Source organism: Carassius carassius, chromosome 1 (genome assembly GCF_963082965.1).
Source record: "Carassius carassius chromosome 1, fCarCar2.1, whole genome shotgun sequence".
Classification (NCBI taxonomy): Eukaryota; Metazoa; Chordata; class Actinopteri; order Cypriniformes; family Cyprinidae; genus Carassius; species Carassius carassius.
In genome coordinates, this window is record NC_081755.1 from 34,786,047 (window position 1) to 35,247,903 (window position 461,857).

The window sequence follows — 461,857 nt, forward strand, 5'->3', positions numbered from 1 at the left end:
ACACCTGCAAACAACTGATCTTGTTGGAGCTGACAGTGCCCTGGGAGGAGAGAATGGAGGAGGCTCAAGAGAGAGAGAGATAGAAATACCAAGAACTGGTGGAGGACTGTCGGAGGAATGGATGGAGGTCCAGGTGTATGCAAGTAGAGACGGGCAGCAGGGGGTTTGCCAGTCACTCCCTGAGCAAAGCCAACGGCAAGCTGGGCATAACAGGTGTTAACCGAAGAAGAGCCATAGGCAACAGTGTGGAGACAGCAGAAAAAGCTTCCAGGTGAATCTAGTTGAAGAGGGGAGAGCAGTGGGGGCAAAAGGATGCCACTTGGACACAGACCGGGGTCTGATCAGCCTCGGACGGGTCGTCAGGACAAGGGTGTCTGTTGTAAGACCCGAAACACCCAGTGACTCCTGGAAACAACACTGATGATGTGTCCAAGGTCATGCATCAGAAGATGTTTTTCTGTGAACATCATTACTCCAGTCTTCAGTTTCACATGATCCTCCAGAAATAAATCATACTCGGGTTACTAACGTAACCTCGGTTCTCTCTAGAAGAGGGAACGAGTACTGCGTCTTAGCTAAGACGCTACGGGAAAAGTCTCTTTTCACAAAATACTGAAGCAAAAAATTATCCTTAATTTAGAATTTTTGTAAAGCGCATTTGCAGCAGTACACAGCCATAGGCGAGACGGCTCGCTCGCTCATTGGCTGCTCTGCGGCAAGCGCACTGCCTATCGAGCGCAGGCTGATGCCATATCAGACCAGAAGGGCATATCAGACCAGAAGGGTTTCGCGCCCTTCACGCCACTTCCCGCCGAAACGGGTGTGGCCCAACCTTATAAAACGAGCTCGAAAAGGCTGACTCACCTGATTTATTTCATCGCCGAAGCAAACCAGAGTGAATCGTACGCACGGCCAGTGTTGGGGAGTAACTAGTTACATGTAACGGCGTTACGTAATTTAATTACAAAATTATTGTAACTGTAATTAGTTACAGTTACTAAGAAAAAAATGAGTAATTAAATTACAGTTTTGTGAAATTTTTTACGATTACAAAGGGGATTACATTTGAATATTTACACACATCCACATACAGATTTAACTGATTTCTTTCCCATATTGCACTGACTATTCTGAGACATACCGCCCTAATAATTTCCGGGATGCGGAAACACAGTCTGGTTCGAAGAATCCAGTCATAAAAACGAAATGCCTAACGCGGACGGAATATGCCACATTTTGGATGACTAAATCAAAAGTAGGTCAGTACACTTGAATCAAAACATGACATCGACTAGTGTCTGTGAATATTAAGCCCCAAAAATGCAATATATGACTTGCACATTCTGCGTGTCTGTGGAAATCAGGCGCGGACTGGACACCGGGAGAACCGGGACAATTCCCGGTGGCCTGGCAGACGATTTTGCCCCACTATTTAATATCATTATTGTGTAGTTGCCTGCCGAATGTACTAAAGCGATCATTTGCGAATCCGCCATTTGATAATTAAATCTCAAAATAAGTCATGAAGTGTTAGTCATGACTCGCGCGCTCTCCGCGCCTTCCGCCAAACGGTTTGGATCAGACTCAGAGTAATCAATGCGAGAGAGAGAGAGAGAGAGAGAGAGAGAGAGAGAGAGAGTGAGTGAGTGAGTGAGTGAGAGAGAGAGAGAGAGAGAGAGAGAGAGAGAGAGAGAGAGAGAGAGAGAGAATAGAGTGATAACTCTGATGGAGTGTGGAAGCGCACAGCTGGAGCAGAAAAGCAGAACTACTGTTCAGGGTTTCGGGTCAGTTTCATCTGTAAAGATGCTTTTTTGTCTTTGTTTTTTCATTTATTTAATCAAGCAGCAGCACATTGCTCATCAGTCATCACTCAAAATACTATATAAAGGACATCATTATTATCAGTTGTAATGTTACAGTAGTAATTTAGCTGAAAAAAAATCTGATTTTTTTTATAGGTTTAGGGGGAGCTACGACCTTTTTTTCTCTGAGTGGCGCCGATACAGGATGGCTGCCTCCGTGACGTGCTCTGCAGTTGTTTTTGTGTTTTTGTTAGTTTGTCCTGTCTTTAGTTATATTCCTGCAATCAGTTTCACCAGGGACGAATTGCTGGATATTCGGCAACACACATCTCCCGATATTTCACCGGTTTTCGACTATTCTGATGTTTTGCTGGACATTCTTGTCGGCGGAGCGGCTGCCCTGATCACACGCTTCAAGAGGACGCGCAGGCGGGGAAAGCGAGCGGGAGCGCTCGTGAGACTCAGAAAACGCGGATTTCGAACGCCGTTGCCTAGCATCCATCTGGCAAATCTCCGCTCTCTACCCAACAAAACGGACGAACTGCTTCTGCTCTCTCGGACAAATAAAGATTTCTCCCACTCTGCTGCTCTGTGTTTCACGGAAACTTGGCTGAATGACACCATACCGGACAGCGCGCTCCATCTGCCGGACTTTCAGCTGTTTAGAGCGGATCGCGACGCAGAATCAACGGGGAAATCGCGCGGCGGCGGGACATGCTTTTACATCAATGAACGGTGGTGTACAGATGTAACTGTGTTAAAGAAGACGTGCTGCTCAAATCTCGAAACGCTCTTCATTAACTGCAAGCCGTTCTATTCGCCGCGGGAGTTTCATTCGTTCATTCTGGTTAGTGTTTACATCCCTCCTCAAGCGCACGTGAGCTCAGCTTTACAGAAACTCGCTGAGCAGATCACAGAGACAGAACAACAACACCCAGACTCTGTTTTAATCATTCTTGGGGACTTTAATAAAGCCAATCTCTCCCGTGAACTGCCAAAATACAGACAGCATGTTACTTGTCCCACAAGAGACAGTAATATATTGGATCACTGTTACACAACAATAAAGGATGCATTTCACTCTGTTCCACGAGCAGCTTTGGGACATTCTGATCACCTTCTGGTTCATCTTATACCGACCTACAGGCAGAAACTAAAATCAGCTAAACCTGTATTAAGGACTGTAAAAAGATGGACTAATGAAGCAGAGCAGGATTTACAATCTTGTTTTGACCTCACTGATTGGAGTGTTTTTGAAGCTGTTGCCACCGATCTGGACGAACTCACAGAGACCGTAACATCATATATCAGTTTCTGTGAGGATATGTGTATTCCTACCAAGACTCAACTAAATTACAACAATGACAAACCGTGGTTCACTGCAAAACTCAGACAGCTCCGTCAGGCCAAAGAAGATGCTTACGTGAAGGGGGACAATGTCTTGTATAAACAGGTTAAATACACACTGGAAAAGGAGATCAAAGTGGCAAAGAGGAATTATTCTGAAAAAATAAGGACTCAGTTCACTTCGAACGACTCCGCATCAGTGTGGAAAAGCCTAAAGAAGATCACCAATTACAAGACACCACCCCCCAGCACTGTGGAAAATCAACGACTGGCAGACGATCTGAACGAGTTTTACTGCAGGTTTGAAAGAACACCCATCACCTGCCCTGAACACCTCTCCACACAACCGTTCACACCAATAACAACTCCTGCAACCAACCCTGAATGCCTCTCCAAACAAACGTTCACACCATTCACAGCTCCTGCAACCAACCCTGAATGCCTCTCCACACAACCGTTCACACCATTAACAGCTCCTGCAACCCATCCTGATCACCTCTCCAATCAACCGCTCTCACCATTCACAACTCCTGCAACCAACCCTGAATGCCTCTCCAAACAACTGTTCACACCACTCACAACTCCTGCAACCCACCCTGAACACCTCTCCAATCAAGCGCTTTCACCATTCACACCTCCTGCATCCCCCCTCTCCCCCACACCTGCAATACAGATCAGCGAGGATGCGGTGCGCCAGGTCTTCAGGAAGCAGAAAAGGAAAAAAGCACCAGGCCCAGATTGTGTTACACCAGCCTGTCTGAAATCCTGTGCTGACCAGCTGGCCCCCATCTTCACAAAGATCTTCAACAGATCGCTGGAGCTGTGCGAAGTCCCTTCATGCTTCAAACGCTCCACCATCATCCCCATCCCAAAGAAATCCAAAATTACAGGACTAAATGACTACAGGCCTGTGGCTCTAACGTCTGTAGTCATGAAGTCATTTGAAAAACTGGTGCTGGCCCACCTGAAGGACATCACTGGACCCTTGCTGGATCCTCTTCAGTTTGCCTACAGAGCAAACAGGTCTGTGGACGATGCAGTAAACATCGGACTGCATTATGTTCTGCAACACCTAGACAGACCGGGGACCTATGTGAGGATCCTGTTTGTGGACTTCAGCTCTGCCTTCAACACGATCATCCCAAACCTCCTCCTGCCCAAGCTAACTCAGCTCTCCGTGCCCACCTCCGTCTGTCAGTGGATCAACAGCTTCCTGACAGACAGGCAGCAGCTAGTGAGGCTGGGAAAATACACATCCAGCACCCGTACAATCAGCACCGGAGCTCCCCAGGGCTGTGTTCTCTCCCCACTGCTCTTCTCCCTGTACACTAATGACTGCACATCTAAGGACCCCTCTGTCAAGCTCCTGAAGTTTGCAGATGACACCACACTCATCGGCCTCATTCAGGACGGTGACGAGTCTGCTTACAGACAGGAGGTTAAAGAGCTGGCTGTCTGGTGCAGTCTCAACAACCTGGAGCTTAACACGCTCAAAACAGTGGAGATGATCGTGACTGCAGTGGAGTCATTCAGGTTCCTGGGCACCACTATCTCTCAGGACCTGAAGTGGGACATTCACATTGACTCCATTGTGAAAAAGGCCCAGCAGAGGTTGTACTTCCTTCGCCAGCTGAGGAAGTTTAACCTGCCACAGGATCTGCTGAAACAGTTCTACTCCACCATCATCGAATCCATCCTCTGCACTTCAGTAACTGTCTGGTTCAGCTCAGCTTCTAAATCGGACCTCAGAAGACTACAGAGGGTAGTCCGGACTGCTGAGCGAATTATCGGTACAACCCTCCCATCTATTCAAGAACTGTACTTATCCAGAGTGAGCAAAAGGGCTGTTAAAATCACTCTGGACCCCTCACATCCAGCACACTCCCTCTTTGAACTGTTGCCATCTGGTCGACGCTACAGAGCACTGAGCACCAGAACGACCAGACACAGGAACAGTTTCTTCCCTCAGGCAATCCATCTTATGAACAGCTGATAATAACTGTGGGACACACTACACTATTTATATTTATATACACTACACTTTTTATCCAACACACATACTTAGCGTACACGTAAATCTTTTGCACATAATATACATGTACATACATGGAACACACTATACTACTTATATTTATATTTATATACACATACACTTATTTATCCAACACACATACTTAGCGTACAGTTACAATTTTTCCACATAATATACATGTACATACATAAATGCTCTTTTTAATATACCTGCCATACATTGTCAATTTGTATATTGTCAATCCTTACCCACCTATTTGTATTTTTTTGTATTTTTTATTCCTTATTGTGTTTTTTGTTCTGTCGCTGTTATGTTGCACTGCGGAGCTCTGTCACGAAAACAAATTCCTCGTATGTGTGAACATACCTGGCAATAAAGCTCATTCTGATTCTGATTCTGATTCTGACAGACAACAACAAAACCCTTACGAAAATTAACTTTTTAATATTTAACTATAAATCCAGAGAAAATGGTTACTATTGTTTAACTGTGATAACCAAAAATGTAAAATTATTTTACAAATGTATTTATTTAAAAATAAATACAAATCCATTTGCAAAAAAAAGAAAAGAAAACAAGGTTATTTTACTTTTATATAGGCTAATAAAAGCATGGTAATTTTTTGTAAGGGAAAAACATGACTCGTGTACAGTATTAGGATTTTTCTATAAAGATATTGTAGTATTGTAGAGTATTGTATTGTAAAGTATAGTTTTGTTCAATCTTGAGTATTAAAGTCACGAGAGATATGGATAACAGGGCAAAATAAAGAGACTGAAGAGAAAAATGGAAGTGAAGGTGCAGTTCAGGAGAGAACTTTTAATTATTTTGCATGTCCCCAAATTAAAGATTTAAGCCTTTTTTATGTCAGGTCCATACAAAAAATAGTTTTGTCCATGAATTTGTTTGTATGAGTTTGAATTTTCCAGTCTGATTTTTATTCCCAGTCCGCCCTCCTGTAAATTAATGGCAAAGACATGGTTTCCTTTACTACACATAGGCCTACTGAAGCTCACAGTGTTTTCAACCTCTGCCATCTCAATATAGGAGTACACGAGCACATAAACATAATTTCTAGAACTGCTCTGTGTCACTTCATGTGCATTTTACTTATTTTGAGAAAACTATTATCATATACAGAGACAGCAGTTTCAAAAAAACACCAATGTTTCAGGAGTTTATTACACAGAATACGTCACATGCTTATTAGATAACTGTATTTAAGTTGATGTATATGCTTTTATTTATTATTCTTTAATTTTCACAAATTTAGAAAAGTAATCAAAAAGTACTCAAAAGTAATTAGTTACATTACTTTAATAAAGTAATTGAAAAAGTTACACTACTATTACATTTTAAACAGGGTAACTTGTAATCTGTAACCTATTACATTTCCAAAGTAACCTTCCCAACACTGCGCACGGCAGAGAACGCAGTATTCGTTCCCTCTTCTAGAGAGAACCGAGGTTACGTTAGTAACCGAGTACGTTCTCTTACGAGAGTTCTCTCGTACCGCGTCTTAGCTAAGACGCTACGGGAACCCCATGTAAAACGCCGTGCGCGCAGGGATCACACACCAATAAACCTGAAGCAACGCCCAGGATTTACAGTGCACAGTCACCCGAGGGACTCACAGAGAGCCCAGGACAGGAGAGGGGGGGAGCCCTCCGTCCCATATCTAGCAGCACCCGTAGATGCGGCAATACAATCATCACACAGTCGAGGCAAGGCCTGACCAATGTGGCAATGCGGGTCTTACGCAATACTGCCCATATAACAGTCGGCAGCGCATAACGCTCACGAACTCGGAATTCCCATCAGGGCCCTGATTCGGCTATACCGACAGCAGCCTTGCTTGCAAGGTGGGAACCTCCAGGTTATAGAACCTGATAAATGTAGACGGCGAGGCCCAACCTGCTGCCATACATATATCCTGCAAGGAGATCCCAGTAGACCACGCCCACGACGAGGCGACGCCCCTCGTGGAGTGTGCTGTGACGCCCAGTGGGCACTGAAGGCCCCTGGAAGCGTAAGCCAACGCTATGGCGTCAACTATCCATCTGGATAGAGTCTGTCTCGAAACAGCCATTCCCTTGGAACATCCACTGAACGAGACAAACAGCTGCTCAGTCTGTCGAAAGACAGCGGAGCGAGACACATAAGCTCTTAAAACCCTAACAGGGCAAAGAAGACTCGAGTCTCTATCCTCTCCTGACACCGACAGGGCAGACAGGGCAATAACCTGAGCCCGAAACGGCGTGTTGAGGGACTTTGGCACATAACCGTGCCTAGGTTTGAGTATGACCCCTGAGTCATTAGGCCCAAACTCCAAGCACGACTGGCTCACCGAGAGCGCGTGCAGGTCACCCACACGCTTCACTGAGGCGAGAGCCAACAAGAATACCGTCTTGAACAACAGATGCTGGAGGCTAATCGATTGGATAGGCTCAAAAGGGGGACCCTTCATGGCCTCCAAAACCGCCGCGAGGTCCCATATAGGGACTGACGGAGGTCTGGGAGGATTCAGCCTCCTAGCTCCTCTAAGGAAGCGGATGACCAAATCGTTCCTTCCTATTGACTGACCGAGCGCTGTTTCAGAAAACGCTGCGATGGCCGCCACATAAACTTTGAGCGTGGATGGGGCTCTGCCCTTATCCAACAGCTCTTGTAGGAAGGAGAGAACCTCCGCCACCTCACAACTAAGGGGTGAACATCCCCGAGCTGTACACCAGCTGGAGATCACCGACCACTTCGAGGCATACAGCCGTCGTATCGACAGAGCTCTAGCCTGAGTGATGGTATTTAGCACTCCCACTGAGAGATCAGCAGGTAACCGTTGAGCGCCCACACATGGAGGGACCACTACTCTGGTTGAGGGTGCCAAATCGAGCCCCTGGCCTGCGAGAGGAGGACCCTCCTCAATGGCACTGGCCATGGGGCGATGCCTGCTAACCGCATCAAATCTGGGAACCATGGTTGGTTCTTCCAAAAAGGTGCTACAAGCAGTATTGAACATCTCGTTTGTCTCACCCGTTCTATCACCTGCGGAAGGAGGGAGACGGGAGGGAAAGCATAAAGCGGGCATCACGGCCATCTCCGTGACAGCGCGCTTTCGTTCTTGGAAAAGAACGCGGGGCAGTGAGCGTTTTCGTGGGACGCAAAGAGGCCCACCTCCGCCCTGCCAAATCTCTCCCACAACAGCCGGACTGTTTGCGGGTGTAGAGACCATTCGCCCGAGGGAATGTTGCTTCTGGACAGCCTGACTGGACCCAGATTCTGTAGCCCAGGCACATGAACTGCCCTCAGCGAGTGCAAGTTGCGCTGAGCCCAAACCAGGAGGCATTCCATCAGCCTGCACAGGTCTCGGGACCCGAGACCGCCCTGGCGATTTATGCAGGACACCACAGATATGTTGTCCGAACGGACTAAGACGTGGCGGCCCTTGATTCGGGGACAAAAGCGCGTCAGCGCGTTCTCCACTGCCAGCATTTCCAGACAGTTGATATGTTGGAGCTTTTCCCGTTCTGACCACAGGCCAAAGGACGGTCTGCCCTCGAGCAGCGCACCCCATCCCGAAGTGGAGGCGTCCGTCGACACCATCTTCACTTTCGAGGAAGCCCCCAGGTTTACACCTGATTGGTACCAGTCGTTTGCTGTCCAGGGTTTCAGGGCTGTAACGCAGCCCTGATTGACCTTGAGACGCAGACGACCAGATACCCGCGCTTTCAGCCAGAACTGCAGGGGGCACATGCGGAGCAGGCCCAACTGCAGAACCGGAGATGCTGAGGCCATGAGACCCAGCATCTTCTGACATTCTCTGAGCGAAACGGTCGCGCCGCAGCGGAGAGAACTCACCGCGCGCTTAATGTCCAACGCGCGCTGTGGTGACAGCCGCGCCATCATGGAACGTGAGTCCAGAGCTAAACCCAAAAACAGTATCGTCTGACTGGGGTTCAGCGAACTCTTCGTCCAGTTGACACTGAGACCGAGTTTCTCGAGGTGATCGAGTAAAACGGCCCTGTGCTCCACGAGCTCCGCTCGTGATTGAGCCCGAATCAGCCAGTCATCCAAATAGTTCAGTACTCGCATGCCTCTGAGTCTGAGAGGAGCGAGCGCTGCGTCCATGCACCTCGTAAACGTACGAAGAGCTACGGACACGCTGAACAGCAGGACTGTAAACTGGTATGCCTGGCCCTCGAAGGCGAATCTCAAATATCGCCTGTGACTTGACGCTATCTGTATTTGAAAATAAGCGTCCTTCGGATCTATTGACATGAACCAGTCTCCTCTGCGAATATGCGCGAGGAGCTTCCTGGTCGTAAGCATTCCGAAACTGCGTTTTACTAATGCCTTGTTCAGCTGTCTTAGATCCAGTATGGGCCTGAGACCCCCATCTCTCTTGGGCACTAGAAAGCATCTGCTGTACAGCCCCCCCCCCCCCCCCCCCGCTTTGAGCTTGAGACACAGGCTCTACAGCCCCTTTGCTCAACAGTTTTGATATTTCGGCCCGAACTATGTGTGCTACTTCTGTTTTGACCGTGGTTTCGACGCGCGCTAAAAAACGCGGAGGGCGTCGAAAAAACTGTAGCGAGTAGCCTCTCCTTATAATGCCTAGCACCCAATCCGAAACCCCTGGAAGCGCTGAACATGCATCTGCATGAATGGCTAAGGGCTGGATGCGAAGCGCGCTCTGTTGACTGGGCAATGGCGGCGCTTCGGTGTGCTGTAACATGGGCATTACGCCTGTGGCATTTGAGGCGGGGAGCGCGCTGAACACAGCGGGCAGATCGCTCCTCCTCGACCCCGTCCCGGCGCTTAACCGACTGAGGGAGGGCTGAGCGGGTCCCGTGGGACTCGTGATGTCTGCGAGTAACTGTGGGCTGCAAGTGTGCACATTTACTGCTTTCGACTCGCTGTCTGCCTGGGCAGAGCGTCAACGGCCGTGGCCGGAACACCAGAAATTACACCTCCTTCGAGAAATAACTGGGCAGCCGTGATAACGGTTTTTGTGTGCAGGCAAGTGGGCAACCGTACAGGCTTGCGCATTGCAAAAAACGCTGAAACAGTCACAATCCCTGGAACTGAAACAGCGGCGCGCTTGGGTGAGAGCTCGGCCACAGCGGAACTCCTACACAGGCGCTTCGATGAAGCAGCTATCATGTGAAGTGCAGACGCAGCCTGCTCAGCAGCAGAAAAGATTCGCGCGAGCAGAGGTGACGTCATGCAGCAGGCTTCAGATGGCAACACCGCTTTCGTCCGCCGTCCAGCAGAGGGCGGACAAAGGTGCGTCGCTATCGCCTGTTCCACCAGCGGAAGTGACTGGTATTTCCTGTTTTTAGCATCATCCAGTGTGGAGAATGCTAGTGAGACAGACGAACGAATGCGCGCTGAATATGGAGTGTTCCAAGCCTTTGCCACCTCTTCGTGAAGCTCAGGAAGAAATGAGGCGGGCTTTGAGAAGTACGTTCATCCGAAAGGAAACTACCATCCAGCCGGGAACGAGAGGAGGGGCGCCGGTGCAGACCACTCGAGGCTGAGACTCGTCGCGGCCAGCGTGAGCACTCGCCTCGGCTCCTTCTCGATGTCAGCTCGTTTGCTGGGCTTCTGAGCAGAAGGCGCGAGATCCTCGGAGCGGAGAATGCAGGCTCACAGAAAAAGGCCAAGCGAGTCCCCAGAGTCACCATGGCAACAGCTCGCAGTGTGGGCATCCGCCGTCAGCGAGCGCGAGCGCTGCATGATCTTCACCCAGGCAGGAGACACAGATGACGTACCGTCTCCCTCGCTGAGTGGGGCTCTGATGAGCCGCAGGAAGGCATCTTAAAAAAGACACAAGCTCTTTTACGAGTGTGTGTCGCAGGGCGAACACACACACGTGCATAAAGAACAGCTGGATATAACAGAATTGAAAGGATATAGGCGCCGGACAGCGCAGCAGGAACGGCAGTGGAAGGCGGCGAAGGCCAGCAGCTTCAGAATGGCTCGTCCCGCTGATATGCTTCTCAGACGGCGCTTGCTTCCTCCGTGATCCAGCGATGCGTGAGCTTCGCTGAAGAGATGAAAAATCAGGTGAGTCAGCCTTTTCGAGCTCCTTTTATAAGGTTGGGCCACACCCGTTTCGGCGTTATAGGTCTGATATGGCATCAGCCTGCGCTCGATAGGCTGTGCACTCGCCTCAGAGCAGCCAATGAGCGAGCGAGCCGTCTCGCCTATGGCTGTGAACTGCTGCAAATGCGCTTTACAAAAATTCTAAATTAAGGATAATTTTTTGCTTCAGTATTTCGTGAAAAGAGACTTTTCCCGTAGCGTCTTAGCTAAGACGCAGTACGAGAGAACTCTCGTAAGAGAACTAATATGCTATATATATATATATATATATATATATATATATATATATGTATGAAACAATGTTTCAATGCAAACTTTTTTCTTTCTTTTTTTACAAAACTCCTCTGCATCTCCTCTGTTAGACGAGTCTGGTTTGATTAACATTAATGTTTTGACTGAGTCACCCTTTCCCTATCTCTAATCGATAGCTCACGAGTCTACGTGCCATATCTGGATCCACCAGGCTACTTTGATGGATATGCCTGGCCCTTGTACTTGAAAAACAGAAAAGTGATAGATTGGTACTGTAATATTTTAACACGCAATAAACACAGTGACTTAAATCACTTCTATTGTTGTGAATTGTTTGAGTGAGGTCTTTGCCCTTTATACAGTGTTTCTGGATGGTACACAGAAGATCGAGACATTGCTCTCAACTGTTCTTGCAGACATTCAGGAAATGCTTATGGTTACACAGAGATGAGTTGTCATGTGAGTAGTTCAACAGTAAAACTGTAGCACACTTAAATTATTTTGCCATTTACACTCTTAGACAACTTCTCCACCGGCATGATTTCCAGCAGTAAGCAGTGTATTCTTCAAGCATATTATGAATTTATCAATGTGTTCCTAATAACATGTCTTATTTCACTTCCTCATTAAAGTCGATTTTCCGTAAGCTATGTGACCGTCATACGACAATCTGAAACATGTGCACTAATACTCAAAAGAATTTAATTAACTGATACTTTTAAATATGATATTAATGATCTTAGTCACTCGGTGCATCCGAAATCGAATTTCCGGCGTGACGATCGAGTCTGTCCCAAATGCGCCCTCGTGCACTCGCGCCAAGGGCCCTATAGGACTGCACTACATGACGTCACCAAAGTGTGGACTCTGAGGAAGTCTACAAGTCCGGAGTGTGCCATTTGGGACAGGGGCTAGCTCTCAAAAATCTCTGCTCCACCCACAGTTTTTCAATGGAATAAAATATAACACACCCAGATCCATTATGCTGTTACACAAGTGTTTTCACATCACTTTTTTTACTGAGCTGTTTGCTTTTACATAAGATCTCTATTACCGTGTTTACGAGGATACTTGCACAGACGGGCATTTCGTTGCTGATTGTGTGTCAACAGCTTAAGTTATAACGTGTGACTGTGATAGAGACGAGAATCAAAAAAACACACTGATGGCAATAATGAGGTCTCTGCAAACCATCTTCTTGTTGGTTGTTCTTTGTCTTACCAACTTTGTTGCAAGTGCAGGTTAGTGCTTTGTGTTTTTACTGTTATGTTTGGGTGATTTGTGTGTTACAAAGCATTGCAGCAGTGTTTACATTCGTTTAGAGTTGACCTTCTCTTTGTCACTTCACAACTAGGGTAATCTATGTAAAGTGTTTGCAGACAGTGATACATTCATTTTTGTTATTTGCATTTGTTAGTGCATCTAAAATGCTTCATGATGGTTAAAATAAGAAAGTCATACAGCTTTGAAATGGTGTGAGGGCACAATGACAGAATTTTACATTAATATATTGACCAAACACAACACATGAAACAAGTACTGGACATTCATGAAAATATTTATTTCTCACTATAATTCTAAAATCTTTCAGTACATCATTGCAATTAGGCTGCATTTTGCACTGGAAATCAGAACGTATTCCAAATCCAATATACAGTAGTACATAAACTTTTGTGGAGATGAGTAAACAACACCTTAGCATCATCTCTTCATATAAAGTAGCTGGGTATGGCCATTTCATCCATATCACTGAGAGAAGAATGTTCTCAAATCGCATATTAATCAAATTTACCAATTTGTTTTACTCAATATATTTATATGAAAACATATAGGAAAATATATTTGGGTAGTTGACATATGCAGTAAAAAAAAAATTTTTTTGTAAAACAGTATTCTGGCCCTCCAACTAATTAAAGTTGTCCGTGGAGTTTAAAAACAGGATATGGTTTCAAACCAGAGGACAACATTTTCAGTGACATCAAGGTCATATGCTTGTAAAAAAATTATGCCTGAGATATTTATTAACAATTGTTTACATTTTCTTTTTAATTTATAAAAGTTGTAATTTATTGAACATCCTTGAGACAGTCACACCATAGGGCAATTTTGAGATTAAGCTCAAGAATTTGAAATAATATAAATAATAATTATATTTAACAAAACAGTTTATATAACAATGGGTCCATGTAAGACAGAGACATTTTAAATTTTAATTAATAAAAAAAAATTGTTATCTTCTGTGAAAATGTCTATTGTCTAAAACCCCATTTATGCAAACTTTTAAAACTAAGGAGTTGAACATTTAAAATTAAAGTGTTTAATGATTGCTTAAGAGTAATGTATCAAAATTCTGTGAGATTAATGATTAAACTAAAAACACCTGATTATGAAAATTACATTAGTGAACAGAATGATAATAATATTTTTTTCTGGCATGACATGCCAGATTAAAATGCAAGAATAATCAGATATAAGTGTAAACATGTCGAAACAGATTTGAGCAACATCAAAGTGAAGGCAAAAAAAAAAAAGTGAGACCAGACACGTGACGGGGATCACAAGAATGAGACTAGACAAGATTTTTACACTATTTTAAGAAATCTTAACTGTTGAAAAACATGCCCAGAAAATAGTCTGCAGGTTCATTTGAAATTGTGCAATAGATGCCATCTCAGTTCTGCTTTCTGAGTATGAATTATAATATGCAATAGCAGACAATCCTCAACCACTGTAAAATATTTTGCAACAAACTCAACTGACTTCTTTCGTATGATTTCATGAGTCTCTTCAGACCTATAGAATTGTACTTGCAGGCTATGAGTTTTTAGAATGCTTGAACTCCTGTCTGAATTTTTTTTCCACAAACTGATCATAAAAAAAAGAACCGTTAATTCTTAGTCTTAATAAGTGCAACCATAATCAAAATAGACTACTCTCTCAATATTCAAATCAAAGTGCAAACAGAAACCAAAATTTTCTTCAAGCATGATACAGAGCTAAGAGATGGTTATAACCACACATCCTATTATAGTGTGCAAACTAATTACAGCCTAGATATTGTATGCAGGAGGGGAAAAAGTATTGTTGGAGGTACTAGACTAATGGGACCAGACACCTAGTCTGTCCACTGCTTAGTCTGTCTAAAAACCTGTGTGGTTGGTGTTGTAAGGACCAATTTTGTCATGCCAGTGGAGGACCCCATTCTGCGTGATTGCGGCATATATTGTAATGTAACCACCACATTGATCCGGGACATTCAAAAGAGCTCTCTGGCCAAATAGGTTTCTCCCTATTATTCTTCCTGCACAACTGCCTTTCATTTTTGTTGAAGACAAAAAAATCACCTATTAATTTTTTATAGTGCTTACAGCTTGATTGTTGAGTTTACCTAAGCGTCTGCACACCTGATGGACGTGTCTGATCAATAGGTTCATATATGTAGTATTTTAGAAAGCAGTGTCTTGAAATGACAAAGAAGTGACATTATGTTAGATTTCTGTGTCTAGTGTAGAGAAGTGTGTGTATTGTTTTGCAAAACAATGTGTGTATTGTTTTGCAAAATGTGTGAGGCTGAGAATGTTCTTATAGTTGTGCAGATCTGGACTGAGGTTTTGTTCTCTGAGTGTAAAGAGCAACACTAGCTGTGTGTTATTTTTAATTTTAGTGTGTAAGCAATCATAAAAAACTAATGTCTGATTTAATTACAACACAGCTCTTACCTGATATGCTGAAATAAGTGAAATTATTCAAAATGCTTGGAAAATACTTGACTTAATGCAGGCATATTAATAATCTACACTGTGCAGGTGATGTCTGAACCAGTGTCAGGAACCCCTGCTGGTTCTATGTTTTCTCTCAAAATCCTTTGTATCAAACTTAACGTCTTAACTTCAGTTTGTTTGGATGCTGTGATCTGATCAAGGCTGTTTCCTTTAACATTTTTAGATGTGATCAAATATAAAGGTGACAATTTCACCATGAAGTTTCCTGCACCTCAGAAAGAAGCACTGGGTGTATTTCTGTACAGCAGAAGTGAGATCAGCCGAGAAGTCTTCTACTACTATTTTAAAACCAAGAAATTAACTGTCCATAAAGACTTTGAAGGACGTGTTGGAGTCAAATATGATGAAAAGACCCTGACAATAGACATCATTAACCTACGACTGACAGACGCTGGGGCTTACTGGTGCACCTGCAATCGTTTGCTGGGGGAATGTACAATGGACGACAAAGGTCCTTTTCTTTTGGTGTATGGTGAGTGTAAATTAATGTTTTGTTTATTGACATGTAATTCTCAGTATTTAATTACAGACAACTTAGAATTTACCATACCTGTATTGATAAGTATGATCTAAGACATATGTTACCATTCAAAAGTGTGGGTTGTATATGTATGTAGGGATCAATTAAGTTAATCAAAAGTATTAATAAAGATATAAAATAGTGATGTTCTTTTGAACTTCCAAATCCAAATTATCATGGTTTTCTAAAATATGAAGCAGAACAACCATTTTGTTTTGTGAGCAGCAAATCTAAAGAATGATTTCTGAAGGATCATGCAACACTAAATATTTCAAATATTATAGTTTTGTATTTTTGATCAAATAAAATCAGCCTTGTTGAGCATTAGAGACTTAATTTAAAACCTAAAATCAGACCCCAAAACTTTTCAATGGTATTGTTTATTTGTATTTTTTATTTTTTTTCTTTGTGCTAAAGGTTCAGTTAGTGAGAAACTACAAAAATAATAAAGAATACATAGTTTTATTGGTGTACTTTACTGTATTTGGGCTTCTCTTTACAGTGCCAGTGGTCAATCTGGCCTCTTCCAAAAGTGTTGATCCAAAGTCTGGTGGCATAAATGAATTAATGATCCTAGTGATGGCTATCACAGCTGGCAGTGTGCTCTTACTGTAACTCCTTGTGTTTGGAGTGTGGCTGGTGCCCAAGGTGAATGTCCGTCTGTCAATCCAAAGGTCATCAGAAACTTACACATATGCAGCCTGGAAAGTGCAGATTTCAAATTTGTCTTTTGCTGTATTTGTATTTACCTTCAGCCATGTTTACACACTTGTCTATGACCAATACTTTTGTATTATACATCAAAGAGGCATTTTCCAACAAATGTGTTTAGAGGTTAATAATCAAGCTGAATTGTTCCTCTCTTTGTCCATAATTAAACAAAAGAAGAGAAAGTAGAAGAAGAGGAGAATAGGTGTAACAATGGAGTGGACAGAGTGTATATGAGACATTCACATAAATATCCCTTATACTTTTTTTTTTTTTTTTTTCGGATAATGCCAAGCTACTGGAAAACCAAATCATCTGGTGTGATATATCAGTGGTGTGCGTGGTGGTGGGCAGTCTTTCTTGATTGCCAACACACTATAACTCATTAATTTGGCCCAATTTTCCAAACCATTCATACAGTTCTCGAAAAAAAGACAAGTTTCCGTAGTACATGTTGTGCACCCTCAAACTCATTACTGTTGAATTTATGTGTAGCCATGTAGTGCTTACATGTACACTATTTTTGCAGAACTGAGAGACTACTGTCTAGGGGAGGCAGAAAAGTTTTTTGTCAGTAGACTAAGAAACTGCTATAACAAACAAGGATACTACCAATACTGTAATGAAATTTGACCGAGGATGCTGAATGAATGAATTTATTCATTTATTTTTTTACAGTTCTTCTCCTTCAGTGGCAATCGCCAATGAGGCTGGATTGAGATGGAGAGAAGATATCACCTTCATGCTCAATGAGGAGGATTCCAATGTCATCAGTAATCGTCATCAGAGTCCTAACAACATAAGAGCACAATCATTATATTTCTCCGTACATAACCATCAATAATGTTAAGCAATTTGAGTTCTGTCTTCACAATGATTATTTACATTTGGTGACAGACTTTTAACATAGGAACAGAAACTTCAAAACAGTTCATGCAAAAATTAAAATCTGCTGTTAATTTTCACATCCTCAGGCCATCCAGCGTGTGAGTTTTTCTTCAGTAGAACCTTAAAAGATTATTAGCTGAAACTGGTCTTTGGTGATTGATATAAAACGGTCAATGGAAACTGTCATTTTTGATGGTTGAAAAAAGCATGCACATGCAAAACAAAATGAATCCCTGTGTATAACCCCTGATCGTACATTGAGGTCTTACGACGAAGTAAAACAATTGGAGAAACATCCACAACCTCTGCAAACGGTCCTGAGTGCATTCACAACAGTCTGAAGCATGAGTTTCCTGTCACAACTGATAATGTTTGCTCAGGAGCAAACTCATGAGCAATCTTCCTGAAGGTAATTACACAAGCAAATGATTTTTCATTTTTATATGGTTGTGGGATCCAAGACAAGTACAAGCAAGTGCCATTTTGATGATGACCAGCACAACACACAATACTTGCTCTCCAGACATTTGTAAACGCATTCATTTTGTTTTGCTAGTTTTTTTATTATTATTTTTATTAATCCAAGTGATGGTATGTCACGGTTGGTAAACCGTGATCTCTGGGTTTTGCACTTTGTGGGTGAAGTCTGTGTGTAACGTGTCAGCTGGCGGCTTTTTTACCGTAAAATTACAGATTATTTTTTACAGTGCATAGTCTACGTGATTTACCTTAATCCATATTTTCGCATTCGACGACGTATAGTCATCTCTGAAACGCCAAACAATGTTGCGATTTCCACAGCCTTTATTCCTCTTATCAGATACGTCTCGATGGTCTCTGCTTGGATGTTTTGACTTGGCCTCCCTGGCAACGGCGTTCTTCTTACTTTTCCACCTGCAGTGCCTCATTACCTCACGCAGGTTTGTCATCGCAACGTTGTTGACCTCGGTGTCTGTATTGTTAAATAACATAAAAGCAAAAGTTAAATACAGGTTATTAAAATAAGTTAAGTTTTCCCCATAATTAGTCTACTTTAAATGTTTTAATTATAGGTTATAGGCTACTTAGAATTATGAACTGAATTCACGAATTCTGTAGATGACAGTATGAATATAGTGATGGTGTGACATCATTACAGATAATGAGTTCAGACGGGAAACACTGCACCTCTCGTTGGTTTCATTTGAATAGGCCTAAATATACAATTATTATTATTATTATTTTTCTATTTAAATGGATTATTTTAAAAGTAGACATGTCCAGCTAGACATGGTTCGTCTGATGCATGAGCCTGGTTCATTTCTGACGTTTCAGAAAGAAGTTAATGTAGACCGAGCTGGCAGAAAGCACATCGTGTTGAGTTTTGTAAGGTTTTCGTGTTATTTAGGGTGTTTTACGATCCAAACTGACGGAGCTGAAGCTCTTTCCCCTGTTTTCGGGATGGAAGGTGTGGATCGGGATCCGCCGATCAGAGAAGTGCAGCAGACTACACTCTACAAGATAAAGCTTCAGTTGCTGTTGTTTGTAATAGCAAATGAAAACATAGGCTACTTGTGAGGTTTTTCTTAAATAAGTATAGAATAAAATTAGTAGGCTAAAAATCCGCATATTTCATGTCATTGTAGATCATATAGGCCTACAGTAAAATTCAAATGTCATTGAATAAATTAATTTCTGTTTGGTCAAAAAAAAATTATATATATATATATATAAAGCTTGCAAGCACCACTAGTATAGAATCCGCGGGATTAATATGCTCTGCTGTCTGCCGCTTCTCTCCTGGTGAAAATGAACTGAGTTTGCGGTTGCCGCTTGTCGTTGCAATACAGAAGGGATGAAAGGGGCGTTTCAGCGCCGCCCACACATTCAAACAAATATTAAAGCATAATCTAGTAGACTAATTATGGGGAAAACTTAACTTATTTTAATATAAATTTTATTATAAATGTGGGGTTGGATTTTTCCCATTTTATTTTTTTTATGAATGGCCTAGAATAAAATAAATAAAAATTAAAATAATTAAAATAATAAAGTTGTCAAGTCTGCTTTGTCAATAACATGCAGCAGCTGGAAAATTATAATATTATTTTTTATTTTATTATTAATTTAATTAATTAATTAATAATTATTGTTATTATTATTTTATCTTGCAAGCATCACTAGCAAATAATCCGCGGGATTAATATGCTCTGCTGTCTGCCGCTTCTCTCCTGGTGAAAATGAACTGAGTTTGCGGTTGCCGCTTGTCGGTGCAATACAGAAGGGATGAAAGGGGCGTTTCAGCGCCGCCCACACATTCAAACAAATATTAAAGCATAATCTCATTTTTTACCCACAAACAAAAATACGAAAAATCCAGCTACATTTTCATTTTGCGTTTCTTAAACAAAACGAAAAAACGAAAATCGAACCGTTTCTCAATTATCTTTATTTATTTTTAAATAGAAAATCAAATGACCAAAAGATACACGGACCCGGACCGTACACGGACCCAGGGGATCTCTGGATAATCTGTAATTCGTGTGGAATTATAAAACAAAAATACCGTTTTTCTGTTTTTTGTTTCAAAACGAAAAAAACAAATAACCGTTTTGGTGGCAGAATCAAAAAACGAAAAACCAATTAAAAACGGCCCGTTTTTCGTTTTTGGCAATCATTTTTATCGTTATTCCTTTTTGATCAAAGAATGAAGAGAGTGTTTGGACTTCAGTCAATTCCTTTTTTGTTTATAAACCAAAAACGGAAGTCACGTGGTCGATTCCTTTTTTGGAAGCGGAAGTAACCGGTAACACTTTCAAAATAAAAGTAACTATAGTTAGCGGTCATTGTAGACTAAACTGGACTATAACGTTTTTTAGTGCAACTAAAGTAGCACTGGGTGTGGAAAAAACAAAACACTTAAGTTAACTAAAACTAATAAAATAATAACTCTGGCTGTTAGGGAGAATTAAACATTTGTAAGACCATTGGTGACCTGTAACTTCAGATTAAGACAAGTGAACTAATTTTTTATGTAGCTTAGGATAGCAGGTAGCCTATTTATTTATAAGTTTCTATTATTTAATTCACATTTTAGTTTTGTAACATATTTATTGCTATGTGGAAGCTCAACCTGCAGAGGTCCCTCTACCTCCTTCTGTGCAACCACTCTTTCTGTGGCGACAACAGGCAACAAGGGTTTGACCTTTTGACTTGTGTTTATATCAAAGAGAAGGCAAGCACTGCTACCAACAGAAGCTAATCACTGAGTTTGAAGGGTGTACAGAACTTCACCTGCCTTCCAGCTCCTCTCTCTATGGCACTATAGCTGCTAAAAACTCTCAGCTTCCACCATCTACTGTTACCCCTTCTGTGTCAAAACAAAACTCTTCCAAAACAAATCTATAAAGTTGTATACTTTTTATTTTCCTTCGCATTTTTCTCCAGTGTAATATACTTATTATGTTAGTAAAGTAGATTAAATATTTTTTATGCAGCTTGTAGTTCTCATTAGTTATGTAGACCTACTTGTGTGTGAAACCTAGCCTTACTCAGTCAAAAATTATCTCTAGCCCTGGGACTTTCAGATCTTTTTTATAGTGCTTTTTTGGGTTTAATTCTGTTTGATGAACCACCAGGGAAAGGCAGTGCTCTGTACTCTTGGTACTTGTGTAAAGTAAAATAAAAGTGAAGTTAAATCATTTAGTTTTGGTACTCTGGTATTACCCTAGTACTCGTGTCAGGGCCTCCCAGAGTTTCCCCAATACCTGGAGGATGTGAGCCTGTGCACTGTGTGCAGGGTTTAAGGACTGATGATAGTAGCAAGACTGGCCCCAGTCACCTACCATCACTCTCTCTCTTCTGGACCGGCAGGACACCACTCCTTCCTCCGGCACCATAAAAGGGCCTTGTTGTCACTTTCAGATATTTACATCATGGTAACATTAATGGTAACATTATTTACATTAATGGTAAGCCACATCTTTGATTTGTGGCACTACTTTTGTGGAATTGGATGATGTCAACTTATGTCTTTAAATACAAATGTACATCATAATGTACAAAGGTACAGTGAAGCAGGGCTCTGCATTGCAACTCTTTCACTTGCATATATGCCCTTAAATGATTTACAAGCATATTGGGTCAGTGAAGACTAAAACCTACTGTAAATGTTATAGTCAAGTCAAGTCATCTTCATTTATATAGCGCTTTTAACAATGTAGATTGTTTCAAAGCAGCTTTACAGAGATTTTTTGTGTCTGGAACAGCACTGTACAACCATGTTTACATTGCATAGGCCTATAAATGAAAAACACATCTTTAGAGGAGGCTTCATTTATTGGGTGATTTTCACATGGTTTTTACTCGTTTTATTAACATAACAAAGTAAATATCATTTGAAGTAATACAATCGTCTTTAAAAATGTTGGATGAAGACGTTATATTTAGAAAAACAAAATCTACAAGTATGGATATGTATATCTCTTGGAATGGACGGAAGATACCCTGATTGAAATGAAATATGGTTTGAGCATTTGATTTTTAATTTGTGCAGCCATTTAGAGAGTTTGATTAATTATTTAATATTTTGAACATTTGATTTATCATTTGAACAGTTGTTTTGAGACTTTGATTTATTATTTGATCTTTTTAAGCATTTTCATTTTAATTATGTTAGGAAAACATTTCCATAGATACCAGTAGAGGGCAGCACCAGCCAACATCTTTTACAGAATGGGAAAGCATTTGTGAGGATAATGTTTTCTGCAAGCATGCACATATTCACTTACGTACAGTTGATCAAGATACAAAGGGACTGAGTGATGCGTTTTCACAGCCTATATTCTCTTTATCTGAGAAAAGGAGTGAAATCATTTAATCAAAGAAATGCTACATCATAATACCCAATGAGATTGAGTTTGTATTTATTTGTTATTTGTATTTAACTATTTTCAATTAACCTTACCATCAATTGAATGGTTATTGAATCATGATCGCGAGACAGCCATAGGTTACAATTATTAATAAAAAAAAAGTGACAAAAATAAATGTATAAAATCTTTATTATATTTTTTATTATAAAAGTATATGATGTGGTATTTTAAAAGTCTTTAGAGAATGTGCTTATATCTTAATGTTTTTATAATTATTTTACTAGTATTTCCCATCTTCAAGTATGCTATGTCTATCAAATCCTAATAAAAGTATTTTTTGTACGTTCTAAAAAATTGTGAGGTGAATTATACATTAAAAAGCACATAATAAAGGAAGACAGTGTACCATCATAAACGTTCAACAGTTGAAACAGTTTACTGCATTTCAAGTATGGACATAGTTTTGAGAAATATGCTAATATGTTGAGAAAACCAGCTTGAATGCAGAAGGAGATTTAACTGACACAAGAGTGAAAATCAAAAGCACTGGAGGGTTTGTTCACAGTCATTATAAATCTATTACAGAACAGCTGGAGATCTCTCTGTCAGCCATTACAAATCTATTACAGAACAGCTGGATGGTTAATTCCTGGCCTTCATAATAGTTTTACAGTGCAGCTGTTCTACTTAAATCACAGCTAGATGTTCTGGCTTTACAGTAAAAAAGTCTTGCATTAAAAAAGGATATGTAAACAGGTCTATAACAAAAGCGTTCAGTGCCTGACTGCTTTAAACAAAGCTTTGTACTTTAAACTTTGCTGTTTTATTGTTGCACAACAAATACCTATTGTTACTTTTGTTCTTTTATAAATTCACACACACACTTGTATGATGTATATATATATATATATATATATATATATATATATATATATATATATATATATATACACACACACACACACACACACATTAGGAAATATACTAAAAGTGTTAAAAATGAATACAAACATTTGAGTAGTTTACAATACAGTGGATTCAGATATGTCACAAATGATTTTCCCTTGAAATATCAAGAGAATTTCTGTTTTGCTTTTGTTGCTTTAATAAATAATGTATCATATATTTTATTTAATGTTTATTAATTAATTTAAATTACATTTCTATAGATTCTATTATTATTTTATAGGCCTGAGAAGCTAAAAAAGAAAAGAAAGAAAGAAACTTTTATTTTATTTTTAACTTTAAGCTTTTTTAAGGCTCAACTGAACTTATTTTAACATACAAAAAAAGCTTGATGTGGGATAGTTCCATGGAGCACACAGCTCCAAACAACCAACTCAGCTAAAGGAAAACAGGGTCTGATGGAATCGACAAACTTAAAACAAAAAAGCATGCAGGATGTCAGATGATCACACAGTGAGAAAACAGATTGCATTAGGCTGATTTTCTGAAAAGAAAAGTCTGTTGCCCTATGGAATACTTTCCGTCAATGCTGCTGAATGGTTCTCAGGCATCCTTCTTCCATTTTTCATTCTTGAAGCTTTGGACCAGTAGACATACCGAAACAATCATCATCAGTTCCTATAGTCTCAGGGAGAGCCACTAGGGCCAAATACGTGCCACAAATTCTCTAGAGAGTGCAGTGACTGTGTCCAAACGGATCACTGTAAAATAATAAAATAATAATTAATAAAAAAGTTTTTCGACTTTTACGAAAATATGTTGTATCATAGTTTCATTTATGACTTATTTTACAGTCTTCAATTAAAATTCAGTAAAATCCTTTATAATTTAAAACAACGTTTTTACTTTACAAATGCTACAAATGTTCATAGTTCAAAGGTTTGGGGTTGGTAAGATTTTTTAATGTTAAGTCTCTCATGCTTGAGTCTCAAGTCTGCATTTCTTTGAAAAACTGTAATATTGTAAAATATTATTGCAATTTAAAAGCAACTATTTTCCTATATCTCATTATCAATGTTGAAAACAGATGTGCTGCTTAATATTTTTGTGTAAACTGATGCATTTTATTTTGTTATTTACTTTAGGATTATTTGGTTAATACAAAGTTCAAAAGAACCACATTTATTTTAAATAGAAATCCTTTATAAAATTATATAATGATTTACTGTTGTCAGGGAGTCTCAGTCAGCACAGTCATCAACCCCAGTGCACACCAGATCCCAGTCACCCAAATTCTGATTGCCTGCACCTGTCTCAGTTCATTAGGCTCCCTGTATCACTGCACTCTCCTCATAGCCTTATCGTCTGGTAAACCGATGGCCCTTCCTGCTTCCTATTTCAGGCAAGTGGTCGCGTGTAGCAGTTTCCTGCTCCAAGTGGCCCTGTTTATTGAAATACAATAGACTTTCTACTTGCACACCCGAAGAAAGTGCTCACCTTCCAACTTTACCCGCAGCTGGTCCTCCAGTACCAGAACCAATGCAAGTTGACTCGGCTCGTCTCTCACGCACGCAGCATGCTTGGCGCCTCGCGGCAGGACTCTGTCAGATGTCAAGCCCAGGAGTTCCGAGTCGAGACCATCCAGGGAAAACTGCTAGGGTGCAGACGGGTTAAATATCAAGCTCCCCCAATGATGCTACAGATTGGATGCTTGCATAAGTAAACTTTTCTGGTACTGGAGTCACCCACCGTGGACATTATCCTGGGACACCCCTGGCTGAACCAACACTCCCTGGAAGTCAGAGGGGATCATGAAATTATTTGCTGGAGCGAGTTTAGTCACCTGAACTGTCTCTCTGCAGTTCCCAAACTGCTCTTTGCCCCTGTTAACCCCCAAATCTGTTCCACGTTCATTGAAAATCTCGAACCTCAGGATGTACCCTCAATCCTATCTGACTATGTGGCATTCCAGGATGTCTTCTGCAAACAGGCAGCCACCCGTTTGCCCCCACATCGGCCATGGGACTGTACAATTGACCTGCTGCCTGGAGATACACTCCCCAAGGGTAGAGTCTCCAGCAAGGATTTATTCAACCTTCCACTTCACCAGCCGCTTATTCTTTGTGGGAAAGAAGGACGGAGGTTTGAGGCCCTGCATCAATTACCTTGCCCTGATCTTGCAAACAGTGAAGCTGCCATATCCACTTCCCCTGGTCCCAGCAGCCATGGAGGAACTCCGTGAGCTCGCATCTTCACCAAGTTGGACCTGTGGAGTGGATACAACCATGTTCGCATCCAGGAAAGCGATGAGTGGAAGACCGCTATCATCACTCCATCAGGCCACTACAAATACAGAGTGATGCCATATGGCCTAGCTAACTCCCCGTTCATCTTCCAGGGGTTCATGAATGAGGTGTTCCAGGAGTTCCTGCAGCGCTTCATGATCATCTACATTGATGACATCCTTATATACTCCCAAAACCTGGCCGAGCATTGCCACCACATAACGCAGGTCCTCCAGCAACCCAGGAAGTACCACCTTGATCTGAAACTTGAGAAATGTGAGTTTCACCATACCACTGTGCATTTCCTCAGCTATTTCATCTGCATAGAAGGTATCCAGATGGACCAGGGGAAGGTGCAAGCCATCCAGAAGTGGCCTCCACCTCAGACTGTTAAGGAACTGCAAAGAATCCTGAAATCCGGTCCAATTTCTACCGACATTTCATCAACAGTTTCAGTTTCCTGAAAACACCCCTAACCTCCATGCTCTGCGGTAAGCCCAAGTCTCTGTCCTGGATCCCCGAAGTCCACAAATCCCTTTCCCAGCCCAAGGAAGCAAACACCATTCATTGTGGAGGTAGATGCATCCATCACCAGGGTGGGAACTGTGCTTTCCCAGTATCACAGAGATCCTCCACCTCTCCATCCTTGCACCTTCTTCTCCCTTAAACTCCCCCCAGCTGAGCAAAATTATGATATTGGAAACAGAGAACTGCTGCCCATTGAGTTAGCCCCATTCAGTGGCACCACTGGCTGGAGGGTTCCTATTCACAGTCATCAATCCCATCAATCACTCAATCCCTGTCAAGTACACTTCTCTTCTTTACTAGATTTAATTTCACCATCACGTATCGCCCCCTGGTCCTGAATGTGAAGGCCAACTCCCTCTCACGTATCCACTTCCCTGAAGTGCCCGCTGAACCTGAGTCTATCATCCCTCCAGCCTTAGTAGTCAATCTTATTCAGTGGGATATCAGTGAGTGCATCCGTACCGCCACCCATTGCCTGTGCCATGGAGGCCCTGGTCACACACTGGTACAGATTTTGTTACCGATCCCCCCAACTCTGAGGGCCACACTTGCATTCTAGTAGCTGGTTCTCTAAAGCATGTAAGTTCATCACGCTAAAAGGTCTCCCGACAGCCTTGGAGACTGCAGAGTGTCTATTCTAACACATTTTCCAAAACTTCCCAGAGGAGATCGTCTTGGACCGGGCCCCAGTTCATCTTCCACGTCTGAAAGGTGTTTTTCAAGCTCCTCTGAGTCACAGTTAGCTTGTCCTCCGGATAACATCCCCAAACGAATGGCCAGACTGAGTACAAGATCCAAGAGCTTGGAAACTACCTTTGGTCATACTGCCACAATGATCAGCACAGCTGGAGCCGCTTCCTCCCTTGGGCCCGGAGACTGAAGAGCCTTTGGAAGTTCCAGCTGTGGACTATTAGTTCAGAATGAGTGAGAGTATGGAACTCGGCTCACATCCACGTCCAGTGGGCAGTGCAGCGACACAAAGATTTTGCAGATGCCTGCCAATCCATCACGCCAGTCTATTGCCCTGAAGATAAGGTCTAGTTGTCCACCAGGGATCTGTGTCTCCACCTGCCCTGCAAGAAGCTAATTCGCCGCTACATTAGTCTCTTAACCATTCAGAGGCAGATCAACGAGGTCACCTATCTGCTCTAGCTCACCGTACGGTATCGTATTCATCCCGCCATTCATGTTTCCCTCCTTAAACCCTTCTCTCCCTTTGCCCCAGGACCCATGGAGCCGGACTTACCTTCTCCTCCAGATATTCTCGAGGAACTCTCCATCTGTCAAGTCAGAGAGCTGTTGGACTTATGGCGACGGGGTAGCCGGCTGGAGTATCTCGTGGATTGGGAAGGATACAGACCAGAGGATCGATCCTTGGTTGATATTCTAGTCCCCTCCTTATTTGTCAATAAATTGTCAATAAATTTGTTGTTTTGAGAACTTACCTATGTGATTCTGTTTGCTGGCAACTGTCACTTTTGATCAATTTAACGCTTTGTTGCTGAAAAAAGAAAGAAAAAGAAAACTACATGGACCCCAGACTTTTGAATGGTAGTGTATATTGTACACTTAGTAAAAAAAATTAAGATATTTGCTCTACTGCATGCTGTAGTAATCATCTCGATCTCCAAAGAGATCTTAATGTCATACAAAGTGCTCAGACCTGATCTACACACCAAATTATGCAAACAAATGCCAGCATTTTCAATATAAACTCAAACATTCATCATCATCAACTTCTTCGGAGATGAAATCATCTGAGCATCTATGCTATTTATTTTTACAACCTTGGGAGAGAAAAAATACATTTACACATGACAATACTGCAAAAACACTGAGAAAGAACTCATGTCCATATCCTCTATGATAATTCTTTCCATATTATGACAAGGCAGCCATAATTGAAAAGCATCCTGGATGCTGGTTGTATGCTTGAGTACACTTGTCAGTCATGGTCAAGTTCAGATAATGGTTGTGTGGTAGACTCTGCTTCTTTCATAGCTGGAACAAACCAACCTGTTTCCTCTCTCAGCTGGAGGTGAGGTCCCTGATACACACAAATGAGCCCTTTCATTTCAGAGGGGCTTATCAAGGGCTACCACATGTGTCTGACCACACAACCCCCCCTCCCAACCCCACACCTGTCAGTCATTAGACACTTTACACTGATAGGGCCATTTGTCTTTATGTCTTTATGCCAGCTCACTATTGGCTGAAGCTTGGTGAAGGCCAGGTCAAAGTTCATGCATGTTCGATGGTTTGGGAAACTGCTAGTTGCAGAGTGTTCCCAGGTGAAATGCGAAAGTTTGGTTTGCGTGTATGTGTCTGTGCTTTTCTGTGTTGTTTTTAGACATTCAGTTGGATTCAAACATCTGTTGCAGCCCATTATACAGGTGACAAGAAAGTCTGAGACATTTTATAAGCGACAGAAAAGAGGAATAGCCTAGTATTTGTTGGTTTTATATTTTGCTGACATATATATTTAAAACTGGAGAGCTTACATAACCGATTAAAAAAAAACTGGGTCCAGTATAGAAATGAGTCCATAATATTTTTTTATAGCTTAAAAAGACAAAGAATATACAGATGGTTATAAAAAAAAAATAAGTAATAGGCCTACTACATGAGAAAGTTCTGTTGTGCTCACAATTCATAAAAACAGCACAACTGACCCTGGGAGTGACAGGCAATCGATCCAATCATAATGCTAAATCCTCCATTTTTGTCCGACAAACAAGCCAGACTGGAGAGTAGATTAAAGGGATGGTTCACTTTCAAATTAAATTTTGGTATGCTTTAGCTTACCTCAAGGGCATCCAAGATGTAGGTATCTTTGATTCCGCAGTAGTTCCCATTTTGATATTTTTAGGTCAAATCGTTCTTGTCTGTGACTCATATAATGGAGGTCTATGGTCACCACCTCAAAGAGCATGCACAGAGGAGTCCAAATTAAACAATTCCCCATCGTAAGTACACATTGATGACCTAAGACACGAAACGAGCATTTTGTGTAAGAAAACGAACATTATTTATATCGTTTTTATCTCTTGTACACAACCACGTCCAACTGATCTGAGGGCGCACGTGCTTCCTATTGTGTGACGTATGCGCGGGCTCTGGCTTAGTCTGCGCAAGTGCGGAAAGTGCCGGAAGTGATCTCTCGCGCGTGTACGTCACTCATTGTTTACACTTACTGTCTATGGTTTACACAGAGATTTCGGAAGTGTTACCTTTCACTGTGAAGATCTAAACATATTTAGATGTACAGGAAATTGCAATGGAAGACGATTTCAATATATCAACAGACAACGTTGACTTTTTTTCACAACCATATTTATTTGAACCAGAATTCACAGATCAAGTTTTCCGAGCGGTGGAGGAAGAATCCGCTGCAGCAGCACATCTTCAAGCCTCAGAGAGACAGAGATCTCTTCAAAAAAAAAGGGGGGGGGGGTAACCCCCCCAATATTCAAATCCATCAGTTACAACCCCCCCAATATTTCAACATGAAAATCACAGTAGATCAAATGAAAAATATAATATGAAAAAATAGAATTCATTTATTTTGTAAAAATAATTTTGTTCCTAATCAAATATGAGTATGTCATAATAAATCAGACAAAAAATACCCCCCCTCCATTGAACCGATTGGTAACGCCCAACCAATGAGTCGCACTTTCACCAAAACAAGCGAGTGGTGTTTGAATGGGAGAGCAGAGCACACAAAAATGAAGAGAAGCGCTGCACAGCGGACTATATTTAACAGCTGGTCAGAGAGGGATGCAAAGAAAAATACAAAAATAAAGCATGTACTGAGAATGAGGTATGAGAATATTGTGTAATAGTTAGTACACACCTCATATATTTTAGCTAGGTAATCCATTGCAATGTATTTAGCTATAACTATCAGTATAACAAGTTACAAAAGCAGCTGTCTGTTTTGCTAGTATATTTTTCAATAGTGTCTGTAATTATCAACGACAAAAGTATTCACATCGGTGTTTGTTTTCTTACTAAATTAATCTGACTTTTGAACGAATTGGATGAATTAACGATTTAAGTGGCTAACTCATTAAAACAGTGAAACACTGCAGCCTACTGGCGGTTTCAATACTTAATTTCTTTCTTTTGATAATCTCTACTATGTTAGAATTTTATGAATGATGATTATACACAAATTTCATAAGGTTATGAGGTGTATAATCTCTTAACATTTTTTTTTTATAACAGATTCGAGGTAAATATAGCTGCAGGGTAGAAAAGTCAGCAGAGGGAGAGGAGGAGCAGGTGATCAGGTAAAGAAGATGCCATTCAATCAATAAAATAAAATAGGAAACAGTATAGAAAAACAGCAGCTTTGTAAAGTTAGGCTATACATTAATGCCTTTAATGTTTTAAAGATGTTTCCCTTTAAATTTTTTTTAAATGCATTAAGGTGGAATGTAAAAATCTTAAAATAAATGTCTAAATGTTGTCTCTTTCATATTTGTATATGTTGAATTTGTAATCAGTTAAAGCATGTTTCCAGATAGATAGATAGATAGATAGATAGATAGGAAGAAATAAATTACCCAAATAACAATCAGTGTTGGGAAAGTTCACTTTCTACATGAACTAGTTCAAAGTTCAATTCACAAATTTTAAAATGAACTAGTTCAGTTCATAGTTCAAACTACAAAATTTTGAACTAAAGTTCACAGTTCCAAAAATGAACTAGTTCATAGTTCTTTTTTTTCATACGTTGCTGCGAGCTATTATTTTTCAAAATTATTGCCACAGCCCATATAGAATCACAGACAGCAATTATTTTAGCAGTTTTAACAATGAAGCTATGCGTCAGATTTCATCTTCATATCCAATTTTGAATCCTTATCAAACCAGGGTTTACATTAGCATTGAGGGGACAGCATTTCCCCATTGTTGCTTTAATGCTTTGTCTCCCATTCTCACCGACCTTGTCATAAACATCATAAAATTATTTTAAATGATCATACGCCTTCTTGCTACATGCTGCTGTCATTTGCTGTTTTTTTTTTGATGACGCGTCACGCATGCGGCGGACGGCGGTGCGACACTGGTGGCTGGTGTTGCCAGATTGGGTGTTTTTCCGCTACATATTAAGACCCGTGTACGGTGTGTTTTAGCCGGGTTTTCGCCTGGAAGGCTCTATAGAAATCTGGCACCCTATTGAACGAAGTTAACCTGAGAGAGCGTGCCGTTCACAGACACCAGAATGAACGAGTTCACAGTAACGTTCAATGAACGTGTTCAGGCACAACACTGATAACAATACACATAAATTTTTTTTTTTTTTTTTTTTTTAAATAACGGGCAGCATACAACATTCAACCCCCCCAATGTTCAAAGCAAATCTACGCCCTTGAATGTGTTGTGTTTATTATAATCGGAATGATTATAGGGTGCATAAAAAAACAAATTAATTAATTACAATTACTGCATTATATTTGACAGTGCAGATTGGTGGCGTATCGTGTGGAAACAGTGAGTGACGTGCACGCGCGAGAGATCACTTCCGGCGCCCTCAGATCAGTTGGACGTGGTTGTGTACAAGAGGTAAAAACTATATAAATACGGTTTGTTTTCTTATACAAACTGCTCATTTTGTGTCTTAGGTCATCAATGTGTACTTACGATGGGGAATTGTTTAATTTAGTGTTCCTGTAGCTCAATTGGTAGAGCATTATGTTATTAAGCGCAAGGTTGGGGGTTCGATTCCCCGGGAACACATGATAGGTAAAATTTATAGCCTGAATGCACTGTAAGTCGCTTTGGATAAAAGCGTCTGCTAAAGGCACAAATTTTATTAAATTAAATTTTTTATTTAATTTGGACTCCTCTGTGCATGCTCTTTGAGGTGGTGACCACAGACCTCCATTATATGAGTCACAGACAAGAACGATTTGACTTAAATTTATCAAAATGGAAACTACTGCGGAAACAAAGACACCTACAGATTGGATGTCCTTGAGGTAAGCTAAAACATACCAAAATTTAATTTGAAAGTGAACTATCCCTTTAAAGTTGGTTGGCTTGAAAAATGATGTTCATTGATGTCTTTCTGCAGTTTACACAAGATACCTTCTGATGTTCATTCATTTTAATTTTATGCTATAACTTGTATGGGAGCAGTGATCACTTCAATGTGCCGCTTTAACAGAGGCACTACAACGATCTGTCACAACATGTTGCTTTAGCACAACAGTTCAATAAACAAGAAGTTAATATTGTAACTTACATAATGGACTATACAGTATTTGCATTAGTTGGTCTAATATTGCTCCTTTAATAAAAATAGTTACAAACGCAGTGTTGAAGCACAACTGACAGTTGCACATTTCTAAGCAGCACACACAGGGGTGTTTCCTTACTGAATCAGTGTTTATTAAAGAATTGGTTGAGTGAATAATTCATTTACTCAGTAAAAATGAATAGAAATAGAAAAGATTTAATGACCTACTCATACACTGTCAGAAAACAAAAGGTTACACAGAGAAAAGCTGTCACTGGGGCAGTACCTTTAAAAAAGGAATACCTTTGTACCTTATTTACCCTTAAGAGAGTAGCTTAAATGTACATATTAGTATCTAAAGTGTACAAATTTATACCTAAATAGTACATTTTTGTAGTACTGCACCATTGACAACTTTTGTATATGCATGTTTTTGAACAACCTGAACCTATTTAAGAATGAAAGTGAAAAAGTGAAAGTGACTTGACATTCAGCCAAGTATAGTGACCCATACTCAGAATTTGTGCTCTGCATTTAACCCATCCGAAGTGCACACACACAGAGCAGTGAACACACACACACACACACCCGGAGCAGTGGGCAGCCATTTATGCTGCGGCGCCCGGGGAGCAGTTGGGGGTTCGATGCCTTGCTCAAGGGCACCTAAGTCATGGTATTGCAGGTGGAGAGAGAACTATACATGCACTCCCTCCACCCACAATTCCTGCCAGCCCGGGACTCGAACTAACAACCTTTTGATTGGGAGTCCGACTCTCAAACCATTAGGCCACGACTTCCCATAAAGTCAATGTAGTCAATGTTTGACAGCATTTCCAGAGACTTTCAAACTCATTGCCGCAAAACATCCATGTATTCTGTGTAATGAATGTTCTGCTGTCAGTGGATATCTTTATGTTGTGAGTGACAAACATCAATTGTATCACTGTTACAGCACTTGAATGGGATTTCTGAACTACAATCTTCTGCAATCTAAACTGAGCCAATGCCCTGCTGCCTGGGGTTGTGCTACAATTATAGCTTATTATGTGTGTTTGCGTGTGTGTGTGTGTGTGTGTGTGTGTGTGTGTGTGTCTGTGTATACGTTTGCAGGTGATCTGTAAATGGGACCTTCGCTATTTATGGGGCCATGGTCAAAGCCTTCTGAGTCTTCTGTCAAAGGTCAGAGGTCATGACTGCTTTATCTACTCCAGAGTTTATTTTTAGTCCAAACAAAGCTGCTATTTATGGAATCATATAGAGGTGTCCTAGTAATTACCAGCAAGCACGTCCACCCACCATCTCCTGCTCAATTGAAGCCATCTGTTGGCAGGCCGGGGGGTGGCTAATCTTCCACTTCGATTGTCCCTCCCACTAACACACATATGCATTCAGATAAAGTGTTTACAAGCATGTTGCTTTCTGTGAGTGATGTTGTCTATGGACTCATCAAACACTGGGGAATTGCTCCAGTCAAACATATGTGTGGCACAATTTATTTTGCATTTATCAAACATTTGATTGCAGTCCTGCTTTTTATACCAAAGAAGGAACATTTTCATCAGTCCTTACAACTTTGCTTAAATTGCCTAAAGCAAAGATAAATGCTTTCAGTTTGTGAACATACACTTCAATTAAACATTTCAACCTGATCGGTTCTTTATAAGTTATTCTCATTGGTTTAGCCCAATAATTCAGGTTTGCTCAGGGATATTTACATCATGTCTTTGACTTGAATAAACAGTCAAATTACCTTTAGTTCATTCTTAATCAACTAAATCCATGCACAATTTAAAATCACATGAAGACTTTTCCTTTGAAATTACACATAACCTTCAAATACATTTTCAATATAAAAGTATTATTTAAAAAGATTACCTATAATTTATTTGTTTGTCTATTTAATTCATTTTGTCTATTTATTTCTGAAAAAAAAAATAATACTTAGGCTACATGTTTACTATTCAATATAGTAAAATGTATCTTAACTAACTATTAAAATGAACCAACTACAAAGACTGGGCTGCTCAAGCAGCCTTGCAAAGTCTTGTTAATAGCACATTGATACTGGGCAGCAGCAAACACCACAAACTTTTCAGCAGGAATACATTAAATAATTTTCTCCATTAACCAAAGAATATACAATATTTTTTAAGTGTAAAATATTCCTGAGTGCCTTCCCAGCTAGAGAAAAAAAACAACAACATTAAGAACATTTCACATTTCTAAGAACATTTTGCTGAGGTTCCTATTAAGTCATGAAAAAAAAATTATTGGTTATGTGAGCATTAAACAACTTTAAGGCAAGCGTTCCATTTTATAATTTTGCAAACATCAAGGGAATGTTACTTTTGACTGTTCTCTAAACAAACAAACTTCCATCTAAAATGCTTTAGAAAAACATTCCACAAATGATGTATAAATAATGTTTTTGAGCAAATGTGTTAGAACGCAGGTTAAAGACCAGATAACATTGAATGAACAATTTACGTTCTCAGAAAATTGTTCCTAACTTTGAGAAAACTTGCCAGGACTTTCCCTGTTAGCTGGGTTCCTTTCCACTCCTTACTCATTTTCCTATTCAGTCCTTCTTTCCACCTCTGTGCTCTTGCCCTACCGCACACAGAATTCTAAATATTTTTTCTTAAATCTGCAGGTCCCTCATTAAAAGCCTCCATGAACTCCAAGCTACAGGGCTGGAGGCTTCCACACAACACAGCGTGGGTTTGCGATCCTGTCATTAAAGTGACATTAGTTATACAAAAACGCAATCAAATCTCCATGACTGGACAGCATGACTGCGAGTGCATATGTGCGTTTGCACTGGTTTTAATGCTATTCTTTTTTCATCAAACAGTTACTAGACAATAAAATGTTTCATTATGGCTCAATTACACCTCCTGCTGGGACTTTACGGGCTCTTTGTCACCTCAAACTGGAGAAAGCAGACTTTGCCATCTTCATCTCATGCCAGACATTCCCTGCCACTTTGCCTCACGAACAAAGTTTCCACCATATCATGTGTTTCCAGGCTCTGTGCTTTGCTTTTACTCTCAAATCATCTGCACGATGTAGATTATGCTGTATTAAACATTATATGTGCTGACTTTGTGAAGGTCAATTAAGATAGCCCGGTGCAAACCTTTGTGTTTCATGGCACGTTTCATGTACATTGCATCAAACCTCCCAGATGTGCGTCCCGCGCTCTTTTGCCTGCTGATCCCTATCTTTAAAATGAACCACCGGTGCTTAGTAGCACAGGCTTCCGTTGCAATTTACCCATTCTCGGGGGTATTGAAGACTTGGCTTTGAAACAAGTCTTGCATGTTTCTCTGAATAAAATCTAAGCTGTCACACCGAAAATTGCTCAATACCAAATGTGGCATGATATTGCTCCATCCAAAAACAACAGAGCTGTATTTATCATATGCTGTTGGATAAAATCAAAACCACCCTGGGGTTAAATAACTGAGACTGCCCTTAATGACTAAAAAAGACTGTTTAAGTAAATATTTCATCCATATAGAGAAAAGAGCCGCTAATACAGCTACATTTTCAGCGCAATTTGAGGATTAAGGTAAAATCGTTCAGTCCAGGAAAGGCTGAAAGCAGAAATGCAATCCACTACGGGATGGGCTGTCAATAAACTCTGAAAATACATAGTAGAGCTCGATAAAAGTTCAAAGACAGAGTCAGATTTGTATTTTACTGATGTAGCTGTACCTTGTGGATGGCATCATAAATCATAGTTTGTTGCCATGTGGTTGCATGGTGGTTTTGTTTTTTTAATCTGAGAAACTTTAAGCAAAGCAAAACAAAGCTCAAGGATAAGATAACCTCCACCACGAGACATCTGGTAACATTTCACAATAATTGCTGCAAAACCCCGAAGATCTGAGAAAAAATTCCAATGTTTTTTTCTTTCTTTCTTTCTCTGTTTGCCTTGTGTCTGAATCTCTGGTGCTTTTCTTTAGGTTTATACAAACAGATAGAGTAGTGCATTTCTAACACAATATGTAATATTACAACTATTGTAAAATTAATTTCCATTCCAAAATAGCATCACACATACACAATTCCCCAAAATGAAGAATGGGATTTTTTCCCTCCCTTATTATGAAAGGACCAGATCATCAGCCAGACTGGCATCATCTTGTTTGTCTGGGTGTCCAGATGATGGCCGGTGCAACACACAGGTCCCCTGTAGCTCAGACACCCACAGTGCTGTGATTACAGAGAGTAATGAACCACAGCTACAGGAAGGGGCACCACCAGCAGACCACCAGTTCCCATATGTGCCCCAGGCCTGCAGCTCAGCCTCCAGGATGAAACCACTGGGTGGGTAAACACAGGGGAGGGCACAGACAGATTGCCATCTCCCACAGTCCACAGAGGGCACGGCAGCGGCAGGGTCAGACAGGGAGGAGTTTGCTAACTTATCTACGAGTCTAATCAGGCTCCGACCATACATTACCTAACTGTTCACTGTCTCGATGTGGATGAAAAAGCACTGTTCCGTGTTACTATTTCTGTGTTTTTACTGTATGTCCCCAAGAATTACAGTCTAAGCTAAACAATACGTAATAGCTGGGCTTAATATGAGTGAACCAATGACTTTGTGATTTTTTTCCAATGTACACTATCGTTAAATAGTTTGAGGTCATTAAGATTTTTCTCTTTTTTGTGTGTGAAATAAATCAGTACTTTTATTCAGAAAAAAACAATCTGGTAACACTTTAGAATAGGTAACACTTGTTAACTATTAACTACAACATTTCTTTCAATTATTTCTTAATTTGCTGCTTATTAATAGTTAGTAAGGTAGTTGTTAGGTTTAGGTATTGGGTAAGATTAGGGATGTAGAATAAGCTCAAGTTGAATAAGGCATTAATATATTGTTAATTAGCACTAATACATGGGTAATATTCTAGTAATATGCATGCTAATAAGCAACTAATCGGTGTTACCTATTCTAAAGTGTTACCAAAAATCTTAATATCCGGTCAGGATGGGAAGGAATGGGTAATGTTGAGACTCTGTTGAGTTGTCCCGTGATGCCCGTGTCTCCATGTAGTACAGCAGTGTAGCACACAGCACATCACAAACAGGCAGAGAGCTGCGGAAGTGAAGCCCTCCCTCCCTTTCCACTGTGTTTGTCTTGGTGTGGAGCTGAGTGGTGATTAACAAAAGACTAAGCTACTTGTGCTTCGAATTTACAGCTAATTATCCAAAAGACAAATTTTATTTTATTTTTTTGCTCAGCTAACATGTAATAAGTTAAGTTAAGATAAGGCAATATATCATGCATACAGGCTAACTTACTGGAGAAACATCAGCTGAATACAGTCAAATTAATAACGTCATCAGAATCACCAATTGATATGCAAATCAGGCGTTAAGTATAATGCGCTAATTTGCATACATTTGACACAAGGCATTGCAGATGGAAAGGGTAAACTAAATAACTAAAGCATAACACTACAGAAGTTAATAACTTACATCAAGAGTATTTTCCCTTGAAATGTTATGTTTAAATATGCAGATAACTTGTTTTGGTTAATTTAGAAGAACTCTACAGAAGCAAACAGATGAGGGAAGCAAGCCTAAACAAACACCTAATGTGTATTTTGGAAATTTCCTTTCCATTAGAGCAAAAGAAGACATGGAAGCAAAATAGACCAAAAGCTCTAAATTGAACAGTACATGAAGTGTCCTGCCTTAAACAATAACTTCATCATTTCGATCTCAGGCTACTCATCTAATAACTATACATCCTATTAGTATGTTGTTTGGTGATAGATCTGAAGATCCCTCCCTCAAATATGAAACAAAGTTCTTTTCACCATCAGTTTGTGTGTGTGCATGGTACAGTAAGTGTTATTATACAATATTGTGAACTGATTATTTTGTAGACATCTGTTGAAAAATTGAACTGCATGAAACTGCATTGGGTGAGTGTGAGGGAATTGAAATAAATCGCTAAGTCAGAATTGTGTAAAGATATATAGTTGTTAAATATATTTAACATTTTGTTTAGAAAACAATTTAAATAAACATGAGAAGTGCCCTTTTTTGCACTTGAGCCCCTGCCCCTCAAAATGTCTATGCATGTCCCTAAGTATGACAACAAAGATTTCCATCTCAAATTAATGCTGTTCTTTCGAACGTTTCTATTCATCCAAAGAATCATAAATTCACAAGTGTTTTCAAAATGTATGATATTAAGAAATGTTTTTTGAGCAGCAAATTAGTATATTATATATATTTCTGAAGGATCATGTGACACTGAAGACTGGAGTAATGATGCTGAAAATTCAGCTTTGACATCACATGAATATTTTAAAATAGAAAAGAGTCATTTTGAATTGTAATAACATTTCACAATATTACAGTTATTACTGTATTTGTGATTAAATAAATGCATAAATGCAATCTTGATGACCATAAGAAATATATATTACCCAAAATTGTAAATAGTAGTGTAGTTTTTTATATAACGTGTGTGTCCTCTGATGCCAATTATTTATTTTAAAGGTATGTTCACTCACAAATGAAAAATCTGTCAACATTTACTCACCCCTTCATGTCTTTCATGAAAACAGTATGATTTCTGTCTTTCATGGTACATAAAGCAAGTAATTAAAAAAAAAAAGTTTTTCAGTCAATAATAATGTGAGCACATTTCAATCTGTTTCTCACATAAAGGTACTGAAAGACTTCAAAAGACATATATTGTATATAGAAAATGTTATGATGCTTTTACAGGTTTTTACTTTTTACATCCTTTTTCATGTTCACTGCATAGAAAACAGCAACTCAAGCATTCTGCTATATTTTGTACTTTTCTACAAAAGAAATTAAGTCATACAGATTTGGAAGAACGTGAGGGTAAATAATGACAAATCAGTTTTTATAATTAACCAGAATGCTTCGTCATCATGTCCCTGTTCCAGAGGTTAAATGATAATGCAAGCAGGGCATTTTACTTTGACAGGTAGTACCTCTGTTTATTGCACAGTCTCCGTTTTGCCATCGACATGTCTTTTATGGGTGAGGATTTGACATCAGGCCAAAAAGATCACAGGTATTCTAAAATTGTGGTGACAAAGCACGCAAACTCTTGGAAAATCAGACTCAAGGTGCTGCATCCTGTCACATTAATTGTTTGGAGATGATAAATGCTAGATGCATGTCACAAAACACTGTGTTTAGCAGACTGTGACACCTAGTTCTCCAGGTTTGAATTATATAGGGCAGTGACGCCTGATAAATGCAATGCCAGTTCAGCCCGTGGGCTGCTTAAGGTACATCATGTATCCGTCTGTGTGGTTTTGGTTCTTTTCCAAGGGTGTGAGAAGCAGCATTCTCACACTAGGCCTAATCAACATGCCTTTGTTAACTGAGTGTCTTCAAATCATATAAATGTGCTTTTAAAGTCTTTTATACAAATGCTCATCTCTGTAAATGCAAATTAAAATTTTCAATGTGATTTTTTTAACCATTAATGTAAGAAAACTCCAACTGAGAACCCAGAAAGACTTTTGTCAATTCTTGAAATTGCTTTCTTGGTAACCTGAGTATGTGAATTGCCTCTTGAAGTAGCCGCTTGTAAAGTAATCCTGTTGAAGATAAGAGTTGTCGTACTAATATTTTTAGCCATGTATGATTGCTTCCTTTGATAAAGTTACCCAGCTTGAAGATACTTTGACTGATGACACTATGACATACTCTGGAACAAAGACACTTGACTCTTAAATAGCAAATTTTGTAAAGCTTGCAGTTTGTTGACAGTATAACATAAATGAAAATGAAACTTTCTAAAGAAGATGTTTGGCAGGGCAGTTGCTTAATTAAGTCGGATGTTATATTGTATTTATATTGAGAGATTTTTATTTTTATTTTTTAGAGGTTTGAGGAAAACCTGAAGAAACCTGAAATCTTTATGCAGAAGCAGGTCTCTTTCACCTCCTTATCTGAAAATGGACTTGTTCCTTTTGTTGTACTGTTTCATGAGTTTCGTTATTTTCATGTTATTGTGTTTGCCAGCTGTGTTAATTTCACTGACAAATAATTTTAATCATAATTTTCATAACAAAATAAAAAACTATGTCGAAAATCTACAGAAAAGCACCTCTTTTAGACAGTGCACGAGAACTGAATTCAGTTCTTCCTCGTGTCTTATCGCACATGAACGGAGAAATGCACAGAAAATGATGTCAAAATGTTAGACTGATGGTCTGTGGGCCTGACGTCTGAGACTGAGACTAGGCCTACGTCCCAATGTTCGTACTATCCATCCTGAATAGTATGTGAGATTAGAGTATGTGTGTCCCAATCCAAGGCGTGTTATGTGTCACAGCAGTTAAATGTGTCAGTATTGCATGTTCAAACCATAATATCATTCGTATTAGATGTTTTCTCTAGGATGACTTTGGACATTTTTGAGAAATGCTTAATAATTGCATTACACTTTAACTATGCCCATTCGATTATAATCAACTATATAAAAATAAAATGTGACAAACATTTGAGTAAAATTGCTGTCAAAATAAACACTTTTTGGCAGACTCAGTTGTTGCCAGACTAGTCTACATTTAAGCTGTAATTTAATGTATTAATGTGTTGTTGTAGCATAGTTCATAACATAAGGTGTGCATATAAAAGCATGGTGAGTGTGATTTCATCAAGTACAACATGTTCTTGGAACAACAGCACAATCAACCAATCAGAATTGAGGGATAACTTTTCAGGAAATATGTGTTTTAGGCTCATGATGGAGGTTAGGTGCTTCTAAGCCCTTGTTAATCAGCTATAATTTCCCACTAATTTTAGGAATAAATTATCGGTAGGTTTAGGGGTAGGGATTGGGTTAAGTCTATATTTTTGGACAGTAATGTTGATCCAGGATCATCAGAAGATGTTGATCCAGGACATTGTCTGACCTGGCAAAATCACGGCGACCATAAAAGCATAGTGACACTAAACCCATAGTCCCAGTAAGCCCATGCATGGTTAACGCAAGGCTTTAAAGTCAGTGTGAAATGAAAATTTATCCTGTCTATTTTCTAAATACATGTAATTGATCAGTGATTGAATCATACATCTTTCTTATTTTTAACAAACTTTTTTACCTCATAATTTTTAATCGAAATGTCAGAAATCGGTTTTCTGGTGAAATGACAAACTTTTCTCTGGCACTGATTTCTCCAATCATGTAGTCCAGTTAAATCCAATCCCTTTCCTACAATCGACTGCAAGCTCATATTCAACTGATCTGCCTCCATCCAGATCATACCCAAGTCTCAGTTTTTAGACACAACCAGTGATTTGCTATCATTCTACACAAAGCATTTCAAAAAGTGTAGTACAGGGGGGAGTAATCAATATTGATGCTTCATTTTAATCTTTGGATCAAACTTTGTCATCTTTTCTTGCCTTTCAGGTTGTGGGCGCCAGATTTGGCAGTGTAAGTTGTGTTAAGTTTAATTTATTTCTTGATTATGCCAACTCCAGCACATGCTTCCTCCCTCTCTGCTGTAAACCACAATAATGGCATCAGTTCACGCATGGTTTTCTACCATGCGTATAGTATATTATTATGTCTCTTCTGTTCACCAAGGCTGCATTTATTTATATCACATATACAGACAGACAGTAATACTGTGAAATAATATTACAACTTGAATCAATAATTTTTTCACTGGCATTTAGTTTGGGAAATGACTGTTTGATTAATATGAAGTGGACCTGAAGTGGACCATTTTTCGTAGTAAAAATGTGCAAAGTGTTTGATTTTGATATCTAATTACCTAATTTGAGATCACCTGTTAAAAATGTCTAATTATTTACCTTGCTATCTGACCTAAGCAAAATTAGCATGACTTTACAACTGTTTGTAAAATCTTCAAATTTATGACTTAATATCTCCTTCTCATTTATTAAAGAGGAGTGTAATGAACCAGAGCTTGGAGAAGTTCCAGTGATAGTTTGCCAGATCTCTTTCACCTGCATGCTATTATTATTACAGCTTCAAGTGAAGGTGCTTTTACTTTCGTTTGATCCTCATGGATCCGGGTCCAGACTTGGCTAACCGCTGCAAACTGCACCAAAGCTAACACTGGAGAGTCTCATCTTCTGAATGAGTGACACTTGTCTGCAAATAAATATTTATTTGGTAAATATATACCAGCCTTATCACTAACAACAGTCTAGTAAACAAGTTACTTGAATGTGAATCTGTAAAGGACAGGTTTAGATTAGTTTAAAAAATGTTATATTTATAATGTTAGTGTTTCTGCCGATTTCTAGCCTTGTACACAGGTTTACATTTAATGTATCATATTTACTTGCCTGTAAGTTGTTTTTCATTTAATTACTTTACATTTATTCAGATGTACCAAAGTACATGTACATTTGATTCTTGTTAATAAAATTCATTTACATTTTGGAGTTTACTTTATTTAATTGATGGTATATTGTATTATATTATTGTATTTTTTATATTAATTTAAAAAACTGTTCAATAAAATACATTACTCAAGTTATTGGAGTTAGTAGTTTAGTAATATTAAACTTTCAAAGGTTTTGTTAACTTAATATAATGGGATACGTGTTTGAAAACTGAGTCATAATAACATAATATTTAACATAATATGTAGACTTTGAAAAAAACTTAATCAAACTAGAATCAAAAAGTACATGTACTGTGTGATCTAAATATTTGACTTCTGAAAGCATATGAGTTTTTTTTACATTTATTAACTCCAGAAAATGTCAAATAAATAATCAAATGAAAAATAAATAAATAAAGGCAATTAATTCTGTTAAAACTATGGCCTATAGTTATTTAAATGAAAAACCATAAAATGTGAAGTGCCACTGCAGGGAATTCTGGGAATGTCAATTCAGTTTTAACTGAAAATGTTCTGATGTTCTTTTTCATTTCCAAAAATAAAATAATAAAATAATAGGATTAACAATAAATAAATGCATTGAAATAATTTGCAGTAATTGAAATGAAATGTCCCATTAGATGTAATATATTTTGTGCACAAGAAAACTCATTTAACCACTTAACAGGTTTCTACTTTAGCATTTTACAGTAAAAATTATGATCATTATGATAAAATGTCTTTTTTGCATCTACAGTTCCATGAAGTACCTTCAACTTTCATGGAATCTTTCCATTACACAAAGGGTTCTTTATAGAGGCAAAAGTTTCTTTTTTGGGGAAGGGAAGTCGTGGCCTAATGGTTAGAGAGTCGGACTCCCAATCGAAAGGTTGTTCGAGTCCCGGGCTGGCAGGAATTGTGGGTGGGGGGAGTGCATGTACAGTTCTCTCTCCACCTTCAATACCACGACTTAGGTGCCCTTGAGCAAGGCATCGAACCCCCAACTGCTCCCCGGGCGCCGCAGCATAAATGGCTGCCCACTGCTCCGGGTGTGTGTGTGTGTGTTCACTGCTCTGTGTGTGTGCACTTCGGATGGGTTAAATGCAGAGCACAAATTCTGAGTATGGGTCACCGTACTTGGCTGAATGTCACTTCACTTTCACTTTTCACTTTCACTTTAGATTTTTAAAATGTTCTTCATACTGAGAATGTTTCTCGTTTAATGAAAGGTTCTTTGGGGAACCCAAATGGTTCTTCTGTGGCATCGCTCCATAAAAAAACCCATGTTGGAACCTTTCTTTCTTTATTTTTAAGAGTGCAGAGAATTTTTTAATTATCTTTACGAAAAAAAAAAGATTGAAATCAGAGATATGAAAATGTAAGACATTTGTGACTTTATCGTAAAGCCTGGTTATAACAACAAAATCTGGCCTATATTGCCTATTCAACAAAAAGGGTTAAAAAAAAGAACTGATTATTGTACAAGAAATGATCATGAAATGTCTAGAACTGAAGCTTTGAGTCCATCTTCCTCTCCTCTGCTCTTATCCTCTTACATGACATTTTTGTTTTGACACTCGGCTGTAATGTTAGCTCCTAAATGATTGATGACCTTAAAAGTGAGTACGCGAGAGGGTGTGTACTGGGAGATTAAGTTCTTACCACCTGCAAGGTGGCTACTGGGTGTTTCCTCCTGGCAGAGGTGTGAACCTTCCATCTCTGAATCAGCTACATTTTTGAGTCTCCTCTCTGGAGCCTCGGGACACGGACACACCCGCTGCTGAAAGAGGATTTGGCTAAGGGGCCGGAGTAGCTAGGCTACATTCCTCTGGCTGATTATTTGTGAGACTTGTGTGGAGCAGTAGAGTGTTACAGAGATGTGGCTCTTGGATATCATTCAAAACCTTTAAACAGCATTCGAAATCCCCAGTGGGAGTAACAGCAGTTCAGCAAACACAAACTGGGAGTGTTTACTCTACCCAAGCAATCTGACATTTACTAGACACATTGAATGCTTGTGGAAATAACAACAATTGATATCATATAATTTAGGTCATTAATCATATTAAACAGCACTGTTCCTGGTCAGAGTGGCAAAAGAGCAATGCAGAAATTCAAATTATATTTATAATATTTTGTAAACATTTAAATAGAGGACAAATCAATGAATGAACAAACATGTTGTCATCAATAAAGTACATGTAGGCTTCCAGACAATCCACATGCTAGGCTTTTATCTGTAATAACGTTTAAGTAATTACCACTTACACAATACTTTGACAATTCTCATAGCAGAAGTGTTCTGCCTAGGAAAATATTATATGCAAGCCTTTTCAAGGTTGTCACTTGCTTGCCACAGGGGTGATAGATGTATATGTATGTATACAATTTTTATGTTTTCCCCCTCTTTTGAAAAAAAATATAATATAAAATGCTTAAAAATTACAGCAATTTTTATACACAGCTCCCCATTTTCAGGGACAGAAATCGACAAATAAAAGTAATCAAAAATAAAATGTACATTTTTAATATATTATTGGAATCCTTTGCAGGCAGTGACTGCCTCAAGTCTAGATCTCATGTTCATCACCAGAGACTGGGTTTCCTTCTTTCTGATGCTTTGCCAGGCCTTTACTGCTGCTGACTTCAGTTGTTGTTTGTGTGTCTTTCTGCCTTTAGTTTTGTATTCAGCAAGTGAAATGGATGATCTTTCAGGAGATTGACTTGGCCATTGCAGAATATTCCACTGTTCAGAATATTCCACTTCAAAAACTCCTGGGTTGCTTTTGCTTGGATCATTGTCCGTTTGTACTATGAAGCGGCGCCCAAAGATTTTGCTGCATTCGGCTGAATCTGGGCAGAAAGTATATCCCTAAACACTTCAGAATTAATCCGGCTGCTTCTGTCTTCTGTCACGTCATCACTAAACAGCAGTAACCCCGTGCCACTGGAAGCCATCCTCATGGCTTTTTTTTTCATGTTTTTTTTGGCAGTCTGATCTGGCCTTGTCTGAACCTTGTGGTGAACCCTCTGTAATTGCTCTGGTGAAGCCTTCTCTTGTTTGCAGACTTTGACAATGACACTCCTACCTCCTGGAGAGTGTTCTTCTCTTGGCTGGACGTTGTGGATGTGTTTTTTTTTTTTACCCATGGAGAGGATCCTCCGATCATCCTCCCCTGTTGTCCTCCATGGACATCCAGGATGTTTTATGTTGCTGAGCTCACCAGTGTGAAGGAATAGCCCACATCTGTCATGTAATGGCTTTTGAGTCAACTGTCCAATTACTTGTGCTCCCTTGAAAAAAAAAGGGGGGGGGGGGTCCGTATTAAAGAGATTTAATTCCTTAACCTTTCCTCCAATTGTGATGAGAATACTCTAAAATTAAAGCTCACAGTGTGCATTTTAAGCCCATATTCATTATCGAACTTGAATATGTTTTGGTCAGCAGTGTAAATAACAAAAACTGTGCCTGTGTCCAAATATAAGCGTATTGGTTGGAGGACAGGTTGATATGGACCTGATACACACACACACACACGTGTCATCACCGTCAACAATGCTCACCAGATCCCGATCATCTGATTTCTAGTTGCCAGCACCTGTCACAGCCCATCATGCTCACTATATCCTTGCACTCTCCCCTCTAACACATTGTCTGGTCTACAGTTTGCTATGAAATACTTATATGACTCCTTAACTCTGTTTACTCACCTCGAGGATACTCTCCCGCTCTGTTCCCAGTGTTTCCATCTGTATGTGGAACTCGTGTGCGTGTGTGTGTGTGTGTGTGTGTGCGTGTAGGCCTATGTGTATATATCCACTTCAAATGTTGACGTGAGTGTGTGTGTGTGTGTGTTTGTGTGTGTGTGTATTATATCTATCACTGTGTGTAACAAACTTTTAGAAATATATTTATAGTATAAATATTATATTAAAATATATATTAGCAATATTTTGGATGGATGTAAAATGTAGTAGAAAACACTGAAGTTCTACAACTCTCTTCAGACAGCATAAATATTGAACATTTTCAAGTAAAGAAAGTGAAAGTGAAGTGACATTCAGCCAAGTATGGTGACCCATACTCAGAATTTGTGCTCTGCATTTAACCCATCCGAAATGCACACACACAGAGCAGTGAACACACACACACACACTGTGAGCACACACCCGGAGCAGTGGGCAGCCATTTATGCTGCGGCACCCGGGGAGCAGTTGGGGGTTCGATGCCTTGCTCAAGGGCACCTAAGTCGTGGTATTGAGGGTGGAGAGAGAACTGTACATGCACTCCCCCCACCCACAATTCCTGCCAGCCCGGGACTCAAACTCACAACCTTTTGATTGGGAGTCCGACTCTCTAACCATTAGGCCACGACTTCCCACAGATGTTCAATAATAATAATAATAATAGGGTTTGACCAAATATAATTCATGTCTTTATAATGGATTTAATTAGGTTATAAAAGTTAAAAGATGTTTGATTGTTTTATAAAACATAATTCTGAAATGAATTCGTCCACAAGAACATCTGTCTTGAAAACAAAGTTTGGCTATGTTCCAGTAAATAGGAATATTTGACAGAATCATGAAATTTTACATTAACGAGGACGTGTCGTGCATTATAATTATATGATATGTTTATTTTAGACGTGGGTTGCCACGTCTGCATTAAAATTGTGATTACCTTCCATAAGATGGATAAGAGGATAAATCTTCGGGATGTTAATGGGTAAATCGCGTCTCTTCACTGAGCAGGATCATTTTACCATTTGCGATAAAACCAGAACTAAAGCGCACATTAAGTCGCCTTTGAGTGAATTTTATTGTAAAATGTTTGGAAACTGCTAGTATTATAGATTTCCTGAAATAGCTAGCTGTTATCAGAAGTGGTTTGTGTTTAAATCCATTTATGGTCCGCATATTTAAAGGATTGCGTACTGCAGAGGACATTTTTGCTTTACCCAGAAATAATTTATATTTAAAATATTTGAATGAATAAATAGGCTATTTCATAGCGGTTTCAATTAGCTCTCTTTCTACAATTTTTTTTAAAAATAGGTTATTATAAGGATGGGATTCAATTAATAATTGATAACTGACGACTATATTCACCTTACTGGCAATGTCAAGGAAAGATTAATACTCTGGACGGACTTTTAGGTACTTTTGCGCTGGATGTCATATTTGTGTATCACTCTTAGGATCTGCTACACAAGACATTATTAGCCCATCTGATAACTTATCCACACCTAAGCTAATTACAATGTAGCCTACTTCAAAGAACTTGGATTGCCTGTCAATTTAACAAACTATCTCAATTGTCATGCCATAGCATTATCTCACATATTAATTATGTTCCATATTCTATTTAAATTTCTCCTTAACTCTTTTTGTATTGATTTACAGGCTTTATGATAGGCCTATAGGCTATGCCTTCTTCATCCACTGGAGTTCACCTACATCACGAGAGCACTTGTCAGCAGGCTTCAGCTTTAGTCAGTGAAACACGTGCCATAGCATTATCACCTGCCCTCAAATCATAGGTGACATAAACACACCTACACAATACACAGTACTGAGCAACAGAGTGCAGAAATGTACATGCATACACACCAGAAGAGAGACACACACACACATTGACGACGCCAGCTAGTCTGGCCTAAGACGAGAAGTATTGTTATTAACCTCTTTTCCCCCAGTGTGAATGAAAACCAAAGTGAGGGTATATCCTTGTGTTATGACTTCAGGGGCTTGCTTTGTTCTCCTCCTCTATAATGTACACGTAATTACAGGATGGGATGGAGAACGCTTTCTTTCTTTGTGTCTCTCGCGCAATCCTCGCTTTCTCTCTTATTTTGGCCCATGGACTTATCGCACTTATCCCTGTCAGACTTTCTCCTTCTTCGTTATCTCACTCTCCTTCTCTGCCTTCCTGTGTCACAATTGCTAGCTTAGTCAGTCATAGAGGATTATAGGCCTATACGGTTTAGCTCAAATACCACCAAATGTCAGGGAAATATTTTGGTTATGTTTATTCTCTTTCAACTGTACAGGATACAAGATGAGTGCATTATGAACAAATGTGTTAAAATGTGTCTATATGAATATAAAATAACATGCAAACGAGGTCGTCATGTTCTCAAATAACACAACTAGAGTGTCACTCTCCACAGATTTCCTCGAGTTTGTCATTAAAGGTGAGGTTTCAGTCTGGACAGGCAGGCTTCAGGACTGCCAGCGCATCGAGGCTGGGCGGGTCGTGACGGGTTGGTTGTACCTGTGTGTTGAGGAATAGGCATATTGGCATAAGATAAAAGCAGAGGTGGAAAGTAACGAATTACATTTACTCGCGTTACTGTAATTGAGTAGCTTTTTTGTGTACTTATACTTTTTAAAGTAATTTTTAAAATCTGTAATTTTACTTTTACTTAAGTATATTTTGATTGAAGTATTGTACTTCGCTACATTTTAAAAAACATTAATTACTGAGTAAAAAAAATAAAAATAAAAAAAATAAATCGCTCCCTGCAAACTACGGCAGTAAATAATGGGCAGGAGGGCAAACTGTCACTAAAATCACAAGAAAGATGCAGACGGACAAAACAGGCGTTAGTGGTGCAGACACCGCTGAAAACGAAACCCCGTCATATTCTGAAGTTGAACTCGAAGGAAATGAAGTGAACCCCTGGCCATATGGGTCCGTGTATATTTTGGTCATTTGATTTTCTATTTAAAAATAAATAAAGATAAATGAGAAACGGTTTGATTTTCGTTTTTTCGTTTTGTTTAAGAAACCCAAAACGAAAATGTAGCTGGATTTTTCGTATTTTTGTTTGTGGGTCAAAAATGAGATTATGCTTTAATATTTGTTTGAATGGGCGGCGCTGAAACGCCCCTTTCATCCCTTCTGTACTGCACCGACAAGAGGCAACCGCAAGCTCAGTTCATTTTCACCAGGAGAGAAGCGGCAGACAGCAGAGCATATTAATCCCGCGGATTCTTTGCTAGTGGTGCTTGCAAGATAAAATAATAATAATAACAATAATAATTAATTAATTAATTAAATTAATAATAAAATAAAAAATAATATTATAATTTTCCAGCTGCTGCATGTTATTGACAAAGCAGACTTGACAACTTTATTATTTTAATTATTTTAATTTTTATTTAATTTAATTCTAGGCCATTCATAAAAAAAAAATAAAATAGGAAAAACCCAACCCCACATTTATAATAAAATTTATATTAAAATAAGTTAAGTTTTCCCCATAATAGTCTACTTTAAATGTTTTAATTATAGGCTATAGGCTACTTAGAATTATGAACTGAATTCACGAATTCTGTAGATGACAGTATACTGTCATCTACACTATATTCATATATATTCATATATGAATATAGTGATGGTGTGACATCATTACAGATAATGAGTTCAGACGGGAAACACTGCACCTCTCGTTGGTTTCATTTGAATTACATAGGCCTAAATATAAAATTATTATTATTATTATTCTATTTAAATGGATTATTTTAAAAGTAGACATGTCCAGCTAGACATGGTTCGTCTGATGCATGAGCCTGGTTCATTTCTGACGTTTCAGAAAGAAGTTAATGTAGACCGAGATGGCAGAAAGCACATCGTGTTGAGTTTTGTAAGGTTTTCGTGTTATTTAGGGTGTTTTACGATCCAAACTGACGGAGCTGAAGCTCTTTCCCCTGTTTTCGGGATGGAAGGTGTGGATCGGAATCCGCCGATCAGAGAAGTGCAGCAGACTACACTCTACAAGATAAGCTTCAGTTGCTGTTGTTTGTAATAGCAAATGAAAACATAGGCTACTTGTGAGGTTTTTCTTAAATAGGTATAGAATAAAATTAATAGGCTAAAAATCCGCATATTTCATGTCATTGTAGATCATATAGGCCTACAGTAAAATTCATATGTAATTGAAATAATTAATTTCTGTTTGGTCAAAATTTTTTTTATATATATATATATATATATATATATATATATATATATATATATATATAAAGCTTGCAAGCACCACTAGTATAGAATCCGCGGGATTAATATGCTCTGCTGTCTGCCGCTTCTCTCCTGGTGAAAATGAACTGAGTTTGCGGTTGCCGCTTGTCGGTGCAATACAGAAGGGATGAAAGGGGCGTTTCAGCGCCGCCCACACATTCAAACAAATATTAAAGCATAATCTAATTTTTTACCCACAAACAAAAATACGAAAAATGCAGCTAAATTTTCGTTTTCCGTTTCTTAAACAAAACGAAAAAACGAAAATCAAATCGTTTCTCATTTATCTTTATTTATTTTTAAATAGAAAATCAAATGACCAAAATATACACGGACCCATATGTAGGCCTATGCTCTATTATGCAGTGTAAGCTGTACTTGCCTAGGAAGACCAAACTAGCAGCTTATAAAATCTCGACAAGACATCAACCCTTCGCAAGAATGTAGAGGTAAGCTAAATAATTGCATCGTTGCATTGGTGGTTAAAATGAAGCTTTGACATTTTAGCAAGAGGTTTTGCACAAATTAGCCAAAAAGACAGTGGTGAGGAGTGTGCTATTTTTGTTTTAATGATGTGCGCGCGCATTTATAGTGCGTTCTTTCACTGTGTGATTCAGTCTCCTAAAATGCATTTAGAATGATCACAAAATTGAAGATATAAGGGCAGAAAATTCACATATTTATATAATTTCATATATTAAATCAAAATCACACAAAGAATGCCATCTTTTCCTCCAAAAATCATCATGAATATATACATACATATATATAACAGTTCAGTAAACAAGTTAATTAAGAGACTTGCGTTTTAGACACCATATTGCCTTTTTTAGCTCTATTTTCTACAACAGAAAATAATTCCAAACACAGCCACCCAAGCACAGGTTTGCGTCTCTGCGCAACGTGACAGTGTTTCGTTCCTGAATGAATCAACCGTTTAAATGATTCGGTTCAATCGCAATGACTCACTTATTAACAGTGACTTGCTGACACATATTGGCCATTTTAATTTCACATTTAAAGTATCTTTTGATTTTTTTAAATAATTAATTTCTTATCATTTCAAATGAGTATTCAACATTTTATGTCTTGTATATCAAAACATTATTCATGCATTTGTAACTGCAGGTTAAATGCATTCTTGTCCTGCACTAAACAGTGTAATACATCTAAATGCCACTTCCAATGAATCTTCTGCATTTCCTCTGCATTAAAAGATGAGTTTGTTGATACTGATTTGCCTGGTAACAGCCCAAATGTTTTATTATTCTAAATAACTGATTCCTTTAATTAAAAACAACTAGTTTGACATTAATAGACCTATCCCAGGGGTATCAAACTCAGTTCCTGGAGGGCCGTAGCCCTGCAGAGTTTAGTTCTAACCCTGCTCCAGCACACATATCATGTAGTTTTCAAATAAACCTAAATGATTAGATTAGCTGGATCAGGTGTGTTTGATTAGGGTTATATCTAAACTGTGCAGGACTGTGGCCCTCCAGGAACTGAGTTTGACACCCTTGGCCTGTCCCATTTTTGACTCCCTCCCACTGTTAAAATGTAACTAAGTAATTTTTACTCTGAGTAAATTTTAAATGAGCTACTTTTTACTTTTACTTGAGTAGATTTTTAGACTGGTAGCCTACTTTTACTTGTACTTAAGTAAAATTTCATTAATGTAATGGTACTTTTACTTGAGTAGAATAGTTTTGTACTCTTTCCACCTCTGGATAAAAGCACCTATAATTTGTGTAATTATCTCGTCACGTCACTATTTTGGTTTAATAACACGTGTCCTTCAACCAAAACATGTAACAGCCTCGCGCATCTATAGCGGCTCTTTCATTGCTCCTCCTCTCATCCGCGGTGAAATTAGTTTGACGGAAATCAAACCAGGCGGATTAATTAAGCCGTGGGCTGCTGCGAATCACCTCGTCTTGTCTCACTTCGTTATTCATTTATAATTTGCTTGAGAACTAAACCGTTTGCCTAAAATAACTAAACCGGATTTCTGTCGAAACATTCCTGTGTCCTCATAATATTAACGTTAAGGAGAAAACGGCGATATCTTACAATCATCATAGAATAGCTTATCATAAAAAAAATAAAATAAAAAATAAAAAATTAGGCCGAGCCTATGTATTTTTAAAGATGATAGTCGTACGTTAGCTATTGTAAAATATTTGTATAAAATCTATAACAAAAATGGGCTATAGCCCATTGTTTGGAGGTTAAAATTAATAAGGCCGTATGCTATAATTTTATTTAAATTAGGCCTAGCTGTTTCATTTAACCTAAGTAAAATTTGTGTATGAGCTGCTCTTACATGTTTTAGAAGTAAATATTTCGAAATTTAATGTTCCCAAAATTCCCTTCGCTTAATTATACATCACGTTTAGTTTAATTTTATTTAATAAATTAACAAGTTCGTTTCTTCCTTTGTCTAAAAGATTGTTTAATATAGCCATTTTATGTTGTTTAGTTACTGCATTAGCCTATTTTAGTTCGTGTTCAGTGTTTCGGTTTTATGTTCACGTATTTTCATATAATTTTGATAACAAATTGTCATAACTAATCATGTGATTTCCATGTCACTTAGGTCTAGGTCTAGGTTATTCTCCTCATTAAAAAGACTTGAAAGCAGTAAACTGTAGGCTACGTGACATTATAGCCTAGTCTACAAGGCTATAATAGCAGTGATTCACAAAATTCCCCCGTTATGCTCGAAACACTTACAATAAATAGATATGGCAACCATAGTTGTCACTCATACATTTAGGTTGACAATTTTATATGTATTTGTATATCCATGGCCCACTGATTAATCTTATTTGTCAACCTTTGTGAATCTTATCGTTTAGAAGACTTTAACGTTTTTGAGATTTCCTAAATGCACTGCTTTTATTTCTCGGTATTAATACAACGAATCAATCGATTGTTTTTAAATAGTGTTGTTACATCAAAAGCTGAAAACTTGTGGATTTTTTAAGTACATATTACACTGGTGACGTCATTGCGTCTAAAGGAATGACGAGGACGGCGCGTGCAGCCAATAAGAGAGCGCGTTCTCACTGCTGGAATTAACTCCAGTATGTGACGAGACTGCAGAAATGAACTTCACAGACCTCATACACAGCCAAAACGAAAGCAAACACACGAGCGTCGCGTTTTCACGGACATGGATCTTTCTAATGGACCTCTTTAAGTGATGGAAATCACATGACTTTTAAATAGATGCTGCTTTTTTATGGTGCATCGGTCTAATGGAAAACTCTAAAAAATGACTATGACTTCACTGTCTGAAAGTTTGGTGGCTTCAGACCCCTCAAAATCGGCTTTTCTGGAGTTCAGTCACGGTTACCAGTCTCAGCAGCAGCATTCGCCCGGTGTGTCCCACGCGCACTATCCAGTGCACGGTTTGCATCAAGGCGCACATTCGCAGTACGACGCGGCCTTCTCCTCGGGCGCTGCTTCGTACCACGGCCGTCCGCTCACTTACCACTATCCCACAGCCCATCACCACCCTGCGTACCTGCCCTATCAACACAACAGCGCAGTCGGACATTCAAGAGTAGAGGATGCAGGTAAAGTGCGCTTTCCATCACCTAGCTACAGTTTAAAACCCTATTTGTGATTGTTTTCCGAAGACAGAAATGTTGAATTTTGGTTTGACATGAACGATTATTGCTCCTGAAATTTGTTTCATTTAATTACTGACACAATTCTAATTAATAACGTTCCAAAACGTTTAAAGTCCCACCGTGAAATGGGGCACGATGTAGCCTATTGCAAAGTTTTATATCTGCACAATTTTTTTTAAAACTGTCTGAGCGCATCAAAAATCCTGGAGAAATAGAAATGCTCATTTAAAGCTCAGAATAAAGACAGAAGATTGAAAACCCACGGTAAATCGTGAAATCACTGTCAAAAGCTAATTGTGGATTTAACGAATATTTTAAGAGACAGCATAGCCTATTTGCTTTAGTTTTACTCAACATTAAATTGATAGGCTACTTTGTATATTTTTTTCTAATGGCATGTTAACTTTAATGTCTTCGCAATATTAATTAATATAGCTAGACCTGATGACTCCAATTAACAAATCAAGTGGCCTAATTGTCGGACCCCGCTCACACACACTCACACGCGCGCGCGCGGATCTGTCTTTGAAACTTGTCTTTAGATTGATCAAAAAAATTTAATAAATAATTACTGGTTTGTTTTAGACTAACCATGACAAACTTTTAATAATTATATAGGCCCAAATATTTAGCCTATAGGCCTACCTTTTCTTTCTTTTTTTTCTTTCTTTTTTTTTTTTATTAAACTGAGATTTGACAATAAAGTTACAAAAGTATTAATATGGACTAAAACACAGGAACTGCCTTTTCAGATATTTCATAGTGAAAATGTCTGTTTTAACCCTAATGTCTTATGCGTTTTTAACAAACGTTTTCTTCTAACAGAATGGCCTACACATTTTTGAGAAATTTAGATTCATTATACAGATATTAGTAGCCTACTTTATTATTTTTATTATTTCAATTGTTGTTTAAAATTTAATCCTCTACTCAAGATTCCGAGAAGCAAAGTTCCATTGAAAGTGGAGAGATCCGTCTGAACGGGAAGGGGAAGAAGATCCGCAAGCCCCGCACGATCTACTCGAGCCTGCAGCTTCAGGCGCTTAACCAGCGCTTCCAGCAGACCCAGTACCTCGCGCTGCCGGAGCGCGCTGATCTGGCGGCCAAACTGGGGCTGACGCAAACACAGGTACACAGGAACATACGATAAACACTGAATCAAACATCAACAAACAATTCCGTCTGTGCACCATGATGTGTGTATCTGTGTGTGGGGTCCAGTCTAAAAAAGAAAAATGGCTGATAATAAGAATAAGAAATAAATGGTAGTTATTTTTCTTTGAATATCAGAAGGCTGGGTCTAGTCTAAGAACAATACAAACCAACGCGAAGCCTTCAACAGGTGAAGATGTGTAGGTCTGTGTTTAATAGGACTGTTTGGGAGAAAGCAGAACGTTTAGCGCGTAAAGTGCGGTTCGTCCTTAGCCTACCACTCGCTCCCAAAATAGCCTACGGCGTTATCTAAATATTGAGTAAAAATGTTTGTCAAACATCAAAATCACTTAGCCTATCGAATCTTAATCAGGGACAATGGAACGAAAAATAACCGATAATAATTGAGGCCTATTTTGCATTATTATTTAAAAAACTATGTCTTGTACTAACGTATATTAAGTGTTTTGTAAATATAACACGCACGTACGCACACACACACACACACACACACACACAAACTTTTGTTAAAACGATAATTCGTGAGCTGTGCCTTCCACGGAATGACAAAAATCCACATAGGCTCACGTTGACAAGCACAATTTCGAGGTGTGATAGGCTGTTCTTAATATTTCTTATACAATTAATACGTGACCCTGCAAAAGGTTTCCACCGTACATTACGCAATCAAACACAGACAAAATAAATAAATAAATCAATAAATAAATGTGAGCACGAGTCTCTTCCTCCTTCACTGGCAGGTTCTAATAATTATAATTAATGCTTCTATGATTAAAATCGTGGCAGCCACATATATATATAGATACTGCACAGTAGGCTAGATAAAAGGGAAACTGTATAAATCCCCATATGAAGAACAGGCCAACTTTTTTGTTCAGATTTATATAAAAGTAAATATCCAACTGTCATTTACAGTAGCTGAGGATTGTACCAAAAATGATTTACTATTTATTGCAGTAACAGTTATACATGACTTTGCTAGGCACACGTTTATTTTAAATTACTTTATTCTCATGACAGTGCTTTTAGAAATAATGCATTCTATTTTTTTCCCATGCATGCAGAGTTAATATCTTTAGAGCAGCAATATTTCTGAAACCCTGATTAATTAAAGTCCTAATTATTTCTTGTTTTATATTCAGCAACATTAAATAACATACTAAAACTTGTTTTTAATTTTTATATGTGAACATGCGTGCTAACTGATTTATTGAAAGGAAGCATTAAAACATATCCTGAAATTATGGAATAAAAAATGGGAAGCAACATATAAATCATAACATAATTTAGCAAAACATTTTCAAAAATAAATAATAAAATATCAAACTTGCAATACGAACATCTTATTAAAAAGTACACTCATCTTTCCATCCCATTTAACATTTCCACTCAGCTCCTCTCTAATCCAACCCTATGACCAGTTAGACACGGTGGCCCACCTGACTTCACCCTACACTTCAGTAACTAATGAAAGGACACACTGAAGCTTCTAGAAAAATTACAAACCATCCACCCACACACAAAGTCTAACTTCAAAACAATGAAAACTTACCTAAACTTTTTTTTTTTCAATTAAAGCTTTTCATTTATTTCCATTTTATCTAGCTTTTCAAATGTTTATTTTTTATTTTTTTAGAGATTGAAAGTCTGGGTCTGGGAGTGCTAAAAATACAGAAATATGAATTCTTCACTGATCTGTAATAGAGATTATGTATAGATCAGTGGAATTGTTACATTTTTAAAACTAAACAAAGAGTGTAAGTGAAACTTTCTGGTTTCCAAAACTTTCAATATTTATGGTCTGGAAATAATTTATACATTATTTTAAATTTATATAATTCCTACTAATTGCTCTTATTATCATAACAACTGTAAATGAACAGTTGTATGTGTGTGTGTGTGGGTGTGTGTGTGTGTAGCCTATATTAAATCTCCAATACAATTACATTATAAATACTCTGTAGTTTGGAAACACATTTTTCATTGACTAGTGTTATAGTTTTCTCTTGAGGACATTTACAGATAATTATCTGTTCAGCAGCACAAATATTCAGCAGAACTGACACACATATCAAAAATATGTTTGCATGATAGTGTGTGTGGCCAGTTTGCAGAGCCAAATACTCTTTTATAAGCAGTTGAGATTCTGTCATCACTGCCGTCAAATGTTGTGCCGTGTTGAATGTTGCCTCTGGCACTTGTTCCTGCTTTTTAGTCCAGGCAGCTCATTTAATCTATTTTATGGTACATGCAGAGATAATTTTAGTGATAAAAATGAAAGCATCGCCACATAACAGAAATGTTCTGAAAAGCGGCAATATGAAAATCACATTAAAATAAAAACATGAAAGCCTAAATTAGAATAATTATTTTGGGTGTCAAAGAAAACGGTAAGGGTAATTGGACTTTTATCCAGCTTAAAAGTCTCTTGGAAAACATCACTTTAATTGTTTCATTATAGAAGATTTTACAGCGCTGTGGGTGTCACTTTGATTGTAAATTCACAATTAGTATGAATTTTCCACGTAGGTCACACAATTAAGAAATTAAAAACACCTTAAGTATAATATCATGGGTTGTTTATGTCATATATTCTTGAAAAAAAAAGCATGCACAAGTTTGTGCAAGGGAGAGTTCTGGGTAAAATTTTGGAGTGATTAAAAAACAGCAACAACGTTTGGAGTTTTGTTTCATCCAAAAAACTGTCAAGCTTTTCCCCCTTCTCACTTGCAGCCAGCTCAAGCTCTTGTCGGCAGAAGTTTGATTGTCAAAAAAAAAAAAAAAAAAAAAATTAATGCTGACTCAAAGCTGGCAGAAATTCTTCTGATACTGAAAATCAGTGTTTGTAGAGCTTTACAGAATAAAAAAAGACAAGAAAAACTTCCCAGTGGTTAATACTGTAAAAGTTATCGGTGATATCGGTGAGGACAAGATGCTTTTCCAAAATGATAGCAACATCAATGGTTTCTTTTGGAAGCACTTCCCATTGCTCCTCCTCTGTCAGAATCAAGATGCCCATGTCAATGCCCTTTACTAATTCTTCAGTTACACGAGATGGCTGAAAAAACAAAAAAGAAGAAAGTCTGTTTCTTTGAATGGCTGATTTTGGTGATAACTTTATACAGTATCATCATGGAGTTTGATGTTTTTCATTGGCATTTTATTATTAAACTACAAATGTATCATTACTACAAAAAATGCTTACTGTTCTACATTTTTATAATTCCTTCCAATCTTGCTCAACATTTGTTTAATGAATAATAACAATTAAAGTTCATCACATACTTGTCAACTGATGAAAACACATGTTGAAATAACAAATGCTAATCCAAGTGCAAATGTTGCAGGTGAAGATATGGTTCCAGAACAAACGTTCCAAGTACAAAAAGATCATGAAGCATGGCTCAAGTGGAGCAGAAGGAGAACACCTTCAAGCAGCTTCTGCAACACCATGTTCACCAGGAATGCCACCCCTGTGGGATGTTTCCATGTCAACCAAGGGTGCCCCCATCCACTCTGGAGGATATATGAACTCTTTTGGACACTGGTACCCTGGTCATCATCAAGATCCAATGGCCAGAACTCAGATGATGTGATGGGATGTTTAGGACAGTCTACAGTGTATCGGCATACCCTCTACTGATGCAACCATTTCGCTCTGTTTCAGATCACACCAGCCCTTTTTAGCACGGTTTACTCAAAGTCAAACTTTCTTCAAGTTCCTCCCCAGTATTTTCTTCATGAAGATTTAAAATGCTGACATTTTTGCTTGCAGGTTTTTTTGTTTGTTTTTTTGTTTTTTAAAAAGACTGAATAAGCAACCTAACCTAAATGTGGATTTTGTAAACTCTTGTAAATTTGAATAAAATGCCATTGTCTGATTGCCATTTTTGTCTATCTTGTATTTCAAAGCCTGCAACCTCTGTCATTCTTTTTGACTATTTATCAGTCTATTGCAATTTTTAAATAAAGTTGCATGCATAATAATTTTAAAATAATTAACAGAATGTTTAAAAAAATTTGATGGAGTATAGCGTGTCACGCCACAGGACATGTAAACACGCCAAATGGATTTAATTTAAAAGTCTCAAAAGTAAAAAAAAAAAAAAAAAAATCTGATGCCACCTAGTGGTTTGAAACATACAAAGAGAATATCAATTTTTGAGTGTTTGGTTCTAGTTAACTTTATAGGCCTAACACACACAAAATAATGAACAGATGAATGTGAACCACTTTAAAATTATGTTGAGTTGAGTACTGACCATTGGACTGAAAACACTAGACCATTATTTATTACTCTAAAAGGCACCACAATGAAGATAGAACTGGATTACAGAAAATCACATTAGAATTGAAGCACTGAGTTTTCTACTTGAAAGACAAGTTATCTTGAGTTGAGCATGACAGACTGTGAAGTGTCTGTTCAGCAGCTCAATGGTCTATTGACAAATGAAAACTGAGACTTCTGTATGCACTCCAAACATTTTAATGAAGTCCACCCGGGGGATACTCCTAGGAAATGAGTAAGTGCTCACATAGCCTCCAGATATATAGTGGGTGGATTATTTTCTTTTTTCATACCCATAATTATAAGTATTAAATCAGGAGTTTTCAACAAACATTTACATTTTGCAATCATAGGTTTAGCCTCTCTTATCTGATAAGTTGAGATTCAAAACATGTTCATGTATCCTGTGGCAAATTCTCACGGGCAAGCCTTAATAAACATGGTCTGTTTTTCATGTGTGAAGGACGCCCTCTAATGCTTTATGCTTTCACACACTGATTGAGAGAGTGAAAAAGACCATTGTATTGATGTAGCTGTTATATTACAGGTCTGCAGCTACAAATGTAACATGTTTGCATCCGCTGGTGTGACACACATCCTCAATGCTGCAGAAGGCCAATAGGACACGCAGGTAAACACGGATATAGAGTTCTATGCAGACATGGGGATCATCTATCATGAGATACCAGCCTTTGACACTGACCATTTTTGACTTGTGTATATTTTGAAGTTCTGATTTTATTGAAAGAACTATGGCAATGCAAAGTCTGAAGGGTCTTGGTAAAAAGAAGTACTTAAAATTAATATCTTTTTCTCATCCCTCATTCAGTGGAAGTGGTATTGCATTTGGTTCTTCAGAGCTAGAGCTCATTAATTAATAAAGCATTCTGTTAAAGGGATAGTTCCCCCGGACATTTAAATTCTGTCATTATTTACAGTAGCCTACAACTCAAACTCATGTCGTATCAAACCTGAAGATATTTTGAAGAGTGTTGGTAACCAAACTGTTTTGGTTACAATTGACTATTGTATGAGCCAAAAAATGCTCAGATATTTCTCAAATTATGTTTATGTTCAACTGTCCACAGTAGAAAGAACCTCATGCATGTTTGAGAAGACGGTCTCTTTAGTATCCTCAATCTTCTTAATGTTTCAGTGACCCAATAATAATAAAACTGCTTGCTGCTGGCTCTCTTTGCTAACTTGGATATGCTTCACCAACATCTACTCTATAAGGGTTTCCTTCATTTAACTTCAGCAGCTTGCTTTTTCCAAACAATATAAGCTACAGAAATTAGCAACATCACGCTAGCAAGAGTGCTATTGAGCAATAACATGATTGTTAGCGTAAACAAGAAGTTAATATTGAGCAATTTACATTTTAGATGCAGTAGGCCTATCTTTCGTGTATTTTGTCCGTGAGAGGATGCACAAGTATAACCGCCGCGCATTTCCAAGCCACACACAGTAGGCTACTTCCTGAATGAATCAGTGTTTCGACTAATATTTTGTGAATTATTCAATAACTCATTCAGAAAAGTTTCTTGCTTGAATGAAGCAGTGTTTTTGAATGAATGTGCTTCGCTCATGAAGAAACATCTTGCCACCTACTGAAGTAATATGTGACCTACAGAACAGATTCACGGAAAAATCCCATTCCCCACTGCTGCAGAAGAGTGATACAAGCGGAGTGATACAGACCGTGAAAAGTCTCAGTAGTCTTCTAGCACCGTTCGACCAATCAAATTCGTGAGGACTACTTATAATTCAAGATTAGAATAAAAATCAAAAATCTTTTTTTTTTCTTTTAGTTTTTCCAACACTCTCATGGCGATTTGTCACTATTTGCATTTTAGTGAAATCGTACGTTTTCGAAGGATCAGTTTGAGGGTTAGGTTTCTAAAAATCTTACCTTTTCATGCACATCAATTCTATAAATTAATATTCACACAAAATCGTCAACTCATAAAATACTTACGATTTCTGTTGTTGTTTTTTCCATTTCCATTTTTTCCATAATGGTATTACTGGTTATTGAAATAGTAGCCTGTTGTTTTTAATGCAAACTGTGAACCCTGTTGGTCTTTAGTGGTAGCCTAATTGGTCACCCGTCTATTGGTGGCTTGTTAAAGCCTGTCCCAAAACCAAAACACACAGCAGGAAATGGTTTTAATGGTTAAAAGTTAAAAGTAATGTTTGTAATGGTATTTGTAGAAGAAACCATTAGTATTTCTCTGATGGTTTCTTTTGTTTTTGTTTTTTTCAGCAGTGTCAACCTTAAAATCTTGACAGCTGCTTTGAAAATTGATTAGGCCTATGTCGCCCTCAATGTTATCCAATAAGATAGTCACAGTTTCATTTTTCTGTAGGTACTGTCAGAAAGGCTAGTTTCCGCACACCTGATGCTGCAGGACAGGATGGATGGACGAGCTGCTGTGGCCACAGTGAGAGAGAAACGGGAAATCTGTGTGTTGATAATACCTAAATATATAACCTAAATACATTAATTTGAAGTGATTAATAGCTAAATATATGTTTACAATTTTCAGTTAATCTTTATTCATCATCTAAATGTTAACAGTTCCGGTGAGTTTGACTTGTCATTTTGAATGACGGTTTTCATCATCTTATTAGTATATCCTGCCCTAGTGGTACTGGTGATCGTAGTTTATACAGTGGCTTACAAAGTGTCAAATTTAAGGAATAGTTCACCCAAAAACTGTCATTATTTACTCACCCTCATGTCTTTTCTTTTTTATGTTGAACACAGCAGAAGATATTTTGAAGAATCGAACAGTTGTCGGTCCCCATTTGACTTTGATAAAAATATATGGAAGCCAATGGCATCAACTGTTTGATTACCAGAATTCTTCAAAATATCTTATTTTGTGTTCAGCATAAAAAAAGAAACAGATACTCGTTTGGAATGACATGAGGGTGAGTAACTGATGACAAAATGTAAATTTTTAGGTGAACTATTCCTTTAAAAACATATATGCCCTTCACTCTCTATACACATAAGCATAGCTGCTCTGACACATATAAATTCCTGGTATTTATTTGCTATATAATCTAACAATTCTTTCTGGGTATAGCCTAGATTATTACAGCGATCCCTTTTTGAGTAGCCAATGATAATTGCAGCTTTGTCACAAATAATCAAACACAAGAGGTCTTTACAACAGACAACAATCATTTATTAAACATTTTTAAAGTGAAAAGTAGCACACATACCTGAGTTACTGTTAAACCCCTCCCACACATTTAGCTTTCAGTATTGAACACACACATATATACAGTACAGACCAAAAGTTTGGAAACATTACCATTGTTAACATTTTTAATGTTTTTGAAAGAAGTTTCTTCTGCTCATCAAGCCTGCATTTATTTGATCAAAAATACAGAAAAAAATTTAATACTGTGATATATTATTACAATTTAAAATAATTGTTTTAAAATTTATTATACTTTAAATTATCATTTATTTCTGTGATGCAAAGCTGAATTTTTAGGATCATTATCACATGATCCTTTAGAAATCATTCTAATATGATGATTCAGTATCAAAGTTGGAAACAGTTCTGCTGCTTAATATTTTTTCAGAACGTGATACTTTTTTAGGATACTTTGATGAATAAAAAAAAAGAAAAAAAAAAGAAGCTATGTTTTTAAAATATAAATATTTTGTAATAACAATATACACTACTGGTCAGTAATTTGGGGGTCAGTAATTTTTTTTTTCTTTTTAAATAAAATCAATACTTTTATTCAGCAAGGATGTGTTAAATTGATAAAAAGTGATAGTAAAGAAAATATATTATTAGAATATAATTATAATTTCTTTTTTTTAAATAAATGCAGTTCTTTTTAACCTTTTATTCATCAAATATATTAGACAACAGAACTGTTTCCAACACTCATAATAAATCAGAATATTAGAATGATTTCTAAATGATCATGTGATAGACTGGATGTTACATGTGACACTGAAGGCTGGAGAAATGATGCTGAAAATTCAGCTTTGCATCACAGGAATAAATTATTTTTTTTTAAGTATATTCAAATAGAAAACTAGTATTTTAAGTTGTAATAATATTGCACAATATTAAAATTTTTCTGTATTTTTTATCAAATAAATGCAGGCTTGATGAGCAGAAGAAACTTCTTTCAAAAACATTAAAAATAGTAATGTTTCCAAACTTTTGGTCTGTACTGTATATATATTGATTGTATAGCTGCAAATAGGACATTTTTTTAATAATCATTTTCACTTGGTTCCTGTATGTGAAAATATGACCTTAATTGTTAAATTTGACAACATGCAAATATAATGGCTCAAAGCAAACATCTTAAAAAATACAAATGTATATTGACCAAGCCAAAGTCCAATTATGGTCAGCAGTTTGAGAATCAGTTAAATTTGTAGAATTTTTCTTCAAATAAAGCTGAAATATTAAAAAAGAAGAAAAAAATAAACATAGTCTGCATTGCACCCACTGAACAGAGCCATTGTAGGGGAAAAACCTCACAGGCCTTTCACATCCATTACAGGTTGGTACTAGGACAGTTTCATAGAAGGATAATGTACAATGCTACAAAGGATGATTTAACAGCAATTCTGCATCACTGGAATAGATGGTGTATCACCAACCCATAAAGGAGAGGGCACCTTAACAACTTCCCATATAAGCATAGTGTTCAAAATCAAGTAAAAGCACACAGATTTTGCTTTACGAGCAAGAAAATGACACAGACTGCCATCTGTGCCAGCATCATTGTCTTTGTCACTATACAGAGCCATTTGTGATCGAGAGAATGCAGATAAAATCACTTTTAAAGAAGAAAACTATAGCTATATATCACTTATCAAACATAAAATTACGGTCTGTTGCAGGGGTGCAGAACCTCAGGTTTCTGGAGGTCCACAGCCCTGCAGAGTTAAGCTTCAATTGAACACACCTGATCCAGCCGATCAAGTCCTTCAGGCATATTTGAAAACTGCATTGTTGGTGCAGGGTTGGAACTAAACTGAGTTCTGTACCCCTGGTCTATTGCACTGAATGCGTTCACAAAACAATAGTCAGTGAGGTGCCTGCGCTGAGGATGAGGATGGTTTCTTAAAGTAAGTGCGTGAGGTCCTGTTGTGCGTTAGACCCTGTTAAATACTGGAGATTGAAGTACTGGTGATGATGGATTACCTCTCAAAGAAACACAGATCTGCTGCAGATGTGTCTCTTTCTGATTGGATAAGACTGTCAGACCTACAACTACATTCATTCCAGCCTGGTCACATTATGGCAGTCTAAGATACTGGAGAAGTGAAAACTGCTGTGTATTTGACAAGTGTGACATTAATAAGTCTATGTTGAACTCATCCTCTTATATGATTCACGTGAGGTATGAAGGTTTGTAATAACAGAAGTGCTCATCATCAAATCACTACAAGAGAATCTGGATATGGGAGACAGAGTTAATAGTGATGAAGTGTGTCAAACCAACTAAACACATGAGAAGCACGATGGCTATCCACACTGAACACACACAGTACAGTTCAGATTCAAAAACATGTACAGCAAAGCACAGTGTATGAAATGAACTTAAGTTTTGCTCTGTTCGAACAATTGCTTGTCACGATCTGCTCACTTTAAATTTACGGCCTGCAGACGTGTTATGTCCACTCAGCATAAAAACAGCAAGTATTCTGACTAAAGAATGAGTGCTTTGTTTTTTTTTTCATTCCTCATCAGAAGATGGACCGGGTATTTTTTTTCTAAAGGAATGGCAAATCTTCTTTTCACACTTGAAATTTTGGACCTCAAATATGGCTTGCTACTGTACGTTGCAGACTGTGAACATGTAGTTGACATGGGGTTTCTCCAGAGGGCTGTTGAGAAGACTATGCCCTTCTTAAGATCTATAAAAGGAGTCATATCATACATTTTATTATTATTTTTATTGTTTACAATTTTTCCCATGAGGTCCACTTTTAATCTTTTGCTCTGACAATAGTCAAAATTTAGTTTCTAATAACTGTTTTTTACATCTTGTTGCTGATCTTCAACACTAAACAGGTTTTTTTGCCTTTAAGTCATTAACAGTTTTTTTGCATGTGAAATGAGCAACAGGGCTTTGCTGTAGTGTACACATCTGTAAAGGAATATTTCGCCCAAAAATGAAAATCATGTGATCATAAATATAATTTTAGGGATATTGTCCTGGCAGTATTTTTCCCTTTCCCGTCCTTTTTATTTTACTATTTATTTTTTCTTACAGAAAATGGTACAAAAATAAAAATAAATAAATAAACAAATTTGATGATTTAAATTATGCGCACAATTTAGCCTACTATTTTTTCTTGCATGTCATGTGCGGATCTCAGTATAAAGCACATGAGTCTCTATAGAAGACGATTTAAACAGCTTGATTCATATAGATTACTGTTCTCTGTACTTTTTGATGCATCAAACCTTCGATTGCGTGGACTTTAGGAGAAAAATAGGAGAATATATTAAAAATATCCTCATGTGTATTTAAAGATAAATCCAAAAGTCTTAGGAGAACTGGAACAAACAGTGAATCAGTGTCATTTTTGAGTGAACTATTCCTTCAACACTGGGATCTGCAGAGCTTTAGGTGCTACAAACAGCCAGGAAAAGCACAAAGTTTGACGCAATATCAAAAATTAAACTCCTTCTGGTGTTTTAACAATAATATTACCTATCCTACTTTGTCATTGTGAGTGGACACCAAATATGCGATGTAATTGTTAATGGCCATGTGTTACTATTCAGAAAAATACATTTTTGCTGCATAGTTTCAGTAAATGGCCTTTAAATTTGGACAAGGGAAGAAGTTCTGAAAGTTACAGTCTGATTTCAGGGTACAATGAACTTTTATTTCAAAATACCATGATATGACCCCTTTAAGAGTCCAAGTCTCAATCAACATATTCATGATCTGGCTAGGTGTAAAGGACTGGATTCTGCTCTAATGAAAGTGCTGTAAACCAGGTTTGGACGTCCAGCAAAACAAATGGATTCCTGATTCCCCGTCATCAAGAACAGGGTGTGTGGGCAGGGCTCAGCTGAACTGACCCGTGCTGGTGCAGTAGATTGTGACTGTGAGCAGTGCGTGTGTGCAGTGCTGGTGGCTTAGATTGAGCCTGAGTCAGGTGCATGGCTTCATGGGAGCTCCGTGCCTGAGTTTAGCTAGTCACAGTGAGTCTGTCCTTTTTGCCCTTTTGTTCCTGTGTCACTTCCTGGAGCCATACTGACACAGTATCAGTCAAAAAGGACATTGAAACCCTGCTATGCGTCTGAACCAGAAAAATTCAACTGGTTAAACTGCAATGGGAGTCTGGCTGTGTCCTTTGCTGGGAAAGAGTTCATGTAAAGTTCTTGTGTGAGATGTACGTGCGCACATGAACAGCTCAGGGACCACAGAACTGGGTGACAAAAAATGAGGTTCATGTTACTCAGGAGCCATCTTCCTGTGCTGCTTCTCCAAAGCAAAATAATCTGCTAAGCAATCGGTTAGCTCTGCCACAGCAGCACAGTGAAATTCATTCAGTCCGGCACATTCTTACTGTCCTCAGAAACAGTGTGAATCATCACAAGTGAAAGGGAAAGCACTATACACACGCATGAGAGGTTGCTATCACACGTATGTGACTTTTTAGTGTGTAATTGTGCATTTTTATGTACAGGTTTAAGCAGGAATATTTATGCATGAGCAGGTGAGTGGCAAAAAGTGCTTTATAGACTGTGATGCACAGATGAGGGGTGAGGTAGAGTCTGTTTGAAGACATGGACAGGTAAGTGACACTCATTTCATTTCCTCTTGCAAGAAGGGTGTGGAGATTGTAAGTTCTCTACTTTCAAAGTCAGCAAAGATGTAGGGTACAATGGGGCTAAAAGTCCTTTCTATTTTTAATTGACCTCTCCGGACACAACTACAGAACTTCCCTGACGACCTATAAATAAGGTTTATTATTTGAAGTCATTTATTGCAAGTTATTTTTTTTTTATTATTGTAAATGTTGGAGATGTAGCTAATGAGAACCCCTGAAATTATATAATATATTTAGCAACAAAAACTAGATTTTTCAGATTTTCCGTTTTTCAGCAACGTATCTTTCCTTCTGTATTGTGACACATCTGAGTGTATATGATTTTGATTAAACATAACAGTGCTGAAAATGCATATCTGCACAAATGAATAGTTCACAAAACCATTAATAACGTGCATTTAGAAAACTGATGTTGTGAATTTTCATTTCATGCTAACTGTAATTCTGTATAAAAATTTCACAACAAACCAAGAATGAGCTTGATGTAATTAACTGATGAAACTGCAGCTTGAAATGTTGAAATGAAGCTTATTTGTTTGATTTAAAAGGACAGTTCACACAAAAATGTAAATTCAGTCATCATTTACTCATTGTCCATTTGTTCAAAACCTGTATGAGTTTCTATCCTTTGTCAAACACACAAGAAGATATTTTGGAGAATGCTGGTATCCAAACAGTTGATGGCCCAGGATAACCCCCCCCCATACTATGGAAGTCAATGGGTACCATCAACTGTTTGGTTACTAACATTCTCCAAAATATCTGGGGCCTCTTTTATCAACAGTGTGTAGAAAAGTTTCTATATTTTGTCCTTATTTTTACACACATTCCTACATATAAGTACAAGTTGGTAGATCACACACTTTGCATGAAACTGTGCTCACACACTCATTACACACACATCTGTGCATACACACTGTTGATATATGAGGGCCCTTATTTTGTGCTCAACAGGAACAACTTGTGCATAAGTAAATGTTGACAGAGTTTTCAAATTTTGAGTTTTGAGTTGAATGCTCCAATAACAATGGAGATTAATGTGTGAAACAATCTAGCAAGAACACATTTTAAAATACGATACTAAAATAATTTTAGTATCTAATCATATTTCCATATAACACAATTAAATAAATAGAAAATTGCTCAACGTCTTTTTTGGTGAAGTGGTTATTTTGATGTTTAGCCCCAATGTAACCTCTCACTCTTATGATCTAACCCTTAGTTTCTATTTTTGTTTTCATCTGTCGAATTCAGATGTTCAGGAATCATTCACGACCCTGTGCTTCTAATTTGTCAACATAAATGGTATGATGGATGGATTTCAGGGGTAATATTCCCCTAAAATAAATACCATGGCACTACCATGTTTTTGTAATAATGCCACAGTATTCTCTGAAGTTCTATGTAATACCATATGGTACAGCCATCTGATGAGCCAGGTCAGTGGGAGCACAATGAGCGATCTGAAGGCCATAACATGGAGATGCATGTGTCTCAAACCACAGCGTATGGCTTAATACATGTGTACATCTATCTGTCTGCCCAAACGGACAACACTAGGACAGATGAATACAGGAGGAAATACCTCACCACAGCTATATGGGTCACACGCCGGAAAGCCACAAGAGGCTATTCAGAAAATGAGGACACAAAATGTTTAGCTTAAGTAACATTCAAGTGGATATGGAAGATAAGTAGTTATGTGAGGACTGTAGACGCTGCATTGTAAGAAGATAAATGTGTTAATGCAGGCAGAATAGTACACATACATACATGTATGGACATGTTGCTACATGTATGTCTGTATGCTGGTGCATATGAGGTATGAGAAGTTCACACATCATATTTATGTATGTATACGAATGCACACAGTTATGTTCACACAGGAGATATTCTATGTGTGCAAAGAGGAAGATAAATGCTGAAATACTACTGTAGTAAGAGGAAAATTAGGTTAATCGTGTAGAGCCCAACTGTAGGTGTTCGATGTTGCTCACAGACGTTTCCTCTGTACTTACAACAACAGCTAGCGTTTCCGAAACAGGTTAGGAATTGGCTTATGAATGTGTGAGTTTCTTCGTCACGCTTTTAAAATAAGCTCCTTCTGAGGTTGGGAGGTATGTCAAGGTATGAGAGGTAGGTTGATGCATGCTAGCTTTTTGTCCGTCTGTGGGAGGAATCTGAATGGCAGGTGACTGTCGAAAGATGTGGAGGCCGACAACCCAAAACATATCCTAGACAAAGCTGATGGTGCAATATTAAGTGCATGTCCCGGCTCGGCGTTGCATGAGGATGCAAAAAATACAAATGCTTTGCGAAAACAAATTGACGATCAGTTTTCCCTCCCCGGGTTCCCCTGTGGCTCTCGGTCACACCTCCTGATCCTCGAAGACCTCGAGGAAGAGCGGGGGGAAGAGTTCTGTGGGACACTCCACTTTCATGTGCAGGAAGCGGCTGGCATGACAGGCGCCGATCATGCGCAGGTTCGTCACCTTCATCAGCAGCTTGGGCCAGAAGTGTGAGATGTTGTGCTTGCGATGGTTGATGTAGTGCTCGAATGCTAACAGGTACATCTCCTGACACTTCTCGATCTTCTCCACACATGTGAGTCCGGAACGATCTGTGCAATGGAAGACCAAACTAATATTAAAGTGACTGTCAAGTTAAAGGAAGGAGACAGGACTAGTTCACCACAAAATGAAAAATCATCATTTACTCCTTCTCATGCGGATTCAAACCCATATGTTGTAATTTTCATAGTAACTAAAGGAGGACTCCCCTTGTTTTGTGTGAACCCTTGGTATTTCTAACTGAATCGATCCTAATGATCTGAGTGCTCTGTTAGGTTTATATTCAGTGAGCATATCTGCAATATATTTCGGTCCTAGGTCATTTAGTGACTTATATACGAGTAAAAGTACTTTAAAATCAATCCTAAATGTAACAGAAGGGTACCGAAGAGTACAGAAGAGAACTGAAATTGAGCGGAAGTACGTAGTCAGGCTTAAAAATCATTAGGATATTAAGTAAAGATCATGTTCCATAAAGATATTTTGTAAATAATAAATCAAATATATATATATATATATAAAAACAAAAACAAACATAAATAATTGAAAATAAAATAAATTTAAGATTAAATAGATAATTAAACATTATAAAAGTATTTACTGTCACTTTTGATCAGTTTAATGTATCCTTGCTGAATAAAATTGTGATTTCTTCATAAAAAAATCTTACTGACCCCAAATGTTTGAATGGAACTGTATTCTAAGCACTTGAAAATGAAGTACTTATTATACAGACGAATTGTGAGAGGAACCAACAGAAAGTAATGATTCGCTGATAAACCTCCTTCCCAGTTCAAACGTCATTCGTTTGTGTGCCTTGTCAAACTTACATCAAATCTTTTAAACCGGAAAGCTGCAGCGGAGGACAAGATGATCCGTGAACAATAAAAAATAAATACAATTTCAAATGTAAAATTCTTCATTTGTGTTCAGTGGGAGAAAAGGAACAACTCATCCAGGTTTGAAACAACACGAAGGTGAGTAAATGATGCCAGGATCTTCCTAAGACCCCTCACCTGAGCTCATGAGCAGGACGGCCTGCAGCAGTGCCACCTCCGAGTCATCCAGGTTGAACTGTGACAGGCTCTTGCCCAAATCAAAGATGGCATCAGACACCACTCCTAACCCTCCGTTCTTCAGCTGCTCTCGACTGACAGCCATCTCCCCGCTCAGGGTCAGTGTCTCGCTCTCGGGGTCGTACCGCACCGCTGCACGCAAGGACATGATCTCCATACAGCAGCCTTTCAGCAGGATGATCTGGTCTTCACAGGGCAGCTGGACACCAGTGGAAGACAGGAAAGCACAAATCATTGCTGTTCGTGTGATACTACTCAAGGCTCAAAAACAAGGACGAACCACTATTTGATTGCTGTCTTTTAAATCGTTTTTTGAGATTCCTAGCACAATCAAAGGCCTCTAACTGGAGGCTTCAATGTCCTCCAATGTAGCAAGTCAACAACTGATGATTTGTGATCATTATGTGTTCACAAGAGCGACTAGAGTGGCAAAATAACAAGTGATTCAAAGCACAGCAACAGCGGTTAATCAAAGCCAATGTTTTAATAAGGCCAGCCTTTTTCATTCACACACAAACACAGATACAGATATGCAGTTTAGGTTCAGGAAGTACAGTGACAGCTGGAGCTGAGCACACAATTGCTCTTTCACAGCGGTGGAGTGCAGTATTTGGAAACACCGACACTGACCTCGGAGAACATGGGCAGCTTTTTGGCAAAGTCCACAACTCGTGTGATGGCAGGGGTGATGATCTTGGTGAACTCACTGAAGGCCTCCAGGTCGACCTTGTCGTTGTCTGATGTGGGGGCTGGAGACTGCCCGATGTCTTCTGGCTGAAAGACAGACCGACATAGAGGTTTGGATTGAGAAAAAAAATAATAATAATAACCTGACAGATGTTTCTATTGACTCTTTTTCCTGCTTATTTACAGCCCACACCATAAGAAATACATTTCATTTTACCAGCATTTATTTACAGTTTTTTTTTTTACAATCGCTATGACAGTTTTTTCAATACATTTAACAAGTTTCCTAAACTCTTAACGCACCAACACACCTAAAACACACAATTGGCAAAACGGTTAATTTCATGCTCAAAATCACGCATCGTAAACTAAACCCCAAAACTACTTTTCAAAATACAATAATAAACTAACACAATACACTATGTCTAACAAAACACTGCAAACATGTTTCAAAATCAAATAATTATTCAAAACACTAACACATGTTCTCTTCAAACAGGAACATTTAGTCAATCATAACACAATGATAAAATAAAAACACTATCATTAGCTGAAATTACAGAAACTGCATTATTTTATGTGTCAGGTCTGCCCTTATACAATAGACAGTATATTGTATTGATCATAGATTGTGTTTTGCATTGTAGTTTATTTTGAAGCCTCTGTACATTTTTTTTGGTTGGGTTTATTAAATGCATGCATTTTGTTTTTTTTTGCTGCAGAAATTCAATACAAAAAATGAATGAATCGCATCTGCAGAGTAGCTGAATCTCAGAGTAGCTTTATAAAATTTACAGTTTATGTAAAAAAAAATATACAGACACAGATTTGCTGCAGTAAAGACTTTATTTGCAACAGGACATTAGAAAAGGAGCGAAAACAAAAATTCAAGAAAAAAAAATGCAATCTAGCTGTCATTTATTTATAATTTATGTCATTATGTGAAAATACTAAATTTACAGAACAGAAAAAGCCACAGTAGAATAAAAAGTAAATATATACAGTAAATGTGATCTAATCTGCCCAAACTTCTACGTTTGTAAGTTAGTTGTAAGTTAGTCTTAGAACATGATGTTATCTGTTCTGACATAAAGTATGAAAGCAATTGGCCAGTAAAATGCCTTGGTCGAGCTTGTAAAAGAAGTTCAAGCATTTTAAATGTGTGTTAACTCTATGCATTTTGTATCAAAGCAACAAGAAATTTGTTAATTGTATAGCCTACAAAGACGGATGTTGTGCTAATCGTGTTAAGAGTTTAGGAAACTTGTTAAAGGTATTGAAAAAACTGTCATAGCGATTGTAAAAAACTGTAAGTGAGATGTATGTGTATTTTCTTAAAAAAGTAAATAAATAAATTACTAGCCTACTATTTTAAAACACTAAAAGTTTGGGGTCAGTTATTTTTCATGTGAAAGAAGTTCGTATTTTATTCAGCAAGGATGTCGCATCAAAAGACATGACAGTGTTGACATTTATAATGTTACAAAAACATCAAATACATATTGTTCTTTTTAGTTTTCTATTGATCAAAGAATCCTGCAAAATTAAAACCATTTCCACAAAATGTTAAGATTTCTGAAGGATCGTATGACACTGAAGATGCTGAACATTCAGCTTTGTCATCACAGGAATACATGACATTTTTAAATATTAAAACAGAAAACCGTTATTAAATTTTTATATTTCACAGCATTCTTGTTTTTACTGTATTTCCTCGTATTTTGATGATAAAATATTTCTTTGAAAAACAATCACAAAATGACCCCCGACTTTTTTCTTTTTAATTTGTTTATATTTCTTAACCCATTCTAAGGCTACGTTTACACTAGGGATTTTTCGATTTAAAACGGATTCATTTTGCTACGGTTACGCCTGTCATTTACACTATTCTGCCGTTTTCCAGGACGAAACCTTAGACTTTTGAAAACACTGCAGACCCAGTTTTAGTTTGAAAACTTTGGGGTTGCGTTTCATTGTTGTACCCATAGATACAGTACATCATTCGACCGCTCCAAGCACGAAAATGGAGTATTGTAAACAGGACCGAAGGCCGTTTTCACATTTGGTTAGACTGAGCTCAAGCAAACTTAGTAAGATCCACTAGAGCACAGAACAGACAAGCAAACCAAACTCTGATTACTAAAGAATCCATCCATCTATCCTCAAACTGATTTGTCTGATTGTTTGAGGGTCAATCCAGTGCTCTTTAGTCATTATCAGCTACTCTCAAATCCTGACAGACCACTCTGTGTAACAACACCAGTTGTTTATTTTTTGACCTCTGACATTCAAACACAGTTGCCATGATGAAGAAGTGACTTCACATGATCACAGACATACAGACACAACCAGGGCTCTTACTAGGAACTTGCGTTTCTGTTTCCAGTGAGGGCCCTGGGCATTGGTGTGGCGATGAGCCTCCGTCACCATACGAATCAGCTCCCACTCCGAGACGGTGGGCTCAGGCCGATTGTGCAGAGTTTTCACAATCTCCTCTTTCTTCTTCCGTTCCCGGTTTTCCTCGATCAGACGCCTCTTGGCCACACGCTTTGAATCATCCAGCACCACTGCCAGGGACATGAATCACTCATTTAATACTCTCAGTACTGAACAGGAAATGACAAGCAATGTTATGTAATGTCATTATGTGTAAGAAGATTATAGCAGGGTTTTTTTAAAGGCCGGATTTATATATTTATTTTTTGAGAAACAATGTCATTTAAAGACAATCTTACCATCAGATTGTACTGAATTAATACTTTGGAAAATAAATAAATAAAATCAGCAGGTCTTATATATAAATAAACAAAATGCATACATATATACATGTATATTTTTATACTTTATAATATACAAATTTTAAACATTAGGAAAACATTTTCTGTAGTCTTCAGACACTAAAGTATTTTCTAAAATAAAAAAAATTAAAATATATATATACATATATATATATATAAAAAAAAAAAAACTAAAATGGTCACGCTTTACTTTAAGGTCCAGTTGTCACTATTGACTATTAACAATGACTTTTGCCTCAAACTCCTAATTACTGTTTTTTAATAGTTAGTAAGGTAGTTGTTAAGTTTAGACATTGAACAGGAATATGATCATGCAGAATATATGCTTTGTAGGTACTAATAAACAGCCAATTTGCTAGTAATATGTATCCTAATAAGCAGCTAGTTAATAGTGAGAATTGGTCCCAATACTAAATAAATATTAAATATAAATATCCTTAATAAAATAAAATTTGGGTTTGGGTTAGTCTGTAGTCATTTTTATTAGCTTAATATAAAAAAACTTAATCTAGAGTATGTCTTCATTTAGCCAAGCAAACGTGTGTGTGTGTGTGTGTGCGTGTGAACACTCACAGTCCATGGCCATCCCCACCGAGATGCACTTCTTGAAGCGGCACAGCTGGCACTGGTTGCGGGTGACTTTATCAATGATGCAACAGCTGTCATATTTGCAGGAATAGGAAGGGTGAAGATTCTTCTGTATTGTCCTCCTAAAGAAACCCTGGGAATAGAAGAAAGCAGATTAATGCATGAGTACAGACTGATTATGATTATCAAGCGGTTCAGGGCTTGGAAATCTCACCTTGCAGCCCTCACATGTGATGCAGCGGTAATGGTAGCCGGTGGCCTTGTCCCCACATACCACACATGGCTCGTCTTTCTCCAGGTAGCTGGGAACATACCCTGGAACAGAGATGATCTTCACTAGAAGAGGAGGAGATGGGTTGTTACAGCAGAACACACACATTCACACCCATGACATGTTTAATGGGGACATTTCATAGACGTAATGGTTTTTATACTGTCCAAACATACCCTAACTCTACCCCTCACACAAATCATCCCACATTTTTATTCAAAAAACTTCACTTTAAGCTATTTTTCTCAGTGGGACCAAAAAAAAGTCCTCACAATGTAAAAAATGACTGGTATTAACATCCTTGAGGGGACATTTGATCCCCATAATGTAGGGAATACACACACAAACACACACACACACATACTACGAGATATCACTTCACCAGCCCTGACTGTCATATTGTTAATAACTCCTTCTGTGTTCTGGGAAGTCATAAGCGTTTCGAGAATTACAAGGGTGAGGAGATGATAACAGTATTTTTAGTTTATTCCAAAAAGATCTGTGGACGATGTTGAACTGTGAACTCAATTAATCTGATCAAATACAGACACGTTGTCTGTTTCAGAAAAATACTGAAAAAAAAAAAAAAAAAATATATATATATATATATATATATATATATATATATACACACACACATATATATACACACATATATATATACATATATATATATATATATATACAGGTTCTTCTCAAAAAAATTTGCATATTGTGATAAAGTTCCTTATTTTCCATAATGTAATGATAAAAATTAAACTTTCATATATTTTAGATTCATTGCACACCAACTGAAATATTTCAGGTCTTTTATTGTTTTAATACTGATGATTTTGGCATACAGCTCATGAAAACCCAAAATGCCTGTCTCAAAAAATTAGCATATTTCATCCGACCAATAAAAGAAAAGTGTTTTTAATACAAAAAAAAAAGTCAACCTTCAAATAATTATGTTCAGTTATGCACTCAATACTTGGTCGGGAATCCTTTTGCAGAAATGACTGCTTCAATGCGGCGTGGCATGGAGGCAATCAGCCTGTGGCACTGCTGAGGTGTTATGGAGGCCCAGGATGCTTCGATAGCGGCCTTAAGCTCATCCAGAGTGTTGGGTCTTGCGTCTCTCAACTTTCTCTTCACAATATCCCACAGATTCTCTATGGGGTTCAGGTCAGGAGAGTTGGCAGGCCAATTGAGCACAGTAATACCATGGTCAGTAAACCATTTACCAGTGGTTTTGGCACTGTGAGCAGGTGCCAGGTCGTGCTGAAAAATGAAATCATCTCCATAAAGCTTTTCAGCAGATGGAAGCATGAAGTGCTCCAAAATCTCCTGATAACTAGCTGCATTGACCCTGCCCTTGATAAAACACAGTGGACCAACACCAGCAGCTGACATGGCACCCCAGACCATCACTGACTGTGGGTACTTGACACTGGACTTCAGGTATTTTGGCATTTCCTTCTCCCCAGTCTTCCTCCAGACTCTGGCACCTTGATTTCCGAATGACATGCAAAATTTGCTTTCATCCGAAAAAAGTACTTTGGACCACTGAGCAACAGTCCAGTGCTGCTTCTCTTTAGCCCAGGTCAGGCGCTTCTGCCGCTGTTTCTGGTTCAAAAGTGGCTTGACCTGGGAAATGCGGCCCCTGTAGCCCATTTCCTGCACACGCCTGTGCACGGTGGCTCTGGATGTTCTACTCCAGACTCAGTCCACTGCTTCCGCAGGTCCCCCAAGGTCTGGAATCGGTCCTTCTCCACAATCTTCCTCAGGGTCCGGTAAACTCTTCTCGTTGTGCAGTGTTTTTTGCCACACTTTTTCCTTCCCACAGACTTCCCACTGAGGTGCCTTGATACAGCACTCTGGGAACAGCCTATTCGTTCAGAAATTTCTTTCGGTGTCTTACCCTCTCGCTTGAGGGTGTCAATGATGGCCTTCTGGTCAGCAGTCTTACCCATGATTGCGGTTTTGAGTAATGAACCAGGCTGGGAGTTTTTAAAAGCCTCAGGAATCTTTTGCCGGTGTTTAGAGTTAATTAGTTGATTCAGATGATTAGGTTAATAGCTTGTTTAGAGAACCTTTTCATGATATGCTAATTAATTGAAATTAATTGAGAATTTTGGGTTTTCATGAGCTGTATGCCAAAATCATCAGTATTAAAACAATAAAAGACCTGAAATATTTCAGTTGGTGTGCAATGAATCTAAAATATATGGAAGTTTAATTACATTACATCCATCATTACATTATGGAAAATAATGAACTTTATCACAATATGCTAATTTTTTGAGAAGGACCTGTATATATATATATATTTATTGTTATCATTCTTAACAATTCTCAAAGATATTAATAGTTATTTTTGATAGCTGCATTCAAAATCTGTTTGTCTTAAAACACAGAGGGGGTTATGTTTGGGCAAAATGCTGGGGTTTAGACTGCAGAGACACCGTATGTAAAATCCTCACCAGACGTGCTCTTCATAGAGCATTGACTATTCTTTCTTTTTCTCTTCACTCCATCCGGCCACCTGGAGAAAAAGAGGAGAGGGGAAAAAAAGTGTACAGTAAAATCAGAAACTATTTTTCTATTTCTATTTCACAAGATTGGCATTGTTAAATATCGTTGAAAGTTTGGGGTTGGTATGATTTTTTATATTTTTTACAGAAAGAAGTCTCTTATTCTCACCAAGGCTGCATTTATTTGTTCAGTAATGAAATACAAATACTGAAATACAGTAAGAACACTAAAACAAATGTATTTATTTATTTAATTTATTTAATACTGTAAAATATTATTAGAATAAAAAATAACTTGTTTTAACATATTATAATTTAACATGTTTTCATAACAATTTCAATCAATGCTTAATATTTTGTGGAAAACTATGATACAGGATTCTTTGAATAGAAATTTCAAAAGAGAAACAGAAATCTTTTGTAACATTATAAATGTCTTTACTATTACTTTTGATCAATTTAATGCATCATTGCCAAATAAAAGTATTTATTTCTTTAAAAAATTTCATAATTTATTCCATTGTTTTACAGTACATATCGTAAGGCCTAACAGTAAAAATAGAAATCATCAAATGCAACAATGCAAAAACACTCCACGTGTATGTCACTGGTCAGACACTCACACCAATGCTGTCAGGCTAGTCACAATCTTCAAACAAACACTATAATGAGAGACTTTCTACAGCTGGTCTGCATATTAAGCGCAGAATAGACATTTAAAGACTATTTTAACACCAAAACATTCAAACACTTTTTTCCTTCGGTGGAACATAAATTAGGATATTTTGAGAAATGTGTCTTTTTGTGAGAGGTAGTCAACAGTAACCAAAACTGTTCAGCTGGCAACATTCTTGAGAACATCTTTTGTGTTCCACGTAAGAAAGTCTTTCATAAAGGTCTGAGCAACAGCTGAAAACTCATCTCTTTTGATTCTACTTGACTTCATCATAAATATATATATAAACTTTCTCTTTCTCTTTATGTATTCCTTCCCTTTCTAGCTTGTACTTATTTGAACAATTCCTGAAACTTTGTATTACGAGCACTTCCTGTGTCTGTTTGCCTCTTTAAGAAGAATCGCTTTATGTATTTGTTAATTGTAAGTCGCCTTGGATAAAAGCTTCTGCTAAATGAATACATGTAAATGTTTGGAATGACATGAGGGTGAATACATGCTGAAAGCATTTTCATTTTAGGTGAACAATCCCTTTAAGTAAGTATGCAGAATAAATGCATGTGGTGACCACATGGTGGCGCTGTTTAAAATAATCTCACACTGCATTATTTACCTCAGCTGACCGCAGTAATTTGTTTATCAACAGTGTGGCATGACCATGTAAAACTAAAGGATCAGCAACAGACCAAACCACAAACCGGTTTCATATGTTAAACTCATGTGACTGTCATGATGACTCCAAAACCACAATCAAATACATAAGCAACACTTTCATGCAAGCTCCTCAGTGAACAACAACAGAAGACTCTGTCTGCGTGTGGAGGTTATGAACTCAGTAGTGATGTACAACAAATGAACCCGACACACCTCCATGAACCAGAACAGAGTCCAGATGATGTGAGGCAATGCTTGTGTGTATAGAGCTCAACACAACAACACACAGCCTAGTATATACACAAGTGTCACGTTATTAGTTCCCTGCATGAAGATAGTGCTATATTACAAATTACCAAAACATGACAAATCTGATAAGCCTACAACATGCTTGCAAACATTGCAAACAACTTAAATGCAACATATTCAAATGCAATCCCGCATTATCACTCACATGGGATCTGAGTTTCATTAAACACACACGCACACACAAGATATCCAACCACTGACAATAATGAAATGACTTCTCTCTATTGGATAGCACAGTATTAAGTCCAACTGACAATCTGCCCGTGCATCAAAAGACAAGACTGAACAAACAGAGGGAATGGGATGGATGGAGAAAAAACATTTATATTCTAACCTGTTGACATATTGGGGCTGTAAAATGTGCATGATTGCCGTCTCCCTCCTCTCGCAAAGCTGTCCGCAATCTATCTGCGGTAACAGGGACTCTGAGCTGGTAGGACGACACTTCTCTTTCTCTCTCACCCTATCCCGTTCCTCTCTCCCTCTCCACACACTCCTCCTCCTGCCACGGCTCCTGTGCATCAGCCCTGTGAGCCCCACCTCTCCTGCATCACTAACCCTCCACTCTCATCTTCCTCTTCACTCTCTCGCTGCAAAGGGCCCTCTGCCATCTGCACTGTTGTCTTTTACACATACTTCAGATACTCATGTTCAGTTTGTTTTCTTCAACGTAAAACGTTCATGCATAAATCATCAACAGAACTTTGTTAGAGCAGTAAACTCAGCATTTTACATCTTTAGTGAATCAATTCAATGCACACAGATTATGGTTCAAAATACGAGTGTATGGATGTATGTATGTATGTATATATATATATATATATAGTTTAGTATAATACTATAACATATAATAAAACATTTAATTTATAATGTAAAAAGGATAACAAAAAAATATTAATAACAAATATAATGTGTAATAATATATTTGTATTTATTATATAAAAATAATAACAAAAACAATATTAATTACAATAACAATGATGTTGATGACTGTTAAGGTTAAGGTTATGGTCTACTTTATTGAATTGGAGATTCGAGTTGGGCTCAAAATACAAACACTGCATCACTACAATGAGAACATCAACAACAACAAAAAACAACAACATACATCTCAGTAAAATTATGGTTGCTAATGTTAACGTGAATATGAGAATTATATTTCTTATTAATTTTGTCAACACATTTGACAATAACATTAATGTTCTTTTCTGGTTTACCTTTTTATGCATGCAAATATACAGTGGAAACAAATGACAACATTTTATTAAAAGAAGTTATATGATTTTCAACATTTTAAATCAAAGATATGCTTTTATTCCCAGATTTCCTCAGGTTTTTGCACCTCACCACACATTTTTAGCAGTCATCTAGAAAAAAATTATAAAAAGAATTACACCATCTTTTATTATTAACAGCTGCGAGCATGAACAAGTTAAAAATGAGAGTTTCTATCCTCTTGGATCTTGTGGCTAAAGCTACACGTGAGAGGATGACACATCAAAGCAAAATCCACGTCAAAGTTCCACTTCCTCCTTTTTAATTCCCACACATGCTTCCGAGGAGAGAGGAGCCGAGAGACGAGTGCACACACACACACACACACACACACACACTCAGAGTGAATAAGCCTTTAAATGCTCACTCACGCGCACTTTCTGCTAATCAAATTACAGAGGTGTAATTAAATGACGGGTCGAGGCGAGGCAGGACAAATCTGCCTTTCAGGGAACCATCTGAAACTTCTCTAGCTGCATAATAATCCCACAACTGACCCACAGGGCCCCTGGAACTGTGTGAGAGTTTGTGTGTGTGTGTGTGTGTGTGTGTGTGTGTGTGTGTGTGTGTGAGAGTGTGTGTGAGAGTGTGTGTGTGTGCGAGAGTGTGTGTGAGTGTGTGTGTGTGTGTGTGTGTGTGTGTGTGAGAGTGTGTGTGAGAGTGTGTGTGTGTGCGAGAGTGTGTGTGAGAGTGTGTGTGTGTGTGTGTGTGTGTGTGGTGCGCATGCAGTAACTAACTGAACGTCTGGGGGAGGGCGCGACCATGAGGCAGCACATGTGAGAGACACGTGCTTGGACGCTCCATATAAACACACACACACACACTGCCTCAATGACACACACTGATCACAGACAATCCACCGACTGTCGTAATGATTCAGTGTCCTGAATTGTCCCTTGCTACACAGTGGCCCCATCTGGCTTATGTACCTCTCTCTCTCATGCACTATAATCTCACTCTCTATGTCTTATTTCATATCTAATCATATCATCTAATCGTAAAACATTTAACACACTTTGATGAATCATCAAGCACTCTGGATTACAATTGCATTCGGTTAGGTGATGTTAAAGACTTCTTGCACATGTGTGCTGCAGTCACTCCTTAGACCAATGTAAATGTTATAATAATCCTTTATGTTTGATTTTATTATATACTTATATATTAGTTAATTTGGTCTGACTGATCAGTCAAAGCACTGAGTGGTTAAATACGTTTGTATAATGACGATACTGTCACAAACTGTGTCGGAGGGAATGAACGTGGAGATGTGGATCAAATAATAAATCTAAACACAGGGGATATCCACAACAAGGAGTGGCTGGTGACACCCAAACATGACGATTTTTAATTAAATAAACACTATTAATTATATTTAAATAATATTATATTATATATAATACAATAATAATAATAATAATAATAATAATAATAATAACAATAATTATTATTATTATTCCACTCAAATTGTTATTCTGATTTATATAATAACAATAAATATGAATATAATAAATACTATAATAATAATAATAATAATGTTTGAGGTGATTATATTTATTGTAAGATTGTTATTATGAATGTGTCGGAATAAGATTGGAAAGCTTTATTATATACATTTTGTGAAAGTACAAAAAAGGTCTAGAAGGATGTAAAATTAGTGTACAATTATTTATTAGTTAATTTGGTAAAATGTAACTCTTCATTATTGCAAAATATACAAAGGGTTAATCAAAACAGCACTTTAAATAAAATTATATACTATGTACATTTTTTTTATTTTTTTTTATTTTTATGAAGCACCTTGTTGGTGTAGAATTTAATAAAATTGTTAACATTATTAAATAATAAATACTTTCGAAAAAAATATAGTTTTTCTAAAACGTCTGTTATTTGATCAAAGCAGATACACTTATTGGTCATCTCAACCCTTCCAAATACTAGCACATTAGTCAACCAAGTCACTCAGTTCATCCTAAAATGAAAATTCTGTCATCGTTACTCACCCTCATGTCGTTTCAAATCTGTATGATTTTCTTTCTTCTGTTAAACATAAAAGAAATGTTAGTAACCAAACAGTTTTGGTTACCATTGACTTTCAGCGTCATCAAACAAGCATGAAACATTAAAAGATTTCTCAAAATATCTTCCACAGAAGAAAGAAAGTCATACAGGTTTGAATCAGGAATAAATGATGACAGAATCTTTGTTTTTGGCTGAACTACCGCTTTAAGAGCGGACATATTTTCTAAAAACACACAGGATAGCTCACCATGTCTCGTCTCCCTCTGGCAGGTTCAGCTCCTGCTCTTTGTGTTCCATTCACCTTGATTCCATCCAGCGACCAATCACAGGAGACTGAGGCGGACCCGACCCTCGCCGCTTCGCTCAGCATACGCAGGGTGAGTATCCGTCGGCTGCTTTAGGACGGCTCATGGTGACATACCCGCACATGTATTTCTGCCGCTGGATCAAACGCCTTTACACCTGTTTGAAAGACACACATCATTCATCTTGAATTAGCACAAAGAGAGTCCCTGCTCCCGTCCTCTAGAGGCTGCACCAAACTTCATTTGTAAAGCTGCGGTGACTCAGTTTGCACACACGGTGGTGCATGTGTGCACCAGATCATTGTGTCTGACCTCTTGCCCCGGAGCTCAGGCCAAGCTGCTCTCATTAGAGGGAAAAGGCTAGTTGATAAACATTCAACCCTCTCGCCCGAGTGTTATTTTTCCATTCTTGCTCTGAAGCCGACATAGCTTCACCATGCAAGGTCAATAAATCTGCCGTTTCCAAGGCAACCACTCGGCCTCTATCTTATTATAGGAAAGCTGAACTGGGTTATTCCATAATGGCTGACCTCGGTGTTTAATAATTCATCAGATCATTCCATTTTGGGATTAATTTACTCATTTATTAAAAATATCTTAGAGATTAGGTTTGTGAAGCATGTCACACTTTCTGTTCTTCTCTCCGCCTCGCTCATGCATTATCACCTGCGTGTCACACCTTAGCATCTCACGTTCTTAAACAGCCAATAAAAGCACCTCAGTCTGAATCAGTGTGATATACACAACAATGACCTGCTGAATCTCTTATTTTAGAGACTCTGGCTTCAGATTAGTCAGTCTACAATAAAGTAAGCAGAGATGTTGCTTTTTTATTATTATGTTGATGTCTATTGTCTAATAACTTTAGCTTTCTGACACTAATAAATAATCGTTGTACTACATAAATACAAACAATATGTAGGGCCCTATGATGCCCTGCGATGTGGAAAACGTGGACGGAATTGTGGAATCCAGTCATTAAAATAGAATTTACTGTATGATTCTTAGTGTCATAGAATTTGCCAAATTTTGTACGAATAAATCTAAACTACGTCAGTTCACTCATAGTCTCGAAATGGGCTAGTGTCTGTGAATATTAAGCTGCTAAAAGACTTTTAAAGTGGTCATATGATGTTGCTAAAAGGAATATTATTTTATGTATTTGGTAAAAGATAAGTGTTTATGCGGTTTAAGGTTCAAAAAACACATTATTTTCCACATACTGTATATTATTGTTTTTCCTCTATGCCCTGCCTTTCGGAAACACATCAATTTTTACAAAGCTCATCTGTCTGAAAAGCGAGGTTTGCTCTGATTGGCCAGCTATCCAGTGCGTTGTGATTGGCTTAATGCCTCAAGCATGTGATGAAAATGTTACACCCCTTACTATATTTTGACATGGCGGTGCACTACCAATACTACAGCGAGAATAAAAGTTTGGCCTTCTTTCTTTGAGTAAATATTTGGACCATGTTATGCAAATCATCTAACACAGTGACATAGACATGTAGGGGCGTGTTTATATGAGGTGCTTTAGGAAGGCATGGATGAGTCTTAACTTTTAGAAAGAATATCTCTTTGGGTTTGAGACTTTACAGATCTTATATGCATGAACAGCTTGCAGCACTCCAGAGACAAAGGAAAACTTGAAATCGCATCATATGACCCATTTAAATCCGAATCTTGCATGTTCTCAGTGTTTCTGTGTGAATCGTACAGTCTATGCTGTGAATGAATGACTCAGACGAAAATCACCGGGTTTTGTTTACTTCACAAACTGAAGTGCGTGCAGAGGTGGGTAGAGTACCCAAAAACTGTACTCAAGTAAAAGTAAAAGTACTTCTAGAAATATTTACTCAAGTAAAAGTAAAAGTACTAGTCTTGAATAGTTACTTGAGTAAGAGTAAAAGAGTATCGGATAAAAAATCTACTCAAGTAGTTAGTTACTAGTTACTTTGGGTCATATATACTGAGCCTATTTTTATTTAGATATATAGATAAAATGTATGTAATGTGTGCGTGTATAAATGTATATATTTCATCAGCCTTTACTCCAATTTATGTAATTTATTATAAAACCCTGTCTGTTTACTTAAGTAACAGATATAGGTGTCATGCCATAACATATTTTTAATACGACTGACTTTATATTAAATGTGAATTATAACATTGAAAGTTAATGTGATATAAATATTGCTACTAATCTTTCATTGTTCAGAAAGAGAGCAAATAACATTTACATTATTAAAGATAATTTTCACTGACAGTCTAGATTTCAATCACTCTCAGAAACTCCCATTAAAATCACTGAAACTGTTAACACTGTGAAAACAATATCTTAATTAAAGATTCGTACACACATCTGCACTTTGTTGTTCCTGCGAGAGAATTCGCCAGAAAGAGGTAGGCCTATTCAGTCAGTGAGCGAGTGAAGGAAGCACCGGCATTTTAGCGATGACTCATCTGAACGCCTCTGATTGGCCAATGCTTTAATAAGCTCAAAAGAATCATGTGTGATTGGTTATTATGCGCAGCGCTGTAAAAACGCATCTATCTCTGGCTCAGCGCCAGCAAGCAATCACAGATCTGAATTTAGCAGCTGATGATATGACTTGCTGAACGTACTCGCACCAGTGTGATTGTATTAAAATTAATAAAATCTTAATCGGCTATTTTTTGTCTTTTGGAAGCTTAATTCAACTTGACTCCCCTCTGTTATAAGCCAAACACGTACAACAAACTAATGTCACAGGTATCGTGTACTGTAATCGAATGTAGCCCAAGTTATTACCTGTTAAACAGTAGACAGCACACGCGGTGTTCATCTAATAAGGATCTCCATCGCTAGCAAATAATAGCCTTTGCAGATTTCAATTCAGTGCAGTTCCAGCCACGTTTTCAACGCTCTTTCTGTTCTTAAACGTTACAACTCCGAGTGAACCACTTCAGACGCTCAACGCGTGCGGCAGGGAACTGAACGAATCATTCAAACTGATTCATGAACCAATTCACTCGTTTACCAATTGGTTTGATCAAGCCTTTGAACAGAATTGACTCAAAAGAATGAATCATTCGCGAATGGGCATCGTTCATTGTCCAGAGAAAAGTAGACGGCGCGTTTGGAATAAACTGAAGAATTTATAACATTTATTGCATTAAGATAAAGTAACGAGAGGAGCGTCGCCCACAGTAACGAAGTAAAAGTACAGATTTTTCCCCAAAAATTTACTCAAGTAAGAGTATAAAGTACCCATCTTTAAATATACTCCGAAAAGTATTAGTTACCCCAAATAATTACTCAAGTAAATGTAACGAAGTAAATGTAACGAAGTAAATGTAACTCGTTACTACCCACCTCTGAGTGCGTGTGACGCTCCAGGTGAATAAACACATAAACACATGTCCTGAGATGCTCTTAAGAGTAACTTTATGAGCATTTGACCATTTCATTTTAGAAAAACTGTCATCATATCACACAAACAAAACTCCATCAAGATAATCATCAGGTTAAACTTGAAGTGGTAGAAGTGGTAACAGAAATATATTACTTTTGAACAGAATAATGTATGTCTTATTGTAATACTACAACTACAACTACTACTAATACAAATATTATTCAAACAACATTTTTTATGGAATAATAACTCCAAAAAAATTGAAAGGGTTAAATTTTCATTGGATTACAAGAAAAATTAAATGAATATTTTATGCTTTCATTTGATTACCAGATTTTTTTTTTTTTAAATAAAAGTATTTCGTAGGGCCCTAAAATGACATTAAAAAAAAAAAAACTTTTAATAAATTACTATTAAATCCCGTTTCATGATTTCAAGACATGCTTTTTGATTAATAAGATTTAATTTAACCATTAAAATGGAGTTCAGAAAAAAAAAACTTTATATGGAATTTAAATGGAAAAAAACTGAATAAATTAAATTGATTTCATAGGGCCATAAATATGCATTATGAATATGACTCATTATTTTATAAATGTTATTAAGAATAACAATAAAAGTAGTTTTTGATTAATTATAAAATATCACTAATCATGAACTTTGTGAGCAATTCTTGGGCAAGGTACAAAATCTTTAATATACAAAAAATGCAAGATATATTCTTGCAATTCTGAGAGAAAAAAAGACAGAATTGGGGGTTTATATCTCTATAAAAAAGTTGCAATTCCTTTTTTAAATCACGTGGCAGAAACAAGCTTTTATTTAGACAAAACTATTGTTAGGCTATAGGACATATTGTTTTATTTCATTTAGCCATTACACGCATATTGTAAAGAATCAAAGTTTCAACCTGAATGCTATAAATAATTTTATTCAAGAAGCTACTGTAGTTGAACTTTTCCCATTCAATAGTTCTGGTCAATAGCTTCTATTGTCACTCTAATGGAACAATCGGATTGTGTGTGTGTGTGTGTGTGTGTGTTTAGCAGGCATCGCAACAGCTTTGGCCACAGCTGCATATGTAACCTTCCCTCAGGAAATATATTCTTTAAATCTGATTGTTCAACCATGGAGCCTTGAACACACTCTGAATAGTCAGAAACAACTAAAAAAAAAAAAAAAAACCTGTAACAGTATTTCAGATGACCACAAACTCCTGGTTCAATTGGCTTAATTGCTATTTGTAAAACCAGTAAAAAATTAAGCAGACCGAAAGCAGCTTAAAGGGATACTCCACTCCAAAATGAAAATTTTGTCATTAATCATTTAGCCCCATAACGTTCCAAACCCGTAAAAGGTTTGTTTGTCTTCAGGACACAATTTAAGAAAAAGGAATAGTTGAATAAAGTCATTATTTTTGTTTTCTTCTCGTACAAAAAGTATTCTCGTCGCTTCATAATGTTACGGTTGAATCACTGATGGCAGATGGACTATTCTGACGATGCTTTTCATACTTTTCTGGACCTTGACAGTGTAACTTGGCAGTCTATGGGACAGTCACAAGCCTCCCGGTTTTCATCCAAAATATCTTAAATTGTGTTCCGAAGACGAACAAAGCTTTTACGAGTTTGAGAGGACATGGGGGTACGTGATTAATGGCAAAATGTTCATTTTGGGTTTGAGTATCCCTTTAAATTCTGTTGCTTTCTGAAACCATTCAAGTATGGACAGAGGACATACATTTGTATACAGCCCATGCACAGTGTCCATATGGCTAAAACAGATTTTGGCAGAAGAAGACTCTTGGGATGCCAAGAAAATGACTGGATTTCCAAAACAAAATTGACCTCTCTCATTTCCTCCCTGGTAAAGTGGACCCCTCGCCCCGTTTTCCATCTCTCATTTATTTTTGAATGGGGAAATAAAGCGAGCAGAAACAGGAAACCAGCCTTGTGTGTTTAGAATTAAAATACAGAAACTCAAATAAGTGCCTTGAGCACAGAGTCTGTTTCTTTCGCTATGATACTGTGGGTATTAGTCAGGAAATGCATGTCTGGGCAGATTGTGTACAGTAGTTGAAAAGCTAAAACCATGTCAGTGAAGTGGCAGATTTGTCAAATACACTTTAAGAAGATGTTTTTAAACTCTATACTTCATGTTTTAAAGCACTGAACGATTAAAAAAGCAAAGTCAAACACTGACTGGGACACTCCCTCTCTCAAAATTCTAGGATGAGTCTTTCACTAAAGTTAACTGAGGACAAGACAGTCAAACTGAAACTCTGAACACCTAAAACTGTTTTCATCTTAATTTTTCCCCAAGGCAAGTAAAGACAGTCCTAAAAGCTGTTAATAGCCCACAAAAGAGGGAATTTAAAAGATTATGTTGTGTAACTGATTCACACTCACACTTGGTACTATGAAATTTACAGTTATCTTGAGGTCAGCTATAACTTTACGTCCCTATAACTTTAAGTATGATAAAAGCAGAAAACGTGACAGCTGTCAGCTGATGAATTGTTTGAGACACCTCAAAAACTACTTGTGGTAAGAAGAAATTAAAAAAAAAATACATTTACAAAAAAAAATTACTATCTATTTACAAAAGCAGATGAAATGAGATCACACTGCTTAAGACATTCTTTGAGACACTGGCCAACCAAAGCCCTTAACAAATGAGAGAAGTCACTGCCAGAAAGTAGGCTATGGGAACTTCCCAAAAGTGAGCTGTGTATTGTGCATACAGGGACCACCAAAATCCTCATTTATGGTATATTACAGTTAACAAACACTGACAAACACTAAAATCAGATATCAGAACAAAAGCTTCTCGACTTTGCCAGGAGATATGATGACAGCCATCTGATCAGCATGTGATCTCACTTATAAAGGCACTTTTATGAAGTTGTAACTGGCCATGGTTTTTAAGGGGTATTTTTGAGTAGGTTCTTTAATGGTTACGTTTATTTGTAATTCATTACAATAACAACATTGTGTGCAAAATGTCCCTTTGTAAAGAAAAGGGATCGTATGTACAAGGATCGATGTCGGTATAGAATTAACTTCTATTTTTTTCCCTTATTCCTTCTGTTTAATTTACCTTTCCTTCCTGTCACACATATGTTTCTACATACTTTGATGTGTGAAAGAGAGGTTATAGCAACCCTTCTATATAAAAGAAGTGCAGATATTCCAAAAATTATTTCACTGAAATACTGAAGCAGTATCCTTCTTTCTGTAAAAAAAAAGGAAAAACAAATACACATTAATGATAAAATATTTACATGTCTAAGATTTAAATGTCATCTAAGACACTAAAGAAACAGCTAGGAAATATATTAGTCATGATTGTATTTTTTGTAGACAAAGAAGAATACGGAGTCAGCAGCTCCATTTGTTCATATCTTAAAAATGAAGTAAACAAGCTATTAAAACATACCAACATTTATAAATAACTCTGTATCCAACTGAAATCAATGACCAGTTAAAGCCATTAAGGGCTTGTTTTAATTTTAAGGCATGCCTGATTTTGTCTCAAAACTTACTGAATGTAGTAGTAAAGGAAACCGTGTGTCTGCGCCATTCATTCACACAGAGACATTCAGATTCATATTTAAATAGTATTTTTTGCTGCTTAATATTCACAGACACTATATCACGTTTTGAATGAAGTGTCACACCTACTTTGACGTATTCATCCAAAATCTTGCACATTTCATGACATTCTTATACAGTATATTCTGCTTTTATTCCAGTCCACCTCACGGAAATCATAGGGCCCTACATTTCTGTCTTGATTTAATATATTTCAAAAGTAAGACCGGAGCTGAAAATGACTTTATTTCTTACATTAACCTTTTGAATTAAAAAAAAAATAATAATTAGTATTTTTTTTTATAAAGCATCTTTTAAACAAGATCAATTTTGTAAATTACAAATCAATTTACAGAAGAAAATAAATAAATGGTTGTGCAAGTGCAACAAGAAAATACTCAAACTATTCCTTTAATTAAGTCTTGTCTTACATAGTTTTGCTATAAAACATAGTTTTTCCTTTAATTATGTTTAGATTTTTTTTTATTGGACCAAAACAATAATGTATTTTTGGTCACACTTTATTTTAAGGTTCAATTCTCATTATTAACTAACCATTAACTTGAAGAGGGACTTCAGCAGCCTGATCGAGACGGTTCGCAGCACGACGCCCGCGGCGACGATCGTCGTGTCAGGACCACTGCCCACGTATCGACGAGGACACGAAAGGTTCAGTAGACTTTTTGCTTTAAATGAATGGTTGTTGTCATGGTGTAAAGAACAGAAACTGCTATTTGTTAATAACTGGAATCTTTTCTGGGAGCGTCCTAGGCTGTTTCGCGCTGATGGATTACACCCCAGCAGAATCAGAGCGGAGCTGCTCTCTGACAACATCTCCAGGACACTTCGCTCCATGTGACTAGTAAGACAATTCTCTAATAACTATTATGATGACTTTTGTTCCACCCGCTTAAATGATAAAAGTACTTGTGCTGTAAAAACTATTAAGACTGTGTCTGTTCCCCGAATAGTGAGGTCAAAATATAATGTAGGATCTAGAAAAAATCTTATCGTAATTAAACCAGAAAAATGTAAAGTAAATGAACAAAAACAATTTTTAAAGTTTGGGCTCATAAATATTAGATCACTCACACCCAAAGCAGTTATTGTAAATGAAATGATCACAGAAAATAGTTTTGATGTACTCTGCTTGACTGAAACCTGGCTAAAACCAAATGATTATTTTGGTCTAAATGAGTCTACTCCACCAAACTACTGTTATAAGCATGAGCCCCGTCAGACTGGTCGTGGCGGAGGTGTTGCAACAATATATAGTGATATTCTCAATGTTACCCAGAAAACAGGATACAGGTTTAACTCTTTTGAAATACTTCTGCTAAATGTTACACTGTCAGACATGCAAAAGAAGTCTAATGTATCTCTTGCTCTGGCTACTGTGTATAGACCACCAGGGCCGTATACAGAATTCCTAAAATAATTTGCAGATTTCCTCTCAGACCTTCTAGTTACAGTTGATAAGGCGCTAATCATGGGAGATTTTAATATTCACGTTGATAATGCAAATGATACATTAGGACTTGCGTTTACTGACCTAATAAACTCCTTTGGAGTCAAGCAAAATGTCACCGGGCCCACTCATCGTTTTAATCATACACTAGATCTAATTATATCGCATGGAATCGATCTTACTGCTATAGATATTGTACCCCAATGTGATGATATTACAGACCATTTCCTTGTATCGTGCATGCTGCGTATAACTGATATTAACTATATGTCTCAGCGTTACCGTCTGGGCAGAACTATTGTTCCAGCCACCAAAGACAGATTCGCAAATAACCTGCCTGATCTATCTCAACTGCTATTTGTACCCAAAAATACACATGAATTAGACGAAATTACTGACAACATGGGCACTATTTTCTCTAATACATTAGAAGCTGTTGCCCCCATCAAATTGAAAAAGGTTAGAGAAAAACGTACTGTGCCATGGTATAACAGTAATACTCACTCTCTCAAGAAAGTAACTCGTAGTCTTGAACGCAAATGGAGAAAAACTAACTTGGAAGTTTTTAAAATTGCATGGAAAAACAGTATGTCCAGGTATAGACAGGCTCTAAAAACTGCTAGGGCAGAGCATATCCACAAACTCATTGAAAATAACCAAAACAATCCAAGGTTTTTATTTAGCACAGTGGCTAAATTAACAAATTACCAGACGCCACCTGATTCAAATATTCCACCAACGTTAAATAGTAATGACTTTATGAATTTCTTCACTGATAAAATAGATAACATTAGAAATACAATAGCGAATGTAGATTCTACAGCGTCTAAAACTTCAGTTTCATCCATCGCACCCAAAGATAAACTGCAGTGCTTTACAAATATAGGACAGGAAGAGCTAAATAAACTTATCACTGTATCTAAACCAACAACATGTTTATTAGATCCTGTACCCACTAAATTACTAAAAGAGCTGTTACCTGTAGCCGAAGAACCGCTTCTCAATATCATTAACTCGTCGTTATCTTTAGGTCACGTCCCAAAACCATTCAAGCTGGCGGTTATCAAGCCTCTTATTAAGAAACCAAAACTAGATCCTAGTGTACTGGCAAATTATAGGCCTATTTCAAATCTTCCAAATTTTAGAAAAAGTTGTGTCTGCTCAATTTAGCACCTTCCTGCATAAAAATGATCTGTATGAAGAATTTCAGTCAGGTTTTAGGCCCCACCATAGCACAGAAACTGCACTTGTTAAAATTACAAATGACCTGCTTCTTGCGTCAGATCAAGGCTGCATCTCATTTCTAGTCTTACTTGATCTTAGTGCTGCGTTCGACACCATAGATCATGACATACTCATAGATCGATTACAAAACTATACAGGTATTCAAGGGCAGGCCCTAAGATGGTTTAGATCCTACCTGTCCGATCGCTACCATTGTGTTTACTTAAATGGGGTGTCATCTCATTTATCATCAGTAAAATATGGAGTGCCACAAGGATCCGTCCTAGGTCCCCTTCTATTTTCAATATACATGTTGCCCCTTGGTAATATGATTAGAAAATACGGAATTAGCTTCCACTGTTATGCTGATGATACTCAGCTATATATCTCAACGAGACCAGATGAAACTTCCCAATTATCTAAGCTAACAGAGTGTGTTAAAAATGTAAAAGATTGGATGACAAATAATTTTCTCCAATTAAATTCGGATAAGACAGAGATATTAATTATTGGACCAAAAAACACCACACAGAATCTTGTAGATTACAATCTGCAACTAGACGGATGTACTGTTACTTCCTCTACAGTCAGAAATCTGGGTGTTATATTGGACAGCAATTTGTCTTTTGAAAATCATATTTCCAATGTTACAAAAACCACATTCTTCCATCTTAGAAACATTGCCAAGCTACGAAACATGTTATCTGTTTCTGATGCAGAAAAGCTAGTTCATGCTTTCATGACCCCTAGACTGGACTATTGTAATGGACTTCTAGGTGGTTGTCCTGCTTCGTCAATAAACAAGCTACAGGTAGTCCAAAATGCAGCAGCTAGAGTCCTTACCAGGTCAAGAAAATATGATCATATTACCCCAATTTTACAGTCTCTGCACTGGCTACCTATTAAGTTCCGTATCAGTTACAAATTATCATTACTTACCTATAAGGCCCTAAATGGTTTAGCTCCTGCGTACCTAACTAGCCTTCTACCACGCTACAACCCATCACGCACCCTAAGGTCACAAAACGCTGGACTTTTGGTAGTTCCTAGGATAGCAAAGTCCACTAAAGGAGGTAGAGCTTTTTCACATTTGGCTCCCAAACTCTGGAATAGCCTTCCTGATAATGTTCGGGGTTCAGACACACTCTCTCTGTTTAAATCTAGATTAAAAACTCATCTCTTTCGCTTAATGTATCTCTTAAATTGTGAGTGTAGTTGCATCTGCATTTTTATTCTTTAGCTTGGGTTAAACTAATTTTACTTTGTTGGATCAGCAGCTATGCTAATGATGTCTCTATTTTGTTTCTATGTTTTGCCACGGGATTTACATCCCGTGGTAACTAGGATTTACACAAGCTCCAGTCTGGATCCAGAACACCTGAGAAGAGAGGATGCTGACTCTCAGAGGACCCCAGATGATCCTGACCTTGAATCAACAAACAGAACTAACAATTATTGCTACATGTGTGACTGCATCCTATAATTACTATTAATTAATAATATTGATAGTTCATCATCTAGCTGACTACGTCTTGTATTATTATTATTATTTTTATTTTTCTAAAATCCTGTCAAACGTGCACAAAATACTAGCTACTACTAAATATTGTAGAAACATAATTTTCTGTAAAGTTGCTTTGTAACGATTTGTATTGTAAAAAGCGCTATACAAATAAACTTGAATTGAATTGAAACTTGAATTGACTTTTGCCTCAATTAACTCCTAATTTGCTGCTTATTAATAGTTTATAAGGTAGTTGTTAAATTAAGGGTATTGGGTAGGATTATAGATGTCATGCATTATATGTACTTTATAAGCACTAATAAACAGCCAATATGTTTATAATAGGCATGCTAATAAGCAACTAGTTATTAGTGAGAATTGGACCCTATACTAAAGTGTTACCGTATTTTTTTTCTTTCAGTGTGAATGCTTCTAATGTGCCTTACAGACTCTTTACAGAGTAAAACAGTCTTTACGAGGCCTTCTTAAACCATCAGATAATCTACTGCTTGTTACTGTGTTACCTGTCCTCCTATTTAGCATTCAACAACAAGTGAAGAACAGAATATCGTTGTTTTTCAGAGTGATTATTTCAGGTGCTGGCAGCTGAGGTCAAGGGGGTTGAAAACAAATGAATGAAAGAATCAATGCCCTCTATGTGCTGTTGATAACAACTGTGTGTCTTCACTGTGGCTGTGAGCACAGGAACCCTTGCATGAGTCAGAGCAGCACGTAACATTTACGAGGAGGCAATGTGACGAGCGGGATGAAGAATCAGATTTATCCCTGACATTGTGATTCATTGAATTGCTAGTGCAGAGCCGAGCTGACAACCGGCAGCTTAATGAGACTCTTGCGATTGCAGTATATATGCATTCACTGTGAAACACCTCATGGCCTTCGATCACCTCATATAAAGACCTACTGCACGCTTTAAGATTGCACTTCTTTTCATTGCATAGCACATAGCGAGAAGAACTTTCAGTATGATCAGTATAAGAAAATATTATGCTGATGTCAAATAATACATTCTGCAAAATGATTGTGGCTGATGCATATACTGTAGCTATAGCACAGCTAGAAGAGATTTAAGGTGAGGTGCATTTGTGAGATGCATAAAAGCTGTGGAAGAAATCACCAATTCAAATGTCTAAATCCAATCATGTTGTGAACTGAATCATCAGGCCACCCTCATGGCGCTCTAAGCCCGTATGATTTTCTGAGTGTATGATAATCAAAGCATTTTGTATTGACCTTTAGCATTAAGTCATAGAACCAAGCTGGATATGGATCATAATTTGAATCCCAAAGAGAAATGTCATAACCACACAATAGCATTGAAACTATGGACAATTTACGTAATTGTGTGAAGAACTTAAGAACATGACCCTGTCGGTCAAAAGTTTGAGGTCAGTATGATTTTTTTATTAAAAGATGCTTTTAAATTATGCTTAAAATTAATTAAAAGAAACAGTAAAAGAGATTTATAAAGTGATAAAAGATTTCTATTTCAAATAAATGGTTTTTATATGTATACTAATCAGAGAATCTTATTATAAGATCGTTTGTTGTCTTATGTTTTTATGTTTACCTATGATTATGATTACCTGACTAAGGACTGCAGGCTATCCATTGGCTTAATTTGGTGCAATGCATGAAATGGAAACATTTATGTTTTATAATATTAAGTTTCTTGAGAAAATAAGTATATTAGAATGTTTTCTAAAAGGATCATGTAACACTAGATGTTTAAACTAATGCTGCGAATTATAAAAAGTAGTATTTTTCATAATAGTGAATTATAAAAATATTTATTTTATATTTATCTTTCCATTTATATTTACCATTAGAGTAAATATATATGGCTGTCAATATAATAGAATAATAAAATAATGAAGAATCTTGTGTCTTTTGAAAGCAGAATGAAAACATTTATATTTGATTTTGCATTTGAATTTGCAATATTTTACTACTTTTCTCTCAAATTTGCTGCCGAGCCCCTAGTTTGAAAAAAAAAAAAAAAGAAATACTTAACCTGACACATACTGTACAGTCTGGCCTTATTTCCCATCAGGTTACAGGCTTGTGTAAGAAAATGCAAAGTGTTGCATTTTTGTCTGTGTCAGATCATGTTAAGTTCAAATAAATATTGCAAAAGACTCCCACATGTTTTCATGATGTAAAGGAACACATCCTTACCTTGATCTGCAGTGCCAACTAAGCCTAAAGTAAATCTGCCACTGAGTTTCTGTTTGCTAACGATGCAAAGGACAAATCAGATTGTTGGCAGTAATGCAACATAAATCCAATGTTAAAATGTGGACTTACAACAACCCCTGATCCCCTCTAAGTCTACAAAACACAGGCCTTAGGTCCATGAGGTCCATGGCACCAGCAGGCTAAGCATTAGATTTAGGGGTAAGCTGGGGCTTAGCAGGACTGTTGTTCCTGGGAAAGAACCTAGAGAACATAATCTACCAGTATAGGTTCATGCTTAAAAAATTTCTAGGCAAATGTATAAATGGGCAGGAGTTGGATTTAGGTCCTCTGGCAATATCTCAGTAGCTCCCGAGAGGAAAAAACAAAAACAGAAAAAACAACAGACCCTAGGTTACACAGTAAACATCAGATTCACAGCCAACATCACTTATTATATACTGCAGAGCTCTTACAAACCCCAGACAAACAGGGCAATATATATTCTAAAATATATTCAACAATATAATTAAGAATTTAATCAGAGCTTTGTTTCCCAGGGGCAAAACAATGAGGGTTTTTAAATGACTGAATCTTAATTGCAGTCACAGCGTTAAGCTTGAGCAGATCAATTCACACTAAATACAATTAAAAACAGTTGTGCATAGTGACAAACGGCTGTATTTATTATGGGAGAAATCTTTCTTCATTCCTCATTTCACGCAAGGAAATTAAAATGAGTTTTGATGTATACTCAATAATAGCCTATATAAGCATTGTTTGACAAGCTGAACACTAATAATTTCTTTTTTATAACAGTCTATACTAAAAGTACTGTAATTAAATTACTTAAAAAGTAAAGTAAAGGATTAATGCTCATTGTAAGGTAATTTAATTACAGTTACTTACTTGCGTTACATACAGTAAATCATTTAAACAGTTCTAAAATCAATATTGAATTTCAAATCTAAAATTACCATCTAAAGATCAAATTGAATGCGGTGTCTTTTAACCCTCTGCGCTGCCAGTGCGTTCACTTTCAGTTAACCCTGATTCACAGAGAAACCTTAAATACTCAGATACAGATAAGACTAAAATCAATCGAATCTAAAAAGGGCCTACGTTTTTTTCTTTACACTGACAATAACTACAATTGTGGTGACATTGTGGTGTTTTGTCTGGTATTTTATACCAGAAATATCTTGATATATTTTTAAGCCCATATCGCCTTAAGTGACGTCAAAACCTGGAAGACTATTCACTGCTGGATACATGCAATTTAAAAAAAGTTAAAAGTTAAAAAAAAGTCTTTGTTGAACATAAAATGATGATACTTTGACGTTTTGTATATACCAAAAAAGCTCATTTTGAAGCAATTATGTTCATTTTTAAAAACGATTGTTTCTAATAAGTAGCTACATAAGAATGTTTGGGGTGTGAGTGTGAGTGATTTACATTGTCAAACATGTCAAGTTATGTTTACCACAGGCTTTATTTTACTCATGAATTGAAAAAAAAAACAGTGGAAAATCCTGAGGAAAACGGCAGTGAATTAGTCTTTCGGTTTTTGACGTCATGACTGCAGTGCTCTATGCTGGTACAAACATGGATTTATGTGTGGGTACGATATGCGTCACTTGACTAAACATGCAATATAATTTTCCAATACCACTTTCAGTCCACACTATAAAGTGAAAACTGTTTTAAAATATATCCAGTTTTCACTAAACAAAAACACAGCTTCAATGTGAAAGTAAGGGAAAATGTAGAGAAAACATGCATTTTCAGATTTATCCTGATAGACATATAGCCACAGTCATTCAGCCCAAAACTGCTAAAAATGGCAATCTTTACAGCAAATATATAAACAAATGGCTGTTAACTCAATCTACAGGAGTTGTGTTACTCATAATGAATGAGTACTCCATATGTTTCTATATATGTCTGTGTTTGCCCAAATCACTATCAACCTAGTTTTTTTTTACTTTCTCTCTATGGCGCTCAAGGTGTGGCACCATCGTAAGTGTGGCAGCACATAGTTATGTTGCCAACTTAACAGACACATGTCACACTATAGCAGAAAGACAAACACATTTGCAAGGGAAAACAGGGAGGTGAGGGCACAACAAACCTGACAAACACGTAAATCACGCCGCTGGAATATATATACATGCTCTCTTCCTCTTTCACATATCCATGCAGACTCGCACAGGAGGTGAATGAGAGGCCAGGCGGAGGCCAGTGAAACGCGATCCGCTTCAATCTTCTGGTTACAGTGCTGTTGCTGTAATGCAAAATGGCTTTTTGGGGAGACGCAGGGGTCACAGCCCAACCCTGGGGACATTTCCACTGCACCTGTGCCTCTTTTAACATAAGCTGCCACTCTGTACAGTCTTTAACAGTACAGTGTATTTAATATACTGAAGCATTCTTGGTAAGCCTTTCTGGGAAAAGAGGGGTATATGCATTTCTGTCGACTGCATGTAGACTGCACAAGGAATTATGAAATTAACCGAATGTATACTGCACAAGGAAATATGAAGTAAACAAGTGAAATTAGGTCATCTGTTGGCAGGCTTACAGAGCTGTTTGATACAAATATTCGGACACCATCTGTGTGCAATGCAGTCAAGAAATATATTTTTCTCTGTACATCAGATCAGACATATTTTCTGATCATGCCATCTGAGAGGCTTTTCTGGCCAAAGGGTATAAAAGAAAGGAGAATAGTGATTTGAGCCCTCTGATGTGACTCACAGCAAATTATTGATTTATCATGGATGCATGGCATCCAAACTGTTAACAACGAATGTTTAACATTATAATCACACTAATAACACATGGCTTGATAGATCAGTAATAGATAACTTTGATTTTATTGTACAGGCTTATGATGTGATGTGGGGGAACTGTGGAAATGTGGTAAAAATGTATTATGTTTTTAAAAGAAGAAAGAAGATTTATTTGAAAATAGAATATTCTGTAACCCTATAAATGTCTGTACTGTCACCTGATCAATTTAATGTGCCCTTGCAGAAACTTTTTGTGTAACTCACCCACACTCAAGTGGTAACTAAGGTCTAGTATTAGCCAACCTCAGACCCTGAAAAGAGTGTCCAAATGACCCCGTTCAGTGGGCCAAGTTTTGTTGCCTGTTCACACTTCTTACATCTGGAAAATGTTTAGGAACCATTCATGCCAAAATACTTCACATCATTAAACTGTTTCCTCAAGCAAGCTGCCAAACTACTACATCCTGTCTGGATTCCCCAGTCCCTCTTACCTCCAGCAGTTTAATATGAAATACAACACATGTATTTCTTGTTATGTAACATTTTTAACAGATTAGCAATGAATTGCTCAAAGTCCACTTATGTTATTCTGCATGCCTAAGATGCGTTTTTTCTTTCTTCATGTTATCTTAAGGGTTTTTCCATTGTTTTAGTTTCAGTATAACATTATAATACCATTCATATTTTTACTTTTCTTATCATTTAAAAAAGAAACCAATCCGATGTATATTTGAGGCTTAATAATATAGAAAAGCACAAAAAATATTTCAGTTAAGAGTTTTTTTCATAGAAAAATACATCATGCAGTTGCATCAAACAATGGTATAAACATCAATCAATGTAAATTTTGATAATTACAATTTCAAGGGAATAATCGACAATTATGTCATAATTTTTGTCATAATCGTGCAGCCCTACAACAGACTGCCACTTTCAGCAGTTTTGGGCTGAATGACTGTCGCTATATCTATCAGGATAAATCTGAAAATCTTGTTTGTGCGCGACAGTCGTCCACAAGGGGCTGTTGTGCTGTTTTATGTTTATTTTATTATTTACGTTTTATTTAAAATGTTCGCTGGTTCCCGCCTCCTTCTTCCCTGTGACTACAAACGTTTTTACATTGTTACATTGGTGCCGAAACCCGGGAACAAGGAGGCGGGAACCGGCGCTCATTTTAAATAAAACTTAAATAATAAAATAAACACAAAACAGAGCGACAGCCCCTCGTGGATGACTGTCGCACACAAACAAAATCAAAACACAAAATAAAACCCAGGCCTAGTCCTCTCTCGTCCTCTCATTGTCGTAACTCCTCCTTTTATCCTTCCGGAGTCGTGCAGGTGTCGCTCATCTTCAATTACTCCACCGGCCTCGCTCCATTCCCATGGCTGTCGGCCTGCCCCACTCTTCACGATGATCATTTATAGATCTTTAAAAAAAACTGACACAAATCTCTAATATTATATAACCAGAAACGGCCAAGAAATAATATTGTGCAACCCCACCTACAGCCCATACTTGGGGTCATTTTTAATCATCTGTGCTTCATACTGGATTAGTAGATTTAATATTGTAGGCCTGAAAATATAGCACTTTAATGTCCCTTTCTCTCTCTCATTTTTGTTTTTTATTGGTTGCTTAGTTATACAGGGCTCAGGGGAAAGTGAGAAGTTACTTTAATATTGGCTTATTATGCCCACAAGTCCAAACATATTTGAATAATCCAACTGCAAGACAATAAGTACATTATGTAGCTGCAAATACACACAAATGCATTTGTACATTGGCATATATTGATAACATGATTAATGAGCAGGCATGAGGGGAAGCAAATCATGAAGATCAATGTACTGTAAAACAACTGATGTGTAAGATACAAAGAAGCATACTTCTGCTGTTTTGTGCTATTTGAATTTTTTTGCAGAACTCAAAATTCTCTCTGCAACCACTTCCTGCCTCCAGTGGCACAGTCACAGGCGTCTGCTGTACTAACACTAATGCCAACTGACAACAAGTGAGTGCTACAATATTGGATCAAATAAACATTGATCTCCAAAGTAAAGTTACAGAAATCTTACATGAAAAAAAGGTTGTGAAATTAAATCTAAAACCTTTTCACAAACTGAATTTACAACCATAATCATTCATTTTAGATCTACTGTATGAAGAGAACTGAAGTTTCAGGAACAGGGTAAAACCTCAGGGTGCTTGGATGATTACATCTAGAAAAGAAAGCCAATCATTCTTCATTATTAAATATCTGGGAAATATAAGAAAGACGTACTTGGAAAATATTTATTCATGTTTGAAATTTAGCTTAGAATCATCTTAGAAATGTGATTTTGTCCTGAATATGGTCGATCAGGGTGCTGTTACTTCATTGTACTTTACCACTAGTGTAGTGATATCCTATCCCATAAGTGCTTTATCCCATAAAACACTGCGGCCTCATGTCTTTGATGTTTCATAGTAGCCTAATAACATCTCATGATTATAGATTACAGTTTACGGTGCATATATCTCCACCACGTTAACAACTACATAAACTTCCTCTAAATGTCATCACATCTTATTTGCATGCATTTTTTAGCTGGAAGCTGCTGAACATGTTGGGCTGCTTTTGTACTTTCTTCTGCTCTCACTGTTATAAAATCTGAAGATGATCTCTCAGTGTAAATAATTAATATATATCTATATAAAACCACTAAATACAGAAGAACTGACTTTTTGGCCTAATGTTTTTTTTTTCATTTTGAATTACAGTACTGTACACTTCAGTACCACAGAAAAATCTATTTTTATACAGTAAGAATGCGTTAAATTGGACTGGAGCTAGCATTAAAGACATTTACATTGTTACAAACACATTTCTAAGAATTATAATAATTTCTAAGAATTCTAAGAATCCTGAAAAAAAGTATCATGGTTTCCAAAAAATAAATAAATAAGTAACACAACTGTTTTCAAGACTGGAAGACTCGAGTAATGGCTGATAAAAATGTAGCTTTGCCATCACAGAAATAAATTACATTTTAATATATGTTTTAATTGAAAACTGTTATCTTATATGTTAATAAGCATTCACAACAGAACTGTTTTTCTGTATTTCTGATCAAATAAATGCAGCTTTGGTGAGCAGAAGAGACTCAGAAACCTATTTAAAAATCTTACCAACCCCAAACAGGTCGATAGGTCTTATTTATTCAGTACAGAAATATTTATGGATATGCATAATACATTTATTTACAATGATAGATATTAGGGATGTTAATTTTAAACGGTTAACCGACCGTTAAGAATTTTTACCGATTAATACAATCAGTTAAATGGTTTAAAAAGTTATTTATTTATTTATTTTCAGTAATTTATCCAAATATTTCAAAAGGTTTGCTGCATGGTCAAAATATGCTACACGTATAAACAAATTGTGTTTTATAGTTTAAAAAAAAAACATTAAGTTTCATTTTATTTCATTCAGAAGCCTAATGCCGACTCGAAATGTTTACAAACATTATAATAAACACTGTAGACATACAGTAGCTAGGCTATTTTAGACCCTCACTCCACAACAAAGCCTTTCAGTTAACAGTATTTAGAAAAGAACAAGAAGTTAAAATATACAAAGCTATGGATATATAAACGACAAACCAAAACAAATTCATTTAGGCTAAAATGAAATTAAAACCAATGTTGGGTCTCTCATTCACCACAAAATGAAATGTTTCTGTATTTGTGATCATACTTAACGGCACAGATTTTACTACATATTTAAACTCAGCAGTATGTTGTTTTTTTACATATGTTTGACTGACTGTATTTTATAATGAAAATGAACAGTCTGCATTGTCAATGTAGCAAAGCTTCACTGTGTGTGCGCATGCTATTTTAAAGTAGGCTAGAAGTAACTACTCCTTTTAGTCATAAATATAATAGGAATTGTAAAAGGTTTGCCTTTATTTGTGTACATTCACAATAAAAACAAATCTTTGTGCTTTTGTAATATAAGCCTAAAGAAAAATAGGATGCCGCTTTCTGCTGTCTGTTTCCTTTCACACAGCACAAAAATGAACCGAAACTGCATACTAGGCTTCTTGTTGCACAGTTTTTTGTTCATTTTCTTAATTTATTATTTAAGTAAAAACATATTTCTCATATAGGCCTGTTTATTTGTTATAATAATAATAATAATAATAATTCTTTACATTTATATAGTGCTTTTTTTAATCAAAGCGCTTAACATTGTCAGGGGGTATCTCCATATATAGGCCTATATATAACCTAGCTTTATTATGTTTTTCTCTGCTATAATATTAATTGCAGAAGCTAATTTTCTAGCTAATAGTGTGAAAACTGCTAACTGAAAATAAGAGAGTAATAGATTAAAAGGACTAAACAGCAAATCAAATGCAGCTCTATACTTTTTCAAATGCAATTAAATCTCAGCATAATATACCTGCTTTTCAATGAGCAGAAATTAAAATGTTCCCAAGTATAAATTCTCGACCATTGGAATTCAATGTAATATGTGCACAAAATGAAGTGAAAATTAAGTACATGTTATTTTATTGGGGGGGGGGGGGGCGGTAAACATATGACATGTAGAGAACATTTGAGATACAATATTTGTCTGAGCATGCAATACAGGCCTAAAATTAAATGTGAAACTCTAATGATTAGGCTACGATAACAGAGTAACATTGAGGTAACACTTAAGTGAAATTTTTCAAGACAATATGTCTTCACTAACAGAAGACAGGATCAAATCTGGAAATTCCAACAAACAGGCAAACTTTAAAGCATGAGAAGTTACTTTAATAACGTCACTCACAGGAAAAATCAAGGAGTCTTCCCAGATGCCACCACACATTCTCTGATTGTAAAAACCACTGAAGACTTTCCTGAGAGATGGGATAACCTTTCACAGGTGAGAATGTGTTTATTTGTGTTTTAATATGTATTCATTCAATACTACAGGTTTTTATATTCTAACTTTTTAATGTTGTGTTAGCTAACACCTTCAAAATGTTGTACTGAGTTAATTTAGCAGTCACCTGCTGACATCTATTGCAGACATTAATATGGACTCAGACACACAGTTAATTTGCTCTTCAGTGTTCATGGCCCAGCTTTGTCCCAATAGCTTTAGAGGCATCTGTCTCTATGCTCCTGACAACCTCTGTATTATTTAATATTATTTCAGACCTTAAAAAAAAGAAAAAAAAAAATTTGATATTTGACTTGCAGTGGAAACAGAAGTGTTAAAATGTTAACTTGTTTCTGTTTTGAGGTTTTAGCCTAGAAACATATGTCATCCCATCCAGTCATTCAAAAAGAAATGAATATATATAGGGTATTATAAAATGGAAAATTAAATAAATAAAAAAACTGACTTCTGACTTATAACTGAATGGAAGATTCCTCAAAACATCTAAAGTATGCTAAAGCCTAGCATATGAAACTGTGCATAACTGCACCTTATATTAGGATACTTGTGATTATTTTTGTCCAGACCACTATAACACCTGACAGTTTCAGGCATTAGGCCTATCTGTCTCTTGTAATGCATGTTCTACATGCTTCAGGCACGTAAAGACATGACTGCTGAGCTATAAACGATCATCAAGCTAAATCCGTTCACTCAGAAGCCCGCTCCAGAAAGAGCACTAAAAATAAAGCACTGTAAAATAGAACACAAGCAGGGCACCATTTGGCATCGTAAGCGCCAACGACTGTTGAAAACACGGCACAGAGTTTCTGCACATGGACGAATATCTCCTCTGTACATTGTGTTCAGACAGAGCAAGAGTTCCCTCATATGACCTGCCGCCTGACGTCAACATATAGTGAATGCAGATCGGGACGTCAGCGCTGTTATGCAACTGAACTATTTAACTTCCCCGACAAGCGCACAGTGGAGATTCACCCCCAAATGCAGAACACGACGTGTTGGGTCGCATCGGCCATAGAGACGCATGAGACTTCCATGCTCGTAAACAGCGTCCTCGCTGTCTGAAGCTGAAACTTGAGGAAGACTGGAGCTGGCGGACTATTTATCGCATATGTTCCAGAGTCTAGGTTCTTTAAGGACGCGCGTTCCAATCGTGCTCTGAATTATTTAGCCCCTCACAACCAAGATCAGCTCGTGTGCTCTTATTCAACCCTGTGCTGCATCCGCCGAGGCTGCCACGATTATGACATTTTGGCTGATGATTCAGTCGTCACAGATTATTTCGACTGGTGGTTTAATTGGGTCAATTTTTATTTTAGTCTACCATTCACATACACAAGAAACAGTTGATTTCCTGCAACACTTTGTAAACCAATATTCCACAGGGTTGAATGATTAATAAAAAATATATATATATTTAAATAATAAATTTTTTTGCATCTTTGCATTTACACTGACTATTATAGCATTAATGTAATGACATTAATGTAATGTCAATTGTTATTATTGTTACTACTATTATTTGTTGTAAATATTATATATTTCAAAAATATAAATTCTTACCTTTCACTGCCCGACCTACAACAGTTAATAATATTGTGAACAAATCGACCATGGATATGTTTCATTTTTTATGCTTTGACCTTGTAATCAATGTGCCATGACTGGCCCTTCCAGTCAAAGTGAAAATGACTTCTCTCCAGTGGTGTATACAGGACGACTTGAATTATTTAACACACTTAAACCTTGCAACTTTAAAATCACGTGAATAGAAAGCGCCACACGTTTCATTTACAATGCTTATTATGTCTTGTTAAACATTTTGTTAATTCATACTGACTGCAAACTTTAGCAAAAGAAGCAACCTGGCATCAGTCATTTTCAGTGTCAACTTATGTTATCTGGGTCACAACACAAGGCTTCAATTAGCAGTGGGAGAGGAGACAGTGACACACACCCTGATGCAGTTAGATACCGCAGCACAGTAAGAACATCTACGAGAAACCAAAAGCAAAGCATCACTCTTAAGCCCCATTCACAATGACAGCAATGCAATAACTGTGGTCACAGGTGGTTTACTGTTGGTTTCATACTCTGCCTACTTGGCTTCAAGCTGTATCGAGGCAGATCCCTCATTTGCAAAAAGTTAATATCTGCTCAACATTTGATGCTTCCAAAAATCAACAACTCTCAGTGCAAGTGAATAACATCTGGACACCTCTTCAGTGTGAACGGGCCTTGAGTATGGAACAACAGAACTTCATTACATATGTAAGTTTGGTTTGGGTTTGGTCGCATAATGCACTACTGCACCGGAGAAAGAAACAATAATATTTCAATGATATACTACAAATAAAATTTCATATTTAATTTCTCTTCAATTCACTTCAAATTCGCTCTTTTGTATGGCAATGAATGAATACAACTGGAATCACAATTAGATGTAATAACTGCAACCGAGCTGTTGAAACTTGGCAACAATATCCTGCTAATTAGTCTTTTGTAATTTTGAGTTCATTTGACTTTGTGACAACATCTTTAGATTTAGGGGAAGTTGTGGCCTAGTGGTTAGAGAGTTTGACTCCTAACCCTAGGGTTGTGGGTTCGAGTCTCGGGCTGGTAATACCATGACTGAGGTGCCCTTGAGCAAGACACTGAACCCCCAACTGCTCCCCGGGTGCCGCAGCATAAATGGCTGCTCTGTGTGTGTGTGTGCGCACTTTGCATGGGTTAAATGCAGAGCATGAATTCTGAGTATGGGTCACCATACTACCATACTTGGCTGAATGTCACTTCACTTTATAACTGTTGTAGATGTATATATCTGCCCATTAAACTGACAGTTTTCTTCAAAGGGGCCTATAAATGTAAGACTTACAAAACTGCCCTGATAAATGATGAACCTAATAATCCACTAAAATCCACCATAAGGCATAAAAAACCACCTACATGTGCATTTAACATTTTTAAACCCAAGGACAAGTCATTCAACAAGAACCTTAAGTACACTGCTCTGTGCAATACTTGATTCTGACTGGTCAATCGCTGCAGGGTCAAATATTTCTGAAAAATGAGTTTCCCACACAGTTGTTCCTTTTCTACAAGTAACTTACAGTTTTTCTCAGTCAGTCAGTCAGTCTCTTGCTAAAAATCCTTAGTTCATCTCTCAAAAATAATTATCTGTGTCAATGAACATGTCAGTGCCATCAAATGACAAGTCCTTGTGTCATAGTTTACGGATAAGACAGTCAAATTGCTTAGTCACGCTGTCAATGTAACAGTGTACTCTGGAGGGATATTCTGATGTAAACTATGGCAACATTTTGGATGACAGTTACTGTATTGAACAGTATGCCATATGCTTATGTATGCCATATATCCATTTCAAAAGTAGAAATTTACACATTACTGTATGTGGGATATTGATTGAAAGAGACTGGATAGAATTCCCAGTTACACTTTTACAGTTTTTCTCAGTCACTTTGGTGCATTTCTCAAATCAGAAATGAAATTCTCAAAACTACTTGTACAACCTCCACATCATCTACACATCATAAAACCAGTTTCTCATTCTTTTGAACAAGTTGCGATTGCTTTTGTACATTCATGCAATTGATTATGCACATTTATCTGTGGTTTCCTACATTATCATTTGCTAATGTCATGTCGCTTAAAAATGTATTATACAGTTTTCTGTGCAATAGTCTTACCGCTCAAAACATCTAGTCTTTAGTTCATCTTATAAGTCATTCGATGCAAAATGGTTAATCTAGTTGTCATAAACTGCCAAGCAGACTTTTTATTTTTATTTTTACACATTATTATTAGACTTTTTGTCAATTTGGCATGAATTGTGCAAGTGAATATTTACTAATGCACTGTAAAACCCGACAAGTTAACTTAACTCAAATCGTTTGAGTAAACCGATTGCCTTGACTTTAAAACCCGACAATTAAACTTAACTCAAACGGTTTGAGTAAACAGATATCCTTAAGTTATGTTAACTCAAACCGTTTGAGGCAACCGATTGCCTTAAACCGTTTAAGTTGAAAAAACTAACATTTATGAGTACTCTGAACTTAATTCAGTTGAGTTCACTGAAAGAAGATGTACATTGCAATTAAGTAATTAAGTGATTAACTAAGTGCTGATTGTGAATTAGTGATGAACAGCTGCTGTTAACAAACAGAATCACTGAAGAAAAGAGAAACACAAGAACTACTACAACTGACTTCAGACACAGCCTTAGATGAAATCAACTGAAATAAAATACATGAAATCTCTCAAGATCTGATTAAACAACCCCACAAACAGCATCACCAGCTGCACTTATTAATAACCAGACTGACTTTATTTCTGTCTGACGTCTACAGAAGATCTTATTGAGAATGAACTAAGGTTTAGATGTTGATTTATTGTTTCATTTGAAGTAACCATGTTAGAGATCAGTGTTTGCTTTAGTTGGGCCCTTGACCCTTGACTTCTGTCTTAGTCTTTTCTCTGGCTGTTATAACCGTGTGTTTCTGAAACACATTTGTTGTAATTCAGAAGCCCAGAAGAAATGCCATCAGGTGTTAATCTGTACCTAGGTGTAGGTTGTTATACTTTATATAGGTGATGGTAATCATCAATTATTGAACTGTACGGAGTCTAATCTCTGAAGAAATAGGCATTGCACAATTCATGCAAAAGTGACAAAAAGTCTAATAATAATGTGTAAAAAAAAAATGTGCATGGCAGTTTATGACAACTAGATTAACCATTTTGCATTTAATGACTTATACGATGAACTACATGTAAAGACCCAATGTTTTGGGGGGTAAGACTATTGCACAAAAACTATATAATACATTTTGAACAACATGACATTAGCAACTGATAATGTAGGAAACAACAGAGAATTGTACATAATCATTTGCATGGATGTACCAAAGCATTTGCAACTTGTTCAAAGAAATGAGAAACTGCTTTTTTGATGTGCACAAGTGACACAATGATGTGAGAAAACAGGTAGTTTTAAGAATTTCAATTCTGATCTGAGAAATGTACCAAAGTGACTGAGAAAAACTGTAATAAAACCAAACAAATTATTATTTCACACCCATAGATAGATAGTTAGAGTATATATATATATATATATACAGTACAGACCAAAAGTTTGGACACACCTTCTCATTCAAAGAGTTTTCTTTATTTTCATGACTATGAAAATTGTAGAGTCACACTAAAGGTGGTTTGGGGTGAGCTGGACCGCAGACAGAAGGCAAAAGGGCCAACAAGTGCTAAGCATCTCTCGGGGAACTCCTTCAAGACTGTTGGAAGTCCATTTCACCTCTTGAAGCTCATCAAGAGAATGCCAAGAGTGTGCAAAGCAGTAATCAAAGCAAAAGGTGGCTACTTTGAAGAACCTAGAATATGACATATTTTCAGTTTTCACACTTTTTTGTTATGTATATAATTCCACATGTGTTAATTCATAGTTTTGATGCCTTCAGTGTGAATCTACAATTTTCATAGTCATGAAAATAAAGAAAACTCTTTGAATGAGAAGGTGTGTCCAAACTTTTGGTCTGTACTGTATATATATATATAGATTCTGATTGGTCAGTCGCTACAGGGTCAAATATTTCTTACAAACTAATTTCCCAAAGAAACATTGTATTGCCCCATGATTCCCGCAGTCGCTCTTTCTCAACAAGTAATTTAATAAAACCAATCAATATTTCACGTCCATGTATATATATATACACACACACACACACGCACACTTTTGGTTGATACAAACGCAAAACCCTATCTGTATGTATCTCTTTACAAATGACGAAGTAATTGTTTCAACATGACAGTAGGGTGTAAACAACTCGCTCTCCAACGCCTGTCATCTCGAATGCAATAATAATACCCCATATATTATAATGGTTATGCACTCTTTACACGAGCGGGAACTAAGTTAACTAGTCTTTTGCTGTGTTTGCTAACCCAGAACTCGGTAATAGCCCTCATCATTAGTGTCCTCGTATGCCGCGTGCAAAGTGCAAAGCCTCAAACCATGCGCAGCGACGCGATGACGCCGCAGATGTGTTACAGCTCTGCGCCTTCGCGCGCACTATAAGTGGACACTTCTGAAGTGAGAAGCTCAACAGGACAGCTGACCGCAGGACAATTACTCACCCACTTCCTTGGAAGAATGACAAACTGCTTCCAAAAGCCGAGATGGTCCACTGAAGTACCACCAGTCTTCTTGACGAGCGGTCTTCGTCGAGAATCGCCTTTCGGAGGGTTGCGATACCCTTTCAAACCGCTAAGAACTAGTTAAAAGAATAGCCTGTATTCGGAATATATGCACTTGGAAGCAGTTAATACAGATTTTGTTTGTCTGTGAGTGAAAACGATTAGGTCTCGGCTGCCACAACAAGAAAATACACGAGCTTTACTATAATCGCTCCACCCCCTTTACGGTAAGGACGAGCTGATGGTATAGAAGTATGTGATTACAACAAATGCTGCTCTCTACAGGTTCACAACCGCTTAAACCTCTTAGCCCTGTGTGAGATGGATGACCCTGTATGTAAAAGCACTTCCTGAGACAGATGGGTGGTTGCCAGAGCCCCCACATCTGTACATCTCGTCCTTGAATTGTTCTGATCATACAGCATGTAGCATAAGGCTTACAGTTCCCTCTTTGGTGATCAAAAAATAATGATTCAAATTGAACATATGTATTGTGTAGGTCAATGACATAAACATAAAATGACATAAAAAATACACTGAAATTGCAATTTGTACATTAGAATTTTGTATGGTGATCATATACAATGAATTATATATGATGAACATCATATATATATTTATAATTAAATTATTTTCATTATTTTCAAGGGAGTATTCAATTCAGTATATGAGATCATCTTTCTCAATATAAACATTTTAATGGCATTAGTCCAGCAGTTATCAGTAAAACATAAACACACATATTATGCATCTATTCATTTACCTCCATACCCTGGGGCTTGCGTAAGTAAAAAAACAGTAATACTTTACAGAAAGCCTTTATATATAATGCATTATAAGTAGTTTTAATGCATGAATTATGCCTTGTAATGCAGCTTATAATGCATTGTATGATCTAATTAATAATTGTATCCAAATATATTATAATGCTTATTTATTCATTGTTACACGTTTTGAAAGTATAAAACACATGGTGAACAAAACTTCAAATATTATGCATTTTAACATTGGTCACAATTATCTATGAAAAGATAGAATGCATACAATAATACATTATACATGAAGCCTTTAAGTAAAGGCTTATTTATCGTAATGTACTGTTGGCATAACCAAAAGTTCTATAGTCAAAAAATCTTAAAACATTTTAAATATTTTCATACTTCAAAATTTTTTGTACAACAACTAAACTGCACTGAAGAAAAAAAAATGTGAAACTGCTAGTAAGTAACACTGAATGAAATGGAAAATTTTGAAGTAAAATTACTGTTGATATTTATTTATTTAGTAAAATGTACTCCATTTTGTATTATTAACAACTTTGAAAAATCCTTTTTTACAGTGCATCCAACATGCATGAAGTCATTTTGTTGTCATGTGACAAGAAAATTATACAGCAGAGAAAATGAACACTGCAGGCTGTTACACAGCACTGAGACAGTTGTTTATGGACAGTGTTGCATATTCATTTCATTAAATGTATTATGAATGATAATCAATAGTAGAATAAACAGCAGGCCTGTCTCACTCTTTCACTCTAAATTGCCATATAATTAGTCTTGCTTTTATGAGTAGCAGTCGCGGTGCCACTGTATGGATTTTATTTTAAACCAATAGCTTTAATGAATCTTTGGGGATGCCGTCTTTCACGGCTGATTTACTCGCCATCAACTCTCTGGTTGACCATTCTCTTCTCTGTCAGTCTCTCTTTTAAGAATCCCAGTTTAATGTGTGCCAGTGTAGAGGAGCGGCACAGAGTTCTTGGTGAACTGGGCTGTGGGGAATTAGTTTGTACATTAATTCACAGCAAAAACAGGACTGCTGCTGAGCAGTGCTTTCTTTCAATCAGAACTTATTTTTCCTGCTGCTTTTGAAAATGCGGTATCTTACTCCATTATGCTGAAAAGTCTTCAGTATACAGACTCTTCACTTTAAGATATTTGTCTCATTGCAGTCATATTACTAACAAAACCTAATTGGGTCAGTAATGCATTATTTTATTCAAAAACATCTCTCTCTGCTAATGCTCTCTTGAACCACAAGAAATGAAGGCTGAAATATTGCACAACATACTGTATATGTCTTCATTTATTTCTAAGTGTTTATGAATCGAAAAAGCACATAATGTGGAAGCATTTATAAAATGCGCCCATCAGGGAGCTGTGATGTGTGTCTGAAATCCTGTATTGAGTAGATAAGACAGGTGCTCAGCTGTCTAAAGTTTACAGTACACAGGTTCATCACACACTGTTTTCTGCTTGGTCACCTGTTCTGAAACACAACTGCAGAAATAAGGGAATATGATGTTTATGAATAATATTGCTGTAAAGCCTCAGTAGACAAATCCCAAACAAGGCTTAATAAATATCATTAGCATTAGCCTAAACTGTTATTTACTGCACTGGACCCCAAAGTCCAATCAAGTCTTTAATAAATCTGCAAAAATAGTAGATAATAAACTTTCCCCTGGTTTCACAGACAAGGCTTAAGCCTAGTCCTAGACTAAAATGTAAGTCTGAGAGGTTTTAACTAAAAGAAACTTGCACTCACTGATCTTAAAATAAATCAGTGCATTTTTTTGTCTCAAGATGCACACCATTAATGTTTTTTTCTAAGCACGTTTATAAAAATTGCTTAAATGTCTTAATTGAACTATGATCTAATCCTGGCTAAGTCTAAGCCCAGTCTGTGAAACCGGGCCTTTATTTTGCTGTTTTCTGTGAATAAGTGAGACTTCAGTCAGATTCATTAGCTGCAACACTCTCAGAAAAAAAAACAAAAAAAGATACAAAACTATCACTGGGGTGGTTCCCTTTCAGAAGGGGCTAATTATGTACACTTTCCTCCGGTTTCACTGACGAGGCTTAAGGATATAGTCCCAGACTAAAATGCATGTTTGAGCTGTCTCAACGAAAATATTTTGTTCTGATATATCTTAAAATATGTCAGTGCCATTGTTTTGTCGCAAGATGCACACCTACAATGTTTTTTGTCTAAGGAACTTTTATAAACGCCGATTAAATATCTTAATTTAACTAAGGCCTAGTCCTGACTGAGTTAAGCCATGTCTGTGAAACCGGCCTTTAGGTATACCATTTTTTACCTTTTACCTTTTATTTTTTACAATTTACCTTTTAGCTTTTGTATCTTATAGGCTCCTGCTAGTTTTGTCCCTTTTTACCTGGGAGTGTTTCTGAGGTAAATGACTAGAAGCATAACAAAGTGCTTTTGATATGACTCCTTGATTTTGCAGTTTGCATTATCAAGCAGTATAAAGGGCTATTTTTGTACAGATCAAATAACTGGAACCGGATGACTCTGGAAACCTCGCACATTGAAATGGCTGCACCCATTCTTACATTAAAAATAAATTGGACAGATTTATCTAGTTTAATATCTGACGGCACAGATGAACACAAGGTGAGCAACCAGAATTACAATGAAGTTTATGAATCTGATCTGATCTGCTGGTGAACTGGGTGCTGAAGACAGCATTCCCCATGTTTCTCCGGGCCTCCCACCAGCAAGGAAATGAAGACTGAAGTAGAACATGTGGGGATTATGCAGAAGAAGAGGAGTGGAGTGTGGATCAGAGAAATGGGGAGGTCTCTGTCATAATAACCATGAGAAATCCTATTCCCACTGATCCCATAAAAGCACATATCAAAGTCATCACCGCAGGGCAAGGGCACATGAGGCACATGAAAGTGTTAGATGCACTTCTGAAGAGGACTCTGTGTGTGTGTGTGTGTGTGTGTGTGAGAGAGAGAGAGAGAGAGAGAGTTTGTTTGCAAGTCATTTCAGCTTCGGAAATGTTAACAAGACCTTTTCCATTTCCATTCATGTCAAAAATATGATTTCATTTCATTAACTTTATGGCTCCACTCCTTAGTATTGATAAATTGAAATACAAATTATACAAATAATTTTTTTATTGATCAAATTTCATTTCAGTTCTAATGATGTTACAGATATCAGACTGTTTATCGGTAACAGTTTATCTCCCACAGGTTGATCTGGGTTTGAATTTATTTATCAAACTTTTTTCTATTATAATTATCCCTAAATTATCTCTAAGCTTCTGCTAAGACAAAAAAAAAGTCCATTAGTGAGTGTTAAACAATCTGTGTATAAACGAGTACCTGCTCAAGTCTTCTGAGGTCATTTACACATTAGAATCGATGAACTGAGATGGTACTGGTTGTATTTTAGAAAACAAGATATTTGACCGCTGAATGTTGCGATTGACCAATCAGAATCAAGCATTCCAGAGAATAATGCGAAATGTCACAATCAGTTCCACCACCCACATTTGTACTTGAAGTGAAATAGAATTGATGAAGTAAACATCAAATCAAGGACAACCTTTCACTTTCTTCCCCTTCTGTTGAAAGATGAATCTCTTGCACATGGATAACTGCAAATATTACACCCATTTAGTTACTCTAGAAATGCTTATCATGCTCAAGTTCTTTCTGCTCATGTAGACATGCAGATCCTTATGATCTTCCAGTTGCACCCATGTTCTTATTTATTATTGCTTGTGCTTAAAGTATACCACATCAATAAGATAACAATGTGCACACTTTAAAAGAGCTCATTCACTGAGAAACTCTGAAGGAGATTCAAAAACCTTCAAACACAAAGAAGGTATTTCTACATGTCGGGAGTACAGTGATTCACCTGATGTGTGCGTGCATGTGCATGTCTTTGGTCTTGTCCTCACATGCTCAATGCTTAAAACTTAATCTCAACCTTGGTCTTTAATTACGCAAGAATTACATGTGGATAAAACCAGGGTGTGAATAATTGGCGTTGGGGGGGTGGATTGGGGCATGACCTCCTCAAAGGATGGTAAATATTAAGATGCATTTCTATAGCTCTGATTGATTTTAAAATGTTATTTGGTCATCCCCTGAAAAGGGTTATGCTAGTCAGCTCTTTTTCAGAGACATTGCATTTATAAAAACACCACCTAAAATGCAGACTCAGACGAGTGATAGTTTACCCTCTTCTGTTGAACCTGAATTTATAAAGCAAACTATTTGCTAAAATAACCATAACATTAACAGCAATGCAAGTATACAGTTCTGTTAGTCAGATGCACATGAAAGTTTCATGTGTTACTATTCCTGTAAAAAACTCGCACTGGCCCTTTACGGGCCCACTTATGGCCTATCCCAAATGGCACCCTAAACCCTTAGTCTTCCTCTGAGTCCGCACTTTCATGAAGAAATGCAACTTTGACTGTCGAGTAGACGTCTGCTGCGGAGCCCGCCCCATGCAGGCTTGGCAGATCGAGGGTGCATAACGGACGCAAAGGGGGCGCTCGCGAGCACCCTTCTGAATGCTAAAATGACGAATGGGACACCCTACAGTCTCATGGACTTAACGGATACGCGCACGCGGAGGCCATTGTAAGTCCACAAGACCTAAATGCACATGAAGTGTTCCATTTGGGACAGGACCTTATGGCTAGTCTAGTCTAAGGGCCCCCAGCAGGGCCTGTGAGACTTGCTCATTGGTAAAACTTTGGCCCTTTAGCACTGGCCCTGCATTGGCAGCCCTCACTTAGCCCCAGGAAGCCCGCACTATTGATCTACAACAATAAAGGTTTCACTAAATACTTTTTAGCTACTTTCAAATCAATGGATTTATTAAATGCAAAATAGAAAACATTCAATTTAGGGTAATACAGCTAATTTAACACTCTGAAAGGGACTACATATCTATAGAAATATAAAAAATATATTACAAATTAACAAAAATAAAAAGATACCAAATTATTACTTTGAACGCTGCTGAAAATATGTTTTGATGTGCTGAAGTACTCATGGTCTAAGCCAGGTTCGGTCCTGGAGAGCCGCAGTCCTGCAGCGTTCAGCTCCAACCCTGGAAAAAACCCTCACCTGCCTGTAGCCTGAGTAATCCTGAAGACATCGATGAGCTTGTTCAGGTGTGTTTGATTAGGGTTGAAGCTGAACTCTGCAGGACTGCAGCTCTCTAGGACTGAACTTGCCTAGCCCTGAAGCTCATTCTTCCCCTGAGGTCTCTCAACAGTCAGCAGATGGTGGTGGCGCTCTTTTCATCCACCCGCTCGGTCTCTTGAATTCTGAAACCACACCTTCAGAATCAGGAGGACTTTGCTGAAAGGGGTATTTTTAAACAGCCTCTGAAAAGAAAATTGGCACATATCACAGCTCCTCAAATCTGGCTCATGAAACTCATGCTGCAGAGTTTCAACTTTGATCAATCTCACCCACCTGTGATTTACTAAAGATACTGAAGACACTGATTGGCATGCCCAGGTGTGTTTGATTAGACTAAGTGCTAAACTTTGCAGGAAAGTGGATCCTGGCCAATTGAGTGACTAAATAATAGCTAGTCAGCCATTACTGTTAGTATTCTACTGGTTGCATTACAGGGCGTTACATGCAATGTAATGATTAGGGCTCCTTTGGAAGAGAAGAGATTAGCTGAGAAAAGAAAGCAAAACTGTCTTTACTTGATTAGTATAGCAAAATAATTATTTTCCTATAAAAACATGTTAAAACGAGGAACCTGCATGGTTAATATTTTATCATTGCAGTGACATGCTTTATGAAAAACAGTCAGAGACTCATCCGTCCAAATGTATTTTTTAGTTAGATAAAAAAGATACTAGATACTATATACTATGTACTATTCATAATTTAGGAGAGCATCTCAGACAGTATAATGCTACACTTAATGGACTGCTGCTACCAGCTGAATAAAACTGTGAGCTCAAAGACCTAAGCAATCGAGAAGCTCTTCATATATTAAATCAGTATTATGTTGCCAGATAAAGATATACAACTTTAAGATCAATTAATTAATTTAAATTAGAGTCTACTATTAATTGAACACAAAAGTTCAATAAACAAGAAGTAACACTGACTGCGTTTACATGCAGCCAATAACCCGTTCAAAACCGGGACATTAGCAATAACCCGGTCGCGCACGGCCATGTAAACACCGGCAAAAACCCGGATATGCTCATATCCCGGTTTTTAAAAACCGGGATATTATACCTGGGGTACCCCTTTTCTAACCCGAATATTTGGTCTTGTAAACGCGTTTCGGCATATCCCCATCAAAATGTGTGTTCTGCGCATGTTCTATTCGCAAGGAATCTTGGTCTTTTGAGTAGAGACGGCGCATAAAAAAACCCCGCGTGCAGTATAGAGGCACAGTAGCTAGTGTCAAGTGCTGCTGGTGGATCAGCACCAGCGCCAAAGCGCAAACAAAGACTATCGCTATCTGCCCCAAACTATTCATTATCCGCCTGCTGCTGCTGTTGTTGTTGTTGTCTTTGGATATAGGAAGAAGATTCGGAAATGATGCATATTGCGTCTTGTTGTCCGTACGTCCAGAAGCTAACCGTGCGTCGCCGTTTACATCGGGATTGGCGACTGATTACACATTCCATGCATACAGGAGTAACTCTCTCTGCTCGCGCATGTAAACGGGTTATCCCGAATGTTTCAGAAACCCAAATAGTGACCTTAACCCGACCATAACCCGAATTTTAACAGCATGTAAACGTAGTCATTGAGTAACAGTATAGTGCTGGCTGCTTGGGATTTTGTTTGTGAATGAAACTGATTTTCAGAAAATAGGTTGAGTAAATTATTCAGTGACTCATTCATTAATGCTTAATGATGTCACAGTGTCTGGGTTGTGTTCCCTGGGTGTCCACTAGGTGTCCTTCGTTCCCATGTTTGTACCAATATTGACTGTTTCTCTAAGAGATAAAGTTCAAAAAGAACCATACTTTCTTTATTAATGCACATGTCTACTCTTATTGTGCATGTTCTTCAGGTTCTTCCCTTTAAAGCTGGCATGAAATGAAAAGTTTTTTTCCCAAATGCATGTTAATAATCTTATTGTGAATAATTCACACATGTATATTTCCTTTTTGTATTATTATTTTTTTTTAACACTTTACTCATAAAAAGGCATGGAATAATACAAACACTATGTTTTATCATTTAATTTAGAGAGATATATTAATAATTCATTCATTTACTTTACCTGTATTTAAATGCATTATTAAAACAGTAATAGCACTAGAAGATCACTGTTGAGGTGGCGACATTAGCACAGCAATGGAATGAATATTCAACAGCAGAAAAAAAAGGGAACTCTTACTGAGAGCCAGTTTTTTTATTTATTTGATTTTATATTTTATTGCAGTAACACAATCTCCAGTAGTCATAACAGATCAAAGAGCTCTGGACATTGAACACTGGTCACAGAAACCATACGAATGAATGGGCAAGCAAAACAATTTGTACATAAAACAAAGAATAGTCATGAATATTAATTAAAAAAAAACAATATCTACCCACACTACACTTACACAGATACATACAGCCACACAAATAAGTCCACTCGAAAGCTGATCAGTAGCCTCCTGTTGATACACACACACACACACACACACAAACACACTAAAAGACACTCATGTAGTGACCACAAGAGATTACCAATCCACTGTAGAAATGATCAAGGCTGTTCTCAAAGTGCTGGCTTCTCCAACACTAGTTTACATAGATATACTGTACTGTATATTACCAGCTTTGATACTGTAAACCAAATCTACATTAAACTGAAGCAAATTAAACCAACTGAATCTGTATATTTTGAACCTATGTACAATATCAAATAACACTGTGATCTATATGTTGTCTTCTTGTGTTACCACAACACAATCACAAAGGAAGTGTTCAGCGTATGCACACCACAAACAGCACAGCTCAACGTTATATATATACACATTATACACACACACCAACATCTTTCTTATATCCTACTTAGAGATTCACATGTTGCATGATATAGATTTGCTATATATGTTCTGCATCCAGCAGCATATATACACATTTTTAAATCTGATTTTTTACATCTTCATGGCTTCGTGTAGCTCAAAACGGATATTCATGTAAACAAACAGCGTACAGAAATATTACACAGAGCACAAGGTGATGTTTGATATTGGTTTGATATGAGGGACGGCTGTGTGATCTCCGTCAGGTTATCAGTATTGGGTGGAGTTTGCTTGTAGTTGCCAGGGGAACATGCAGTTGGGAGGAACAGCTTGGGCCTGTCTTCAGTTACTCACAGAAACCACGATCTCTGCAGAGAGAAGGACGGAGTGTGAGGAGGCGCAGAGAGTTTACTCTGTGGGAGTGTGTGTGTACTGCATGTCGGATGGTTTTGGGTTTCACCTCGGCCCCTTGGTGTTTGGGTACAGTCCAAATTTACAGACAAGCTCTGGCACACAGACTCTGTGACTTTGATGGCTTCCATCTGAAAGTCAATCATTACCAATATTGACTGTTTCTCTAAGAGATAAAGTTCAAAAAGAACCATACTTTCTTTATTAATGCACATGTCTACTCTTATTGTGCATGTTCTTCAGGTTCTTCCCTTTAAAGCTGGCATGAAATGAAAAGTTTTTTCCCAAATGCATGTTAATAATCTTATTGTGAATAATTCACACATGTATATTTCCTTTTTTTATTATTATTATTTTTTTTAACACTTTGATGTAAATGTCACAGCTTGATCTGGTTGCAAGATTAAAACACCTGACTGGATTCTGGTATATAACGCCCACTGTCCAGTATCAACTTTTAAATTTGGTCCGTTTTTGTTTATTTTTGTTTACAGTATGATTCTTGTTATACTCGTTAATTTGCCTATTTTACTCTGCATATAGAGGTTTAATTGATAAAAAAAAAAACATTAGACACAAAAGAGCAAAATGAAAAAAAAAATCACTATTCAAATACCCCAAAAATTTTATATATTAATTTAAAAATATTGAAATAACAATATGTGCACTCAACGTGGATGTGATTTATGTTTTTCTTCAGTTTTTCCATTCCTTTTATTCTTATATTCTGAATCTGAATATTTTGTGTCACTTGAAAATTTGTCTGATTATAGAAGTAAAATAAGTTGAAAACAGCATGTTGGCTTTCACTAGACTGAATCACTAGTAAATATAATCAGTGATGATTCACAGAGCAGGAAGATTTTATATGTTATCTCACTGAATATTTAAATGTGTGCTATAACATATCTAATAAGCACAGCATTAAAATTATCTATTATGCGGTGATATTTAAAGGTTTGGGGTCAATATGTTTTCTTTATGTCTCACCAAAGCTGCATTAAAATACAGGAAAAACAGTTATATTCTAAAAAAATATTACAACAATTGAAAATTACTTTATTTTATTTTCATTTATTTTGAAATGTAATTTATTCCTGTCATGTCAAATGAGGAAATATTTGTTCTCATTATTAGTGTTGAAAACAGTCGAGCTGCTTAATATTTTTGTTGGAAAGCATGATATTTTTTTAGGGATTCATCTGTGAATAAAAAGTTAAAAAGAACAGCATTTATTTGAAAACAAAATTTGTAACATCATTAATGCTTTTACTGTTGTTTTTGATCAATTGAATGCATTCTTGCTAAATAAATAAAAAATCTTACAGACCCAAAACTTTTGCAAGCAGCTATTAAAGCACATGAAGAGGTCGGGTTCTGTCTGGCTTGGAATTTCTATTGGACACTAGGTTTCAGGTTCTGTATCTTAAATAACGGGAAAACTAAGGATCAAGAAATTTTAAAGCAGCTACTCTCATGGCTTTAAATACAGCACACATCGTTAACATGACAACCTTCCCATCAATTTTTTTTTTTTTCACCAGCACAGTTAAATTGGATGCACATAAGGATGTGATTGTTTTATATCCAGCCTGTCAATTAATAAAATCAAATATAAAGCAAGCTTAATGCCTGTTTTACTCCCCATCATCAGGTTTGTGATCCATTGAGTCTGTGGATATAACTCTTTTATAAGACTTTGCTGTGTCAAATATGCAACATATGATGAACACAGAGGTGTACTCACGCTCCCTCGTCTTTGAGTAGAGAGAGGAACTTGCTGACTCTGTACGCCTGATCCATCTAGAGACGAGGGGAAACACAACATGCTATAAATAAACGTTCATTTTCTCGTATATGGTTCTCTGCATGTGACTCTGTCACGAGATGAAGTGCGCTCATGAAATTGCTAGACAGCACTTTAGATGTAGCGTCAGAATCTTCTGCGCATGAAACAGCTATAAAAAGCACCAAAAAGAAATTCAATTATTTAGACCACAAATCAAGAAGCATGTTAGAAAACTGCCCGAGCTCATTAAAGTTCTAGTCCCCATGAATTAAAGGAGAATTTCTAGGTGAATACGTCTAGCAGAAATAAATCCAAAGGTTGAATGGGTTTGAGAGACTCATAATGGTACACAATAGACTAAAGCTTACCTGCAGAGACATCTCAATAAGCATGAGAAGCTTTTTAATGCCAATCGACACTCTTTTTCTTTTTATATGCTGGGCAATGGTGGTTCTCTCAGGATCTGTGAAGCTGCCCAGGAGCTTGTAATTAACAGAAGAAAAAAAAATTAAGTATGATAATAACATTTTGTGCATGTAAATGAAGTGAGAGAAAGGGTGGTATCGCCCTCTACCGGCTAATGCTGAAACAACATAAAGAAATAAACTAGAATGCTGAAATAACATCCTGTCTCCTCATTTTATGCCATAGATAGATAGATAGATAGATAGATAGATAGATAGATAGATAGATAGATAGATAGATAGATAGATAGATAGATAGATAGATAGATAGATAGATAGATAGATAGATAGATAGATAGATAGATAGATAGATAGATAGATAGATAGATAGATAGATTTCATTTCACCTCTAGAGCATCAACCAGATGTTCCCCACTGGAGATATTGTGCACATGGATGGTGGTGCTGAATGCATTCAGCATCTCCATCTCCTGCAGCACGTCTTTACGGCTGGTGGTGCCGATGATCAGCAGCTTACGGCCCTTGTGGTCAACAGAAGAACACCGGACATTTTATGGCCAAAATCTAACAAGATAAATGTATTTGTTGATAGAAGATTAAGAAAAAGATTAAAAAACCATCACATATGAACGTATATGACCCATATGTATAAGCATCAGCATTTACATGAGGAGGAGTCTTCTTCAGCAAAACCAGCAGGGCCTGAAGAACCAGGTTGGAGAATCGAGGACCAATCGGCACGTAATCTGTTTCACCACACATAATTATTAGAATACCATTAATAGTGTAATATAGCAGTTTTTTCACCACTGTAAGTACAGAGTCATATCTTGTGCATTAGTTTTATCGAATACATTTAAAGGTGGGAGGGTCAATGAAAGACATGCTTGTCGACTTTAATTAAAGATACCTAGTGAAAAATAAATATAACAGAATAGAATAGTTAATTGTAAGTATACTACACATACATTTACACACACACACACACACATATATATATATATATGGCAGTTTTCCCTGTTGTAGACCCCTATTTAAAAAAACAAAATCAACAATTTAAATAATAAAACTGTCTAACCTAACAGACGCTCAATGTCATCAACCACGACACAGCTGAGCTGAGACTTGTAAGCATCATCAAAGATCTGAGAAGAAATATGGAACATTTTTAATGATAGTGTGCAATACAATAACCTTGGCTGAAAGAAAAAAAAGTGAATAGATTATATGTGTAAAAATCTAACATTAAATTAAAATTTATGAGCATACAGTATGTTAGCACGAACCTTCTTGATAGCCTGGCATTTGGAGATCTCTGAGAAGCCAATCATCTTGTCTGGAGAGCAGATCTTAATGAAGGGGAACTGCGAGTCCTCTGAGATTTTGGCAGCCAGGGCTGTCTTTCCACTGTGAGGAGGTCCTGAGGCAAAAAACATGGCGTCAGGACTGAAAATCGTCTACATTGAACACAGAGTATATCTACCTAACAGGGTGGGATACTCTCACTAACATTTTGTAAATGTTAAAGCAAAACATTCTCAAAATAATGTTTATGGAATTTTCTCATAACACTAGATACATGTGTGTAATCTTCTTATGATGTTATTTTCCCTTGAGGATTCTTGAACATTCTCATAATATTCAAATATCATAGAACATTCTCATGATGTTCTTTTATTCTTGATGAACATTCCGATAATGATGAGAGAACAACATTCTTAGAACATTCTCAGAACGTCATTATGACGTTGAATGTTTTCATTTTTGGAGCATCCTTGTAATGTGTTATATGTACTTGATGAACTTTCTAATAATGTTAGTGCCTGGTGCTAATACTTGTAATGTTAATATTTGCTGAACGTTTTCTTAATATTAGCATAAAATTTTGTGCGAAGGACATTGATGGAGCATCCTTACTGTGTTATGATGAAAAGACAAGCTGATGATACATGGGGCAACTTTCTGAGAAAATTTTTTTAAGCAATATTTCTTGGGCACTTTACCACTGAGAATGGGGAACAAATTTCTATCTGGATATTTTAGATCGGACGTGGGCTCTGTGTATCACCTTGTTGCCTATCTACGATCGCGTTGCCCAAAGCTTGCCCCGGCAACATTGCTCAAAAGGTTGCTCCGTGTATCATCAGCCTCAGCATACTTTGATGTTAGAAATGAAGGCTCACCCTCCAGAAGCACAGACACGAGTGGAGTGCGGTCACTGTTCTTGGTCTGCTGCACCAGCAGCTCTCCGTCCTCCAGCACTCGGGTCACTGGATCACCCCACTTAATGATGCCGTTCATGATGTAACTGGAATAGTCTTCCTGGTTGGTGCCAAAAGCCTAACAAAAGTTCAAAGTAACATGGTTTCACTTGATGGGTTCAGCTACTACAAATGACTCTCTAAACTCTGCGATCCCTCTGCTGATGAAAGCTATTAATTATTCAACAAGGCTGAAACTTACAGGTTTAATGTCATTATTCAAGGACGCCATGAAATCTGTTCGAGTGACTTTCAGCTTCTCCGCTCGCTCCATGTCCACCTCTACAGTGGATGTGGCCTGGAATACAACTTGATTCAGTTTAGACCTATCATATGAAGTGTTTTGAAAGTATATCCCTTATAAGGAATGCTTAGATCACTATACTTTGTACCTTAATGAGGCGGTTCATGGCAGTAGACTGGGCGGCTCTGACCAGGCCCTCCAGTTCAGCTCCACTGTAGTTCTTGGTATCAGCAGCCAGTTCTTTAACATCCACATCACCAGACAGGAGGTTAAACTCACGCATCTTAGCTGTGTGAATGTTCAGGATCTGAACACGGCCCTTTTCATCCGGCAGACCTGGGTGATGAGACGTAGACAGAGACGTAAGAATGAGCAGTGACGGAGAGAGTGCTGAATCTTTCTTGTTGTTGTTGCTAAACAAAGGGCAAGTCTCTGAGGTCCTACCAATTTCCATCTTTACTTCAAATCGGCCAGGTCTCATCAAAGCGTCATCTATCAGGTCAGGCCTGTTGGTCATGCCTTTCAGACAAAGACAAAGGCACAGGTTAGAAAAAAACTAAATAAAACAGACAGTATTTGAGAAAAATCTGTTCTTTCAAGTTTTTTGTATATTACTCAATCTTTTTTTTTTTTAAAGTCACATTAGATTTGTGAAAAACTTGGTATGCAGTATTAAACTTTCTTTGCAATCTTAGATTTAGAGTTCTTGTATGACTACTAAATATTGCAAAGCAACAGAGCATATATTAGTTGCCGTTCTTCACCGATGACAAGGATGTTGTTGAGTTGTTCCACTCCATCGATCTTGGAAAGGAGCTGGTTGACCACAGTGTCGTGTACACCTGTGCTGCTGGCACCTGTACCACGCTGCTTACAGATAGCATCCAGTTCATCAAAGATGATGATATGCAGGCCACTGTTAGCACCCAACTGCAGAGAAAAACCAAATTACTGTATAATAAATACAGAGAAGAAAGTATACTATAGTACAATAACGTATGGTATTATAAGGACAGTGAGTTTAACAGGATAGTTTGTCATCTCACCCTTTTCTGTTCCTCCTCAGCATCTGCGAACAGTTTCCTAACGTTGGCCTCAGATTCACCTACGTACTTGTTGAGGATCTCTGGTCCGTTGACTATCTTTGGCTCTCTGGCGTTCAGCATCTTACCGATCTGCCTGGCCATCAGTGTTTTACCACAGCCAGGAGGACCAAAGAGCAGGATGCCTTTCACATGCTTACAACCTGCAGAGAAAACAACTCACTTTTACAAAAAAAAAAAAAAAAAAACACACACACATTATCCACAATCAATGCATCTGAGTAATAAGTTTACAATGATTACAAACACTGGACCGTTCTGGTGAAAGGATGCTTTTTACGAGACTGCACAACAAAATGGAAAGTGAAGACGGCACAAACCCATCTGCTCCACAATGTCTGGCGGGAAAACTCGAGAGGCGAAAGCCCTGCGGAAGATATCGGAGAACTCCTTGTCTAGACCGCCGATGCCCATTTTCTCGAAGTTCCAGTCAGGGTTAATGATGGTCTGACGGGCTTCTTTGGTCTTGGCCTTGCCTGGTGAGGTGAGGATGAAGAGGAAAATTCAGAAATTAGTTACAAGGCTGTTTGTATGGCAAGAGAAACGTATTTTTAAGTGCGAAAAAACTCACCAACTAGAGTAAGAGACGAGCTCTCTGATTTTTCAAACATCACTTGACTGTTTCCAACCAACAGACCAATCTCAATCTGTGAAGTTAGATGTCAAAACAAAGGATGATTAACTGTGTACATATATATATATATATATATATATATATATAATGACATTTAATTGCAAATTCCATATTTCTGTTCTCTTTTCAATACCTTTTGCTTTTTGCCAGATGCTGGTTCGCCCCTCAGTATGCTGGGGTCCATCGCCTCAATGTCCTTGATAACTAGGCCGAAGAGCTTGTCACAGAAACTGAAGACCAGCTATGGCAAAAAAAAAAAAAAAACAAGTATAATTAAATATCAGATACCATTTATTCTGTTTTTTTTTGTGATGAGATCCTGACCTGCTGCCCCACAGTGAAAGCCTGATTGTTGAAATGCTGAATAAACTCAGTAGCCATATTGTCTGAGTCGTAGGGACTGGAGTCGGTGCTTTTCTTCTGCAGAAAGTCAATCTCAATGGTAATGGCACCAATGCACTGCTTGGATTTGTCAAAGTTGTAGTTGGCCACTGAAATGACAGGGGGAAAAAAGATATGTTTTTTTTTGTATTTGATCGAAAAACTGTGTATTTTGTTTGCAAATGTTCAGCTAGGAGCCATGTACACACCTTCTATTTCTTGTCCGATGGACAGGCCTGCCCATTTCCTCTTTAAGAAAAAGTAAAAAGAGAATGAATAAAGCAGAAAAAAAGTCCTTAAAAATACAAGCACCATCTCATTATCTGCACTCAAAGGAACAGTTCGCCCAAAAATGAAAATAATGTCATAATTTATTCACTATTGTGTCGTTACAATCATTTCTTCTGTGGAACATAAAGTATTTTCAACAAAGTTTTTATCTATTAAATGGAAGTCAGTAGTAACCAAAACTGTGTTCTTCATAATATCTTCTTTTGTGTTCCACAGAAGAAAGAACATCATACATTTTTGGGTGAACTAGCCCTTTAAATATGTCTGGTTAGCTGTTGTCTTGGATAAGATGTTAAGAGTTTGTCTTCTGTTGTGTTTGTGTCTCAAGTGAAAGATGTTGGCAGGAGTCTTGCACCTGTGGCAAACTGAAAGCGATGGTTCCAGGAAGCACAGAGTGGTGAGACTTGACTGTGAACACAAACTTGTGGGCGGGTGTTGTCCTCACAGTCACATGCCTGGAGAGAGAGAGGCAGAAAATACTCAACTACAATGACACAAGGATCAACAGAAACTATGATTTTTTAAAAAAAAAATTTATCTGGAAACATCACTTTAACGACTTTTTTCAATCGAGAACTGCTTTATAACTGCACCAATCCTAGATAATCTGAGATTAGCAGATGGGATTATATGTGTGAACCACTGACAGTGGTTCTTTTATTTAGTAACCTTACATCATGCAACAATTCATTCAGTTAAAGCACAAGTTAACCATAATCATGGATAATATATATTTATATATGTGATGACTAAATACTTAGGGTCTAACAGGAAGGATTGACCACTATCTTTATTGTTATTTCCACCAAAAAATACACCAAAATATATATGTATTATTTATTACATGATGCATCAATTTACATCACACATTAACATGCCATTTATCAATATGACAACAGAAACCCAGACAAATCGGTCTTCATGCTGTGATATTCTTGGACATGAGGCATCAGCAGGAGGCACTGCGGCAGACTCTGTAACCTGAGTTAATGTCTGGATTTATTCACCATCCCAAGGACAGCTCTGCTGCTGGAGCACTCATTATATGTATGAATATTTTCCTACAGTGTTAGATATACCTATATGATACACCTGCAAGAAGATATTGTGTACTACATGTTACATGTGATTAATAAGCATCCACAACTTTATATTAAGGGGCAGTATTTGCCCCATAGAAGTGATTTTCCAAGGGTAAATTTAACCCTTCTAGTAAATTCAAGCTTCTTCTTTTTTCAAGAATATAACTTTCTACTAAATCTATGAAAACATTTTTGGCCACACATTGTATATACATGAAACACTGTGGTAACTTATATTTCTTAGCCCTTTTTGGACAGGGGTCATCAAGGTCGTCAGCCACAAACACAGCAAACTGGGATGCACTGTGTTTTGACACTTTTCTATCATTTTTGTAGGTACTGACAGCTGCCAACCGGGACCTGACTGACGACTGACCCAGTCATCTAACCATCACTATTTGGCACTTGTCAAAGTCACTCAGACCTTTTCACTTGCTAATTTTTCCTGTATCAAATATTCAAGAACTGACTGTTCATTTGCTGTCTAACAGATGTCAAAGCATGTATTGGCCATCGTACCATTTAACTGGCTTCTGTGTGCAAATGTGATGAATGTGATGAGTCTGTGGTGTGGGTGAACACTCACTGTCCAGACTGCAGGTCTTTCTCACTCACTACCGCACAGTTCGTCAGTGACAGCTCATCTGTTGGGCATCGTGCCGCTTGCATCGTCTGCAGGAAGACAGATAATAATGAAGAGAGAGTGTAAGACAGTGAGAGGCAGAAGAAAGGTTTGCCTTATATGAGAATGAGACGTCTGAACTAGATGTTGAAGCTTAAAGGTGATGTGTGTAATTTACGTTTTGTTAAATAAGCCTTTCAGCAGTTAATTTCCCTTAGTTTTGAAATATCCTCAAATTAATTTGAGCAACTTGACAGAAAAATATGGGCTCAACCAATGATGTGGGTTGGGGGCGGGGCTATCTGTCTGACTGGGGGTTTGGGGGAGTATTCAGTGAAACCTGTTTGAGAACTATCACCTTTGCAGTTTCACTTGGTGGAGAAAGTGGCACAGAAATTACACACTTCAGCTTTAATATTTCCATCTTGCTATATTAGCTCACTGGGTGTCATTTCTTATGAAAAGATCTTTTTCCTCATGAAAAATGTACAGTAAACCACACCATACGAAGGACTTTCCATGATTCTCTGCAGAATTAAAAAAAAAAACCCTTGGTGCAAAACAGCAAGATGGAAAGCTGTTTTCTACTGTGCAAGCTGAAAACTGGTCCAACATTCGAAGCAGTGAGACCTCATGTAATCATTCCTTCCAGGATCACATGCATCATATTTTACTGCAATAGAGATCCTATAAACCCCAAACCGATAATACCAGGAGTTTGATATAAAGAGTGTTAGATAACAACAAATGAGGCGATAAACAAAAAAGGCAAGGGAACAGTAATGAAAACACAATCATAAATCTGTCTACAAGAGAGCACCGGTGTGTTAAACCTGGGTAAGTGAGAAACATGAAAGACAAATAAAATATTTTAAACAAAGACTGACCGTGAAGGTTCATGGGAGTTCTAGCTTTATTTGTTCCTTTGGTTGATGCCACTAGCCAAAAAAAAACATAAATAAAATAGACTACAAAAGAAAATGAAAAAAGGAGAGCTAATTGAAAAGCAGGGCCTACAGAAAGAAAATGAATAACTCAACCAGAAAACAAAGCTTCAGTGACAACAATTAGACATTAAGAGAACAAAACATAGACAGGTGAGATTTTTAAAAAGCTTTTTTTCCAGGTAGTTAAAGCTATAGTTCACACAAATTAAAATCAATAATTTCACTGCATTTATTATTATTCAAAGTTATTGCTAATTTCTATACATTTTTAGTTTAAAATGCTGAATATGTTAACATTAGTTACTGTTAACTAGATAAAATCATAAACAATATTTGGCTAAATTAGCTGATCTTAACAACAGGGTAATCAACTAATGATGCAATTACCAAAAAACAACTTCAAGAAGCCAAATTTTCACTAAATTACCAAAATGGAACAAATGACTGTCAGAAAGTACAGACAGAGAAAATTACTTCTGAATGCTTCACAATCCTTGGAACATTTTAAGAGAAATTTCAGGGATTTAGCATCCTAAAGTATTGGTTATCCTGCTAAAGATTCTGGCAATAAAGATTAAACATAAAATGATTTAACAATGAATGAAGACATGACTATGCTTTTTCTGTTCATAATGAGGAACACTTGTCTAACGAACAGCACAAGATGAAAAAATAGAAATGAACACTGAAATAAAGCAAATGTAACCTAAACTGAGAAAGTTAATAACACACTCAGACAAATAGTGCAAATCTTGGTCCCTTATTTAAGATTTAGAGTATTACCTTGATGGTACATATTAGGCACTTATATATACTTTTTAGAGGTTTTGTTTTAGATGAGTGACAACCTGATGTACCCCTAAAGGTACAATTTTTGCACAATTCTTTTCTGTCAGTGGTATTAAAGTCACAGTGAAAGTTGTGATTGTGCTTTCTTCCCTGTTGTGACATATATCTGAGCAAAATGGCTTTTCAAATAAGTAAACACGACGGGACTTGATTTGGTCCACCTGATATTCATTTGATCACCGGATCTTTGCCACTTGTGAATTGCAAACATTGACAGATTGCTGGATGGGAAGGGGAAGTTGATGTAATTAAATAAACAATTACTGAACTTAAAAAAACAACAAAGTAATGATGTTCACAGATAAAAGTAAACGATGCACTATTCCGCTGAAGGAAAAAAAACAACAACAGAAATGACACATTTAGATTACTTGGTGACTTGAAAGGCAAGATGCTGGATGTTTTCCAGTGTGATGCCAGGAAACAGAACTAGAGGACAGTAAATGGCTCTTTGAGGGTTTGTATCTGATTCAAAGCCTGGGTGTGTATGTTAACTGACATAATCCAGTTAACGAAGTGCGGTCCAGCAATTAGACCTACTTTAGTTGAAGGTCAGAAAAGAATAATCCATGGCTCCCTGCCAGCACACATGATAAACTCGCCACAGGCCCTCACACCATTCAGTCGTTACATCTGGCCCTTTAGTGCTCAACCTCAAACCAACCTTTATTTGTCCTGAGAGTGAGAACACATACGGATGATCTTGAGTTGGATGGTTTGTGTCAATGGTTTGTGTCTATGGCACTGAACCGCTGTAGTGATCCCTCGAGTCATTGCTACCAAGAAGGATCATAGCAATAGGGGTTACAGCCTGTCAGCTCTCAGGACACTAAGGTCGATACAGAAAGCTAGTGCAAGTGAAGCATACAGCTCAATCTGGCAAGCGAGACAAGCAGCGGCAGAGGGCATTCGGAAAGCATACATACCTTGAAAAATATTACAACCTTGGGGGCCAATGTATGCACGCAAGCAAGAGGGAGGGCAGAAGGACATAAAACAAATAGTTGAGACAGCCAGCACCACACTGAGCCGAAGACAGCATGTGGCTGAGAAACAACAGAGTGTGCAGCATGAGGCAGCATGCAGAGCAGAATCAGGATCGACTGCAAGTGTGCTTGAAATCAAATCGCAGGCAAACCAAACCTTGATGTGGTAGAGGAATGTGTATGAGCTTTCTCCAATCATTTGAAATATGAAAAATTGCATTAATAAGATTTAATGCAAATGCTGAAAAATACATCACATGTGAACACACTTCATCACGTCAGTGGAGAAATTAAAGCAAAAACATGTGTGAAAAAAGAAATAGATAAAAGTTTTTGGCGGCCAAAACCAGTACTGGACATAAATTGGAACTTTAAAATTATTACTTGCATACAAAAAAGAAAAACATAAATATAAAAAATAAAATAAAATAAAATAAAAATATATAATATAACATAACATAACATAACATAACATAACATAACATAACATAACATAACATAACATAACATAACATAACATAATATAATATAATATAATATAATATAATATAATATAATATAATATAATATAATATAATATAATATAATATAATATAATATAATATAATATGCATATATAGTATGAATAGTTCAAACGTTTGGGGTCAGTAAGATTTTGTTAAAAAGAATTACATCAACAAGGATGCATTCGTTTAGTCAAAAGTGACAGTAAAGACAATTCTAATGTTACAAAAGATTTCTGTTTCAAATTTTCTTCTTTTTGACTTTTCATCAGAGATGTGATCTTTTTGATCTATTCATCAGATAATCCTGAAAAAAAACATTTATAATGGTTTCCATAAAAGTGCGAAGCAGCACAACTTTTTCACCACTGACAATTATAAGAAATGTTTCTTGAGCAGCAATATTAGCATATTAGCATACGACATATAAGAATGATTTCTGAAGGATCATGTGACACTGAAGACTGGAGTGATGATGCTGACAATTCAGCTCTGCATCACAAGAATAAATGACATTTTAAAGTATATAAAATAGAAAACTTGTTTTAAATTATAATATTTCACTTTTTTATATGAGCAAAAATTAAGCTTTGAAAGAAGGACAACTGTGGTATAATTCAGCACTGAATAAACATAATAAAATGCTGCATGCTATTTCATCAGTCAGTATACTGAGTACAAATCTAAGTCAAGCAGCACTGCTCTCTGTGTTTAATGAGGCTGGGCCTCTTGAGAGATATTCAATGAGGAATGAGGAGAAGCCTGATCAATACTGTCGAGAAGAAACACCACGTCCTGTCACACTAACAAACTAATGACTTTATCTACCCTGAGGGTTTGATTAAGCATTATTAGTTTCCATGGCCATTTCATAAGCAGCACATATCACAGAGTTAAAGGTTGAACCTATGCAGAGATTTCAGACACTTCAAATAGCTAGACTACTGAATTACACCGGTACGCAGAGGTCGCTTGTATTACATTTGGTTTATGGATTGTACCCCTGATATCACACTTAATGGAGGGTGAGCCTTATCATATCATATAGCATGCAAGACATGAAGAGTAATATAGGACAAATAGCACAGAGAAAACCTCTCCTCATAAACCTCAATATCATGTAAATGATGCAGCTCATCGAGCTTCCTTATTGGTCAACCACAAAAGGCTAAAGGCCTTTTACATCAGGGATAATATAGCGAACTATAACGAAAACAACAAAGGGGAATGATATGATTGGAATCTCTTTCAGAATCCACTTGACTTTAAAGAGCTTGAACACTTTAGCACCACATGCTTACAATTAACAGAAGGAATCCATGTGTTGGTATGGACACTAATGTAATTATGATTAGAGTTATTATTATAGTTTTTGGTTTAAACTGGGCGGGCTTTAAGTAAAAATCATTCTGAGAAAAACTACAGTCAGAGCAGAAAAATAAATAAAATGCATTTTATTAAAGAAAACCTAAAAAGGTGAATAAAAAATTAACATTAAGTGAGTCTGATGTCAATTTTATATCACTGCCATGACTTGCAATTCCTGAAACACATTTCAAGTTTTTTTTCTAATTCATCAATTGCTTTAAATTACCCCAGAGGGAGATCCTAGATTAAATAATTTCCTGAGCAGAGTGAAACATTTAAATCACTTTTTTTTTGCTCATGTGGAATGCATTTAGCTGCTTGATATACAATACTTGCATGATGAAGATTGCTGCTTGTGAGTTAATTGAAGTAAGAAGCCTTTAATGTTTGCAAAGGCTTTAATGGGTAAAATGTAGACTGAAGAAAGAAAGAAATGCCAAAATGCTGCTTTAAATGTATAGATGATAAGAAACCTCGTATGATGTTATTTAGCTGTGTGGCATTCACAAAAATAAAACATAGCTTTCATGCAGGGCCTTTGATTAGAGCTGCATGATGGGAGGATTTCTCAACAATATCCATTATTCATTTCGTTTTAATATACTTTAGAGCTTGGCAGTTATTCTAGGGCCTGTGCCACACGCAGAACACTAATTCAAAAAGCTTTATCTAGGAGTCATTTTTATTAAATAAAGAGATGTACAGTATATTAGTCCTACAGAAGCATTTATTTAAAGCAGAGGAAATGGGAATTAAAGGGGAAATACTCTTAAGAGACATCCAGTACTCATGGGAGACAATCACAAAGGAAAATCTCATATTCCTTTGGTTCATCATAACAGATATTGAGCAGAACTCACTGTATCTCACATATATCTGTAGAGAGCAGTATGACAGACACAACCAGACTGTGTATCATTCATACACTTTCTGTGAAGGCAGTGAAGTATTAAGTCATTTAACACTGAGCTGAACTCTGTGGGTGAACATACCCACACAAAAAGTTTGTCTGGCTTAGTCTAGTTTGGTCAGTGCAGCTTACATTAAATATATCATAAAAACCAATAGAATGAATGAATTGTTCTGCTTTTCCAATGTTCACTCTCTCTATTCTCTTCTTGATTTATTCTTCTTGTGTAAAATCACACCAGGGAACATATTGGGCTTAATAAAACAAGTGACACTGTGTGACTCATAAATGCTCATCTTTTCCTACAGTTGTTCGTGGGTGTGTGACAGGCATGCACACATTTCTGAACAGCTTTCACCTGCTCTTTCACTGGCATGTCCTCTCCTACCTTAAGCATACTAAAGCCATTAAATACAGTGACAGCTATAGTAAAATCTGACTGTATATTCTACAGTCTTTTATGCAATCTACATATATCACTATGCATGTATATATATATATATATATATATATATATATATATATATATATATATATATATATATATATATATATATATAAACACACACACACACAACAACAATAATGGTGTGCAGGCAAATTGCATTAAAAATATATAATTTAGTCGACCAAAAATTATAGCTGTTTCTTTTTATTGCATTTTGATTTTGCCTAATTGTCTCATTACATCCCAAATACCTATTGCGTTTTATTAATGTCCCTATAACATTTGGCTTGATTACCACCATAATTAAAATCCCCGGTATACTGCAGTGCATTTAGAGAGTACATGAATTACATGATCTCCCATTTTATTTGTAATGATAATTAAAAAGACAAACAAACATCTCTCTCTCTCTCTAAATATATTATATAAAAACATTAATAAATAAATAATATGTAACTACATAAGAATAATATTATTTATAAATGTTATTTATATTACTTTATTAATAATATGATATTGAATGAATGAGTCAATAAGTTAGCAAGTAAATAAATAAATAGACAACGACCTAAATGAAACACTGAAATCTCAGTTTATCCACAGATAAAACTCATAAAAGTAGGCCATGTTTTCACAGTAAAGACTGTGAAAATCGCTGAGCCCTACAGAGCTCCATCCTGCAGCAGATTTGCGCACAAATCTATTCGTATTGGTGGGGCGATGTGTTTCTGTGGATATTTTGAAGCGAAAGAGTGATTTTGTTCGGGAAATCGCAGACTTGGTTCAATGCGAGCTCTCGAAGCAGAAACAGTGTGATGTGATGGCCATGTCAAGGTTAAACCCGCTGAACGAGCGCAGTCCAGTCGTTTCACTCTTCATGACAGCGTTCTGCAGCTCACAGTATGGTCCATGGATACTGTACACATATATTAACACACATCTTAAAAGATTAATGAGACAACCGCCTGCTGGTTGGTTCATGTTGTACCGAATCGATGGGCTAAAAGCAAATGGACAACCACCTCGGTTCTATTTTAGGCTTGTGCCTGTTTACCGATGGGGTCAGTCTAGAAACAATCACAACCGTCACCAATATTTCACGGTTCACACAAATGCTGGTAAATAAATTAATGTGCCACCATCGAGATTCAAGTATTCATGGTGCTTATTATTATTAGGCTTCTGTTCAAAGCTTCCCGCGTATGCTTGTGCGGAAGCCATATAATAGCAGGCTATGAATAACAATGCACACCAAACACCAGCAATATTCGCTGCAGATCTGCATCTGTGCTCACAGGTGACCGTATCGCCACCTGCTTCTGGCTGTAGGCTGGTTACACTGGAAAGATGCCAGTGGCTGGCATCAAACTGGAAAGGATTTTGTCTTGTTTTTTTAAAACAAGAAACTAAAGCTCTTCTCCAAAGCGATTGTTGTGAAATATTAGGTTACATTTAAACTCAGCGCTAATTATTAATGTCGTATAAGCTTAATCGTTGAATAATTCAAATGGAAGAATATCTTACCCGGGTCGCCATGTTTGCGTTAGGTGATGCTGCTCGGAAGAGGTCCACACAGCAGTACTAGAGCAGCACTGCAGCAGCGGACAGCGACACACGAGAGAACTGCGCATGCGCATGGGCGATTCTCGCTCTGGTGATGGCGACTCACTTCTGTGAATCGAATCTTTCGAACACTTCGTTCCAGAGAATCGTTTAAAAAAACGAGTAAGTTGTTCTTTAGGTAATCGTGTAGTTAATGATGTCATGGATTGGCGTAGTGTTCTAAAACGTTCTAAGGTCATATTTAGAACATACTGCAGTTGGTTAGGTTATTACAATTTCACGGTCCTAGTTTAGTTTGTGGCAGCCATGATGACTTAGCTCATTTACAAGTCTAGAATCTATGTTATTCTTTGTTGATACCAATTGATATGTACAATCTCAATCATTTACAATAAAATACTTCAATTAATTTGCATCACAAAACTGAAGACCTTTCGCTTGTGTAAACATAACACCAAAGCGACCAAAGTTCATTTGATTCTCTCTGCTCACTGTGAATGGGACATGGATGTAAGCAAATGATCCAATTCGTTTTGTGAACTGGTTATGTGTGTAATCATCAGTCCCGTCCAGTTGTGAAAGGGTATTAACAGACCTCACAACTGAAAACAGGCATTCACACTTTTCAGGTAAATCAACAAGCACTCTTACTTGCAGCCAACTTAATATTAAGCTGCGAGAAGAAAAAAAAAGTACTACAAGCATTTACACAAGCCCAAACAAAATCCCCAAAAGATGCCAATCAGGTGCTCTGAATCCTATGATCTCATACAGAAGCACTCAGAGTCTTGTTCTCGTGGTGACTTTATTATGTTTTTTAGCGTTATAAAAAAAGGGCAATAGCATGACAGGCCAGACAGAGGTGCTTGGCAACGGTATGTACAAAGAGGAAGGAGGAGGGCGGGCAGTAACACAGGCCAGGGAATGACAACAGCTCACGACCCCGTCCTGATGACAGCATCTTATCACAATTTTTCCGCCCAACATAAAAAGTCCAAGTATGTTGTCCACACGAGAGGTAGGCCTGGAGCGAGGCCAAGGGCTTCCTTAGGGGACCGGAGTTGGGCCTAAAACCGTTCGATTGGTGATGCAGGGAATCTTTTCAACAGATCAACACAATGGCCCCTGGATTTGCAAGGGAACTGAATCATTCTCATATCAGCTTTGTTCTATGAGAGATCTATGTAAATACATTTCAGATAGGAGTTATAATGCAAGTGAGTTTTTATTTCTTTGAAGATTCCCTGATGGCCTATTAGGCACAGCCAAGATACAAAGAAATGCATTACCAGCAGAAAATAAAAAGTGATCCCATAGTAGTAGTAGTTTGTCCATTGAGGAAGGTGGTAAAAAAATGTCCAACTGAAAGCCAGAGAGGACAAAAGCAGGAGTCAGTCCATTTTTGGGGTGTTAAGACTTTTTTTTTTTTTGACTTGATGTCTGCATCACATCCCCCTCCCCTTCCCTCAGAGTCCCCCACACTGGCCATGCTCTCAGCTGCAGGGTCCACTGCTCAACCTGCACAAAAGACAGAGCTGAGATCAGCCGAGATGAGTCATTTTTCAATGCAACGCCATGACACTATGAGATGTATCAAGATTATGCACAAAGCACAATATGCACTTGCCTATGTCAATTTCTTGGCTTTGTTGTAGAGCGAGTCCACTACTTTGCTCATGTTCTGAATTGTTTCAAGGGCGACTTCATATGTTTTGTCTACTGGAGGTTCATCAAATACAATCAGGACACCTTCTCCTTGGTCAAGGATTCCTAAATGCATAGAGAAACCCACATTATAACTCAGTAAAAACATCTGGAGGGACCACAAATATTTAATTTTATAACATAACATGCATGTTTGACTATGGCCGAGTACAAATAAAGACCATATCATACAGCGCATCCAGTCAAGCCCAGTTATGTGAACTGATTATATCAAGCGGAATGCAAACTGAATGAGTTACAACAGATTTTTAACTCCCAGCATGCTTCGCTTTGGACTGTAAAATAATTTATGTTCAAATTAAATGTTACTAATACGGTTTTGAGTTAATTTTTTTTTTCTTAATATATTCATGTTTTTAATTCAGTAACATTTCATCTATACCAGATATATAAGCACAGTTTATGGTTTCATTTTATATTGAGAAACAAAAGTAATCATTAATTCATCAGTAATTAAATAGTTTTTATAAATAAATAGTAATAAAATCAAGTCACTGGGTTTTACAATATAATTCACAGCATTCGTAGAGAGAATCTTTTTCATTTCTAATGAAATTATAGTCAAATAAATCACAGAATCAAATGAAAATCAGAATCAAATACGTTAATCTGCATTTAAACCCAGAACACTTATCAAGTTAAAGACAAGGACGATTGGCATACCATGGAATTTCTGGTCTAAAATCATCTGTGAAAGTTTCCTTTCAACATCCCCCTGAAGAGACAATGGAAGAGAAAGGATGAGAATTGCTCAAAACAAAACTGCACACATGGCAATAAAGGAACAGTAAGAATTTGCTTGCCATTTAAGAGGTTAAGGCTTGTTACAATTGCAAATTCGAGGGGATAAGTCCTTACCTTGGAGAGTTTTATTAGCTCAGAAATGTGTTCAATCTGTTGGCATTGAAGAACAATTTTAGTGTACAATGTATATGTTTTAAAGCACACATCACCTCACACTGAGGTAAACCATGTCATTACCTGTACTCTGGAGAAGGGCTCAATGACCCTTATGAGGTTTTGTTCCAGCAGATTGTCGTAGAGTTTGGCCAGGTGAGTGCTGATGATGGGATCCTCCCGCAGCTCAGTTTTGTACTCTGTTAAAGCCTGAATGCAGATAAGAGAAAAGGACATAAAAAAAATAAAAATAAAAAAAAACAGCAGGTGGACTGAAAACAAGAAAACATTTTAAGTCTCTGACCCACCTTCTCAAAGTCTGCAAGTGACCTGTTCTTGCTGGCTTGGGCCACACATTTAAGTGCATCTGTCTACAGAAAGAGAGAGACAGGACAAGTTAATCCACAAAAACATCACCTTGTCATGCAGCACACGGGGTCAGGTGCTCTGACTGAGTGCATATTAGAGGGCACTGCAAGATCATATGAAAGTCAAAATGGCTGGATACTATGAAATGTGTGCGGCAGGCTGGGACAGTATTGTAATGTCAGTCTAAGTACCGAGTGGGTTGGCAGGTTCCACCACAGGCTGTGATTTAATCCTCAAGTTTCAAAAGTAAAAAAAAAAATTGAAATGTATTTGAAAAAAAAATTGAATTGAAAAAGCTTAATTTATTTGATTAAAAACAAACAAACAGTAAACCAGTAATATTGTGAAATATTATGTGGCAGTGGAAAACTTCGGCCACCGTACCTTTTAGTTACTTTCGTTTTCACTTGAAATGAATAAGGCGGAGTTTTCAATTAACAGCGGAAGGAAGGAGATGTGACGTACCTGAGAGAGGCGCGTCAAAGTTTGCGTGGAAGGATTATAGTTGCATGTTTCAGAGTTAATGGATTCCAGTGAAGAGAAAAAGTACGGCCGCTTTGAGTATTATTCCCTGTAAATGATGTTTGAGCAGCATGGAGTTTGACTAAACTTAAGCGTGACACTTCCAGACCGTCTATATGGGTGAAATGTCAAACGAAAAGCTGCCCGTTTATCCTCCTGTCCTAGTGTCTGATGATGACGAGCAACCTCAGCTTCCTTCACATTTGCAAACCTGGTCAGTAGCCTGCTTGTACACCACCCCATTTCATACATTACTTCACACATACCCACTCACGTTAAATTCCTATCTGTGCATTCTGTATGGTTTTTATTTTATTTTCATGATTATGCAAATGTTAATTTTGCTCTTTAAGACTGTTGTTTGATTATTGTTATTGTTTCTTAAATCTGAACTAGTTTTATTTCATGTTTTGTTTTCCTCCCTCTCTCTATCTATGGCCATTATATGAATGAACTTGGACATGATAGAATGACGCGGTTTTCTACACGGCAAGCTAAGTTCACGTGTGAAGTGAAATGCTGTGAACTTTGTTTATTTTTTTTTTTTATGATCTTTTGTCATGATGATTTTGTTTTTCTTTTTTTTTCTTTCATGGACTTATGGAATAAATTTCTCTTATGAAATGTTCCTTTATTATAATATTATTATTATTATTGTAACAGGTGGTTTCTTAGTTTTTGCTATCCTGGGTTAATTTATAATTTGACAGGATTTAAAAATTTAAGCTAGGGCGGCCACCACCGTTACAATTACTACAACTGAAAACTAACTATATATCTATTTGAATATATTATAAAATGTAATGTTTTCCTGTGTTGCACAGCTGCACCATGAGATCGAGCTCAGCTCAGACATCTACCTGTCTGCCAGCATATCTGAGGGCAAGCTTTCCACTGGTCAGGGCCTGTACATCCTCTGGCCTGTAAAGACAAAGAAGTACAGGTTTAACACGTTAAAAGTGTTTAATGAAGAAAGTAAAAAAAAAAGTGAGAGACACTAGAAAACCCCAGGACTCACGAGTTGAGCATGATCTTGCAGAGGAGCATGTACTTGAGTGCCGTGATGGCACGGGGACTGTCAATAGAGTCATAGCCTTCAAAAGCCTCATAAAAGTATGAATACGCTGTCTTCCAGTCCTTCTCCTCAGCAGCGTGAATAATGCCTGCAAAGGAAAAAGGAAAAAGAAAAAAGAAAAAAGAGAGGACGTGAAGCACTCAGTACAATAACTATGTATAGGTAATTCGAAATTCCCACATTGACAAATCAGGTAAATCCTTATAGTATGCATGATCTGTTTCCCCTCCATTTGCTCAGCTTAAGTAATGCACACTATATGCAACTATTAATTAAACATTTGCAGGAAGATGGCTTAGTACCGATAATGCAGGATGAAGTATGGCTACTAATACTGTAATGGTGCGTCCCCACTGATACAGAGCAAGCGTTTTCAATTCTTTCCTATGGGAGTTGAATTCACACTTGCACAGTAAATTGTATGATTTACAGTGCACCGGTGAAAGCATTGAGAGCATCAAAAAGGTTGGAAAATGCTTGATTTTATGCAAGTATCAAGCTGGTATGTTGGGTGGCAGCAAAGCTGTCAGAAGCAGTTAGTGACATTTGTCATGGGTTTTTAAATATGCAGTCTGTGCTGGAGTTAGTGTGTAAATTATTTACATATTGGACATTTTGCCTTTGTTAAACATGTTAACTATTGTACTTTGGATGCTTTCATAGAGAAACTGACACTGTAAAGTTGCAACTTTCCAACTGTAATTAAGTGCATATGTGATGAATAATCTGACTGCATGTTTAAGAAGAGTGATTAAACAAATGCTCCTGACACACCAAAGTGGAGGTGAAATAGGTTTTTGAGAGGCATGAAGCAGAGTTCTGCCACTGTATTGGACATTCACCGTTATTGCAGTAAGCATTTGAGACTGTGTGTGAGATAATGCATGTGAATGTCTCACTGTTACAATAGAAACAAATATGTTCTGACTGGCTGCCACTGTATCATGCTGCTAGGCTTGGGCGGTAATATAGTATACCGCGGGATCTAAAAATAGCAACGGTATCAGTTTCAATACCGTCAATAAAAAAACTAAAAACAATGCACTTATATAGGAGACAAGGATTAAATATTAAATAGAATTTTTTTAATGCCTAAAAATGCGTATGCCTGATTGTCATCGCGTGACAATGAGACGAGGAGAAAGAGAGAGTGGGGGAAAGATGGCGAGTTGCGCACCGAGTGACCTGGTCTCGCAAAAAGAACACAACTTTTGCAGTTTGCCAGTATTTTGGGTTTCGACCGAACAAGAAGGTAAAGGCAGTAAATACGGACGAGGCTATTTGCAAATTGTGCCCTAACGAAAAAAGATGACTCTGGGAATATGCTGCAAAAAAATAAATAAATAAATAAAAAAGCCGATGCAATGGCAGGTCCTGTCGGCATCGGCAACGTAGAGGACCGAGTCGGAGCTGAAATAACAGCCTACTGTTTGGAGCCAGTTCCTCAAGGAGACAAGGACCCACTTCATTCATGGAAAAATGCTGCCTGGGGTTTTCCCCTTATGTCGCGAGTGGCACGAAAGTACCTGTGTGTCTGTGCCACAAGCACACCATCGGAGCAGGTTTTCAGCACCGCAGGTAAAGTTGACGGTCCACAACGTGGCCTAGCGAAAAATCTTGACTAGATTGTATGCCACTTGCCATTCGTTCCTATTGGCACTGTGTTTATTTTTTATTTATTTAATGGATTCAGGTATTTTTATTTGGTTTTCATTAAAAACTATTCTGGAAAGAAGACTGGAAAGAAGAAGTTTTTATTCAGAACTATTGCTTTTCAATAATTTGTATAATATATATATATGGATGTTTATTTTAATTCAACTTTGGTTGATTGTTGTGGGTCTATTTGCTCTTTTTTTAGAAGCTGCTCTTTGTTATTCAAAGTTGTTCGTGCGGTGTGATTTTTAGGGATGGGCGTTTTCCGCAAATATCACATTCAAATAATTTTGAGCTCACAAAAAACGAATATTCGATTATTTAAATTAAGTTTAATGAGACAGACGTTATTTTTCAGCAACATTTATTGGTTTCTGTCATTTTTGAACAAGCTTACACACAATAAGCTTGAACACATCGTGTTTTGTAGCTGAAAACCTTTAACAATGCGTGCAAACAAACAAAAGTACAGACTAAAAGCAAAAATAAATAAATAAATTAATTAATTAACAAAGACAAAACAAAGAAGCCTGCAGCAATTAGGCTATTGTACAGAATGTAGCTTACACTTAACTTTGAAACTTTTTTCTATTGTTGTACATGTTCTTGTTAAGAAACACGGGCTTGTAAACATGATCGGGGGAAAGTCGGCTCCTTAGTCTGTTAACAATAAGGCCGGCCGCGGAGAAAACGCGCTCTGACGGCACAGACGTTGGCGGGACTCACAAATAACGGTGTGCTAAGCGAATAAGTTTTGTGAAGTGCTTCGTGTTTTCGTTTCACCACTGAATGGGATCCTCATCTGGTGGAATACATGGCTCCAGCAAGAACTGTTCCCACTCGTCTCGGCTGGACTCTCTGTAATCATCGCTGAAGAACTGGTTCAGTCTTTTCTGAAGAGTGGGCATTGCATCCTCTTCATCGTTGGTGGCGGCGGCTGCATCCGCACCACTCGCATCAAGGAAAACGTTCTGATAATGTTCAAAAAAGTTTTTTTCTATTATTTCTCTCATGTTTTCATCGAGAAACCTGAGATGTTTGTTCCGAGGGTCTAGGGCGGACGCGAGAAGAGGAGTTTTCACTGCATTCTCCAAGTTAGCGGTATTTATTCGTTGCTTGAGAGATGCCGCAACAATGTTCTTGAATGCGGTCACTTTCTGTGATTATCCACGGCATATTTGAAGTACTGTAGAAGACCGCAGTTCTTATTCATTCATTAATTATTTTTTGCTTGCATACATCTTCAAATATGCCGTGGAGAATCACAGAAAGTGACCGAATTAGGTTTTATTGTGGACTTTTTTTTTTTTTTTTTTTAATGGCAAGCAAAAATATGTCGAAATTCGAATATCATTTTTATTTATCGAATAATTAGAGCAGAACGAATATTCGAACGTTCGACTATCCGTGCACACCCCTAGTGATTTTATTGATTTGTGTGTGCGTCTCTGCGCAAAAACTGTTCTGTATGTTTATGTAAATTTAATTCTGATTGACTATTGCTATTTGTTGCTAATAAAAGTTGTTAATATTGCTGTGCATGTAATTTTGTTATCGTTTCAGTATTAGTGTTTGATATTCAGTTTCTGAATGGTTTAGGCACAAGCCAACAGTTTGGAGATGCTGTCTCAGCCTTACGTCATCATTTTTTAATTATTCACGGTAATACCGTATACCGAAGTAAAATAGGAAGGAGGTTTGACGGTATCAAAATTTGGATACCGCCCAAGCCTACATGCTGCACAGCAATTTTTGCTTCCAGTGTGGAGAGACTAATTAGGTGTCATGCCTAGTTAGGGTTTGGTGTGATACTGAGTTCTTCTGTGGAAACGTACCTGACTGCATGTCTAGAGCAGCCTGCAGCTTTGGAGGGCAGTAGATGGCATTTGCTGTGGTCCTGGCAGAGGTGAGAGCTGCTCTGGCCTTGGGCAAGTTGCTCAGTGCATGATATGTCTTGCTTTCCAGCAGCTGGAGCTCCACCAGCAGAGCTTTATCATCCATCTTCTTCAGCTCTTGCAGAAGCTGAGAGCCTGATTGACGAGGAAGAAGAGGACAGCAGTTACAGACCACAAATACATCGGTCGAGCTTAAGAACATGAATGCAACGACAAAAAGGGAAGGTATTGTCAGGGACTCACCAAGCTGTAGAGCCTCTTGGTAACGTTTTGTGTCAAAGTATAAAGAGACCAGACGGGCCTAAAGGATAGGAAATTGGCAGTGATAAGAATTATTTTTTTTTTCTTTAAACTCAAATCCTTTTTGTTTTTAGTAGTACTGACAACAAAGCAATAAAAAGAGTCCAATGTTTGCAAGCACTATCCAAAATGGCACTGATGTGTGTGTGTGTGTTTTTTTCTTTTCTTTTTTTTTTTTATAATTCTACTTAAAGTCTGATTTGGACAGCGCCTTAGCCAGACTGGATTTTAACTCAATTCGTAACATGTCTACTATAGGTCAAAATTACACTGTCAGTAATTTTATGTATTATATATATATATATATATATATATATATATATATATATATATATATATATATATATATATATATATAAGTTTTGAGAATTACATAAATATTGGAAATTGGAAAAGTTGCTGCTTAAGTTTTTATAATAGCAATTTGCATATACTCCAGAATGTTATGAAGAGTGATCAGATGAATTGCATAGTCCTTCTTTGCCATGAAAATTAACTTAATCCCAAAAAAACCTTTCCACTGCATTTCATTGCTGTCATTAAAGGACCTGCTGAGATCATTTCAGTAATCGTCTTGTTAACTCAGGTGAAAATGTTGACGAGCACAAGGCTGGAGATCATTATGTCAGGCTGATTGGGTTAGAATGGCAGACTTGACATGTTAAAAGGAGGGTGATGCTTGAAATCATTGTTCTTCCATGGTTTCCAGGCAAGGATATTGTGGCTACTAAGATTGCACCTAAATCAACAATTTATAGGATCATCAAGAACTTCAAGGAAAGAGGTTCAATTCTTGTAAAGAAGGCTTCAGGGCGTCCAAGAAAGTCCAGCAAGCCCCAGGATCGTCTCCTAAAGAGGATTCAGCTGCGGGATCAGAGTGCCACCAGTGCAGAGCTTGCTCAGGAATGGCAGCAGGTCGGTGTGAGCACATCTGCACGCACAGTGAGGCCAAGACTTTTGGAAGATGGCCTGGTGTCAAGAAGGGCAGCAAAGAAGCCACTTCTCTCCAAAAAAAACATCAGGGACAGTTGATCTTCTGCAGAAAGTATAGTGAATGGACTGCTGAGGACTGGGGCAAAGTCATATTCTCCGATGAAGCCCCTTTCCGATTGTTTGGGGCATCTGGAAAAAGGCTTGTCCAGAGAAGAAAAGGTGAGCGCTACCATCAGTCCTGTGTCATGCCAACAGTAAAGCATCCTGACACCATTCATGTGTGGGGTTGCTTCTCATCCAAGGGAGTGGGCTCACTCACAATTATGCCCAAAAACACAGCCATGAATAAAGAATGGTACCAAAACACCCTCCAACAGCAACTTCTTCCAACAATCCAACAACAGTTTGGTGAAGAACAATGCATTTTCCAGCACGATGGAGCACCGTGCCATACGGCAAAAGTGATAACTAAGTGGCTCGGGGATCAGAATGATGAAATTTTGGGTCCATGGCCTGGAAACTCCCCAGATCTTAATCCCATTGAGAACTTGTGGTCAATCCTCAAGAGGCGGGTGGACAAACAAAAACCCACTAATTCTGACAAACTCCAAGAAGTGATTATGAAAGAATGGGTCGCTATCAGTCAGGATTTGGCCCAGAAGTTGATTGAGAGCATGCCCAGTCGAATTGCAGAGGTCCTGAAAAAGAAGGGCCAACACTGCAAATACTGACTCTTTGCATAAATGTCATGTAATTGTCGATAAAAGCCTTTGAAACGTATGAAGTGCTTGTAATTATATTTCAGTTCATCACAGAAACAACTGAAACAAAGATCTAAAAGCAGTTTAGCAGCAAACTTTTTGAAAACTAATATTTATGTAATTCTCAAAACTTTTGGCCACGACTGTGTGTGTGTACGTGTATGTATGTGTGTGTGTGTGTGTGTGTGTGTGTATATATATATATATATATATATATATATATATATATATATATATATATATATATATATATAAAATAAAGAAATTAATACTTATTCAACAGGGATGCCTTAAAAAAAAATCTGAAGTGACAGTAAAGACATTTATAATGTACAAAAGATTTCTATGTTCAATAAATGCTGTTCTAAACCTTCTAATCATCAAATAATCCCGTTTTATACATTGATAACATGACATCATATTATAATGATTCCTGGAGGATCATGTGACACCAAAGACTGGAGTAATGATGCTGAAAATTCAGCTTGGTCAAATATACAAGTATTTAAACAGAAAACAGTTATTTTAAATTCCAATAATATTTCACAATATTAGTGCTTTTACTGTGCTTGATCAAATAAATACAGCCTTTACAACTTAAAAGAGTTAAGTTCTTTTAAAAAACTTTTGAACAGTAGTGTACACATCACAAAAAATGCACAATACTGTCTGCGTTTCTGTTTGAAGACACTCTTATTCTCTCAAGCCTTCCTCATAGAGCGAACTAGTGACAGTCATGTCAAGATCACATGACCAGTCATATACTAGTCACTTTACCTTGGTGCAAACATCATGACCACATTGTCCAAACTCACCATAAAATAAAAAATTAAAGAGTGCACCTTCTGAAAAAAAAAAACTACATACAGCAAAAGTAATGGTGATGTTTTCTGAAGCCTCTGATTTACAAAACTAAGTGTGCTCACCTCAAGGGCCTGTCGTAAAAAGGTCCTCTTCTCTGATTTGGCCCATTCGATGCACTCCAAACATAACTCCACCTCCTGACCAGTAGCCGCCTCCATGTCCAAGAACAGATCGAGCAGAGAGCGCACCAACCGTGCTGCCTTTGCCTTGCTGATGGAGTTCAGGAATGGTCGGACATACTTCAACAAGCCTCCCAATTCTGCAAAATACCAATATATGCAAAACAGACACTAACCTTGAGAAACATGACAGCTGACAGAGCAGTGCCCTTCAAAAACTTCAGATCTATTAATGTGTGTGTACACTGCCTGGGCCATGACCCACAAGTTAAAGATGATTACCAGCAGCTTGTCCAGTCTTGGCCAGCAGTCCGCCCAGCTCCAGGATACTCTGCTCTTTGACACGAACAGCCTCTTCGTCATCGTCTTGGATGTCTCGTTTGACTGTGAATGGATATAAAGCAGATAATTTTATTCAATTAAGCACAACACTATATTTTAAATCTTGTGCATCATGATCCTCAACTAAATTAATGCAAGACTTGTGAGCTTTCAATAACAGAAGGGGAACATGGACACCTTAAGACAGAGTAGTTACACTTTTGTGTGTGTATATATATATATATATATATATATATATATATATATATATATATGTGTGTGTGTGTGTGTGCTCCAAGTTGCTCCAAGATTAAATCAATTAAATCTTAAATTGTTCCAAGATTAATTAAATCTTTATTAAAGCTGATAAAGGAATGCCTGAAAAGTCTCTAAATTAATGTAATTACTTGATGTAAGTTTAGTTTAATTTAGATTATAAATTGTTTTGCTTATAAAATAATATTTGTCTTTTTGAAATATTTATTTTTACTTCTGTATATACTACTTGGACTTATTGTAACAAAGATTGCCTATTTGCTATACGAAGAGGCTTAAAAAAAGGTTAAAACGCTTGAAAAATTATATTCTGCAGCAGATAAATAAAATGAAACGGCGTGGGATGCTATCAATTTACCCGTGACAAACTAACACATATCAAACTTTATGCCAAACTAAACTTAATGACTCTCACATATTATATCATAAAGAGAGAGATATTTGACCACTGACTGTAGATGTTAAGAACTTGTCAGTCGTGTTTTAATGACTCATCTGCCACAATGTAGTTGAAATGCCATTTCACAGACTTTCTTGACATCAGTTCTCTTTCAATTATGATAATTCATACCTAAAAGTTGTAATAAGCAAACAGAATGAAACTAACTTTAGCTACAGAAGCTAATTCAGTTGTCGTGCAAAGTTGTGGTAACGTCAGTTCCTTCAAATGTAATTTAGATAACGCCACTCATGTCTCCAATTGTACATAATTCACCAGACTTAGGACTCCGATCACCTGAACACAAACTTTACCCCTCGTTTTTCCTAATACATTCAGATGATCACTTCATGAGGATTTGCGTTCATTGAGAACTGAAGCTGGCTGATTGGCTAATACTGGTGGCAGTTCACTGAATATGATATTTTCTTCCACTACAGACTACAAACAATAAAACTACTTCGAGGACAGAGTCTGAAAGAGCGCAGCAGCTCGTTAATGAAGTGAACAGTTAGTAGGAGTACATTGTATTTGTCCAGCTCTAGTCTTTCTCGCGGCTGTCACAGTGAGTCAGCAGCATGAAACCGGCTAACACATTTAGCTGCTACTCTACAAACCACACGAGGAACGTGATCCGCATGGTAAAAGCACAGTTTCTTCAGCTAAAAGAACACAAGCGGTTCAGAAGTGAGCGGGACAGAAGGCGCTTACCTATGGCATGGAGAATGTCAATGGACGCGTTCCGGTCCGTGCTGAGCAACGACTGTGCTCTCTGAAACTCTACCGCCGCAGCCGCCATCTTACCTATTCACCAATTGCCTGATTCACATTACAATCATAACTGCACACGCCACCGGAAGCGCCGCCGAGGCACGCTGGGAGATTGAGTTCACAGAGGCAGGGGGCTGCATGACTCACGCCAGGAGGCTGGGTTTGGATTTATCTGATCAGAAATACAGTTTTTGTCACCATCTTGACCCATTTTAAAAAATCACTTCTTTACATAGTGCGCGCAATGGCAATCTATGTAGGCTAAGCTAAACTGTGGATCATTTCCAACTGCTTTTCAAATATTTTCAAGACATTTATCCATTTACAGTGGTGGCCAAAATTGGTAGAACACTTGGCATATTTAGGAGGTTTCAGCTGTTTTTGTTGAATTGGCCATTACAATAGGCCTGCTACCCATGACACCAACTGTTGCTGGACCTGCAACGGGAGGGATCTGCTGGAACATTAATGATTGACTGACCCCTCAAAGTCCGGACCTCACCCTCATCGAGGAAATTTGGAAAATAAACTGGACAGATCTTTGTACATTCAAAGGAAAGCCTTGAGTTTCAGAAGGCATTAGTGTTGAAGTTAAATAGGAAATATATTGACACTATGCCAGAGAGATGTGCTGCTGTAATTGCTGCAAAAGGTTGACAAACCAAATATTAAAGTTGAAAGTGGATAAAAACAGTATGACTCACTTCATCTGATATTTGATGTGCTCAGAGCATACTTCATGAACATTATGAAATGATGATTAATATTTTCAGATCTGTCAGTTGGCCACAACCACTGTATAGCATATTCTTTGCTTTTCTCACTCAGACACAGCCACCACTAAAATTCTTCAAACTCAAGTTTAATTCCTTATACCATATCGAAATCCCCCCAAAATTAAATACACTCAAAACAATTAGATGTAGAACCTGGGCTGTTAGTTTTTAGTCAACTTAAGAATAATTTTGTAGGCTACTGTAATGTAAGCATAGACCATTGCTGTAACATTGTGTTATGAAAGAATTACTTGATTTGAAACATAGTATGAAATGTTTTGGTCGTTTTAGGGCATTTTGAATGTGAAATGTACTGCTGTGCCAAGCAAAAAAGTATGTGAAAACAGTTTTGGAAAACTGAAGTACTGAAAATGTGTCCTAGTGATTTTTTTTTTTTAATTAATTTATTTTATTATTATTTTTTTTACTTATCATGTAAATTGACTTGAATTGAAATTAAATTGAATGCTGTAAATAATATAATTTCGGAGAATTTACTTGCATCATGCCAAAATCGATCAATAGATGAGGATGGGATAAGCTTAAAAACATTAACATAAGGGTGTAAAACACCCGGATCGTCATTTAAGAAAACTATTGCTTATTATTAAAAAGTGAGAGCAGGATGACTGGATAAGCATGAGAGATGGAAAGAGTGTGTGGATGGGTGTGAGTGAGAGATCAGAGGGGGATGGGGTTGCCCATTCATGTCACTGCGCCACTACAAAGCCCTGTCGACTTTCCACACTCTCTGGGTCTTGATTAAAGACTGTAATCTGTCAACAGCTTTCCCGTCATCCAAAAACAGGGCGTCTTAACTAGTTAAAAGTCCACCTTTCATGTTCAAGCTCAGGAAGCGCTCTAACAGATGCTGGTGCTGTGGACAGCGCACACATGAAGCATGGACAGAGAACCAGAGGGAGCCCAGACACCCATCTGAGATTCAGCATCTCCACGAGACGGCACCAAGGCCGCCCTCTCTCTCGAAAAATAGCGGCTAATGTACAAGATTCATTGACTTAATTTAAGGATTAGTCCGGCACGGACCTTTAATTTTACGCATTTCGTGTTATTCATGGCGTGCTATTCTTCCGCCTGCGCAGTTCAACAAGATCACAGACGAGCAGATTTGAAACAGACCCGAGATTGATTGTGATGAACGAGAAACAACAAAATTTCCCCGTAACGAGGGTTTATGTGGGAAGACGTGGCGGGCATCTGGGAAGTAACCTTAGCAACTGGAGAATCCTGAACCCCGCTTAGTTTACGTAGAAGCATCATTTCATCTCTGACGTTCCATTTTCAGAACCTTGGACAACGACGAGCACGTTCCACAGTGCGACACGCCGGGGGGAAAAAAGAGGATAATCGACGAATATTTCTATATTTACATATTCTATTTGTTTTATATCTACATTTATCACTGCGAGGAAGACGTTTTGATAAGTAAGTAACCAACAGTTTATGTATATAACCAATTTATGCTGTTTTTTTCTTAATCAAATGATATTAATTTCTAAAACGCTTTTGAAGGGTTCGCTCTAAAATCAACTATTATACTCAATTATACCGTGCACACGAGTCCGTCGTCATAAAGATGCTATCTTGATTTACGACTGCTCGTTTTGTCTGAAGCGTGATGTTCTCATTTCCTCGTGCTGACCCACTAAACATTTAAAGACCTCGATAAATCATGAGTTCCAAAACGTGCTAAAGCTTAAATGTAATAATTTGTGGGTCAGCTAACAATTTCCAATTTGCATCCAGAGGAATTTTTCTTACAAATGGATATGAATTGGGAATGAATGTGTTTACATTCTCACCTTCCATTTTGAGGGTAAGATGGATGCTTTCGCATATTCTGCTGAATCTCCCGGTGAATCCCATACCAGCAGTACAGTTCAGTAAAAAATAGAAATCTACTTGAATATATATATATATATATATATATATATATATATATATATATATATATATATATATATATATATATATATATATATATATTTTACATTAGTTTTTTTAGACATACTATACAATATATATAATTCATGTATGTTTTGCACATGTGTGTGAATGAAATGTTTAAGTGGTGATGGTGGTTTCATCAAAATCATAGCTTATTTAACAGTATTGTGTCTCTAAACATTCATATTTATTTCCTTTATGGGCAGATTCTGTATCTAAAGACCCCGTAATAATCAAGGCGACATGGGAACTGTACTGTCAGTCTCCCCGAGCTACCGAAAGGCAGGCCTGTTTGATGAAGTACCACCGCCTCTTGCACATTATACAGCTGTGCAGAACAGTAAAAACGCCAAGGACAAGAGCTTGAAGCGTCACTCGCTCATCAATGTCCTGCCATGGAAGCGTATTGTGGCAGTTTCAGCCAAGAGAAAAGGTTCTAAGAAGCTGGCCTCTGGGGACAGTCAAGATGAAGAGAGCGTGGGCACCCTCAACAGCCAAAATCTAAAGAAGACCCAGTCCTGTGCCAACCTGTCTGGCTTCACCCAGGAGCCGGCCGTGAGCTCCATTTCCACATCCAAAACCACCGCAAATGTTGCCTCCACTGGGAAGAGGACCTCAATCACTGGAACGGTGGGCAAAGCAACCACTGCAGGCACACCCAAGAGAGTGATCGTGCAGGCTTCCACCAGCGAGCTCCTGAGGAGCCTGGGTGAGTTCCTGTGCCGACGCTGCTACCGACTGAAGCGCCTCTCCCCAGCCGACCCCGTTTTGTGGCTACGCAGCGTGGACCGCTCCCTTCTGCTGCAGGGCTGGCAGGACCAGGGCTTCATCACCCCGGCTAACGTGGTCTTCCTCTACATGCTCTGCCGTGAGGTCATTTCGGGCGAGGTGTCCAGTGAGCGTGAGCTACAGGCCGAGCTGCTCACTTGCCTCTACCTGTCCTACTCCTACATGGGAAATGAGATCTCATACCCGCTCAAGCCCTTCCTGGTGGAGACGGATAAGGATGCCTTCTGGAATCGCAGTCTGGCGATCATCAATCGCATGAGTAGCAAAATGCTCCAACTTAACTCTGACCCGCACTACTTCACTCAGGTTTTCGCTGACCTGAAAAACGAAAGTCAAAAAGAGGAGGAGAGTCGGCTGCTTATTGGCCTGGATCGATAAGTAAGGCGCTTGTGCATGCACAATTTATTTTATTTTTTTACAAAAACACTTTAGTGTCATTAGTATTTAAAAGCTCCTGAGCATAGTTTTGAAGCTTATTTGTAGCAATGAAGGAGACTAGAGTAGCCATTTTAAGGAATAGTTCACCTACACATACAAATTTGGACATTTTTACTCATACTCAGGCCACCCAAGATGAGATGAGTTTGCTACCCTTGCCCACTAATAGATTCTCTGCAGTGAATGGGTGACGTCAAAATGAGAGTCCAAACAGCTGATAAAGACATCATAGTAATCCACAAGACTCCAGTAAATCATTTAATGCCTTGTGAAGTAAAAAGCTGTGTCTAAAATACGAGTCCTCTATCCATGTTATTGCTTTCTCCAGTGATCAAAAGAGGAATCAGGAGAGAAATGTACACAAATAAAGCACCATATACAAGCTAAAACTGTTCAAAACCATTCTAAACGAAGATTTGGGGGATTTTCCTGTGAGATTTTGACTCATTATGGACTCTCTTTCTGACAGCATCCGTTCACCGCAGAGGATTTATTGGTGAGCAAGTGATGTAATGCTAAATTTCTCCAAATCTGTTTCGATGAACAAACAAATTCATCTACATCTTGGATGGCCTGAGGGTGAGTAAATGTTCAGCAGATTTTTATTTTTGAGCAAACTATTCCTTTAAGATCTGACCAAGACGCAGGACGACACCTTACCAACCAACAAGGTATTCACTGACTGGTTGTGTGGCACTCCAGATGGCAACGAATCCACTGCAGGATATACAGACCGTGCAGCACATTGACCTTTCCAAGTGATTCCATCCATACACAAATATGAGCAGCAGTCTTTATGACTCCCAATAAAAAATGCTTCTTGGCTCACAATAAAGACTGAACGGCATGAATTGAAAAGCTCCGCTTGTGCTGTATTCTTACAGCTTGCCGTGCTCACAACAGACTAAGTAGTTTGAAAACGAGAGCCAAGTTAGCAACACTTCAAAATTATACAAACCAAAGACTATAGATTGACCTTATGCGATTTCTACATTCACATAAATCCTCTACACTGATGAAGTGATTCATATGAGGACCATGAACTGCTGCTCTTGCATGACATCACGTTTTCAACATGTTATGTTTGTTTTGCATATCTTAGTGGCCTTTAAAGAAGGTCTGGGTCTTAAACTGCTGCAGGTTCGAGGACATTTAATGCGGTGGTCTGTCCAAACATACATCAGTTGTTGTTGTTAATGACATTGTATATTGAGGAAACTTATTAAGCTTTATGAGCTCAAATGATTCACAATTTGTTAGGAAGAAATGACCACACTGCTTCCAACTTTCACCTAGAGAAGGAGACTTGTTTTCCAAGTTGCGCTACCTATTGTCATCGTGAAAAGAACTGAAATATCTAATAGGGAACAAACAAATGGAGAGGTAGATATTTGATGTATTTTCAACAGCAAGTACTGTATGTTCTTATACGGGTGTTAATGCATGCTTCTTTGACTGACCATACACTTTTTAAAAGATCTTTGTTTATTATTTGATGGTCACAATTTTTCTATGACGTTCTTTTGGACGCTTTTCCAAAAATAATGTGCCATAAAGACATACAAGTTATAAAAGAAAGCTAGAAGTACACTAAGTTTTTGTAGCCTCATTAGGAAAGGGGTATTTTTGAAGGAGCAAAGGAGAAGGGGCATTATAGAAAGACCCAAGTAGGAGACATAAAATGACAAATATTTTGTTAGAAAAGAAAGGGAAAATGGCTTGTATTGTTAGAAAATTGTGATTGTTATCAGTCCATTACAGGTCCCAAAGTACTATTTTCATAATTATGCATAAATAAAAATAAATCCTGCAGTTATTTTAATTACAAAAAAGCCCTGTATCAGATACAAGAAACTCTAAAAAAACATAACAATGCAAGGGTCACATGCAAAATAAATAACCATTGTTACTAAAGATGGAAAAGTGTTATTTCACAGTTTTAAGTCAGCCTGTTAAAAATGATACGTTAATTTTTTTCCAAACATTCCTTTTTAGTCTTCTTTTCTGCAATTTAATGCGCTCTCACATATCTGAGATAGAGTATTAACAAATTTGAGAGCACGGTTGATTTGATTTTACTTCCATAATTTGACACACATTGCAAACCAGTGTTAGTAGGCTAGTAGATTGGTTGCTGATGAGATGTTTTGAAGTGATGTAATCAGTAACCATCCTGAGAACGAGGTGCAGTCATTCTGTGAATGAGAGATTTTCATCAGCTTTCTCTCGATACATTGTTCTCTCACTGTTCAAGGGGCAAAGGGCCGTTTGAATAGATTTTTGAGTCTTAACAGGCCTCGATAGAAGTACAGAAGCTTTTCAATATGCAAATGATAAAGATACTGATGAAATGTAAGATACTAAGATGAATTACCTGTAGCACACAAAAACTGATCAAATCAACTCAGATGGCAGGTCATCTGTGGCCTGATTGCACTATGTTTCGCAATATGCAGTTTTAAAGATCAATGACAAACAAAAGCTAACACAGTCAGAACACAGCCTTTAAACCCATTTATTTCATTACATCAATTCTCTTGTGTGTTTTTTTCAGTTGATGTATGGGATTATTTAAACACAATGCTATTTACATATTTCTGATCATTTGCTGATAATGCATTTACATGTCCCCCCATATTTTGTGTCTGGCCTCATTCTGATAAAACATTCTGTTGGTGCTATTAATGCAGAAATTACATTTACCCATAACAAGACCTTACTCATTGGTTAGCTGAATGTAGTTAAGTTTTGTACATAGGGCAAAAAGACTGTACTTGCATTGATGCTACAACAACAATGGCTCCATTGGTAGAACAGGATACTGGATGTGATGATTACGGACCAACAGATTGGGGTGGAGAAAGGCCATTAATTACAGCAACTCTGTTCTTGTCATAGATAATGAAAGAGGCAAAATTGTATTATTATGTTTTATACAATTTTTGTGGTTGATGTAACATTCTTCAACAGGAAAAAAAACACTGTATAGCAACAAAAGACTGAAATATGATTTTCTCTTTTCTTTATGTTTCACGTTGTGTGAACTTTGTTGAACAAAATGAAACAAAAATGATATGTAACTAATATATTTAAAGAACTGTTACAGTATATGGGTGTGTATGAATGTGAGTTTGTGCAATGACTTTGGTCAACTCTTCTATCTACTTTATATAAAAATGTGCATTTGCAAGTAAAAACATTGATTATGTGTCATGTTTCTGATTCTAAGTTACATACAGCTTACTATATACCTTTGCATCTCCAATATATATATATATATATATATATATATATATATATATAAACACACAAACTTTTTATTTTATTTAAAAATTGTAAGAAATGGCTTACTGCTTTATATATTTGCAGAATAGAATGTCATTTCTATTATTTTTGTAATATATATATATATATATATATATATATATATATATATATATATATATATATATATATATATATATATATATATTTGTTTTCTTAATTTTCTTTGTATTAATTCAAGGACACGTATACACGTATAACACATATAAGCACGAGAACATTGACTAGTAATGAGGGGCAACCGCAGTATTACGTAACGCAATAGGGTGCACTTCACAATGCGCTACACTGCCATCTGCTGGAGAATATTTCACAGATTGAGTGAAGAGGATTTTCATATCACTGTGTACAGTATTTTTGTGTATATGTGCTTTCAGCGCCGCCTCCCTTCTGCTACCGGTCATATTTCACCCATTAGAAATGAATCAGGGATTCGCGGTTAATGCATATGTTATTCTGCCTTAAATGTAGGCCTATACAGTCACTTAAATACTGTCTAATTTGCAAGGTTCATAGTGTCCTGTGGCTTATCTGTAAGCTTCAAAAGCTATTGACACACAGTGAGGACGAGTTAATGGTGCCACCACAAAATTATTAGGCCTACTGTTTACAAACAGGTTTCCCCGAAGAAAGAAAGATTCCCTGCATGTCATTAGTCAAGAGATTGTCCCGCCCCAGAGTGTTCAGTGTTGTTGTTAACTAAAATTCAACTATTAAATGAGTTTTTTGGTAATTGAAATACAGCTTAACTCAAATATAAATAATATATAGCCTATGAAAACTTAAAACTTAAACGAAAATTTGAAATAATACATTGTTAATAAACTGAAATAAGGTAAAGATGAAGTAGCCTACTAAAATTACTAGAACTAAAAGTGAAATAAACATATATAAGTTTTTTAAAATGACTAAACAAATAACCAAATTATTAAAATGTAAAATAAAACTAAAAAAAAAAAGTAAAAAAAAAAAATCTAAGCTAATTTAACAATTATAATAATTAATAACTGTCATCAAAAGGAGTAATTCAACAAGTAACACTGTATCCAAATTACACATGGCTAGATATCAGTGATCTCTTAAAATTCAGTAATATTCTGAATTTGTCTCTCAAAACAAAGGTCGGGTTCTCTGTTCTGTCTGATTGGACCTTATATCACTTTTTTAATAGCTGTACGTGATTTCTCTTTATTGTGATTTCAGATAACTTATGGTTGCACACAATGTCAAAAACAATAATACATTAATAAAAATCAATAAAGAAAATATTAAATAAATATTATCAAGGGTCAGAATTCAGATTCAGAGAGAAATATTGATTTCGGTTCACATTCATTTATTGACATAATTGTTCTTACCATATATCAGCTATCACCATCAAAAAGAAATGTCAGTAGTCATAAAATATGTGTATAAGCATGCAAGCTACAATAAAGGGGTCATATGATGCTGCTAAAAAAAACATTATTTTGTGTATTTGGTGTAACCAGGCAAACTCTCGGGTCTCAGGAGGTTAAGGTTAAAAAACACATTATTTTCCACATACTGTATATTATTGTTTCTCCTCTATTCCCCACCTTCTGAAATGCATTGATTTTAACAAAGTGCATCGGTCTAAAAAGCGAAGTGTGCTCTGATTGGCCAGCTATCCAGTACGTTATGATTGGACAAATACCTCAAGCGTGTGACGGAAATGTTATGCCCCTTAACATACTGTGATGCCCTGTCTGTCCAGAGCAACAAGACATAAAACCCATTATAAACATGATATAAAAATGATTTCTAGTCGTGTCATCTTTTAGAAGGCCAAACAAAGTAGATCGGCTTTCTCTGTTTAAAAGAGGCGTTTTAGGAGGGCATGGACAAGTGTTAACTTTTATAAAGAATATCTCTTTGGATTTGAGACTTTAGTCTTTGCGACTAAGAAATACTTTAAGAAATACTTCTTAATGTAGCTTGCATTGCTTATGCACACACTTTATGACAAGTTGACCAAGTCACCGTTAGCAGAATGTCCATTTAAAATCTAAGAGCATGGACACTGTAAGCCAGCTGTTAAAACAACCAGCTGTTCCTGAATATTCCTACCATGTGCACACTGCAGAACACGGAGCTGCAGCCAAATCAAAGAGACACACAACAGATTGTCACAGAGCAATAACTGTAACAGCAAACACTGCACATCCACTACACCGGGCACATGGCAGACTCATTCTCTTAAAACTGTGGTAACTTCATTTTATTAGGCTTTAAAAATCATGTTTATATAATATGGATGTATGTTACATATTTATTTTTTAAAAATAGGTACCTTGTTAACCCGTTTCTGTATAATGCATTCAGTGGCCAGCAGGTGGCACTCAAACTGCACGTGTTCGGCAGCCTTCATATAAACCTGCAGTGTTTCCTAACACTTACAGACATGGTACTCCTAAAATAATCAGAAATTACTTAACATGTCTTCGCTAGACTATAATATAGCTGTATAATAACATATAATGAACCTCCATTGTCAAATCTAACTCAGTCTAACATTTGATGACACTGCATTTACATTTAAACCGTCTGTCAGTTTGTCAGTGAGACAGATACAGTAGGGGAGCTTTTGTAGAGATTCACGAAAAAGCCGAACCCTCATAATGAAAGAATATTACTCGTTACTCAATTCTGTAGTCACTTTTTAAATTATTGAACCGATAAATTACTGGTGAAAAATGTGTGTCGCTGCAGAAGTCTTTAGGGCTCAGTAATACTGTCTGTAATTAACATTTTCTAATTATTCTGTCCTGATTATTCTGGTTATATCTCAAAAACAACTTTGTTTATTAAAATTAATATTTTAGCCATGACTTTTAAACACTCACAAAACAAAATGACTAATTCACCAGCCAGTCATCACAATTATCCAACAGCACTAGACTCTCAAGAGGAGTGAGATGTAAAATAGATGAATACGAGGAAGTCATTTTCACAGTACAATCTAATTCAGGCTGTGGTCTGTTCCTCTGAGTTCTCACAGTTGTTTATTCAACTTTGCATGACAGTAATTTAGAGATAGACTGAGATCGATACCAGAAAACCTTGGATGTGACAGACTCTGTCTGTGCGTTTACCTCAGACAAACAGCATCCTTTATCACTATACTCAAGTTGTAACTTGATTTTCTTTTCTTTCTGCCAGAATGATGAAATGTTAGAACATCACTGAAAGTAGGCTACATTAAGTCATGGCAAAGTTTAATTGTATTGTCATTTAAGAAATGACAAACTTAATTAATCAAATATTTATGACAACGTCAAATCTTTTGCTTTACTGTGATGCCATTGCTTGGCCTAGCATACTCTGATTGTGTCCTGTCTAAATCTGGTACATTTTTTATTTATTAAGATATAATGTGTTTTCATACTGGGTTTCACATTTTTATGGCCTACTGTTGCTGTCAGTTTCTTCTCCTTAAGTTAACCTTTATAAGACAAAATCATAAAAAACAATGAAACTACAATAAACAAAGGCTTTGACACTTGGCCAGCTCATGTGTTCAAAGCTAACATGTTCAAAGTATTTCACCTATAAAATAAAATAAGCAGTAGTACAGTATCAATTATCTTACAAACTCAAATATTGTACTGAATATTAGCCTAAAGTCAAACTAAATGAAGGATTATGAATAAAGAGTTTCTCATGTACTAGCTCTGCATTCATCTCAACATGAAAACTAAAACATTTTGGAAAAGCAGGTACAGTATCTGTTCTTTTACACTCAAGACCAGACTTTCAAAATATCAGAACACATCTGGCATGTACAAAAACATGTTGGCAACTGCAATGCAATCTCGCATGTTGGGACAAGTGAGTAAATCAAGCAGCCTTTACACGGCATTGATTCTAATCCCTGACTTTGTATCCTGAGGACACCTAAAGAAAATGAAAAACCTCACAGTCTAATTACTGTCAACATGGTGAGGTGTTGCATTTTACAGAGGGTAAAGGCAGAGATTTTCACACGAGTACTTAATGTTGACTGTTTTTTAATCTAAAATTAATAATCCTTTTTATCATTTTTTTTCTTTGTTAGTGTTTGCTTTACACAGCTCTCTGTAATACTTGATCCTGATTGGTCAGTTGTGAAGTTTCTCATCGTGCTGTGTGAAAACCGACTGAATGGCGGCTCAAAACTACGGCATATGATAAGCAAACTACAGCTCTCGGCTGAATAAATGAAGCCAGTGTCACAAAAGCAGCCTAAAATTTTGATGGACGACGATTGTAATCAAGGTAAAGATGATTACAGTGACAGATCGTGCATTAAGCGTTCTTTGTGTCCGTTATAATTGATTCGCAAAAGAACCGTGTATATGTGCGCTCTTAGCACACTGATCACTATAACATAAGGTGACCAGGCGTACCCATATTCCGGGGACAGTCCCGGATTTTGGTGTCATGTTCCCAGAAATCTCCCAGTTTTACAGCATGTTCAAAACAACCTGCAAATACACTGGAAAAGCCCGACCAGTTTAGCCAGCTGTCTATCGTATAATGTGATTACTTAGTCACACACCACTACGGTAGCCTTGGACGAGAGCAGAACGCTATTATCATCAGTTATCAAAAGAGAACCGAGCGCCAACCTCCCGCTCTCTCTCGTGAGGCCATGAAGGAAGTGACTAAAACTGCAATCATCGATTGACCGCTTGAGGCTGGCTGCAAAAGGGAGTCAGTCCCATAGACTCCCAATGTTAAAATGACCAACTTTACAGCAGAAAAAAACATGTTTACAGCCTGGCACAAAAAATTATTTTGGTCTAAATAGCTAATTTTTTATAACTCATCCGTTTACATTATATTAAGACTTAAAGTTCTGCTAAAAAGATGAAGGGTGCAGGGGAATTAAAAATGTTCCTTGGAATGCACTTCTGTGTCACCTTTACAAGCCAGTTCAGCAGGGTCCAACTTTACATGAATGTAACAGTCCATGTGACATCAGTCAACAACTCTTCTCTTCTGTGTCAGTCAACACACGTTCACAAGAGTATCGTAGCGCATACGTGGGGGGCTGCTAACGCAAGAGCCGGCAATTTTGATGTAGAACCCAGATGCGCTGCGCCTTGTTTACGACCAGAGCAACGCACATGCAAGCGTCCTGGTACTGTTTGACACAGAAGAAAAGTTTTCTTTGCACACAAAAAGTATTCTTGTAGCTTCATAAAATTATGGTTGAACCCCTGATGTCAAATAGACTGTTTTAATGATCTCCTTACTACGTTTCGGTGCTTTGAATATGTCAGTTTCGTTGCTGTGCAGAGTCAGAAAGCTCTCGGATTTCATTAAAAAATATCTTAATTTGTGTTTTGAAGATGAACGAAGGTCTTACGGATCTGGAACGACATGAGGGTGAGTAAATAATGACAGAATTTTCATTATTGGTTGAATTTTCCCTTAAAACCTGCGCAAAGAATGTCCATCATCTAATCTTCCAACAGTCATACTCTTCAAAATCATTAGTTCTGAAGGGCCCTTTGAAGTGGCCAGTTTTGAGTTCTTCAGTTTGGAACAACCCTTCAATATGACCGCCATGATTTATCCCACTTATAATGCATGGACTCTCTCTTTTTTTTCCATACGCAATTAGCCTCATCTTGTGACTCAGAAAGTAGAAAAAATTACTCATTTGCTGTATCCTTGTACTTACACTATGCCCTAAAAGTATATACATACTTTGTGTCACTGCCCTGTCAATCATGACCAAATGTATCTTCATAAAAGTTAACAGTGTTGTTATAGATGAAATATAGATAGCATTAAATATTTTTATCATCATGATTATTTTTATTATTAAACACTCAAACCAGTTTAAATATACAGCATAGTCTTACATCACCATGTTTGTAGTTTTATTTTATACTTTTAGTTTTTTGTAGTTCCAACTTCCTTACTATTTCTGCTACTTATTCAAAATAAAATATTAGTTAAGGTTTCAAAGCTTCATGAAGCGGTGTTTTGAAAGTACCCATCACTAGGTGCAGTGTCTGTCTTTTTGCTGGGCCTTGTTGTCTTGTACATTTTAATGGACTCAAAATAATATACAAGTGAAATTATAACTTAGATCATTATTACATGTCCAGTAGTACAGAAGTCTTTGCATGAATTGCAAGCTGAGCGACACATTTTTGTCTATACCGTTATGGCAACATCTTTTGTTTAGCATGAAGGAATCCAAATAGAGGGCAAGTGAGAAGCACAAGCTATGACTGATTCTTTAAAACTTGCAAATGTCATAGATTCCCAGGACACAGGGCACATTGGTCTCGTTAGGTCAGTAGCCTGGAGCATGCTAGACAAAGTCAGCAAATGTGGAGGGCTGATAACTCAGAATGGCTACATGAACAATGAATGAAATCCATTGGCTCCAATGGCTTCTTTCTGACCCTTTTTGGACAGCTGGTGACTCTCAGCGGGCCTAAAGATCTCCAAGCACTGCAAGTAGCTGTATATTTGCAGCTTTGAAGGCTGTTTTATTGAAATAATGCAATTTAGTAACAATTTAGGATGGTTTGTCTTCTTCCACCAACTATTGTGGAAGCTTTGATCGGTTGTCATATCAGTTCTATTATTCAAAAAAGCATTCATAACAGAGATAATGAATCATTTAATATGTGACAGAAGCTGGTGAATCATGCTGAAAAATCCAGAAAACTGTTCCAAAAACCACTCTGACAACCTTAAGCTGGTAGCCGGTTTGTTGCTGGTCAAAAATGGTTTACCAGTTTATGCTTAGATAGAAGCTACCATTTTCTTAAAGGGCACATCTTGGGTCTTGGGTTTCCTCAGAATGTGTCTGTGAAGTTTCAGCCCAAAATACCCAACATCATTTATTATAACAGCTGGAAAATGTCATTTTTGGAGTGTGTCTAAAAATAAAAGGAATAAATCAATAAAAGAGCTGTTTTGTAGTGTAAATGCAAATGAGCTGCATATTGTAAAAAGCACTATACAAATAAACTTGAATTGAATTTCATTTAATTTTGAGGCGCATTACCTTGAAAAATCAAAGTTATCTACAGCATCCTCAGCAGCTCAGATGCTGGGAGAAAATGAAGACTCTTTTGTTCAGTCTTACATCCAAACACAGAGCATCAGGAATGCTTGCGAGACATTGTTAATGTTACAGCTGAGGATGGTGAACAACCACTGAGGGCGGAAACTATAACAACACAGGGCTGTCAATCAACCCCCATGGCCCCGCCCCATGCAATGTGACGTCACACTGCATGAGAATCAGAAAGGCTGGCCAAGTCAGACTGACTTGGTTTAAAGGGGATTTAAAAATGAGCAATGGATGGATTTTTATCATTGTAGGGTGATTGTGTTCAAGACAAATTATGTCTAAACAAGATTTAAAAGTGGATTTTGCATAATAGGTGCCCTTTAACTATTTTACGACATGCCGATTTGAATTTATACAATGTGAATCATACAAAAATATATTATTTTTACAGGTCCAACCCCTAAACTGTCCACTAAACTGGGGTAAACAGATTATACAAAAATTTACAAATGAGATTGTACAAATTTATATGAATTAGCCACCAATCCGCCAAAATGTAAAATAGTTCATGTTGGGAATTTTCTGGGAAATAGAAGCAGTTCCGTGTTTTACATCTAAAGGTTGTGTTATTCAGCTCAAGCAGACATTCAAAGTAATTTACTGATCAAAGATTAAGATTACACATGATATCATGATGATGTGAATGTGGTGAATGATCAAGTTAACCTTCAATTAAAAACAAAAACAAACAATTACTGTAATTTAATTAAATTTTTACTTTCTTATCAAGATTAATCATCATATTTGTTTTAAATATAACTATAATTATATATATTTTTTCATAATTATATTTGTACATTTATTTTCAACTATATTTAAGGCTACAATAAAATGTAAATGAATTCATTAATAAATAAACAAATAAATGTTATCTCTCCTTCCTCCAAATGTGCATTCTTTCAAGAATAGTTTTCATTTGGCCGATTGTTCTTGCTTCTGAAGAATATTTATCCTACTCTGAAAAGCGCTATACAGGTAAGTAAAGACATTCAAATGTTTTTCTTCTGGTTCGTACAGTATAATAATTGGATAGTACACTGTCAATTTAAATATAGTTTTTAGGAAATTGATAATTTTTGTTTTTAGTAAAGTGAAAATATAAAAGCTAATTATTTAATTTGAAAAAAAAAAAGCATGTTGTCTTTTACAATATTATAAAGTTATTCACACAGTACAAACATAGGCTATTTTGAGAATATACTGCTTCCAGAAAGCCTCCCTCAGGGGACCACATTAAAAAAAGTTAGAAAAGCCATTTTGTAGACATTATTATAACAGAATGCAAGTGTGAGCCAGTCCGTCTTCTATTAAGGTGTCCTCCTCGCTCTCTGTATCTCAGTTGATGTTTTCACCGATGACTGGCGCGAACCCCGGAAGAAAGAATGACGAAAATGAGCAATCAGTTCAGAGCGTCTGACAAATCCGCTCCTGTTCAGACCCTGGCGGGCTCATCTTCCCCCGCTCTCTGTTTCTGTCTCGCCTAACAAAAACATTGGAGTGAAACATGAACGAAATTCACCGGCAAAGACTCGGTAAAAACGCGGTTGTCCTGCTGCTCGTGATGAGCGCCGCTCGCTGCTGTCAAGCGTTCAACTTGGATGTAAGGTTTCCAGTCGTCAAAGAGGGAAAAACAGCTGGCAGTTTGTTTGGACTTTCTGTTGCACTACACGAACAGTTCGTAGGAGAGAACAGACACCTGTAAGTATTATTTTTTTATGTATTATTATTACCTGACCCCCTGTGAAATCACGAGAGAAGATCTTCTCACGTTAGTGCACCTGTTGATCATTTTACCTCTGCACTGAGGATGTTTTATAATCCAGTTACTCTTTATATGGGTCAACGATTCATCACAAATGCAATTCATATGACCTTTTCTATGATGAGCACATTGTAATTTTTTGACTTGAAAGTCATTTGGATGTTTTCTTATTTTTAAAAGTTTAAAGTGTAAAAAAAGTGCAAATAAATAGACAATAAGGTGGTGTAATTGTTCAGAGCTTTTTAAAGAGAAAGAAAAGCTTCCAGACTACACCTTTAAACCATCATCATGTCTTGTGTCAAGGTTTATTCCATATCATACTTCAAGAAACTTAGATGTTTTGTCCATCAAGATAATCTTCACAAAATAATATAACGTTTATACATTTTGAAGCCTAAATAAAAGTGCCAGAACTGAAAAGCTAAACTAAGGTATTAAACTACAGCACCACGGTGTAACCACAACCACACTTCCCACAACTTCTTCAAACTAATTAACACGTTCAATGAAAAGGCTTTAGTCTGTATATGTATTAATCTGTATAATCCACTCTACATTAATCTTTTCATATAAACTAGAATAAATACAAAACTAGAGCCAAAGTGAAATGAGACATTAATAATAAATAATATTGTGAATAAATGAAATAAACATAACTAAATGACATATGAAAGCATGTATCTCTGTACATTTAGAAATAAGCGCATTAAAAGTAAGTAAATCACGCTTTTGATTAAAAGCGTGTCTCCACGTACTATTCAATTCAATTCAAGTGCATTTACTCTGTTAAGTAACAGCAGAGTAAGCGAGTTTTTGGATATGGTAAAAATAAACTTATTTAAGTGAACAACATGCCACATTTCAGTTATCGTTTTGTTAGGGTGGGTACACTAAATGTTATTTTATCCTTGCTTCTAAAAAATCCTTCATCTATATGTTTTCTAACAGCTGCTTGTGGCCGCAAACATTTCATTGTAATGTGGCTTTAAGCACTATGCATCGTTACGGTTTCACTTTCACCACGACTAAGCTGCTTAAAGTGGTGCTGAATTAACTTGATTAACTCCGGTTAATGATTAAAGGTCCTGTTTTTCGTGCTTTTTTGAAGCTTTGATTTGTGATTACAGTGTGCAATATAACATGTTCATGTTTCGCATGTAAAAAAACAGTATTTTTCACACAATTCACCTATCTGTATACCGCTGTTTTCACTGTCATAAAAACGGGCTGATGACTTCCTTGTTCTATGAAGTCTCTCCTTCAGAAATACGTGACGAGTTCTGATTGGGCCAGCGGTTCCTGTGTTGTGATTCGACACCAGCTTAGAGCACGCTGCCCTCCTGGAAACGCGATTGGGCTAGTTTTGGACTAGTTTTGAGAAGCAAGTGGGCAGGATTTGTTTTGAAATCCTGGCAATGCTGATCTGAACGCCACGTGCTTGAGATGTACTTATAATCACAGGAGCGTTTTTACTGACGAGATGCGCATGAAAATCGCATTAGATTTTTTTGCAAAGCCCCAACATCTCCAGACAAAGAGGGAACTGCTCCATCTTTCAGGAATAATCTTTGTGCGAATCCGGCATTAAACTGATTGAGATTGAGGAAGCTGTTCTCAGCAAAATGTGCTGCACATAGTTTTACATGTGGATTATAATTTTCGGAAACCGAGTTAAGCATAAATTGTAACCATTGATCTCTAAGTACAGCGTCCCTGGGAAGCCCAAACAAAGATGACTGGACTCCGAGATGAAAATAACAGCGTTTCAACGACATGGCGACAAACACAAACGCAGCTCTTCCTCTTCTCCGTCAGAGCACAACAAGGCCACGCCCCCCTTTTTTGTGTATTCATGTGGGCGGAGGTTAGTCAAAAAACTGTTTTAGTGACGTCATTACTGCAGGAACTAGAGGGATGTAATTCAAACGGGTCGGTTTTTTTTAGGCGAATTCTGTTAAATAAAATATCTCGCTTGGCATTGAACTTTGAGCTTTAGAATTTTACAGATATTATTTATACTCTAACAACAACATTACACACTAACTAAAGTTTAAAACATGGGATCACGAAGAACGGGACCTTTAATGTGAAAGCTCCATTTCACAAGAGGATATGAGACCGTGATAAGGCCGCCTGTTACTGTGATTTAGGGCTGGACAGGTCATGCACCCGCTTGTCTTATGTCTTATGACCATTATAGTGGCTACAACAAATGTGATATTTGATATTTGAATAAACAAAGCACAAAGGCCCATTTGCTCCTGACTGAAGCAGTAGATTTTGCTTTGTAGTTCACTTATTTATGATTCGAACTAAACGAATTGGATCTTATAGTGCCATGAGACCTGTATCACCAGCCTAAGACAAAAAAACTAGTAAAGAGTAAATAGTCACTAGTATGCAAGATTACTGAGCTCAACAACAATATCATATTATCTACGTATATATTAATTTTATAGTGGAACATAAAGGTAGCAGTAGAAAAAAAACACCAGCTTTGCAGAAAATCTTGAGCGTGGATGATAGCGCAGGTAGATACTGGTTTGCACACAATGCTTATACAGACTATGGTTTGCACACAATGCTGTTTTTATCTTCCCAGGAAATTAGAGATCCACAGATTTCACACTGAAAGCCAGCTGCGTAACTGCATTGACTCACGCAGGCTGTTTTCTTTGATAATGAATAGATATAATTCCCTTCACAACATACAGCTCAACTTTAATTGAGAAATAGCATTTGAGCATATAACCAGTAAATATGACCATAACAGCGCAAAATAACAATTTGCAGTTGGTTTTCAGATTGCTCCGGCAAAATACTTTAAAGTTTTAATAATTTAAAACTGAGGTACTGCTGAAGCATGTTAATTGTTGACAGCTATACCGTGCCATAATAGAACACACTGACTTTTCAATGCAGTCATCAGCATATGATGAAGCCACAAGGTAGCATTATTATAAACCTGTTAAAAACACATTACGGCCTTATATATGTGTAAAGTCTTAAGCTATATACACCATGAAACCACTAATATGACATTTTTCATGTGTCATTTCTGCAAACACAATGGAGATAATGAAATTTGATTTGATTTGATCTGATAACACTTTGTTTTGACTGTACTGGACACACTGCAGACATAGAATGAATGGAGTATACATAAAGCAGACTAAATTAATCATAAGACATGTCTTTTCATTGTTATCAGATGTAGGAAACTGTACCACAAGAGTAGTGGTGTCTGGTCTGGCTCATATCTCTTTGGGGTCTGTGCTATGCTCTTAAAAACAGCGTGGTGCAAATGTTTTGCTGTTTGTCATATTACATGCAACTAAGTTCATAAAAAAGAAAAACAGATTCAGTGTTTGTATCTGCCCTTGTCATTGTGCTAGAGGAGTCGTCCCAAGCTAATGTGAGGCTGTCTGTGTTGTTAAATACATTTTCTGGTGACTTCCTGATTGAACCTCAGTGAAAGAGCACTGCAGTTGTCTGCTTCCCTGCATTTTGAAGAAAACTCCTAAGTTTTTTAGGAAGCTGCTGTTGTAACTTGTAATTTGTATTTGTTTTGTGCTTTTCATGTTGAGAAAATTTGTCCCTGCTCCTGATTTATGCTTTATGGATGCATAAACCGTTCAAAGCACCTCCTGATCTTATCTGCGCCGACAACTTGAGAGACAAGATTAGTCATGATGATATTAATTAAACTGGCTAGACATTCATTATCTTGTCGAAGCCGTAGAGCACTGGGTCAGTGGTGCACGAGGACGTCCTGTGTTTCTGTGACTTGATCTTTGGTCATCTCTCTCACACACTCTCATATACTAAAACCTGTTTCCTTCCTGTGATGGCATTAGATAGTGCTACAGGTTCTCAGGTCCTCATGACCACAGACAACTTCTCATCATACTTACTGTAAGTTCTCTGCAAATCCACAAGATAAAACTCTCATGACTGAGATCTAGTTACTGGCTGAACAACAGCAGCAAATGTTTAAAAAAATGTTTAAAGCCTGTGTGGTGATGATGTGAGAAAACACATAGTCAGTGAAGTGGTGCACAGTGCCCTTTTTTGTGTTAGGACTTTTATATTGCTTAGTTTTTTGTTTACTGTGTTGTTGTTTTGTAACAGTATCTACAAAATTACGATGCTGAAAGTTCAATGCAAATGGAGATATCTTTTAAAATTATGTCAGTTTCATGCCTACATTGCTGTAGGCTCTTAGGGACTAAAACAAGTTATTTCCCAGGTTTGTGATGTCACCAACCCCTGATAAACCCCGTCCCCAAAAACATGCAACATAGGGGGCTGGGCCATGTCACGCTGCTTTGGAGTAGAGGAAGAGAATATATGAAAATCTATTCATGTATGAATCGTGTATCTGTCTTCGAACGATTCTAATGGAATCACAAGTTTCAAAATCAATGTTCTAAGATGATCTTAATTCTGTTTCTCGCGTCCCATGCTCTGCATCTCTCTCTCTCTCTCTCTCTCTCTCTCTCTCTGTCTCTCTCTCTCATCTGATCATCAGCTCATCAGCTCCTGTACAGACATGTTTTTCATATATCTATGAAAAAGCGTTAAACAGCTAATTAAAGCTAATGTTTTATAGAAAGTGTACCTAATTTATTGAGTGCATGTAACATGTCATCAAATACCTTTAAATATGGAGTGTCTGTTTATGTGTTCTTTCATTAATTTGCAGGGCTTGTTTTGTTTGTTTTATAGAAGCCTTGGCCAATAAGAGACTAACTACTACTAAAATGTTCCTTAAGTGGACATAACACGTACACAGTTGCTGCCAATCTCATGTGAATCTAGAGTACCTATAGAGTAGTATCGCATCCTTCATATCTCTTAAGAGTCTTTTGTTTTATCAGATGAATACTGAAGACAGATGCGTGTGGGCAGAGATAAAGGGTTACAAGCATGCAAAGCTTTTGCGTAGCGATTGTCTGCAAGCTGGAACAAAAAACGTATTGACTTAAATTTTATTCAATTTGTTTATAAAACATTCGTCACTGAAATGTCATGAACAAACAAATACTCTTGCACAACTCCATTGCTGGTCGAGAGAAACAAACTGCATCCACTCTTACCTTAATGCTAGGTTTTCTGGGAAAGCTGAACAAGGTTATCTTTACCACACAACCAAAAACAGACTTCTTTGGTGACATTGTTGATTTCGTGGTAGTGTTGGGTGATATGGTTTCTAATCGTCATATCGTCAGCCCGTGAGATCGACGATACACGATATTATCGTGCATGGGTGGAGCAAGAGAGAGACTTTTGTTGAGACTCTGTTCTTGTCATAGCATAACTGTTTGGTGTTTTAAACCTTGCAGGTGCATGAGAGAGAGCAAGAAAGAGATGCATTTTAACATAACTGTGGCATTAAACTCAGTTAGTGAGGGCTCATATATTGCACATACAGTATAGGCTGTTCAGATTACTCGTAAAGTGCCATGGAATACCTTATATCTGCAGACGATGTACAGTATGTCTGTTTGTGGATGGAGACTTTGTAACGGCTAAAGCTATGTATTTTGCATGCATCACATTAAAGGGCGGCAGAGCGAATTTATCATCCATAGTGGTTCTCACATAGTCCTTCTACGTCATAGTGTTTGCTATAAATTAAGCGATCAGTCTTTAAGAGAAGGAGTACGTGAGAACCACTATGGATGATAAGTTCACTCTGCCGCCTTGTTATTATTTTGTCTTTACTTTATTTGTAAGCCAAGAAAGAGTTAATCTCTCATGTATGAGAAGAGCGCGTTGTCTTGTAGCAGCCATTAAATATGTGGGACACCAATTCAATATTTTTATCTCTTTGAATTGATGGATTTAACTAGTTATCCAAGTCAAAGCATTACAACTTCTTCTACAGGCTCTAATCCTCATTTGCGCATGTGCGCGTGTGTGTGTGAAATGCGGTGCTGAAGTGAAATAGCTGGGCAGTTTGATAGCCGAATTATAATAGACCGCCTAATAAAAATAATAATAGTTATTATTATTATCATTTAATACATTAATAGGAGAATGAGCCTAATATTGTCTTTACTATCGACAGAGACATCTGCTGTCGTCAATATCTGACTATTGCGATACACAATACTATCATCTATTGGCATAACCCTATTTCGTGGTCTAAAAACAAAAGGATAAATCCTTCTCGTGCAAGTCCTGTGCAGTGCTGCCGATGACATTGATGGATGAGCTCTTGCTCGGGTTGATATGTACACACTCCTCCGGGAAAGTGCCCATATAGGGAAATCTGACTTTTATGATGTCATACAGGGCCATACTCCAAAAAAACTTTCTGTAAAAAGCCCTGACGTAGTGTCTTTGGCACAGAAATATGCTGTCATGCGTCCAGTTAGTTTTTTGAGACTTTGGCCATTTTTAGGATGGAATCCAACGCTTTAGCAGTGTAAATACAAAAGCATAAAATAGCATTAGATTTCCTCTTTAAGTTACACAAATGTTTCATTAACAATGTCTACAAATTTATAAAACTGATCTGATTCTCTCGGATTCTTTGTGTGTTCCCGTTTTGCTTCCTATTCTTAATAAACCGGCCGCTCTTGGCTCCCCTTCTCTTTTGTTTCCCACAAAATATGGTACAAATGTGAAACTATGGTCTTATGGTCTTATGGTTTATTTTAGTTTGTTGACCATTATTGACTTTAATGGCTGGTGCTGAATAATGGCTGAAAATATGCTCACTCAACCGTTCAAATATTTGTGGTAAAATTTTAAATATAAATAAATATACATTCTTTCAAGCAACCGTAAAGACTCTAAAAAATGTTCAATAAATGCTGTTGTTTGAAACATTTTATTCATCTTAGAATCCTGAAAAAAAACTGCTATTAAGCAAAAGTTTAGAAAATTGATAATAATAAGAAATGTTCCCGATCATACATTCAGGATATTAGAAGGATTTCTGAAACATCATGTGGCACTGAAGAAGACACTGGAGAAAAAGCTGCTCAAAATTCTGGTTTGCCATCACGGGAATAAATTACATTGTAAAACACATGAAAATAAAACAAAAATAAAACATCTTTCAAAAGCATTAAAAAGCCTTACAGCCCCAAATGTTTAAACCATAGCATATGTAATAGTAGTATATAATACTTAAAACATTTTTAATTGAGTGATTAACCAGGAGATATATGTCGTATCATTGGTCTGATCAGCTGATGTGCTTTTTTGTATAAAATGACCACAGAGACTGTTTGTTGAAATATGCTGTTTTGGAAATAGCACTGTCTCTCACCATTCTCTGAGCTAGTTCCTCTGTTACTGTTCTTTCCCATCACCTCAAAACCAGACACAGAACTTGCATAGTTCGTAGTTCTCTGTGAGTGTTCTGCTTTTATTCAGGTATTATTCACATATGGAAATTAATGAATGACAAATATAAATCTATATGCCCTTTAACAAGTAATTCTTTCACATTTCCAAGAACTGCAAAGTCATTTCAGATAGCTTGCAGTTAGTACACTAGCTCACTGATGTGTTGCTTGGCCATTCAAATTAGAGGGCTGCTACTAACAGCTCTATAATTATATTCAATTCATGTATTTTGTAATCGCAGTGTTCTGGCCCTGTGAAAACTGTTGCACTCTGAATTTCGTCAGTAGGTGAGTTTCAGGGTCTAGTGTAAAATTAAGCTAGACATGATGTGGATTTCCTGTGTGATTTCCTGTCTGTTTTAGTGTGTGGTATCTGCTCTGTTAGCATCTGAGGTGATCTGGGTCATGACTAGGTGTTAGACAAATTACCTGTCTGTCTAAACAGACAGGTGTGAGAGACCTGGGTTCGAATCCACACCAATGTGTCCCTGAGCAAGACACTTAACCCCTAGTTGCTCCAGAGGCGTGCTACCTCTGACATATATATAGCAACTGTAAGTCGCTTTGGATAAAAGCGTCAGCTAAAAGAATAAATGTAAATGTAAACAAAGTTGCAATTATATTCACTTTAACACAGTGAAATGGATTAAACTCAGATTAACGGATATATAAAGCTTTGCCTGAATTGGTATTTAGTGCTCTTTCACTGAAGCAAAACACACTAAATGCACTAAACACACTAAAATACACTAAATATGCTTAATGTCTTTAAAATGGCACACACTGTTGTCAGCTCGTGCAATTTCCCCAACTCGCAACTTTCAACTGTTTTATGGAGTTGTTGTCTACTGAATGTTTTTTTTAAGATAGATGTTTCATCAGCAGAACATCTGATATGTTGTTAAACTACATTACAATCCATTGAACACACTGACTGCACTTCTAACAGCCTCATTTTATTTCCTGTCAATAAACGTCTGTTATCGTTAATGTCATTGGTGAACAGGGCAGGCCCATCCATCAAGTCTTGCATCTTGTCTATGAGTGAATTGTGATAAGTCCAGTACTAATCAACAAAACAATGTCACGTCTGAGTATTAGTTAAAAATGTCATTGTGGTGCTTGAGTTGTCAATGGAGTAGGGTAGGCACTGTGAAAACTTTGGGTTATAACAACTTTGAGATCATTGAGTGGTCTAGACAGCACGTCATAAACCACTTTCAGCTGAAGTAGAGTAGATTTGGAGGGATAATGACTTGCTGTGCATGTGGAGCATCCTGGGATTTTGGATTAGATATTATCCATTAATCTGTAACAGCTGGAGTGTCAGGAATGAGATTTGTCACCTTGTGAAATTTCTAGTTGCAGGGCGATTGTCAGTTTAGTGACCTTAGCAGCTCTGATTCATGCGGTTCCTGTGAAGAAAGACTTAAATGTGTGTGTGATAAATTATAAAGTGAAAGTGATGAGACATTTGGCCAAGTGTGGTGACCCATACTCTGAATTAGTGCTCTGCATTTATCTCATCCAACGTGCACACACACAGCAATGAACACACACACACCATGAACACAAAGAAGGAATGGTTTTGGAAAGTTTAGGGTTGGTAAGATTTGTGATGTTTTGGAAAGATGTCTCTTAAGCATACTTGGGCTGCATTTATTTGTACAGTAAAAACAGCAATATTAGAGCAATTTAAAATAAAGGTTTTCTATTTTAGTATATTTTAAAATGTCATGACTTCAGTGTCACATGATCCTTCAGAAATGATTGTGATATTCTGATTTGCTGCTCATAAATCATAAAAAGTGTCTTTACTGTCACTTTTGGTTATTTTAATTTGTACTGAGTAAAAAGTAAAAAACTTTCTCCTTTTGAATGATAATGTGCATTGTGAACAGTTTGTAAACAAATATTTGCAAATCACACAATATTAGCATATTTGCTAAACTAAGAGTCAAAAACTAATACATATTACACACATTTAAATTTTGGGGTAAAATAATCAATTTCAATGAGACTCAACTGTTTTTATTGATGTTGTTCAGTTTGGTTTGTTGCATTTTTTTTCTTATCCACCATGATGGATTTGTTTTTTGCACTGAGTGCAGTGCATTATTTTACTGACTTCTCTACAAAGGACATGCAGTGCTGCCTAGAGAAGGTGTCTTAGTTGACTTCAAGAAGTTTTGAAACAAATATAATGCCTCAATATGATGATCTCTGCTCACCCACTCACTTGAAGGTGTAATGAGCTCTCTAGGCATGTTATTTATTGTGCAGCTTAGTGCTGATTCTGTTTTGGTTGCTTTCCCATTCATAGCAATGTGGGAGTTGAGGGACGTGAATTTTACCTGCCTGAACTTGAAAGTGTGCAGCACCGCCAGACCGTTTTTTCTCTTAATAAAGCTCTTTGTTTGTGGCCAGACACACTGAGTGTGGCCAGTGGGATCTTTTTCTATAAGGACTATTTAGTGAAAGTTCTGGCCTTTAGAACAGCTTGGAGGCACACACATCAAAAAAAGGTGCAACATGTGAACTCTGGAACTGATATGAATTCAGTGAAACAGTCGAAGCTCTTCAGCAGGTTATAGGAAGTGGTGAACCCTGTGATCTGACTCATAGCTGTTTTTTAACTTAGTCAAAAACGTTCACAATCATCATGTGAAACAAAAAGAGGTTTATATAGGGCAGGAAAGGTTTTTAAAAACTAAAAGAGTCCTTCTATTAAAGTATTCCAGCTTCTAAACTTCTTAAGGAAAATGGCAAATGTCAGTGTATATATATTCAGAAGATTCATTACACCAGGAAATAAAAAAAAGTGAAATCTCAGTGTGATTTGCAGTTCAAACATGCTGCAGGATGTTTCCATCTGACTGAAAAGCAAAATGAAGACTAATGCTGTGGAAAAGATTAAATGAATCTATTCGGGTTGAGTCATAGGCTCTCAAACAGAGCAGCTTTGATGAAATGAAGCACCAGTGAATGCGAACCCCCAACCAGCTTGTGGTTCATAAACTTGCCTCAGAGGTATGTGCCTCTCACCGCCAGACCTGTAGATAATTGTAGTGGTAAAATCCTTGTCATGTGACTGTTTAAGCATAAACAAGCTCAGGTGTAATGCACTGGAAGAATGATTCACTAAACAAACTGCATTAAACTTCTCTGCAGATGTTCTATGTTAGAAGTCAGATTTGTAGCATGTTGTCTATTTATAAAGATAATCACACTTTTTTTTTTTTTTTTTTTTTGCACCACACATATTATAATTTGGTCTTCAATCACTATTTTAATGAGCACCCTCTCACTTCTGATTAGAATCAAATAGACCATTTTGTTGCTTCCGCACCTTTAAGACTTAAGCAAAAGTAAAGGCCCTTTTTGCATATAAAATGAGCAACAGCCCCCGTAAAAGGTGGTGGACATGCAGCAACAAGAAAGAATCTGACATTCTTCTTGCTCAATCACCTTCTCTTGACTTTCTCATATCCTGTCTTGTCCTTGCTGAAAGCACATTTGGAGTCACATGACTGATTGTTTGTGATGGTGATTTGAGGGGGACAATCATTGTGGTCCAAATGAAATTAGGCCCAAAGGGAGAGGGAGGGACGTCTTTCACATCACCTTTTGTCTTTTGTTGTCCCTCCTTGTCTTCCCCCTCTCTCTCCCTCCTTTGACTCTGACCTCAGTCTGTGTCCTCATCACAGTCTACCTCACCACAATGTGTGATGCATATGAACAAGTACAGAAACGAAAACAAATCAGGAATGGAAGGAGTGTTGTCACACTGAGCACAAAGGAATCCTCAGAATGTGCTTTGTTGTTCACTTGGGCCAGTGTATTTTAGTAATAATGTGAACCTGTAGCATTTGCGTTTATATGACAGGCATGCAGTTGAGATTTTAATTGGATAGTTCACCCAAAATAAACATTTTTATTCAACCCCATGTCATTCAAATCCTCTATGACTTTGTTTTTTTATATATATTTTCATGTCCATTTAATGGAACCAAACGGACCCCACTGCCTTTCATTAAATGGACAAAAACAGTTTTAATTAAATAAATTAAATATAAATGAATCCTTAAAGCTACAAAAGTTACTGATTTCCTTGTTTTCTTTTGTTCTTTGGTTAAGAGACATCACAGCAGCTGGTTTGTTAGGTTTTTTGGCTCCTATGACTTTAAGAGCTGCCACTTCTGATCATAATGCAGATCTGACATGCAGTGTATTTTCTCACAACTCTTTACTTTTTTTCTTTTACCAATTTCTTAAAGGGATCATGCACTGCCTCTGTTTCATATAATGTTTCATATAACTCCTCCCTGAACTTCCGGCTGCCCCGTGTCTCGCTCTCTCATAGGCTCATAGGCATTGCCAATGTATTTTTCAGTCAGAACTCATTTCACCCAGCAGGATTTTGAATCGGCGATTTAGCAAAACCTGTCGGCGAGTGGAAATCAGGGCTAAAATCTGTGTGAACTCGGCATTACAAATGGCTTACTTATAACTGTCTCTGCATAGTGATCTGGCATACAAGAATCAAAAAATACAAAAATACCACCCACTGTGGCAAATATGTTCCTTCTAACCCAAGTTCCCTGTTGAAGGAATGAAATCTGTGATGATTAGACTGTCAGACATAATACATTCCTGTTGAAATTCACCAAACAGAATTTTAAAGAAGATGAAATGACCGCATCGCCCACTAAAGCCCATTCATAATCCCGTTAGACACGAGTCATGATCTGATGAGATCTCATCCCTCATGAGTGGAATATTTATGAGGCCTCGGGCTGCAAGGTGGATAAAATAGCAACTAGGGAGCGCGTCTCCAAAAATCATGAAACATTAATGAATCGAGCTTGCAGGCAGCACCGCTTTAGTCATTATTATATCTGTCATGCTCTCGCAAATATTGAAATAAAATCCATTGATTTTGTGATTAGGGTTTAATGAAATGCCGCTTTAATTCTGCTCACTTTCCTCAATGGCTCTTGAGGATTGCATCTGTTCCGTGATGCCTGATGTAGGTATGTTAGGCCTGACTCTTATCTTTAAGGCTGCCTCATTTTTATGATCAAAATCAAATTGGTTACATTAGGTGGAGCTTGAGTAAGCAATTTTCCCTGAAAGGGATAAAGAATGTATGTATCATAATAGCTTGCCTGTGGAAAGAGAAGAAGAGAAACACATGAAGCATTTTACGCAAATCCATTAAACGTAATGTCTGAAAATGAACATTTGAGTAAAATGTGATCGCTATCTCCTGTGGTTTTTAGATGCTTAATGTTAATCTCTTTTACCAGCAGGGTTCTGCTGATAGATAAAATCATGTTGCTTTTTAAACAATGTTGTCTGTACCTTGTTTAACTGTGTTCTGGAAGTAATGGGTTCTGACAAGTCCTTCCAGTCAAAATAAATTCACAAGCCCGCACACATGCAGGAGTTGCACAAGGGTTTCACATTACACATACACAGAGTCCACTAAATTATGAAGATAAGGTAAAATATGAGCAATACCTAGCACAAGACTGGCTGTGCATTTCGGCCTTATGCTTTTTTTTTTGTCTGAAGACAGACTTGAGCTCAATCAAGTTTACACATGTTTCAGACTTCTTGTAGGAGCACCGAAGGAGAAAGCAGAGTCGCAAGTGTCAGCCAATGAGACTGGAGATGTGTATGCCTGCCCAATCACCACAGACCACAAAGACTGCAAAAGACTGAACCTTCTCAGCTCAGGTAACTTTCCTGACATTCATACAAGCCATAACCCATGAGGGGGGGGGGGGGGGGGGGGGTGCTTCACTTTTTACAGTATCTATAAATACTATTGTTGTTATAAGGCCAAACATATGAGACATAAATGCATTTTTTTATAAATGTAAATAAAAAAATTATGAATAAAAAAATTATTAAATCTATGAAATGTATAAAAGAAAAATAAATAAATGAATGGGTAATGTTTTTCTTTATTTATCTATTGATATTTGTAAATTACATGCCTTTATTTCCTCCCTTTATAAATAATATTAATAATAATATAGTATAAAACAATATTCATATTGATATTTCACATATTAAGAAATATGTAATCTATAATAATATAATACCATAATATTAATTATTATTATACTTAAATAGATAGTAATACATGCCTTACCACTATGAATAATATTAGTAATAATACCATTCAAATCAGAATTAAATGTGCATTTATGTATTATTGGTATTGATATTTGTTGTTGTTGTGTCCCACATGTCTGTATTTTCCTTTGTTTTATGCAGATCCTGATGACATACCAAACCCTACAAAGGATGTGATGGATGGGATGTGGCTAGGTGTGTCGTTAGCCAGTCAGAGTCAACCAGGGGGCCGTGTCCTAGTGAGTTTATCATAATGACCTCTCTTATGTTGGGTCTATAAAAAAACCTATGCACAAAAAGCATTCCTCTTACCATCTTAACATATTATTCATTACTCTATTTACTAGGCCTGTGGCCATCGTTATATACGAAACATGTCAACCAACCTTCGGATGATTGGGAAGTGCTATGTTCGTGGAAATGATTTACAATATAACCAGGCAGACTCTCAGTGGCAGTCATTCGGGGAGATGTGTGACCCCAGAGAAAATCAGAATAGAGAAGGCATGTGTCTTGCTGGGATGTCTGCTGCCATCACTCAGACCGAGATCTTCCTGGGTGCACCTGGATGCTTCAACTGGCAAGGTGAGGCGAATTTGTAACCTGTAAACAGTTTGTTTCTACATGCAAGAATGATGTTAAATTCCCCTCTAATCATTTTCAATATTTTGCAGGAAACACAATTTCACAGTGGCATAACCCTGCAAATAATTATGATGACATTAAGAGCAAGATTCGGGACTTGGACAGAGGGAATATTTACATTGGTGAGGCAGTGCTACAACTTTGCTTTCTGGATTCTCTGGCATTTACTCAGTTTTCAAAACAACATCAACAATGAAAAAAATGTTTTTGATTTAATTGTATTATTTAGTTCAGGGCTGTCAAATCAATTAATCACGAATCATCTCAGCCAAGATATGTAATATATGTGTGTGTACCATATATATTTATATGTATATGTAAAAACACACACATACATGTATTTAAGAAATATATGTAATATATGTTTTAGGGCTGTCAATCGATTAAAATCTGATAAATCTAATTAATTACTCAATGTGGTGATTAATTGATCAAATTAATGCATATTAATCGCCAATCCAATTTGGCTGAGAAATTGGCCACAAAAGATAATTTAAAGCCATTATTGTGTTACATATACATACATTATTGTGAAATATAAATAATAAAAAATATCCTTAGAAAGAATCTATTATTTCATTTTATTTTTGTTTGAACTATCCCTTTAATTATTTTTTTATTCATATGGATTTTTTATTAATATGTACATATAAATATATACATAAGTTGTTACTCTTCATCATATTTGTCATCAGTCATCTGTATGAAATATAAGATGATGGGGGGGGGGGGGGTGCGTTAACTGCACTACCCAACTCACATGAAAGTGCTTATCAATAGTACAAGTTTATTTTTTGGTTTTATGTACTATTTAAGTGTAGAAATAGACTTTGGCATGCATATTATATGCAGTGGGTAGGATTAGGATTGTGGGGTAGATGCGTATTTTATCCACGCCAACAAATTGCGTATTATATTCAAGTCAAACACGTGCGTATCATATCAAAGTCCTCGTTCAATACGTATCAATATCACAAATTTCTGTTTGTATTTTCATGAGACCGGGCTGAACTGTTAGGATATTTTAATCAAATTATTTTTCCTAAACTAATTAATTGAATTAATGTGGTAAACTGACTGCTCTAATATATTTATATTTATATGATATATAATATAAATCATACATAAATGTGAATATCTATATATTTTTTATTTTATTTTTTCAATTTATGCATTTAGCAGACGCTTTTATCCAAAGTGACTTACATTGCATTCAGGCTAACAATTTCCTCCTAACATGTGTTTCCTGGGATTTGAACCCCCAACATTGTGCTTGCTAACGCAATGCTCTACCAATTGAGGAACACACAAACTATATCTGTCTGTCTATATATATACAAACACACACAAATAAATATACACATGTGTATTTATATATGCTTGGTCACTGTTGACTGATTGCTCTTCAGGTTACTCTATAGCTGCGGGTCAAGGTGTGTTGAGCAAAGACAAAATAACAGTGGTAACAGGAGCTCCAAGAGATGAGGCCAGAGGATCTGTGATGATGGGTGAAGTTCATAAAAAGAGTACTGATGATGGAGAAGTCGAAATAAAAGCCACTGTCACGGGAGAACAAGTTGGGTCCTATTTTGGCAGCAGTGTTGCTATTGTTGACCTTAACAATGATGGGTAAAGACAATTCTTGGCTTTTTGTTTCCCCTCAACTAGAGGTCAGTAATGAAGTGAGATTTAACTTGTCTTCATTATTATCCATGTAGCTGGAAGGATCTGATTGTTGGAGCCCCTTTCTATTTCGACCGGAGAAACGACGGAAAAGGGGGGGCAGTGTATGTCTATATGAACCAGGACGGCTCCTTTAGTAACAAAGCTGACGTGGTGCTCACTGGGCCTAAGGACTCAGCTTTCGGCATGGCTGTTGCTGCTATTGGTGATGTTAACCAGGATGGCTTTCAAGGTAGGTTTGTGGGTTTATTTGCTTGCACTCTGTACAATATAACATGCATGTAGTTATTTGTGGCTATTTGCAGAATTAGCTTTTGTGTGCAACACTTCATCTGAGCAGCGCGTTATACAGTCAAGGATATTTTACTCTGCTGCCTTCCTGTGGCATTAGTGAGAAGTATTTTGCCAGTGATCGTTTCTCACTCCTCTGTTCTTTTAACAGATTTTGCTGTTGGTGCTCCATATCATAGTACAGGCAGAGTATCGATATGGATGGGCAACAAACTGGGTATTTCCCAAACACCTAGTCAGGTGAGATGGGAATATAAAGAAGCATTTAGTGTGTTAAGATGTACAATTACTAAAAATAATTAAGTGCAGCACTTAAAAGTCTTAAGAAGTTCTTTTTTTTCTTAAGCAGAAAATGACACTCTTTATGTGAGTGAATAAATCAATAAAAATGAATAATGAATGAATAAATGGGGTTCTTGCTGAAGTCTCATTGATTAGACTCATAGAAAAACACATCTAGGATTGTCTGCGCTGCCTGCAGATTACTGTAATAATCATAATAAGCATCCAATAAGCATTTAATAAGCATTTCATCTCAACCAGCTTGAGATTTGTAATGCACCATGTTTTTGAGCCGTTACTTTTAAAGAGGTTTTCTCAAGATGGAGGAATGATTCATTTAAAATAATAAAAAAAAATTGTTAACATTATACTGTAAATTTAATCATTTGAATGCATCCTTGCATTAAAAGTATTCAAATAAAAATAATAAAAGTATTAAATCCTTTACATCAAACTGAAACAAACTGCAGTGTAAGTTTGGTTTTACACTATTAGAGGTTATTACTGATTATTTGATTGTCAGTTTGTATGATTGTTTTATAGATAGTCAGTTCATTGCTCTTATATTAATTCCTCAGGTCATTTTTGGAAAAGACATCCCAGGTGGTGGGTTCCACACGTTTGGCTATTCCATCAGTGGTGGCATGGATGTGGACAGGAACAGTTACCCAGACATAGCGGTTGGATCATTAGATGACCGCGTGGTCTTGCTAAGGTTATTTGAATGTGTCACAATATTTTACTGTTTTACATATTTTAGTTGTATAGCATCAAGGTACAAGACAAAGACCAAGATTAATAAATCAGTTATTATATCACAGTTGTAAATTATTGTACTTTTTTCACACCTGCAAAGCTTTATCTCACTCTGTTTTCTTTCATTTCCTTCTTATAAGAGCACGTCCTGTGATTCACCTAAAGAGTTATCTTACTGTGACACCGGAGGTTATCAAACCAGAAGAGTGTGATGACTGGTAATGAATCCTTCAACATCTTACTCCAACTTTCACAATATAATAACTGTCAATTATTTCCCAAAACGTAAAATATGGATGGATCCGAGATGGATCAGACTCTCTCAATAGGACCAGTTGACAACACTGACTGTTTATAGACTGATTTAAAAACTGCACAAATCACTGCATGTTCAAAAATAAATAAATAAATTCTGGCTGTAAATAAAAACCATTGGCATAATTAAAGTAGATCTAAATGTTATGCTGAAATCTTTAGTTTTCAAAATTTAACCTCAACAGTTGTAATCGTAATACTGATTATGTTTTTGAAAATCTTTTGTAATGTCAAAATCAGTCAATTCTGCTTTGTTTTCCTCATGCAGTATTGAAGCAAAGGTCTGTTTGACCTACACATTCAGCACTGGAAGTGCCAGTTCCCAGAAGAGGATTAGTAAGTCCTGGATCTCCATTATTATCCTAAATATAAACACAAACTCTCTAGATATTATTGTCATGCAAAATGTACGATTCAGTGTGCTGTTCCACATTCTGACCGTCAGACTTCAGGTCAGACACGAAGTATCTCTAAGAAAGATCTGTTGTTTCCTCAGCCTTTCAATATACAGTGGAAGCCGATCAGCAATCGTCTCGGAGCCCTCGTGTTCAATTCCTTGACGGCAAAGCTTCCAAACACACTGGCGAAATGTCTGTTGAGGCATCTGAAGTTTGTCGTTCTCTGAAACTCAAGCTAGTGGTAAGACACAAGACCATTCTTTGAATTGCCATTTTATTCTTTATGACTGAAAGCCTCGTATTTATTAAGTGGGTTATTTGGGTTGTGATCAGATTGTGCTAATTGTATTCACAGTCCAAGACGATCCAAGACAAGGTTGCTCCAATAGTTTTCTTGCTGAGCGTGTCTTTGGTGGAGCCTGTTCCCTCCAGCGGGCAGAAACTAGAAGACATCAATGCCTTTCCTGTGATCAGCCAGAAAGACACTCAGCCTAAAAGAGCTGAGGTACATTTGATGGCATATTTTGCTCGCTCAAACACAAATGATGTTTTCATTGCACAATGTCTGCCCTTCAGAACCTGCTCACATTCTCGCTTCTTTTCCACCAATGTCATCTCGTTCTTTAGATTCACATTCAGAAAGCCTGTGGATCAGATAACAAATGTGAGAGCAACCTTCAGATGACGGCTGCATTCACAGATGAGCAGAACACACCGTTTCCCACGTAAGCCCACTAGCGGCCTTCATGTGAAAGGGAAAGATGACTGAATAGTGCATACATTTTTGATTGAATATTTCCCATCATGCTACGAAGGAAGAATCTAACCAAATTTAATTCTTAGGTCCTTTCAAGTATGACCCATTTTTGCTCATGAACACTCACCAATGATCCAATCACCTGGACTGGACTTGGATGGAAATGCTGATAGATGTGATGTGAACTGCTAATATGTGTGTTTCTACAGGAGGAATGGCCAGCAGATCTTCCTTTACACTACTGATGTGAAGAAGCTGAAGTTGATGGTGAATGTTTCCAATGTCCCATCACAGGACAGGATAGCAGAAGATGCTTACAGTGCTTCCCTAAATGTCACCTTTCCCACCTCGCTCAGCTTCTCCAGCGTAAACCCCAAGGTAAGATCAATAGATGTCCTCAGAAATGTCACCTTAGTTCCTTCTGCGGTTCAGTCCATGACAGTTTCTCAGGTAATAGTCTATATCAAAGATGACCGATTAGCAGACCACGACTCAGATCTAGACCCTAAATTGATAATGTCTTCTAATGTTTCTCATAAACTAATATAATCATAAAACAAAGCGTATGCAGTCTTAATCTTTTGTTTCTGTATAGGCAATAGTTGTATTATAGCTCCTTCAAGCAACAACTGTACACTTTTTTTCCTTTTTGCAGTGTATACTAAACAAAGCAGTATTTTCAACATTGATGATTTAAAAAAATTGAGTAGCAAATCAGCATATTAGCATGATTTCTAAAAGATCATGTGCACACTGAAGACTGGAGTAATGGTGCTAAAAAATCAGCTTTATCATCATATAAATAAATTACAATATACCAAAGTAAATGAAAATAAAAATCAATTATGTTTGATTTAAATTATTTCACATTATTACTGGTTTTACAGTATAAAAATATATCTAGCCGTTGTGAGCATAAGGAACTTTCAGAAACTTCTTAGAAACCCCAGACATTTTGTACATAAGTATATTTAGACTGCAAACTGAATTTGTTTGGTTCTTGTTTTTGTTTCTTGTAGATCTTGACATGTGAACCGTCTGATGGGGCGGTTCTGTGTACACTGGGGGACCCCTTCAAAAGTAATCAGAGCGTAAGTATTCATTGGTATCAGTGACTTGACATTCATAGGTTTTAAGCACACTTACCCCGAGATTTAACACCAGACATACCATATTAAATGGGAGACTTCAGGGTTATTTATTGGATACAGGATGTAATAATAAGAGGTGAATTTAATTAACAGCGTTGCAATGAAGTGCATTTCTAGAAGCAGATGTAATTAATGTGAAGATGGATGTCTTTATTTTTATTGGGTACTTCTGTCATTCACAGGTGGAGTTTGAGATCATCTTTGAAACGACAGGAATCACAATAGGAATGCAGGAGATTCAGACTGAACTGCGGCTCTCAACGTATGAGAAATCTCCATGATTTTCTTCAGATTCATAAATAGACTGAACGTTTGGGGAGAGATGTTGTGCAAAAAATCAATATCTCTTCTAAAGAGACAGAATCCTGAAGAGAAACTATTGTGTGCACAAGTTTACATAACCTGTGCAGGATCTCTAAGATGATTAGCATTTTATTTAAATTAGAGAGATAAAATCTAATGAAATGTTACCTTATTCGTTCATCAATTCCCTGAAGAAGCTAAATAAAATGTATTTATATATTATACAGAATACAAAAAATCACTGGAATTATGATGTTCAAAGGTTTACATGTCCTTTTTCTTAATATTATATGTAGCTTGTATTTGTATGAGTCTGTGTAATTTCAGTCACTATATCAAATATAGCTTCAGGGTACTACTATATACAAATCAGTCTTATTTTTCAGTTTGTGTGGTTTTTTTTAAACATAAACATCTGGCAAATTCTGTAAGGAGAATGCAAAGTTGAGCAGAACTGTATATAGAAATAATATCCTTAACCCACCCACAGGAAGAAATCCAGTTCGTTAAAACAGGGTCAAAAGCATTCAGTGATTTACTGTATGCAGATCTGCAGATTTAACCTCTAGCATATGGCTTATATGCATATGAAAGAACAATTTTCTGTAAAAGAGGTTTGTTCAAAGAGTATGAATCAGATTTGGACTCTGGCTGATGATTTCATCTACACTTCTCAGGCGGAGCGATCAGAATGATCTACGGCCCCTGTCGAGAGTACTGATGGTGGAGTACGAACTAAAGCCCATCTTTAATTTGTGAGTTATGTGCCATTTCCATCCTTGGCTTAGAGCATTTCACCGGATCTTTTCTCTACCGCTTTTCAAAGCTACAGTATGTTATAATGATTCATGTTACACTTCAGTATTATACAGACATTTCACTTTTTTCACATTAAAATCAATTCATTTTGCAAATAAATTAATTAGAAAATTTCTATTTTTCTTGTAGCCATTTAAACCATTTTAGCACAGAATTCAGTGGAAAAGTGAAAGCAGAATCAGCCATGAAAAGTACCAGTGACATTGGAAGCCCAGTGGAATTCAACTTGACGGCAAGATGTTTTTTACAGCCTACATTCCTAACTAGCTGTGATGTGTCAAGTCTCTAGTGTTGGACAGTTTGTCTGTCCACACCGTAACAATACTATATGACACAGCACAGCTTTTGGGAACATATTTGATGTTTAACATGCAGCATTGTGGATCAATGAAATTTCATGGTAGGCGGAGCTGTGGAGAAACCAAATGACTTACTAAATATTTTGTTGTTTGCCGCAGGCACAACTGATTAGGACATAATATCAGACTTATTACAACATGCCTAGTTAGGAAATGGTGTAAAGATGGCTGCACAACAAGTGTAAAAATAAGATGACATACGGTGTTCTAAAACATCGCATCTTATGCAAAACAAAAACTTCAAAAAAAGAATCAAGATAACATGCAAACAAAGACTAAAAGATAGATTGTGTAAAGGCAGTTTTTCAGTAACAAGTTCTTGTGTCGTTTGAACTGCTCTGAAAAAAGGCTACACTGTATCTTTGAATTTGATTGGCTGAGCTGGATTGTAGTAAACGTATAGGACCACCCCTAAACTTAAAGGGTTACATCACCCCAAAATTTTGTCATTAATCACTCACCCTCATGTCATACCCGTAAGACCTTCATTCATCTTCTGAACACAAATTAAGTTGATAAAATCCAAGAGCTTTCTGATCATCCATAGACAGCACGGGGATTACCGTGTTTGAGACCCAGAAAGGTAGTAAGGGCATCATTAAAATAGTCCATGTGACATCATTGGTTTAACCTTAATTTTATGGAGCTACAAGATAACTTTTTATAAACAAAATGATGACTTTATTCAACAGTTTCTTCTCTGCTGAGTCAGTCTTCGAAACACGCTTTATGTACAGTGTACATCTTCCTCTGTTTGTGTCGTTGTACTTTCATGAACACATGTTGAAGACCTTTCTGGGCTTTAAATGCATAAGTTTCATTGCTGTCTATGGAGGGTCAGTCAACTCTCAGATTTCATCAAAAAATAATTTGTTTTCCAAAGATGAACAAAGGTCTTATGGGAACTACGTGAGGGTGAGTAATTAATGATAGAATTTTCTTTTTTGGGCAAACTATCCCTTTAATCGTCAATGAGGCATAAGTAGAATGTACAAAAATGTAAAGAATATGAATTACATACAAACTAGGCACCATTTTGCCAGAATGTAAAATTGTTTGGCAATTTGGTCATTGTTAATTGCGATGTGCCCTATGTGTGATGCCTGTGCTTGTCCTAGCTGTGGTGCTACGTGACTCCTTTTTAATTTTTATAATTTTTTTAAACCTAAAACAAGTTCTTTACTACGTAAGTCAGTAGGCACAAACAGTTTTCTTGACACAATCAGTTTGCAATTAGTCAAAGTAATTGTTTTGTTTATTTTGTCTGCAGGTGACTCTTTCTGGAAAACCTCTGGGAAATCTGGGGTATCTGGAAGTGGTCTTTCAGTGGCCTTATGCTGTGGCTAATCAGAAGTGGCTGCTTTATCTGTCAGAGATTGAGATGACAGGAACCTCCAAGACATTCTGTGTCCCTGAAAATAAAGTCGTAAACCCCCTTAATCTGGATGTAAGTGCTTAGATGTTTGATTGTCACTGATTGTTTTTCTGCAGTACGGTGTTGATGACAGAGCAGTTTAGCACAATACTGCCTTCGAATCGTTGTGAGAAGCAGCAGCAGAGATCATGCTGGGACTGGGACCTCCTCCATTCCCAGAACTATATTACCCACAGCTAGCACTGCAATCTAGTTCAGTGTACAAAGCAGAGTGGGAATTATTTCAGAAAAAGTCCATCTTCTAATATGAAATATAGGGTGGTTTGGAGACTATCCATCTCTCTGTGCCTATAAGTCAGTGTGACATGTGCTTGTGCTCTATAGGTAATTGCACTATGATGGTTCGTTCGCGGCGCTATTAGCAGCGCATGCGCAGCTTGTGAACAGCTCTGTGAACTGTTTCATCCTGTCAAAAAGAGTTACTCAAGATGTGACGGAGCATGTGACTTGTTGAATGTAGTGAACGAATACGATCTTCTCGAAGGTGAAAGAGTTGAATGAACTGATACATCTCGTTCGTGAATGAAATGAATGAGAGTATACAGGGTCAGTGAGCCAAGCATGTAAATCTCGATCAGCAAACAGCAGATACAAAGCGCAGTTACTGGTGCACATACGCTTGTTTTCATATTTGGAATACAGAACATAACTCCACGTTTCATCCCCGATAAAACCTCGTGCTTTGTTAATCTGAACAATTTATTTAGACTATTTATTTAATGCGATCATGCACACACTAATAAAGCCAAATCAGTTTTTGTCACAAGTAAATACGTTCGTTGACTTAAGACATAACACATAAGACACTCTTTTTCGCCAACTGCTGGCGTATTTGTGTAATATGAAGAAATGGTCACTGAACAAATCAGTGAATGAATCATTTTGCTGAACGAACTGAAAACCAACGAATCTCTTGAAATAATCAACATTTCCACCACTAAATTCCATGAAACATAAATGGATTATTAAAAAAATTTAGTTTTTAGTGACCCGCCCCAACCCGCCCCGCGATAAAGTGCCAATTTCTTAACCCGCCCCGCCCCGACCCGCGGGTTAGGAGATGACCCGCGCATCACTAGTGTGTACCCACCATTACAAATTTCGTTCATGATGATGATCTTTGCAAACATTTATGTTTTATGAAGCCAAAAAACAACTACCAGAAGTCAAAAACTAAACGTAGGCTATATAAAAACAATTAAAAAATTATCGAAAAATATAAGTTAGAATACCACAATTGTAAACAAAGTGAATTAATGATTTCCTGTTCATTGTGATGATATGATCATGTGCCCCACAACCTCCATAATTCAGTTTAGCCATTTTGTTAGCAACCGAATGTGTCAAGATGCATAAAAGCTTTAAAAAACTCACAAGGGTGTATTACTGATGTATTTTATGTTGTAGAACAAAACATAATATCTTGAGAGTTTGTTAACCACTGATCTTATTTTAGGCTTTTAAAAAAATCCCATTTGAAAAACCCATTGACTTGCCATTGAACTCATTTTCAGGTTTTTGAAAAGACATCATCCCTGCAGCATTTTATTGCCATGCACTTAATATAATGAGCTTGTTAATGTGATGGACGTGTTACCCCCTGTGGATTAGGTGTCAGAGCGCAAGACTAGGAGGAAAAGAGACGTGAGCTCCTTAGAGTCTGAACAGACCCTCCCGAAGCTGCAGGCCGTCCAGAGGAAACCTTCTGCCAACCTGGTGAGTATATCCGTCTCCTCAACCATTGTTTTGTTGCTAGGCAACTGGATGATACTGGCATGACATGTCTCCTCTGGTACTTTGCATGATGTAGTATGCAACAGAGATTAGACACAGACAAAATGAAGAGTGTTTTGGCTGTCATTGCTCACTCTCTCTCAATCTCAGGACTGTGTCACAGGTAGTGCCCTCTGTCAGACCTTCACCTGCCCCTTGCTGGGCATGGACACCTCGGCCAATCTCACGGTCCGAGCACGCGTATGGAACAGCACGATGCTTGAGGTCAGAGCTCCGCTTTCAATTCAAACTTCACTTCCTCATCTCATTACTGCAGGCTTGTTGCATGCCAGGCTCTCAAGGATAAATCCAACACTTGCTTTGTGACATTTCTTCCAAGTTTATGAGGGTTTAAGTGGTTTCATATTTGTTACACTAGGTGCAGTACTTCAAAATATGCAATATACTTTGGCTTAAAGTTGATACAGTGGCCCCAAAAAGTATTTGAACACTTAAAACTTGCATTAGAAGCAAGGGCATCTGCAAACAAATGATGCTAGACTTTTTCTCATAGCCACCTTAACTTTTGTAAGCCATTACTTTTATTTAACTGGTCGCAATGTTATTTTAGAGGATGTATGAAGGCATATGTATTTCTTCACATTAACTATGGAAATGTTCCACTTATTTTGAATACATCTAAAACCTAACTTTATTTTTAATTGCTTTGTATAATGTGTAACATATATAATTTGGTTTGATCATTAATAATTTGTATTTGTGACATTTAAACATTTCTAACTGTGGGTTCTTCCAAATATTTCTCAGGGGCTGAAGTATGTGGATATTTTAAATGATCTAATTTGTGAAATATATTAAGAATGTTCAAATGCCTTATTTTTTTTCTTTCTAGCAGCACTTTAATAATTTTTCAGATATTTACTGAATAGTTTTTTTAAAGGAAAGGAAACCAATTGCAGGCCATACTACAGAAACTATTGGGGCTTTCACACCGGAGGAAACTTTCCATAGTTCCTAGAACTGTTGGCAGAAGTTCCCGCTTTTTGGTGTGTTCACACTACAGGAACTAGGAACGTTTCAGTTCTAGGAACTCAGTTTGTGGGAACTAAATTAGCTCCTTCTTCAGAGTAGAGTCTAAAACAAGTTCTATAGGCACTACCAACGATGTATAAGTTTACAGTGATTGGCCAAACACATACGAAACACCGGCTACCCGGCATTTTTAAAAATCATTGTAAAAATATTTACTCCCCGAAACATTAAAAACAGTGATAATGGCATTTATCTGTTGTCTGCAGTGTTATGTTCTTTTCCCATCCTTGATGATATGTAACACTTCAAGTTGTCCCAGGAGATTTAGTCCAATTTTCACGCTCTTTTACTCACATAAATTGTGCATTTACATTGCTTCTCCGTTATCGCTTCGAAGTTCCTTCTGCTGGTCCAAATGCAACCAAGAAAACGGTCCATGGTTCCCTAGGAATGACCCTGCTGGCTAGTTCCTAGAATTACATGGTGCGAAAGCCTCTTATTAGTACCCCTGGTCTGTATGAGCTATTTAGGTACAGTATTTTTGAGAAATGTAGCAATGTAGGAGTTTTCAATCTGTTCCTGTAGCCTCACCAGCACTTCACATTTCAGACGTTCCCCTTATTTAACCCAGCGCTATCAGTTCATCAGCTGATTAGTAGAGTACTCCGTGTCCTGAGCTGAGTGTGTCCAATATAACTGTGGGAAAAACGGATCATTTAACTGACACTCTTGTTCAACAAAGGAACTAATCCGCATTCAGCTCACATAACGGTCTTTTATCATATTGTGAACTAGGAAATCATTATAATGAAACAGAATTATGAGAAGCACAAATGATTAGGTCACCTCCTAAGTCTTTTGATCATTTGGCACGTGACCGATGCAGTGAATGAATCGTTCACGAACGACTCATCACTAGAAACATCCCAGTTGTGCAGTGCTGTACATGATGCCCATTCTGAAGTTCAGAAAATAACATTTTTGCAGCTCTCTTTTTACAGGACTACAAGGGTGCAAGAGTACTTGTGTACGGTAGAGCCACACTGAGTCTAAAAACAGACAAACCAAGCATCAGGATGAGCAATAACACCCGTGAGGTACAAACACAACATCTCCGAGTTTCCTCTTCTATCTGGAACTCTCTCTTGCATACATTTAGCATAAGTGAGGGAAAATCAAATAATTATTAAAATGAGGCAATTTCCTGTATATGTTTTCTGGTGCATTAGAGATTAATGAGGGTAAACATCTTTTCTGTGTTTAGTTTACAGTAGGTATAGACCCTGCAGAGGGGGAAGAGCTTCGGTATGAAGTGCCTCTGTGGATAATCATCGTGTCTGCGTTGGCAGGAGTGATTCTGCTGGGACTGATTGTCATTTTACTGTGGAAGGTGAGGATCCTTTTGTACTTCACTGCTCCACACTTTCCTTTTGTTCACACATCTGCGTGTTGTTCTAGATGGAAGGACACAATTAACAACTTTGACAAATGCTTTGACACCATAAACAAAGTGTGAAGTTTCTTTTTTTACTTGCACCTTGAGAGAAACAACACCACACACTGCTACACATTTTAATCATCTTTTTCTGTGAGGCAACATTTCACACATTCATAATGGAACTTTGGTGCCTGTAAGCTTATCGATCATAACTATATATTCTGTTAACTGTTGATGATAAACAACATTATTAAAATAGTAAGCCACAGAATGAATTATAATTCATTATTTAAGCGTTTACAAAAGCAACTGAACATACAAAAACAGTGAACCGTGTTACACACACAAATCACCATCCAGGTAACACATGACAGAATAAAATACAATAAAATTATGCTGTATGTATGTATTAATAAAAAATAATAATAATCTGTCATCATAGACTTAAAAAAAAAACTAAATAAAAATCACCAAAAATAATAATAATTAATAAATAATTTTTTTTGTTGAATAGAATATAGTATTTAAGCATAAATGATGTGTAATTCATTCTTTTCACTTCCCAAATCACATTTTTGTTGCAGTCAAATTACATGTATTTTTTATGTTGAATGTTTTATGGTGTCGATAGATGCTGCACATGGATATATTTTATATCAAAATTCACTTGAACCAGAAAAGCAGCTGATTCAAGACTAGATCAATTCCTCCAGCCATGGCTTGTGTTTTGTTTGATCGCTCATATCTGAATCCTGTTCCCAGTGCGGTTTCTTCAAGAGGGCCAACACCAGAGAGCTTTATGAGGCCAAGGCCCAGAAAGCAGAGATGAAAACACAGCCATCTGAAAATGACCGCCTTACAGAGGAGGACTGAGATTCGCTCTGACACAAATAGCGAATCCGTAGGTGCCACCTCCAACAGCTCTCTAGCTAAAACACTCGGCTTAATTAACAATAATATATTCCATGCAAGCTCCGCTAATACTGTCTTTCTTCTTCCCTTTTGAGACACAACGCTTGCCTCGTCTGTTTTCAAACTCTCATCATTGCTCTCAAAAACACTAGAGGTTGTTGTTTTTTCCCCGAAACAAATTGATATGTGAGACTCTTTGTTATGTCCTCAGGCTTGTGATGCTGTTATCTTGGAGATAGAATGATGTTTTAAAAAATCAACTGTATATTGCTTTAATCCAACTTCTGAATGCCTTTTCTTGCTTTGACAAGACTAATAACTTCCTTCTACGTTACCATGTTCTTTTCTTTTTTTGGTAGTTTGGGGCTTGCTTTCAACTGAGGCAACAAACTCCTTCTGATCACATCTTTTCTTACAGAGATACCAAGCTTTCTTTTCACCCCCTCACAATCTGCAGCTGAATTTTTAACACATTTTTACACGCTTGCTGTATTTCTTAATAATTTGCTCTCTTCATAATTTCACTTGAGTTTAAAGAATGCTTTCTCTCAGTATTTAATGTTCATCTTGTAATCTCATAAAATGGCTTCATTTGAAGCTCTCAGATTTCTCAAAGCTTCTTTGAACACATACTGCTTACCGTGTCACTATAATAATCCTGGTAAAATAATGTGGTAGGATGCTTGCTCACAATGCTCTTTCTTATGTTTTCTTACAGAGTGGCTTTTTTAAGCGGGCTGCCAACTTTCAAACTATGCCAACATACCAAGGCATGAAGATTTGCAAGAAGGAACAGTATCAGGTAAACCAGGGCTTTTTAATTGTGGACACCACAAAAAATAAGAAACACTGGATCACAAGCTGGACTGAAAAGACACAGTACTACTGATGAAAGCCATCTTACATTGTCTCTTTTAAACAGTGGAATGGACTTTACCTGAACAATACCTGATTTGATTTGAACAACTTCTGGGTATCAGATATAATTGAAAGTGTTCATTCAAAACTCTCCAACATGAACTGATTGTACTGAAGACTATATGTGAGATTACATACTGTATTGGTGTTTATTTTGGTTATAGTTTTTCCAGAATACATGTATTATGTATGCTGACGCGCTCAACGATAAGGATTTTCCCTGCTGGCTCAGTAGTTCAGATTTGTGCTTGGCCTGCCAACATTTAACTGTTACCCTCCACAAAGGAAAAGATCCATTTTTATATTCATGCTCTTAAAAGGAAGGTTCTTCATTGGCATCTATGGTTCCATGAAGAACCTTTAACATCCACGGAATCTTTCCAATGCATAAATGATTCTTTATAATGGAAGAATGTTAGTTTGATTTTTAAAAGTTCTTCACACGGAGAAAAAAAATTATATTTTAAGAGCGTTCTACTGAAAGTTTCTCTGGGGAACCAAAATAGTTCTTATATGGAATCACAGCAAAACCCGCTATAGTAACCTTTCTTTTTAAGAGAATAGCAATGTGTTTTTACTGTATATTTGCTATAAATATTTTTTTCATTTAATGTTACATTTTATTTTATTTTTGAAATTCTTTTATTATGATTGCAAAAAAACAACATGCAACAATCTGGAAATCATACAGCTAAAATGTACTGTAATTCATTTCTGCTGAAAATAATTGGCTTACACTGACAAAACAGACAAACAATTTCACTCAGAAATTGCTAGGAAATTGTACAAGTACAAAGAAATGGCAAGTAACGAATTGAAATAAACATGACATTTTAAAGTAGAAAGACTCAAATATATTTTTAAGGTGTACTCCAATAATCTTTTACATTTTTTTTTACAACTTCAAAAAATATATTTTACAGTGTACAGTGCAAAACATATTGGCATGTAGTTTTCAACACATTTTGATTCTGTCGAGTAATTTTATTTTCAGATTTAAAAAAAATTTCTATTTGTTAACCAACAAGATTCATAAAGCCAAACGATTAAGTGTGGAAAAAAAAGTTTACAAAACCTATGTGAATTTGAAATCAGTGTAAAATTGTCATCCACTTTTCTAGTGGGTCATCCTTGTTGTTGAGCTCTGTGTTATGTTTGGTTTTCGTTCTTTCGCTTTTGTCTGTGTGAGGACTTGTATGTTGAATGTGCCCTGTAACTGAAAATAGCACTGTATTTTCTCTTCGACTTTCTAATAATGATCAATTCTGTTGGCCAGTCATGACTCACTATCCCTCTCATTCGGTTCTTGCTTTATATATTTTTATCTTGCATCAGGTCACGTTCATGTGGAACACTGATGGATTTCAAAGAAAAAAGACTCAACATAATGTGAATCATTCAGTGCAGGACAGCAAACAGACACAAATACTCCTCGCCTATGCAATTGGGACAGTGCCTAATTTCAAATTCAGCCTCCTTTAGTGAGGTGAACATATATGTTACATGCCCTGATTGTTGTGCATTTCACAGTCAAGTTTTAGATCTTGTGGGGGATTATGTCAGTTTTAAATGTAACTATGAAATTTGTCATGATTTTGTGGATATGTTTCTACTCCAATGATTTATATTTGTATTTAAAATGTTTTTATAAGTGGATGTTGTTTACATGTCTAACATAAACATTCATTTGGTGAAAATAAGTCCTGTGCTCAAGTGTTAACAGATCTGTAAATTTACGCAGCTAAAGGCTGTGTGCATTAATTAGCTCTCAACTCTGCGTTAGTTATTAGGCTAAATAAATAAATAAAGTGATGTCTTAATAAAAGACAATGATTGCGTGTTTTGTCCTAAATGCGCGTTCCTGTTACTAATTTTCTAAGTAATGAACAGGAATGTGATCATTTCTAATCCTGTTAAGCCTCAGACCAGCGGGAAAGTAATTGCTTTAGAGTTTTTAATAGATGTCAAAACTAACCGCATTCTCAAGCGAGGCGTCACGGGAGCGCGAGCCCCGCCTGCAGGGGGATTAGCACGCGCTAAACCTCAGAGCCGCGCGCTCCGTCAGGTAACACCGTCCACGACTAACTTAAGCGCACAAACAAGGATAAATAAAGCCGTCGCTTTGGTCTAATTTGGTTTTCGCGATACCAGCCGAGAGGTCTGCGTCTGAAGATGCAAGTTTCTACGCTCTGAACTGTCAGGTGGTGGTTTTTGGTGTGGTACATTTCAGAGTGAATCTGCGCGGTGGGTCGCGTCTTTTGGAGAAGACGATGTTCTTCATATTTGAGAGTGACGGGAGCGCGTGAGTCGGCGTAGCTCGCGGGGAATGACGCTTCAGACTTTGACCAAGTGTTATCAAGTTAATTACCTGATGGACTAAATGAAGAATGCCGCACGTTTGGGATTTCATTCTGATTCTCAACATTAATGTCTTCATTGTAGAAGGTAAACTGTGTGTTCACATATGAAAACTCTCTCTCATGACGCTTAAGATGTTTAACTGCTGACAGCTCTGTGGTTAATATAGCGGCATCTTCATTATGCTGGCATAATGCAGAAACATCCAAAGCTAAACAGATAGACTAAGTGCTCATAAAATTTACTGTCTGACTTGTTGTATGTGGTTAATGCAGGCTTTTGCTGTTAACATGGTCTCCCAGTCTAACCAAGGTGGTCTTCTGTTGGTCTCGCTGGTCTGAAAAGTACTCAAACCAGTCAGTTTGACCAGGCTGAGAGACTAGATAGGACCAACCAGCTAGTTTGGGCTGGGTTTAGCTCCCATGCAGCAGAGGGGTCGTCTCCAAAATGAAAAGATTTTAAATGTAACAGCAGGGATTTGGAAAGAGGGGGGGAAAAGATTACCATAAGTTTCATTTCCTGCATAGTTGTTTTTTTTGTATTCTTTGCTAAAAAATAAAATAAAAAAATAATACCCACCAGTTTTGAGAAAAGAATAACCAGGGATTAGAAAAATATTATCTTAAACCAGATTAAGACAGGTCTTTAGCGTTGTTTGAGATGGCTTTACAGATTGGCCAAGCTGGTCTCCATGTGGTCCACATGATCTACTAGTCTATTCAGTAAAAAAGTGTCCAAATGCTTTAAAATCAGCCAACAGGTCTGAAACCGGGAGATCAGCAAACCATCAACGCTCAGCTATCAACTAGTTCTCAATTCTTTTCATCTTTGGGGTTTCTCTTCTCAGATAATCGTTCTCCGATGAGTGCAAACATCTTAAAGTGATATTAAACATCACAAGAAAATGCATTTCATTGCTAAGAAATATAAAAGGGGAAAAAAGGCAAAGAAAAAAATACTAGATGAGAATATAAAAAAAAATCAATGTAAAGAGGTTGTCAGTGAGTCATAAGCCTCAGAGTAAAGCTCATCTAGAGTCTGTGAGTTTCTTCTGTTCTTCTGCACTTTTGAGTTACCCGGTTTGTTTTGGCAGTCCAGAGTTTGACATCATCCTTTCTCCAGGGGATGGGCATCTGTGAAACACAAACACAAGTTAGATCTTCAAAGAGCTGGATCTGTGCATGAAGGGTTTCTACAGAAAAGCTGGTAATATGTTTGAAAGGAAGTTGATGTGTGATCTGAGGTCAGGCTAGTACAAAGGGGACGACGGCTGTGAGGAGGAGAGAGCGAGAGAAAAAAGATGCTACCTGATTAAAAGCATGAGGTTTATTTTCCTCATTCCAGCCAATAATATCAAAGTGATCCATGCATGTCAAAAAACGTGTGGTGTAAAATAATATACAAGCCCTTTTAGGTTCAACTCGGTATCGCACAGGGAGCCTCACACACAGGAGACAGGATACACTGGTATAGCAGGGCTCCATTCAAGTGTCAGCATTTCACAAATCCACGGCCTTCGATGCTTAGATACAGCAGACTGTAGCCTCAGAAATAGCGGCTTCCTACGATTCACATAAGTGAAAGTGCACAAGCTCCTCATATCTCAGATACAGATGCCGATAAATTGGGGTGGAAGCAAACTGGGCTACAATCCTCCGCCCCATTCATGATGGGCACATCAAAGCGACCTGGCTTGAGAGCAGAGCCGTGGTGTGGTGTATTAAAGAGCAGCCCTGAGTGCTTGACTTGGCAGTGGATATGATGCAAGCCGCAGCCTGAAGCCAGAGGGAGAGAGGTGAGGGGAATAGTGATGTGAGATAACAGAGTGAATTCAGAATGCTGGAGTCTGCTGCCTCTGTGACCTACTTTCCTGCCGTCAAGGCCCAGAGCAGAGCATCCAGGATGCATCTGTCGTCATCACACAAATGTGCTTTTTTTGCTTGCAATTAAGCGGTGCTAGGCAAATATTGACTTTATAAATTTGCATGCTGTTTTTTTTTTTTTTTTTGTCAAATCCATCAAGTTTTGCCTCAAAATAGACTTTTTAAATGTGCCTTGAAGCAGACAACTTCATCGTCTCATTTGACAGCAGAAACTTCTCTCGGCGGGGAGCTGGGGTCTATTACAGCTATGACTGTATTTCCAAAGAGCAGTGGGTGAATGATGTGTGAATCTCTTCTTTTCCCGCAGCACAGCCAGTGTCATCAAAGCTGCACGATGGTTGGTGGGCATACAAAGATGTTGTCCAGGGGAGCTTTATACCAGGTAAGCCTTTCAAAAAAGAAAAGAAAACCATGTGAGAGTATGCAGAATGTGTCTTGTCAAGAGTCATGCTGCTAAGACTCACAAGATATGCGCCGGGTGATGCTTTATTCGCAGAAGCTTTGTGTGCTGACATATAGCACATGAAGCTCCAGGGTGCCAATGAATATTTTATTCAGCTTGATTCACACGTTTAATGTATGTATGTGGTGTGAAGGAGATGATTTAACACAAATCAGGGTGAAAAGTTATTTAACGGTACTTTGCACATGCATCATAATTTATAGCTTAAATGGGGAGTTTATAGTGCTAACATTTTAAAACAAGAGATTAGTTCGCCTGATATGTTTAAGGTCGCTAAATGATGCAAGCAAGATTATTTTAAAGGTGAACTTTAAGGTTGAAATTTTCTGTGCCGATAGCATAACCAAATAAAATGGTTTGCAGAAATAATGATTTTTAATCAAGTTTCCCAGACAGGCTGTTACTTTTTTTTCAGCAAGTGACAGTAAAAACATTTATAATGTTAAAAAGGGTCCATAGCAAAAATTTTGTTCTTTTGAATTTTATTATGATCTAAAATTCATCACAGTCTCCACAATATATTAAGCAGCACAACTGTTTTCTACATTGATAATATAAATGTTTCTTGAGCAGCAAATCAGCAAATTAGAATGATTTCTGAAGGTTCATGTGACACTGAAGACTGAAGTAATGGCTGCTGAAAAGTCAGCTTTGCATAACAAAAAAAAATAAAAATAGTAAAACATTAAAATAAAGCAGATATTTTAAATCATCATAATTGTTCACAATATTACTGTTTTTACTGTATTTTTTAAATTTAATAAATACACCTTTTGTGAGCATAGGAGACTTGGTTCAAAAAAATAAAAACATCTTTCTTACCCCAAACTTTTGAATGATAGTATATGTCATGGCTGATTTTCTGGTGTCAAATATGCAGAATTATACAGAATACCTTTAAAAACTGAAGTCATAATCAAATTAGTCGAAATATTTAATAACTGAACATGCAAGAGCAGAACACTGTGATTGGTGGATGAATTAATTCTCCCCATATCATCTTCTGTGGGTGCAGATCCCGTGTGGGCCTGGTTATAGCTTAATCTATTTTTACAGCTGGTGGTCTCAACTGATTAATGCTTACTATTGCAGATGATGTCTGAGACACTTTATAAGTTTTATTCGAAGTACTTCATTATGTAGTCGGTCAGAGTAATGTATGTAGCCAGCAAAGGAGCCCTTTGAACACCGACAAGGACTGTAATGGTAATTTCCTTTTAGTATGCTTAAAAGCTTTTAATAAAGTAGATATCTATAGGGCACAGAACCATACAATTCCTACTTATTTATGAGGAAGGGTCTTTATATTTCCAAAAAGTAATGCTTGATCTACTTACTGTACAAGGACGTGTAGTGCATCATCAATCTGAGTTGTAGGGGATATATAAAGTAAGCCCTATAGCAACTCATAAATATATGTATTGCACATAAATTTACCTCTTATTAAGTGTTCTGCAAGGGAGAAAAACTCTCTGGCTTTATATTGCGTAAATGTCCTTGAGACTTAAAAAGGACTGTGAAAGAAAGAAGATGAGAAAGCATTCAAATACCGAGTGTCACCCCTTTCCAAGAGCATGTCCGGGTTCATTTCAAGACAGTCCTCACAAGAAAAACACTCTTTTGCTTGTCCAAATGGTTTGTGAACACTAAAGGCTATGGTTTAGTAGTAATCCTTTAAACTTAAGTGTTTCCCAAAAGCGCTTGTGATGTGTTCACTCGTCAGAGAATATGTCAGTTACGGTTAAATCTGATCTTACTGTAAAATATGAGGCATAGTACAGATGAAGTGTGGAATTTCTGCAGCACCTAATGAAACAAACAAACTGGATGTTTGTTTTCCAAATGTGTTTTATGACCCCCTTCCCCGTCTGCCATTGGTCAGGTAAACAGATAGCCCGCCCTCAAACTAACATCATTGGTTTAGTCGCTGTTGCCTCTGTGTTCTTGTGGTTGGACACTTTTCAATTTGGGAATCAGCTCGACAAATTGGCTTCCTTATAGCTGTCTCTGCATTTTAAACTGCAATAGGAGGAAGTATTTAACATTTGAAAAAATATTACGCTCATCAGCTTTAACTGTAAAGTGCTTTTATGATTGATTCATCATACTTACAGCAGGAATAAAATGTTACTCTCAGTCACTTTGATCATGCCAGTCACACAGATCAGCTTTCATATCGTATAAGGTCTAAGAGACTAATTTAAGTTTAGGAGGAAGAACCTGTTTTCATTTTATAAATTTGTCTTCTCATCAGTTGACTGTGATGCTCCAAAAAGTCTCATGATTGACATGCATTGGCTATTTTCAGTCATGGACTTCAATTGACTCCAGTGAGAGACAAACTTTTCTTTAATGTGCATATTCATGAATGAATATTTCAGTCTTGTTTTTGGCATGCGCTCATTATATGCTTACATAGCTGTGGCAGGAAGTTTCTACATTGTTAATTGCGAAAGAACATCTCTTCTGTTCTCCTGAGGATCTCGCTGAAGCTGCTACATGACATGTTCTGCTTTTGAAATTCATGTTGATAACTAGTCTCGCGCTTGCACTAAAAACAACACGTTATATTTCGCAAACAAAATCAGAGACAGTCTTTGGGGTCAGCAAGTTTGGGTCTGCATGGACGGATTGAATTAATCAAAAGTTGCAGTAAAAATGTTCTATTCATCAAAGAATCCCCAAAAATATAAACGGTGACCCTAAAGTGTGGAGAGATTTTCTTGCTTTTAACATTTAAAAATAAGCCACAATTAAGTGCTGGTCTGATGTTTCATGTGATTGGATTTATGTGCTACTATTAGTGAAACTGAAGAAGCAATTTGCCATTATACTGTGATTAAATATATCTCTCATCAGCTCTTGTGTTTCGGGGGATGAACCAACAAACAAAACAGTTCTGGAAAACTGCACTGTTAAATAAATTCTCAGATGCAGAAATGTGTAAAGTTAAGAGAATGTGTAAAATGTAAATATTTGTAGCATTTAAATGAATGTACTGCTTCCAAATGTCAGACTTTATGCAACTTTTAGTATGATGTATAAGCAGCGCTCAGCCTCGAATTGTACTGTACGCTGTTTGGTTGATGTATTTGTCCCCTGTCATACCTAAAAAGCACTTCGAGAGAGTTCTCATTAATGTATTGAACCCAAAGCCAAATCTGGCACAGATCCCTGAGGATGAGGGTGGGTGCCATCTGTCTACCACTCATCAATTGCTACAGAAAAATCACTATATTACTCTGGATAGGACAGACTGGCAGCAACAGAGCTCAAAATGCTCTGCGGACCTTAACAATGGATTCAGAATGAGTTTAGCTAAAAATACAAACAGACTCAGCGGGACCACAAACAGAAACTCAGGCTGTTGTTGTGTTTTATTTTTGGATGCATGGCTTGTTATTTTATTTTGTTGGGGTTTTTTTTGTCTGTCTTGTTTGCATTCTGATGGTACAGTGAATGGCTTTTATTTCTTTCCTATGCATTCTCCAAATGTCCAGTCTGGGAGTATGTAAGTTTGGTGAACTGGTGCAAAAATCCACTAAAAGGGCATTTTGCTTTACAGCATCAACACATTAATGTGTACAGCTATCCAGTGAAATTACCACAGTGACATATTTTGAATAGTGAATTGCACTCACTTAATTGTAGGGGACTCCAAAATTTAAAATATTCATAAAACTGCATAAATGTAATCCTTTCCCTTCAAAGTGAATGCACATTTTAATGTACATCGCAATGTTGCGATGTTAACTTTTTGTGTGTGTGTTGTAATTTTAATATTGGTCAATCTTTTCATGTTTTAATAATCATAATCATAATCTTTATATATCAGCTTATAAAAATATGTACAAAAATGTGCTTCCATATTTAGCCTGTACCTGGAATGTATCTACAGTGTATGGAAGTTACAAGAAAAATTAAATCAAAATTAAATCTTGAGGAAGTGTACCACAGCAGGACAAAGCAATAATCAATTAGCAATATAGCAAACGAAATTAACCTTAAGTTTGCTATATTGTATCTAATTAAAATGGGTTATTATATATTATTAGTTGTTAGTAATTGTTATTTTACAGTATTTCACAGAAATATGACAGAAAGTCTATGGGAGAACACTATACTGGAAGCACACTGAGATTTTAGCAGAAATACATAGGCAGTTGGCGTCCATTATCAGCTTATCAAATCACCCAGGATTTTAATATCGGTGCATCAGAGAGGATGGAAATCATTTGAATAAAAATATATATATATAAATGTTTTTGGTGCAAAAAATCCCCCTGAAATATATGAGCATGTTCATATTTACGTTTTTTGTATTTCTTCTATCCAAGATTATATAACTATTGTCTGACAACTTTGTGACTTTAGGATTTTGATATCTTGCATTATGAATATAGGCTGAGCTGAGCCTACTTCCAAATAAGCACAAACGTCTTACTCGTTCCTCCCTTCAGTTTTATGAGCAGTTGCATATTCTGTCTCTCCTTGACATTTAAGAAAGCACAGAAAGAGACATTTGAGAAGTGAAAAAATAAAAACAGACTCGACGTAATGAGCTCAGTAGCTGTTAGGGTGCCTGACAAAAGCAGGATTACACCTTATTTAGATCACGGGTTTGGAAACAATCATTTATTTAGGTCACTGTACAAAGAGATGCTGAAAATAAATACAAATACAGCGTAGATAGCTTTCATGCATTTGACAGAGGAGAGCTTGTGTTATTCCACAGCTTACTCGTACAGCATAATCTTTGTCTCTAATGTGTTTTTACTCTTTCTAATTTAATACGGCAACACATCACGTAGCCCAGTCCAGTTTCACTCCCACAGAGCTGGACATGATAAGAGGAAAATCAGGCCAGGGGATCACTTGTTCATGCTGGATAAATCTGCTTATAATCTCAGCCTATGGGGACGAAAGGTGATACTGTCTTTACATTGAAGCATCCGAGCTCTTGGTGATCTAATGAGGATGACGAGGCCAGTGTGGAGGTCAGGGTCACCGCACCATCTGCTCTTGCACTCCTGTCACTCACTCCACCTCATGCTAGATTGTACACCCAAAAACCTGTCATCATTTACTCACCTTCATGTTACTTCAAACCTTTATGACTGATTCTTCTGTGGAAGATATTTTGGGAACTGCTTTTGTTTGCTTGTTTTTGTCCAAACAATTGAATCCAATGGTCTCCAATGGTCTGTCTGTCTTCCAACATTCTACGAAACACTTTAGTCCATCACATTTAGCATCGCACAAAATAAAGAAAGTTATACAAGTTTGAAATAACACAAGGGTGAGTAATTGATGACAAAAATCTAATTTTTAGCTGAACTTTCTCTTTAAGCCACAGGCGTTGGGCTCTTCCCTTAATCTGTCATGTTGATTTTAAATATGATTAATGAATTTTGAGGTTCAATGCACTAATAAAAGTCATTCCATTCGGCAATAAAGTTGTTTACTGTTCTAGGACTGTGAAACATCTCCGAGAATAAATGAATCGTATAAGGTCAAGTATGTCCTTTGGCTGTGTGGCTAATGTGACTAATTCCATCTGTTTCTCTTTTTTTCTTGAGTTTGTTTTTGCGAAGCGAATCGCATTCACATGCAGTTCTTTCATTTGGATGCAAGATAATGACCTCGTTTTCAAAAGAGAACCGGCGCTGCGCCTGGTAATTAAGTGCTGAAACTGATTGCTAGTCAAAAGGTTGTCTCAAAGGATATCAACCACTAGAACCAAACTCAACAATAACATCACATAATAGATTGGGTTTGCAGAGGAAATTTGGGATGAGCAATTTGAGATAATCCCAAACATATCCCTCTCCAAACAGATCATGACCCATTACAAAACGGCAAATGCAACAGTCTACAGCTGAAAATTATTGCTCTGAACTCCACTTTTTGTGTTTATAATTTGCTAGTGCCATCTTTCTGGGGACTAGTTAACACTGCCTGGAACCTGTGTGCGATTGGGAAGAGACAGTCGCCGGTCAACATCGAAACCAGTCGAATGATTTTTGACCCCTTCCTCAATCCGCTTCGGCTCAATGCAGGGCAACGTAAGGTAAGTACTGGAAAGGCTAAAGCTCTTTCTTAAAATATCACAGAATATGATTGACTGTTGCATCATAATCCTTTCTATAATATCTGTTTTAGGTCATAAAATAGCTATTTTTCACATTATTCGAACTGGTGGAAGATGGACAGTCACACATTATTCACTTCAGACCAATGTCCCATGATTCACTAGGATTTTGACAAGATCCGGTCACAAAGCGTAACCCCAGCTTAACGGTCCATTTGTCAAATCTAATCACATTCTGTATTTACTTCTGTGGCTGTTGTGCACACAGCTCGTTGTGTGGTTTGTTCCTGAGTCTTAATTCATTTGGGTGACTTTCTTATACACACCTATCGGCCAATGAAGCGGCTCCTCAATTATTTTTTGCCAAGCACAACAGTGAAGCTTTCCAAATTAAGCCTTTGAAGATGGCTAATGCACCACGACTGTCAGTTTGTCATAACAGTGCTGTAATGAGATCGCTAATTCTCTCTGGTGTGCACAACTGCTTGCCATTTGCTTTCAGTAAGGTGCACCTGCAGTCAGTCAGCAGATTAGTGTGACTAAACTCATTTACCAGACACAAATCCAGTGTTTGATTATCGATGTTTGGGAGACATCAGATATTACTCTGACCTCCTTAAGGGATTCGGGTGGTTATTGTCATACAGATCTTGAGTGCTTTATTCCACAGAGCGGGAGGGAAAGGAAGGAGTTAATTTCTCATTTAACATCCTGTTTTATGATTAATGCTGCTGTGCATCTGCTGGGGGAGATTAGGCAGGCTCACCATCTGTGCTGACAGGGGCTGTCAGTGAAGAATTCTCCAGTGGAGCTCCAAGAGGTTGTGGTTACGGATGATATACTGTAGTTGATCTTTGCTCAATAATACATTGGTACACTAGACTTAGTCAGGAGCCTGAAATAAAAGTGTACTGCTGTTTTCCTCTTGAGGTTTTTCTGCTCTTATTTCCGGGAGACCCAATTACATTTATGTATGCATTGCTCCTTTGAGCTTGTTATGACTGCTCTCTTATGTGGGCAGTTTCATGTTATTCCTAGAGAAAATTCCATTAGAGACCTAAATGTTCTCCATGAATTCAAGTCCGTTTGATTGGTTGGAGGCATTGCTTACTTGGAGCGGTGTTAGATAATGGAATTCATGCATTGAAACTCAAGGCTGTAATGGGAAAGTTTATGGTCTTTTTTTTTTTTTTTTGACGGACTACCTAGCGTTCATTTATTCATTCTTAAGTTACTGAATTGAAGTATCGGATTTACTCGTTCTTGCTCATATCTCTAGGTGTTCAATAAAATAAATGTTCAAATTAGAAAAATCCTTTCCAACTGAAATAAAGTAAGTTTAAGTTAAAGTGTTAAAAATTACTGACAAACTAAAAATATTAGAATAACTAAAACTATTAAAATGACAAAAACACACAATACAATTATAAATGCAAAAATGAAAAAAAAAACATAATATAAAAAGCCCATTTAAAATATTTTTGTGTATTTTATTCATATTTATCAAATTTGAAATAAGTAATACAAAAATAACACTGGTGAGATATAAAGTTGTTGTTATAAGAGATAAAGTTGCAATTAAAAATGTAAAAAATTAAGTCACTCTTTGCAAAAAAATGTGCCTTTAAGGGTTATAACAGCTTGTCACTTGGTCAGTACCCTCAAAGGGACACCTTTCTACTTTCTTTACCCCTAAATGGTGCATAATAATACTGTTAAAAGTACATATTACTACTTTAAGGCACCAAAGATGTTACAGACGCATCCCTTTGAGGGTACTGCCCCACTGACAAGCGGTTGTACCCATAAAGGTACAGGTTTTGCACTTTTTTTATTTTTGTGACAGTGTATGTGAAATAAAATAAGTCATGAGGAAGAAGGTTGACTTGACAGTTTCCATTCTCTGAGTTGGAAATAGGTTTCCATAGTCTTGAGTTTTGGTGGACACTTGTGATTAATGCTGTGAATAATGAGTGTCACCCCTTGTACTGCAGTTCAGCTTAAGTTGCCATTGTATTCTGAATTATTACAGTTCAAAGTGATCGTAATTACCTCTTGCTAAGAATTTATCCTGATGAGACTTCAAGCTAAATGTATTACCTCATTCTCATGTTCCTGAGGGATCAGCCGTTCTTAAACTGTCTCCAGATCACAAATGAGCCAACTATATTCAACTAATTTGAAATCTCCCATTAGAATACATTCTTGAACGCTCTCACAGCTGTTTACAAAGATGTTCTGATCACTGGGGTGCCTTTACAAGACTCATTTTGGTCTCAATTAGAAATCCTAAGCAGCAATGTTACCACAAAGTAAAGACAAAGCATTCCAGGTGTTGTTTTCCATTTATAGGTTTTCGTTTTTCAGCTTGGATGCATTTGCTTCATAATTCCTACCTCAGCAGTTGCACCTGACAACCAGGTTTACCTGAAAAAACCTCAGTCCATCAGAATCAAACAGTCTGTTTATTATATTCGAGCCTGTTTTTCCAGTAATTTCCTGTGCGAGAGGCACAACGTCTAACAGTGCGTATAATGCCTTTTAGCCTATCCAGGTGAAAACTGCGTCTCCTTTGTCCTCCAAAATGTACTCGCTGTAAACATGAAATCACTTAATATGGTTTTATCATGAAAGGTCAGAAATGAGGTGTAAGTAATTTGGTGTAAGCTTTACTTTGAAACCTTTTTTCTTTCTCGTAAAACATACTCCAATAATCTGTTTTATTTACAGCTTGTTTACATTGTAGGTTTGTTTTTCAGGTCAGTGGAACGATGTATAACACGGGCCGACATGTGTCCCTGCGCCCAGACAAGTCGCACCTGGTGAACATCTCTGGCGGGCCGCTGAGCTACAGCTACAGGCTGGAAGAGATCCGGCTTCACTTTGGCGCCGAGGACAGTCGGGGCTCCGAGCACCTGCTCAACGGCCAGGCCTTCCCTGGAGAGGTGAGGCAATGTGAAATGCATCACTTCTGTGGGATTCAATTAAACCTGTCCTCCTTCAAAGGTCTGGATGGGGCGACAAACCCTTGAAGTGCTGGCACTGAAGTTAATGAAATAGACAAAATTCTGAAGTTAGTCCCTTTTATCACATCAGTTTTGCACCTGAAAAAAAAAATCTACTTCCCCGAGACCATTTTCCTTCGACAACAAGAAACATGAAAAAGAGTTAGACAAAGACCACAATGAAATCTTATATGAGGAGATCAGAGAGAAATATCCCAAAGCCAAGTCAACTGTTGCAACTTTCACTGGAGTGATAAATTCACTATTTCCCACAAAATGTGTGCATTGTACGGTATCACTGAGTTTGCATTAATAAAGTCTTTTTATTCAGGATTAAAGGCCAAAGTCAGGATTATGGAAATCCCTTTTTTAAGATGTGATTGTGCTTTAAGAAGCAACTAGATAAAACCGTAAAGCAGTGGGTCCTCTTCCAGATTGCAGTCGGATATGAATTGGTCTTGTGCTGGAAATGTTCATTTTAATAGTAAGGAAAAACCCCAGCCATCACACAGGTGCTTCTTAAAGCTTTTGTGGAGCCTAGTTTTTGTCTCTCTTTGATTGTCTGAATCTGTTCCACTATTAAAAAAAATTATAAAAATGCAGTGCATGCATAAAGTGACTTGAATAACTTGCTCATATGATGAGCATGTCATTTTCTTTTCAATATTTTTTTTTTTTTTTTGGGAGTGACAGTCAAAAATGTAAGGGTAATCTTGGTCATGTAATGAAGAAGAATAAAATTCTGAATTAAGAAATTGTATTATTATTGTTATTTTATACACAAATTGTAGGTCAGTAAGATATTTATTTATTCTTTTATTCAACAAAGATGCATTCAATTGATCATGTAAGCAACATGTGTGCAGTGTGCCGACATAGAGCACTGTGGCACTAGAGAGTTGAGGACCTTTCCCGATCCCACCTCACTATCTCTATCCCAGTTTACTTCCTGTCAGTTATGATCTGTTCTATCGTGATAAAGGGGAAAATGCCAAGATATATATATATATATATATATATATATATATATATATATATATATAAATTTTTTAAAGTAACAGTAAGGACCATTATTCTGTTAAAGGTTATAATGTTCCACAAAACTGTTAAGCAGCCAACAGCCTTGGAGAGCATAAGAGACTTCTTTAACAGTGTAAAAAAAGGGTGTGCGTGTGTGATTATACCAATGATTTTTTGAAAGAAATTTAAACGATTTAATCTCTAGTTTAGTTTTTTTTAAAGATAGCCCTTTCTTTGTTTTTGAGACTCTTGTCATTGACCCTCATACTGAAACAGAGCAAACAATTCTTAATGTACAACAAGAGCCAAATTTCAAACGGTCAAGACCACCAGTCTGTGCCAGAAATATCAAATCATTTTAATGAGTTAAGACTTCATCTTATTGTGGCGCAAAGATGTGCGGCCCTCTCAGATCCTCACCTCACCTCTGATTTCACTGAAGTCAGCAGCTTCACTTCATTTTCCTAATCCAAATGAGGTTATATGGGTAGCAGCTTTCCAACAACTTCATTTTGAAGCTGACAAGCAAGCTCATTATAACTGATGACTGAAGCATATTTTCTAATGAGCTCCAATGCAATTTTGAGCCACTGAAAATTTAGCAGCAGCTTTCCTGGCTTCCATCTCTCTGCTTTGATTGAGCTGCGCTCAAAGAACGATAAAGCAGGATGGAGGAGCATAAAGGAGCTTCGTAATGGTCCCATTAACAATTCATTAACAATTTATACACCACATTCAGCAAAATATGTATACGGATTAATGTACTGACCGTCATTACAGTGTCACATGAGATTACAAGCTGACACAATGGAAATTAATAGTTATATGCAGTCATATACAGATAATGTATGGGCATGTTTTATGTATTACGGGAATTTTTTTTTTTGAAAGCATAGCACTGCCAGATATACAATCACAATGTTTTGGCCTCTGTTCACACTTAGCAGGTGTTTGTTATACAGGAAGGGTTTTTTTTTATTTTTATTTTTTACTGGAAGTCACTTTTCTTTCCTTTTTTTTTTCACAGGTGCAGCTCATCCATTATAATCAGGATTTGTATTTAAATTACAGTGATGCCGTCCGGAGTCCTAATGGAATAGCAGTTGTTTCTATCTTCATGAAGGTTAGTAGTCTCAGCTGCTTCAAGTTTACACAATGAAAGGTGACGATTCATTAATTAGCCTTAAACTGCATTAATCTTTAGCAAGCATTATATAGACTTAAGAGATCAGACGTTCATGTCCAGTCAGATATGAATGTGTGGTTAATTAAAAGTGCTTGAATGTGCATTTGAATGTAAATGTGATTGAATGTCGAATAGTTTTTTAAGCATTATATAATATATGAATGTTTTTCATTTTACGTCAAACTATAAATAAATTCTAAATAAAAACTTAACATGGAATAATCTAATAGAATTGACTCTTATATTGGCTTTTAATCAGTTTTTGCTCAGTTCTAAAAATCTAGATAATAATAAAATAAATAAGACTGCAGTATACTGCATCAGTTGTTTCATATCATCTACATTCATTATGCATCAATGCTGCTCATGTTTCTTGAAGGAAACAAACCATTCCTTTTTAAGCAATTCCACATAACATTTAAATTATTTATATGAATCTAAATGATTGAAAACAAAGTTTACTTCAATGACAAACGAGAGTCATATTTTTGATGGGTGCAAAATGAATAAAAGGCATTTCTGAGAAAATTCTCTTGGGTAAAAAATGTGCATTCTAGACCAGAACATTTTTGAATGACAGCCAGGATGTAATATAACCACAAAAAGATTTTAATATTTTTTTTTTTCAAAGTCATATCTTCATTATTAATCATCAATATTGCACTAATCAATATTGAATATCTCGTTGTTTGTGCATTGTGTGCTTGCAAGGTGCAGTGTAACTATTCTTATTTGTAGATGTGGGGAAAGAAATGCCTAAAATGTACTTACTATTCCTATATTAAAGGGTTAGTTCACCCAGATAGCAAAATTATGTAATTAATAACTTACCCTCATGTTGTTCCAAACCCGTAAGACCTCCATTTATCTTCGGAACACAGTTTAAGATATTTTAGATTTAGTCCGAGAGCTCTCAGTCCCTCCATTGAAGCTGTGTGTACGGTATACTGTCCATGTCCAGAAAGGTAAGAAAAACATCATCAAAGTAGTCCATGTGACATCAGAGGGTCAGTTAGAATATTTTGAAGCATCGAAAATACATTTTGGTCCAAAAATAGCAAAATCGACGACTTTATTCAGCATTGTCTTCTCTTCCGTGTCTGTTGTGTGAGAGAGTTCAAAACAAAGCAGTTTGACATATCCGGTTCGCGAACGAATCATTCAGTTCACCAAATCGAACTGAATCGTTTTAAACGGTTCGCGTCTCTAATACGCATTAATCCACAAATTACTTAAGCTGTTAATTTGTTTAATGTGGCTGACACTCCCTCTGAGTTCAAACAAAACAATATCCCGGAGTAATGCATGCACTCAAACAGTACACTGACTGAACTGCTGTGAAGAGAGAACTGAAGATGAACACCGAGCCGAGCCAGATAACGAACAATAGACTGACTCGTTCACGAGTGAAGAACCGGTTGCATCGGTTTTCGGATCACCAGTAGTTCTTTCGGACAGTTCGATTCAATAAACCGGTTGAAGAAAACGGTTCACCGGTTCTTTTGCGCTCGACGTAATGGTGTCATTTGCGATGATTGCCCTTGATTCAAGCCTTCGGTTTACCCGCGTTCATAACACTAGCACAGAATCAGTTCAGAGTCAATCACCAAAAGAATCCGTTCAGTTCAGACGCCCTGTGTGTCGGTCTGCTTCACGCTGAATCACACATGCGCAGTATCATCAGCTCCTCGATTCTCCGGGATATTGGTTTGTTTGAACTCAGAGGGAGTTTCAGCCACATTAAAAAAGTTAAAAGCTTAAGTCATTTGTGGATTAATGCATATTAGAGATGCGAACCGTTTAAAACGATTCAGTTCGATTTGGTGAACTGAATGATTCGTTCGTGAACCGGATATGTCAAACTGCTTTGTTTTGAACTCTCTCACACAACAGACACGGAAGAGAAGACAATGCTGAATAAAGTCGTTGTTTTTGCTATTTTTGGACCAAAATGTATTTTCGATTCTTCAAAATATTCTAACTGACCCTCTGATGTAACATGGACTACTTTGATGATGCTTTTCTTACCTTTCTGGACATGGACAGTATACCGTACACACAGCTTCAATGGAGGGACTGAGAGCTCTCAGACTAAATCTAAAATATCTTAAACTGTGTTCCAAAGATAAACGGACGTCTTACGGGTTTGGAACAACATGAGGGTGAGTCATTAATGACATAATTTTGCTATCTGGGTGAACTAACCCTTTAACTCTTAAAAATAAAATTAATATTGTAACTTAAAAAGAGCTCTGTGAAATATGTTTAATTTCTTGCAAACATTTTTCAACATTATGTTTTCTATGAGACATTTACAGGTAATAAGGAGCTAGAAGTGCTTAATGTCTTGACCTGTTTGGCTTCACACAGATGATGGCAAACAACAGTGTAAATAAAACTGGCAAATGGTCAATCCATATGAATTATTCATGCCCCAGTGCATGCTGGGAAAGGCGAGAATGGGATTGAATGAACCACTAATCCATTTTTTTCAGAGCAGGCCTATTTGAGCTAAAAATACAATGCAATGCTCAGAGCTGCTCTGGAATTACTTGTGTTGCTGAGAGTTCAGCATATATAAATATACTTTATAAGGCATATAAAGTATTAAATTAAAATAATGTCTGATTTAAAATTTCAAAATTTCTTAAATTAACATTTGGTTACACTTTGTTTTTAGGTGTCCTTGTTACACTTTAATTATACATGTTAAGTACTGAGTAATAACTACAATTAACTACATGTATTTACTATATGGTTAGGGTTTGGTTTAGGGTTACTTGCATGCAATTAAATGAAGTGACATTCGGCCAAGTATGGTGACCCATACTCAGAATTTGTGCTCTGCATTTAACCCATCCGAAGTGCACACACACAGAGCAGTGAACACACACACACACTGTGAACACACACCCGGAGCAGTGGGCAGCCATTTATGCTGCGGCGCCCGGGGAGCAGTTGGGGGTTCGATGCCTTGCTCAAGGGCACCTAAGTCGTGGTATTGAAGGTGGAGAGAGAACTGTACATGCACTCCCCCCACCCACAATTCCTGCCAGCCCGGGACTCGAACCCACAACCCTTCGATTGGGAGTCCGGTTCTCTAACCACCAGGCCACGACTTCCCTAAAAAAAATATGATAAAAAAAATGCATAATTTATTCTTATTATAATAGTAAGTACATGTTATGTGTAACAAGGAAACCTTAAAATAAAGTGGTACCGAAAATGTAGTAAATGAATTCATTTTAAAACTGCAAACTGAGTTTTGTCTTGATTTTTGTCTGTTAACCACTAAAGTGAGATAATGGTGGAGATTCCTCAGCATTTAAGCTCATCACACAGCATGCCATGATCAGACTCACGGATCGCCTCCCTGACTCTGTGAATCGTGACTGCTGTGTAAATTGAGGCAGAACTGCCACAGTCCAGATGAAGGCCTCCCCGTTCACTTTCATCCCTGATCGCAGTGATCGTGTTGACGGGGAATCTCCAGCATTCTGCTACTAATGAAGGCACATGGATGAAAGCCATTCATCTTCAGTACATGGAAAAAAAACACGTCCAGATGCCCCTAGAATAAATTCTACTAGACTGTTATTGATTATACTTTTGATATGGTGAAGCCGTAATGAAATATCTCAGCAGTAAGTTAACGGTCATGTCATTTGTGATTAATGCTTAAAACAAAACCGTCTTTTATGAAACTCTGCTTTTTCATCAGAAAAGCTGCAGATGCCAGGCTTTAAGTAATGTTGTCTTTGAAATGTGACTCTTCAGATTTCAGAGCCTACAAATGTATTTCTAAACCGCATGCTGAACCGAGAGACTATCACGCGGATTATATATAAACGTAAGTGTCTGCAAAATACCCATGTCTTTGATAACGTCAGTGGCCTTGGGAGCTCCTTTTCACACTTTTTAACTTTTAAAAGTTGCTTTTGTTGGCATTAAACTAAATTAACATGTTTTTAGTAGCATTAAATTGAATTTATATCAATATTGTTAACATTAAATTACATTTGATTGAAAACTGCTTGCATGTGTATTATTATGCCAAGTGGTTTCCTCAGTCTGAGTGTGAAATATTGCTTTTCTGCAAAGGCTTTCATCAGTCTTAATGAAAAACGAGAGGCAAAACAAACTTGGCTTTGTATTACCACCTGGTGGTCTTGGATAAGAAGTGATATTTTATTTCACTCAGTTTTGCCATCAACAAAAACAAAAAAAAAAATAATAGTGATATTAAAATATAATTGTACTGTAGGAATGTTGACAGCTTTTGTAGTGATGAAAGCTTTTGAATATTTTATTGTAAGTGTGTGTGAGATAGATTAACCTCATCCCAATGACTGTTTCATATCTGTTCAGATGATGCATACTTACTGATGGGGCTCGATATTGAGGAGCTGTATCCCGAAACCTCCCGTTTTATCACATATGAAGGGTCGATAACTATTCCACCGTGCCTTGAGACAGCAACCTGGATATTGATGAATAAGCCAATTTACATCTCACAGATAGAGGTGAAATGCTAAAAACACTTTAAAATATTACAAAAGCATTTCTTCCAAACGTTATTACACTTTAAATTAACAGTTTTCTTTATTATTTTATATATATATATATATATATTCCTGCTATGGCAAAGCTAAATTTACTTTAGTCTTCAGTGTCACATGATCCTTCAGAAATCGTTCTAATATGCTGCAACATTTCTTATTATTATCTATGTTGAAAACAGATGTGCTGCTTAATATTTTTGTAGCAACCACAGTTTTTATTTTCATGATTCTCAGAGATATTTCAAAAGAACAGTGTATATTTGAAATCTAAATATTTTGTAACATTATAAATGTTTTTACTGCCACATTTGAGCAATTTAATGCACATTTTCTGAAGAAAAGCTGAAAAAATATTAATTTATTTTTTCAAAAATCATTTCTATTATATTCTATTATTTCAGATGCAGTCCCTTCGTCTCCTCAGCCAGAACCAGCCGTCTCAGATCTTCCTCAGTATGGGTGACAACATGCGGCCGACGCAGCCACTGCAGCAGCGCTGCATCCGCACCAACATTAACTTCAGTCAGAGACGGGACTGTCCTAACAACCGTGTGCTGAGGCCACAATACAGAGGTCTGTGTCACACTTCCCATCAATAACATGCACAAGCTCTGTGTCACGAACGCACTGCTGCATGCATGCTGGGCGCAATAAAGCTGAGTGCTCTAATTAGACACTTAAGATTATTGCTCTCGAAACAGATGGAAATGACACATTTGTCTTGATGAATAAGTGTTTTAAGTGCTTCACAAAGAAAGTCATCTGACAGCAAATTCTCTATTTCTGTTTTCAGTGAATGAATGGCTTCTGAAATAACAGCTTGACGTGGATTAGTTACTACAACGATCTGGTAACAGCTGAAGAATATGGCCAACAGAGCGAAAAATGGGTTACATACAATGAGATGAAGAAAACGGACTCAACAGAGGACTCCACAATAAAAAATATATATATATATATATATATATAATTACTTTTAAACTTGTTTATATGTTTCTAACAATATATATCAAAGACATTGAAAGCAGTTGCTAAGAGTATTCCGTCAGACAGGTCTGGTTCTCAGTGACACTGGGTCTTGAGTTACTGTCTGCTCTCCTTCTTTGCATCTGAACAGCAGGTGCAATCAAGCCTTGTTGCAGCGAATGGAAAACCACGTTTGCTCTATGCACAGTGATTTGATCTTTACTTTGACATGAGGCAAACAAAAGGATTTCAAGCCTATATCTTGGACTATTCTGCGCATGTTGCCTTCTTTATGTAAGTGTTTACAGTGCTAAATGAGTTGAGCGATATCTGCCCAATAAATCCTTCTTTCTCTTTACTTTTTTTAGTTATGTTTTTGAATCGTGGGTATCATGTAGACATGGGTATCATGTTGATGCCAGTGGATTGTCAAAATAAAATTAATGAATAAGTCAGTCTGTTGAATAATATTATAAAATTGTTGATGTAGTGCTCAAGCTTCCAGTTGGATTATATAATGGATTTTAGATATGAATATTTATAGGGTGATGTGTAATAGAGTGTGTTACAGAAAACAGACAAATCTGGTCAGATTTAGCATCGAAAACTGCTATATTTTGTTGGATTTAACAAAATTATAAGCATTTAAATAAACTGCATTTTTCAAATGTTAGACTTGACTTGACTTGAAATGTCTCAATTCTCATATTGTATAGGTTCTCATTCAGTGTAATCTTATACATATAAATGTATACCATAAATAGGAATAGGCTATATAATTTAAGATCTTATGCAGCATGCTATACTAAAAAATAAAAATAGCACAGATTTTAGTTATTAAACATACTCAAAAGAGTAGAAAACTATTTTAAAATCTGGCAAATAGTGGTTGCCATGAAATTTGACCAAATGTTTTTGTTGATATACACGACAGCACAAAAAAAGCCTGTCTTAAGATTTTTATGTTTTTGAAACAAGTCTCTAATGCTCACCAGGGCTGCTCACATTTAGTAAATAAAGAAAAATCAGCAAAACAGTACTGTAAAACAGTATAACTTTTTTTCTATTTTTAATGTATCCCTTTAAAATGTATAAGTAAATTATCACATTGTTTTAAAATGTGATTCATTCAGGTGATGGCACAGCTGAATATTTAGCAGCCAGTACCTTGATCATTTTAACGCATCCTAGCTGAATAAAGTACATTTGAACAGTATGTTTGTGTGTGTGTGTGTGTGTGTGTGTGTGTGTGTGTCTATATATATATATATATATATATATATATATATATATGAACTATTTTTTCTAAACCTACCTAAACTGGTGAGATTTAGTTGCTAAATCGGACGTTATGTACTCAGTTTTACATTTGTCGAGCACGTTCTCTCAGCTCGTGGCGTCTGGTCAGTGCAGTATTAGTTTATGTCCACTAGGGGAGCAGAAGTGTGCCAGAGAATCCGCTCAAACGTGTCACATCCTGAACCTGCGGACTGCGGAGGAGCGCTAGTCAGTGACGGAACAAAAGAGCTGGGGTGAGTGCTCGCTAACCTGGTGGACTTTATTCCGACTTATTGGTTTCCACAAACAACTTTTTAATCCATCATATAATAAATGGTATAATATATTATACATACGCAGTTCTTTGACACGTATTGTGATCTTAATGTCCTAAACGGTTGTCTGACTTTAGCTGCTAATGTTTGATGCTAGCCCGTTAGCCAATGCTGTTTCGATGACAACGGGCTGTGTTTGTACACTATTAAAGCTTTTAAAAAACCGTCAAACTCAATCCAACTAATTTAAAAGCCATGTTCTGCCTGAAATGCGAAAACACACTGTATTTCATATGATATCTCGATGTTATGTTATGTTATTCAGCTAACGTAACGTTAGCCAGTTTCATTCATTGATACTTTGCTTGTTAGCATTCATGTGCTCGGGATGCTTATAGCTCCTCGAGAACAACATCCTTACATTATATTTCGTGTTAATAACCAATATTTGTAGTTTTCCCTCATGTAGCTGTGGTTTCAATACATTTGTCTTTAAATGAAGCTCTTGGCGAGCTGCTCATTGTGTGCGCCATTATCCTCATCGATTACAGGCCTGAGATCCTTAAACACAACATCTGAATTAGTTTTGTTTAAATCCACATCTTAGTTATTGATATTAATAACACGCATACAAACTGTGGCCAGTTCAGTCAAACAATGTCTCTAATTTCAGATTTTCATGCTAAACAGGTGGGTGTGTTTTTTTTATGTTAAACGCTCAGAAATGTCAGATTTGATCAGAAAGCAGGTTGAATTAATGGTGTTTGCAGCTTCAACAAGTTATGATTTTTTGCACATATTGAAAGCATGCCTATTCGTCTAATAAGTTTTTGCCCTATTGCAGAACCAAATGATGGGGATAGCCTGATATCCTCAATCCTACAAACAAGATGTCAAGTAAGAGCACATTTCAACTGATTGATTAGACCACTTAGTTGGTTTAGACCCCCTTGAAGCCCACCCACCTTCAGAAACGACTTTATTAAAGATGCTTTACCATCGAGTAATTTGATATTACTACTTTCTCTAATTAATCTGTAAATGTGTAAAAATGGGTGTGCTAATCTTGATGTAATTGACAATAACATTTTTGGTGTGACTTGATTTTATATACATTGAACTGATGCAGATGTGACGAATAAGTAGGCTTTACCGCTGATTAATCATTTCTGATCGAGTTTAATTTTATTAATTATTTCCACCCATCTCTCTCACGCAGAGCGGCCTCCCTATGCCCCAGCCCCCGCCCCAGCCCCCACAACAGTAAGTAACCTAAACATGCCAATCATCCATACAGTCCCTCCCCTCCATCACCCAAACACGTACCGTAGGTTTCTTAGAGATGAGAGGAGAGGATTGTGGGAAGGACATGGCATCACATGGGTTGGCTTTTGCTAATTTTATTTTATGCAGTTTTACAATCCGTAAGGTGCTAAGGATGTCGCTTACTTTAGGCTCTGACGGTGTTTAATGAATAACCATTGGGGGGGTTAGTTTTTCTGTAATTAAAAGAAATTCTAGATTGGGTTAAATCGAAAGAGTTGATTATTCTTGAATGATTGCGGCGATTTTGTCAAGTGATGTATATAAAATAATGTAATGCAAATAACAATGTTTAAAAAAGTTGGTAAATTACTTTTGATCTGATCATTTTCTGTGTGTGTGAACCTTCCTTTTGGAGCTGACTGATTTGGGGAAAGCCTTAAAAAATGTGGGCGTTCACAGTTGGCTGTATTCTTTACATCTTTTTTAATAGGCCACATTCCCACTATTTTTTGATCCATTCAGTGTGACTAATAATAATTTTTGTTGTAATTAGATATATTAAGCAAAATAAGAAATGTATTTCAACTTTACTATTGCAATTAAAGCCAAAAATCAAATATTTAATGCAAATCTTTTATGAATTTATTTATAATACTATTTATTTATTTATTTTATTTTTTTAACCATCAAGCCTTCATCTTGGTGGTTTGCTTGCAAATAAACACATGCGCTACTTCCACATGCTCCGAGTGAAGCGTGGTAAAGTGTTTATTTATACGCATGCAACTCATGATATGGTCTTTCAGCATCTTGGAGTATCTTGATTCATTTTCTGTGACTATATCATGAGCCGCATGAGTGTAAAATGAACAGTGCCTTACTTCACCCTGTCACTCGCAGCACATGTTCATTTAATTAAATCGCAGTTTTTGATATATTTTTTGATCATATCATAATTCGATTTTTAGGTATGTTCTGCAGCATCAACTTTATAGACTCATGACAATCCTGGTTATTCATTAAACACAGTTTGGAGCGTTAAGTGTGTGAGCCTCTTATGTGTAGGCTTTCCTACATTATTTGATCATTATTCATTAAAACCGATACAGGGAACCGTTCGCAGTAATTTAGCATTGATGCTTAGCTCCGCACATATCCTTGGAAGCCTTGAATCCCTTATTGGTGGAAGAATTTCATCCAAATCCCAATTAATTACTTTTAGCGTCCCAGAACTGTTTTTTTTTTGTCAGTTTGGAGACTGATTATTCAGGTCACTTGTCACCGAGGGATTTGGCTCAAATACTCCCCATCTGAATCCCTAAAGTTAACGAAGCCTTCTAGGACCTCGTTCCGTCCCTCCACCACCACCCATAGTGCCTGTGGCTTTGCTACAAATGGATGTAGAATAAAGCCAGGGTTGTGCTGCTATCAAAGATTGCTGCTTTTTGCATGTTTTATGCAAATCATGACAGAAAACAAAAGCAGGTTCTCCTTTTCATTTTTTTTTTTTTTGTCCCTTCCTCCCTTGTTTGTGTCATTTCTCATTCGTGTTTTGTCTCATTTGTCTCCATCAGCAAATGCCCACCACCCCTGGGTTTGTGGGGTACAACCCATACAGCCATCTGGCCTACAACAACTACAGGCTGGGAGGGAACCCCGGCGGGAACAACAGGGTAATGGTAGGACCGGTGCCAACTAGGGCCCTAGCAACAGCCAATGAACTAAAAGCCCAGACGAGAGGATTGACCTGAATATGAAATAATGAAAAGCTTTGTTCTCACACTGCACAGAGACATTTCATAGAGTTGAAGGTGTCTGTCGGGTAGTAGAGTCGAGTCTTGGGTAGTTTTTTTAGCTCTATACAGTAGCTTCCATAGTCTTCATGCTTCTGTGAAGCACTCACTCTCTGTAGCGTCTGGATGGGTGTGATTGACGCAGTACGAATTGTAGCTTCAGAGTGATTGCTTCTCAGAACCGTTTCCCCTGTCCGCCATCCTATCACTTCATCATGCACAAGAGCTGACGGCCATCTGCTCGCATGGCTTTAGATGCCCGTGCCAAACGCAGTAACTTGGCATGGCTTCTTAGCAAGGTTGAGGCATTTTAGCTGTTGACTGATTTCATCCAAACCTCTGCAGAATCATTTCCAGGCATAAAAGATGGTGGCTTTGTGTCCAGAAGAGGTTCATGCATGGCCCTGTCAGCGTAATGTTAATGTGCTGTATAGGGGTGTAACGGTACGCAAAAATCAAGGTTCGGTACGTACCTCGGTTTTAAAGTCACAGTTCGGTTCATTTTTGGTACAGTAAGGGAAAGAAATGCAAACATTAAACTGCTGGTTGTTTATTACTATACACTTTTAAAAAAAAAAATACTTTTTAATAAAATAAATATAAAATAAAAAAAGAATAAGAAATAAAATACTGCTGCAAAATTCTCCACTAAATAAAATACTCTGTCTCAAACCAATATCATATAATAAAATATAATAAAAAATATAAATAAATAACTATGATTACAGTGCAGCATTACCAATCCCAGCTTGTAGGCCTGCTTCACCAGAACCGTGCTGTGCCTGCTGCTGTAGGTGACAGGGAGACCGCCGACAGACCAGGATCTTGTCTTCAAAACAATATCTATACTTCATGTTGAGCATAAATATAAAGCCTACTGATAAAGGACACCATCAACATTATTGACGGAAAAAAGACTATGTTTGACAGGTGCAATATTTGAAAATCGATAATTATTCATTTATTTTTTAAATTACATTTATATCTGAATTAATGTCAACCTATAGACTTTCAAACATCAAAGTGTCATGAATTAATATGTATTTGTGTACAAAATGACATATAAACATATTTTCCTATTCTATTTTGCCTGGAAACGTTTCCAACACGCTTCCGTGTCGCGTGAAAAATAGGCGTCGGTTCTTTTTCTGAAAAAGATGTGTGTCTCACGCAGGCAGTCTGCAAGCTCTAACCTGTTAACATGGGTGCCTAATTAAAAACGTACACGCCACGCAGCTGAGACGCTTGCGCCATGCATCCAGTGCGTCGCCGGCCTTAGAATCAGCTGCAGGGCGGGATTTGCGCTGAACGCGGAGACTTCCGCCACTTAATATGTTCGTTTGGAAACACGAAAATGTATTTATGTTCCGCGCACAAAATATTGCATTCCGTCATTCGGTACACGCGTGCACCGTACCGAAAGCCCTGTACCGAAACGGTCCGGTACGAATAGAAGTACCGTTACACCCCTAGTGCTGTATTTGGTATGCCATTTAGGTACGTCTCAGGCTCCCTTTGTGAAGCGCTTCACACCGTCATCGTTTCTTTTATGCCGCGTTTCCACCGAAATTACCCGGAACATTTGTACCAGGAACTTTTTCCCCAGGAACTTTTTTACCCCCAGACCTGCTGCTCTCTGAGTTTCCACCGTGGTTTAAAGTACCGGGAAGATTAGGCAAATAGACTGGTGACGTAGGTCTGCGCACGTTTCTCAATGCAAAGTGCGCTGATTTTGGACGTGCATCCTCGGTAGTGCGGACTTTGTGCATTCGGCTCGGGAGTGTGATGTCCGCAACGACGCAAATCCGGTAATTCTGCAAATAGCAGCGTACTTGATAACATCAGTCAGCTCGCCTTGGCTACTGCAATTTTTCCTCACTGTACATTTACAATAAAACGAAATAGGATATCAAATACCACTGCCTCCTTTCGTTTTCATTTAAACATAATAACAGCTGCAGAAATGTTCTTAGTTCAGGGATGTGTATATATACAGCCATTACAATGAATTGATATATTATATAAATTTGCCTTTATTTTCATTTTAACATATAGATAAAATGAATACAGACCAAAGATTACCTTTTAGATTTACCCAAAACTTAATAATATTTAATGTTTAACCACTAAAGAGACATCAGAGCCAGCAGCACACATCAAAAGGTCTAGCCGAGGTGAGGCTGCTTCTCGGCGGATAGATGATCACTGAGCTCCCGCTGATCGCGTGGAGCTGACCGTCTCTGAGATCGGCGAAACACATTTTTAAATAGGCGCTGTCTTTGTAAATAAACCACAGATTTGAGTTTTAAACAACTACATTCTCGCCTGAAATACTTATAAAATTACATTTCATGACACAATAACAGTAATATTTTGAAAATGTTGATCCAAATATATGGTGGTTAAACCCAACCAATGCTGCTTGAACTCAACCAATCAGGATGTTTAGCGCCCAAGTCCCGCCCCGAAAGTTCCAGAACTTTTAAAAAGTACTACCTCGCCAGCAGGGACTCTCTGAGAGGCATTTTTTTTACCCGGAACTTTATTTAGTTCCTGGTTCCTGCGGTGGAAACACACCAAGTACCAGGCCAAAGTCCCTAGTTCCTGGGTAAAGTTCCTGCGGTGGAAACGCGGCTTTAGTCGTGCCTTTTGCTTCTGTCTCTTTCTCTCCATAGTGCTCCATTATGACAGTTCAGTGTTTTCTGTGATGACCACGTGTGCCCTTCGTGATCTCTAATGGCCCGTGTGGGCTTCTTTCCTTCTCCCGCAGAACTCCTCAGGGATCACCGTTCCTAAGCCACCCAAACCGCCCGACAAGCCACTGATGCCCTACATGCGGTATAGCCGGAAGGTAAGCAGGAAGGTAAGACACCCACGGTGTCTGCTTTTACTGCTTGTAAATTGAGGAGAGCGCTTCTGCGATCAGCTCGAAGGCTGCGGGGCAGTCAGTGGTCTGACTCTGCCCCTTCAGCTGGTAGACCCCAACATCGCTTCATTGCTTTCTTCTCTTCAACAAGGCTGGGAAACTGACATCTGTTGTTTCTGATTTACTCGTTTGAGAATTTAAAATGTTGCTTTTCCTTTCTCTTGTGAGCACAGTGTTTTAAAAGATGAACCTAAAGCAGTTAGGTCTGTTAATGCTATTTGAATCCATAATAATGATGCATTTTGATATTTTAAGTTAAAATAGTGTTTAGATCAATTGCTTTTCTCTGCTGTCCTTCAATCATGCTTTAGTTTTGTTGGCAAAATTGGTGCTCTATCTCTATCCTTTTTGGGAAAATGCAACCCTCCCCGTCCAGGAATCCAGACTGCTCTGTCGACTCTGAACTGACACTTGTATCTTCTTAGGTTTGGGACCAGGTTAAAGCCTCTAATCCTGACCTGAAGCTATGGGAGATTGGGAAGATCATCGGTGGCATGTGGAGGGACCTCACTGATGAAGAGAAACAGGACTATTTAAACGAATACGAAGCCGAGAAGGTTTGTTTTTTAACTTTTTCTCATCTTCAGTCAGATTCCTAAGTCTAAGTCAAGCACTAAGCAATTTTTCTCCCCACAGATCGAGTATAATGACTCTCTGAAGGCCTACCACAACTCTCCAGCCTACCTGGCGTACGTCAATGCTAAGAACCGCGCGGAGGCTGCTCTAGAAGAAGAGAGCCGGCAGAGACAGTCTCGTCTAGACAAGGGCGAGCCCTATATGAGTATCCAACCTGCTGAGGACCCTGATGGTGAGATTGACGTCTTAATGCCACCTTTGGATGGCAAGAACATAATTTGGTTTATTTGAATATTACTTTAACATGAGTGGTCAACATGGCCTAAACATGCTGTTGTGGGCTTGTGGCTAATAGGGAAAAAATGCCAGTTGGTTTTTGAAACTGGTATTTTTGCAGAATCTGTTTTTAGAATAAAGGTGCAGCCACAATTTTGAAAAAGGCTAGAAAAGGACAATTTTTCTGTTGTAAACTGTAGCGATGTATGGAGCAAAGCTCACACAGAATTCATTTTCAAACCAAGCAGCTTTCTGTTGGTCAGTGCAGCAAATCTCTGACCAGCTTTTACCTGCTGGAAGTCTCTCTTCCACATGCTAAAATAAAAAAAATGTATCTGCACCTTAATGAGTACTAATGGCAGGTGTTTCTACGGTTACGTAGGGTGTCCGCGGGGCTGAAAAAGTTTTCATATGTCTTAACTAACATTTTCTTAATAAAAGGCCTAAAGTCTTAAATTCCGATTCGATGGGTCTTAAATATTTTTGGTCACATTACAGCTAAAATATCCTCAGTCTGACGGACCTAATGACATTTTACAATCATTGGACAGACAAAAAAAAAATTTTTTTCTCGTAATTCCTTTACTAAAACTGGACACTGACTGAACTGCTGTGAAGAGAGAACTGAAGATGAACGCCGAGCCGAGCCAGATGATGACTCGTTCACGAGTCAAGAACCGGTTGAAGAAAACGGTTCACCGGTTCTTTTACGCTCGACGTAATGGCGTCATTGGCGATGATTGCCCTTGATTCAAGTCTTCGGTTTACCCGCGTTCATAACACTAGCACAGAATCAGTTCAGAGTCAATCACCGAAAGAATCAGTTCAGTTCAGACGCTCTGTGTGTCGGTCTGCTTCACACTGAATCACACATGCGCAGTATCATCAGCTCCTCGATTCTCGAATCAGACACGTCTGACAGAAACTGGTCTTGACTCGTGAACGAGTCATCATCTGGCTCGGCTCGGCGTTCATCTTCAGTTCTCTCTTCACAGCAGTTCAGTCAGTGTACACTTGTATTGTGCTTTACATCAATACAAAATACAAATATAAAAACAATACAAAAACAGTACATTTCATCTTTAGCCATATGCTAAATCAAAAAGATAGGTTTTTAGCCTAGATTTAAAAACAGACAAGGATGGAGCAAATCTAATACTAAAAGGTAACGCATTCCACAGTCTTGGAGCGGCTACTGAAAATGCACGATCACCCCTGCTTTTCAGCTTTGATTTCGGTATACACAATAATCTCTGGTTTGACGACCGGAGAGACATAGCTGGACGATGTTCTACCAGTAGATCCGAAAGATAAGTAGGGGCCACACCATTTAAAGATTTAAAAACCAACAGAAGAATTTTAAAATCCACACGGTATCGTACAGGTAACCAGTGCAAATCACGTAATACTGGAGTAATATGGTCCCGTTTTTTAGTACCTGTTAGAAGTCTCGCCGCCGCATTTTGTACCATCTGCAACCGGGATAAAGCTGATTGGCTGATCCCATAATACAATGAGTTGCAATAGTCAAGTCTCGATGTCAGAAATGCATGAATTAGTCTTTCAAAGTTATTAAAAGATATAATTGTTTTTACTCTGGCTAAAAGACGGAGCTGGAAAAAGCAGGATTTGACCACTGAGCTTATCTGCTTGTCAAATTTCAAACCATCATCAAACACAACACCCAAGTTCTTTACACAAGTCTTTGCAGACAGTGTTACATTACATAGGGTTATTTGAGTAAGAGTATTTGATGAGCCAAACACTATCATTTCGGTTTTATTTTCATTAAAATTAAGAAAATTTAGAGCTTCACAGCAGTTCAGTCAGTGTACTGTTTGTGTACATGAATTACTCCGGGATATTGGTTTGTTTGAACTCAGAGGGAGTGTCAGCCACATTAAAAAAAGTTAACAGCTTAAGTCATTTGTGGATTAATGCGTATTGGAGATGCAAACCATTTAAAACTATTCAGTTCGATTTGGTGAACTGTTTCAAAAAGATCTGGTTACATCGAATGATTCGTTCGTGAACCGGTTATGTCAAACTGCTTTGTTTTGAACTCTCTCACACAACAGACACGGAAGAGAAGACAATGCTGAATAAAGTCGTCGTTTTTGCTATTTTTGGACCAAAATGTATTTTCGATGCTTCAAAAACTTCTAACTGACCCTCTGATGTAACATGGACTACTTTGAAGATGTTTTTCTTACCTTTCTGGACATGGACAGTATACCGTACACACAGCTTCAATGGAGGGACTGAGAGCTCTCGGACTAAATCTAAAATATCTTAAACTGTGTTCCAAAGATAAACGGACGTCTTACGGGTTTGAGATTTATTTATATATATATATATATATATATATATATATATATGATTTATTTCAAGGATGCTATTTTGTTTTCTTTTTATGTAGAACGTATATTATATATGTATATAATATAATGTGTATTTCCATTACAGGTTTACATCTTAAATTTCATATAAGGTGGTATTAAAAAGGTCTTAAATTTAACTTATATTCATGTCTGTAGAAACCCTGGTTACCATTTAGTAAAAAGGCATATTCAGAAGCTGTTTTTCTCAGAGAAAGATTGTCAAATGCCTGGAGAACATTTTCCTCCAGCGTTTTCACATCCCAAATTACCTACTTTTTTGTGCTGTAGTTCTAATTTTTTGTTTTTAATTGCTCTCAGCAAATGCCAGGGGTTTAAATATGACAAATTGATTGTAGATATAAACATGTATGTTTTATTACCTTGCGGGAAGTAAACTACCAGGATTGTTCCTAGAGACATAATTGGCATCTAAATTCTTGAGTTTATAATGGTAAAGCCATTCAGATTTTCTTTTCTTTTACAAGCCTCCTTGGACGTTCTGAAACTTGTGCATTTCAGAGAAAGCTCTCTGGTCCTGTTCTCTACTGCTTGCTATCAAATGTGGAATGTCTCTGTAGACTATGACGATGGGTTCTCCATGAAGCATATAGCGGCAGCTCGTTTCCAGAGGAACCACCGGCTCATCAGTGACATCCTGAGCGAGGTTGTGGTGCCTGACGTTCGCTCCGTGGTGACCACTGCTCGCATGCAGGTCCTCAAACGCCAAGTCCAGTCCCTCATGGTGCACCAGGTATGTTGAGCATATTAAAAACACAAGATGTAAAACTCAAGACGCATACTTTAATCATGGTACCTTGATTTCCAAACAGAGGAAGCTTGAAGCAGAGCTGCTTCAAATCGAGGACCGGCACCAGGAGAAGAAGAGGAGGTTCCTGGAGACCACAGACTCCTTCAATAACGAGCTCAAACGGGTGTGAAATTCAGTTTGATCCCTGAACTAATAGCCCTTGTGTTTAGCCTGAGCTCAAATGCCAGACACACTGCCGGTGATTGATGTGTGGTTTGTTTGTTTAGCTGTGCGGTCTGAAAGTGGAGGTGGACATGGAGAAGCTGGCAGCTGAAATGGCTGCTGCAGAGGAGGCGGCTCGCCGGAGGGCAGAGGAGAGGGAGCGGGAAGCAGCAGAGCAGGTGGAAAGAGCCGCTCAAGAGGAGCAACAGCCTGCCGCCGGCGCCCAGGCCAAAGCCAACCCTGAACAAACCTCTGCAAGCGAGGCCAAGGATGGAGAAGACAAGCCCTCCCCAATGGAGACGGGTAAGTCCTGCACCGTTATGTTCTCTAACTTTGAGAATTCGACAAAAATAGAATTAAAGATGTTTGACTGTGGTGTCTGTTCTGCAGAGTCTCTGGCTGAAGCTTCTGAAGGATCTCAGGAGGCTGAGCAAGGACCCCCAGCTGCAGCAGGAGACAAACCGGCCCAACCTGAGCCTGCAGAGGGCGCTACAGACGAGGGCACCAGTGACAGCACTGCTCCGTCTGAGAGCAGCTCTGGACCCCCAGCAGAACCCCAGGCCTTGGACACCCCTGAAGAGCGCCTGCCCACCCAGACACAATAACCCCAACTCCTAATCTTCATGTTCATTTACGAAGTCTCACTTCGCTTTGTGTTCAGTCAGTTGTCCTCTACGATTTGTAATCAAACGACCAGTAGGTCAGTGAGTGGGAACAGTGAAAAATGATTTGATTTTTTTTCCCTGAATGTTCTTCGGTTAAATGTTTTTGAAGGACGGCAGAATCTTAATTGGTGTTCCACACACATTCAGTCAGGCACACGTTTACTTGATCTAACCCTGATGTTACAAGACCACTTGAGTATTCTTGAGCTACAGCCATTAAAAAGCTGTTTTATCATTGTAAAGTGGGCAAATGTTAAGTAAAATGTAACTCATCCTTCAGTCATCAGCTTTTTTTATATTTTTTTTTTTTTGTGAAAAGCTGAAGTGCACAGTTATTTGCTGACACTTAGCATGTTTTATCTACCTGTGGCATGATTATTTTATTGTATATCTTTGTTTCATTCTTTCACAATTTAGTTGAGTAGTCTGTTGGATGTAGTGTTTTTTTTTTTTTTTTTGTACTTAAAATAAAGCCATGCTAGCACTCATGATTTTCCATTGCAACAGATTGACTGCACAGAGCAGATATCTACATGGAAAGGCATTACATTAAGCCTCTGGATTATTGTGTTTTTGTATTGTTGGAAGGTATTCCCTCAATAAAGCGATTTCTATGTCTGTTTTAAACATCTGCTCCTTCTGTCTTTTGTTTAGTGGTTTGTTTTTTTTTGTTTTTTTTTTCAAGCTTTGTTTTTAATATTAAAATGCTGAATACTAGTTCAGGTCTCTAGTTGGGTTGACTGTATAATAACTCACATTATTTGTACTGCTGATACAATTGTTTCCTATTGCAATTACTGTCATAATTAGATGTGAAATGTACAAAATCTGGAAAACTCCATTTTTTCCCCCGTTGATATAAAAACAAAACAAACGTTTAAACCTTTGTAAAATCAAGTTCTGGGTCTTCAAATAAGTCAAATCTAATATGAAGCCCTTCAAACTTGACCCCTTCTGTAGCAGGATCCATTTAAAATCAGTAGTGCTTTGTTTCATTCAGTGGATAAACACATTATATTAGTTCCAGACATATTAAAGTTATGTATTGTCTGATTTTGTGTTTAGCTTTTGAATTAGATTTATTTTTTATTAGTTGCATGCAGATTACATTAGATTATAACTGCTGTAAAACAATTTAGACAATGACTTGCAAAGAGCTGAGAAAAAGTATTTAAAACCAAGTACGTAATGGACGCATAAAATAGCTGAAATTCAAATTACCTTATTCTATTAAGATTTTGTGCACATGCTCTTCATCTAGCAGAAACGAAAACAAAAGTGTTTTAAAGGATGTGATCAACCTATATTTGTCATTATGTAAAGGCATCTCTATAACAACCATAAGGATAAAGACTCACACTCTCCTTATTATTCCAGAGGCAGAGATCAGACACAGGTGCCAAGACATTTTTCGGACCAACAGGCCTATATCTCAGAGTACTGAATTCATCATATATATCACCTGTATGTGATACTGTAGAAAAAATCTCAATAATTATAATTTAAAGTGAAGAACATAATTCCAAACCTTTAAGATTTTTTTCTTCTTCTGTGGAACATAAAAGGAAGATACTTTGGAGAACAGTTTTGGTGACCATTGGCTTTCATTGTAGACGCAAAAACCAGATACATTTCTTAAAATATCATCTTTTGTGTTCCACAATAGTAAGAAATTAAATCAGGTTTGGAACAACATGAGGGAGTAAATGACCATTTTTATTTTTAGGTGAACTATCCCCTATTAGAGTGTTTAGTGCATATATACCAACAGAAGGGGGCAGTGTTCATTCTGGTTGAATTTTGTTCTGCTGACAAAAAAAAAATGGAACGATTTTGCATTGATGGATGAGCTTGAAAATCAAATACATTTTACAAAGAAGCTACATCAATAGGTGTCTGAGGTTCCAGTCTTGAGAAACCTCTCTCACGAAATGCACAAACCCAAAAAAGAAGACTGCAAATGGCAGGATTTCAGTGCATGTACTGTAGGTATGATGTGTGTGCGTGGGCGACCACCAGCAGCAAGCTTAGTGGGCGCAGAGCAGGTAATCTGCTCTGGATGCTGTTAGCTTGTGGGCATCACTACTCACAATGTGATCTCTGTGACCTTAACACTGTATAACCCGCTCCAGCATTAAACTACGCAGTTCTGGGTTGCATTTCTGTCCATCTTGCTATTGTGCATTTAACAGTTTCCTCTGACTCTTGACTTAACACAGGAAAAGACAGTCAAACAAGAGAAAATATTTAACAAGGCTTCACAACACACAACTTCACAAAAATGAGCCATTTCATCTGCAGTAGAGATGATGTTTTGAAGAATGTTTACACTGTTCACTTCCATGCAGGGAAACTGAGCTGAGACATTCTGCTATAATTATCTCCTTTTGTTCCACAGATGAAGGTAAGTCATACAGGCTTCAAAAGACATGGTTTGTATCTGGGTGAACTATCTCTGTGGTGTAAAAAGAAGCCATAACCCTTTAAAAGATGTTTAGAAATGTTAGAAGTGCAGTAGCCAGGCACCCTGTGTGCTTCTACGTAGATAATGATACTAGCATTCATATTCTACTTATTTCAACTGCCTTCACTGCGCCAATATGAACATAAGATTGCATATATAAAATAACATTTTGATGTACACTCATTTATTATAGCTCCTAATGGAGACCAAAATGTTTGACAATCAATGTTACGTTTAAATAAATATGTCTCAGTGTAGCCTGTATTATATATTTAAAGTATGTATAAATCAGGAATGAATTTGCCCAGCTAATGCACATGTGTGTTTATGTAATAAGAAAAAATGGTGACGCATATGATTCGCTTTTTTAACTGGATTACATAGATGTCGCTACTGCCAATAAATCTACTTTTATTAATTTACAAAGCCTAGTGATTTTGGAGAGTGGTAAATATAATCTGTGGAAACCATATAAAATGTACATGATTATTGCAGCCAGCCAACGAATTCTAAAGTAATGGGTAAATTCTACATATGCTACCCATTCGTCAACAGTAAGAACCATCACATAGAAAAATGCAGTAAAATATACCCCCAAACCGTGAGTTTTTTTGCTTTAAATTGCGCATGCGTCAGCCCGCGTTTTTGAGTGAGTGTGGGCGACGCTGGATCCTCTCTCTGGCTGCCATCGAACAGCAGAAGTGAAGGTAAGCTATTTACATAGGAGTGCTGTATATATATTTTTTAACTATGAGATATTACACTTCACTTGTATTCGGCTTTCGTTTATTTAACATGCCATTACTTGAAATTAAAGTTTGAATCTGTCGCTGGCGTCACCATGGCCCGGGGCACATCAAGCCACATCGGACAACGTCGAACCGTCGTTCAGGCAACTTGGTTTATTGTTTTCCACGCGTCGGTTTGATGTGTTCAAATCATGGTCCAAATAAACAAATTGACCCCGACGAAAGCAGATGTGCCGTTGCTAGGATGAGAACGCATTGACACGCAACGGCACGTCTGCTTTCGTCGCTGCTAGTTCTTTGCCATCGGTTTGTTGTGTCCCGGGCTTTCACCGTCTGCACAACTGCCGGTAAATTGAAATGCCGTCGTGGTGTGCTTTTTACAAGATTAGTCAGCATGCATGACTGTGTCTGACCGCTGGTTTTAAGGTTAGAAACTAGTCAAAGCCAGCTTTTTCTAATATATTGAATGGGCGCAGGATTAAAAATAAAAACATATTAACGTTACCACTGTATCCCGCCAGTGTGTGTGAAAACACCAACTGTTGCTGCACCTAAGTTTTTTAAGGAATTGTGGGATCACGTACAACATTTTAGAATTGATTTTATATTTTATATTTGTTATTGTTAGAACATCAGTGCTTAATAAATGTTTTCATAATTTTGTAATATGTTCTATGAAACACATTACATGTATGAAGCTAATTATATGAAGTATGAATATTAATATATGTAATTGCAATGCCTTTATTTAAGTCACTACACAGCCTGTTATTTCTGCATGACCGGCCCTTGTCAGACAGACAGACTGCCCAGATCAGAGGAGCACTGATAAACTACCATATTTACCCAAATAATCACCGGTCTGCAAATAGCCGCCTGGTTCTTTTAAACGTCTGGGGTTATAATCCATTTTGCTTATTAAACACCCACCCGAATAACCAAAGGGGGTGATTATTTGCATTATATTGAGGTAAACCCAAAATCATTTGTACAAAATCTAACCCAGGTACATGTCTGATAATTTGTTTTGTGTAATTTTTGTTTTTATTTCTGTTGCAGGCAGAGTCTGTGTATGTGGACACTCACTATTTGCCCTAATGCGTGCCAAAGGAGGAGCAGCTGGTTGCAAGATGCGTCCTCTGATGAACACTTTATATGACGTATGTTATTTTATTTTTTCACAAATATGTAATTATTGATGAGTGAATTAAAAGTAAAGTAATTTGTAAACAATTGCTTTGTTGTGCGCAAAGTTGAGCTCCTTACCAACTTAAACCTTTTAACATCAGTGTGTGAATTCGGTCTTATCCATCCATTTTCTTTACTGCTTTGTCCGTTCGGGTCACAAGATTTTTGAGCCAACCCAGCATTTATCAGGCAAAGGGGCAGGGTTCACTCTGGACAGGTCGCCAGTCTGTTGCAGGGCCGGAATTCGGTCTTAGTATATGTAAATCCCTCCCCACACCGCTAACAGTCTTATCACTAAATTGTATCTCCCTACAGACACAGAACATTGAGAAAAAAGAGATGCTGTTGTCTGCTGCCTCATTAACTACCTCGGTGAAAGACAAGAAGATCTTTTCCATGACTGCCAGGTATGTCATATTGATAACAGATTTTTTAATTAACTCAAGGGATCCTCCTCTCCTCTCGTATCCACCTTCTCCTTTTGCCTTCCACTCCCCCTCTGCTCTCCTTTTAGATAAACTGAAATATATTGAAACAGCATCTTAAATAAAATAAAAATGTGTATGCTTTTTGTTTGTTTGCTTTTAACATGTAGGAATGTGAGGACTACACAGACAAAACGATGAAGGTGATTGTGAAGCACAATTTCATGGCTGAGGAGGATCCATCAAAATTGTCTATTGTGATCGAGGGAAACCAAGTGATGGAAGGATGTGGAAGCCAAATGGCATGCATACTGCTGATGGGACTCATTTATGCAATCAACATCGAATGTCCAAAGGAGCTGAAGAACACGTTTGAAGCTTTTCAAAAACTTTGTTTGGAAATTGACGGGGCAAAACTACTGAAAAAGGTCCACAGTCTCAAAAATATATACTCATGCAGTAGCCACACATTTCCCCTCTTGTTCGAAGAGGATCTTTTGTCTGGACATACTTTTAATGGAGTTGTAATGGAGTGTAGTTTTATATTTTTCTTCTTTTCCCTTATTTGCTCCACACACAGACACAGATCCATCCACTCTCTCTCAGCCCACTCCATTGCTCTGTGATTTCCCCCAGATTGACAGAAAAGGAATACCAATAGAAAGTGGCCTGAAGAATTTTGATCTCTCCTTCTACCCTCTTTCCCTCCCCATTTGTTTGTTTCTTTTATTCTCATCCTATTTTTGAGAGTGAGAGCAAGCTCAAAAACTAAAGAATGTTGGTGTTCTGTTTTATCTTTACCCATATATTTGATACTGTACATGAACAGAAACAACCATGTGGAGTTTGTGTGTGTGCTTTTGATTTTTAAAATAGAAAAAGTGGCATGTGTTGTTTGCAGTAGGCAATTATCCAGAAACAACATTTGAAACTGTTATCTTAGTGAGTTATAAAAAGTCAATTCAGGGATAAAACAGGGATGTTTTATTATCCAACATTTTTTAAACAACATTTGATAGATCAGTGAGTTATAAAACAGGCTCATTACTTGAAATGTTGTCTAAAGCTGTTGTGCTGCACTATATTTTGAGTGTTTCATAGGATTTTTTGGATTAAAAATATTGATCTGATGAACCATCTGAATGTCTTTATTGTGGGGGGTACATTTTACCTTCTCTGAATAAGTAATTGTTATTAACTGATATTAATTAACTTTGATTTGAAGAGATCATTTTTACCTAATTTTAATGAGTAAGTAGCTATGGAATATATACATAAATGTGAGGAATTGTTACCCAATTTATGCAAGCATTTAATAGCTTTTAACTTCAGATAGTTTATACTCAATATATGGGATTAAATTTACCCCACCAAAGTCGATGCAAATTGTTACCTCACATTTATTGGGTAGATTCTATAGATTAGTTTTTACAGTGTACAATCTCTCACGCATGCATATGCATACAGACGATATGTATGTGATCTTTGTGACACATGTGGGCCCACTTAAGTGTATTAAAGGGTTAGTTAACCCAAAAATGAAAATTAGGCTTCGTTTTACTCACCCCTGAGACAAATCCAAGTCGGAGTTATATATAAAAAATTGTCTTTGATCTTTTAAGCTCTATCATTGCAGTCAGCGGGTGTTTGAGTGCTTCAGTCCAAAAGAAGTGAAATAAAAAGCGTCCTTCCAAAGGCCTCCTAGTTACTATGCATTTTTGTAAGAAAAATCTCCATATTCAAAACATAATAATCACTTTAATGTAGATGTAATTGATGATTAATGTAGATGTTTAATGTAATGTAACGTTGCGCATGTGCTGGTGAGTCTCGTGAAAACCAACATTTGTTTACAGGATCAAAAGAAGCAAAGTTCCTTACTTTAGCAAAGGAAAACCAGTCTTCTCTTGGCTTATATCGTAATCATCTGACATTCTTCTTTACAAATCTCGTTTTGTACTTTTAATTAGTGACTTCTGAGCAGCGCATGCGCAAAACTGACCTCATACATCATCCGCCCGGAGCTGCTTCCGCGTTCAGCTAGATTAAAGTGATTATTAAATTTTCAATATGAATATTTTACTTACAAAAACGCTTTTTTATGACACACTTTTTTTATGGATGGGAAATTTTTATTTCACTTCTTTTGGACTGAAGCACTGCAACACCCGCTGACTGCAATGATAGAGCCTGTGTTCTGTCGATTTGTCCTACATTGTCAAATTTTCCTACCTCCCACTAAAACAGGGAGTAGTACAATCCGTCACCAAAAACTGCTACTGTAAAGTTACTGTTTCATTAACGTCTACACTGACCACAACCCTAATCCTACCCTTACAGTACTGCAAATACAGTAATTATGTGTTATATTTGCTGTTTTAGCTAGAAGGGATACAGCTACAGGAAACCAACAATAAATATTATTTTCTACCAATTAGATTGCACTTTTATTAAAGTCTACACCTACCCCAACCCTAAACCTACCCTTACATTAATGCAGATACATTAAATACCGTTGTTTAGCATGAGAAAAAGGACGCGATATTGATGTGCGCATACGCAGTAAACCCGGGTAAGAAAATCTGACGGGTAGGACAAAATCTCAGCGCACCGAAAGTTGAAAGACAATTTTGAATATAACTCCGACTTGATTCATCTGAAAGAAGAAAGTCACATACACCTAGGATTCATCGGGGGTTAATTTTTTCATTTTTGGGTGAACTAACCCTTTAAAGTCTGTTTTTATTAAATGTTATAATCGACTGCGGCATCCCTGATATATAGTGGTTCAGCAACAAGCATGAATCACACGATATGATCAACAGGAATATGACAGCATCAGCACAAGAAGTTCAAGCTCCCTGCTGAGGGTTACTCAGTCTCTCCAGGTAAGTGCATGGTGCCATTGTACTCTCAGCCGCTGGTTGTCCTTGCCTCCTACTTAGTGCGTCACAGAACAGGAACGAAACAACTCTGCTGAAAAGAGTCAGCTGGGACACAACACAAAAGTTTATGTAACAAAGCTCAGACGTCAATTTATATGAGCAGCCACCGAAATAACTTGCTCTCCATGCAGCTTCATGCTTCAGGGAGATCAGAGATCCTGCAGCCTGTTGCATTAAAACACCCTGAAAATGCTTGGTACATTTGTAACAGTATTATCATTAATGGGTTTCTTAACTTGAAGATTTGTCAACAACGTTGTAATTCATATGAAATAATCACAGAGTTGGTGCTTTTTTCATGCATATAGTAAAATGTAATCACATATTTAGGATTGGGAAAAACAAAAATACAAAAATAGATCAGAATTGAAATCTATATATGGTCTATGGTGGTTCCTTACCTGCATAACATAAATATTCTTTCTAATTTCACCACATTTTATCATAAAATATGTTATTAAATACAGGCTAATTAAATTTAGGAATTATTTCCTAATTATCTTGATATGGTCTAATCAGTTTTCAGGTATGAATATGCAGTGCTCAAATTAATTCAATGTTGTAGGTGCTCTCTGTAAATTTAATTTCTAACTGGCTCATATCATCCCAATTTAGCCAGGATGTGAATCTATCAGCAATGAAGTTTTACTAATTTTACCAATTTCCAGCTTCACACAAAAGCATCGTGTTTTGTTCCTTTTTTGTTTCTCTCATTCCAACATTTAGCACATGCGCTCTATTTAATCTAGACAAATGTAATCTTTGAAAAAATCCTGTGCGTTTTCTACAGCTGATCATGTGATGTCATCATGTTAGTGCCCATGAGGGGGCGACCCGCTCCATGTACAATAAATCGCTTTTTCTAGAATCTAGAAGACAACAGTCTAGACTTTAACTTTAATGGTCGTAAATGATTCTAATAATTTCTCTAAACTGTTATTTATTTTGCATAAAAATATTTAGAAAGAAAATACTGAGTGCACCTTTAAGTTTTATCACTTAGAGTAGGCCTATGTGTTCTACTTATACAGTATCAACAAGGCAGTGACGAGCTACATGATTGACACTTCTCCTGCCATATACATTTTCCTGAGCCTCGCGTTTAATTATCTACTCGTAAATGTTTCCCATTGTCTCCTTTTCATTATGCTGTCAGACTCTTTCATGTAAATGTGAGAGAGGTTTGACAGAATCTCCATCAATCAGCTCAAGCTTGCCAAAGGTAAATGAGTGGGAGTGTGGGAGGAGTCTTGTAACAGCGCGTCAGTGTGTGTGTGCGTGTACCGGTGCGTAAGGAGGGCACTTGGGCGGAGAGGGACGCAAAGCATCGCGCCTGAGAGTTCATCGCAATCTGAAGCTTTACATTACGTGTACGTACTCCGCACAACTCACTCCAGTGTACAGGCTCGCGCAAACTTTCCCCACGTTGAGAATGGCAGAGCAATCGAACAGCGATGGAGAGGAGAGCAGCGCACCCATGAGGGGCTTTGCCCGACAAGGTGCTCTGAGACAGAAGAACGTTCACGAAGTTAAGAACCACAAGTTTATCGCTCGCTTCTTCAAGCAGCCTACTTTCTGCAGCCACTGCACGGACTTTATCTGGTAAGAGTTTGTGCGGTCCTTATTAAAGTGTATGGCAAGGTGCTTTAACATTAATTTATTAAAACCAAGTGTTTCTAGTTCTTTATATATATATATATATATATATATATATATATATATATATATATTTAGGTATTACTAAGTAATCCATTAGTGACTTTAGTCTTCAAATGTACTACTTACAGCTATTTATTAAAATACATGTAGATATTCAATACATACTATTAGTAATCAATACAACACTTAGTAGTAACAATTCCGACTGCTGCTATGCATTTTGCCATTACATTTTCTTTTTACTAATTGAGAGTTGCTGGTATCGATATATGAGCACAAGTATATGTCTTAAAATGTTTTCTTATATGTAATGACATGCCCGAACTGCTCCTTTGCTTTTAACTTGTTTTTAATGTTTTCTTAGTTAAATTATAAATGTTTTTAGTAAAAATGCAATGGAGAAGACACTGTTGTCTAATAAATGAATAACAAATAAAAAAGGTGTTGTAACATAAAAGTATATCTGAGTTAATTTAAGGAATAAATGCTAAAATGGCTTTCCATAAAAGTGGACCTGTTACTGTTCCAGCTCAGGTGTTACACTGTACACTGTCTCAAAACCTATGGTGCAGTCTATCTAGAGACAGTACTCTATTAATTAATTTTTTTAATTAAATTTTTCATGATAGGTAAAAATTGATAGCCTGAATGCACTGTAAGTCGCTTTGGATAAAAGCGTCTGCTAAATGCATACATTTAAATTTAATTTAAATTTACCCGTTTATGGCCATCAGATGTAGACTCGGCTGACTCTGAATTGATTTCCCAAAGTAAAATCATATTTAAAAAAATATGATTGGAAAAATGACTCGATTGTTATTGTAAGCCAATACAAGAGTATAAGACAGTACAAGAAATAGGAAATGAGTCATACTACATGAAAAAAATCAAACCACAAAGCAGTTTAGTGCAAGTGTAAATGTTAAAAAATTATGGTACTATTCTTTTTTCAATTAACTCTTGCGTTTATCTTTCAGGGGTTTTGGGAAACAAGGATTTCAGTGTCAAGGTAGGAATTTATTCATTACATATTTTGAAAGATCTCAGGAAGTGCCTGTGGTGGTGTTTGTAAATTTCTTGCAGCAACAGTTAATCATTTTCAAGGAATTTCAATACTGTATATTTGACATTTCTCAAAGCTTTTTCTTTGTGATGGTGTTACTGGAGGACGCGTTTACAATGTTTAGCGTCTTGCATGAACTTATAAGGCCCATTTTGAAAGAGAGCGTTGAGGTTTTCCAGAGGTTTCCACCAGTGTGATGGGAATGGTTCCTCAAGTATATTTCATTTTTATAGAGTAGCTATTATGATATTATACAAAACAACTCGACAGTAAAATGGAAACTAATTAACAGGACGTTTCATAAAACAGAAATTTGCACACTGGTAAAATAGACGCTAGTGCAGATATTCTCGGCAATCTCCGATATCTACACATCTAATTTAAATGAGATTTTCAAATCATTTTAACAACAGAAGTCTGATTCTACCTGCATAATTGTTCAGATTTGAAGCAGCTGATGTCCTCACTGCAGATGTTCATGCCTCTCATTTGTCTCACGGGTCTAATTATCAAATTTCTGAGAGACTTCTTTCACATTGGAGTATGAGCAAGATAGGCATTTCTCATATGAAATCATGTTATGCAAAGAAACCATCCAGGCAGCTTTTTTCAAACTCTTGCACATGCTATTTAACTTGGAAGTGTGAAGTTTTGGCACGTTTTCTAACATTGAAATTTGTTACTGAAGACCTGTTGATAGCTGTTTTCTTCACCGTATGAGTTTAAATTACCCTGGAAAAGTGGTTTTAATTCCTGCTCCCCGCTTACGCACTAAAGGCACTGGATGTTCTTTAAGGCGACTGCAATTACTGGTCACGGCAGGTCAATGGCACCCTCTGCAGTGCTGTACTTCTCCATTTTTCCACCGCAGGCTTCAGCACTATCTCTAATTACAGGTGCACAGTTGAGTGTATGATGACTGCTCGATCTTTCCCCTCTCTCCCTCTGTTCCTAGCTCTTTTCCTTTCAGTCACTTTCTCAAATCTCCTCTAAACCTGTTGAAACCCTCCATTGATTCTGTCTAGAATATGGGACCCCATAGGAGCTGAGGGAGAAAGGGAATTCTTCTGCAAGGTCATGCTCAAACATGCTGAAACCTGAGGGTCTCTGCTGGAGAGCAAAGCTGTTTGTACATCCTCGAAGAGTGAAGCTCTGTTAGAACAGTGTAGGATCTATACGTCTTGCTCATTATTAATGTAGTTTGTGCAGTTTCTTCTCCTCCTTTTGGTGTGTATTGTGAATGCACCAGAAGAGCGAGACATGCTTTTGGGTTAATAATTAAAAAATATTGCACCATATGTTTTTTCTGTATTTTTTTTTTTTTAATCTTGACAGTCTCATTTACATTAGTTGAATAGAAGAGAGCAGCCCTGACATTTTATGGATTATTCCCTTTTTGAAGGGCGAAAAATGTGAGATTAATAGGGCTGAGTATAGATCTTTATGTCTGGGTGAACTGTTCATGTAAGGGAGTTTTAACACCTAGCTTGTTTGGAGTGTTTATTTCAGAAGCTGATGCATGATATTTTCTCCATATGTTAACATGACAATTGCACTTAGATCTGCACCAAAACGAGCAGTCAGAGATTGCCTGAATGCTTCATTTGTGTTGAGAAAACCTAATGGAACAAGTTGTATCATAATTCATGATGGTAAAAGCATTACCTACACGTGACCTCTGCATAAACACATATTTGGTATGTGGAACATTCCAGAACTTTGTGGAACTAGTCTTAAAAGACAAAAATGATCTAAAATACTGTACACTTCTGACATTTGGAGGACTCACTGTTAGCTCAGTAATATGCATGTCCAAGAATTTTATATGCATGAGTAATAACAGATCAGCTTGTATAAGTTGCATAACTTAGTTACTCTTTATGGAAAGTAATGCATTATGTTAATTTTGCATTACTTTTTTTCTCCTGGGCTGGACTTGTTTATAAAAAAAAATAGTACCTCAATCATAATTTCTCTTAACATGGGGACAGGAGAGGTGTCAGTGAACAAATGGGAAAACGAAGTAACTTGTGTTACTTACTTGCGATATTACTTGTAACAGTAATGTGTTATTTTATTAGTTGTCACCCTGACTTGAGATTTAAGGTGTGGACAAAATATTATAGCCTATTCATAATTATATTCATTACGAACTGATGAACTTAGGATTGTAATGTATAGAAAACACAGGTAATTCTTTTGTCTTCAAAACCTTTTACTGTAACAGTGAATCCATCAGCTGTTAAGCAGCAAAGAGACTAAAGGGACAAACTGGCCACTCACTGGCAATTATTGTGTGCATTCAAAGAAGAAAAAGAGAATGACACTAAGGACGGTTTACTAAGGAAGGTTTCATTCCTTATAGAATACCAGTAAAGCTGTGATCTGGTTCTTCCTTAATCATCAGTTTGTGGAACACAGCGAGTAAATAATAAAAGAGGATTTCCTCTTGCTGTCAGCTTGATGGTGAGCCAGCTGCTTAGGAGAGCCTCTTTTGCCTCCTCAGTCTTAATTGCAAAATTACGAGTTTGAAGAAGAGCTGGCTGAATGTGCTACATCTGGATAGAGTTGAGGAAGAGAAACAGAGACAGAGGAAGAAGTGCATGAATGATGAGATGGGATAACGACTGGTGAGATGGTCAGAAGAAGAAATGAGAATTCCAAAAAGTGTTTGAATTTTTGAGTCATTAATGTACAATTAGTCAGTCATAATGGCGAAATATATACATATATAGTCGTGGCCAAAAATTTTGAGAATTACATAAATATAGCAATTTGCATATACTCCAGAATTTTATGAAGGGTGATCAGATGAATTGCATAGTCCTTCTTTGCCATGAAAATTAACTTAATCCCAAAAAACCTTTCCACTGCATTTCATTGCTGTCATTAAAGGGCCTGCTGAGATCATTTCAGTAATCGTCTTGTTAACTCAGGTGAGAATGTTGACGAGCACAAGGCTGGAGATCATTATGTCAGGCTGATTGGGTTAGAATGGCAGACTTGACATGTTAAAAGGAGCGTGATGCTTGAAATCATTGTTCTTCCATTGTTAACCATGGTGACCTGCAAAGAAACGCGTGCAGCCATCATTGCGTTGCATAAAAATGGCTTCATAGGCAAGGATATTGTGGCTACTAAGATTGCACCTAAATCAACAATTTATAGAATCATCAAGAACTTCAAGGAAAGAGGTTCAATTCTTTTAAAGAAGGCTTCAGGGCATCCAAGAAAGTCCAGCAAGCCCCAGGATCGTCTCCTAAAGAGGATTCAGCTGCGGGATCGGAGTGTCACCAGTGCAGAGCTTGCTCAGGAATGGCAGCAGGCAGGTGTGAGCGCATCTGCACACACAGTGAGGCGAAGACTTTTGGAAGATGGCCTGGTGTCAAGAAGGGCAGCAAAGAAGCCACTTCTCTCCAAAAAAAACATCAGGGACAGATTGATCTTCTGCAGAAAGTATAGTGAATGGACTGCTGAGGACTGGGGCAAAGTCATATTCTCTGATGAAGCCCCTTTCCGATTGTTTGGGGCATCTGGAAAAAGGCTTGTCCGGAGAAGAAAAGGTGAGCGCTACCATCAGTCCTGTGTCATGCCAACAGTAAAGCATCCTGACACCATTCATGTGTGGGGTTGCTTCTCATCCAAGGGAGTGGGCTCACTCACAATTCTGCCCAAAAACACAGCCATGAATAAAGAATGGTACCAAAACACCCTCCAACAGCAACTTCTTCCAACAATCCAACAACAGTTTGGTGAAGAACAATGCATTTTCCAGCACGATGGAGCACCGTGCCATAAGGCAAAAGTGATAACTAAGTGGCTCGGGGACCAGAATGTTGACATTTTGGGTCCATGGCCTGGAAACTCCCCAGATCTTAATCCCAGTGAGAACTTGTGGTCAATCCTCAAGAGGCGGGTGGACAAACAAAAACCCACTAATTCTGACAAACTCCAAGAAGTGATTATGAAAGAATGGGTCGCTATCAGTCAGGATTTGGCCCAGAAGTTGATTGAGAGCATGCCCAGTCGAATTGCAGAGGTCCTGAAAAAGAAGGGCCAACACTGCAAATACTGACTCTTTGCATAAATGTCATGTAATTGTCGATAAAAGCCTTTGAAATGTATGAAGTGCTTGTAATTATATTTCAGTACATCACAGAAACAACTGAAACAAAGATCTAAAAGCAGTTTAGCAGCAAACTTTTTGAAAACTAATATTTATGTAATTCTCAAAATTTTTGGCCACGACTGTACATAAAATATATTTGCGATAACCACCTGTTATTGGTTCATTTTACCTGCATATTATGGAAAAATTACTATTTTAACCATAAAAATATTTAATTAATTTTGAAATATTGATTTGATTTTAAATTATGTAAGAAAAAAAGAGACTGCATTGATATGAGATTTTGGAGATTGACCAATCAGAATCACTCAGACTTACAGAAAGTCTCTTTAACAGCAATTATTATTATTTGTACACCTAAAACCTTACAAAACCACCCTGATGATTTCACTTGTATATCTCCGACCACTCACCTTCTGCCTAAATGCCCTTGGAAATCGAAGCAGACTGTGATTGCATTTATATATTTGTGATGTGGGGGGTGTCTCACACCTCGCTTTGTTCAGTGCAAAGGCAGAACATAACCACATATGAAGGTGTGGGCCATTTAAAGCCTCTATAAATAGCATAAGTGTTCCATGAAGCAGTGCTTAAATGGGGGGGGGGGGTTATGTGTGGGCGTTCGGGGAGATCAGTAGTATATGAAACGCATAGAAAAACCTCGATCATCAGAGAACATGGCATCAGTTCATATACGTCATCACCCTGTTCTTGCAAGAATAATTTATGTGTTTGCTCCATTTTAGCAGCTTTGGAATGGCATGTTCCAGACAGTAGCCTCATTTTGAGGGGAAAATATAAATGATCAATGACGACATAAGGCACTGCTGCATTCTACTGTTGAGATGAGTGAAGCTCTGTGTATCAGTGTATCTATCGAGAAAGTTTCTTTTCTGTTGTTAGATATCTCAAGAGAGATTTAGTCATTTACAATTGAAATATCAACTTAGATGTTCCTCTTAAAAATTTAGATAAATAAGACAACTGTTGACACACAGTAAGAGTATAGAGCTTTAAAATCCATGTAGAAAGCATAGTTTTGGTTTTGGAAGAATTTGATCAAATGTTAGATTTCTTTATTGAAATGTTTGACCTTTGCAGGTTTTGATATTGTAGCAATTCTGTGTACGATTTGAGACATTAATATCTTTTCTGATACACTAGAGGAGGCACATTAGAGATTACTGTTGTCCCTCAGGAGAAAAATCTGAGAGGCAGATGTTTCCATTTGCCCTCTGTGTGATCTCATTAAGTACATTTACATGCACTTTAAAAGTCTGATTTCATTCAGAATAGATTTCAGAATAAAACAGTAATTCAGCAGTGTAACGTAAATGCTTTAGTCCCACTGAAATCACATTAGTCTAGTAGAAACCAGTACAATTTACCTCAGTGTTATTGACTTGCTCTGAAATAGAAGAGATGTGTGACCTATTTAATCCTTTAAATATTCAATGTCCAAAGCAGTTTTTGATAATTCAAACAGTATTTGTGTATTTAATCTTTTAAATATTCTATATTCTTAACAGTCTTCTAAGGCCTCATGACTCCTAGTAGTTAAAGGGTTAGTTCACCCAAAAATGAAAGTTATATAATGAATCACTCATCCTCATGTCATTCCAAACCCATAAGACCTTCGTTCATCTTCAGGACACAAATTAAGATATTTTTTTATGAAATCTGAGAGTTCTCTGACCCTCCATAGACAGCAAGGGTACTACCATGATCATTGCACAGAAACGTAGTAAACACTGTAGACATTGTTAAAATGGTCTATGTGACATCAGTGGTTCAAGTGTAATTATATGACGCTACGAGAATAATTTTTTGTGCACAAAGAAAACAAAAATAATTACTTTATTCAGCAATTCTTCTCTTTCATGTCACCCTGGCACCATTTTGGGAGAGTATCATGACGAATGTACATGCTTTGATCTGCACGTAAATAACGCATGCGTGTGATGCTGCTGATGTGGAACACGAATGCAGGCGCATGTGTATGTGTTTTGATACTCTCCAAAATGGTGCCAGGTTATTCCTAGTCACCTCTGGATTAGGGCTGTCTTTTGAGAAAAATCAAATTCGAACAGATATCGAATATCATGCAGTGTATTCGAATATATTTGAATATCTACGTGCCCGCCCCCCCGCACATAAAAAACAAACAAACAAAAAAACACCTTAGCCTAATGGAGATTCAATCACAAATGTATTAACAGTGAGTCATAAACAGGACTATCTGGATTATTTTTTTTTTTTACTTAATGTTTGAAAAAGCAGATTATCAACTTATATGAAGTGCCACTATGCATATCCCACAACATTAGGCTAAATGAAAAAAGAAAAAAAATACGATTCAGAACAGACACAAACAATAACGTGACAACTTAAACAGCAGCAGGAGTAAGGCATATAGCCAAGCCTAATTCATTTCTTAATATTGTTTGCAAGAAACACCAGTCTATCAACTTGATCTGGATTAAGTGCGGCTCTGTTTTTATTTACAATGTTCCCCGCGGTGGAGAACACACGTTCGGAGAGCACAGACGTGCATGGCTACTAGCTCTTATTCGCTTGATTTGGTCATGGGCCTACGCTACAATATGCCTAGAGTGCCCTCTACTGGATAAGATGGCAAAGAATAAAATAAAAAACAAACGGTCTAATCATAGACTGTAAAAAATGCGCTACACATGGCATTTTAAAAACCGGATATCTTATTTATAGTTCGATTACGGATATTTCACGTCATGTTGGAACGCATATTCGAGTATTGAATAAAAAGTGACAGCCCTACTCGAGATTCCCATCCCATTGCAGAAACAGAGAAAAAAAGAAGAGCTGCCATTCAAACCAAGCAAAGAAGTATAATGTGCATTTGATAAGATATAACTGATCAAATAATATATATATATATATATTAAATTTAAATTAAATTAAATTAAATTTATGCATTTAGCAGACGCTTTTATCCAAAGCCACTTACAGTGCATTCAGGCTATCAATTTAGATATATACATATAAATTATATTGTTTAGTATCATCAGCATAACAATGGAAACTAAGCCCATATTTTCTAATAATATTTCTAATGTGTATATTGAAAATAACGGACAGACTAAGACGGATCCTTGTGGTATGCCAAACTTTACTGGTGTTAATTGAGATAATTCCCTGTTTAAATAAACTAAATGGTAGGGGTCAGAGACGTAGGATCTAAACCATCATAAAGCCTGTTCTTGAATACCCGTGTAGTTTTGTAATTAATCTATCAGACCAATCATGATCTATAGTGTCGAACACAGTGCTAAGATAAAGTACAAGTAAACCTAGTAATAAGATGCAGCATTGGTCTGATGCAAGAAGCAAATAACAAATAAATAAAAAAACCTCACAACTGAGTAGACACAGCTTCATTAAAATTGGAGACATGATCAGAAGATTTGAACGGGTCTGTAATTTCCTAGTTCACTGGGATCTAGTTGTGGTTAATGAGAGGCTTAATAACTGCCAACAATTTTTAAAGCTATTTTATGACATCGTTTTGAGCTTTTGAGTTTCACTACGTCAGTCCTGAATTAGAATGCTAAATATGTTTCTGTTTCATACACATTTTAGTTATAAACTAGACTGACAACCACATTTAATGACCTAACTAACTCCCTTCAATTTTTAGGACACGCACCTGCATTTTGAGAATCAACGTGGCCGTGGTTGGATCCACAGTTGGAAGCTAATAATATACATGACAATTTGAGATTCACATCTGTTAGTAGATACAAGTATGATGTATGTGAATGTAGCCCAGCTGTATTTCCAATTTTTCTAACTTTTACCACTATCACAGTGTGTTCTTTTATCATCTAAACTCAAAAAGAAATAAAAAATGATTCCCTAAAGGTCCCTTTGTAGCTAAGCTATGATCCAATTTCGATCAGAATCCATTTGCGATAGAAGTTAAATCTGAGTATTCAATGGCTGATTGCTGATGTTTCAACCAGCTAATGAATGTTGAGAGCCAATTACACATGGATAAAGAGCCCAACAAGGGCCATCTGCTCGGCTTTCGGGACCTAATAAAAAGTCTGCCGAGAGCCACATTGCAGGAAGAGAATGCGTGTAATAATGCAATAAGGATGTTCAACTGCCTGTTAAAGTGCATCCATGTTAAGCAAGTAGTTGAAACTCAAATTAGTCCTGAATGCTGTTAGCCTCTCCAGGTGCTTTCAACCAGATTAGATCATGGTGGGGACCGTGGGGTTTACCAGGCCACCCAAGGGAGAGTTCCTGCTCTATTGACACTGCAAGGTTGTTTACTGAAGAACAGGATCCTTTTGTTTAGAACAAACATGTCTGACCTTTGTGGCTTCAGTGTCCCTGAGGACAAGATGCACGAGGCTTGATATTCGAGGCTATAATATTATATACTTTTGCTGGAACTTATTTGCTTTCTCTCCTATATTAAACCAACTTCAGTCCTTTCGTCATTGCCAGTTTTCAGTTTGGATGGCCTGAAAGTACTCATGCTAAATGAGAGAGCTTTTGGAAGAGTTTTGACTTTCACCTCACGAGCCGGCTGTTCAGGTGCTCTTTGTTTGAGGATAGCTGGCACTGCATTTGATGTATGTGCTGGCCGGCGAGTCTGTTGGAGGTTGGAAAGAGGGTTAGGAGGACAGGAGAGGCAGCCACCAGCTGAGCGTCTGAAACTGGCTTGCTGGAGGTCCTGTGGGGACCATCTTGTCTTAGCTGGCCTTACTTTTAAATGGGCCATAAGAGGGATCTCACTCCATCAGTGAGGCAGTCCAGTTTTGAGCTGCAGCTAGATAGACACTTTGAGAACTTACATTGTTTAATGGTGCTTGTTAAAGCACCTAAATGATACTTTAAATCATGGGTATTGTTGAGTGGTGTGCTATAAATTTTCTAAGCAATTCAACTTATAATTTGTGCCTGGTGGACTATAAAAGACTAGAAGTATCCCATAGAATTGCATTAAGTAGGGGCCTGTGGCATAGCTGAGGATTTCATAGGGACTCTTTTGACTTGGAACAGAAATCCTGGCGCACTGCAGGTGAATTTTAAATACATTTTTTCTTAAGTTTTAATAAGCATTAAGTTTTTGTTTTGTTTTACGTATTGCTTGTACATTGTTCTTGGTTTTATTTGAGCAGTGTCCAGCCGCTTTTTGGTGAGTGTGACATATTTTTTATTTTTTTTTAGCTGATGATCTTTAAAATCAGAATCCACCTGATTTTAACCCTCTCAGGCTCAAATTAAGTTTTAGTAACTTAGTAACTTTAGCAACCTTTAGTAAAGTTTTTAGTACTCCAGATACATAAAATATGTATCTGGAGTAATAAGGTTTTTAGTTGCAAAACTGTTGCAAATCAGCAACGCCTGCCTTGAGAGGGTTAAAGAGCTCATGGCATGCATTTAAAGCTGCACACATACCTGGATTGTGCACTTATAATAAACAGAATGTTATTTTGCATTGGTTGTGGATGTCAGTATAATTATTGTTATAGTTAACCTTCTTGATGTGAATGGCCTTTACAGTGTGGCAGTGAGTTTTAAAGATGAAAATGCATCTTGTTGTCAGTTCAACTAACTACAGAATAAGAGAATCTATAGCAAGAATTGTTTTTATCTCTGTTTTAAATGTCGATTTTTATGTTTAAATGGGCAGATAAAACTCACTGTGCTTGATATAGATGTGCCGGCATCATAAAAGGAGAAGTGGTAGGACTACTTTGGTTCATCATCTGTTTTATGTAAACAGTCTCTGCTTTTTCCAGCATGTTCGCCCACATCTGTGAGAACTGAAGAGAGATTCAAAAGGGGATCTGTAAATCCGAGATGTCAACATTTACCTGGCATTTTAGATGTATGTCACCCACCCAGGCCTCCACTTAACTGTGCTACTGCTTTGAGTGTGGGATCCTGTCACAAATATATCAACATGTCTAATTCCTCCTTGTATCTCTGTGTTTGAGTCTCAACGTTATCCCAATGACTGACAATGATTCAAAGACCACAGTCTGAGAGTGCTGTCAGAACAGAGAACACAAGAGTGCAGCCCTTTCTCCCGAGAAAGCAGTCCAAGCTGTGCTATCCAGATATCAACCTCAATGACATCTTCCACATGCTAAGTATTTCTGCCATGCTTTTAGTACAGACTAGGCATTTCTTCTTTCCAGTAGTCTGCATTATTCTCCCTTAAACAATCATTCTGTCATGAAAGAGCAACTCCTGTTACTTGAATGGGGAAATACTAAAAGTGTTGAAAATAGAAAATGTGTGCTGTCCATTATCAGTTTGTCCCGATAACAGTGTGATGCTGCTAATCTAAAATTGTCTGGCCAATATATCTACTATAAAAAAACTATAGTTTATACCTATATATTATATTTCAATAAATATGCCATTATGTCATTGCTGATAATAATAGTCTGTACTATTTTGTCAAAAAAAAAATCACTAAAGAAATAAGTCAACATAGCATTATAATGTTAATAATGAAAAAGGGATATTCTTTTTTTTTTTTTTTTGTATATGCAAAAGATTACATTTACTATTCTTTTTAAATTATCAGTGTTTGTAAAGATTTAAACTTAAAGTTACCATTCGATGATGAGTCGTGTTTAAATGTAAAAATGGATTAAATTAGCATGAGCTATTAAATATCCATTATGGACCAATACTGATTAATTCAATTAGATTTACATTTAATGTTTGACGGGAATGAAAATGAGAAGCACAGTGTGTTTAATGGACTGCACTGTACTTGAACAGCATACCAATTGTTCAGCTGACAAAAAACCTTTATACCTTTATACAGTCTGTTCCAGTGTAAAGACTGTGGTTTATCTCTACAGCCTCGTATCATCTGTACAATCACCAAATATGGCACAGATCTTTTGTGCATCCCTTGAGCGAATGATCATAGACATGAGAAGTAGACAGTCAGAAATGCAGCACACTCAACACCATTTATAAGTAGAAGAAGGTGGAGAAGAAATATGCAAAGATATGAAGGAGATTTGAGAGCTAGGGCTCTGACAGAATTTTGTTTTTGGGTTAAGATCATTTTTAAGTCAAGACTAAAATGTTCACAGACGGTACAGCTGTGAGTGGAGGCCGAAACGGTGCTGATGAGCTGAACTGAGAGGCAGTTTGAGGTGCAGGTGTTTATGTATCAAAGTGAAGCCAGGTTCACCGTTGGGATCACTGTCAGTCGTGTATTAAAAATGGGCAATCTCAGAGTGGGCCAGCTAGGTTAAAAGCTTCCCCGGGCTATCAGTCACACTTTTAATTGAAATGCAAGTATGCTAGGACACAGGGGCTCTTTTTAAGTACAGTTGCTGGCCTCACCTGAGTTGACAAAGACGGGAGGCTTTGCTTGATTGTTTAAAAATATATCAAAAAGCAGTGAGGTATACGATTAGCCTACTTTACCTGACAGAAACAGCATGTCTTGGGTCGCATGAATACTACACAAATAGGGATAGCTGCAGTAAACCTGATATTTTCTTCAGGGAGCAATTCATGTCACCTCTGAAGGGTTTTACGTTAGCATTGTCCTGTTAGCCTCGACGACTAGGGGCATCCTACAGCTGCTGTTGAGAGGAATGGCAATGCTAACAGTTTGCTTTCTCTAGGTATTCTCTGAGTACGCTGCAGTGACATATTGACTTTAAGACTTCCAAACTGTTTATGAAGAACATTATGCTTTTGTTATGTTTTTTTGTGTGAAACTTGTCAAATGTTTGGAGTCTGTTATATATCTGTTATACCAATTCTCACTATAAACTAGCTGACTAGCATGTCTATTATTAACATATCAACTGCTTATTAGTACTTCTAAAGCACATATTTTGCGTCTCTGTGTTTAGATTTAAATAATATAATGTATTTAAAGAAATAGTTTTGGTCTGAAAGAACACAATAAGTGACTTTAAAGACAGAATGGTACTATAATTAAGATAAATTATATTCTTTTGAACTTCCGTTTACAAAAGAATCCTGAAAAAAGAAATATTAAAAACTAAGTTTAATTATCAACATTGATTATGATAATAAATGTTTCTTGAGCATCATGTTACATCATGAAGACTTAAGTGATGACTGCTGATAATTCGGCGTTGCATCACAGGAATAAATTACATTAAAAAATATTTTACAATGGAAACAGTTATTTTAAATTGCACTAATATTTCACAGTATTACTGTTTACCGTATTTTTGATTGAATAAATGGAGCCCTGATGAGTATAAGAGGCATATTCCAAAAACATTTTAAAAAAATATTATGCCACCAAACTTTTGAAACGATACCCATTCTATATAATTTAGTCGCAAATTAAACAGAGTTGGTAAAGAATTAATCGGACTACTGAAAACTTTTTCTGAATGACTTCATTCATAATATAAGATTGTTTACCAACCACTTGAGTCGCTCAACAGGAATTGCACAGAAAGGCATGAGTGCAATTTTTAGACAGCCCGGATGAAGCATGGTTGAAGTTTTTTATTATTGACCCTACTGGCTATTGATGCTATTGTGTGAGCCTGATCGATGTTAATGCAGTGAATTCCCTCTGGCCAGCGATTGAATTGGTCTTTCTGCTGTAGAACATGGGGAACATGCATATGCAAGCTTTCCATGGACATTTGAATTGAAAGGAGAAAATTATGATTGAAGGTAAATGAAAATAAAATTGAATGATTTCACAAGCTATAACACTGATGTAAGTTACATTTTCATTGCTTTTTTTTTATTTTTTATTGCTTTTTCTTAAGCTCCAAAATACCAAACTCTGGGAATATAATTAATTATTGCTAAATAAATCAGTTCGATCTCTACAGCTGACCTAAATGTTCTTGTTCATTTCAGCCGATACAAAAATGCCCAAATTTCCTTAGAGACCCGAGGAAAGAATTTTTTTATGCTTTCAGGTTTTTTTCAATCCTCGATGAGCTGTTTATACTTCTGCAAAATGTGAATAGAACAAAAAAAAAAGCCTCACTTTTGATTCATAGTGTCGCACTGATTCATGTCGTACTCTGTTTATGCATAATTATACATTACATTCCACATGATCTGGCTTGAATGAAAGTAAACAGGGTGTGTAGCTGGTGCTGATGATGATTGGTGAAGTAAAGACCTGTAAGAAGGCTTCAGTAATTGTGCTGCAGTGCTCCTCAAACCCATTTAACCCATAGGACCATTTAACTGCTTGCTGCAGTTGCTAGGCAACAGGAGATGGGTAGCCTCACAGTACATGACTACTTCTAAAGCGCTCTCTCTCCTTCTCGCTATTTCTCTCAGTCACTCTTGCGGATATACTGTCCCAAATATCACTGCTTCTTGAGATTATATTCAGCTAAATAGAATTGTTTTAGGGTCAGAGCGCAAAAAAGTAGCATATCAAAGTACACTTAACTTCCCTTTGTTGGTTTCAAGCTGTTGTAGTGTCAGTTTTAGCTTCCACTTGTGATTATTTTAAAAACAGCATCAATTACATAAAAAAGGGAAGCTTTTGGTTCAGATAACCCGCATCAAAACTGTGACCAAACTCATGTCTCCCATGATGCCACGATCAGTCGTTAGAGTAATATTTAGTCAGGAATATTCTTTTAATTGACCATTTTTTTATTATGTAGACTATAATTATTTTAGGAATGAAATGCAATATTAAAGATACTGTAATGGCTGTTGTGAGCAGTCTGTGATTTGATTTTCTTTTTCCTGTAAGATGGGGTGCCAGCTGTACTTGAACCACCAACTGTTGTTTTATTCAGGAATTTGCCAAAAACTGTCTAAATCTTGGGATGCATCAAATATCAGCACCTTATCAGTTATCTGCAGACATTTGTGAATATATTGCTATCAACCAATACTGGATATTTATTGGAAAATATAGAGGAGTGACTATTTATTTTAGATGTAATGTGTGTTTGTGTGTGTGTGTGTGTTAAAAATACAGACATGGTCAATTCAGAGAGGTAAAAAAAAAACACATAGCATGTCTGTCAAACACAAATCGAGCTAACCTCAGGGAAAACTAGTCTTGTCTGAAGAGGGCTTTTAACACATTTACAGTGAATTTATAGATAAATCAGATCTCTGCGCCTGTCACTGACTGTCCTCTGATCCTGGATCAGTTGCAAGTGAAATCACTGCTCTGTTGTAACTGGAATCTACACACGACCCATGGCTTTTAATAGAGATCTTTATTGTAAATCAGTAATCAGCATAGCTCTATTCATGAAGTGTGCTTTACTTGTGCCTCTGTAACCGTGACTGTAGACTGAGCGCACACGCTGTACTGAAAGCAGCTGGGTCATACTGATGTCACTGGAGCAGTTAAAGGCCTGAGCCGTGATCTGTGGGTTGTTTGGATGTTACACTGCATGTGTGATTAGATTCCATAGAGAGTACATCCATGGTTTCCTTCTCAATCATTCCTCATCTCTTTTTCTTTCTATTAGCTCTTTTCCCCCCTTACTTTTATTGTTAAAATTATATTTATTAAAGGGTAATATCATGCATGATCCTCTGTTTAATTCCATTATGCTAAATGGTTACAGTATCCATGTATTTTCATTTGATGTGTTTTAACAACTATTCTTTTGGTATTCTTCTTTTGAAGTATTTTATTTTATTTCGTTTTTCAATTCAGTTAGGTAAAACCTAATCTCAGTTAGGTATAAAAAATAGCTGTTTTTAGAACATTTTATAAACACGTTTATTAGCTTTTTTTTGTTCCTGTTTTTTTTGTTAGCTACTTTGGATAAAAGCATCCGCTAAATTCATAAATGGTAATGGTTTTCATAAAAATATATCAATAGTGACTTGTTGTTAACTAAAGGTTTACATTCTTGCTAGTGAAGTTTTAAACAATTGTACTTGTAACGTGTATCAGCACCCTTTCATCCATTCTTTCATCCATGTAATTCTTTTAAATGCACAATTGAATCACATGTAAATGCCCAGTAAGAAATGCATATGATTATTATAAGGTGAACAAATCAATTAAGTACATTTTACAAGAAAATACTATTTCAAACACTATTTCGTGTGTCATGTGTGTTTGCTTCTGTCTGTTTTGCTGTCTCTCTGTTTGTCTCTCTGTGTGTGTGTGTTTGCGTGGGTGGCGGGGGGAAGGGTTGTGTGGGGGACAGGTATAGCGGGGGGTCGTGGTCCAGAGGGGGCGGTGTGCTCTACGGAGAGACTCTTCAGCGGATTCACAAGCAGTCAGTGGAGAGGCTTCTTCAAACAGATGGGATGGGTAGAGAGAAGACACGGGCCTGTCACAGGGCAAACACACACACACACACACCCTCTGAACTCAACCCTGTGACTCCAGTGAAAAAATGCTTTACGCTACAATATTGAAGAGATCGAATTGATCGAAATGCTTATTTTACCTGTTATCCATCGGTACATTTTTGTTTTTGGTGTATTGCAGTCGCAAACAGTGTTGGAAATATGATATATTATTGCGGTACACCTCTAATTGCACTATTTTTGTGTTACTTTTTGTCACCGTCTGTTGGTCGAATATGTGTTTCATGTACAAGATGTTCTTTAGGAGAGGAATGATATGGTTTTGTCAAGTTTGTCACTTCATGTGATGGAAAAGGGAGATGTTTCGTATCTATTTTTTTGTAAATTAAATTAAATAAATAAATAAAAAGACAGTGCTTCCCTCATTTAAAAAAAATGGTTACAAGAATTGTCTCATTATTTGGCTTTGGAAAAACTGGGTCTAGTATCTGAAACCCGACATAAACTGGCAAGGGTAATTCATTTTTGTTTTCGCTTAAGCTACAGTAAAGCACATTACATACGTAACCTTATTAAACTTGCCGATTCTATCAACTTCAGATATCATTCGGATTCATTTATCATGTTTGTAAACGGCATCATCCAGTGCAGGGCAGAGTGCTAGTGCACTACACCATATTAACAGCACTCGAAGTGTGTTTAGCTGCAGGCCGCAGCACAGAGGAGGAGGAGGCCAGTGTGTGTGTGTGTGTGTGTGTGTATGCATGGTGAGAGAGGAGAAGTTGAGGACAGCTGTGGATTGACGGCTGACTCACTGACCTCATCCCTGCATCTCTGTAAGTCATCTCAGCGTAGCACTCAGCGGGCTGTGGTATTTTTATTTAGAGCGTAGGCTGGCCCTACTCACTTGCATAACTCCCATTACCACAGGCAGAAAAGGTGAAAATCAAATCTCTTTTTTCTTCGTGAACAATCACTCGTATCTCCTGTTGAAAAAAAGTAAGTCCTCGCTGCCTGTCTACCAGCGCTTGCGCTCCCCTTCTTCTTCTCTCTCTCTCTCTCTCTCTCCATCATTGTTGTTCTGTTATTTGACTTTGTAATGATCCTGAGTTTGAGTGAGAATCACTCGTTTTAGTGGATGGAAGATCAGATGAATCTTTTCTTCCCCTCTTATTCAGTGTGAGATCACACACATTGCTGAAGGGATGCAGTGTTCAGACCTCAATTAACTTTCAAAAGATAAACTACTTTGTTATTCAAATCAAGACTCAGTAAATGTGATAAACGTCCAGATTAAATTGGTTGGTATAATACAATCAGCGTTAGGGAGTATCTACTGTAAATAAGATTAGCCCCGCTTATCTTTTTATCAGAGGAACACTAACGTAGATGTTTTGAAAAATAATTCATCTATGTCTAGGGATGCATTCAACTCGAGGTGCGATTCGATTCATGGTACTGATTGCACAATATGATTTTCTAAACATTTTTAACAAAATTCTAAAAAGAAATGTGTCCTTTTATTTCTCAGACAGATTGTTGCAATTTCAGTTCTGAAATTGAAATATGTCAAACGACAAAAATAAATTGAAAATGTAAAAAAAAGACACATAAAGACATAATTTAATATAAACAAAGATGTTCTTGCTTTTTTCCATTTAAAATAAGAGGCAATCTCTGCATTTGAATCACACATGCAGGATGAGCAGTTTTTAATCTAAATTAGATTGAAATTTGAAGCAAAAAACAAAATGACCTGAATTTAGTTTGGTGAATCTACACTGCATAAAACATATCTGCACAAAACAAAAACAGCAGACGGACTGAATGAGAACACAGATTCACTCTCTGACAGCAGGTTGCGCTTATGGAACAGCAACGATACAGCGTTTCCTTGGTTACCGCTGTAAACAAATCAGCGCTGAGCATATAAATACTACTTTAATATGCATTATACAGAAGAAAATAACCTTTTCTAAAGACAGCTCCTCTCAGGGGAATGTTCATAATATAAACTCCCATCCCTTTATCACGATTCATTTAACATCTCGACTTTGAATTTGAATCGTCACATATTTGTATCATTTTCAGCTGGCTTTGGGTGTATTATTACATATCGATCTATGTCCATATATCCAAAAAATGCAAGTTTATGGACCCCAAAAGATGATGCTTCAAAAGCCATGCAAAACAAACACAATGATAATCCATATGACTCCACTTGATAAATCAATGTCTTCCACAATGCTAAGATTAATTTATGGCTTGTCATGTTTGATTTGCATGTTTTCTGAAGCATCAAGCTTGAGGGTCCCATTCATTTGCATTATATGTGCTCAAAAGTTTTTTTTTTTTTTGTGTTCCGCATAAGAAAGAATGTCACATACATCTGGGACAGCATGTGTTTGAGTAAGTGATGAGAGAATTTCCATTTTTGGATTTAGTATCCCTTTCAGCTGTTTGGAAACTGTGTAGGTTTTCTAGTAATAACAAGCTGCTTCCTAACAAGTAGTGTGACAAAATACTACTTTGCAGTTTCTATGTCACATTGCATTACACGCACAGACACAGCTCTACAGTCGAGCGAAACAAGGCAACACTTTCCTAGAATGTTCTTTTCTGCCATTATACAGCTTTGTAAAGTCAGTTTCTGTTTTGTGAATCCGTTCATTCAAGAAGTCTCTTATGCTCACTCAAAAATGCAATGTAAATGTGTCTTCCTTATTGTGATTTAATACTTGCTGGACCTTCTGTAGGAATTCATGTAGGAAAAGCGTCACATATGATGTGAGATATGGAATGATTTGAACAGAAAGAGGAATCAAACCAAAACTAAAGGTAAAGGTAAAACTCTCTCAACCTGTCTCAATCCTTCATGCTAGCTATAATTGACTTCCCTGCAGGGAAAGCTGTCTGTGCCATGTGCTCAGTATAATAAAAAAACATAGCCTCTAGGGGTATATTTCAATAACCTGCTTTAAAAACATAACCTAGAGCCAGAGTAAGCAGCCATGATATTCTAGCCCCAGTTCTTTAGATGAAAACCTGTTCTCCTCAGCTGAGAGATGCAGGTGCTTGCAGTGTCTCTGGCGTGTATATCCTGTTCTAATACGAAGCCCTGGGCTCCACTTCCCTCTCTCAGCCAGCTCAAACCGCTCTGCCAAGGCTGTGACAGACATCAGCTGCCAGAGAGTCATTAGCAGTGAAAGCCGTTCTCTCTCATTATCTAGATTTCAGGAAGAGGGAACGCCGAGGCTGGTGGGAGCGCCGCCTTGGCTGAAGACTAGATGAGGTGTGTGTGGATCCGTCTTTCTCAGTAATGTCTCAGAAATGAGAAAGATTAGAAAGACAGCGAGAGGGAGAATAGGAACGAATGCCAGGTTTAATTGGCATGCGACCGATTGGCGGAGCGGGCACCACTGCCAGGGCAGTGTAAAGCTGGAAACCGGAGCGCCAGCCCGTGTGTAGATTGAAGTGAGGGGGTGAGAAAGAAAGAGAAGGAAAAATAAATAGTTTCTGCTCCTTTTTATTGAGTGGCCTAATGTATGGTGGGTGGAAGCCTCATTGATTGAGTTCTCAGCAGCTGTATTATATAAAAGCCATATGGGAGTGGAGGGATATCAGAAAAAACTGTAGACTTCTCTTTCAGTCTTTTTTCTTTTCTCATGGCCTGGTTGTATATTGTGTGGCGTGCATGGGGTTTTTCATGTCTAGAACTGCAAGGAATAAAAGAAAAAAATCAGGGCAGTGATGGCCATGATTGTTGTGTTGGGATGTGTTTGTGTGTGATGGGATGATGTGTGTGAATATGCAGAGCTGCACTGCTGCACGCTTCAAGCACAGGAGCCCTGAGCCCTCAAGAGCTCCATGACACTAATAATGGAAACATTGAGATGTCATGTTGCAGAGGCACAGTAAACATTCAAAAACATGGAAGACCTGGAATAAATATATCCATTTTCCTTTAATTTAGTTGATTTTATTAAATAATAATAAAATATACAATATGTTTATGTAAAAAATGACTATACATTGTCTTTCAATTAACCAAAATGTTTATTTTTAATTCTACATATGTAATGTATATAAATGTGTACTGCGTACCTATATTATTTGTTTTCTCTCTCTCTCTCTCTCTCTCTTTCTCTATTTTATATACTTACATCCACACATTTGTATTTTTTGGGATGCACAATATGTCAGTACCAGGTCAGTCAATATAAAGGTTATCTGTCAATTTTTGTTAATTGGTCATTTTGACTGATATTGGTTAATTAACTGATCACACTTATTTCTCAGTTTTTACACATTACCTATACCATCGAATTCACTTGTTCCGTCTATAATGGCTGATTTTTAGTTTTTGTGTTTTTTGAGTTATTTAGACAAAATAGTAGAGAATTGTAATATTACTCACTTTTCATTGATTACTATAAAAATAATTGTGGTCTCTGACGGTATCTGACAGAGTTTTAATATCAGTGCATGCCTATAATTATAAAACAAATTGAATTCACTAATATAAATTCAGATTTTATATACATATAATAGAAATAGAAAAGAGAGCAATACAGACAGCAAAATACAACACAAAAATGTCTAAAAATTTATCACTGACACATTTTAGAGAGCCAAACAGTCATCTTTTTGTAAGTGTAAGATGCATCTGTTGTTGATTGTGTGGAGGACAGCAGGAGTGTGTGTGTGTGTGTGTGTGTGTGTGTGTGCTGCTGTGATGTTCAGATGTGTTAATCTCAGTGAAACCTCACTCTTAACAGTCCCATCAGCACTGAGCGCAGGATCAGCCCAGCTAATCCAGTTAATGTCACAGCTAACATCCATCCTCTGTGTGTTTCAGTATGTGTGTTTTTGACTTTGCCATAAGTTTGTGAAATCTGAGAGTTTGGTAAAACTTTGTGTGTAGGGCAACGTTTTACAATAATATCCCAGTTGTTAGCATTAGTTTCTGCATTATCTAACAGTCACTTACAATGAGCAGCACAGCAGTTACAGTATTGATTAATATTTGTTTATGTTACAAAAATGGTTTACATGGTTAATTTTTACCAGAACATGTCCTGGTCATGTTTCACCCTAAAAGAAAACAAGCAAAAGAAAATGTAGTAATTTGGTGTTCAAATGGCATATAGATGTCTAATATGCTGTAATCAGATTGGAATTGGAATTAAAGCTAATATGTTGTAATTGTTTCAGGTTGGAGCTACTCTCTACCCCTGAAAATAAGTCAATGTGGAAGTGTTAATTTAGTAAGATAAATATGTAAGTGTATCCTTGGCATGAGGACCGTTTGTAGTGATATGTATTATCATATCACACTACTAATATGAGGAAGAACTTGTACTTTTGATTGAAAGACAGGCTTGTTTTGGATCTGTGTTTAATGATCTAAGAACTAAGCTGTTATTGTCAATATTCCTGCTCGTTGTTACGTTGTGTGGCTTGTTGTATGTTTTAGCTTAGTAATTCATATTGTGAGTGTGACCTGTGTGTATATGCACAAAGGATTGTCTGATGTTACGTGCACAGCATGAACATTTAATTATGAGTAAGAATTCACAGCACGTCTTATGTATCCTATATTGATAATTTATGAGCGTCTCCTCAGTAAGGGGAATCAATTTTCCAGACAGTTAAACCCAGTTGTTTAGTCATGGTTGGAAAAGCTGCATACAAATATTAGGTTAGCAAATTAACATAATTAGGATCAGAAAAACATTTTGTTATTGCCCTAAGCTTTTCCTAGTTTACTTATTTATTTATTTATTTATTTTTATTAAGTTTCCTTAGTCATACTTTTATGACTGTTTAAAATGTTAATTTTCATGAAGATGCAGTTAATGCCGTTAAAATGAATTCACCATTCAATATTTTTTAATGCATTTCATTTAAATATAAACAAAATAAGATTTTTATCTAAACATAAAAATCAACTTATACAAAACTCGCCTTAATCTGGCCTAATATTAAATTCACCCTTTTTTCTCTGATAATGGATTGAGTCTGAGCAAAATATGGTTTTGTAGGTTGAATCCTAAGTTGCTTAGAGGTATTTCACCCCCCCCCCAAATTTTAATTCCGTCATCATTTACTCACCCTCAGGTGGTTTCAAACATGTTTGCCTTTTTTGTGAAACATAAAAGAAGATATTTTGACAAAGGTCTCAGTGTTTTGCCCATACGATGAAATCCAAAGGTCACCAAAACTGTTGGGTAACCTAAATTCTTCTAAATATCTTCTTGTATGATTTTCCTTTATGGAACATACAAGTTTGCAATGCATTAGATTTATTAAGGATTACATGCAGGCGTTCTACTGATCTGAAAAGCCTTCAAAAGCCCTCAGATGGATAATGTCTGATAATGTCAAAATCGCCAATATCAGTTCTGACTACAGATTTGCATAACATTTTCTTTAAACAGTGATCGTTTTATGATGTCATGGCATGTTTTTTGAATGCTCTGCTCAACAATGCATATTTACATTCAAAAAGTGTTGTTTTGCATCATTTTAGAAGTACACTAGCAGGATTCACGTGATAGACTTGGATGAAAAGCCACATCAGGTATTTAACAGTTCCAACATGTTTCATTTTTTCATCAACCTCCAAACAGTACAGACTGTTTTTTCCTCCTTTGTGCACAATTAATTCTCTGCGTTCTGCTGTTTTGACAGAGCAAGGCTTCCCATGTAAACTCCGCTGAACTCGGTTTACTTCACCTCATTTAGGATTGTGTGGGGGAAAACAAGCTGCTTTTAAGTGTTCATCCTTCCCTTCCTTCAACTTGATTCAATTTAGCAGCACTAACACCTTGTTGTGTTCATGAAGCTTTAATGATGTTGCACCATGAGGAATATCTTTTGCATGCTGTTCCATTTCTAGTAAACAAGCACACAAACTCCCTTCCCTTCCTCCTAATCTGCATCTCCCTGACAGCTGGGCTGAATTCAATATCGAGATGAACGTTCCCAGTCATCTCCGGGTTCGCTCGCAATATCTCTTGAACCCGTGAATTCAAATCGTGAAAGGTTCTTTCACGGCTTCTCTGGCCAGACGCGGCTTGCTATAACTGGAGGCTCTTTTTAAAGGTTTGCAGTTGTCCAGAAGGCAGATATGCTTGGATGTCGAGTGCATGTGTGTTTGTGTGGGCGTGCTCGTGTATGTGTGTGCGTTTGAGTTGCGAGTGTGGGTGTGCACCGTTGCTGTCTGTCTGTGAGCGACTGACTGATTAGCAGGAGAGGACTGATGTCTCCGAGTGACTCTGGTTGGCATCTGCCGGGACGAAGTTTGGTGTCTTAACAGGGTGTTCAGCACGGTTGCGTTTGCTAGGCGCTGAGCCGCTAGTGTGGCATGGATATTTAATGGGCTGTTTAATTATGAAGGGCCAGATCAGTCTCGCTGTGAAGGGACGTTGGTTGCTACATGAGCCTTTCTCTCGTTCTGACCTTTTAAGAGTGTTGGAGGACGAAAGAGTCAGGGAAACTCCTACTGGGCCTGATCCTTCTCCATCAGGCTGGCCATTATGTAAGCGTGCGTTCAATAGGCCCTGTGAGAGGCTGTTTAACTGAGCCGCTTGGAGATGGCAGTCTGCGCTTCACCCCTGGGTTGATCTTTACCCTGTCACCAAGAGCTGAAGAGGAACTTCCCGCATCCGAACGCTTATACCTTGTGGTAGATGAAAGATATATTTATATAAATATTACAATTTTAGGAACTGTTGCTGTTTATAAACAGTTTTTGTGTGTGTGTGTGATGTTTTAAAATTTGTATGAATGACAGTTGATCTCAAACATTGGCACGTGGATTGTTGCCCAGTGCTGTGTAAATTCACAAAACTACAGAATACAAGAGTTTTATTTCAGTGTTATTCTTTTATTTATTTAAACTTCCAATCTAGGTACCATTTTAATTCTGTCATTATCTATTTCTAATTAAAATTCTGTCACTATTTATAATACATATAATACATATAATACATACACACATATGAGTGTGTCAAGTCTATGAGCATTATTACCCTTGCACTTGCAGTAACTCTGAGTCTGTGCACTCTGCTTCTAACGGCAGAGAGAGAGAGAGAGAGAGAGATTGCTGTTTTTTTTTTTTTTGGCTCACACTTTTCTTTTCCTAATTTTACAAGTTGCAAGTTAAAAAAAAACACAAGAAATGTCTGATCAAGGCCGGGTGTTCTCTGAGTCCGATGACTCTGATCGCACGGGTATTACACACAATGTTAAACAGAACCGAAGTAAATAGATTCGGACCCAACCCGGCCCTGGCTGATTGTTTAAAATCTCTGCCGGGTCCCAGGTCGACGAGTCTTGGGTGCGCTGTGAAGACCTCTACTACAAAAGCACTGAGCAGCATAGAGCGCCCTCTCGCAGCTGTAGACGGTAATGTTTTCTCTTGGTTCATTGGTTCATTTCTCTTGGTTAATTCCTCTTGGTTCATGTCAAATTAATTTTGATAAATAAGTCGCACCTGACTATAAGTCAGGACCAGCCAAACTATGAAAAAAAGTGTGACTTATAGTCTGGAAAATACGGTACTACAATTGTGCCCCTATCGGCAACCGGACGTCTTCATATGAATGTTTTCTAATCTTTTGTTCTATTTGCGCTGTGATTCGGGTTTCGTGTACCTCAGTTGGTAGAGCATTGCATTATAAGACGATATGTAATCATACGATCATGGGTTCGATCCCAGAGAGAGCACATGCTCATAAAATGTATATGCTCTATAAATCATAATTTTGCATGATTTCTGTGAGGGGTAGGTTTAGGGGTGGGGTTAGGTGTGGTGATTCGAACCAATAAGCCACCATGTAAAATATGTACGAATTACTGTGAGATGGGTGTAAAAACTCCACACATTGCATTTAAATTAACACGCATTTTGATTGGTAATGACAGTTATACGTCATTTCATGATGATAGACGAAACACAATACTGTCATTATTTTTATGCTCCCTAGAAGGCACTTAACTTTAAAACATAAATATAGGTCATAATAAGGTGCTTGCACAAAAGAGCTACATGGTCATTTTTTAACGGAGGACAGGCTGGTAATTTTATGAAGCTGTGGGGAAAAAAAATATGTGCAAAGAAAAAACAAAACATAATGACTTTATTCAACAATTTCTTCTCTTCCGTGTCAGTCTTTAAAGGTGCAATTGGTGATTGTCTTCAAAAATGTTTTTGTTATACTGGTTGAAAGCCTCTCCACATCCCGATTGCAATAATTAAGTTAAGTGGTCTAAATGTATTTATATATCCTGTAGAAGGCTTAGAACCAAGAAATGTTTGTCCCATCAGAACGCTTGTTCCGAGCATTTTTATTGACTTTCCTACCTGCCCGTCGACATACAGTATGTATTTCCATACCTCTGTGCACTCTGTTCGCGCAGACACGATACGTCATCAGCACATTCACGTACACTGTGCAGACAGAGTGAGAACATCAACAACCTGATCTGCCTTTGTGGTATTGTAGTACTTTTTCTAACGGTGCTATAAAGTTTTCTCACAGGTGAATGACACATGATGTATTGTAGTGATGTTGTCTCTGGTTGCCTGGTCTGTTAGCATTCATGCGTTCAGGAGGTGTGGCTTTGGACAGGGATTTGCAGGAAGGGTGGGACGTTCGCTTTCAGTGCTATCAGGCTAAAGTTAGCATTTTCCAAGATCTCCTACTTTATCTTGTAAGTTGTGTCACAGATGTCACGGTATACTGTATTAACCTTACTACTTTTCTGGGCCTTGAACTTTTGTTTTCAATTAAATTCAATTTGTGTTCTGAAGATGAACTAAGGTCTTATGGGTTTGAATGAAAAGAGGGTGAGTGATTAATGAAAATTTTCATTTTTGGGTGGACACTTTCTTCCATACTGCAATTATAATAAATAGTTAGAAAAATGGCATAAATGTTTTACATAGCCCATGTCTTATACCGTTCTATATTCCTTATTAAAGGTGTATTCAGTAGTTTTTAGCTAGGGTTAGCATTGCTGTACTTTATGTACTGATACCACAATGATGTTAGATGCTGCACTTCAGTCTCACCAGGGTTTTGCTGGACTTTTCTTTTTTTTTTTTTTTGAGGTCTAAAACGACAGAATTTTCTGTGGCTTTTCTAAGAAATTGTGGTGATATTTGCAGCATTTTTTATGTTGCAGTGCAAACCCATGAATAATCATGATATACTATGTTCTAATATTTTATGACAGTAAAAGCACAACTGCCTGTCAATTTTTCTGTGCATAATTACTGAACTTGTGGTTCTGGTTCGCCATGCCGAAGGCAATCGTAATTCTGCCTGAACTTTTCTTTCCTTTCAGAACACTTTTGCTTATTTTAAAGTGGAATTAATTGCAGTGCAGCAGCAGTCATGTATATTGATTTATTAGATTCAGTGTGCTGCACTAGTCACAGGTGGCTAGTCCCAGTATAGGTCATAAACCCCGCCCTGGTTTGGACTTTGAATTTCAGATTTTTATTAATAAATATGCTTTTTAGATAAATAAATATTATTACATAATAAGATTACATCTTGATGCCTCCATCCCATACATGAGCAATGACAAGGAGTATGTTCTCTCACTTTTTGGACACATTTTGGAAGTCAGTGCTTGAAAGAGGACGTTTAGATGTTCCAGGCTTATTAAGTCTTTTTTATCATAGCTAAGGTGAAGCAAACAATAATGCAAATGAACAAACAAGCAAAGATGACAGTAGTATATTCAATCTTTGAAACACAGCAAAACCAACGTTACTCGTGCACCAAAATAAATAAATAAATACAAATAAATAAATAAATAAAACAACCTTGGCATCCATATTCAGGCCTGATTCAAGTGTGAAAATAAATGTTTCCCATTGTTTAATTTTCACTCTTTACATCACCAAATAATACTATTCTGCTCTACTAGTGTGTCTACAGAAGCAGCAGCCAATGAGCATGAGGATTTTCTTTAGTGAAACACTGTGGGTGACTCGCACAATACATAATTAAAACCGTTTTATATAGAAACTATTATTAGTATTCATGTGAGTTAACACCATTCAGATGATTCTTAATCTACTTATTTCCTAATGTGTAAAACTTTCTGAACTGAACTGAAGATCCTTCCTTTGAGTGTTTATGACAGATATAGCAATGTGTGATTTGTGAAGAAATCATGCGTTTGAAGAAAACTTATATAGTGTGTAATATAGTGTGTGTTCTTAAAGGGTTAGTTCAGCAGAAAATGAAAATTAAGCCATAAATTACTCACCCTGAAGTCATCCTAGGTCTATATGACTTTCTTCTTTTCAGTTATTTAAAAAATTGTAAAAACCTGCAACTTAGTGAGTGTTGCACTCCATCGGTTAAAAGCTCACCCATTAAAAAAAGGGTCTCGCACGGCTCTTTCTGTACAAAGACCTTCTGTAGTGAATCGATGCATTTTTGTAAGAAAAATATCCATATTCAAAATGTAATAATCACTTTAATCTAGCTTGCACTCACAGTTGTAAGCGAAGCAGTTCCGGGGGAATGATGTATGAGGTCAGCTTTGTGCATGCACCGCTCAGAAGTGACGCATGCAAAAACACAGCGGAGAGATCAAAACAAAACAACGTCACTAATTAGAAGTACAAAACGAGGATTTATAAAGACGAATGTCGTAGGATTTCAATATATAATCCTTTAATCCTAAAAACTTTGCTTCCTTTGCTCCTGTTAACAAACGTTGGTTTTCACGGGACTCACTGGCGAATGAGCAACGCTGACCTCACACTTCATTCCCCTGGAGCTGCTTCCATTTTACAACAGTTTGTTCACCCCCGGAGCCGTGTGAGATACTTTTTATCAATGGATGAGCTTTTTATTAAACTTCTCATGAACCGATGGAGTGCAACAAACAGCTTGAAAGATCAAAGACAATTTTTAAAATAACTCCAAATGAATTAGTCTAAAAGAAGAAAGACATATACATCTAAGAGGACTTCAAGGTGATCAATTTATGGCTTTATTTTCATTTTTGGCTGAACTTACCCTTTAAACTTTGAAAGTTCTCGTTCATTGTATCTGCATTGCTAAGACTGACCAAGAAAAGCTATTTTGTTGCAAGGAAGAAAGTAAAAGAGTAATAGATCACATTTTTATTAATATAGTTTGTGTATAATGCATAGCCCCTGCAGGATGTAAAAATGTCAGTGGTGTTGACCGTTCTCAAGTGCTGATCATAGTCTGCACATCACAGTTTTATTCTGAGCACTAAAAAGAGGCAAAAAAGGATTTGTTTGCCAAAAGGTGAGATGAAAATCTATCATGTGTTTTTGTCTGCTTTTGGCTCAGATACACAGGATTCAGAGCTCTGTTTTGATGTGATTCCATGCACTTCTAAAGAGGAGGTTTGAAGATCAAATTCAGAAATCTATTTACTATTAAAGTGTTTGGGGCTGAAGATGTTCTCAGAATGGCAGCTCTGGATCTTTCTATGATAAACGGCAGTTGTTTATAACTTCAGTTCCCTAAAACCTTTGCCTTCCAACTGATCCCCCCCCTTTTTATTTTGAGAGAGAATTGTTAATATTCTCTTCTAGCACTGTTATTTACCACATTTATTTATTTTTCTCAGTTTTGTTCTATCTTTGTTTTTAAAAGAAAAAAAATCTGAGAAGATGTGATTTCTTCTTGTTTCATATATTTTGTTTTCTTTCTCTTTTAATTCAGTGAGACATTTGGACTAGAAAAAAAGGATTTTAATGGACAGTAAAATTGCATAGTGACACATTATTGTTTTTGGAGGGATCTGGTCCTTCCACAGATCTGCAGTCGAGTAATTAAAGGACTGATTGTTCTGTTGCCCAGTTCCCAATCCAAAAAGATGTTAGAGCTCAAAAGAACTGTAATATTGTTGTTACTAGGTGCTGCTTGAACGTTTAGCTCAGGTTGTATGTGGCCTATTTTATTATGTTTTTTTAATAAACTGGTTTAGGTTCACTAAGATGAAAAGAGCAAACTTCACTGAATCATATGCTTCAGTTCTCTTCCAAATCTGTTTTTCTTTCTCTCTCACTTTTCTCACTGGAGTATTTGGAGTGTGTGGGTGACAGTGGCTGTTCAGCCTGTCTGAGGTTTGGCTGTTGTGTTTTGGCCGGAGCTGCTAGACTAAAAGTGCAGATTCTGAAAGAGATAACAGTGAACATGAAAGACTTCTTATGTCATTTCCCATGAGAAAATGCCTTTAACCTGCTCCAGTCTCATGGGATCAGAAATATCCACACTATAGATCAAATACAGACGGTGGCCTTCAGTGAATAGGAGCGTTAACCTGCAGCAGGAAGAACAATGCCCCTATGATGACCTGGATGTGTCACGCTGCAGAGGTGCCAGGGGCGTTAGGGATGTGAATAAAGGGGTATTGTATGTATAGTCCAGCACAGCACAGCATTTGCATAGTAGGCTAGTATCAGCTCCTATAGCTCTGATGAGGGTGGGCTGCTGTCACAAGCTGTTGTATATTGGCTGCTTACAGTGTAGTATACAGTACTGTACAGTAGGAGGACAAACTAAATGGGCTTTACCGTGCCGCGGCATTAACTGAATTCAGTCGCGTGTTAAAATAATTCGCTTAACTACCGCCAGGTGGCGCAAAGGGACGAATTTTGAACTGACTGTAATAATAAAACGACGGTTTGTAAACTAAGATGAAAGGACATGTAAAATATCAATAGCATTATATTATAACATTTTAACATCCTTAAAAACCATTATAAAATTTCATTCTGGTTTGTTCTTAGCAAAAATAAATAAATAAAATCCTTCAAGTTCCATATGAGGAACGAAATGAGAACGGTCCAGCATTAAGACCGCACTAACAGCAATAATTCTTATTAACTGCTATTGTTCTTGATTTTTCAAACTGTCTCCAATTATGCCTTAACTGTGTGAGCAAAAATTGAGTATGGTATATTTCAGCTGTTTTTATGCGCTGGTGCCGCACGTGCACATATTCATTGTAAACAGCGAAGTTCAGCATGAGCAGCAGTCTACTGTGGCATATTTTTGCTCATTATAATATTTTTCCGTCGATAATGAAACACACGTGAACCACAAAGCCTATTTTACATAATAAATAATAGTTTAGCTGCAAATACGCAACATCACGAATATGGAAACATTTGGAAGTGTCCAGAATGAGAGAGGTAAACCCAAAAGGTAAGCTAAGTGGACATACTGTATATCAGTTTATTGTATTTACTTATTTATTTCGTGTTTATCCCATTTTTTTCATTGGATATGAAAATTTAAGAATCAAAAAATCCTCCTACACCCTAAATATTCTCTTCACATTCACTTGTGCGCTCTTGCGCAATACCTTCCTCTCGCGTTGCTCAATTGGTGACGACGTAAAAGTGTTTGATATAAAGGTTGCTGTCCCATTTTATACATGAATTGTTAATTAAAAAAAAATCAAATTATTTTGTTAGTTTCATGGTAACATGCAATCAAGCTCTTCTGTTATAAAGGCTATATTTAATATTCACTGTGGCATTTTCACCCGTTTAAACTTAAAATTCCATGAGATTTTAAATTCAGTTTAATAGTATTAAAAATTCAGATTTAAACTAGTATAAAAACGCATTAAATTGCTTAAATTATTTCTATAAGTTAAAGTAGCCAACCTTAAAAATGTGTTGTCATGACTTTTTCATCATATTTTTTTTACAGTCTGATAACGAGCTGTATTCGGTTTCCTTTTTTTATTATTATTTCTGTTTTAGTTTATAGAAAATAAATTGGCTAAAATAGAAGCAGACATGTTTAAATTAAAACAACCACAAAAACATGACTAGTCTTGAGGGAAATATATACGTTTATTATTTTTATAAATCGCAGATCTCACAGACGAACGTCTTAATATGATCGCACATTAGAAATGTTTGGTGAGATAAAATGTGCACGATAACATTAAGCAAATCTCTTCGCTATCGTCACTCTTTATTATTAAGGAGGAGTTTATGTACAGTTAATGCGTGTGCGTGCGCCGCGCTCGTTGTGGTGTGTGTGTGTGACTGACAGACAGCCTCCGCAGCGCGCATGAGAAATCTCGCAGATCTCACAGACAAACATCTTAATATAATCGCACATTAGAAATGTTTGGTGAGATAAGATGTGCACGATAACATTATTAAGCAAAAATACATAGTACATTTAATTTTTTCCCCTTGTTCCAGTACCGAAAGCAGAACCCATAGTGTCAGATCTTACTGATATGGTCTTTAATAATTTAGCCCCGGGGCCAGTTTAATACCGGGTTTCGGTACACATCCCTACTTATACCTGACTTATATTTTTTCCTCTCACAAACTCTGATTTATTTTTTAGCGTGTTTAAAAAAAAAAAAAAAAACATGCAGCAAACAGAGAATAGTTGATGAATCCGTTAAAATGCAACTATAGACGACTTATATATTTTTTCCTCTGACAAACTTAATTTATTTTTTAGCGTGTTTAAAAAATAAAAAATAAAGAAGACATGCAGCAAATGAAAATAGGCGATTAATCCGTTAAAATGTTATACTTCAGAGCAGAGCCTGGGCCTAATCTAGGCTATCCAGGGTTGTTGTTGTTGTTGTTTTTTTTTTTTGCATCTGAAAATGACTTTGTTCATCACATTCACTTCACGCGCTCTGGCGCAGGTCAGCCTCCCGCGATGCTCAGCTGTGGATGATTTAAAAATGTTTGATATAAAGGTTGCTGTCCCATTTTATACAGGAATTGTTCATTTAAAAAAATCGAATTATATTGTTAGTTCTAATTATATTGTTAACACAAGTTCATTTAGACTATTTAACGTGCCCTGTGACATTTTATCCTTTTTTACTTATAAACTCCTTGAGAATTTAAAGTTAGTTTAATAGTATTTAAATTCAAGTAAAAAAAAAAGGTTTTAATTGCTTAAATTATTTTTATTAATTAATAATATGTTATCATGTTTATTCTTGTAGAAAAACCGTGTTTATTCTTTAAGAAAATAAGGGAAAAATAAGGGACGATCCGAATATTTTTCTTTGCTTCACCTATTTATGTAGGCTACAATTATTAAAATAATAATAATAATAATAATAATAATAATAATAATAATAATAATAATAATAATAATAAAATAATGTCAGTAAAAAAATACCATTGGCCTGAGTAATTTTGACCATTATAGAATTGTGACTTTAAAGATTAAAAAATAAAATGCATACTTTTCATAACATTTCATTATTGATCAAATGCATAACATTTCTGGTGTTTGGATTTGTACCTCAATATAATGAGCTCCAAGTTTAAGAATAGCCCTAGACTAGTTTCTCTCTCTCTCTCTCTCTCTAACAGCATTAGCTCAATGAAATATGTCTTCCTTCTGTTAGAATAAAGGTTTTCCAGCCTTCCTAAATGTTGGGCTCATGATCAATAAGTTGTATTCGCCTAAATCTGATTCAGTAAAGTCAAATTTCAGACGGTGGAACTGCCTCACTGAGCGGAGACCCGCGCGCTGTGAGGCGGGAACAGAGGATTCCGCTTGGTCTTAAAGCCTTCCACAAACGCTATGTTCACAAATAACAATGATTTTTGTAAAATAATGATTAATTATTAATTCATGATTTGTTATTATCTTTATGGTCTTGTGAAAATAATAATACGGGCTGCGAGAAAATAATGAATACAGAGAGTAGTGCTGCTGAGTGCAGGCAAGTTTCAACTCATGAAACATGAAAACACATTTTGCTAGGAAAAAATATATTTATATTGAAAATATAAATTAAAATATAGGCATAATATATGAAAATATTGACATTTTGCATATTAATCCATGTAGCTTACCCCCCTAAAATAGGCTACCACTTTTAATGCTCCGATGCAAAGTAAACCACAATTTCTTTTGAATAATTTAACGCATAATTAATATAATATAAATAATACTGCACACCTTTTAAATGTCAAATCTAAAATATGGTTTAAAACCATGAAGCTTAGAGAAAATATGAGCACAGGCTCAGGCACTGGCTTGACATTTATCCTGCTTGAATTCGTTCTAAGAAATGCACATAACTTCATAAGTACCAAACTTTCGTCTGTGGATATTAAATATTAAATATATTAAATATTTTAACTACAGTGTTTTTCTTTCATTTTCCCTGACTGAAGCCATCAAATCTAACACATCAGTTAGGCAAAACTGACGTCTATTAGCGAAAATGTGCATTAATGCGCTTGTTTGATAACTTGTGGTTAAAGCGCCACTCAGCGGTCAAAGGCTGCAAATGCACTTTATACCGCCGCCGCCGCGGAAAAAAGGGCCTTTTGAATGTCTACTTATTGTATATTGCCTGCTAATATTGAGTAACACTCCATATACTGTACTGTAGGCAGTGATAAGCATTCACACAGCACAGTAGTGATACTACATTGTTGTCACATATACATTAAATATTATATTGAATTTTAAAAAAGACTAACTAAATGAAATGTGTATGAACTATATTAAATGTTTAATTCAGTGATTTAAAAAAAATCATATATATCATTTGTGTGACACACACACACACACACACACACACACACACACACACACACACACACACACGTGTTTGTTTTTGTGAAAAGTGGGGACATCCCATAGGCGTAATGGTTTTTATACTGTACAAACTGTATATTCTATCGCCCTACACCAACCCTACACCTAAACCTAACCCTCACAGGAAACTTTGTGCATTTGTACTTTCTCAAAAAAACTCATTCTGTATGTTTTATAAGCGTTTTATAAAAATGGGGACATGGGTTACGTCCTCATAAGTCACCCCTCTCCTTGTAAAGTTGTTTAAAGCAGTTGTTTAATTTTTAAAAAATTTTTTTATGTGTGCTCATGGACCATTTTGAAATTTTTAAAGAATGAAAATGAGAGATATTTCCAAAACTGTAATATATGAGCTGGGCAAAGGTGCAACACTCACTCTTCAAAGTTCAAGCTTTATTAATAAAACAACATGATGACAACAAGATGTTGCACCTCCTCTTCTGTTGGTAGAGCACCTCTTTTTACATTTGTTACAAAACTGTAGTATAACCAGTGAATTATTGTAGTTTATGGAGAAGGAATGAAGGGAACTCTAAAATTGAAAGAAATAATTTAATACAATGATTTTGTTGGCAAATTTAATGTGTGAATTAATTGCCATGTACTTTACTTCAGAAAAAAATTGCTGCATTCAGTGCGCTGCGATAAAAATAGAAAATGTGGTGATGTGTGGTAAATGTGCACTACACAGAGCACCATTTAAATGCCCATAACACACACATATCTTTTGTTTCAACTGTGGAGCACTCACAAATTGGGAATCAATTCAAAAGCCAAGAATTATTTAATAATAACAGAAATAAACAAGCACTCTTGGTGTTCAAGTACCACTTTTTGTTTAACGGTTGTAGTCAGGCTTCATGGCGTGCAGTGTAGTATTGCGATGCAGTGTATGTGAGGGGTGTGTGTGTGTGTGTGTGGGGGGGGGTCAGGTTGGGTCATAGGGCATGACATGAAATCAAACAGGATCTTTGTCACAGCAGATTAATGTCTGTCAGTGCCATGAGCTCTGATTTTCACCGTTTATCTCATCTGTCTGTCTCTCCCTCCTTCCTTCTTTCAGTCTGCTGCTTTGTGGTGCACAAGCGTTGCCATGAATTCGTCACCTTCTCCTGCCCCGGAGCAGATAAGGGTCCTGCATCAGACGTGAGTACAAATATCTCTTCCATTTCCTTCCTTCCTCCCCTCTTCTGCTTTCTGTCTTCCCTTCTCTTTGTCTCTCCTCTTCAATCTGTGTCTGTCTCTCTCTCAGTCCCATGTGAGAGAACAGAGAAAAAAGGTGGGCAGAAGTTGTCGTCCTCTGGCAAATCTAATCAGATGTACTGTCACAGAGGAAGTGTGTGCGACAGCTCGCTGACGATAACCCTCTCCGTTTCAGATTTCCTCCTGGAGTTTTCTTCTCCTTTCATTTTGTCTCGGGCCTCTGAGTTATACAACCATTTAAATCAACAAATTACCCGGTCTATAGTGACAGCTACAGGAAGCTCGTCCACGCGGGGGACCAGAGCGCTTTTTTGTTATTGTGGATGAGAGTGAACGTAGAATACCAGTTCAATCGCATCATTACAATCACTACACACAGGAACAGGGAGAATGAATGGTGCTGTGCAGTTACGGGAAATGGCTTTGCTCTTTGAATCCATGCAATTATGAAAAATACATTTCTGCTTCACTCTCACCCACTTTTGATTCTAAACTAGCATTTTCCACCAGGAGTTACAGAAAAAAAAAAAACTGAATTGTGAACAAAAATCTCACGGTGGAATTATTTGACTGCAATCATCTGGAAATCAATTTTACATTTATTGTCACCACAGGCATAAAAAAATTTAATAAATAAAAAAAACTTCACTGAAAGACACCAATCTGATGATTAACAAGAATATGAAATTTGATTCAAAGTATTTAAACATTTCTCATCGCTTTTAATGCAGAACTTCTTGATCAGTTAAAACTACATTTTAAAAGTATACACGTGGAAGCTTAAATACAATCCATATTTATTACATCATGATGTCCCTGTTCTCCTCCATTTATGCATACATCATTATGCATCTTTTCTCCTGTGGCCTCATGGGATAGTAATATACTTATGCTAAAATATATGTTAAAAAACAGTAATATTATAAAATGATATTACAACCTAACAAACAATACAAACTATTTGAATATGTGGTCCCACTTTGTATTAGATGGCCTTAACTACTATGTGCTTAAATTTAGATTAATCATTTGATACAATGCACTTATTAATCGCTTTTCCACTGTTGGACCAGTGCGAGTCAGTGCTTTACCAATAGCTTCAAACCTGTAGCACTGCTATGTTTCCATCGTCAGGCCAGAAGCCCCACTGCACTTCACTAAAAACCACCCTTTACACGCCTCTCTGGAACAACATCACACAACCCCATCATTTCACCAACAAAGAGAAGTTATCAGAAAACGAATCAGAAATAAATCACTGGAACTAGCGAGGTCACAAAACGAACACGATAAAAGCTGTCATTTGTTTGCATGTTTTGTTGTTTACTTAAAGATTTAAATCCAACATCTTTGATGTTTTACCAGTTTTATATAAATTAGTGATACATTGATCATAATGAAATAATGGACACACACATTCAGTCACGTCTTTTTCTGTTTATCTGTAGTCATAGTATACATCAAATTTAGAAAAAATTATAATTTCTATAATTTTTCCTTCGACCTGAGTAGCAGAGGGAGCTCCGAACAAAAGCTATGATTATAATGTATTTTATGACATAAGTGGAGCTAAATATGGACATCAGTCAGTATAAAGAGATGAGAGACGAGACTTAAGGCCTTTCCACTCTGAGTGTGATTCGGAAAAGCAAGGCGAATCGCAGACGAACGGTGGTTTCACACCAAACGTTAAACGATTGTTCGCCTCATGTTAATTCATGCCCCTGCACGCTAGGTGGCACGGACCAACAATGTGTTTTTCATCAGATATGTATCTCATAAATGGATTTAACATCATCTTATAATGCTAACAAGAATAGGCTACATCCTAAAATATAATTAGAAGTACAATTAGCGTCAAGCTACACTTGAAAATGTATGTAATTATTAATGTATTTGTTTACCCACTTACACCATCATCGAGTGCTTGTAATAACTTCCCATTGTGATCTATAACGTTAGTTGATTTGATGAATAAGCAGACACATGCACTCTTTGTATGTTTAATTACACTAAACTGCTTATATTTGTCATAAACATCCTTTATTGCTATAAAAATAACATTAGCTGCATACAAAACACATACAGAAAACATATCGTCATAATCATATGTCTATTTGCTTTCATATTTCATGTGTGGAAAAAGAGTGAACATGCTCATAACACTTTTGCGCTCATGGAAGAAAACGGACATTGCTCTACAGATCACATAATTCAGTGGACAATTAATAGAAATTTTATTCCTTTCCTTTTAAACCTTTCCCTAACCTTACCCTTACCCCCCCTCAATAGAAGCAGAAGTCTGTTTTAATACAATATGATAACAATAAGTACTTATTTTCTGATGTAAATGCATAGTAGTTAACTAATATAAAGTGGAGCCAGTTTTTATAAAAATGTCAAAACCTATACTGTCACTTTCGATCTATTTAATGCTCCTTTATTGAGTTAATTCCTAACAATATGTTGCCCTTGAATGTTACTGTATTGGTTTCATAAAATCCTCTTAGGTTCGGTTTCATATTTTTTCTTTGGACCCTAGAACCCCCTTGCTGCACCAAGTGGACCTTAGACCCTAGTTTGAGAACCCCTGATAATATTGTCAGTAAACAAATAGGTAGAAAGTTGATAGTGTTAATTATATGCTATTTTCAACATAATCTGACTGTTATACACATTACTTGTTACCTCAATCATTGGCAAAAAAATACCATTTACCCCAGTAAAACAATATACTGGGGTATACTTCATTTATACTTCATTTATGAGCTGGACCGCTCTGCCTTCAGATTAGATGCTGTATTCTTTCACTTTCTCACGAGTGCCCTGTGAACTCTTTAACAGTGATAGTCCCAGCACTGTGTGTCTGACAGCCTTCTCAGTGGCCTTCCCTCAGTCAGACGTACCTTCAGCTCTCAGAGGAGTGCCCTAGAAGTCCCATGTCGGCTCCCCTGCTTAGAATACCGTAATATTTACACAGTGCGCCCAGCAGGGCCAGGCGATATGACACGGCTGGCAGACGCTCCAAAAGGGATTTAGAGTGATCTAAAATCGTGAATGTTGGTGGGATGACGTTAGCACATTTCCACGCCTCAGTCCACATTAGTGATCTGGCACTGTCCCACCACTTCTCTAAGAAGCCTTGCCATTCATCCCATTCATGCAGATGAAACGTGCCCCTTTCATCCTCCTCCAGAGCCACGGTGATGAGGTTCACGCTTAATTCTGTTTCCACGTTTGTTCTCCACCGGTCTAGAAGTTCCGGCAAAACCGCATGCGCTCTGGACGTCGGCGTGCCAGTAAACTAGGCGCGAATTCTATTTGATGAAGCCTTGGCCTTGTGACATTGTGATTCGTTTTTTCTTGTGTAAATCTGCTAGCTAGTCTCAGAAGAGCCACTAAAGGGGATTGTAGGTATAAATATAGTCAATGTCAAAGACAGCCAAGCAAGGCGGACTCAAAGATGTTTTCAAAGGGGCTCGTTTTAGGCTTCAATTATAGAAGTGGGCTAATTAGACATTCACCAAGGGATTTCTGTACCGGGAGTCTCATTAAACTCTCATTCACGTTATAAGAACTTTGTATCACACTGAAACTCAACTCTGATTGCAGTTGTGCAATAAAAACCAGACCAAAACAGACTTTAGGTGGGTTCATAGACGTGTGAGAATACGCTAGCTTCTTCTTGCAAGTCTTATTCCATAGTAAGTGTTTTGTATTAAAGGGAGTCTGTCAAATGTGACAAAACCGTTGGCTTTGATCAGTAAGGGTATTAGAAAGCAGAAATGTCTTTCACACCTCTGGTCAAGGGTGTTTAACGCCCACTGGTTTCTTAGGAAACCTAAAATATCTAGTATCTGCCTCTTTATTTTTATTTTTTTATCTCAGCCCTCACTCTCACGTTGATTCATTTAACTTTTTTAATAAATCCTTAAAATCGATGATATATCAGCAATGCTGTGGTCAGTTTCTGTTGCGCATAAGGCTTTGTCAGATAGTGAGAAAGAGATTCCCAATTTATCCTCTCAGTCCTGGTGATCGTCACCTCTTAAAAATGATACAGACAGAGACACATAGCTTCACTGGAATAATTGACTACAATAAACACGCCAATTGTTCCAATTCTGTTGTTTTCCACAAGAGCAATGCTTGTTAACTGTATTGCTACCTGTCTGGCATGAACAACAGTACAGATACACACACACACACACACACACACACACACACACACACACACACATACATTGGCTTTTATGAATGAATGAAAGAATGAATGAGGCATTTATTTAGCACTTTATTGTGTATTGCTGTATACCAAAAGCGCTTTACAATCATATGGGGGAGGATCGCTTCTCAACCACCAACAGTTTTATGGTTTATGGGGACTCTCCACTGTTTTTATATACTGTACAAACTGTATTTTCTATCACCTTACAACAACTCTACACCTATACCCTTCACAGAAAACTTGGAAATTTTCAAAAATACTAATTCTGAAGGATTTATAAACCTTTTGAATTACAGGGACACAAAAGTGTCCTCATAAATAGCATTCACGTTGTAATACCAATGTCATCATACCCATATCATCATACAAAAATGTATACTCATAAACCACATAAACATGTGCATACACACTCACAAACACCATGCCTCACCATACCTGTATGTATATATATATATGTGTGTGTAGGTGTGTGTGTTTGTATATTAAAACATTCAACTTATATGGATAAATTACTACCTGTACTGTAGCTTGTTAGGAAATATTGTGAGCCGATTAAACGTTTTTGAGAAAAACAAAAAGACCCCCTTAGGCTCGCTTTTTATCTTCTGCCATTCACAAAGCTTAACCCTTTCTAGAAATTTCCACGCCATCTCCCACTCCCAACTGTCATTATTGAAATCCCGCTGGGATAGTCATGGATGTGCCCACATGCTCTGCCAGAAGTGGGTGATATCTATAAATACCTCTCTCACGCTGGTTGCATGCTCCCGTGGGGCACTGATTTAATAAGGCCAGGCAGGCATTTGCATAAACACGTTTCCTGCGCCAGTAACACTTTTCTCTGATTTCTCTGATTAAGCTGTTTGTTATGGATGTGCTGTTCTCTCTGTGGATAAGCTATTGTGCAGTTATTTAAAGAGCAGTTTCAAGGAGAAACCAATCGTCACTCTGTTGCAGAGCAGTGCAGCTGTTTGCTTGTCACAAAGCATTAAAAAGGAAACATGGCTGGACTGATCAGAACTGAAGATCTCTCTGTGTGTGTGTGTGTGTGTGTGTGTGTGTGTGTGTGTGTGTGTGTGTGTGTGTGTGTGTGTGTGTGTGTGCGTGTGTGAGAAAAAATCCCTTTGACCCTCAGACCATATTATCCCAATTAATCTTTTGCTTTACAGCCACTTTCAGTAGCAAGAAACACATTTACCATGGGAAAAAGTATGTGAACCCTTTGGGTATGCTTGGTCAGTAAATGCCATAAATTAAAAATGTACAATTTTTGTGACAGCTTGAAATAAAATTATATATTTCATTGTATGATTTATGTTTTTATATCAGTTGAATTATTATTATTATTTTTAATTAAAACATTTGTTAACTGTAGTATAGGAACTAAATCTCACTATTAACTAGTTGCTTACAAGGATACCTTTTATTAACATACTGGCTGTTTATTAGTACTTATAAAGCACATATTCTGCATGACCACATTCTACATCCCCTAATCCTACACAATACCCAAACTTAACAACTACCTTACTAACTATTAATAAGCAGCAAATTTGTTATGCAAATGTCATAGTTAATAGTTTGTAAATAGCGAGAATTGGATACATTTCATGTAATATTTAATGATTATTTATTATTATTATAATAATTATTTTACATTAATCTTATATATTACTATTGCATTATCAACTAGAGCCTTTAACTGTTGGCCATGACCGTTTCTTGTAGCAAACCACAGAAACTGTGTTTTGCATAACTCGATCACAGTGGTACTGACACTGTGATAAATGCTACCCACAACCACCCTCTCGGACAAGATCATAATCTACAGCTGCTACTAAAGAAAAACATGCCTCATAAATAGTGCATAGTTTGAGAAAAGGGGAAATGGAAGCGTGAAACTGTGTTTGTGCGTCTTTACACAGAAATGCTCAGCTTCTCAAGTGTATTACTATTTCTTCCTTCAGCCAGACGCGACAACTGCTGCAAACTCTTGCTGTGACAGGTACCAGCCTGTTGCTGGGCGATGGGCTTAGGCCATCACCATGGGAACTCTCTGAAGGCCACCGGGTGGGAGGGCTCTATAGCGATGCATTTCTATTGCGTCTCCTCTCTCTCCCCTGCCTTTCCATTTGAACTCCTTTGTACAGAACTGCCTGCACCTTCTTATTCAGTACTGATTATTGGATGACTCAGTGCGCTGCGTGCTGTGTGATAGAAGCATGGAAGTGGGAGGATTGTGCATGCGCTCTATCTGAAAAGAATCTTTGTTGCTTTGTCATAGAAAGAAAAACAGCAGCGTTTTCCTCTATGACAGACATAATGGCATTTGTACGCAGTTTACGGTAACGTAGGTGAGATAATTATCATGTATTAAGGTCTGTTCGCATCAGTGTTGCTCAGTGCATTAGACGCTATGGAGCGAAGGCTGTGGTACCTTAAGGATTGTAATGCACCATTTAAAGTTCAAACTGTTTAATTTGGACCTTTTCAAGTGCAGCAAAAAAGATTTTTTTGCATTATATAGCAGGTTCAGTTGATTTTGTCTCTTTTCTTTTTCAGATTATTAGAAAAATGAATAAAACTTAATGGGATAGTTCACGCAAAATTGAAAATTGTCATTAATTACTCACCTTCATGTCGTTCCAAACATGTAAGCCCTTTGTTCATCTTCAGAACACAAATGAAGATATTTTTGATGAAATCCAAGAGCTTTCTGACCCTCCATCGACAGCAACACAACTGACATGTTTAAGGTTCAGAAAGGTTGTAAGGACATTGTTCAAATAGTCCATGAAACTTCAGTGGTACAACCTTAATTTATGAAGATGTGAGAATACTTTACATTGCAAAAATAATGACTTCATTCAACAATTTCTTCATTAGAGTACTACGTCACAATGCATGCTCCTGCATCAGCAGCATCACACACCTGTGTTGTGATACTGTCTAAAATGGCAGAGAAGTCAGTATGGCACAGAAGAGAAGCATTGTTGAATAAAGTGTTATTATTGTTTTTGTTTTTTTGTACTCAAATGCTTAATTTCTTGACATTGGTAGTTCCCTTGCTGTCTGTGGAGGGTCAGAAAGTTCTTGGATTTCATCAAAAATATCTTAATTTGTGTTCCGCAGATTTGGAACACACGAGGGTAAGTAATTAAGGACAGAATAAAAAATTTTTGGGTGACCTATCCCTTTAAGGGAAAACACGGAAATATTAAGGATTTTTAAATATGAGATTTTTACCCTTTTGAAAACTAGCCTTATCAGGTTTGTTTGTGTTAAGTTGCTCTCTCAGCTTAGTCAGACTGGTCTTTTAAATGTTAAAAAACGTTTTGAGCACTTTTCAGTTAGTCAGGCTGAAAGACCAGCTGGTGGCCAAACTAAACACCAGTTTGACCAATCTGGGAGACTAGATTAAATCAGCAGGACATGCATGGTGAAGTCATGAAAATCCTACATTTCATTCATTTCGGTGTAGTGCATATAAAAATTAATTAAATATAGAGCAATTTAAATGCATAGAAAGAGAGACAAATGAACTGCATGTTAAGGGACTGACATGTTAGTGGTGGAGTTTCTAAAGGGTTATGTGCAGAAGATCGCTTTACTGTGTAGCACTTGCTGTTTCCTGTCAACTGCTTTGTGGTTTTTATTTTTCTTGGTTTCCCAAACACCTGCAGTGGTCTGAGGGAACAGTGAACATCTTGCCTGACAAGGTCAGCCATTGCAAACACACCACTCCCCCCTCTGAAGGAGCTTCAGGATGTAACCACATATTCAGCATGTAATAAAGTTGTTTTAAAATAAACTTGTCTATATTTGTTAAGTCTGCATTTCAGAATATTTTGGAGGAAGTGTGGCCTTGGTCCTAGTTATTTTATGTAATAGGACAAGACAGTAGAAAATTTGAAAGATCTCAGAAAGATGCATGTTTGTTGGAGTCATTAAAAAAACAGACACAAGAAAACCTGGTACAGTTCATAGTTTTGTTGTTTCAGTTGTCTGCAGCACGCAATATAATACGGTAATATATAATAAAACAGTTTGACATATTCTGGTAAAAATGATCAAAAGGTCAGTATCATCTTCTGTGATGTCCACAAAGGCACATTAGTATTTTGTGATCAGTGGGTCTTGATCAGATTTAGTCTGGTTGGCTTTGCTCTTTGCCTTTGACGTTTATGAATAGACAGAGTTCCTGTGCTTTTCATTTTTTGTGCTTTTCATTTTAATGAGGGTTCAGTGATGAACAAAGTGCCTTAAATGATCACATCTGCTTTAAAGAGGGGGACGTGATCAGAGAAACATCACACCTGCACACTTTGTGTGTGGCTCAGGTTTTGCCTACATTTTGGGATCAAATGTGCACATATAGACCTGAAATCGGACACAAATCGGACAGTTGTATGCCTGTAGTTAAATCTATATACAATTTGGAAGAGGGTGTTTTTTGTAATAAACACAAATAATAAAAGTATTTAGATCAGTTCTAGCACAAATATGGTGCTATGATTTTATTTGCGTCTGTCACTTGCTGTCTCCTTTCCTGATCTGTTTGGACAGGCAGTGCACCAATATGTTGGGCTTAATTTCATCTACCGGCTTTCATTGTTTGTTATTGTTTGTATGCTGCTCACTGTATCCCATCTGTATAAGATGACAGAGAATTATAATACAAATGAATTATACTTTGTCTCTTCTCTTTATTATGAGTGAATCTGTGTTTTATCGGATGGGCCAGCGCTTCAGGGGTGACATTGTCATCAGACTATTCAGATGAGTCTACAAAAGCCCCTTCACACCTGCACCTACTCTGCATTTCACAGCCCTCTTCTGATGTGCCTTCTTTTGTTTGAATGGACCTTCACAGACGTGAGCACATAATATTGTTCTCTGTGCTGCTTTAGGCTACGTCCACACAAAGCCAGAGCTTTCCCTATCCCCCCAAACCCCCCCCCCCCCCCCGGGGAAATACACAAAACGATGTAGTATACATGCCAGACCAGTATGTGGTGCTGTAATTCTGCCACAGAGATGCACTAAAAATGGAGAAGACTTGGACTATTTGCGTAAACCTTGCTCACGGTATACAAATGAACATGGAACAATGGGGCCTTAGATGGTGCTGTAAATTGTTTGTGGTGCCATGAGATGCACCAATATGTTTTGTCGGACTGATCCTGAATGCTAGAAAATGTATTTATGTAAGCTTTTTAAAAAATGCATAATAAAAAGCACTCAAAAAAAAATGCACTCAAAAAAAAAAAAAAAAAATGATTATTTATTCATCACGCTTTTCCAAACCTTTATGACTTTCGTCTTTGGAACACAAAAGAGAATTTAAAAAAATGCCTTAGTGTTCCATACAATAGAACTGTGATCTAATGTGGTTTTGAACTCACATTACTGACATTCATTCTATAGACAAAAACATTTGAGACAGTCCTATAAAGGTTATTTAAGTAGTCATTTAGTTAACCCACTTAAAATATGATTTAAAATATATGTAGTTTCGCTCAACCCCATTCCATTATTCTTACCAGAATTCATGATATTGGATTTTGCCAATATCCGATATGCCGATATTTTTCAACTCATTTTGGCAGTTAGCCAATAAAATATAGTTTATTTTGTTTCAAAACAACACCAAGTCTCTCCTGTGCAGAAATTATAAACAAATTATTTTACGTTTTGGTTTATATTTAACAAAAAATGACTTGTTAGAATTAAATAAACAATAATGAAGTTCTGTTATAATGAGAGTCCATTGAAAGCTTTGAAAATAACTAAATCACTGCATTTTTTCCAGACAGATGCAGTGGTATCCTTAACATTTTAATTGTAGATTTAAAATTTGTAAATGTTCTAAAGCAAAAAAAAAGTTGTAGAAGTTGTGAAAAGTAGGACAACATAATTCAATGCTTTTGTGTTCTCTTGCGAAACTTTGTACATTCTGTTGCAAAGTATTGCATTGCAGAGCAAAAGTTTTGTGAATGAACTCATGGGCTCTGTACTTTTCACTAAATTAAGCACGATCATCACTTGTAACTTTGCCGGCAAACACAAGAAGAAAATGGACAACTTGGTCCATAATTCATGGAGGCTCAGGCTTTAAAACTTGATTATACTTTATACTTGATGTATGGATAGAAGAGTATTTCCTATAGCTTCCTCAATGCTGTTTAATATGGCTGGGATGGTTAATATAATTTTAGTTAAGTACTTAGCTGCTTTCCATTGAGCTTTGAAAGTGCACTGGCTCTAGTGGTTTCCATATTGCTGTCCAAATTGCCCACTCGCTCGTATAGGTTTTGTGGTTTGCTCAGTGCTGTTTATATTGCCTAATGGGTCGCTATAGGTTTGGTTGTTTGTAGATTGACTTCCAAATAGGGCATCTCATCAGTAAAGATGCTCCTGTAATTAGAAGTATATCTCCAGCATGTGCGTTCAGATCAGGGTTGCCAGGTTTTCACAACAAGTCCTGCCCAGTTGCTTTTTAAAACTAGTCCAAAACTAGTCCAATCGCGTTTCCGGGAGGTTCCCCGATAAAAATTGCTTCCCGGGCTTAAAATATAAATTTTTTGGAAGGGTTGCCCTGGTAAAATTCGCATTTTAGGGGCTAAATATTTCGTTATTTGTATTGGGGTTGCTTCAAACCGCAGACTTGGCAACACTGGTTCAGGTGAAGCGGCATTTACTGCAGTACACAGAGCCGTAGTCTACCGACAACTAACACAAAATCGTTTTCAAAATCGACAAAGAATCGCCTGCGATTTTAACATCGATTTTGTGTAGATTGTCAGTGAATTACGGCTCGGTGTAGTAAAGTCTGTAGTTGTTTTTCATGTCCGTGGGTCAAAGCGACCCCAATACAAATAATGTGATATTTAGTCCCTAAAATGTGAATTTTACCAAGGCAACCCTGCTTAAAAACGTATATTTTAACCCCGGGAAGCAATTTTTTATCGGGGACCCTCCTGGAAGCGCGTTTGGGCTAGTTTTGGACTAGTTTTGAGAAGCAACTGGGCAGGATTTGTTGTGAACACCTGGCAACCCTGATCTGAACGCACGTGCTGGAGATATACTTCTAATTACAGGAGCATCTTTACTGATGAGATGTGCATGAAAATCGCATTTGATTTTTTGCACAGCCCTACTTCCAAATTGATACTTTCACAACTGTTCTCATGAAAAAAAAGCAAGGAAAAGGATACAATGGTTGATGCATAGAAACGACCTGTGTGGCATGATTCAGTTGAGTAGTTGTGGATTTGTCACACTTTTGAAGTGTATAAACACCTCAGTCAGGAACTAGACAATTGTTTATAATATGCTATAATATGTTATAATGGTAATATGCACACTGCTGTTTAAATATTTATTTTTTTAAGTAATATTAAAATATTAGCATAATAGTCAGGACGTTTTGAAACTGAAGACTGGAATAAAATAGAAATACAAAAAAGAAAACTGCTGTTATTAGAATAGAAAAGCACTTTTACCCTGCAGGGCATGTACAGTTACAGTATCCACTACCAGAGGCTAATGCGCCTTGCCAAACTTTGGCCCCTTTGCAAGTGTTTATTGTGATTTTTATTGTAATATTATCATGTAGCGTTGCTTGTTTCTCTCTCGCCTCATCCACCAACTCCATTTACATTTGTTCATTTAGCTGACGCTTTTATCCAAAGTGACTTACAATTGCTATATATGTCAGAGATCGCACGCCTCTGGAGCAACTAGAGGTTAAGTGTCTTGCTCAGGGACACATTGGTGTCTCACAGTGGATTCGAACCCAGGTCTCTCAGACCAAAGGCATGTGTCTTATCCACTGCGCCAACACCACCCTCCCACTCCACACCCACACCAACACCCACTACTCCCTCTTTCATTTGATCAGCACCTCTGCTTCCCTACACGGTGTGGAGGCAACCTGTGTAAATTCACTCTGACCTCTTCTCATTGCATATTCCTCTACTGTAAGAGTATGTAGCACAACAGTATGTATGGGTTTTGTGTGTGCTGCATGCACTCACCGGGGCCTCTGTGTGCCCAGACCACAGGCCACAGGCCGTATGGAAGCTGCACTCTTTTTGTGTGTGTCAACGCCGCTATGAGCTATATTCAGAGGGAGAATATTAAAACAGCTTCTTATGAATAGAAAGTCATAAAAGAGCCTCTGCTTAATTAATAATGGATGGATGACTTGGGGGGAGGCGAACAGGAAGGCTATTCTGGTGTGCCAGTGTTTCAGCTGTCTGGCAGTGCCCTGCTGACCAAGGCACTCCAGTATCGTTCAGGTGTCATCCTCTGTCATTATATAATCTATATACTATTAATCAACATATATATATATGATTTTATTTTAAATAATAAAACAATGTTAAAATTGTATTTATATATTAAAGACCACATTTTGAAAGCAAGAAAAATCTCACTGCTCTTTATTTATTTTTTATTTCTGTTTAATTATGTGTAATACACTACTGTTCAAAAAAGTTTAATGTTTTCAATGCTTACAAAGGCACCACTTGATGAAGACAGTAAGAACAGTTATAGTGTGAAATATTTGTTAATTTTAAAATCACATTTTTATTTTTTGAAAAAAAAAAAAAAATTGCGATGGTAAAGCTGAATTTTCAGCAGCCATTACTCTAGTATTTTTGTGGAATCCGCAATCAATTTTTTCATAAAGGATTTTTTTGATAACTAGATTAAAAGCTTAATGAAAAAATAAAAACAACATAATTTTGTTAAAATTAAATGTAACTGTTGAATAGTTTATAAATTTAGTTACATTTTTGTAATGTAAACGTGTCACTTTTGATCAATTTAATGCATGCTTGCTGAAAATAATATTAATTTATTAAAAAAATCTACAAAAACTCACTGATCTTTTGAATGGTGGTTTTGTGTGTGTGTGTTTGTACATTATATAATACAGTATTTATTACTGCACATATGTGAAATGTGTTGTGCAGTAGCAATCCATTTGCTTTTAAACAAAGTCTTTTTACTTTCTGATTTCAAATTTTTACTTTTTTCAACAATTAGCAAAAAGGGTTAAAATTGGAATATTTTAAAGTTGTATTGTAAAGAAAAATTGCGTCTTTTCTTACTAACTTTTCCTTGCCACACCTGTGCTTTTACCATGTAAAATACCTGGTTAAATTAATTTATCTTCTACTTGTTTAAATGTACTTCCCCTTTAAGATCTTTCGCACCATGTATTTGTGTTATTGCAATCAACATTAATTCCCAGTTTACTTTTGGTAATTCTTATTTATGGCCAAAGTGGCTGACTGCTCTGTTTTTTTTGTCTCTCTGAAGGACCCACGCAGTAAGCACAAGTTCAAGGTCCACACGTACTCCAGCCCCACCTTCTGTGACCACTGCGGCTCTCTGCTGTATGGACTCATCCACCAGGGCATGAGATGTGACCGTGGGTATCTCTCACTTTCCTTGATTTCCACTCCAGCATAGATTAACATAATCAACCAAGTAGAATACTTTGCTTTTGAAAAATGTGTTTTTTTATAGTATATTATATATCATTTTATTATATTTTTTACATTTAAACAGAAAAAAATACAAAAGTCTGGGGTCAGTAAAAAAAGTGTTCTTTTATTCAGCAATGATGCATGCAATTGATCAAAAGTGACAGTAATTTTGGGGGTGGCGGGGGTTCTGTATTTTTAATTATTTTATTACAGCTTCAATGAGCATAAGAGACTTCTTTCGAAAACAAAAAAATCTTACCAACTCCAGACTTTTGAATGGTAGTGTAGGCAGCGTGAACTTTCTTTTTTCCCAGTCTCACATGCTCTGCATCTATTGTGTTACCCACATTGGCTGTCATTGCAGGAATGATAATCAATTATTAAGTTCCACAATAAATGCATTCAACTTTTTCATGCTCAAATCATGCATTGATGCATTTTGACACCATGAACTTAACATTAGCGCTCACATTTTACGTCAAGCTCCTTGGACTGCTGAAGTGTACTGAAAAGCAACACATTGTTAGAATTCAAAATGTGTGAAATGTTACTGTGTCACGACTATTCAATGTTTCATGATCCCATTTGTACTGTATACAGTGCAACCCTAGTATAATGATTGGGTGATCCGTGTGTGTTACGTATCCCTGCGAGGCGAATATCCTGAGAACATAAACAGGCTGTATGAAGTCCCGCTCACAAAGCACCTGACTGAAAAGAGATTTTCCATCTCACTGTAGCCAGCCTCTTATCCAGTGTCCAAAACATAAAACATTCAAAATGCTGCACTCACTTAGCAGCTGTCCACGCCTCCGGGGCACAGATATTCACCGCCACATACCTGATTGTTGGCTAACAAATATTCATTGATATGACAGCGTCTTTTTCAGCAGCTCTTTACTCTTATTAATGTATGACAGGCAGGCAGGCAAGTGAACTGACAGATGGTGTAAAGATGAGGCACTCAGCATCTCCACCTGAAACCTGACACAAAGTTGTTATGGTTGCAGACCGGGAGTGCTATAATTACATCTGTTTAGTTTCTAATGCGTGCGTCATCTTCGTCGTCGGAGCCCTCTACACTGTTTACACTCCAGCTATGGCTTGCGCTCCGTCACACTTCTGACTGAACTGTGGAGAAGTGCTGCAGTGCATGAAGGAGTACTGTGTGTGTGTGTGTGTGTGTGTGTGTGTGTGTGTGTGTGTGTGTGTGTGTGTGTGAGAGAGTGTCTTCACAGTCATTTTCAGAAGTAGTCTGAATGCTAGAGTGCCTGTTTACCTATTTGATATGTAAACTTGTGTTGAGTCCGGCTGCTTGTCTTTGGCCTGTGGCCTCCAACACAACAAAAGCAGCATAACTGTGATTAGCATCTTCACTACTGCTTTGTTCTTCAGCCCCCACTGACCCTGCTGTGAAGATCACTTTAGAGTAGTCAACCAGCCTGTTTATTTCTGATGGAGCTGGATGGCTTCGCTTGTTAAGAAGTATAGCAGCATCCAAAACACACATGCTGGCGACGATTTTAGCAGGAGAGTACAACCTGGACTAGTTTGTGATACAACGATTAGAAAATCCTGTTACTTTTGGGAATTTATGTTTTATGATTCCTGTTTCATTGGTTTTCTGTAAATTTTTCTATCCATTATGTACCCCATTTAAAGAGGCCGGGTGGGAGAGTTTAAGTTGAATTGATAATGTGTTTTCATGTTCTTATTCTGGTTTGTATATTAATAATAAATAATAATAAAAAAAGGAAAATACAGTTACTCTGTTCCATTATCTAGTGAGTCAACTCCCTGTCTACTGTATACATAACCAGGTACCTTGTAGAACGGCAACTGAAATATATACAATGTACAATACGGTCTCATAAAACATACAGTATTTGGTTGCTACTTTTTCAAAAAATACTTAAATGTACCATTTATCTGTATGTACCTTTAAGGTACTAATATTCACCTTTAGGTGTAAATAAGGTACAAAAAATGTTCAACAAGGTTGCATTTATTTGATAAAAATACAGTGAAAAACTTTTTTATTTTAATATATTTTATTATGTAATGATAATGGCAAATTTTTAATCAATGATTATACCAGTCTTCAGGATCACATGATCCTTTAGAAGTCATTCTGATGTGCTGATTTGGTATTTCTTATTATTATCAGTGTTTAAAACCGTTGTTCTGCTTAATGGTTTTGTGCAAAGGCTGATAAAATTTAAATCTTCTGTAGCGTATATTTCTATTCTGTCACTTTTTATAATTTAATGCATTCTTCATGAATGAATATATATATATTCTGTGGCTATAAATGTACTTTCTAGGATTGCCTTTGCTTGCAAAGTATACATTTGCTGCTGTCTACTTGCTGGTAGGAGACTTATGAGTCACGGCTGAACTGCCTTTCATAGTTACAGAATTGGCTCAACAGGTCTGTGGTAGAAGGAGAGCACTTTCCCTTTCCGTCCGGCCTTTGAAAGCTCACACTTATATATAGATTCATGTATCATCTTTTACACAATGTGCATTTGTAAGTTGGGGTTGTGCTATAACATCTCTCCTTCTTTCTGTCTCCCTCCATCCAGACTGCATGATGAACATCCATAAGCGCTGTGTGGCCAACGTGCCGAGTCTGTGTGGGACTGACCACACTGAGAGGAGGGGCCGCATCCAAATCACTGCAGAGATCAAGAACAATGTGCTCACCGTCAGCAGTGAGTCACTGCTGCCCACTCACACACATCACTGTTACACACATGTGCAGTGAAGCAAACACTCACTTACAGCTTCCTAAATAGTGCACCACTCGCTGGTGGATCCTGGACCTCTCGTTACCACACACATGCCTTCGTTTGACCCTTGAACAACAGCCAAAAATGCACTACAAAGATGCACATCTTGCATGAGTACATTCAGTTGAGGCATAAAGGATGCTGCTCTGGAGACTTGTGGGAATTTCCTAGTGTTTGATTCCTCCTAGTGGTGAATCCAAAGCAGCACCAGGTAGCAGGAGATATATTTAGACTAGCATGCACCATTTCAGGGCTGATCGCACTGGAAATACCCAGTTGCATTAAAGAAATACCCAAAAATAAAAATAGATTGCCGGACATTTGTCATTTTCATTAGCATTACAGCTTCTTGTGTTTAAACCCAAGCGCTGACAGCTTGGACATGGCTCTGGAGCATAATCAAAAAAAATAAAAATTAATGTTGTATCATACTTTGCCCCAGTAATCTGAACACAAACAGGTTATTGATATTAAAGGGTTAGTTCACCCAAAAATAAAAATCCTGTCATTATTCACAATTATCCTGTCATTAACACAAATTAAGATATTTTGATGAAATCCGAAAGCTTTCTGACCCTCCATAGACAGCAACACAACTGACACGTTCAAGGTCCAGAAAAGTAGTAAGGACATCATTAAAATAGTCCATGTGACGATATATGTTAACCCTTTATTGTATAAAGCTACGAGAATAGTATTTGTGTGCAAAGAAACCAAAAATTTCAGCTTTCTTCAACAATTACTTCTCTTCCTGTCAGTCTTTGAAGTATGTCCATGATATTATCATGACGTGTGTGTGGTGCTGCTGTCGTTCTGATGTAGAACTTGCGACTTCTTTACAAGCATTGGAAGGCACGTATACGTCATGGTATTGTCGAGAACACGCCTCAAATTCTGAGACGTAAGAAAATACATTTTTGAATGAAGTCATTATTTTTGTTTTCTTTGAGCACAAAAAGTAATTCTTAAAAAAAGCTATTGTCACAGCTTCATAAAATTATGGTCTAATTATGGTTTAACCACTTGCCGTCTATGGAGGGTCAGAAAGCTCTTGGATTTCATCAAAAACATCTTAATTTGTGTTCCAAAGATGAATGAAGGTCTTGATGAAGTGAATGAAGTCGGGTTTGGAACGGCATGAGGGGGAGTAATTAATAACAGAATTCTCATTTTTGGGAGAACTACACACTAAAACAAAATACAACCCAGCGATGAGTAAAATATGGACAAAACACTGATCTATATATGACTGGATCACTCATCGCATTCTAAACTGCCAACAAGCAGTAAAGCCACCTGAAGTGTTTGATCCGCCATCTTACTAATCCCTACCAGCAGAGAGCACCATTGAGTAACAGCTAAAACATTGACCTAAATCATCCGATTTGAAGCAAATCAGACAAACGGGATTAGTTTGTATGTTTTGTGTATGTAAATTCATTTTTACTTCAGGTGTTATCTGGTCGTCTATCTGGTTTATGGTCTTTTTGGGCAGGATATGAGATATATATATACCTGCTGACACAGGTAACTGATCCAACACAAAATACAGCTTATTTCTTTATGAACATAATTATTAAACATGAACAAATTAGTATCAGAAATGGATTTGAATATATTACAATGAATACAGTAACATCTGTTAATATTGCTATATACCGAAAATTTCAGACCATCCAAGATCGCACAAATACGTTTACTAGCATTACTGTTTCCATGTATAATATTGTATGCTAAATTAATAATTAATTTAGCCACTGTTTAAATCATTAACGTACCTGCTTCAAAATGAATGCTGTTAATGAAATAATAGGAAAAATTTGCACTTAGCGCTGAATGACGAATAAAAACACTATACCTATACTATACTATACTATACTATATAAACAAATAACTGTACAAGGCAAATAAAGGTATACAAAGCATAAATCTTTCTTCAGATTTCAGAATTAGCACTTTGTCATTTGTCATATGTTGAGGTCGTGTCCGTCTGATGTTTATCATGTTCATGATGTTCGCTGCTGTAATGAACGTAGCTTTTTAATAAGTAGGGGAAATTCCATTAAAAAAAAAAGTTTACTAGGGTTTTTGCATTGTAAGAATGTACAGAAATACTTCTTTGAAATACTCTACTTTGTAAATGCTGACTTGTTAGGTGATGTTTTCTCATTAAAATCATACAACTTCCTATTAATTCAATGGAATGTATGGGAATACTAGGGAATACCAATATGGCGGCGCTGCGGCTTCACTTTCATGACGTCACGAGCAATCCAGTTCTATATTATAGATCAGTGGGACAAACCCAGCAATTGGGTTGTTTTGACCCAGCAGTTGGGTTACTTCCAAGAAGGCTGGGTTAAACATTTAACCCAACTGTTGGTTGAAAACAACCCAATCGCTGGGTTTGTCCATATTTTACCCAGTGCTGTGATGTATTTAACCCAGCAATTTTTATTTTAAGCTTGTGTATTGGTTGTCAGTAGGGCTGTCAGAGCTTCACTACACAATTATCGTGGCCAAAAGTCTTTACAATAACAGTATAATTGTGATGTGTATCGATTTTACTTATTTTTTATGTTTTTGAAAAATAAATGCTATCGGTCTAATTCATCTTTTAACTTGCCTTTTTTATTGGCCAATGAATCTAAGTGTAGAGAGGCAGAGAGAGTTTCTAACCATAACTGTACAAACATGTACAAAAGTAACTAACTGTTGATTGGCATGTACTGCAGACTGGAGTGTCGAACACCCCGTCTATTTTACTGAATCCCAAGGGTTTAATTTTCTTAGGAGCAGGTAGAGTGTCTCGCATTCGCCTGTCATCTCCTCCAACATGATTCTGTGTGCCAGTCCTAGAAGCTTCTGATTTAGGACAGGTGAAACCAGCATTACAGTGCAGTACCACCCACCTACAAAGTGTCCATCAGCTACTGACACTGTATTATTTACAAAATGATTGAATAATTTAGCAGTAACATGATATCAATATTAAATTTTTTAAAGGGTACATACAGTAATAGGGAATAGCAAAAATCACGGTTCGGTACGTACCTCGGTTTTAAAGTCACGGTTCGGTTCATTTTCGGTACAGTAAACTTGTTATATGTATAGCATGAGAATCCATCTCTTTAACAATGTGAACAACTCTGAATACACGAAACACCATTGTACCCCCCCCCCCCCCCCCTTAAGTATTATGATCAGTTTCAACACCACTTGTTGTTAGTATTGAGTATCATTTTACAAAATCTCATTGAAAAAGAACTGTATCCCATTGGGGGCAGAATATGATGGCAAGTTGTCTAGTTAAATTCTAGTCTATTAAAAAAGTAAAAGTTCAATCCAACATGGATGACAGCAGTGAGAAATGGACACACACACAAAAACTAAATATCCCTGATGTCTAAAATGCAGCATGGGACAGTGATGAAGTGAGATGCATTCCAGCTCATTGTGAAATTCTATAGGGTCACTATTGTAAACTTGTATTACATTACACGTGTCAATGGCAACACAAGAAAGCACACTTAGTCTTCCTGTCTCTCCTTGGCATCAATACAAACACGCCTCCAAAACAAAAACACATGTACACTGAAGAAATGGCCTCCTGTTGCAGCCAGTGAGAAGAAAAGACAGGAATATGGTGATAGTTTCAGTGTCCAGCAGAGGGCGTTATTCTCCTTCTCTTAGCACAAACCCGACTGAGGAAAGACTGTGTGCTCTTGTTCGCTCGACGATAATTCACCCAGTACAGTTCCAAAACTCCACTGGAAAACAGAAGTTAAATATGTTTGGAAGAGCCTTCACTCAGCTGTTTCCAGACAGAAACAATTCAACGTTCATTATTCACTTTATCAAACATTCATGTAGCTCTGAAGTCACATACAAACATCACATACAAAGACCAGTGGCTCCTGATGTTATTGATGTTTGATTTGATAGCTACATGATGATTTGTGTAAACTTGACTTGAAAGTCTAGTCTTTTTCATCACACAGAGCTATTGTATGACTTCAGAAGAAATCGGTTATGTTTTATGATGCAATTATAGTGCTTTTTGGAAAATGTTGTGTGAAGATTGTTCGATATTTGTATTTGTCATTTTTGTGTGATCTGTCCCTTTAGCTTGACCCTTTGTAAACCCTCCATGCTATATGATTGTTTTATATGAAAATAGCTTTCATAACAGTTTATTAAATTATATCCATGATAAATTTCCACTTATTTTTTCTTATATCTATGATATTAAACTATTATATCTGAGGAATCCGTACTTTGTTATAATATCTACTTAGTTCCACTTAGTCGTACTTTCAGAGCAGAATATAAGCTCAATTAAAAGAGATTTCTGAAAGACAAACCGAGAGAAAATTGATCAGGGTGCAGTTAAAGGGATTGTTCAGGCAAAAATGAAAATCCTGTTGTTTTATTACTCACTCTCAATCGGTCGCAAAGAAATTAAGGTATCTGAGTGAAAAATTCCCTATAGTGGTTGAAGTGGCAATATTATTCGTAGGGGCTGCCATCGTTGTTTCGCGTGCTGTGTGATGCCAGAACTTAGAACTGGGAGTACATCGATCTAGTACGAGTTCAAGGGTGGAAAGTCACGGGTTTGACTGCCATTCCAGTGCACTTTCGCGGGTATAAGGTTGGAAAAACACGGGTTACGGGTTGCCTGGAACGCGGCATTATCTAGCAAAACAATCTTTTATTTTCTTAAAAAAAAAATATAAAAAAATTATGTGCTTTTTAATCACAAATGCTCATCTTGCACTAGCTCTGCGATGCGCAACTTCACGGACTATATAGTCACTTTGGAATGAGTGGCTAGTTCTTCGTCGGTGTATTTTTGTATAAAAAGGTAGTGTAGGTCGAAAATTTTCTCCTCCGACTTCAAAATCGTCAGACATAGTTTTACCTTTTTCTTTGTAAAGGGCATTTGATTTAGTCGCTGCATGTTCGCTGGGTCGGTACTTCAGTCTACGTCACGTGTGACCTTTTCAGCGTGATTACGTAATATGTTCAAGTTCAAGTTCAAGTCTGCTTTATTGTCAGTTTCCACATGTACAGTACATACATACAGAGAATCGAAATTGCATTACTCTCAGACCCCGGTGCATACAGATAACATTAACATTAAAGCCTAAAAAATCTAGATCAAATATAAAATGCAGATACAACTATACAATAAGGGAATGTAAAAAAAAAGGCATATAATAAAATTAAAAATAAAGTTAAATAAAGCAGCGCAAGGCAAATGACAGATATAGTGCAAATCAATGAAGTGAACAACAGTGCAGATAAAAGATTTTTAGTGCAAAAAAATCCCTTATTAAAAATATCTTATTAAGTCTGATTAAAGTGACAAGTGACAAAGGGCTCATGAGCAGTTATTTTATTAAACTGACTGATGAGGTAGTGTAATGACGTCAGTTCCATGCTGAATGAGGTAGTGAGCAGACCAATGCTGCACAAAGTGACTAGTGCATGCCATCATATAATTAGTGTGTGTGTGTGTGTGTGGGGGGGGGTGGGGTGGGGGGGTCATAGTTCAGTGGTGCCTGGGGCAGAAGAGGGGAGGGGGACAAGTTCGGGAGGGAGTTCAGCTTCCTGACAGCCTGGTGGATGAAGCTGTCCTTCAGTCTCCTGGTCCTGGCCTGGAGACTCCGCAGTCTCCTCCCTGATGGTAGCAGGCTGAAGAAGCTGTGTGATGGGTGAGTGGGATCACCTGTGATGCAGAGGGCTTTGCGGGTGAGACGTGTTCCATAAATGTTCTGGAGGGAGGGGAGAGAGACACCAATGATCTTCTCAGCTGCTCTCACTATGCGTTGCAGAGTCTTTCGGCAGGACGCGTTGCAGGCGCCATACCACACAGTGATGCAGCTCGTCAGGATGCTCTCGATGGTGCCTCTGTAGAAGGTGTACATGATGGGGGCCGGGGCTCTGGCTCTCCTCAGTTTGCGGAGGAAGTAGAGACGCTGTTGTGATTTATTGGCCAGTGCTGCGGTGTTTTCAGTCCAGGAGAGGTCCTCTGTGATGTGCACACCCAGGAACTTGGTGCTGCTCACTCTCTCCACAGTCGCACCGTTGATGGTCAGAGGAATGTGCTGAGTGTGTGCTCTCCTGAAGTCTACAACAACTACTCCTTTGTCTTCTCCATGTTCAGAGAGAGATTGTTGTCACTGCACCACTTTGCCAGGCGGCTCACCTCACTCCTGTAGTTTGTCTCATCTTTTTTGCTAATGAGACCCACCACAGTCGTGTCATCTGCAAACTTAATAAAGAGGTTGGAGTTGTGTGATGGTGTGCAGTCATGGGTCAGCAGAGTGAAGAGGAGGGGGCTCAGCACACATCCTTGGGGGGCCCCAGTGTTCAGTGTGATGGTGCTGGATGTATTGCTGCCGACCTGTACTGCCTGAGGTCTTCCAGTCACAGTGAAGTTTTGATTCCCAGCTGAATCAGTTTGTAAATGAGCTGTTGAGGGATGATTGTGTTGAATGCTGAACTGAAGTCTATGAACAGCAAACTGACATATGAGTCCTTTTTGTCCAGATGTGTGAGTGCTGAGTGGAGGGTAGTGGAGATGGCATCATCGGTCGACCGGTTGGACCGATATGCAAACTGGAAGGGGTCCAGGTAGGGGGGGAGGGCAGACTTGATGTGGTGCATGACTAGCCGTTCAAAGCACTTCATGAGGATGGGGGTAAGTGCAACAGGACGGTAGTCATTGAAGCAGGATGGAGATGGCTTCTTCGGAACTGGAATGATGGTGGTAGTTTTGAAACATGTGGGAACAACAGCCTGACTCAGTGAGATGTTGAAAATGTCTGTGAAGACATCATTGAGTTCTGCTGCACAGTCTTTCAGTATACGCCCAGGGATGTTGTCAGGACCCAGAGCTTTGCATGCATTGATCCTGCTGAAGGATCTCCTCACGCTGTCTGAGGTCAGCGTCATCACCTGGTCGCAGGGAGGAGGTGGAGTCTTCTGTGCAGTGGTGCTGTTTTGTTGCTCAAAGCGAGCGAAGAAGGTGTTCAGCTCGTTCAGCGATGAGAGATGAGAGATGTTGTTGTCACAGGTCCGTGGTGGGGGCTTGTAGTCCATCATGGTCTGTATCCCCTGTCGCAGGTTCTTAGTGTCTCTGCTGTTGCTGAATTGATGAGCTATCCTCCTGGAGTGCTGTCACTTAGCCTCTCTGATGCCACGGGACAGGTTGGCCCTAGCTGTTCTCAGGCCCACCTCATCTCCAGCTCTGAAGGCATGTGAGGTTAAGCTAGTGCAAGATGAGCATTTACGGTTAAAAAGTATGTAAATTCGTATTGTTCTTAAAAAATTACAGATTGTTTTCGCTAGATAAGACCTTTATTCCTTGCCTGGGATTGTGTAGAGCCCTTGAAGATGCATTTCAACTGCAATTTGGACCTTCAACCCGCTGGCCGACATCGAAGTCAAAATCCTGGAATGTTTTTACTCAAAAAAAAAATATATATATATATTTTTGCAACTGAAGAAAGAAAGACATTAAAAGTTTGGACGACATGGGAGTGAGTTAATTATCAGGAAATACTCCTTTAAAAATATCCTCTTTTGTGTTCAGTGCAGTCTTGGAACAACTTGAGGATGAGTAAATGATAAAATAACTTTTTCTTTTTTGAGTGAACTGTCACTTTAAAGGATCTTCAGAGCACCATCTAACACACAGAAGACCATTTGCTATTGAGATACAGTGCTGTTTTTCACCTAGAGGGAGCAGTGCTGCTTATTTGCTAAAACATTAATTATATTCCTACAGCCTTTTACACCTTTGTCTGTTAGATTGATCAACTGTGTTATTCACTACTATATAAATGAGATCAGCATTTTTTTAATCAACTAGATAACACTAAGTTTCCCACATCTCTGAGCCAGAAAAATAAGTGTATCTTGTAAGGCAAAGCTTTTGATATCTTAATGCAAATATTCTTACATGGTCAGTGATCCTGTTTCTCAATTACTCCGTGTGCAGGGCTTTCAGAACGAACATGTTGTGCATAACATTTATAAGCTGGTGAAATAAACCCTGCTCTGTGAGCACGACGGTTCACGCAGAAGCCTGTCTCTCTCTTCCTGTCTCCGTGCTGCAGTACACAGCTGTCTTAATGAACAGCTTAGCCTACCTTCACACACCACTCATTATGGAAATTACACTAGCCACAAATCTCAAGGCCACAGCAGCCTCCTGCATTAATTGTTGTAGTGGTCAAGTGCTGAGGTCAACCCCAATTACTGGGATAGTGTGTGTGTGCATTCGTAGCCCCACACGGCCATGAGAGTTCATGAGGTGCAAGTATAAATGATTGACAGCTATTCACTCACATCTAGAGTCCATAGTTAATGCTTTTAAAGGGTAAAGGGTTCAGATTTTATCAGACACTTGACATCCTATGCAGAACTTTTGAAAATAAAAAAGTATTCAGTATCTATAAGTAGTATTTTTTATAATATATATAAAAAAGTACTTTTTAATCAATATACTACTGATATGTTCCTGTGGCTCAGTGGTAGAGCATTGCGTTAGCGGCGCAAAAGGTCATGGGTTCAGTTCCCAGGGAACACACATACTGGTAAAAAAAAAAAATGTATAGCCAGAATGCAAGTCGCTTCAGATTAAAGAGTCTGTTAAATGTATATTTTTCTTTCTTTTTTTTTTTTTATATTAAGGCATCCTAACAATATGATTAAAATTACTTATGAACTAAAATATGTGTAAAATAACTGAGAGTGTGTGTGTCTAATATATATATATATATATGACATCACTGGTTCAACCGTAATATCATGAAGTTACAAGTATACTTTTTGTGTGCAGAGAAAACAAAAAGAACCACTTTATTTCACAATTTTTTTTTTTTAATCTTCTGGGTCAGTCTGCCGCTTCTGTCTATGTTTCTGAGCCTTGGATGTGTCAGTGCTGTCTATGGACGGTCAGAGAGGAATTTCATCAGAAATATCCTAATTTGTGTTCCAAGATAAACAAAAGTCTTATGGGTTTGGAGGAACGGCATGAGTTCACAAGTTTAGGGTCAACTTCAACGGTATTTGGAAGGCATTAAAAAAACACATTGTTTTTTTTGTGCTGCACTCTAAAAACATAAGCAGTGCTTAACTTATGCGATATTCACTGAACAAAACTCCCAACAAAAATGTTTATATGCACTGTAGTATCTTTTTATTTAACGTAAAGATTCACTTGGCATTGATTGCACACTATAAAGAGTGAAAGTAGGGAAATCTTGGTCCTTATATGTATGATATAATCTCTCTTTCTATGTTACAGTTAAAGAGGCGAAGAACCTGGTGCCCATGGACCCCAATGGACTCTCTGACCCCTACGTCAAACTAAAACTCATCCCTGACCCCAAGAGCGAAAGCAAACAGAAGACCAAGACCATCAAGTGCTGCCTGAATCCCACGTGGAACGAGACCTTCACATTGTAAGGAACCTCTCGCTCTGTTTCCGACTCTGGACATCAGTGGCACAGCCAAAAGATCAGTCATTTGTTTGTCTGTGAAATGCAAAATCAAATGTTGAGCTTGATTTCTTTGTCTCTGTCCGTCTCCCTCCTGCGCTCTGTGTCTTACAGTAATCTGAAAGAGTCTGACAAGGACCGCAGGCTGTCTGTGGAGATCTGGGACTGGGACTTGACCAGCCGGAACGACTTTATGGGCTCTCTGTCTTTTGGCATCTCGGAGCTTCAGAAGCAAGGGGTGGACGGATGGTGAGGAGATCTGCTGATGCAAACATGTATATATATACCTCAGTACAAACGAGCAAGTCCCCACGGTCAAATAGATTGTGTACACGCTAATATCAAAAGGCTTGTGTCAGCTAAACCGCATTGCATATTACAGGGTTTCGTAGACATGCAGCAGTCTATACACGTCTAACTGGTTCAGTCGTCCCTGGATTTGAAGACTTCTTTCAGAAGTCCTCTGTCTGTCTTTTCTCCCTTCTCAGTAGTGCTCTTCATCTAAGAGCTCTCCACTCCTCTTTTCCGCTCTCACACACAGTCCCGTCCCTTCTTGAACACCTCTAAACGCATCTCTTGTCAGCTAGGATCTGTGCTTTTTTGCATCGCATGAGCCCCCTGTGCATGCCTAAACGTGCGGGTAATTTGCCAGAAGTGAGTTAAATGAGAAAAATCAGAAATCTTTGCTCTGTCCTTTGTGTTCTCTCTCTGTCAGTTGTTAGATCTGTTTTTTTTTTTTGGTCTGATTTGTCAAGTCAGAACAAGTATCTAGAGACTGAAGTGTCTAGTAGTTCTTTCTCACCTGACAGATAGTTCCCACAGTCATGGGATAGTATTACGTAAAGGTTGTGTAAACATTAGGAAAATGTTAAAAATATAATCATTTCTGCGATGGGGTTTTGACTCCCAAAATAATGTTCACCTAGCAATAGACCCTTTTCCCTCATTTTAAATGCAGATTTTATGTACCTGTATATAAAGTTATTTATACTGTGTGAGAACAATATTAAGTTTAAAATTAAACAGACAACGTAAATAATATATAAACAAGTTTTAATACTAAAACCAAAAAAGATTATTTAAATATTATGAGGAATGAACTTTTTTTGTATTAACACTATAAATGCTGTTCCAAAGCAGTTTGACAGAGCATAAGGCCAAAGAACCATTTTTCACGATACCTAGAAAGATTAACTTGTCTATAAACTCTTTATGAACATTAATACATAGCAAGGAAGTAGAGGTAAACAAAATATTAGATTAGTTTATTTTTTACTGTAAAAAAAAACATGAGATAATGAGTTTATATCTATTCAAGAGTACAACCCACTATTGAAAGATAATAACCATAAAGTTTTTTTTTATTGAGTTACAAAAAAAGCTATTTAAAGATATTGTGCTAACCTTAAAATGACTTTCTGCTTGCCTCTTTGAAGCATAAAGTATTGAATAGTACACAGCGGAAACACAAAGAAAGCCATTGATTAGTGAGCTCGACTAGTTTTGTTTTTGATTCTCATTTTTAGTTTTGATTTTCAGTGGCTGTGCTGATGGGACACATCCTTACTGGCCACTGTAGCTGGTGTCTCCTCTCTCTGTGTGTTTTCTCTACAGACGTGACTTTCACCAGATGGTTTGATGAGATGTGTGTATGTGTTTCGTGAGGGTGTTTCGGGGTTTCTGTAGCTGTTATGAGCTTCTTTGTGACTGCGATGGCTGCTCCCTGCCACCTGACAGAAAAGCACAGAGTGTCAGATAAGAGGCGAGACGTTTCCGCTCCCCAGTGGACCTTCAGTCAGGAGAGATCCACATGATCACAATCTCATTGTCAGAGCTGTCACTGTCTCAGCACAACACTCATTCATGTTTGCAAAAGGACATGGAGTCTGAGTTTGAATGTCAGAAGAGAAGAGCAACTTTGTTGAAGATTTTTTTTTTTAAGTTTATGTGCAGGATATAAAACAATTAAATTGTTATCATTGTCTAATCACTCAACCCTAATCACTGTGCTGCAACACATCATTTAACATAGTTCTTGTAGTATTTGTACGTTTTGTGCAATTATATTATATTAAATTATTATAGTGAAACTTTTACACTGTTTTAGATAAATGGTCAATCAGTTGACAATTGATAATTTTAACTTTATTTCTAATTTTTATCTTATTATTAAATTGCTGACATTTCAGATCTATTCTTATCTGATTCCTGGATTAATTGATAATTAAAGAGAATTTATAGATTGGCAGAAGTAAAACTGTCTTTTCAATGCCAAAACCATACAGAACGTCTTTGGCTCATGTAACTTAATTTGATGATATTAAATCTGGGCTGGATACCTTTGAAAGTCCGTGTGAGAAATTGAATATTTATGGCCTTTATTCTGCATGTAGTGATCATTAACCGCCTATGGCCATGTTTAGCCATGACTCATAAAAATCTCCACATAAGAATACATTAAATGTATCTTTTATATATACAGTTAAAGGCAAACCCAGAATTAAAATTTAGTGTCAATTTTTATATATACTTACTATTTTATTCAGCAAGGGTGCATTAAATTGATTAGAAGTGACAGTAAAATATATATATTTTTAATTTTCCTATTTGAATTGATTATTTCTCATTTTCTATTAAAGGGCACCTATTTTGCTAAATCTACTTTTACTAGGTGTTGGCAGTGTGTGAACACGACCACCTTACAATGATAAAAACCCACCCACTCCTCATTATTTAATCCCCTTTAAACCAAGTCTGTCTCACTCAGAACCGTGAACAGGGGGGTGGCCTGGTGACTAGAGCCACTGCCCCTTTACCCTTATCGACTGAGGTTTCCCCATCTCACCAGTCCCCCATGACCCCAGCTCAAAGCTATCTGTTACCACTCTGCTATAGATCCGCTAATTCCGGTTATCCACCCCATGTTTCTTGCCCCGCTCCACAGCATCCCTCTCAATCTGTGTGCCGCTCTCTGGAGAGTGGAGACCACAGTCCCCGAAGGTCATTGCATTACCAGGTAGATGCATTACGAACCACATTAGTCCGTGTTGATCTGCTGAATTAGTAATTAGTTGGTAGTTTGTCTCAGAGTGCGAATTACCCCACCATAATTGGGGGGTACTGCTCCTTCACTTCTTCTATGACCATCATTTATTTTTTTTGCCCCTATGCAACCTGTATCTGATCTTTTCATGACAGTCTGAACGACACAGATCCGATCTTTTCAAATGCGACCCAGGCCATTTGGGTATGTGGTCCTGAATTCGATACGTATCCGATCTTTTGAAATGCGACCTCCGTCTGAACGGCCAGGTCACATGTATCCGACCCGTACGTCATTGATACGCTACAAACGTCATAATTCTACGTTGAAGTAGGCGGGAATGAGAAGATAAACAACAACCATGGTGGACGATGCTGCTTAAATAACTTTAATATTGCTAAACGAGCTCCGCTGTTGACTTCACTGTTGTTGACATCCATGTTTAGCTACTTCCGCAAACAACGTGACGTCGTTGGCCGTTGAGTACTCTTGTGCGCATGCGGATCACTTCTGGGTCATTTCACGTTCACACAGGAGATCACAAAAGGTCGCATTTAATTGGAAATGTGAATGGCCTCGCAAAAAAATCTAATTTTTTCAAAAAATTGGAATTGAGCATTAAGCCCTGCAGTGTGAACGTAGCCTAAGTTTCAAACCCTGGCTACGGCTGTGGAGCCTTCCACTCCCCCCATGTGTTTATCCTTTTCACAGTCCAGCAGAAATGATGGGTGGTTCCATAATACATGCTCACATGACAGTAAAAGTGTACAGATGCCATGATGCAGGGAGTGGGTCAACTTACACACTGGCTCAACTTACCCCCTCTCCCTTACTTCCATTGCAGATGAGGCAGAAGCAGGCTCAGAAAGTGAGGGAGAGCCCACCCTCATCAAAACATCTACAGTAAAGTCAATTATTACAAAGTGTGCGGTCTTCTCTTTTAATTGTATTTGTAACAACTGGACAATTTGTTTTAACAAGCACCCACCTTCCTTGTGCCCCTTTTTTTGGTTTGGGCCGCTGCCCCTCAAAATGTCTGTGGACAGCCCTAGTCTCACTAGGCCTGCCGTTTTGATTTGTGACGTCACATTGCATGGGGCGGGACCACGTGGGTTGATTGACAGCCCTGTGTTACAATAGTTTCTGCCCTCAGCGGTTGTTCACTGTCCTCGATTTTTCTCCACGCTTGGGCAGCTGTAACAACTCGCAAGCGAAATCTCAATGCTCTGTGTTTGGATGTAAGACTGAACATAAGAGTCTTAATTTTCTCCCAACATCTAAGCTGCTGAGGACGCTGTGGATTACTTAGATGTTTCAAGTTAATGTGCCTCAAAATCTACCTAAATACGTATATCACTCCAGACTCCTATGTCAATGTCATGTTGTTATAGTGCTTTGCATTTTAACTATATTTGTTTGCGTATGCTAAGTATTTTTAATTGATCAGCACCGTACTTATAAGAATAGTTTTCGCCGTTCTGTCGTGCAGCTCAGTTTATTGATCCGCACCAATAACAGGTCAGTGCAGCGTAAGCTCTGTAACATCGCTCTGTTTCATCCCACTTACAGTGTATTTGGCTTCCCATATGTACGGCTAAACACTGGTTCTCTCGCTCTCAGTTATGGTACTTCTGCCTGCTGTTTATTTCTGTAGATATCCAATGCAGAGAGACATATACGCGATGCCCTCTTCTGGAGATGGGGCGGGAATATGCAAATCATTTGCATTTAAAGTGATACAGCTCCTTTTTAGACGCAAACAAAAAATTACATTTTCCAGCTGTTATTATAAATTATCTGTTGGGTAAGACATATTCTGAGGACACCCAAGACAAATATTACATCTTGTAAAAAAAGTGGCACAATAGGTGCCATTTAAAGCTGCTTTTTTAAATTCATCAAATAATCCTGAAAAAATTATATTATTGATAATAAATGTATCATTGATTAAAACCAAAACAAACAAAAACATTTGATAATAGAAGGTGTATACTGACCATCAAATCTGAAAATGTAGCTTTGCCATCACCAAGCAGTTTGTTTTAACTGTATTTTTTATTAAATAATTGCAGCTTTATTGAGCATAAGAGTCTTTTAAAAAAGGTTTAAAAATTAGAAGTATAATGAAAAACAATATGAACAAAAATAAATGATAACAAAATAATTAAAGAATAATGTATGAATAATATAATATAAATGCAATGAAACAATTTTACAAAAAAATCTTATTAGTCAATATTTTAATATTATTTAATGTCTTTGTCTTTACCAATAGAATTCAAAGGATTTTGCGACCATAGTTAGCTTGAAGTGCTTTTGGGAAACACACCCCTGATCATTTCATGCTATTTGCCATTCTACCATGCTTTCCTATTTCTTTGAATGTGATGAGGACGACGCTTACACACCCTAAAATCTTTGCAGGTCTAGATGTGAAAGAAAGGAGTGTAGGGGGAGAGCACTGCAGCCATGACTCATCTGCAGTCATAAACACAGCACACACACACACGCATACACACACACACACACACAGATGCGCGCGCGCAGACCAGAGGCATGATGAACACAGGGCCTCCTATCACATCAGTAGCAATAAAAGAGGTGGAAACCCAGCATGCTGCTCTCTCTGAGGGAGGTGCTTTCAGTGGTAGGTCTTTTGCTTTTTGAACATGTCGTCTCGTTTGGTCCCGGCAATGGTCACCTCACACCGTTAAACAGGAAGCTGATTTTCTGCTATCAGGAAGCACAGATGTTAGAAGAGCTAAATATGAGACGGGGTATCATGCTGTCCCTCAGACGCTTGAAAGCTGTCTGGGGGCAACTCCAACCAGTTGGAATCCTCTTCACACATGCACAAAGTCAAGGTCGTCCCTACTGAGAGGGAAACTGTAAACGTATGAATGGTTTAAATGAGCTGAGGTTATTTCGTAAAATGTGCTGTTTCAGGGAAGCGCACAATTCCTTTATCGGCCAGATGGAGCCAGTATCAGAGGAGGATTTAATGTCTTTACTGTTGCTGAACCATATGTGAGACTGCATATCCTGCTCTCATCTAACTGTCTCTTATTTTCTGTCTGTCAAACACACACACACACACACACACACATGCAGGTTTAAGCTGCTCAGTCAGGAAGAAGGCGAGTACTTCAACGTACCTGTCCCAGCTGAAGGAGAAGAAGGCAATGAGGAATTCCGGCAGAAGTTTGAGGTGAGCGAATGTGTGTGTTCACCTGCTTTTATAGGTGTGCCTAAAGAGTATAGTGTTTGTTTGTTTTATTTAACAAGAGATAAGCCTAGAGAACATGGCTGTCTTTAGGGGCTGATATTAAGCATTTTTATAGTTATCGGTATCGGTCATTTCCAAAACTGATTTGACGATAAAATGAATTTAAAAGCAATTTAAGTTTTTGTCAGATCCCTTGTTATTCTTAAATTTGACATTCATTTAGTTTTGTTTTATGTTTTTGTTTTCTTATATTTTGTGTTTGTTTTTGGTTTATGTTTGTTTTGTGTTAAGATTTATTTATTTTTTTGGTTTGTTTTTATTTCATTTTTGCTTTGCTTTTTTGTTGTTTTTGTTTTAGTCTGATTTTATTTTTGTTTTGCATTTGGATTATTTTGTTTTGTTTTATTTTATTGTTTTATTTTTGTGCATTAAATTTTTTTGCTTCTTTTTTATGTGTGGTTGTCTTTTGTTTATTTGTTTTGTTTTTGTGTTTACATTTGTACATATTTATTGTTTCTTTTTCCATCACTGGCACCCTTTTGTTTCTTGCGGTCATGTACAGTACTTGGGGTAGTGGAATATTCTCCTTTCTACTTTGGAAAAATGCAGTCATTGTTAGAATGGAGTCAGATGGGGGGGACAGGGTTTGAAAACTAAGAAGGTAAATTTAGCTAAGTTATTACATTTGGATAAAAGATTATGAGGACAAACACTTCTTAATTTGAGTAAGATTCACTTGAATCATGCCTAATAAGACCAGCAATGTATAAAAGTAAATAGATCCTGTTTTGATTTTATGTTGATTTTGACTCTCCCAACTGGGCGCGAGAAGGTAAAGTGAACAAGAGAGAGGTCTTTGTGCATGAAGCATATATCACTCACTGACAAATCTGACATAAATAACACATTGGCAAATCCTAGCGTCCTCCCGAACCAATCACACTCACGTCAACCTGCATTCTGCTCCACATGTCCCAATTTGAATACAGAGTAGAGCTGACTGAGAGGTACCAGCACGAGCCTCCTGATCCCTGGGCTTTCTTCACCACAGATTGATTCAGGCACATTTTAAAGTCCCCTTTCCTCTGGTTTCCACTTTTTTTTGAGAGCACACAGTAGTTAGTAGTTCAGACATATTTCCCACAAAGATGATAGGTGAAAATGGTCTCGACAGTCGGTTTGTGCATGTTGGTGTGTGCGTGTGATGTGTGTGGCATGTATGTTCGATGCATTGTGTGCGTGTGTGTGTGTGTGTGTGAAGGGGCACAAACTGTGCAAGTCTCTGCATAATTCAAACGGTCCCACGAGCAGACCCAGTTGTACACCCAGTGCATGATGGTATTATTTATGAATAGCCCAATGCGAAACTTAGCGCTACTTGGACTGTGTGTGTGTGTGCGTGTGTGCTTGTGTGTGTCTGAGCTGGCAGTTTTCCTTCACATGGTGTGATGCATAATTCAAAATGTGAGAAAATGGTCAATCTGTAGCTCATATGGTCGGCTGGCATTTCTTGTGGTCTGGAATGATGAGGTGCATTGACTCATTTTAAAAAACCTAATGAGCAGCATCTAGTCCTTTGGTCTGTATAGACACATTTTAATAATAAAAAAATATGTCTAAATAGACCAATTGTATTTAATAATTAACTAATTTTACAAATTGCAACCATTTATTATTATTATTATTGTATTTTAAAACCTAGTCTCCTCATTTGTATAATACTATATAAATTATAATATTAAAATATTTAATTGTATACATTTATTAATTTTATATTACTATAAAAACAAAATTGCACTCTTATTTTTCTAGTAACATGATAAAAATATTGCAAAATAATTATAGTAGTAGTAATAGTATTATTATTTTATTAATTTGTTATTTTTACATATCACACACATTTATACATTTTAACAAAACTCTTATTTTTAGTAATTTTACATTTGAAATTCTGGAGCAGCTTTTGTGTCTGTTATGCCTTAAAACACTGACTCTGTAGGCAGCTCTCTATCTTTAGAGCAATTCTCTCATATATTAGCTTCACATCTGGTGTCTTGGTCAGATGTAAGTTGTTCAATTGTTGCTGGCGAGAATGACCCAGCATTCCCAGCATGACTCAAGACTGTGAGTGGATATGAGGGGAGAATTCTCAGGATGGGAGATGCAAGAAAGGCCAGCGAGTCGGTTCCTCTCTGTGGGGTCTTTGCAGTCAGAGCAGGTCTCTGCTGAAAGGCGGAGGGGGCAGATGAAGGATTGACCTGGTGGTGCTCACATTGAGCTCATTAAGGCCGGGGCTGTATCAGGCTACCTGCCAGCAGCTCCATCACACTTGCGCACACAGACTGACCGGCAGGCCTCCCTCAGGATCAGTGTCAGTAACACAGAACCGGTCACTCCTGTTCCTGTGCTGGAGGACCGGAGCGCCCACATCACGCAACGCTCGGAGCTGTAGCCTCATGTCAACTTTTGTTCCTGCGTCATGAGCTATAGCCAGATTTGGCTCAGCATGAAAACAGAGATGGGGAAATTACTCATTATCTCACACTCGTTTTGAATCAGCTACGGTCTTATATGGATACGAACGTTTATATGGACTCAACTTGCCCAGGAGTCAATGACGTGACATACTTAAAAAAATAATTTAAAAAAATTATTTGAATCCTTTAAATTATTGAAAAATAAAAGTTTCTCACACAAACTACTTACTTTGAAACTGTATTTTGCTAAAGATGCACACTTTTAACATGAGTTTAAGCACTTGTTTACAATTTTACTAAAAAGTCAGCTATTAAGCTACTCCTAGGGTCAACATTACATTTTAGAAATTATTATAGAATTATTATAGAATTCTTTTCATTTATTAGCAATAACTAAAATAAAAAATAATAAAGTTTACAGGTTTTGGGATTTTGGATCAGCAAAAACTTACATTTTCAGTATTTTTAATTATATTGCACAAAAAGACAACACAATATGATAACACATCTAACACAATAACACATTTACTGAATCAAAATATCGATAAACAGTGATAGCAAGTTACTATTTGTTTGCTGGTAATGGAGGCTTATTCTGTATGAATTAGGCTACCTCTGTACGTCTCTAAACAGCCCTGTTATTACCTCGCTAGTGAGAAATGTCATGTGTAGCCTTTAAGATGCTACACTATATAGGCTGATAACTGATTAAATCATCAGCTTTTTGTGCAAACTGTGTGACTGTTATTACTGTTAACTATGAAGTGATATGGAACTGTAATAGGGTCAAGAGAGCTGCCTGGAACTACATTCACCGTGCGTTTCCCAGAAAAATAATTGCACACCTCTGAACGTTCATCAGCCAATCAGATTCAAGCATTCAACGGCCCTGTAGTATAAATAAGTTTAATTAAGACTCTTAATTAAAGTGTGGTACTTCCGCACATTTTTGTTCAAACACTTTGTTCATTTTCAGCTCAATTAAAATGCTTTAATCTGGATGGTGGAACAACCCATTGTTGATCATTTTTGTTTGTAAACAGTAATTTCATCTCGAATCAAAATTAAATAATAAAAAGCAAGAATATTTAACCAAACATTTACTTTACTGCTGAAAGCCAAGCAGGGTCTTCTGAGACTACTGCTGAGTAATAAATAAGTATTTTGAAAACAGCTGAGCTGGTATGCTAACATTGCTAATGTTAGTGAACTCTTCCCCAGCACCACTTTTCAGTCCTTTGAAAAAACAACATGAGGCTATTTTTGTGGTTGTGTGTGTGAGTGTGTGTCTGAGGTGTAATCAGAAGCGTTAAGTCGTCTCACCTAATAGCCGCCCTCCTGTTGATAGCATCTCCTCAACTTTTATTCACCTGCAATTTGACCTGTCAAGACGCGACCACCTCCCTCCACATTTCACCGCTATGAACAAATAAATGACTTCCTCTCACTGTTTAGCTCTTTATTTTTTTTTCATTGTTCTCACTCCACCCTCCACACCGCTGTGCAGAAATGATGGTATTTGTGTGCACTGAAGCGCGGTGAAGGCGATGCATTCAACTCACTGGAAATCTACCCACATTAGCATTTGTCTCCGTTCCTTTTTATCCCTCCCTTCCCATTCTCTCTCATCCTCTCTTGCACCCTTCCTGTCTATTCTGGATCAGACAAATAAAAGTTGTTACCACAGGGTCGCCGAGCAGAGCATTTGATGCTGTATGTCTATGTGTGCGTGTGCATTGGTTTTACTGCTGAGCAGAATACGGATGTTTGTCTTTTACAAAAGAAACACTGCCTTAGTCCAGTGATGAGGCTCTTTGCTGGATACAGAGCTAATCGCTCGTTCACGCCCAGCAATCGATGGAGGAGGAGGTGGAGAGCATTTTGTGTGTGCATGTGTGTGCATAGATCAATGCCGCCACTCAACTCGTGGTTTTGGCGGAGAGACAGAGCTTCTCAAATGGCTTTTCCCCAGAGGCCACGTCCCTTCAGATCTACAGAACCACGACCTTCAGAGCGAGAGATGGGAAAAAACCCTGAGCTACGAAGATTAGAGGGATTGTTCAGCCACAAATGAAGAATCTGTCATCATTTAATGACCCTCATGTTGTTCCAAAGTTGTAGCACAAAAGGAGATATTATGAATCATGTGCTGGCTGCTGTTTTCCAGGCGATTGCAATGAATAGCAACTGGACCCTTCAAGCTTCGAAAAGGAGACAAAGCATCATAAAAAGATCATAAAAGTTGTGCATATGACATGCAGTATTTTGGAAATCTTCTAAAGTGTTATGGTAGAGTGAGGTACAGACCAAAATATTAGTCGTTCACTGACAATCCTCCATTTCCGTGAGCCAGAATATTTCAAATGTCAAAACAGTCAGAAATAATTTCCAGATAAAATATATATGAATACCTGTCAGTTCTGTTCCAAAGTTTAAAATATATATAATAATAATAATTTTTTTTTGTTACACATAAATATTTAAATAATCATATATTTAAATAAATAAATAAATATTTAAATAAAGCATAGATGTTAAAGTATTTAAACAAGACATAACTTAATATAAATAAATAAATTAATTAATTAATATTCAAGTTGTTAAAGGATCATAAAATTGGTTTATATGACTATGCATTTTTATGACACTTTTATCCAAAGCAACTTAGAAAAGAGGAGAAACAAAGCAATTCATCAAAAGCCAACAATATTCGTAATATACAATGCTAGGTTTACTAGACAATTATATCAATGATATTATGTTCAGTTATATATTCAAGGCTTTTATATTCAAGGTGCATTCAAAGTGACTGACCGTGTGAGAAATAGACCACAGCTGAGGTTGCCTAATAACATTCCTCCCCTCTAATGAGATGTTAACTGAAATGTTGAACGAGCAAGTTCAAAATCTACAAAAAAAAGATCAGTTCCATTTGTGAATAATCAATGAATAGTCAATAGTCAAAAAGTTAATGAATAGATTCATTAAAAAGAGACAATTAGTTCATGAATCATCAAGAGCTAGAAAAGTTTTCTGACTAATGTTTTCATTGAATGACTACTTTAAGTTTAGCTATTCAGAATATATATAATCTGGACAACTCTTATGATACTTTTTTGAGTGCTTTTTAAAGCTAGAGTTTCAGTCCCTATTCATTGTAACATATAAAAAGAGCAGCCAGTACATTATTCTAAACTACTTATTTTGTGTTCTACAGACAAAGTCTGTAAAAAATGTGGGTAAATAATGACCCCTTTAAATGACATAAAGGTAGCGCAGACAGACAGAAAAAGAGGCATGGATGTGTGAATGAGGCTGAGCACTGGGCCGTGTGTTTATCTGCAGGGACAGAGTGAAGTGTGGCGTCTGAACAGTAGGGAGTGGGTTAATGGAATTCTATGCTAGACTGAGCCGCATGCCAGCCTCACAATATGGCAGTAGTTTGGAAATTAAAATTGAATGTACTCCAAGATGTGAGAGAGAGGGCAGTGAGACAGGCGTGTGTGGGATTGGCCAAAGGGAACCAGGCAATCCTACACATTCATGCTGCTGGTAAATAGCAGTGGAATCATGGGAGAAGTGAGAGGCAGGCAGAAATTCATTTGGAGTGATTGTAAAAGTGTCAGAATTGAGAATTGCGTATTTTAATCACAGTCACCTCTTGTTCATATCCCATGTAATTTAAGAGATGTGTGTGTGCACTGCATAACATGGCTGTTAGAAATGAGTTGATCTGATGACCTGGTGGACAGAGCACATGTGCTAACATGTTGGGAGTGTGGCATTTACCTGTCTTTGATAGTTTCTAGAAAATAGCTCTTATTATTCCCTGTCAGTTCTGTCCCATCTATTAAATGTGAAAAATCTCATTTTATTTTATATTCAGTAGTTACATAAAAAAATGCTCTGGACCGGTGTATATGACGGCATGTTCCAGTTCCTGCCAATATCCAGCAACTTCACCCAGCATTTGAAGAGGAGTGGACCAACATTTCACAGGCCACAATCAACAACCTTATCAACTCTATGTGAAGGAGATGTGTTGCACTGTTTGAGGCAAATATTGGTCACACCAGATACTGACTGGTTTTCGGACCGCCAATACAGTAACTGCACATTTTAGAGTGGCCTTTTATTGTGGCCAGCCTGCGGCACACCTGTGCAATAATCATGCAATCTAATCAGCATCTTGATATGCCACACCTGTGAGGTGGATGGATTATCACGGCAAAGGAGAAGTGCTCACTAACACAGACTTAGACAGATTTGTGAACAATATTTGAGAGAAATAGGTCTTTTGTGTACATAGAAAAAGTCTTAGATCTTTGAGTTCAGCTCATGAAACATGGGGGCAAAAACAAAAGTGTTGCGTTTATTATTTAGTTCGGTGTATATGTATTTATGTATTTTTTATGATATTATATATAATCAATCTTAACTACCATTGATTTTGTATTTAATCATTTATAAATAATATATTATTGTCCAGCACCACATCCTTTTGTACCACTGTTTGAAGAATTTATCTTCCAGAATCTGGCAGTAAGTTTTAGGTGCTCATTTTAAGTCAATCGTGCATGACAGACTTTTAATGATAGGAGATGGAATAAAAATGGACTCCTAAAACTTACTGCCAGATTCTGGGAGATAAATTGTTCTAACAGTGGTACAAGAGGATGTGGTGCTGGTCCTTCAAGAGTCACTCTCAACTTACTTGTCTATAAAGCCTATAAAAAAATTTGTCTTAATGTATTTCACAACATTTCAGCAGTTGTTCTTATTAAGTGAGGGTAAGTTTTTCCAAAATTGTTTTGACATCTCAGACTGAGTTAAACATCTTTTTGGCTCATTTTATCAGTAAAAGGAAACATGCCTAATAATTCTGCACACCTGAGTTGTTTTTACTTCCAGCCTTCATGGACAATTATAGATCACTTATAAATGATTCAATGAAAAAGATATCAGAATTTCAACATGCCTAATAATGATACATGCAGTGTATACACACACACAAATACAGATTTACAAAAAAAAAAAAAAAAAAAAATATATATATATATATATATATATATATATATATATATATAGATAGATAGATAGATAGATAGATTCTTTTTTCTTTTTTAAAGGTAGACGGACAGACAATACAGACTATTATGCAGCGTTTGATGCTTAAAACAAGTTTAAAAAATACAGTCAAATATCCAAATAAATGTCTCTTGTTTTAAGCATATTGACATATTTTTAGAATAACAAATCAAGGTAACAAGTTAAAATAGTGTCTGCAGTGCATAAAAAGCAAAGTAAGTGAGGAATTTTGACGCACTGTTGTGTTTTGTGTGTCAGCCCAAGTTCTGTGCAGATGTGTTGTGAATGAGAAAAGCTTTTAGTGCACTTGTGTTGTGTGAGACCGTATGTGTGTTCGCGTGACCTGTTGCCAGGCTGCTGTAGGTGTGATTGGCTCACAGCTGTAGATAATGGATCAGTTCTCAGTGGACTGTGAAGGAGAAAGTTGGTGAACAAGGAAATCGGCAGTACACTTCCCCTCAGTCTGCAGCCGACAGGGCCTAATGACTGTTCCCTGTGACCCGCACACACACTTAATACAGAAGGAACCACAGACATTCACACAGGCCGTCTGTCATTCCGTAGCATGCCAGCTTGGGCAGCCTGATCCTTGCCAGAAACTAAACGTTCACCCATGGAGGGTGAGAGATACACACACACAGACACACACACACTTCCTCTGTGTCTAACAAACACTTTAGAGCTGTTTTACAAATGCTGCCAAAGACATATTTAATATCGCACTTTGTATTATAGATACATGCTGTCTTTTTCACACATGCACACAATAGCCAAAAACTGCTGCTTCTGCAGTCTGGGTGACAGGTTTTCCCAGTGTTTGCTGAATCATGTGTTCGACAGATTTAGCAGCGACGTGATGAATAGACCTGTTTAAGAAATTTAGTAACATCAACAGAGAGAAACAAACAAAAGATGTCAGTCATGTCAGGTTGTGACTCATTCTTATGTTGGTACTGTATGTGTGTGGGCCAGGTTTTTCCTTCATCGTGAAGCCCAAATGTTCCCACAAGGATAGTAAAACCTGAGATTGTGGAGACCAGCAAACGATCGGAAGAAAATAAGAAAAAGACTAGAAATATAGATGCGATGGTGCTTGGGGAGACTTATGGAGCAGTTGTTATTTTTGCATTTACTCACACTTTCCAGTGCCTCGCTGTAAGCTTGCACTCTTTCACTATTTCATTGGTCTTTCCTAATTGCTGCTCTTTAAAATGTTGAGAGAGTGTGCATATATAAAGACAAGATGGCTAGATTTTAAAGTTTTAAGCTTTAGGCTTTCTTGTCAAAGACTAGCTGTCAGCAGACTAAAAATGAAGGCTTGGAGTTTGTGCTTAGCTTTTATTAAACAGTAAATGTCTTAATGAAAATCTAAAAATGCTAACAGGTTTCTGTATGGATGCACAATATATGTGTGGTATGTCTAACTTGTCTTTCATGTATTGTTAACTGAATCTTTGAACCAGTATTTTTAGTATTTTAGTATTTCAGTATTGTCTTTTATCGTTATTGTCAATATTGTATATACTGCACATACAGAATTATTTTTATTTTAAATGAATATATCATGTACGAATGAATAATTTATTTGTACTAAATTGGTTAATCTTAAATATGTTGTAACATACATGTACTCATTACCCCTGTTTTATATTTAGATTACATTTAAGGTCATGTAATGCTTGAAAGGTAAATGCAATCTAAACTTAAAAATACTAATAATGTTTTTAATAACACATTCAATAATTTAATAACAGAATGCAAGCCAGAAATGTAATATTGGCGTGTCCCTACATTCTTGGAATAAAATGTACAAAAGCTGTCACTGGGGCAGTATCTTTTCAAAAGGTACACCTTATTATAAAGGATGCATATTAGTACAATAAATATGCATGTTAGTATGTAACGTACATATTAGTACCTAAAAGGTACATACTGTTTTAGTGCTTTTTGAAGGGTACCGCCCCAGCGACAGCTTCTGTACCTATTTTTCAATGAGAGTGTAGGTTTTTGTGATTATGGTTTTAGAAGTGGGGAAAAAAAATATCATTAGCTCAGTATAAAAACAATAGAAGTCAACTGAAAGTCACCACCATGCTAGAAAAACAAAGGTGTATGTCTGTGTTGTTTCTTTTACCCTGTTCTAACACGAGCTTATTGTTTCTTTTTGCTCTTTCCCAACAGAGAGCTAAAATTGGTCCCAGCAAAACAGACGGCTCTTCCTCTAACGCCATCTCCAAATTCGACAGCAATGGCAACAGGGACCGCATGAAACTGTCCGACTTCAATTTTCTCATGGTGTTGGGCAAGGGTAGCTTTGGAAAGGTAACTCTTGCCATCTTCTCTCTCTGTGTGTGTCTCAGGTAGGCTCACTGGTGCTTTGAGCAGCAGGCAATCTCGCCGTGAGGTCACTCTAAAAAACTACGATTACTAGAGCGAAGGCTAAAAGACAGCGAGAGGGGAAATAGGAGGGCGAGTGGGCTCATGTTCCAGCTGCTGCCAGTTGCCATGGCAACAGGATTTTAAAATGATATTGATATGTGGAGGTGCAGTGCTAGACCTCTGTCAGCATCATTAGCCAAGACTGTTTGATGTGGTCCACATCATGACAAACAGAATGTCAGGCTCACTGTTGCGTCTGACAGACTGATCTGTCCTTTATTCTCCACCAAGTGTCAAACACAGATGTCTGTACGTGACTCTGCAGTCTCATAGATATGAAGTCTGTCTTGAAAGTCAGCTGGAACTTGCAGTCTGAAAAAAATGACAAATCTGCAGAACATTAAAGTAGTTTTGGGATAATAAGATATGATAGAGCTTGTTTTCTTACCTCATTCCAGTGCTCCAGACTGCAGCTGTGAGGAATAAGCCTTGAATTGTGATGCCAACTCAGCTTAATGCAGCAGATGATGTCATTCGATTTATAAAAAAAAAAAAACAATACTCTTATGAAGCGTTTTTTTCTAATGAGGCTGTCAAAAAGATTCAAGAAATAGCATTAAACTCACCTGTGAGTTGGCAGATTGAATCAGACTCCCTCAGTCAGTGATTTTGAAGTGAATATGTTTGTGTGAAAGTGAACAAGAAACCTTTAAGAAAAGGTATATTTATTTTTTTGTCATAAGCCATACAAGTGGCAGATTTTTTAAAGGATAAAATGTAAAGTTTTCTTTAAGGATAGAAAAGTAAGGTTTAAAGTCTGCGTGAAATGAAATAATTTTTTTCTAAATGCGTGTTTTTTAAAAACATAATTTTTGATGTTGTGTTGTTGAATTAAAATGTCCCTAATCTTGTGACTTATTGTATGTAACATTGACTCTTTAAAAAAGACAATTTGCCAACTTAAAGGGATAGTTCACCTAAAAAATTATAATTTCTTTACTCACACTCAAGTTGTTCCTAAACTATATGAGTTTCTTTCTTCTGTTGAACATAGAAGATATTTTGGAGATTGTTGGTATCCAAACTGTTGATTTCCATACTATGGAAGAACATACTATGGAAGTCAATAGTTACTCTCAGCTGTTTGGTAACAAACATTCTGCAAAATATATTGTGTTCAACAGAAGAAAGAAACTCATACATGTTTGGAACAAATGGAAGGTGAGTAAACAATGACCGAGTTTTCTTTTTTTGGGCGAACTAAACATTTAAATCAAGTCATAGTATCTTACACAATTTTCCTTCTCAGGTATTCATCTTGTTTTTAAAGTAATTGAAAATTTGGTCATCCTTTAGTCACCCTCATGTAATTCCAAACATGTATGAGTTTATTTCTTATGTTTTATATAAAAGAAAATATTTTGAAGAATGCTGACAATCAAACAGTAGTTGGTGCCCAATGACTTCCATAGTATTGTTTTCCTTACTAGTGGGGAATTATTAAACGAAGTAAGTCATGTATAAAATAAATATAAAATAATCCATATGAAACGTCTGAGACGTCTTTCCTGTCTGATCTCACCTACTGTATAATGTGTCAGCGCACATTGCGCACTATAAGATAATCATCTACACGAAACCAGGCTTGAGATATGCGAACATGTAAATGTCCACATTACCTCCGTATACAAAGAAAGAAAGTTCATCACGGCTACTTTTCGTTTTTGGAAGAAGATGCGCTGTGAGGAATAAGCCTTGAATTGTGATGCCAACTCAGCTTAATGCAGCAGATGATGTCATTCGAGTCATTTATTTTTTACTTATATTAGTGTTAATGTGACATAAACTTCACACATTCACTTGTTGGAATTTTTCCTAACTATAATGCCAGACTAAAATATTTAGAGTGCAACATTTTTAAATATGATTCTAGAGCTGAAACAACGAATCGATTTAATCGATAAAAATCGATTATTAAAATAGTTGTCAACTAATTTAGTCATCGATTCGTTGCTAAATAACTTTTATTTGCCGTAAACGGCTCATTTCGTGCATATTTCAAATCTGCGGTGACCAAAGTGTGGCAGTAATGAGCCACCGGAGGTTTTACTCAGCCAGTACAGCAGGAGAAGTAGCGAATAGCCAATAGCTGGCCTCGTTTATGTCACGTGCTTCCCGAACAGCGTCTCTGCAGCATTTAGCGGGATGTGCGAGAACTTTACTTTGAGCCTTCAAAAAAGAAGAGTAACCTGTAAACTCTGCACTACTGAACTATTTAAGGGGACGTTCACATATCGCGTCTTTTGCGCGCTCAAGTTCGTTATTTCCAACACCGCACCGCATCGAGTTAAAAACATCTCAACTTTTCAGAATGCTGCAAGCGCATCGCGGGTCATGTGACAAGAACTAACCAATCAGCTTCATCCTTTCCCGTAACAACGTTAAAAGCTCAGTCAAGATGAAAGGAACAGCTGATCATAGTTGTATATGGATTTCCACTTTGAAATAAATTTAGTAGCAGAGCTACTGCAAGCGATTTTTTGAGCTGCAAATCCATTTATCCTTTGCTGAAATTTCCGCGTCTTCAAGGAGAGAGCACGTCATGGTTGCTTATCAAAGGCAGACGCCTCAGGGGCGCTTCTGCGCGAGCGCTTTGGAAAGAAGGAGAAAGCGGCGCGCCTAGCGTTTTCCCCGCGTTTTTAGGCGCGATTTGTGAACGGCCCCTAAGACTTTCATTTGTGCAGATTCTCCAGTACAATGTTGTTTGCAAATGTTTAGTCGTAAAAGCTGATAACATTGCTTTTTAACAGTTAACATTAAAAGCTTTACAAACATGTTCTGTGATCAGTTTGTAGTTTACCAGTTCAAAATTCAGTCGTGCAGCCTAATTATGACTGAATGACAGAGGTAAATGTTTAAAGATATTTGAAATGCACTTTTTTTCTAAGTATTCAATGCTTTTTCACACAGCAGGTTTTTTGTGTGTGACTGTCCAATTTTTTTTTCTGGACAACCTTCTGATGGATTTTACTTTAAATTGTGAGTTCCATTCAGGTTTCATGCCACTGGCACTTTATTCGAAGGATTGTTTACAATTTCTCAGCAAAAGCTATAAAGCTGTTTCCCAGTAAATAATAAAATACAATGCACTGCAATTTTATTCTGTTTTATCCTTATTCTTAGTGAAAATATGTTCTAAAAGGTTCCTTAATAAGCTTCGTTCGGGATGTTAAACTACTTTAGGAGCTCTAAGGACTGCCATGGTGAAAACATTATTTTAAATCTCCTTGTGAAATTTGCTAGAGTATGGGTCAGTGTTCTGATTGCAGAAGAGTTCGACAAAGGATTACTAACACAATAAAACAACTCCAGGTATATTTTTGATTAGGATATAACAGTGCAAAATGGTTAAAATCTCTTAAAAATCTATGCTGAAGGATAAAGACCATTTATTAATAATTTACTTGGGGAAAAAATGGAAAAAACTAAAATATAAGTACATAAACCGATTAATCGATTAATCGTAAAAATAATCGACAGATTAATCGATTATCAAAATAATCGTTAGTTGCAGCCCTATATGATTCATACGAATTGAAATATGACCATTCATTGCATCTACAGGTGCATCTCAATAAATTAGAATGTCATGGAAAAGTTAATTTCAGTAATTCAACTCAAATTGTGAAATTTGTGTATTAAATAAATTCAATGCACACAGACTGAAGTAGTTTATTTGGTTCTTTAAATTGTGATGATTTTGGCTCACATTAACAAAAAACCCACTGTATTCACAATCTCAACAAATTAGAATACTTCATAAGACAAAAAAAAAAAAACATTTTTAGTGCATTGCTGGCCTTCTGGAAAGTATGTTGAATTACTGTACATGTATTCAGTACTTGGTAGGGGCTCCTTTTGCTTTAATTACTGCCTCAATTTGTCGTGGCATGGAGGTGATCAGTTTGTGGCGCTGCTGAGGTGGTCTGGAAGCCCAGGATTCTTTAACAGTGGTCTTCAGCTCATCTGCATTGTTTGGTCTCTTGTTTCTCATTTTCCTCTCGACAATAGCCCATAGATTCTCTCTGGGGTTCAGGTCTGGTGAGTTTGCTGGCCAGTCAAGCACACCAACACCATGGTCAATTTAACCAACTTTTGGTGCTTTTGGCAGTGTGAGCAGGTGCCAAATCCTGCTGGAAAATGAAATCAGCTTCTTCAAAAAGCTGGTCAGCAGAAGGAAACATGAAGTGCTCCAAAATTTCTTGGTAAATGGGTGCAGTGACTTTGGTTTGCAAAAAAACACAATGGACCAACATCAGCAGATGACATTGCACCGCAAATCATCACAGACTGTGGAAACTTAACACTGGACTGAGCTATAAGCTATGAGCTTCTCCATCCTTCATCCAGACTCTAGGACCTTGATTTCCAAATGAAATACAAAACTTGCTCTCATCTGAAAAGAGGACTTTGGACCAATGGTCAACAGTCCAGTTCTTCTTCTCCTTAGACCAGGTAAGACGCCTCTGACGTTGTCTGTGTTTCAGCAAATTCCTCGACACGTCTGTGTGTGGTGGCTCTTGATGCCTTGACCCCAGCCTCAGTCCATTCCTTGTGAAGTTCACTCAAATTCTTGAATCGATTTTGCTTGACTATCCTCATAAGGCTGCGGTTCTCGGTTGGTTGTGCATCTTTTTCTTCCACACTTCCTTCCACTCAACTTTCTGTTAACATGCTTTGATACAGCACTCTGTGAACAGCCAGCTTCTTTGGCAATGAATGTTTGTGTCTTACCCTCCTTGTGAAGGGTGTCAATGATTGTCAGATCAGCAGTCTTCCCCATGATTGTGTAGCCTAGTGAATTAAACTGAGAGAGCATTTTGAAGGCTCAGGAAACCTTTGCAGGTGTTTTGAGTTGATTAGATGATTGGATTGTCACCATATTCTAATTTGTTGACATACATAGGTGGGTTTTTGTTAATTGTGAGCCAAAATCATCTCAATTATAAGAACCAAAGGCTTAAACTACTTCAGTCTGTGTGCATTGAATTTACTTAATACACAAGCTTCACTATTTGAGTTGAATCACTGAAATAAATGAACTTTTCTATGACATTCTAATTTATTGAGATGCAACTGTAGATGTTGTAGGATTCATAACCCTAACCCAGATCATTTAGATCCAGCAGCCATATCACCCTGCAGCCCAAGACTGGTTGCCCACTGAAGCTAAGCAGGGTTGAGCCTGGTCAGTACCTGGATGGGAGACCTCCTGGGAAAAATTAGGTTGCTGCTGGAAGAGGTGTTAGTGAGGCCAGCAGGGGGTGCTCACCCTGCAGTCTATGTGGGTCCTAACGCCCCAGTGTAGTGACAGAGACACTATACTGTAAAAAAAACACCGTCCTTCAGATGAGGCATCAAACCTAGGTCCTGACTCTCTGTGGTCATTAAAAATCCCAGGATGTCCTTTGAAAAGAGTAGGGGTGTAATCCTGGCATCCTGGTCAAATTTCCCCATTGGCCTCTGATCATCATGGCCTCCTTATAATCCCCATACGCTGATTGCCTTTTTTTTAAATGTAACTCATTACTTTACTGCGTTACCAGGAAAAGTCATTCGATTACAGACACTCTGGTGGGGACCACCAGCTGCTTGGTTCTTCAAAATTATTTTGTGTTCAACATAAGAAAGAAACTTACAGGTTACTGATCTGGAACGACTAAATGTTGACAAAATTGACATTTTTGAGTGAACTATTCCTTTAACAATGTTGAGATGCTTTTACTGGAATAAAGTAAATAAAAAAAAAAAAATCTTTTAGATGAGTAAATAGGGAACTGGCGGCACTTTGTCAAAAACACGGTGGATTCCATGATGCTGAGCCTTCAGCAGAGAGAGCTTCAAAAGCTGACAGATGTGCACTTTCACGAATCCAATAGTGTGATTATGGGTTTGATGCAGATCTCACAGTTGGAGACATGATCATTGATCAGATTCTGTCCTTGAATATGCTGATCCTGGAGCAGTTCTCATCCAGGGCCCAGTAGATACTTTTGTGCAGCTGTACTAGCTGACAATGTCCTTGAGACTTTGGAGCACTGTGTGCAGTCGTGTACCTTTTGTTTGATGTGCGTTTTTCTGAACAGGTATGCAGCGGTAATGAATGCGTTGGAATGGATATGACCTGCTTGCTATGCTGCCAAAGTAGTGTGTGTGTGTGTCTGTGTGTGTGTGTATGTGTGTTAGGTTGTAGAGCCTGTGAGGAGCAGATGGTGTCCTCTGTAATGTTGAAGTGTATCGCTTCTCTTTTCCCATCGCCAGTCACAAGGTGTCCATCTGGGGCTGCTTTTACACTGAAATAACTCTGCTCATTTCAGTATGTGCATTTATTTTCAAGCGAGAGCTAAAAGGCAGAGCCAGACTGTCCGTAAGGTTCATAACAGTGATGGGGAGCTAATTTGAACCTGTAGCTTTCCAAACTACAAGATACACATAAATAGTTATGATGCAGTCAAGCAACTTTTTCCACAACCTGAAAAACATCAAATAACTTTGTCTAAAAAAACTTTAAAATGCCACTTAAAATGGTTAAAAAAATATATATATATATAAATATATATATATATATATATTTTTTAACATGGACAGATTTACTGCAAAGAATCAGATTTTCTGGTGCTACATATGTGAGAGAGAAAGGATATTTTAGGAGAGCATGCTTGTTTACTCTTGCTACTTGTTGAAAAAAGTGGCTTGATTAACCAGATCAATATTAGATTGTAGCTTAGCTTCAGTTCCATTATTTATGTTAATTGGCATTATTTAAATTTAGTGATGTTATTGCATTTCATATTACTTTTTCATTCTGTTCTGATTGTTTTAATGTTATCGATCTGGCAAGTTCTATTAACCATGTAACATTTTTTTTCTTTCTTGCTGATTTTGGAGTAATAAAAATGTATGTGGGTTAGATTTTATTTATCCTAAAATGTTTATGCATTTAAATTAAAATGTTTATAAATTTAAATGATTATGATATTAAGGTCTTGCTTATTTACTTAATCTTCCGTTATTGCTCTTTGACTCAGTTCAGTCTTTCTCTCTACTCTTTAAACTTTCTCTCTCTTTTTTCTTCCATCTCTCTCTCTCTGGTTGTCTGTTCTTTTTAGTACGTGTGCCTTCAGGCTCAATCCTAAAAATGAGCACAACTAAAATCTGCCTTCCCATCACTCAAGATTTCCTTCACCGTGCCATTGTGCCACACTCAAATCTGCTCCTTATTGTCTTCACACGTGTGCGAGAGCTTCATCTCCTCTGTCTGTCATTTCTCTTCGTCTTTGTACATCATCTGTGCCTCAACTGCAGCTACTGTATGTTCTCAGGCCTAACATGCTCTAAACTTGCTGAGAATGAGAGTAAACGCTACTGTATTGATCTGCAGTCAAAGGCCAGTGTATCTTCTGCTAATAAATGAAGCTCATGAGCTTTGTTACAGTGTTGCTCAACTCCTTATGCTTGCTCGCTCAAATACTTTAGTTATGTGTTTGGTTACATAACTCTGAACATCCCTGCTACCCTCACGCTCTCTCTCTCTGTTTGACTTTTTTAGGTGATGTTGGCTGAGAAAAAGGGAGGGGATGAGCTGTTTGCCATAAAGATCCTGAAGAAGGACGTGGTGATTCAGGATGATGACGTAGAATGCACTATGGTGGAGAAAAGAGTGTTGGCCTTGGCAGGAAAACCACCCTTCCTCACTCAACTGCACTCCTGTTTTCAGACCATGGTACTGCAGACCATGTACTCGTCTCGTCTCATCTCATCTCTTCTGCTGTCATCTCATTTCATGTCTTAGATTCATCTCATGACGTCTCTTTTGCTCTCCTTTCTTCATCATCTTGTCTCATTTGTCTCTGATTTTGTCATCTCATCTTCTTCATTGTGTCTAATGTCCTGTTGTCAATTCAGTTCTCATCTCACCTCGCTCTCTCTCCTGCTCTCCTCATCAACTTTTTATCTCTCCTCCTTCTCTTTTCCTCTCCTCTTCTCCTCTTAATTTATTTTCACCTCGCCTGCTCTCATCTCATTCCATATTGTTTATTTTTTTTCTACTCCATGTCTCATGTAGATGCATCTCACCTCATCTTATCTCACATCACCTCTTTTCTCTCCTCTCCTCATCTTCTATTCTTATTTTCTCCCTTCTCTCCTCTTCTGTTCTCCTCTCATCAGGTCATTCTTCTCCTCTTCTCTTTTTCATCCCTTACTATCTCCTCTCCTTTGTTCGTCCTTACCACATCTTCTCATCTTTCCGCATTTCATCTCATCTCTTCTCCTCTCCATTTCATCTCAACTCATCTCCTTTTATCTCTTTCTCTTATTAACGTATATCCTCTGACATTAGCTGAAGGATGGGCACGCGTCACTGTGTATTCTTTCATTTTGTAGCACTTGACCAAACACACACACAAACTCACACAGACACACACACACACACATTTGAATCCATCCCTCCCCATCCCCCACAAGCTGCTTAGAGACTGCAGTCATTTGTACATCGACAGGAATGGTGTTTGTGTGTGTGGTCATGTGAATGTGACATGCTCACAGGGGGGCAGCGCACCACACACTCATCTATGGCCGCAGCAGAGCTGTGAAAGGCAGCATCGCCGTCTCTCAACATCCTACTGAGCACCGCATGAGCCTCTGTCACCGATAGCAAGATAGCGAGAGACGGTGAAATCGAGACAGGAAGCGAGAGTCAAAGGATAGAGAGGACTGTGTCAGAAACCGAGGAGACTCTGGGGGAGGAAAGATTGTGACGTCACGTGGCCGAAGCTCTTTTATGCCTTGTTTTTCTGGAACTGCATTAGATCTCAAATGAAACTACGTCACTCAATCATCTCCTTTTTCACACACTCGTTCGTTAAAAGCAAATAAAGCCTGCGAGATATTCGAGCGGGGTGTTGGGAGGGGATTTCTTTATGAAGGGGGATCAGTCACAGGAGGTATTTGACAGCCAAACAGCTGCAGTCATGTAGATTATCCTCAAGCCTATAATGGTGAGTTAGTCAGATGTGTGTGTGTATGTGGTTGTGTATGCTGATGTGTTGTAGTCGTGAAGGTTTAGGTAGTTGGTGTGTAGTGGAGTAAGGTAAAGACTCTTTCCCGCCGCCCGCCCTCTCTCCTTCCTGACAGTGATGGGACCTCTTTTAAGCACTGCTGCCTAGCAGTCCGTCTCCCCCTCACACTCTTCATCACTTTCAGTCTCTTAATCCTCCCTGACTCTAATTCCCCTGACCATCACACACACACACGCACACACCACCACCACTGCAGGAAATTACACCACCCGCAACTGATATAAAATAAGCCTCATCATTACAGGAAGAAAGCCAATAAATGGAGCCCAGGGAAAATGTGGCTGAAACTTGCAGATATGAAAACGTCCAGCGTGTTTTGATCTCTGGGTTTTGGCCCTGGGATTCGTCTCGTGTATTAGTGTGTGGATGTGCAATTGTGGTGTGTGTTTGTGTGGATTTGTTAAAAAAGTTTTATAGGCTTGTGTCACTAAAAGTAAATATTCTTGCGGGGGGTTGAGACACAGTAAAAGTAATACACAAATCCATAGGCATTTCATAAAATCTTACAGTTAATGTCAGTACATCAATACTCTGAATTATACAGTATTTGGATAAATATCTGCATTAATTGTTGTAGCCAGTTAATTCAGTATATAACAATATACAATGTCAGCTGCTGTCTGTTTCCTGAATTGTTTCTTTCACTGAAACAGTCTCAATCTGTCAAGTTCCCAAACGAATGACTCCTCAGAGCTTATTTTTTATTTTATTTTTTACAAACCTAAAATGTGCCACATAACTGATGTAGTCCAATTCCAGGACAATTGACTGTTACAGGCAGAAACTTTTTATTAAATATAAAACATACAGGATATCTGTGAATCAGAATCATATAGCACGACCAATTCTAATTCCCAGTTCTCTTTAGTGAATCAGAAGCATTCAGTGCAAACAGTGTAATCCAATTCTCAGTAAAGTAAGTTTAAGTTCTTAGTGAGTCAAAAATACAGTATGCAATATACAAAATATCCTCTGCACAATCTGAATTTGTTGCAACTTAGAATTAATTATAATTCTATTAATTAATTTATAATTAATTATTAATTATCTTGAGCACAGAGTTCAACCCCCCATTGCGGTAGTACCTTGAGGGAGAAAAACAGAAATAGAGGAGAAGATGGGGAGGTGGACAAATGCCAGAAGAATTGATACTGGGATGGTGCAATGAGAGCTGCTTATATAGGCTCAGAATGAGGATTGACAGGACTGAATGGTTAGACTCCTCCCGAACCTACATTTGGAACTTCATTTGTCATGTCCTATTCGAAATGAACCGATGTTTGTGTTCTATTGTACTTAAAGAAGCGTTAAGAAACTATAAGCAAATTGATTCTGAAATCTACTATTGTGTTCTGTTTTATTCTAAAATGTATGTTTAACTTATTTGACCCCAAAGTAGCACTGCTGCTTCATTAGAACTGCAACTTCTAGAACCGTTCTACAAGAAAATTCAAACGTCTTATCTTTTCTCAACTGTCCTGTGCTTGTCTCTTACCCCACTGTCTCTGTGTATCTACAGGACCGCCTGTACTTTGTCATGGAATACATCAGTGGTGGGGATCTCATGTATCATATCCAGCAGGTCGGCAAGTTTAAGGAACCCCACGCTGTGTGAGTACAGCTCTCGTCTTTGTCTCTTCATAGTGACAAATAGTGATAGTGCCTCCAAAGATGTGGCATTTTCAGATTCATCAATTCAAAATCAGATGAATGGCTAATATCAGTGGCCGATGATCCCTTTAAATCAGTGATGAACCAGCAAGCTGATGAGTTCCCCAATGTGAACTGTTGACTTCAAAGAATTTGTTAACAGTTGAGCTCACTGATGAGCTTGTCAGCCAGCTAGCTGATTATTTCACCATGAGCTCTCAGATTAGATGAGTACATTGATTAGTTCATGATGAGGTCCCCAGTGTGTGTGAAGTAACTGAATGTGGTTGAACTAATCCAGCTAATACACACTCTGTAGAACGAACAGGTGTTCTCCTTGTTATTGCCCAATTGGATGATGGGTGGGACATTCATAGGGCAAAAAGTGTTTCCCGCTGTGCTGTGTTGTCACTTCAAAGTGACCTCAGAGTAGTTTGACCAACTCTTGCTGCTGCCGCTCCTTCTCTGCCTCTTCCTCGTTGCCCTTCTGTTGGAGATATGTGGTGTCTTCTCAGCATAATTTGTAATAAGGTGTACGAAGGCCAGGTCAATCTGCTTCCCCCATCTCTGACTTTCTCTTTCACCTTTCTTTTTTCTTTTTAGCTCTATTCTTCCAGATCTAGGAAGTGTTGCAGTGATGGAATATTTTTGTAGGCCAATCAAGCAGTTCTTGATTCATCATGAAAAAGTTTGATACATTTTTTATATTGGCTACAGACCATAAACTTTACTTCAGTCGTTTAAACTGTTTAAATATGTTTAAAAAAACATGGACTTTTGGGACAGTGGAACTGGAAGTGTTAAAATGCTAATTAATTTATGTGTTTTTGGCCTACAGAAATATTTCATCCCTGCAGCAATTCATTTACCTATTCATCTTTCCTTCCTATTGTGTGATGAGGTGTTGAGTTGAGGCAAATGAAGTAGAGGAAAGATAGAAAGCTTATTTGTCCTCTTACATAGGGTTTTGAAATAGGGTTTTGTCTACAGTTATATTTTACATTTACATTTAGTCATTTAGCAGACGATTCTATTCAAAGCAAACAAATATAATACAAAAAGATTAGAAAGCTAATGTTAATTTTTTTTAAGAAAACAAGCATCTCAAAAAAATAGAATATCGTGAAAAAGTTAATTTTTTGTGACATTTCATATATTATAGATTATTTATATGTAAAGTAAATCACTTTTTTTATTTATTTTTTATTTGAGCTGATTAGATGATTAGAGCTTACAGCTCATGAAAGTTAAAAGTCCAGTATCTCAAAATATAAGAATATTTACATTTGTGTTTCATTAATTGACCATCCCTACAGTATAAATTCCAGGGATCTCTTGTTCTTTCAAACCACAATAATGGCGAAGAGTAATGACTTAGCTATGGCCCGAAAGACAATCATTGACACCTTCCACAAAGAAGGAAATTCACAGAAGGTCATTACTGAAAGGGGTGGCCGTCCATAGAGTGCTGTATCAAAGCATATTAAATGCAAAGTTGACTAGAAGGAAGAAACTGGGTAGGAAAAGGTGCACAAGCAACAGGGATGACCTCAAGTTTGAGAATACTGTCAAGCAAAGCAGATTCAAACACTTGGGAGAGCTTCACAAGGAGTGGACTGAAGCTGAAGTCAGTGCATCAAGAGTCACCACGCTCAGACGTCTTCAGGAAAAGGGCTAACGAGCCACTTATGAAACAGAAACATGGTCAGAAGCATCTTACCTGGGCTAAAGAGAAAAAGAACTGAACTGTTACTCAGTGGTCCAAAGTCCTCTTTTCAGATAAAAGTGCATTTTACATTTCATTTGAAAATCAAGGTCTGGAGTCTGAAGGAAGACTGGAGAGGCACAGAATCCAAGCTGCTTGAAATCCAGTGTGAAGTTTCCAAATTCATTGATGATTTGGGGTGCCGTGACTGTAAATGAACATACTTTAAAGAACTTGAACTTTTCTGTTTTGCAAATATTTATTTGATTAATCTTAGGAAATATTTAAATAATTTTGAAATACTATATTTTTGACATTCATGCGCTGTAAGCTCTAATCATCAAAAAAAATAAATTAGTTTGAAATGTTTTACTTTACATGTAATGATGAATCTAGAACATATGAAAGTTTCACTTTTAGAAATGTAAAAAAAAATTTTTTTTTTTTTACAATTTTTTTTTTTTGAGATGCACCTGTATGTCACTTTCTTTGCAAAAACCTAACAAACACATGCCTTGTTAGTGCACGATTTCTCTGTGATATAACCCGGTAGAATGTGGTTACAGTGACCCCAAGTTCAAGAAACGGAAGCAAAATACCCCTTGTCAGTTTTTGTCTTATATTATATATATTTGTCTTATATTAATTTCTTATGATGTCCATTTTTATGATAACATTACATGAGCAAGAGTGCAGTTTTACCAAATATCAGCACAATTGCAAATGTGATATTAATTTTATACAACAATTCAATAAAAAGAAGACAATAATATTGTTATTCTATATTAGAATCAGTATTGTCCATTTTGTTGTTTTGCCAACATAAGTAGTTCCATACAAACACACAGAAGAACTGTCGTGTGTCTCTTCCAAATTGGGTTAGTGAATGATTCAATGACTCATTAACATTTGGATAAAATTAGTAAAAAGTAGACTAGTTCTCCTACTAATAAAGTGAACCCAAAGTATTTTGCATTCACAAAGCATGTTGCAAGTCTGATATAGTCTGATGCCTGGGTTCATTTAAAGTGGTCACATAAGCTGAAATTCCTGTGAACCACCCTGTAACAAATTTGAAGAAAAAAGAATCAGCAGCAAATAGACAGGTGTTTGAGGGTGATCTCAGTATGGTCGGCTCCTTGGCTGTAGATGACTGAGCTGACCTTTGCAGTAATCTGCTCTCAGAAGCATGCTCTGTCTCCACATCTAAAAAGCTTCATCTCTATTTGCTCTGCTTCTGCTTGCTATCTGCCCTTTATCATGAAGAATTAGCCTGTCTCAGTGAAGGAGAGCAGCGTTGTCATTGTGTTGGGTATGGAGCTTAGCGCAGTTCAAAGGTCAGGGTGATTATGAGTGCCCAATGACAGGGAGGACAAGAAACAGTCGCAGCACATTATAGCTGTTGGGAGTGGAATAGATCTAGGTTTTCAGATGCAAAAGCCCACAATGGTTATGGAACACAGCGGGGGCTTCTATTTGCTTGTATTATGATATAATGAGAGTCAGTTGTATTGATTCTAAGATACAATGACTGTTTTCTTGTTACTTTGCTCCTCCTTCCTTATTGTCTCAGTACTGTATATACAACCCATTATTTGCTATGCACAAAATGTACACAAACATCTCATCTTAAATGAAAAGCCATTTAGTGACTGTTAGCACAGATGGTAATAACACTGTGTTAATTGCAGCTGACTATTGCTGAGTTTTGTGAATGAAGCTCAAAGTATGAACCTAATTTACATATAAATGTATGGAGGATTGTGAATACCACTCAAAAATAAAATGAGGAAATCAAGTATCAGTGTTTTAAATTAAGAATAAAAATGTACATTAAAGTCATTTTCAGTTTGACAAATTAATTTACAACTATTTAATGTTTGAAATGTAGTACATAAATTACACTAATTATAATAAAATTATTCAAAATTTTAAAGCTGACAAATACATGTATTAACAGCTGTTTATTTAAAATGTGAGTAGAATTTTTTTCAGGTTTCTTTGTTGAATAGAAAGTTCAGAAGAACAGCATTTATCTGAAATAGAAATCTTTTGCAACCCTGTGTCTTCATCATCATTTTAGATCAATTCAGTACATCCTTGCTAAATAAAAGTATTAATTTCTATCACAAGAAAAAAATCCTGATCACTGGAATAAATTACATTTTAAAATATATTCAAATAAAAATATTATTTTATATAGTAAAAATAAATGCAGGGCTTGGTGAGCAGAAAAAAATTCTTACTGTTCAATTCTTTTGACTGGTAGAGGAAAAGTAACCACTTATAAAATCGGCAAATACACATATTTACAGCTGTTTATTTTAAAACGTCCGAAGTGTAACGAACATAATACATTTAGGTAACACTTTAGTATAGGGACCAATTCTCACTATTAACTAGTTGCTTATTAGCATACCTGTTATTAACACACTGGCAGTTTATTAATTTATAAAGCACATATTCTGCATGAGCTTATTCTACATCCCTAATCCTACACAATACCTAAACTTGACAAATACCTTACTAACTATTGATAAGCAGCAAATTTGGAGTTTATTAAGGCAAAGTCATAGTAAGTCATTTGTTAATAGCAAGAATTGGACCTTAAAAGAACGCGTGACCTACATTGAATACATCACGTCATTTGGACCTCTTTATATAATTCACGCTTAAATGTTAAATGTAACAATAAAATGATGGATTAATAATTTTTAATCAAGTATTTTTGAATTGTATCTTTACGTGGCATTTATAATCCTCCAAAGAAAGGAAGCCTGTTTGAAAGGATGACAGTAAAGTAGCTGATATTCAGCATTGTTGTAGTGTTGTAGTTAATGCCTGATGGCAGGTAGCTAGTGAATGTTTTGCGCTTAAATACTTTAGTTAAAAGTGTTGCAAATGTTCAGTGAAATCACTTCTGTCCTTCTCTCTTTTTTTGAGTGGTGATAGCCTGAGGCTGGTTGCCGCTGTGGCCTGGAAACTGACGTTACCTTTTGACATAATCTGACTCTAAAGTGAGGCCTGTTTCCTGCTCCACCCCCAGCTGCATTAGTCACTGAACACGAATGCTAATTCTCTTCATATGTACTGTAGTTCTAAAATATAGGACAGAAAAACACGCCACCTGATAAATAAAAGATTACTGCATGCTTGTATTAATAACAGATATCTGACTTGCTTTATCTCTCTTATGTCTTTTCTGAGGGCAGAGCTCAAAGCTCTCAGCAGAAACACACCTTTATCAGACTGATATATTATTTATTAGACAGATGTCTGGAATACTTAAGACTTGTCAAATTAAGCTACCTCCTCTGTTTTTTTGTTGAAGTTTATTTTTTTTATAATGACCACCTTGCTGTCTTCTGGCCATGAAGACTGACCAAGAAACATTAATCTCCTGTGCTCAGATGTTCATATTGATTCAGATAATGTGTGTGTGTGTGTGTGTTTAGGTTTTATGCTGCAGAAATCGCCATAGGTCTGTTCTTCCTGCATGTGAAGGGTGTTATATACAGGTGAGTGAAGCCCAAAGAGCAACACACGTCAGTCACACATAGAAGTGAGAAGAGAACCACCACAAGGGTCTTCAGTTTTGCTGGAATAATAGACGACTGGCTTCCAGAGCAACACACACCAAAACACACTTGCTTACACACAGCAATTGATCTTAGTCAGAGTCTATGCTGTATTTAGTTTGACGCAAACAAAAAAAATGGCCTTGAGGGATAGAAGTACTGTCCATTCAATTGTACTGTTGTTTAACTGGGCAACAATCATTCAGCCAGTTGAAACACTGACAACACAATAAGTCTTTCCAGGATTTTTTAGTGGCCAAAAAACACTGGACATCTTGAGCTGTGATTAATTAAACATGATCTCTGAGTTTATAAAACAGTGAAGTGTATTGAATCGTCTTGTGCTTCATTGCATTACAAAAACCGTAATTGTTTATCGTTGTACAAGTGCAGCAAGTGGTCCCCTGGATGGTGGCCTAAACAGGAAGTAGAGCTGTAATCCAGGCTGTTAACAGAAAACATCCACTGCATGTTTCCACTCAGACAGACAACACTCATGATTTCTTTACAGAGCACTTTTTTTCTCCTTCATCAAGCTCACCCATGCTTCTCTTCATAAAGCTGCTAGGGTTGGCCGGTATAATGAATATTAGTGGTGTATTTGTGATGATTTTGCTGGCGAAATAAAAAGAGCGAGTGAATATTGCAATGCTTTTATACACTTTTTATTTGGCTATTAGGTCTGCATTGTTGGACCTGTTTCATGATTTGAGAAAGACGTTAGCTTTTAGGATTGAAAAACAGCAATTGAGTGGCAAATTCATTGAGTTAATTTTTTTAATGTTCATTGCAATGGACTGATGGACACATATAAACATAAATATGATACACGTACAAATGTGTTGGTAAATATTGCTGTTTCTGCACTGACTCCTCTCACATCTTTGTGCACCAGAGATCTAAAGTTGGATAATGTCATGTTGGACATGGAGGGTCATATCAAAATTGCTGACTTTGGAATGTGCAAGGAGAACATGCTTGATGGAGTCACCACCAAGACCTTTTGTGGGACCCCTGACTACATCGCCCCTGAGGTGAGTGCTCAGAGATGATCCTGTACATGTGTTGAGTCCCAAAGTGTTGGATGAGAAAAGAGAGCCAGTGGCCTACATATTTCATGCATGTATAATTCGGGGCAGGCATGGTGTAATATTTATATAGTCGGACTTGTAACCCAAAGGTTGTGGGTTCGAGTCTCGATACTGGCAGGGATTGTCGGTGGGGGGAGTGAATGACCAGCGTTGTCTTCCACCTTCAATACCACGACTGAGGTGAGACCCTTTGAGCAAGGCACCGAACCCCCGACTGCACCCAAAAAAATGTCTGCCCACTGCTCCAAGTGTGTGTTTTTTTCACTACTCCCTGCTGTGTGTGTGCACTTGGTTGGGTTAAATGCAGAGCACAAATTCCAAGTATGGGACACAATACTTGGCCACATGTCACTTTTACTTTTCACCTTCATAGACATTTGTGCATCTACTAGGGCTGCATTTCCTAAAAGCATCGTAAGGGAAATCGTGCCACTTTATATTCATCATGAGCTCATATTGGAGAAAATGGGTTTGTTATCCAGAGGCAGCTTCATGCAATAGAGAGCTACGTTGATAAGATATCTCACGTTCCTCTCATCGAGCACCAGATGGTACTGCTCCAAGTGTAACACCATCAGCATGAGCTAGAGATGGATTCATGTCAACAACACACTCCCAAACCAAGACACAACATGCTGTAAGAGTGAAGGGATTTCAGTTCACCTAGTCCTCAAAGCTTAAGTGGCTGTTTCTTATTGTGTGAAAGACACTTTACAGTACATACATAAAACATCTTGTAACACGTTGAAAGCACCATAATCACTTCTGAAACTCTTGACAGAGCGCACGGCAGGATTGATTTTAATATTTACAGATGTCCTTGGAGTGTGTCACCCATTTGTAATTGTTTTTTACGCCTTACGCTCTTGAGTGTGTCTGTTTCAGATCATCGCTTACCAGCCTTATGGAAAGTCAGTGGACTGGTGGGCGTTCGGAGTTCTGCTTTATGAGATGCTGGCTGGGCAGGTAAGAGTTATGATAACCCTGATCAAGAAGGCCCAAAGTCAGGGGTTTGTGCATTTTGGGCCTTCTCTCATTCGCGCCGTTTCATTTCCTCTCTGCTGCTTGCAGTAAATCACCTCTTGCTATCTCAAGGTCAGTTTTTATTAATTACGTTCTGCAAATCTCCCGAGACTAACAGCAAGTATTTCACGCCTATCGGTCTCAGTCAATTATTTATGAATTGTTCTGAAACAAGTCAAGCTTTGAACGCTGGAGAAAAAAAGTCTGAGTTGTATCCAGCGGAGACTGCTACTGCTGAGCCGTCCTGACAAAAGGATGTCGTAATTCTCGTTTCTAGTCTTCGTTAAACAAATAAGACTTCAAAGGCACTTTTATGGTGATGACTTTCAAACTGGCAGTGTTTAAGGGACACAAATGGAAAAAATAGCAAATTATGCAAGTTACAAAATCCATGTTATTATTGTTGACCATTTGTAGTAAACAGCATTGTCCTCTCATCTTCACTGTCTCTTCTCTCGGTCTCTTTTCAAAGCCCCCATTTGATGGTGAGGATGAGGATGAGCTGTTTCAGTCCATCATGGAGCATCATGTGTCCTATCCCAAATCAATGTCCAAAGAAGCTGTGGCCATCTGCAAAGGGGTGAGCAGCCAGTATACATCAAATTCCTGAAACCGTGTCCAATAATCTGTCTCACACTGCAGCCAGTGACATGTCCAACACAATTTAATGATGATGATGATAATTACTATTCTTCTTATTTTTATTATTCACTACTGTTCAAAACTTTTGGGCAGTAGGTTTTTTTTTCAGATTAGTTTTCAACAGATAAATGCGGTTGAACTTGAAAAAAATGAAGCACAGTGTTTTCAACATTGTTAATAATAAGAAATGTTTCTTGAGCAGAAAATCTGCACATTTTAATGACATCTGCAGGATCACGTGACACTAAAGACTGGAGTAATGATGCTGAAAATACAGCTTTGCATCACAGGACTAAATTACATTTGAAAGTATATAAACAGAGAAAATATTTCATTTAAATTGTTATAACTATTTCAATGACATATTTACTGTATTTTGATCAAATAAATGCTGCCTTGGTAAGCAAAAGAGACTTCTTCCAAAAACTTCCAAAAACATCCTAATTAATGTTAAGTAAAATTATTGAAATTACTTTTTATTTAACTATTTCTCATGACCATAATGCATTAGGAATTGCATCAATTTATTTTATCAAATCACATGCCTTCTTTCAAATCATCGTCAATGGAGATTGATGCAGCAGAATGGTGTAGTTACAAGACTTGTCCCCTTGTCCTGAGGTAACCCAAAGTATCAAATTCAGTTCAGAGTGACTAATGGCCCGAAAAGTTACAGATACAGTCCATCTCATCAGTGTGTCCCTGAAAAAGAACTGAAGTTGTTTCAAGGTGACTGTCTCGGCAGTTCACATACTGTAAGTGGCTTTGAATGAAAAAAGTCCAGTTATTATATGACTTCATGTGATGCATTATGAATCATTTATTCATTGCAGCACTGGTCATCGCAGTTTGCTCTCAGCAGCCTTGAAAAATACCACAGCCTCTGACCTATCCTATCAATATGCGCGTCACGGCCCTCTCAGAATTCGCCAGTTCTGTCTGTCTCTCCATCGCTATCTTTCATTCACTCTGTCTTTGTTATTAGGAGTCCAGTGCTGCTCCAGACTCGAGCGCTGGCAGGTGAAGCAGCGAGTACACATGATCTAATTCTTTATTTGAGAGATTTTCTCTCCTGCAGATAAAAGCACACAAACATACAGCCTTAGACAGCACTTAGTGGGAATGCCAATGACTCTTGGCTGTGTGCAGGACCCAGGAGCTCAGCTCTGTTTGTTGCTGGCTTATACTGGAACATGGCTAGGCTGGGTTTGACTGAATATGAATGCTTTTGTTTATTTCCTTGCCCCAACAAAACCAGACAAAAGCCGCCGAATGTCAGGGGCATCTTAGTAAATAGTATAACGTATTCCCTAAAAAGTGCTTGAAAGGGAGCTCTCTCCTATTTGCTTATTCTTGACATGTTTCTGTTCTTTCTCCTTGTCACTGTGGTGCCAGAGTGGAGCATATGGCTGTTGAAATAAAGTAGAAAATAGTTTTGTAGAAGAATGAAAGCCAGGCTTGTGTGTGGGTACATTCTTATGATGCTTGGGACATGACACATCTGTTATTTGGGTGAATCTCACCTGTCAATATGTCTGGGCCATATTTCACCCCAACCAACAGAAAAATAAATAAGAAAATGAAACATTTATATATTTTTTAAAAACCATTAAGACCTTTATATTAACCTTTCCAGTTGTCATTACAGTAATGCAATAATAATTAATATAATAATAATAATAAATTATTATTAAAAATATATTTATTGCATTCCATTATGATTTTCATTTTCAAATGTTTATTTAGTCTTTAAATATATTTGTAATATTTTGGGGGGGACTATGAAGATCTTCCCTGTTTGCATTACCATGATGCATAAATAAATAAATTGTATTTTTTAATTGTTTTATTACCCAAGTTTACCTAATATAAAAATATAGTGTTTATACATCATGGTAGTATTTGTAGTGCTGCCTAAAATTATGCTGAAGCATAATAGAGTTACATGTGTAATTACAAGTATACAGAGGATGACTACAGTAATAATAATTTACAACAAAAAATGCTGAATTGGCATGACATTAAAGTCACAATGCAAAGCATACATTTAGGGTTACGCTTTGTTTTAAGGTGTCCTTGTTACAGTGTAATTATGCATTTAAGTACTGAGTAATATTAATTAACTACATGCACTTACTATATGATTAGGGTTAGGATTATGATTTGGTTTAGGGTTACTTGCATGAAATTATGCATAATTAATTGTTATTATTAATAGTAAGTACATGCAATATGTGTAACAAGGACACCTTAAAATAAAGTGTTACCAAACCTTTCTATTTGATTTTGGGGTGGAGTGCAACGTTTGACATGTGATTCACCAAAGTCACTCAGTTTTCACTGCGCTTTGCTGATCTTCCACCTAGCATGCTGCCTGGTTACCCATTTTGTTTGCGCTAGGACAATGGAAATCTTTGGTATTGGGAGGACAACAAGTTCTGGAATATAAAGTGGAAAGAGAGATGTGAGAGCAGGTGTCTCCAGAGGGACCTGCTCACTAATACATTCATGCTAATGTGAACATTAAATAATGAATCAACCCTCTGTGTTCAGAATCTGAATGCTGGTCCTCTTTGACTGGCTTCATGAAAATGCAGTATGCTTCTGGGTAAAGCTTGATAAACAAAAGACCCCCTCCTCTTCTTCTGTTCCCTCTCTCTTCCTCTTTTTTTCTCCATCCTTTCGTTTTCTGTGTTTTCCCACATAGATATAGACACTCCGTCCTTTCTGCTTGTAGATTTTTCTTCCTTGACTTATCCTGCGTCTGTATTCTCCTCAGCTTGTCTGCAGAGCTCATTGTCTTGATGAGTTCAGTCTCCCTCTCTTCTTCATAGGATCTGCTGTAAGTGCTTGCTGAACTTCTCTAATAGCTTAATTCTGCAGTGCAGCAAGTGTGTCAGATCCTGGAGGCCTCTCTCCCCAACAATCGCCTAAAATAGAGCAGGAATACCAAATGAATCCTTGACTTTTAAGACAGATTGGAAAATCCTGTACGTTTGGACAAGTGCGGCTCTGCCGCCCGCCCTGCCGGGAAAGCTACACTGGAACCATGCAATATAAATTAGGTATTTCCCTTAACCAAGCAGAGCAATCATTCTTCCAGCATGCTAATTGAATGACTAATTTAGTCTGGCCTTGTGATTTTCAGAGGACAGATGGATATATTGAACCTGTCTTAATCAAAATGTTGATGCTCTGTTCTGCCATAAAAAAAGCTAAAGAAAATCCTCCCCTTCACGTCTTTAGAGCCTGGGGTTTTAGTTTGAGGGGATATAGGCTTTAATGCTCGGAACATCAGCTGAGGGAATATTCATTTGTGCCACTTACATCGACAGATGCAGAGAACAGCACAGTGAGTGTATTAAACCCTCTCTGCTGTAAACTGTATATTGATGCACCAAAACCTAGGGAGCTGCCCACCTAGACAGCATTTTTGGTCATCATACAGTGGGTTTATTTGTAATGCATAAAAATACTGATTACAAAAATGTACATCGGTAATGCCATGTAAATGCCATGGTAAATAAATTTGGTATACTGTACACTCGTATAAACTAACAATGTTTTTGTGTTGAATACACATTTAGACTCTATTTGCTAAAAAAAAAATACAATAAAAACTCAGTTTGGTAACAATTCAAAATAACTGCTTTCTATTGTAATATATTTTTTTTTTTAAATTATTCTTGTAAATTTTCAGCAACATTACTCGATCCTCAGTGTCAGATGATCCTTCAAAAATCCTTCTAGGCAGATCTGATGCTCAAGAAACATTTCTTATTATTATCAATACTGAAAACAGCTTGTGCTTCTTAATATCTTTATTAAAATATTTTTTTTAGGATTCTTTGATGATTTTATATATATATATATATATATATATATATATAAATCTTTTCTAACATCATATCATAATATAGACAACATAATATGTGTAATGTCACTTTTGATCAATTTAATCCATGCTTGATGAGTAAAAGTATACATTTCTTCCAAAAAAAAAAATAATAATCCTAATCCCAACATAAATTTAACAGCAAAGATAGAATCTGTTTATAAAGGTGTCTGTTATAGTGCATAAATGTAAAGCAAATTCTCAGACCATAATTATGGAATGGTACCATCACCCGCACATTTTGGCAAGTATAGATAGACCGCTCACTGCGTTTTGAAACACAGCATTTGAGGATGATAAAGTAGCTGAATTATACTGCATTAATTCTGTACAAAAAATAAAAAAAATTTAAATCTCCCGGATGCATTTAAGGACTCGTTTAATGAAGCTGACTGAATCAGAGGATGGTGTACTGCAGGAAGTGCTCGTGCAGCAGCGGTAACAGCAGATATGTGCGACTGCGGTGCTCTGAGTGCTAATTAAAGAGTATTATCAGTGTTGATGGAGTGTACAGCTCTGATATGGGAGGATTAAAGTGGGATGCTGTAGTTCTTTGATATGGAACACAGCCTAGCACACCGCTGAGAGAGGCTTGGGACGCAAGCCTGATACGGGCCGATACGCCAGGACTAAGGCCAATCTAGAGCTCGCACGCAGACTCTCGCTCACTTTCTCTTTCTGTCTCCTTTCCTCCTTTTCTTTGCATATGCTGTATTTGTGTAAGCGCTTGTTAGCATACACTAACAGTACAATGGTATCTGAGCCATCTGTCAAGCCATCTGAGTGTAGAACATGGTGCATGCTCAGTTTAATGCCTGCTCTTGATGCTGTTGGAATGTAGCTCATTTAAAAGGGTTGACAGATCTTTTGTCTTTTATTTGTGCTGTTTATTGAGTTTGCCTCGTTAAGTAGAAGATGCTGCTGGGACATCATTCACGTTCTCAAGTGATGAGAATACACCTTGTGTACAAAAAAATGACTTCCAGATGTGGAAACATTGAAAATAAGTGAAATCCTAAGTTTTGGGATAGTTGTTTGCAAATTTTGCAGATTCATAGAATTTTATTGCCGAAATTTTTTTAACTCTTGGTGTGTATTATAGACACAGGCTGCATTTTTTTCATTACAGATAATTGTTTCTTTTCCGTCGGTGGATAATGTGCATGTTGTTAAGCATCAGATAGCAACAAGACACATTTGTGTGAATTTGTTGTTTTCAGCATGACTTGAAATTCTGGTAGTGCGTGATCCTCGGTCAATTAGTGTATAGTATGATGTGCAGTTTTTTTCTGTTACCATTAAAGTATTTATGGTTACTGTAAAAGGTTTGATTGGTTATTGTAACAAGTATACCCAAGTGTGAACACTCAAATTCACACCCACATGTGCCAAAAGGCTTCAGAGTAAAAAAAAAAAGTAACTTCACCTTAAAAGTAACTTCAGATTCACATGCCCATAAAAACACTGCAGTCTTGCTAGAATGATTATCCAATATGAATTCATATCCAGTAACCATGAAAGACTAGAATAGCCATGGAAATTCAATAAACATTTATTTTAAGATTGGACCAGCGGTCATGAACCATCTTAGATTCATTTGTCAGGACAGTGATGAGGCATAAATTCCCATCCGTGTACTGTATATTGCTGTCTGTTTTTCATGTGACCGTCCAAGTCACCATCACTAACTCCGAGTTAAAGTTTAAGAGCATCGGTGCTGAATTCTCTGAAGAGCACTCCTGCCACACTTGTGTGCAGTTAGCTGAAGAGGTCCAGGAGGGAGAGATAAAGCAATTGACTTGACTCTGATGCTGCAGGTCACTTGTGTTTTTGGCTCTGTTCGGCCTCTAGAGCCTCTCCTGAATCACGCTGTCAGATTACACCGCGGCTCTGTCGTTCAGGGCAGGACAGCTGTGAAATGCGAGCAGTCAGCTGTACAGAAACAGAAACAAGCTGAAAATGATGGATGGATGGATGATGGATGGACAAAAGATAGAGAATTAGATGTGATGGTTGCATAGGTAGCTAGTGTTTCATATATAATTACAGTAGATGTGTTTTATAGATGGATGGATGGATGAATAATGCATGGGTAGATGCATAGATAGATAATGTTTTATGGATATATTTTGCAGATAGATAATTAGCCGTGTTTTTGGACAGATAGGTTTGGATGGATGGATGAATGGAGAGAGAGAGAGAGAGAATTAGCCAGCTGTGTCTCTGTGGCAGCATGGCCCAGCTGCCACACAGCGAGTGAGCGTGTCCTGGCCTCTGCTGTATACATTAATGATGACAATGAGGACAAAGCTTCAGAGGGCTCTTCGCAAGTGCCATGAGTCCAGAAGCCACGTTGGGTCAGGTTTGATCCAAACCGGCCCCAGCCCCATCCCTTCCTGATCCAGTGTTAAGGCTCTACCAGTCAGCAGAGACCTTCATCTCCCCCCTCCACCACCTATGCCTTACAAGAGACTGGAAATACTTTCTCTGCTGCCATCAATTTTTCATGCGCACTGAGGCGCTGAAAAAAAAGCGGCAAGTTGTTGAGCTTTTCCCCTCGCCTAATCTCTCCTACACACGCTAAAGTCACTCACTGGAATAAAATAGCCAAGCGATTTTGTTATATTCAACATAGCATGTTCTGCTGGGGAATAAAACAGCTGTCGGTGAAGGGGAAAAAGGGAGAGAAGGGTGTGCGGAGAAAGTTGATGAAGAGAAACTGTGCTGAAATGGCAAAGTAAAATTTATTTGACCTAAAAAGTGTAATGACATTCTCATTTCTGTGAATTTAGTTTTACCCCCTCCAGGGATGTTAATGCAATTTGTATTTTTGACCCATAAAACAAAATTATTGAACAAAACGCTACTGGAGTAGGGAAAGCAGTACACTGACTGTATTTTGAACTAAACGTTTGGGTTCTTAGTGTGACACATTAATCTACTATCCACTTTTAATGAAGAATTTCTCATGCACTGTACATAAATTATGTAATAACATGGAAACTACTATTTGCTCATGCTGTAATGTAAATAAAACCTTTGTTAGAAAATATAGATATGCCATTAATTCTGATGAACTTGATTAATTATTCTGTGTATTATGCATTTAATTAGATTTTTTTTCATTGTTTGACAGCCATACTATATACCAGTGGTCCTCTCATAATTGTGTTGTCCTCTCTGTTTCAGCTGATGACTAAACACCCAGGCAAGCGTCTGGGCTGTGGTCCTGAGGGTGAGCGGGACATCAGGGAACATGGCTTTTTCCGTTACATGGATTGGGAAAAGTTGGAGAACAAGGAAGTTCAGCCACCGTTTAAACCAAAAGCCGTAAGTCCAGCCAGTCACCTCACCTCCAACACACACACACACACACACACACACATTCTCTCTCTCTAACTTGCATTCTTTCCTTGATTGTTGCTGTAAACTAAAACCCTGGTGGTTATTACAGATTTGAGTCTAAATTCGAGTTTCATTACCGTAAAAATTTTTTGCCTGATACTTAAAACATAATACATGACATGTTTACCAAAGACAACATTGCAACATACTTTGTTTCTGGAAAAATATTCCAGAACAACCCTACTATAACCCTACTGTTGTTCTTAATCCTACAAAAATGTCTAATCCCAATCCAAAGTCAACCTAACTTGATTCAAACTCATCAATGAATCTATTTGAACTAAATTACAATCTGAATTTTAGTAAATTGAATCAAACGGGAATTCAATTACAATAAAATACAACTGCTCTAGGTGTATTTTGTTATACATTTTTCAGTATAAATTACTTATAATCATGTTCATACAACATACAGGCTATTTTTAGAAATATTAGATGAAATAAGCAATGTCACCTGTAGACATTTGTATTTAATTTATATGTTTATCTATATATTTAATACATTCACTTTCATTTAATTTATATTTTATGGTGAAAGAACATATTTTGTAAAATGCTATAGTTCATTCAAAATGTTATATAATCAATATATTGATAATTTGATGCCAGTACATATTTTTATAAAGTAAAAATCTGTTATTAATCTAAAACAGTGTTGGATTTTTGTTTTATTTGTTTTTGGTTAAAGTTGGTAGACATTAGAAAAAGTATTTCTATTTCAGAGAATAAATTGGCATAATTGGCATTAAATCATTTATGTTTTGTCACCAAATTTGGGTTGGACGATTTTACTGTAATTTTACATATACTGTAAGTACTTAGTCATATTAATTATCTACATGTACTTACTAAATTGTTAGGATTAGGGTTACATGCATGTGATTATGCATAATGTATTGTTATTATTATAGTAAGCACATGTTACACACGTGACACCTTAGAATAAAGTGTTACCAAAATTTGTACTAGATTGAATTAGAAGTATTATATTTATAGCATTGGAATAAGTGTAATCCAACACACTTGTGTTTCACTGAATTGCAACAGTAAATTCTTCATGTCATTCAAATTTAAATTCCATTTCAACATCCTGTGGGGCTTAATTTAATTCTAAATCTTATCAAATTCTTTTTTCTTTCATTCAAAATTTCACTCTGCATCCCTACAGTCTATAAACCTAACCCTAATATTAAAGGGCTGTGATTGGTTAAAAGGAATGTTTTCACAGGAACAGCAAAGGATGTTGTTCCAGGAAAATGTCTTACTTGTATAAATCACATTGAGAGACCTGTAACAACACAAGCACAAACTGGCCAACTGGACCCGTAGTTTTCGAAGACAGTGTCAAAGTAGTCAAATTCTGCTGTACTGTAGCACAGAGATGACGAGTCAAAACTTTCAGGGCTGTGGAGAGCAGTAGGGTGTAATGAGGAGTCTGTATGTCCTCCTTACACACCACAGCATCTTAGCTTCGTTAGCGGTATGTGCACCAGGGCCATGGTTGAGCTGAGCCGTGTTTGTCAGCCTCAGTCAGATCCTTAATGAGTACAGCTTCTCTTGTGTCTATGTGTGTGTGTGCGAGGTGTCAGATGGAGCAGGCATTGTCCAAGCAGTGCTGCATAGTGCTGTTCTCCACATCAGCGCTCCTGACCTCCCGCTCTGGCCTGTTAAATTTGATCTCCTTCCTGCAGCGCCTCCCTGGCATTGAGGTCTCGGTGCACTTATTGAGAACAGATTGTGCTGTTGATTTTAGAAAAGTGAGTTCAGTGCTGCCATTAACTTCATCTTCACCTTAAAATCTGAAGTTTTATTTTAGCACTTGAATTGAATGTGTTAGTTTAAGTTGAAAGGGCAGAAATGTGCAATTTCTGTGCCAATAGTGTCACCAAACGGAATTGTAAAAATGATGGTTTTCAAACAGGTTTCCTTGAAACTCCTTCATACCTCCAATGGACGCGCAAGCAGATTCCAAATTCACACCATTGTTTGAGCCAATGTTTTTGACAGAGCAACGTTTTTGACATCAACCCTCATTGGTTCTTGCTTGTCCCATAACCAGTTGTAATAATGCTACTGTACAGTATGTGTAATTTAGTAAAGTTTATGTAATTTAGTAAAGTTTATTTTACTATATTTTCTAAGATAATTTAAAGGAATAGTTCATCCAAAACTTTTAATTATTAACTCTCAGGCCATCCAAGATGTGGATGTGTTTGTTTGTGCTTTGAAAAAGATTTGGAGAAATTTAGCATTCCTGTACATCACTTGCTCACCTGTGGATCCTCTGCAGTGAATGGGTGCCGTCAGAAATAGAGTCCAAACAGCTGATAAAAATACATTTGTGGACTCTCACTAAAAAACAATGATCCATTCCAGTCCATCAGATAGCACCTTGTGAAACAAAAAGCTGTTTGCAATAAAGGAATCCATCAAAACATTTAAAAACAAGCTAAAACATGAGTCCTTTCTCCATAATAATACTTTCTTGAGTGAAAACATCATGTCATCTGAATCAGGAGAGAAATATTCACAGATCAAAAACCATTTACAAAAAAAAAACAAAGAAAAACATCCAAACCAGTTCTAAACAAGTATGTTGATGTGATTTTGATGTGAAAGCACAACAGAGGAGGAGACATTATCATTGATTATTGACTGATAGTGATGTTTATACAACCCGAATTCCGGAAAAGTTGGGACGTTTTTTAAATTTTAATAAAATGAAAACTAAAAGACTTTCAAATCACATGAGCCAATATTTTATTCACAATAGAACATAGATAACGTAGCAAATGTTTAAACTGAGAAATTGTACACTTTTATCCACTTAATTAGCTCATTTAAAATTTAATGCCTGCTACAGGTCTCAAAAAAGTTGGCACGGGGGCAACAAATGGCTAAAAAAGCAAGCAGTTTTGAAAAGATTCAGCTGGGAGAACATCTAGTGATTAATTAAGTTAATTGATATCAGGTCTGTAACATGATTAGCTATAAAAGCTTTGTCTTAGAGAAGCAGAGTCTCTCAGAAGTAAAGATGGGCAGAGGCTCTCCAATCTGTGAAAGACTGCGTAAAAAAATTGTGGAAAACTTTGTTCCTCAACGTCAAATTGCAAAGGCTTTGCAAATCTCATCATCTACAGTGCATAACATCATCAAAAGATTCAAAGAAACTGGAGAAATCTCTGTGCGTAAGGGACAAGGCCGGAGACCTTTATTGGATGCCCGTGGTCTTCGGGCTCTCAGACGACACTGCATCACTCATCGGCATGATTGTGTCAATGACATTACTAAATGGGCCCAGGAATACTTTCAGAAACCACTGTCGGTAAACACAATCCGCCGTGCCATCAGCAGATGCCAACTAAAGCTCTATCATGCAAAAAGGAAGCCATATGTGAACATGGTCCAGAAGCGCCGTCGTGTCCTGTGGGCCAAGGCTCATTTAAAATGGACTATTTCAAAGTGGAATAGTGTTTTATGGTCAGACGAGTCCAAATTTGACATTCTTGTTGGAAATCACGGACGCCGTGTCCCCCGGGCTAAAGAGGAGGGAGACCTTCCAGCATGTTATCAGCGTTCAGTTCAAAAGCCAGCATCTCTGATGGTATGGGGGTGCATAAGTGCATACGGTATGGGCAGCTTGCATGTTTTGGAAGGCTCTGTGAATGCTGAAAGGTATATAAAGGTTTTAGAGCAACATATGCTTCCCTCCAAACAACGTCTATTTCAGGGAAGGCCTTGTTTATTTCAGCAGGACAATGCAAAACCACATACTGCAGCTATAACAACAGCATGGCTTCGTCATAGAAGAGTCCGGGTGCTAACCTGGCCTACCTGCAGTCCAGATCTTTCACCTATAGAGAACATTTGGCGCATCATTTAACGAAAAATACGTCAAAGACGACCACGAACTCTTCAGCAGCTGGAAATCTGTATAAGGCAAGAATGGGACCAAATTCCAACAGCAAAACTCCAGCAACTCATAGCCTCAATGCCCAGACGTCTTCAAACTGTTTTGAAAAGAAAAGGAGATGCTACACCATGGTAAACATGCCCCGTCCCAACTATTTTGAGACCTGTAGCAGAAATCAAAATTGAAATGAGCTCATTTTGTGCATAAAATTGTAAACTTTCTCAGTTTAAACATTTGCTATGTTATCTATGTTCAATTGTGAATAAAATATTGGCTCATGTGATTTGAAAGTCTTTTAGTTTTCATTTTATTAAAATTTAAAAAACGTCCCAACTTTTCCGGAATTCGGGTTGTAGTTAAAACACCTTAATGATTGATTTGTTTAGTACAGACACACAGCCTTTCACTTCACAAGGCATTAATTAATGGACTAGACTTACTTGAGCCCCTTTCACACTGCAATTCCGGCAAATACACGGGTAAAGTGTTCCGGCAATTGTTCCCGGGTCGCTAGATTTTGCACTTTCACACTGCCAGTGATTACCCGGGATATGTGCGTGCTTTCACACACAACCCGTAAAGGTCCCATAACGACAAGTGACATCAAGGCGTGACGTGTAATGTACGAGTCGAAAACGTTAGGCACGTTATACTTTCACTGAAGCAAGCGAACGATCTCGGCATCAGCGCGGAAAGTGAGAAACTAACTGATCTCTGCTTCATTACAGTTTGCACATATTTTTTTGTTGCAAACGTTGATCTTCCTTCAAAACAGCCGGTAAAAGAGTTGCGCGATAATGTGCGTCATCACTTCGACACTGCATTAGATCTGGGTTTTGTTCACACAGAGCTCATTCCAGGATTGAACCCGGCAATGTTACTAGGTCTCCGACCCGGGTTCAATGCCAGAATCAATCCCGGGACATGTTTGCTTTCACACAGAAGGTGACGTGCAGTGTGAAAGGGGCTTTGTAGATTATTGTGATGTTTTTCGCAGCTTTTTCTGACGGCACCCATTCACTGCAGAGCATCCACTGGTTAGCAAGTGATGTAATGCTGAAATTCTCTAAATCTGTTCCCAGTTTTCAGGCTTACTTATACTGTGAAACAGCAGTGAGGTACATCACTGTTCAGGTGTGTGTGATTGGGAGTGTTCATGTGGTGTTGGCTGCCTGTGTAGCAGCAGATGGATGTTTGCGTGCTGGTGTCATTAGCTGAGCAGAAAGACAGTTGATTTTAGACCCTCTTCGTGACGCCGGCGGCATGCTTGATGGACATTCAAATAACTGTGATTTACAAACTCAGGCAATTATGATCTGAATGAGACTCGTGTTGTCTCATGTGGAGACCAAAAATTCATGCAGACATTAGCTCTGTTCCAAAGCTCAGTAAGAGGCATTCATGGGCAGCATTTTAAGGAGCCAAAGGCAATTCCAGAATGCACTGCAACAAACACAGTGAGAAATAAATCCAGGATGTCAGAATTTGCAAGTTATTAAAATATAATTATTTCAAACCTAGAAAATTAGGCATGCACTGAAAATGATTGCCAATATGTATCTTTGTTTTCATGCCATTGCAGGGGAGTTGCTAGACCGTTTTATGAGCCCTTGTAAAAATATCGTTGTGCCCCACTAAAAATATTACTGATAAATCCTTGATCTAACTGAAACTGAAATTGTTTGTGATTAAGTTTGATTCATTCAAACAAATTCACTTTCAAATGAGTTGGTATAAATAAGGTGGAAAATTACTTATCTAAAAGAGTTTGCTATAATTTATCATTATACCTTTAAATCAGTGAATGATGGCAAATGTAATGCAAATGAATGCCACAATTACATACCCCGTAAATAAATGAAAAGAATCAAAAAAGAATCACTAATATTTGATTATGACTGATATGTGTATCTGAAAAAGCTTATTATAAAAAATGATTTTACCCAGAAAATGTTGTATTTATATCTATTAAAGTGTCACATTGTTCCTCATGTTGTCTATATGTGTTCTATCAAGTGTGAGATGAATGATCCATGTGATTCTTGTGTGCATTCAATGTGTATGTAGTGTTCATAATTGCTTACTTTTAATGCCGCCTTATAAGGAAGCTCACTAGGTGTTGTTTCGACGCTATTATCTGCGTTTGAAGTTCCAGAGCCTGTAGTTAAAGAGACGAAGACAGACTGGTCATTGAGGACAGTTCCCTAGATTCTGCCCCGTTCCTGCTGAGCACCTCCACGCCCAGATCTCACTCCGCTGGGAAACGTATGGTTTCTCTACACATCACAGCCTGTGGCTCTGAAATTAAGCGTGCCAGTAGTGTCTGGCAAGGGATCACTGCGTTGAGGTGGATTAGGGAATCGGACCCAGGGGATGCGAAGAGGGCCTCAAAACAGTCAGAGTGACTTTACAGCTCAAGTTTGGAGCAGAACAAGGGGAGGGCCGCCATAAGGAGCTCTTCATTTCTATGCTGGTACTGTTGAATTATCTGGTGGCAGGTGAGAAGTGACTGAGGATTTGTTGCTTGGGATGCCAGCCAGCTCTAGGTGGAACGCCTGGCTGTATCTGCAGCAGATGGACTGTTGTTGCCTGCGTGGTACAAGACTGGCAGCGGCGGCCCGCATGTGCCAGCCACAGGAGGGCGGATCTCTGAACGCTGACAGCATCTTTGCTGCCAGCACCGCTCACTCTCACTTCATGTATGTCACCCGGCACCTTCTCTGTGTCGGTGCAGATTGGACACGGTCACCTTAACCTCACCCTTTCATTTACTCACACTGTCCGTCATGCTCTGTTCATGCTGGAACAAAGGAGTGATGGGTGGAGGTGAAAAGGGATCAAAGCCAGGTGAGGAGAGTGACAGATTCATTATGAAAGTCCAGCTGAGACCAGCAGGCTTCCGTGCTGGGAAATGCTGTTGAGTGTTGATTTTGATGATCACCTGTAAAAAGGTCAGGCTTTCAGTGAAGCTGTTTCACCAAGGAAGTGTTTCTGGTTAAAAAGTTCTGTAGTTAGTATATAGCTCTGTTCTTTTCTGTACAATGAAAGCGAATGAGGACAAATGTAGCCGAGCTACAGAAAACTACCAGGTCAGTACCAGGTCATTATGCCAGGATGTGAGGTTAGTGGTTATTTATAATCTTCACTAATTGAGATGGTTATTTTGGGCAGAATATTCCTAATCCAATTTGTAAATTCCGAAGCTTTTATGAATGTAACTGTAAGAAATTTGATTTAGATACAATTAGATAGATATTACATATAAAACAATACTTTTTTTCTGTCAATTAAAATATAACTCTAAAATGACTTCGATTATAATTTAGATTTAGTTTATATTTAGGTTTGTTTTGTATTGTCAGGTTTTGTTCACCTTTCCATACAAATGTGTCCCCAAATTATGGTTAAGTAGGTACACACACACAAATATTAATAAAATACTTGGATAAATTATTAAAAAAATACAATATAAATTGATCAAAAGTGACAGCAAAGACATTTATAAAGTTAAAGATTTCTATTTAAAATATATATGCTGCTCATTCAAAGAGTTTTCTTTATTTTCATGACTATGAAAATTGTAGATTCACACTGAAGGCATCAAAACTATGAATTAACACATGTGGAATTATATACATAACAAAAAAGTGTGAAAACTGAAAATATGTCATATTCTAGGTTCTTCAAAGTAGCCACCTTTTGCTTTGATTCCTGCTTTGCACACTCTTGGCATTCTCTTGATGAGCTTCAAGAGGTAGTCACCTGAAATGGTCTTCCAACAGTCTTGAAGGAGTTCCCCGAGAGATGCTTAGCACTTGTTGGCCCTTTTGCCTTCTGTCTGCGGTCCAGCTCACCCCAAACCATCTCGATTGGGTTCAGGTCTGGTGACTGTGGAGGCCAGGTCATCTGATAATAGTCAAATAGCCCTTGATGCCTTCAGTGTGACTCTACAACTTTCATAGTCATGAAAATAAAGAAAACTCTTTGAATGAGAAGGTGTGTCCAAACTTTTGGTCTGTACTGTATATATATATATTAGGGGTGTAACGATACGCGTATTCGTATTGAACCGTTCGGTACGAGGCTTTCGGTTCGGTCCGCGGTACGCATTATGGACCGAACGGTTCGTTGGACTAATTAATTATATTTGGAAAAAAAAAAAAATTGTGAAATATAATGATATGCGTTCAACAAGGTAGCCCAATAACCCAAACGACGTAACAGGCAACGCCCCTGACACCCCCGAAGAAGAAAAAAACACCAACTTATATGTTTATGTTAGGCTACTCAGTCAGGCGCTCGCTCAATCAGTACGCGCTGAAGGCTCGTTGCAAAATGGCCAATGCGTTTAACAGACAAGAAATAGAAGATCCTCCAATAACCAACAGGTCTGGTGTTTGGGTGCACTTTGGATTCCCTGTAAGCTATAATGGTGATGGCAAGAGAGTGGTGGATAAAAAAACAACGATATGTCGCGTCTAGGGTACACCAGCGGGAATACAGAAAAAAAAAAAAAAACACCAGCGGGAATACTTGAAACATGTCAACTCATTTACGCCGACATCACCTTAGTGTGTCAGTATCTGGGAAAAGACGGAAAAAAGGAGAAACATAAATGCAACAAACTATCCCCGCAGCATTTAGACAGACATTTCCAACGGATTCAAACAGGGCAAAAGACATCACCACGGTGATTGGTACGCTACATTTACGTTATAGCCGCGGATATGAGACCTTACTATTTACCATTCATTCTATCATCACCATTATAGCTTACAGGGAATCCAAAGTGCACCCAAACACCAGACCTGTTGGTTATTGGAGGATCTTCTATTTCTGGTCTGTTAAACGCATTAGCCGTTTTGCAACGAGCCTTCAGCACGTACTGAGTGAGCGAGCGCCTAGGTTTTAAGAACATGCTTAATGTAATTGAGCCCCGTTACAATATTCCTTCACGAGCCCATTTCAGACAGACCGTAATTGCTGCTTTGTTCCAAAAAACATAAGCCCTATAGAGAACCAATTGAGTAAAAACACACTCAATATAAAGAGTTATAGAGTTCCATATAAAAAGTTACATCTTTGTATTTGTTCATAACTAATATAACATTTTCATTTTTTTTTTATAAGGAGCTGTTTTTGTATTATACACTATGCTGCTAAGAAAACACCATAGAAGATGGGTAAAGAATAGCTCCATCATTGTTCAATGTAAAAAAAAAGAAAAACATACTTTGTTAGTTTTAATAAATAAAACATTTTTTAAAAATCAAGGAAATTTATCTGCCAATTTTTTCTTCTTGCTGTATCTAAAACGTACCGAACCGTACCGAACCGAACCGTGACACCAGTGTATTGTATCGAACCGAACCATGAATTTTGTGAACCGTTACACCCCTAATATATATATATATATATATATATATATATATATATATATATGTACCATGGTTTACCCAAATGATTATGGATAAAAGCATCTTATGGCTTAAGCAAGTAAAGTCTTGTGGAGCCATCAGGACTCGATCATCTCACGCTGGGGTCCAGCTATGGTCTTTTGAACATGCTTTGCCAAGAGTGAAGGTTGGAGTGCAGAAATGACAACTATGGGCTGTGTGAGCGTGATGCTCAGTAGCTTTTGCTTTAAAGAATATTATTCACCCTTTTATTCCCTCCTTCATCTCCATGTGCAGCAGTCACTCAGAGATATGAGCGAGCAGAGGGAAAACACTTTTTCTCACAAATAAAAGTAGAGTGTGTGTCAGAGAGAAAAGGTCTGTGTCAGTGAGCGATGGACGCATGTGTGAGAGATAGAGAGAGTTGTAAATGGACAGTGTTTAGCACAGTGGTCCTCAGACAAGCCGCTTGTCACATGTGTGTCTTTAATAGCAAGGGCTGTTCACAGTGGATGTGACTCCCTGATGCTAATGACTGTGGACAGGTGATTCTTAAGAGGACACCAAAAAGCTTTTCCCTCAATTTTCAGGGGCCTATGAGATGCAGGTCGTTCGACTCTCTGTGGGTTCACTTGCCTAGGTGGCATACGGCATGTATGGCAGCGAGCGAGCAGATCCATGAGTCGCATTTGGAAATACTATGCATCTGCGGCGGGGCGACAGGGGTCAGGTGGCTGCTGCATAAGACCATTAATTGAGTTTAAATTAGAGGGGCTTCTGAATGCAGAGGTACACAGATGTTCCGCGGGGTGATTTAATGGTTCCCACACACAGATGCTATGCCTCAGTGCTCACACTGTCTGTCACTCTCTCTCTCTGTGTGTGTGTGTGTGTGTGTGTGTGTGTGTGTGTGTGGCTGTTTAGTATCTAGAGGAAGTGAGAAAACTTGGCAAGAAAGTCTGAGCTTTGATTGCACCTCTGTCTTATATAAGATGTATTGGTTGTAAATCATTCACATGGTAGTCAGAATCCTCTTGCTGAAAATGCAGAGGCACATCTATAGCTATTGTGTTTGCTGCCAGGTCCACGCTAAGGATTCTGGGCTAATGGTACAGTCAAGAAAATGAGGTCATTTCATGGTGTATGAAACGGGGCTTTTAAAGGCTCAAGCTTTTGTTGGGCTGCCCAGTGGCGTAGGGAGTGTTTATTTAAAGGGGTTCGGTCTTACTAATGCTTCTGTTTACCTACTGTAGAGTTCAGGTAGTCTTAAGGATGTGATAAGTGATCATTTAACATGTTTCTGTAAACCTTAGTTAAAATCATGCAGTGAGGGATTATAAACCTTTTTGTGCAATTTCATTATAAAATATGTATAAACGCATGTGTGTATATTTTTTTTAAGAAATTAATATTTTTTTAGCAGCAAGGATCCATTAAATTGATCAAAAGTGGCAGGAAAGACATTTATAATGTTACAAAGTATTTCTATATCAAGTGCAGTAAATGCTTGTCTTTTAAACCTACTATTCATCAAAGAATCCTGAAAGACAAAAGGTATTATTATTTTCACCTAATTAATAAAAATAATTTTTTTTTCTAGTGCACCAAATCAGTAATGACTGCTGAAATTCAGCTTTGTCATCACATGAATAAGTTACACTTCAAAATCTAATTTATTTACTTATTTTAAAATCTAAGAGTACTGGTTTTTGTTCAAATAAATGCCGCCTGGGTGAGGATAAGATCTTCTTTAAAAGCATAAAGAAATTGTACCGACCCAAATATTTGAACGGTAGTCTATGTCACACACTGAGGTGAGAAATGAGCGCTCTGTACTGGATTAATTCATTCTAGATTATGATTTATTCACATTAGTTTAAGTGCTACCATGTGGAATTAATCACCTGTACAACTTTCTGTTGCATAGGTCCATTATTTCATTTTCTTTTTCTTTTTTGTAAAAATGTTTAAGTTCTCTAAATGTAATGCTGTAATGCTGAAAATATGTGGAAATGGGGGAAAAATAGTATATTGTTACCAGTTTTGTGCAAGTAAATTTCTTTCATTTTAAAGGAGCTGTAGTGAATGAACCCAAAGTTGATTGCCCATTGTGCTCATTAGAAGCAGAACCCTACATACAGTAGACTTACACAAGGTCTTCACTCTGATTGGTGCAAATGATGAACTCCTTTGAAGTGGAAAGCTTGTGATTTTGTCCTGTGCAGTATGTTATATGTTTGAACGCATCATATCTGATCTACAGTGCTGGTGTTGATTCTCCACTAATAACCCCATGGTACATCACAAAATATGCAGCTACAGTATGTTGTTTTAAAATAGTTCATATGTTGAACAGTAATATGCATAACATTTTCACCACTTGCTAGTTTTTCCTCTTTCATTGTTGCTGCTCCAACTGTATTGTTTGCCTAAGGAGAGGTTGCAGAGATACCTCATCATGGGCCAGAGGTAGAGAACTGGCCAGGTTTGGAATATTCTGAGGGTTTGACTTTGTCCTATTCATGAATATTGCATGACGGGCAGTAAAAGGTGAGTTTTGATATCGTACTGGACTGCCACTGATCAATGCTCTCCATGTAAAGGTGTCCTCATGTGTGAACAGTACAAAGGACTTCACCCACATTTACAGATTCGCTTGCGTGGACTTACCTGTTTTTTACCATGATGATGAGCGAGCTATTTAAATGTCACTGGAAGCGCGATAGAACATTGGAATTTCAAAAGCTGACATTTGAACTGAAACGTATGTGTTTGTGGTGGCATTAATTCTGTTGTTATTGTTTTCACTGTTGTTGTTTTCAAAAGCATCATGAATGACACCCTAACACGCCATTGACATCTGGAACATATTTCTGTATCAGTATGAGTGTAAAGGTCTCACACATGCCTTCATGAATTCATATTTTTCCAAGTTACACCCAATGCCATGATGGAAAGACCAGTTTTGAGCTAATGTGAATTCCCATATTGGTGCAACTGGTGGACCAGTGAAAAAATGCTGGTCAGTGTGCTTCATTAGATAGACCAGATTGGTTCTGTTATCATTTACTCATCTTGTTGTTCCAAACTTTGACTTTTGACTTTTTTGTGGAATGCATAAGAAGATATTTTGAATAATGTTCTGGTTGCTCTTTTACAGTGAAAGGGGACTGAATCTTGAAGCTTTGAAGAAAAAAAAGATGCAAAAGCACCATAAAATGAATAATATGCAACTCATGCACTATTTTTCATGTGGCTTCGGATGCAGTATGATTGCTTGATGAATAGACTGAAGTCATTATTCACTGATAATCTTCCCCTCCAGTGAGCTGTTAACCACTGAAAACAGATCTCTGAGTCAGTCAGCCTGTCAGTTTTCTACTCTCTCCTCTATCTTCTTCAAAATAAATAAAAGATCTGACTGAAATTATTATTTATACATGAATCAGACATCATTACTTTTCAAGTGTTTTCAATGAAGTCAAGATTTTCTGTGAATAATGAGTTAAATTTTGGTCTGTTTCTCTAGAGATCATATGGCTTCAAATATAGCACTTTAAGCTGTATGGACCATCTGTTTCTGTTTCTTTTATGGTGCTTTTTGATGTTTTAGGTATTAAAAAATATATATTGCTTTTAAATGACATGAATGGGAGTAAATCATGACAGACTTCAATTTTTTTGAAGTATACTCTTATAAATAAAGGTTTCTTTATTGGCACTTATGATCCCTTGAGTTACCTTAAACATCTATGGAATCTTTCAATTTGCACAAAAGCAGTTTTTTTAAACTAAGAAAAAATAGATTTTTAAAGGGGTAATCAGATGCCCATTTTCAAGCAGTTGGTATTATTCTTTAGGGTCTTAATGAAAAGTCTTTAACATAGTTTGATAAAAAATGTCTCAGTAGTGTAAAACAACCCCTTTACCTTGTCAAAAACAGCTCTGTTCACAGCAAGTCGTTTCAGTGCATGTCTCTTTAAATGCTAATTAGCTCTGCTCAACCCATCCCTCTTTTCTGTTGGATGACAAGCCATTCTCTGAGAGATTTGCAAAGATTTATAAAGCTTATACTCACTTCTTCTGTAGGTGAAGTTGGATCACAAATGATTTGCGCGAACATAGACACATTTAGGCAGATCGGGGGCACATTCCCTTCAAAAATAAAAGTAATCACTACATCTTTAGAGGCTCAAATGTCATGAGTAAATGACGACTGCTGTATTCATTATTATATCCAACAACAAAAAACCTCTATCGCTTAGGAGACATTATTGTCTACCCCTGCTCCAGTGTCAAAACAATGGCAGACTGTTCACAGCTCACTCAGGGCAGGTCAATGCTGAAACATTAGTGTCAATCTATAGTTGTCGGAGGGGACTGGGTCTGTGTGACATCACACATCCAGAAATCTGAGAACAGCTTAATTTGAGAAAGGGGTTGTCATTTATCAGGATTTAAATAAAAGCACTGGATGGATTGTTATCATTATAGGGTGGTTGTGTACACACAACATGCAAAAGTGAATCTTGCATCCGATGACCCCTTTAAGAAATATCCACTAAATGGTTCTTTGGGTAACTCAGAAAGGTTCTTCTATGGAATCCCTATGAAAATTCCCTTTTGGAACCTTTATTTTTAAGAGTGTAAACAATCACCCAAAGCTATCCCAGCAGGCTTTATGGACAAACAGTATGCTGGTCTATTCATCAGCTTATCCATGTATCCAGAACTGCTGTTCAATAATCTACAGTACCTGTCACAGCCCTTACATTCACATCCATTCTCATACTTTTATTTGTTCTCTTTTACGTTCTACTTGACCATGTTCATCATCCCCCATCCATTACATGCCTCTCTTCTTCTTCTCTCCCCCCTGCAGTGTGGCCGGGATGCAGAGAACTTTGACCGCTTTTTCACCCGCCATCCACCGGTTCTCACCCCTCCAGACCAGGAGGTCATCATGAACCTCGACCAAGACGAGTTCGAGGGCTTTTCCTTCATAAACCCCGAATACCCTGCCATGGAAGCCCAGAGTTAAGGGCGACCTCCTAAAACTAACCCAGCCCTCCATCAAACCCCCTCTTCATCAAACCTTCTTACGTTTATGTATCATACACTCCATAAAACAGGCATGTGTATGTATATAAACAGCCATGCACAAAAACTAAGCCATCTATATACATATGCATGCGAAACTTCGATATTCGTAGATTAGCCTTTCACGACATCCCATTGAGTGTGTCCATACTGAATTAGCGTTCGAATCTAAAGGCTGTCTTTATACTATTTGTACTCTACAGCTTTCCTGAATGTGGTGTGTATTGCATAGCTCTCTTCTAAACTTTCCTCAGCTGTGTGTGTGTTTCGGCACCGCCAGTGTTCAGATTCAGCCATTTGCACTAAAGGTGCATGAATCGCATATGAGATGCACAATGGCTAGCCTCGCTCTCCTTATCCAGCCTGTGACGGTGATATTCTACTGATTTTATACTCAAACCATTTTGCCTGTTTCAAAAAGAATGCAAACTCAAAAAGTTTTTGCATGACGATTTTGTTTTGCCCGAACTTTTATGATTCGTATGTCGTTAGTTTGCTCTGTAGTGAACCCTAGCCTTGCTTTAATCTCTGACTTGCATTGTACAGACAAGTAGATAACAGAAATTGACCAAAGTTTTTCTTTCTTTTGGAAGCATGAGTAAATCTGACTTTTTTTTGGGATGCCTGTATCCTGTTTTCGTGTATTTATGGGCCAGTAGAGCTTAATGGATGTGCCTGATTGTGGTAGTGATCTGCTTTATTTATTTTTTTGCCTGATCATCTCACACCATCAGCAAACACTCACCCATGTGCAGGAAGCATGACTCCTGTGATGATTCCCGTTGGCTCTTCTTTGTTTAACATTTGACTTCTGCTTAAAGGTCAGCCGGATTTTATCGAGAGGTATTTGACAGGCACATTAAATATCAACTACCTCCTGCTTGAGGAAATTACAGATTGAGACCGGATGAGAGAACAAGTGCTAATATCAATAACCATTTATTACTGACCACTGTGTTAGATATGGATGTTTTTAATGGGTACGATCAGGTAGCATTTTTCAACATCATTGGGGTTTACAAAGAGATGAGTAGTCACCCATGGGTAATACCTCAGAATTATACCCTGGATTTCATTGAAGAGCTTGTGTATGAGCAAATTAGTATAGTTGGGACGCATTGATATAGCTTCACTTCGCTTGAATGATTCAATCTTGAAACTTGTCAATAGAGACCCGCCACATTATATTATGCCGAAACTTGTTAAGTGAAAACCCTGAAAGAATACCACAATGTTTGTGTGGAACATAATATCGCGTTTTAAAGGCAAATAGAAGAACAGGATATAAAGACGACAAATAATTTGCAGCACAACTAGCAGTATAGCTTTGGAAATAAAACATTTCAAGCATGTAAAAATTACTCATAAGCGACAATTGGGGTCCGTTGAAGCTATCTGTTGTTGTGTTAATGGGCTGGTCAGTGCTTTAATATGGTTTGTCCTAATCTAGATTCTAGCATGCTGACGACTCCGATACGACAGTCGGTCTAGAAACACGAACACTGTTCATGTCAGTGGGAACAGCAGAAAAGTCCCTGTGAGGAACTGATACCGTATCACTAAATGGAACTGGAAAGGCCACAAGAGCCACACATCCACAGAAACGGGTCAGATCCTCTCAGACATCAGAGTTCCCTGAGCGGTTATCCGTGCTGACTAGCGGCCAGTGGCTTTTATTGGAAACCACTGGGGCTTCATATCACATCTTCATCATAGGATTTCAGGGAAGGGATAACCTCTCTAAAATGGTGAAGGTTTCCAGATATGTTGTGGTTTGCAGGATAAGACACTTTTGGTAAAAAAAATAAAAATAAAAAAAAAAGTGCATTTGTCATTTCTGCCAAAACATATAACAGCAGTTCAGTGTAGGGCTTCGATGTTATTTTTTTTTAAGTGTCTTAAAATAATATAAGCAAATAAAATGTGTCAAATGTTCTTAAATGTCATGAATCTTATGTGGTCAGTATTGTAGATAAAAATAAATAAAAAAGGGGGATTTTTGTGTTTTCTATACCATAAAATGTGCATAGAAGCTTTATGCATGAATTACAGAAAATTAGTCTAGTGTTTTAGGGAGTGCTCTTGACCTTTCTTTTTTCTTTGCTTCATACATCCTCAATGCTTTTCTTGTGCCAAAGTATTTTCCACAAAAAAAAAAAAAACACGAGTATGCATTTAAATAAAACATCAGTAAGCCTTTGTTTGGTTTTGTGTTGTTCCCTCATTGTAGTTTTGAGTGTATATAACCTTGAAATCCAAGCATTCCTGTTATATGAACTCTGGAATCACAAAAAAACAGTTTTCTATTGTAAGACCCTGATGTGACATTTTATTCGATCACATAAAGCATTATTTATATGTGTTTCTGAACTGCTTGGCAGAGGAAGTCTTGTCAATTTTTGCTCAGAGCATCGCCCGTATAAAACCAACTTGGACGGTGTACAGCACGTGCCCGCGCTAAGCTCTGCATATTTCATGCCTGCCACTTAACATGAGAACATTTCATCCTGTTTCACCACCATTCAGCCAATGACATATGGGAAGAACATACATAAGGGTGGTTGAAAACTAGACATGCTGCGAACGTTTATTGTGAAAATTGGGCCATAAAAATCATTATGGGGGTCTCAGAGACCTTTCAAACTTGTTGTTTTTACATATATGCGGTTCACAGTTGAGTCTGGCGCTACACACAAGAGTGTTAATTAATTCTGAATGTCGCAGCCTCAAATTAAATGAGTCGGTTAGCACGAAGTGTGTGCGGCTTATCAGCTGAAAACAGGTCAGCGTTTGATACTGCTGTTCTCTTCTTGCGCTGACATCAGCTCGCCGCTAATCCGCTCCTTTATAGAAAGCTCTGTGCCTTAGTATCGCACAAAATTACAGAATCACGATTGGAATTAAAGCCTTGCAAAAGAACACCTTGGATTTAAAGGAGGGTGTCTCTCGTCCTCTCTCTCCTACCTGAGAGCTTTTTTTATTATCGTTCCCTTCGGGGCTTTTGGTACTGCATGCATCTCAAACTCTTATCTCTGTTATATATCTGTATGAAAAATTCAGATGGGCTCTGCTGAAGTACAAACGTCTCATCCTGGTATTCTCTACGTCCGCTGTCTTCCACCACTGTTTTATATGTCCACGTGCATCATAGCCTGTTTATGTGAACTGAGCTACTCAGTGCACCCGTGTTAATCTCATCTTGTCAAACAGACCTGTGTCTAATCAGCACAGAATGGCACTGGCCTGCATCAGCATGGCAAGCTAGCATGGATATTCCTGTCAACTGAGACCATTTTGGACCATCATTCATCTCTAATTAGTGTCATTTATCATTTAGCAATGCTTCAGGTTGACAAATATTTTGTCGGATGTTCTTTTTACACTCTTTGATCTGTTACATCCATTCTGATGTTAACGGTTTACACATTTTTTCAGTTCCTGGTACCCAGCGCTACACCTGTGCCCACATGCCTCCGACGGTCAGTTGCCAGTTTAGGAATCTAAAATAATGTGGTGGAATGTGGTGACTGATCTAAATGACTGATGCTAATTGTACCGTTATCTTTTAACGCTTTAAAGAATATATGTGAATATATGACCTTAAAATAGTTTTTCTGTTGTTGTTGTTGTTGTTAGTGGTGTTCATTTAATATATTTGTAAATTGCATTGTAATTTTTATATATTTTAGTTATATTAATAATGCACTTATGTTTCAAAATTATGAAACTTTTATTTCCAGATTTTTTTTATTTTATTCTTATTTATTTATTTACTCGCAATTCTGAAACTTTGTTATTTCCGGATTTAGATTTTTTTATTTAAATAATTGTATTTTTCATTATAATTAGATTTTTTATTATTTTACTGTTTATTAATGATTATTAATTCATATATTTTTGTTTACATTCTTAAAATTCTGAAACTTTATTTATTTCTAGAGTTACATAAAATTTAGCATCCTAGGCTTGTGGGCTGTCAGACTTTTGGACCCCACTGTATCTTATGATGCATCACACTTATACATGGATCCATGCTACTGTAGATAGATTTATAGACCCATTAACTCAGAATAATTACTATATTTTTAAAACTAGTCATTCAGAATCACGTCTGCGTGGCCTACAGTCCTGAGGTTTCCATGCCAATGCCCAGTGCCATTTTTCTCTGAATTGTTTGGCTCTTGAGAGCCCAGGTAATCTAGTGGCCTTCACTCTGGAGTTGTGGCTTGTGTGCTTCGCTGTGCTGTGATGTGCTTGAACCAGCAAATGGACATAAGGTAGGAAATGTGCTTCTGTTGTATCATATATCTTCTTCCTGTCTCAAACGCTCTTCTGGACTGTTTCTCTCACCCAGTTTTCTCTTGTGTGATGTGATCTGCATACCAATATTTGGAGTCATATTTCTTCTCTGCGTCTGTGATCTTGGTTGTTTGTAAAACCTTTTTGCTGTGCTTTGACGGCACTCTCATCCCTCTCTCTGTCTTGCTCACCTGAAAGCGACTTGTCTCTGTTCTTTGTCATTTTAAGGTGCTGTGTTCATTGTGTTCAAAAAAGAGACAACACTGCCTTGCCGTTGTTGGTTTATTCTCTTCAAAACATAGTGAATGTTTTCTTTAATGTCGAGCGTTATGCTGCATAAAACAACTCTGCACTTCCCACAATTCCCTCAGGCCCACCATTGACCAGGATTAGCACTCGTATATATACTGGGCCACCATGATTATTCTCTGTTCTTCTCTTAATGTCTAAAAGTCGGTGTGAACTGACCATTTGCAAGCAATTTTGCTTCCAGAATGTGACATATTTTCAACTGGATGTTCAACAAGAAAACAATTCTGAAATAGCCTGCAGCATTGGCAAAAAAGGAACATCTTTTCAGAATAAGAGCAAGTTATTGCATTTTGATTAAAGATTATGAAACAAAAAAATAGTTTGGTTCAGAATAATGTGCACTGATGAATTGTTTGACCAGGAACATGCAATAAGAGAGTAAGTAGAGTCATGCTGACTTGCGCAATCCCATTTCTTCCTCAGAGTAAAAAAGAAATCCATTTTAATTGCATATCTCAATTATACTATCGGTCTTGCCATTCTTACGAATAAAGTTGTAGCTGTCAGATTACTAGAAGTAGCCAAAATTGTGAGACATCAACCTTGTTTTTCCAATGGCAAGGCCATTTGGAAATTTTATGGGTCTGGCTTCTGGTGTCATTTGCTTCCAGCTATTTTTAGCTGTACAAAAGAGCTCGATTTACTGCTTGATATTGCAAATTGGCGTTTCTTATTATCTTAATTATGAACACACTGGTTTGTAGTGCACACAGTTTTACTACACGTTGTTATTCTTCTTCTCGTTATATCCATACAGCAGCTAATGAACCAGAAGTCTCACACATTAACAGAAATCGGCTTACTTCCGCGTTGAAAAGGTGGATAAAGTCAAAATTCACAGAAATAGTAGCATTTGTGCAATCTGGAGAAATTTACAAAATAGTGAGATGTAAATTGCAACTATGAGAAACATTCACAATTGTGAGATATAAAGTCGATATTACAAGGAGTATTCACAATTGTGTGACATGAAGGCACAATTATGAGAAATGGTAACAATTGTTACAAAATCGGAGTCCCAATTATGACTGTCAAATATAGCATTGCAGTTATGAGAAGCAGTCACAACTGCAAGATACGAAGGCAGAGTTATGTGTGAAATAGTCAAAATAGATATTTTTATATATTTATTTTACTCTGAGGCAGAAACAGGCTTCCATATTGACTTCATTGAACACTGCAATGTAGTGGTGTTCATTCAGAAATACCACCACCCTATATCAAACACATTTCTACAAGACAACATAGCTTAGCGCTTTGTGTACATTTGTGTATTGGTACGAGGTATTTGCGTCGCCGAAGCTTTCTTGCTCCACTGATGCTTAGCATATTGAGCGCAACCCCTCACCCCACTCTAACGTTTCTTTTGCCTTGGTGGATTTACATTGCCAAGCAGTGCATTAACAATGTCTAGCCCCAGAGAAGGCCCAGTCCTCTCTCCTTTTCCCTGTTGTTTTCCCTCCATCTCTTCCACACCTTCTGTCACATTCCCGCCATCCCTTTCTAGCTAACTCTGACCCACCTTACCTCCTTTCTTTCCTTCTTTTAGTCTGTATCTTTCCCTCGCCATCCTCCCACTCAGTGTGTGTGTGTGTGTGTGTGTTCTCTGAGCCAGGCTGGCTCTTCCCTCAGGCGTCCTGGCACACAAGGCCACAGCAGGAGTAGCGCAGCAGAGAGGAATTCTCCCAGTAAGAACAGGCCTGTGGGCCTAACAAACCGTCTGCCCCTTTCATTTAGACTCCTCTCACAGAGAGAGACCGAGACAGACATACATACGCTTTAGCATCTCATAAAAGAAACGGTAGCGCAGTGTGTCAATGCAGTGAGCCGTCTCCCACAGAAGCTCTGGATGGAGACTGTCAGTGAGATATGAGTCTCATCAGTGGCCTGGGCGTCTTTTTAAGTGCTTGCGTGTTATAGCTTCTTCTCCTGAAGTGGAATCCCTTCTTCTGTGGCAGATAATTCCTCTTCAGCCTTTAACACAGACGGGCTTTTTCCTAGAGTCTACTTTTCATCAGCTTCTTATTTAATGTGGATAATTGTGGATTTTAAAGGGACATTTTAGCCGAAAATTAACATACTGTCTTTATTTACTCGCCTCATGTTAATCCAAAGCCATATGCTGTTATTCTTCATGCATACTGTATGTCTATAAATATTTATATATTTATTTAAATATTTATATTAATATATTAACATTTGTATCTTTTTTTTTTTTAAATGTATAAAAAATATTAAGCAGCACAACTGATTTTGTTTTACATTGATAATAATTTTTTGAGCAGTAAATCAGTATATTAGAATGATATCTGAAGAATCATATGACACTGAAGACTGGCGTAATGATGCTGAAAAATTAGCTTTGACATCACAGGAATAAATAAAAAATGGTTATATAAATAGAAGACGGTTATTTTAAATTATCATAATGTGAAATATTGTTACAGTTTATACTGTATTTTTGTACAAATACACACAGCCTTGGTAAGCATAAGAGACTTCTTTCAAAAACATAGAAAAATCTTACTGAACGGTAGTGTATATATTTTTATCTTGTGCTGTCACGCTCCAAAAATATCCTTTTTCATAATCCAAATATTCGTAAGTCACACAATAGCTTGGACGTCTGACATCATAACATCATTTTGTTAGAAGACACCTGAAAACCAATGATGTTCGGTGTTGCTGACTTCTGATATGAGTGATACTTTTTAATGTTGCATTTTTGGTGTCTTTGGAGCTTGATAGATGTGTCCATATGGCAAAAGCTGCATTAAGATTCTTAAAAAATGTCCTGATATTGTGTTTCAGTAGAGAAAACAGCATCAAACAGGTTTGTAACAACATGCGGACGAGTAAATAATGACAGAATTGGTATTTTTGGGTCGACTACCCCTTTAAGATCACTTTAAGCTATAAGTATTGTTCTTAATACAGCTAACACCCTCTTCTTTCTCTTTTCCAGCGAAACAGCCGAGATACTTGCAACTTTGACCGGGAGTTCACAAAAATGGCCATCGAGCTCACGCCCACTGACAAGCTGTTTATCATGAATCTGGACCAGGACGAGTTCCTGGGGTTCTCCTACACCAACCCGGAGTATGTCAATCCCACTCAGGGTTAATCGAGCAAGCGTACTAGAGACTGCTGGTCGTGTATCTCTCTGTCTGCCTGTATGTGTGTGACATGTATGCTCAGGGTCGTGGAAGCTCACTCGTATTACTGTAACAGGATTTACCAAAGGGCTCAGGTGGACCACCTCAGTATATAGCTGTGAGGTATTCGGACATGTTTCCAAGGGGCCAGAGGTTTCACCCCAAGTCAAAGGTTTCCCTCTTCCTGGCTTTCACACTTTCAGGAGAGCCTGTAACCCCCCAGCTTCACGAGATTGCATTCAGTGGTGGGTGTTTATACGGTGGTAAACGTGGCCTATGCAACAAATGAGGAACAAACACGACTAACCCCGAGTGAGCAATTTGAAAAACAACAATGCCGCCTTCAATTATTTATTTGCGGTTCATTATTTTTCCCCGTTTGGTCTCTATTTGAGCTGAGCTAATGTTTAATTTACTGGCTTAAACCCATTATACCAAAGTATTATTACCTCCCACACATGACTTGAGCCGGCGCTCCTGTGCAGCCTGTGTGAAGTGCTGAATCCCTGGCAGAAGTGTCCACACTATTGTGACATTCAGGGAGAGGGAACAAGAAAGAAAAAAAAAATGTCAAGATGGTTGCAAAGTGAAAATGTCATTATCATTCATAACGCTGTATTTCAGGAAGGATTCATATCACTGGGTTTGGGGAGAGTGGAGATTTGTTAAAGCTACTAGTTCATATTTCAGTATCCTTGAGGATGAGGATTAGAAACAGCCGGATAGATCAAACGCAGTTGACGCCGTCTTGCAATACAGAATTCAAATAGTACATAACTGTATCTATGCACCTTGTAGAAAACACAATGTGCCATTTTCCAAGGGACTTCAGCATCCCTGTGATTTCGAATGCTTAATTTGCATGATTGCAATAGTTTGTTTATCCTCTAGGCATAATACTTTTGGATGTATCTATCAGTCAGGCGAAAAGACTCTGGTTTTCAATCATAGAAAAATCATACTCGCATTTCCGAACACTTGGTCTAGATCAGTCTTATATAGCAATGTGATTTGTGTAAATAATGTAACTAAGCACTTTCTGAAGAAGAAAAAAAACATATTTCTTAGCTACCTTCTCATTCGTTTAAAAGATAAAGGCATACTGTTATTAGGTTTTGCATGTTCAGATTTATTATCACTACACATTAATGGCTTGTAATTTTTCCCCTGCATCATTTTTTTTTTTTTAAGTATGTAAACATATTCATGTGTCTCCAAGATCCCTGGGCAAACCTCTAATGAAAATGACTTTGAGATTAGATACACATAAATCGATAGTCTTCTCTCTCCTGAATAAGCGGAGCCAGATTGATCTGTTCTGCCTACTCTTGTACAGATCCTAACCTCTCTAGTGCTGTGTGTGTAGCGGTGCTGTCTCTGTGAGGTGAATAGTTGCAGTGTTTTGATTGGGCTTAGTGTCACTAGCCTTCGTTTTATACTCACCGTGTGGCTGCGATCCCATAATGCTGCCTGAGACCCGTTTGCTCCATAGAAAGTTAAGCTGCTGCGTATCGATCGGATAATTATCAAAAAGAGAAATAAAAGGCATTTATCAGTTGACACTGTGGAGCGTGGGGTGAGGTGATTTAGAGGGAGAATTTCGTGAGCTTAAAGGTGCAGAGTGTCTGCTTAATTGCCAGCCGAACAGTTTATGACTTCTAGGTCAGCTCCAGGGATAAAAGATACGAGGTCTCAGAAGCCACAAACACATAGATACTGAATGAGACACTAGGTAAACCATTAAAGTTATAACTTATTGGTGTATTTATGAGAGAATATGTAATATGTTCTATTTGTAATACAGATATTCAATGTAAAACTGTGGTTTTGTCTGGTTCCTGTGTTTGTGTGTGTGTGTGTTGACCAGAACAAAGTCTTAAAAATGTGGTGTGAGGACCTCAAGGGGAGTCTAGGGAGTCTGTGACTCTGGTTTCAAAACAGTGACAGTGTAAGATCCAGTTATTTAGTGTTGTGTTAATAATTTAAGTAACACTTCGGTATAGCGACCACTTTTCACTATTAACTAGTTGCTTATCAGCATGCCTATTATTCACATACTGGCTGTTTATTAGTACTTATAAAGCACATATTCTGCATGACCACATCCTACATCCCTAATCCAACACAATACCCAAACTTAACAACTACCTTACTAACTATTAATAAGCAGCAAATTGGGAGTTTGAGGCTGAAGTCATTAACAATCTGTTAATAGTAGCTCATTCTTGGGGTTATTTAAAAATAAATAAATAAATATCCTGACATTTATTATCATAAAGTTTGTTTGGGTTTTGACCATTTAGAGAAAGACTAGAGATGTTTTATAGTTTTCTCTCTGTATAGCTTTGGTTTTGTGGTTTTAAAGATTTTTTTCTTTTCTTTTCAAAAAGCAATGAATAGTTTTTCTCTCTTGTAAAAGTTTGACAATTTGTCTAAATGGTTCATAAATAATTTGCACTTAAGCTGAACTTGAGCATTTCTCATTACACAGCTAGTTTATTAAATAAAATACACAATTTTCTTGTTAACATTGGGTTCAATGGAGTCACATCTAAATTGGCTCTGCAAATTCAAAACAGCACATAGTGTGTTTGTGTGTGTGTGTGTGTTCACAGCACTTGAGGTATTAATATTTGGATGACTCACACAAACATACAGTATTTGCAGGCATGTGAGACGCTGTGGCCCCTGTGAGTGTTTTGCTAAGCACAAGATGCTATCTGCCAAGGAAATGTCTCATCTTATCAGCCGCTGAAATTCATGTTTGGGAAATGAGATGATGCGACCGGAGTCATGGGCAATCTGTGGACGCAAATTATTCCCCTGCCCCGCCGTCACTCAGAGCTGACTCCCACATGATGTGATCCTTCAAGAAGATCTCTCTCACCCGCATCCAGCACCCCAGACTGGGACAAAACAAAACGGTATAAACAAGAATGAGAACAATTACCTCAAATCCTCCTCTTCCTGTCAAAATCATTATGATACTATAATGTGTGTACAGTATGTGCATGAGAATATGGAGGTTTCATTCTCAAAATGTCATCTTGGTGTTTTTTCTGAGGCTCTGTGCTGAATGAGCATTTTTGGAGGAGCTTTCATTGTGACAGCTAATGAAATTATTTGCCTTTGACAACAGCTCATTATGTGCCTCAAAGGCATTGTCTGGGACTGCTTTGTTCTGATCTTTTTTCTTTTGTTTTATCACCCCCTTTAGAGTTTATAAGTATTTTATATCCAATTTAAATCATCCCCCATGACAAAGAATCTGCCATCTGAAAGACCGAACTTGGCCTTAAATAAAATGGAACATATGGACGAAGACAAGACAGCAAAGTAAAGCTTGCTATGGAATAATAAGATTCATAATGACTACATCCCACAAGTCATTTATCAGCATATAATTTGAGAGAGATTCCTCCCCACTTACTCGTGCAATCAGCTCGGCACAGCCACAACAGACTCTAATGTGCATTTAAGTCCTCCTGGGAAGTTTGTATTTACAAGTTGGGAAGTTGTAATTACAATGTCAGGTACAAGTCACTTTGGTCGGCTCAAGATGTACCTCTTCTACAAAAACCTTAACTGAACTATTCTACTAAATTATAAATAAAGAATGTGCATTAGGTGTGTTTTTGCTTTTTTGTGTTCTAAATTAATTTATGAAGGTGTTGTAAATTTGATTGTGAGATGTTTTATCATAACTATAATACTGTATTTTGTATATGCAATTTAGCTAGTTTTATTATAATTGCAAAAAAAAAATATATATATATATATATATATATAATTCAAGGCTGTTTAAGGCTTCCAGTGGCATCACAAACCAGCTCATTATACTTCTTGATATTGGAAACAAGTATTTCTTGTCTAATTATTTCATTGTATTGTATTTACAAACACAATGCAACATAGCGACATAGTTTTACCATTTACCACACTGCTATTTTTCAAGATTTTTACCTTTAGTTGCTAACGCACCAGAAGCTGCTTTAAAGCATACCTCCAAGGTTAGTAAAAACAAGCTGATATGCAGGAAAGGAAGCCTTGGGTATTTATGGAGGAGAGGATTCACTGTGCTGAATAAATAGATTTTATAAGAAAACAGTTCGTCATGTAATGTATCAACAGTCTATAGGCTAATCTTTTACATGTTTACCATTGGCTTTTGATTGAACTATTTTTAGAGTTTACACAGAAAAAGGCAATTTTTCAGGTAGGATTCAGTTTTGTTCTCATTGATTCCTATAGTATCCACAAACAGTGACTGACTGACTGTTGCACAACTCTGGCAGATATTCAGTGGCATCAAGGCAGTATTGTGATTGGTTATCAAGGCACAAGTTGACCATTATGCCTTCCATAAAGGTAGAGCCACAAACCTTGGTATCTCTCAATAATAAGACCATCTCTGTCACAAGTCTTGCACATTCACTTAAAATGAGACTTCTATGTTGCAAAATAAGTTGGATATTGACTCCCATATTTTCTCACCTCGACACACCCCCAACTATGAAACTCTGTGGGAAACAAGTATGTTTAGCTAAACTCATGATAAGAATCTTCACAAGTTCAGGCTCTCAAATGAAACGCAAAAATACAAACACTTATAATTTTGGCTTGCACTTCTGTAACCAAACCAAAAATGTAGCATGAAGCACGTCAACCATTTTAAACAGATGAAAACACTCTGGCTCAGCCTTCTACAGTAGCTATGCCCTCGTTACTGATTGAGCTAGACAGAGATTGACAGATCTGATTGGAACACTCTACAAATTTTGTCTGGGATGCTCTATGTTTACACTTTTGGGAGAAATGAACCCATGAATGGCATGTTTATAGTAAGGGTGTAAGAGAATTTTTTTTTTTTTTTGACCAAATCTTACAAACCTTTTAAAGAAAGTTCTAAGATTCCAACTTTTATTTATGACTTCGCTCATTACTTCATTTCTTAAATATGATATAATATCCATCAGTGTCAATATATCCACACCAGGTTAGTCACATTCTCACTTCGTCACATCTGCTGCTGTTGCTAATGTGATTACCTGCACAGCCTAGCCTCTCTTGTTTTACACATTGTAACCGCACAACCACTATAGGCAATGTTTCTTTTAAGCATCACAGTGCATAGTGTGCGGGCCTTGTGCAACGGCCCCCATCCATCCTCTAATGACACCCTAGCAGGCCCCTGCAGCGAGATTTACAGACCAACAGACGCGCCCCTTCTCCTGCTTTTTGTATGGGATGTAATTAAAGCGGTGTCGGGTGCATGGTGTGTGTTTTAGCGTGCATTATATCCCAGCGGTGGCTTCCCTCCCACTTCCCCCACCCCCCTAAATGCCCCTCAATTCTCCCAGCAACTCCCCGTGCAGCGAGCAAACAAATGGAGAAAAGCCGCTATTGATTTGAATTCGTTTTGTTCTTCCTCAATTAGTGTTCTCTCCTTGTGCTGTTTGTTCTCGCTTTTAAAAAAGATCCCTAATTAACTGCAAAACAATTTGCTCTCTCGCACATGGCAAACACCAAAGCGCAGAGATATTCTTCTCCACAGAGAACACTCTCGTTCTGAAGAAGAGGAGAAAAAAGACAAAGGCCCGGCATTTATTTCATTCATTGGATCTTAGAGAACGTTTAGGAGAAATGCATGACGGAAGGATTTATTGGATTTGGTAGCACTTTCCTACAGAGACGTGGAGAGAGAGGGAGAGTCGTGCATTTTTTTTTCTTTAATTGTGATAAGTGGTCCGGCTGTCCTGTCGTACAGAGGTAAAACAATTTAAAAAGCAATCTCCTGTTTTAATGAAAACAAGCATGCAGGCCCCGCATGGAGCTAATGAAGCCGGGAGAGTTATTATAGAGGCTCCAGGGATCTTCCACACATCCTGTGTACAGTCACAGACGTGGTGTGGAAGGGGAGGGCTTAGTACAAGTAGATGAAAAATGGAAATCAGGAACAGCGTGTTCAATCAACTATTTATATTTGCAACACACTACACAGGAGGCAGCAACATTGCTCAATGCTATTACTTGAAATGTATTTCTCAGTAATGATGTGGTAGTGTATTGTAGCTCCTTAGTGAAACTATAGTGATTAGTAGCTGGGTAGCGTTAAATTAAATTTTTACTGCAATAAAAAGGTGAGTTCAGTATTCTCTAAATGAAAATTTTCTCTGTGCAGAATATAAAAGCAAACAAAAATAGATGTCCAAAAATAAATCAATAATGTTGAAATTTCTCGGAAACATGATGATGATTAGCTTATAGGTTGTGTATTCATTAAAGGGTTAGTTCACCCAAAAATGATAATTCTATTATTAATTACTCACCCTCATGTCGTTCCAAACCCATAAGACCTTGTTTCATCTTCGGAAGACAAATTAAAGTATTTTTGATGAAATCCGAGAACTCAATGACCTTCCATAGACAGCAACACAACTTAAATGCTCCCTGGCTCAGAAAGGTAGTAAGGAAGTAAAATAGTCCATATGACATCAGCGGTTCAACAGTAATTTTACAAAGCTGCAAGAATAATTTTTGAGCCCTAAGAAAACAAAAATAATGACTTTTTTAAAAACAAAAAATTCTCCTCCAAATCACATACTCTATGGAGAGTACCATGACGCATGCGCACTGCTTTCCTCTACATGTAAACACGGCTAAGCGCATGCATGTTCTACATCAGCAGTATCCTGCTCATGCGTTGTTTATATGCAGAGGTACTCTCGTTTCATTTGCACCCAAAAAGTATTCTTGCAGCTTTGTAAAACTACGGTTGAACCCCTGATGTCACACGGACTATTTTACTGATGTCCTTAACTACGTTTCTGGGTCTGGGAACATTTCAGTTACACTGCTCTCTCTGTAGGGTCAGAAAGCTCATGGATTTCTTTAAAAATATCTTATTTTGTGTTCTGAATATGAATGAAGATCTTGCAGGTTTGAAACGACATGAGGATGAGTAATTCATGACAGATTTTTCATTTTTGAATGAACTATCCCTTTAAGTGATTAAGCTGTTTCCTCATAAAAGCAGTTTATTATACTGAAGCTTCACCACTGACATCCATTAAAAAAAAAACAGGCCTCTTGTTTCCTTCTCAGTGTTATGGGTTATTTTTTAATTTTCTATATATTTTTGTCAACTTTATATGCTTTTATTTAAGCAGATCCAGAGTTGTCCGTCGCTAGAGTTGCCTGGTCTGCTTACAAAACCAGCCCAATTCCTATTCAAAATTAGCCCAATCGCATTCCAGGGGAAATTGGCTATCAAAATCCAGGGACTTCAAAGGACAAAATGCCTTCAAAACATGGCAAAAGTGTAAAACAAGCCCAGTTCTGCTATCTTGGTAACACAACAGTGAAAATGGATAGCTTACTTTTAAGGAATTTCCAACTGTTAAGATATTGAAATGATGAAAATATGTTGTTTTTTAAAAAATATATATTTTTAATTCCAATTTATTTCAAATGTTTATGTCTCTTGGTTTGACATTGTTAAAAAATGTTTAAACATTTAAGGTATATTTCACAGTGGGTTTCATTTGGCTCAATCATCAGGTAACTTGTTGAATAAATTAGCCTACTTCAGTGCTCAAAACTAATTGTTAGGACTCATCACATGAAACCTTCCTTAACGGTCTCATTGGAAGCTCATTCCTGAAAGGAATTTAGTTTTTCACTTTCACTTGGAACGTCCGAACAAGCAGCGTCGTCCTCTTCCTGCAGTGGCATTCTCTCTGCTGTCTAGAATCAGAACAAGGATTGATTGAAGACACAAAAGCTGAGTTTTGAATCGGGAGGAGCGGTTCCAGCATAAATGACTCACTCCATCACTCAATCCTGTTCCCCAGAACTTGCGTGAGTACAAACAAACACATATTTTGTATACTCTTATGAAAATTCCTGTAAAAGTGTCTTGACATGTATGACAACATACCAATATGAAATTTTAAATAAGTTGGCATATCTGAACACATCACATCTCACTATATTCAACATATTGCACAATAGTATTATTACGTTTCCAGGTACTTGTGACTAGTGACAATAAAGTGCTACTACTACTATGTATTTTCTCTAACATTCAGATTATCGTAACTGTTTTCAGTAAAGTTGTTTAAAGCTTAGCTAGAGACATTCTTTTGAGTAAGAATGGAGGTTTTTATCTCTTTGCTTCTCTGAGTATCATTATAGGTGCAAGATGGATGAAAGTGTTCTCCTCTCCTGCTGATGTGCTCTTATATTAGAGGTATTTTACGGAAAGATGCTGTTCGTGGACGTTCTGTTCCTTTTCAGTGGCTCTTGCCCCTCCACTGCCCTCTCCTCCAGCCAACTCAATAATATGGCATCATCACAGACCCACTGAGAAGATTTAACCCAGACTGACTTCAGCCGCTTCCACAATCTGAATCTGCGCCTCCCCTTAAAGCACAAGGGATTCGTTCGAGGTAAAGAAGGAGAGAAACGATCCTTTCCGCTATTGTGATCAGTAATGAAACATCTGGGATGCTAATTACAGGGAGCCCTGGAACTGATAATTACTGGTGTTTTTATAGGGGTCTAGTTCATAACTCCCAAAATGATAACGGCGAGAGAATAGTAATTACTTGCCTTCGCACGCCCGTGTTTGTCAATCAGTGGTAATCTTCAGAGAGCGTGGTATAGCTCTGAGCCTTTGAATGATAAAAACACTCATCAAATATAGAAAACTTCATAGGAAACTTTTTATTCTATAAATATTTCCCCGAGTACAGAATGAATAGATAAGTTATTCAGAAGGAATACACCAGCAGAAGCCTGGCTTTGTCTCTCTTTTTTCCTCCTCTCTGAGGAGTCATAAACTTTCCGGCACATTTAATTGGCGTTCTTCATGTTTATGTAGTTGTTCTCCGACAGCAGCTCTTGCTGAAGAGGCAGCGAGGTATAGCGAGTGCTTCCTGATCATGATCCAGCCTCTGATTATGTAAGTGTCCTTTCATCCCTGTGTGAACTCTCCTGCCTCTGTCTGATCCTGTCACTCACCATCACTGTTCCCGTCTGCTGCCATCTCGCTCCAGACCACCCTCTCTGTCCACGGCCCCCCTCTGCCCTCCTCTTACGTCTCATATTCTTTTGTCACACCGCCGCGAGAGCTTTCTCTCTGCTCATCCTGAGACACTGGGACTTTGGTGTCTTCGTTGTGTGTTCCCAGGGGATGCCCGGAAACATTTTTACCTGTACATATCCTTTCAGCTCTTGCTCTTTTATCTTCATGATCCCTTTCATCATAACCCTGTGCGGAGTGAAAATCACTTCATTATCATCAAACCATTATAGCCATTAGTCATCCAGAGGCGGCTGCATAGTGCAAAGTCTAACTGTGGAGTTCGTAATTAAGCATGCTGAAAAGTCGTAAATGTACAGAAATTCCTCTGCTTCTGAGAGTTTGTGTAATCTGACAGCTCTCACGTCAGATCCTCGGGGGGATTTCCTCTATCAGTATCATTTTCCAGAGGAATTACTATTTGAATCTCACAAGAAAAGCAAAATCACACAACTTGTTCTCTGCCATTGGTCATCCACCATTGCTGACTGTTTTGGATCAAATTTAGCAATTTCCAAGTAAGTTTTTCTTGTAGGTTATTCTAGAAACATGGACACATTACAAAAAGAAAGTAAGAATATTGCAACCATGGAACAGTGGACTTTTAGAAAGGCCCAATGAAAAAACAAAATTTGAATCAAAGTTACCAATTTTTAGGTTTGGAGTCTTGCAAATTTGCATAGTGCAAGAAATTTGTCCAATAGACTCCAGTCTGGGTGAGTAACAGAAGTGCAGTGCATTCAATGGATTGTACTGAATCGGCTAAAAACCCATCTCTTCCATCTTTATTTTACCCTCTAACTTTAGCACTCACTATTCTAATTCTATTCTTAATTATTCTTAAAAAATCTTACTAGCATTCTAATCTTTTTGTATTCGATCTGTTTTCTTTTCATTTATTATACAATTAACAAAAGCACAAAAGACCTCTAACATTAGCTTGCTTTATTCTTTTTCTATTCTATCTGTTTTCTTTTTATTTATTTTATTATTTAAAAGCCCTTGCTACGTGTACTGCATTAAGCTAACTGAGACTTGTTATAGCACTTGTATATTATTGCTCTTTTGTTGATTGTTATTGCTTCCATTGTCCTCATTTGTTCGGATAAAAGTGTCTGCTAAGTGACTAAATGTAAATGCAAATGTAATGTACTGTTGTTTAACAATATACAGACTGTTCAGCTGACAAAAAATCTTTGAGAAAAAAGAAATCAGTGGACAAAACCCCGGAAAATGTTTTTTTAAAATTGTAAGCTGGTGAAAATTACATTACCTAAAACCTTTAGTGCGTGCCATTGTAAAGACTGTAAGTCTATCAATCACTGCCTCACTTTTTTTTATCTGAGTTCACTTTAATGTGGTGTCTAACCTGACTAAAGACTAAGATCTAAACATTACAGACTGACCTCTTGGCTGAAAGCTGCAGGCTTGTAATGTTGGGGTATAGTTGAGTAGATGGTGATCCCAAATTTTCAATATATCTAACATTTGGCTTTATAACACTTACAGCTCAATAGCAAGTAGCAAACTATCTTCATTTGTGTTTGTTTCTGTTTCTTTCCTTTCTTTGAAGTTCTTGGTTTAATATGAATACAATAATTAATAAAAGACAGAATATTGTGATTTCATGGGCCCTGAATGCTTTTCACACAACAGATGCCATTTAGTAAATCGTAGATGAAATATTCTGAATGATCTTCAGTGTCCTGTGGAAAGATGGGAACATACTGAACTTTAAGCTTACCCATTCATTTTTTCAAAGCCAAAATAAGTATACATTTATCATTTATTTTTTTATTGGTGGTAACTTCCTAAAAACCTTTCAAATGTTTTCATACTGTACATAAACATTTTACATTTAAGGATGCAAAAATAAACACTATTTTTTTTTATATAAAATGCATTTTAATGTTAAAAATGCATCATCAGTTTCAGTGTTTTGCTCTTTGAGGGTTAAGGAATGAGGCTTGGACACAAGTTTTGAGCTAAATAATCTGTTACTACATACATAATTATTGTGGTTGGGCCCTGAAGCCTCTTTAGATGTTATATAATATATACTAGATTAAATAGGTACATCAGTGCTTTGTATTGTTTCTCTTAACACAATGCTTTTTCTTCTGCAGTTAAAATGAACAGTGGTGCAGTCCTCCTGTGGCCTGGCCTGCGATGCTCCACTGCACCAGAGGCTGGTCAGAAACATCATCTATTGCAGTTGACAAGGATGAATTTGAGCAATACTAGGGCATGTTTGTTTAGTCCAGGGTCAATGCACTTCACAAATGATGACAGACTCCATGGTTAATATCCATAATTGCAGTGGGCTCAGTGCCTCGGTTGAGCCCGCCCAAGACCGAGGCAAACTGTTGTCCTAAAGCTGTGTGAACGCTGCATTTTTCGATGTAAATGCAAATTTAGCTCTGTTTTGTGGATGTTTGACCTTAATGAAGGTTAGAGTCTTTCTGAACCGAAGCTCTATTTAACATCTTACATAAAGTGTTTACACGGTGCAGCGCTGTGCGACAAAATTTGTCTCCGGTCCCCCTTGTTCTCTCTGCTCGCAGACTGAAGCGATTCTTAAGGTCTTTTATTGTGTGGGTGAGCAGAGGCTGCATTCCAGAGCTTTCAGCGAGCGCAGGCTCATCCGCAGGGCTTTACCTCACTGCTACCTGTGGCTTTATTTATCATGTTCACTCTGCAGTGACTAAAACTACTTTACAAGCCACAGCGCGGAATTAATGAAGGATCCTGACACAGGCACCTTCCCCCAGGGTTCTAAAAATAATTACCAAGATAAACACAAAGCAGTTTTTTGTCTTTCCTTATTAATTATCACGTTACAGTAAATATTAAGGCTAACAGCACTTTTTAAACTGGTTTGTTTATGTTCATTACAGAGTCCATTTTGGGGCACTAATTGGAATGGGTACTGCTGTTCTCGGCGGAGATCTTCAAAGTGCCTCTGTAGAGCGTTTGCTTTAAACTGAGCTTCTCTCTATTCATTCCTCTGGCAAACCGGATGTGGACTGGCCTGTCTGGTAATAGCATGGAGTCTTCATAAACTCTAGGTTAAGAAGGTGTTCATCACCACAATCAACCTCATATGTATGGGGCTCCATGTCTAGTACGACTAATTTTATTGGCTGAATAAATTAGGTGACAAAAAAAAAAAAAAAAACTAGTTGCATTCAATCAATTGAAAATTCAGCACTCCAAAAACTAATTTGACCTTTTCATTTGATACTGTACAGCATGATGCTAGCAGTGCCACAGTCATGGGTTCAATGCCTATAGGGAATTTAGAAAGTAATGATATGCCAACTATTAATCCATTTATGTTTGAATAAAATTCTAATTTAAGACCTTACCTTACCTTTCGTAGACAAAATGCAAATCTTTTAAAAAGGCTGTTCTAGATCTCATTCACATAAAGGGAAAAAAATTATTGCTGAAATGTTGTGACATGCAAAACACTAAATTAGCCACTAAAATAAATCACACAGGGAATTCTGGGAATGCCAGTTTAGTTTTTCACTGTAAATTATAAGATGACTTTATATATATATATATATATATATATATATATATATATATATATATATATATATATTAATGACATTTAGGGTGCATTTCCAAAAAAGCAGTTTTCTGTTATTTACTAAAAAATACCAAAGTTGTGTGGACAACATGGAAATAACTTTTTTTGGTTTAAAATTTCGTGCTGACTTTACAATTATTTTGACAAAATGCCTTCTGTCTTTCTGTGGAACTTCTCCCTTAGAACTACTTTCACAGAACTAGTCGCTGGCTGCAGTCTTTATGCGAAAACATCAAAAGAGAGCAGGAATAGCTTGGTTATCCAAATGACATTGTATTTTGCTTTTCTGTTCCTTTTCCCCTTCCCTCTGCTCCTTCTCATTGCCCTCAGCCAGTCTTCATTTGTGTCTTTTTACTCAACTTTTCCTCCCCTCACATCTTCTGTTTCTCTCCATACTAATGGAAAGAGAGAGTTGAGAGTTACCTGTGCTGGGTCCTGCTTCTTTGCCTCTGCCTGAAGTAATTTCTATGCTAATGAGACTCTCAATAAGATAAGACTGTCAGCAAGGGCTGCCTCTCCAACACAGACTTTATGATGAGAGAGGGGCTGCCGGCTTTGCCCTCTGTGTCTATCCGTTCATGTGGATATTTATCTTTTATTCATCCACTTTCATTCAGATTCTGTCAGCTTAACTGTTTGTAAGGTTTTCTTTTCCTGTCTAATGGCATTAGATGCCGTGGAACAATGCCCAAGATCATAGGCAAGGTCTAATGGAGAAGTCATCATACTCTACTCGTCATGCATATGCCTTGGACGGCACGGGTTGCTGCATGGGTTTGTCTGTTCGTTCTTTATTATTTCCCCTTTATAGTACAACCTGCCTTTGAATGCATCAGAGCTTATTTCTATGCAGCTGCTAAATGTGACCAATCCCTATAAAGATTGGAAGCAGGTGTTGTTGCCACCTGTTCGGAGAGCATGGAAATTCTTGTTGTCCTTGCTGTCCAGATTGGGTGTTTTGTCCACTGCGACTGTCTTGCACTAGGACTCGCCGTCGTGTTAGCTGGCTGTGATTACTGTTAGACGTGACGGAGTATGCATTCTGAAGCCGAAGTCTTTGATAATTAAAATGCATTGCATCCCATAAGAAAGTGTTGAAAGGAGAAGGACTATTAAAACCACAATATTAGAGACTCGCTACTGTCAGAAACACAATCACAATGGATATTCATTTTGATGAGATGGCATTTTACATAGACGAAGGCTTTATATCATGCTGCGAGTGACACGATAACTTGTACTGTTTGTCTCAGATATACAATGAAAAACAACAGCTAAATAATCCAGAAACCACACAGCGTGTTTGTGTACATTAATAAATTAATTCATCATGTATTTTATTGTCATTGTTATTGATGTTAAGAAATATTTTAGCTGTTCTTTTTTAACCCTAGTTGGGCGTAATCAACATTACAAAGAAAACATAATGTAAGGTACCCAGAAAATAAAATATACAACCTACAAACAACACTGAAAAAAAATAAAATAAAATAAAGTTTAAGATTTATGTTGTAACCATTTTTTACTCAAAAAATTGCTAGTGAATTTAAACAAATGATTACAAAGAAACACAATGTAATGCATTGAATTAAACACAACATTTTGAAGTAGAAAGACTGAAAGAAATAGTGTTTTCTTGTAAAACATACTCCGGAAATCTTTGTCTCATTTACAGCTTTTAATTTAGTGATGGCAAAAATAAGGAAATCTGCCAAAAGTCAAAGTGTGCATGTGGGGAAATGTCTCTGCTGTCAGTTTCTCTGAAAAAATTTTATTTCGGCCATTAGCTTTCTTGCTGAAGGAACAGAATCCTTGTGCTTCTCACTGCATTCCAGCTCCATCAGCAAATGACACAGCTATGTGAACTGACCTTCATGGCGCTGGTCCCTCTAACATAAAACCCCACATCCCCATTTAAAGACAATCTGGAGCTCATTCACGGCCATTCATACAGTGCCAGATCAATCAAGCCCAGTGCCTCTGTGGGGAACCACTGTGAATGAGAGGTTAAAGAGGCATGTGAACAGAGGGGTTATCGTAATCACTTCACAGGAAATGGCATGTGGTGAATAAATGGATTCATCTCAAAAGCTTGATGTCTTGTTATTGCAGTGTTCTTCGGGTGGAGTTCACACTACTTTAATAGCTTTAAAGAATTATCTTTTTTTTACTAGAATGTCATCCACATTGATTTCAGAATTGTATTATTGATTTGAATATGTTATGAACAGCACAAAGCTGTGTCAGTGGGAAAGAAACTAAGTCTTGTGTCACGGCAATGATTTAGACGACACTCTTTCGGTTTGTACCATCTGTCATTATCCTTCTAGAGATATGTAGCTGAGCATTTGAATTATAAAGCATTATTCATAGCATAACTTCATCCTCAATGCTTACGCTGGCTCCGTCGGAGGAAAGCAGGAAAAGCAGGCTGAGGGATAAAGGTGCTTCCCGCTTGTTCATCGTCTTGATGAAAAGGGCAGGAAACACACTAGCGTGTTTTGCATGCATCGCAAGGACCAAGTGAACAGAAATGTAATTTCCAGGCTATATTTAGGTGTAGTGAAGATGAGAAAGCATGTAACAGAGCTGTGGTGGGAGGAAGACTTTGATCTGATCTTCACACAGTGCAGGAGGTGATGTGGCACATTAGGTGTCACACATGCATTTCTCATCTGTCCATTTATTTCACAACTTAAAATAATGTGCAAAAAAATGGGTCCGGACCTTAACTTCACTTAAGCATGGCCTTGCTTATTTTTGCTACAGTGTAAAAATGAATTAATTAAAGGGACTGTAAGTAGGAATTACTCCCATCTAGTGGTGAAATTGTATTTTGCATTCAAACTAATTTTGCTCTCCAGCGCCTCGCTTTTTCAAATGCGCATTGCATCTACGGTAGGCGATATGTACCAAAAAGCTTTGACAGGATGTCTTCTAATAGCACTTCGTTTTGGCGGCGATGTTTTCTTCTCCTGTGGCGCGGCATATGTATGGTCCATAATAAGAATGCAATCCAGACTTTTAAACTTGCCGGTGCAGTTTCAAGCGCCTCTCACTGCTCTGCACCTGCGTTTCTGGCTCTGACCGAAAACGCGTTGGCTTAGTACTTTTTGTCCCTCTCTGCTATTATAGTTTTGCAAGATGGCGGAACTACATGGAAGTAGAGGTCTTCACGGGTCCACTTGGATCCGAAAACCCGAGGTCCGACCCGAGACCCGAGCGGGTTCGGGTCCAAAACTCCAACGAGTACCTCGGACACGGGTCGGATTCGGTATTAGTGGTCTCGGGTAATTTAAAATAAATATGCCTTTTCCAAATGGACCCGAGAAGACCCGAATTCTTTTAAACTATGTTGGGCATTTAACAAAATTGCATTATTTAAAACAACTATGACACCGTTCTCTCATTTTTTCTAAGTGTGAGAGCAAATCAGCGCTTCTACGTGCAACGGGCTATAAGCACGGTTGCCTCGCAACGCATTTATTTACTCAGTTCCACATTAACCAACCCCCCTCCCTTTGCCAAGAACTAGTGCGCCATCATGTGGATGGATGTTTGACTAAATGCAAGTACCGGTATTTGAATTGTCGTTAAGCCAGGCCTGTCAATCAATTTGAAAAATACGCGACACTGTCAGAAAAGCATGGAGGCGATAACAGACATTGCGAAAAAGGTGAGGGAAAACGAATATGTAGAACAGAAACATCCAGGGTCGTCATCGGTGTTTAGTCAAAATCAATGACTGGGAGACTTTGTATATTTTATTGAAAATCTGTTATTCTGTAATCTGAAAAGTTATATTTGAGAAACAGCCATCGGTAAATTTTATCCTGTGGTGGTTCTAATGTTAATCATCGTATGGTCCGGTAAATAACATTATGCCAACTTTTAAAGGACGTAATGGGTTACATGTGTGATTGACATTTCAGCACTTCAGCGCGTAGGCTACTCCTACTGCCGCGTCTATGTTAAGTGCATTTTTGAGAAACGCATGGTTGCAGGCTGTGCACATGTAAATGCCGTTTACGTTCGGGTCCAGTCGGGTTCTAAAGGAAATGCCGTCAGGTCGGGTCGGACTCGGGTCTAATTTTATCGGGTCTGTCTCGGGTCGGGTTTTTCTTTAAAAATAAATAATGTATGCATGTCGGGTTCGGGTAAGTAGTGATTCGGGTCGATTCGGGTCGGGTACAGTTTTTAGGACCCGAGAAGACCTCTACATGGAAGCCTCCATCAACCTACCCGTCCCATGTATATAAAGATAATAAATTCTTCATTTACGAGGATTAGTTTAAACATTGGCATAGGTATTTGTACACCATTGAGGGCATATTTATGAATAAAAATATTGATTTTAGATAATAAAATACCTAAAAAGTTACTTATTGTCCCTTTAAGAATTGTATTAAAAAAAAAAAATTTGCTTAAAATGTTACATTTGCAAGTAATAAAGCTGTTTAGTCAAAACATCAATTTGTAGGATTAGGCCAATCTTTTTATAGCACACTGCAGTGATCACATACTTTTGAACTTATTATTTGCACTCTGCTTTCCTCGACAAAAACCCAATAGGATTTTTCCATTGGCTTTCAGATTATCTCAGAAAAGAAGCTCTGTGACCAACAAAAGTTTAGGATTCTTATCCGTTTTGTTCATTATAATATTCTTCACATGTGAACAACTTTATGAATTTTGAAGCCCAAATAGAGTTGTCAGAGGCTAAACATAGTCTATAAACTATATCACAGTCGCATGACTTCAATGCCACCATCACTTCTGGAAGCTCTTTCAGTCTTTATTTAAAAGAAATCCTCATAGTTTGAGCTAGAAAGGTTTCAAGGAGTGCAATTACAAACACAAAGAGGCTGTGAAGTGTGGGTGAGTTTTCCTGTTTGGCATCATGATGTTAAATATCCCCCAAAACCACTATAGTCCCATTTAGACATTTGTTAAAAAAAAACACTTTTTTAAAGACAAATTAAGCTATAAGAAAATCACAAAGGGGTGTTTCTTATGTATTTTATCTCTTAGAATAAAACTTGAAAATATTTTGAGCTTGTATTAATTCTAGACTTTATTTCAGGTTAAAATCCATTAAAAACACATTGACCTTAGACCACTGGAAATAGAACTGCTAAAATTTCAACTCGTTTCCAGGTTTTGGCCTACAAAAATACAGCATCTGTGCTGTACTCTGTTGTCTATGGGACACATGACTCATCTGCAATATATTTTGTATGAAATATATGAATATTGATTTTCTTTTAGGCAGTAGGTAGCCCAGGATGGTTTTAATCATTGCACATATCCAATCAGAATGGATATTCAAATGATGCAACGTCTTTTTTTTTCATATACCATATTGCCAAAAAGGCATAATGGAGGCCTAAATTCTCCTGCTTCCAAATAAATATATACAATCATTATACTGTATATAATGGACTAATCATTGTCAAAGATAAACTGTTCAAGCCAATCAGCTTTAATATTCCATTGCATGAAGCCTGCTTGCTAAAGAGAAATGTCCAAAGCAAAATATTGATGAAATCCAAATTATACTGAATTACCTCAAGACTGGGGAGACTGAGGCTGCATCTGTCATAATGAAGGAGTGGGAAATGGACTTCTTCATCATAGATGAGTAGGTGTTGGATGGGATAGGGTTCTCCATTCACATATAAATTATTATAATGGTTGTACTCTGATAATGACATTCTGTGATTTGTTTGGTAGATTTAGGAAATTGACTGTTGTAGTGTTGGTGCTTTGAGTGATTATAATGTGTTGTTTATTAAAGCTTGTTGATATCAGATGGGACAACATCTCTGTGAGCATAATTGTCAGCAAATATATAACAAATCTGCAGCAATGTTTAATTTGCAACTAAAATTGAATGAATATTAATCACCCTCCTTGAAAAAAAAACACCTCATTGACCAATACTAAATGGATACAATTCCAATTCTTATAAATCTTCTTAATGATTTATCTTTCTTAACCACTCATTTAATACATTTGAGGGAGAAATGTTTGTTTTAAAGGTAAGTATGAAGAGTAGCCTAGCTATTTAAGGGGGCTATTTGATGACACATAGACGCTTTTAATGCGTTATATAGGCCCATCATGACAAATGCATTGGGGGCCTGAAAACACAATCTTTTGAAAACGGCTTTGAAAAAATTGCAAGTTTTTTTTAAATGATACCATTATTGTCTTTTTGTAAAGGTGTGTATGTTTAAAGTGACATCGCCAACTACTGGTCTGGCATGTATTATGTACAATGTCGTTAGTCATTTTCGCCAATTCATGAGAACGGTATAATTTTGACAGCATTGTCATCTGTTTGCAAAACTTTTCAAAAACGAAAAGGAAAAGCTTTTCTATTTTTAGTATATATTTGTAGTGTAAATGTAAATCTAACGGCATAATATGGCAACAGTTTTTGGTTTTGATGCGGTCAAGTGAGTCAGTCACCGATTAAATTCAGCGTTTTTCATCGATTCACTAAAATAGTCGGCACATAAGAGTAATTTCTCTAAAAATTGGAGCATGTTGGTCAAGCATGTTTACTTATTCACTAAAAAAGAACCAAGAAAAGGTTCATTTGCTAGTTGCTGCAGGCTATATTTCGCGCTGCAGGGCTGGATTATCTTTAGAACAACAGAATCTGAATTTTATTTATTTATTTATTTTCTTTTTGTTTATTTTTTTTTGGTTCCAATACTGACCCAATTCAAAAACCAGATCAATAAAAAAGTGCAACTTTTGATTGTACTGTCATCAACATAGCTATGAATTTAGTGATGTATAAAACTCTCCGGAATTGCCCATGTGAAGGTATCGAAAATGTCTGTGGCTCTGTAAGGACGTTCCTGTTCTCCAGGGTCCAATTTTTCATGCATCGCTTCTTTCCCATATCTTTGCATATGAAGGCCTTAAGTAGCACATTGGTTGAGCCAGGGGCGCTGTGCGGGGAGAAACTCAGAGATGAACAGACGCGAGGCTTCGTCCATTCAGCAGCGCGCACCGCGCAGAGCAGCCCGCGCGCGCCGCTCCGCTCCCTCTGTGGGCGGAGTTTCAAACGAGCGGATTCGCGAGGAACGTGGGAGCTGTCATTGCTGTAAGACACATTTGCGGAGACCAGCATCACCGTTGACAGCAATCACAAGCGCTGGGATTCTGTTCATTTAAAGGATCAGTTCTTGATAGGTGCTTTCTTAACATGCTGCTCCACATATAATCAAATGAAATTTGCTTTAGATTCGCCAGATTTGAAGGGGAATTTTGGAAAGACACAAGCTGATCATGAAGTGGGATATTTTACTCCTCTCTTGTGTTTAAGAGAAAAATGCCGGATGCATCCGTTGAACGAAGGTATTTTCCGCTGGATTAACAAAGGACAGTATTTTTGAAAAATACTCTCTGTGCAAAAACACTGGTTTATTGCCGTCTTCGGGAAACAAATATGTTCTTGTGAAGTCACAGGGGAAACATATTGTCATTCGTTTAGTTTGCTGCCTTGCAGAATGCTGTGGTGCTGATGAGAAACACTGTGAGGTTTCTTACTGAACTTGAGAAGCAGCAACAGCGACTGCAACAGTCTCGACACAACACAAATCAGCACATAATAATGGTATGGGCTTCTGAAGTCGGTCGGAGCATGGAGTCCGCTCACCAGGCAGGTTAGGAGGTTTTAGGAGACACGCTAAGAACCCTGTTTTGACTCCCCATCCTGAAATGAGGCAAAATGTTGATGTGTGACAGAGGAGTCCAAATGCTGATCACCACAGTGGGCGCGTTCGCCGCGTTCAGCCTGATGACTATCGCTGTGGGAACGGACTACTGGCTGTACTCACGAGGAGTGTGCCGGGCCAAAAGTAATAACGAGAACGAGACGAGAGGGAAGAATGAGGAAGTCATGACCCACTCCGGACTGTGGAGAACCTGCTGCCTAGAAGGTAAGCAAGAGAGTTCGTGTGCCTCGGAAAGTCTAAGGGGTCCAACTTATGTGCTTTCATATCTATCTATCTATCTATCTATCTATCTATCTATCTATCTATCTATCTATCTATCTATCTATCTATCTATCTATCTATCTATCTATCTATCTATCTATACCTTGTTGACAAGTTCTTAAAAGAACCATGTTTTTTTTTTTCTTAGTGTGAAGAACATTTGAATAATCTAAAGAACCTTTTTCCACTGTACGGAACATTTTGTGGAATGTAAAGGTTCCATGGATGGTAAAGGTTCTTTGTGGAACCATTGATGCCAGTAAAGAACCTTTATTTGTAACACAAGCCTATACACTTGTGTTCATTCTATCCTAGCTGAGGATTATTTAATGTGGCACATTGAAAGCACTACTAATCTTAGTCTATCAACAGAATGTATTTTTATACTATAGTATTTAGTTCAGTCCTAATGGTTTAAATGATTTTTTTCACAAATCGAGTCTTTTACATAGGCAGCATGATGTTTGCAGCTGTCATATAACCAATAGATCAGGGCTAAATTGTATAATTAGCCTACTCAGTTGTCAATTCAAAATAAGATGGGCAATCATATTGATTACCGTATATTGCAGTTCAATAAAAGCACTCTGTTCTGTGAAGTATAAATGTCTCAGTATTACAAGCTGTTGACACCGAACAGAATTATCGGCTAATGCTGTTAGTGTCATTGCAATAATGTTACCAATACAGATAACATAAATAAATCTGTCCCTTACATAAAGGAAAGAATGTAGAAGCCTTAAAATGATGAAAATATTTATTTTTGGGGTGCAGTGTATTCACTCATAAAGCTGTAATCAGCCCGTCCGTTATGTCAGTCAAGATGCTCTGAACAGACTGTTGTCTCACCTCTCACACAAAACAGCTTTAAAAGGCTTTTTGAGGAGAAATCAAAGTCAATTCAAACAAGAAGCCTCCAGCCTTACACAACTACAGTGAGCTCAACAAAACACCCTGTGGATTTTAAAACATACCCTGTTATTCAAATGTACACCATATACCCCCAACATACTGTATGATGATGGTTTGTTCCTTTTGCTTATCCTCTTCCTCTGTTTTCCTCCTTATCTTCTCTTTCCTTGCCTTTGTCCTCTGGATGGATTCATTTTAATTCCAGGCAGTTTAGGTTTGGGCAGCCCTGACACTGCTTGACTGGGAGCGAAATAATGTACTTCATAATGTCTTTTCAAACTTTGATTAATCTCCTGCCCCAGGGAACGCAGAGAGGTGACATGACTGCAGTGTGATGGGAAGATCCTCATCTTTAATTGAAAGGGATGGGCGCAGTCCAATAGATGTGGCCATGGCAGATTACACAAATCCAGTGATTGACTTTTCAGTATTAATTTAATTGAAGTGTATGTCACTGTCACTCAGTGCACAGATACCCACAGCCATATTTGATCCACTTTAAATCTCAAAAAGATTCTCATGATTTATTTGCTTAATATCAATGAGGGATTGATCCATCAAAACCTAGAAACCTATCACCCTGAGTCATGTTCTAGGCCTGTCTGTACATAAATCTTTGAGGAAGGTAATAATGAGGCCTTTTGCTGGACAAGACTACATGACTGCTCTCTGAATATAACCTTCAAGAGTGTGCTGCTCTTCAGCCCTCTTCTCTCTACTTTCACATTTCTGGTCTTATCTCATCGTAAAAAAAAATATTGGCCTTTGTAGTCTTGAATTAAAATATCATTACTTACTCTTAATGGAAACAACTTTCCTGTTTTGATGACGTCGGGCCATGCAACCTATTTGATAATGTCTTTTCACAATCCAATTAATTCTCAGTTGATAAAATCAAGTTTTACCCCTCATCAAATAGTCTTTCTCGATCAGAAATGTGTTGAATTATGAAGATGAAAGGGGTTGTGAAACCAATTCAAATTGACTTTTAAAATATTTTCCTTTATACACGCTGACTTACAGTATTGTTCTTGAAGAGATTGGGCCTCTCTGTGATTATTGGTCTTGTGTTTGAAATGATAGTTCACCAAAAAATGTAAATTCTGTTATCATTTACACACCCTCAAGTAATTTTTTAACTGAACACACACACACAAAAGATATCATCAAGAACAATTTTGTTTTTGTCCATGAATTCAAAGTTTCTCTGCAGCCCTTTTCAGACCCTATGGACTTTCATTGACTTGCAAAAAAAAAAAAAAAAAAAACCGAGACATTTCTCAAAATATCTTATTTTTTATGTTCCATAAAGAAAATATACATACATGTTTGGAATGACATGAGTAAATGATGACAGAACTTTTGAGTTTTTTGCGTGCCGTGAACTATTACTTTTCATAGTTAAGATTCATAATAAATTTAAGGTTTAAGCATCAGAAGAGAGCTGTTTGCCCTGAGGAAGAAAACTGTACAGGTGTGCCAGTGCTTATTATTGAATAGACATGTGTGCAAACATTAGTGTTAGAGAAGGAGTGTAAGTTTGTGTTCATGTTTTCAATAGTCTGTCAAGTCAAACTACTTTTGTCTTCAGCCTCCTTACATGTCCAGCAGCCAGGTGTGTTAAACCCTCTGGGGGAGTTCAAGGACAGCTCTGTGTGCCAATATGTAAATGGCTGTGTCTCTGCAGGAGGTCTAAACAGCAGCACTGATCGAGACTTCCTGGAAAAGCTGTGAAATAAATTGTGACTTGGATTTGATGGGCCGCTTAAGATCATGGTTCTTACCACATAATTACAGTTTAAATGGTACAGTCATGTGTTTAAAGCAAACATCATATCAGACCATTACAATTCATATGAATGATTTGAATCAGCATGAGAATGTGATTCACTGCTCAAATTTTTCATTGAAACACAGTTACCAAAAGGCATGTCTTTATTAGCCCTGTTCTTTTCCAGATTATCCTTTATGGTTTTTTATGTATGGGGTTACAAAGACGCCATGATTTACACTACTGTTCAAAAGTAAAAGGCTCAGTAAGATTTGTTTTTACTTTTGCTTTTTCAGAAAGACATTGATCGTGATGGTAAATTTGAAATGTATGTTACAAACAAAAAAAATGTTTTTTGTTCTTTTGAACTTTTTATTGATCTAAGATGCCTAAAAATATCAAATATCAGTGTTTTCAAAAAAATAAAAATTTGTAAAAATGCTAGTAAGAGGTTATAAGAAATGTTTCTTGAGCATATTAGCATATTATAATAATTTCTGAAAGATCATGCGACACTGAAGACGAAAATTCAGCTTTACCATCACAAACTACATTTTAAAATACATTAAAGTAGAAAAGAGTTTTAAACTGTAATAATATTTCTAAGTATTATTGTTTTTACTTTATTTTTCATTAAATGAATGCAGTAAGCATAAGAGACGTGCAACTTAAAAAATCTTACTGTTATTGAATAATAACAGTAATTTCAAAATGAACCTTTTAGAATTATTTTAATATGCTCCTCTAATCTAATGAAAAACCCAGTCAGCAGATCATTTTGGAGCTTTAACCATCTGTTTTATCATAAAGTAGACATGCACTTTTAGATATGTGACTTTTATTAATTCCAGTAATTCTAATAAAGAAATATATATCAAAACAAATCAAATAAACAGCTGGCAGGAGTTTATTTGTACAGTGTCAGAGAATTGAGCATGTGGAAATCCATTACAGTTAATCTTGTTTTATATCTTGGGTCTGTGAGACCCAAACAGAAATGATGTAAGATTTTTCAGAGGAGAATTTTTGAAGCCTAAGTTAAAATTGTGTTCATAATCAATTCTCAGAAGATTAGGAAAAGGCATGAAGTATCGGCCCGATCCTTTAATATGAAGTATAATTTTCACACTATTAAATTGGCCTCAAGGCCTCCCAAACAGAAGATGAGGGTTAAATATATGGCGTGTTGCGTTGCATGTCATCATAGGGAGACGCATTAGCGGTTATGTACGTGGTAATAATTGACCGCTCCGGTGGAATTTAACACGGGTTCATATGCTGAATGGAGGTGTAAGATTAATGCAGTACGTCCTCAAGTGCAGGTGGACCTCATGGGAACGGTTTGGCCGTGCTCAGGGTAAATGATGACCTGGGAACTGAGGTAAGGAGGGGGAGAGAGAGGCAAAGCAGGGAGTGATGAAGAGGGACTCTTCCTTCCAAGTGTGCACCCAAGCAAAGCCTGTCTCATACACTCTCATCACGCACACACATCTCCTTGGAAACCAGCCGCTCCCGCCTGCGAGATAGGCCCACTGCTCTATCTCCATACCTTCCCCCATCCTCAACCCTGCTTTCCATCTTCCTCCTCCTCCCCTTGTTCACGTAAGCTTTGGAGAAACAGAAACGGCCATCACACAGCTCCTCAAACATGTGTCAAACATGCATGGAGAGATGCACATGCATGAGTGCACATATTGTTAAACGGACAGTGTGACTGGCTCATTGGGATGTGAACATACTACTTCATAAGCACTTACACTGCCACTTGGGACACTTCACAGGAATGCGGCCCATGTTTTTTGCCTTTTTAATGTGCACTGAAGGTGCGAGTGAGGGCTGTTAGACTGGGAACAAAAGGTTGGGCTAATACACACGGCTATAGTGGACTTCATTTATTATGGCAGTGGTAATGGAAGAAACTTGTCAGCACTTTGCAGTACATTGTTGAAATACACTTTTTATCTATACGCTAGCAGAATGTTTTTTTTTTTCTTGGTGGCAAATTGAATGAGCAGAAGAACTTAATAATGAATGTTTCTTTGTGTTAAAGCCCAGTCAGTATAACAGTCAGATATGCTTTCACCATTTTCATTAAGTGCCAATGACATGAGCTCCTATACGTCTTTGTGGAAAGACTTATGGGGGAATGTGAAGAGACTTCCTGATTTTAAATGACGACAAGTTAGCAGCCTATTCTTTCTGGTGAAGTATACATGTGATAATGTACTCTGCCTCGAGCTGGGGTCTATTTTTTGTGATAATGGCCAACCAACTTTACATTATCCAACTTATAACACAGCTATACCCACCAAATAAATCAATATTAAATATTGATTAGAGTTGAAATTATTTGGAAATTGAACTTGTGCTTTAATTCATTTCAATTAACGAAGCAATATAAATAAGAGATGGACAATGGCAAATACTAAGAAATATCTGACTGCCGAATGACCAATCAGAATCGTTTATTCCATAGATCATTGGGTCTCATTCATTAGTATTTGTGTAGATTATTCTATGTGGAAAAAAATGCAAATAATTAAAATTCAACATTAATAATAATAAGAAAATGTATTAATAATTGTGCACCATTTCAGCATATTATAATATTTTCTGATTGATCATGTGACACTGAGGACTGGGGTAATGACTACTGAAAATTCAGCTTTAGAAATAAATCACATTTCACAAAATATTAATATTTCACAAAATTATGTTTTTTTTAATATATATATTTTGGATCAAATAAATTCAGTATTTGCCAGCATATAAGAGACTTCTTTCAAAAACATAAAATATGAATTATTCCAAAGTCTAAACTTTATTAGATGCATGTGGTTTCAGTTGCTCCTACATTTTCTTGGTAAATTTAGAATAAATTTCAGTATGAAAGTTATTGATGAATCCTGATTTGTTTGTGAAAACGTTCGTATGCTCATTTAGTGACATATTGTCTATTCCAGTGTATTATCTAGTATGTATATGCGAGGACTCGAGGACCTCACTGTTTTTTGAGTGCAAGGAATTACTAAAATTACAGCGTACCAACCATGCACTGTGACAAACTGCAAAAGAGCACAACTGGTGTATTAATATCTAATGCCATGCAAAATCAATAGCGTATTGATGGTAGTTTATCCCTCCATGACAGTGTGTTGATTTGATGTGGTGGGTACATGGCGTCCTGTGAAGCCGGCAGGAGAATGTGGACCATAGTGAGTCACTGCTGTTCCAGGCTCCTGCCTGTGATACTGCCTCTGCCCCCTGGCTGCGATGACCTTTGTGAGGCAAATTACTCTTGATAGATCCTCTAACAGCATTGGTTAAGCTTGCAAAAATAGCTCCCCGTGTCTCCTCCCCATCTCAGAGGCTCAGCGACCAGAGATAACACGGCCGGCCCGAGTCCTGTGGATACATACGGGGCTGTGCCAGATTTTATGAAAATTCGTTTTAGGGTTAACTAGTCTTAGCTTTGGGTTAATTAGTCTCAAAAGCTAGACATCCCTGATCAAAGATTGGTCACCCATAACTGGGTTTTCAACAAGGAGGAGGGACTCTATATTTTATATGTGCTGTTATTCGAAAGACATTCACTAAGGAGCGTGATATAGTTTTATGGATGTCGTCAGGCCCTCTGCTGACCCAAAACACTTCTTATTTGGACACGTGCCTGCTGTATACAGTACATAAATACACACACATATTCATACAGACCTGCCAGAGATACTGAGTGGCCCACATTAGCTTGAGATAAAGTGCCAGGGCTAGGATGGATTTCATATTGGTTACTGTGAAAGGGAGAGGGTGGAATAAAGTAAGAGACTGTACTATATCGACAAGAGGGACAGGGTGCCAAGAGAAAGCGGGCCTGAAAAATCTGTTTGTGCAAACACTTTTCAATGAGTGTTGATTTAGGTGATAACAGGGCTTCTGAGAATGTGTTGCTGGCAATCCGTCTTTGTGTGTGCGGCCCATTTGCTCTGCCACTAGTATTGTCACTTTGTTGTCAATCATAAAGGCTAAGTGTTTGAATGCATTAATCAATATTTTTCACACTTTTTGCATAGTTTGAATGCTGCTCATAAGACACTGTTTCTATTAGACTTCATCACTGCAAGTTACTACTTGTTACTGTGTTCTAAAAAATAAAATAAAAACTTGTGTGATATTGATTCCATATAAATTATCAGCTGATAAACAGTATAAAGACTTTTTAAGTTATTAGTATCAGCCAAGCGAATTTAGTCAAGTCATCTTTATTTATATAGTACTTTTTTAACAATACAGATTGTGTCAAAGCAGCTTTACGGTGTTAAACAGGTAATACAATGTATTATTGTATTATTTTACATTGATGGCTTGTTTACACCATTTTACACGTTGATTACCTTTGTCATCAAACGCTTACTTAAAGTTAATCTTTAAATAATTTTATACTGTTAAATGTAATTTTTAGAAAAACTTTCATGAATATTTGTTTTTGTTGGGATGCCTAAATTTACTAATTTTTAGTGCTTTATTTTTTGTGTGTGTGTGTTAATATATATAGTATATCATTTTAATTTTATCCGTTTATTGATTATGAGCCATGAAAATAATTATAAGCTTATCAAATTATTAAGGCTGAGAAACTGATTAGCTGTTTCTTCCTGTTTTTCACACACACACACACACACACACACACACACACACACACACTCGACCTTCCAGTGAAACGACAGACTTCTCTCTAGTGCCGTATCTGCAGGTCATTTTTTCCAAGTCACTTTCTTACAGAAGATTGCAAGCTCACATTCAGATCTGCCTTCATCCAATCGACAGCTGATGGATAAAACAAAGTCCCGCCCTACATTTATTTATTTATTTATTTGTTTCACTTAGATGTACGACAAAATAAAGACCTCTGTTTTATCAAAACTTCACAACTAGGTTAGGGACATGAGCAGAACAATCAAATCTATAAGAAAGCACTTGTAAAAACTTTCTGTGATAGTTTTTATGTGACCTTCATATAAAAATGTAAGTTATGCTTCTAGTTTCAACCCCTGGGATGTACTGTACTGTACAAGTGCCAGTAGCTGAAGCCCACACATCTAAATACTGAGCTTTGGCTGACACTAACAACAATATAAGTCCAGCAGTCCCAAGGTCCTTTGCGGTGTCAGACAGACTTTCACACTCCTTGGGCAAGCACTGATTGTGCTGGCCTCTAGGGGGTTTGTGTTAATGTACTTCGAGCTTAATAGTATCGCCATAGCTCCTCAAAGCAGCACCTACACCGGCCCGTCCACAAAAGTCACCGCTAGAATTATTATGGCTTTGGCAATGAGTAAGTGTCTTCAATATCTGCAGCATGTCCACCTGCGGGGTTTCATAAGCTCACCGCCGAACAATAGTTATGGCTGTTTCCCTGTTTTTATGAGCTATCCGTCTTGTGTTTCTGCGATCTCCTGGTGTATTGTGATTAGGAAGCCTGCTGAAAAAGCCGTGTTCCTCCCCTGTTATTAAGTGCCGTTATCTCCCTAAAGCCCTGGTTGTTTACTCGCTTGCATCCACTCATGTGGAACAGTTTTTGGCACATTTCATGTAGATGTCCAGCGCTGTTCCTGAGCTCTTGTATGATATGTATTTTATTAGGGATAGTGGCAAGGGATCAGGGAGTGCTGGAACTGAATATTGATGTGTGTGTGAGTGTGTGTCGACTTCACCTCTGCGTGAATACGGGCATCGCCGAGTGTTAACAAGCCAAATAAGTCCATTAAACTCAATGTTGGCCCACGCCTGAGAAGACCTCTCTCTGGAGAAGGGGCTGGCTTGCACAGACAGCTTCCTCCTTTTCATGGAAAACTAAATCAAGCATGTTGACTCTGAAGAATAGCCATGAGATGAAGGCCATTCGATGTGTGTCAGAAAAAAAGTGCTTTCACAGCAATCACAGCATCAGCATTGGCTGCTGTTGGACTGTACGTACCAGCTGGCTCTGAATCCCTCCCATAAGTAGCAGAATGCTCCTCATCCTTCAGATCAGGATCTTATGGTTTCGGGAAAATGTTTATCGCCCCAACATTTGCCCTTTTAGGATTTACCCCCCACACAAAATGTGTTCACTTTCATGGTTCTGCTGTCATGTGCAGTAAGCCCAAATATTTATGAGCTCTGTCTTTGGCAACCAAAAGACAAGATGGTCTAAATGAATTACAAATAGGGAGCGCAGCCCACTTTAGATGAATATTGTCATTCCTCTGTCAAAGCACTTTGGCTGTGCTGGGGTGAGTTAGCAGTTTGCAACCCATCAAACTAGTGAATTTCAGGTCAAATTTGGTCAGTTTCTCATGCATGACTGGTGTTTTTATAATCGTTTTAGAAATATTTAAAAGGGTAAGTAACCAAAATTAAAGAAAATAAATTATGTCACCCTCATGTCCTTACATACATGACCTTTATTATTTCAAATACAGCTGAAAAATCTAAATTAAACTTCAAAATGTAATATTTATTTTGTACAGAACAGAAAAGAAAGTCATACAGGTGTGGAATGACATGAAGGTGAATAAATTATGAATTACTTATCTAAACAATTTTATACTTTTGGGGTGAACCATCACTTAAAATTGATCATTCTGGCTTGTAAATGCAATTTCTTTCCAAATATGTATGACTATTTTTTTTCTGATGCATGAAAGTAAATACATTTACATATACAGCAGTTAAAAAGTTTGGGGCCGGTAAGATATCTTATTTTATTTTTTATTATTTATTACTTTTATTCAGTAAATAATAATGTGATTGCTACGTAGATGTCAGTAAAGGCATTTATAATGTTAAAACATAATAATGAATGCTGCTCTTTAGAACTTTCTGGTAATCATAGAATCCTGGAAAAAAGAAAAGTAATAAAAAAGTATGTTAGCAGTTCAAAGTTTTCAACATTTCAACAATAAAAATAAATGTTTCTTGAGCTTCAAATCAGCATATTATAATGATTTCTGAAGGATCATGTGACACTGAAGAGTAATGAGTAATGATGCTGAAAATTCAGCTTTGACATCACAAGAATAAATTACAAAAATGTTAAAATATATTCCAAATTGAAAAAAGGTATTTTATATTTCACTGTATTTACTGTACTTTTTAAATTACTGTATTTTTTTTAAATGATTTAATTACTGAAGATACAAACAATACAATACAATATGATTTTTTTTCTTGGAAACTGCATTGCAATAATCTACTTCCGAAGGGGCACTCAGTTTGAATGGGCATGACACTTCTGGAAGGAAAACAAAAGATATTCTCCTGGAGTGATGTAAACCTGAACCCCTCAGGATTGCAAAGACTATTCAGCCCCTGAGAGATATTCAAGAGCCCCTGTGGTTCTTGAGGAAGTGGCCGCCTATCAGCTGCTGCACAACCCCTCTACCCGTCTTCTGAAGTGTGCTGTCGTTTGAAAAGACTCCATTTAATGGAAAAGACCAGAGCAGAAGTAGCCGAGTTAAACAAACAAGAATAGTTATTGGACCCTGCTGAGACAACAGTAATAAGTAGCTAACAGCGAGCGGGAAAGAGGAGGGGGCATGCGACGCCACAAGTGGAAGAAGATTGTCTCTTGTACAATTTGAAGTCTTTCAGCCCCGTCCCAGTTGTCTTGGACAGGTCACATTGCACATTTATTACCCCATTCTCCAGAAACATGATTTAACATGGACGCTCTCCGCTCATCGCAGAGTTCGAATAAAGCATTCCTTGCCTTGTTATGTTTAGTTGAATTAGCAGGCTGGTAAGTGAGTCTCTCGTGTTGGTAGGAATATTATTGTGCAGAGATATCGTGCCCTGTGGAGGATCATTAAAACCATGCCTAATAAACGTGGATGACTCACCGTGTCAAAACCATTAGGCCAATCAGTCTCTCTGCAAGCTGGGCCTTAATTTTCAGACTCTACCTGCAAAATTAAACGCACACAGGTCATTAAAAGCAGCAGAAAGGTGCAGTGTTGTCGCCGGAGCAGTGATTACTGTCACACTCTGACTGGCACAAGCCATTGCTAGCTCAATTTCATTGTGGCTACGGAAATGTGCTTTAAGCTTCTTTCCAAAACCTAGTGAGCTGCCTTGCTTTTTAAAGCCTGCATAGATAGCTACCTTTGAAGATAGCACAAATGTGAAGCGACTTATGTGGAACAACTTTGCATGATGCACAAATAGCACTATTCATAGGCCTGGGTAAAATAATCAGGATCTTCATTTAAATGATCTCCAGTTGAAATCCCAAGGTCAAGCTTTGACCCTATTTTCATTCAATCGGGACAGTACAATGTCCATCGAGTGAGCACTCTATCCGGGTACTTTTGTTTTTTGAATACTATGAATTTGGTCATACTACTCTATTCATATTATCGCTTACTGTATAGTATGGAAGTTTATATTCAGTACACAGCAAGTGTACAGAAACAATACAGATATGCATTTTTTTAAATGGCTGATGTCATATATATTTATATTAGAGAACAGGATGGCCGATTACCGATATATAGCAGGTATTAGACCGTTTAATTTAAAGGAGATGTGCTATTTCATGCATTCTAACTTATTTACACTAATAAAGAGTTAGATTCTCATGCAAATCATGAAAGTGGTAAAAAATGAGTTGGACGCATGACAAACTGTTTTTTTTTTTTTTTGGCACAGACACTCCTTCAATGTTTTTTTTTTTTTTTTTTTGACGTCATAAAGAGTGGGATTGCTTGTAATGGGCACTTCTGTAGGAAGAGTGTGCACACACATCAACCATAGCCAGAGCAAGAGCTCGTCCATCAATGTGCTTTATTCAGGTTATGGAAGGCTTTGGGATCTGATTCTGGATCAAATATATATGGCTGGATCTGATTTTGAGCCCTAGTTAATTTAAGTCAATAAAGTTTTTGTTCCCGTTTTATTTAAATCGATGTCACAGCTTGCAGACAATTGCTACACAAAAGCTTTGCATGCTTGTGACTCTTTAGCTCTGCCCACAGCACGCCTCCAGGAGCTCCACTGCTTTCTAAAAGAAACGTAAAGCTGTAACTGGCTTTTATAAATCTAATAAAACTAAAGACTCTTCGGAGATATGAAAGATGCAATACTACTCTATAGGATGCACATGAGATTAGCAGTAACTGTGTGTGTTATATCCACTTTAAAGATGCATTTACATTTTGGTTTATTTCCCGTAATATTTACAAAATTAAAGATGAATAATTTGACAATGTATCAGTATGAGGAATATTTTATGCAGGCTACCAGTGCACACGTATAAGAATCCAGCAGCTGGATTTACCAAGGTTTACAAGATTGTGGAATTAAGTGTTTATTAGATATTCAAAGACTTGTTCAAATAAATGCTTATTGCATACGGTATAAGAGAGCGTATCATCGCATTTGCCTGTCTTTCTGCAGTTAATAGACAGGCAAACTCTATAATACTTTTTCATAAACCAATTACTTTCATTGTTTAACAGTTCTGTCACATTTATTTGGCAGAGCTGTTAAACAAAGACTAAAAACGAATAAATATGGAGAATGAGCGCTCCTGTGTGTCCGTGCTCAGGCATGGGCGTTATCTGTGAGCCCAAATGAAAGTCCTCGCGACAGAAAAACGAATCAGTAATAGTCTTGTTCATAGTCATGAATATTCACATTTCTAGAAGTTGAAGTTTTGAAGGTAAGACACGAGTGTAGTGGTCAAACACGTCTCTCTATCATGTTTATATAGAAAAACAATAGCTTAGTGGAATACAAAAGCATGTTCTGTGTGAATTGCTCCGTAGTGCTCTACGTATAATGCCTTGAAACACTAGATACAGTAGGCAGCTCACTAGATTTTGGAACACGGCTATAATGATGTATAATAAAATGACAATATTCTTCACGTGTACAACACGCTCGAAAGAAAGGCTTTGAGACTGCCTAAATCGGCATTTTATGGAAATGCTGACTTCTGCTCGGTTGAGCACAAATGAAGTCCTTACACTTTGACTGTAAGTTCCCTTTAAGCTGAGGGTGAATGCATAGGCAAATTAAGCTGAGCATGTATTTCTCTGAAGTGTGACTAACCATGTGTCAATCAGAGCGAGGCAGGCAGGCTGCCTGTGTGCTATCAGAGGAGCTCCAGCGGCAGAGCTCTTCACCCACCGCCGGCCACACAGGACCAGGAGAGGACAGCCACAATGCCGAAGCTCAGGGCAACACTAAAGCCCCTATTCATCCTCCTTTCTCCTTTTCCTTTTAAAAAAGTGTCGCTTTATCTGTTAGCAATGCGCTGAATAGGCAAGAGAGCTGCACTGGCTACACAATCCAAAAGGAGGAGGGGATAAAGGGAGGGCCGAGTGGAAAATATCTCCATCAGTTCCTAATCTTTCTGGTCTCCTCCAACAAAGCTGTCACCTTTGAGGAGATCTCTGTTGAATTATTCAGACCGGAGGTGTGTCGGTGCGGCTCGCGGGACTCAGCGCTCTGTTCACCTGCGGATGCAGAGACCCAGAGGCTCAAATCAGCACAACCGGATGAGTTGTTTTCTAATCCACACAAAGGTAGCCTTTAATTGAAAACACGTCTCTGGTGATTTTACCTCAATATTGACTGTAAACTACTTGCTTTCCCACTTCTTGCTTTCCCACTTCTCTCTCAACGTCTCTATTGATACCATGAGTACTCCATTAGCTTAAAGTGTGAAACAAAGACTCAAATGTGACTAATTGTTTTAAGAGGATCCTGAGACAAAAGGGTCAATGAGACCTCAAAGTGTGATGAAGACAAATCTGTCCAGCTGCAGACAACACTAAAACTAAAAGGTTTCAACTTTTTTGTGTGTGTGTGCGAATTCACAGAAACAGCGTTTTAGTTTTCTAATCAGATTATTTTGAATCATTGCATTGTCAGCATAGAAACCAAATTAGGACTTTTAATTTCAAATGCAAAGAATTCCTTGCAGGCGTTTTTCCAGGGGACCCTTTCGGCTAATAGCATCAGTGTTCTTTTTATTTATTCACAGACTGTTTGTAATGATAGAAAACACCGAGATAAAAGATAATGAAATACTTCTTTGCTAATGCATTCACCCGTCCTCTGGTGAAGCTTTCTGACAGGTCCATGTCTGAAGTTGTGACAAACACACAGTCATTCTGTAGGTTTGTGTTATGTAAATGGAGACAAAGAGCCAAGCTCTAAATCTGAGTGATTGTTGGTAAAAGCAGCTGCTGGGTCTTATGATGCTTTTAGCGTCGCTGTAATCCATCGCAGCTCATTGGAGGATGGAGAGGCCTGCTTGTACTTCACACTACGCTAGACAGATAAGTGTGGGCACGGGGCAGTGGACAGGTGATTTATTGAAATAAGAGATGACTGTCTTTCAGTTGACATTCCAATAGGGAGGTGTGCTAGAAACTGGCACTTATGTGTATAAGTGTGTATCTACTTAATCATATTTTGGGGACAAATTTGTACCCAAAAGAGCTTTCATTTATAAATACTTTATTATTATTATTATTATTATTATTATTATTATTATTACTGTGAACATTTACCTGACAGGCTATCTGTTCTGTTAGGGTTACGGACTGGGTTACAATTAGGTTATGGTATTTATAATTAGCTATACATAAAAACAGCATAAGTCTGTGGAATGTTCTCATTTAGATAGCTAGTTAAACGTGTGTGTGTGTGTGTGTGTCTGTGTGTCTGTGTGTGTGTGTGTGTGTGTGTGTGTGTGTGTGTGTGTGTGTGTGTGTGTGTGTGTGTGTGTGTGTGTGTGTGTGTGCGTGTGTGTAGACATTTTAAAACGACTTTGAATGTGGCTCATCTATTTAGCTAAAACAATTTGTTTTATAATGTTATTGGGTTAATCTCACAAAAAAAAAAACAATAGCTCTTGATCATTTAATTTAAAAAGCAAAAATACACCTAAACATATTAATGAATAAATATATAATGCAACATTATATATTCGAACTTAATGCAACATAGCATAAAATATATATGCTGCAAAAATATAATTTTGCATTATTGTAATATTTTATTGACATTTAAAACATTTTCCTCCCAAAAGTCATTACATTGATTGATTGACTGATTGGGACATGCAAACTATCTTTTTAGTTTGCTAAAAAATCACACATCTTAATAGTCCTAAAAAAGTATTGTTATGTTAATGTTAAATGTTTTTATTATTATTATTATTCAAAATGTAGTTCTTTTTCAATTTGGCTTGAAATATGACCTTACCATCTCTTGATGATTTTTTTTTAAATGTACTTTTTTCAAATTTACTACTGTTTTTTTTTTCTCTCTTTTAAGTATGTTTTATACCGTAGATTGTTATTTAATATATTTAATTATACAAATGTATTATTCAGTTATGTAACATAATATTGTATTATTGAATTGTAGAAAAAAATAATAATAATAATAGTAATACATACTGATAGCATTACTGTTAAAATGACTCATTCTGTTATATAAAACCACCTGTGAATGTGGTGCTTTGTTACAGGTGTTCATAAGTGCCAAAAAAAAACACAATGGTACACTTCGTAATTCTTCATTATTGTACATTGTAACCTTTAGGTGAAGTCATTGATGCATGGGGTGTTTTATAGCGCAATTTTTCAATCTTATCAAAATTCACATAATTTTTTATCCGAGGACTCATCGCATTAAAGCCCTTCCCACTCAAAGCATAAATACGTCACAGCAGTCACAGTCACCATGACAATAACCGTCCCTCTCTCCGAGTCTTCATCGCCTACTCGTTTTCTGATCTCCCTCTATCTCTGTGTTATGAGAAGGCGTGCGTGCGTGTGTGTGTGTGTGTGTTTGAGGGAGTGAATAGAGCTGAATGGCTTTGAGTGGCCAGTCTGTCAGGTCACCTGTAGACAGTGATGGTGGGAGAGGGCTGCGGGCTGAGCCAGAGGGCATTTCTGAAGAAGCCCGAATGCCCTGATTCTCTCTGAATCATTGAAAGCCCTCACCATCCACCACAGAGACCTGTTCTCTCTCTTTCTTAAACAAAATGGCTAAATCATTTCACAGAAACAAACACAGAGCCATGAAAACCATAAGTTGGTCTATGTGGCCTCATTAGGTGCTGTTTGTTCAGTATTAAAGGAGCTATGTGGAGGTTTTTACTTAAAAAAAATCTTTAAGATAGAGTTTTCATTTGTACATGTATGAGCCAACCATGATGTAAAAAAAAAGAATGACACCTCGACTGTCCACCACGGTTGCCTCTATCAGCCTGTAGGCTCAATTGTGTGTGGAGGAAGAGTCGGGCCCGAATTGGCGCGAAAATTCACAAAATGTGACGTCATGTGCGTTCTTGTCTACTTGGGCTTACAACCGTACGGCACGCCAGCCATTATAGTAAGCAGCGGCAATAGTGTTTTCAAATGGACTCTGCGGATGGAAAGAAGCGACCAGCCTCCAGCACAATTCAGACACCCACGGACACTCCTCGTAAGTTAAAAAAAAAAAGAGCGTGTGCACTGAGAACGAGCATGAGACTGGCTGCAGTTCCTCTAACGGCCACTGGTGTCAGTAACGGTTAGAAATTTCAGAACCTACTTTAATTCAGAGTTCTTATCCAAAATGTTGGTTGATAAATGTTGGAAATGTCATTCTGTCCTCTATCTATCTATCTATCTATCTATCTATCTATCTATCTATCTATCTATCTATCTATCTATCTATCTATATTTGTTTGGTCACGCCATTTAATGTATTTCCAAGTTATTAAGTTTGATTGTATTAATTTATAATATTTCAATGTATTTCATTCTATTTTTCCACAGTGTGTTTCGTTATGATCAAACTGAGCCTGAATGGATCCCCAGTCACACATTTGGGAATATAAATGATAAGTAAATGATAAAACAGAGGTTCAATGTTTCAATAATATCCATCAGATGGGTATGATTTGGTCCAAGGAGCATATCAAAAGAATATAAAAGGTTGAATTATGTAAACTGAGGGGGTTTCTGGACGCACAAAATTATCTGACCAGAAAATGAGGGGATACATCTTGTCTAACATCCATTTGAACAGTTTTAACTGTACTGTGCATTGATACTAGATACAGAGAAGCTGATACATGAGTATTGCTTAAAATGGAAACATTTTAAACACAAACCGAGCATTTGAGCTGTGTACTCCTCCTTTAATGCAGCGGAGAATGTGACAGGATGTGTCAGAATGGTTTCCCCCTACATAGGGCGCATGTATTTGGTACGATAAACCTCTTCATTAGCCGGTCACATGTTACGCCCGAGGGCAGAAGCGTTATTTTTGTTCATTTGTCATCTTGAGCGCACAGCCGAGTGAACAGGGGTTGTCAGTGAATGCACAAGACGACATGCATACGTGCACATACGCACACACATATACACATAGCAAGCAGCTTACTAGTACTGTGCTCACTGACCTGATAAATGCATAAGAAAATACTGCAAAATAAACACACCAAGACATGTTTACCTTTGTATTACACATAAAATGGACTTCTGTAGTGTGTGTGTGTGTGTGTGTGTGTGTTTGTATTTGTATGCGCTCCATCACATGCATGCAAAAAAATCGACTTATGTTATTTGACACTCTCTCTCTCCTCTCTCTCTGTTCTTCATGGCTGCAGGAACATTTCGAGGTGTCTGTAAGAAGATTGACCACTTTCCAGAGGATGCAGATTATGATCAGGATGCAGCAGAGTATTTACTACGTAAGTGTGTCAAACAACACACATCAGTGGCGTTTTCTCTGAGGAGGCAAGGTACCTATTTTAAATAAATTGGATGAGAAAATAATCAAATATAGAAAAGGCAAAACAAATATTTCAAAATGCGAGCTGAAATATAGTGTAAATCACTCAATTTTATGCAATAGCTCCGTCCAAGAGTGATACCAGCAGATAAAGGGGGAGGAAGTGTCTCTTTTTGCTTCTTTTGGTTCTTATTAAGGGTGCTTTCACATCTCTAGTTCGGTTTATTTGGTCTGAACCAAGGGCAAATAATTATACATTGTAGCATTTTTCAGCTTTTGGTTCCTTTTCACACCACACTGATTGCTTTGGTCCGAACCAGTCAAATCACTCATTGGCCATGATGTATTTCCTAAACTGCTTTTCGATTGGCCAGAATTTACGTGCGGGAAAATTCCAACATAAGAGGAAAAGCCAGCAAACAACACGGAGACAACACAACTATGGAGAGACGACGGCGTGGGCTGGTTTTGTCCCTGGCCATAATCTAGTACATTGTTTGTATACACCACAATATGCAAACATATACAATACATTTCTATAATGAAGCACGGATGCGACTTGAAAACAACGTTCTAATGTGGGCATCACTTGTAACTTCAAACGGAGGCGTGCATTAATTCTTCTTAACTCTCTCTGACATGCTCATGGTCATCAGACCAAATTTCTACCCGAGTGTGATTGCTGCTTTCACACCTGCCCAAACGAACCGGACCAAAGGGGGAAGCGAACTCTGGTATGATTTAACGTAACTAAATGAGGCAGTTGTGAAAGCACCCTAAGTTCCTACAACGTAACATAAATGTAAGGCCAGGGGGATGGTAAAATTGCCTGGTTATTTTGTCAATGCAAAAATACCCACCTAGTGTGGCCCACAAATTCACTCACAGTCACAGATCCCCGACTGCTACATCCCCGCCCCCCACCACACACACATACACACACATACATCTCAAATCTCTCACAACCACCCAGACTGATGATATGCATAGAGAAGGGTCATATTGGTCAGATGGATTTTTCTCGTTTAGCCCTGCTTGGTTTCTTCAGTTTCTGCAATGACCTCCACACTTTTTACCATCTTATAGATTAGGTGCAGCGTGTCTTGAAATTGCTTGGTGACTGAAGCTGAACAAAGTAGATGCACGCATTCAAGCATGTCATGGTTTATGCTTAGTGATAAATCATGCTTACCCAAAAGTCTTTACACTGTCATAGCTGTTTGGTTGTACTATTTAAGTGACATCTTTTTTAAAACTGGCTCCCCTGTGTAAATTCATACATATTCTTGGAAAATGTTTGTTCTTACATTTGGGTTTTTGCTTGTGTGTCAAATACATTATTTACCAGATTCCTGTGATTATGACCCAGTCACATGTAAAAGGGGTACTTCACCAAAAAAAAAAGAACATTTTGTTATTATTTACTCAACCTCATGTTAGTTCAAACCTGTACGTTGTTATTTGTCCTGTGGTACACAGAAGTAGAACATCTTTAGGAATCATTTTGCATGAATGAACATCACTGAAAAAACGTACTCGGTTACTAAACGTAACCTCGGTTCTCTCTAGAAGAGCGAACGAGTACTGCGTCTTAGCTAAGACGCTACGGGAAAAGTCTCTTTTCACGAAATACTGAAGCAAAAAATTATCCTTAATTTTGTATTTTTGTAAAGCGCATTTGCAGCAGTACACAGCCATAGGCGAGACGGCTCGTTCGCTCATTGGCTTGTTCTGCGGCAACTGCACAGCCTATCGAGCGCGGGCTGATGCAACATCAGACCAATAAGGGCGCTTCGCACCCTTCTTGCCACTTCCCGCCGAAACGGGTGTGGCCCAACCTATAAAAGGAGCTCGAAAAGGCTGACTCACCTGATTTATTTCATCGCCGAAGCGAACCAGAGTGAATCGTGCGCACGGCAGAGAATGCAGTACTCGTTCGCTCTTCTAGAGAGAACCGAGGTTACGTTTAGTAACCGAGTACGTTCTCTTACGAGAGCTCTCTCGTACTGCGTCTTAGCTAAGACGCTACGGGAACCCAATGTAAAACGCTGTGCGCGCAGGGATCACACACCAATAAACCTGAAGCAACGCCCAGGATTTACAGTGCACAGTCACCTGAGGGACTCACAGAGAGTCCAGGACAGAAAAGGGAAAAAGCCCTCCGTCCCATATCTAGCAGCATCCGTAGATGCGGCAATATGACGTCACACAGCCGAGGCAAGGCCTGACCAATGTGGCAATGCGGGTCTTACGCAATACTGCCCATATAACAGTCGGCAGCGCATAGCGCTCGTGAACTCAGAATTCCCCTCAGGGCCCTGATTCGCCTATACCGACAGCAGCCTTGCTTGCAAGGCGGGAACCTCCAGGTTATAGAACCTGATAAATGTAGACGGCGAGGCCCAACCTGCCGCCATACATATATCCTGCAAGGAGATCCCAGTAGACCACGCCCACGACGAGGCGATGCCTCTTGTGGAGTGTGCTCTGACGCCCAACGGGCACTGAAGGCCCCTGGAAGCGTAAGCTAACGCTATGGCGTCAACTATCCATCTGGATAGAGTCTGTCTCGAAACAGCCATTCCCTTGGAACGCCCACCGAACGAGACAAATAGCTGCTCCGTCTGCCGAAAGGCAGCAGAGCGAGACACATAAGCTCTTAAAACCCTGACAGGGCAAAGAAGACTCGAGTCTCCATCCTCCCCTGACACCGGCAGGGCAGACAGGACAATAACCTGAGCCCGAAACGGTGTGTTGAGGGATTTCGGCACATAACCGTGCCTAGGTTTGAGTATGACTCTTGAGTCATTGGGCCCAAACTCCAAGCACGACTGGCTCACCGAGAGCGCGTGCAAATCACCCACACACTTCACAGAAGCGAGAGCCAACAAGAATACTGTCTTGAACGACAGATGCTGAAGGCTAATCGATTGGATAGGCTTGAAAGGGGGACCTTTCAAGGCCTCCAAAACCGCCGCGAGGTCCCACATAGGGACTGACGGAGGTCTGGGAGGATTCAGCCTCCTAGCTCCTCTGAGGAACCGGATGACTAAATCATTCCTTCCTATTGACTGACCGGACGCCGTTTCAGAAAACGCCGCGATGGCAGCCACATAAACTTTGAGCGTGGATGGGGCTCTGCCCTTATCCAACAGCTCCTGAAGGAAGGAGAGGACCTCCGTCACCTCACAACTAAGGGGTGAATAACCTCGAGCTGTGCACCAGCTGGAGAACACCGACCACTTCGAGGCATACAGACGTCGTGTCGACGGAGCTCTAGCCTGAGTGATGGTATTTAGCACTCTCACTGCGAGATCAGCGGGTAACCATTGAGTGCCCATACATAGAGGGACCACAACTCCGGTTGAGGGTGCCAAATCGAGCCCCTGGCCTGCGAGAGGAGGTCTCTCCTCAACGGTACCGGCCACGGGGCGACATCTGCTAACTGCATCAAATCTGGGAACCATGGTTGGTTCTTCCAAAGAGGTGCTACAAGCAGTATTGAACATCTCGTTTCTCTCACCCGTTCTATCACCTGCGGAAGGAGGGAGACGGGAGGGAACGCATAAAGCGGGCAGCACGGCCATCTCCGTGACAGCGCGCTTTCGTTTTTGGAAAAGAACGCAGGGCAGTGAGCGTTTTCGTGGGACGCAAAGAGGTCCACCTCCGCCATGCCAAATCTCTGCCACAACAGCCGGACTGTTTGCGGGTGTAGAGACCATTCGCCCGTAGGAACATTGCCTCTGGACAGCCTGTCTGGACCCAGATTCTGCAGTCCAGGCACATGCACTGCTCTCAGCGAGCACACGTTGCGCTGAGCCCAAATCAGGAGGCGTTCCGTCAGCCTGCACAGGTTTCGGGACCCGAGACCGACCTGGCGATTTATGTAGGACACCACGGACATGTTGTCCGAACGGACTATGACGTGGTGATCCTTGATATGGGGACAAAAGCGCGTCAGCGCGTTCTCCACTGCCAGCATTTCCAGGCAGTTGATATGATGGAGCTTTTCCCATTCTGACCATAGGCCAAAGGACGGTCTGCCTTCGAGCAGCGCTCCCCATCCCGAAGTGGAGGCGTCCGTCGACACCATTTTCACACTCGGGGAAGTCCCCAGGCTTACACCTGATCGGTACCAGCCGTTCGCTGTCCAAGGTGCTAGAGCCGCAACACAGCTCTGATCGACCTTGAAATGCAGCCGGCCAGACGCCCACGCTCTGCGCGGCACCCGAGCCTTCAGCCAGAACTGCAGGGGGCGCATGCGGAGCAGGCCCAGCCGCAGAACCGGAGATGCTGAGGCCATGAAACCCAGCATCTTTTGACAGTGTTTGAGCGACACAGTCGCGCCACAGCGGAAAGAACTCGCTGCACGCTGAATGCCCATCGCGCGCTGTGGTGACAGCCGCGCCGTCATGGAACACGAGTTCAGAACTATACCCAGAAACAGGATCGTCTGACTGGGGTTCAGCGAACTCTTCACCCAATTGACACTGAGGCCGAGCTTCTCGAGGTGATCGAGTAAAACGGCTCTGTGGTCCATGAGCTCCGCTCATGATCGGGCCAGAACCAGCCAGTCGTCCAAATAATTCAGCACTCGTGTGCCTCTGAGTCTAAGAGGAGCGAGCGCTGCATCCATGCACCTCGTAAACGTACGAGGAGCTACGGACAAGCCGAATGGCAGGACTGCAAACTGGTATACCTGGCCCTCGAAGGCGAATCTCAAATATCGCCTGTGGTTTGACGCTATCTGTATTTGAAAATACGCGTCCTTCAGATCTATTGACATGAACCAGTCCCCTCTGCGAATCTGCGCGAGGAGCTTCCTGGTCGTGAGCATTTTGAAACTGCGTTTCATCAATGCCTGTTCAGCTGTCTTAGATCCAGTATGGGCCGGAGACCCCCGTCTCTCTTGGGCACCAGAAAGTATCTGCTGTACAGCCCCCCCTCGCTTTGAGACACAGGCTCTACAGCCCCTTTGCTCAACAGTTTTGATATTTCGGCCCGAAGTATGTGTGCTACTTCTGTTTTGACCGTAGTTTCGACGCGCGCTGAAAAGCACGGTGGGCGTCGAGAAAACTGTAGCGAGTAGCCTCTCTTTATAATGCCTAGCACCCAATCCGAAACCCCTGGAAGCACTGACCATGCATCTGCATGAATGGCTAAGGGCTGGATGCGAAACGCGCTCTGTTGACTGGGCAACGGCGGCGCTCGAGTGTGCTGCGCATCTGAGGCGGGGAGCGCGCTGATCACAGCGGGCAGATCGCTCTTCCTCGACCCCGTTCCGGCGCTTAACCGACTGGAGGGAGGCTGAGCGGGTCCCGTGGGACTCGATATATCTGCGAGTAACCGTGGGCTGCATGTGTGCACTTTTACCACTTTAAACTCGCTGTCTGCCTGTGCAGAATGTACGTGCACGGGCCTCGTTTTTACAGAAGCCCCGCGCCGTATGTGACATAGTGTATGTGGGCACTGGGAAGTGGGCACGTTTACTATGCGGCGCGCTCGACCGATCTGTGTCGATCTTATGTGCGCTAGCCCTGTGTGCAGGGCTGTGCTTATATGTGGAGATGGGCACTGGGTAGTGGGCATCGTCACTGCATTTATAGCACCATCGGCCGTGGCCGGACGAGCATGCACGGGTTTCGTTTTTACAGAAACCACATGACGCGTGTGACATAGTAATTGTGGGCACTGAGGGGTGGGCACGTTTACTATGCAGTGTGCGCGACCGACTTGAGTCGACATTATGGGCGCAGGCCCTGTGTGCAGGGCTGTGCTTACATGTGGAGATGGGCACTGAGGAGTGGGCATCGTCACTACATTTATAGCACCATCGGCCGTGGCCGGACGAACGTGCACGGGTTTCGTTTTTACAGAAACCACATGACGCGTGTGACATAGTGATTGTGGGCACTGAGGAGTGGGCATGTCTACTATGTAGTGCACGTGATCGACTTGAGTCGCTTTTATAGGCGCGAGCCCTGTGTGAAGGGCTGTGCTTATATGCGGAGATGGGCACTGAGCAGTGGGCATCGTCACTACATTTATAGCACCATCGGCCGTGGCCGGGACACCAGAAATTACACCTTTTTCGGGAAATATCTGGGTAGCCGTGATAACGGTTTTCGTGTGCAGGCAAGCGGGCAACCGTACAGGCTTGCGCATTGCAAACAACGCTGAAATAGTCACAATCTCTGGAAACTGAAACAGCGGCGCGCTTAGGTGAGAGCCCGGCCGCAGCGGAACTCGTACACTGGCGCTTCGATGAAGCAGCCATCGTGTGTAGTGCCGACGCAGCGTCATGCAGCATGCATAGATGGCTTTCCCAGGATGGCTTCGGGGCTCCCGGCCTCACCGTAATCCTCTGCCGCGGTCCCCGCGGCGCGGGGCGACGGCCAGTAGAGCGAGAACGGGGGTCTCGAGCTGCGTTGCTGAAGCTGTTGCGATAACGGCTTTTGTGTGCAGGCAAGCGGGCAACTGTGCAGGCTTGCGCATTGCAGAAAACGCTGAGACAGTCACAATTCCTGGAACTGAAACAGTGGCGCGCTTGGGTGAGAGCTCGGCCACAGCGGAACTCGTACACCTGCGCTTCGATGAAGCAGCCATCGTTAGTAGCGCCGACGCAGCATCACACAGGAGGCTTTAGATGGCAACACCGCTTTTGCCGCCGTCCAGCAGAGGGCGGACAAAGGTGCGTCGCTATCGCCTGTTCCACCGGCGGAAGTGAGTGGTAGTTCCTGTTTTTAGCATCATCAGTGTGGAGAATGCTAGTGAGACAGACGAACGAGTTCGTGCTGAATATGGAGCGTTCCAAGCCTTCGCCACCTCTTCGTGAAGCTCAGGAAGAAATGAGGCGGGCTTTGAGAAGTACGCTCATCCGAAAGGGAAATACCATCCAGCCGGGAACGAGAGGGGGGGGCGCTGGTGCAAACCACTCGCGGCCGAGACTCATCGTGGCCAACACGAGCATTCGCCCCGGCTCCTTCTCGATGTCAGCTCGTCTGCTGGGCTTCTGAGCAGAAGGCGCGAGATCCTCGGAGCTCGCCCAGCCCTCACTGCCCGAAGCTAGCAGAGAGCGCGTGTCCTCTTCCCCCGACGCGGCCCTGAGATCGACTTCCTCGGACGACGCGCCGGCAAACAGCGGGCGCTGCCCACCGGGAAGCGATGCAGGGGGGGCCGGTGAAGCAGGGCGAACCGGCGAGCTCGGTTGAGCTGAAGACGGTTCCGGAATCCGCTGGAAGCGATGCTTTTACGGCGCCTCAGCGCAGCGGAGAATGCAGGCTCAGAGAAAAAGGCCAGGCGAGTCCTCAGAGTCACCATGGCAACAGCTCGCAGTGGGGGCATCCGCCGTCAGCGAGCGAGCGCTGCATGATCTTCACCCAGGCAGGAGACACAGATGACGTACCGGTCTCCCTCGCTGAGTGGGGCTCTGACGAGCCGCAGGAAGGCATCTTAAAAAAGACGCGAGCTCTTTTACGAGTGTGTGTCGCAGGGCGAACACACACACACACACACATAAAGAACAGCTTGTATATAACAGGATTGAAAGGATATAGGCGCCGGATAGCGCAGCAGGAACGGCAATGGAAGGCGGCGATGCCAGCAGCTTCAGAATGGCTCGTCCTGCTGATGTGCTTTCTCAGACGGCGCTTGCTTCCTCCGTGATCCAGCGATGCGTGAGCTTCGCTGAAGAGATGAAAAATCAGGTGAGTCAGCCTTTTCGAGCTCCTTTTATAGGTTGGGCCACACCCGTTTCGGCGGGAAGTGGAGAGAAGGGCGCGAAGCGCCCTTATTGGTCTGATGTTGCATCAGCCCGCGCTCGATAGGCTGTGCAGTTGCCGCAGAACAAGCCAATGAGCGAACGAGCCGCCTCGCCTATGGCTGTGTACTGCTGCAAATGCGCTTTACAAAAATACAAAATTAAGGATAATTTTTTGCTTCAGTATTTCGTGAAAAGAGACTTTTCCCGTAGCGTCTTAGCTAAGACGCAGTACGAGAGAGCTCTCGTAAGAGAACTACTGTGATGGTGTGGCATTAAACTGGACTGTTTTTTTTACTTTGTATTTATTTTAATTTCATGATTTCTATTCATCCCCTGCCATTCGCCCACCCACATTAGGAAGTAAGGAAGTAGCAGTGGTTTCTCAGTGATGTGCATTTATCAAAAAGCAACCAAATCAATCATGTGTAGCCTAATTTAAATAAATATGTGTGGAGAGGGAATGCTCACAATACTGTTAATGACCCATAAATACACCCTGGACATCAGTAATTAGACATTTTAATAGGCATTCAGAGGTACAATTATTAATTATAATGTTATTTGCATAACAATTATTAATAATAATGTTTTTTTAATTATATATATATATATATATATATATATATATATATATATATATATATATATATATATATATACTTTTGGTGAATATTCAAGTCAAGTGTGGGCAAAAGCTAACCATACCGGAAAATACTAGGAGTTATGCATTCAACAAGGTTGGAAACATGTTATTTCTGATATGGAAAAAAAAATAAATGTAGGGCAGTGACTTAGTTCTATTTTTCCATGGGATATTGAGATGTGGGCTTACACTCAAAAAATGAACGCAAGCTTGCAGTTGATGGTGGATGGATGGAGTTTTATGTATATTGATGGTGTTTTCACATATATAAGTATTATACTTTAAAGGCACAGTTCATCCCAAAATGAAAATTCTTTCATTAATCACTCACCCTCATGTCGAGCCAAACCTGTAAGACCTTTGCTCATCTTCAGAACACAAATTAAGATATTTCTGATGAAATCCAAGAGCCTTCTCACCCTCCATAGACAGCAAAACAACTGGTACATTCAAGGCACAGAAAGGTAGTAAGAACACTTTCTGTCCCTCCATTGACAGCAAGGAAACTACCATGTTCAAGGCCCAGAAACGTAGTGGGAACTATTTTGTGGTACTCTCATGAATGGGAGCAGAGACTGACTGCGGGAGAAAAAAATGTTGAATAAAGTCATCATTTTTATGTTTTTTATTTAAAAAATAGCATTCTCGTATAGCTTCATAAAATTAAGGTTGAACCACTGATGTCACATGGACTATTTTAACAGTGTTCTTACTACCTTTCTGTGCCTTGAATGTACCAGTTGTTTTGCTGTCTATGGAGGGTGAGAAGTAGGGCTGGACGATTAATCAAAAAGTAATCGAAACCGAAATTTAGAAAATTAGATTTTGAACTTCTAACCGACGTAATTTTCCCATGCCGGTTATTTCGGTTATTTCTGTTAATACTTCCCCCTTAAAAGCATACTAGTGCGTGTGTAGCCACATGATTCTGCCAGTCAGTGGCATAAAAGCAAAACACGGACGTTAACGCCGGTTCAACACATAGTGATGGCGCGCGAGCGGTGAGCCTTGAGTCTTCACTAAACTTTGTCAGTTGTATTTGTTTTATGGTTTGGACGATCTGATGTGTATTATATCGAGCTACCATGTTCGCGCAGCTGCATTGTGGCATGAAAACTCATAGCTGTGAAGATTGCGCGCACAGAGGAACACAGTTGTCAGCGCTGTCCTGTGATTTATCACTAAAGTATCTTAGAATCTCAAAACTTATTATAGCATATTTTTCTACTTTTGAAGGAACTAAGCTATTTACAACCCCCAGCTTGACAATAATATAGAGACGGTATGACTAATTCACACACGCAATCACTCGATCGTACTGGTACCGTTTACCTTCTAACTTTTATTTATCTCTTACATCGAGCAATAATATGTAAGAAATGTTACTAACATAGATAAAATAACTGCTGATAGTTCTTTAAAATATCCCACCTTTAATAGTCGATCTCAACCGTCTGGCTGAGGCCAGTCAAAAAAGACGCTCCGGACAGTTGACAGAACGCTGCTGCGTGTCGACACGAAAGCGTATCATTTTCACGTGTTCTTAAGCCTTGCCACTTGCAAATGTAACCATTCAAAAGACTTTAAAGCATTCAAACACAAGACGCGGAAAAGCTGAACTGAGTAGCTGGTTACTCGCGCGCTGTGCTCGGTGTGGAGCGGAGAGAGAGCCGCGTCTCACAGACAGCAACACTGAACCGAGCTCTCGTTTGCAAATTTCTCCTTTAAGTTCCTCCTGCACCTCAACAAACAAAAACAAATCGCAGTTTTAAACAAACAGAAAAGGATGTGTAAGAGCCCACTTCAGCACCGCAGTGTTCAGGGCTCATGCAGAGAGAGGCGTCTCAAAACACTTGAACACCGAATTTGTCTGTTTTTGCTCTTGTACCGACAAATACATAAAAGAATATGTGAAAATACCCTTCTTTGATAGTATGTTCGAAAAAAACTGTCAGTTATTTCTTAAGTTAAAGTAAACAGTTGAGAAAAAAATCGTATGTGTATTATATTGGATGCATTCATTGTCTCTTAAAGTGACTGCGCCTAATATTGCTTGGGCGCCGCGTTGCATTCTGGGACGTGGCGGGCATGTTGATGAACAAATAAACAGAATGAACATACAAATTAAACACTTTCAAACAGGTCCCACTGGTACAACCTAAACCGGGGCCCCGCAAACCCCAACTATTGCCCTGTTTACAGTACAAACCTTGTAAGTGAACTATGAGGGCAAAAAAAACAAAACAGAAACAAAATAATCGTTCATTAATCCTAATCGAGGTAAAATGTTCAATTAATCGAGGTTTTGACTTTAGGCCATAATCGTCCAGCCCTAGTGAGAAGGCTCTTGCATTTCATCAAAAATATCTTTAACTGTGTTCTGAAGATGAACGAAGGTCTTACAGGTTTGGAACGACATGAGGGTGAGTTATTAATGACAGAATTCTAATTTTTGGGTGAACTAATCCTTTAAATGAACCAAACCCAAATTAGTTGAAGTGAACCAAAAAGTGACTAATCTCATCTGTAAGTAACCTCCCCTGAAAGGACCCAAAATGAGCGGTACTCACACCACCTCCTGAGGTTTGTTTTGGGGTCTGAAATCATTTGGGGTGTTTGAGTTATGTGATTTTAGTTAAAAATCAAAACGTCAAAAAAAGAAAAATATACACAGATGTATCTTGCATTTAGAAAATAGATAGGAATTTATATTTTTATACACATTTTTTACAAGCATATGGGTTTGGAATGACAAAATGACACTTTTTATTTTTGGATGAAATATCCCTTTACAAAGATTCCAAGGGCAGACTTCCACACACTTTAGCTTTATGGAGAGACTGATGTGAGATCTTACTGCATGTAATACATTTATGAGCACTACAAATATACATTTCTGAGCAAAAATAAAAAAGCTGATTTTGAAGGTAAATCCATTTGAAAAGCTTTTCCCTTCTCTGTTTTGTTCTCTGCCTTTGATTCACTCGATCTGTATCTGTCTCTCTCATGGTGTACTTTAGTTGCCCTTGAGATGGCTGTTTTTTCCCTATGAGCATTGTTCTAATTTCTGTGTTATTAGTTTGAAGCAGAGGGTTGTGTCCTCTGGCCTAACATGCTCTACGTGCAAGTTCAGATGGGCATATCACATTCTGCCCTGCACATCTTTGTGTACAAAAATGCCCACCGCACAGACTCCAGGGGATTCATGAGGTTGATAACCTCGACTTAACCAGAGAGGCCCATCCGTCCAGTTTTCAGACTGAAAAGTCTAAGCCAAGCACGAATAAATGTTTCAGTCGTCCCACAGAGGTCTTAGCCTATGTAGATCTTACCTGTCAGCGGGACGATGGACCCATCAAGGACGCAGATGTTATCCCTTTTCTTGCATGCTAATGCTCTGTACAATCCTCCTCAATAAATATCTCCCATTTCTAGCTGTAATTAAGCACGGCTTGGCCACTGATCCATTTTTCAAGGATGGCAGGAAAATTGGATGATGGAGGAGTATTTTGTCTTCCCCTGGGCATGAATATATTAATGAGGTGTGCCATGGGAGACTGCTGATCCACTGAGGAGAGAGAGAAATGAAGGAGAGGGAAGGAGAGTGACATTTGTTAGAGAAAGACAATAAAGCCATAGTGCAGTTTTCTTCCCAAACAACTTACCAACTGATCGTCAACGAATGTGTTGACCTGCACATCTGCTTAATGATCAAATGATATTTAAAGTCATCAGAGATTTCATAAATGGTTAAAGCAAAGGTTTTTGCTCGTTACTTTTCAGAATTCATCATTTGAGAATTGGCCATTTAACTGAAATTCCCATTGGAATGACAAAAAATGAATTGATGAATTGCAATTCAAAGATATTCAACACAGTCACATGGTGAGATTTTAGTAGTTCTGCAAGAAAACAAACTATTTTGTCATTCATTTTGACTTATCCTGACATTTAAGGATCGCCACAGCAGATCATCTGCATATTTATTTGTTTTACAGTAGATACTTTTCCTATTCATTTTCACGTGTTGTTACTATTCACTCCATGATTTTAATATGATCATTTCTTTAACATTTATCCATTAAAATGGTCCAAAAAAAAAAACTCTGAGACAATTTCAGATATTATAGAAATAAATATGTTTTGTTATAAATTAGAACATCCTGGCAAATGAACCGTACCTCCAAAATAAATTAATGAAATATAATTAACGTATATTTATGAAATATATAAATTCTATATTTTTATTTAAAGGCAGATTTTTCAATCAGCAATTCATACTGAAAAATCTAATATATAATAATTGAGTTTCATTGAATGTCATTCCATTTCTATTCTACTTACTGTTTGCAACCTCATTGTAAATTAAGGAATTCAAATGTACTTTTAAAGGCATTCTATATTCAGTTTTGACCCACAGTGTTTTGCATGACTGTGTAACAAAAAAGTGCACTTCAACGTGATGTTCTTGCATGATTGTTCAGTGATTTGCATTGTTTTATATTATTATTGGTTAACATAGCTATCAGTGTTTTGTTGTATATATAAACATCTCTGTCAGTTTGTAGATGCACTGGGGTAAGGGATAATGTAAAGGCTAAATTTCAGAAAAAGCTAAATTGATATATTTTCCTATCACATTCACTGGTTTTTCGTCCTGCCCCTCTTGTCCCAAAATATTTATTTCTTATAGGAAAGGCGCTCAGAAGGGCAAATGCTGCAGTGCTGCGGTATGCATAGCAATAGCATACTGATAAGGGCAGTCAACTGGGCTATTGACATTGATCCTGACACTCTCAGATGCCCCTCCTTTAGCTTTTATCCTATTTCTGAAGAGGCTGATCAGGCTTGATCTGAGGCAGAGTGAAGGAGCAAGGAGTTCAGCCAGTCGGAGAAGCCCGTGTGTGCTGCATTTTCTGATCCAGAACTGTCCGCAAATAATTGGAAGGAAGTACGAAGCATTTTAGACAGATGCTGTCTGTTGCAGTGCTCAAATCTGTGAAGACATAACTAAACACAGCGATTCAAGGAGACATTCTTTCTGCAGAGCACCATCAGATGGCTCGCTCGGGATGAAGTGTTCCAGTGCTGGGGTATTAGACCAAATACCTCTGACGAGACAGTCTGATTTACACCATAAATCATACACCATGTACACCATAAAGGAGTAAAATGTCTAGGTTGATTTTGGTTTCGACACAGCAAAGTATGGCATATATATTTATGCATAAAATTAAAGTAAATAGACAATCACAGAGTGTCATATTACAAATATTCGTACATAAAGACCATTTTAGGCATAACACCGTGGAGCAGATTCTACACCTTTATTCAAAAGTTTGGGGTCACTAAGAATTAAATTGACCAAAAGTGACAATGAAGATGTAAAAAAAAAATACCAATAAAAAAATAATAAATTATATCCATACTGAACTTTCTATTCTTTAAAAGATATTGAAAAAAAGTGTCAACAAATATATTAAGCAGCACAACTTTTTCAACTGATGATAATAAGAAAGTTTCTTGAGCAGTAAATCAGCATATTAGAATGATTTCTGAAGGATCATGTGACACTGAAGATGATGCTGAAAATACAGTGTAATGATCTTCAAGGTTGGGGTAAAGGAAGGAGACCAGGGTCGGCGTACGGGGCTCGTGAGAAGCTTTATTTACAAAAAGAACCAAAAATAAAACAAAGAAACAGTCGCGGCAGGTGCGCGCACTTCGGAGCTTTCGCTTTCACTTTACTGTCCGTTTCCGCAGCCTTCTCGGTCCAGCACGAGTCCCCGTCTCTCTCGTCCTTCGCCCGCTGTCGCGCTCCTTAAATGGTTCCCACGCCAATCACTGCAACGAGATCCAGCTGTTACTTGTTTCTCACCTGAACCACTTATCGCCGCTCGTCTCTTCACTCGCTCTCCCGTTGCAGACTTCGCTAAACCACGCCTCCCCCGCCACATACAGCTTTACCGTTTCAGGAATATAATTACAATTTACAATATACTCAAACAGTTATTTTAAATTGTAACAATATTTTACAATGTTTCTATTTTGCTGAATTTTTGATCAAATAAATGTAGTGTTGTTGAGCAAGAAAGAAACATTATTACCGAAAGGAGGTGTTTCTACCCAGTTTTTTTAGTCTCTAGGATCATATAGTGATTTTTTACTTGAATAAAATAAGCAAATTAAGATGTTACCACTTACAGAGATTCACAACTACATAAAGTATTTTTCCTTTTGATTTTTTTTTTTTTTTAGTGTAAGGATAATATTTGGCATGTGTGCGTGTTGTGCACTGATAAACAATAGTTGGTGGACAGGTGTTTGCATCGTAGATGCAGTATATGGTTTATTTTAGTACAGTTTGCATCCAACTAGCACCCAATACCCTGTTTTCTAATTTATCAATATAAGCATAAATGGACCTTTGAATACGATCTGTCATTCACATTCAAATATTTTCTCTTTATATGGCGAGTTTCCCTCTGTACTATTTATAGTAACACTAATGTGGTTGGGTTTCTTGTATCTCCCTCAGGAGCAGTGAGAGCGTCCAGCATCTTCCCCATCATGAGCGTTGGGCTTCTGTTCATGGGAGGTTTGTGTGTGGCTGCCAGTGAGTTTTACAGGAGCAGACACAATGTCATCCTCAGTGCTGGAATCTTCTTTGTCTCTGCTGGTAAGAGATTAAACCTACTGCATCAGTGCAAGCATGCTCAGCCTGTTTATATTTTTAGCTTTAGCATATTTCCATCTTTCCGAACCTCAGTCAGTTGTCCGAACCAGGGTTTCCCCACAAGACAGAGAGTATCTTTGGGTTCAGAATACAGCATGTCTAGAATGGATTAGTTCACAGACAGGTTAGGATGTCGTCCTCCCTGTAGACTCCGCAGATCTGTGTTGACTTGCCAGATTAACTCTGATTATTGACAAAGGAAATGGATGGGCCGGCTCGAGCAGTGTAAACAAACAGCAGGCCAGCATATTGACCCACTGCTGCAGTTCTGGCCTGGGAAAGGGTGACAGACGGGGGATCCTCAAACAGAACTGCATGTTGGTCAAATATTTAGAGAAGACCCCAGCACACAAATGAGCCCAACTCCCTCCGTTACAATTGAATTATGATGAATCAGTCCTCATGATTGCAGCAAACGTACTGCCGATGACAGAGCATTGCTTTGTACACAACAAAGTGCTTGGAATCGCCTCGTCCTATTGGTTATGATCTAAATATTCTACAGCAACCTGCTAATTATTTAGCCTTCAATATGATTGCGATGATAAAAAGCGAATTAAAATGTTTCTATTGTTCTTTTTTTCTGTGTTCCACATGGCTGATAAGTGATGCATTCTTGTGTAATGATACGGAATGATGAGCCACAGCTGCGTGCTGAGTCATAACTTTCTCTCTCTCTTTTCTCTCTTGCCCTCTCCTCTGCTGTTACTCCTCATGCAGGCCTAAGTAACATCATCGGCATTATCGTGTACATATCCGCCAATTCGGGCGACCCTGGCCAGAGCGATTCGAAGAAGAGCTACTCATACGGCTGGTCCTTCTACTTCGGTGCACTGTCCTTCATAATGGCCGAGATGGTGGGCGTGCTTGCCGTGCACATGTTCATTGAGAAACACCGGAAGCAGCGCGCCAAGTCCCGCACCGAGCTGATCAAGAAGTCGGCCTTCAGTCGCATCCCCAGCTACCGCTACCGATTCCGCCGGCGCTCCAGCTGCCGCTCCAGCGAGCCTGCCTCGCGTGACGCTTCGCCCATGGGCAAGAGCGGGTACACGGGCCCCGCTGCAGCAGACATCTCCATGTACACCCTGTCCAGGGATCCCTCCAAGGCGGCAATGGGTGCCTTGCTCAACTCCGAGAGGGAGTTTTTGCAGGCTCACAACTCCAACGCTAAGGACTTCAAAGATGCGGCCAACAGGAGGACCACTCCAGTCTGAGAGAGTTTAAGCACAGAGGAAGTGCCATGGCTAAGCGGTTACAACCACAGACTTGAGCTGGACCCCAGCAGGAAGAAGAATTCACTCGAGGCCTGCAGGGCTATAACCCTCTTTCTATAACATTATATACAAATATACAGTCATGGCAAGTTTTGGTAGCAACATCAATTTTGTGTTTTGCAAAGGTGTTCATTCACATTGTTTCTAGATTATTGTGTAGAGCAATTTTAAATAATTACTAAAAGCTTCAATGGCCAAAAAAAATTACTTTTCATAAGAAAAAAAATGTATTTAACTGTTTTTGATCCTGACACTAAATGACCAGCTAACATTAATTGACTAATCATATTAGCAAGACAAGTAAAAGTGTGAATGAGTACTAGTCAGGTGAAATCCCTATCATAATAATAATATTGTAAGAGCAGACTGATTGCTATAAAAGGAGGGAAGAAGCGCTTCCAATCATTGTGTTCTTGTTAACAATGGCTACCTCCAAAGAAATGCGTGCAGCCTTCATCGATGTGGATCACAATGGCCTCACATTCAAGGAAATTGCTACAAAGAATATTGCACCTGAAAGAACCATTTCCTGGATCATCTAGAACTTCAAGAAGAGAGGTTCGACTGAAGTGAAGACGTCCCAGAATGTCCAGCAAGCGCCAGGACTGTCTCCTCATGAGGAGTCAGATACAGAATTGTGTCACCAGCAGTGAAGAGCTTGCTAAGGAACGGCAGCAGGTCGGTGTGAGAGCATCTGCATGCACAGTGAGGCCAAGACTTTAGGACAAAGACCTGGTGTCAAGAAGGGCAGCAAGTAAGCCACTTCTCTCCAAGAAAAACTTGAAGGACCGACTCGAATTCTGCAGGAAGTACAAGGATTAGACAGCAGAAGGCTGGTGCAAAGTTATTTTCTCTGATGAAGCTTCCTTCCAACTTTTTGAAAAATCTGGAAAATCGATTGTTTGGAGATGAAAAGGTGAACACTACCATGAGTCCTCTGACGTGCCAACTGTGAACCATCCTGAGACCACCGATATGTGGGGCTGCTTTTCAACCAAGGGAGTGGGCTCTCTCATTAACATGTCCAAAAACACTGCCATGTATAACGAATGGTATCAAAACCTTTTTCCAACGATCCATGAGTAGTTTGGTGATGATCCGTGCATTTTCCAGCATGACGGAGCACCATGTCACAAAGCAAGACTGATAAAGAAGTGGCTAGAATATAATTACATAGAAACTTTGGATCCATGGCCAGGCAACTCCCCAGATCTCAATCCCATAGAGAACCTGTGGTCAGTTATCAAAAGGCGAGTGGACAAGCAGAAGCCCACAAATTGTGATCAGCTCTGAGAACTAATACGGCAAGAATGGATCTCCATCAGTGAGGATTTGGCCCAGAAGCTAATATCAGGCATGCCAGAGCGAACTGCAGAGGTTATGAAAAGCAAGGGTCAACACTGTAAATATTGACTCATATTTTTTTTTGCCAATAAAAGCATTAAAAAACTTATGCTTATGGTTTTTCAGTATACCATAGAAACATGTGGAAAGATAATCTACAAATACCGAAGCAGCAAACTTTGCAAAACACAAAATTTATGTCACTGCCAAAACTTTTGGCCATGACTGTAGATGGTAATTATTAGATCATTGGTGCTTCCTTTTAATCCTTTAATTTTCAGTCACTGTTTTTGTCGTTTCACCTGACACACACATCCCTCCCCCTAAGGGCTACTTGAGTAGAATGCTAGTCCTCTCCTCAATGTTATTTGTTCTGCTACTGCAGTTCCTGAAATGGTAGCCCAGCGAAACTGTGAAGCCCTCTGAGGGGGAGGATTGTAACGCTTCTGACAGATGAACCGAAAGGCTGTCCCGATACTCGCCTTATGCACAACTCAGTAGCCCATAGCTGGTGAGTGCTGCCTCACACTCACAAGATTGTATACATTGTTGGTTTTTCTTCCGGGTCGGAAATTGAGCCCACATCTAGCGCCACTGTCTCATGCTGATCACCCCCACTCATCCCACCTACACGCTGCCCTCAAGCTACTTTGCCAGGCTCTGCATGCCATCCACACAGTTCTGTTATTTATTTTTAATGTTTACTCCCATTATTTACATTGCAAAAACCCCTGCATAAACTTTTATAACAGGGTTAAAATGCTTGTTATTAAATATGATCTTTTAGCCAACCAAAGTTTTTTGGTATTACATTGTTTTCATTGAGATTCTAATGATTTACAATTTGATGTGATTTACAATGAGATATCCTTGATAAGAGGTTTACTGGAGGCCCTTTGGCTTATTAATATGGATATTGTGGTCATTATTATAACGTAGAAGTTTTTTTTTTATCTGTTAGCGAAAGAAAAGCAGTCGGCTGCCAAATGTAGATTTCTTAATTGTCTATAGTTAAAATGTTTTTGGAGAAAATATTGTTCGTACATTTACCAAAAGCTGTGCATCAAGAGTTTATAAAAATCAGAATGTTATGAAATCAAAAGGAACTGCCCTGAGTACTTGGACCATTCACACATCATTAATAGACAAGCCTCAAAATGGGCTGATGGGATTTTCAGGTTCAAGTCTATACACAATAACAAAACAACAAACAACGCTATGCTTATAACCATGCATACAACACTTCTTTGAAAATATATATTGCTCATTCTATCTACATTAATGCTACATCAATGCTATACTGAACTATACTTAACTACAAAATATAAATGTATACTGTAATTTAGTTGCTTAGTTAATGTTATCAATATCATACTGATGAATATAAACTCCAAGGGCTTTTGGTTTTCATATAAAAAGCATACAAGGGCTTTAAAGAAGTTCAGCCAACAGAGAAAACAACAGATCTGCCCTTAAAAATAGTTACATTGAAAAAATAAAAGAAAAATTCTTTACCATGTATGCAAAACACATCCAGATGTAATGATATAATGTATACAGTAAGTTTTCCTTCGCATCTGTCGCAATTATTAATCCCTTTGTCAGTTAGGTAAAAAACGGAAGTAGATCCTGAAACATCTATAATAGTGTAGTTTTTCCAGAAATTCATCTCATTTCAGAACATCCAAGAGTACAGAACATGTACTTTAGCCTCCAGATTCATGCAAGCCAGTCATTCATCTCCAGTTTTATTTCATTCAGCTTACCGAAGTCATGCTAGCGATCTGCCGCCTCACTGGAAATATTACTGTAAATGTTGCCTTTCGTTCGGATCCACTTTATGTTGTGAAATTGTGATGTTCTGGGTCTAGAACTAAGTGTTTCATATTTGAAGGAGTCCACTGGAGTGCATTGGGCACAGTTGAACAGTTTAACCCTTCAAGTCTCTCTCAGAGCACCTAGTGCCTGTCTCTTCTGCTTACTCCGAAGCGCCCGTCGCCGGGTCTCTCACTTTCGCTTGCTTGCTCCTTCATCTCCATCACAGCCTCGCATCAGCTCCTCTTACCAGGACTGTTATTGCTCAGCCAATCACATCCATAGAGTCTTAGGCCCTTTGGCCTGCAACATTGTGTATGTGACCTCTTAACAAAAACAGCAGTCTCAGCTTGAAACATGCTGTAGAAAAAAAGCACACCTTTTAAATACAGTAGTTTACATCAATAAAGATAATAGTCGAAGAGATATTTAAAGATTTAGAAAAATAAAGTCAGTTTTAAGAATGCCAACAGTGCACTCTTTGTCTTCTTCACAAAATGTGTGCAAACTGACCTTCAAATTTTATATAATGAGGAAACAGGAGCATTGATGTATCATAACAACAGTATTTTGGTTCAGAATCAGGGATGGAAGAATATTAAAGTCAACATGAAATCAACATTGACCCAATTTACATCCAAATCTTAAATTAATAAAAGCAAACTGTTTGATTTTCCTTTTCACCTGACATAAGCTGGTCTCCAGACTAAATATAATATTACTATGACACTACAATTGCTATGCTAAACTATGTTAAAGAATATCTTTATTAAAAATGTAAATTTTTAGAATACCTTACGTTGCATAAAAATCTGTTGTGAATGTATATCTTAATTAGAAGACATTCCTAGTTCGCTTTGAATTGGACATAAAGGAAAAATGACTTATGGTTCAGTGAGGCAGTGACTTAAAGGCTGATTTGTGGATCTTTTTAACTGACTCTTTCAAAAGAGCCACTTAATAAGTCATTTGCTCATGAATCAAACATGGCTTGTGCTGTGAATGAAACTCTGATGTTGTCTCTGAAGTCGCCTCTTCACTATCTCTAAAAACTGACAAACAGAAATAATGTTCCAATCACACCAGATGCAAAATCTTTGCAAAATTTTGGATCTGATTACAACTTTCAGGGTACTGAAATATTTGAACTTTTGCAGCTATACTATATGCAGCTGCCCAACAGATGTTATATTTTAATCAAAACAGTGAGAAATAATTACATTTTCAAAGTTCTGTGCAAACTACCTCTCAGAGGGAGAGATGCAACAAACATATGCTGATGTTATTATCACTAATGTTTTTTTTTTTTTTTTTGCATTTAAAACTATTTTAGTCCAATGTTTGGAGTCTTGAGGAATCATTTCATGTTGACTTTATGAAGGCACATCCATTCCGTGTGTTTGCAAAACAATGGCAACCTGCGTCATGTTGTTTAACTGTTATCTATCTATCTTGACTGAGAGGTCATGTGTGCCAGCTGAAAATGCCCTGTCTTCATACATCAGAAGATAAATCCTCCAACGCGAAAACTGGAAAAGCACTCAAAACTACTTTTTTTTTTTTACAAAGAAAGCCAATCATCATCAGAGACTGCGGTAAAAAATCTTCAAGAGTCGCCGGGTAACATTTAAGTGAGTCACATGCACATGAGGCACAGGTAAGACATTCATCTAGCTCAAGTGCTTCTGACAGGCGGAATGAGTGAAAGCTATCTGGGCAGTTCATCAAGCCCTCCTAGAAGGGCAGGGAATTTAGTATGCCAGAGAGAGCACAGCTTACCAGCAGCTTGTGCTATAAAATCAATAGGAGCCCTGTCTGTGGCGTATGAGCTCCAGGCTGCACCTCTTCATCTTCAATAGGGCAGCGCTGCTTGATTTAGGCCAGTTTGAGTGAGAGCCGAGCCATCAGACTGAAGGTTTAGAGTCAGAAGAGCACATTGGACCTCCAGACAGGTGAAAAGCTGCACATCAGCGAAGAAAATCATCCCATGGCACCAAATAAAAGCTAAGAAGAACTCAGGTGTGTGGCTGGCTGAATACGAATGTGCAGGTGGGCTTTTTTGTCACTGACATTACCTGAGGCGAGTCTCTCAAGAGGCTGTTTTGGTGGATAGGGAGGAATAAGGGTCAGGAATAACCCTTAGGTTGTTCCCGGGCAGGGGTGAGCGAGGGCATCCATGCAGGCGGTACTGAGTGAGAGTCTTTTGGAAATCAGGGATATCTGATTCATAGACACAAAACAGGACAGGTTGATCGTGCGAAGATTACCAACAAAAGCATTGCTATTCCTCATGGGTGCCCACCAGCTCACTCCCACCTAGTAGCCAGATAACTATCACACAAAGGTCATGTTTTTCAGGCAGTGCTTCCCTTTTGCCTCGCTCTTCACCTGTTTGCCCCTTTTGAGCCCTTTAACCTGACACCATCTACATGCTTAAGCAACCCTCAACCACAATGGAAAAACGTGCCTGTGGCGACATTTCGGCAAAATGATATTAGAGTTGTAGAAAAGCCATACATGTGGAGCTGATTATGTCATGAAAAGGAACAATGCATTAGTTTACAAATCATGATCTATTGTAACTTGTTTGGAGGTCATGCAGACTGTCCCACATGAAAAAAAAAACTATAGGCATAGTAAAGTATAGCAAACTATTATGCCTAGTAATTTATAGTAAATACTATAATGTTTTTGAACCATACTATGGAAAAGTATATTATACGGTATATACAACCCGAATTCCGGAAAAGTTGGGACGTTTTTTAAATTTTAATAAAATGAAAACTAAAAGACTTTCAAATCACATGAGCCAATATTTTATTCACAATAGAACATGGATAACATAGCAAATGTTTAAACTGAGAAAGTTTACAATTGTATGCACAAAATGAGCTCATTTCAATTTTGATTTCTGCTACAGGTCTCAAAATAGTTGGGACGGGGCATGTTTACCATGGTGTAGCATCTCCTTTTCTTTTCAAAACAGTTTGAAGACGTCTGGGCATTGAGGCTATGAGTTGCTGGAGTTTTGCTGTTGGAATTTGGTCCGATTCTTGCCTTATATAGATTTCCAGCTGCTGAAGAGTTCGTGGTCGTCTTTGACGTATTTTTCGTTTAATGATGCGCCAAATGTTCTCTATAGGTGAAAGATCTGGACTGCAGGCAGGCCAGGTTAGCACCCGGACTCTTCTACGACGAAGCCATGCTGTTGTTATAGCTGCAGTATGTGGTTTTGCATTGTCCTGCTGAAATAAACAAGGCCTTCCCTGAAATAGACGTTGTTTGGAGGGAAGCATATGTTGCTCTAAAACCTTTATATACCTTTCAGCATTCACAGAGCCTTCCAAAACATGCAAGCTGCCCATACCGTATGCACTTATGCACCCCCATACCATCAGAGATGCTGGCTTTTGAACTGAACGCTGATAACATGCTGGAAGGTCTCCCTCCTCTTTAGCCCGGAGGACACGGCGTCCGTGATTTCCAACAAGAATGTCAAATTTGGACTCGTCTGACCATAAAACACTATTCCACTTTGAAATAGTCCATTTTAAATGAGCCTTGGCCTACAGGACACGACGGCGCTTCTGGACCATGTTCACATATGGCTTCCTTTTTGCATGATAGAGCTTTAGTTGGCATCTGCTGATGGCACGGCGGATTTTGTTTACCGACAGTGGTTTCTGAAAGTATTCCAGGGCCCATTTAGTAATGTCATTGACACAATCATGCCGATGAGTGATGCAGTGTCGTCTGAGAGCCCGAAGACCACGGGCATCCAATAAAGGTCTCCGGCCTTGTCCCTTACGCACAGAGATTTCTCCAGTTTCTCTGAATCTTTTGATGATGTTATGCACTGTAGATGATGAGATTTGCAAAGCCTTTGCAATTTGACGTTGAGGAACATTGTTTTTAAAGTTTTCCACAATTTTTTTACGCAGTCTTTCACAGATTGGAGAGCCTCTTCCCATCTTTACTTCTTGGCTCATGTGATTTGAAATTTCTTTAGTTTTCATTTTATTAAAATGTAAAAAACGTCCCAACTTTTCCGGAATTCGGGTTGTATTATAGTATTTACAACATTTTGTTAATGAATGCTATACAGCATACTGTAGTATTAACTTTAGTGAACTGAGAAACTGTACTAAATACTGAAGTATAGCCTACTTTAGTTTTTACTGCATAATATCCTCACCTAAAGGATTATTAGGAACACCATACTAATACTGTGTTTGACCCCGTTTCGCCTTCAGAACTGCCTTAATTCTACGTAGCATCGATTCAACAAGGTGCTGAAAGCATTCTTTAGAAATGTTGGCCCATATTGATAGGATAGCATCTTGCAGTTGATGGAGATTTGTGGGATGCACATCCAGGGCACGAAGCTCCCGTTCCACCACATCCCAAAGATGTTCTATTGGGTTGAGATCTGGTGACTGTGGGGGCTATTTTAGTACAGTGAACTCATTGTCATGTTCAAAAAACCAATTTGAAATGATTCGAGCTTTGTGACATGGTGCATTATCCTGCTGGAAGTAGCCATCAGAGGATGGGTACATGGTAGTCATAAAAGAATGGACATGGTCAGAAACAATGCTCAGGTAGGCCGTGGCTTTTAAACGATGCCCAATTGGCACTAAGGGGCCTAAAGTGTGCCAAGAAAACACACCATTACACCACCAGCACCAGCAGCCTGCAGAGTGGTAACAAGGCACGATGGATCCATGTTCTCATTCTGTTCACGCCAAATTCTGACTCTACTGAATGTTTCAACAGAAATCGAGACTCATCAGACCAGGCAACATTTTTCCAGTCTTCAACTGTCCAATTTTGGTGAGCTTGTGCAAATTGTAGCCTCTTTTTCCTATTTGTGGTGGAGATGAGTGGTACCTGGTGGGGTCTTCTGCTGTTGTAGCCCATCCGCCTCAAGGTTGTTTGTGTTGTGGCTTCACAAATGCTTTGCTGCAGACCTCGGTTGTAACAAGTGGTTATTTCAGTCAAAGTTGCTCTTTTGAGCTTGAATCAGTCGGCCCATTCTCCTCTGACCTTTAGCATCAACAAGGCATTTTTGCCCACAGGACTGACGCATACTGGATGTTTTTCCCTTTTCACACCATTCTTTGTAAACCCTAGAAATGGTTGTGCGTAAAAATCCCAGTAACTGAGCAGATTGTGAAATACTAAGACCGGCCCATCTCTCGCCAACAACCATGCCACGCTCAAAATTGCTTAAATCACCTTTCTTTCCCATTCTGACATTCAGTTTGGAGTTCAGGAGATTGTCTTGACCAGGACCACACCCCTAAATGCACTGAAGCAACTGCCATGTGATTGGTTGATTAGATAATTGCATTAACGAGAAATTGAACAGGTGTTCCTAATAATCCTTTAGGTGAGTGTATACCCTACACTGTAAAAAATGACTGTGATTTTAACTGTAAAAAAACTGTGAAAATGCTACAATACAAACCTGTTAAAAGGTTAACGGTAATTTCCTGTGAAATTTACAGGAAAAAAACGTAAACTGACGTTCCGAGAATTCTCTGCGTTGGATTTCAAATTTTGTTTGAATTTGATGCTTTTTCTTTGAAATAACTATGTTTCTTATTATTTATTTATTTTCTTATCTGTTATGTTTATTAGGGTTGTATGTTATATAAAATGTTGTTAAATTAATGTTTATTTAATATTTCAGTTTAATTAGTCTCACCATGATGGTGTTTAGTGCTTGTGTGAATGACACTGTTACACCTTCTATGAATCTTGTTATTAAAAAGCTGCTTGTGATGGGCTTTGTTTCATCACGTGACTTCACCACAACAAATTAAGTACTCTACTATAGTACAGTTCAATACACTATAGTATTTACTATAAATTACTATAGATTTTTTTCATGTGGGATTATGTGAGGAAACACGTCTGCCATTGATGTTCATTTCAGCTGGTAACTGCAGTGAATTCTGTACAGGTTTTGGGGGTTTGCCAAAAAAGTGATGCCTGAGATGAGCCTAGGTTGATGACTGAAGAAAAGAAAAGGCGTGGAAACTTTGAGAAACACCATAATTTCATGTTGTCTGAAAAAGCGACTGTTTTGCTCGCTGAGCATGCCTGTTAAGCAGCAGCAAGACTGATGGATGAAAATTAAAACAAGAGGATTTATGAAAACCTCATTTCTGCACTGAAAAGGATGAAGGGAATTTTGGATGTGTGCTTTCTAAACAGGCTTTGATGATTCACTGGGTGAGTTATCTACAGGAGCAAGTGCAGGCTGCGGATTGGCTCCTCTCAGCCTGAGTCTGGAGATAGTCAGCCATCCTCACCATAACAATGTTTTAATCTCTGCCTGTCAATTCCATTTCCTCCATCTTAACTCTCCCTAACTCTACAGGCGATGTTTCTGCTCAAGTCTGACGTTGTCATAAGTGAACCATTACAGGCTACAGGCTAAAGATAACAGTACATAGCTGCTATAGAAGAGTAATGCAGTGATAATCTCATCAAGCACTTATCTAAATATATAATCTTTATAAATACAATTTTATAAACCTGAGTAGCCACCCAATATGGTTTTATTTATTTTATGGCTTCGTATTCTAAAATATAATTGAAATTATAATTCTGTTTCATTCTGTCCGAAATGTTAATAATGTTAATAATCTCACTCATAAATTTATTATCATGAATCAGTATATCAGTGCTCATTTAACAAAAACACACAATTCAGTTTTATTAAGCAGTAGATAGATTGTTAAAAAAAAAAAAATATATATATATATATATATATATATAAATATATATATATATATATATGTAAGAGTGTATATGTATATGATGTCTTCCAAACATCAACAAAAAAGTGTCCTATGAAAATGAAGTTAGTTCTGAGTGTTTAACAATGCTATTTGGTTGACATGTTGTATTTAACACGTGTCCACATACTTTTTAGGGCCTCTTTGCATATACCATTTAAATTTTTTCACACCCACGCACACCAAAAACATCTCCCACAGAAATTCCAATAAGTCCCACTTAAGCAATCAGAACATTTAGGGTGTCTGCCCATAATTCAGCTATTTTTGAAGTCTTTATTATACATCAAATTAGAGGATCTTTTATCACAGACCAGAGACAACGCAAGCCTCATCCAGCAAGATTCCAATCTGAGCTGCTGTGTCAACATTTTTAAAATAACCTCTTCTAGTGATAAAACACGCCTTATCTCTCCAATCTGCCCTAATATATTAACGTTCAGAGCTCAAATCCTCCCAGACTATTTCACACAGGCCCAGAAAGGAGCGGGAGGATCAGATTTAGCGTGACCTTCTCAATCACATCTTCAGCTTCCTCCTGTAAGACAGGCCAGGGCCCACAGACGGAGGCCAGTGAACTCCCTCGTTGTGACAGCAGTCAATCTATGTGTGATGCTGTCTTGACAGGAAATGGCTTTTTTTTTAGGAATGATTTTTTTTGCACTGCAAATCCATTATTTCAGATTGATCTCATCATGGCTGTTGACTAAAGCTTTGACTCTTTGGTGACTTTACCGTGACTCTTCATTTCGCCTGATTTTCACTGGGTGTGCTGAACATCCTTCTCTCTCGTCTCCTTTTTGTTGAGTAACACTGCAGTTCCACGTTTTATTTTCTCATTTCTAGACTTTTATTTATTTATTCATTTTCTTCAGCGACAGCAATGCGGGGAACAGCTGAACACGACTTAATTTAAATAGGCTTCCTCTAGTACGAAAGCAACATTCAGAGCAGCTATTCATAACTACCAGGATAATTTTATTCACACTCGGCTTGAATTGCTACGGAGAGAGATAAGGGGCTGAGGAAATGGCAGAGTCAATTGGTGTAAACAGATAATGACTGAGCCACTGGCTCGAGAACCGCTTACCGTATAGACATAGGAGCGATGTAGCGCGTGCACTGACAGCACACTTACAGGGGTAATAAAAAAATAACAGACAAGATGCGGCACTCAGATTAATCACCCACATGTTCTCAACAATTGCATCATCAAATTTATTGTGCAAAGAGACTCACTCGTGTTTGAAGCCTAATGGCGAAGTGTGTGCTTTCGCAAACACTCAGCAAAGAACAAAGACATGTAGGACACACAATCACAAGGCATTTAAGGAAAACAAAGCTAATTGCTGAGAGCTGGGTGAAGCATTGAGAAAAGCGTATACATATTTATAAATGTTACAGAAGCTCTCACTGGGTGGTCAATTTGAAATGCATGATTCTCCTTGTGAATGACTAATTTGCCCAATTAGTTTAGGCCTCATTCCATTCTTTCTCACTAGTGCACACTGTTACGTTTAGATCTAATTATTTACACCGTTTTGTGGGCATGAAACAATCATGCAATCAGATCTCCATTTCTTAATTGTCTCATTAGAAATGTAAAACGTTTTAAAGGATTGTGTTGGACAGCAGTCTTTTTGATTTCAAGTTTGGGGCCCACTGAATGTATTCAGAAACATCTTGAGAGATGTTTCTCTCAGTACAGATTTCTATGAAAGCTTTCACTCTCTACAGTTCCTAGCACAAGTGCTGGATGTTTAGCAGCAGTTAATTCTGAGTGTAAGTGTTTAATCAGGGTGAAATTGTTCTTCCTCGTAATGGTCCCTGCTAGAGATAAAAGTGATTGAGCGTAAAGACCTCCTTAAGCATGTGTTCATGGTTAAAGGCAAAATAAAAAAGATGGGAGTGACTTACCAGTAAGGACAAACTGAACTAATTTTGTTAGTGTAGTTCACCTGCTGTATTTTGTGTGGCAGGTATAAAGTACTAAAAGAACTCCCATATGAAAGGTCAAAGACCTTGAATCTACTTATGTTTCACTAAAGTCCATTAGTGTCCATCAGGGTCTTCAGCCTTTTCGAACCAAAGGTCCTTTGGTGCATATAAAATTAGATATTTTATAAAACTGAGTGTTGTATTTTAATAGGGTGACTGTACAGCCTTTTTTTTCCCAGACAAGTCCTATGTGGAATATCCAAATTGCTTAAAATTTCTGGGGTTTGGCCTTGTTTTTCAACTAGCGTGCTCTCTACAGTCCTTGTACATTAAATGTACATTTATTATTCTGTTGACCATTCTTTGTAGATCCCAGCACAAGTGGTCAATTATGTACAATACCTGCATGCTACTAGGTAAACTACTTTCTAGGCATTACCTTCAGCAAGAATGAAAACAATAGCTAATCAAAGTCAAAACCCAGAGATTTTAGGCAATTTAGAAATAAAACAAAAGAGAAAGTGTGGTCACCCTAGCTTTAAGCCTGGCCTGTGTGTATATTTACCATATAGATTTTATAGATATTATAGATATATTTAGACCACATATAGTCTTGACATAAAATGCAACATTCTGCAATTATGTAATTATGTATGCATAGATAAAGTTCAGCTGTTGTAAAACTAAAAATTAGAAGTAAAATGAAAATGTGTATGTATATACACTGAACTTATGAAGCATTGCTTTAAGTTCTCTTACATTTGTTTCTGAAAACATATTTTCATTTTTACAAAATATTTACTGCTCACTTATTGCCTTTGTAAGGTCCAGGCACTCGGCCCAAGGAAGGTATCCGGTGCTGGATGAAGGTTTCCTGCGTGTTCGGTCTTTCAGCGCATAGAGTTATTCAATTTAGGTTACACTCAAATCTGACTCCATTATTTATTTAATCTGACTCCATTTTAGTATGACCTCGAATTTAGGTTGGAATGTTTCTAATTAGTAGGCCTATTCTTCTGACATTTGATTATTCTAGTTAAACTCTTTAGTTTATATTAACTTGTTCATTCAGGTGCTCATGTCTCTAACAAGGATTCAACGTAATCTACTAGAGTCAATAATTACAGAGTAAAACAGAATAAAATCAAATGTAACAATTTATTATCAGTCAGGTAAAAATGAATTCTGCCAATTACATATCCAATCCAAAAACACATCAAATCATATCAATACAATACATCAAATTCTCAAAGATGAATCTAAAAGTAAAATATGAATACCTGATCTTAGAAAATACATAGTATGAAGTGAAGAGACACACAACACACTACGGGCTTTCTGGCTAAAGAAATCGCCCTGATCCTCTTGCCGCAATCCTTTAAATACCTCAGACCAAGACAAACATCCCCCGAGATGAAGACAGAAACTAACAATTGGAATTTGATTAGGTCAGGTCCCAGACCAGGGTAGTTTACACCTCAATGGGAACAGAAGGTAATTTACATGCAGACCCTGGAAAAGGGCACTCCCATTACAGTAATCAAATTATCTCTTAACTCTTAAGATCTGTATCTTTTAATCTACTTTTCTAAGGTTGAGACCATTGTACCAGTTGCCCTGAGACAATAAAAATGACACCAAACATGACTGTAAATATAACTTGCATTAATGCAGAATATTATACTATTGGCAATTCTGAGTGAAACTAAGTGGAAGGAGTGTGATGGTGAGTTGTGAACTGCTAGGTGTGGTGCATCTTTGATGGCACCGTTATTTATGATGGAGGGTATTCAAGAGAGTGTTCAAATGTAAATTATCAGGAAAGTCCTTTTGTTTCTTAGAGAGAAGTCGTCCCTCAGTCCAGACGGTCCGGCCTCAGTCTTACACCTTTAAACGTTACTCCTATCATGTCTGTTGGTGTAAGTTGACTGAAACCTTTGAAACTGCTACACAGAATAATTAATTCTACAGATGTCATCTAAAATTCTAATTAGATGGGCAGATCACTCAGGTACATAAACTGCATGACCCCAAAACTTCATAATATTTCCAAGTCAATGAGAATTAGAGAGGTTGACATAGCATCTGGATGAGGGAAAACAAGGTGGGGTTTGCATCTGTCTCCACCCAGCAGTCTCAAGCAAGCTGTCACCATACCATGACAGATGATAGAGACACCTGGGCTTGTTACCCCGCTGCGTGCACAAGGCTTATATACCTCCGAGGTTAAACAGAGTGTGTGAGTGGATTGCTAAGTTGAGAACAACTGCATAGACGTGTGAGGAGGACACGGATGCATACATTATGGTTGTCTGACTATTTCAGCCTCGAAAAGACACACACACTTACTCATTCTACTCCCCACTGCAATCAGTGATCCCATTTAACAAGGTTTATTGGGCTGCATAATACAAGTGAAGGTCTCTATCACTGAAAAAAAATATTAGCCTAACATCTGGCTGGCTCTTTCCCAAATGCCAGAGGACAACCCATTCACTTTGATATCCAAATTAGCATCTTTTCAGGCCATTTTTAAGTTCCTTGAACCAAGTGAAATGCTGTCAAACTGCTCACTTCCAAACTGAATATTAAACTAGCGTCAGAGAAAATCAGAGCCATAGCAAACAACTAATATGTTTCAATACAAAACTCCCCAAAACCACAGGGAGGTTACCCAGAAGACTTGGATCCCCAAAGACTAAAAACAAACTGAGAACACAATTTGATGGCAATTATTTCACACAGAACGTGTGAATAAAAATGAAAGATGCTGCGCAGCAGGATGGAAAGAACACAGGGTCTCGAAACTTTTCATTTGAAATGGCGTCTTCAAAACACGTCACACTTGAGAAAGACAAAACATGGCAAAACATAGAAACAAAATAGAGACATCGTTAGCATAGCTGCTGTTCCAACAAAGTAAAATTAATTAGTTTAACCCAAGCTAAAGAATAAGAATGCACATTTGATCAGATACAACTATACTCACAATTTAAGATACATTAATGAATTGTATATGTATATCTGCTAGACAGCAGTACCAATGGGCACCATTGCTCTTATGATGATTTTTCGATATCTTTGGTCCATGTTGTGTTCATATATCAGTCGAACCTCCCTAGAGCTTGTTTGAAAGTGGACAGAGACCCCTTGAAAAACAAAGGGTCACGGTACGCTTGTTTGGTGCACACTAAGACTCAGATGGCAGCATTCACACTCAAATAAACCACACAAATAGTTCATTCTAATCAAACTAATCCTACCAAGTGCAAACATCTTAAGTGTGTCCCATCAGGCAATCAAAAGAACAATCAAAAGAACAAAAAAACAAACGAGAAACACACCCAAGGTTTAAGGTGCATTTTTAAGTTGAACTTATTTTACCTTGAGTGGTGAGATGCTGCAAAAGATGTGATAAAAGAAAGTGCCATCAGTCTAGCATGTGTTTACATAGAGAACAATTAAAACAGGGATGCGTTCTGTGTGAACTGGTTGTTAATTATCTATTCATTTTCAGTCAAAACAGCCACATGGAATGGGTCACAGAACAGGGATTTTGGACTTAAGTACTAATGGAGATAAACAGACCAAGACTGAGGCATCATATGTTTGCCACACAAACTAAATCAAGTCTTTAACAGTCTGTATCATGGTGAGTTAGACACAGTAATTTATTTTTATAGATAAAATGCATCTGTCTTATGAGACGACCGTCTTATCCAAGGCTGCTAATGAAATCTCAAGAGCAAGATGACAAGATCTGGGCTCCAAATATGCCAATGAACATGGGCCAAAACAATTATTAACTTTCACAACGCCAACAGCAGATTTTCTCCTATAAGCATTGGATTACCCTTACTCAGTAGTGTTTACCAGGGACTGGCTTGCCTTTGAAGGGGAAAAGGTAATGTATGTGGACAAATGATCACAGTAAATCAGGTCATGGCAAAGTATTTCCCCCATCACTTGTTGAAAATGCTGCTGTTTTCTCAGCACATTTTCTGACCCTGAGCAGGTCAAAACAGGACAGACCCCTCCATCACTCCCATCCACATTGTCCCGCTCCTCTCACAGGCTTCTGAAGCCCCCAAGGACTGTGACACTGACACACATGATTCACCGTATGGGTTAATGTCAGTTGCCAACACACATAGCACACCGCAATGAATCAGAGCTATATTTCATCCCACTCAGATATGACGGGCTTGAAGGTATCTCCACTCTCACTGGGCTGCGTATGAATATAAATGAGACCCCTCATCTTGTCAAGTTTGTCACAGATATATTTATCAAAGTGTGATAAAGTGAAGGAATGCATATTATGTCCGGGAGTTATCCCGCACCCCCACCCTTCAGACTATATGAGTCTGTGTGATAAAATGCTCAGGTTTTCAGGAATCAGCTATTGATTCTGCTTTTTATTTCTGCCCGTCTGATGCTAACAAGATCACACCAGTGTCTGTGTTTCTATTAAATACATCTGCTCGGTAAAGGAGAGTAATAACAATATAAATAATATGTTTGCATATAATGAAGTTTTACGTAGCAAGCTGTAAACCTTATAAGAATGAGTAAATTAATTAATTTATTTTATTTATTTTAATTATTGTGTTTCATGGACACTATCATTTGAAAGTATGGGGTTGGTAAGACATTTTGGATGTTTCTGAAATAAGTTTTTCCAAAGTTGCATCTATTTGATAAAAATAATTTTAAGTATAGTAAAAACAGTAATATTGTTATAGAGATATTAGTACAGTTTGAAGTTACTGTTTCCTTTTTTAATATATATAATATAATTTATTCCTGTGATGGCCTCCAATCTTCAGTGTTACGTAATCCTTCAGATGTTTTTCAAAAAAGGTATTTTGGTGATTATATATAAGAGAAATTTTAGAGAAAAAAATCTTAATTTTTTAACAATCGATATCGGTCTGTATTTGATGTTTCTTTAATAATGCCAGTTTTTCCTATTTTTACATTTAGAATGCTGTCATGTAACATTCTCTTGAAGGTTATTTATAAAAACATTTATAATTTAATCAAACTGTTAAAAGTAATTTTAAGCAAATCTAAAAATAAATATAGTACATTTTTCAGAATAAACATTGTAATGTTGTGGTGCCTAGATTCACTTGTAGCAATTGTTATTTTCAAGAGTTTATTTTTCATTTATTTAGAAAAATATTATAGTTTTTTTATATATATATATATATATACAACCCGAATTCCGGAAAAGTTGGGACGTTTTTTAAATTTTAATAAAATGAAAACTAAAAGACTTTCAAATCACATGAGCCAATATTTTATTCACAATAGAACATAGATAACATAGCAAATGTTTAAACTGAGAAAGTTTACAATTTTATGCAAAAAATGAGCTCATTTCAATTTTGATTTCTGCTACAGGTCTCAAAATAGTTGGGACGGGGCATGTTTACCATGGTGTAGCATCTCCTTTTCTTTTCAAAACAGTTTGAAGACGTCTGGGCATTGAGGCTATGAGTTGCTGGAGTTTTGCTGTTGGAATTTGGTCCCATTCTTGCCTTATATAGATTTCCAGCTGCTGAAGAGTTCGTGGTCGTCTTTGACGTATTTTTCGTTTAATGATGCACCAAATGTTCTCTATAGGTGAAAGATCTGGACTGCAGGCAGGCCAGGTTAGCACCCGGACTCTTCTACGACGAAGCCATGCTGTTGTTATAGCTGCAGTATGTGGTTTTGCATTGTCCTGCTGAAATAAACAAGGCCTTCCCTGAAATAGACGTTGTTTGGAGGGAAGCATATGTTGCTCTAAAACCGTTATATACCTTTCAGCATTCACAGAGCCTTCCAAAACATGCAAGCTGCCCATACCGTATGCACTTATGCACCCCCATACCATCAGAGATGCTGGCTTTTGAACTGAACGCTGATAACATGCTGGAAGGTCTCCCTCCTCTTTAGCCTGGAGGACACGGCGTCCGTGATTTCCAACAAGAATGTCAAATTTGGACTCGTCTGACCATAAAACACTATTCCACTTTGAAATAGTCCATTTTAAATGAGCCTTGGCCCACAGGACACGACGGCGCTTCTGGACCATGTTCACATATGGCTTCCTTTTTGCATGATAGAGCTTTAGTTGGCATCTGCTGATGGCACGGCGGATTGTGTTTACCGACAGTGGTTTCTGAAAGTATTCCTGGGCCCATTTAGTAATGTCATTGACACAATCATGCCGATGAGTGATGCAGTGTCGTCTGAGAGCCCGAAGACCACGGGCATCCAATAAAGGTCTCCGGCCTTGTCCCTTACGCACAGAGATTTCTTCAGTTTCTCTGAATCTTTTGATGATGTTATGCACTGTAGATGATGAGATTTGCAAAGCCTTTGCAATTTGACGTTGAGGAACATTGTTTTTAAAGTTTTCCACAATTTTTTTACGCAGTCTTTCACAGATTGGAGAGCCTCTGCCCATCTTTACTTCTGAGAAACTCTGCTTCTCTAAGACAAAGCTTTTATAGCTAATCATGTTACAGACCTGATATCAATTAACTTAATTAATCACTAGATGTTCTCCCAGCTGAATCTTTTCAAAACTGCTTGCTTTTTTAGCCATTTGTTGCCCCCGTGCCAACTTTTTTGAGACCTGTAGCAGGCATTAAATTTTAAATGAGCTAATTAAGTGGATAAAAGTGTAAAATTTCTCAGTTTAAACATTTGCTACGTTATCTATGTTCTATTGTGAATAAAATATTGGCTCATGTGATTTGAAATTCCTTTAGTGTTCATTTTATTAAAATTTAAAAAACGTCCCAACTTTTCCGGAATTCGGGTTGTATATAATTTACATGAAAATAATTATCGGTTTATTGCAGGAATTTATCTGTGCATGTCAACACACTTTTTTTTATTCTTTACTTTCTGTATAATGCTAAGCTTTGCTTCTACTCCCAAATCTTCATGTTGGGAATAATTTTGTTTTAAAATACGAGTGAGATGAAATCTCCACTTAAGATAAAAACCCACAGGCAAAAGCAGAGGAGAGAAAATTGTCCTCCCTCAGGAGGTGAGAAGGAGCTTCTGGGATTCTATGACGGGCCGAGGGGGATTTTACCCAGGTGTTCACCAAGGGGCAAAGCTGGCTCCCAGCTGCCAGCTGTCACTAACAAGTGGGGAACCAAGAGAGAGCCAGTGACCCCAAAAACTCCCTTCTCTCCCTTTTTGTGTGTCCGTATCAGAACATGTCAATTGTAACATGTACAACAGGGACATGGCACTTGTCCAGCATCACGTCGGAGATGTCCACATCGTGTACGATCATTTCCATGCATTGGTACTCTCATCGAAATGGGAGTAAATCAGAGCTTTGTGAGGCAGCTGAGTGGGAGGCAGCCTCTGTACACAATGGCTGATGATTTTTCTCTGTTCCCTCCTCCGCTGAAGTGCCAGAGCATCCTTCCTCCCCAAAGTGCACCTCTCCAAACATGCAATGATCGCGCTGATTTTAATTACCTCTCATGACTGCCGAGGTTGTGGCTGCCTGACGCGCAGCGGGGAGGATCTCTTGGATTTATCTCTGGAAACACCTGCATGCTTTTGCTCTCTCTCCCTCCTATGTGTTCGGTCATCTCTAAGCAATACTTAATGTCTCTGAAGTCTGAATAGGAAATGAAACAAAAAGGTAATACAAAAAGAGTTCTACTAAAACTAACACTGCAAAGGTATTTATATACATATAATGATAATTACAGTCATCTGCCAGTGTGTTATATAAGACATAACAAGTCTACCCCCTTTTTTGTCTTCCCTTTTTGTATAAACACCTGCTCAAACAAATTAGCCGGCATGATGAGGTTCTTCTTGGAGCGTTATGCCACATGGATGCCCTTCACAAGAGCCTCTGGGGGATGCGTTCGGGGCCTTCAACCTATCAAGCCCTGCTGCTGAGAGACACACAAATGAAAACACTCAACTTTAAGGAAATCTTGCAAATGTGTGCTGACGTGGATTAGCTTAAATGTTACATAACAAGCAGTAAACCAACATGACACAATGGCAAAAATACTCAGTTTATTTTATTAAAGGGGTAATATGATGCTGTTACACCTTCTTTCTTTGCTTGAACATCTGGGCAGCATTACGCAAATCTTCCCACATAGTGACATAGAGATGTGGGGGCGTGTTTAAAAGAGGCGTTTTAAAAGAGGGCATGGGCGAGTCTTAACTTTTATAAAGAATATCTCTTTGGATGTGAGACTTTAGTCTTTGCGACTTTACAGATCTTTTTTATGCACCAAGAGCTTTAACACTCCAAAGAGAAAGAAAAATTTAAATCGCATCATATGACCCCTTTAAATTATTATGGTGTAGGAATTTTTCATGTTTTAGAAATGTCTCATCAAGGTTGTATTTGAACAAAAATACAGTGAAAACAGTATACTGTCAGATATTAATACTAATATATATTTCTATTTTTACTATATAATAAAAAATTTAATTTGTGATGGCAAAGCTGAATTTTCAGCATCATCATAGTGTCACATGATCCATATCAGAAATCACTCTGATATGCTGATTTGCTGCTCAAGAAACATTAATTATTATTATCAGTGAACCATTCATTTTCTTTCAATATTACTGGATGAACATAAAGTTAAGTTAAACAGAGCAACATTTATTTTAAATAAATATTTTAAAATATTTTTTACACATAATAAATGCCTGTTATTCATGAAATAAATGCTCACACTTTTTATATATTTAATGAATCCTTGCTGAATAAAAATTAATTTTTTCATCTTACTGACCCCAAACTTATGAAGTGTAGTGTAGCAACATCGTCTCAGATATTTATCCTAAAATTACATAAAATAAAGCTTGAAACAAATACCAATTATTGTAATAGAGTAAAGAACCATTAAATTATTGTGGATAACAGCACAGATAACTTTTTGGAAGAATCTGATGAAAAATGTTACTTTTGATTGCTTACTTTAGTTTTATTGAGGTCTTTTTCTCAGGAGAAGTGGAAAAATGGCTTTCCGTTTCATCTCATTGCTGCCTAAAGAGAAACAACTGATACATTACAGTAAAACAACAATTACCTTTTTTTCCTTCTCTACAGGGAGTTCCACTCACCACATTAAAAGATGTGTGGGTGAAACTAAAATGAAATATAATAATAAAAAATAAATAAAAAACCCATGTCATTCTTTGAAGTGGAATGATTTGAATTTCCCCTCCCACAGGACCTCCCAGACAAAAACCTAACAACCAAATTCATGTATGTGTTAAAGCTCACAGCACATCCACGCACTGTGTCCCCTGAAGGTCAGTGTTTGAGCAAAATGAACTGGATTTACAGTGATTGGCTGGGCAAAACAGTCTGAGGTTAAACCGGGGGATTGAAAGACTGCTCTGGGCTGCTGGGGAGCAGATAATAAATGGCAAACAAGTAGGTGGCCATCAGTCACTCCTTCCTTCTGAGAAAATTAGAGTTTGAGCAGACAGCCAAATGTTCCTGTGCTCAGGGGCAACAGAAGAGAGTGCATCACTGCAGACATCTCACACGTTTATATGTGTTGGTAAGAGTGAGCAGCCTGACTGAACCCAGGGTGAAGTATTTTTTTTATTTATTTTTTGCTTCAGGCAGATCATATATTCATGAGTTATTCCATAGGTCAAGACTGCCCCAAGCAGATTATCGACCTTTGGAGAAAGAGGGAGGTAGAGAGAAAATATGACTGGTTTTATTCAGCCTTTACAAGAAGAAACGAATGACACCAAGGTGAAGTGCTAATGAAAGTTTTGGGATAAATATTAAAGACATTCAATGTGGCCAGAGCTGTTTGGCTGCAATAGTTTAGCAAATTATTGTGCTCATGCACTTGTAGCCAGTAATGGCTGCATTAGTACACTTAATTGGGAGCATCCAACAAAAATAATGTACCAGTAATGGTACTACACCTTTAAATGTGTTTTCCAAATGCAGAAAATGGATCTGCACACATATTAACACTTGTTGCATAAGCAGCTGGGACTGATTTACCCAAGGGTTCTTTAGTGTATCAGTCGAACACATTTGTAATTTATCAGATAACAGCAAGGGGGAATAAAACTATTCTCATTTATGTTCTATATTTTACTTATGCCTCAAGAACACAATAAGCCTAAACCTGAGTAAATCTCCATACTGTAGAGCCATGCAGAAGAATAAATAGTGCACAGATGCTTTCTGAAATTAAAACATTTGCTGGCATTGGTTGACTTAGCTTTCTTATCACGACAATGATTCAGTCCCACATATGGACAGGGATTGGTGAGCTAAAATTACTGTAATGTTCTCAAAACAATATTAGAGTTAGGGACTCATTGTTTCTCTTAGTGCAACAGTTTTGCAACGGATTAGCATTTTGATTAAGTAAAAAATGAAGATGAATTATCTTCCTCTGTAAATGGCCTATAAAAATTAAGAAGCCTGTTTCTTAGTATTTAGCTAATAGTATTGCCTATGATTGACATATAACTATAATATAACCATAAGTGTTATAATAGAAACAGTTTTCATTTGTTGGGTTCACAATGTGCAAAATGTACAAAAAGTACAAGTAATGAGAATTTGTAAATATAGACCGCCCTCTGGTGGTCATAAATCATAAACTGGAGAGGTTTCGGCTATTTTCGTAGAAACATCTTACAGTAAAAAGGCTACAATTAAAGGAATTTAAAGGAATTTCTAAATAATTCACTAAATGATTACAAATTAAATGTAATAATTAGCCTATTATTACATTTCAAGCAAAGAATCACCCAAAGATTTAATCAAAGTATGACTTTTGTAAGATTTTGTTTGAACTGTAAATTTAGTTTGAAATTGTCAAAAAAAAAAAAAAGTTTGGGCTGTCCATTTTTGATTCATGCACTTTTTTTGCCTATTTTATTAATTTTTTTGATGACTGTAGCACAAATGCGTTAAAGCAATGTTATTATCATATTTATATACACATTTATTTGTAATGTTAGGCCTAGGCTATTAAATCAGCAAAAAAATCTGGCTTTTTATGAAATCAACCAACCTGAAAACGACCAGTGCATTTAAAAACATACAATCTATGTATAAAGTTTACATTTATTGTTTTGTTTTAATGTTCTACGGCATGTTTAGCATTGTTTTATTACTTTACAATCCACGGTGACCTCCCGCAACTGGTAGCGTCTGCGCATGCGCACTCGGGGCCCCTCCTAGTGACGTCTTTATTCTCAGCCCCTGCGCTCTCTCCGGAAACCCCTCGAGTGCGCGTGCAGCCGTTAGGTTGTTTTCGCAACCCAGTGTAGTCAGTACGATCAAAGTGTGCTTTAAACATCTCTGTGGCCGTCAGAGTTGAGGACGGGGCGACTGGATTACCGGGGCAGTATTTTGACAAAAGGAGAACCGTTTTGCTGGCTCGTTTTGTGTTCGCGTTTTCTAATGGTTTTGCTGTAGTCTTTTGTTTTTGTAACGTTATTGTGTGATGGACGCCATTTTAGGTTGATCACACTTACTAGCTGCTAGCCACATTGTGTTTCAGGCCTTGCTTCATACTACGTCGGGTTTGTGTTTTCTTGAGATTTGGACTACACCGAACAAACATTTCGGAGGGACTCTGATGCGGACATTGCGGAGACATAACGTTATTTGACCGGACTCTACACGTTCACCCAATCGGACACTATATGAACTGTATATTTCCTTCTCAGAGTCGGACCTCACACGGACAGCTCGCGGCTAACCGCCATATGGTCCCGGGACACTGAGAAACCGCAGGAGTAACGTTATTTCTGGCTTCCGTGGACTCAAAGTCACTCGCGTCTTTAAGATTGCGTGTTACACTTGATCACGGTCTCTTTGAACACTTGGTATTTTTCAGTTATTCACGTGAGGCACATTCCACACGACCCTCCTTTAGTGGTGACTCTCTTAATTTAAGAGTGTTGAGAGATGATGAACAAACATGACTATTATTAAACTGTTAAGCTGATAAACTGACACTGAGTAAAGGGTGATCGCTGGGAGAGCCCAGGCGGTCGTGCGAGTTGTAACGTTAGTTGAGTTTGGTTGTGTGTGGTGGTGGTGTCTGACCACGAGGATTGTTTAAACATGTCTTGTGTCCATTACAAGTTTTCTTCTAAACTGAACTACGACACGGTGACCTTCGATGGCCTTCACATCACGCTCAGTGATCTGAAACGACAGATCATGGGCCGAGAAAAGCTGAAGGCCGCGGATTGCGACCTGCAGATCACCAACGCGCAGACTAAAGAAGGTAAGATGGCTTGACACGTATTTTATACACCGTTTTTAGTTTGCTATGAATTAACGAGGTTTTAAAGAGTACGTATATATGTTTGGGAAAGGGTTTTATCAGTTCTAGCTCGAAGCTGATGTGTGCTAACCGACCTAACAAGGCCAAATCCTGACAGCCTCCAGCATTGTCACTGTACTCAAACGTTGAGTTTTGTTTTGCAAAAAAAAAAAAAATGTATCAGTGGTTATTAATTCAATATAAACGTTGACTAAGCTTCACTTGTGTAGTGAAGGCTTTGTTTCGCATGTAACGTTACTTGTTTACGACGTGTGCTTTGGTTTCCTAGCCTTGTAACTTGTATAGACAAGTGGATGGAGAATGTGCCACGTTGATTAATGTTCTTGTCATTGTTGCCCATGTTTGCAGAATACACTGATGATGGAGCCCTCATCCCTAAAAACTCGTCTGTTATCATTAGACGGATCCCTATTGGAGGGCTGAAGTCGACAAGCAAAACATTTGTCATGTAAGTACATTAATACTTACTGTTGACATCTGCTCTGGGTTTACATTTAGTATTTAGTTCAGTTTGAAGTCTAGAAAATGAAGTCGTTTTCAATATTAATCATTTTATTCAATGAATTTTAAGTTCACTAGAAGTTTAACTGGAGACTTTTCAACTGATAAATGATCAATTTGAACTGTTAAATGTCTTGATTTAAAAGGGTTAACTTACTGTAGCTTAACTGCTGTGATCTTAAAAATAAATTATTTGTACATTGAGTATTAGCCGACTTAAGATTGTAATGCATGTAATTTCAATTAAGCCGTTTGAGTGTTAAATTGCAGTGAATTTAAGTTATAAGTCTTTGATTGTGGGGGGTGGATATACTTTTAAATTGGAAGTTAACCTTTTTTTTTTTTAATGTTTTGCAGCGATCGATCTGAACCAAGTGGATCTTCAAAAGCAGTATGTAAAAACACCTCATTTCCTTGTCTCATTACACACATTTTCAAACTCCTCAGCAGTTGCTTTGTCTTGAAATCATTTAGGGAACTTTCCTCATGCTCCTCAATGTTGTCTTTGAAACCTGTTTGAAGATAACAAAGTTTGTTGAGCTGAATGTTTATATTGTGTGATTCGCTAAAGCTGTTGCATTGATTTCCATGTTTTTATACAATTACCAGTGTGTACAGAGGTCTGTGCGCATGCTAATACACTGTGTTTCACATTGAATAAGTTCTCCACAAATATGAAATCTGTTGTACGGTCTAGTGTAAGATCATATTGATCTATATAATTTTTGAACATGGCCAATTTTCAGTTTGTTTGTCCTTAAAGTGACACATCTGTAAAAAGCTGTCTGTTTTTTGTTTTTAAATAAAAAAACATGCATTGTGTTATTTATTAATTTCACCTTCTATCATAGAGCTTCAGTGTCTGACTACTCATGTTTACTCAGTTGCTATTATAAGAAATAATTTAGTTGTGTGGATGTGTGAGAGAGACATTGATATTTTATATATATGTGTGTGTGTTACCTAAAACATAATGAGTCTTGCCTTGGACTAACTCAGGGGTAGGCAAGTTTGGTCCTGGAGAGCCGCAGTCCTGCAGAGTTCAGCTCCAACCCTGGAAAAAACCCCTCACCTGCCTGTAGTCTTAGTAATCCTGAAGACATCGATGAGCTTGTTCAGGTGTGTTTGATTAGGGTTGAAGCTGAACTCTGCAGGACTGCTGCTCTCTAGGACCCAACTTGCCTACCCCTGGACTAACTACACAAGAATGTTTTTGTTTATTTTTATACTGGCCACTTGTTCTTGACTTGGCTCAGTGTGTGTTTAGGTAACTGGCTATTGGCATTTAAGAGATAATCAAATTAAACTTGGCTCTCATGCGGTTTCAATTATTTAATTTTCATTAAAAGGGTCATACGATGCTGCTAAAAGTAACTTTTTGTGTATTTGGCATAATGCAATGTGTATGTCTTTTTAAGGTTCAAAAACACATTTTCCACTATGTACATTATTGTTGCTCCTCTATGCCCTGCCTTTCTGAAATGCATAAATTTTTACAAAGCTGCTCGTTCTGAAAAGTGAGGTGTGCTCTGATTGGTCAGCTGTCCAGTTTGTTGTGATTGAACGAATGCCTCAGGCGTGTGACAGAAATGTTATGCCCCTTAACATACTGTGATGCCCTGTGTCCCGGCACGACCAGACAAAACATTACAAACGAGGCATTTGTTGCATCCGGTGCGGTCATAATTACTGATTATATCGATTTTTACGCGTTGCGTATCACGCTGCGTAGACAAAAACCAATGTCTGCATTTGTGATTGGAGAAATGACAAACAATTCTTCTCTACACTGCATTATACTTGCGTTTGAATCATCAGTGGCAAATCCTTTAAATATAAAAACATACTTACAGGCTGTGAGTCAGAAGCACCAGACTGTCCTTGCAAAGTTGGAAGTGCCCCACTTAGAAACACACTGTGTTGTAGGCTACTCTCACAGGAAACAGTCCTCGTCCTCAGTAAAATGCGCTGTACACATCTGAATATTTGGACTGCACTGTTCTGGAACAGTGTTGTAAATGCAATTTAACCACTGATTTCTAGTTTTTTCCTCTTTCGGAAGACAAAAGAAAGTATTTGTTTCACAACGAAACAGTGTCTCCACGACATGGCGGTAGTGGCGGCAGCAAACAGTACTGCAGCGAGAATCAAAATTATGCCGCCTTTGTGTGAACATTTTGGTGGTGTTATGCAAATCTTCCCACATCGTTGGGGTGTGTTAGAACAAGCCTTTTTAAGGAGGATGTGGCTAACTTCACTTTTATAAAGAATATCTCTTTGGATTTGAGACTTTAGTCTTCGCAACGTTGCAGATCTTCTTTATGCACCAAGAGCTTGTAACACTCAAAAGAGAAAGGAAAAATTTAAATCGCATCATATGACCCCTTTAAAGGAAAAAAAAATACTTTTAGTAATATGATGTAACTTCAATTCCCTGCTCTTGTTAAAACCGTACATAAAATTGAGTTCTGTTAATTCACATTCTAATTTAAGTACAGTCTTGGCCAAAAGTTTTGAGAATTACAGAAATATTAGTTTTCAAAAAGTTTGCTGCTAAACTGCTTTTAGATCTTAGTTTCAGTTTCTGTGATGAACTGAAATATAATTACAAGCACTTCATACATTTCAAAGGCTTTTATCGACAATTACATGACATTTATGCAAAGAGTCAGTATTTGCAGTGTTGGCCCTTCTTTTTCAGGACCTCTGCAATTCGACTGGGCATGCTCTCAATCAACTTCTGGGCCAAATCCTGACTGATAGCGACCCATTCTTTCATAATCACTTCTTGGAGTTTGTCAGAATTAGTGGGTTTTTGTTTGTCCACAAGTTCTCACTGGGATTAAAATCTGGGGAGTTTCCAGGCCATGGACCCAAAATTTCAACATTCTGGTCCCCGAGCCACTTAGTTATCACTTTTGCCTCATGGCACGGTGCTCCATCGTGCTGGAAAATGCATTGTTCTTCACCAAACTGTTGTTGGATTGTTGGAAGAAGTTGCTGTTGGAGGGTGTTTTGGTACCATTCTTTATTCATGGCTGTGTTTTTGGGCATAATTGTGAGTGAGCCCACTCCCTTGGATGAGAAGCAACCCCACACATGAATGGTGTCAGGATGCTTTACTGTTGGCATGACACAGGACTGATGGTAGCGCTCACCTTTTCTTCTCCGGACAAGCCTTTTTCCAGATGCCCCAAACAATCGGAAAGGGGCTTCATCGGAGAAAATGACTTTGCCCCAGTCCTCAGCAGTCCATTCACTATAATTTCTGCAGAAGATCAATCTGTCCCTGATGTTTTTTTTGGAGAGAAGTGGCTTCTTTGCTGCCATTCTTGACACCAGGCCATCTTCCAAAAGTCTTGGCCTCACTGTGCATGCAGATGTGCTCACACCTGCCTGCTGCCATTCCTGAGCAAGCTCTGCACTGGTGGCACTCAGATCCCGCAGCTGAATCCTCTTTAGGAGACGATCCTGGGGCTTGCTGGACTTTCTTGGACGCCCTGAAGCCTTCTTTACAATAATTGAACCTCTTTCCTTGAAGTTCTTGATGATCCTATAAATTGTTGATTTAGGTGCAATCTTAGTAGCCACAATATCCTTGCCTGTGAAGCCATTTTTATGCAATGCAATGATGGCTGCACGCGTTTCTTTGCAGGTCACCATGGTTAACAATGGAAGAACAATGATTTCAAGCATCACCCTCCTTTTAACATGTCAAGTCTGCCATTCTAACCCAATCAGCCTGACATAATTTTCACCTGAGTTAACAAGACGATTACTGAAATGATCTCAGCAGCTCCTTTAATGACAGCGATGAAATGCAGTGGAAAGGTTTTTTTGGGATTAAGTTAATTTTCATGGCAAAGAAGGACTATGCAATTCATCTGATCACTCTTCATAACATTCTGGAGTATATGCAAATTGCTATTATAAAAACTTAAGCAGCAACTTTTCCAATTTCCAATATTTATGTAATTCTCAAAACTTGGCCACGACTGTATTTTGATTTAGTGTGTGTGCGCATACGTGTGTGTATATACACACACACACACACACATTAAATCAAAATACTTCAATATTTTACTTCAAAAGTGCTAATTGTTGTTTAAATTGTGTCTTGTCCAATGTAGGTTTTGATTAAAAATATGCAGTTTACTAACTATATTATTTGATGAGCAAAAAATTTTGAATTTTAAGTAATGTTACTATTTGAACATTTATTCTGGTCATACTTGAGTTCTTCTCTTACATTGCTGATTATAACTTGTGTTACTTCACAAGCTGTAGTCAAATGAAGGAGCATGGACAGCTTTGGCTGAAATTCCTGACCAACTGTCAACAGTATTGTGTAGTTCTATACTATACATTTGTCTTCATTTGGTTTTTATAGTGAGATTTCTTTCTTTATAATGATAATTGGTAAAATGTCTATATCAATGATTCTTAGGCACATTTGTAACAAGAGGTTGTAGTTTCAGCTAATATTTGTCATTCTGATATGGTGAATTACACAATGTTCACTTGTCTTTTTTTTTCTAACACTATTTTTCCAACACTTTTTTTAACATTGTACCTCAGTGCCCCACAGCAATCTGCCTTTTCATATTTTAAACGTGTGACTTTTTGTACTTGTCTTCTATATTTGATGTCTTATTTCAAATGTTTGCAAAACAGCTACTGGGATCCCTCATGTGAAAGCTGAACATATACTATGCTATAATGCTTTACTATTTATATATTCATTCATTTTTGTGATTGCACTTGTAGTTTGATTGTCTCCCATGTACTTGTGTGATGTTGAGACCCAAACTACCTATAAAAACTGTGACCCCACTACGAGGCACATTTTGTAGAACAGTTTCACAACATTCCAGTGAAAAGATTCAAATGCGAAATTCATATCCTATATGGCCTGTTGTATTAGTTATATTTTCTATATGAATAAATTGCATTATTTTTATATGATTTACTGCAAGGTTTTACAATAAAACATCAGTATTTAATTCGCTCACATCTTTCTTAAGGCCCTGTGTGTTCACTCTCCATAGGTTTTTTTGTTTTGTTTTTGGACCTCTTTCTTGGGTTACAAGTTGTTGGCTCAACCTGTGGAAAATAGTTATGATAATACATTGTTATCCCCACAGTTTATAACAGTTAAAGCTAAGAAATATCCATTAATTGGTATTGACCTTTAGATAAAATATGTAAAGGTCTAATTTACAGCCTGAAGTTGACATTTTTAAACACTTATTTCATATGTGTCCAATAGGACATAGCCTTGCTGTAAATATACTAATTGTTTTGTGTTTGTTTAGTGTTCATTTTAAAGATTTATTTTATTATTTGTCCAATTTCTCTCTGTTGGGCATGATATTTGTGCCTTGTCATGGTGGTGAAACCCCTCTTTGTTTTAATGTTTTTTTCCAATGACAGATTGATGATTCTTCGTCCATTTCACTGGCCCTGCTTTCAAAGGTATTTTAAACTCTGCAACTACTTTATACACTCCACTCTACTGTTTCAAACTCAGTGTTTTGGATTCGCCAAGCCATAATGTAGCTACAAGTGAGCAATATCTTGCCAAAAATCTTGTGGTCAGTCCCATCCAGTTTATATTTGTTTGCAACAGTCATTGTAATTATTGTGAAATTGTTTGTTTTGCATCTTGGTTATCAATAGTAACATCGATAATTTCACTTTTTTATATGCTGCATATCAGTTAGATTTTTATTTTTAAATGTAAGATTTATAAATATTTATTATCTGCTCATACATTTGTTAATTGTATAATTGTTGATACTTGTGTGAAAGCCTTGTCCTCTAAAGAGAGCTTACTGTCTTTTATCAATGTGGAGTAAATTTAAACCACTTGCTCACATGACCCTAAATGCAAGTGCTGATTATTTTTTTCTCTTAACATTGAACAATTAAGCACTCTGGAATCGTTTTGTAATTTTTTTTTGTGTGTGTGTGCTTGGTTTATCTCACACTGAAGATCAAAGCCTGCGGATCACACTGAATTTTTTCCAGAGTTGTTTTTAATTCCTTTTCATTTATATATAATTTATTTATTCTTCTTGCTGGACTTTAAAGGCACCAGCAGCATTATGTATTATACTTTGGTATGATTATACTTTATATTGTTAATAGTTATTTATTCTTCATGTGATTGTAAATTTTTCACAATATACTGTAATTTTGGTACAGTTGCAAATAAAATTTTCAGGGGGATTCCCTGGATGCATTACATTCAAGTTCTGTGTACATCTTACACCATGAATGCATTGCATTTGTTGGTATGAAATCATATGTATATATCTGACACATGCCCAAAAAAAGACACATTGCAATAAAATTTATCAAATGGTAAAACATCTCTTAGACCATGGGCAATATATGTGTATAATTAGAATTAAGCCATCAATGGGAGTCTTGTTTGTCTTTTCGTTATGAATTCTATATTTCTGCTCTCTTGCTCAGGTTAATAAAAAAAGCTTGTTGCCCCTTTGTTTCTTTAAGGCCTGATTTGGTACTGTTAATGTAATATTTTTAAAGATATCGCACTGATGTAGGCAAGAAGCTGCTTCTTACAGGACAAGGTTTCAGTAAAATTTTTGGGCTCAATTAAACATTCCCACATTTTGATTTTATTTGTGAAAACCTTATTGCCTGTTAAACAGACAGCTAATCTTGCTGAAACAAATGCATCAGAGGAAGACAAAATAAAAGCAATGATGTCTCAGTCCAACCATGAATATGACCCAATCCAGTAAGTATGCCATTCAAGACTTTGACTGTTGTTTAAATTTCTATTGGTGTCAATTTTAACAAAACTCTCTTCATTAGTTACGCAAAGAAGCTTGTTGGTCCACCTCCCCCAAACTACACATGCTTTCGTTGTGGAAAAACTGGACATTATATCCGAAACTGCCCAACCAATGGGGTAATTGGGTTTTCATTACCACAGCTGCTTTTACATGACGGTCGTTTTGAGCTTGGAGATGATTGCTTCAACTGTTTGCTTGTGTCAATTTTTTTACCAGTAGTATGCTCATTTAGTCAGAGAAGAAATGTAATCTTGAATATCAACTGTGCGTTAGCAGGATCGAAGTTTTGAAGCTCCCCAACGGATAAAGAAAAGTACAGGAATTCCTCGGAGTTTCATGGTGGAGGTTGATGATCCAAACAGAAAGGGAGTCATGTTGACCAACAGTGGAATATATGCCATTCCTACTATTGATGCGTGAGTATACTTGACCTTGCTGTATGTGATTGTGTTGCAGGATCATATTTTTCAGCTTTTGCAATTTTACAAAACCACAATGGGTAGTGGCCTCAACATGTCAGTTCTGCTGATGATATTGTGCTTTCTGTGTTTAGTGAGGCCTATGCCATTGGAAAGAAAGAGAAGCCACCATTCTTGCCCCAAAATCAGTCCTCATCCTCAGAGGAAGAAGATCCAGTACCTGACGAGCTGCTCTGTTTGATCTGCAAGGATCTTATGACAGATGCTGTGGTTATCCCCTGCTGTGGAAATAGCTACTGTGATGAGTGTAAGTGTCTGTATAAAACAAATATTAAAAAAATTAGATTTTTGCCCTTTTAAAGCTTACATAGTCTTTTGCCTGCAGGTATTCGATCGTGTTTGCTGGAGTCTGATGAACATGTTTGCCCAACCTGCAAACAATCTGATGTATCTCCTGATGCATTGATCGCAAACAAATTCTTGCGCCAAGTAAGAAATCCCTATCTTAATTTTATTTTGTTGTGACTTCATTTCTAAGTTAATAGTAGAACATTAAGACAACTTATTCTTTCCAACCTCAGGCAGTGAATAATTTTAGGAATGAAACTGGATATACCAAGAGGATTCGAAAAGTTGCAGCTGCTCATCAAGCATCTGCCCAAGGAACCCAAACGCAAGCTCCTGCCCAGCGGCCACCTATGAGACTGGCAACCTCACGCCAGCAGGACCCTCTGATGGCCAATGTTCCAAGCTCAGCAGCTGATAGCACCCCTCCCCAAAGCACACCTGCTGCCCCTTTATCTCCTGTTAGCACTCATCAGCCCTCCAGCACCCCACCGTCTTCTAGCAGCTCCACTGTAAACAGCAGCAGTGCACCTGCAGCAACGAACTATAGCCCTGTGGTGAACTCTCCTCAGCACTCTACTAAGCAGGATGACCCTCCTTCATCTAAGTAAGTAATTTCCCAGCATTTCTAGAACTTAAGAGGATCCACTGGTTGTGTAAAACATGAAATGCTGGATTCAAATTTGTCTTATGGAATCATTGTTTCCACCCAGGGAACCAGAGGTCCCAGCATCTACTGTTGTGCCTTCATTAGACACTGCTGCCTCAACAACTTCCATTCCGAAGGTATTAACTTTTTATATTCTTTATATTTGTTAATTCAAGAGAATTACATGTACTTATAAAGCAATATCACATGGGCAAGAGTAGTTAAGATTAAATATGGATACATCCTTTATTCCATTTTAGTATATATTTTTTTCTTTCCCCCTCCCTTCTATTTGTTGTCTAGGGATACCATGTCCCAGTAATTGGGAAGCCGAATATGCCTCAGCACCACATGCATAGATCAGGTAATGCATAGATAATATCTGCACAATTTCAGGTGTTTTTTCTGTGGACTTGGCCACTCTTAATATTTAAGGTTTTGTTTTTTTTAGGACAGTCAAGGGCTAGTGGACCAAGGCCGTCTGGAAGCCGTCCTGCATGGGATCAGTAAGTATTCTGAAGTTTATTCTTAAAAGATTGAATTTTCATCCAAAAGAGACAGATTCTTCACTATTTATTCTATCAGGTCCTCAAGTAGAGGGAGAGCTCCTAGTGAACGACCACCAAGAACACAGCCTCCCCCAGTACAAAACCTTCCTCCTGTAGCCCCTCCAGTGTATGTGCCTCCTGCTCTTTTTCCTCCTCCTCCACATCCTATGCCTCAGCCACCTGGTGGTGTTCCACAGCAGTTTCCTATACAGTATCCTCCAGGACAACAGCCTCCCCCTCCCTACAACATTCCACCACCTTTATTTCCACCTGTCCCACCAAATGTGACTGGTCAATGGGTACCTCCTGGTGCACAGCCACCTATAGCGAACCCCATCTCTACTGTTCCAGCAGCACCTTTTCTATCCAAGGAGGAGTTTTACCGTCAGCAGCGTAGACTGAAGGAAGAGTAAGTAGTTCTTAAATATAATTAAAGGGTTACTCCACCCCAAAATGAAAATTTTGGAATGCCATGGGGTTAAGTGATTAATGAACAATTTTCATTTTGGGGTGGAGCAACTGTTTAAGAAAGATATATTTAGGGCTGTGCGATTAAGACAAAAATAATTGTTGATTATGTCTTTGAAATTGTAATTGCGATTATTAATTATGATTAAATATTTACATCTTTGTTTGAGGCAACTGCATGCCATATTTTTATATGAAAATAAACAAGCTGAAAACACTAACTGAAAAACTTATATTGCTTTTCTAAAGTATTAAGCCTCAAATGTCAACTATACATTGGATTGGTTACTACTTTAAATAAAAAGGTAAAAAATATGCTTGGTATTATGTTATACTAAAATTAAAACAATGGAAAAATCCTTAAGATAACATGTAGAAAGAAAAAAAACATCTTAAGCATGCAGAATAATATAAGTGGACTTCGAACGATTAATTGCTGCTTTGAACAATTATGTAATTGTGGCATCTGTAATTGTAATCGCGATTAGAAATTCAATTAATTATGTAGCCCTAATTTAATTGTTAAAATTGTTAGTTTGCTCATTCCTCGTTATGATAGTGATTTTGATTGTAGCGTCATATTTTGTGTTTTTGATGGTTACTTTTGAATCATTGCATTTGTATCATTGTTCTTACCCCACTCATAATCATGTATGTTGTAATGAATTACCAAATTTTAACTGCAAAGTTTTATTTTTCTTTCTGTCCTTGACAAATAGTTCCCAATGTCGATTCGTTACCAGGGAGAAGTCTTCCAAACTTGAGGAATTTACGAATGACTTTGCCAAAGAACTTTTGGAGTACAGAAAGATCCAGAAGGAGAGAAGGCGATCCTATTCTAGGTTAGGAAAATTGACAGGTGTTCACCACCAAGATGTCATTTTTGATGGACAACTTATGGCATCAACTTAACTCTCGCTTACTTTTCTTTTGCAGATCAAAATCTCCTTACAGGGATTCCTCCTACAGTGGCTCATCATATTCGTATTCCAAATCCCGCTCTCGGTCCAGATCACCACGCTCCTACTCTCGGTCAGTTTCCCGATCTCGGTCAAGATCCCGCTCACGCTCTCATTCCCGATCACGCTCCTACTCTCGCTCACCATACTCCCGCAGGGGCCGAGGTCGAAGCCGTAGCTATCGATCTAGGTCACGCACTCCAACATATCATCGCTCCCGCAGTAGATCACCATCATACAGGGGTCGGGAAATGAGTGGAATGGGAAGTGGAATCTATCGTTCCCGCTCTAGATCCCCACTATATAGGAATCACAGTCCCAGCAAGAAACTCCCACCCCCTTCTCAAACTGAGGGTGAGCGCAAATATGCAGGTAGGTACAGAGAGCTCCCTCCTTATGATCCTAAGGAATATTATGGCCGCAACATAGACCAAAGTGACCCCTATGAGAGAGAGCGATATCGAGAGTGGGAGAGAGAGTACAGGGAGTGGTATGATAAATACTTCAAGAACTACAACAATCCACCAAGTAGTCAAATGCGAGGCCGTGCTCCAGGCAACAGAGACCCCTATACCCCTGAGCGTTTTGCTCCTCCCCGACCAAGGGAAAACTCCCCCTACAGCAGGGGGCGTCGGGAGGATTATCCACCACCACCTCAGAGCCACGGTGTCCCACCAAGAAGCAGAGGTTCCATGACATACCAAGAGAAGTGTGCTGAGAAGTATGGCCAGCTTCATGTCAACACCACTGGAGCAGGAAAAGGACTTAACAAAGAGTTTCTAAAACCTCTTAAGGACCGAGAACCCAGTGGCAGCACTGCTGGAGACCCCAAGTCTATGAAGCATAAAAAACATCGCAAAAAGAAGAGAGAAGATAGTGACCTCTTCAGTCACTCTGACTCTATGGATGAATCCAGGAAAGATGATCGTAAAGAAGATTCCATGCTGATGAATTCAAGTCGTGATGCCACACCTGTCAGGGATGAGCCCATGGATAGCTCTACAGTGCCCTACAAGACTACTTCTGTAAAAGAGAAGAAAGAGAAGTCAAAAAGTAAAACTGACAAAGTTAAACGAAAGTCTGAAAACAGTGGGCAGAAGAAGGAAACATCAGGAAAGATGTCAAAACCTGCTAGAGAGAAAGAATCTGATGCATCACGAGAAAAAGTGGCTCCCACTGAACCAGCCATTAAGAGAGTCAAAGATGAACCATCCCACAAATCTGAACCAAGCAAACATCAATCTTTAGAGTCCAAACTCATGCTCCCACGCAAGTTGATGCAGTCTAGGCCCATCAAACACCATCAGGAGGTAAGGCCCATCAAAGACGAGCTCAAAAGCCAGAAAGACTTGGTGAAAGACCCTCTAAAGCCAGATAAAATTCCTGTTAAAGATGTGAAGGTCCCCCAAAAAGAGCCAGAGAAGCCTGTGAAAACTGAGGAGAAGATGCCTGCTAGGACAGTTGATACTAAACCGGATAAGAAGAAACGGAAAGATGACAAGACACCTGTGAAAGACCTAGATGTTCCTCCAGTTAAAATAGCAAAAATAGAAGTTGATGTGGCTAAAAGCTCTCCAAAATCTAAACCCAGACTGGAGAGTGAAAGACCAATTGAAAAGGAGAAAGTAGCTATTCCGTGTCTGATGGACATTAAGCCAGAGCCAGTAAGAAAGATTAAAATCAACAGGGAAATTGGCAAGAGAATAACAAGCATTGATCAGCCACTTTCAGCTGAGGACTCTGGTCATGCCACAGGAAAGGGCAGACTGGACAAGTCTAGAGGAAAATTGAGGAGGAAGGTTCATGCTCCCGATGGGTCAGGGTCCCTATTAGTTGATTACACCAGGTAAGATGATTTATATATTAAAGTACTGGTCAACTTGCATTTTTTTTTTATTTGTATTATCAACTTATTCATATTTGTTATGTTTGGTAGCACCAGTTCTACAGGTGGAAGCCCCATCAAAAAGCATGAAGACAAGCTTGACCTAAAGAAGACTGTGGTGAAGACCCTGGAGGAATATACCAATGACAGCTCCACCCCTGCTGAGGATGAAATTGTCATGATCCAGGTGCCCCGTTCCAAGTGGGAAAAGGAAGACTATGAATCTGAGGACGATGAATCTAAGGTTGCCACCAGAACAGGCAGCATCAACACATCCAGATCGGCTTCTATAGGGGAGAACACTGAAGTGAAATCAGCTGGCAAAGAGTCTCCACATGCTGACAAAACTCTGCCAGTCTCCAAAGAGGCAGATGTCAAACCTGCCAAGGACTCCACATCTGGTGATAAGGAGAAAGATACTGACAAAGAGAAAGATGGAGAACGAGACAGAGAGAAGGAAAAAGACCGCAGCAGCGCTGCAGATCGTGAGACAGCTGATAAAAGGAAACCTAGTGTACCTAATCAGGAAAGAGAGCGTGCACAGGAAAAGGGCAGTGACCATGGCAGTGAACGAAGCTCTTCTTCCCAGTCCTCCAGAGATAGGCAAGCTGACAGGGCAGAACCTACCTCTAGAAAACCAGCAGGAAAGGAGACAACTACAGGCATCCCCACTAGAAAAACAGAACATCGAGATGATGCAAGAGACCACTTAGGCACTAGATTAAAAGATGAGAGAAATCCAATCAGGAGGAAAGTATCGCCCTCCCCGCCACCAAGGGTAAAGGACTTACACACAGACTCTGGAAGAAAAATTCTTGAGGAAACTCCTGAGTCACAAAGTCCAAGTTGGAATAAGAGAGTATCATCGCAGAATGCCCCAGAGCCAAAACGAACAGGGCCAGAGGACCACAAAGGAGACTGGCCATGCACTAAGGAGATCCAGGGTTCTAGGCATTCTGACGTACGTTCCGCAAAGGACCGGGAACACAGGACTCCTCATAGAGCTTTGACTCCAGAGCCTAGAACTGATGCAGAGAAAGGTGGCGCACATGGCGACCACATCAAAATCCCATCTACACGCTCCACAAGACTGTCCTCAGATTTAACACGGGAAACAGACGAGGCTGCGTTTGTCCCTGACTACAGCGAAAGCGACAGCGAGACCTCAGACATTGACAGCAAAACAGAGCAGAGAGGGCGAGAGAGGGACAGCAGTGGCAGCCAGAGTCCGAGCCCATCTGGCAGCCACGGACACAGCAGCAGCCCCAGCTCTCCCGGCAGTCAGGACAGCAAAAAGAAGAAAAAGGACAAAAAGGAGAAGAAGGAAAAGAAGAAACACAAGAAGCACAAAAAACACAAAAAGCATAAGAAACATACGAGCAATGAGTCTGAATCAGAGCTCAAAGGACAGAAACACAAACATAAGAAAAAGAAGTCTAAAAAGAGCAAGGACAAAGATGACAAAGAAAAAGATGAGAGTGAGAGAGATGAACAAAAGGCAAAAGTGTGTGTTTAATTCATTTTAGGTTTAACCATTTGTTTGATTTACTCATCTTTAAGCAGCATTGAAAAATAAAAAATATTGTTCTGCAGAGAAGTTTAAGTACTGTTCAGATTTCATTGTTTGCGATTTCTCAATGGTTAACAACATGCTTTTTTTTTTGACCACGCTAACCTCTCCCCACCAATGTAAGAGAGTAGCTACTTTAATGATAAAGGTTTTATTTTGGGTTCTGAATTTTCATGAATGGTTTGATTCTCATTTAAAATTGTTGCAGATTCTAATTACATCATGGTGTGGCACTTGTAGAGGAAGCACTTTAGAAATGTGAATGTGATTGCAGATTTGCAGAATTTGCAAAGAGTTGCAAAAGGCCCGTTTGTACCTCATCTCTTGTATGTTTAAGTTGGAGAGAAACATATCATTATGACAGTATGATAATATTGTTACAGAGGTAACAGGAGAGTGGCATCCAGCCATTGGGGCAAGCTGATTTACGAAGTGTTTTTGCACTGTGAATATTTCCTCTACTTTTTTGTTTTATTCTAATTCACCTTCATAACAGTAATTTAAATTATCTGCTGAAATGAAATTGCATATGTTCTGAAGGTAATAAATTTTTTTCAGGAAATATAAATGGTTTCTTATGTTGTTTATTTTCATGCATTGGTAATAAAGATTACTTGGAAACTAGTTGTCTTTTTCAATAAAAGTTATTCATTGTACATGTACTTCACCAGTACCAACTATTACATTTTTGAAAGTGTTTAACTTTAATATTTAATTGTCCTATATGTACTTGTAATTGGTTAGGTGCTCTTTTTTTTTTTTTTAACACCTATCTGATGCCATATTCTCTTTTGAATCCTAACCGATTCAAACTAATGATTATTCTTACAAATTTAAAAGGAAGTTTTAAATGTTTGTGGCCTTTGAAACTCTTTTCTACTACCAAGGCCAATTAACTTCCACTGTAAGTGCCTTACTAGACTGTACTTCAACTATTATTTATATTTTAAGGAAGAATCTGGCATGTGTTGGCTTAGATTTTTTTTTTTTTTTTTAGTTTTATCGTAAATTAAACTTTTGTTTGACCTACCACTTAAAAAGACTTTAACCAGGAAAACAGTTAAACTCAAAAGAATCACATCTTTTTCACGACTTCTGTGATGCTGCTTCTGATAGAATCTTATGTGGTTTTCCTTTCCGTATTAGAGGGAATTGCCATGTTAGTCAAATTCCCCAATGTCTAATTAATCTCCTCCCTTATATTTTTGATTATAAATGTACATAAAAAATGGTATTTTCAAATTTAATGAGTTTGGAAGTGTTGTAAATTGTTGTATAATAATATTACTGTTTGTATTTCATAATCCAAAATATTTACTGAAGGTTGAATGTTGCGTATACTGATGTTTTCATTTGAATGTTGTGCCAAAAGTGGCCTCAGGAAAGAGTAGAATACAATGCAAACTAGCACCTAAAGAGTGTGAACTACAGAATCTACCTTAATCTAAGTTGATTTAAGTAGATATACGCGTTTAGTCTTTCTCTTTTGATAAAAACGAACTAAAAGTGGTAATGACTAAACACATTTTTGACCAATCAAATGTTCTCTGGAACGAAACGTTTTATCTGTTTAATAGCTACAACATGGTTGCGTTTCCTCTGTCAACCACTTGAGGACGTCAGATATATTTGTACGCACTACAAAAAGAAAATACAAAAACCCAACATGCAATAATCCTAGTTTTGTGCGGGAATCAATCTGGAACCCAACTGGAATAATAAACAGAAACAAAAAGCCTACAGGGCTCCTGTAATCAAGAGTTGCATATACGATTACTGCAGCATATAGGCCTAGGTCTGCCTGAAAGTGTGGGAATGTAAAATGTAGGAAATATAGTTTCTGTAAGGCTTGACTAGAAAAACCCATTCCCGCTGGATTAATTCATTTCAACCCAGATGATGAATAAAATTGATAAAACGGATACCTCGTCGTTCCTCGTCCGTGCAGGAGAGCAGCTCCCCCTCACGCCGTTTCTTTTATGCGATATATTAACCACAAGAGGTCGTTCAAGGTTATTCAGCCCGGAAAGAGCTGGACACCCCACTGAAGCAGCATCTGGTTGAGAAGTTCAGAGTTTAGTCAAGTATTCAAGGTTTGCTTTTCATCCTAAATGCACATTTCAATCATATTTGCTCTCTTCGTTGGGCAAATATAAAGAGCAAAAGGCGAGTTCGGTTTAAGCCAAATTGATGAAACAAAGATGGTGCTTTACACGTTGACAACAACAAGAAGCCATATTGAGGTTATTATTGACTTATTATTTTAATATTGATTCTAATTTGATGCCTGAGCTCTCTTATCAGGTAAGTTATCAAAAAAACTTAACTATTTCCTAAAGAACTGCAAGATTTCAAGTGCAAAAGACTAGAACATTTTATATTTGAAACATTCAAACAGTGCTAATAAAAAATAAATAATTCTCGGATATGTGACCCTGGACCACAAAACTTATACAGTCTATGGTCATAAGTAGCACACAACCAAAAATACATTAAGTGGGTCAAAATTATAAATTTTTCTTTTATGGATATATATATATATATATATATATAAATCCTACTGTAAATATATCAAAACTTAATTTTCAATTAGTAATATGCATTTATAAGAACTTCAGGTGGACAACTCATTGTGATTTTCTCAATATATATATATATTTTTTTTTTGCACCCTCAGATTCCAGATTTTCAAATAGTTGTATCTCGGCCAGATATTCCAATCCTAACAAACCATCACATAAATCCACGGAAAGCTTATTTATTCAGCTTTATGATGATGTATAAATCTCAGTTTTAAAAAATGGACCCTTATGACTTGTTTTGTGGTCCAGGGTGACCTATGCTATCCTATTCTATTATCTTCAACAACAACAAAAGATTCTGTGCTAGACTAACTGAGATTTGTCACAGTACTTGTACACTGTTGCTCTCTCCTTGGTCTGATTGCTTCTATTGTTCTCCTTATTTGTAAGGAGCGTCTGCTAAATGATTAAATGTAAATGTATATTGTGTTAAATGAAACAAAGTAAACATGATCACAAAAATCCATCAGTTGGTACTTAGGTGAAAAGAGAGCATTCCTTTGGTGAGTTGGCACAGTGTTAATGGTTGGCTCCAGCATATTATATGTCCTGTGTGTGTCCTCACAAGAGGGTTTGCCCCTTCGTACTGTTGCTTCCAGTTTCCTCCAGTCTCCCCTTGCCGCCATGTCTGGGACTGCTTTCGGTGTGCTGAGTGTGCTAATCTGCTAAAACCTGCTGCCATACACCGCGCTCTGGAAGTCCCTTCTGCTGGATGCAAGGTAAGTGCAAACCCTTCACCCTTATGCCTACATACATGCACATTCAGAGGGAAATAAGGCTGGCAATGGATATGGGCCCATTACTCTTTTTACATACAAGGGTATTATAAATGCAGATAGTACGAATAATACGGTGTGAGATGCAAGAATACAGGGGAACTTTGCCCGTTTACCAAATGGTGCAGTCGGTGTGTTTCTGTTTGTTTTTAAAGGTTTTCCAGGATTTGGCATTACGTGCTGAATTAAATAGATAATTGTTTGGCTGTGCCAGAGGTTCACTGGCTTAATGCTTTTTAAATGTAATTATTAAACAAAGATGCTGCTAAAAGAATAGCCTAATGATTATGTCAGTGCAATTATATAGTAACGCAATCGTCACATAGAAGTGTGGCTTAGAGTTATATTGCTAATAAATATTAAAGCTTTAGCTATATACAGTGCCGTCCAAAAGTTCACACTGGAATTTTTCTTCTCAAATTAATTTTTTATTCAGATTTCTCACTCTGTCTGTGTTTTGGTACTGTGTCCAGGCTCCATGCCAAGTCTGCCTTATTAAAATGAAGCATATGCAGATCTGTCTTGTTTAAGCTGATTGTGAAGCTTATTTGTTGTGTCTGGTCTTTAGCAATTGGTGAATGTGAGAGTATGTTTCTAATGGTGCATGTTTCTGTTTTCCATTACTCTCTTGTCAGGAAATCTCTGTTGAATATGTGTCTTTGCATGTATTTTCAAGGCAATCTCATCTTTGATGATTGAATTCTTTGAGATTGCTTGTGGGGAGGTGCTGCTTTGCTTACATTGCCTCATGTGTTTTCATTTGTCTTGCGATTGATTCATTCATCAGTTTTGTACCTTTGCCAATTGGGTTCCTGCAGCTTGTCCTTCCATTTACTGCATCAGCACCGCTACACGTGCCAAAGTCGATCTGTATTGTGCATTACTATACCAGAACATCCTCTGGCAAACGTGGAGGTTCACAAGAGCTGGTTACTCACATGACTCAGAATACAGCAGCGTCTTTAATGAGTGAGTCTGGTCTGGCCCTAGAGCTCTGCAGGGCTCTCCACTCACCTGGCACAGACACACAGATTCAGTGCCAGCAGCGTTCTGGTAGCCTCCATATGTTTGGCCTGTCAGATGCTTAAAATATTCCACATACTGGCAGTAACTCTGTCTTTATCATGTTTTCAATCTAACCCTCACAAGAGACGAAAAAATGCACATGGGATTGGTTTAAAAAAAAATTCTGAATCCAGCAACCAATTATTTCAGGGTTAAACTACTTTTAATGTAATTCAACTAATTATTACCCAACAAAACAAGAAAGCCGACTGGGAAAACTGATTAAACATAATTTGCCAAAGGAAAGCCTTACATGTATTGTTGCAGAAGAAAGATATCAGCTGAATTTACTCACTGATTTCGAGTACATTTTAAAGCAATAAACCCAATTATATAAATCCCCTTGAAGGTAATATGTTTCCTTCTAGTCACTACTGTGACATTGTCACTTTCACAGTCCTTACACAAGCTGTCAAGGACATCTGTAATTGGGCTTACTTTCCAAACAGAACATAACTGACTGGTAATACGTCAGCAGATTTTACAATTCACCTCAATAGTACTATATACCAAAGGTATGGCATGATATGTTTTTTGTTTTTTTTGAAAATACAAATACTTCATGTTGTTTCTTGATGAGATCAGAATGTACTATTTTTCATCATTGTTTTCTCTCCCTGTTGTTCCAAATCAAGATGAGATTTCAGAGCTTCAGAGGAAGGGAAGATTATCTGATAATGAATATTGGACTGGTGCTCAATCTGCTCATACAGAGTTATTGTTTGGTTTCAAAAGACTTGAAATCACAAGTCATATGTTCTAATTAAATCTTTTTAGAAATTAAGGGCCCTCTGCAAAGATTACTCATTTTATGTTCCACAGACTAAATAACAGCATACGGGTTTGGAACGACGTGTCATTTTTGGATGGACTATCCCTTTAAGCAATATATACCAACCAATAGTGTTTCTCACATGTAGTGAATGATGCAGAGAACGACCTCTTCTGCCTGGTATGTGCAAACACAGGACACAGAGCTTAAAGCGTGCATCATAAAGATTTCTAAATAATCTATAACAAATTGAAATTTGATCTTCTTTACTGTTT

The 461,857-nt window shown here is 37.9% G+C and overlaps 11 protein-coding genes and 2 long non-coding RNA genes across 26 annotated transcripts; 10 read left to right on the plus strand and 3 right to left on the minus strand.

Annotated features, from left to right (window-relative positions):
• The first annotated feature begins 12,484 nt into the window (after positions 1 to 12,484).
• LOC132120064 (uncharacterized) lies at positions 12,485 to 17,465 on the plus strand. Its single transcript, XR_009426186.1, has 4 exons — positions 12,485 to 12,779; positions 15,484 to 15,792; positions 16,343 to 16,488; positions 17,227 to 17,465. It is a non-coding gene; the product is annotated as an uncharacterized LOC132120064 (long non-coding RNA).
• A 36,284-nt stretch (positions 17,466 to 53,749) lies between these two features.
• dlx4a (distal-less homeobox 4a) lies at positions 53,750 to 59,370 on the plus strand. The gene is made up of 3 exons (XM_059557090.1): positions 53,750 to 54,253; positions 55,246 to 55,439; positions 58,831 to 59,370. The coding sequence occupies exons 1-3, from the start codon at positions 53,950 to 53,952 to the stop codon at positions 59,077 to 59,079; spliced, it is 747 nt and encodes a 248-aa protein (XP_059413073.1). The 5' UTR covers positions 53,750 to 53,949; the 3' UTR covers positions 59,080 to 59,370.
• Positions 59,371 to 67,902: 8,532 nt separating this feature from the next.
• LOC132147616 (thyroid hormone receptor alpha-A) lies at positions 67,903 to 83,560 on the minus strand. Of its 6 annotated transcripts, none has more exons than XM_059557097.1 (9): positions 83,364 to 83,560; positions 78,076 to 78,137; positions 75,554 to 75,654; positions 75,325 to 75,472; positions 74,315 to 74,520; positions 71,897 to 72,040; positions 71,207 to 71,465; positions 68,520 to 70,240; positions 67,903 to 68,419 (listed from the first exon to the last, which is right to left on the minus strand). In XM_059557097.1, the coding sequence occupies exons 1-8, from the start codon at positions 83,372 to 83,374 to the stop codon at positions 69,990 to 69,992; spliced, it is 1,182 nt and encodes a 393-aa protein (XP_059413080.1). In that variant the 5' UTR covers positions 83,375 to 83,560; the 3' UTR covers positions 67,903 to 68,419; positions 68,520 to 69,989. The 6 variants fall into 6 exon arrangements, with proteins under 6 accessions (XP_059413080.1, XP_059413076.1, XP_059413079.1 ...); XM_059557093.1 differs by having other exon boundaries at positions 83,310 to 83,560; XM_059557096.1 differs by having other exon boundaries at positions 75,554 to 75,675; positions 83,364 to 83,555.
• Positions 83,561 to 118,945: 35,385 nt separating this feature from the next.
• LOC132147682 (vesicle-fusing ATPase-like) lies at positions 118,946 to 136,379 on the minus strand. Of its 2 annotated transcripts, XM_059557098.1 has the most exons (22): positions 136,285 to 136,323; positions 131,472 to 131,489; positions 128,714 to 128,799; positions 127,401 to 127,500; positions 126,964 to 127,003; positions 126,698 to 126,864; positions 126,507 to 126,614; positions 126,311 to 126,386; positions 126,060 to 126,215; positions 125,683 to 125,882; positions 125,401 to 125,566; positions 125,081 to 125,155; positions 124,785 to 124,972; positions 124,595 to 124,690; positions 124,315 to 124,471; positions 123,418 to 123,551; positions 123,210 to 123,276; positions 122,798 to 122,877; positions 122,518 to 122,652; positions 122,075 to 122,188; positions 121,665 to 121,720; positions 118,946 to 119,874 (listed from the first exon to the last, which is right to left on the minus strand). In XM_059557098.1, the coding sequence occupies exons 1-22, from the start codon at positions 136,294 to 136,296 to the stop codon at positions 119,853 to 119,855; spliced, it is 2,253 nt and encodes a 750-aa protein (XP_059413081.1). In that variant the 5' UTR covers positions 136,297 to 136,323; the 3' UTR covers positions 118,946 to 119,852. The 2 variants fall into 2 exon arrangements, with proteins under 2 accessions (XP_059413081.1, XP_059413082.1); XM_059557099.1 differs by lacking the exon at positions 131,472 to 131,489 and having other exon boundaries at positions 136,285 to 136,379.
• A 730-nt stretch (positions 136,380 to 137,109) lies between these two features.
• Positions 137,110 to 149,330, minus strand: LOC132147708 (26S proteasome non-ATPase regulatory subunit 11A). 2 transcript variants are annotated; one of them, XM_059557100.1, is made up of 13 exons: positions 149,187 to 149,330; positions 147,722 to 147,823; positions 147,383 to 147,579; positions 144,706 to 144,763; positions 144,403 to 144,597; positions 140,855 to 140,999; positions 140,697 to 140,757; positions 139,254 to 139,316; positions 139,030 to 139,155; positions 138,907 to 138,942; positions 138,712 to 138,763; positions 137,951 to 138,093; positions 137,110 to 137,841 (listed from the first exon to the last, which is right to left on the minus strand). In XM_059557100.1, the coding sequence occupies exons 1-12, from the start codon at positions 149,272 to 149,274 to the stop codon at positions 137,951 to 137,953; spliced, it is 1,266 nt and encodes a 421-aa protein (XP_059413083.1). In that variant the 5' UTR covers positions 149,275 to 149,330; the 3' UTR covers positions 137,110 to 137,841. The 2 variants fall into 2 exon arrangements, with proteins under 2 accessions (XP_059413083.1, XP_059413084.1); XM_059557101.1 differs by having other exon boundaries at positions 137,110 to 137,858.
• Positions 149,331 to 150,764: 1,434 nt separating this feature from the next.
• LOC132147734 (cyclin-dependent kinase 5 activator 1-like) lies at positions 150,765 to 153,173 on the plus strand. Its single transcript, XM_059557102.1, has 2 exons — positions 150,765 to 151,468; positions 152,197 to 153,173. The coding sequence occupies exon 2, from the start codon at positions 152,234 to 152,236 to the stop codon at positions 153,155 to 153,157; it is 924 nt and encodes a 307-aa protein (XP_059413085.1). The 5' UTR covers positions 150,765 to 151,468; positions 152,197 to 152,233; the 3' UTR covers positions 153,158 to 153,173.
• Positions 153,174 to 164,988: 11,815 nt separating this feature from the next.
• Positions 164,989 to 194,317, plus strand: LOC132147750 (integrin alpha-3-like). Of its 2 annotated transcripts, XM_059557105.1 has the most exons (26): positions 164,989 to 165,344; positions 178,387 to 178,514; positions 179,061 to 179,158; positions 179,267 to 179,504; positions 179,594 to 179,686; positions 180,974 to 181,193; positions 181,283 to 181,479; positions 181,690 to 181,778; positions 182,399 to 182,535; positions 182,717 to 182,794; positions 183,160 to 183,227; positions 183,388 to 183,530; positions 183,645 to 183,794; positions 183,917 to 184,014; positions 184,256 to 184,424; positions 185,066 to 185,137; positions 185,380 to 185,459; positions 186,178 to 186,255; positions 186,449 to 186,551; positions 187,949 to 188,125; positions 189,725 to 189,829; positions 189,998 to 190,111; positions 191,881 to 191,976; positions 192,144 to 192,269; positions 193,080 to 193,218; positions 193,948 to 194,089. In XM_059557105.1, the coding sequence occupies exons 1-25, from the start codon at positions 165,151 to 165,153 to the stop codon at positions 193,188 to 193,190; spliced, it is 3,162 nt and encodes a 1,053-aa protein (XP_059413088.1). In that variant the 5' UTR covers positions 164,989 to 165,150; the 3' UTR covers positions 193,191 to 193,218; positions 193,948 to 194,089. The 2 variants fall into 2 exon arrangements, with proteins under 2 accessions (XP_059413088.1, XP_059413086.1); XM_059557103.1 differs by lacking the exon at positions 193,080 to 193,218 and having other exon boundaries at positions 193,948 to 194,317.
• A 1,815-nt stretch (positions 194,318 to 196,132) lies between these two features.
• LOC132147776 (carbonic anhydrase-related protein 10-like) lies at positions 196,133 to 216,352 on the plus strand. The gene is made up of 9 exons (XM_059557106.1): positions 196,133 to 196,592; positions 198,696 to 198,770; positions 204,779 to 204,921; positions 207,702 to 207,887; positions 209,995 to 210,090; positions 213,931 to 214,003; positions 214,522 to 214,676; positions 215,117 to 215,288; positions 215,509 to 216,352. The coding sequence occupies exons 1-9, from the start codon at positions 196,535 to 196,537 to the stop codon at positions 215,529 to 215,531; spliced, it is 981 nt and encodes a 326-aa protein (XP_059413089.1). The 5' UTR covers positions 196,133 to 196,534; the 3' UTR covers positions 215,532 to 216,352.
• A 750-nt stretch (positions 216,353 to 217,102) lies between these two features.
• LOC132147792 (SWI/SNF-related matrix-associated actin-dependent regulator of chromatin subfamily E member 1-like) lies at positions 217,103 to 228,714 on the plus strand. Of its 4 annotated transcripts, none has more exons than XM_059557107.1 (11): positions 217,103 to 217,213; positions 218,079 to 218,131; positions 218,454 to 218,497; positions 220,075 to 220,179; positions 223,064 to 223,156; positions 223,645 to 223,776; positions 223,856 to 224,027; positions 227,031 to 227,203; positions 227,283 to 227,384; positions 227,488 to 227,725; positions 227,813 to 228,714. In XM_059557107.1, the coding sequence occupies exons 2-11, from the start codon at positions 218,125 to 218,127 to the stop codon at positions 228,025 to 228,027; spliced, it is 1,281 nt and encodes a 426-aa protein (XP_059413090.1). In that variant the 5' UTR covers positions 217,103 to 217,213; positions 218,079 to 218,124; the 3' UTR covers positions 228,028 to 228,714. The 4 variants fall into 4 exon arrangements, with proteins under 4 accessions (XP_059413090.1, XP_059413091.1, XP_059413092.1 ...); XM_059557108.1 differs by having other exon boundaries at positions 220,075 to 220,173; XM_059557109.1 differs by having other exon boundaries at positions 217,104 to 217,213; positions 223,064 to 223,144.
• An 8,401-nt stretch (positions 228,715 to 237,115) lies between these two features.
• Positions 237,116 to 365,205, plus strand: LOC132147838 (protein kinase C beta type). Of its 2 annotated transcripts, none has more exons than XM_059557112.1 (17): positions 237,116 to 237,460; positions 238,495 to 238,526; positions 272,695 to 272,777; positions 286,396 to 286,507; positions 289,151 to 289,279; positions 298,677 to 298,833; positions 298,984 to 299,118; positions 305,024 to 305,120; positions 314,885 to 315,025; positions 322,692 to 322,865; positions 325,742 to 325,833; positions 331,033 to 331,095; positions 332,051 to 332,189; positions 333,132 to 333,212; positions 333,742 to 333,849; positions 340,996 to 341,136; positions 363,197 to 365,205. In XM_059557112.1, the coding sequence occupies exons 1-17, from the start codon at positions 237,291 to 237,293 to the stop codon at positions 363,353 to 363,355; spliced, it is 2,013 nt and encodes a 670-aa protein (XP_059413095.1). In that variant the 5' UTR covers positions 237,116 to 237,290; the 3' UTR covers positions 363,356 to 365,205. The 2 variants fall into 2 exon arrangements, with proteins under 2 accessions (XP_059413095.1, XP_059413094.1); XM_059557111.1 differs by lacking the exon at positions 363,197 to 365,205 and adding an exon at positions 355,403 to 357,810 and having other exon boundaries at positions 237,119 to 237,460.
• Positions 365,206 to 383,618: 18,413 nt separating this feature from the next.
• On the plus strand, positions 383,619 to 421,592 carry LOC132147864 (voltage-dependent calcium channel gamma-3 subunit-like). Its single transcript, XM_059557113.1, has 4 exons — positions 383,619 to 384,027; positions 401,424 to 401,507; positions 416,492 to 416,632; positions 417,410 to 421,592. The coding sequence occupies exons 1-4, from the start codon at positions 383,817 to 383,819 to the stop codon at positions 417,901 to 417,903; spliced, it is 930 nt and encodes a 309-aa protein (XP_059413096.1). The 5' UTR covers positions 383,619 to 383,816; the 3' UTR covers positions 417,904 to 421,592.
• Positions 421,593 to 441,116: 19,524 nt separating this feature from the next.
• On the plus strand, positions 441,117 to 456,955 carry LOC132147881 (E3 ubiquitin-protein ligase RBBP6-like). 2 transcript variants are annotated; one of them, XM_059557114.1, is made up of 17 exons: positions 441,117 to 442,156; positions 442,565 to 442,664; positions 443,075 to 443,108; positions 448,151 to 448,192; positions 449,398 to 449,486; positions 449,564 to 449,660; positions 449,818 to 449,960; positions 450,098 to 450,270; positions 450,349 to 450,452; positions 450,545 to 450,915; positions 451,022 to 451,094; positions 451,261 to 451,321; positions 451,409 to 451,463; positions 451,543 to 451,914; positions 452,693 to 452,815; positions 452,910 to 454,778; positions 454,869 to 456,955. In XM_059557114.1, exons 1-17 carry the CDS (start codon positions 441,991 to 441,993, stop codon positions 456,331 to 456,333), a joined length of 5,337 nt encoding a protein of 1,778 aa, XP_059413097.1. In that variant the 5' UTR covers positions 441,117 to 441,990; the 3' UTR covers positions 456,334 to 456,955. The 2 variants fall into 2 exon arrangements, with proteins under 2 accessions (XP_059413097.1, XP_059413098.1); XM_059557115.1 differs by having other exon boundaries at positions 449,821 to 449,960.
• LOC132147907 (uncharacterized) lies at positions 446,840 to 447,735 on the plus strand. The gene is made up of 2 exons (XR_009434914.1): positions 446,840 to 447,065; positions 447,112 to 447,735. It is a non-coding gene; the product is annotated as an uncharacterized LOC132147907 (long non-coding RNA).
• Positions 456,956 to 461,857: the final 4,902 nt, after the last annotated feature.

Excerpts from the sequence above, each read along its gene's own strand:
- LOC132147708 (XM_059557100.1), bottom strand. The coding sequence starts at position 149,274 with ATGGCGGCTGCGGCGGTAGAGTTTCAGAGAGCACAGTCGTTGCTCAGC. Across the intron at positions 140,758-140,854 it reads TGCAAGATCATGCTCAACTC|GCCAGAGGATGTACAGGCCC; the intron begins GTGAGTCCTGGG and ends TTGTCTTTACAG. Across the intron at positions 138,764-138,906 it reads AGCTAATAAAACTCTCCAAG|GGGGATGTTGAAAGGAAACT; the intron begins GTAAGGACTTAT and ends TTGTCTCTTCAG.
- LOC132147838 (XM_059557112.1), top strand. The coding sequence starts at position 237,291 with ATGGCAGAGCAATCGAACAGCGATGGAGAGGAGAGCAGCGCACCCATG. Across the intron at positions 298,834-298,983 it reads TGGAACGAGACCTTCACATT|TAATCTGAAAGAGTCTGACA; the intron begins GTAAGGAACCTC and ends TGTGTCTTACAG. Across the intron at positions 331,096-332,050 it reads GTGAAGGGTGTTATATACAG|AGATCTAAAGTTGGATAATG; the intron begins GTGAGTGAAGCC and ends TTTGTGCACCAG.
- LOC132147776 (XM_059557106.1), top strand. The coding sequence starts at position 196,535 with ATGCCGCACGTTTGGGATTTCATTCTGATTCTCAACATTAATGTCTTC. Across the intron at positions 207,888-209,994 it reads GCCAGGCCTTCCCTGGAGAG|GTGCAGCTCATCCATTATAA; the intron begins GTGAGGCAATGT and ends TTTTTTTCACAG. Across the intron at positions 215,289-215,508 it reads GCTGAGGCCACAATACAGAG|TGAATGAATGGCTTCTGAAA; the intron begins GTCTGTGTCACA and ends TTCTGTTTTCAG.
- LOC132147682 (XM_059557098.1), bottom strand. Across the intron at positions 125,883-126,059 it reads AGACATTGTGGAGCAGATGG|GTTGTAAGCATGTGAAAGGC; the intron begins GTTTGTGCCGTC and ends TTTTCTCTGCAG. Across the intron at positions 119,875-121,664 it reads CTACTCAAAGACGAGGGAGC|AGATCGTGGTTTCTGTGAGT; the intron begins GTGAGTACACCT and ends TTCTCTCTGCAG.
- LOC132147734 (XM_059557102.1), top strand. The coding sequence starts at position 152,234 with ATGGGAACTGTACTGTCAGTCTCCCCGAGCTACCGAAAGGCAGGCCTG.
- LOC132147864 (XM_059557113.1), top strand. The coding sequence starts at position 383,817 with ATGTTGATGTGTGACAGAGGAGTCCAAATGCTGATCACCACAGTGGGC. Across the intron at positions 384,028-401,423 it reads GAGAACCTGCTGCCTAGAAG|GAACATTTCGAGGTGTCTGT; the intron begins GTAAGCAAGAGA and ends TCATGGCTGCAG. Across the intron at positions 416,633-417,409 it reads AATCTTCTTTGTCTCTGCTG|GCCTAAGTAACATCATCGGC; the intron begins GTAAGAGATTAA and ends CTCCTCATGCAG.
- LOC132147792 (XM_059557107.1), top strand. Across the intron at positions 223,777-223,855 it reads ACGAATACGAAGCCGAGAAG|ATCGAGTATAATGACTCTCT; the intron begins GTTTGTTTTTTA and ends TTCTCCCCACAG. Across the intron at positions 227,385-227,487 it reads TCAATAACGAGCTCAAACGG|CTGTGCGGTCTGAAAGTGGA; the intron begins GTGTGAAATTCA and ends TTGTTTGTTTAG.
- LOC132147881 (XM_059557114.1), top strand. The coding sequence starts at position 441,991 with ATGTCTTGTGTCCATTACAAGTTTTCTTCTAAACTGAACTACGACACG. Across the intron at positions 442,157-442,564 it reads CAACGCGCAGACTAAAGAAG|AATACACTGATGATGGAGCC; the intron begins GTAAGATGGCTT and ends CCATGTTTGCAG. Across the intron at positions 452,816-452,909 it reads AGAAGGCGATCCTATTCTAG|ATCAAAATCTCCTTACAGGG; the intron begins GTTAGGAAAATT and ends TTTCTTTTGCAG.
- dlx4a (XM_059557090.1), top strand. The coding sequence starts at position 53,950 with ATGACTATGACTTCACTGTCTGAAAGTTTGGTGGCTTCAGACCCCTCA. Across the intron at positions 54,254-55,245 it reads TTCAAGAGTAGAGGATGCAG|ATTCCGAGAAGCAAAGTTCC; the intron begins GTAAAGTGCGCT and ends CCTCTACTCAAG. Across the intron at positions 55,440-58,830 it reads TGGGGCTGACGCAAACACAG|GTGAAGATATGGTTCCAGAA; the intron begins GTACACAGGAAC and ends CAAATGTTGCAG.
- LOC132147750 (XM_059557103.1), top strand. The coding sequence starts at position 165,151 with ATGAACGAAATTCACCGGCAAAGACTCGGTAAAAACGCGGTTGTCCTG. Across the intron at positions 183,228-183,387 it reads CAGTTCCCAGAAGAGGATTA|CCTTTCAATATACAGTGGAA; the intron begins GTAAGTCCTGGA and ends TTGTTTCCTCAG. Across the intron at positions 186,256-186,448 it reads CTAAAGCCCATCTTTAATTT|CCATTTAAACCATTTTAGCA; the intron begins GTGAGTTATGTG and ends TTTTTCTTGTAG.
- LOC132147616 (XM_059557091.1), bottom strand. The coding sequence starts at position 83,359 with ATGGAACACAAAGAGCAGGAGCTGAACCTGCCAGAGGGAGACGAGACA. Across the intron at positions 75,676-78,075 it reads CTCTATGAAGAGCACGTCTG|TGAAGATCATCTCTGTTCCA; the intron begins GTGAGGATTTTA and ends CTCCTCTTCTAG. Across the intron at positions 72,041-74,314 it reads AACAGAAACGCAAGTTCCTA|CCAGAAGACATCGGGCAGTC; the intron begins GTAAGAGCCCTG and ends TCTGTCTTTCAG.